General features: G+C 44.3%; 7 protein-coding genes across 23 annotated transcripts; 4 read left to right on the top strand and 3 right to left on the bottom strand.

Moving 5' to 3' along the window:
* The first annotated feature begins 13,216 nt into the window (after window positions 1-13,216).
* On the top strand, window positions 13,217-46,655 carry AIDA (axin interactor, dorsalization associated). Of its 2 annotated transcripts, none has more exons than XM_078779841.1 (11): window positions 13,217-13,490; window positions 21,900-21,969; window positions 27,367-27,420; window positions 27,539-27,596; window positions 27,713-27,776; window positions 42,028-42,155; window positions 42,252-42,422; window positions 42,886-43,008; window positions 43,130-43,247; window positions 44,556-44,939; window positions 46,571-46,655. In XM_078779841.1, exons 1-10 carry the CDS (start codon window positions 13,381-13,383, stop codon window positions 44,650-44,652), a joined length of 993 nt encoding a protein of 330 aa, XP_078635967.1. In that variant the 5' UTR covers window positions 13,217-13,380; the 3' UTR covers window positions 44,653-44,939; window positions 46,571-46,655. The 2 variants fall into 2 exon arrangements, with proteins under 2 accessions (XP_078635967.1, XP_078635969.1); XM_078779843.1 differs by having other exon boundaries at window positions 13,268-13,490; window positions 42,300-42,422.
* Window positions 46,656-52,507: 5,852 nt separating this feature from the next.
* Window positions 52,508-140,720, bottom strand: HEMK2 (HemK methyltransferase 2, ETF1 glutamine and histone H4 lysine). 3 transcript variants are annotated; one of them, XM_078779844.1, is made up of 7 exons: window positions 140,419-140,720; window positions 66,552-66,709; window positions 63,055-63,141; window positions 57,119-57,209; window positions 55,680-55,763; window positions 55,383-55,521; window positions 52,508-53,495 (listed from the first exon to the last, which is right to left on the bottom strand). In XM_078779844.1, exons 1-7 carry the CDS (start codon window positions 140,713-140,715, stop codon window positions 53,389-53,391), a joined length of 963 nt encoding a protein of 320 aa, XP_078635970.1. In that variant the 5' UTR covers window positions 140,716-140,720; the 3' UTR covers window positions 52,508-53,388. The 3 variants fall into 3 exon arrangements, with proteins under 3 accessions (XP_078635970.1, XP_067976132.2, XP_067976134.2); XM_068120031.2 differs by lacking the exon at window positions 140,419-140,720 and adding an exon at window positions 66,931-67,846; XM_068120033.2 differs by lacking the exon at window positions 140,419-140,720 and adding an exon at window positions 66,931-67,371 and having other exon boundaries at window positions 66,627-66,709.
* HECTD1 (HECT domain E3 ubiquitin protein ligase 1) lies at window positions 78,576-178,207 on the top strand. The gene is made up of 40 exons (XM_068120024.2): window positions 78,576-78,783; window positions 79,274-79,414; window positions 85,262-85,496; window positions 85,935-86,162; window positions 86,294-86,581; window positions 86,696-86,966; window positions 87,118-87,194; window positions 103,224-103,322; window positions 103,500-103,614; window positions 104,580-104,751; window positions 109,994-110,132; window positions 110,526-110,696; window positions 115,475-115,700; window positions 115,808-116,071; window positions 116,540-116,616; window positions 117,004-117,138; window positions 117,242-117,388; window positions 117,808-117,902; window positions 127,276-127,381; window positions 127,474-127,608; window positions 127,918-128,057; window positions 128,209-128,532; window positions 128,629-128,795; window positions 129,036-129,212; window positions 129,381-130,199; window positions 130,912-131,045; window positions 131,129-131,285; window positions 138,404-138,626; window positions 146,644-146,698; window positions 149,636-149,864; window positions 154,051-154,133; window positions 154,954-155,081; window positions 155,330-155,531; window positions 155,671-155,796; window positions 157,580-158,184; window positions 158,310-158,388; window positions 158,512-158,605; window positions 159,372-159,522; window positions 176,170-176,314; window positions 177,510-178,207. The coding sequence occupies exons 2-40, from the start codon at window positions 79,275-79,277 to the stop codon at window positions 177,645-177,647; spliced, it is 7,296 nt and encodes a 2,431-aa protein (XP_067976125.1). The 5' UTR covers window positions 78,576-78,783; window position 79,274; the 3' UTR covers window positions 177,648-178,207.
* A 5,097-nt stretch (window positions 178,208-183,304) lies between these two features.
* On the top strand, window positions 183,305-238,639 carry THUMPD2 (THUMP domain 2 tRNA and snRNA guanosine methyltransferase). Of its 2 annotated transcripts, XM_068120028.2 has the most exons (11): window positions 183,315-183,689; window positions 185,028-185,149; window positions 185,910-186,042; window positions 188,209-188,621; window positions 200,217-200,294; window positions 200,416-200,468; window positions 205,160-205,247; window positions 206,589-206,660; window positions 222,771-222,879; window positions 223,493-223,613; window positions 236,437-238,639. In XM_068120028.2, the coding sequence occupies exons 3-11, from the start codon at window positions 185,979-185,981 to the stop codon at window positions 236,744-236,746; spliced, it is 1,308 nt and encodes a 435-aa protein (XP_067976129.2). In that variant the 5' UTR covers window positions 183,315-183,689; window positions 185,028-185,149; window positions 185,910-185,978; the 3' UTR covers window positions 236,747-238,639. The 2 variants fall into 2 exon arrangements, with proteins under 2 accessions (XP_067976127.2, XP_067976129.2); XM_068120026.2 differs by lacking the exon at window positions 185,028-185,149 and having other exon boundaries at window positions 183,305-183,689.
* LOC137429785 (actin-related protein 2) lies at window positions 235,944-263,751 on the bottom strand. The gene is made up of 9 exons (XM_068120029.2): window positions 263,624-263,751; window positions 262,718-262,828; window positions 247,283-247,498; window positions 246,704-246,776; window positions 246,367-246,503; window positions 245,435-245,584; window positions 245,128-245,273; window positions 240,819-240,951; window positions 235,944-238,406 (listed from the first exon to the last, which is right to left on the bottom strand). Exons 1-9 carry the CDS (start codon window positions 263,669-263,671, stop codon window positions 238,239-238,241), a joined length of 1,182 nt encoding a protein of 393 aa, XP_067976130.1. The 5' UTR covers window positions 263,672-263,751; the 3' UTR covers window positions 235,944-238,238.
* A 54-nt stretch (window positions 263,752-263,805) lies between these two features.
* DPH6 (diphthamine biosynthesis 6) lies at window positions 263,806-350,063 on the top strand. 13 transcript variants are annotated; one of them, XR_013623806.1, is made up of 11 exons: window positions 265,215-265,523; window positions 280,531-280,622; window positions 280,725-280,909; window positions 285,045-285,118; window positions 292,411-292,529; window positions 294,815-294,876; window positions 318,901-318,995; window positions 319,970-320,063; window positions 320,671-320,800; window positions 349,275-349,487; window positions 349,723-350,063. XR_013623806.1 is itself a non-coding variant. In XM_078779847.1 (9 exons), exons 2-8 carry the CDS (start codon window positions 280,556-280,558, stop codon window positions 320,061-320,063), a joined length of 696 nt encoding a protein of 231 aa, XP_078635973.1. In that variant the 5' UTR covers window positions 263,806-263,872; window positions 280,531-280,555; the 3' UTR covers window positions 349,038-350,063. The 13 variants fall into 13 exon arrangements, 6 of the variants coding, with proteins under 6 accessions (XP_078635973.1, XP_067976138.1, XP_067976142.1 ...); XR_013623807.1 differs by lacking the exon at window positions 320,671-320,800 and adding an exon at window positions 349,038-349,128; XR_010984947.2 differs by lacking the exons at window positions 265,215-265,523; window positions 320,671-320,800 and adding an exon at window positions 263,823-263,872 and having other exon boundaries at window positions 349,038-349,487.
* On the bottom strand, window positions 348,050-436,530 carry LOC137429783 (sodium/calcium exchanger 1-like). Its single transcript, XM_078779848.1, is given in 7 exon segments — window positions 348,050-348,426; window positions 349,288-349,548; window positions 349,754-349,856; window positions 370,058-370,158; window positions 371,208-371,311; window positions 426,356-428,145; window positions 436,480-436,530. Coding segments are annotated over 6 exon segments (2,736 nt in total). The 5' UTR covers window positions 436,480-436,530.
* Window positions 436,531-576,716: the final 140,186 nt, after the last annotated feature.

The following is a 576,716-nucleotide window of genomic DNA, read 5'->3' on the forward strand; positions in this document are numbered from 1 at the left end:
AACCCACGAGTGCCCTGTGGCCTTACGGCCTTTAATAATGTGCAGAGCACCCCATCCAAGCACCAAAAGCACCATCCCATACACACAGTCAGCACCATCCGGTGCACCAATAAAGTGTTCATAGTCACCGGTGGTGTCGCAGCCGGCCGATGTTCTGCCGCTGGTCTTGCCTTCTCTTGGCCTTCTGGCTTCTTTAGGAATAAAGAAAGGCGCCAACCGCGTCCATTTCTAAATTGTGGCCGTCAGGGGGGCCAACTATAAGTGGTTCACCTGTATGGCATAGGTGCCACGTTGACCCAGAGGTCCATCAACGGGTGGTGCTTGCCCGCAAAAGAACTGCGGTCCATGGTGGGCGGCCACAAAAATTGCGGTCCATATGGTGTATCGATCCAGGCAGCAAGCAGCGAAAGTACAGGCCCACAACTGTGGAGCCAGCACCTCTCTCTCCTCTCTCTCTGCCCCAAAGCCAGATCCTCAGAGGTGGGAGACAAAAGAAACAAGTGAGTAAGGTGGTAAGGGCGCAAAAGTGCACGCAATATTAGGTAATGCACACTAGGGGCACATGGGAACCAGGTGAGACAGGTACGTTCCTACCGTATGCCCCCCCCCCCCCCACCAGGTAACCTACATTGCCCCTCCCTTACCCCTTACTGTATCCACAAAACACAACACTACCCATAAACATCTACTTTACACATCAACAAACGTCCCTACTGTCTTCCCCGTTCCTCCCATAAACCAAATTCGTCTTCTTTCCCTCCTAACCAATCAAATTTGCCATTTCCAACTCTCATCAAAATTTGCCATCTCCAACTCAACATCAAAATTTGCCATCACCAATTCATCATCAGTCCCTCCTAGGGAGGGAGAGATGGAATCACCCCAATGTCTCATCCACGTCGTGATGCGTCTCACAAATCCACACAGCAATTCTCACTTCCTGCAACACAGAACAAAGGAACACAGGTGTGGAGTCATCATCACCACAGGTAAGTGGCTGCGTATGGTGCGACAGGTTCATCAATCCTAACTATTTCCTAAATGACTTTAACAACTTTACATTACCCGAGGTCTTTCCCTGCCAATCCATTGGCCAACTTACACTATGGGTTCTAAAAACCAATTCCCATTGACCAAACTGTGGTGCTTCTCAATTTGGGGTCTCACTCCCCCGATTCATCTCCCGGTGCCCTCGCACAATTTCTGGGCTGTGACGTGTAGCTCTCCCAGCAGGTCTACCCACCTGCACACCTCCACCACTGTAGTTGCCACCCGAGCTTACCTGCTCCTCACCCTAACCTAACTAACTGGGGAAGGCCCTCTCGCACTCTCACCCCCTCAGTGCCCTCTCTGGCACGGGCTGCCCGATCCACACCTGGGATCCTCAGGCACCCACTGACACTAACGGCTCCCAGAGCCCACCTGCGGCCTCACCTGGCCGACATCCTCACAGTGGTGGAGTGCCCAAACCAACTACACACACTAACAGGCTACACGCCCAGCCATTTCCACAACACTAATGCACCCATCCACAATACCATTCTGCAACCGCACCACAAATGCCAATATCCAACCACAATTTACCTATACCCTCTACCTAACACTTACACTACCCGCCCCGGGTACTTGTGAAAGGGGTCCACTCTTCCCCCATCCACACCTTCGCACCATGCACACCACTCCGTACCACTTACTCCAACTCTCTCCACACCACTCATTCCAATACTCCATGTATTCCACACACCTGTACTTGCACACCTGTGCTCTCATACTTGGTGCCGCCTGCACCCTTCTCTCCCCCAAGCGCATTTGCGCTGATCCACAACACTCACTACTCACACACCTGTCCAGTTCTCACACAGCATCATCTCATCTAACTACTCCCCTCTGAAACTTGCGCTTCCCAGTCGTCCCTTTAAACTATTGCGCTCCCTCGTCATTATCATCCACTCTAATCTACCTGCGTCCCCACTACAGGTATCAGTCACTATCTAAACCTTAACGTTACCTAATGTCATCTTCGCTAGATCCCTACACACAATATCCTAACCCACCCGGGCTAGTTTTCTCTGCCATACACCCCATAATCTATAGCGCATTTGCCCCCGTTTCATGGGAAGGGTGGCAGGGATGCCACCCTTACCCACCGTCATACGGCGCAAGTGGGACCTTGTGGGACCACCTCGTATGTGAGTCGTTGCCCGCCTGCCGGACCCTGTGCGTCGCCCCTTGCGGGGTCAGCGTGGGGCCGAACCGGCCGGGCCCCCCACAGTACATTACCCCCAAGGGGCTCTCATGCCTCCCCTGTCCCTCTAAAAACTACCCCTGTTGGTGTCGATGCATGGGTCACACTTCCGCAACCCGCTACCCATTCCATACCACCACAACCTTGCTCACTCACACCTCGCACCTCTCCCATCACCGGACCCTCTCGCTCGCACCCTCGTTCCATACCCTCCGGACCAGCCATACACCTCACTCTTGGCCTCTCACGAACATCCGGGTCTATCTCGACCCCCAAGCTTATTAAATCACCTGGCGCATCATACGCACGACCATATTGGTCACCACTTACACCGGGTCCTCTTTCTCTTCGCTTCTCCTCCATCACCTGCGAATCCCTCATCCGGTTAATGAGCACATCATCACGATCCGAACACAGACTTTGGACCAATTCTTTTACTTCCTCCTTTATCTCTTTCTTATCCTCTCTCCGTCGCTTCTTAATTTCGCTCACCCCTTCTTCCACTTCTTCTAATTTCTGCTTCACCTCCTTCATCTCCTCGTGCGCCCCCTCAAGTTCTTCCTCTAACTCCACCTTATTTTTTTCTATGTGCTCCCGCACCTCCCGCTCTTTAACCTCCATCACCTCTACCACCTTGTTCATTTTCCTCGTCAGGTCCTCATGTACCGTCTGACACTCTTTTTTAATTACCCCTACGTCCTTTTTCATCTCCTTCTGTGTCGATTTTAAACCCTCTATTACCGCTGTGTTCTTCTTTACCTGGTCCCCCAACTCCTTTTGTCCCACTGTCAGTTGTTCTACTCCCAGCGTCAACTCCTCTATACCCCCTTGCAATTTTACAGTCCCCTTTCTCACCTCCTTCTCCATGCGCTCCTTACAGTGCCTCACCTCCTCGCGCACTCCTCCGACCTCCTCACTCACACCTCTTCTGATCTCCTCTCCCATCACTTGCATCTCCTGCCCAGATGCCACCCTCATCTGCTCCATTTCCTCCCTGTGAGCATCCAATTTAGTTTCTACCCCCATTCTGACCCCCTCTATCTGCTGCCCCATTTTTTAACTTCCCTTTCCGCTTGGTCCCTCATGGACCTCAATTTGCCTTCCATACTGTTTTCTAACCCCTCTAACCCCTTTTGCATCCCTTCCATTTGATTCTCTTGAGTGGCCATTCTGTTTTCTACCCCCATTAACCCCTCCTGTATTTCCCCTAATCTATTGTCTAATCCCTCTATTCTACTCCCTAACCCTCCGATCTGGGCCCCCATCCTTTGTTCTAACCCCTCACCGGTACCCCTCGCTTCGTCCCTCATTACCCCCATTTGGCCCTCCAATCGCTCACCCAATCGCTCACTATCAGCCCTCATTTGCTCACTATTAGCCCTCATATCGTCCTTCTGCAGGTTGAGGGACGCCTGCATTTGTACCATAAATTGCTCCATGAGGGCCTGCATTTGGGCCATCCCTCCCACTTGTGCAGCGAGTGCGGCCGCCGTAGCCATGTGCGAGGCGCCATTTTGCGAACCTGCCGCCCTCACTGCTTCGCTCTCCTCATGTCCCTCAATTTGGTCCTGGATCGACCCTGCCTCACTCTCCTCAACCGGAACCCAGCCGTCTTGATCTGCCATAGCGCGACTTTCAAAATTCGGGTTTTTATTTTACAACAAAACAAATTTCGGTCACTTGTAATTTTGAGCGCGTTAAGCGCGCTTCGGGTCCGATCTCACTCCTCGACACCAGTTGTTACGGATCGCGGATTTGATGTTAATTACCGAGCGGTGGTATTGCCGCGACCTAACAATTCCCCCGATTCTTCCCCAACTCACCCGATTCCACCCGACGTTGACCTGGTCGCGCTATGCTAAATCAATGATGGAAAAGACACAACGACTGGGATAAATGAAACGACACAAGGGGTACAGTTCTCAAGACCTCCGGAGGAGGATATAATTGGTGGTGGAGAAAAGGGGGTAGATTACAAGGTATGAGGTAAAGCACAGAAAAGATGGGCACTTAGTTACAGTCTTATCTTATCCCCGACAGACCACAGACAAACGGAACAAGACTGACTCACACAGGGATTGATGGCAGGGAAGGACAGGCAGTCGATAGCACAAGGTGCACCTTGGCTCAGGGGCAGAATCAAACACGGTCCGGTCCAGAGATGCGGGGAGGTATTGCAGCGCTCGGAGGTGGCGTCTTCTCTCTCCAAGCTGAGGGCGCATCTGACGTCACCTCCCTCTTCCTGCGCATGCTCAGCGGGGAGTGACACGCCCTCGGCTCGTTGGCTCCGCCCCAGATGGGAGCGGTCCGCCGCTTCTATTGGGTGCGGGGGGTTACCGGGCTCCGCCCTTGACGAGGAGCTGACAGCGAGCCCCTACGTGGTAACCCCGTCGAGCACATGCTCGATGGCGGCTCGTTGGAAAGGCTTGGTGCCCTTTCAACACCCCCTACCAACCAAGCCGGAGTGAGGACGCACACTCCCCGCGCCGCCGCCGCTGTTGTTGTTGTTGTTGTTGTTGTTGTACCATGAGGAAGAGCTGCGGGGAGGTATTGGGAGGTCCTAAACTTCCTAACGGTGCCATACAATCACATTCTGGTGCAACGAAGAGTCAGAATTAATGGAAACGAGTCCTTAACTGACATAGACTAAGAATAACTAGCAAGATGTCCTATAGTTGTCTACGTGAGATGCGGTGGACCTGGATGCGACATTTAATGGGGGAAATAGGGGAAGGTCGGGTCTACAGAGTGTTGTTTACAGAAAATGGGACTAGGGAATGGGGAATTGGGGATAGTTGGGAAGTACTGAGGAAATAGGGGAATATTTACAAGCGGATCTGGATGGATGCCAATCTCATATCCGCAACAATATATATATATATATATATATATATATATATATATATATATATATATATATATATATATATATATATATATATATATATACTCCAACATATAAACACTGTGTTTGTGTGTCTGTCCCCCTTCATAAGGCTAGTTATGGCTTCACAAGGCATAAGGCTACTTTGAGTAGTGCTTTAGGGGGGATTTGAGTGGGGGGAGGGGGTTTAAGGGGCAATCTTTGAACACGACTGTGTGTCAACCGGTTAAAATACCTAAAAGACTCTGAGGACCCAAAAGACCCAGAAGATTCAATGGACCACAAACACCCAAAATACCCTGTAGCCTGTTAAAGACACAAGAGACCATAAGGACCCAGAAGACCCCAAGGACTCTGAAGATTCAAAATACCCTGAAGACCCAAAAGACCCGAAAGACTGAAAAGACCCTGAAGACCAAATGGACCCCAAAGACCCAAAATATCCCCAAGATCCTGAAGACCTAATAGACCCCAAATACCCAAAAGACCCCGAGGATCCAAAAGACCCAAATAATCCCGAGGACCCAAAATGCCCAGAGGACCCAAAATATCCCAAGGAACCAGAAGACCCCCAAGGACTCTGAAGACCCAAATTACCCCAAAGACACAAAAGACCCTGAAGACCCAATGTGCCCCAAACACCCAAAATACCCTGAAGACCCCGAAGGCACTGAAGACTGTTAAAGACCAAAATACTCCAAAGACTCAAAAAAAACCCAAAAGGCCCCAAGAACCTTAAAGACCCAAAAGACCACGAAGACTCTAAAGACGCTGAATACCCTTAAAGACCCCGAAAACCCATGAACACCCCGAAGGCCCAAAATGGCCCAAAGACCCTTTTTTTTGTAGACAAGATCGAGGCTTGTGTAAGAGCTAACATCAATCACACAAAAAAAAAAACGGACACACAAAACATACAATAAAGGGAGCGGGAGACAAGATGGGGAGAGAGAGGGAAGCACACAAGTACAACAGTGGAGAACAGGGACATAGGAAGATCTGTGGGAGGGAAAGGGCTTGGGGGGGAGGGAGGGGCATGGGAATGCGGGGGGGGGGGGGGGGGAGGGGTGGGAGAGGTATGAAACACATGGACACTGCTGGGACTTCCAGGGAAGAAGTCTAATTTCAAAATAGTGGATCTGGGGTGAATTAACGGGGGTAGAAAAGATCAAGGTTTTGGATGGGGGAAGATAAGAGATGGTGGTGGACAGCTGTTTTAAAGACCTGGATTCAGGAGTGGGATTGAAGAGTGTGAGGGAGTTTGTTCCAGAGGCAGGGGTAAAGAGGAATGAAGGAATGAAGGAGTCAAGGTGAGCAGAGAGTCTTGATTTTGGCAATTTCACCAGAAGAGGGATGCCGGCAGATCTTGTGCGACCTGTAGGAATATTTTGGGGACAGAGCACAGCTGGGGGAGATAGGCCGGAGAGGAGTCGGTAGAAGACAGAAAGACCACCTACCTGCGGTGCGGTGAGTGAGTGAAAGGCCCTCGGAGTTAGCTTCATCGCGGGAGATTCAAATACCCCGAAGTATATTATATATCAAATACCCCAAATATTCAAATACTTAAATACCCAGAAGACCCAAAAAGACCCTGAAGACTGTCAAACACCCAATAGACTCCGAAGACCAAAAATACCCCAAAGACCCTTAAATACCCTGAAGACCCAAAATACCTCAAAGACCCTGAAGACTGTCCCGACCTTCACGCACGTCCTTCAGCTGTCCCGACCTTCACGCACGCTCGAAGTTAAGTAATTGTTCACAATTGTATTTTTGTCGAAACTGTATTTATCTTACGTGTGTGTACCTATAGTGCGTCCCTTGGAAGATTATCAGTGTTAATCTTTCATACCTGTATAGAGCGGTCGAGTATTTCGTGCCGCAATATATTGCGGCCTTGCTGTTGTTCTTTAAGCTTCCTACCTGGAGGCTTTGTTTTCTCTCAGCGGTCGATTGTGGTCCTGCTACTCTCGTTCTCTCAGTTTTTTCCCAGTCTTTTCACCCCATACTTCCTTGTTTAAAATCTTAACTAAAAAAAACAAAAAACAAAAACATTTCCTTCTTTGTTCTTTTCGTTCGTTCGTTCTTCGACCACGTGTTTCACCCCCATTTCACCCACATTTTCACGCCATTCCCCACATCTGTTTTGCCCTGTTCCTTTTGCTGACATCTTTTGCTCTGTTCACTTGACTGGTGGTTGTTCCTCTCGGCTCCCTTTCCCCATTGGTTTTTTTTGTGAATATTAGATTGTTCTTCACGGTTCTGTTTAAATATGTTTAAACTTTCCCCTGCAGTGTTTTATTCAGTGGTGTATTACAACACGCTGTTTTTCTTCCTATTTAAAAGGCTCTTTTCAATTTCCTCTCCAACTCATTCCATTTCAAAAAAATATTCAATCTCTTATAACTCCAAATCACTACATACTCTAAATTCACATTCATTCCACCCCTCCTCCATCGTTCTTAAATGGATCGCTAACTTGAAAATCACAATATACCCAATTTGTTATAAATGTTCGTCTTTCATTAATCATCCACTTTCTAAACTCCCCCCTTGCCCCTCCCCTCCAAATCTCCCGACTTTCCCCTCCCCTCCTAAACTGCCCCCTTGCCCCTCCCCTCCTAAACTCCCCCCGATCCCCCCCCCCCCCCCTTCAAATCTCGCCCCCTACTATCCCTCTCCAATTCTCCGCCCTCCCACCCCCTTCTCAAAGCTGCCTCCTTCCGACTTCATCTCCCTTCTATCTCATACCTCCACCTCCCCCAACCTACTACTTGCCACTGCCACCCCTCAAAGAACTCCTCACTGTGCCTCATCCCATCACCATCAAACCTTTTGTCCTCATCCTTCCCTTTCTTGTAACTCTTCTGTAATCTCTGACACACTATTAACTGCTCTTCCTACCTCCCCCGCCCATCCTTCATCTGCCCCGACCCCACCCCTCCCCTCTCCTGCACCCGATGCTCCCCCTCTCTCCTCATTTACGATATGGACCTCAAATATCCGAGGCCTTCGCTCAAACCTGATTGATCTCTCCATTCAGGTTGCTTCTGACAATCCAGACTTGATCTGCTTAACAGAAACTTTCCTCCTTCAAGATGTCTCTGATTCCTTAATATCTCTCCCTGGTTACTCCCTCCTCCGGTATGATAGACCTGAGCCTCGTCCTGGTGGTGGGGTGGCTATCTTTATCAAAAACTCTCTTCCTCACTCTCCTTGCACTGTCCTCTCTCCACCCCACCCCCAGGAGTACCTCTGGCTACGGCTTCCTCTCCACTCCCACCTTTTTTTCATATGTGTTCTGTACCGTCCACCAAACAGTGATGACTCCATTTACATGTCGCTGTCGGACAACATGGACCAACTTCTATCAACTCATCCCAACTCCCTCTTCCACATATGTGGCGACTTCAACTGTCATCATGCCAGCTGTCTGGGTGTGGGTTCCTCTCTCACCAGCCATGGCACCTCAGCAAAGGACTTCTGTGACTCATTGGGACTGACACAATCTGTCAATTTCCCGACCCGGATCTCAGTCAATGGAGTATCTTCTCTTTTAGACTTGGTTATGACAAACTTCCCTGCAAATGTCTGCTGCTCTTCTTCTGCTCCAATCGGTTCTTCTGATCATGTGCTTGTTAAAGTGGACATCTCTCTGGCCATTCTCAGAGAGCCTCCTCAGCGTTTACGAGTCTGGCATTTCACTCAGGCCGACTGGCACAGGCTGCAAGCAGCCATCAATCATCTGGACTGGTCTCACATCTCTACTGCCTCTGACATCAATTCTTCCTGGGAATTCTTCCAAAGCAAACTGCTCTCTCTCATGCACAGATTTATCCCATCTCGTCTTCAGTTGTCTTACCCTTCCTCCTGTCCATGGTACACTGAATCTTGTGGTGAGGCAGTTGCCCTGAAACAACTTGCCTTTGCCTCTTGGAAGGCAAATCCAACTGAAGGTAATCTCAGTTCCTCCCACCAAGTTCGGAACAAGTGTGTGTCTACCCTCAGGAGTGCCAGAAAGCACTATCTCTCCACACTCAAGAATAAACTCTCAAACCTGTCTCCTTCCTCCAAATCCTGGTTGCGTCTGGTCAAATCCGTTTCTGGTGTTTGTGCCCCCTCCATCCCCTCCCTCACCTCAAATGGCTACACAGTTGACAATGCACGTGACAAAGCCGAATGCCTCAACTCTGTGTTGCCTCAAAATCTTGTGTCCCAAACCCATCTCTCTCTGTTCCCACCTTACCCAGTCAAACCCAACTGCTGCTGGACTCTGTTTCCTTCTCTCCTGACAAGGTGGAGAAGTTTTTGTCAAACCTCGACTCTGATTCTGCAACTGGACCAGACGGCATCAGCCCTCGGGTCCTAAAATCCTGCTCTACGGCTCTATCTCACCCTCTCTCTGTTCTTTTCACCCTCTCTTTTGCTCAAAGTCTTCTGCCAGCATCTTGGATATCAGCAAACATTACCGCTTTACATTAGAAAGCTGCAAAAACAGATCCTTGCAACTACAGACCAATCAGCCTGCTCCCAATTATCAGCAAAGTCATGGAAATCATCATTGCTTCGGATATCAAATCCTTCCTCTTCTCCACTGGCTTGATCTCCGATCATCAATTTGGATTCAGACCAGGTCATTCTACTCTGGACATGTTGCTTCTCCTGTCTCAACAATGGATGGAGGTCCTCAATGCCAAACAGGAAATCAGAGCTGTCTCCCTCGACATATCACGTGCCTTCGATACGGTCTGGCACCCAGCTCTGCTCACCAAACTCTCCTCCTATGGTATCCATGGAAATCTCCATGCTTGGCTTGCGGACTTCCTCTCTGGTCGTAGTCAACGTGTGGCCCTGAATGGATTTCTCTCATCGCCCCTTCCTGTTCTGGCTGGAGTTCTCCAACGTAGTGTTCTGGGCCCTGTGCTATTTCTGGTCTTCATCAATGATCTCTCCGACTCTCTGGAAAATCCTCTCTATCTCTTTGCTGATGAATCCACTCTCTGCCGCTCCATTCCTCATCCCTCAGATCGGCAGCCTGCAGCCTCCTCACTCTCTGCAGATCTGGAAAAATCACAGACTGGTCAAACAAGTGGAACATGTCTTTCAATCCTGACAAATCTCACACTCTTACTATGTTTTACCGAAAAGACCGACTGGAAAACCCTCCCATCTACTTTCTCAACAATCCTCTCCAAGAAGTTCTGTCGCTCAAGCCTTTGGGTCTCACTATCTGCCATGATCTTTCTTGGGAAAACCACATTGCCAAGCTGGCCTCCAAAGCCAGTCGCTGACTGGGCATCCTCCGTCATGCGAAGTCCTTCCTTGGCACACACACTTGAGCTCCTCACCACATACAAGGCTTTCATCTGCAGCTCAATGGAATACTGTTCCCCCCTCTGGGCCAGTGCTCCTGCCTCACACCTAGCTCGGCTTCACGCTGTTGAAGCCAAAGCTTTCAGAATCATTGGAATCTTCTGCGATGAAGCTAACTCCGAGGGGCTTTCACTCACTCACCGCAGGCAGGTTGGTGGTCTTTCTGTCTTCTACCAACTCCTCTCCGGCCTTGCTCCCCCAGCTCTCTCTGTGCTCTGTCCCCCAAATATTCCTGCAGGTCACACAAGATCTGCCAGCAACCGTCTTATGGTTAAACTGCCAAAATCTAGGCTCTCTGCTCACCTTCACTCTTTCATTCCCCCTTTTTTCCCACCTCTGGAACAAACTCCCCCACTCCCTTCAATCCCACTCCTCCCTCCAGGTCTTTAAAACAGCTGTTCACTACCATCTCTTATCTTCCCCCATCCAAAACCTTGATCTTTTATACCCCCGCTAATTCACCGCAGATACACTTTTTCGAAATTCCAACTTCTTTCCTGGCAGTCCTTGCAGTGTCCATATGTTTTATACCTCTCCCACCTCCCCCCAAGCCCTCTCCCTCCCACAGTTCTCTCGATGTCCCTGCTCTCAAATGTTGTGTTTGTGTCCTGCCCCCTCTCTTCCCATCTTGTCTACCGCTCCCCTTATTTTGTGTTTTATGTGTCGGTTTGTGTCGGTTTGACTTTTTGTGTGATTAATGTTAGCTCTTTCACGAGCCTCGATCTTGCATCCCCCCCCCAAAAAAAAAAAAAGACCCCAAGGACCCAAATGACCCACAGGACTCAAAAGACCGACAAGTCCCTGAAAACCCAAAATACCCCAAAGACACCAAGATCCTTAAAGATCCAAAACACCACAAAACCCCAAAAGACCCTGAAGACCCAAAATTCCCCAAAGACCCATAAAGACCCGGAATACCCAAAAGACCCCAAGCCTCTTAAAGACCCAAAATACTACAAAGACCCTGAAGATCCAAAAGACTCTGAAGACTGTTAAAGACCCAAATGACCATGAAGACCCAAAATACCCCAAAGACCTTTAAATACCCTGAATACCGAAAGGATCGAAAAGACACAGAAGACCAAAAAGACCCCAAAATACCCCAAGACCCAAAATTTCCAAAAGACCCTTAAAGAACAAGAAGACCCCAAAAAACCGGGAAGACCGAAAAGACCCAGAAGACCGAAAAGACCCTGAAGACCCAAAATACACCGTAGACCCTTAAAGACCTGAAATACCCCAAAGACCCAAACAATCCAAAAGATCCCTGAGCCCCTTAAAGACCCTGAGGACCCAGTGGACCCCAAATTACCCCTAAGACAAAAAATACCCCAAAAACCCTTAAATACCCCAAAGATCCAGATCAACGACCCAAAATAATCGAATGACCCAAAAGACACCGATGAACCAGAAGACCCAAAATACACAAAAGACACTGAACACCCCAAGAACCCAAATGACCCAGAGGACACAAAAGACCCCCCGAGGATACAAAATACTCCAAGGACTCCGAAGACCCAAAAGAAGAGTAATTATGCCTCTTACATTGGAATTGTCGACGGTGGCTTGCAAACTGAGCCTCAAGGTCGGTGTACAGAAGTGGTTCAAAAGAAATCTAAATAAAGACAAGGCACAGGGAGGTGAAATTAGCTGCACGTGATGTGCAATGCGCACAGAGTAAAACGAGTGTCCATTTACGTCTGTAGGATGTCTAATAAATAAAGATGGTATAAGCCATCCCCTGACACTAGGCCTAGACTTCAGACTTTGGCATGCTCACGCCGCTGTACCGTCAAAAACTGTTCCAATCCGTCATTTTTGACGGACTTTATACGAGTGTGTATATATATATATATAATGCCGAGGAAATACAGTAATCTGCAAGAAGGTTTGTTAGGTTGGGTTAATGGGGTAGAAAAGATTGTGAGTAGTGATGCGATTGAACAGTCTCTGAAAAGCAATGAATGGGAGGAAAGAGTGGAGGTGTTTGTGGTAAGTCTTGATTTTGAGAGTTTAACTGGAAGAAAGTGTGCATCCTTAACCTGGGGAGGGTTTAGAGAGCAGAGAGACCACCAACCTGCCTACGATATAAGAGTGGCAGACTTTGTGCTTTGACCTCATCATGGGAGATGATAATAATTTTGAGAGTTTGAGAAAACTGATGTATTTCTAACTGTTTTATGATGCAGGTTATCGATCTATTATTCGGGATAATTGATCATTTGAAAAATAAGTAAAAACAAATAAACCATTAAACATGTCTCAAGTTTTATTTACTGTGTAGTAAGAGTCGTCCACAACCATCCTTGACCATCTTGTGGAATGTAGGCCGAGGCCCTCACTTTTTGTCCTCTGCCCTTCCGACAAGATTGGACATTAAAATGAGCTCCGACCAACCGATCATCCGTCCATGTACTTTTGTGTACGTGATATTACAAAAACCGTTGAAAATTTTGCTCTCATGTTGCAGATACATATTTCTCATGACATGATCTCAACCCGATTCGATCACGGCTGTGATTGGCTGAATTATATTGCCACGGCAACCATCTCGGCAACTTGTACGCGATATTTCAAAAAACCGTTCAAGGTTTAGCTTCCTTATTACACAGATCTATTCCTCATACCACCCAAAAGGTGGGAGACCTAGAGCATCAGCTTCTTGCTCTTTTTATTCCGCCCTAACTTTCTCATTGCGCGGGGAGGAGGAGTGCGCGAGTTCCGGGGTCCAGTCGCGGTGACCCGTTCGGATTCGCCGCGTGGAGGGAAAGGAGCGTGAAGACGAGATTGGGAGGGAGTGTAGCCGCGTAGGAAGGAAACGGGAATGTGAGCGGTGAAAGGGAGCGGCAGATCCTCCGTGGGTGCGCAGAGGTCCAGCATGGCGGAGCTCGCTCGCCGAGCACAACACAAATGGTTTGCGAGCTTCAGGAAAGCCACGGATTTCGACTCGTGGGGACAACTGGTCGAGGCGCTGGATGAATACCACATGTGAGCTCATAATTGTCATTCCTGGGAATGAAACGAATGATTTGTGGCAATGTTGATTTCCTTCCTACAGGAGATGCTCATTTATTCGGCGCGTCTCGGGAACCCAAACTCTTCATGTCCATGTATTTTGGCCTGAAATGGTGGAGGTGGCCGGAGAGGATCATTTCACCCTATTTGTATGTATACTCTTAGATAGCCCTGCTGGGTGTCATGCCGATACCGATACCGATACCTGCATTGATATATATAAATATTTGGAGTCATAATATACAATATACACCTGTATGGTTATTTAAAATACCATCACAGACTCGCACATCATCAAGAGTTGCAATTTTTCAACAATTTTATCCTTCGTTTGATAAATCTTATACTTTTGAGTTTGTAGAGATATATTCCATCCACGATTTACAATAACAACGTCGTCTAAAGTTTGTGTGACGTCATCATTGACCTAAGCTGATGCGAGAAGCAAATGTTAAGTTGTTAAGGGACCCTGATGGGTGTAGCCGTAGGGGGGCTGTGAGGGACCCACAACTTTTGTGGCCCTCAGACAAAGTTTTCGCTCATATCTCGATTTTCGAAGAGATTAACTTATAAAATGGGGCTGTGATGTCCACATGTCTGTCCGTCCGTCTACTTTTTCCTATTTTTGTTACCCCTCCATTATCATCCACCTGATTGTTCTGAAACTTGACACATCAATACAAGACAGTACTGTAGCTCAATTAGCTCAATGCTCAATGAATTGCTCAATGAATTGCTCAGTGAATTGCTCAATGCTAATGCTCAATTAGCTAAATTAGCTCAATGTAGCTCAAATTTTTCTTCAATTTTCAATTTTCTTCAATTTTTCAATATCCGATCATTGCGGCTCCCAGGGTGGTTACCCCCCAAACTTCAGATCCCTACTCATCCCATATTTACCACCACATTGTTCTAAAGACCGATACAGCCCTTCTACTCAATGGTCCGCAGGATCGCTTGGTCTTAGATTTTAAGATTTTGTATTGGGGGGGCTCTCAGGGGATCAGGGTGGGAGGGGGGCTCCCAGTGTGGTCCCCCCCCCCCCCAAATCAGCAGAGGTCTGAACTACAACCTCAAGCGATAACCGTCAGCCCACTCAAGGCTATTTGCAACTGTTGTCACGGAAAAATGACCCCATGCAAGAAATGTATCAATGTTTTTGAAAGCCAAGATATGTGGATCGAGTCATGAGCACAAAACTTCCGGAAATACTCACATCATGATTGGAATATGTTGAAATGCATCCATTGGGAGACCTCTGGAATCCTAGCCCCTAAATCTTGGCTATAGTCGTGGGAAACGTTGATATCCTATGCATATATATTTTTAACAAACTTTCGAAAACATTTTGATAGTTCTAGTTTATATTTTGGAACATGTTAAATATTCTCCTTATTGGCAGCGCAGGTGCTATGGCGTCATGGATCGTTGCCATGCAAAGTAAAAGTAAAAGTCTTTCTGATGTTCCTTTTGTTCTGTTACTTCCTGATTCATTCTACATTCTGTCCCTTCCATGGGCCTCGACCTTGTATATATTGTCGCGCGATCCCTTCCGGTTAATACCTGGGCTTGTGAATGACCAAACGGCTTTAATGGAGGTGACGATCAAACACGGATTCGGCTATAAGAGCACGGGAGGAAGAAGTGAAGAAGAAGAAGTGGAAGCGCTTACCTCCCGGCTCGCGCGCGCCAGCGTCTTCAACCTGGAAAGTGATTAACTCAAACAACACAGGATTTGGAATAGACAATAAAATAATACAAGGGTTTATTTACAAGGAATCGCGGGACAGGGAAATACGTGCCGGTAATAAAATGTTCTAATCGGGACGTCCCCACTCACACTTCAAATACAGGACAAAGGAATGAATGAAATAAAATAACATGTCGTGTGGTGTTCTGTGAGATGTGGTGCGTGCTTATCTTTGTCTGTAGTCGTGTCCGCCGTCCAATGCGGCTCCGAGCTCTGGCGCGAAGAAACCCTCCGTCCGCTTCGCCCACGCGCTCCACCAGGCCCCGAGCGACCTGCTCAGCTGCATGCCCCACTCCAAGCTCTTCGTCGACCGCACATGAGGTCCCGCCCGCTCACAGCACCGATCCTCGCTCCCGCACCACAAGCACCGCGAAGGACCGAGCACCGCTCCAAGCTCCGAGCACCTAAAGATTCAGGGACGACGCCAACGACCACCAGGACCTCTCAATACGAAGAGCCAAGAACGAACGGACCAGCACGACTGACGAGCATGAGCTGACCCGAACGAAGACTGAATACCCAGAGCGAAGAGGGAGAATGCCCACGAACGAGACGTTTTGTCACTCGCCCTGTGACGTCAGTTCTGGCGTGTTACCAATCAGAGCCTCGATTCTTTGTGGTCTCTCGAACCTTCTGCCGCCACCGGCCCTTCTCCCTCCAATGAACAACCTCCTTCGAAGGACTGGATTGGCGCCCTCCGCGCTGATTGGCTCAAGGTTCGCGCCTTCCACGCCAACCAATCACACGTTCCCTGGGCGCGGTTATTGTTTACCACGATGCTCGTCGCCCATGGTGGCATTGTACGCGGCTGCTACCTGTTTGTCTTTCCGGTCAGTCATTGTAAGGGAAGGGAATTATTTAATGTGTGCACTAAGGGATCTATCTAAGTGTCTATGTGAATGCTTTGCCATAAGGGACACAGGTTTGGCGACAGGGGGAACGACAAACAAAGGAATATTACCCATAATCCCTGTACTAATTAGCATGCCCCGCCCCCCTCGCGGCGGGGACACCAATACAGCTTATACCGAAAAACCGGCTAAACATAGAACTTATTACAGGTAGATTCCCTATCACGACAGTCGGATACCTACCTATACAGATCTACCTGGCTCTATATATTCCTTTACCCCCCGACATAACAATATATATATTTAAAAAATCTGAACCCCTGGCTTATGGTGCTGGAAACCCATGATCAAATCCCATCTGATCTACCACACGTTTGTTTATTGCCTTTAACTGGTGTTGATCAAGTGAAATATGATAAGTTGAGTCAAACTGGCCACGGCCTACAGTCACGTGAAAAAGTAAGTACACCCCCTGTAAAGTTTTGACTTTTTCAGCATATTTCAACATACAGCTATTTGATCTTCATTTCAACAATATTGATAGATAAAGGTGATATAATATAACAAATATCATGAAACATTTACATTTTGTAGTCCATTGTATAATTTAAATAAACATAAATGCAAATTTCGCATGTGGAAAAAGTAAGTACACCCTGACATTTATCACTACTTCAAATACCTAAAATTAGAAACAGGTGCACCAGCTCAGGTGCAAATGATTAGAACATCGTTAGAGAGGATCCTGGAGGAACCTGTCTTATTTAAACCTCAGACATTTAGTTTGGTTTGCTCTTTGTTGTTGAAGTGTGCGGCGTCACCATGCCTAGATCAAAAGAGCTCTCTGAGGCCTTCAGAAAGAAGGTTATAGATGCCTACGAGTCTGGGAAGGGATTTAAAAAGATCTCCAAACAATTTGAAATCAATCATTCGACTGTCCGGAAGATCATCTACAAGTAGAAAAGATTCCAAACAACTGCCAACTTGTTCAGGCCAGGCCGCCCCAGCAAGTTCAGCCCGAGAGCAGACCGCAAGATGTTGAAAGAAGTCTCTAAGAACTCCAGAATGTCATCACGGGACCTACATGTAGCTCTTGCCACTGTTGATGTCAAAATGCACGAGTCTACCATTAGAAAGAAGCTGCACAAATTTGATCTACATGGGAGGTGTGCCAGGAGGAAACCTTTGCTGTCCAGAAAGAACATCAGGGCAAGACTAAAGTTTTCCAATGAACCGAGTTTCACTTTCGCACACCGAGGCAAAGACCAGCACTTCTGGAACAATGTGCTCTGGACAGATGAGTCAAAGGTAGAGCTATTTGGCCACAGTACCAGAAGACATGTTTGGTGAAAACCAAAGACAGCATTTGACCACAAGAACCTGATACCAACTGTAAAGCATGGTGGTGGAAATATTATGGTTTGGGGCAGCTTTGCTGCATCAGGGCCTGGGCAGCTCACCATCATAGAATCCACTATGAATTCTTCATTGTACCAGAGGATGCTTGAGGATAATGCGAGGCCATCTGTCAGAAAGTCGAAGCTCAACCGAAGGTGGACCTTGCAACATGACAATGACCCTAAACATACCAGTAAATCCACCAAGGAATGGCCAAAAAGAAAGAAATGGAGGGTTCTGGAATGGCCAAGTCAAAGTCCGGATCTAAATCCCATCGAGATGTTGTAGGGGGATTTGAAAAGAGCTGTGCATGCAAGAAACCCCTCAATCATCGCACAGCTGAAAGAATTCTGCATGGAGGAGTGGGCAAAAAATTCTCCCAGTCGATGTCAGAGACTGGTAGACAGTTATAAGAAACGCCTACATGAGGTTGTTACTGCCAAAGGGGGCAAGGGGGCAATACCACCTATGAGAGCCAAGGGTGTACTTACTTTTTCCACATGTGAAATTTGCATTTATGTTTATTTAAATTATACAATGGACTTCAAAATGTAAATGTTTCATGATATTTGTTATATTATATCACCTTTATCTATCAATATTGTTGAAATGAAGATCAAATAGCTGTATGTTGAAATATGTTGAAAAAGTCAAAACTTTACATGGGGTGTACTTACTTTTTCACGTGACTGTATATCACTGTATGCCATATAAACTAGAACAGCACTTGGTGGAGAGCCCATATCTCTGCCAGGCTTAACAGTTCACGTTTTGTATCTCATTAATAGAGATATCACTGATAAAGATATCCCAAAACAACTCGCAAATGTACCATGTACCCATGTCACACAAATAGCTTGATGACTTTTGAACACATTCACAGTTTTGTGGCTTTAAAAAAGATGACAAAAACAAAAGTATTTCACTAGGTTTGGCAAAGCCAGATTCAAGACCACGCTGATTCAAGGCAAGGAATTTAGTTTCCCTTGTAATTCTCATAAAAATCCATTAATTTGCATGACAAGCTCCATCCACCATTAAGCCTTTAAAAGGTCAATATAAAAATAATAACACAAATAAACTAGAACGGCACTCGGTAGAGCGCATACCTCCACCAGGTTGAACAGTTTATGTTTTGCATCCCACTGATAGGCCAGATCTGGATTCAGACCTGAAGCAAAATCGAATTGGCTTGTTCTTGTCACTTACCCAACTCGTCCACCAAGTTTAACCATAGCTCGTCCATAACTTTTTAAAATATCATGTTATTTATCGCTTTTCGCCTGATCTCTCAATGGTGATGAATCACTTAAAAATAAAATAATTATTGTATCCGAATCCATATTCAGATCTTCACCCAAATCGAATCGATTCTTCCTTGTCAGACACCCAACCGGTCCACCAAATTTCGTTCAAATCCATCCATAACTTTTTGAGATATCCTGCTATGTATTGTTTTTGGCCCGATCTCCCAATGGTGAAGAATGACTTAAAAATTATAGTAGCCGGATCCGGAATTTCACCAAAATCTAATCATTTCGTCCTTGTCACACACCTTGTTGAGGTCTAACCTCTCTGCCAAATTTCGTCTGAATCAGTCCACAACGTTTTGAGATATTTTGTTCACAAACAAACAGACAAACACACTACGAAGTCTGTTCTGACAAACAGAGAGACAGGGGTGAAAACTTAACCTTCATCCACCTTCTAATAAACTTCCATCTGGATTGTCTTTTACTTGTTCTTTGTGACTTCTGATCTTTTCACGTTTGTCAGTTGTTTTCAGTCTGCTGTCTTTAGCTCAACCGCAACGCTTAATCTGTGGAATAGACAATGCAAAAAGTTTTAAAATCAACAATACAATTTAAATAAATAATTACTACAAGTATGGAAATGCAAGAGGAATATTACTCCGAAAGGAAACTAGATAAAAATGCAAAATCCATATTTGAACCCCAGCTGACCTTTCATGATACATCTCTGCCAGACGAGAAAACGAACACAGCTGGTCAACTGGCAGATGCAGACATCTATTTCACAGCATTTGTATGTGAAACTCTATGGGACAAGGATACATTCACATTCCATTGGCTTTTTTTTATGCCTCCGCCGAAGAAGTCGCTGGAGGCATTATGTTTTTGGGTTGTCCGTCCGGCTGTCCGTTCGTCCACTCGTGCGTCCATGATAGAACAGGTGAAGGGATCAAAGTCAAACTTGGTGCAGGTATGATGAACTGATTAGATTTTGGTGTCACGAGGTCAGAGGTCAAAGGTCAGAGGTCATGTTTGGTACAAATGCTGTTACCGTGATGACTTTTGAACCAGCGATGGGATTTTGACCAAAGTTGGTACAATTATGTATTATGATGCAAAGATGAAGAGGTTTGATTTTGGGGTCAAGAGGTCAAAGGTCAGAGTCTGTAATAGGTTTTTGTCACCACAATAACTTAAGAACGGCTGAAGGGAACCAAGTCAAAATTGGTAAAAGTATTATAATGATGTAAAGATGAATTGATTAGATTATGGGGTCAAGAGGTCAAAGATCAAAGGTCTGAGGTCATGTTTGGTACAAATGCTGTTACCGTGATGAGTTTTGAACCAGCGATGGGATTTTGACCAAAGTTGGTACAATTATGTATTATGATGCAAAGATGAAGAGGTTTGATTTTGGGGTTAAGAGGTCAAAGGTCAGAGTCTGTAATAGGTTTTTGTTACCACAATAACTTAAGAACGGCTGAAGGGAACCAAGTCAAAATTGGTAAAAGTATTATAATGATGTAAAGATGAATTGATTAGATTATGGGGTCAAGAGGTCAAAGATCAAAGGTCTGAGGTCATGTTTGGTACAAATGCTGTTACCGTGATGAGTTTTGAACCAGCGATGGGATTTTGACCAAAGTTGGTACAATTATGTATTATGATGCAAAGATGAACGGCTTTGATTTTGGGGTCAAGAGGTCAAAGGTCAGAGTCTGTAATAGGTTTTTGTTAGCACAATAACTTAAGAACGGCTGAAGGGAACCAAGTCAAACTTGGTAAAAGTATTGTAATGACGTAAAGATGAATTGATTAGATTATGGGGTCAAGAGATCAAAGGTCAAAGCTCCGAGGTCATGTTTGGTACAAATGCTGTTACCATGATGACTTTTGAACCAGCAATGGGATTTTGACCAAAGTTGGTACAATTATGTATTATGATGCAAAGATGAACGGCTTTGATTTTGGGGTCGAGGTCAAAGGTCGGAGACTGTAATAGGTTTTTGTTACCACAATAACTTAAGAATGGCTGAAGGGAACCAAGTCAAACTTGGTAAAAGTATTATAATGATGTAAAGATTAATTGATTAGATTATGAGGTCAAGAGGTCAAAGGTCAGAGGTCTTGTTTGGTACAAATGCTGTTACCATGATGACTTTTGAACCAGCGATGGGATTTTGACCAAAGTTGGTACAATTATGTATTATGATGCAAAGATGAAGAGGTTCAAGAGGTCAAAGTCTGTAATAGGTTTTTGTTACCACAATAACTTAAGAACGGCTGAAGGGAACCAAGTCAAAATTGGTAAAAGTATTATAATGATGTAAAGATGAATTGATTAGATTATGGGGTCAAGAGGTGAAAAGACAGAAATTGCGTTAGGTAAGAATTCTGTTACTGCGCTAACAGTGATGGGATTTTGACCAAACTTGGTATAAGTATATAATATTATAATGAAAATTTGAACTGATTAGATTTTGGGATCAAAGGTCAAAGGTCAGAGGCTATGTCGGGTAAAAATGTTGTACCACACTCTCTACAGAGCGTTGGTGCTGTCGAAGCAGTTTATTTTCACGGGTTATGCTGGCTGATTTGCAGTTGCCTTCCCAGCAATCATTCAAGGCAAGTTATAATTTGTTCAGGGTGCCGGAGATGGCTCGCCTACTCATCGCGAAGGACACCTTGGGATCTTTAACTTCCATCACTAATGCCGGCAGAGACAGGACCCCCAGATTAACGTCCATCCCAGGGACGGTACACACTTGATGATTCCAACCCACGCTGGACAGTTCAGAGGCGAATGCACGTATCTCTAAACTATCCTGCCATTTCGCATTCATATTTTGCCCAAAATATCTTTCAATAGTTATTGCAGAATGTTTTTCTTTGAACCAGTTTTTTTTATTCAAAAAATCCTTTTTATGGGGAAAAATCCCCATAAAAGTTTTCTTTAACAGACTGCAATATAAAAAACTATTCCAATACGTTGAATTTTGTTATGTCACAGAAAGATTGGGATGCTTGATAAAAGTTATTGATTATTATTATTGATCATTGCTTGCATGATTATCAATAAATGTATATCTGAACCAAAGGGTTTGGTCGTGATATCTCGTGTGTCTTTCAGTCTGGCCATGCAACTGATTAAGGAAGCACAGTCAGCTGCTGGCACCTCTGACTTCACAGAAGAACAGAAGGCAAGTGAAGCTGCGCTCTTTCCACAATCTTGACATTTAAATCTTTGTTTTGTGACCAAACCTCCATTGCACCGTTGCCATGACTGTGCTGGGAGAAAGGCCAACCTTTGTTTGTTTGGTGCATAGGTAGTGCTAATTAGCATAGCAACCTGATCTCCCTGGGAACCGGAATGTGTGCTGCAAATTTCCCAGGATGCCTTGGCACTAGAGTTGGCCGTTGTATATTGGAAACAGCTTCGTGCACCAAAAATAATGGCATTTATCACATATGTGGGATTTGCATCAGGCCAAATTAATTTTCTTTGTTGCTTTATGATATACTAGCATAAAAGATCTGTCGTCGCTTCGCTGACCGGAACACCAATCTTTGCATAATGTTGTTGTTTGGTGTTAAAAACAAATTTTTCTTTCATTAAATGAAAGAAATGGGGAAAAATAAAATTAGGACGTGTATAGGGAGAGTGTTAAAGGAATATTCATCACAGCCTTTTTAGATGCTGAATTGCAAATAATATACAACAACACACTAAGAGGAAGAGGAAGAGGAAGATCAAAATGAAAAAAATTCTCACCCTCCCCCTCCCCTCTCTTCTTTATTTTGAATAAATTGCCTCGGGTACGTATATATATATATATATATATATATATATATAATTATATATATATATATATATATATATATATATATATATATATACTGTATATATACATATATCATACAAATCGTACTCATATATATATATATATATATATATATATACATATATCATACAAATCGTACTCATATATATATATATATATATACATATATCATACAAATCGTACTTATATATATATATATATATATATATACATATATCATACAAATCGTACTCATATATATATATATATATATATACATATATCATACAAATCGTACTCATATATATATATATATATATATATATATATATATATATATATATATATATATATATATATATATACATATATCATACAAATCGTACTCATATATATATATATATATATATATACATATATCATACAAATCGTACTCATATATATATATATATACATATATCATACAAATCGTACTCATATATATATATATATATATATATATATATATATATATATATATATATATATATATATATATATATATATATATATATACATATATTGTAGCGGTTACCGCTGGATGCACACAATCGCCTTGCACCGGCCAGAACACGGCCAGACGTGCCTCTCCCGGGCATGCCCGGACTCACTGTTCCCGGGCACGCCCGAACCTCCCGGGCACGCCCGGTCTCGTCTTTCCCGGGCATGCCCGCTCTGGCCTTTCCAGGGCTCGCCCAGAGCGTCCGGGCATGCCCGCTATCGCCTTTTCAGGGCTCGCCCAGAGCGTCCGGGCATGCCCGCTATCGCCTTTCCAGGGCACGCCCAGAGCGTCCGGGCATGCCCGCTATCGCCTTTCCAGGGCTCGCCCAGAGCGTCCGGGCATGCCCGCTATCGCCTTTCCAGGGCACGCCCAGAGCGTCCGGGCATGCCCGCTATCGCCTTTCCAGGGCTCGCCCAGAGCGTCCGGGCATGCCCGCTATCGCCTTTCCAGGGCTCGCCCGAACCTCCCGGGCACGCCCGGTCTCGTCTTTCCCGGGCATGCCCGCTCTGGCCTTTCCAGGGCTCGCCCAGAGCGTCCGGGCATGCCCGCTATCGCCTTTCCAGGGCTCGCCCAGAGCGTCCGGGCATGCCCGCTATCGCCTTTCCAGTGCTCGTCCAGAGCGTCCGGGCATGCCCGCTATCGCCTTTCCAGTGCTCGCCCAGAGCGTCCGGGCATGCCCGCTATCGCCTTTCCAGGGCACGCCCAGAGCGTCCGGGCATGCCCGCTATCGCCTTTCCAGGGCTCGCCCAGAGCGTCCGGGCATGCCCGCTATCGCCTTTCCAGGGCTCGCCCGAACCTCCCGGGCACGCCCGGTCTCGTCTTTCCAGTGCTCGTCCAGAGCGTCCGGGCATGCCCGCTATCGCCTTTCCAGGGCTCGCCCAGAGCGTCCGGGCATGCCCGCTATCGCCTTTCCAGGGCTCGCCCAGAGCGCCCGGGCACGCCCAGCCTCGACTTGCCAGGCCGCAGCCAAACACGCCCGGGCAGGTCCAGACTCGCCTTTCCAAGGCTCGCCCTTGACACCCGGGCATGCCCGGTATAGCTTTTGCCGGGCAAACTTCCCGACATAAATGTGTATATATATTGCTGCCCGATAAACGGGCTTGTCAGAATACCTGAGCTGTTTTGTTTCAATAAAGCAACTCGGACGGATTCCGTCTTTGGTCACGTCAATTCTTTCGACTCGCGTTGGAGCGCAGTTCCTTCAATGTCATACAAATCGTACTTATATATATATATATATATATATATATATATATATATATATATACGTATATGAGTACGATTTGTATGATTTGGATTCGTAGAGATTTGGAATCAACGTGGTGAATAAAACATCTTTGTAGGGAGCGGGATAGGTGGTTATGTTTACTTCCTGAGAGTGGTTTCATTGAAATCCGATCTCAAGTTAACAAAGAAGGTTTCCTGGGAGATCCTGCTCTCCATGCAGGGATAACCAACGTCACGATTTGGCATTTGCAGTGTTTACACGCGTGTCCATGTACCCATAAAAATTTTTTTTTTTTTTTTTGGGGTTGGATCAAAAACATTCCCGGGAGTTGCCCGAATCCACTGTAGTTGGAATGATTGAAATATGTTAATCCGTTCTTAAGTTATAACATGACAAACAGACAGACAGACAGACATGGCTCCTTTTATAATATAGATTCCCATTGTATATCTTTTTGCTTCAAGCCACAAGCCTGACCATTATCATCAATGTACTGTGTGTGCTCTTGATAGAACGTTGGTGCTGCCGAAGCAGTCTTTTGGGTAGGTTTACACTGGGTAGTTTGCCATTGCCTTCCCAGCAGTAGATAGGGTAGGATTTGGCCTTTGTGCAGGTGATAGCTCGCCTCCTCTTCATTTGTGAGGGACAACATGGGATCTTTCACATCCAACAACTAATGCTAGCACACGGAACGCCCAATTTAACGTCCATCCGAGGGAACATCCTGTCTGCGAAACACCGAGATGACAATGAGTTTACAACTGGGTCGAGATTAAAACCCAGGCTAGACAGCTCAGAGGTGTGTGCACATACCTTTAGGCTATCATGACAGTTTATTTATTTATTTATTTTTTGTATGCAAGATCGAGGCTCGTGAAACAGCGAACATTAATCACACAAAAAGTCAAACCGACACATAAAACGCAAAATAAGGGGAGCGGTAGACAAGATGGGGAGAGAGGGGGAAGGAGACAACACAACATTTGAGAGCAGGGACATCGAGAGAACTGTGGGAGGGAGAGAGCTTGGGAGGAGGTGGGAGAGGTGTAAAACATATGAACACTGCAAGGACTTCCAGGAAAGAAGTTGGAATTTCGAAAAAGTGTGTCTGGGGTGAATTAGCGGGGGTAGAAAAGATCAAGGTTTTGGATGGGGGAAGATAAGAGATGGTAGTGAACAGCTGTTTTAAAGACCTGGAGGGAGGAGTGGGATTGAAGGGAGTGGGGGAGTTTGTTCCAGAGGTGGGAAAAAAGGGGGAATGAAAGTGAAGGTGAGCAGAGAGCCTAGATTTTGGCAGTTTAACCATAAGAGGGTTGCTGGCAGATCTTGTGCGACATGTAGGAATATTTGGGGGACAGAGCACAGAGGGAGCTGGGGGAGCAAGGCCGGAGAGGAGTCGGTAGAAGACAGAAAGACCACCTACCTGCCTGCGGTGAGTGAGTGAAAGGCCCTCAGAGATAGCTTCATCGCGGGAGATTCCAATGATTCTGAAAGCTTTGGTTTCAACAGCGTGAAGACGAGCTAGGTGGGAGGCAGGAGCATCGGCCCAGAGGGGAGAGCAGTATTCCATTGAGCTGTGGATGAAAGCCTTGTATGTGGGTCCTTCTCCTAGGTCCTGCTCCGAAATAGTTTTGTGGCTTTATTTGCTCGAGGTGGTTTACCTCACATGTAGTAACAATTTGTATTCATAGATGTCTGATGAGACTTTGCCATATCTGCTCCACTATTTGACTTGCTTGGATATCAAAATATTTTGTCATCGGTACGTCCAAAAATGCTATACTTGGGAGCCAACTCGTATTCGCAAAATATCATGAGAGGCAATGAAAAAGTAGGAAAACAATACATTTTAATATTGCTCCAAAAAAAGGCATAACATTTTATTTTATTTTGGGAGTATCTTTTTACTACAATGTAGTAAAACGTGGATGTCACCGAATCCAATATGTGAATGTTCACCACCATGTCAGATCATCCCCAATCCAAAACAATGATCTTTTCTACGCTTGTTAACCTATCCCCATCACAATCCCTCCTCCTTCCAAATTTCCAGTTCTTCCTCTTGAGAGGTTCCTTCTTTATCCATCTTGTACACCCCATGCATCCTCTCCTGTCCCTCATTCCTCCCCACACCCATTGTTCATCCAACTCTACCTCTATCTTGACCTTCAACTCTGCTGCTGGTGCTTCCCCCCTCTCTGTGATGTTCCTTTTGTCCTGTTGCGTATTGATTTGTTCAATGGTTCAGTGTATGAGTCCCAGGTCGTCCGTGAGCCTTGACTATGCATACAAAAAGGCTCCAAAATTGATGTGTGGCAGAAAGAGCGCCACCTTTAGCAGTTCTACAAATCATTTTCCATATATATATATATATATATATATAACTGTGAGAAAGAGTAGAAACTCCACAGTACGAGCAGGGCGTCTCATTTGTATTAAATAAATAATCGGGAGATTGAATAAGACGCGGACGTAGCTTCAGGACGGTCGATCTTTAATTCTCGACAACCTTTCGACCAACAAAGGTCTTCTTCCTAGTCGTCCCCAAGTTCCTCGAGGTACGGACACTCTCCTCTAATCTGTCTAGCTTGGGTTTGAATCCCAAACCCAGCTATAAAGTATCATCCCGGTGTTTCACAGACTGCGTGAATCATCAATGTGTGCCGTCCCTCCAATGGATGTTAAACTGGCGTCCCTTCTTCAGACAATCGTTGAGAGACGTGCAAGATTTCCACTGCGTCTTTCACGAAGAGTAGGCGAGCTATTGCTGGATCTGTTTTCAAAGGATAGAGCATGGACATTCGAGACCAGAGAGGAGGAATGGGGGAAGGAGCGCGATGTGAGCGGACGGAGATGAGAGTGGGGGAGGGGGTTTCTAGGGGTGTAGGGTTTATTGAATATATTATATGGAAAGCTTTTATATGTTATTAACAGCTGTTTATTAAAGGTCACAGTGAAGTTGATGTCACATATGATTTGTAATGTTTGTGTGTCCGAATGTATGTAGATAACTCTGGGGAAAACCGCCGCTTGCCTCGAACTGAGGAGCAAGGCTCTGCAGGTTTGTTAGGCAAGTTTGTGATGACGTAATAACTCATGAGGCATTCGACAGTCTTCAAAATGCTATATCTAAATGATGATAAGAATTTCCCTCCCCTTTCCTGTCCGATTACTTTTAGTCGACGGATAATTCTGAGGAACCTTTCACTTTGGAAGACTTGAGGAAGATTGAACCAGGTGCATTCTGCTGTTCAGGAATGTTTTATTTCATTTTGATTGTTGTCAATGTGAAACTGTATTTCAGTTTGGCGATTTATTTGGAATTATTCACTCGTTTAAACATTGTCTTTCAGTCATAAAGAATGTTCTCACCTATGACAAAGAGTTCCCTTTCGACGTGCAACCTCTGCTGCAAAGGTAAACCGTGGTGGTCGTAACCTTTGGATCTATGCTGTGATGTCTATTTCCACAGGTCGTGTTAATTTGTTGTGATCGACTGATGGGAGGGGGATTGATGTGATTCATGAATGTTGGATGTATTGTTTTGGAGTTTCAAGTATGCAGTTCGGGGTTTGAAATCTGTTTGGGCAGCTTTCCCACATCGAGGCCAAATTGTTTGTGTGCCAAGAGAGACCTCCTTTTTATATCTGGCGGCTGACTAGGGTGTGGTTTGTTTAAGGGCAGCTGTGTTTGCAACGACTGCTTCCTGTTCTTGGTGTCCCCACTTTTTAGAGCATTGCACGGCCACGTGCTGCTGTGCTGCAAGATCGATCTACATTTGCAGGATTGTCAAGTTTGTATTTTGTGAGACGTAGAGAGAACGTTTTTCTCAAGACCTTATTAGCAAGTCATATGCATATCAAGTTTGGTCATCTGATCAAGATTTTAAAACTTTAGACTTAAGTAAAACATCAAGAAGATTGTTTGCTATAATTGTCATAAATAGGCAAAACCTAAATACATTATAAACAAGAAAGAGCAATCAGAAATTGCAGACCCTCGCCAGGATGTGTTTTTAATGGTTTTTAAGTCTTTTGTGTTAAAATTAATATGGCGGCCGAACCACGTGACCGATGACGTCATCATTAATGTTTTTTTCTCCACCAATTTATCCCTAGATGATGCTCAATAAATTTCATCCTTGTCGGATTAAGTTTTGTACTTGTCGAATGATGACGTCATAATGTAGGCACCTATGACATCATCATTAACATATTTTATTCATCGTGGAGCGTTCTTTACAATGAGCAATGTCTCTGTTTTTTCTATGCAGCGCTTTCGGAGATATAGATGTGCAAAGTTGGAGGTGCACCTATGGTGAAAATTTCCTGTTAATCGGAACAACGGTTGCAGAGAAAATCATATTTATTCTGTGCGGACAAACAAACAGACAGACAGACAGACAACAGGACTCAAATGCAATACCCTCTCCTCTGGTGACAGTAACAAGGGAAAGGAGAGAAACATACCAAGGTTAGAGATACATTGGTAGAAGAATGGGCATGGAAAAGAAATGCCCAGAGATAGACGGTTTTGCACCTGTGTACAACAACAACAACAACAACAACAACAACAACAACAACAGGCATTTTAAGGCCATTTTCCCTGCAAGAGCGGGGGTTAGCCTTGCGGTCCCCATGACAATCTTCTCCATTTTGCCCTATTTTCTGCATCTCCCCTTGTTAAGCCCCTTGTCCGCATTTCTTCTTCGACCATCTTTAGCCAAGTCGTTCTCAGTCTTCCCCGTCCTCTACTTCCTTCTACATTCATTTCCATCACTCTTCTCAACCAGTCACTTTCATCCTTTCTCAACACATGACCAAACCATCTCAACCTGTTCCTCTTCACAGCATCCATCACAGGCTCCATTCCCATCATCTTTCGCAATTCATCATTTGTCTTCCTCTCTCTCAATGATACTCCACACATCCACCGAACCATTCGCATTTCCACCCTTTCCAGCCTTCGTTGCTGCTCTACGTTCATTACCCATGTCTCGCTCCCATAAATCATAACACTTCTCACACATGCAGCATACACCTTTCCCTTCAGCTTCAACGACACTCCCCTCCTCGTCAGCACGCCACTCAGTTCCCGAGACTTCTTCCATGCACATCTCACTCCAGCAACCGTTGCCGAGTCTGATCCACCTTCTCCATTTAGCATGTCACCTAGGTAACAAAATGTTTTCACACCTTCCAGTTTCACGCCGTCTCCAAGATCCAACTCAACATTTCCTCCATCTGCAGCTCCCTCTGTGCACACCTTACACTTGAATGTAGCTGCTACACTGGTTAATGACCCTCTCAAACCAATACATTTTTGATGAACCCACTCAGCGCACATTGTACATTGAATGGAATTCACTCCGACACCCTTCCTGCCCACAGCACACGGCCACTTCCCAGTTCTTTCCACCTCACCACATGCTTTACCACTTGCCATCATCTTCGTTTTTCCGATATTCACCTTCAGACCTTTTGTCTCCATACATTCCTTCCACTTGTTCATCTTCTCCTTCAGTCCATCCATACTTTCTGCAATCAACACCAGATCATGTGCATACAACAACTCCCATGGTAAACCCTCCTTTACGTTCCGAGCCAGCACTTCCATCACAGCTACAAATAGTAGTGGACTTAGTACCGGCCCCTGATGCACTCCCACCTTCACCTCAAACTCACCACTGTTCCCGTCCTTCGTCCTTACAGCTGTGCACGCTCTTTTGTACATTGCCATCACTACTCTGATCAACCATTCCTCCACTCCTAACTTCCTCAATGCCCTTCCTCAATGCCTCAATGCCCTATCGAATGCTTTCTCCAGATCAACAAACCCAAGAAACAACTTCTGCCACTTCTCCATGTACTTCTCCTGCAACTGCCTCACAATAAAAAGCGCGTCTGTCGTTCCTCTTCCTGGCATAAATCCAAACTGCATTTCGTCAATCTTCACTTTCTTCCTTATCCTCCTCTCCAACACCCTTTCCGATACCTTCATTCCATGCTCCAATAACTTTATCGCTTGATACGAGCCACAGTCCAGAGGGTCATCTTTCCCCTTGTATAGAGGGACGAGGGTACTCAGTTCCCAATCCACTGGAATGCGGCCTTCTTTCACCACCAGATTGCAGAGCTCTGTCATTCTCTTCACACCCCAACTTCCTGCTGCCTTCAACATATCTCCCACAACTCCCGTCGGCCCTCCTGCTTTTCTACTCTTCATTGCTTTTATCGCTTCCTCAACTTCCTTCTCGGTTATCTTCTCTGCCGGTCCTAAAACTGGGTTACTCTCTATGTTGCCATCCCATTCATTCTCTGCATTCAACAGTATTTCCATATATCTCTTCCATCTTCCTTTAATTCCATCTGGGTCCACAACTATTTGTCCCACTTCATCCTGCGTACAGAAAATAGATATTTAAAGGGGGAACCGAACGCAATTTTTTTTCTTTTCTGAAAACCAATGAAAATCATTGATCATGGTCCAATTTGAAGGGAAATTAAAAAATAATAATTTTTTTTGTTAATCACAAAATGTATAAAATAGCCCTAGAATGTAGATTTTGCCAGGGACATCACATTATGAACTCACCTTGATTTGAATGGCAGTTTATATAGGGAACTGTGCATGTCGAGCTCGGATTCCGATACTGATTCCATCGTCATTCGCACCTCTAAAGGCTCTCTGTATGTTGAAACTGATCAGTGGGATTGTGAAGAAACTATTGGAAACAAAATTAGTGATGGAAGCACATTCGGAGGAATTGTAGATCCGTATCGTTTTGAGCCATGTGCGAGCAATCAGATGAATGTGGTATTCGTGAAGAGGAAGGTGGCGGTGTTATGGTCGTAGTAAAGATGAAAATGTCGGTTGCGTGTTCACTACAGATTGCTTAGTTTTTGTGTTTTTGTTCAATTGAGGGTTTACAAGAGGTTTTATATTAATTGATAAATGTTAATAACAGTTATATTACTGTCGTGGGTTTTATAAGTGTCGGTCAAAGACCTCAAGGGAAGGAAGAAGAAGAAGAATCAGAGCAACAATGTTTAATAAAATCGATTACAAACACACAGTGTGGAGCAAGGCTCGAGAATGCACCGCCTAACACGCAGCGGGCAATTCCTCAAGACACTCGCTGCAAAATAAGTAAAAAGGCATTTCATTTATAGCAAAATATCAGACAAGAATCTGCGCTAAAGACATAGCAAAACCTGGGCCATAAAGACCCACCTTCCCTCGTCCCTTCCTGAAGAAGGCCAAACTTAGACAAAAAGATGTAAGCATAGGATAGGCTGAGCCTTTTTGGCTCTTTATCTAAACATATCAGACCCGAGCGCAGGCCGAAGAAAATATTCTCATACACTAGGCTAAATGGTAGATGAATGATTGGATACACACGCTGAATACACAACTATCAAAGGATGTGTAATGTCTATATTTCTTTCCAAGGTTGGTTACATCCTTGATTTAGGAGACATACTAGAAACTACAAAGATATATAATTAATTATTCCCTTTGTGAAGAAGGCGTTTGGCAACATGTTTTCCCTGTACGTGGGCGGTGAGCATATTATCTACTGTCTGGCACATACATTCAAGGACTTGTTTATTGGGCTAAGGATCCACCCTGTACCTCGAGTCTCGAAAGCACATTTTGTCCCCCCGCCTCTGCCTGCAGCTGAGTTCAAATCAGTTTTCAGAAGCACGATATATAATTTCAGATGTTATGATCAATTGAGTCATGGGGTTTAAACCTTAATGGCTAACATAAGCACCTGGTCGAATTCGGACAGTGTACAAGAGATTTATTAATAGATAAGGATAACATGCATGGGAGGCATGGCGTGGCGTGTAGGACAGTAACGCCAGCATGGTTGACATCACAGTCATTACAATCATGTACAGCCCGCACCAACATCTCAGCCAGCACAAACCCGCTTTCGGCTTAATATACTTTCCCCTAGGGTCAGAATAACTCCAAACAACATCTCGGGGGGGGGGGGGGGGGGGGGGAGGGTGGATGGGAAGGGGGGGGGGGTCGTCTTGTCCACCAGCTGACAACTCCGCACTCCAACGTCCATCACTCTAACTCGAGAGCATGTTGACAAGACCCACAAGCCACGACATATACCAAACAGTATATGACCATATTTGACAATTGCTTGATCCAACATCAACCAGAACTCATTCTGGCACTCCATCAATATAACTCCATGGCCGGCTGCACGAACAAAGCCGGACAGACAGACAGGGGTGAAACCATAACCACAATTACTTGCATTCCATTTTCTGCAAAGGTGTTTATAATTCTGATACTTCCCCTGTCACCTTCTGACATTGGAAGCGATCCAACGCAATGACATCATCCTCCTTTGAACTCAGTGCACACACCCTTACCTTCCCAGGTACGTATACTCAGCACACATCATATAGCATCACCCCAGCATCATATATCAATGTGACCATGCGTGAGAACCCCACAATACATGAGAATCCAACCGCAGGCTGCCGCAATTTTCCCTGCAGGCACACCTGTCTAGACATTATCAGACTGTCCGCAAAGTCACATTACAATATTTCACACCTTATGCACACCACGTGAACTTAATCACTCTACACGAACATATACCACTCATAGTACAACTTGTGCATCTCAAAGTACACTCCTCATGAGCGCTGCCTTCAGGGCAGCTCGTCAGACGTTATGCCCCCAGAACCACTCACTTTCATCACACATAACACCATTTATTTATTTATCACAATACCATTTGCGTTCTGGTCAAGTCTGGACACAACTTTTTGAGATGTCCTGCTCACAGACAGACAGACAGACAAACAGACAGGGGTCTAACTTGGGTTTGAATCCTGACCCCATTCTAAACTGTCATCCCGATGTTTCACAGGCAGGGCGACCCAACAATGTGTGATCCATCTCTCGGACGGACGTTAAATAGGCATCCCCATCAAAATATCTCACGGGGTCTCTCGCAAATATTAGGCGAACTATCACTGGCACCCCTGGTGCAAATTGTAAATTCTGTCCTAACTCGCAGGGGCATTGCTCAGCTCAAATCAGCAACACACGCAGGCCACGAGCCGGCTCCGTGGAGCCAAATCAACGTTCTCGTCACTCACCCCCATGCATGCCACAACACACAGATCCAGGCACTGGAGCTGAGGTCGCGAGTTGGACGCGTCATATATCAGAGGAAGACAAGTCTATAAAATCCTAATAATTGGACGAACAACCACTTGGTTGTGCCGAATAACAATACAACAATTGTGTGTTAACTTTGTTTTCACCAAACACGAACTCCTCAGACACAAACACGAATTTCAAAACCGAACTTGAACACGAACCTCCAACACGAATTCAAACATTTTTGATGTGGAGCTCCCATCCCACGTGATCCCTCCAGCCAATCATTTCCACTCCTTCCCAAACATCTTGGTTAATTTGCATCTCTGCACCTCATGCGAGCATCCACCAATCTGCCAAGAGCACAACATCAACCTCTGCCATCCAACACCAACAGCCAACATTGGCTCTGCCATGTCCCAATCTACAGGGGGCACTGCATCAGCGGCACAGCCGCACCCTCAGCCAACAATGCCACCCGCCTCACTCACCAGTGCACACGTGCTTCCCCGCGTCGGTCGGCATGGACACTGTTTGAACCTCCCGCACACCTGTCTCGGGACTCTGCGCACGTTCGCGCTGCAGGACTTTCACACCACCAACGTGTCCCTCATGCTCCACAGGTGTCCACCTCCCGTCTGTTGCGGGACTCAACTCTAAATTTAGGTAAATGTATTTAACTTCATTACAACTTTGTCATGCCCGTCACATGGCAAAGTTGATGCTAGCTCTGTCCCACATAATTTGAAATGCAGGATGTCGTGCTATAAAAACGATATCTCCAAGAGTACTTTGGGTACGTAAGTTCCTGCAGCCCATCTACATATTACGTATGCCTGCTGGCGAACGACGGCTCCGATTTACCACGTTTCTATTTCTGTATTCAACATGGAACTTCAAAAGCCGATCGCAACTTTATTTTACAAGTCCAGCCAGCGATCGCTGCGTACAGTGCGTGTGAGATTAATTCAAAACATAACTCGATGCCCGAGTCAGGACAAGTCGATCGCTCCGCTTCCGGTCCGAATACACAGCAATTAAATGTGTGCATTCCTTCTCTCGCGATCCCCTGCTGGCTCATGGCTCATTGCCAAGGCAACCAGACTGCCCATGCGATTGCCTGCTCTCCGTGTGAGGGAGAATGGTGGGGGCCGAAACCACCCCCAGAGCCGAACCGCTCACCCTGCTGCACAGCGTGCGATCACGACTCGCTCTGCACGACCATCCCGCACTGCAAATGGAGTCGCGTGATCCGATCACGACCATTCAATCCCCATATCCAAAACACACCATCTCACACAGATCCATTTTATGGGTAGCTAACTTAAACAATCGCTAATACTTTATCTGCGAATCCATACATTTAAGCTCACATTCATTAGAGAACGGCCTGGGTTTGGCTAATTTTGGGTAGCAAGACACTTAACTTTACACTAATCATCCGAATGCATGAATCAATGTGTCGTACCTGATTCCCAGATTTGGAGAGGCTTCCTCTGTGTAGCACGTGTCTTCGCTCGTGACTCCTCACCCATGTCCAAGCATTGCTCACCTGGAACCCTTCTCCCCCTCCCTTCAAAGTCTCTCATTTGAATTTTTGAGTGCCCGATCCGACTTAATCTCCTGTCCTAAAAGGGTTTAACTACCTATCGTGCTGCCGGAAGCATATTTTTCACCTCTCTTATGTTATCCTGCGCATCTTCAAGGCTCTCTCTCAAACTAGCCTTTACCGATCAACCCTCTCAAACGGAGACATTCCTCAGCCTACCAGCCGAATGGCTCCCAGTGTACCCTAGATCTAGTGATCACTTTTTCCCCCTTTCCACAGATGTTACGTGTCCATTACCCCTCTTGTGGGTATCCTTCCCTTACTCCGCAACCCATTAGCTTAAAGGAGGTGCCCCTTATCCGGCTTCCTCCACTGATGGATGCACGACAATACCCTTAGGGTGTTGCCGTGGTTCAGGTCGTCAAGGCAGAGTGTAGCGAGCGTCCGAGTGTACAGGTACCACCTGTCCCTTCAAGAGACACTTGTAAAGCATCCAACTGTAACACTCCTACCAAACCTCCATGCGCACAAGTGTACAGACTGTCTTTAAAGCCTGCCTTCTTTGAAACACTCACAGCGCGCCCGAGTGTCCAGGAAGCCTCCTGGAAAAACACTCACAAGTGCTCGGGACCCCAAGCCACTTCTACCCACCCTTATCTTTAACAAATCTCTGTACCGTGTCCGTTCCCTTTACCTTTCATTCGAATCCGTGCCGGAGATCAAGCCAAGACAGGATCCTTCACTCAATGGCAGCAGAAGTTACCATTCTACCGAGAACGTTCTCACCATTTAATGGGCGCCCTGAACTCTGCTGCCCTTGAGCAACGACCCTGTCTTTCCCCCCTCCGGGCAGATCCCATCCTCGTCGCCATCTGTCGTGGGTTTTATAAGCACCTGGTCGAATTTGGACAGTGTACAAGAGATTTATTAATAGATAAGGATAACATGCATGTGAGACATGGCGTGGCGTGTAGGACAGTAACACCAGCATGGATGACATTACAGTCTTTACAATTATAATGTACAGCCTGCACCAACATCTCAGCCAGCACCAACCCACATTTGGCTTAATATACTGTTACGGATCTGGGGGACGGCACTCCCGTTAGCAAGGGGGGGGGGGGGGTTTATCCCCTTGTCCTGCTAAGCTGGCTGTCCGACCGGTCCTGGGGGTATGACGTCACTTCCGGTCGATGGTAAGTTGGGTTGTAAGCCCAATTTGTCTTAATACCTAAGTACTACCACCGGCCGTAAGCAAGGAAATACTCCCACACGGGCCACAGCGTGGTTGGATTGCGCCGAGCGAAGCGAGCTGCGACTCGGGCCGTTACCAAGAGACTAAACCCAATTAAAAGCGGTTCGGCCAAAATCGCGCCACAGATACTCAATTGAAAGAAATCACGAAAGCGATCGGACGAGAATGAAACCAAAGTAAGAGGAAAGAACACAGGTTTATTAACTAACTATAAGGAAATGAAAGGGGCGAGTATATACAGGAAATGGAAGGAGCAGAAGGACACAGAGCAATTCTTAAACAGGCTTACTTATCCCCAGGACAATACAGACAGAACAAACTCACGTACACGAATGGGAATTGCAGGCAGGAATGGCTGGAAGGATGAGAGGGGCAGACGGTCCACAGAGCTGGCGGGCAGGGAGGTCCGGGGATCGCGGCACGCCGTTGGTGTCCCGCGTGCACGCCCTCGCTCAGATTCAGCGGCAAAAACCCGGTCGTCAGCGCTGGTTATTACTCAACTCAACTGCAGCTCGTCTCTCGCAGCTTACCTGAATTCTCTCTGAATTCTACTGCAGCACGTCTCTGACTCAATTCAACTGCAGCACGTCTCAGCTCAGCTGGTGTCTCTTGGTTCTTCCTCCTCGGTCATCTCTCTAAGCAATCCCTCCTCTTGCCTTTTATCGGCCGTCGCAGGATCAAGCCGCGGGCTGCGAGGGCACGCCTACCGGGTCGCTCACCGCGGTGCTGGTTGGCTGGTTCGGACTGGCTGACTCCACCTTTGATGATGAGTTGGTGCCACGCCCGTGATCCGGTGGCTCCTCCCCCCTTCTTCTCTGTTCCTGGCCTTGTGCGCAATGGAGTTTTGGCGGCGTGGTGCCAACAAAAACAGCCCAATGCAACGGCGGCGAACGCCGCCCTACTGTTACTGGCACTTTGAAGAGATGATTGGGGAAATTGAAAGGGGACCTATCTTATTTGATTAATGCAACGTAGAGTCAAACTATTGGAAACACAGCCTTACCTGAAACACATAATAACGAAATAACTACGAAGAGGGCCTATGGTTCGCTACGTGTTGCAATGTGGACTAACTAGGGGACGACCTTTGACCTTTACAATGAATGGAGGTATTTACAAAAATAATTATTTACAAAGGGGTATATTTACAAAAATTTACAAGTGCAGGGTTCTCAAAACCCCAACAATACTTTCCCCTAGTGTCAGGATAACTCCAAACAACATCTCGTGTCCCTCCCCACGGACTGCCGTCTCGAAGAGAAATTGTACAAAGTTGGCAAGTCAAAGCCTCATAGGGAAAGAATATTTTGCAAGGTCATACAAAGAATATTATGATAACAGATCCCCCAAAGTCAGACGGTTAGATGCCAGGCTGGAAATGGGTTACAGTGTCTTCAGCCTGGAACAGCTGCTCCCCTCTCTGGAAGAGAGTTCAATGAAATCTTCTTCAATTACTCCAGAACAAATGCGGCACGGACATGACGCAGAATGGACTCAACACCTACACCGCTCAGGCACACTCGGACACCGCCGACCAAATGGGTGACGAATGCTTTGTCCCAACTTCACAGGTTGACCCTGTGTCCTGTATGTTACATGATCATCCCGTTTCATACTTTCCCGGGATGCCATTTGTGTCTGTGTCCATGATGTGTTGATGTCTCGCCCCAGTGGAGCAGGGATTGGTGCTATGGGAGAGGTGTGGGGTGGCCTTGGGTATTCTTAGCTGGAGTGACAGTTGATGGGGGATGTTGGAGGGAGGAGTGGTGCTGTGTGGTGATGGGTATTGTGGGGGTGATACTTGATGGAGGATAGTGGAGGGGGGAGTGGTTCTGGATGGTGATGGGTATTGTGGTGGTGATGCTTGATGGAGGATTGTGGGGGATGGTGGAGGTGGGTGTGGGACGATGGTGAGTATTGTGGGGATGATGGCTGATGGTGGAGGGGAGTGTGGGACGGTGGTGGGTATTATGGTGGTGATGGTTGATAGTGGAGAGGGGAGTGGTTTTGGGTGGCCTTTGATTAATGTGACGGTTGTTTCTCCCGCTTAATCATGGTGGTGGCATACTCTCTCCATGGTGGGGGATAACCACAAGATTTAGTCATCTCTGTTGTTTCATAACAGTGCTCTGTAAAATGTTCCGAGCATAAAAGTGAACATTTTGTCGGCCTGATCCACACTCGGGTATTTCAGACAAACACAAACCTCGTTCAATTTCTGGCAACCCTCGGATCTTTCGGCCATTGGTGTAGCATGAAATCATCTTGGTTTGTATTACTACAGTCATCACGTACATATCGACCCGGCATATTTGTAGAAAATCGAAAATTATTCACTGTTTGAGTTGAATCACACCGCAATATAATCCGAAAACAATACGAAAGTGGCAGTCGACTTAATGGTGTGACGTCATGGATAATTTTGAAGAGGATTTGGACTTTCAATCGCAAAATTACACATTTTATGAATCGCAAATCGGAAAAAGAAACATCATATCTATTTTGTAGGGTATCAAGGGATAGATTAGCGTCGAGGTGGTCTGAGTGTTTGGGTTCCCCTTTAAGTGAAATGGATTTCATTCCCTACCAGAGCATTGACCCTGGAACCTGAAGGTGCAGTAAAAGTTCCGGCCCCCTTCCAGGCAAAGAGGGTACCCGACGAACAATGCTCGATTGCCCAAAGTGCCTTATGTTATGTTTTTACATCAATTTGATTATATTAAGAATTGAAAGTTTTTATTGTGACATTGACCTTCTGCATGGGAAAATAATATGGTACAGCAAATTTTAGGGGCATTGAATCAGGGGATTTGAAACGTAAAAGGAATGAGAACGGCACTCCGTAGAGATCATACTCCTACCAGGCTGTTGGTTCACGAGTTATCAAGTGACCACTATATTCGTCATGTGTGTGCGTCTGTCTGTGTGTCTGTCTGTCCGCAGCATAACTACCCAATGATATCATCCGATCTTGATGAAACTTGGGTGGGAGGTTGATATCATGATCCAGTTGTGTCCTGCCTAGAGTGGGCGTATTGCGCCCATTGTGGGCGGAGCCACGCCCAAAAAATGTCTTTTTAGGGGGTAATCGAGTTCAAGCTACATCTTCTCCGAGGGGCTTGGTGGAATCTGACAGGGGTTTCGATATTTGGTTAGGCCAATGTCATGTGTCTAGCCCCACGGAGCTCGATTTGTCATCTTTCATTTTTTTTTTTTTTTTTTTTTCATTTTTCACCGAATTTTCGGTATCGTGTAGCTAACTAACCTCATAACTGATTATACATTATTTTCTATCTCATTTCAAGGTCAGTAACCTTCGTTTTGACATTTCCGGACCTGGCCTGTCCGGGCCTGTTTCGGTTACAGTCCGTCCTTCGTCATTGAATACCGCTCGCTCGTGAACCGTCGTCGTCTCCTGACTTGTTTATGATTTGTATCCCACTCATAGGCCGGATCTGGACCTGAACCTGAACCAAAATTGAATCGGCTTGTTCTTGTCACTTACACAACTCATCGACCTCATTTCGTCTGAATCTGTCCAAACGTTTTGAAATATCATGCTATATATTGTTTTAGCCCTATCTATCTATCAATGGTATTTGATTCCCAACTCCCTGTGTTCCCATGCAAACAGGATTTCCTGTTTGTCGCAAAAAAGGCGACTAACAGGGTTGGCGGCAGGAAGGGCATCCGGCCGTAAAACATTGCTTCAAAAAGGGGACCAAAAAAACAACAACAACCACGGTCCCCCAAAAAGGCCAACCCCCGCTTGCGGGGAAAAATGGCCTCTAAAAGGTGGTTTTATCTATCAATGGTGAAGAATCACTGAAAAATAAAAAAAATATTCTCATATCGGAATGCAGATGTTCACCAAAATCTAATCAGTTTGTCCATGTCACACACACAACGTGTCCACCAATTTTTGTCCGAATCCATCCATAACTTCTTGAGACATCCTGCTCACAGTCAAATAAAACAGACAAACAGACATGGGTGAAAACATAACCACCAGCTACCTTTGGTGGCGGAGGACAAAAGTCCTCATAGAGGACACAACCCACAACCACACCTTAAAAATGGGGCATGTTGATTTTACATTTAAACAACTAAAAGAAATAAAGTTGTGTATTGGTAGTGGAAATGGTAGAAAAGTGTATGGAAGTAAATAAATAATTAAAGGTGGAATGTCGGTAACGGTGATGGTAAAGTGTATAGAAGTAAATAAATAATTCAAAGTTGTGTTTGGTAATAGAGATGGTAAAGTGTATATAAATAATTCTAAGTTATGTGATGGTTGTGGAATGTGGAAGTTGTAGCATGTGCATAGATACATAAAAAATTTGAAGTTGAATGTTGGCAATGGAGATGTTAGTGTATATAAATAAATCATTTGCGAAAGCAAAAACTACCCGGTACTTACTGTTCTTTCCTCCCATAATGAATCATTACATACGTACTGAATATGAAAGAAATTTGTCCGTCCAGTCATATTTGAGTGGAATATTTTTTGCTGTATGGTATTTTTTATTTAAATCAAGATATGATTTTGATGTACCATACTCTTTACCGAGCACTGGTGCTACCGTAGCAGTTTATTGGTAAGGCTATACTGAGTGCTTTGTCATTGCCTTCCCAGCATTGTTTGTCCGTGCTCTTATTAGTTTACATGCTGAGCATCAAGCAAGGAAGCAGCAAATAAAAATTTAAAAGTCATTGATATGACTCGGGCAGGGTTCAAACCACTGACCTCCCAGACTCGGAGCAAGTAAAATTTGAGTTTGGTAAAATCAAGTTAACGACTTTCTAGTTACCCTCGCCTGAGGAGAGGGTATTGCATTTGAGTCCGTTTGTCTGTCTGTCTGTTTGTCCGCACAGAATAAATATGATTTTCTCTGCAACCGTTGGTCCGATTGACAGGAAATTCTCACCATAGGTGCAACTCCACCTGTAGAATTTTTAATGATAATGATGACGTCATAGGTCATGTGGTTCGGCTGCCATCTTGGGAAAACCGAAAAACTTTGCACCTCTATATCACCGAAAGCGCTGAATAGAAAAAAATGAGACATGGCTCATTGTAAAGAACTCTCCATGGGGAATAAAATATGTTAATGATGTCATAGGTGCCTCCATTATGACGTCATAATTCGACGAGTACAAAACTTCATCCGATCAAGATGAAATTTCTTGAGCATAATCTAGGAATAAATTAGTGGAGAAAATAAATAATGATGAGGTCATCGGTCACGTGGTTCGGCCACCATATTTGTTTTAACACAAAAGCCTTAAAAACCACTGAAAATACATCCTGGCGAGGGGTTTGCAATCTCTGATTGCTCTTTTTCTAGTTATGTATATAAATGAGATCTCGTTGCATTTTCCCATCGCAAGGGTTTTGTACTTAGCACAACTAAGACGTTTTCTGAAAAGATGATGCGATTACAGCTGTTAAACAGCTATGGTCATACATTACAGCGAGCAAAATATTTGACTGCTTGTTTTCTTGCCTTTTTGGCAATTTAAATTCCTATTACACTAGCGGGATGGAGAAAATCTGTCTGATGAACAACCATGGCCTTGCTTGTTGTACTGTGGCCTGAACCTGAAAGATTGAAGCGACGCCATTGGCAAAAATCGAGTTAGTTGTTAAAAGCAGGCTATTATTTCCTTGTTGCTGATTATTGATGAGAGTTTCACTTCCTGCAATCTTCCCTTACGAATAGGAAGCTCCTCGTTCCAGGCGAGGAGCAGAGCCTTGATGACGAGGATTGTGAGCTGGGGATGGAAGACGAGATGGTGGCAGGAGGTTCCCCCGATACGAGTGTGCACCTGTCCTCGGCGCACTGCTCTGGTTCGTATGCAATCGCCACTCATTGTGATGAAATGCCTAATCAACCTGTAGAAGGTGATGATTAAACAAACGCTCAAAGTTTTTTTTCACTTGCAGATCATAAGCCAAGAAAGCAGTCGATGAAGCCTTGCTTGGGTTTCGCAGGTTCGTTGCTTCCTCGGCTGCCCTCAGAGCCAGGCCTGACTACACTCAGCCTTCGGATAGAGAAGATCGGGTTGAAGGACGCTGTGCAGTGCATCGATCCATACATCACAGTTAGCGTCAAAGGTGCCTGCGGCCCTTCGCTTGGGGTGTGCTGCCATTTCCATTTTTCTGATCTTCAGTTTACATGTTCGCCTTCTGTTTTTGTCCTTTCATTCAAACCTTCCTCGTCATTCATTTCATAGTCTTGAATATAAAAATAATTCGGCATTAATTGAAAGAAACAAATACTTCTGTACTTAATAGGGATACTTCTTAAAGTTCTTATTTATTGAGGATAATGCATAGAAATCCTTATGAAACAACTGTTGGATGATGATGAACCGAATGTGAAGCTTAGGGTCATATATAACAATGCTGCACAGGCCTGGTTGCCAATAATTATGGCTGACATGGCTGGGAGAAGGAGACCCCTCAATGCCCCCATCCACAGAGCACGTGTGCTTGCCCAATGGTTTCATGAGCATGATGCTGATGGGGTCAAAACCCTTGCGATATTGGACAGTGAAGTCATGTGGTCATCCCACAGACCCAAATGGTGTGGACCTCACACATGTGCAGGACACACCTGTCGCATCAATGCAGGAAGACCTGTTTGTGCATTTTGGCATTGAAGTCGAGATCCAGAGACCGATAGAAAAGCTTCCAAAAGGTACAAGTGTAACCAAGTATTCCGATCACCAACATTTGCCTCCGGAGATTTTGATTAATTGCCTTTTGTTCCTCACTTACTTTGTGTTGTTCTCTGCCTTTGGGAATTTGCTGCTTTGTAGGTACTGCTATTTTCTTTGAGTTTAAACACTACAAGCCTAAGAAGCGAATCACCAGCACCAAGTGCTTTGCCTTCATGGAGATGGACGAGATCAAATCCGGCTCTGCCGTCATCGAGCTGTGAGTACAACGCAATGAACACTCTGAACAGCCATTTGTCAAAATGAGACCGGAGGTGCATTCCAGATCATTGGGTGTGCGGCAACTCACCGTTTAACGTCCGTCCCCCATCGAACTGCTGCTTTACTCAATTCGATTATGCACGATCTTGAACACGCCTCAGGATTGCGAGTACGAAATCAGAAATCTGTATTGGACAAATATTTACCCCTATTTTGGACAAATATCCAGAATCGGATCCGGCTAGTAGAAGTTTTTAAGTGATTCTTCACCATTGGGAGATAGGGCCAAAAAGGATACATAGCAGGATATCTCAAAAGGTTATGGATGGATTTGGACGAAACTTGGTGGGCAGGTTGTTAGTGTGACAAGGACAATTCGATTCGATTTTGGTGAAGATCGGAGCATGGATTCGGATATGAGAATTATTTAATTTTGAAAGCGATTCTTCACCATTGAGTGATAGGGCTTAAATCAACATATAGCAGGATATCTCAAAAGGTTATGGATGGATTTGGACGAAACCTGGTGGGCAGGTTGTGTGTGTGACAAGGACAATTCGATTCGATTTTGGTGAAGATCTGAATATGGATTCGGATATGAGAATTATTTAATTTTTTAAGTGATTCTTCACCATTGAGTGATAGGGCTAAAACCAACATATAGCAGGATATCTCAAAACGTTATGGATGGATTTGGACGAAACCTGGTGGAGAGGTTGTCTGTGTGACAAGGAAGAATCGCAGCATATTTCAAAAAGTTGTGGACGGATGATTTTGAATAAATGTGATTCTGTATTGTGATTTTCTGGTCTACTCTGGGATACAAAACGTAAACTGTTCACCTGGCGGAGGTATGCTCTCCACTGAGTGTCGTTCTAGTTTTTTAAAGTGATTCTTCACCATCGACTGATAGGGCCAAAATGGATATACAGCACAATATCTCATAAATAGTTATGGACGTATTCAGACAAATCTTTGTGACCAGGTTGGGTGTGTGACAAGGATGAATTGATTCGATTGTGATGAACAAGCAGACACGATAATTTTTTTAAATTATTGAAGTGATTCTTTACCATTGTGCGATAGGACCAAAAACGATATAAGGCATGATATTTCAAAAAGTTGTGGACGGATTATGACAAAACTTGGTGGATGAGTTGCGTAGGTGACAAGAACAAGCTGATTTGATTTTGGTTCAGGTCTGTATACAGATCCAGAGTGGGATACAAAACGTAAACTGTTCACCCATGTGGAGGTATGTGCTCTACGGAGTGTCATTCTAGTTAACACTGTTTCATTCCTCTAGGTATAAAAAACCAACTGACTTCAAGCGGCGAAAACTCTCTTTGCTGACGAAAAAGCCTCTGTTCCTTCATATCCACCAAACACTGTACAAGGACTAACTGCTATCCACCGCTCACGGATTACGGACCCCTACAGCATACATCTACAATAGCTTGTGTGCCTTGATTAATGGCAGTCTAGCCTGGTGTATATCTTGACTGAAAGCCAAAATGTCCCAAGAATGCTTTCCCCTAGTGACCCCTGAACATTTTGTAAACGTGCATCGAAACATGATGAGGTCAAACACATTCCAAAGTCCCATGCACATTGCATGCCGGTGTAACGTTGTTTTTAATTATTTTTATTTTGTTTAGAAAAAGAGATTTTTAACAGTGACTTTGTAATAGTGGGGCGGCTTAGCCCAAATATTCAAAAGAATTGTGCATTTTGTGATACAAGCACCAAATTTGGCACAAATGTACATTAATATGTTGCGAACATTTTCAGATATTGGGCCACTTGAAATTCCGTAATTTTTTTTTTCAAATTTTTTCAAATTTCGTAATTTCAAATTTTTCGGGTGACACCGTCACAATTTCGGTCTTCGAGGCCGGCCGATAGGCAAAGTGTGACCGGAAGGGACGAGGTTCTCCTGACCACGTGGCCCTCGATCTGGGAAGCGAGAGGCGTTCCATTAGTGGACGCGCCCCTCACGCCCGACTTTTGGGCGGCCCCGGCAGGCCGTTTGTTTTGACGTTCCGTGACAGGCCCCGCACCCCCACCTCCGGGCCGACCGGAAGCTTGTGATGAGTACATCATACCTGAACAACTCAGTGAGGCAGAACACAGCAGTGCACACCAGGGTGACCCCTTCAGTGCATAAACCAATTAACCTGTCCACTGCAGGGCATATAGAAATGAAGTTATTTTCTGCATATAATAATAATATAAGTTCAGTTCTATATAACAATTTCTGTTATCACCACTACCACTACAACTACCACTACTACAAGCTTTGTCTGGAATTTTGTGGACTAACAGACAAACAGACATACAGACAAGCTGGGATCAAAACATTACCTCCTTCCACCATTGAGTGTAGAGGTAAACATCATGGAAATTATATCATGCCCTAGATTTAATTCATGCTTACCCGTGTATTTGCTTCACTGGTTCACAAGGTCTTTTGCATCTATCTATAATTCCAGTAATCTCTGTCTGTACGTTTGTACGTTTGTACGTCTGTTACCGCTGTTTCTCGACAACCACGGGTCCGATATACTTTTAACTTGCCAGGTATATTGCTGGGGACCCGAGGATGTGCCTTTTCAAGGTTTCATATTAATCGGACAATTACTTACCGAGCTATGTCCAAAAAACGATTCAACCAATCACAGAACGCTTTGTTGCGTAGGCGTGGCCGATGTGAGACGAGCGGAGCTGAGCGCGTTACGAGCTGACCCTGACCGCCATTACGGTACGGTTCATAATTCGATTTCTTCCGGAGAAAATAATAATTTCTCGATTTCATATGCGCATTATTTCTCCCAATTCAGTCAGAGCGAAGGGCGGAAGCGAAGAGCGTTGTTTTTTTTGTTTACGGGCGTACGGGCGGGGTAGAGCGTACGGGTAGCGTTTTTTTTTTTTTTTGGCAAGGAACGGGCACCCACGTACGGGCAATGCCCTAGTACATGTAATTCAGACTCTCGTCTTCATTGCTGACCACACAATGTTCGCAACATATTAATGTACATTTGTGCCAAATTTGGTGCTTGTATCACAAAATGCACAATTCTTTTGAATATTTGGGCTAAGCCGCCCCACTATATCGGCCGGCCTCGAAGACCGAAATTGTGACGGTGTCACCCGAAAAATTTGAAATTATGAAATTTGAAAAAATATGAAAAAAAAAAATTACGGAATTTCAAGTGGCCCAATATCTGAAAATGTTCGCAACATATTAATGTACATTTGTGCCAAATTTGGTGCTTGTATCACAAAATGCACAACAGGTTTGCTATGCTGCTACACTATAAGTTAATAATTATCAGAACAAAGTGTTGACATTTGAAAAACTTTTACTGTGCTGCCCCACCACATCCTTTCTAAATTCAACAATTTCATAACTTTGCTGTGGTGCATCGCAATAACTGTGTGAACTGTGAACTACTCAGCCGTAGGCCCGAATGGTCTCTCGCGTATGACAGGTGCTCTTTTGATGAAGCTCCATTCCAACTCGAAAAATAATTATAGTTCGGCAGCTAAGCTAAATATAGCATAACAATTGTGCATTTTGTGAGGAAAGCACCAAATTTGGCACACTAGTAGACTATCATATTATGAAAAGATCTGGATATTGGGCCATCTCAGATTCAGAGATTTGATTTTTGCAAGATTTGCAGATTTTGCAGATTTGCAAGCTGAGATTGCAACGCCAGGGACGGCCGACTCCTTCCTGCGAGCTGCCCACGTCACCCGCACAAGAAGAGCTCATCAAATCACTGCAGCGGCACCGCACATCCTGCAACACCGTGCGTATGAACGCCACTGTATGACATATGCTGATGATGCAGAAGACCTGCCTGAGTTCGAAGACTGGTGTCACCAGAGAGGAGAAGACATTCCCAACTTTCAGTACTGGGCAACTGTGCTGGAACTAGAGATGTTGGTACTGGTCTACGTGCGTTCTCTGCGGCAGGCTTCATTCACGATGTACCTTGATGCCCTGACGGAACTGGTCCCATGGTTCCATGCCTTAGACCACACACACTATGCCAGGTGGGTCCCTGTTCACCTGAGGGACATGGTTGCTCTCCCAATGAAGCACCCAGATGTAGCCAGAGAATTCAGGGCTGGCAACTTCACTGTACAGAAGACGAAGAAGGTGTTCTCTTCGATCCCAATCGAATCGAAATCTTGCAAAAATCAAATCTCTGAATCTGAGATGGCCCAATATCCAGATCTTTTCATAATATGATAGTCTCCTCGTGTGCCAAATTTGGTGCTTTCCTCACAAAATGCACAATTGTTATGCTAAGTTGCCCCACTATTATGCAATTCCAAGAAAAGAGATGCCATGCAATGTACTAAAATATGGATAGTAATCGAGATAAGAAACATGCCGATGATGCGCAACACTGTCAGTAACCTTCTACCAACAACATAACTATTCTCTCACCCGGAGGGACAAAATGCAAAGCAAAGCTCAAGCTTTTTTTCAGAATGAATTGAGATGTGGAGGAAAGTGCACTCGGTTGCTGAAGCTACACCTCTGGAGGAGAAATACTTTCTGCGTAGTTTTGCAATGCCAGCCACAGGCATGGGCAAATTCCTCCAGCCCAAAGTGTGCAAAGGTCCCAAAAAGGCTTGGGCAAGCACATGAGCGGCAACTAGAATTTGTACGGTGTCCTGCAAGAACATAACGAACACCACTGATTGTAAACAAACATTATTCTTACAATCTGTGATACGACACAATCCTATTGACTACATACAGTGCCGTGCCCTCCCCTAAATATTCGAACAGTGAAGTCAAATTTGTTATTATTGCTATATACTCAATATATTTGGATTTGAGATCAAAAGATGAATATGAGGCAAGGCTACAGAAGGTCAGCTTCTATTTCTTATAGTATTTCTTTCCATATATGCTTTGCCACTATAGAACAACAGCACTTTGTATGTTCAGTCCCCCCCCCCCCCCCCCCCCCATTTTAGGTTAGCACAAGTGTTGGAGCAAATGACTGGCAGGTGTTTCTTGTTGCTCAGGTGTTTCCAGGTGGTGTTTCTTGTTGCATTGATTGTTCACACATAAGAGCTGCAAATGTCTAGTCTTGGTTTTAGCCTTTGCTTATGCCTTGAGAGTCCACCTTGGGAGTCAGTAGGCATAAACCAACATAAAGACCAGAGAACTGTCTATGAAAGAAAAGTAAGCAATTTGGAAGCTGAAATAACAGAATAATTCAATTAGAACCAAAGCACACAAACTGGGCATAGCAAATACAAGAATTTGGAATATCTTGAAAAAGAAAGAAACCACTAGTGTACTTAGCAATATACAACGGCCATGTCAGTCAAAGAAAACGAATGCAGTTGATGACAGAAACTTAGGGGCAATACCCCTGGTGCTCACCTGGTAGAATAAACAGTATCCTGCACTGATTAAAGGTATATTAAACCAATTTCAATGGTTGCTAGAAGACAGCGCAGCAAGTATAATCATACTAACATAATCATAAGACTTTAAATAAACAAACAAAAAAAAATACCTATTTTTGGGGGCAACCCTCCCCAACCCCCCCCCCCCCCCCCGTAGTCACTCAAAGGGGCTGATTATTTTAATGCCCTGAACAATCTTTGGTACATCACGGGTGGTGAAGTTGTGGTGAAGTTTCATCGGAACTGTATGAATAGTTTCAGAGAAGAAAGCAAATACCTATTTCGGGGGGTCACACCTGGACCCACTTCGACCCTCCCCCCCCCCCCCCGCCACTCCCCGTAAACCCCTTCAGACTTCGATTTTCTTAGTGCCGTGAACAAGCGTTGGTACATCACCGGTGATGAAGGTTGTGATCAAGTTTAATCGAAATAGTGTGTGTTGTTTCAGAGGAAAAAGCAAATTACTACTTTAGGGGGGGTGGGGGGGGGTAAGGGGGGTCAAACCTGGATCCCCTTTGACCCCTGGTAAACCCCATTAGAACCCGAATTTTTTTAAATGCTGTGAACAAACTTTAGTCACAATATAGCAAATATCATTTGTGCCAAGTTTGGTCACAATCCCTTCAGCGGTTTCGGAGAAGAAATTGCAAGTGTTCACGGACTGACAGACAGACGGACGGACGACGCGCCATCGCATAAGCTCCCCTGAACTTCGTTCCAGGTGAGCTAAAACTCATCAGAGCTCTGAAGAAGAACCCTGAAACAACTCTCAGTGACATCACCAACAACCTCCAGAGTGCAGTGGTGAAGGTATCACAATCTACCGTTCGCAGAAGTGTTCAACAAAAGAATTACAAAGACTACACCGCAAGATGTAAACCTGTCATCAGCACTAAAAATAGAAACGCCAGAATATAATTTGCCAAAAAGTACAGAGGTGAGCCAGTAGAGTTCTGGAACAAAGTTTTATGGACAGGTGAGACCAAGATAAACCTTTCCCAAAGCGATGGAAAGGTGAAATTGTGTCGAAAGGAAGGAACTGCATATGATCCAAAGCATCCCAACTCATCTGTGAAGCATGGTCGAGGTAGTATCATGGCTTGAGCTTGCATGGCTGCCTCTGGAACTGGCTCACTCATCTTTATTAATGTAACTTATGAGGACAGCAGCAGAATTAATTCAGAAGTGTACAGAAACATTTTGTCTGCCTATGTACAAAAATGCCTCCAAACTCATTGGGCGGCGCCTCACCATGCATCAATACAATGACCCACAACACACTGTAAATGCAACGAAGGAGTTCATCATGGGCAGAAATTGGAAGGTTGTAGACTGGCCAAGTCAATCTTCTGATTTAAATCTAATAGAGCATGAATTTCACTTGTTGAAGAGGAGACTAAAGACAGGACACCCAAAAATAAACTGAAAATGGCTGCAGTACAGGTTGGGCAAAGCATCTCAAAGGAAGATACCAAGAGTTTGGTGATGTCGATGGGTCACAGGCTCTATGCAGTTATTACATACAAGAAATATGCAACCAAATACTAGCTATTATACGACATTAATTTCCTTTAGGTTAATCTGTTCCAATACACTTTCATTTAATTTACTTTATGCTTACGTAAATTGGGGGACTGAACATAAAAAGTGCTGTTGTTCTACAATTGCAAAACATATATGCATAGAAATACCAAAAAATAAAAGTTGACCTGCTGTACTTTTGCCTCATATTCATCTTTTGATCTCAAATCCAAATTTCTTGAGTATATAGCAAATTTGACTTCACTGTTCCAATACTTATGGAGGGCACTGTATGTCGGGTGTCTAGTACCGGGTCCCTCGGCATCATACAGTGTTTGAACCTATAAAGGCATCCAATCAATATCCTCCATCTAGATTTTACCAAAAGGAGAGTAGATTTTGTTGCAGCTCTTGAGTATCACTTGGTAGAGATCGGCTATTCCACAGCTCCCGCAGGATGTTCCCAGACCTGATTGATGATGTTTATGTCGGCAATGTGGTGTCCAGGGAAGCTGCAACCTACCCCGTCTCTTCCAGCCAGAGGTGTTTCTGGACGTATTGCATTTGACATCATATTTCTGCAGTAAATACAGGGTGTTCCAAAAATAGCTGGACAACTTTAGTTGTTAATATATTTAGAACCACAAATGACACAATGATATGCCTTTGGTTTATATGATACAGAAACCCAAAGTTTTGTGTGCACATCAATACACTTCAGTGTGAGCTCCGTTTGTCACATGTAGGACATCAAGGCGGTACACGAGTGCTTGCCATGTTCGGCTCAACATGGTTGTGTCCTCCAGAGCTCATCCAGCTGTGATCCGAGAACAAAGATCCAGCAGGTTTGCCACCTTGGTGTTGCAGACAACATCGTTGACAAACCTTGGCAGAAAAAAAATCAAGGGGGGTTATGTCTGGTCATCGTGATGACCAGGTGGTTGGTCCGTCTCGGCCAATCCAGCGAGCCGGAAATTTTTCATTCAGGACAGCTCGAACGACTGAGGCCCAATGAGGGGGAGTGTCGTCCTGTTGAAAAATGATATTGGATTGCAAGTCTTCAATCTGTGGGAAGGCGAATCCTTCCAACATGTTCATATAAATTGTTGAGGTCACTGCATCATCTGTAAAGAAAAACGGACCCACCAAGTGGTCATGGAGAAGGCCACACCACACATTGACTTTTTGACTGTCGTGTATGTGTCCATTAACTACGTGGGGATTTTCAGAGACCCAGATCCTTCCATTGTGCCGGTGGACCTTCCCCTATACATGAAAGCAAGCTTCGTCTGTGAACATGACCCTTTTCAGGTAATCTTCATCATCCTCGATGCGACTGAGCATTTCCAAGGCAAACGCCTTGCGTTTCAGTCCATCATTTGGTTTGAGTTCCTGCAGAATCTGTACCTTTTTAGCATAAATCTTTTCTTTTATGCAAAATCCTGTGTACAGTGGTGGTTGGTAGTCTGAGCTCTCTGGATTATCATCGGATTGATTTTCTGGTACTTTGTTGAAATGATTCATGCATTCGTTCAATATCTGCTGCACATGTGCTTGGTCGACCGGTACTTTTCTGTTTCTGACAACTTCCGGTCTCCTTAAACCCCTTGTACCACTCTCTGATACTAGTCCACGATAGCAGATTCCTTCCATACCTTGTACAGAAAGTACTCCGAACTTGCGTGTCGGATTTCGTCTCTATGAACCATTCAACGCACTGAACGTTCTCCTGTGGAGTCGCCATTTTATTTTACATTAAACCACCAGACCTGAAAATAAAGAAAACTTTGAGTTTCCATATCATATAAAACAAAGGGTGTCGTTTTATCTTTTGTGGTACTAAATATATTAACAAGCAAAGTTGTCCAGGTCTTTTTGGAACACCCTGTATACGTTAAACTGCAAAATGTCTTGCTGTTACACAGACCCTTGTGAACAACCACACTCTGAGCAAACAAGCACAGTGTAAGCTGCAGTCAAAGGATATCCACAAAGACCACATGTCTTGTTACACAGTTTATGGCAGTAGTTTGGAATTTGTTCAGGGTGCCGGCGATAACTCACCTACGCTTCAAGAAAGACCCACAACGTTTAGCAACCACCAGTGCTTAATGTCCATCTGATTTACAGCACATGCACTGATACATCATCCTGCATGTGAAACACCAGGATGACAGCAGGGTCAAGGTTAGAACCCAGGCTAGACACTTCCAAGATATCTTGCCACCACCCCATGCCCTCTTTCCTATTTAGTGGATACATTTAAATAATTAAATATTTTAAATTAAAACAGGATAACAGTTTTTACATTTTTATTTCAGATGAAGCAATTAATGAAGTAGAAAAACAACAATTGGACCTCCCTATCTATCATAATTATTTTGGCCTTGCAAGTAGAAACATGGGTTTAAAAAAATGTTTAGCCTTGTCATAATGACTGCACATACATTATATCAATGTACTGTATTAATTTTCGTATGTACCTTTATGTGGGACAGCAAAGCACAATGACACCATATTGATGGAATAAAACTGAGCTGGCGTGTCCATTGAAATGAGCTCTGTCCGACCGCCGATCATCCGTCTATGTACCTTTGTGTACGTGATATTTCAAAATCCGTTGAGCATTTAACAGATAACAGATATCTATTCCTCACTACCTCCTCTCAACCCGATTAGATCACGGCTGGGAATTGGCTGAATTATCTTGCCATGGCAACCATCTCAGTAAAAAAAAAAAAAACTATTCAAGATTTAGCTTTCACATTGCACAGATCTATTCCTCATACCATCCAAAAGGCGAGGGATGTGGAGTATCAGCTCCCTGTTTCATTTTTAAATGGTGATCTAAAGTTCATCTACACAAAGACAAATACAGGACAAAGAGACTTGAGATATAATTGTACTTTTACAAGCATTGCAAGAACATTAGTTTGACAACGAACAAATCAACATAGAAAATGGGATCCCATCAACATGAGCCCTGGGGTCAGGTGGGAATGCGAAACAGGATTGACAATGAGTGGACACCTTGTAAGATTATGTGACTAGAGTAACATTTCTGCCCAGCTCGAGAGCTTGAGTGAGTTGTTTTATCAGTGACTCGTGCAACGTGTATATAAGTGAAACGTACAGCGGCAAAGCATACAAATCTCACTCGGTGGTTTATTTGAATATTATTGCTGCAAAAACCTGAGGACAAACAGGTGTTCAATTCCAACCCGACGTGAAGCCACGCACGACACGAGTAGTCCTTTCCGCCGCGTCTTGGTCAGTAGCTCTTCTGTAAAATAACAAAACGTTTTCCTTTTTGTGGTTAGAATAAGAGAGCCACTTTTCTTTTTCCACTAGAACATCCCACCTACTTTCCGATTGACATTTTCTTTTTGGAATCCACCTCTTTCATCACCACCCAAGGAATTCTCCATAGGTGTCCCTTTATACAGTTGTGGCCACCCTTGCACCTTTTTCAAATAACTCACAATTTTCTCTCAAAATAAGTTGAAATTTACAAAAGTATTTGGTCTCCACAATTCTTTATTTCACTGTTAATATTACAGAACCTTTGTTTTTGATTCAGAACTTAATATATCCTTTTAAATCAGAAAATAAAAATAAATGGCATTGAGAAAATTATTGACACCCTAAACTTAATATGTGGTCGCACAGACTTTGAACAAAACAACTACAACTGTAGTCAAGTGCTTCCTATAGCCATTAAGGAGCTTCCTACACACCTATACTGACAGTTTGGCCCACTCTTCTTGTGCAAACTGCTCCAGTTCTCCCAGATTTGAAGGGTGCGTTCTCCCAACTGCTGTTTTCAGATCTCCCCACAGGTGTTCAATAGGAATTAGATCTGGTCTCAATGCTGGCCACTTCTGAACAGTCCAGCGTTTTGTCTTGAATCATTCCTGGGTGCTTTTTGAAGTGCGTTTGGGGTCAATGTCCTGCTGCAAGACCCATGACCTATGACGGAGACCCAGCTTTCTGACACTGGGTTCAACATTGCGCTCCAAAATGCCTTGGTAATCTCCTGATTTCATGATTCCATGCACACATTCAAGGCACCCAGTACCAGAGGCAGCACAGCAACCCCAAAACATCACTGAACCTCCTCCATGTTTGACTGTAGGGAAGGTGTTTTCTTTGAAGGCTTCATTTTGTGTTATGTAAACAGAGATGATGTGCTTTACCAAAATCTCTAATTTGGTCTCATCTCTCCACAGCACATTCTCCCAGAAGGCTTGTTCAGGTGTGTTTTGGGAAACTCCAGTTGGGCTTTCTTACGTCTCTCTCTCAGCTGTGGGGTCCTCCTGGGTCTCCTACCAAAGAGCCCCCTTTCATTGAGTTGGTGACGGATGGTGCAAGTTGAAACTGTTGTACCTTGTGTCTGAAGATCAGCTTGAATCTGTTTGGCAGTTGATCCAGGTGCTTTCTCCACCATTCGAACAATCCTTCGCTGCAATCTTCAATCAAGTCTTCTCTTGCGGCCACGTCCAGGGAGGTTGGCTACGGTGCCATGGGCCTTAAACCTCCTGATAACATTGCGTATGGTGGACACAGGAACATCAAGGTCTCTGGAGATGGACTTGTATCCTTGAGATTGTCCATGCTTGGCAGCAATCTTGTGTCTGACCTCCTCAGACAATTCTCTGGTTTTCTTTCTTTTCTCCATGCTCATTGCAGTACACACAGTGACACAAAACAGCAGGATGACTCCTTTTCTCCATTCAAACTGGTTGAATGCATGATTTTTATATTGCAGGCATCTGCACCTCACCACAGGTGAGTTCAATTCCAAAGTAAAGGAGAATCACCTGCTTGAAATCTAATTATTTCTAACAACTTCTAAAAGGTGCCAATAATATTGTCTGGGCCATTTTAGGATTTTTGTGTGGAATGAGCTAAAATTTCGTATTTTTTTCAGCTTTTTTTGTTTTGTTCCACTGCAAACCAAAGAAATATATTTGTGGATATGAAAATATATTTTAATTCCAACAATTTTCTGGAAGAAATGATGCATTCTTTTAAAAAGGTGCAAGGGTGTTAATATTTTTGGCCACTACTGTATGTGGAGGAATCAAGATTCCCATATATGCTATTGACCTACTTAGAATGAAATGCCGAATGAATCGCTGAATCGCTATTGAAGCAAGGCTCGTCGCACCTGGGCCATTCTGTGCGAGCACTACGACGTAGCAGCGACCGCCTTTTGCCAGCAAGCTGGGCAGCTTGTCCAGGAAGCGCAATATCACTTCTCGACCGTCTTTCCCTCCAGCCCAAGCAGTTTCCACACTCCCTCCAACCTACACAAAATGGCATTCAGACACCAAAAGAGCACACCCAAAGATCACCACAAAATTACTGTTGCATGCTATGCATTATCCTTGCAATCTCTTCACGATTGATTCCTGTTACGTTAACACTTTAGGTATAGCCTTCCATGGTTAATTAGTTACTGTACCTCTTTTGATGATGTGACGACGTAAGGTGGGTTAAAAATAATTAAATCTATTGCACTCTCGAGCCTCGGTAAAAATGCTGAAACCTGCAAAAGGGAGATCCATGTATATTTGTTAGCACTTTAGGTCCTGTACCAGTCTCAAGTGCACACAATGTATGTGGCCATCTTTTATTACGCATGCAGATATGGCAATATTTTACCTTTTTTTATATTGCAATATGCAATATAAATATGGCAATATTGATATATGGCAATATTTTTTATATGGCAATATTACCTTTTGCCCTCTTGCCCTCCCCTCCTCCCCCCATTATTCCCACCTTCCCCCAAACTTTTCCCCACTCCTATCATCCTACCTACTCTCCCTCTTGTCATCCTCTACCCACCCTTTGTATATATAATAAATATTTGGCCCTTCAGATTTGTCTGTCTGTGTGTGTCTCTGTGTCTGTCTCTCTCTCTCTCTCTCTCTCTCTCTCTCTCTCTCTCTCTCTCTCTCCCTCTCTCTCTCTCTCTCTCTCTCTCTCTCTCTCTCTCTCTCTCTCTCTCTTTCTCTCTCTATCTCTCTATATCTCTCTATATCTCTCTATCTCTATCTCTATCTCTATCTCTCTCTCGTTGGCTTAGTGGCCGGCTTGGGATCTTAGGATCCTGAGTTCGAATCCCGGTCATCACTGAATTAACGCTAGGGGGGTTGACTCAGCCTGTCATCCATCCGAGGTCGGCAAATTGAGTACCAGCTCGCTGGGATGAATGATCCCGGTGTGTATCCCAAATTAGAATCGGTACACTGTATCCCTGCACATCGTAAGAGGCGACTAAGGGTTGGCGTCAGGAAGGGCATCCGACCATAAAAAACATTGCCTCAAACAGGGAATCATGGGGCCCGCAAGGCCAACCCCCGCTCTAGCGGGGAAAAATGGCCTTAAAACGATCATTCATTCATTCATTCATTCTCTTGGCTCAGTAACAAAATCATTCAAGTTAATTTCATCACAGGTAGGATAATGGATATCAACATCAGGATTTTAGTTAATTGCCATGGGAAGCAAGGAGAAGCTGACGTTTTGGGCGTTAACCCTTCGTCGGAGCAGAATAGTTCTGACAAAGGATCAACGGTCAACACTAACCTTCACCAGCAAGACTACTTACTTATTCATTCACCATTTCAGGTAAAGCCTTCTGACATATTGCTAATTATTTGATTCAACTTATCTGTCCACCAATGGGACAAATATTTCACATGAGTAGTTTTCTGTTGTGCAAGCTGCAGCCCATTATAACAATTGTTTTTTAATCGTGGTGTGAGACATGATTAAGTGGTTGCACAAAATGATTCACTGCTTCTGAAACGAAGTTCGAAAAACAAAAGCTGTTCGTGTGCAATAATAGATTCACAACACATGCTGACAGCATCAGAATAGCGTTGCATTCCTTACCAAATCCGTTATTACAGGACACAAGGAAATTCTGTTTAAGGTCGCTGTCTCCAAAGTACATTCAGCAGCCAAGTGATGTATGTCTGTACATCTACAACAGAAACAAATGCATCCATGTACTGTACATGCATTTTGTGGTACAGTGTGATCCTGGCCATGGGACAATGCATCTCAAACAAAAACGTTTGGTTTTTGTATACAAAGTCGAGGCTCATGTAAGAGCTAACACATACAACAAAAAAGCATAAACATAAACAGAAACACACGACACAATAAAGGAAGCGGGAGACAAGAGGGGGAGAGAGAGGGAAGCACAACAACAGTGGAGAACAGGGACATCGGGAGATCTGTGGAAGGGAGAGGGCTGGGGCGGGGAACATGGGATAAACAAGATGGACACTAAAAGGACTTTCAGGAAAGAAAACAGGGAATTTGAAGGAGGTACATTTGGGGTGGATTAATGGGGGTAGATAAGATCAAGGTTTTGGATGGGAGAAGACAAGAGATGGTGGTGAACAGCTGTTTTAAAGACTTTTTTTTCAATCAAATATAATTTTCTGATCGTGTAGGTACATGTGCAATCGATTTCAATTTTACACATGCTGACCAACTTCACATTTAATAAAATTAAAATCCTTCCCAAGATCTTTATGCAGAAGGCATTGGCTCAATTATCGAGAAATGCCTAATTAATATGTATTTTTTGTGATTTTTTAGGGAAGAGGAAAAATATTTAGGGAAAGTAGGTGAGAAGTGGTGGGTTTCAGAGCTATTTACCTGCTACAGATCGGTGTGAGGTGTGTGTGGGGAGAGCGGAGGGGGTACTTCTAAGAAAACAGAAGGGGTAAGACAAGTGCGTAGGAGTCGAGGGGTGGAGTCAAAGGAAATGTTAAGTCAGGGGGGTAGAGGAAAACATAGATGTAGGTAGATCTGTGTAGGTCGAATGCTCCGGGATGTCGCGATAGCTAGAACCCACTATGTACCTTTAAGTTAGTATGTGTAGGTGTATGTCGGGATAATTGCGTATGTGTTTCCTGTACGAGGACAGGAAGTGCTAAGTAGTCAGGGTGATAAGGGTAACTTTGTGTGTTTTCCCACCTCTCTGGTCAATCCAATGTCCCTTTTGGCACCGCAGCGAGACAGTAGGAATTCATGCCCCTAGCGCACCCACATTAATTAATTCCCTTCCCTTTCACATCAATAACACAACACCAACCAAAACGAGCAGGCTGAGACACGCCCTGCCAAGACACGATGAAGAGGGGGCGGATCTTTTGATGTCATGGGGGAAGGCGGACCGATGGACGTCACGAGAGGGCGGGATGGTGACGTGAGGGAAGTGACGACATGAAGGAGAAGAAAAAGAGTTTGGAGTTGGACACGAGGCAGAGCAGACGCCATTTCAGGGAGCTCAGAGAATTCAGTGGTGATCGAGTGCACTGGACATTTCCCTCTCATTCCTTCCTGGCTTCATTCTCTCCCATCTTCACTGCGATCGGATCGCGTGCTTGCGTGGACGGCTGTTGTGCCGAGGTTCGCCCCGTTGGTGGCCGCGTTCGTAGCATCGCCAACCACCCACCATCTCCAAAGCGCCGAGCAGAGACGAGAGCAGCTGGAACCGTGGTCCTCCGGACGGAGCGAGCATTCGAGAGTTGCGGTGCGAGGGGACCGGGGCCGGCGAGCGAGTCGCGTCGGGGAGACCCCCTTCCCGGAGACCCCCTTCCCGTCCCCTTGTCGGGGCCTAGCTGGCTGAGGCCTGCACTATCTCCACGCCACGCTCCCGAGCGAGCAAAGCTAAGAACGCACCACACACACACCCGCTTTGTTCATTTCGTCATCTGCCCTGTTGTTTGCTTAATAAGTCTGTCGAGTGGGAGTACTCCATATAGGGGGTTTAGAGCATCATACTCATAGCACAGCATTTCTTTGTTCTCGGAACCGTTAATAAATCCTTGTATTGAATGAATATGAATGAATGATCGTTTTAAGGCCATTTTCCCAGCTAGAGTGGGGGTTAGCCTTGCGGGCCCCATGACAATCATGGTTCCCTGTTTGAGGCAATGTTTTTATGACCGGATGCCCTTCCTGACGCCAACCCTTAGTTGCCTCTTACGATGCGCAGGGATACGGTGCACCTATTCTAAACCGGGGTACACACCGGGATCATTCATCCCAGCAAGCTGGTACTCAATTTGCCGACCTCGGAAGGATGACAGGCTGAGTCAACCCCCCTGGCGTTAATTCAGCGATCGACCGGGATTCGAACCCAGGATCCTAGGATCCCAAGCCGGCACCCTAACCGCTAAGCCAACACCAGGTTAATAAATAATACAGCCTTGTATTATTTTCTGTATATACTTGAACGCAGTTTTCCATGTGATTTCATTAATTTGCAGCAGCATTGGAGACGCCCCGAGAACAGGTAAGACTGCAGGGGTCTTGCGCTGCCCCTCCACCCCACGCAATTTTGTATAGCTGTCTATCTTCGAGTCCGCCATTGAGTTTTCGCCTCGAGAGCTAAGGCCTTCGTGATCGGCATCCGTGACCGCTTGATTTTCATCAAAGGCGGACACACGACAATATGTTCAGTGGGACTATAAATGTTGGAACTATGTTTAAATAACAGAGGTTGTGCAATTGAGAGTAGGGAGTGGGTGAGTGAAATGTGAGTGGAATATTTAAAGGATAAAAGGTTAGGACTCAATGTTCTTTTTTATACTTTGGTATACGAAGACATCCATTAAGGTTTTATGTATGATAATTGAATAAGAGCTGTATAGCCTATAAAGATGAATAATAGTAGAGGTTAAAGCAGTGCCCTCCACTGTTCCAAATATCCAGCCTAAGGTTCAACACACTTTCTCCAGTGGTGTGGCAAGCATGATTATCGTCGGGGCACAGAGCACAGAGAGATGACAACATGACCTCGTTGATCTCATCCACAGCCACCTACCAATATCCTCAATGGTTTCTTCGTTTTTTGGACACAAGAAGTAATCGCTTGGCAACAGGTCAGAAGAATAACTACCTGTAATGAAGGTGTGCAAGATGCTCCCAATCCAATTGTGACAATTGCATGTCATATTTGCGATGCGCTGCGTTGCCTTGGAGGAAACTACACAACTGTGCAGCAATCCAGAATGCTCGAGATGGAGCAATGGGTGCATTTTTCACCACAGTACCTTTGCAAACTAGGCCCGTTCACCGTATGATTCTGAAGCATGGAATGGTTGAACACAAAGGCTTGACAGCGAGAGAACATGATGTGAATAGTCTTCAGCACTCCATGGCTGCAATGCGCGATTTTGTATTTTATTGGCAATGCTGTTTATTCGTGTGCAGCCTGTGGCTGCAGGTTGCATAATTTTCTGGAAGCACAGCTGTGCCTTTGATGCAGTGTCCCTGTTACCAGTAAGCTTGTACTCATTTTGCCAATCTCTGAAGGATGACAGGCTGAGTCAACACACATGGTGTTCTTTCAACGGCATGACAGATGCTTAAACTCAAGACCCTAATATCTTAAGCCAGCTACCTTAGCCGTTCGGCCAACACCAGGGTTACTTCTTGACAATAAGTGACAGCCATTCAGTATGTTGCTGCTACAAATGGATCAAATGAATGCATCCATGTTACGTCCACTGGTAGGATGTGCTCCAGGAATAAGTCACCATCGAATTGCGAACACTGCAGAGGGGTCATGCACATAAATACATGCATGGCTGGCTGACATGCAATTTTTGCTCTCCCTATCAGCTGTAACTGGTAGCAGCTGTACCTTACTGCTTACTAATGAGTAGGTTGGTACAACTACTCAGCACGATGATGTCTGAAAAGCTGTGGGTAGTTTGTCATGAGTGCTGGCAGGAAATCATCGAGGGATGCACACTCATCTATAAGCTCTCCAGCCTGGGTTTGAATCTTGGCTCAGCTGTAAACTGTCATCCTGGTGTTTCACACACAGGGCGATTCATCAATGTGGGTGCCTGTTACGGATTCGGCCCTAATGATTGTTGTTATGATTATTGTTGTTGGTTCTAAGTATTCTGGGGATTGTGGTTGAAGGGAAAGGGTTATTATAGTTAAAAGGTTTAAAAGCGCTCATGATAAAATAATACCGGAAATGGCATGGTGGGCAGGAAGAGGTCGAGGGAAGAAGAGGAGGACGTGAAGAAAAGGAAAAAGGAGGGGTTCTGATGAAGCTCCGCACCTGGCGTGGTCGAGCTTACATGGCGAGAGAACTTTGAGTCCGGGAAGGGAATCTTGAGCGATTGGTGATCGCTGGAATTGTGGAAAAGCCGGCGAAGCCAGGTACAGGTGTGATTCCGGAGAATCTTCGCCTAGCAGCGACGGCTCGAGGACGAGCTGGCCGCCATTACCGGGACCTCGCGCGTCGTTCGCGGAACCTGGGTTAGCCGCATCTGCGGGTCCCGCCATCCGGTGATTTACTGAAATAGGTGTGTGCACTAAAGCAGCGTCGGAAGATTGCCCTGCGGTTCATTGACTGAACGGGGAAGGTGCACATCCGGATCGCTTATTTGGGATTCCCTGTCCACGGTCAGGTTGCTGTTGGATTAGACCACGTGACGGTCCATGCCTTGCCTACACCGCCGTACTCGCCTCTTCGCGTCTTCGCCTCATCTCCGTTGAGTTATAGAGACATTGAAGGGTTGGGCTCCATTCACTGGGAGCGTGGATCACTGCCGAGCTGGGACTGGGATCTGTGAGTTTATGTTACTTAATAAGGTGGTACCATCTTGAGATTAATTGTATGACTGATTGCTTTCATTGCTATATGGTTTCCTGTGTGCTTTCAATACAATCTGTTCATTTATAATCTTTGGGTGTGGTTCCACTATTGATTTGTTTTTGACACTGGATAACATATTTTTTTCTGCCGGGGCTCCTCGCGGGGTTCGGAGGTTTACCGAGACCAGGAGATCGGTGAGGACCCCGTAACAGTGCCATCCCTCGGATGGACTGGGTGTTAAACTGGGCATCCAAACTGCCAGCATCTGTTAGTAGAAGTTAAATGGGTTGTGAAGAATAGGTGAGCTATCACCAGCACCTGTGCAAATTCCAAAATTCTTGCTCTAACCTACAGGGGGCGCGGCATCAGCGGCACAGCTACAACCCCAGAAAATTATGCTACCCGTAGCTATTTACTGTATGTAAAAGAAGTCGTAGTTCAGCATGGCAAGGTCAGACACAAAACTTTTGAAATGGCCTTCATAAATAAACAAGCGTTACGCCTCAGTCCCCCGTCGGGGAAGTGATGTGAGTTGACAAAGTGGAAGATGCAGAAAACATGCTATGATATGATATTTCGCTCACAAGGTTCAGACATACATGGAGGCGGCCATCTTGGATTTTGACGTGGCGACCCAATTTTCAATAGCGTTCTTCCTTATGCCTAGATACACCCACACACCAGATTAGAAGTTGGTACTTCGCTTATTTTTCAAGATATTCAGCTCACAAGGTTCAGACATACATGGCGGCGGCCATCTTGGATTTTGACGTGGCGACCCAATTTTCAATAGCGTTCTTCCTTATGCCTAGATACACCCACACACCAGATTAGAAGTTGGTACTTCGCTTATTTTTCAAGATATTCAGCTCACAAGGTTCAGACATACATGGCATCAGACATACATGGCGGCGGCCATCTTGGATTTTGACGTGGGTTGCACCCACACACCAAATTCGAATGCGGTCCTTCGCTTATGCACGCACGCACACACGCACACCCGCATGGACGGGCGGACACACGGACGGAGGGGAAAACCATAGTCCCCCTTTCGCTCCGCGGTGCGACGGGGACAATAATCCTACCAAATATGCATATACATCAAATATTCAAGAGGACTAGCAAGAAACTGCATCATCAAATAAAGATCCGAAGTTACAAAATGACGATCAATCGCCGTAGTACTCACAGGTAGCAGGCAGATGGGCCGAGCATTGCTGTGACAAAAGCAGAAACCACACCCGAACCACATCCAACCTCAACAAAAATCAAGGGCCTGAAAAATAAATTAAACAGTGAGACATTAACCCGCCCCACCCCCATTTCCCCTCACATATTTCCAACTGTACGTTCCAAATAAGAAAAATTTCATGTTTAGTGTTACTGCAGTAATTGGCAGTTTGTATTTTTGATTTTTTTTTTTTGGCATTTTACCGACCAATCTCGAGTGACTGAAATATATATTTTTAAAGAATAAGCTGCTGCCTGTACATGAAAAATCACATGATTCCGCAAAGCTAATACTTGCGAAAGTTCCACATGTCCATTGAATGATAACGCCTCATCTTCCATCTCACTTTATCTGGTGTATCAGTCCTCTGACCATCCCCAGCTCCACTAGGATAAAGGTATTTCCAGTAACCCCTTGGGCTTACCAGTCCTCCCCCCTCTCTTTCCTCCACATTTTTCTCCTGTTTGAGGAACAGCCTTCTTAAGATGGTTGACTTAAGCTCTTCCCTCCAGGTCTTCAAGCAAGTGGTGCAGTGCTATCTCCGTCATTCCATATTCTGTCCCATGATCTTTATTACCCCCATGTACCTTTCCAAACCCAACCATCTTACTTGCTAGTTTCAGTGTTTTTTCCCCTCCTCCCTCTCCTCTTTTCCTGATCGTTCATTACTTTGATGTTTGTCCTAATGTCAGATTTACCTTACTCTTCCATGAGCTGTAAATAAACAAAATAAACAAACAGGTAAGTGGTGCACATCCATCTCATGTCATCCCTATCGCTATTCGTAATCTTTTCTACCCTCTGTAACTAAACTTTCTTACTTGCAGGTTTCTGAGTTTCCTCCCATCCTCACTTCTCTTCTCCTGTTCGTTCTTTCCCCATCCTATGTCCAACTGTGGCCCCCCTACCAGTACGTTGCCTTTCCCCCCTGTCACCTCACCTTTCTATGGATCTATATTTTGAAATAAACTACAGTCGTGGCCAAAAATATTGGCACCCTTGCAATTTTTTCAAATATTGCACCATTTCTTCCAGAAAATTGTTGAAATGAAAAAATATTTTTGCGTCCACAAATGTATTTCTTTGGTTTGCAGTGGAACAAAACAAAAAAAGCTGAAAAAATGATGAAATCTTAGCGTATTTCACACAAAAATTTCCGAAAATGGCCCAGACAATATCATTGGCACGTTTTAGAAGTTGTTAGAAAGAATAAGATTTCAAGCAGGTGATTCTCCTTTACTTTGGAATTGAACTCACCTGTGGTGAGTTGCAGGTGTCTGCAAAATAAAAATCACTCATTCAACCAGTTTGAATAGAGAAAAGGAGTCATTCTGCTGTTTTGTGTCACTGTGTGTACTGCAGCGAGCATGGAGAAAAGAAAGAAAACCAGAGAATTGTCTGAGAAGGTCAGACACAAGATTGTCGCCAAGCATGGACAATCTCAAGGCTACAAGTCCATCACCAGAGACCTTGATGTTCCTGTGTCCACCATACGCAATGTTATCAGGAAGTTTAAGGCCCATGGCACTGTAGCTAACCTCCCTGGAAGTGGCCGCATGAGAAATTTTGATTGAAAATTGCAGCGAAGGATTGTTCGAATTGTGGAGAAAGCACCTCGATTTTAGGATGACAGGCTGAGTCACCCCAAACACACTTTGCCAAACAGATTCAAGCTGACCTTCAGACACAAGGTACGACAGTTTCAAATCGCACCATCCGTCGCCAACTCAATGAAAGGGGGATGACCCCACTGCTGAGAGAGAGACATTAGAAAGCCTAACTGGAGTTTTCCAAAACACACCTGAACAAGCCAAAATCCTTCTGGGAGAATGTCCTGTGGACAGATGAGACCAAATTAAATCTTTTTGGTAAGCACATCATCTGTGTTTACAGAACACAAAATGAAGCTTTCAAAGAAAAGAACACCTTCCCTACAGTCAAACATGGAGGAGGTTCAGTGATGTTTTGGGGTTGCTATGCTGCCTCTGGCACTGGGTACCTTGAATGAGTGCATGGCATCATGAAATCAGGAGATTACCAAGACATTTTGGAGCGCAATGTTCAACCCAGTGTCAGAAAGCTGGGTCTCTGTCGAAGGTCATGGGTCTTGCAGCAGGACAATGACCCCAAACACACTTTAAAAAGCACCCAGGAATGGTTCAAGACAAAACGCTGGACTGTTCTGAATTGGCCAGCAATGAGTCCAGATCTAAATCCTATTGAACATCTGTAGGGAGATCTGAAAACAGCAGTTGGGAGAAGGCACCCTTCAAATCTGGGAGAACTGGAGCGGTTTGCACAAGAAGAGTGGGTCAAACTGCACGTAGAGAGGTGTAGGAAGCTCATTCATGGCTATAGGAAGCACTTGACTGCAGTTATTTTGTCCAAAGTCTGTGCTACCAAATATTAAGTCTGGGGTGTCAATAGTTTTGTCAATGCCATTTCTTTTTACTTTCTGATTTAAAAGGATATATTAAGTTCTGAATCAAAAACAAAGGTTTTGTAATATTAACAGTGAAATAAAGAATTGTGGAGACCAAATGCTTTTGTCAATTTCAACTTATTTTTAGAGAAAATAGTGAGTTATTTGAAAAAAGTGCAAGGGGTCCAATATTTTTGGCCACAACTGTAAATATATTCTGGAAAGCCTTTTCTCAAAGTCATGAAATTATAAGAGTATTTTCTTCTGACGAGCAGGAACTTGTTGAAGTATCATATGGTGGATCATGCAACATTTTATGAACATCTAGGAACGTGTCTGATCCCTTTATTTCAACCACCATTGGCTCTTACTGGTAACACTGCAATGATCAATGACAGCAGAGATTAATGCCTTGGAGTTAAAAATGAGTTTTCCACACAACGTCAAAGCACAAGTAGTGAGAATAAAAATGTTTAGCAACGTGATACAAATCGACAAGCAAAAGTGACCTATTTTGTGACAAGGCCTTTCTCTCAGAGCGTCTGTGTCGCCGAAACCATTTCCTTAGCAAGGGTTTTACTGGGTGGTTTGCCAAACTGGCCTTCCCAGCAGTATTTGGGGCATTAATTTGGGATTAGTTCATGGTGTCGGTGATAGCACACCTACTCTTCACAAAGCACACCATGGGATCTTTAATGTCCACTAACTAATGTTGGTAGACGGGATGCCCAGTTTAACGTCCATCCGAGGGACGGCACACACATTGATGAATCACTCTGCCTGTGAAACACCGGGACGACAGTTTATAGCTGGGTCGGGATTCAAACCCGGGCTAGACGGCTTAGACGCGAGTGTGCGTACCTCTAACCCATTCTGCCGGCCCCGACATGCCCTTTAAAGAGCTTAAAATGATGAGATTTATTTGACATCACAAAACATTCTCATTAATTTATTAAAGGTACATTGTGTAAGAAAAGAAGAATAAAGGTCAGGTGACGTGTTGTTGCACCATTAAAGGCACAGCAAAGCCTACTTGTCAGCTCGGATACTGTCCCGCTCTGCTTGAAGTGTGTCTAAAAGTAGGAATGTGTCCTCTGCAGGTTCGTACACAGTTGGGAAGCCTTTCTTGGTTTTATGTACCCCCCATTCTGCAGCCAGTCCCACTGGTGGAAACTTTGGAGTGGGAATCATCTGGAAGAAAAGCCAAGACACTTAGAAACAGTATACCAGTGGGCAGTGGCGTATCTATGGAAAATAGCGCCTATGGCAAGCACTGAAATTGCGCCCCTGTCCAAACATCTGAGACCCATCTTTTAGATAACTTTACCAAAAAATCTGCTCAAAAATACAAGTCAAGCTCGTTAATCTTTGAATTAACAAATTATGGCACTACATGAAAATTACAACTGCACCTTCCTTGCTTTCACTGATGCAAATTGGTCTATGATGTGCTCAAAGTCAGTTTTTTCAATTTCTTCTCTTTCTACACTCAGCAGAGCAAGATCACAGAGTCCGCCTTGACCCATGGAGGCTCTCAAATACGAAAGTATTAGTTTTAACTTGCTGAATGATCTCTCACAGCTGGCGATGGAAACTGCGATGGTTAGCATTATCTGAATAGCAATGCGAAGATTGGGGAAGACGCTCTCATCTCCATACTGAACAATTAATTCGAGAAGCTCTTCAGGTCTTAATATTTTCATGTTGGCTCGACTTGATAGCAACATTCTGCAATCCAAAATTTATTCATATAGCTGCTGTCCATCAACATCAGAGCTGTACAATTCACCCAAATTTTCGCACTTCTTCTTTAGGTCGTTACTGTCGGCGCCGTAACACAGTCCCTCGACATCGAGAAGGAACCCAAACTTTGCGTCAGTGTCGTGCAAACGAGCGAACCTTTCATCCATTTCTCTGTGAAGACGGTCGAGTGTTCCCTTCATGACTTTCCATTTCCTCCTTGGCTGTTAACCCAGCGTCTCTCGAGTTCTCATCAGCCATTCGTTTCTTTCGTCTCTGACGTCTTTCAACTTCAATATTCCATTCTTGACAGAGACTGAGTCCTTCTTCGAGTGACTCACTGACCAACACTTCTCTTTCATCATCAAAATGATCTCGGAGGGCTTTCAAATCCAGGGCAGCATCGTGGAAGTTCATGCTAGGATCCTGCAGCCTCTTTTGAATACGGTCAATGTGAATGAGTACTTTGTTCCAAAATCCGAGCAAAGTCAGAAAATCGTAACTCAACATGCGGTTATACAGCTGCCTTGCATCACTTCTTGTTTCACTGGTCTCGTTTTCATTGTCTATCATGTCCTGGAGAACTTGAAGTATCTCCTCAAGGTACTTGTTGACGGGCTTCACTGCTTCTGTCCTTGCACTCCACCTGGTTTCGGACTCCGACTTAACAACCACAGGCACGGCGTTTTTGAGTTTTTCCCAGCGCTGTGTTGAACGAGAGAAGAACACGTAGAGAGCTTCGATGGTTCCAAAAAACGTGACCATCATTGTATCCTGCTTGGCTGCATGTACACCCACCAAGTTGAGTGAGTGATTGTCACAATTCACAAACACTGCCAGGTTGTTTTTCTCACTTATTCTTTGATGAACACCACTTCTGTGTCCAGCCATCACAGCAGCGTTGTCATAGCACTGTGACCGACAATCTTGTAGCTCCATTTCGTCCTTCTCTAGCTGTTTCAAGATGTCTTCAACCAAGCTCTCAGCATCCTTCTGGCTTATCTGGATAAAACCAAGGAAGGACTCTCTAACACGGACGGTTTTCCTCTCAAAATCAACTTCCACGTACCTCACTACTTCTGACATCTGCTCACGGTGTGCCTGATCAGGAGTCGAGTCGAACATGAGACCATAGTACTTGGCTTTACGAATGCTTCTCAGTAAACTCTGGCGAATAGTGGATGCCATCATGTGGATGAATTCGTTCTGGACACCCGGTGAAAGATAAGACATGGATCCAGGATGACTTTCCACACGAGTGGGGTGTTCTTTCATGACAGGGTCAACGATGGCCAGTAGTTTCAGTAAGCCAAAGAAATTTCCCACATTGGAGTCATCGTCCAGCTGAAGTGACTCCTTGTGTCCTCGCAAAGCCAGGTTCTGAGTCGCAAGGAATTTTATGCAGTGAAGGATTCTCGTCAAGATATCACGCCACTTCTGCTTTTCCTTCTCAATCTGTGACTGAAGTTCCGCGTCAATAACTCCTCTGTTTTCAGCTAAATTTCTTTCCATTTCTTTCCACTGTGTGAAGCACTCCTGATGATTCTTAGCATTTTCATGAACACTAATCCTTTCAGGTGCTTTCCACTGGTTGAATCCACTTTCCTGCTCCAATGAGGATTGATGGTTTGACCGGGAAAGGGGAATAGAGAAGACAACAGATACAAAATGCAGACTTTTTAGAAGGGGAATAGACCAGCCATGAGCGAGTCACTTCCTCACCACGACCATTTCCCAATTTCCTCTTGAACCAAGTTTTGTTCATTGAGCGGTTATTTGTTGGCAGGAAAGGCCCCTCACTGTTCTGGAAATACTTCGAACCCAGCTTTATTATTTCTGTTCTCAACGCGTCTGGCAGAATTGCTTTTCCAGTATCCTTGTCGAACTTCAGAAGTCCAATGTCATGCTGTTCAATCACTTCTGGTATGACAGTTCGAGGCTCTTCGATACGATCCAGTTCACTAGGTTCAGTGTCGTCAGGTTCAATCTCGTCAGGTAAAATCTCATCAATAAACTCAACATCACCACCACCACCACCATCGTCTTCCCCTCCTGTCATGTCCACGTTCTCTCTGGCAGCTTCACTTTTAATCTCGTCATACTCGGATTTATCTGACTTGACTTCCTCCTCGGCTTGTGATGCATTTGTACTTGATCCACCTTCGGATTCTAACAAACTTGTAGCAGGTGCAGGCGACTCCATGGAACGTGTCGAACAACTTGTTCCGGGCTTTTCAAAGAAGGGCATGAAGAACTTGCTCGACTTCTTGGCTTCCTCCGTCTCCAACTTTCGTCTCTTCCGTCCTTCAGCTCCACTTTCCTTCTTCTTCGTGAAGAAACGTTTCATGGTCTTCTTACACAATGCTCTGAAATAAGGAAATGGCACTTTTAATAAGAACATTAAATTTCACAGATTTTGCACAAAATTCTAGACTACCTCCCGAGTTTGCGCAGGAGAATGGTCTTACTGCCAGTTGGCACTGAGCAGTGGTACTGTGAGGTATGTGGTCATGTAGCTCCCAGCACTGTATTTTTACCTAATAATTTATATAAGTCGTTTAACAATCTAGCCATCCTAGTGCTTCTCACCCATGATAATCAGACAGATCATACATCCGAGGATGGCTTGTCTGACTTTAATATAAACTGCTCAGTGGCGCCCCCCTTCAAGTGGCGCCCAGGGCACGTGCCATACCTGCCATACCGTTCTTTCTGTTTATTTCTGTTTCAACTTTTAAAATTGGTAATCAAGTGAACAAACATTTTTTTGCATCCAATTTTAATAGTTGATTTAAGTGACAGTGTCATCCTGCTGTCAGAAACCAGTTGTTATACCTCTTCTTTTGTAGGTGGCAGGTTAGGGTTAGGGTTAGGATTAGGGTTAACCCTAAATGCATGTAACTATTACAAGTATGGTTAAAACACACACAAAAATCTGATGTTAGATTTATTTTTGTTTTATGAGAGCGAATTTTTCAGGACGATAGGAACCAAGTATGACCTTCCAACTTTACTCCTTCTGTTTATGTAACCTAGTCTTTTAACCAGAATAATGCCTGTATAAGTAACAGTATGCATATTCAATAGAAGCGATGGTTTTTATTATTTCTGTTGAAGCATCATACATGTAATATTCAAGATTCATTTCCTCTGTTTCTTGTGATAAAATATTTGTACAACTAAGAATTGTGAACTAAAAACAATTATTCAAAACAAAATTAGTTAACAGTTTACATTATCAAATTATTGTATTCAAGAATTACGAAGTTTGGGTGTTAAACAGTGTAATTGTTTATTATTCCGTTTAAACTGAACATAAGGAACCGTGTGTAAGGTTCATCGCACAAAGAGTACCCAAGGGATATTTTGAATACTTTGAATCGCAGTGTGATTAGATTTTGTGACCATTTTACATACAATTGTCTTTTTCCTGTGTGCTATTTATTACCTCAAATTTAAGACTACTTTGTACATAAGAAAGAGATGACTTAGACATCATGTCACTATTGCACTCAATAGTGTTCATGAAGTGTGGTAAAAAGATAAAGATGTAGAAATCTATCACATAAAACTATTTGCCATTAAAGCTTTGGTTGCTTTAATCATTGTTGTAATGTATCTAACTGGAATTATGTAACCATAAACGCTTACATTCATTAAGAGGAACACATAATATATGCTAAACTTATATGTCATCTAACATGTACCATGATATGCAAATTATGCGACATTAATAAATGAAGACAAAAAACTATATCGATAACATTTTGTCTGTTGATTGTGATAAAGTTAATGCTAACATGGTCCAAATTTAGTCCAATTTGGACATATCTTTACGGAGAGAGAGCCTCAGTTGCAAGTACAAAATTCACGGACCCCAAGAAATAGGGCAATCTGTGAAAAAACATCATTTTGACAAAGATCGAAATAGGGATTTAAAAAACATAGACCAAATGAGTTTTTTTCTTGTTAACATCTTTTTTCCATTAGGGGAGATACCAATAAACAAAATGACACCCATGAGTAGGATCATAGGGGGGGTGCACGGTAGGCCCCTCTGGCCCATGGACTAAATGTGGAACTTGGTACCACAGGTGGGAAAAAAGAGAGACGAATGAGTGGAGGTGAGCAGTGATGCTCGATTTTTGGAGTTTCACCAGGAGTTTCCTCATGGACCACATGTACCCTGCAAAAACAGTGGGGGGAGACCAAGCATGGAAAGAACAGAGGGTCCAATACCAGAAAGGACGTGGTAGAAGACAGAGAAACCACCGTCCTGTCTGCAATGGAAAAGTGATGGGCCCATCGACCCAACCGACTGGGCATCCTCCGTCGTGCGAAGTCCTTCCTTGGCACACCTGAGCTCCTCACCACATACAAGGCTTTCATCCGCAGTTCAATGGAATACTGCTCTCACGGGAGATTCCATTTATCTTGAAGGCCTTGGTTTCCATGGCGTCAATCTGAGCAAGGTGTGAGGCAGGGGCACCAGCCCAGAGGGGAGAGCAGTACTCCAAGCTGCAGATAAAGGCCTTGCAGGTGGACACGAGTTCAAGTGTGCCAAGGAAGCACTTTGTAGGATACCCAGTCAGCGACTGGTTTTGGAGGCCAACTTAGAAATGTGGTTTGCCCAAGAAAGATAATGGCTGATGGTGAAACCAACAGTTTGAGTGACTGAACTTCTTCAAGAAGATTGTTTAAAAATTAGATATGAGGATTTGCCAGATGGTCTTTTCGGAGAGGGATAGTGAGAGTGTGAGATTTGTCAGGATTGAATGACACATTCCAAGTGTTTGACCAGCTTGTGATTTTTTCCAGGTCTGCAGAGAGTGAAGAGGCTGCTGCCTGCCGATCTCAGTGATGAGAGATCGAACAGCAGAGGGTGGAGTTTGCAGCAAAAAGATAGAGAAGATTTTTCAGAGAGTTGGAGAGATCATTGATGAAAATTAGAAAAAGCACAGGGCCCAGAACACTGCCTTGAGGCACTCCAGCCTTGCCAGAGAGAAGAGAAGAAAGGATTCCGTTGAGAGCCACACGGGTACAAAAGTAAAGGAAGTCAGTAACCCAAAAGTGGCGTTCACCTTGCCTCCACTCTCTGCCGCTCCATTCCTCATCCCTCAGATCGGCAGTCTGCAGCCTCCTCACTCTCTGCAGACCTGGACAAAATCACTGACTGGGCAAACAAGTGGAACATGTCTTTCAATCCTGACAAATCTCACTCTCTTACGATGTCTCTCCGAAAAGACCGACTGGACAACCCTCCCATCCACTTTCTGAATAATCCTCTCCAAGAAGTTCTGTCACTCAAGCTTTTGGGTCTCAATATCTGCCATGATCTCTCCTGGGAAAACCACATTTCAAATCTGGCCTCCAAAGCCAGTCGCCGACTGGGCATCCTCCGTCGTGCGAAGTCCTTCCTTGGCACACCTGAGCTCCTCACCACATACAAGGCTTTCATCCGCAGCTCAATGGAATACTGCTCTCCCCTCTGGGCCGGTGTTCCTGCCTCTCACCTAGCTCGGCTTCACGCTGTTGAAACCAAAGCTTTCAGAATCATTGGAATCTCCCGCGATGAAGCTAACTCCGAGGGCCTTTCACTTACTCACCACAGGCATGTTGGTGGTCTTTGTCTTCTACCGACTCTTCTCCGGCCTTGCTCCCCCAGCTCCCTCTGGGCTCTGTCCCCCAAATATTCGTACAGGTCCCACAAGATCTGCCTGCAATCCTCTTATGGTTAAACTGCCAAAATCAAGACTCTGCTTACCTTTATTCCTCTTTTCTCACACCTCTGGAACAAACTCCCTCACTCTCTTCAATCCCACTCCTCCCTCCAGGTCTTTAAAACAGCTGTTCACCACCATCTCTGATCTTCCCCCATCCAAAACCTTGATCTTTGCTACCCCTGCTAATTTCACCCCAGATCCACTTTTTTGAAATACCAACTTCTTTCCTGGAAGTCCTAGCTGTGTCCTTGTGTTTTATACTTCTCCCACCCCTCCCCTCCTTCCCACACCTCCTCCCCCCAAGCCCTCTCCCTCCCACAGATCTCCTGATGTCCCTGTTCTCAAATGTTGTGTTTGTGTGCTTCCCCTTCTCTCCCCATCTTGTCTCCCGCTCCCCTTATTATATACTTTGTGTGTCTGTTTGATTTTTTTTTTTTTTGTGTGATAAATGTTTGCTCTTTCACGAGCCTCGATCCTGTATACAAAAAAAAAATTGCTTAGTCAGAGAGTTTGGAGAGTAAGGCAGGATGCCAGATTGTATCAAAAGCACGAGATATGTCCAGAGAGACGGCCCTGATATCACGTCTGGCATTGAGGGCCTCCATCCATTGTTGGATGCTCCATCCAAACGAACAGCAGATTGCTCCAGCTGTTTTGGATTCTATAAGGAACAGATATATAGATGCGTGGCATTTCTATCTCCCCCACGATTCTGAACTTTGCATATACACACAAAAAATTTTTTGTTTGCCGTCCCTCTGCCAATGTCATTAAAATGAGGTCCGTCCGACTGAATGATCATCCGTTCATGTACTTTTGTGGAAGCGATATTTCAAAAACCGTTGAACATTTAACTTTCATATTAAGCCTGGTGTTGGCTTAGCGGTTCGGGTGCCGGCTTGGGATCCTGGGTTTGAATCCTGGTCGATCGCTAAATTAACGTCAGGGGGGTTGACTCAGCCTGTCATCCTTCGGAGGTCGGCAAATTGAGTACCAGTTCACTGGTAATTCCCCGTGTGTCGCAGGAGGCGACTAACAGGGTTGGCGGCAGGAAGAGCATCCGGCCATAAAACATTGCTTCAAAAAGGGGACTACGATGCCTGAAAAAGGCCAACCCCTGCTTTGCGGGGAAAAATGGCCTCTAAAGGTGGTTCATTTAGCTTTCATATTGCTCATATATATTCCTCATGACATAATCTCAACCTATTTCGATCACGGCTGCAATTGGCTCAACTAAGTTGCTATGGCAACCATCTCGGTAACTTGGCTCGTGTACACGATATTTCAAAAACGGTTGAACATTTCGCTTTCATATTACACAGATATCATTGTATTCCTCATAACATCTCAACCTGATGAGATCACAGCTGTGATTGGCTGAATTATGTTGCCATGGCAACCACCGGTAACCTGGCTTGCGTACGCGATATTAAAAAAAACTGTTCAAGATTTAGCTTTCATATTACACAGATCTATTCCTCAGTCATATCTCCCCTAAGGCGGGGGACCGAGAATATCAGCTCCTTGTTTGCCCATCCTCAATACCTCCTCCCTCTGGTAGTGGTAGGGTCAGTCGTTGAACTACTGTACAGTGTACTGTATCAGTATAAATAGTACAGTAGTTGGATTGTGAATTAAACTCTTGGATAACGCCGTACTGGTCCTTCAACATTTGCAAATTGACAAGACTTTGAAATGAAAATCCACGATTATTTTTTCATAAATGTATTTACAATAATAGCAATTTAAAAGCAACGTGGTATAAGCTAGACCACGCTGGGATACTTACACAGACGTCCGGCAGCAATGAAAACACCACGTGCCTGTGACGTCATGTTCGCTAAAACTTCTGTTTATCGCCACTTTCGTTCATTATTTCATTGCCATCCTCTCAAACCCCGCGCCTCCAGTTTGCTTTTGTTCATAAACTGAATATTTTTCCTTCTTTCTATTCTCAATTACATTTCTCGTATAAAACACTCGTGTTATCGTCAGTCTATTGCAATCTATGTAGGCCACTTTGTTTATATGAAATTTTTTTTTGTGTACAGAGTCGAGGCTCGTGAAAGAGCTAACATTTATCAAACAAACAAATCAAACAAACAAGCAAACAAAGTATATAAAAAGGGGAGCGGTCGACAAGATGGGGAGAGAAGGGGAGGAAGCACACAAACACAACATTTGAGAGCAGGGACATCGGGAGATGTTTTTGGAGGGAGAGGCCTGGGGGGAGGCAGGATAGGTATAAAACGCAAGGACACCAAGGACTTCCAGGAAAGAAGTCAAAGGTCACCTCAAAAAAGTGGATTTGGGGTGAAATTAGCGGGGGTAGAAAAGATCAAGGTTTTGGATTGGGGAAGATAAGAGATGGTGGGGAACAGCCATTTTAAAGACCTGGAGGGCGGAGTGGGATTGAAGAGAGTGAGGGAGTTTGTTCCAGAGGCGGGAGAAAAGAGGAATGAAGGAGTGAAGTGAAGATGAGCAGCGAATCTTGATTTTGGCAGTTTATCCATAAGAGGGTTGCAGGCAGATCTTGTGCGACCTGCAGGAATATTGGGGGGACAGAGCCCAGAGAGAGCTGGGGGAGCAAGGCCGGAGAGGAGTCGGTAGAAGACGGAAAGACCACCAACCTGCCTGCGGTGATTAAGTGAAAGGCCCTCGGAGATAGCGTCATCGCGGGAGATTCCAATGATTCTGAACGCTTTGGTTTCAACAGCGTGAAGACGAGCTCGGTGTGAGGCAGGAGCACCAGCCCAGAGGGGAGAGCAGTACTCCATTGAGCTGCGGATGAAAGCCTTGTATGTGGTGAGGAGCTCAGGTGTGCCAAGGAAGGACTTCGCACGACGGAGGATGCCCAGTCAGCGACTGGCTTTGGAGGCCAGCTTGGAAATGTGGTTTTCCCAGGAAAGATCATGGCAGATAGTGAGACCCAAAAGCTTGAGTGACAGACTTCTTGGAGAGGATTATTCAGAAAGTAGATGGGAGGGTTGTCCAGTCGGTCTTTTCGGAGAGACATCGTAAGAGTGTGAGATTTGTCAGGATTGAAAGACATGTTCCACTTGTTTGCCCAGTCTGTGATTTTGTCCAGGTCTGAAGAGAGTGAGGAGGCTGCAGACTGCCGATCTGAGGGATGAGGAATGGAGCGGCAGAGAGTGGAGTCATCAGCAAAGAGATAGAGAGGATTTTCAAGAGAGTCAGAGAGATCATTGATAAAGACCAGAAAAAGCACAGGGCCCAGAACACTGCCTTGGGGAACTCCAGCCTGAACAGGAAGAGGAGATGAGAGAAACCCATTCAGGGCCACACGTTGACTACGACTATAGAGGAAGTCCGCCAGCCATGCGTGGAGATTTCCATGGATACCAAAGGAGGAGAGTTTGGTGAGCAGAGCGGGGTGCCAGACCGTATCGAAGGCACGTGATATGTCGAGGGAGACAGCTCTAATTTCCTGTTTGGCGTTGAGGACCTCCATCCATTGTTGAGAAAGCAGAAGCAGCATGTCCAGAGTAGAGTGACCTGGTCTGAAACCAAATTGATGATCAGAGATCAAGCCATTGGAGAAGAGGAAAGATTTGATATCCGAAGCAATGATGGATTCCATGACTTTGCTGATAATTGAGAGAAGGCTGATTGGTCTGTAGTTGCTGGGATCTGTTTTTGCACCTTTTTTGTGCAAAGCGGTGATGTCGGCTGATTTCCAAGCAGATGGCAGTTGACCTTGAGCAAAAGAGAGGGTGAAGAGAACAGAGAGAGGGAGTGAAAGAGCGGAAGAACAGGATTTTAGGAGCCGTGGGCTGATGCCGTCAGGTCCAGTTGCAGAATCAGAGTCGAGGGTTGACAGAAACTTTTCTACCTTGTCAGGAGGAAAGGACACGGAGTCCAGGAGCAGCTGGGTACGACTGGGTACGGTGGGTACAGAGAGGGATGGGTTTGGGACACAAGATTTAGAGGCAAAGACAGAGTTGAGGCATGCAGCTTTTTCACGTGCGGAGTCAGCTGTGTAGCCGTTTGAGGTAAGGGAGGGGATGGAGGGGGAACAAACACCAGAAACAGATTTGACCAGACGCCACCAGGATTTGGAAGAGGGAGACAGATAAGAGAGTTCGGTCTTGAGAATGGAGAGATATTGTTTCCTGGCTCTCCTGAGGGTGGACACACACTTGTTTCGGGCTTTGTGAAAGGAAATGAGATTTCCTTCCGTTGGATTTGCTTTCCAGGAGACGAAGGCAAGAGTTTTCTGGGCAACAGCCTCACCACAAGATTCCGTGTACCATGGACGGGAGGAAGGGTATGGGAAAAAAAAATCCATGCGTGGAGATTTCCATGGATACCAAAGGAGGAGAGTTTGGTGAGCAGAGCGGGGTGCCAGACCGTATCGAAGGCACGTGATATGTCGAGGGAGACAGCTCTAATTTCCTGTTTGGCGTTGAGGACCTCCATCCATTGTTGAGACAGCAGAAGCAGCATGTCCAGAGTAGAGTGACCTGGTCTGAAACCAAATTGATGATCAGAGATCAAGCCATTGGAGAAGAGGAAAGATTTCATATCCGAAGCAATGATGGATTCCATGACTTTGCTGATAGAGAGAAGGCTGATTGGTCTGTAGTTGCTAGGATCTGTTTTTGCACCTTTTTTGTGCAAAGCGGTGATGTTGGCTGATTTCCAAGCAGATGGCAGTTGACCTTGAGCAAAAGAGAGGGTGAAGAGAACAGAGAGAGGGAGTGAAAGAGCGGAAGAACAGGATTTTAGGACCCCATTTGGACGTTTTAGGACCCCATTAGAACATTTGTACGAGAGAGGCTTGTTGTTTCTCATAGTACGAGTTCGGCTGATATTGTATTCAAATGTTGGTGCAAATATATCATGGCGTATTCTACATTGTTGATTTTAGAGTGCATGGAGGTGTGTTCCGTTCGCAAGCAGCCTGTCTGTGTTAGCAGCGACTACAGAGTATCAATATACTACCTGAAGTCCTGAAGTGTAAAAGAAAGACAAATAAATATGTGCAGCTGATTAAGTAAATTTTTTCAAACTGGCATAAATACAATCTCAGCAACCTTAATTGCTCGTATTTTTGCGAGCAAGGTTGAAGTGTGCATAAATTTTTTTAGCCTGTCTTATACACCTCCCAATAACCTAAATATGTTATTATTCATAATTCCTATTTTTAATACCGTATTTAAGTTTTTTCCAAAATAAAGAATATAAAACACATAATCTAGAATGATAACAATCAGGTAAAAATCATTAAAAAGGTTTTTTAAAATCAATTCGCGTGACGATTATTAGATTTCGGATTACATTGCTTTATGAAATCTCGATGTATCACAATTAGGATTCTTCTTCTTGTCAAAAAGTGTAGAGACACCCGATAAGTAATTAATCGTACTGAGGATAGTAGTGTTTGTGTATTCGATGATTTTCGAAAGAGTATTGTACTGTTTTTTAATCACACAGGTTTATTTAATACCTTAAGACAAAGGAGAAACGTTATTTATAGTTCTCGGTCGCATTTTCTTTGTCCTCGAGGCAGCACTCAAGCAGCTAAAATTAGTGCGCGAGTTAGGCACGCGGCCGGGTGGGCGGAGCCTGACGATACGAGCCTGTGATTCGTTTAGGTGATCACGTGGCATTTAAGAGAGACGCGACTTGCGACCCTTGGTCTGCTTGGGTTCACTTGGTAAAATAAATATTTGAAGAGAAGACGAACAAGAGGAGAATTCATTTTTTTTTTTCGTGTGTGATCTTGTGGTTATTTAATTGACCATGGTCGTCTTGTAGTTGACGCTCGACTCGTGTGAGGTGAGTACATGTTCCTGCTTACGCGGAATACGGCTGATTGTGCCTCTGGAGGTTGTTTTTGTACTGTGAGGGGCTGTTGACTTATAGGCCTTGACGATAAGGCCTCATCGGCATATAATGAGGAGTTGGTGTCTCGCAGTTACAAGGCTCTCGGGTTGAGATTGGATTGTGTTTGGGCCTGTGTTGTCCTTCACCTTGTTTCGCCGTACGTGCTCGTTATGAGTGCGTCGTGTGGTAAACAAGTGTGTGCTAATCCCAGTTCCATGAAATGTATACCTCGGCTTTGATGACGTAGTTTTACCTTGGCACGCCATTAAAGTGTTACCGTAAGCTACCTGGCAGCGCTACGACTCCCTACGGGATCTCGGTGGCGACACCGTTGCTCAACTTCGCGGTTAAATGTTTCCTCACCACGTGCTTGCTGTGCCTCGAGCTAGGTGTGTGATGTTTGTGTATTTTATTTGTAATTTTATTCTAAAAATGCTTTCAGCATGGCGGATGTCGATCCGGACACGTTGCTGGAATGGCTGCACATGGGCCAGGGCGACGAGAGGGACATGCAACTTATTGCCTTGGAGCAGCTCTGTATGTTGTTGCTCATGTCGGACAATGTGGACAGATGCTTTGAGACGTAAGTATTTGTCTGGAGTGGCGAAGCTGTACGGACAGTAGTTTAGATCTACACGCAGAGTTTGGGGACGTTGGGTTGAATCAACAGAAGGTGGATCGAGGTATCCTAAGCTCCATGGGGAAACCAGGAGCAGCTTGTCATCCCCAATCTGTTGGCATACCTCAGTCGATCTTCTGCTGATTCCACCCATTGTTCTACCTGTCCTGCAACACAAACCGACAATTTCCCTCCATGAACACTACCTTTGCTGATTGCACCCATTGTTCTACCTGTCCTCCAACACAAACCGACAATTTCCCTCCATGAACACGACCTTTGCTGATTCCACCCATTGTTCTACCTGTCCTCCAACACAAACCGACAATTTCCCTCCATGAACACTACCTTTTCTGATTCCACCCATTGTTCTACCTGTCCTCCAACACAAACCGACAATTTCCCTCCATGAACACGACCTTTGCTGATTCCACCCATTGTTCTACCTGTCCTCCAACACAAACCGACAATTTCCCTCCATGAACATGACCTTTGCTGATTCCACCCATTGTTCTACCTGTCCAACACAAACCGACAATTTCCCTCCATGAACACGACCTTTGCTGATTCCACCCATTGTTCTACCTGTCCAACACAAACCGACAATTTCCCTCCATGAACACGACCTTTGCTGATTCCACCCATTGTTCTACCTGTCCTGCAACACAAACCGACAATTTCCCTCCATGAACACTACATTTGCTGATTCCACCCATTGTTCTACCTGTCCTGCAACACAAACCGACAATTTCCCTCCATGAACACTACCTTTGCTGATTCCACCCATTGTTCTACCTGTCCTCCAACACAAACCGACAATTTCCCTCCATGAACACTACCTTTTCTGATTCCACCCATTGTTCTACCTGTCCTCCAACACAAACCGACAATTTCCCTCCATGAACACGACCTTTGCTGATTCCACCCATTGTTCTACCTGTCCTCCAACACAAACCGACAATTTCCCTCCATGAACATGACCTTTGCTGATTCCACCCATTGTTCTACCTGTCCAACACAAACCGACAATTTCCCTCCATGAACACGACCTTTGCTGATTCCACCCATTGTTCTACCTGTCCAACACAAACCGACAATTTCCCTCCATGAACACGACCTTTGCTGATTCCACCCATTGTTCTACCTGTCCTGCAACACAAACCGACAATTTCCCTCCATGAACACTACATTTGCTGATTCCACCCATTGTTCTACCTGTCCTGCAACACAAACCGACAATTTCCCTCCATGAACACTACCTTTGCTGATTCCACCCATTGTTCTACCTGTCTTCCAACGCAAACCGACAATTTCCCTCCATGAACACTACCTTTGCTGATTCCACCCATTGTTCTACCTGTCCTGCAACACAAACTGACAATTTCCCTCCATGAACACTACCGTTGCTGATTCCACCCATTGTTCTACCTGTCCTCCAACGCAAACTGACAATTTCCCTCCATGAACACTACCGTTGCTGATTCCACCCATTGTTCTACCTGTACTCCAACACAAACCGACAATTTCCCTCCATGAACACTACCTTTGCTGATTCCACCCATTGTTCTACCTGTCAAACACAAACCGACAATTTCCCTCCGTGAACACTACCTTTGCTGATTGCACCCATTGTTCTACCTGTCCTCCAACACAAACCGACAATTTCCCTCCATGAACACGACCTTTGCTGATTCCACCCATTGTTCTACCTGTCCTCCAACACAAACCGACCTTTGGCCTCCATGAAGATCTAATGCATAACAATTCTCCTCTTGTTTTATTTATACCCAAACCTCTGAGCGTTGTGGGTGAAAAGGCCATCGGGCTATTATCAGTGGAACAGCTGTACAAGCCAAATCTAATGGGCATGTTGTCATGTACAGTATGCGTTCCTTCTGCGAAACATTTGATGGTTTATCTTGTTATAACGGCACCACTCAAACGTTCCCTTCCAAAACAAAATGATTTAGGTTCATGGTTCATCATTGGGAAGATGAGGTTCACTAACTCTTACTGCGATTGTCCCTTTGTTAAATTTGATGAGATGTTTTTGTGCATACGCAATAGGGTGGTTCTTGGCTACATAAGGCAAAAACATTTAAAAAAATTGTTTTACTCCTAACCTTTAATTTTGTTGGTATTGAAGTAAAACTTCTGCATGTGAAATATTTTTGAATACATCAAGTTTTAGGGGTTGCACAGTGACTCATGGTTGCCAGCCACTCGATGCTTGTGCCCGATAAGCTTTGTGCCCATTAAACGTTGATTTCCTGCAATCGGGAAACCTCTTGCGATGTTCTGCCACAACTTGAAGAAGAAGATACTGGGTTTGCTGTTCATCCCTTGTCGGGAGACGATTGTACTCTTCAATTAGAGCAACTGCATACACCAGAGTACAGCTGTACTGTATTCAATTGACATAAAAACAACTTCAAAATGTGCAGTACATAGCAAGGTCATAGGTCAACTGTAATGGTCAAAATCACAAGTAAGCAGTGGAGAATAAATAATTCAAACATTTATGCGAGCCAAATATGTGAAATTACAAACAACGTGTGCAACCCCTAAATTTAGTCCAAATGGCTTAAAATTTCATCACAAGGGTTTTTACATGCATACAATTTTTTTTTTTTAAAGTGTTCGGAGCTTGACTTTTAAAAAATCTTTCATTTTGAAGAACCATCCTAATAGTACATGGTGTTATGTAGAATTATTATATGTAAGTGCAAAATTTGCTACACTAGTGGAATCAGTTTTTTTTGCATCTATATACCCTTGGCAACAAGACCTGAGTTGGTTCCATTTTTTTCAATGGCGTCTTCGTCCCTAACCCCAAGCCAAGTAGAAGTCCACGCTATGAAAACTTTCAACTTGGTCAGTATCAAGATAAAGTTGTTAATGCAACACAGCAAGACTTTGCATGGCTACTTTCACGGTATTCACAGAGGCACCATGAAGACATCAGACGGTATACCAGTTTGGTCAGCATACAATTCTCGTGTGTGCACTCCAAAAGAGAACAAGACACCCAACCTTGATCAAGATCACACAATGCCTATCATTAAGGCACCAGCTCATGAGTGGACAACACTGGTGACGGTTCTTGAGAAGCTTTCATACCTCAATAGTGTTGTGTGTCCAGAAAACACTGGAACGATCTTAGTTACATTTGACATGGATCTTTACAAGAGGGCCCTAAAGTTAGAATATCTTCATGACCAATATGCTGGGAAATGGATGGTATGCCCTGGTGGTTTCCACGTTGTCTTGTGTGCACTAAGGTGCCTTGGGAGGACTGAGTACAGCGGGCTTGATGAAGCTTGGAGCAAGGATCTGTACAGCACTGTGACAGTAAATCAGATACTCAATGGGAATCACCACAATCGTGCTGTTCAAGCTCATGAGCTCACATTAGAGGTATTCTTTGATCTCTGGCTTGCAGAATTTCTGAAAGAGAAGCCTGCAGTTGTCGAAGCTCTATCTGCCTGTGTGGATAACTTGATAGAAGCAAACAAGAAAGAGGTAGGCATTCAGGAAGCCCATCAACAACTTCTAATGGAGATTGAACATCTAAACTTGGAAAAGCAGCTGAGTGATTTTGACAGGAGCCACAGTAAATTCCCAATGTATCAATGGGCACGAATGTACATGAGGCAAGTGTTGGCGCTGATTAACTTCACACGTTCACTGAAGCAGCCAGATTTCTTCCTGTACTTGGCGTCTCTAGAAAATTTGTGCATATACTTCTTCAGCTACAACCGACTAGATTATGCTCAAAACAAGTTGTTAGCCAAAGATATTTCTCAAAAAACGTCTGTTAACTGGATATAAGTGTTCTGGTGGATTTTCTGTACAAGGAATGACAAAAATGCCAGAAAAAATGGTTAAACAAAGTGTTTTATGTGAAAAGATACATACAAAATTGCAAAAAATGACGGCCATTTTGAAAGTCAAAATGGCCGCCAAAGACGCCATTGAAAAAAATGGAACCAACTCAGGTCTTGTTGAACATTCATTGAAAAAAATGGAACCAACTCAGGTCTTGTTGAACATTCATTGAAAAAAATGGAACCAACTCAGGTCTTGTTGCCTAGGGTATAAGGATTCCAAAAAACATTGGTTCCACTAGTGTAGCAAATTTTGCACTACAATGACACAACACCATGTACTATAATACGTGGGTATTAAGCAACTAAGTACACACCAACACTGCCATTGCATGAAATTTAAAAATAGATATTCATTGTATTACCCTCCATTTTGTCATGTCATTGTAAGTAGTGGTTTCCCCTTTCTATCCAAAGAAGGGAGTTTTGCATGAAACGTGCAAAACTACCTGGTCAGTTTCCCACCCCCTCTTTTAAGTGCAGACATGAACTGCATTATTATCTTACTATAATTCACCAAATGTCTGTCCGTCTGTTCGAAGGTACCGCAAAACGGCTGAACCGATCGAAACGATATTTTGTGGGTAATCCTGGGATCTCAAGGAGTAAAATAGGCTATTTCGTTTTTCCAATTTCAGCTTTGGTCTCCAGTATTCTCAGGTTTGGAATCCCGCATAACATTCACGTTCGCATAACGTCCATTGTGACGATGTTCTCATTGTGACGATGTTTGTGTTCACGGTAGTGTTTGACGTGACGGTGTGAACGTAATTTCGTAATGTTTTTCGTTTCGTAATCTTTTAATGAACGTTTAATGTTTAATGAACGTTTAATGCCCTTCGATGTCCGGGGCCGCACGCACGCTATACCGGACGGGCCAGCGTGTACCTTGCCCTTCGCCGTCAGGCTCGGGTAAACCGCTGAGCCCCATCCGTGATGGGGACTGGGGCTTGAGACGGTGTCCTTCATTAAAAGTATAATAAACGCTGTCTCCATCGATCTTGCCAAGGCCGTAACGTTTAATCTCTGCATGAGAGAATTCCACACAGCTATTTGGGCGGTGAATACGCTAACAGATCGCTGTCTCCATCGATCTTGCCAAGGCCGTTGTAACAACTATCGGCTCAAAATCCTTTTAACTGTTGATTTGGTACAGTTACACGTATCGGGAATTTGGTACACGTATCGGGAGTACATACAACATAGCGATTGTGAACACGATTATCGATCACGATTCACGATCACGATCATAGTGTATCAAACACGATGGAATAATATTTACCGATATGAACAGTGATGTGGCTTTTATTGAAATTCTAAAGATACTGTTTAGATTTTGATGATTTGCGTGTGATATGATTTAACGGATGTTTCTATGGATCGTTTAAAATAAAAAAACCTTCAATTTCTGATATTTTGCCTTTTCATTTTGGGCTTCCCAATTGGAGCCCTGCCCATAGGGTGGGTACCGTTGCTAGTGATTGTAATCAGTGTAATCTGGTATCGAGGATTCTCCAACAAGCCAGGAGCACGTGTTGGTTGCAGGCCAGGCAGGAATTTGGAACCTGGTAGGGTTGCTGGTGATAACTTGCCTACCCTTTGCGAATGACACTATGAAATCTTTAACATCCATTAACTATTGATGGGACATGGGACACCCAGATTGATTTCTATCCGAGGGACTACACATTGATGCATTACTCTGCGTGAAAAACCGGGATGACGGTTGGAAGCTGGGCTGGGATTCGAACCCAGGCCAGACCTCATCTTTCGGCGAGTCTATGCAATTCAAGGCTATCCTGCTAACCCTATCACAATCACTAACGATTAAAATGACTGCCAAAAGCTGGTATCAACTACTAACGTGAGCTGGTTTTAATCCAATGATCTGATCTCTGCATTGTATACATTCGTCATTTTCCAGGTGCCCTCCAAGGACATTCTTGCCAGCATTGTGCAGAATCTTCTTGGATGAATGTGCCCCAGATAATGTTCTGGAAGTTACTGCTCGTGCAATAACGTATTATTTGGACGTGTCGGCCGAGTGCACTCGACGGATAGTTGCTGTGGATGGGGCTGTCAAAGCTTTGTGCAATCGTCTTGAAGTCGTCGAGCTCAACAACCGAACGAGTCGAGATTTGGCAGAGCAATGTGTGAAGGTACAGCTTTTGTAAAACCCAGATGTCTTGACTCGTCCTCCTCTTCCTACCCCTTCTCTTGTTATTTGGAGATTGTTTTGGCCTATTTTAACATTCTTACCTTAGCCCATTGCTTGTGAAACTGGGATCTCAGTTTCCAGGTTGATTTGTCCATTTTCCAACATCCTAGTTCATATGTCTACTCTTGGAGAGATAACTTGTCATGAGTTTTGATTCCTTGTTGCTTGCTTGTCCTTATGGTGTCTAATTGTGTGCCCATGTTTTTTGTACATGGATTTCACCCATACCATATGTTTGTTTTTGTTTGTTTGTCGAAACCTTTATTATTATTATTTAAAAAAAAATCTAATTGGACCAATAATATATTTTATATATTACTTTTGCTTGGACTGCAACAGCTGATTTTTTTTTTTTCTTCTTCTGCTCTCATCGTTGTAGGTTCTTGAGCTGATATGTACACGGGAGTCAGGTGCTGTCTTGGAGGCCTGTGGTCTCAGTTATGTACTTGCATTCATCCTGGATTCTGGATATTTGGTTCACAAAGATACGCTGCATTCTGCTATGGCTGTGGTGTCAAGGTTGTGTGGTAAAATGGAACCGCACGACTTGACTCTTGAGCCGTGTGTTGAAGCACTGTCCAGTTTATTGAAGCATGAAGACCATCAGGTACTTTTCTCAAACAATTTCTTGTTTTGAGTAGAATATCTTGGGCCAACCAGAACTTGTGGGTTTTCAGTATTTTATTTTTCCATATGAAATGCGAGTAACAGTTTACCTGCAACCCACTTGATCTACAGGTGTCTGATGGGGCTCTGCGCTGCTTCGCATCTTTAGCTGACAGATTTATGCGCCGTGGTGTTGATCCAGCACCTCTTGCGAAGCACGGCCTGACTGCAGAACTACTGTCTCGATTAGCCGCTGCTGGGGGTCTTGCGCCAGGACCAAGCTCTACGGGCACGCCAAAACCTAGTCGCGGTCCCCCACCTGCCATAACGTCAACGCCAGAGTCAAAGCTCAGCAGCCAAGTTTCAACAATCATCAGCTTGCTCTCAACTCTTTGCCGTGGATCCCCAATTGTTACACGGGTATGAGAGCGTTTGCTGCTGCGATGCCTGATGCTGTTTATAGGTGATCGACTTGGGAATGATGAACTGATCGAGAGTGAAAATAACCTTTTTCAAATCCTTAATCTCTTTTAGGACTTGCTACGTGCACCGTTGCCAGATGCAATCGAGAGGGCAGTGCAAGGTGATGAGCGGTGCTGCTTGGACACCATGAGGCTTGTGGATCTGCTGTTGGTGCTGCTTTTTGAAGGAAGAAAAGCCCTGCCAAAGTCTAGCACGAGTTCTGCCAGTCGAATTCCTGGCTTGCGGCGACTCGATAGCTCCGGGGAGCGCTCTCATCGTCAGCTCATTGACTGCATAAGAAGCAAGGACACAGATGCTCTTATCGATGCCATAGACACTGGAGGTAATTTGTTATTTTTATTTTTATTTTTTTAAAGACTTTTTTAGGTGCACAATTGTGGACATTGCCTAAAGTGTTACTTATTTGGAGATCACTACAAGGCATCAATTGTAATGTTTGGAGTATAAATGCTGTATTCTTCCAAATGTTTCAGCTTTCGAAGTCAATTTCATGGACGACGTTGGTCAAAGTTTGTTGAACTGGGCATCGGCGTTTGGAACACAAGAAATGGTACGGCAAAAACATTTTCTGGTTTCTATGAAAGTAGTTTGTTGCCTAAGCTGCATAGGACAATATTAAATAACCCGCACCCCCCCAGCACCCTATATGGGGTGGGAGAAGGGGATGGCGGGACACCCCACACTGCCCTTTCAAATCGAATTTCACTTTGACTGTTTCCAGAGGTTGTGCGGAACTTTATTTGGTATTTAGTGCCATCAATCCAGATTGAGATTCACAACACTCATCCGAAGCAGCTGCGATTGATGTAATGTGAGCGGAGCGTCCGTTGGCTGTGCTCGTGGTCCGTATGTAGACAGTAATCGAGAGGGCAATAATAATGGAGGGCAGCATAATCGAAAGGTTGAAGTAGGGTGAGATAATGAACACAGACTATTCCACAGTTGGGAGAATAAGGAGACAAGTGAATGCAGGTGGGCAAACAATTTGAACTTTTGAAGTGACCTGGGATGGCTTGTGGAGGGCAGAGGTAGGAGAGGACAGGAGGAACAATGCCAGATGTAAACTTGCATAAAATGGAGCCCACCAACTTACCCTCCTGTCTTGAGATACCAATGGTGTGGAATACCTTGTTTTTAACCACTTCGAGGAGCAAGGTGGGAAGCAAAATCACCAGCCCAGAGTGGGGAGTAATACTCCATGAAGCTCTGAATGAATGCTTTGTACACCGAGTTTTGTTCAGTTATAGAATGCCTTGGCTCTATGAAAAATACCTGGACTGTGACGAGCTTTTTTTATGCTAGCTTGGTGACATCCTCCCACGAAAGACTATATGACGAAGTGAGGTCGAGGAGTTCTGGAGGTTGGCCAAAGAAGTGGGTTGGATAGATAGATGGAATGTTGATCCTTGATGAGAGTGTATGACTTGCCAGCATTGAACGGCTTATTCTCCAAGTAGTTTATCAGTGGCTTATCTTGTCTGAATCTGATGAAAGGGGTTCTGCAGTGGCCGGCATTTCACAAGTGTGCAGTTGCTGCTCCTACGTATAGTCTGGAGGCACTTCCAGGAAATGTGACAGTAGGGGTACACATGTTACAAGCTGGCAACAATGTTTTTCTGAAAGCCCAGACCTCTAGGAACCCAAAAAGTCTTGTTGCCAGCTTGGGAAATGGTTTGGACCAGATTTGTGGCCATTTTTCAAAATGGCCGCCTACATTTTTGGTGTTTTCTAATATTTGAGCTCTAGAACTTATATCTGGCTGTCTTAAAGGTCTCTAGGGTTATGACCTTATAACATAGTCATACAACAATCCTCACCCAAATTGGGGTGCATGGCATATCTATAAGTGGTTTTATTGAAGCAAAAAGGCAAAAATATGCCTGAAAAACGCCTTCATTTTGATTTTTCCAAATCACTAAATTGCATACTGTGAAGTTGTTCTTTGGTCAATTTCTTTCTAAATAGTTTTAAAATTTGCCCAGATCCCTCCTCTTCATTAGCAAATCTTCAGGAATATACCCAAGTTCTCAGAAAATATGTTTTATGCATGATCAGCTACCCCTACCCCCTAAATCACAAAACGTGCCAATTTTCAATATTTCCAGATTCCAACCAATATCATTGTTGTATGACTTTTTCTCATCATGATAGGTCCAAATTAACTTACTCTATGTGATTAGGTGTTAATAAAAATTGAATTTCACACTTTAGTGAAAATCCAAGATGGCTGCCAAATGGCCATAGAATATTTGGTGGCGCGAGACCATAAGACTGCAATTTCATTCAGAGGCACTTCTAAAATGTTCCATTTATACTAAATATATGAGGCACTACTATTCTATAGGTCACATGTATGTGAAAGAGTCTTGATGAGTTGAAGATGTATTATTTTAGAGGGGGACTTTATGTAAAATTTATGTTTTATAACATTTGAATTTCAGGAAAGTAGTGTGGATTTGGAAGTGCCTTGTTTGCGGAGTATATTAGTTCCAACATAGCTGACAAACAAGGCACTTACATAAATGAAGACATAGAAGATTGTAAAATATAAGCTATATTATTTAATGTAAAACAAAAATAAACATACATAACTTGTATACATAATGCAAACATTATTATGTTACACTGATCCAAACAATACAAACGTCAATGCAATGCTTGCACCTTTAAACTAAACAAATATTTGGCACTGAATTAACAAAGTCATACCCAACAAGCTAATCTGGCTATTCATACATAAGTGACAGAATGTGGGATACAGTCATATCATAGACTAGTAATACATTGGTGGAACAGAGCTGAAGCAAGACTAGTTACATTATGTCAAATACAGCCTAACTAAAGACTAGTAACACTATTTGAATGCAGTCAAATCATGGACGTGTAATGCTATGTGGAATACAGTAGCATAATAGACTATTGACATTATGTCATATTGAGCTTAGTAAATCAAAGACTAGTAGAACCAAATACTCCAAATACTAAACTTAGTCTAGTAATACTTTGTGAAATACAACTGAATCATAGATTGGTTACATTACGTCAAATACAGCCAGCATAGTAACAATATGACATTATGGAATATACTCAAGTTTCCATGCATGTCGTCTAATCACTATCAGTCATTGAGGGGGTTCCTGCATAAGTCTGCACATTTGCATGCCAATGTGCACCGCAATCCATTTTTCCTACAGTTGCACCTGCCAGTTAGACATGGACGGGCCTTTGAGGTACATGCACACGTCGCAATTTTGACACATTCTGCTGTGAGCCCTTCCTTGGTCATGAGACGGGGCATCAGCTGGTTGTCCTCAAGGTACCAGCCGGATGTTGTTGGATTGGGGATTCCTGGATTTGGCACATTGGCATTTCGCCACACAAGGGCTTGATGATGTGCCCTTAAAATGTGCTGGTGCAATGCATCCTCTGTTGGTGGCATGTTCTCTGGCTTTTTACCAACTTTTCTGAATTGGGAACATCTCAGCGCCTGGATTTCCTTTGCGTCTCCTTTCGGGTTGTAAAGACGGCAGACAAACTCCTCAGCCTTTGCACAAATCTCTTCACTTGGAACATGTGCAACCCCTAGCTGGGAGAGTAGGTGAGGAACTTCACAAAATATTTTCCATGCTGCCTTCTTTGATATGCCTGCGAGTTGACTGGTGCTGTCACATCCTGTAATGGCATGGAAAGCTAGAAGACTGTCCCTGACATCATCAGTGCAATCAATTTTGTGGCCAGCAATGTAGCGCCTGTATTTAGAGGTCCCTGATTTCATCCATACCTCTTCTGGCATTTGGGGCTGGAAGGCCATCAAAAGCAATAATACATCGGTATCACTACTGGTGATGACGATCCTCTCATATCCTCTAGCCTTTGCTTCTAGCTCTAGATGGCCTCATCGTCTGCCTGCTGGAAAGCTCTCGAAAGGTCCTCTGATACCTGATTGATTTCTGCATCAATCTGTACTTCATTTTCATTCAGCCAATGTAGGATCTTCTGCCACAGAATTCGCCATAATGCCTCAAACACAAGCTTGTGGGCACGGATTGTGCGGTTCCATTGTTTCCCGTTGAGGATGTTCTGTGCAGTGTTCTCGCCATACACACCACTTTCTACCAGAATGTCCTTCAAGCCGGAATCTGCCATGTACTGTCCAATAACCTTGGTGAAATTCATTTGAATATGGAAACCACCAAGCATCACCACTAGGTTTTTGCATTTGTCTGGTTTGGCCCACTGCAACATCTTGGCTTTACAGTACAGTTGCTCATCAAAGGTAAGTACTGTATACGTTTGCCCTAGTGCAGCAGTCATCCTTTGGCAGTTTTGAATCACTGTCCAGATGGTGTCAAACTCATGTGCAGGCTCATTGATTATCGGCATAGGCCCTACTGTAGTCTTTGCTGGATTCACATCAGACACACGCTGGTTAAATGCTGTCCAGCCTGGAACATGCTGGTCCTCGGTGTGAGACTGACGTGCAAGGAGCCATGACACATCTATGGCCATAGCCTCAGAGATAACCTGGGCATCCGATTCCATATACCAATCAGCTTTCACAGCTACTGGAAATGTTGCTTCGGGTTTCTGGGTGCCCATGCCTGAAGGTTGAATCTCATTGAAATGCTCTGGCACAGTTACAGATCTGCTACTGCTTGACTTGACATCAGGTGCAATGGTCTTTTCGCCAGGTATGCTTCTTCGAAAGGCAGCAGACTGTGAGGCATGAAAGGAGCCTTGACCGTCAAGGGTCTCCTCTATGATGTCAATGTTATCATTAGCATATCTGATGTATCCTTGGTAGGTAGCTTGTGCAAAATTCAGGGGTATTATTGTGTTGTTTTGCTCAACATATCTGGCCAAGACAGAGTTTGCAAGGGCAGTGTCAGCTCTTCTTACAGTTTCATAACTAACACCATGTCCTGCAGCATGCATTAGTTGCACCAAGTCCTTGGACCTTGTTGCTTGGTGAACAGTGAGAGCTAGCCCTAGTTGCTTTGGTGTCTGCTTTCTGCCACCAGATGCCAAACATACTATGTCCTGTGCTATGCTCAAAATCCTTTTGCTTTCTCCATCATCATCACCTTCGGAGGTCCCTTCAGAATCTTCAAATATGCTGTCACAATCACACAGCAGGCGTAGGAAAATGTAAAGGCTTTCAGGAACCACCTTCTGTGCACTTTCAGTATTGATGTCTCCAATATCTGAGTGTCCTGGCATTGTCTTGATGTCATTTCTCATTTTGACTGCCACTCTGTAAAGCCAACTCAAGAGTTCATTGTCCTTTGTTTCGGCTGAGAAAGATGGAATGTGCTGGGAGGTTTCATCAGAATCTTGTATCTCACTTTGTTCTAGCTCATCTGCCATCTCTGCTAAGTTCTGAACAACAATACCTGTTTGAATTAGTGGGAAGACTAGAAGTGAATCCTGTTGATTCATGGACTGTACAAAATCTGCCCTATCTCCTAATACCCTTTTGACTTTGTTCTTGAATGCTTTGTAACTCTGTCGGTCACATTGCTCCACACAGACACTGAAGTCTCTTCTCATCATGTAACAGTATTGGTGCCAGATGGTTTTCATGGTATAGATGTCTCCTCCAGACAGCCCAGCATCCACCTCCTCGATCATTTTGTTGAAACAAACATCTGGTGGATATTCTGGGCCTTCTTCTACCACAGTTGACTCAGACTTCCTCCTGAAGGTTACATAACAAGGAAGGTGGTACTTCCCTTCAGCAGCTATTAGGTCACTTATTCCTGCCAACCGGCATCTCATAATCTTGTTCTTTTGAGCATCATTTAGTATTCTGTCTGAGGTCTCTAAAGTGGCTACATTCCTCAATTGCTTTCCTGCCTTATCCTCCTGACAGAAAATACATTTGTCCCAGGACACTGAAGCAACTGATGCTCTAGAAGAGGGGCGAATGCATGTAGATGGTTGGTCACACGAGTCCTTTGCTTCCTTTTCATGCCGATTTTTCAGTCTCTCAATATGGTTGGCATGTGTAAACTTTGAATAACAGCCCCTGTGCCATACTATGTGTTCTTTTTCATCATCAAGGTCAATACTCTGTATTCTGTCAAGTGTTGAGATGTACTCATGGTCATGGTATTTCTGTCTCGTAATCACACAGTCTTTAAAGCGTTCGAGACCAACATCTGTGGGCTTGGTTGTCTTTTCATTTTTTCTGTTGCCTTGGCAAATGAAGCATGTGCTCCAGTCGATGTCCAGTGCAACTGATTCTCTCTTCCGTCTCCCGCCTATCACAGCTACAGGTTCCATCTTCATTCATATCTGGAAAGAGACAAAGACTATGTCTACCACAACACTGAAAGCTATTTACAGCACATGCAACAAGCAATATGTTATAGTACATTGTTAACACAACAATTATGTTAAAATGATGATTCGGGCAGGACCTGAGGAAGGATACAAAGGAAAGCATCATTATTGCAATATATTATGTCTCAAAAATGTGTTGGTATCAAATGGTAGACTGCATTACCTTAACTTAACGTCATAATGTGAAATATTATATTTTATTGGCCATTTGGCAGCCATCTTGGATTTTCACTAAAGTGTGAAATTCAATTTTTATTAACACCTAATCACATAGAGTAAGTTAATTTGGACCTATCATGATGAGAAAAAGTCATACAACAATGATATTGGTTGGAATCTGGAAATATTGAAAATTGGCACGTTTTGTGATTTAGGGGGTAGGGGTAGCTGATCATGCATAAAACATATTTTCTGAGAACTTGGGTATATTCCTGAAGATTTGCTAATGAAGAGGAGGGATCTGGGCAAATTTTAAAACTATTTTGAAAGAAATTGACCAAAGAACAACTTCACAGTATGCAATTTAGTGATTTGGAAAAATCAAAATGAAGGCGTTTTTCAGGCATATTTTTGCCTTTTTGCTTCAATAAAACCACTTATAGATATGCCATGCACCCCAATTTGGGTGAGGATTGTTGTATGACTATATGTTATAAGGTCATAACCCTAGAGACCTTTAAGACAGCCAGATATAAGTTCTAGAGCTCAAATATTAGAAAACACCAAAAATGTAGGCGGCCATTTTGAAAAATGGCCACAAATCTGGTCCAAACCATTTCCCAAGCTGGCAACAAGACTTTGGGTTCCTAGAGGTCTGGGCTTTCAGAAAAACATTGTTGCCAGCTTGTAACATGAGTGTACCCCTACCACCTTTTCTAGGCCACTTTTGGGGATATGCCTCCAGACTAGTACCTGACGGGAGAAATACTGTGAATTTTAATGTGGTGGCTCTCCTGTGTAGGTGTAGTTGGGGAAATCGCCTCCTGTTGAGGAGTGGTTCCATAGAATGACAATGCATTCTGTCCCTTTGGGATTAGAATGTGTGTTTTGATTGTCCATGTACTTTAGCCTTCAAGCTGAAGTGCATGTGTGTGCTCATGGGACAGTCTTGTTGGGCTGTGTACTTTACCGTGGGTTTAAAGTGGACATTCCAACTTCTGTTTAAATGTTTCGTTTTTTTTTTTTTTTTTTTTTTTTGAGAAAGCGACAACTCGCATCATTATTTTACACAAATGGAGTTATCGGAAAAATGGTAAAGTTTGTTTTCAAGATTATCACATAGATCATTGATTGTCAATCAATAATAGCGTAGGTCCTACAATGCTGCCTTGTGATACCACATCTTGACGTGAAAGGACACCATCAAGGAGCTCCCCCTGTTTCCACTCTAAGTAAATCAGACTGTGACTTGCACTGTGTCCTGAATACGAAATCGAATAACTGACCAAATGCAGCTCACTGGAGTATCAAGAGGAACGCAAAAAGACAAAGATTGAGTAATCAGGAGGAACTTGGATAGGATTCGGGTTCCAACTCATATTCCACCCTCAAACTAAAACACACACACACACACACACACACACGCACACGCACACGCACACGCACACGCACACGCACACCGCACACGCACACGCACACCACATACACATACACATACACATACACACACACACATAAACATAAACACACACATAAACATAAACACACACACACATAAACACACACACATAAACACACACACACACACAAACACACACACACATAAACACACACACACATAAACACACGCACACATAAACACACGCACACATAAACACACGCACATAAGCACACACACACACATAAGCACACACACACACATAAGCACACACACACACATAAGCACACACACACATAAACACACACACACACACATAAACACACACACACACATAAACACACACACACACATAAACACACACAAACACACACACACACATAAACATAAACACACACACACATAAACACACACACATAAACACACACACATAAACACACACACACACAAACACACACACACATAAACACACACACACATAAACACACGCACACATAAACACACGCACACATAAACACACACACATAAGCACACACACACACATAAGCACACACACACATAAACACACACACACACACATAAACACACACACACACATAAACACACACACACACATAAACACACACAAACACACACACACACATAAACACACACACACACACATAAACACACACACACACATAAACACACACACACACATAAACACACATAAACACACACACACACATAAACACACACACACACACACATAAACACACACACACACATAAAAACACACACACACACACATAAACACACACACACACATAAACACTAAACACACACACATAAACACACACACACTAAACACACCTAAACTAAACTATACACACACTAAACACCTAAACTAAACTATACACACACTAAACGCACCGAAACTAAACTATACACACACTAAACGCACCGAAACTAAACTAAACACACACTAAACGCACTGAAACTAAACACACGACACACTAAACGCACCTAAACTAAACACACGACACACTAAACGCACCTAAACTAAACACACGACACGCACCTAAACTAAACACACGACACGCACCTAAACTAAACACACGGCACGCACCTAAACTAAACACACGGCACGCACCTAAACTAAACACACGGCACGCACCTAAACTAAACACACGGCACGCACCTAAACTAAACACACGGCACGCACCTAAACTAAACACACGGCACGCACCTAAACTAAACACACGGCACGCACCTAAACTAAACACACGGCACGCACCTAAACTAAACACACGGCACGCACCTAAACTAAACACACGGCACGCACCTAAACTAAACACACGGCACGCACCTAAACTAAACACACGGCACGCACCTAAACTAAACACACGGCACGCACCTAAACTAAACACACGGCACGCACCTAACCTAAACACACGGCACGCACCTAAACTAAACACACGGCACGCACCTAAACTAAACACCACACACCTAACATTACCACAGAATGTATAGAGCAATTCATCAGCACACAAATCGATACACAGGCCCTCTATTTATGATGAAATTCCTCTTCCTGTAAACACTAATGACACACTTCCGGTTAAATTTATAAATTCCTTTATTTTTATTTTTATATATTGTTGTGGTTTTAGAACCCTCACTTTTGTAAATAAGAATCACTTGTAAATATGACAGTAAAGGTTAAAGGTAACACCCTTAGTTAGTCCACAAGCAACACGTAAGCCACCATAGGAACTCAGTTATTTCCTTATGTGTTTTAGTTAAGGCCGTGTTTCCAATAGTTGAATCTGCGTTGCATCAATTAAATAAGGAGGAGGCCCTTCTGTTCATTTTGCGACCTCCCTCTCCAAGCGACGCCATTACGCGCCCCTACAGACGGTGCCTTATGTCCCTCCCAATTCTATTACGCGCCTTGCCAGCAGCGTTCGCTGCCTTAGCGCTGCCATTGACCATGCGGTTGGCTCGAGGAAGAAGGGGGCGGGATGCCAAGAAGGAGGTGTGGCCACGTCGACTCACCATCAGGGCGTGGCCGGTAAGCCCCCACCAGCCAACCAGGGCTGAGGGAAGATCACCGACGGGCGTGACCTTTGTGGAGCGCGGAGTGATCTTGGCTCGCGTTATAAAAGCGCGAGCGCAAAGCCCTTTTACGGACTTGAGGACTGCGCACGCTGGCAAACGGACTTCTTTCGACGGGCTCCTTTTGAAAGAACTGCGCACAACGGACTACTTGATGAGAGAGCGCGGGTTGCAACGAAAGCCTAATACGGAGTGCACATTGCGTAAGGACTCACTCGCTGGCGTTATTGCGATGTTTACCGTAATGTCACATACCCGATCACGTCACCGCGCTCTTTGTTTTGGTTGGCAAAACACCAACCATGCTGGCCGTCTCTAAGTGGTACGTACGTCCACACACGCATGCACGTCCACGCACGCACGTCCGCCCACACACGCACGTATGTACAAACACGTACACACACCTTCCAGTTCATTTTCCCGACTAACATCCCATTTTAAAAACATTTAAATCGTCACAGCATACGCATCGTCGAGCAGCCGCCACGGTCCGCGCCTCGTACCGGACTCAGAGCACATTCCTTGGGCAGCCTTTTTTAGTCAACGCTGAAGCCTCAAGGACTATCCCACTGGGAACGTGAACGGCGTCGACAGCTGTAAAGCCTCCACAAGCCGTGTAGGCAGCTGCACACAAAGCCGTGATGCGCAGGCTCACTCGTGTCTGTGGGGCTTAATTACGAAATGCTACGTCAGCTGCGAACCCGCGTCCCCAAACCGGAGGCGCCATTGCTCGGTCGCGAGGGACTGTCGTATCGTTGAGATGCAACAATCCCAAAATGGGATTGTTGAGATGCTGTGATGGTATGACTTTGCCTTTGATAAAGCAGAATGGTACATCATTCCCGATCGCATGATACCACAATGGCTTCACATGACCACTTAAAAAAAAAATTGTATGCCTCTAGTGACCTGAATGCCTTCAGCGACTCCCTTGTGTAGATACCCGGTGTGTCGATCAAGTACGTGTACACGTTGCCGTAGTTCAAATCTGGCCAGCAAGATGGATTGTTTTGCCATCCTTTCAATGCAAATGGATCCGGAAGAATATCCTCACAATTCCTATAACTCAACTTCGATTTGTACCGAGATTTTGCAACAGTGTCAAGACTATTAAAATACTCAAACGATCACGTGTGTCGAGCGACGCCATTGTGCAAAACGAAAACACTGCACTTTTGCCAACCAGGCTGCTGCGCATGCGCGGATATGGTGGGTTTGTTTATAAACAGTGAACATCGCTATAAGAGAACCTTGGAGAGGGTGCGTTTGGCACAGCCATACAATTATTACGTACGCTGAAGCATCCCAGCCCCCCGCTATATGTAAGGTCCGCTCGCATCCAACGATACACGCGAAGCTGCCTGCCGTGTTTTCGCCCACTGGACGGAGTCGACTGGAGCCCGGACCATCTACCTGGACCTTCCACCCTACTAGCTACAATCCCCGTGAGTGCATATGTTTGTCTGGGGTCGTAAGTTAAGACTGCCCTGTGTCCTGCTTCTTCTTTTTCCTTTCTTGTATATTTCTTTCCTTTCCTCTTCTTTTTGGTTTGTAAATAAATTACCTTGTTCTTTCTTGGTTTTCCCTAATCCGATCGCATCTGTCCTTTCTTTCAATTGAGTACCTGTGGCACGATTAGGAACCGCTACAATCGGGTTAGTCATTGTTAACGGCCTAAGTTGCGGCTCGCTTCGCTCGGCGTGTCCACTAACGCCGCGGCTCGGGCAGGGCTCATTTCCTCGCTTCCCGGAAGGCGCTGGTAATTAGGTGATAGGAACAATTCGGCATACCACCCTATTCAGCGCTGACCAGAAGTGACGTCATAGCTCCAGGACTCAGGATGGCCAGCTTAAAGGACAAGGGGATTAATCCCCCCTTGATAAGGGGAGAGCCGACCCCCGAGAGCCGTAACAATATTATCTTTTTTTTCAAGGCTAATGAAAAAGGTAGAAGAGAAAGAACCTCTAGCTTGAAAGTTTATCTTGAACTATTGATGTTTCAGTAGGAAAGAGTGATGTAAAGGTGAACCATTGATTGGTGATTTGTCTTGCATTATTTTCTTTACTAGTGAGATACCCATGCTACACACAGGTGGGAGGCCAGAAGCAAACGGGCAATGCAGATACGGTGAATGCTAAAGCATGAAACCAATAAATTCCACATTCCTGTAGCACCTTCAGTTGCACATCAGACATGGACAACAAGTTCGTGAAGGACTTCCATGAAAAACGTACCCGTTTGCAAACAAACGGGTACATTCACGTATGGAAACATCGATCGTGGGACCGTGGCGAATCTGCATATGGCGATCCGCAAAGTTCATGTTTAGAAAGTAGAAATCGTCACGGCATGTCGTCATTTACTTGAAGCCGATATTTTTTTTATTTTTTTTCTTTCTCCAAACAACATAACTCCAATCACCACGGTCCCACAAATTAATCACAAAATAAACTTTTAACAACATTGTTAATGTTTTTCATTGTAAAAACTACCAAGTCAACAGTTAAAAGGATTTTGAGCCGATCGGTGTTACGGCCTTGGCAAGATCGATGGAGACAGCGATCTGTTAGCTTGAACACCGCCCAAATAGCTATGTGGAGATTAAACTCACGTCGTTTGAACTTTGGCCGAGGTCATTATTTTCTTTTAATGTTTTTATATACGAATCAAAAAGATGATAATTGGTTTTGGGTCGTCCTTGCCGCATATCTCGTGGGATTGTGAGTTGGAGAGACGGCCCCGTGATGGCCGGGAGGGGGTTGGCATTCTCTCAAGCAGGGATTCAACCCATGTCCTTATAAAAGGGCTTTGTCCGAGGTCACCGAGTCCGATCGGTGCAGCCGTTTGTGCGGCACCCGGGAAAATAACGTAATGCTGGAGGCCAAAGCTGAAATTGGACAAACAATATACCCTATTTTACTCCAGGAGATCCCAGGATTACCCACCCAAAATATCGTTGCGATCGGTTCAGCCGTTTTTGTGGTACCTTCGGACGGACAGATGGATGGACGAACATTTGGTGAATTATTGTAAGATTATATCTGTCACCAAAGGAGGATGGTGGTTGTTTTCACCCCTGTTTGTGTCTGTGTCTGTCTGTTTGTCTGTGAGCAGGATATCTTAAAGAAAAAAAGAAAAAAAAGTTAAGGACAGATTCAAAACGACATTTGGTGGGCAGGTTGGGTATGTGACGAGGACTAATTGATGAGATGTTGGTGAAGATCTGGATCCAGATTCCGATACTCGAATCTGCTAAGTGATTCTTAACCATTGAGAAGATGGGGCCAAAAATGATGTACCTGTACAGTATAACATGACATTTCAAAAAGTTGTGGCTAATGCCGGGGTCACACTATCACGTAAAGCCTAGCCGTAAGGGCCACGTAGGACCATTTTTTTTGATACGGGGTGGGACGTGGCAGTCACGGGGTCTACGTGGCAGTCACGGGGTCTACGTGGCAGTCACGGGGTCTACGTGGCAGTCACGGGGTCTACGTGGCAGTCACGGGGTCTACGTGGCGGTCACAGGGTCTACGTGGCGCCTACTGCAAGGTAGAGCGGGAATTTCAAAAAGTTCAAAGTTTTACCATGTAAAGTCAGCCTTGTCCACTGCCGTGGCGCCTACTTAACGGCCACGGGGCTACCCCCGTGAGGGCCACGTAGTACGTGGCACTATGTGGCAATTATGGGGACCCCCCTATTGCCACGTAGAGCCACGTAATTGCCACGTAGAACCCCGTAGCGCCACGTGATTGCCATATAAGGAGCGATCCGGTGACAACCACGTAATCACCACGTGCTCACCACGTCTTGGCCACGAAGTCGCCTCGTAGTGCCCCGTCGTGCCTCGTAGAGCCACTTGACCACCCTGTAGAGCCACGTAGAACCCCGTAGCGCCACGTGTTTTGAACCGGCTGCATATAAATACAGGTCTCATTGTTGTTGAGGTTCTCTATGCCGGCCTTCTTCCCCTTATCAAGGGGGGATTAATCCCCTTGTCTTTACTGGGCCTGGTGGAACCGAGACCTAAGTCCCTCCTGGACACACACGGCGTAGAGTTTTGGGACTACTTTTCGCTCGTACCTAAGTCCCCGCGCTGCCCTGGAAGCGAGGAAACAAGCCTCGCACGAACCACGTGTGGTTTGAGTACGCTGAGCAGATTGCGTACACGTGGTCCGCGCAGTCTTAGATGTTGGAACCCGATTGGAGCGAACCTAATCGTGCCACGCTTATTTGGTTGGGTTCCAAATCCCACTCCTGACACCAATTATTGTTACTGCCAATATGTACAATTGGTGTCAAATTTTGTCTAAAAATTTTGTCCCAGGTTCCAAATCCCCACTCTTGACTACGGTACTAAATACGTGGTCAGTTTTCATGACACTTTCAGTGTTCACAAGTGGTGGAGCTTTTTGAAGCAATTCTCAACAATTTTTGAATCTCTTTCTCAACATTGTCATCATGGTGAGAGTGCTAGAGGAAGCAGCAGCAGCAGAGGAGGTGGCAACAGCAATGATGGCCTCACAAGTCTCAGACGATCAGGCTGATGGTGTTGAGGTCATCTGAACTCGTGGGGTAGGCTGTGGTAGGATATACCAGTGCCAAGGAACCTCAGGGTGATGGCCACCCTGAGACCAGGTGACAGGGCTTTCCTGAAGAATGTGTCTTGTTTCTGGATCCTTGGCCCAACTCTTCTGACTATCTCATGGTACAGGTCAGGTGACACCCTTGCAAAGGACTGGAACTCCTTGGCACTCATCTTCTAGCTCCATCAAGGTGTCATAGACACCCATTTCCTGTCTCTTAGAGATCCACCTCCTCACCCAGAGTCTCTTCTTCTTGGCTTTCCTCTGGATCTCTCTTGCCTGCATCTCCTGCAGGACCAGTCCAGCAGCAGCATTGTACAGGGCATGCTGATATCTGAGGACAGCAATCTGCAGTCTGTCTTCTTGGTACTCTCATGGTGATGTTGCTTTCTTGAAGGTCAAGATGCTGAATGACTGGAAGGGGCTGGGGACCCCCTTTTTATAGGATTTTTAACAGGACACGTGGCTCCCACGTGGCAGTGCATGGCCCATACGTGGCACGTGGCGTATACCTGGCCATTACATGGCCTTACGTGGCAGATACGGCCAATTTTTACGAGGGTCTGACGTGGCGAGTACGTGGCTATCCCGTGGCTCTACGGCAGCTATGTGGCCCCTACGAGGCCCGCAGTTTACGGCGCCGTAAATTTTTTTTTTTTAACTTGGCCCTACGTGGCCCTTTCGGCTAGGCTTTACTTGATCGTGTGACCCCGGCATTATTTGTGACAAAACTGAGATGACTTGAGTAGGTGACAAGCGGATTCAATGTTGATTCAGATCCGGCCTATCAGTGGGATACAAAATGTACACGGTACAGTCCGGTTGATTACTGTATTCAAATTATTAAAAAATTGTAATAGAATATTATTAATATTTATTTTATTTTAGTTTAACCCATTTTTGTGAATTGAGCTGTTGTAGTTTGTTTGTCAGATCTATGGTCAGAGTTAAAGGTCTTTGTGAGAGCCTATGCTGATGCTTGGTTGGCTTCTATGGTTGTACAAATCGTACACTTCTGAGTTCTTCTTGGGGATGATCGTGCGTTTTGGTAAACCAAATTGTCCGTCTTTTAATTTATTTATTTTTGTCTGTTTTATTACCCTCGCCAGAGGAGAAGGTATTGCATTTGTGTCTTTGTCCGCACAGACTAAATATGATTTTCTCTGCAACCGTTGGTCTGATTGACAGGAAATTTTCATCATAGGTGCAACTCCAACTGGAGAATTTTTTAATGATAATTATGACGTCATATGTCACGTGGTTCGACCGCCATCTTGGAAAAATCGAAAAACGTTGCACCTCTTTTTCTCAAAGCGCTGAATAGAAAAAAAATTGAGACATGGCTCATTGTAAAGAACTCTCCATGGGGAATAAAATATGTTAATGATATCATAGATGCCTCCATTATGACGTCATAATTTGGCAAGTACAAAACTTCATCTGATCAAGATGAAATTTCTTGAGTATCATCTAGGGATAAACTGGTGGAGAAAAAATGATATCCGCCACGTGGTTCGGCCGCCATCTTGGAAAAACCGAAAAGCTTTGCATCTCTATCTCCGAAAGCGCTGAATAGAAAAAATTGAGACATGGCTCATTGTAAAGAACTCTCCATGGGGAATATAATGTTAATGATGACGTCATAGGTGCCACACTATGACGTCATAATTCGACAAGTACAAAACTTCATCCGATCAAGATGAAATTTCTTGAGCATAATCTGGGAATAAATTAGTTTAGGAAAAAAATAGTCATCAGTCATGTGGTTCGGCCGCCATGTTTTAACGCAGAAGCGTTAAAAACCACTGAAAATACCTCCTGACGAGGGTTTGCAACCTATGATTGCTGTTTTTCTTGTTCACTGTTGTATTTATCTTAAGTTGTCTCCTAATTTTTTTTTTTTTTTTTAATTTTTATTCACTAAATCTAAATTATGTGGAATGTCTTTGCACAGGTGGAATTTCTTTGTGAAAGAGGATCTGATGTTAACAGGGGTCAGCGTTCGTCATCTCTCCATTATGCTGCATGCTTTGGACGGCCGCAGGTTGCTAAAGTAAGATCCTAGTCTGAATTTTGTGTGATTCTCTGCTGTTAGATATTTTTGTGTGTGATGCTCATCTTTGTGCTTTCTGGTGTGTTGTTGTGGTGGTATGCTTTAACACATTTTTCAGTGGTGATTCTGTGGTGTTGTGTGATTTGCATCAATGGCACCTTTAAATTTTGTTTTCAGACCCTGCTGAAACATGGGGCCAATCCGGATTTACGGGACGAGGATGGAAAAACACCATTGGACAAGGCACGAGAGCGTGGGCACACTGAAGTGGTCTCCATATTGCAATCCCCAGGTGATGGATATGGAGTCTGTTTATACTTGTATGTTTGTATTCTTTACCTTTTCTTAATCACATAAACATTTCGGTTCTTTGTCACTTTTGCTTTCTCCTCTGCTTTGTCGTTGTTACCTCCACCATCAAAGGTGGATGGAGGTTGTTTTCACCCCTGTCTGTCTTTCTGTTTGGAAACAAAATATCTCAGTTGTGGACAGATTCGGATGAAATTTGTCAGAGATGTAGCATATGTGACAAGGACGAAATGATTAGATTTTGGTGAAGATTAGGATTTGGATCCGGCTACTAGAATTTTTAGAGATTCTTCACCATTGGGAGATAGGGCCAAAAACGATACATAGCAGGATATCTCAAGTTGTGGATGGATTTGGACGAAACTTGGTGGACCGGTTGAGTGTCTGACAAGGACGATTCGATTCGACTTTGGTGAAGATCTGCATATGGATTCGGATGTGAGAATTATTTAAATTTTTAAGTGATTCTTCACTATTGAGAGATAGGGCCAAAAACGATACATAGCAGGATATATCAAAAAGCTATGGATGGATTTGGATGAAACATGTTGGACAGGTTGTGTGTGTGACAAGGAAGAATCGATTAAATTTTGGTGAATATCCGGATCTGGATCCAGCTGGTAGAATTTTTAAAGTGATTCTTCACCATTGAGTGATTATGGCCAACCAGGTGGAGGTATGCTATCCACTGAGTGGCATTCTAGTTAGTTACTTTATTTGAAGTGGTGAGGGGAGTAAATTGTGACTTGTTTTGCTCCAGCAATAACTCTGAAAATTGAGTGGTCTGGTCCAACTTTTGAATCCGTTTCCATTGCAACTGTTTCGTAATGATGCTACGTGATCACACAATATAATGTTGTACATGGTTGTCAAAATTGATTAACCAAGCCAACATGCATTTGGATTTTTATATTTTTTGGAAGAATTAAAATAATTTCTCACCTTCAGGAGAATGGATGTGTCCTGTGAACAAAGATCAAGATAAGAAGAAAAAGGAGACTCACAGGGAAGAGGAGATCAATGACCCCAGAGGAGACCCTGAAATGGCCCCTGTTTACCTCAAGAGGTTGCTCCCCATATTTGCACAGACCTTTCAGAAGACCATGGTGCCATCAGTCAGGTGACTCGGTTTAAGCTCTTTGAAATGGGTTGAATTATTATTATTTTTTTTTTGTATACAGTTTAGGTTCACGGAAGAGCTCGGACATTGAACGGGTCAGGATTTTTTTGTATACTGAATCGAGGCTCGTGAAAGAGCTGACATTTATTTCACAAACAAATCAACCATACAAACAAAATATATAAAAAGAGGGAGCGGAAGACAAGAGAAGGAAGCACACAAACACTTGAGGGCACACACAACATTTAAGAGCAGGGAGATGTGTGGGAGGGAGAGGGCTTGGGGGGAGGGGGGGGGTGGCAGAAGTATCAAACACAAGGACACCAAGGACTTCCAGGACAGAAATTGGTATTTCAAAAAAGTGGAATTGTGGTGAAATTAGCGGGGAAAGAAAAGATCAATGTTTTGGATGGGGGAAGATAAGAGATGGTGGTGAACAGCTGTTTTAAAGACCTGGAGGGTGGAGTGGGATTGAAGAGAGTGAGGGAGTTTGTTCCAGAGGCGGGAGAAAAGAGGCATGAAGGAGTGAAGGTGAGCAGAGTCTTGATTTTGGCAGTTTAACCATAAGAGGGTTGCAGGCAGATCTTGTGCGACCTGTAGGAATATTTGCTGGACAGCCCAGAGAGAGCTGGGGGGGGCAAGGCCAGAGAGGAGTCTGTAGAAGATGGAAAGACCACCAACCTGCGTGCGGTGAGTGAGTGAGAGGCCCTTGGAGTTAGCTTCATCGCGGGAGATTCCAATGATTCTGAATGCTTTGGTTTCAACAGCGTGAAGACGAGCTAGGTGTGAGGGAGGTGCACCAGCCCAGAGGGGAGAGCAGTATTCCATTGAGCTGTGGATGAAAGCCTTGTATGTGGTGAGGAGCTCAGGTGTGCCAAGGAAGGACTTCGCACGACCGAGGATGCCCAGTCGGCGACTGGCTTTGGAGGCCAGCTTGGAAATGTGGTTTTCCCAGGAAAGATCATGGCAGATAGTGAGACCCAAAAGCTTGAGTGACAGAACTTCTTGGAGAGGATTATTCAGAAAGTAGATGGGAGGGTTGTCAAGTCGGTCTTTTCGGAGAGACCGTAAGAGTGTGAGATTTGTCAGGATTGAAAGACATGGTCCACTTGTATGCCCAGTCTGTGATTTTGTCCAGGTCTGCAGAGAGTGAGGAGGCTGCAGACTGCCGATCTTAGGGATGAAGAATGGAGCGACAGAGTAGAGTCATCAGCAAAGAGATAGAGAGGATTTTCAAGAGAGTCAGAGAGATCATTGATGAAGACCAGAAAAAGCACAGGGCCCAGAACACTGCCTTGGGGAACTCCAGCCTGAACAGGAAGAGATGAGAGAAACCCCATTCAGGGCCACACGTTGACTATGACTAGAGAGGAAGTCCGCCAGCCATGCGTGGAGATTTCCATGGATACCAAAAGAGGAGAGTTTGGTGAGCAGAGCGGGGTGCCAGACCGTATCGAAGGCACGTGATATGTCAAGGGAGACGGCTCTAATTTCCTGTTTGGCATTGAGGACGTCCATCCATTGTTGAGAAAGCAGAAGCAGCATGTCCAGAGTAGAGTGACCAGGTCTGAAACCAAATTGATGATCAGAGATCAAGCCATTGGAGAAGAGGAAAGATTTCATATCTGAAGCAATGATGGATTCCATGACTTTGCTGATAATTGGGAGAAGGCTGATTGGTCTGTAGTTGCTGGGATCTGTTTTTGCACCTTTTTTGTGCAAAGCGGTGATGTTGGCAAATTTCCAAGCAGATGGCAGATGACCTTGAGCAAAAGAGAGGGTGAAGAGAACAGAGAGAGGGAGTGAAAGAGCGGAAGAACAGGATTTTAGGACCCGTGGGCTGATGCCGTCAGGTCCAGTTGCAGAATCAGAGTCGAGGGTTGACAGAAACTTTTCCACCTTGTCAGGAGGAAAGGACACAGAGTCCAGGAGCAGCTGGGTACGACTGGGTACGGTGGGTACAGGGAGGGATGGGTTTGGGACTCAAGATTTAGAGGCAAACACAGAGATGAGGCATTCAGCTTTTTCACGTGCGGAATCAGCCATGTGGCCGTTTGAGGTGAGGGAGGGGATGGAGGGGGAATAAACCCCAGAAAAAGATTTGACCAGACGCCACCAGGATTTGGAAGAGGGAGACAGATAGAGTTCTGTCCTGAGAACGGAGAGATTTTGTTTCCTGGCTCTCCTGAGGGTGGACACACACTTGTTTCGGGCTTTGTGAAAGGAAATGAGATTTCCTTCCGTTGGATTTGCTTTCCAGGAGATGAAAGCAAGTTGTTTTTGGGCAATAGCCTCACCACAAGATTCCGTGTACCATGGAAGGGAGGAAGGGTATGACAACTGAAGACGAGATGGGATAAATCTGTGCATGAGAGAGAGAGCAATTTACTTTAGAAGAATTCCCAGGATGAGTTGATGTCAGAGGCGGTAGAGATGGGAGACCAGTCCAGATGATTGATGGCTGCTTGAAGACCGTGCCAGTTGGCCTGAGTGAAATGCCAGACTCGTCGACGCTGAGGAGGCTCTCTGAGAATGGTCAGAGAGATGTCCACTTTAACAAGCACATGATCAGATGAGCCGATTGGAGCAGAAGAAGAGCAGCAGGCATTTTCAAGGAAGCTTGTCATAACCAAGTCCAGAAGAGAAGATGCTCCGTTGACTGAGATCCGGGTCGGGAAATTGACAGATTGTGTCAGTCCCAGTGAGTCACAGAAGTCCTTTGCTGAAGAGCCATGGCTGGTGAGAGAGGAACCCACACCCAGCCAACTGGCATGGTGACGATTGAAATCACCACATATGAGGAAGAGAGAGTTGGGATGGGTAGATAGAAGTTGGTCCATATTATCAGACCGAGATGTAGATGGAGTCATCGCTGTTTGGTGGACGGTACAACACACATATGAACAAAAGGTGGGAGCGAAGGGGAAGCCGTAGCCAAAGGTATTCCTGGGGGTGAGGTGGAGAGATGGCAGTGCAGGGCGAGTGAGGAATTTTTTTATAAAGATAGCAACTCCCCCTCCAGGACGAGGCTCAGGTCTATCATACCGGAGGAGGGAGTAACCTGGGAGAGATACCAAGGAATCAGAGACATCATGAAGGAGGAAAGTTTCTGTTAAGCAGATCACGTCTGGTTTATCAGAAGCAACCTGTATGGAGAGATCAGTCAAGTTTGAGCGAAGGCCCCGGATGTTTGAGGTCCATACTGTTAAAGAAGAGGAAGGGGGAGCATCGGATACAGAACAGGGGGGGGGGGAGCGGTAGGGTAAGATGTGGAAGAGGTAGGGAGAGCTGTTGAAGGCATGTCAGAGATTTCAGAATAGCTTGGAGAAAGGGAAGAATGGGGCAGACAAAAGGTTTGATGGTGATTGGGTGAGGTGCAGTGAGGTGTTATTTGAGGAGGGGGTAGAGTGAGGCAGAAGGTTGAGGGAGATGAAGGGGGAAGAAGCGGGGAGGACGCTTTGATGAGGAGGGGTGAGAGGGGAGTCTAGGAGGGGAGGAGTGAGGGAGGGTCTCGGAGGGGAGGGGTGTGGGTGGAGTTTAGGAGGGAAGGGGCAAGGGGGGGAGATCTGAAAGGGATGGGTGATGGGGAAGATTTGGAGGGGAGGGGCAAGGGGGTGGATTTGGAGGGGAGGGGTGATGGGCAAGTTTTGAAGGGGAGGGGTGATGGGGAAGTTTTTGAGGGAAGGGGTGATAGGGAAGTTTTGGAGGGAAGGGGTGATGGGGAAGATTTGGTGGGGAGGGGTGATGGGGAAGATTTGGTGGGGAGGGGTGAGATTGGATTTTAGAAAGTGTACGATTAATGGGAAACGAACATTTATTGCAAAATGAGTTTCTTGAGACCTTCGAATCAAAAATACGTTTGAGGACGCTGAAGGATGGGTGGAGTTCTGGAGAGTTTCGGGAATGTATGAAAGAGGCACTGTAACTGTAAGAGATGGAATTTTTAAATTTTTTTATTTTTTATTTTTTATAAATATAGTTGAGATGAAAACAGAGACAGAGACCGAACGTGAAACGTGAAAAATAGAGACCGAAAGTAATGGCGAGCGCAATCGAAGAACCGTTGAGACAGAAACAAAGCCTCAAGCCAAGGTCAGACACGGTAGCCTACTAGTACTACACTAGGCGTCAGTACTACACTGACACACTGTACTTCATGTCAGTACTACACTGACACACTGTACTTCATGTCAGTACTACACTGACACACTGTACTAGTACTACAGACACGGTAGCCTACTAGTACTACACTAGGCGTCAGAATACGCGACACGAACTAACCGACGATTCTGTACACAGGTATGAAAAACCAACACCAAGAATACTATTAAAGACACACCAATAGTTACGCACACCGAAAGAAAGATACAGTTTCGACAAAAACACAATTGTAAAGTTACTTAACTTCGAAAGCGTGCGCGCATGGACAGCTTTGAAGAGACGAGACGAGACGAGACGTGACGAGAAGAGACGTGAAGAAACTTTGAAGGGATTTAAAACGTTAGACAAGTGGTCGATGTTCGGGGAAGTTAGGGGGAGAAGAGAAAATCTCAGAAATAAGCAATACAGCGAAGGAAAGAACTTAAATTCACAGAACACCTATGGGGGTAGGGAAGCCGAGAGAAACCAGGCCGCACACGCTGAGAGACAGAAAACGATTAAATTATACAAAAGTTTGCAAGAATTGCAAATCAACACCAACTGGAAAACACCCTGTAACATATGCACAATAAAAAACGAGTATAAATTGACGAAAACACGAATGGAAAAAATACTATAACTTTTGCTGCCGTGCAGAGCTCCAAGACGTTTCCTTGCTCCAGGGACCGGAAACGGAAGTCAATGGAACAAAACAAAACAAAGGATGCAATGGAACAAAAGGAACAGTAGAATAAGGGGGGGGGGGGGGCGCGACACCAACCGCATGGTTTAAGGACAAAATAGAGGTAGACTTGTGCAAACAATGTGTGTGGGGTGTAATGACAGCAAAGGATGCGTGGGGTGGACAAGATGGATTCAGAAAGGATAACTGGAAATTTGGAAGGTGGGGCTGGGGTGGGAGTTAACGAGGGTGGTAAATAAAGATCATGGTTTTGGATTGGGGATGATCTGAGATTGTGGTGAACAATTGTCTTGAAGACCTGGAGGGCAGAATGAGATTGAAGAGTATATGGAAATTTATACAGTGGAGGTCAAATTTGTTTTTACATGCTTGACAGTTTGCTTTGTCTTAACAATGCAGAAAGGCGAGTTTGGCACTGATCCGCAAGATGGTGTACCACTGCCACGAGACACTACTTAAGGAGGTTTGCAGCTTGGATGCTGGGCAGAACCTTCCCATAATTTTGGTTGAAGTCACATCTGCTGTCTTGGACCATGAGGTGGGGATTTAAATCCTCTTGGGATTTTCTGAGCATTTTGCCGTTATTGTTGTAAATTTGTATTTTGCTTTAAGCTCGTGGTGTTGGCTTCACAGTTAAGGTGGCTGGCTTAAGATCGCAAGGTCTTGAGTTCAAGCCCCTGCCAAACCGTTGAATTAACACCAGGTGGGCTGACTCAGCCTGTCATCCTTCCGAGGTCGGCAAAATGAGTACCAGCTTACCGGGATGAATGAGCCATTCGAGTATCCTGCGTCGGAGTGGCGACCCGTCTTGGATTGTGACCAATAGCCAAGAAACTGCTTCGGCAGCCCTATGTGTCTGAAGATGCAAAAATGAGTGGTCATCTTGTTTTGCCTCAACTTCATAATGCTTTGGCCATTGCCAATTTTTCAGGATGACGACGATGGGCACTTGCTTGCCTTGCAAATGATTGACGATTTGGTCGAAAAAGGGGGCGATCTCTTTCTGGACCAGCTGGCAAGACTTGGTGTCATTAACAAAGTTTCTGGCCTTGCTGGCACTGCTTCTGATGACGAGAGTGAACAGGAATTGAAGACAGAAAAGGTAACTCAAATTTGATAATCAAAACTACCTCTGTTGATTAAGAGTTCTGACTTTCTTGTTTGCAAATTCTAATCTCGGGGCTTTAAAATCACTTGCACTCAGTCTTGTATCCTATGTCATACAAACATCATCCGCCTGCCGTCTATACAATATGTATAACAAGAATGGTACTCGCTAGAGTGCATGTCTCCACCAGGCTGAACAGATTGCGTTTTGTATTCCACTGGTAGGCCGCATCTGCATCCAGACATGAACAAAAATCTAATCGTCTTGTTCTTGTCATCTCACCAACTCCTCCACCAAATTTTGTCCAAATCCATCCAAATCTTTTAAAATATTGTGCTATATATAGTTGTTTTTTTTGGCCCGATATCTCAATTATGAAGAATCACTGAAAACTAAAAAAAATCTTACAGAAACCTTGAAGTAAGGATAATTCAACACAAATTGTCGATGTATCGGAAAGTCTATTCACCATGATAAAAGGATTTGTAACAGGACATGTTTTATGCATTTTGTTTCAAACTTTTCTCATTAAAATATCTCATGATTAGTTTTCACATAATATAGGCATTGTCACGCAACTAGCAGTTGTGCAGAAATTCACTAAACCTGGTGGTTATGATCACCACATGGCAAGAAGGTGCAAGAGCAGAATCATTTTTGGATATAGTTTTTTATTTTGACTTTTTGACCCCACCTCAGGGGGTGGGGAGCAGATCCAAAAATGATTCTGCAAAAATCCAAGATGGCCACCACCATATATATGTCCGTGCGTGCGTACATAAGCGAAGGACCGAATTCTAATTTGGTGTGTGGGTGCAACTAGGCATATGGAAGAACCCTATTGAAAACGAGCGTTACGCCGAGGTCCCCCATCGGTGGTGACGAGTTGACAAAGTGGAAGACGCAAGGCGGCCATCTTGGTTTTTGACATGGCGACCCAATTTTCAATAGCGTTCTCCTTTGTGTAGATACACCCACACACCAGATTAGAAGTTAGTAGTTCGTTTATTTTTCAAGATATTTCGCTCATAAGGTTCAGACATATATATGGTGGCGGCCATCTTGGATTTTGACGTGGCGACCCACATTTCAATAGTGTTCTTCCTTATGCCTAGATACACCCACACACCAGATTAGAAGTTGGTACTTCGCTTATTTTTCAAGATATTCCACTCAAGGTCAAGCCACCAAATATGGTGGCTGAACTACGTGACCAATCACGTCATCATTATTTGTTTTCTAAACTAATTTATTCCTAGATTATGCTCAAGAAATTTCATCTTCATCGGATGAAGTTTTGTACTTGTCGAATTATCGAATTGTGACGTCATAATGGAGGCCTTGGGCCGAGAGAGTTAAAAATTGGGCACAGTCTATTCCAGGGCAAGACAAATATGTGTGTAAAGTTTGGCGATTCTTTGTGCAACGGTGTAGACGTAGTACTGCGCACAGACAGACAAACAGACCAACCAACCAACCAACATACTTGCCGGAATCTTTTCCGGCAAGTAACAGACAAATGAAAAATCGGTCAGAGACCGAGGACTTGCCGGAATGTACTTTTTTATCCGCCATTTAGGACAAATATGGCGGCCGAACCACGTGACCAATGACGTCATCATTAACATATTTTATTCCCCATGGAGAGTTCTTTACAATGAGCCATGCCTCAATTTTTTCTATTCAGGACTTTTGGAGATGTGGAGGTGCAGAGTTTTTTGGTTTTTCCAAGATGGCGGCCGACCACGTGACATATGACATCATTAACATATTTTATTCCCCATGGAGAGTTTTTTACAATGAGCCATGTCTCCATTTTTTCTGTTCAGCACTTTTGGAGATTTCGAAGTGCAAAGTTTTGCAGTTTTTCCAAGATGGCGGCCGACCACGTGACTGATGACGTCATCATTAACATATTTTATTCCCCATGTGGAGTTCTTTACAATGAGCCATGTCTCAATTTTTTCTGTTCAGCACTTTTGGCGATATAGTGGTGCAAAGTTTTGCCGTTTTTCCAAGATGGCGGCCGACCACGTGACATATGACGTCATCATTAACATATTTTATTCCCCATGGAGAGTTCTTTACAATGAGCCATGTCTCAATTTTTTCTGTTCAGCACTTTTGGAGATATCGTGGCGCAACGTTTTGCCGTTTTTCCAAGATGGCGACCGAACCACGTGACTGATGACGTCATCATTTACATATTTTATTCCGCATGGAGAGTTCTTTACAATGAGCCATGTCTCAATTTTTTCTGTTCAGCACTTTCGGAGATGTGGAGGTGCAGAGTTTTTCGGTTTTTCCAAGATGGCGGCCGAACCACGTGACCGATGACGTCATCAATTGGGCACAGTCTATTCCAGGGCAAGACCAATATGTGTGCAAAGTTTGGCGATTCTACGTGCAACGGTGTAGACGCAGTGCTGCAAACAGACAGACAGACAGATGAAAAATCGGTCAGAGACCGAGGACTTGCCGGAATGTACTTTTTTATCAGCCATTTAGGACAAATATGGCGGCCGAACCACGTGACCGATGACGTCATCATTAACATATTTTATTCCCCATGGAGAGTTCTTTACAATGAGCCATACCTCAATTTTTTCTCTTCAGGACTTTTGGAGATGTGGAGGTGCAGAGTTTTTCGGTTTTTCCAAGATGGCGGCCGAACCACGTGACCGATGACATCATCATTAACATATTTTGTTCCCCATGGAGAGTTCTTTACAATGAGCCATGTCTCAATTTTTTCTATTCAGCACTTTCGGAGATATGGAGGTGCTAAGTTTTTCGGTTTTTCCGAGATGGCGGCCGACCACGTGACTGATGACGTCATCATTAACATATTTTATTCCCCATGGAGAGTTCTTTACAATGAGCCATGTCTCAATTTTTTCTGTTCAGCACTTTTGGAGATATAGTGGTGCAAATTTTTGCCGTTTTTCCAAGATGGCGGCCGACCACGTGACATATGACGTCATCATTAACATATTTTATTCCCCATGGAGAGTTCTTTACAATGAGCCATACCTCAATTTTTTCTATTCAGGACTTTTGGAGATGTGGAGGTGCAGAGTTTTTCGGTTTTTCCAAGATGGCGGCCGAACCACGTGACTGATGACATCATCATTAACATATTTTATTCCCCATGGAGAGTTCTTTACAAAGAGCCATGTCTCAATTTTTTCTGTTCAGCACTTTTGGAGATATAGTGGTGCAAAGTTTTGCCGTTTTTCCAAGATGGCGGCCGAACCACGTGACCTATGACGTCATCATTAACATGTTTTATTCCCAATGGAGAGTTCTTTACAATGAGCCATGGCTCAATTTTTTCTGTTCAGCACTATGAGATATCGAGGTGCAAAATTTTTCGGTTTTTCCAAGATGGCGGCCGAACCACGTGACTGATGACGTCATCATTTGGGCACAGTATATTAGAGGGCAAGACCAATATGTGTGCCAAGTTTGGCGATTCTACGTGCAACGGTGTAGACGTAGTGCTGCAAACAGACAAACAGACAAACAGACAAACAGACAAACAGACAAACAGACAAACAGACAAACGAACAGATCAACATACTTGCCGGAAATTTTTTTCCGGCAAGTAACAAACGGACTCAAATGCAATACCCTCTCCTCTGGCAAGGGTAACTAGAACGGCACTCGGTAGAGAGCATACCTTCGCCTGGTTGGCCCTATCTTCCAATGGTGAAGAATCACTTGAATTCTAATAACCGGATCCGGATCTTCACCAAATAATGTAATCATTTTGTCCTTGTCATGTACACTGCCTCACTGCCAAATTTCATCCGATTCCATCCACAACTTTCTGAGATATCTTGTTCACAAACAAACAGACAGGCAGGGGTGAAAACATAACCTCCATCCACTTTTGGTTGGCGAGGAAACGGCAAGTCTTCGATTTGTGAATGGTGTGGTCTTGCTCAGTTGTCATCCACTTTCTGCCCCGACTACTGGTGTTTGGAACGTCACAAGTTTCTCTCTTTCTTGTGCTCTGCACTTCATTATGTGAAACTTTTGACCTTCGTTTCCATTTTGCTCACTGAATGGCCTTCCTTGTGCTGTGTAATGATGGCTACACAGTCGTTGTATTACCTCCCTAGTTGTCGGGATGGTTCTGTAATAGCGATCGTAAATGAGACACTAGCTTACATTAGACTTGTAAGAAGGTACTTTAGAATTGCTTTGGGAAATATTTCAGACCAAATTGAATTTTAAGCGTATTGATATATTGGTGAAGTTTTTGTGACTGTGCCTAGGGTATGTGCACTTGTGAATGCGAACAGATTGGGATATTTGCATGGGAAGTTTGAAATAAAATGTGTATAAAACATGTTCTCTAGTACTTTCTTGAATCGATTTGCAACCTTTGCAATTGTCAAACTTTCCTACACTTGTATGGTTTTATTGTTTGCCTCGGATGGTGTCCTGTCTGCCGATAGTTGGTGGATATTAAAATTTCCATGGTGTCCTTCGCGAAGAGTAGGTGAGCAATTGCCAGGGACAAAGTACAAATTCCTGACCGTGCTATGAGGTCGAGCATCAGGCCTTGTCAGCTGTATTGTGAAAGACTTGGGCCAAAAACTACCCCCGGCCAACCCCACAATAAGTTGGAAAGAATTTTGGCTGTTGAAGAATAAGAATATCATACACGCACGCATCCACTCTTTCATGAGCCTTCAATAAGTAATGAATTTTTGTATAATTTTCCTCAAACTTGATTCTTTCCTTTGTTGAAAATGTTCCAGCAAGAAGATATGCATCTTGAGGACGCAGCGGACATGTTGCAGGGCAAGCCGTACCATTGGAGGGACTGGTCTATCGTGCGTGGCCGAGATTGTTTGTACATTTGGAGTGATGCTGCAGCCCTGGAGCTCTCTAATGGCTCCAATGGTTGGTTCCGCTTCATCCTTGATGGCAAACTTGCTACCATGTATTCAAGTGGAAGTCCTGAGGGTGGGTCGGATAGCTCCGGTGAGCATGATGTTCCCACCACGCGTTGCAAAAAAGTACAGGTCGTTGACAAGCCTGATTGTTTATTGCAATTCTCTGTGCACCAATTTTTTTTTTTTCCATGCCAGAGTCACGAAGTGAATTCTTGGAGAAGTTGCAAAGGGCTCGGAGTCAAGTGAAATGTGGAACCGTGAGTCAGCCTGTGCTTTCATGTCCTGATCAAACAAAACTGTTTGTGGGCAACTGGTCCTTGAACTGCCAGAAGGACGGTGAGATGCTTATCCATAACTCGGACGGACAGCAAGCCACAATCCTGAAGGAAGATCTCCCAGGTTTTGTTTTTGAATCCAATCGAGGAACCAAGCATTCCTTCACTGCCGAGACATCTTTAAGTGAGTGCATTTGCCCAACTTGTTTGTGTAGTGGCACGTTTGGTTAATGCTCCTGTTCATCAACAAAGGGGGTGGTTTGGTTCTGAATTGATGAATTTGTCAGATTGTGGAGTTCAGCGTTTTATAGGAATGCCAAAGGGAAACTGGGTTTTAATTTGGGAAATTCCCCCCACTGTTGTATAGCATCGTACTTCCTGTATTCTCCCGGTGTGTACCCCGGTTTAGAATAGGTACACCATATCCCTGCGCATCCTAAGGGGTGACCAAGGGTTGGCGTCGGGAAGGGCATCCAGCCATAAAAACATTGCCTCAAACAGGGAACCATGATTGTCATGGGGCCCGCAAGGCTAACCCCCGCTCTAGCGGGGAAAAATGGCCTCAAAACGATCATTCATTCATTCATTCATTGTACTTCCTGTATTCCATAATTTGACCTGAATCTTATTTTCAATCTCTCGTACCAATTAGGCTCCGAGTTTGTGATGGGATGGACGGGAAAGAGAAGTAAAAAGCTAAGATCAAAGTTGGAGAGAACAAAGCAAAAGGTAAGTTTGTGGTTCATTGTATGATTATGTACTTCCGGAAGCAAAAGCCTTTTGATGGAATAACGTGCAAGATAAAATATATTTTTTTGGGTAATACCAAATTTAATTCCAGCTAATTAATCCTCCCCCCCCCCCCCCCCCCCCTCTCGTTGGGTAATGTGTCGTTGTAGTTATTAAATTGCATTTGTTGTCCTCTAACGTCTCTTTAATTTCACGTCATGTAATCATTGGCCTGTTGAATTGATTTATGACTGGCTGATGAAACTGAATACATTCTCACTTTTTACCTTTATGATGCAAACATGATTGGTCTTTTTGGGATGGTGGCTGTGCTTAGTTAATGTGCTATCTGTGATTACGTGATTAAACATCATGTGATGTGCTCAGGTTAGGGGAATGGCTCGTGAGCTATACGAGGATCGTTTTGAAGCTGTGGAGAGCATGCCACGTGGAACACTCCTTGCTTTGAGGAACATTGCAACCAGGCTCGAGTCTGCATGGGAGTTGCACACCAGCTGCAAGGTTTTACACTACTCTCTCCATCCACTTTCTGGGCCGACACGCCGGGCCGTGTTGCTCTCTGGAAATCGGGCATTTGAAAGCGTTATTGTTTGTGTGTGTTCAGGGTCGCAATGGAGATAACAGCTGGATTGAGCTCATGAAGGCAGCACTTGAAGATCTCACAGTGTTGCTGAAGGAAGAAAAGACCATATCTCCCTACGAAATGAGTAGCAGTGGGCTGATACAAGCACTTTTAACATTACTTTGCAATGTGAGAATTGAATGAAGAGCTTTTGTGCATATATAAACGTTTTGAGAAACTACGATGCATTCCCTTGCAATGTGTTCCCTGTTCCTCATCCTTTTAAGAGTGAAATGTTTGGGTCAATATTTTAAAAATTATATAAGCACAATTTTTGCCTTGCCCTTCATACACCATACATCGCCCCTCTGCCCCATTATTCTTACACCTATTTTGAACCTTCTTTCCCTTCTTTGTATGCTATTTTCACATTATTTTAGTTACCCTCATCTTCTTCTTTGTCCTCTCTTCTCTCTGTATTCTGGCTCCTCCTCTTCCATCTGCCAAGGTGATAAATGGATGGTACATTATTTGCTGAAATTGACCAATGGCCTATGGCTAAAGCTAGTTCCAGGATCCTATTCATTCCTTTTCCACTTTTTTTTTAGAACAAGATTAAGGAACACGGTCATAACTGCAAGAAGGTTTTGGAAAGGATTCACATCTTCAAGGCTGCTTTTAAAACTGATGAGGATGGCGGAAGGTGAGCTGCATGTCGTTGTTGGGCAGTATAGTTGGATTCCCATTCGTGCTCACTTGGGCATTGGCAAATAGCTCCGAAAGGGAAGTGTCACATACTTCCCATATAAACCAGGAATCAATTGGACATATAGTTACTTGCTGTTATAGTCTGATGATCTTTTCAATATAAAGGATATATTTTCAGGAACGAAACTTTTTGGCTGCAAAATATCATCCATATTAGGAGGGAAAATCTGTGTTAAATGGAGCTGTGTATGTTTTTGTTTGTCATGCTACAAGTTGAACGGATTGTCAGATTTCAATGAAACCAACAATGGTGGATTCAGGTAACTCCCAGGAATGCTTAAGATGCAAAAAGAAGGAAGTTTTGTGTCTGGGCACATGTGGAGAGTCTGTAAACGCAACTTGCGGTGCTGGTTATCTCCGCACAGAGGGTAGGATCTCCCAGGAATCCTCTTTTGTTCTTGCCCGATAGATTGGCTATCGCAGTTGCGGTGTTGCCATTCCATTACATGATGGAAACTCACTGAATGCATTCTGTAGTTGTACTCTAGATTAATAGCAGTGCGAAATCCCCACAACAAATGATCTGATCCCCACAAAAAATAAATGTACAAGACAGGCAAATCAACAATACAACAAATGAAATGCAGCAAATAATGGTTTAATGAAAATAAATGCAAGGATAACAAAAATGAAAGGTAAGGTAAAATCGAATTCCTAAATGAGTGACTCTCCTCATGGACTTGTATACAGACACAGGGAATGATAAAATATAGATAAACTGTGGTGTTGGCTGATACTCCGCCTGGCGTCCTTGACTGGTCGTGGAACCACCGCGCGGGAACCGCACAAGATGTCGTGCCCGTAGAGAGAGAGGGCGAGGGAGGGACAGAGGGAGAGGGAGAGACAGACGGCGAGAGAGAGACGGACAGAATGGCAGTGCTTTCCCTTTTTGCTCCGACTGTCTCGAATGTTCTCTCTGACGTCACCCGCGCTCCAATCACCGAGTGCCACTCGCTCACCTCGTCATTCTTTAACCAATCATTCTTCAGGGCGTGGCCTCACGGCCACATAATGGCGCCCATCGAGAAGTTTCGGCTAGGTGATGTAGTTGTGTCTGGGTATTGGTACGTGGTCCTCCCGGTGACTACCTGGTCTCGGTGACCCCCAGACCGTGAGGAACCCCGCCAGAAAGATATATGATTTATACGCTTTCGTAACGCAATCAATATTAATTCCAGTCAATAAGAAACCCCACACCAAGGATCCGGATTAATCAATAATATATTCCCAATCAATCAACAACAATCAACAATCAATCAACAATATTACTAAGATGGCCATCTCATATATTCCCCCCCTTGACCCCACTCTCACTGCACCCTCAATGGTCACTGTCCCTCACAATGTCTCTGGGCCCCTCCAGACCAAGGTGAAGGTCGACTTCTCCGCACACGGGTGGTTGAACGGACCCCTGGCTGACGTGCTCCAAACGTGCACGTCCCGTACCGGGAACGGCGGCTGCAGCGGACACCTCGTCGGGACGCCACCGGGGTCGGAGCCCGTGATCGCGGCCTCTGGGCTGTGAACGGCTCGCAAAGCGCGCGAGGCCCAAGGTGCGACCCGTACACGCACTCGTAGGCGTCGAGGCGAACAGTGCCGGACGCTTGGTTCCTTCCAGGAACCCACGGCAACCTGACACGTAACAGGCAATCACCCCGCGCAGGTAACTCCTCTCGCCAGACGGGCTTTTCAAACGCAGCGTTCCAAAGCAGATAAAGATCGACTCGGCTCGCGTCGGAGCTGGTCGAGGATCAAGATGGCCGCTTCTCTCCCGACCTTGTCTTTTTTCTTCTTCCGGTTCACCATCCCGTTTCCGGTCTCCTGTTATCAGGAGCGCTTCTAACCATTTAACCACAACAACCTTTAATAGAATAAACATTAATAAGCAATGACCTGAATAGTAATTCACATAAATCCGGAATCCGTAACAGTATCGTCAGCGATGATATTTGCAATTGCGTGCCGATCGCATGGCTGGCCGAGTGTGCTTTATAAGAACGAAGGGAAAAAATCACAAGGGCAATTGCACACTGGGAGTTTATCCATACGCCCTAGCTAATTAGCATAGCTCCACCCCTTACATGGAGACATAAACACTTACACGGACATCCGGCCCTAACTTAAATACATTGAGGTGGCTTCACGGCATACGGAGCACGCCACTCTATACAATTCGACCTCGACTACGGTATTTCATTACCTACCCCCATACACTTAACAATATTATAAACCACAAACACGCATGATTAGCTTTTTAAACAGTTGCTAATGCTGCTTATCGCATTAAACAAAGAAATTTGGAGGAATCCAGACATCCATGAGGTGAGTTTTACTTGCAGAACTGAGGGAAGATCTACTGTAATTTAGATTGTACCCCACAAGGGTTGGGTACGTACCGCTTTGTTGGAAGACGCAACGCCGATGCTTTCGCTATTTGATGGTCATTTTAACAATAGGTTTGTTTGTATTTCACACTGAATGAAAAATGTAAAGGTGGAGCATGGCGGTTGTGATATGACTGGTTCGACAATATATTTGGCATGATCGGCATATAAATCAAAATGGCGGAGTGTAGAGAGTCAGCCGCCGTACCGCTGTGATGACATGAGACGTAATGACATCACCTTGTCATGTGACCAGATCCTCAGCTCTGATTGGTATACATTTGAGGGGATATACATACATACATACATACATACATACATGCATACATACATACATACATACATACATACGGACAAACACCGTTCTAGACTGGTTTGCCCTATGGGCTACCCCGTAAAAAAAACATGGTACCAAAATTACTATATGTGCACACAGAGACTGAGCATGATGCCATCATAGTCCGCTCTAACAAGCAGTCTTTATATTCCCTCGTGATTCCAAACAGGGGGAAGGGATATTTGCATAGCTGTCTGAACCCGAGGGCAGGGAGTTGAAACACATCGTGATAAAAAGTCTTGATACAATGGGAGTCTTTAATATTTCACCACATGCTGTAAAGGAAAGATATGCAGATTGCAAAACAATGGGCAGGGTAAGGTTGCATTTCAAATTAATGAACGTCTGAAAAGTTACAATGGTCTGTTTGACCTTCGGAGGATTTGGAGAGCGTGCAAATCGGGGCATTGTTTTAATGTAGATTAGATCATGCATTTTACAATGGGGATGGGTAACAGGCCAGACATTTCGGCCCCAAATGTCCTTTGAAACCTCCCTTCTGCTTCGTGTCCTTCAAACTAACTCATTTGAACATCCATTCTATATATATTGTCATGTGACTACCCTTGGTGAATACCGTAGGGCAGCACGGAAGGCCAAACGCAAGCTTTAACTCGGAGGCGATGATCAAATTGCAGACTTTATCTATGTGGGGGAAGAAAGGGGAGGGGGAAGATGAAACGCTTATCTGAGCGATCCCGCCGGGCAGTCTTCAACCAGCAGAAAATAACCCGAACAAAAACTGGGTTTAGAATGTACAAAAACAAACAAACAAACAAAAGGATTTATTAAAAGGGATGCCGATAATAAAACTCGACGGTAAAACGAAAGTCCTAAACGGGTTCCTCCACACCAGACTTAAATACAGACAAAGGGATAAAAGAACGTTGGATAAACTAAAGCGTGTATGTGTGCGTGCGCGCGCGCACTTAGTTCTGATCACTGGTGAAGTCTCGTCATGGTCTGCAAATGGGACTGGCGTCGCGTGCAAAGCGTGCGTGTTGGCAGGAACCTGGCCTCGTGCCCGTTCGCGCTGCAGCGCTCGTACACTTGCCCACACATGGAGAACCGCAGTTCCCGGTCCGCGGCTCCTGCAGCCTCTGCACGTCTCCGATGGCGTCAGAATCTTGTTTCTCAGTCTCAGTCCTTTAGGTGCTTTTTTGCAAACTCCAAGCGGGCTTTCATGTGTCTTTCACCGAGGAGAAGCTTCCGTCTTGCCACTCTGCCATAAAGCCCAGATAGGTGGAGTGTTGCAGTGATGGTTGTCCTTCTGGAAGTTTCTCCCATCTCCACACAGGATCTCTGGAGCTCAGCCAGAGTGACCATAGGGATCTTGGTCACCTCTCTTACCAAGGCCCTTCTCCCCTGATTGCTCAGTTTGGCCGTGCGGCCAGCTCCAGGAAGAGTCCTGGTTGTTCCAAACTTCTTCCATTTAAGAATTATGGAGGCCACTGTGCTCTTGGGAACCTTCAATGCATCAGAATTTTTTTTGTAGACTTCTTTAAATCTGTGCCTCGACACAATCATGTCTCTGAGCTCTGCAGGCAGTTCCTTCGACCTCATGGCTTTGTTTTTGCTCTGATATGCATAGACAGGTGTGTGCCTTTCCAAAGGAAACAAAGGTGATCCCGGGGGAGGAGGCTGTTTCACAGCACCACTTGGTTGTCTGCGACATAAGGGTGAAAGGTGCGAGGAGAGCTCGGCGGGTGAAGTACCAACATAAAATGAAGGTGTGGAGGTTGAAAGAGGTGACAATAAGGGAGGCATTAAAAGAGAGGCTGAGTAGGGTAGAGGATGATGTGGTTGAGCTTGAAAGTGGTTGGATGTCAATGAAAGATAGTCTGTTGGGAGCCGTTGGTGAGGTATGTGGATGGACAAAACGACCACCGAGGCACTCGGAAACATGGTGGGATGAGGAAGTTGGAAAGAGGATTGACGAGAAGAGGAAGAAGTTCAAGGAGTGGCAGAAGGCGAAGGGTATGGGAGCAGAAAAAGCAAAGCATGAAAGTTATAAGGCAGCCAAGAAGGCTGCAAAGAAAGAGGTAGCAAAGGCGCAGGAGGCATGCAGGAAAATGTTCGGAGAAAGCGTGGATTCGGAAGAGGGTCAGAGAGCGGTATTCAGGATTGCAAAGCAGATAGCGAAAGAGGTGTGATGTGATGGGGGTGAGTTGCTTGAAGGATGAAGTGGGACAAATCGTTGTGGACCCAGATGGAATTAAAGGAAGATGGAAAAGATATATGGAAATGCTGTTGAATACAGAGAATGAATGGGATGGCAACATAGAGAGTAACCCAGTTTTAGGACCGGCAGAGAAGATAACTGAGAAGGAAGTTGAGGAGGCGATAAAAGCAATGAAGAGTAGAAAAGCGGGAGGGCCGACGGGAGTTGTGAGAGATATGTTGAAGGCAGCAGGAAGTTGGGGTGTGAAGAGAATGACAGAGATCTGTAATCTGGTGGTGAAAGAAGGCCGCATTTCAGTGGATTGGGAACTGAGTACCCTCGTCCCTCTATACAAGGGGAAAGGTGACACTCTGGAGTGTGGCTCGTACCGAGCGATAAAGTTATTGGAGCATGGAATGAAGGTATTGGAAAGAGTGTTGGAGAGGAGGATAAGGAAGAAGGTGAAGATCGACGAAATGCAGTTTGGATTTATGCCAGGAAGAGGAACGACAGATGTGCTCTTTATTGTGAGGCAGTTGCAGGAGAAGTACATGGAGAAGAGAAAGAAGTTTTCTTGGGTTTGTTGATCTGGAGAAAGCATTCAATAGGGTTCCACACAAAGTATTGACATGGGCATTGAGGAACTTAGGAGTGGAGGAATGGTTGATCAGAGTAGTGATGGCAATGTACAAAAGAGTGCGCACAGCTGTAAGGACGAAGGACGGGAACAGTGGTGAGTTTGAGGTGAAGGTGGGAGTGCATCAGGGGTCGGTACTAAGTCCACTACTATTTGTGGCTGTGATGGAGGTGCTGGCTCAGAATGTAAAGGAGGGTTTACCGTGGGAGTTGTTGTGTGCAGATGATCTGGTGTTGATTGCGGAAAGTATGGATGGACTGAAGGAAAAGATGAACAAGTGGAAGGAATGTATGGAGACAAAAGGTCTGAAGGTGAATGTAGGAAAGACGAAGGTGATGGCAAGTGGTAAAGCATGTGGTGAGGTGGAAATAACTGGGAAGTGGCCATGTGCTGTGTGCAGGAAGGGTGTCGGAGTGAACTCCATTCAATGTACAATGTGCGCTGAGTGGGTTCATCAAAAATGTAGTCGTCTGAGAGGGTCATTAACCAGTTTGGCAGCTACCTTCAAATGTAAGGTGTGCACAGAGGGAGCTGCAGATGGAGGAAATGTTGAGTTGGATCTTGGAGACGGCGTGAAGCTGGAAGGTGTGAAAACATTTTGCTACCTCGGAGACGTGCTGAATGGAGAAGGTGGATCAGACTCGGCAACGGTTGCAAGAGTGAGATGTGCATGGAAGAAGTTTCGGGAACTGAGTGGCATGCTGATGAGGAGGGGAGTGTCGTTGAAGCTGAAGGGAAAGGTGTATGCTGCATGTGTGATAAGTGTTATGATTTATGGGAGCGAGACATGGGTAATGAACGTAGAGCAGCAACGAAGGCTGGAAAGGGTGGAAATGCGAATGGTTCGGTGGATGTGCGGAGTATCGTTGAGAGAGAAGACGACAAATGATGAATTGCGAAAGATGATGGGAATAGAGCCTGTGATTGATGCTGTGAAGAGGAACAGGTTGAGATGGTTTGGTCATGTATTGAGGAAGGATGAAAGTGACTGGTTGAGAAGAGTGATGGAAATGAATGTAGAAGGAAGTAGAGGACGGGGAAGACCGAGAAAGACTTGGCTAAAGATGGTGGAAGAAGAAATGTGGGCAAGGGGGTTAACCGGAGAGATGCCGAAAATAGGGCAAAATGGAGAAGATTCTCATGGGGACCGCAAGGCTAACCCCCGCTCTTGCAGGGAAAATGGCCTTAAAATGCATGTTGTTGTTTGTTTGTGTGCCTTTCCAAATCGTGTCCAATCAATTAAATTTACCACAGGTGGACTCCAATCAAGGTGTAGAAACATCTCAAAGATGATCAAGAGAAATGGGAGGCATCTGAGCTAAATTTCAAGTGTCATAGCAAAGGGTCTGAATACTTATGTCAATGTGATATTTCAGTTTTTTCTTTTTAATAAATTTGCAAAACTTTCTAAAATACTGTTTTCTCTTTTTCATTATGGGGTATTGAGTGGATATTGATGAGGGAAAAATGAATTTAAACGATTGTGAAAACATAACAAAATGTGAAAAAAGTGAAAGGGTGTGTGTGTGTGGTGTGTGGTGTGTGTGTGTGTGTGCATACATATATAAATAATATGTTACGGTGCATCTCAGAGTCTCGAGAGCGAACGCGGCAGAACTATTTGTATTTTTGAGTGTTCTGATAAACCATGGTAAAACCACACCGATGCACTTGAAGAACAAAACAAGTAATTGTATTCACACCATTGCATTCACATACACAATAATACTATTAAAGAAAGTACAATGAAAATGTCATTTGCATCAAATGAACAATACATATGATGGTACCATCATTCCCCAATGCTCTCAAAGCAAGGAACTCACGATACGCCAAACATGAGTGGGATGCAACCTTCCCCAAAGTCAGTGCATGGATCTTCACGCTGGTTGAAGATCGAGGACGTGTAGAACGGCAAATCAATAGGCAGGTATTGGCGTGACTGTGGAGGAGGAGTTACTAGGTGAGAGGTCGATTTATGGGAATTGAGCCGATGGGCAAACCAACGGCAATCAACACGATGAGGTCGATATGGAAATCCCAACGGCAAAACAAGATGCACCAAGCGGACAGTCTCTTCTTCGAGGACTAAATGGCGTATAGGCCCGTAATGGAGGCGCTTGATTTCTCCAACGATGACTCACACTTGGTGATGAAACTTGAGACGCAGGTTTAATTGCACTCGCAATATATGACGATGTTGCGGACAATCCCTTTCACGGGAAGCCTCGACTCCTTCGTGACTAATATCAAAAAAGTCCGCTTGCAGCCTCGATGCGATTCACGCCTATCTCTTCTGGCCGTCCTCCTCCTCCTCCTCCTCCTCGTTCCGGTTCTTTGCCACGTTTTTTTAAATTTTTCCTCCAAAAACATTTCTTTTTACCTTTTACTAAAGTCATCTCCATTTCACACAAAAATCTTAACAATATTACCTGAAACTAAAAAAAATCCTCCAAGTATATAATAAAGGCAGAAGAGACGGATCTGTAAATATATATATATATATATATATATATATATACACACATATACATGCAACAATATTTCCTAAATCGTCATGTATGTAACAGATATGAATCGTAGTATGTAACATTGTACAGATGAATTCACCATTGGGAAGTCTTGGTTCAAAAATTATGTTGAAATGTTATAGCACAATATATACACCTAATTAGATCCCTTTATAAAAAACATAATTACAAAAAAAACTGCACCAATATATTTACCATTGGCTTGGTTCGTAAGCAAGAGATGGTTTGACATTTCTTCTGCAAGAGCCCAACAGTGCATGATTTTCTATCCTGATAAAAGAATTTCATTCAGAATGCGGGTGATAAGTCACCTACTCTATTCTGCCTGTAATTCCCCCCACAGAAATTTTGAGTGCTTATTGGAAATAGTCATCTAAATGTGATATTCTCTCAGGTTGGGGTACATATAAATTCAAACACTGGCCGCTCCCAACGATGTAACGCCTGAGCTAAGTTCGTCCAAAAAAAAATGTCAGTTTGGTGATTCCTTTTGTCCAAAATATATCCAAAATCGTCAGTTTCTCTGAGAAGAGTTGGCAGAAGGTTTGTGATTGTGCAAATGCATGGATAATCCTCTGGTGAGGAAAAAATAAACTCATCAGCGTAGCATCGTCGGCTCCAGCTAGATTCTTCCGTTTGATTCGTCGGCTTCGTTTGACTCGGCTTCGTATGGTTACCATCACACCTGTTGTTCAAAGTTCACGAACAAAGCTAATATCTATCGTGCTCGGAAATGCAAAGCAAGAGTTGAAAAGACCCCATGCCGGCTAAGGTATTTTTCTCAAAACGGTGTCGGGTAAGGTGTTCTCTGATGTCTCTCGTTTAATACGCGATTGTTTTTGGCTGTTGGGTGTGGAACTAACTTTACTACCATCAAAAGAAACTTTTGGGAAAAGAAAATCATGAACATTGCATTTCTGTACAGCAGAACACATTCTTGTAAATGTTGTATTGAAAACGTTGATGAAACAGTTTCTATAATGAGTTTGGAATCGTCTGTGTATCATGTCTCACTCTTATCATTGGTATTGTGTGAGTAATTTACAGTTCTCGCATGTAGCTTGTGCATTTGTAAAGATCAAGGGCATGCAAACCAAACAATTCCTTAACAATGAATGGCTTTGTGTCGGTGATATGAAGCCCTTGAAAGGTTTGGCTTGTATTTGTCCTTGCATTCCAAATGAATGTGGGGTTTAGTTTGCTGATAGTCATTTACTTGCTATGTTCTATATCTGATTTATTTCCATTGTGATTTCAGTCACCTGGCCAAGGCTCTTGTTCGAAAACTTATATCGGTGCTGGAATCGATTGAAAGGCTGCCTTTGTACCAATACGACACGCCAGGCACAGTGTACAACCTCCAGGTACGTTCACAGACCATTAGCTGGGACATATTTTATGTGAAGTTTCATTGCTTATTGCAAGTTCGTTCAATTTGCCTCTGTTTTACGAACAGGTTTTAACAAGAAGACTGCGGTTGCGCTTGGAGAGAGCGCCGGGGGAGATGTCCCTCATCGATCGAACTGGCCGAATGCTTAAGATGGAGCCCCTTGCAACCACCGAGTCTCTAGAGCACTACCTTTTAAAAATGGTATGTACATAGATTTTTGTCGAAATATTCCCTGTTGAGTGGTAAATGTACAAGTATTACTGCAGTTTAGTTTCATGTCTTATTTATTACTTTATTTCCTTGTATATTTTATTTTTGCAGCAAGATGCACTTAGATATTGTTTAAGTTGTAATCACCTTGTTTGGCTGATTTGTTGATTGTTCGTATATATATTAAATGGTGGTATAGATTGAAGTTGTGTAAATATGGCAAAACTGTTGTACACAGGATTACCATATTTCTCTTCCTATTTGTGAATCTTATGTTACTTTTTTTTTTTTTTTAAATAGGTGGCAAAGCAGTGGTATGACTATGACCGAGGAACTTTTGCATTTGTGCGAAAAGTCCGTGATGGCCAGACATTTGTTTTTCATCACCAGCACGATTTTGATGACAACGGCATCATATACTGGATCGGAACAAATGCCAAGTCTGTTTTGTATATTGGTCTTTATTTATTTAATTTATTTTACTTTGCAGCCATGTGACTTGTAAACTGCAGTTTCTTGTTTCTCAATCAGGCAAGCGTTTTTTTATGTCAATATCTTGCTGATCTGAAATTATTTTGTTCTCCCTTGCAGAACTGCATTCGAGTGGATTAATCCTGCAGCCTATGGACTAGTTGTGGTCAGCTCGTCGGAGGGTCGGAATCTCCCATACGGCCGCCTAGAGGACATTCTCAGCCGGGATAGTTCTGCACTGAACTGTCATACCAATGATGATAGAAACGCTTGGTTTGCCATTGACCTGGGTCTCTTTGTCATACCCGAAGCATACACGCTAAGACATGCTCGAGGCTATGGACGCTCTGCTCTTCGCAATTGGCTCTTCCAGGTTTCAAAAGATGGACAGAATTGGATGACCCTGTGTACCCACACAGATGATTATTCACTCAATGAACCTGGGTTAGTTTTATGGACAGAAAAAAAAATTCTCACCCACTTTCCCCCCTACTGTAGAAGAGGTGCCAGCCAGTGCTTAATTTCTTCTTTATTTTGCAGCTCAACGGCAACATGGCCACTCGAATCGCCCAAGAGCGAGCTCCAAGGTTGGCGGCACATTCGTCTGAAGCAGATGGGCAAAAATGCTAGTGGACAAACGCACTACCTTTCACTCTCTGGTTTTGAGCTTTACGGAACTGTTACTGGAGTTTGTGAAGATCAGCTTGGTAATGAAATTCTCATCATATCCAGTTACTTATTTTTATTATTATGCTACTAAATTGTATACTGGTGATGAAAAGATTGTTCATCTTTATTGCATAATTCCTGTTTACTTGTAATATCCCCCTTATTTATTTTTTAAAACTGAATTATGAATGCCTTCAGAATTTTCAAAGGATATGAGGGATCTGAATCGTTATCACCTTTATCATTTTATTGATGAAAGTGTACTGATCTTTCTCAAGGGAAAGCTGCCAAAGAACAAGAGGCAAATCTAAGGCGACAGAGGCGGCTGCTCCGGTCCCAAATCTTGAAGTACTTGATGCCTGGTGCACGTGTAGTTAGGGGCATTGATTGGAAATGGAGGGACCAGGATGGAAATCCCGCAGGGGAGGGGATCGTGACAGGAGAGTTGCACAACGGTAAGCTTATTTGGTGGTTAAGATTCTTTGACTTTAGCTTTAAATTAGCGTAAACATAACATTTTGAATGTTGTCACATTAAAAAACAGATAAACTGTTTGCTTGGGGGGGGAAAAATAATGCACTACAACTATACCATGATCTTTCTTCCCAACATTTCAACCTTAGGCTGGATCGATGTTACCTGGGATGCAGGTGGATCAAATTCTTATCGCATGGGTGCTGAAGGCAAATATGATCTTAAGTTGGCGCCCGGATATGATCCGGATGTTGTTAATTCCCCAAAATTGCGCAGTCTTTCAGGCCCTGCGCAGTCCTGGAACAATCTTCTCAAGAACAGCCAAGAGAAGGCATTTACAGTCAGGAAAGGAAGCAGCAGCTCTGTGTGCAGTGTGGGCAGTGCTGAGGTGAGCTGCTTTACACATGCTGATGGTAAGTCTGCATCAGTAGAGCTAATGGGGAGTAAAAGTTCTGGAGATCCTCTTGCTGCTAACAATGTGGACATGGACCAAACCGTTGTGGTTTTGTCGAGCACAGAGTCCTTGCCGGTATCTGAAAGTGGTTCCCAAGTCTCAGTTGACACCGTTCAAGACATCGGAACCAATAGTACAGAAAGGAAGAGTGGTGCAGAGGGAGCACGGTCAAGTGAAGCTGGGGGAATTTCCCTAAGTGTTGTTAGCGTCAGCTCTCCAGACGTCAGCTCCGTTTCTGAACCATCCAACAAGGAAGGTGTCCCACAGCGTCCTCTTGGATCGTTGGTGTCAAACAGGCTCTCAGTAAGCACTCTGCTGGCATCTGGTGCTCCGATGAGCTCGAGTGCAAGTGTTCCAAACCTGTCGTCCCGGGAAGCTTCCAGCCTCATGGAATCGTTTGTGCGCAGAGTTGCCAACATTGCCCGCACCAATGCCACCAACAACATGAACCTGAGTCGTAGCAGCAGTGATAACACCACTAACACTCTTGGAAGGACTGTCACAAGCACTTCGGGTTAGTGCCATGTCTTTACTTTGTGCATTCATAATTTTTATTACGAATTTTATCTTTTTTGTATTGTGTTTTTCATGTATACAAAATCTCGGCTCATTGAAGGGCACGGTAACAATTGGGTTAAAAGGCAGCGCACTGATACTGGGGCGATGGGCACCAGTTGGAAACGAGCGGGGAATTGACAACCAGGAAAAGAGGGCAGTTTCTGTGTTTTCCTCATGTTAAGAGGGTTGGGTTAAATGGGGTTAATTGGTTTGGGGAAAATCATGATTGGGGATGGGGTTTTCATTTTTGTGATTTTCAACGTTGCGGTATTATATTATCAATTTTTCGGTTATTTCTCTGAAATAACGTCAGAGTGGATACCTATGTACGTCCGTCCATTAACATTTGACTAAAACGGCTCACAAAATACCTGACCTATATGGACCAAATTTGGTACGATGCATCAGGACAGCAAGGTCTCATGGAGTTGTGCTCCCCAACCGCATCCAGCAATTTTAAAGGGAGTAGAAAAGGGGAAGGGGAGGTTTGCCCCAATGGGGTGTTTCACTTCAAATTCAGGTAATTTGTTTTTTAATCTCGTCAGAAGCCATGGGGAAATAACTCAGTCACCAATGGGGCTATTTATTATTATTATTATTATTATTATTATTATTATTTATTTAAAAGAAATTGAAATCTGTTGATTACATCTTGTGCTGTCTGACAGATTTCCTGGAAGGATGCCGTGCTGGCACCTTGCTAGTAGAGTTGGAGGACGAAGATGATTTGCCAGAACCAGATGACGATGATGAAGAAAATGAGGATGAAAACCGTGATGATCAGGACTTTGAGGAAGCAATGGTTAGGGTGAATGCCTTGCTTAGAGATTATTCCATAGTCGTAGTATTGGACACCTATACAAATATATTGCTGACTTGTTGCAGGAGGAAGAAGAGTATGAGGCTCGTAGTGGACGCAGGCGGATGTGGGATGATGACTTCGTTTTAAAGCGGCAGTTTTCTGCTCTTGTCCCAGCCTTTGACCCAAGACCTGGTCGAACTAACGTTCAGCAAACGACAGATATTGAGATACCTATACCAGGTATGCAGCAACGTAGTGGATACGTGAGTGCATGCTTTGGTTATTGTAAAGAGAGTGATGTTGTAATGAGGGTGGTGGATGATGGAGGGGGCGGAGGCCTGGTGATGAATAAGTGTAATAAGGAAATGTCGTCAATTTCGTACTGCAGCTTTCTCTTGCTGTGGTGAGGCTTTATCACTGAATCCCCAACACGAATATACAAATATAGTGCAATACTCAACACGTGCAGGAAACTAAATCCTGGCTGAGAGGGGTAAGGGCACTCGCACACATCACACACACTGACGAGTGGGACGGAAATGGTATACGTGAAGAGGCCCGGGCTGTTGTTTCGCTTGAGGCACTGGAGAGCAGGGCATCCCTCCGGCAAGCAGAGCGTGCATGTTGTAGTCTCCTTTTTTAAATTTTACCCTTTCTTCCTTTTTTAAAAAAATCTTTTTTTTTTTTCTTTTTTCTTTTGTGTATACAAAGTCGAGGCTCCTGTAAGAGCTGACACATAAAACATAAATAGAAACACACATGAAACGTATAAAGGGAGCGGGAGACGAGGGGTAGAGAGAGGGAAGCACAACAGTCGAGAACAAGGACATCGGGAGATCTGTGGAAGGGAGAGCTGGGGTAGGGTACACTGTATGAAACAAATTAGCACTACTAGGATTTACTACAAAACGGGACTTGAAAAAGGTGGATTTGGGGTGTATTAACGGGGGTAGAAAAGATCAAGGTATTGGGTGGGGGAAGATAAGAGATGGTGGTGAACAGCTGTTTTAAAGACCTGGAGGGGGGAGTGGGATTGAAGAGAGAGAGGGAGTTTGTTCCAGAGGCAGGAGAAAAGAGGAATGAAAGAGTGAAGGTGAGCAGAGTCTTGATTATGGAAGTTTCAGCAGAAGAGGGTTGCTGACGGATCTTGTGTGCACTGTAGGAATATTTTGGGGACAGAGCTGGGGAGGAGTCCGTAGAAGATAATAAGACCACCAACCAGCCTGCGGTGATTGATATGCCCTCAATCAGTTTCATCGTGGGAGATACCAATGATCCTAAAAGCCTTGGTTTCTACAGTGTGAAGCCAAGCTAAGTGTGCAACAGCAGCACCAGCCCAGAGGGGAGAGCAGTATTCCATCAAGCTGCGGTTGAAAGCTTTGTTCGTGGCGAGCAGCTCAGAAGTGCCAAGGAAGGACTTCGCATGACGGAGGATGCCCAGTCAGCGACTGGCTTTGGATGCCAGCTTGGAAATGTAGTTTTCCCAGGAAATATCATTGCAGATAGTGAGACCCTGTGGAGTGATGAATCAAGATTTCAGCTTTGCAGTGTTGCCCCAGAATGTTGCCGTTGCAGATCTGGGGAGAGATTCAACCCTGAGTGCATTTCAACAACTGTGAAGCATGGAGGAGGTGGAATCATGGTCTGGGGTGCATTTCTGTCTGCTGGTGTTGTTGAGCTGATAAGGTGTGAACAGTCAACAGTCGATTACTGCCAAGGAATACCAGAACATATTAGAGAAAGGATCATTTCTCAGCCTCAAAAAGTTATTTCCTGGAGAGAAAAGCAAACAAGTCATTTTTCAACAAGATAATGCCCCTGCCTACATTGCAAAAGCCACAGTGGTTGGAGAAAAAGTCCCTGAAACTTATCTTCTGGCCTGGTCTGTGTTCCAATTTGAACCCCATAGAGAATCTTTAGGCTTATATTCAGCACAAACTTGTTGGAAGGAAATTTGCAAATTCTGATCAACTTTGGGAAGCTGTCAAACATGAATGGGACAATAGTGACATTTCTCGGTGCAAGAAGCTTTGTGAACGTTTGACCAAACGACTGGATTATTTAAAGAAAGCTAAGGGACAAGCTATTCCATATTGAATTGTGCAGTTATTTCTGCATGTTCTGGTGTTGGTGTTTTTTTTTGTTTTTTTTTGTATGGTAAAATAGTTATGAAGTCTATGTACACCTACCTAGGGGCCATCATCAACAAATGAGGGGATGAAGATATTAAGAACAGAATTTGTAAAGATATGGTATCCTTCATGAAACTCAAACAAATATGGAGCTCAAGCATTTATACATTGAAAACTAAATTAAGACTGTTTAACTCACTTGTCAAATTAGTACTACTATATCAATGTGAGGCTTGGAAGATCAATAAAGGGGACAATCAGAAACTTGACACATTTATATTCAAATGTCTGCACAGAATATTGAAAATTAGATGGCCTTACATTGTATCAAATGAAGAAATGCTCAAAAGAACCAAAATGATGAAGATCAGTGATGAAGTCAAGATCAGAAGATGGAAATGAATTGGACATGTGCTAAGAATGAATGATTATAATAACTGTGTGACAGCATTGTCATGGACACCTGAGGGAAGAAGGAAAGTGGGACTGAGAACAGTGGAAAAAGAACGAAAAGAGATAGGATGGAGATCATGGAATGCCGCCAAGCCGATAGCCAGAAACAGGGCTGACTGGAGATTATGCACTGCAGCCTTATGGGCCACTTGGCCCGAAGAGGATAGATCGATCGATCGATTGATAGAAAATAGTTATGACAAAAATTGTTTAAAAAAAAATTGACTTTGCTCATTTGTTTGCCCCTGGAGTGTGTATATATTGTTACGGTTTTTAGAACCTTCACATGTAAATTTAGTAGTAAATTCCCTTATAAATGACCCCTGTGTACATGTCCCCTTAATTGGCTGTTAATTAAAGATTGCACCTTAGTCCATGTACAACACGTAGGACACTTTAGGACCTCTCTATAGTTACGTCATTATTATGTGTTCCAGGTAAGGCTGTGTTTCCAATAGTTGACTCTACGTTGCATCAATCAAATAAGATAGGTCCCTTTCAGTTCCCCAATCATCTCCTCAAAGTGCCAGTAACAGTTGGGCCGTTTTCGTGGGCATCGCACCGGCTATGCTCGCCCAGCAGCGTTCGCTGCCTGGCGCCAAACTCCATTACGCACGAGGCCAATAAGGGGGGAGGAGCCGCCAGAGCATGGGCGTGGCACCACCTCGTCATCAAAGGTGGAGTCGGGGAGCCCTTAACAACCAACCAGGGCTCGGGCATGGCTTGATAGGGCGTGGCAAATGTCTGGCGAGTTCGAGAGGGTTCCAAGGGCATGGTAATAATACCCTTGGCGCGAGGCCCCCACCAGAGACGCGTGAGGAGGTTCAAGAGAGTCGGTAAGAGGCGGATGAGTGAGGGAGCACGACCCAAGAAGTTGAGAGGAGGGAGGGAGGATCGACCATTCATTTATTGGCGCGAACATCCTGCGGCGAGAGAGTCGGCACGCTAATGGGTGATACCAACCAGCACTGACGACCGGGTTTTCGCCACTGAACCGGAGCGTGGACGCTCAAGCGGGACCTCGATGTCGTGCCGCGATCCCCGGACCTCCCTGCCGCCCAATTCCGTGGACCGTCTGCCCTTCTCATCCCTCCAGCCATTCCTGCCTGCAATCCCCTATTCGTGTGAGTCTGTCTGTATTGTCCTGTGGGTTTAAGTAAGACTGTCTAAGGATTTGTGCTGTCTTCTTCTTCATATTACTTTCGTTCCTTCTCTTTCTTTGGTTTTGTGTAAATAGTTAATAAATACCTGTTCCTCTTACTTTGGTTTCATTCTCGTCCGATTGCTTTAGTGATTTCCCGATTGAGTACCGCTGGCGTGATTTCGGTAGAACCGCTTATAATCGGGTTTAGTCCTTTGTTAACGGACCGCGTCGCAGCTCGCTTCGCTCGGCGCAATCCATCGATTATGCTGCGGCCCGGGCGGGAGTATTTCCTCGTGTACCGGAAGGCGTTGGTACTTAGGTCATAGGAATAATTGGCCTACTACCCTATTCAGCGCTGACCGGGCGTGACGTCATACCCCCCAGGACCGGTCGGACGGCCAGCTTAACAAGACAAGGGGATTATAACCCCCCCTTGCTAACGGGAGTGCCGTCCCCCGGATCCGTAACAATATGTATATGTATGTATGTATGTATGTATGTATGTATGTAATTTTTTTGGGGTGTGGATGAAATACCTTGATGAAGTTCAGAATGTGTAGATTAGCATGCTCCGAGTGTCGCGAAGAAGAGCCCACATCTGTAAATTAAGTTAGGCTGACTGGCCGGGTAAGAGCGTTTATTTGTCTCCACATGGAGGAGTGGATTTGTTATTTTGCTAGGGCTTATGGTCAATAATTCCCCTGTGTAAAGGCCTCTAGTAATTTTGTCCTTCGTTTTTATATTCATCAAAAAGCCATGCCACGAATGCTCCATTCACCCACAACACCGGCAGGGCTAGCAAAACCCGAACATTGGCCGATCGGCAAGGGAGCCCCGCCCCTGAACATTCTCAATGGGTGGTCAAGAATAGCCGTAAGGTCACGCCCCGAATGAGGATTGGTCGGGTAACGATGGGGCGATGCGACGGCACTGCACCATTGGTCAAAGAATGACGTCATCGAGACGCCAGACAGGAACAGCGAAGAGACCGCCATTTTTTTCTCCTTCTGGCTTCTTGGTGGATGGTCGTGCGCATTTTCGCTCTTTGTGCCTGGTCTTGCCTGCCCGCGTCGTCTTCTTGCCTGGTCGCCGATTTAAGAAGGATGGGATCGTGCTGCGCTTCGTGCGGGGTGCGCCTTTGAGACCGCCGGAGCTCGGTGCAACCTAACGAGAAGGACCAAGGGAGGAGCCCTTGTCTGATTGCCTTGCACCGGCGGCTGGCTGTAGACCTGACTTCGCGCCAACGCGTGTTTTCCTGCGCAGGGACGTGGGACCTGTGAACCACACCAAACCCTCTTGAGACCTGAACTAAGTGGCTGCACGACACCGAACATTTATGTTTGCCTTGTTTGTGTCCGAGTACGTGTGGAGGGATACTAATTTAGAACTTTTAGTTTACCTCACCTTCCCTGTTACTTTGCATTATTTAAATAAACCCCATATTGATTGCATTTCTTCGTCGTGCCTGGCTTGTTCGTTGATTCGTTTGTAGCTAGAGGAATAAAACCCTGTGCGTTTCTTGTCAGTTCAGGTAAGGCCTCGGATCCTCCCCTGTGCTCGCCAAAGAGATAATCCGCCAGGTTCGGCTTGTACGCCCGGAGTTTATAGCTCGTTTTGGCCATCCGTCACCCTGAGGCGTTCACTCAAGGGTCGACGTGTGTGTGTGTGTGTGTGTGTGTGTGTGTGTGTGTGTGTGTGTGTGTGTGTGTGTGTGTGTGTGTGTGTGTGTGTGTGTGTGTGTGTGTGTGTGTGTGTGTGTGTGTGTGTGTGTGTGTGTGTGTGTGTGTGTGTGTGTGTGTGTGTGTGTGTGTGTGTGTGTGTGTGTGTGTGTATATATATATATATATATATATATATATATATATATATATATATATATATATATATATATATAAAGTGAAACCTTGACTTACGAGTTTAATTCGTTCTGTGACCGAGCTCGTAACTCAATTTGCTCGTTTCTCAAATTAAATTTCCCCATTAAAATGAATTGAAATGCTATTAATCCGTTCCAGCCCCCCAAAAACCACACCAATTTTTTTTGAAATATATATATATAAATATCTCGCGCTTTATATTTCACCTGTATGCAGCATACAAGTTGGCAGGATGGCCTGGACTGGAGGTACGCACACTTGACTCTAAACTGTCCAGCCTGGGTTTGAATCCCAACCCAGCTATAACCTGTCATGTCGGTGTTTCACAGGCAGGGTGATTCATCAATGTGTGTACCGCTAAACTGGGCGCCCCGTTTGCGTCCCATTAGTTGTTGGATGTTAAGGATCTCACCGTGTCTTCCACAAAGAGAAGGCGAGCTTTCGCCGGCACTCTGAACAAGTTGTGGCCTGGCATGCTCTTCTCCTCTGCCGTTATATACGTCCTCCTCGGCATCTTTTTCCAGAAGAGCCCTGTCTCGACACAGTTGAAGATTTGCTGGGGGATGTATCCTTCGGCTTCTATCAGTTCGGCAAAAGTTGTAATAAAATCTTCAGCTGCCTTCACATCCGAGCTTGCTGCCTCACCATGCCTGACGACGGAGTGAATGCCGGTCCTCTTCTTAAAATTATCAAACCATCCCCGACTGGCTTTGAATGACTCTTCCGATGCCTCGTCCGTTGATGTTCCCACCGTCTGCTGCACCAAATCCCCGTAAATGTCTCGTGCCTTCTCACAGATGATGCTCTCGGTCACGGTATCTCCTGCGAGCTGCTTCTCAGTCAACCACACAAACAACAACTTCTCCATCTCTTCATGGACAGAGGTCCGGAGCTTTGAAATAATCTTAACGCCCTTGGCTGGCGTTATAGCCTTTATCGACTCCTTCCGCTTCAAAATCGTACATATCGTAGAAGTACTACGATCGTACTGCCTCGCCAAGTCGACAACACGCACACCTCGCTCATGTTTTTCGACGATTACGTGTTTTATATCCAAGCTCGCTCGCTCGCTCGTAACTCAGATCTCGGCTCGCATCACAAAGCAAAAAAAATCGACCGAGCGACGGCTCGTATCTCGGAAAACTCGTAAGTTGGTGCACTCGTAAGTCAAGGTTTCACTGTATATATATATAATTTTAATTTATTTCTTTTTTGCATGTAAATTAGGTTGAATTTTTACTTTGGATTGTATTTCTAATTCTTAGAATGGTAGTGTCATTACCTCCACTACCAAATATCTGGATCCGGATTCGAAAATATGTTTTCATTTTTTAGCCAAGTTTTTACCATTGAGATGTGGCCAAAAATTGTATACAGCACGTCATAAAAAGTTGTGGAAGGGTTATGACAACACTTAGTGGATGAGATGGGTAGATGACAAGAACAAGCCGATTCGATTTTGGTTCATGTCTATCGGTGGAATACAAAACTTAAATTGTTCAGCCTGGCAGAGGTGTTCGCACTAACGACTGCCGTTCAAGTTTTCACTGTATTGGGTGCTTTTAAACTTCACACTCTTACTTTAGTTGCTTTCCTCCTCTTTTTGCTTTATTAATTAATTTTATTTTGATTCAATATATTTTCTTTTGTTCCACCTTTATCACAACACTTTCCTTTTCAATCCTTCCCTTCTTTATTTTCCTATTTTGTGCAAGTCACTTTGCTGATTATTACCCCCACCCCTTTTTGTAGGTACTCCAAGTTCTGAACTTGTCGAGCCCTCTGAGTCGGGGGCACTTCATCACCTGACTCTCGTACTTAAAGTATCCGGCTTGGGAACCGCCAATGACGTGGAACTCCCTCTGACAAATCCTAAGGCTACAATATTCTCAAACGTACAGAAACTGCTCGACATGACATCCCATGGTGACCTCAAGGTTGACAAGTTGCGGAGGATATGGGAACCCACATACACGTATGTAAAAGTTTGCGTGAATGCTGAATTGCCTGGAAAAATGGAAATTTGTTGTGATATCACTTTAACTTGATACACGATGTTGCGGTGGAGGGATCAAGGCTGGGAGTGCTGCATCAATACAGTCATTGTATCACAACTTAGCATTTCATTATATTGTTACAGACACGACTTTGATGTTAAGGTGGGCCGAGCGGAATGGCCGTCGTGTCCGCACAAATTACCCGATTGTACTCGAACGTTGACGAAGCCGCGCGATGCTGGCTCAATAAGAAAAAGAAGACACCCGGCTGGATTACAATAACACAATACGACACCAGGGGTTCAGTTCTCAAGACCTCCGGAGGAGGTTATATTAAGGCGGAAGGTTAGATTACAACTACAAGAGGGACAGCATAGAAAGACAAGCACTTAGACACACTCTTATATTAACCCCGGACAGACGACAGACAAACGGGACAAGGCTGACTCACACGGGGGTTGATGAAAAGGACAGCGGGTATCGATGGCTCAAGGTGCACTCTTGGCTCAAAGCAGGGTCCAGTACGGTCCGGTCCGGTCCAAAGATGCGGGGAGGTATCGTCGCGCTGGGGGTGGCGGTGGCTTCCTCTGCTCTCCGTAGTTCAGGCGCATCTCACGTCACATCCGGCGCGGGGCCGCGTATATCCGGCGGGGAGTGACACGCCCTCGGCTCGTTAGCTCCGCCTCGTGGAATCGGCACGTTGCTTCTCATTGGGTGCGTGCGGGGGGGTTTACCAGGCTCCGCCCTTGACGAGGAGCTGACAAGGAGCCCCTTCGTGGTAACCCCGTGGAGCGCATGGTCTGGAGCTAATCGAGCCGGTGGGAGGACGCATCCTCCCCCGCTCCGCCGCCATCTCCTCTGTTGTTGTTGTAATTGTTGGGGAAGAAGATGGAAGGAGGTATGGGAAAGGTCCTAAACTCACTACTGATGCCATATAATCACATTCTGGTGCAACGAAGAGTCCTAATTAATGGAAACGAGGCCTTAACTGACATAGATTAAGAATAACTAGGAAGATGTCCGAAAGTTGTCTACGTGTGGTGCGGTGGACCTGGGCACGACATTTAATGGGGGAAGAAGGGGAAGGTCGGCTCTACTGATTGTTATTTACATGCAATGGGACTAGGGAATGGGGGATTGGGGAAAGTTGGGGAGTATTGGAGAAAATAGGGGAATATTTACAAGCGGATATGGAGGCCAAATTCCATATTCGCAACATTGCACCCTTCTCTACCCTCGGGGCGTCCCGACCCGATAAATTTTTACCTACTTTAGTGTGGCACGCAATGTAGTTCCCTCTACTATTAACTCTACCCTGAGTGCGACAGTTTTACAGATATTCACAAATGAGTAAATATGTCCCCCTGCGACGTTGCACCCTTCTCCTCACAGAAACACACCCACAGGATAACCGAATCCGGAAAGAATTCTCAAACTAAACATACAGCCGGTAGGGAGCATTATTTACAAGACTACGCTGCTATTTACACTACGATCCAGGACCTGTTTTTGGAGGGACACATGCAGATGTTATGCATAGAGAGAGAGCGCGCTTGCCAACATCGATACACCAACCCACGAGTGCTCTGTGGCCGACGGCCTTTAATAACGTGCAGAGCACCCTTCCCGAGCATCAACAGCACCACCCCACCACCAATCGGTGCAGTCACCATTGTTCATTGGAATAAAAATAAATTCGACAACCCCTAACCCTGCAGGTGTCTCTTGCTCTTCTTGTGGTGCACTTGGTGTTAATTAACAGTGGTTCACCTTTATGGCATAGGTGCCACGTTGACCCATAGGTCCATCCCCGGGTGGTGCTTGGCCGCAAACGAACTGCGGTCCATTGTGGGTGGCCACAAACATTGCGGTCCATATGGTGTATCGATCCCGGCAGCAAACAGCGAAAGTGCAGGCCCACAACTGCGCAGCCAGCACCTCTCTCTCCTCTCTCTCTACCCCAAAGCCAGATCCTCGGAGGTGGGAGACAAAAGAAGAAACAAGTGAGTAAGGTGGTAAGGGCGCAAAAGTGCACGCAATGTAAGGTGATGCACACTGGGGGCACATGGGAACCAGGTGAGACAGGTACGTTCCTATCGTACGCCCCCCCCCACCAGGTAACCTACATGGCCCCTCCCTTACCCCTTACTGTATCCACACAACACAACACTACCCATAAACATCTACTTTACAAATCAACAAACATCCCTACTGTCTTCCCCGTTCCTCCCATAAACCAAATTCGTCTTCTCTCCCTCCTAACCAATCAAATTTGCCATTTTCAACTGCACATCAAAATTTGCCATTACCAATTCATCATCAGTCCCTCCTAGGGAGGGAGAGATGGAATCACCCCAATGTCTCATCCACGTCGTGATGCGTCTCACAAATCCAACAGCAATTCATCTCCTGCAACAAAACAAAGAAAACACAGGTGTGGAGTCATCATCATCACCACAGGTAAGTGGCTGCGTATGGTGCGACAGGTTCATCAATCCTAACTATTTCCTAAATGACTTTAACAACTTTACACTACCCGGGGTCTCTCTCCGGCCAAACCATTGGCCCTCTTACACTATGGGTTCTAAAAACCAATTCCCATTGGCCAAACTGTGGTGCTCTTCAATTTGGGGTCTCACTCCCCCGATTCATCTCCCGGTGCCCTCGCACAATTTCTGGGCTGCGGCGTGTATCTCTCCCAGTGGGTCTACCCACCTGCACACCTCCACCACTGCGGTTGCCTCCGAGCTTACCTGCTCCTTACCCTAACCTAACTACCTGGGGAAGGCCCTCTGGCTCTCTCCCCACTCCGTGCCCTCTCTGGCACTGGGCTGCCCGATCCACACCCGGGATCCTCAGGCACCCACTCACAACTACTGGCTCCCAGAGCCCACCTGCGGCCTCACCTGGCCGACATCCTCACAGTGGTGGAGTGCCCAACCAACTACACACACTAACAGGCTACACGCCCAGCCATTTCCACAACACTAATGCACCCATTCACAACACCATTCTGCAACCGCACCACAAATGCCAATATCCAACCACAATTTACCTGCACCCTCTACCTAACACTTACACTACCCGCCCCGGGTGCTCGTGAAAGGGGTCCACTCTTCCCCCATCCACACCTTCGCACCATGCACACCACTCCGTACCACTCACTCCAACTCTCTCCACACACCTGTACCTGCACACCTGTGCTCTCACACCTGGTGCCACCTGCACCCTTCTCTCCCCAAGCGCATTCGCGCTGATCCACACACTCACTACTCATACACTGCTCCACACACCTGTCCAGTTGCACACCTGTGCAATCACACCTGTTCCATCCTCACACACACGGCATCATCTCAGCTAACTACTCCCTCCTGAAACTTGCGCTTCCCAGTCGTCCCTTTAAACTATTGCGCTCCCACGTCATTATAATCCACACTAAGCTACCTGCGTCCCCACTACAGGTATCAGTCACTAACTAACCTTAACGTTACCTAAGGTCATCTTCTCTAGATCCCTACACACAATATCCTAACCCACCCGGGCTAGTTTTCACTGCCATACACCCCATAAGCTATTGCTCCTTTGCCCCACCATGGGAAGGGGGGCAAGGATGCCATCCCTCCACATCGGGGGTCTCTCACTACCAATTTTGCACATCAAATTTCAACAAATCAAAAATTTGCCAATCACTACCCATCATCTGCCAATCACTACTGCCAATCCCTTGCCTATCATCAAATTTTGTTTTTCTCCAATTTTGGGTCCAAAACACTAACCTCATCACCCAGTCTACTCAATAATGCCTCTCGGTGCGCCAATTCCTGTCCAAAGCCCGGCTTCGTAAAGCCAAGCAATGGATGCTGGTTGTTCTGTGCCAGCGGCTGGGTGCGTCCCGCATTCGGTGCAGGGAAGGAGGTTTACCCGGGCCGAGATCCCACGCACCATCTCGGCACGGAGCCATCCAATGCCCCGATCTCGACCTGCCGGCACGTCTCACCAAAAAGTGGTCGCCATGACGACCCTTTCTATCGGGCTGCCAGCTCCGCCTAGTGGAGCCTGGACGCGGCCGTTCAAAGCGAGGCCCGGCACGCACCGAGGGCCTGCTTCGGCTAAAAGTCGCTCTAACCTCTAACCCGTGTAACGTCGATGCTTCACCTGGACGCTTACACCCCGCAGCCCGTTCCTTGCTCACACATCCAGCCGTGCCCATGCTCCTCGTACCTTTCCTTACACACCCAGGTACACTCATTCCATTCACAGCCTTGGTCACACACCTGACCACCGAACACTTTGGCACACATTCGTCGCTCGCACACCTCACCAATACACCTCTTCGCGCCCCCTCCTCGGTCACCTCCTCTGTGACAATCACAGGTGTGCTCTCATTCGCACACCCAACCACGTGCCTCACCACCAACTCCAGCGTGCATTCCCACTCACGCTCTACCATTCCAGGTGTGCATCCTTCCATCCCAGGTGTACATCCTCGCTCACCTGTCACAACTAACTCACGCTCCATGTCACTCTCACTACTTTCACCTCCATTCCTGACAGCGCACTCACCCTTACTCTTGACAGCGCACTCTTTCCTCATGTACCTGTCCATCACACACCTTTCTCGCGCACACTCTCCCGTTACACCCTCTGTAACACTCACCACAGGTGGACACTCTTCCTTACTTCTGACAGCGCACTCTTTCCTCATGCACCTGTCCGTTACACACCTTTCTCGCGCACACTCTCCCGTTACGCCCTCTGTAACACTCACCACAGGTGGACACTCTTCCTTACTTCTGACAGCGCACTCTTTCCTCATGCACCTGTCCGTCACACACCTTTCTCGCGCACACTCTTGCGTTACACCCTCTGTAACACTCCCCACAGGTGTGCATTCTTCCTTGCCTTTGACAGCGCACTCTTTCCTCAGGCACCTGTCCGTTACACACCTTTCTCGCGCACACTCTCCCGTCACACCCTCTGTAACACTCACCACACCGCGCTTCCATGTACTCCCTCGCACACGCGCTACGACCGACTCACTCTCGCCAGCACCCTCACTCCTTGGCGTGCACTTTTTCCTCACACACCCCAGAGTCGGACTTTCTCGCACACCTCCTCTTTCGCACACCAGACCTGTCGCACACTTCACCAACGGCCTCTCACGAACACCCGGGTCTATCTCGACCCCCAAGCTTATTAAATCCCCTGGCGCTTCATACGCACGACCATATTGGTCACCACTTACACCGGGTCCTCTTCCTCTTCGCTTCTCCTCCATCACCTGCGAATCCCTCATCCGGTTAATGAGCACATCACGATCCAAACACAGACTTTGGACCAATTCTTTTATCTCCTCTTTTATCTCCTTGTTATCCCCTCTCCGTCGCTTCTTAATTTCGCTCACCCCTTCTTCCACTTCTTCTAATTTGTGCCTCACCTCTTTTATTCCCCGGTACGTCTCCTCAAGCTCGTCCTCCAAGGCTACCTTGACCGTTTCCATGTGCGTCCTCACCTGCCGGTCCTTCGTCTCCATTACCTCTACCACCTCGTCCAACCTCGTTGTCAGTCCCTCACGTACCATCTGACATTGCCTCTGTGTCGCTATCAAGTCGTTTTTAATTTCTTTTTGTGTCGCCTTTAAACCTCCTAATACCGCAGTGTTCCTTTGAACCTGCTCCACTAACTCCGTCTGTCCCACCGTCAGCTGCTCCACCTCCTGCGTCAGGTCCTCTATGCCCCCTTGTAACTTTACAGTCCCCTTTCTCACCTCCTTTTCCATGTGCTCCTCACAGTGCCTCACCTCCTCGCGCACTCCTCCGACCTCCTCACTCACACCTCTTCTGATCTCTTCTCCCATCACTTGCATCTCCTGCCCAGATGCCACCCTCATCTGCTCCATTTCCTCCCTGTGAGCATCCAGTTTGGTTTCTACCCCCATTCTGACCCCCTCTATCTGCTGCCCCATTTGGTTAACTTCCCTTTCCGCTTGGTCCCTCATGTCCCTCAATTTGCCTTCCATGGTGTTTTCTAACCCCTCTAACCCTTTTTGCATCCCTTCCATTTGATTCTCTTGAGCGGCCATTCTGTTTTCTACCCCCGTTAACCCCTCCTGTATTTCCCCTAATCTATCGTCTAATTTCCCAAATTTCATGTCTAATCCCTTAAAATTATTGTCTAATCCCTTAAAATTATTGTCTAATCCCTCACTGGTACCCCTCGCTTCGTCCCTCATTACCCCCATTTGGCCCTCCAATCGCTCACCCTGAGCATCCATCCGGTTCCCCATTACCCCCAATTGCTCACTCTGAGCATCCATCCGGTTCCCCATTACCCCCATTTGGTTTCCCAACCGCTCACTATCAGCCCTCATTCCCACCATTTGTTCCATAAGGGCCCTCATTTGCAGGAGGAAAAGGTTCGAATCCACCAGGGGCGCTGCCGCGGGCGTGGACGCCGTGGCCACCTCGTGCGTGACAACGCTATTTTGCGACCCTGCCGCCCTCACTGCTTCGCTCTCCTCGCGTCCCTCAATTTGGTCCTGGACCGACCCTGCTTCACTCTCCCCTACCGGACCCCAGCCGTCTTGATCCGCCATAGCGCGACTTTCAAAATTCGAGTTTCGTAACACCAATCCAAATTTTGCTGTTATAATTTCGTCGAGCGCAGTAACCGCGCTCCGGCTCGATTTTCCCTCCCAAAATTTGGGCCTAACTAATTTAGTCCCGGGTCCGAATCTCACTCCTCGACACCAATTGTTACTGACACGACTTTGATGTTAAGGTGGGCCGAGCGGAATGGCCGTCGTGTCCGCACAAATTACCCGATTGTACTCGAACGTTGACGAAGCCGCGCGATGCTGGCTCAATAAGAAAAAGAAGACACCCGGCTGGATTACAATAACACAATACGACACCAGGGGTTCAGTTCTCAAGACCTCCGGAGGAGGTTATATTAAGGCGGAAGGTTAGATTACAACTACAAGAGGGACAGCATAGAAAGACAAGCACTTAGACACACTCTTATATTAACCCCGGACAGACGACAGACAAACGGGACAAGGCTGACTCACACGGGGGTTGATGAAAAGGACAGCGGGTATCGATGGCTCAAGGTGCACTCTTGGCTCAAAGCAGGGTCCAGTACGGTCCGGTCCGGTCCAAAGATGCGGGGAGGTATCGTCGCGCTGGGGGTGGCGGTGGCTTCCTCTGCTCTCCGTAGTTCAGGCGCATCTCACGTCACATCCGGCGCGGGGCCGCGTATATCCGGCGGGGAGTGACACGCCCTCGGCTCGTTAGCTCCGCCTCGTGGAATCGGCACGTTGCTTCTCATTGGGTGCGTGCGGGGGGGTTTACCAGGCTCCGCCCTTGACGAGGAGCTGACAAGGAGCCCCTTCGTGGTAACCCCGTGGAGCGCATGGTCTGGAGCTAATCGAGCCGGTGGGAGGACGCATCCTCCCCCGCTCCGCCGCCATCTCCTCTGTTGTTGTTGTAATTGTTGGGGAAGAAGATGGAAGGAGGTATGGGAAAGGTCCTAAACTCACTACTGATGCCATATAATCACATTCTGGTGCAACGAAGAGTCCTAATTAATGGAAATGAGGCCTTAACTGACATAGATTAAGAATAACTAGGAAGATGTCCGAAAGTTGTCTACGTGTGGTGCGGTGGACCTGGGCACGACATTTAATGGGGGAAGAAGGGGAAGGTCGGCTCTACTGATTGTTATTTACATGCAATGGGACTAGGGAATGGGGGATTGGGGAAAGTTGGGGAGTATTGGAGAAAATAGGGGAATATTTACAAGCGGATATGGAGGCCAAATTCCATATTCGCAACAATATGTATGGCTGGTAGAGTTGTAACAGTTATGTTGATCTCGACTTGGCATTTCAGTCGTGTTGTAACAGTTATGTTATTGTAACAGTGCCATGAACCTTAGGGCCTTGATTGGATGAAATGGTGATCTATTTGCTTTGCTTTTTTTTTTTTGGTTTAGTATTGTCTACAGTGAAATGAACACATCTGAAAAAGAGGAAGAAGAAGAAGTAATGGTAAGTACTATTTTGTGCCATACAGTTAACCTTTAAATATTATGAGAATTTCTACTTCATGATGAAGTTTTGTTTTTATGGATTGGATTGATCTATTTAACTACTTGCTATGAGATGTATAATTTGATTAGTATTGTTTTGTCATATAATTGTTTAGCATTTGTTATGTTAAGTTATGAGAAAAGTGTGAACTCTGTTGAAAATCATAGTACAAACTTAACATGGCATGGAACAAAACTCTCACCATGAATATCAGCAACAGTCTTCATGGAGCAAAGATTTGCTCATGCAAGTACAGTCACGTGAAAAAGTAAGTACACCCCATGTAAAGTTTTGACTTTTTCAACATATTTCAACATACAGCTATTTGATCTTCATTTCAACAATATTGATAGATAAAGGTGATATAATATAACAAATATTGTGCAACATTTACATTTTGTAGTCCATTGTATAATTTAAATAAACATAAATGCAAATTTCGCATGTGGAAAATATAAGTACACCCTTGGCTCTAATAGGTGGTATTACCACCTTTGGCAGAAACAACCTCAAGTAGGTGTTTCTTAGAACTGTCTACCAGTCTCTGACATCGACTGGGAGAAATTTTTGCCCACTCCTCCATGCAGAATTATTTCAGCTGTGCGATGTTTGAGGGGTTTCTTGCATGCACAGCTCGTTTCAAATCCCCTCAACATCTCTAAGATTTAGATCCGGGCTTTGACTTGGCCATTCCAGAACCCTCTTTCTTTCTTTTCAGCCATTCCTTGGTGGATTTACTGGTATCTTTAGGGTCATTGTCATGTTGCAAGGTCCACCTTCGGTTGAGCTTCAACTTTCCGACAGATGTCCTCACATTATCCTCAAGCACCCTCTGGCACAATGAAGAATTCATAGTGGATTCTGTAATGGTGAGCTGCCCAGGCCCTGATGCAGCAAAGCTGCCCCAAACCATAATATTTCCACCATCATGCTTTACAGTTGGTATCATGTTCTTGTGGTCAAATGCTGTCTTTGGTTTTTGCCAAACATGTGGTGGAAATATTATGGTTGGTACTGTGGTACTGTGGCCAAATTTTGGTACTGTGGCCAAATAGCTCTACTTTTGACTCATCTGTCCAGAGCACATTGTTCCAGAAGTGCTGGTCTTTGCCTCGGTGTTCATTGGCAAACTTTAGTCTTGCCCTGATGTTCTTTCTGGACAGCAAAGGTTTCCTCCTGGCACACCTCCCATGCAGATCAAATTTGTGCAGCCTCTTTCTAATGGTAGACTCGTGCACTTTGACATCAACAGTGGCAGGAGCTACCTGTAGGTCCCGTGATGATATTCTGGGGTTCTTAGAGACTTCTTTCAGCATCTTGCGGTCTGCTCTCGGGGTGAACTTGCTGGGGCGGCCTGTCCTGAACAAGTTGGCAGTTGTTTGGAATCTTCTCCACTTGTAGATGATATCCCAGACAGTCGAATGATCGATTTCAAATTGTTTGGAGATCTTTTTAAATCCCTTCCCAGACTCGTAGGCATCTATAACCTTCTTTCTGAAGTCCTCAGTGAGCTCTTTTGATCTAGGCATGGTGATGCTGCACACTTCAACCACAAAGAGCAAACCAAACTAAATGTCTGAGGTTTAAGTGAGAGATTCCTCCAAGATACTCTCCAATGATGTTCTAATCATTTGCACCTGAGCTGGTGCACCTGATTCTAATTTTCGGTATTTGAAGTGGTGATAAATGTAGGGGTGTACTTTTTCCACATGTGAAATTTGCATTTATGTTTATTTAAATTATACAATGGACTTCAAAATGTAAATGTTTCATGATATTTGTTATATTATATCACCTTTATCTATCAATATTGTTGAAATGAAGATCAAATATCTATGTTGAAATATGTTGAAAAAGTCAACTTTACATGGGGTGTACTTACTTTTTTACGTGACTGTCGATGCTAGGCCGGGGAGGTTCAGTCCTTGGGGAGGGGGGAGGGGGGGGGGCATGGTCAGCTGTATGATTGGCCCTTGAGAGGTAAGGGCATTCCTGTCACACACCTTGTTTGATGCTTGAAGCAGATGAGATGAAGAGGACATAGACAGATAGAGAAAGGAGAGAGATGATGAAGTTGCTTTGTTGGGATCTCTTGGAATTGAGTTGTGCCCCAACAGGCATTCCCTTCCACATGAGAACACACTCGGAAGGTTGTCCTTCATTGGAGTTTCGGCTTCAGTTGAGCCCAACTCAGCTCTTTGTAGCATCCTTAGTTGGGGCACTTTGTTTCTGCGAGGCTTACCTCCTGTTGTGCCGTTTATTTTGCTGGTGATACCAGCAGCAAGTGGAAGTGTTCCTCGTGGTGTGACTGATGTAAATCCAAACGTACCACTTGCATGAAGTACAGAGACGAATAATACCTTCATGGTAAATAATTGCAGTTGCCTCAATTGCTTCATGAATCATCAAGTCGATCATGCACTTTCATTATAAATTGGAGTTGCAACTGCTTGTACTGTTAACTGCACCATCAACTTGATCATGCTTTATGTGGCATCTTAATGTTTTATCAGTGTGATTGCTGCTCTGGCTAGTTTTAGTATCTGGACATTGTGTTGACCCATTTTGATGAACTGTTGATTTTGTGTATTTGCAGATTTATTTGTATTGTAATGACTAAAAAAAAAGATTTTTTTTTTTTCAATCTTTATAGGTTTCAGGTCATTCATGTGAAGTATGTAAGGTGTAACTAAATAATTGGTTTTGTAATGCCAACATTCTAAATAAGTCCTGTTTCATTCATCTTTGTTTAAGCGTCTCCTTACAACTGCATGGAATCCAGAGCGCAACTGGCTCCAAAACGTCTCTATGTTGGTTTTCTTTGTGAAGTTACGAGCTGGACTAATTTCCAAATATTGCGTTGTGCATTTATTTTGACTTTTCTTTATTCTTTAGGAATATGGTGGTTGGAGGTCGAAGATGTGCCCGTCCATGCACAAACCAAGCGGCGGCTCACAATTCTCCCATCCTTTTCCTTCTCCGATTCTAAATTTGCCCTTCGAACAACCACAGGCCAGGGCTGGTAGTGGTCAAAATATGTGTTCCGTGGAGGATGTTCTGCAACTTCTTAGACTACTGCATGCCATAAGCAGCCATCTGATGTCTTCAAATGGATTTTCTGGTGGTATGTGTGCTCATCTGTCATAACATGCACTTTTAAGGGGGAACCCAAATGCAATTTTTTTTCTTTACTTCTGAAAACCATTGAAAATCATTAATCACAAATGATTAATGATTTTTTTTAATGTAAAAAATGTGCTCTATGAAAATTTAAGACATACCCTTCATGTCAGGGGAGTGTTCAGTTACCAAGTTTGTTGTAGAGTGCTCGCCAAGTGACTTGAGCACTTGAGCAAGCACTACATTTGAAACTGTTGCCAAGGAACGGTTGGCTTGGTGGGTGCTAGCTAGCTGCTTGGTAACTGAACACCAGAGCTTTTCTCTCCATGATACACGATCATGATATGATAGATACGTGATCGCGATCTCTATATTTTGATCTCTATATTCCCTATAGATACGTGATCTCGATTTCCAGCATCCAACACGACTTTGTTGGCAAGGGCCAACAAACGGTCCTTTTCATTTTCAAATGCGGTAAATAACCAATGGACATTAAAATGAATATCTTAAGAAGAAAAGGTTGTTGTATTAATTAAAGTTTACTGTGCCGATGTGTTTTAAAAAAAACAGCATGGTTTCCGGTACCAATACGACCAGAAGCCAAGCTTCCCATCCATTAGAAATGTATAAATACCCAGCAGACTTTTATATCATTCCATGAAATCGTCCATACCATTACAAGTCCTTGCCGTACAAGGTACCTGAACGCCCACCCACCCCCACACTTGCCGACTCCGAGCTGCTTCAGCTGTTTCATAGCAACACAGACGAGAACTTTGTGGACTTTACGTGAGATAACTTGCTGACCGGTACCTTAAATAGCATTGTAATTTTATATATATATATTGTTACGGATCTCGGACGTCGGCGCTCCACTTACCAAGGGGGGTTTAATCCTCTGGTCTTTTTGTCTGGCCAACCCGAGTCCTTAGAAGTTACAACGCTCCTTCCGGTCGGTATTAGGTAGGGTGATTGGTCAATTTAGTCCCAAATACCTAATTACTAACCCGACCGTAAAGCAGGGAAATAACTCCCGCTCGAACCACGAATAAGATGGAAAATGCCGAGCGGATAGCAATCCGCGATCCGAGCCGTTAACAATAGGACTAAACCCGATTCTAGCGGTCTCAATTGTGCCACGTTTACCCAATGATAGAAAGGACAGATGCGATCGGATGGAGAGGAAACCAGAAGGTAGGAAGAACACAGATAGGTTTATTAATTATTTACAAGAAGGAGAAGAGGAAACGAAAGAATGTACAGGATAGGAAGAGGAAGAAGCAGAACACAGGGCAGCCTTAAAAACAGTCTTACTCTTAATACCCCAGACAAACATACACACTCACACGGGGATTGTAGCTGGTAGGATGGAAGGTCACCGGCTCATCCAGGCTCCAGTCCAGCGGCGAAACCCAGCAGGCAGCTCCGCGTATGGTTGAACGTGACCGGACAGTTGTATAGCGTGGGGAAGCTGGTACGCTGCGTACGTAATTCGTGCACACTTGTGCCACATGCCCTCTCTCTAAAGTCCTCCTTTGATAAGATGCGCTCTCCCAATTGTCCAATGCAAATGCGCTCGCTGGCAAGTTCTTTGCGCAGGGTCTTCAACCAATCAAGCGCGCCGTATATGTCATAGGTTTCACAAAGGCGCGCTCTCCTGATCAGTCCTGTGATCAGCGCGCTCTCCTGATAAATAAGTTCATAAAGCGCCTTCCTCAATAAGTAAGTTCTTTGATCACTGCCGTGTGCACGCGAGTCCTCTGTAAGGGCTTTGCGTTCGCGCTTATATAACTGGACCAGCGATCACTCCGCGAGCCAAAAAGCCACGCCCGTCGGTGATGTTCCTTCAGCCCTGGTTGGCTGGTGAGGGCTTACCGGCCACGCCTTTGATGACTGGATAACGTGGCCACACCTTCTCGGCGTTCCGCCCCCTTTCTCGGGCCTAACTGCATGGCTTATGACGGCTGGGGTGAGCGCTAATGCAGTGAACGCTGCTAACAAAGGCGCGTAACAAATTTGGAGAGCCATGAGGCACCGACTGTAGGGTTGCGTAATGGCGTCGCTTGGAGAGGGAGGTTGGCAAAAATGGACGGAATGGGCCTACTCTTATTTGATCGACACAACGCAGATTCAACTAGAACGGGCACTCGGTAGAGCGCATACCTTCGCCGCAGCTACTGTTCTGTACTTGGCATGGGAGTGTAGGGAACAGAACAACAAAAATACGATTTTGACCTTTTCGTGACCTTGACCTTGACCTTTGACCCGATTGCTCCCAAAATCTAATCAAATGTGTCCCGTATAATAACCAATCATCCCACCAAATTTCATGCAATTCGGTTGAATACTTTTTGAGTTATGCGAATAACATACACACAGACATACAAATAAATACACAGCGATCAAAACATAACCTTCCGCTTTTGCGAAGGTAATTATTGGAAACATGGCCTTATCTAAAACACATACTAATGAGATAACTGAAGTCCTATGGTGGCCTACGTGTTGCTGTGGCCTATCTAGGGGTGCTACCTTTAACCTTTAATGATGAGAATTTATATACAAGTAATTATTTATAAATGAGGGTTCTCAAAACCACAACTCTCTCTCTATATATATATATATATATATATATATATATATATATATATATATGTATATGTATATATATATATATACAGGTGAAACCTGCAAAAGATCTAATTAGAGATATTATAATTATGCTTGCAAAAAAAAAAAAAAAAAGCCTCTTTTTGTATCATCATGATCATTTAACTTGGCACATGCTGTATGGTAAAATTTGTATAGCCAGCGGGTTATTTGTGTGAAAATATGGCAATCGTTATTATTTCATATAAACTGAGCAGAGGTAGGCCAGGGGTTCATAATGGTGGCTTTTCCATTGAAGTTCATCTCATAGATGCTTCATTGGATTGACATTGTGGGTTGTTGATTATTGTCAAACACCTCCATGTACACCCAATTATCATTCTCTAAAATCGTTTGATCTTTACTCTTCTCCATTTATGGCAAGTTATTAATGTTGTTCTGCTGCCAGAGCTTGTATGACACTAAGATTTGTCCTGGTGCCTGCTTGGCCTAATTTGCATATCATTTAGGACAATTTTAAATTTGCTTGGGAGGACTGAGGACTTGTTTCCCTATATGAAGTGAAGTGACATTGCATTTGAAAAAAAACCCACGATTGAGTCAGGCATTCAATTGCCAGTGTACATCAGGATTTGTAAACCATTGTTAATGCGAGACCAGCATATTCTGTACAGCGCATACCCCTACCAGGCTGAACAGGCTCCATTCTGTATCCCACTGGTAGGCTGGATCTGGACCCGAACCTTGACCAAAATCGAATCTGCTTGTTCTTGACACCTAGCTAACTTATTCACCAAGTTTTGGCATAACGTGTCCATAATGTTTTGAAATATCGTTTTTTATCCATCTCGCAATTGTAAAGAAGAAGAAGACCTGAAAATATATTATTGTATCGAGATATTCACCAAAATATAATCGTTTTGTCATCACACAACAACACCATGTACTAAATGTTGTGTTTGTCACACACACAACCACAATGTCACATTTGTTTGTCACAACACAATGTCACACACACACAACACCATGTACTAAATGTTGTGTCACACAATTGTTGTGTTGACAATTGTTGTGTTGTGTTGTGTTGACAACAAAAGTTGTGTTGACGACAATGTCAACACAATTTGTTTGTCAAATTCACAATGTCACATGTGTTTGTCACAACACAATGTCACACACACAACACCATGTACTAAATGTTGTGTTTGTGTCCTTTCCCCTCTCTCCCCATCTTGTCTACCGCTCCCGATGTTATATGTTTTATGTGTCGGTTTGTCTTTCTGTGTGATTAATGTTCGCTCTTTCACGAGCCTCGATCTTATATACAAAAACAAAAAAAACAAAAAAAAACGCGTCTCACCTGTCCACCAAATTTTGGCCGAAGCCTTGCATAACTGAGATATCATGCTCACAGACAGACGGCCGAATACATAACTTGCATCCAACTTCAGTGGTGGAGGTAATGATAATTTGACAAAAAGGCAATATTATTTTACCTTTGTTGGGGAAATCTCTTCTGCAGTGTTTGATTTCTCATTATTTATCTGCATTTGTCTGTGTGGATCTGGATCTTGCAGAAGAAAGTGGCCCGGATTTTATCGTCACACTGGAAGAATTTACAAGCAAGAAGTTGACCACCAAGGTTTTGCAACAAATTGAGGTACTAAGTGTAAGCGTTGATCGTTTTATGTGTTTGGTTTTTCTTTTACCTTTGTCCCAATCTTCGTTTTAAATATTTGGTGGATAACAATTGATAACAATTGGGTAGGATTGTATTAAAAATGCACAAATGCTGTTTTTATTACAAAGCAAAATTTTGCAAAATGTGCATCCCTCAACAGTAATCCACTTTGGTTAAAGGTTGTTGTTGGGTTTTTTTTGTTTGTTTGCTTTGTTTTTTGTACACGAAACAGCCACGTGGAATAGTGAGGTGACAGAGCAAAAATGCAACATGCTGGCATTGGAGCAGTGGGGAAACCGACGGTGCAACACCCAAAGGAATGAACAGACAGGAAAAGGGGATTGGAGGAAATGGTCACCTACAAAACGAGGGTTGGAATAGAGCAACTAGTGGGGTAGAAAATATTACTGGTAGAGGTTTTTATGTAGGTGGGTGGTGTCATGTACTGTCAACTTTAAGCAATGAAAAGAACGGTGGGATTGAACAGCCTCGGGATAGCAGTTCCATAAACGAGCAAAGAGAAGCAAATGAGTGCAGGTGAGCAGCAAGTCAAGATCTTTGGAGTTTATCTAGATGGGAGTGAAGAGTAGAAGACCTGCACACTGGAGGAGCTGAGGAGGGTCATAGGACAAAGAGGAGGGGGAAGCAAGACCCGTGGAGAGGCTGTCAACTGGTTTGATAGCACCAGGCTTTGTCCTTCTGCTTCTTTTGGGAGATGCCAATGATAGCTTGGAGGGTCTTGTGCACATAATGGATACCAGTCTTGTGATATCCCCTTCCCTTTCCTGTGTTTGTGAAGGAACCTTTGGCATTGGCCAGTGGAGCTTTACCAGACTGGTGTGAAAAGCTGAACGGCAAATGTCCATTCCTCATTCCCTTCGAAACGCGTCAGCTTTACTTCAATTGCACAGCGTTTGGTGTCTCCAGGTAAGCACCGAGTTGTTTATATGCTTTTAGATTTCCAAGCCTTGGAATTGCAGATTTTTCTGTGAGATCTGATACTTTTTCTGAAAGTGTCCTGTCAAGCACTTGTCACCTTTCTATGTCCTAGTTATGGGTGTTCATCCATTTGTAGATTCAACCGCTTTTGACGAGAGATTGCAAAATGGAAAATAAAAAAAACAGACGGTGAACTTCGTGTTGGGAAATTCACCTGTCCAATGTGTTTCCATTAGGGCCGTTGTTTGGATCCAGAATAAACGTGAAGCTTCAGTGGAACGTGCAAGGACGACCTCATCCTCCCGGCGAGATGATCCGGGCGAGTTTCGAGTTGGACGGCTCAAGCATGAGAGGGTTAAAGTTCCTCGGGAGGACTCGCTCATGGATTGGGCTGAGAATGTGATGCACATTCATGCGGCAAAGAAATCTGTCTTGGAGGTATGGCACCATCACTTCAAACCTCTTCATTATCAATTTTCTGGCCTGGTGGCAGCATTCTTGTGCACCCATGTGATAAATGCGTCTTTTGGAATGCCACTGCTGCAATGATTGTAAATGTGAATAATTTCCTGTGCAGGTAGAATTTATCGGTGAAGAAGGCACAGGCCTCGGCCCAACGCTGGAATTTTATGCTCTTCTTGCTGCTGAGTTTCAGCGGAAGAGTCTGGGCATCTGGATTTGTGATGATGATTTATCGCATCAGGTTAGTTGCATACCTGCTGTTTGCTAGTCTCTGGTTGGAATTATTTTGTTGTTCGAGTGCCGGGTATTACATTCACCAGGAAACGTTTCTTCCATGAAGTCTTCTGTAATAGTCGGACCCTGCTATTTACAGTTCCGCTATTCGCGGAATCCGCGTATTCGTGGTTGATAAAATACGACATGTTTCTCTATCTGCAAAAAAGTGTCCCGGGGATTACGCGCGGGTTTATTCGCGTGGGATCACGGGTGATCACCAGCAGATTGAAACGGTTAAATAAATGAAATATGAATCGATATGTTTAATCGATGTAGGTTGTTATTATGAATTTCGTCGAATTAAAACAGTAAAAGTTTACAACTGAAAAAGCTGGACTTTATAGTCGGTAAAACGACACTTCGGTAAGCATCGCTTCACCTTGCTCACGGCAGATGTTGAAGTGAAGAACAAGCTTGAGAATTGCCATGTGACCTCCACGGTTGGTAGGGTGAGTTGGTCTCTAGACCAATCCGGGCGTCATGTGATGGTTGCAGACGGCTTATCTCTTATCCGCACTCTTTTCTGTTGTACAGATACTATTCCAACCACACAGGAGGGGAAATTATGTGAGAAGGAGAATATTAGGAGTGCTCTTAGTAAGTGTGCTTACCCCTGGATGGTCTTTTTTTAAAACGGGAAGTAGCAAAAAACAACATGTCTGGTGAACAACAACAGGCCGTAGCTGAAGAAAATATTACAAGTGACCATTCTGTATGTGGTTGAGCTGTCTGAGAAAGTGAGAAGATCCTTCTCCAGTTTTGGCATTGTTGCATCATATGAACCCTCCAGAATTCATCGCAACCAGTTAGTTCATGTTTAGGACATGATCCAGTAGGATAGGAAACTTGACTTGGTGTGTGGCATCAGATGTGGAGACCCATCATGCACTGAGACCCTACATTGGAGAAACTCGGCAAACTCCTCGGGCCCGTATGAACCAACATCGTCATCCAGCATGTGGAGAGGCTTTGAACTCTGCTGTATGCACAGCCAAGTGGTCAACTTAAGCATAGAAAAAAGTGGTTTGCTCGAGGTGTAAAGGAATCTATTTGGGAGAGCTGAATCACCATCTCTCTAAAAATGGTGGTTTGTGATTTAATGTCACCTATGTGGGTGCATTCTGACAGAACAATTCACCCTACCAACATTGGAAGTCATGTGGTGATTCTCAAGCTTCTTCTTCACTTTAACATCTTCCGTGACCAAGGTGAATGGATTCTTGCTGAAACGTCTGCTTTACCAACTTTTAAGTCCAGCTTTTTTCAGTTGTAAACTTTTACAATATGTTTAATCGTTTCCAAGCGTCTTGTCTGGGTCATCTGCACATCGATGCAATTATGTTGAGCTCTGCTCTCACAGTGGATGCTACATTTGCCTTTTGTTGACAATTTTTGCTACAATTGCAAGGATAACTTTAGATACCGAAGTTTTCAAGAATGGCAGGTCTGACATTGAGTGTGCAGTTTGATGGGAGGGATCAAGGAAACTGCAATTAAAGTAATGCCTTTAAAACTGCCAATGGTGCTGTAACTTTTTTTTTCTCCATTGTTTCATGTTGAATATTGTAGTCTTTCACAATATATTGGTGAAGTTTGAAATCAGCAGTAAAGGTTTAACGTTGTTGTACCTTCCACTTTAATATTGTGTACATAATCACTTTTATTTTTTATTTCTATGGCAGTCATTTCTTGTCTGAGAAAATGAAAATGAGTTGCATCAGTTAATATATTTTTATTTATTTATATAGGTTGACGTTGGTGATGGATTGAAACCTCCAGGGTACTACGTGCAGCATTCTGCTGGACTCTTTCCGTCTCCATTACCCCAAGACAGTGATGATATGGACCGTGTGATGAAACTGTTTTACTTTTTTGGTATTTTTCTCGCGAAGTGCATTCAAGACAACCGTCTTGTGGACATTCCATTATCTCGCTCATTTTTCAAACTGATGTGCAGAAGCAGCACAGAATACACGAGCTGCAAGTTGATTTGTGACTGCAGCAATGACACTTGCAGCAAAATTTCATCCGAAACGTTGGAGGCCTCTCAAGATGAATTTCTTGACATTGACGTTGGAAGTGAAGATGAGGATGAAAAATCTGAGTTTATTTTAGAACCCCCGAAGCCGAGGTCCCCAGCATGGTTTCACAAAGTACTCACTTGGGAGAACTTGGAAGAAATGTGGCCACAAAAGGCCCAAATTCTTCAAGAGCTGAAAGAACTTGCTGTAAGGAGGAGGCAAATCCTTGGTAACAGGTCGCTTTCGGAGGATGCACGAAACACCATGCTCCAGGATTTGGTGCTCAAAAATTCAACTGCCTCTGGGTCGTTTCTCAATGTTGAGGACCTCGGGTAGGTCGTGGAAGGGGGGGGGAATGAAGAGGGTTCTAAGAAGTGGACGCCTTGACCTGATATATTTTATATTTATATTGGATATCCTCTGTAGTTATTAATCCTTTATTTATTTGCACTTCCAGGTTGACATTTCAGTTTTATCCATCATCGAAGGTGTATGGATTCAGTGCTGTTGATCTCAAGCCAAATGGAGAGGATGAGGTTTGAACCAGCCTCATTACTTTGTCACTTTTACAAATGAAATTGCTTTCATTTTCATGTTTTTGTGCAATGTTTGAAGAAGCCACTGACAAACCTAACTTGATCATTGCCTCATTTATGCAGATGGTGACAATGGAGAATGCAGAAGAATATGTGGATTTAATGTTGGATTTCTGCCACCATAGCGGGATTAGGAAACAAATTGAGGCCTTCAGAGGTGATTGCACTCGTCGGTGTTATCATGCTTGTAATCCTAGTGAGAGATGCTCATGTTATTACATACTAGCAGGGGTTCCCAGCGTTGCCTGGTGCCATTCTAATCCTGTTGGCATTTTGAAGGAATCAGATTTTTTTTCGTTTTCTACATTTTTCGTGGAGGCCTAAAACCTTCCCTACACCCACTGAGGAATGGGGTCGGGGATCATTTAATATTACATTTCACATATCTGCAAAGGCTTGGGCACTATCGAGCGATTATTTAAAAAAAAAAAAAAAAAAAAATAATTAAATACTCTTTTTAATGATGCAAATATCAACTCATTGAATTATGGCGAGTTCAAAGGTCATGACAGGTAAAAATGGGATAACTTGAGAACAGCTAAAGGGATTTAAATCAAACTTGGTACAGGTATGTACAATGATGTAAATGTAATAATGTTGGTGGAGGCATATTGGTTGACATCGTGACATCGAAGAGTGCCGTTCTAGTTTTTCAAACGTTTTAACTTGTTCCCATTATCCTTCATGCTAAACTGTTTAATGAGCCTCTGATGGAATCAACAGAGCATTGATCGAAGTATGTTATATTGTACACTGAAGGAGACTAGTTCTTCATTCCACCATTCCATGTACCGACTGTTCGTGTATTTTTTAAAAGGAGCCTTTTTAAACTTATGTTACTTTTCTTTATACTTGTGCTAATTTGAGCAAATTACTTGAAAGCATTGCCTCAGTCCACAGTGTGCGTGTGCCCCACTTTGCAGATGGTTTCAAGCAAGTGTTTCCCATGGAAAAGCTTAGCCCGTTCACCCCCGAGGAAGTGCAGCTCATACTTTGTGGAGATCAATGCCCCTCTTGGACAGCTGAGGACATCAACAACTACACAGAGCCAAAGCTTGGATACACGAGAGAGAGGTGACTGTTGTTGCATGCTGGTTGGTACCTGTCTCCTTGTGATTTATCCAATGTTGTACACTGCTCCTTTCCTATTCCATCTCCAGGCGCTGCATGACGCGCGCCCAAAGGGAGTACTAGGTTTTCACTCTTTCTTTTCTTGTTTCTTTCTCTTGACGATATCTCAGCCCTCCTTTGACCTAGGAAGTGGAAATTTAGGCACAATCGTGAGCATGTGCTTTCACACACAAAAGTGTGTGTGTATATATACACACCAATATGCTTCCAAACTGAATGTGTGTGTGTGTGTGTGTGTGTATATATATATATATACACACACACTCACACAGTGCATTCAGACCCCTTCACTTTTTTCACATTTTGTTATGTTGCACCCTTATGCTGAAATCGTTTAAATTCATTTTTTCCCTCATCAATCTACACTCAATACCCCATAATGACAAAGAGAAAACAGTATTTTAGAAAGTTTTGCAAATTTATTAAAAAGAAAAAAACTGAAATATCACATTTACATAAGTATTCAGACCCTTTGCTATGACACTTGAAATTTAGCTCAGGTGCCTCACATTTCTCTTGATCATCTTTGAGATGTTTCTACACCTTGATTGGAGTCCACCTGTGGTAAATTCAATTGATTGGACATGATTTGGAAAGGCACACACCTGTCTATATAAGGTCTCAGCTGACAATGCATATCGGAGCAAAAACCAAGCCATGAGGTCGAAGGAACTGCCTGCAGAGCTCAGAGACAGGATTGTGTCGACGCACAGATCTGGGGAAGCCTTCAAAAAAAAAAAATCTCTGCTGCATTGAAGGTTCCCAAGAGCACAGTGGCCTCCATAATTCTTAAATGGAAGACGTTTGAAACAACCAGGACTCTTCCTAGAGCTGGCCGACCAGCCAAACTGAGCAATCGGGGGAGAAGGGCCTTGGTAAGAGAGGTGACCAAGAACCCGATGGTAACTCTGGCTGAGCTCCAGAGATCCTGTGTGGAGATGGGAGAAACTTCCAGAAGGACAACCATCACTGCAACACTCCACCCATCTGGGCTTTATGGCAGAGTGGCAAGACGGAAGCCTCTCCAAAGTGAAAGACACATGAAAGCCCACAGAATCTTTTCTCACAATCAGAGTCCTTCAGGTGCTTTTTGGCAAACTCCAAGCGGGCTTTCATGTGTCTTGTGTAAAAATATATTGTTGCGGTTTTATGTTTTTATAATGGTTAATTTCCCCTCCTAGTTTAGTTACACTACAACACGTAGCCTCGATTAAAGCTCAGTTATTTCATAGTAAATGTAAGCGTAGACCTTTCCTGTGTGTTAGTTTTGCGTTGAGTAGAATAATGGGAATTAGGTCCTTTAGGATGCGTCGATGCTTTGGGTTTTGGCGCGAAATACCACGAGGCAGGCCCTGAACAAGTCGGCCAAAGGCGAAGGAAGGTGGGGGAGGAGCCAACGGCAAACGCGAGCTGCCAATCGGGGCTCGAGGGGAGTGGCTTACCACTGCGGCAAAAGGCAGGGCTTGGAACATTCGATGCGGGCCAGGGCATGGCGATATAACCCTGTGCCCAGAGCCCCCCGCCTCAGTTGTGAGAAGGGACGCGCTGTATTCGGTCCTCCGTCGAGTTATGAGGCAAGCCCATGCGAGAGTGAAAGCGCTGTGTTCAGTTACGAGAGGGAAAGCGCTGTGTTGAGCTGGAGTCAGATCCTCCGTTGAGTTACGAGTGAAAGCGCGCAGTTGTATTAATCGCACTGTAAGAGACAGCTGTGCCGGGCCAGAGACGCGCATATTACCTCCTGCCTGCCTTTGCCAATACAAGCGCAGCGAGGATTCTCCCACCTGCCTGCCTTCGCCGGGGTACGTGTTGTCACGCCGGGTGAGCTGTTCCTGGACGACCAAAGCTGGCGTGTTCAGCGCATGAACATTTCTTCCTTCATCCCCCCTGTGAGTGTGAATGGGCCCATTGTCTGGGATTTTAAGTTAAGACGCTGTGTTCAGGAGCAGTTAAGGACATCCTTCTACATTGACTTCCGGGTTCGGTTGCGAGAGGACGCTGGCGTTGCATATTCGCCGCTTCTCCGACTGGATGGATGTACAGGGTCTGCTTCTACCTTTCTGACCTGACATCTCACACCTGTCCTGCCTTTTCACACCCGCACGTGCCGCGTGTTCTCCGGCTGGATAACGGAATCTGCTTTTGATGGTACGGAATACGGAATTCGAAAGGCCCGCTCCCGTTGATTGTGGCCGTGGCCTTGTTTGCCGGTGGCCTTGTGGCCTTGTTTGCCGCTGTGGTCTTGATTAGCGGCTGCAGTCGTTTGCCGCTGCGTTTGCCGCTGCGTTTGCCGCTTTGCCTCCTCGACCTTGGCCTCGTACTCGTCCCTTCGCTCCTGCCTGGCATGGCTCTGAAGTACTCCGCCGCAAGGCTTCTTCTGCTCAATACCCGCTCCACCCCATCATGCATCTCTGCCATCAAATCAAATGGACTCCTCCGACGACCCAGGTACATTCACCGTGGCTCCGGTCGCAAGTTTGTTTATTTGCAATCAGGTCACTCCATCCCCGTCCTCTGGTCGGCTCAGCGCACTCTCACTCTTCGTCCCAGCGCACCTGGTCACAGCAACCCACACGATCGCACCTCTTGCCTACGAACCCTGGCTAAATCACCTGAATTCATCCCTGCTGTTCAAAACAACATCAAGCTCACCCTGTTCAACACCCGGTCCCTCAACAATAAATGCCTCATCCTGAACGAATACATCCTGGATAACAAACTGGACTTTCTCTGTCTCACCGAAACCTGGCAACAACCTCTGGACTACTACACACTCAACCTCACCACACCCAATGGATATTCCTACGTCAATAAACCACGCTCGGAGGGCCGAGGTGGTGGAATTGCCGTTATCCACCGTCAAGACATCAAGACCAACCTCATCTCCATCTCATCTGCTCCATCATTTGAACACCTGGCTTTAAAACTCTCTGGTCACACGCAGTCAGTCATGGCTGTCGTCTACCGCCCTCCCAAACCACACCCATCATTCCTGTCTGACTTCTCCTACTTTCTGACCCAGCTATGTTCCCTCTCCCCCTCAATCCTCCTCCTTGGTGATTTCAATATCCACATGGACTCCACTGACTCCACAATAACCACTGACTTCACTGATTTACTCACCTGCTTTAACCTCACTCAACATGTCGACTTTCCTACCCATATCCGTGGTCACATTTTGGACCTTGTCTGCTCCACTGGATTAAATTTGCACCATCTCTATGGCTCCGACCTCACCCTCTCTGACCACTTAGCCATCACTCTGACCATCAACATCCCCGCCCCAACACCAAGGCATTATCGCACAATCAACTTCCGTAAGCTAAACGCTCTTTCACCTACCTCATTCTCATCCACCCTCTCTGAAAAAATGTCCACTTCTCCCTTCATTGACCTCCACACCCCTTCCGACCTCACTGACTACTACAACCACACTCTCTCCTCCTGCCTTGACCAGCTTGCGCCTGTAAAAACCAAAACAGTTTCTTTCACCCATTCTGCTCCCTGGTTTACCCCTGAACTCCACCTGATGAAAACTCGTGCTCGCCAACTTGAAAGACTCCGCAATAAAACGGGTCTCACAGTTCACTCCCAAGCCTACAAGGACCACATACAACACAACAAAGATGCCCTCTCCCGCGCCCGCTCTGCCTACTACTCTCAAATTATCCACTCTGGCTCCGGAAACCCAAAAGCACTCTTCTCGACAATAAACAAACTCCTCCGCCCCCTGAACACCACCACCCAGTCATTCACAGTAGACAACTGCATCTCCTTCCTCTCTTTCTTCCAACGCAAAATTGACAACATCTACAACAGCTTGACCACCGCCGCACCCGCTCCCCCTCCAACCACCTGCCCCCCCTTGTCCTGCCATCCCCTGTCTCGGTTCTCCCCAATCTCTCCTACTGACCTCTCTGAACTCCTCATAGGAATGAAAACTGCCACCTGCACTCTTGACCCCATCCCCTCCAGCTTTGTCAAAGCCTCCCTCCCTGCTCTCTCTCCACTTATCATTGCAACAATAAACTCCTCCCTGTCTACAGGCATCGTCCCACCTTCCCTCAAAATTGCTGCTGTTACCCCCATTCTAAAAAAACCTGGTCTAAACCCTGACACCCTAAACAACTTCAGACCCATCTCCAACCTACCCTTTCTGTCAAAAGTTTTGGAACGCGCTGTAGCCACTCAACTCAAACATCATCTCTCTGCCAATAACTTGTATGAAACATTCCAATCCGGATTCCGCTCCAACCACAGTACTGAAACTGCTCTCCTCAAAATCACCAACGACCTTCTCCTCTCCTCTGACGCTGGCAACCTCAACATTCTCGTCCTCCTCGACCTCAGCGCTGCCTTTGACACCATCGATCACACTATCCTCCTCACCCGACTTGAATCCACCTTTAACGTCACCGGCACTGCCCTCTCTTGGATTAAATCATACCTCTCTGACAGATGCCAGTTCATCTCCATCAATAACTGCAAATCCCCCACTGCTCCCCTCCCCCAAGGTGTCCCCCAAGGTTCAGTTCTTGGCCCCCTCCTCTTCATCCTTTACCTGTCCCCGCTCGGTCACTTAATCCGCCGTCATGGTCTCCAATTCCACTGCTTCGCCGATGACATCCAGCTTTTCATCTCCACCAAGTCCGTCTCCACCGACACCCACTCTATCCTGACAAACTGCATCACTGAAATAAAATCCTGGCTTCAAATCAACTTCCTCAAGCTTAACTGTGATAAATCTGAAATAATCATCATTGGCCCAAAAACGCTCACAAAATCCACCCATAACTTTGCCCTCAACATCGACGGTATCCCAGTATCCACCTCCCCTCACATCCGGAATCTTGGCGTCATCTTTGACCAAACCCTTTCCTTCGACAAATACACTAAACAGATCACAAAGTCAGCCTTCTTTCACCTGAAAAACATTGCCCGTCTCCGCTCATCCCTCTCCTCCACGGCTGCAGAAACCCTCATCCACGCCTTCATCACCTCCCGTCTGGACTACTGCAATAGCCTCCTCTATGGTTCACCCTCAAAAATCACCAATAAACTCCAATACATTCAGAACTCCGCTGCCCGTCTACTCACTCATTCCCGGACCCGTGACCACATCACCCCCGTCCTTTACAAGCTTCACTGGCTCCCCATCCCCCAGAGAATCCAGTACAAAATCCTCCTCTTGACATACAAAGCCCTCCATAACCTGGCCCCATCCTACCTGGCTGACCTCCTCTCCAGACACACTCCCACCCGCAACCTCCGCTCTGCTGGTACCAACCTCCTGACCCCCTCCATCCGGACCAAATTCAGATCCTGGGGGGACAGGGCCTTCTCCATCGCTGCTCCCACCCTCTGGAACTCACTACCTCACACCATCAGAGACTCCTCCTCACTCACCACATTCAAAACATCACTAAAGACCCACCTGTTCAACGCTGCATTCAACATTCAACCCACAGCATTTAACCCCTGACTATCTCTTCTCCTTCTCCCTCCTTTTGCTTTAAATATTTCCCTATTGATTCTTGTCTTGTCTTTTTGATTCTTGTCTTATATATATGCCGTATATCGCTGCTGTTTGTTTTCTTGATTCTTGTCTTTTTGCAATTGTTGTTTTCATGTATTGTTATGCATTATGTTTTCCACTCTGTCAAAGCGCCTTTGGGCTTCTGGAAAAGCGCTATACAAAATAAATGAATTATTATTATTATTATAAGACTGCTTAAGACTGCCCTGTGTCTCTGCTTCTTCTACCAGTGTACATGTGTAAATAATAATTAAACGTGTTCTTCCTTTGATTTGACCGTTTCGTCCCTTCCATCATTGACTTAGCGTGGTACGAATTATATCGCTCTGATCGGGTTCCAATAGCAAGGTAACAGCACAGACCACGTGGTACACCATCCGCTCGGGTGTACTCAATTACGCGTGGTTCGTGCGAGACTCGATCCCCGCTGCCGCGGTGGCGTGGGTACTTAAGTACGTGCGAACATTGTCCTGAAACCCTGTTCCACGTCGGCCCGGGAGTGGCGACTCGAGTCTCGCGGTTCGAAGACCCAAGGAGGACAAGGGGCTTAATCCCCCCTTGGTAAGGGAACGCGCTTCGCGCAAAACCGTAACTATATATATATTTTTTTTGTTACGGTCCGCGGATTAGATGTTATTTTTACCGAGCGGAGGTAACCGCGGCCGAACAGTTTTTTTTCCCGACTCACCCAGACGTTGGCTGTATCGCGCCACCGCTACTCAATGTGGGAAAACTCTAAAGCGACCGAATGCAAAGAGGAAGAAGGAGACGTACAGAAGAGTAACGGCGTTTATTGTTTACACGCACATAAGCAAAAAGAGCAGTCACGATTATTTACAGGGGACATGAGACGCAGGTGACACAGTGCAAATGACTAGCTTACCTAACAGGCTTAATTAATACCCAGGACAGAACAAACGAAGACACAGACTCACGCGGGGAACTGCAGAGTGGATTGGCTGGAAGGAGGAATGTTCAGCTCGGACCACAAGCTGGAAGGCTTGGCAGGGCGCACAGCAAGCCGGGCCTCGTCAGGCTGGGAGCGAGCAGGGCGACGGCGGCACGCGTATCTCGCTGCACGCGGCCGGGGCTGGTTGTCGCTCCACGTCTCGGGCTCTTTTGGGTCCTCCCCTTCTTTCTCCCAAATCGTCTGACGCGTCTTTCTCTCCTTGCGCACTTGTCTCTGTGAAGGTCGTCTCTTTTCAGACTCAGAACTCATCTGCTTGGGGAACGTCCCGCAGCGGGTTATATATGCCCCGCCCCTCAACCTTTGCGAACCTCCTTGATCTTTCTTGCCACACCATCTCGAAGTCCAACCCCTTGTTTGTGGTTGGTTGAGTGGGGCTTACTCACTCCTCCCCTCTCTGACGAGGTGGGGACCCGCCTTTCTTCCCCAACCCTGCCTCGTGGCCAATGGCGGCTTTGGAGGGGATGTAATTGCCAATCGAGGCTTGGCAATGACGAAAGGGGGAAATGGAGGTTTTTGGGAATGGGAATGAAGGGAATCTATCTCTTTCACTTGGTGCAATGGAGTGTCATTCTAATGGAAGACAAGGCCTTACTCTAAAACACTTAATAAGATATAAGCTACTGAACAAGGGTTTTATCGTGTCCTGCAATGTGGTGTTTATGGAATAAACTACCGAGACGCCCTTTTTATCTTTACACAACTCTGGAGGCAGGAGGGGCCATATCCAACAATGTTACACAACAATTTCCAATACAATACAATAAAAAAAATGCCATCCTCATATCCCACAGAACCCACAGAGGTAACAGCATTAAAGGTTAAAGGTTGCACCACATAGGTAGGCCACATGCAACACATAGGTCACCTTAGGACGTTAGTTATTTCATAGTGTGTGTTTAGGATAAGGCCATTCCCAATAGTTGCATCTGCGTTGTGTAAAATAAATAAGAGTAGGCCCCGTTCGTCCATTTTGCAGCCTCCCTTCAATCGACGCCATTAAGCGCTATTCAGTCTGTACTCCATCGCCCTCGCAGTTTGTTACACCTCCTTTGCCAGCAGCGTTCGCTGCCCTTGAGCTCGCTCAAACCAGTCCAAATGCCACGAGGTAAAGCCCGGAAAGGGGGCGGAGCGCAAGGGTGGGGGAGTGGCCACGTCGAGCAGCCGTCAAAGGCGGAGCCGGTAAGCCTTCACCAGCCATTCAGGGCTCCAGTGACATCGCCTGACAGGGTGTGGCTGGACATTCCAGAGGGTTCGCTGGGCGTGGCAATATAACCCTTCGCGCGAGGCCCCCACCTCAGTTATTAGCGGGGAGAGAGAAGCGCTTGACCTGATCGGAGTTGAGTTACGGGAGAGACGCTTGAGTAGTTACGAGAGGGAGAGACGCGCGGTGACAAGCCTTGATTGAGTGATTGCGCTTTACAAAGGGCGGGCGCGCGGCACGCATTGCAGAAGACTGCAGCGTCAATAAGGACCTTGGGGAAGTGGCGCATTCGTTCGTAACAATACCGGGAGCGCGTATAAAGGCGCCGGTACAAGTATTACGTACGATATTGTTGCGGATTCGGGGGTCGGCGCTCCCCTTACCGAGGGGGGGTTAATCCCCTTGTCTTCTAAACTGGCCGATCCCCCAGCCCTGGAAATTATAACGCTCCTTTGCGGGGTTGAGATTGGCCAGGGTGATTGGTCAAGATGGACTCCCAAATACCTGCTTACCAATCTCTCCGCAAAGCAGGGAGATAATTTCCGCTCGAACCATGGACAGATGAAAATTGCTGAGCGGTTTAGCAATCCGCGATTCAAGCCGTTAGCAATAAGGTTAACCCGATTCTGAGCGGTTCTAATCGTGCCACAGGTACTCAATGGGGAAAAGACAAAGACAATCGGTTGAGAGGAAATCAAAAGGTAAGGAAAGAACAAATATGGTTTATTAATTACACTATACAATAAAAGAGGAAACGAAAGAAGGGCATGTACAAGGGAAGAAGACGAAGCAGCAGGCACAGGGCAATCTTGTACACTTAAATATCACGCCCAGAACAATACAGACAGACTTACACGAAAGGGGAATAGCAGGAAGGAGGAGAAGGTCCAGGCAGATGGCAGGGGAGGAAGGTCCGGGCACATGGTTCAGGCGTTGAGGTCCGGCTCCAGGTTCACGCTCCACTCTGGTCCATGCATTCCACTCTGGTTCACGCTCCGGTTCCGCGGCGAAACCCGGCAGGCAGTGCGGTTAGTATTGTCGCGGTAGCGGACCGACTCTCTCACTCACTTCGTGTCTGGTCTCGTTCTTGACCCAACTCTTCTGCTCTCTGTTCGACTCACTGTCTCTCCCTCTCTCTCTCTCGTAAGTAATCCCACGCAAGTGCTTTTATCACGTGCTCGCGTATCAAGCCGCATGCCTTTTTGGTCCGCCTACCGGTGAACACGCCTCGGCCCTGATTGGTCACAAGGGTTCACCGGCTCCTCCCTTCGTAACACGTTTATGGGGCCACGCCTCGCTCTGACAACTCCTCCCCCTTTTTCTCTAGCTTGACCGCGTGGTTAATGGCGTTTGGAGCGAGCGCTGAGGCAGCGAAGGCTCGATGCAGCGAACGCTGCTGGCAAAGGCGCGCAATACAATTTGGAGAGGGTAAAGCCGCAAAATGAATAGGATTGAACAAGGGGCCTAGGTTATTTGATTAATGCAATGCAGAGTCAAACTATTGGAAACAGAGCCTTACCTGAAACACGTACTAATGAAATAACTGAAGAAGGTCCTATGGTGTCCTACGTGTTGCAATAGGGCCTAACTAGGGTGTGACCTTTGACCTTTTGAAGATGGGGATATTTACAGGGAATTATTTACAAGGCTTATTATTTTACAAAGTGAAGGTTCTAAAAACCGTAACGCTATATAATCGCCCAGCTTACCGATCCCCCGATATATAAATTGTCCGCGTCGCGCCTACGCCACGGGGAGAGCTGCCTGCCGTCTTCCACCATCTGCACGGTACGAGTCGCGGACCGGACGAGCTGTGGACCCTTGGACCCTCAACACCCCCATCTACAAACCCCGTGTGAGTGACCCTGAGAGTGAACGGGCCTGTGTCCAGGGATAAGTTTAGACTGTTATTAAGGCTGCCCTGCGTATCTGCTTCTTCCTCTTGCCTGAACATTCTCTTCTTCTTTTCCTCTTCTAATTGCACAAAGTGTGAATAAATTACCTGTTCTTCCTGGTTTTCCTCTTAATCCGATCGTCCTAGTGATTTCTCAATTGGGTAAGCGTGGCACGATTACAACCGCTTAGAATCGGGTTTAGTACCTACTAATGGCCCGAATCGCGGCTTGCTTCGCTCGGCGTGTCCACCAACGCCGTGGTTCGGGCGGGAGTTATTTCCTCGTTTCCGGTCAGTGTTAGTACTTAGGTAATAGAACTAAATTCGACCAACAGCCCTATTTAACGCTGCCCGGAAAGGACGTTATAGCCACGGGATCGCGTCGGTCAGATAAAGGACAAGGGGATTAATCCCCCCTTGATAAGGGGAAGGCCGACATTTGGGATATGCAACAATATATATATATATATATATATATATATATATATATATATATATATATATATATATATATATATATATATATATATATATATATATATATATATATATATATGTATATATATATGTATATATATATATATATATATGTATATATATATATATGTATATGTATATATATATATATGTATATATATATATATGTATATATATATATATATATATGTATATATATATATGTATATATATATATGTATATATATATGTATACAGTGGTACCTCGGCTTACGAGTTTAATCCGTTCCGTGACGGAGCTCGTAAGCCAAATCGCTCGTAAGTCAAAGCAAATTTTCCCATTCAAATGCATTGAAATGCTATTAATCCGTTCCAGCCTCAAAAAAAAAACACCAATTTTTTTTGTTAGGTGCTTTTAAATAACAAAAATGTACTTTATAAATAACAAATAATGTATAAACAAGCACGACCTCGTATATACTGTACATAATACAAGAGAATGTAAAGAAATAAACTGGACCTCTATCCATGAAGATATGGAGAAGTTGTTGTTTGTGTGGTTGAAGGAGAAGCAGCTCGCAGGAGATACCGTGACCGAGAGCATCATGTGTTTGAAAAGATTGAAACTCGGATATCGAGCACGGACCACGAGGTGTTTTTTCTTTTTTCTTAATCTCGGTTTCAGTGAACTTTTGCTCTGTGCTCACGTGTACTGTACCTGTACCTGTAATGGTACGTCAGAGGATGGCACCTGTTGTCATCATATTAAGTGCAAGATGTTCTGCATCGTAAGTTGGTACACCGTGGTCTTTCGGCGGTGTTTAAGCCGGCCGTCTTGGCTTCTGTCACCATTGGCATTGAGTCTTTCGATGTAGGTAGGTCGTTGTGTGCCGGTGCCTTGGCCGAATTCCTTCATTGCTGCATTGTTAGCTCACCTGGTTTTTTATACCACATCTTTGGTTATCGGACCAGCGAATGACGTCATCTCCAAAGTATGGCTTATTCTCACTTGTCTTGGACGATCTTCTACTTCTAGCCTTCCACCGTGCATTTGGTGTCCACTGTACTTACTGTACAGTGCCTGGTAAAATTGATGTAATGGGTTTTTGACCGTCAACGCCATGAACCGTCAACGCCATGAACCGCTAACACTCAAAAGCCCATTTATCGCGCCTTATAAAGCAAAACGCAAACCGAAAGCCATGCCTCTCAAGCGAGGCGTGCTTCCGTGGTCACGTGATCCACAGGTGTAGCTCATTATACCCGCACGCGCGACACGCTTTGGCGGTCACGTGACCAGCCACTCTGGAGGCGGGGATCCCCGCCGATGACGTCACCGGCTGGAGCAAGGAGATTCCTCGCTAATGTATTTCGACGATTGCGTGTTTTATATCCAAGCAGAGATGCTTTCACGGCAAGATAACCACGTGACCGGAACCGGAAGCCACAACCGGAAAATTCAAAAAAATAAATTTTTTGAGCTCGTACATCGGATCTCGGCTCGTATCCCAAAGCAACAAACCGCCCGAGCGACGGCTCGTATCCCGAAAAACTCGTACGTTGGGGCACTCGTAAGCCGAGGTACCACTGTATATGTATATATATATATATATATATATATATATATATATATATATATATATATATGTATATGTATATATGTATATGTATATATGTATATGTATATATGTATATGTATATATATATATATATATATGTATATGTATATGTATGTATATATATATATGTATATGTATATGTATATATATATATATGTATATGTATATATATATATATATATATGTATATGTATATATATATGTATATATGTGTGTATATATGTGTGTATATATATATATATATATATATGTATATATATATATATATATATATATATATATATATATATATATATATATATATGTATATATATATATATATATATATATATATATATATATATATATATATATATATATGTATATATATGTATATATATATATATATATATATAATATAATATATGTACACACACACACACACAGACTTGGCATTTAATATGGAATATTTTTTTTGTGGGGGTGAACTTACTTTTCAAGATGTCTTAGAACCAAAAGTTCATTGGAATTATGTTGAAATAATTCTAGATTTTGTTAATGTGACCTTTAAAAGAAACAACTAGAACGGGCACTCGGTAGAGCGCATACCTTCGCCGCAGCTACTGTTCTGTACTTGGCATGGGAGTGTAGGGAACAGAACAGTGAACAGTTTGGTGCTGATTTCATGCAAATCGGATAAGAATTGACCGAGTTATGACAAAAAACGCACATTTTGCAAGGTCGTGACCCCCCTGACCTTTGACCCCCAACCGCTAACAAGGGTAATGTCTTCACTGGGTCATGTCGTATATCACAAGATCGGGCATTGAATTCTGAACATTTTGGCATTAGTTGCATGCCAATTGGATAAAAATTGACCGCGCTATGGTAAAAATACGATTTTGACCTTTTCGTGATCTTGACCTTGACCTTTGACCCGATTGCTCCCAAAATCTAATCAAATGTGTCCGGTATAATAACCAATCATCCCACCAAATTTCATGCAATTCGCTTGAATACTTTTTGAGTTATGCGAATAACATACACACACACACACACAGACATACAAATAAATACACAGCGATCAAAACATAACCTTCCGCTTTTGCGAAGGTAAAAACCACATTTGACATTTCAAAACAAATAAATTGATCCTTGAAAGTGATGTAAACTGATATCGAACTCAATTCATGGACAGTACTGTTAAACTTCTGTACGTTTTCCAGAAGTATCTCTTTATTTTGCACATTAGCCAAATTTTTTTTTAACAAAAAAAAAAGTTAAATTACGACTGGGATTACCGACAGTAAAATTACAGTTCAGTACTTCGTGTAACCCCCACGAGCATTCAGGAGAGCACGTACACGTTGAGGCATGCTGTTCACGAGATTTGCCAAGGTTTGGACAGGAATCGCTTGCCATGCAGTGACAATAGCCTGCTGCAATTCACGCACAGAGGTCGGCTGCTGGTCCAAGTGGTCGATTTGACGCGTTAATTCTGCCCACAAGTTCTCTATCGGATTCATATCTGGGGACATGGCAGGCCACTCCATATGCTCTACACCACAGTCAGCAAGAAAGTGTTGGATCATGCGAGCACGATGAGGCCGTGCATTGTCATCTTGGAACACAAAGTTTCCTCGAAAGGCTGCACGAGCAAATGGAAGCAATGTTTCTTCCAGAATGGCCCTGTACTTGAACTGGTTCAGGTTTCCATTCAGAACAACCAGGTCAGTTTTGCCCCCTGCATGAAAAGCAGCCCAAACGGTCACCCCACCACCTCCAGCTTGGACTCTTGGCACTATACAATCTTTGTTGTAGGCTTCATGCACTTGTCTGCGCACTCAGACGCGGCCATCTTGACGATAGACCAGAAATCTAGGCTCGTCACTGAAGATCACGTGGCTGCCATTGACGGTGCTCTCTGGCCCACTGCAATCGGCGCTGGCGGTGTTGTCTGGTCAGGCGTGGCTTTCTCAGGGGACGCCTGGCACGATAGCCTGCTTGAACCAGTCGTTAGTCGACTAGCCTTCTGTATACAGGCACATTTGTCAGTTGCTGCCACTCAGCCCTAAGCCGATTAGCTGACTTGGTACGGCCATTGCAGACTAACCGGTGCAGCAGCGATCATCCCTCCTTGTGGTTCTGCGGGGACACCCCTCTGAGCATTTCGTTTCAGGATCTTTGACACCTGACCTTGAGTGATGCCATACTGCCGAGCAATAGCACGCTGTTTCATGCCGGAATTTCGTAAAGCCACCACTCCACGACAAACAGCATTGTCGAGTTGACTGACCATCTCCAGAGGAAGTGGCAATAACTTTTGGAGACGTGCAGAAGTTGTTTTCCACTAATACAGAACGCAACAACCCTTGTATACCCGACTGTGAAGCCAATCATCAAATGTACCTGTCCGTACATTTTGTCGTGCCACCTGTGATATAATCCTGTTGTTGACTTCTTGCTGCGACAGACAATCAGTGACATGGTTCTTTTAACAAATAAATCACCAAAGTGTAAAAGAAACTCACCAGATTGATATACTGAGTTAAGAAAGTAAACCCAAGTCAAGAAAAAAAAAAATTCCATATTAAATGCCAAGTCTGTGTATATATATATATATATATATATATTTTATTTAACCCTTGCCTGAGGAGAGGGTATTGCATTTGAGTCCATTTGTCTGTTTGTCCACACAGAATAAATGTGATTGTCTGTGCAACCGTTGGTCTGATTGACAGGAAATTTTCACCGTAGGTGTAACTCCACATCAGAATTTTTAATGATAATTATGACGTCATAGGTCATGTGGTATGGGTGCCATTTGCGCCTCTTTCTCCGAAAGCGCTGCATAGAAGTAAAAAATTGAGACATGGCTCATTGTAAAGAACTCTCCATGGGGAATAAAATGTTAATGATTGTCATCGGTGCCTCCATTATGACACCATAATTTGACAAGTACAAAACTTCATCCAATCAAGATGAATTTTCTTGAGCATAATCCATGGATAAATTGGTGGAGAAAAAAAAAGTCATCTGTAACGTGGTTCGGCCGCCATATTTGTTTTAACACAAAGGTCTTAAAAACCACTGAAAACACGTCCTGGCGAGGGTCTGCAATCTCTGATTGCTCTTTCTTTTTTTTTGATTAATTGATTACTCATTCAATTATTATCGATTTATTAAGTACTTATTTATTTTCTTTCTCATCTGGGCAATATTTCAGGCACCTTTTGTGCTATAAAGCTGATATTCGGACACGACACTGACCAAATGATTTTTCTGTAAAGGATATTTTTGATTTATTGATCAATTCATCGATTAATTATTTAATTCTTTGATTAATTGCTTACTTTTCAAGAAGTTACAGATTTGGATGAAACGGTGGTGGTTTAGGTGTGCTATTAGCCAATTGATTAAGAAATTAATTATTTTACAATTATCATTTATTTACCTTAATTACACAATCGATTATTGTACTCCGCTCTCTCCCAATTCCATCTCCATGTGCTGCACTGTGGACTGTGATCTAAAGGTGTTGAAAGGGTGTTGGAGGTCTTTGGAAGTGGCAGGGGCTGGGAGACTTGTAAGGATAGAGGGAACAATGAATGGAGCCAAATGCAGGCCAAACCTTGAGGAGAACCTGCTTCAGAGTACAAAAGACCTTAGACTGCAGCGAAGATTTACATTCCGACTGGACGATGACCCCAAGCATACAACCAAAGCAACACTGGAATGGCTTCAGAACAGGAACGTAAAAAGTTATTGAGTGGCCCAGCTGAAGCCCAGTCTTAAATCCCATTGAGAATCTGTGGAAAGACTTGAATACTGTGGAAAGACACCTCCAATTCCCATTCCAACTTAACAGAGTTTGAGCAAGTCTGCAAGGAAGAATGGGAGAAACTCCCCAAATCCAGATGTGCAGAGCTGATAGACACCCAAGAAGACTCAAAGCTGTAATTGCTGTCAAAGGCATGAAATATTAACTCAAGGGGTTGAATACTTTTGTAAATTAAATATTTCTGTATTGCATTTTTAATTATTTTGTAACAAAAATTCTAAAAAAAATTAATTCTGCTTTGACATTATGGGGTGTAGATAAGTGACGTGTGTAGATCAGTGACAAAAAAAAAATCTCAATTCAATCAATTTTCAATTCAGGCTTTAACACAACAAAATGTGAAAAAGTCAATGGGTGTGAATACTTTCTGAAAGCACTGTTTAGTTGGGTTGAAGAATCACTTGAAAATTCTCATGTCTGAATCCGGCTCCTTGCCAAAATCTAATCGATTTGTCATTGGCACACACCTTGGCACACCTGTCCACCAAATTTCGGCCGAATCCGTTCTTAACTTTGAGATCTTGCTGATAGACAGGTGAAAACATAACCTCAGTCCACCTTGGTTGGCGGAGGTAGATAAAAACAAAATTGATACAAGGTTTGTTGCTCTCATCAGAGACTGGTCTGTGATTTCCGTTTCTTGACGTCAGCTGTATAGGCTTAAATTTATCGTTTTAAATTAATAATAATATGGTATCTCTGCAAATGAAAATCTTCAGTCTGAATTCATGAGCCTTACTGTTTCTCAGCTGTCTCGGTGGAATTATTGCAGCTTGTCATTATTGCAGGCGTTTCTTGTCACCTCAAATATGTTTTTAATAAAGCTTGCTTGTGCTCAGCTTCTGATGCATTTGGCGAATGATTGTTTTTCTTTGGCCTTCTGATGGAAAGAGATGGTAAAGCTCACTGTGACCTCACTGCAAATTTGATTGGGGTCCCAAACCAACAGAAATCTTCCATTGAACTTGAACGGTTGACCACAGCAGAGGAATGAACTGTGCATAATTATTTTGGGGGTTTTGCAGAAGCTTAATGGGATTTGTGTTTACGCCATAACCATTGGACGCAAATGGCATCGTTTGCGTGTGTTCCCACAGCCCGGGCTTTTTGCGCTTTGTGAGTGTGCTTTGCAAGATGGCCCCGCATGAACGCAAGGCCTTCCTGCAGTTCACAACGGGTTGTTCATCGCTACCTCCTGGTGGCCTGTCGAACCTACATCCACGGCTCACGATTGTCAGAAAGGTGAGTGGGAGTGCAAAGTGCAGAGTACTACAAGATGACCTTTTCCTATCGTGAGTGGTGTGTGCTTATCTGCTTTGAGACAGTCATTGCATATTCCATTTAAAAGCATATGTTTTTTATTTAAATCTTTTTTTTTTTTTTTTTAAGCATATCATTGCATATTTTTTTGAAGGAACGATTGAAGGTTCCTTTTTTTTTGTTTTGATAATCTTAAAGCCAGTTTCAGTAGAAATTTTTCTTTGTTCATTCCTTGTCACAGTATATTTGTTCTGGCCACTCATATGTAGATGTTAAAACTTAATGGTGTCTTTTTAAAAGAGTAGGCCATCAGGTGCCAGCATGAATATTCCAAATTATTGCCCTGTCTGCTACTGGGATGCAATGGAAAAGCACCCAGTGTATTCCCTGCCCTGGGACTGCTTTGGTGACACTGGATCTTGTTTCCTATGTTTTCAATGGAAATTTACGTGCAATCAGCTGTACTTGCTGGGTGAAACTAGCACGTCGGGAGGTTTATTCATTTGGATGCTGTTTCACTTGCGATTGTGTAACAACTAAGCCATGGGCAAACGTTCATGAACATTGTGTAATCATGGTTCATGTAATCAACAAAACACGTGAAACTGCCAGACAAGCAGCGGAAAGGAAAGTTTCATATTCCACCCGAGTTTTATCATGCACAGGTGCAGACACTGACACGCACGATGTGCCTTGCAATTTACAGTGTCTGTTCCACTAAAGCAGTCGGTGTCGGTTGGCAACGTTGTATTCCTGGACAGGTCACCGCTCCGACGCAGGATGCTTTACCGAAGTTACAGGAATTTGGAATTTGTTAAAGGTGCTGGAGATCTCGCTTGTTCTTTGCAAAAGACACCGTTTGATATTTAACTTTCATCGCTGGTAGGCAGGTCCTCCGGTTTAATTACCCTTTTGATGGACAGCATGTGCATTGGTGTGCCCTATACATGTGGCAACACCATTGCGACAGTTTAATGTTGGGTCAAGATTCAAAACCAGGCTAAGACGGCTCAAAGGTAAGTGTGCATACCTCCTAATCTGATCTACCAGTCATACTTTCGTATCATTTGGGGGAACAGGTCAGTTTGGAGTTAAAACGTTTATCGATGTTTGTTTATTGTCATGATTTGTGTGTGCATGTATACGTATATATAATTTTGCATTTTTTTTTTCTCAGGTTGATGCCTCCGATGGAAGCTTCCCTTCTGTAAACACATGTGTTCATTACCTCAAGCTGCCTGAGTATTCCTCTGAAGACATTATGAGGGAACGTTTGTTGGCCGCTACCATGGAGAAAGGCTTCCATTTGAACTGATTCATTCATCTTTCTTTTCCTTCTCACATTTTGCTGAACAAGGCGACGGCACGCCTCATTCTGCCCTGACAAAGGGCTTTAGCTGTTTGAACATTTAAAATGGAAGCCGTTTAAATGAATAAATGTGGGGATGGGAAGGTCTTGCTCAGTGACAAATTGTTCATTGTAACTGCATGCCTGTTAAAAAAAAAAAAAAAAAAAAAACCTTCAGTTTGTCTACCACGTTTTGGCCATTTCATTCCACTGTTAGACGAATTTGAAGGTTTCAAGCACGTGATTTTGTTTTAATTATCATGTTCATTTGCAATAAATAAATGTAGATTAACTTTAAATGTCTTTTTCTTTGTGGACATGCTGTGGATTTGTGTACTTGCCACGGTTTGTAGATGTGGATGGAAAAGGCAGCGTTCTGGAAATGTCGCTCGTGATGAGACGGTCAACATTTTGATGTGACAGTTTTACTTACTTTGTCGTTACTCTTATTTATTTTTATTCCCCACAAAAATGATGCCATTTATGTAATCACAAATAAATGCTATGGAATATGTTTTTGAAGAAGACATGTTTTGCTGTTGGCTGCTTCACTATCCCACCCATCTATCTTTTCACCTTTCAATTGCTGGTCATGCACCAACAGGATATTAACAGTGTATGTGTGTATGGACAAAAAAGAAGGGAGGTGAAAGATGAGTGGATCTATTTTCTCTGTTATATAAGGGGTGTTGCAAAATAAATGATACTTTTTTCCCCAAAGATGAAATTAAGTTTCAATCGGATGAAAATCCAACCAACGGCTTTATTTCATTCAAAAATTAAAAACTCACGTTTAATACGCGTCGATGTCCACCATTAGCTTCAGAAACCCTTTGAAGTCAACTTTTAAAAGATTTCAGCAAAGACATGAACATTAGTCGCAAATATGACGGAGACAACACGCATGCACACAGGGACAGTTTTCCTTTTACCAATACATGCAAAAATCGAGTATAATTTCCCTTGGCGGTTGAAACCCAAAAAAATTATTTTATTTATATATATATATATATATATATATATATATATATATATATATATATATATATATATATATATATACACACACATTATATATATATATAGTATATATGTATTTATTTTTATATATATGTATATGTGCATAACTGTGAGAAATAGTCGAAACTCCACAGTACGAGCAGGGCGTTTCATTTGCATTAAATAAATAATCGGGAGATTAAATCAGATGCGGACGTAGCTTCAGGACGGTCGTTGTTTAATTCTCGACAAGCTTTCGACCAACAAAGGTCTTCTTCTTAGTCGTCCCCAAGTTCAGCGGAAGTATATATGTGTATATATATATATATATATATATATATATATATATATATATATATATATATATATATATATATATATATATATATATATATATATATAAAAACCAGCATTCACAGCCCATACAACTACTACCCCTCCATTTTCCTCCCACCGTGATTAATAGTAAACATCATTTTAAGCTTTCACAAGCCCCAGGTTTCACTTTCCTCACTGATAGGGATGATCAGGGAGGTCGTTTATATATATATATATATATACAGTATATATATATATATGTATATAAAGTTCTCCAACTCTATTGTGTGGAGGCACATCCCTTTCTTGCAGGTATGGTTCCAAGTATTTTCAGCTTTTAGAAGCTTTGAGCCATTTTAGGTAACAGTCCTTGTCTCACATCTATACTATGAGAGCTGTTTCTGTTGCCTTTTTCTCAGATGTCTGAACAGATCTTCGTTAACTTTCAGAAGTTCCCGAGTGAGTGCCAAGGAGCGTTTTTGGCAAAAAAGTTGAATATCTTCTGTATATATAAAATAAAGTGTTTGTTTGTTTGTCTGCACGCGCTAATCTGAACGGTGAAAGATAGGAGGAAACCTCTGAAACAAAAAATGTCGGGGCGGGCCCCAGGAAGGTTATCGGCTAGGTGGTGAGGCCGGTCTGGGCCCATTTCGCAATTAAAAGCTGAGCTGAATTGTCGTATTCAATCTACGGCCACGAGTAAAAGCTGAATTATAGTATTAAATGAACGAAATGCGGCCGCGGCCAGATAGTCAAACTCGGCTGCTTCGCAAGGCTGTGTTTTATTCCTTTTTTTAGTACAGAAGATTAAGTGCATTCAGCTCGTCTACTATAAATGGATGAGGTGTGTGCGCGCGTGTCAGCATACTTTTTGATAATTCATTACGTACCATTCAGGTCTACTGTTTAGACCGCTGAGACCCTTTAGCGTTTAGACCTTGGAAGACCTTTTAACACTTGGGACCCAAAAGACCCCCCCCCCCCCCCCCCAAGGACCCAAAACACCCAGATGACCCAAAGGACCCAGCTGACCAAAAACTCCCGAGTACCCAGAAGACCCAAATGTTCCTAAGGACCAAAATGACCCAAAAGACCCCCAAGGACCCAAAAGTCCCTGAGGACTAAAGACCCAGATGACCCAAAAGTGCCCGAAGATCGAAAAGTCCCCAAAAGACCCAGATTACCCAAAAGATCCTGAAGACTACGACTACTGTAAATGGACGAGGTGTGTGTGTGTGTGTGTGTGTGTGTGTGTGTGTGTGTGTGTGTGTGCCATGTTTTTTGTGGAGTTATATTGGAGCGTTCTGATGTGGAGTGTGATACACCAATGATCTGAGCCTATTTGGTGAATTTACTACAAAGAACCCAGAAGAATTCCCATGTTTTAAACGTGCCATGTAAGGTGTATATACTATCAGCTTATTTAGGTGTTTCTGCATCATGGCATTCTAATCACAAAATATATAATATTGTAACAAAAATATATTAATTAATATTAACAAAAACAATATTCTTATTTGTATCATTTGGCAATCTTCTTCTTATAATACAGCAAACGTATATGGTTATGTATGTTTATATGCGACCAAAACGTCTTCTTCAAAGAAAATTCACACCCAAAACACAGTCCGTGAACTCTTAATTACATTTAGACTGCTGAGACCCCTCAGACCTTTTATGACCCTTTAAGTCCCTTAAGACCACCAAGGCCCCTGAAGACCCAAAATACACAGAAGACCCAAAAGCCCCTGAAGACCCAAAACACCCCAAAGACCCAAAATACCCTTAAAGGCCCTGAAGACCCAAATGGCCCTGAAGACCCAAAAGACACCGAAATGGTCAAAGATGCCTATCCCTCTGAAACGACGTGTGGTGAGGCACGTGGAATGCGCAATCACGCTAGTAATAATAATGAACATATTGCTATGGTTTTGAGATGTGTACAGTGAGCTCAATAAAGGTTAAAGGTTGCCCCCCATAGATAGTCACACAAGCAACATGTAGCCTCATTTGTAGTAAAGTTATTTCTTAGTATATGTGAGAGTAGGCCCTTCCCAGTGTTAATTCTGCGTTGTGTAAAGACAGGAGAATAGGCCCCACTTCTGCAAACCATTCTACCTCTACAGGCGTGATCCATTTTGCTGCCCTTTGCTTGCTTACTATTCGAGTTAACACGAGGTAGGCCTAAAAAGGTGGGGGTGGCGTTGAGGTCGGGGGAGGCAGAGGCGATGACGGTAAGCATGAGCCGCCAATCAGAGCTCAGAGGGTGTGGTGAGAAGAGTCTGAGTTCCAGAGGGTTCGCGGGGCGGGCCTATATAACCCGATGCGTGGAGGACTTTCGTTGAATAGGGCTTGATGAACTTGACTATAAGAACGCGCATGCTAACCAACACCAAGGCGTTGACGAAGAAGAGTTGGTTGCTAGACATATGCGGGCGCAGCCAGGCGCGTTTATAACGAACTTGCGCATTTCAGCCAAGCGAGTGAACGAGGCTGCGTAACCGCCCTTCGCCATAAAAGCCGTCCCGCCCTTTCCCGTAAAAGTCCTCCCTACCGTTCGCCCCGAGATATCGCCTTTGATCAAGCGACGCGCTACGTGGCCCTGTCTTCGCCGATCTCCATCTTCGCGGACGTGCCGGGGACCGTGGAGGGCTGGACGAGAACCATCCTTGGATGCGCTGGGGAACACCTGCCCATCTGCAATACCCCGTGTGAGTGTGAGACGGGCCCGTTGTCTTTGGGATAATTAAGACTGTATAAGGATTTCCCTGTGTCTCTTCGTCCTGAACTGTATATACGTGTGATAATCATTAAACCACTCTGTTCTTCCTTTCTTCTGAATTCGATCGTTCCCATGATTTCTCCAATTGACTAAGCGTGGCACGAATAAGATCGCTCCAATTGGGTTCCATGAGTTATAACTGCGTGGATCATGTGTACACAAACCGCTCGGCGTATTCCAACCTCACGTGGTTCGTGCGAGGCTTGTTTCCTCGCTTCCAGGGCAGCGCGAGTACTTAGGTACGAGCGAGAATTTGGTCCCGAAACCCTATTTTGCGCTGTCCGGAAGGGACGTTGCAAGCCCCGGTTCCGCCAGGCCCAATAAAGACAAGGGGATTAATCCCCCCTTTATAAGGGGGGAGGGCCGGCGAGAGAACCGCAACAATATAATACCCCTCTTACCCTCCCCATGCCTCCCTGCTCTGGCCCACTGCACATCTGGGCTTAAACCATATACAAACAACTTCTCCCAAACCACCAAATCGATTGACTCGAAACTTTACGTGTCATTGACTCGGCATGGCGATTAAAAGATGATCACAAAAACATCATTTGTCACATGGTGTGGCAGCCATATTGGATTGACGGAAAATATTAAATAATTATACATCTGAAACAAACTACTTACCTTTTACAAATACCATCGAGCACCACTGTTGCATACAGTTTGAAAATAATGACATCATAGGTCATGTAGTTTGGCAGCCATCTTGGATAGAAAAACGAACCTTATCCTTGCTTCGTACTCGATATACAGGACTTTGTCCCCATGACACCATCGTTTCGTGGGATTTTCTGCGCATGCGCACAGCATTCTGGGGGCGGGTTCATCATTTTGAAATGCACATCCTCATTTTGAAAGTTCAGGGGTGTGTTCAGTCACCAAGCTTCTTGTAGAGTGCTCGCCAAGTGGCTTCAGCACTGAAACGAGCATTCCATTTGAAGACGCTCACAAGGAACGGCTGGCTTGGCAAGCGCTCGTTTGGCTGCTTCATGGCTGAACATAATCCTGTAGCTGTATTGAGTTGTGTTCATCATAATGTTATCATTTAATTGGGAGGTTATTGCTTTTCACATTCGGTGTATAAGGCTCACAAAGTCAAAGGAGCTTGCACTGTACCTATGTATACATGCAAAACAAAGAAATTACTCATCAGTCTGCAGGAATTACATTTACAAGGAAATTAAGAAACCGGACGAGAAAGCGCAACTCTGTTTATGATATTTTAACCGAACTCACGGCATGATGGGAAAGATTTCTTGATGTGGTTAGATTTTTCTCCATCTCAGGAAACCTTCTCCATGCTATAAATACAGTAAAAGACGAGCAATTTCGAAGCGATTCTTCTTTAACGCGTATGCAGTGCATAATGGCCATGTTGACAAGTTAGCGTTGGTTCACGGCCGCTTTGGCTTTTCGTCAGTTTTTTTTCCCCCCGCATTTTAAAAAGTGTTTCAGCTTTTGTTCTAATGCTGGTGCTTAGAAAATAAATATGACTTCGATTTAAAAGAAATATTATTTTCTTATGAGGAAATGCTGCGGAAGTGGCTTTTGCTTTGGGAAGCATTTTATTTTTTTAATTAATATTAGCGAGTGTGTCGAGAAACATGCTTTTCTTGAGGGATATTTTGTGAGGAATATAAGGTTTTGATATGGATATTAAGATAACATTTGTAGAATGTTTACCTCACGAAGTGTACAAATTTGTTACCTCAGGCGAAAAGGGTAGGACTCAGATATTTGGCTCCTCTTCTTCTTCGTTCACCAGTATTTCAATTTAAGCTTTCCTCTTCAACGCTATGGAATCGTGTTCCGCTCAAAGTTCTTCCCCTGCGTTCTTCGTAACTGTGGGGAGAGGTTTGGAAAATTTTGCAGCCGATGAAATACGTGCAAAGTTGCTGGCATCGCGGGTGGGTTCCCGTCCCACCATCAGACCTTACACTAGATGGCATTGAAGTTTATCGACAATATATAAATAATAAATGTGACGTGGTTAAATCGGTGTATTGGTTGGTTAACTGGAGATAGTTCATTAAGAATTTATTAATTTATTATCTGACTGGGTGGTGTAATGGTTTGAGCGTCCGCTCTGAGTCTGGAAAGTCGGTTGTTCAAATCCCATCCGAGTCTTACCCAATACTTTTTGCCTTGTCTGTTACTGGGGAGTGGGTGGAAGTGGATTTGCTTGAAGTTCAGCATTTAAAACGATAAAGCACGGACAAACAAGCATTGCGTAGGTTTTGATGGGCCTCATCTCATGCTAAATCTAATGGATTCTGCATTTAATTTGAAGTTACTTGTATTGAGTGAACTCGTATTGATTATTAAGTGGAATTTAAATTGGAGAAACCAATCCCAACCAGAGATGTTTTTTTTAACCCCATTAACCCCACCTAACTTCACTCTCACATGTTACTCTTTCCGCTTCTGTCTCCCTTATTCATCCATTCCTTAGTAATTTTTTTGTGGAGCTGTTCTCCCACTACCAAAACATTACATTTTTACCCTCTGCACCTCACCCTTGCATAAGGCATGGTTTTAAGTGTGTGTGTGTGTGTGTGTGTGTGTGTGTGTGTGTGTGTGTGTGTGTGTGTGTGTGTGTGTGTGTGTGTGTGTGTGTGTGTGTGTGTGTGTGTGTGTGTGTGTGTGTGTGTGTGTGTGTGTGTGTGTGTGTGTGTAAAAGTTGTTTTTGCCTGCTTTTTTTTTTCCTATCAACTCTTCTTTCACCATTGAGAGTAATGTTAGATGAGCAGTAGAATTATCTTTAAAGTTATGTGCAGGTTGTATTTGTATTATTTTGATTAGCGCATTTAAGAGGTCACATGGCTCCTTCGCCTGTCTTACCGCTCGTTGGAACATTTATTCTTCACGTCTGATACCATATTTGACAATGAGAGTTCAACATCTTATAGGTATCCGGGCTGTAATCCGGGGGAAAAAATGGCCTTTTACATCGGCTAATATGGGAGGGTTGGGGGGGTGTTAGGTGGGAGCATATATCCTTCCTTAAATAAACACGCTTATCTATAATAATTGGTTGTTTCTTTACATTGTCAGATTTCTCTTCAGAATTTTCAGGTTATTTAGTCCACCAGCTCCTATCCACAAATCAGAAGACAGATTTTGATTATATACTTGAATTAGTCTGTGAGAAGGGGCTGACAGGATGGCCTAGAGGTACGCACACTCGCCTCTAAGCTGTCTAGCCTGGGTTTGAATCCCGACCCAGCTATAAACTGTCTGTTCAGTGTTTCTCAGGCAGGGTGATTCATCAATGCGTGTGCCGTCCCTCGGATGGACATTCAACAGGGAGTTGTTAGGGTCTGCTGGTGGACATTAAAGATCCCATGGTGTACTTCACAAAGAGTCGGTGAGTATCGCTGGCACCATGAACAAATTCTAAATTCTGCCCTAACTAAGCGAATGTCAGGCCAGGCCAGCTGGTTTATGAACACTTTGGCTAAGCTTCCCCCGGCCGACCCCACAAGGTGGAATAATAATGGCCGAAAAGAAGAAGAAGAAAAAAGAAGTCTGTGAGAGTCCATCGTGGAAAATTGCTTCATATAAAGCATAAAATCGCCCCAAGCACAACCTCGTCTTATCCTCTTTCATACCCTTGATCTCTTCCTGTCTAGAGCCTTTATAACTCGGCCATCTTACTTGCAGGTTCCTGTGTTTTCGTCTGTTCGCTCTTCTCTCCTCTTTCCCTGTTCGTTCATTGCTTTTCCTGTGTCCAACTGCACCAAACTGTCACTACATTGCCTTTTTTTTCCCCTTTGTGACCTCGTTCTATCATGAACTTCGATTCTGTGTGCAAAAAAAGAGGGCCTTTAATTGCGATTATGCAAACATATCTCCTGTCCTGTCTTGTCATCGTAATCCCTTTAGCAGATCATGAGGATAACAGCAAGTACTCATAGTATCATGTGAAGAGGTGACAAATTTAAAAGAAAAATACATATAATACATTATTAAAGTTTAAAACAACAACAACAACAACAACACGCATTTTAAGGCCATTTTCCCTGCAAGAGCGGGGGTTAGCCTAGGATCCTGGATCCCAAGCCACCACCCTAACCGCTAAGCCAACATCAGGCTTACATTAATCATCCGTGAATGCTTTTTTTCAGGTTGAGGTGATAGAAGGAAAAGTGTTTTTTTGTGCTGATGTCACGAAAGAAAACCTGTTTTCCCTCAAGATGGTTGAACGAGCATTTGTTCTTGTGAAGAAGATCAACTCTGTTCGTCTTCCGTACCATAAAGGTAATGCAACGTGTGCACCCTCGTTCCAGCACTTGATCCACAATTGATTCGATGGCTTTGTTCCTCTTACTTCGAGGAATTGAGTTGTCGTTGGCATGACTGATTATGCAATTGTCGAGCTACACATATTCTTTGTTTGAACCATTTTCCATCGTGACTGTTCTTCAGAAGTTTTTGTTCATCGGCGGTCGAAACGTATTGTTTCCAAAGAGTCTGCGTGATAAGAAGTGCTTAAGAGCAGTGTAATGCGCAGGAAATGTCAAGAAGATCCGTTCAGCGTTCTTCTCCTTCCCAGCTGTACTCTTATCTATTTGTATGTGAATCTATATAGTGTGTAATTCTGAATCCGTGAAAGTATTAACAACATTCAAACCTTTGCTGTTTTAAAGAAATGAAGTTCGCATTTTCTGTAATACATCAAGGAAGAGCGATGTGTAGGTTTCCCTCCGTAGCTGAAGAAGGCCGTTCAGGTGAATCGTGTGAAATACCTGGTGAATTTGTTTATAGTTCAGAAGTTGCTGCCCAAACAGCAGCCACACTCTAAGATAAGCAAGCGGTGTAACCTCGTAACGAGGAACCTCCAAGACGACCAGAACACTTGCTACCTGCAGCCCAGGCAGGAATTTGTAATTTGCTCAGGGTGAAAAGGACGAGTGTTATCTTTACCGTCCACTGACTAATGCTAACAGATGGGTCATGCGGAGCACCAGGCAAACACTGATGTATCGCGTTGCCTGCAGAAAAAAAATAGGGTAACATTTTTTAGCTTGGCTGAGGCTGACCGAATTGCTTTGAGGTACGTACACTCGCTTCCTAGCTGTCTCGGCTGAGTTTGAATCCCGATCCAGCTATAATAATCTACCATCCCGGTGTTTCTTCATAAGCAGGGTGATTCATCAATATGTATGCCATGCCGTCCCTTGTATGGACGTTCACCTGGGCGTCCCGTCTGCCGGAATTAGTTGGTGCACTTCAAAGATCCCACAGTGTCCTTCACAAATAGTTGGCGAGCTATAGCCAGCATCATGAGCAAATTCCAAAGTCTTGCCCTAACCTACAGAGGGCATAGCATCAGTTGCACAGCCGCATGCTCAGCCAATGTTTCTACTTTAAATGCAATAATTGAGTTCATTGTCATAAAATAATTGGCATTTTTGGGACAAGTGAGGTACCCGTGCTATGCAAGGGTGGGAGGCCATAAGCAAACAGACAATGCAGAAACGGCGAATGCTAGAGCATGAAACCAATAAATTCCACATTCCTGTAGCACCTTCAGTCGCACATCAGACATGGACAGCAAGTTCGTGAAGGACTTCCATGAAAAACGTAGCAGTTGGCAAAGAAACGGGTACATTTGTTCCATACCCAGTCAATGGCGAATCTGCATATGGCGATCCGTGAATTCACGTTTAGAAAGTAGAAACCGTCACGGCATTTCGTCATTCACTTGAACTCAATATCTCTTTTTTCATTCCAAACAGCATAACTCCAATCACAAATACACATTAATATAAAAAATAAACTTTTAACAACATTCGTGACATAAACAAATATTTAAATCCTGATGTGAAGTTCCGTACGGTTGGGTGAACACAATTACGAATTCAAAATCGTAATTGTATTCACTCGATTCTAATCATCAATTGATACTTTAACAAAACGATTAACACGATTAATGTTTAACAATTTAACATCACGATTGAATGACGATTGTATTGGGATATTATCAATCCCACGCATTGCGTAATCTGTCCACTTCCGCATTCGTGGCAGGTTCGTAATTGTCATCAAAATCTAAACAGTATTCGTAGAATTTCAATAAAAGCCACATCACTGTTCATATCGGCAAATATTATTCCATCGTGTTTGGAAAAATTGGAAAAACAATATAGCCTATTTTTACTCCCAGGGGTCCCATGAATACCCACCCAAAATATCGTTGCGATCGGTTCAGCCGTTTTTGCGGTACCTTCGAACGGACAGACGGACATTTGGTGAATTGTAGTAAGATGATTGCTTTTCTTATTAACTTCAAAGGAATGATGACTGGACTCCATGTTTCATCTCAGGTGCAAACTATAAACATTGGTCCGATGGTTTTCAATTAATCTTCAACATCAATTGTGTTGTCATAATGTGAATGTATTTATTTTATTTCTTTAACAGTTTCTGGATTTCGGCTTTTGTGCAAATTGGCACTGGAGGATGTTCGGTCATGGAAAGCTGCGGCTTGTGTTTGGAAAAGACTGCACGTCTCTGCTGAACCCAGTTTAAGTCGTGTAAGACAAGGTGGTGCAGACATGTGCCCTCATGCTGAAGATGCCCCCAGGAAATGCAAATTGACTGCTTTTAGTGAAGACATTTCCACAACAAAGGACAGATCCAGAAATAAGGACACGCTTTTATATTGTGCTGCTGAAGAAGAGAAGGAGGAAGAAGAAGCATTCCAAACTACCACCGTTGATCTGGCACAGCAAAGACCACCTGCAGACATCTTCCCAGAGTTATTGAAGGATAACCTTAGCTTCAGGGTTTCTTTTCGATGCAGTGGGAGAAACGGCCGACGGTACAATCCCCAGGTATGTTAAAAATGTATTTATTTATTTTCGGAATATTAATTTATCGTAATATGACTTCTCTTGCAAGGAACTTAAATGCGGGAGAAGGCCATTCAGCTCATCAAGTCTGCACATCGGTTGCCAACCAATGGTTGCCTGTCCATGCTCTATCCATTTTAAATGCTGAGCATGAAGCAAGGAAGCAGCACGTACCATTTTTAGTCTTTTGTATGACTTGGTTGAGTCTGGGATTAAACCGCCGACCTCCCAGGCTCAGAGCGGACGCTCGGACCATTATGTCAAGTCTGGTAAATATGAAAACGAGTCTGGTTTTTTTATGATGCCTCTTCTGAAGAAGTCGACGGAGGCATTATGTTTTTGGGTTGTCCGTCCGGCTGTCCGTCCGTCTGTCTGTGATAGGTTTTCATTACCGTGTTAACTTAAGAACGGCTGAAGGGATCTAAGTCAAAATTGGTGGAGGTATTTATAATGAGGTAAGAATGAACTGACTAGATTTTGGAGTCATGAGGTCAAAGGCCATGCCTAGATTTTGGAGTGATGAGGTCAAAGGTCATGTTCGGTGAAACTCCTGTTACTGCGATAACTTGTGAACCAGAAATGGGATTTTGACCAAAGTTGGTACAATTATGTATTATGATTCAAAGATGAAGTGATTAAATTTTGAGGTCAAGAGGTCAAAGGTAAGAGACTGTAATGGGTTTATGTTACTGTGATAACTTAAGAATGGTTGAAAGAAACTAAGTCAGACTTGGTACAAATATGTATAATGACGCAAAGATTAACTGCTTAGATTATGAAGTCAAGAGGTCGGAGTTCTTGCAGGTAAAAATTTTGTTGCCACACTAACTTGTGAACCAGTGATGGGATTTTGACCAAACTTGATAGAAGTATACTGTATATTATGATGCAAAGATGAACGGATTAGATTTCAGCATCGAAGGCCAGAGGTCATGTCAGGTAAAAGTAGTATACTTGAGAACAGCCAAAGGGATTTGAATCGAACTTGGTACAAGTAGGCCGATGTATAATGATGTAATAATGTGGGCGGAGGCATATCGTTTGACGTTGCGACGTCGAAGAGTGCCGTCCTTGTTGCTATACTTGGAAGTATAATTCCAAGCAAGTTCAGAAAAGATGATCATTCCTCTCGATGTTGAATTCCAGGACGCAGAACCCATTAAACGATGAACTTTAAATCCATTCTGATTATAATTTGACTTCATTGGCATTGAGTACCAGCTTGCTGGGATGAATGATCCCGGTGTGGACCCCGATTTAGAATAGGTACACAGTATCCCTGCGCATCGTAAGAGGCGACTAAGGGTTGGTGTCAGGAAGGGCATATGGCCATAAAAACATTGCCTCAAACAGGGAACCATGATTGTCATGGGGCCCGCAAGGCTAACCCCAGCTGTGGCTGGGAAAAAAGATGGCCTCAAAACGATCGTTCGTTGTTGTTGTTTGTTTCATTGGCATTTGTTCAACATGTGCAACCTGCAGCTTCGTATTTGAAAAATGTATTTTTTATCAGACCAAGGAATACTTTTCTCTCTCTCCATCATATATATATATATACACAATATATATGTATATATTGTTACAGATTCGTCACTTCCGGTGTTGTGGTTTTCATCCACTTGAAACATTTCTGGTTCTATGTATTATTATTATTATTGTTTGAGGGAAATAGCCATTATTATTGTCAAAAGGTAAAAAGGTAAATGTTAAATGAAACAGGAAACCGGATCGGGAACCGGAAGACAAAGAAGAAGAGGAGGTGAGAAAAAAGAAAGGAGCGAAAAGTCGGACAAGAAGCTGGTGGCTTTGCGTTCTGGATCGAACGTTGTCGAGCAAGAGTCACGAGTGAACTTTGAATTTCCTGGATAGGAATTCCTGTGATAGGGGTTATCGCTGTGACTGATCAACCTGGGTGTCAGGTTTGGCGTTGGGATTCTGAAGAATCATCGCCGGGTCGTTGCGACTCAAGAACGAGCCGTCGCCATTTTGATTTGTGCGCTTCGCGCGTCAAGCAAGGTATTTACTTTCTTCAGCCATTTCCACCGCTTTCAGACGTATCTGATGTGTGTGTGTGCACCGTGGCTTTTGGAAGAATAACTTGCAGTTCGCCGACTGAGCCATGAAAGTTCAGACCTGGAGGGCGCCTTTGGATTTCCCATTCGCCTTGAGTTTGCCTTACGCAGTGGTGCAAAAAAGCAAAAAAAAGCAAAGCAAAAAAGCAAAGTTACGCAAAGAAGAGAACCATGACAATTACAACTACATGTGGGCAGGGTACAGCCCGAAGTGGAGATCGGTTTCTGAGGTTTGGGACATGGAATGTAGGGACAATGACAGGGAGATCAGGAGAAGTGGTGGAAGTATTGGTCAGAAGAAGAGTGGACATATGTTGTGTGCAAGAGACGAGATGGAAGGGAAGTGGTGTGAGAATGGTGAAGGGTAGGCAGGGACAGAAATACAAGTTTGTGTGGCAAGGGTGCCCGGAGGGCGTGAATGGTGTTGGTGTCCTGTTTTCTGAGGAGTTTGTAGACAGTGTGGTGAGTGTGACTAGAGTGAGTGATAGGTTGATGATGGTGAAAATGATGATTGGAAAGCTCTTGGTGAACGTCATCTCGGGATATGCTCCGCAGGTTGGTCGAAGTGATGAAGAGAAGGACAAGTTCTGGTGTGCGATAGAGAAGCTGATGGAAAACGTGAAAGATGAGGAAGTTGTTGTGGTAGGAGGAGACCTAAATGGACATGTGGGAAGGAGTATGGATGGTTTTGACGGAGTTCATGGGGGTTACGGATATGGTGTGAGAAATGTAGAAGGTGAAAGGATTTTGGAGTTTGCTGATGGAGCTGATTTGTTGATTTGTAATACTCAGTTCCAGAAAGAGGATAATAAGCTTGTTACATACACGTCAGGTGGGTCGACGACAACCGTTGACTACCTGATGGTGCGTAGGCGAGATAGGGGGCACCTCCGGGACACAAAGGTGATCCCGGGGGAGGAGGCTGTTTCACAGCACCACTTGGTTGTCTGCGACGTAAGGGTGAAAGGTGCGAGGAGAGCTCGGCGGGTGAAGTACCAACCGAGAACGAAGGTGTGGAGGTTGAAAGAGGTGACAGTAAGGGAGGCATTAAAAGAGAGGCTGAGTAGGGTCGAGGATGATGTGGTTGAGCTTGAAAGTGGTTGGATGTCAATGAAAGCTCGTCTGTTGGGAGCCGTTGGTGAGGTATGTGGATGGACAAAAGGACCACCGAGGCGCTCGGAAACATGGTGGTGGGATGATGAAGTTGGAAAGAGGATTGACGAGAAGAGGAAGAAGTTCAAGGAGTGGCAGAAGGCGAAGGGTATGGGAGCAGAAACAGCAGAGCATGAAAGTTATAAGGCAGCCAGGAAGGCTGCAATGAAAGAGGTAGCAAAGGCGCAGGAGGCATGTAGGAAAATGTTCGGAGAACGCTTGGATTCGGAAGAGGGTCAGAAAGCAGTATTCAGGATTGCAAAGCAGATAACGAAAGAGAGGTGCGATGTGATGGGGGTGAGTTGCTTGAAGGATGAAGTGGGACAAATCGTTGTCGACCCAGATGGAATTAAAGGAAGATGGAAAAGATATATGGAAATGCTGTTGAATACAGAGAATGAATGGGATGGCAACATAGAGAGTAACCCAGTTTTAGGACCGGCAGAGAAGATAACTGAGAAGGAAGTTGAGGAAGCGATAAAAGCAATGAAGGGTAGAAAAGCGGGAGGGCCGACGGGAGTTGTGGGAGATATGTTGAAGGCAGCAGGAAGTTGGGGTGTGAAGAGAATGACAGAGATCTGTAATCTGGTGGTGAAAGAAGGCCGCATTCCAGTGGATTGGGAACTGAGTACCCTCGTCCCTCTATACAAGGGGAAAGGTGACCCTCTGGAGTGTGGCTCGTACCGAGCGATAAAGTTGTTGGAGCATGGAATGAAGGTATTGGAAAGGGTGTTGGAGAGGAGGATAAGGAAGAAAGTGAAGATCGACGAAATGCAGTTTGGATTCATGCCAGGAAGAGGAACGACAGACGCGCTTTTCATTGAGGCAGTTGCAGGAGAAGTACATGGAGAAGAGGAAGAAGTTGTTTCTTGGGTTTGTTGATCTGGAGAAAGCATTCGATCGGGTTCCACGCAAAGTATTGACATGGGCATTGAGGAAGTTAGGAGTGGAGGAATGGTTGATCAGAGTAGTGATGGCAATGTACAAAAGCGCGCACAGCTGTAAGGACGAAGGACGGGAACAGTGGTGAGTTTGAGGTGAAGGTGGGAGTGCATCAGGGGTCGGTACTAAGTCCACTACTATTTGTAGCTGTGATGGAGGTGCTGGCTCAGAACGTAAAGGAGGGTTTACCGTGGGAGTTGTTGTATGCAGATGATCTGGTGTTGATTGTGGAAAGTATGGATAGACTGAAGGAAAAGATGAACACGTGGAAGGAATGTATGGAGCCAAAAGGTCTGAAGGTGAATATCGGAAAGACGAAGGTGATGGCAAGTGGTAAAGCATGTGGTGAGGTGGAAAGAACTGGGAAGTGGCCCTGTGCTGTGTGTAGGAAGGGTGTCGGAGTGAACTCCATTCAGTGTACAATGTGCACTGAGTGGGTTCATAAAAAATGTAGTGGTCTGAGAGGGTCATTAACCAGTGTGGCAGCTACATTAAAATGTAAGGTGTGCACAGAGGGAGCTGCAGATGGAGGAAATGTTGAGTTGGATCTTGGAGACGGCGTGAAGCTGGAAGGTGTGAAAACATTTTGCTACCTCGGAGACTTGCTGAATGGAGAAGGTGGATCAGACTCGGCAAAGGTTGCTCGAGTGAGATGTGCATGGAAGAAGTTTCGGGAATTGAGTGGCGTGCTGAGGATGAGGGGAGTGTCGTTGAAGCTGAAGGGAAAGGTGTATGCTGCATGTGTGAGAAGTGTTATGATTTATGGGAGCGAGACATGGGTAATGAACGTAGAGCAGCAACGAAGGTTGGAAAGGGTGGAAATGCGAATGGTTCGACGGATGTGCAGAGTATCGTTGAGAGAGAGGAAGACAAATGATGAATTACGAAAGATGATGGGAATAGAGCCTGTGATTGATGCTGTGAAGAGGAACAGGTTGAGATGGTTTGGTCATGTGTTGAGGAAGGATGAAAGTGACTGGTTGAGAAGAGTGATGGAAATGAATGTAGAAGGAAGTAGAAGACGGGGAAGACCGAGAAAGACTTGGCTAAAGATGGTGGAAGAAGAAATGCGGGCAAGCGGGTTAACAAGGAGAGATGCAGAAAATAGGGCAAAATGGAGAAGATTGTCATGGGGACCGCAAGGCTAACCCCCGCTCTAGCAGGGAAAATGGCCTTTAAAATGCATGTTGTTGTTGTTGTAGTGGCGCCTTTGGATTTCCCATTCGCCTTGAGTTTGCTTTACGCAGTTTTGGACCACATGACTCTTTGCACCGCTTCGGCCGCATACGCCTTTCTGCTGTTTTGGCGGTGTGACCGGGCCCGTCGTCTGAACGGGATTCGGGTTTCGATTCGACATCGCTCTAATGATCACTGGAGGGGATCAACTTTGAGCTATACAGTGGGGAATGTTTTTTTTCACTCACTTGGAGCACAGTGAGTTATCCTATACTAGCTGATGGTGCCATCATAAGATGTGTTGATTGTAATTTTGATTGCTATTATTGTTGTATCGTTATTCTTGTGTGATTTTTAATACAATATTTGTTTGTTGATAACCATTGGTGTGGTTTCCCTATTGATTTTTGACACAGAATAACATATTTTTCTGCCGTGGCTCCTCTTGGGGCTCGGAGGTACACCGTGACCAGGGGGTCGGGGAGGAGCACGTAACAGAAATTGGGGGCTCATCCAATTGACTCGGGGGCTCGAAATTGGGTCTTCGTCCGGGATTAAATTCCCTAATAACACGTCCGGGAGGAAATTCCCTGATAACATTCGTCCGGGATAGAATTCCCTAGCATTCCCAAAATTTTGATTTTTTTCCCCAACATTCCCAAATTTTTCAAAATAAAAAAAAATAAAAAACTTTTTGTGTGAAGGTTAACTGGTGTTAACTGATAATCACCATGGTGTTTGACGCAGGAAGGTTTGCGGCGTCCCCTAATGAGGCACAGTTCCAAGCATTAAAAAAAATCGGAACTCTTGATATTGGCCAGACATTTTAACTTGGAGGTCCGAGTTGGTATGAAGAAGGCAGAGATGCAGACATTGGTGGTAGAATCTCTGGTGGGACAGGGAACATGGACAGAGGTAGCCTTGGATTGGTTACCCGAGGAAAAAGAAAATGTGGAGCTCCGGAAAACGGAGATGCAACTGCAGAGCCAGGAAAGGTTAAAAGCAGAGGAAAGGAGAGTTGCAAGAGAACTCGAGGAGAGAAGAGCAGAGGAAAGGAGAACTGAAAGGGAACTCGAAGAAAGAAGAGAAAAGGAAAGAGCAGAGGAGAGGAGAGCCGAAAGGGAGTTAAATGAACGTGACATGGAGTGTCAGAAGGAAATTGAACTCAATAAGTTGGAATTAATGAGAGAACAGGGGAGAGGTAGCATCCATGCCGGCTAGTTGGACACCTAGTCAGAACACTTGGGATGTTGGTAGGCATGTGAGGCTGGTTCCACCCTTTAATGAAAAGGAGGTAGCCAAGTTCTTTTTACACTTTGAGAAAGTGGCTCAAATGCTGAAATGGCCTGTGGAGTCCTGGACTATGTTAGTGCAAAGTGTTCTGGTGGGTAAAGCTCAAGATATATTTTCGGCTTTACCGATTGACCAATGTGCAGATTATGAGATCGTGAAGAAAACCATTCTCAAGGCCTATGAATTGGTCCCTGAAGCTTACCGGCAAAAATTCCGGAACGCCAGGAAGAGGGAGAGTGAGACCCTTGTGGAGTTTGCCAGAATGAAAGAAACCATGTTTGATCGGTGGTGTGATTCGAAAGGGGTTGGGAAAGACTTCAAACTGTTGCGACAATTGATCTTGATGGAGGAATTCAAACAGTGTGTCCACGAGGACATTAAAGTACATCTGGAGGAAAAGAAGGTACCAGAGTTGTATGAGGCAGCAACCGTGGCAGATGATTATGCCTTGACACACAGGATGGGGTTCCACAAACCTAACTTCCCGCCTCGAGTTCGCCAGGGGAGTTATGGTACATCCGGTGCGGAGAACGAAAATTCATGGGGGCGGCCTAGAGATGACTATGAGGACAACTCTGATACCGCCACTTTTAGGGATCAGAAGACTACAGTTCCAAGACAGACTTATCTTCCGGGGGGCTCGAGGCGGACCACGAGTTTTTCCTCCGGGCCTACTTGCGCTTTTTGCAAGAAACCTGGACACTTGATGTCCCAATGTTATGCTCTGGAAAGGAAAAATCAAGAGCGGAGTCAGACTAGAACAACTCCAAATGCATTGGCAAATGTGAGAAATCGTCTTTGGAGGACAGTGCCTTGTGAAGGTTCCCATGCCAAAGTTACGGCATCACAGAACATCCTTGTTCAAGAGGGTTACAAACCTTTTATTTCAGAGGGGTTTGTGTCACTGGATGGAGACGTGACTAACCAGAGACCTGTTAGGGTATTGAGGGACACAGGAGCACATCAATCTTTGATGCTTGAAGGCATTTTGCCATTGTCAGAGAAGACGGCAACTGGTGTTCGTGTTCGTTTACAGGGGCTTGGTGGCTATGTTAGAGCCCCATTTCATGTCATCCATTTGCAGTCTGATTTGGTGTCAGGACCGGTCACCGTAGGTTTACAAGCCACTCTTCCTGTAGAAGGAATATCTTTTGTTATCGGGAATGATTTGGCTGGTGGTCAAGTCTCTGGTAACCCGATGTTGGTTGAAAAGCCTAGCATGGAAAATAACTGCACAGTTAGAGCAGAAGATTCCGGGTATCTTTCCCTCCTGTGCCGCGACTCGTGCTATGGGTAGGAAGCGCTCTGAAGAGAAGAGGAAGGTACTGACGTCACGCTTTGCACCGGCACGTCTTGAGGTACCCAAAAACTAAGAGTCAGCACACACAAGTCATAGATGGAGGCAATGTTGGCAAGCTCTTTGTAGGTGGACTGAACTTCAAAACAAGGGAAGTTGTTCTGGACTCTGTCTTCAGCAAATATGGACCGCTCTTGGAAGTGCTGCTGATAAAAGACAGGGAGACGCAAAAGTCAAGAGGGTTTGGCTTTGTCACATTTGAAAACACAAAGGACGCCAAAGATGCAGAAAAGGATTTGGATGGCAAGGATTTGGATGGTCGGACCATAACAGTAGAGAAGGCAGGCCATAGGCGTCGAGGGGGCTACAGAGGAGGAAAACGTGGAGGTAGTTTCAGGGGTGGCTATGGCTCCCAGAGTTACGGCAGCTCCCGAAGGGATGATTATCAGGGTAGTGGCCGAGAAGGAGACCGCTATTCATGTGACTACAGTGACGAGCGGTCCAACCGTGATTATTATGAAAGTTAGGAAGAGTTGAAGCACTGAATGCTGCGGAGCAGCCGAGCCAAGATTCCTACATGGATTAACCGTGAACTCCACGTTCCTAAAGGCGTCCATGTAGTGAATACTTCCAGGACTCACCACCCAACCACCATGGAACCTGGCTCTCAGCTCGGCCTCCCGGAAAAAGTGCTATAGATTTGCTTGACTTTGGATTTTTGATCACAACCCCTTAACCTTCATTCAAAAGAAACTAAAAATAAAAATCAGAGGTTGATGAGATGGAGTTTGGCTTTGCAGGAGTTCAACTGGGAAATTGAGCATGTAAAGGGCAGGGACAATGTCGTTGCTGATGCTTTGTCCAGAGTGAATTAACTTTGGAAATCTCTAGGTTGTTTGAAGTTTTGATGCTTTATTTTTGGGAAATATTGATTATATCGTTGCTCACGGGAATTGATGATTTGGGTGTGAGTTTACTTTTGTTTGTTGGGAGAGTTTTGCCTACAAAGAAAGTTTTCACTATGTTCAAACTTTCTTTCTTGAGGGGGGGAAGTGTTATGGATTCGTCACTTCCAGTGTTGTGGTTTTCATCCACTTGGAACATTTTAGTTCGGCAGTTAAGAGGAAGCATCGTTCATTTTTTCAGGAAAGCACCAAATTTGGCACAGATGTAGTATGGACCTATACAATTGTTTTCCTGAGGGGCACCCAAAAATTCAGAAAATTCAAAAATCCAAAAAAATGTCCTGGATGCCGTGAAAAAGGGGAGAAAACGGGTATTGATTCGAACTGTAGATTCTGATATTGTGGTCTTGGCAATAGCACACTACTTTACCTACCAGTCACACGGTGTGGAGGAACTCTGGATTGCCATTGGCACTGGTAAAAGTTACCGCTACCTTGCCATCCATAAAATTGCCACCGGCCTTGGCCGCAGGAAGTCCGAGTCTTTGCCATTATTTCATGCCTTCACTGGCTGCGACACAGTGTCATTTTTTGCCCAAATTGGGAAAAAGAAAGCCTGGAAGGCTTGGGAGGCATACCCCAACATCACACAGACCTTTCATGCTCTCGCTTATAGGCCATCTGTGGACGCTATTACTATGGAACTACAGAGCATAGAAAGATATGTTGCCATCCTCTATGACCGGACTACCGAGATAAAGATAGTGAATGACATGCGCCGACACTTGTTCACGAAGAAGGCAAGAACAATTGATCACATTCCCCCAACAGCAGACGCCTTCGAACAACACCTAAAACGTGCATGTTTTCAGGCTGGACACGTATGGAGCCAGGCACTTGTGCCCTACCCAGAACTTCCATCACCAGCTGATTGGGGCTGGATGAAAACAGGGACTTCTTGGACACCAATTTGGACCACAATACCACTGATACAGGAGGCATGTTCAGAGCTTACAAGCTGCCATTGTAAGTCGGCCTGTAAAGGCAACTGTAAATGCTCCAGGGCAAATCTGCCCTGCACATCACTGTGTGACTGCGATGGACAGTGATTGTAGTACTACGCGTCTGTGCGAGAGCCTCCACCTTTCAAGTGCCCACAATATTTTAAGTTAAAACTGCAACTGTGTGTAACTTTGATTAATTAATACCATTCCATTGTTATCAGAGACCAATAAAACAATGTGTATCACTTGGAATTGAAATTTTACCTAAAATACTATGAGAGATTCAAGGAAAATGGAAACACCATGGCGGCCATCTTGAAATTAAAGATGATGGATGCCAATCTTTATGCAATTGATCCCATTGGATTCAGAGACCATGAAAACATGGGGTAAGACACTGGAACTGTGGTGTTATCGCTCGTAGTATAGAAGTTATTGAGGGAAATAGGTCACAGATGGCGGTCATGTTGAAATTCAATATGGCGGCCACCAGGGGTTCTGAATTTTTGGGTGCCCCTCAGGAAAACAATTGTATAGGTCCATACTACATCTGTGCCAAATTTGGTGCTTTCCTGAAAAAATGAACGATACGCCCTATTTTTCGGTCTTAACTGCCTAAGTATTTCTGGTTCTATGTATTATTATTATTATTGTTTGAGGGAAATAGGCATTATTATTGTCAAAAGATAAAAAGGTTAATGTTAAATTAAACAGGAAACCGGAAGACGAAGAAGAAGAGGAGGTGAGAAAAAAGAAAGGAGCGAAAAGTCGGACAAGAGGCTGGTGGCTTTGCGTTCTGGATCGAACGTTGTCGAGCAAGAGTCACGAGTGAACGTTGAATTTCCTGCGATAGGGGTTATCGCTGTGACTGATCAACCTGGGTGTCAGGTTTGGCGTTGGGCTTCTGAAGAATGATCGCCGGGTCGTTGCGACTCAAGAACGAGCCGTCGGCCATTTTGATTCGTGCGCTTCGCGCGTCAAGCAAGGTATTTGCTTCGTCAGCCATTTCCACCGCTTTCAGACGTGTGTGTTTGTGTGTTTGTGTTTGTGTGTGTGTGTGTGTGTGTGTGTGCGTGCGTGCGTGCGTGCGTGCGTGCGTGCGTGCGTGCGTGTGTGTGTGTGTACCGTGGCTTTTGGAAGATTAATTTGCGGTTCGCCGACTGAGCCGTGAAAGTTCAGACCTGGAGGGCGCCTTTGGATTTCCCATTCGCCTTGAGTTTGCTTTACGCAGTTTTGGACCACATGACTCTTTGCACCGCTTCGGCCGCATACGCCTTTCTGCTGTTTTGGCGGTGTGACCAGGCCCGTCATCTGAACGGGGTTCGGGTTTCGATTCATCATCGCTCTAATGATCACTGGAGGGGATCAACTTTGAGCTATAGAGACATTGGGGAATGTTTTTTTTTCACTCACTTGGAGCACAGTGAGTTATGTTTTTCTAGCTGATGGTACCATCATAAGATGTGTTGATTGTACTTTTGATTGCTATTATTGTTGTATCGTTATTCTTGTGTGATTTTTAATACAATATTTGTTTGTTGATAACCATTGGGGTGGTTTGCCTATTGATTTGTGACACAGAATAACATATTTTTCTGCCGTGGCTCCTCTCTGGGCTTGGAGGTACACCGTGACCAGGGGGTCGGGGAGGAGCATGTAGCAATATATATACAGTATATATATGGATATACCATTTGCATGCTTACTTTGGAGGATGTTAAACTTGTGCTTTACAGGAGTTAGGTTGTCAACTTGGACTTGCACTGACCAGGGAGTTTGGGTGGAAAGCAGATCTCAGAAAGCCACAGCTTGAGGTATGAGCTATCGTAATTAATTGATAAAAAAGAAGTAGTAAAACACCACATTGTATGCATCGCATTGTTGGCAGTATATCAAATTAAATAATAAGTAAATATGTTACCTATTTTGTTCCAGGTTATTGCTCATCTCAATAATGACATCTTTATCGTGGGATTTCCACTTTCAAGGTAATCACTTTATATTATTTGTTTTAAATTGTTGTACAATTTAAAAATTGGTTCCACTTATAAATCACCAAAGCGAATTGGGACATTGTGGCGGACACGGAAGCTCACTGGCGTGGTGACATCATTCCGCGCACCAAGTGGGCGGCGGCCACACCGAGGGGTAGGCGTGGCCTCAGGGTATACACGGGGCGTGCAGCCCGGAGCGCGCCAGTGCTACAGTGACCTCTTTTAATAAAGAACATTAAACTTACCGCGTTGTCCGCTTCCTCCTTGGTAGCAAGTCGCGCGCGTAGCACCACGCACTTCATTGGTGACCTCCGACATTCGAGTCAGCCGTCGCTGACCACCCGAAACCACCGCAACAATGGCTACCAACGCGGTCTCCATCAAGCTCCCCGAATTCTGGGAGTCACAAGCCGAAGTTTGGTTCCTGCAGGCAGAAGCCCAGTTCCGACTTCGAGGCATCACGGTGGACGAGACCATGTACTGCCACGTGGTCGCCGCCCTCGGGCCCGGCACGGCCACCCGCGTCGTATCGGTCCTCAGGGATCCACCTGCCGACGGCAAGTACGAGGCGGTCAAGCGTCTCCTCCTCGCCACGTTCGGCCTTACGGTGGACGCACGGGCCGATCGCCTCTTGGACCTCCCCGAGATCGGGGACACGCGACCGTCGGTCCGTATGGATCATATGCTGGCGCTCATGGGCGACGAAACCCCGAACGCTCTATTCCGGGTGTTATTTCGACGCCAGCTGCCAGCACGAGTCCGCCTCGCTTTGGCCGGTTCTGCGTTAAAGGAACCCCGTGCGCTCGCTGCCGAGGCCGACAAATACTACGCGGCTTTGGACACGCAGGCGAGTCTTGGCGCGGTCGCCGCTCCCGAGGCTCCTGAGGCTTTCCCTGATGCACCGCACCTCGTGTCCGCCGCCACGCCCCGCCCACCACCACCGCCGCCGCCGCGAAGAAAACCGCGGCCTCCGACGCCACAGCCGCCCACCTGGTGTTTCTTCCACGCCAAGTTCGGCCACGAGGCTCGGCAGTGTCGCCCGCCGTGCTCATTCGGCAGGTCGGGAAACGGGCGAGCCGACGCTCGGTGGCAACTGTGAGCGTCGGCAATTCAAACAGCCTTCTGTACATAACGGACACGTTGTCCGGGCGCCGTTACCTGTGCGACACGGGAGCGCAGGTGAGTGTCGTTCCTGCCGATACGTCCGACAAGCAAACCGCAGGCCGAGGTCCCGCGTTGCTTGCGGCCAATGGTACCTCTATACGCATGTACAGAAAACGCTGTCTCTCCCTGCGGTTCGGAGGGCAGGTTTTCCGTTGGTCGTTCGTTACGGCCGACGTGCCCATGGCACTGCTCGGCGCGGACTTCTTATGTGCTAATGGATTACTGGTCGATGTAAAGCGCAGAAGGCTTGTCCAGGCTGAGACGTTCAGCTCGCTCGCGTGCGCGCTGCCCGGCTCATTGAGCAGCTCACAGAGAGGCTCATCTAGCGGCTCGCCGAGCGGCTTGCTGAGCGGTTCGGTTCCGGCCAGGTTGATCTGTACGCTTCCGGCAGCGGACGAATTCACCCGCCTCCTCGTGGGTTTCCCGGCCCTCACGCGGCCGACCTTCTCGGCGGGGACCATCAAGCACGGGGTGGAACACCACATCCCCACTGCCGGGCCACCGGTCTACGCCCGGGCACGCCGCCTCGAGCCGACGAAGCTCGCGGTAGCGAAAACGGAATTCGCCACGCTGGAGCGGCTCGGCATCGTGCGGCGCTCCGAGAGCGCGTGGGCGTCGCCGCTCCACATCGTGCCCAAGCCCGGCGGGGGATGGCGACCGTGCGGGGACTACCGGCGCCTCAACTACGCCACCACCCCCGACCGCTACCCCTTCCCCCACATACAGGACTTCTCCGCCCGGTTGGCGGGCATGTCCTTCTTTTCAAAGGTGGACCTCGTGCGCGGCTACCATCAGGTTCCTGTCAGGCCGGAGGACATCCCGAAGACGGCTGTCATCACGCCGTTCGGGCTTTTCGAATTTCTTCGGATGCCCTTCGGTTTGAAAAATGCGGCTCAGGCGTTCCAGCGCCTAATGGACAGCATCTTGCTCGGCTTGGATTTTTTGTACGTCTACCTGGACGACATCCTCGTCGCCAGCGTGTCCCGCGAAGAGCACCTTCATCACCTCCGCACGCTCTTCGAACGCCTGGGCCAGCATGGCCTCATCGTGAACCCCGCCAAGTGCCGGTTCTGCGTCACCAGCATCTACTTTTTGGGGCACCGCGTCACCAGGCACGGGGCCGTCCCCCTACCGGCCAAGGTGGAGGCGGTGAAGGGGTTTCCGCGCACCCGCACGATCATGGGGCTCCAGGAGTTCCTGGGCATGGTAAACTTTTACCATCGGTTCCTGCCCCGCATCGCCCAGCTCCTGCGCCCCTTACACGAGGTCCTTCGAGGGAAGCCGGGCAAAGGTAACGTTACCTGGACCGGGCAGATGGACGCGGCGTTCTCGGGCGCGAAGCTCGCCTTGGCCAACGCCACCATGCTCGCGCACCCGGCGCCCGATGCACCGATCGCCCTCACCTCCGACGCCTCGGACTACGCGGTGGGCGCGGTGTACGAGCAATGGGTGCGTGGTGCCTGGCAACCGCTGGCGTTCTTCAGCCGGCAGCTTCGCCCGCCCGAACGCCGGTACAGTACCTTCGACCGCGAGTTGCTTGGGCTTCACCTGGCGGTCAGGCACTTCCGCCATCTGCTCGAGGGTCGTGCGTTCACGGCCTTCGTCGACCACAAGCCGCTGGTTTTCGCGATGGGCAAGGTCGCCGAGCCGTGGTCGGCCCGGCAACAGCGTCACCTCGCGGCCGTGTCCGAGTCCACGACGGACATCCGGCACGTCGCGGGAAAGGACAACCCGGTGGCTGATTGCCTTTCCCGGCCGTCGCCCACGCAGTCCACCTTGGCATCGACTATGCCCGGATGGCGGCGGACCAGGCCGCCGACCCCGGGGTCCAGGCCCTGCGGACCGCCGTCACGGGCCTCCGCGTCACCGAGGTGCCCTTCGAAGGCGCGGGCACGGGCCTCGTTTGCGACGTCTCCCTCGGGCGGCCTCGCCCCATCGTGCCTGCAGGCTGGCAGCGCCAGGTTTTTGACGCCATCCACGGCCTGTCCCACCCGGGCACGAAGGCCTCCCAGAGGTTGGTCGCCGACAAGTTTGTCTGGCATGGCCTCCAGAAGGCCGTCCGCGGCTGGACCAGGACGTGCCTCGTGTGCCAGCGCGCAAAGGTGCACCGACACACCCAGGCCCCCTTGGCCCCGTTTACGGTGCCGGAACGTCGGTTCGACCACGTTCAAATGGACCTGGTGGGACCTCTGCCCCCCTCGCGGGGTTTCACCCATGTCCTCACCATGGTGGACCGCACCACCCGGTGGCCGGTGGCCGGAGGCCGTGCCTTTGGCGACGACGACGGCGGCGGACGTCGCACAGGCGTTCATCGCCACCTGGGTCGCCCGGTTCGGCGCCCCCTCGGACATCTCGTCCGACCGCGGCCCCCAGTTAACCTCGGAGCTCTGGGGGGCGGTCGCGCGGGGGCTCGGGGTCCAGCTGCACCGAACCACGGCCTACCACCCCCAGGCCAACGGCCTGTGCGAGCGCTTCCACCGCTCCTTGAAGGCCGCGCTCCGGGCCACCCTCCGCGATGGCGGCTGGGTCGACAGGCTCCCCTGGGTCCTGCTGGGCCTCCGGACGGCGCCCAAGGACGACCTGCGCGCCTCCGCGGCGGAGTTGGTTTTTGGACAACCGCTGCGGGTGCCGGGCGAGTTCCTCCCCGACCCCACGGCACCATGGTCCGCGGCGCAGGAGCGTCCTGCGCTGCAGGAGACCGCCCGGAGGTTCGCCCCGGTGCCGACGGCGCACCACGGGCACCCTCCTACACACGTCGCCCCGGAGCTTCGCACCGCAGAGTACGTCTTCGTCCGGCACGACGCCCACCGGACACCACTGCGGACCCCGTACGATGGGCCTTTCCGCGTGCTGGAGACCGGGGTGAAACATTTCACCCTGGACATCGGCGGCACTCCTGACCGGGTCTCCATAGACCGCCTCAATCCGGCCCACCTCAACGTGGACCACCCACCGCCGGTGGCTCGGCCCCCGCGTCGGGGCCGCCCCCCTGTGGGCAGACCCCCGGCACCGCCCAGCACCGCAGGCATGCCGCCCCCTGGTCCAGCACCCATCCCGGGTACAGCCGGGGGCATCCCACCTGGCATCCCTGCACCCCGGACACCGCCGGTCGCCAGAGGGCGCTTCGGCCGGGTCATCGGTTTGCCCCGCAAACTGGCCCTCCAGGTGCGCGGGAATTCTGGGGGGGCGCGTGTGGCGGACACGGAAGCTCACTGGCGTGGTGACATCATTCCGCGCACCAAGTGGGCGGCGGCCACGCCGAGGGGTAGGCGTGGCCTCAGGGTATACACCGGGCGCGCAGCCCGGAGCGCGCCAGTGCTACAGTGACCTCTTTTAATAAAGAACATTAAACTTACCGCGTTGTCCGCTTCCTCCTTGGTAGCAAGTCGCGCGCGTAGCACCGCGCACTTCAACATTTTAGATAAAATTATACCAAATGGATAAAAGGAAATTATTCCTACAACCTGTGTCAAATGTAATTTAACCAATTCACCCTGTGCCCTCTTCCCTACAACCCACAGAGTATCTCTAGCAAACAGGTCCTGGTGTCGATGCCCCGGCCTTCGACCAACAGTAGCCCATGCTATTGCTGTACTTGCTGGGGTGCAGGTACATCTTTTTCTGAATGATATTTTTTTTTTTGTCGTCTTGCTCCAAAGGGGATGCGAGACTATTGCAGTGTGTGTGTGTGTGTGTGTGTGTGTGTGTGTGTGTGTGTGTTCGTGTGTGTGTGTGTGTGTGTGTGTGTGTGTGTGTGTGTGTGTGTGTGTGTGTGTGTGTGTGTGTGTGTGTGTGTGTGTGTGTGTGTGTGTGTGTGTGTGTTCGTGTTCGTGTTCGTGTTCGTATTCTTGCTTTAAAAATGTTTTTCTCTTCAACTGCTTGTCCGATTGATGCAAACCTTTATACATCGGAGGGACTCCCCATGGAGAATATTTTAATACTAACTCTGATGTCATAGGTCACATGCTATGGCAGCCATGTTAGATTAAAGGAAAACATTTGGACATCATTTTCTCCAAAGCACTCAACGGAAAAATTGGAACTTGGCATATGTCATCAACTTCCCATGGGGTATATAGGGTGATAACAAATGAATGAATGAATGAATGATCGTTTTAAGGCCATTTTCCCCGCTAGAGCGGGGGTTAGCCTTGCGGGCCCCATGGGGTATATAGGGTGATAACGATGACGTTATTTGTGTAGTGGTATTCCAGCCATAATTGGTTGAATTAAATTTTTTATCCGTAAAATCTGAAACTTCATATATCTGATCTAGGACCCGATGTGAGTGAATAATTAAATTTATGACGTCATAACCCATGCCAAGAAACTATGTAACATAATAGGGTTCATGGATGATACGGGTATACGGGCCATAATAGTAGCGTGTAGTACTCGAGTGCCGTTCAACTTTGACTTTGAAGTTTGATCCATTTCGTTTTGATTTTAAACTGGAATATGAAAATTTAAACTTCCCCACTAACAATGCTTCTTTCTCACTACTTATCCTGCACCCTAAGACTTGTTTATATTGTTCCAATCGACAAAGCAGGACCAAGCCAGGCCAACTTGGTTAGTCTTTACATAGTGAATGGCTATCCTCACTAGTGCCCACCATCTTGCTTTCCTCTTCCTTTTGTGTGATGAAGCGCTCATGAGCAGCAGCCAGGAGGAACGATCAGCCGTTTGAGCACAACACAAACAGACTCTGTTTGGAAAATTGGAAAACATTCATTTTGCATTGGAACATTTTTGGATTGGATTGGAAAACAAATAAATCTGACACACTGGTGTAGTTTGGGTTTGATTCCCAATAAAATAAGATCTGATGACAAAACTGCTATGGTGGTGCTTCGCAGAAGGGCATACATGGGAATCGTGTAAGGACTGATGTATTAATAAGGCACAAAGTGTTCAAGCATTGACAAATAATAATCTTTTTATTCCTAGTCTGGTGCCAAAGTTCTTGATCCTATGTGTGGCAGTGGAACAATCTTGCTGGAAGCCACTATGGAATGGAAGGTGAGTATGCAAACACTGTACAAGCAGAGAGAATATATTTGTTATGTACAGTAATCTGAAAAATGTTAGACAAATAGGTACACATAATGTGCGTCATAGGTTGTTAATTCAATATATGCCCGTTTCAGAAGGTGGAACAGTGCCCTCTCAGGTCTCAAAGTGTGTGTGTGTGTGTGTGTGTGTGTGTGTGTGTGTGTGTGTGTGTGTGTGTGTGTGTTGTGTGTGTGTGTGTGTGCGTGCGCGCGCTTGTGCTTGTGCTTGCTATCTCCACATGCGGGTTTCACAATGTGGGATGGAGTCCTCCCAAGTCTCGAAGTATGCACCTCCATCCATTTCAGTAAGGGATCATGATTCGTGGATCAGTGTGTGACGTTTTCTTATCCTCAAAGTTTTGTGTCAAGGTTATTTTGAGGATCGTCACCGAGCCTCGGAAAGCTTCCAACTGCAGTTCTTTTGTCGTAATATTCCCAGGGATGGTTTTTAAGATATCTGTGGGGTTATTCTTTATCATTCCCGTTGCTCCAATAAATCATTGGTCCAATTTTGGTGCTATTCAGTTTCCAGGATCTTTTCACTTCATTTTTGAAGTCATTTTCTTGATTTCTGCTTCGTTGTTTAGGCCAAAATCGCTGGGGGCTGACACCTCAATTAGCAATGCCTTATTTTCTTTTTTGTACCTCATTACTAAATCTGGTTGCAATGCTTTGTTTTCTATGTTCACGCTTGATGGGACCATTAGGTCATATGTGAGCATTACTTCCTTATTTTCATGATGGCTTTTGGTTCATGTTTCCATGAGTTTTCTGGAACTGGGATATTTTGAGACTTTTGCAGATATGCCAGTTGATTATCCTACATACTTTGTTGTGCCTTTGGGTGTACAGCTGCCCTGACATGAGTTTTTTTAACATCCTGATAGGAGGTAGCTCGTACTTTCTGATTCTACCTTGCAGAACCGACACCTGTCCGATTGACTCAGTCCTGCCATTTTCTTACAGCCATTAATGTAGTATCCTTGGTCTTCGGAATTTATAATGATTTGTTCTCCTTCGCCATTCCAAAGAGCCTTTCAATCTGTCCAACTCTTTTTATACCTTCCTGCTCTTTTATCAGTGTATATCTGTTGATATTTCGTTTTAGGTTTTTCTTTCTTATTTTTTGTAATTGTTGGGGCTGTACTCATTGTTGTTTTGGTTTATTTTGTGACATCTTTCATTCACACCTGTCTTTGGAATTTTTTTTGCTGGGTTAGGGATACCTTTTCTGGTTTGTCGTCTTCGTGTTTGCTTGCAAATTGGATTCGGTAGTCTGTTGCACTTTTTACATATTTGGCCAATCCTACAGTTGTCATTATTTGGATGCCTCACCCATCCCTGCCTTATTATTTAGGTGGGGCGAGGACGCGGGAGGCCTTACCCCACCCTGCCTTATGTCGGTGTGGCGAGGACGCAGACACTGTCAGCGAGTGGCCTCACCCCGCCCCGCCTTATATAGGTGGGGCGATGACGCAAGCTCTGTAGGCAGGGGGCCTGACCCTGCCCCGCCTTATATAGGTGGGGCGAGGATGCAGACTCTGTCAGCCGGTGGCCTTACCCCGCCTTATACAAGTGGGGTGACCACTCGGGCTCAGTGGCCGGGCAGCCCCACCCCGCCCCGTTTTTAAAAGAAAGTATATAAAAGGCACTCACTATATAAGATACATGTTTCCATATCAAAATAGATTTGAAATTTAAATTAAATATGGACATCCTTCTTTTTTTATGTTAAGCCTGGTGTTGGCTAAGTGGTTAGGGTGCCGGCCTGGGAGCCTAGTATCCTGGGTTCAAATCCTGGTCGATCGCTGAATTAACGCCAGGTGGGTTGATTCAGCCTATCATCCTTCCGAGGCCAGCAAATTGAGTACCAGTTCTCACTGGTAATTCTCTGTGTGTCACAAGAGGCGACTAACAGGGTTGGCGGCAGGAAGGGCATCCGGCCATAAAACATTGCTTCAAAAAGGGACCATGGTGCCCAAAAAAGGCCAACCCCTGCTCTGTGAGGAAAAATGGCCTCTAAAGGCGGGTCTACAGTTGTCATTCTTTGCACTTGGTTGAGCTACTTCATGCCACTACCTCCTTATCTCAGCAGGTACATTCTCGGGATGCATTGATCTTGTAAAACATTTTGTGGATGGTGAGGAGTTTCCTTGTTTTTATATCCAGTTTATTGATTTCTGATTGTGACCAGTTTATTATTCCACAGCTGTACTGGAATACTAGTATTGCGAGTTGGTTTATGGCTTTGATTTTGTTCCTTGGAGATGGGTGTGTTTTCAGGATCAGCCTCGTTATATGCAGGTATTCTTTTGTGATTGTTTTGCGCATTTGTTGTTTTGCACTTTGGGGACTGTTTTGCGCATTCTACTCCGAGGTATTTGTTTGATACTTTGTTGTCTAGCTCCTGTATTGTTGTATTTGTGTCAATTTTTATGTTGTCCGTTTTTCTTGGTCTACCTTGTATGAATGTGCACTTGGCACACTTATCCAGGCCCAATTCCATTTGAATGTCGACAGAGTACTGTTTCACCAATTTGAGTTGTTCTGCTAATTTTTTGTCATTTGGTGCAGAGTTTTAAATCATTCATGTAAAGTTGTCTCATCTTTTTTTGTCTCTTTGGAGGTTCTCTGATTTGATGTCAGTACAGGGTAGGGTATATCCATGTCCTTGTTCATTATTGAGGTTGCTCAGTGGGTCCAGGGCCAGGCAAAACAGGATGAGTGAAAGGCTGTCTCCCTGGAAGATTCCTCGACGTATCTTCCTTCTCTCCTTGTTTTTCAATCTTTCCTTCCGAGGGCTTCTGGTTTAGTGTGGTATTCCAAAGCTCCATTGCTTTATCTGTCAGTTTGATTATTTGGGGGTTGATTTTGTATGATCGCATGCATTGTATCATCCATGAATGTGGGACACTCTCAAAAGCTATTTTGTAGTCTATCCATGTTGGGGATAATTTTGTTCTTGTATTGTAATTTTTGAGTATGGCCTTGTTTAGTAGGAGGTAGTCTATTGCTCCATAACATCCTCTTTTACATCCCTTCTGTTCTGCCTCTCAGCCTCCTTGTGTTAAGTGATAGTATATAATTTCTGTGATTATTCCTGTCAGGAGTTTGTAGGTTGTTGGAAGACATGTTATTGGTCTATACTTGTGAGGTAGTTGGGTCACTTCAGACTTTGGGATGAGGAAGATGTTACCTACTGTAAGCCACTCTTCCGAGGTCTCCTCCCCTTGGACAAGTTTGTTGAATGCTCAAGCATAGTGATTGTGGAGAGCATCGACAGAGTGGCCACAAAGTCCCTATGCACGCAGTTAGAATATAGTTAGAACTTGTCTGTATGCTCCCCTCCATTCTCTGCACAAATTTGAATTTTTCTCCATGTTCTTCTGGACATCTTCTTCCATGTTGAGGGTTGGAGGTCATAAAAGCAGCCCCTGACAACTGGTTTGAGGTCTTCAACTGTTGTTAGGCGGAGATGAGAAATTTCCTCTTTCACATTGCCCCAAAGCGAGTTGTCACATGTTGTTAAGTCCAGACTTCGAGGAGGCCACACTATCTCAGAACCACGTCCAATCCATCATCCACTGAATTTGTCGTCGAGATATTCTCTAACTGCAAGAGCATAATGTGCTGGTGCACTATCTTGTTGCAGGATAGCTGTTGCTTCGAGACCTCTCACACAGTTGTGGAACAAACCATGTCTGAAGCATGTTCAAATAAGCAGTATGATTTTTATTTTTTTTATTTTTTTTTGTATACAGAGTCGAGGCTCCTGAAAGAGCTAACATTGATCAAACAAACAAATCAAACAAACAAGCAAACAAAGTATATAAAAAGGGGAGTGGTCGACAAGATGGGGAGAGAAGGGGACGAAGCACACAAACAACATTTGAGAGCAGGGACATCGGGAGATGTGTGGGAGGGAGAGGGCCTGGGGGGAGGCAGAATAGGTATAAAACGCAAGGACACCAAGGACTTCCAGGAAAGAAGTCAAAAGTCACCTCAAAAAAGTGGATTTGGGGTGAAATTAGCGGGGGTAGAAAAGATCAAGGTTTTGGATTGGGGAAGATAAGAGATGGTGGTGAACAGCCGTTTTAAAGACCTGGAGGGAGGAATGGGATTGAAGAGAGTGAGGGAGTTTGTTCCAGAGGCGGGAGAAAAGAGGAATGAAGGAGTGAAGGTGAGCAGAGAGTCTTGATTTTGGCCGTTTAACCATAAGAGGGTTGCAGGCATGATTGACACTTGTATCGAAAAAATATGGCCCTATGAAGTGATCTTCTGAAATTGCTGCCCACATCATGACGTGAGGAGGATGCTGTTCAATTTCCTCATAAAAATGAAGATTTTCTTCGCACCAAAAATAAACATTCGTGGATCGATTGCTGAGGTAAATAGCACACTCATCCGAAAAAAAAAAATGCTTTGCCTTGATTTAATGGTGGGAAATCGCTGCAGAAGAGCCTTGCAAGCGACCTCATGAGTGGCCAAGTCTCTCTCGGAAAGCTCATTAACACATCCAGGCTTAAAAGGCCTCAATCCCAGATCCTTTTTCATTATTTTTTGGACTCGACTCAGAAGATCTTTTTCGAGATGATTTCAGTGGTGATCTCCAGCAGGACACTTCAATAATGTCCACACGATGTTGACGTGATGTTGGACGACCAGAACGCTTTAAATCAAGGCCACTCCCTGTCGAAAAAGCCTCCTTCTTTCTCCCATGCCCGCATGGTGTCGCGCGTAGGAGCTGGCTAATCGAACTTCTGCTAAAATCTTGTCCTTATGTCTTCAAAACTTGCTCCTTCTCGCGTGCGGTCTTAAACCCAAACACAAGTAATCGGTCTCTCTTCTATCGTGTAATCACTGGTGTCCGTCATGCTGTAAACCATAATTTTTCATCATTAAATATCACTGTAGGCATTTCCTTTAGATGGTGTTTTTTTTATTCCAACTATTGGATCCAATCTGCCTCTTTGTTGTGTTATTTTGGGTACTCATGGATTCCTTTCCAGAAATTTTCAAGTTTGTCTTTCTCAGGCGTATTTAACACGTTTTGCTTTTGTTTCCCGAATTCACAGTGGAATATTTTTGGGTTATTTTCAAACATGCAGCTTTGTTTTCTCTCTTGGTTAACTTCGTCATAGTTTTTATCTTTCTTACGATCATCTCTATTTTGAGTTTCCTTTCAGCAGCCATTACCTCTAGGTCTTTATTTCCAATTTTGTTTATATTGTATGAGCAGTGCTGCTGCACAGCTCATGATGTTGAGTTCTTTAATGGGGTTGATTTGGTACCAATCTCTTGGGTGTTCTCCCAACCAGCATTTTTGTCCATCGGTTGTTTTCTATAGATTATATAGTTGTGGTCTTTCCCTGAATGATGTCACTAATCTCCACTATTTTCTTCACCATCTCTTCTTCCAGTCTTTGCTTGTCCTAATCATCCTCTCCTTCACCTCTTTTCCCCTCCGCCCTGCCTGTTACCATCTGCCATTCTCGTTTTCATCCCCTCCAACTGTGTAGGTGTGTTCACTCAGTCCATGACTGGAAGTCGGGTCTGTTCCCCTCCCCATTCTAGTAGTTCTGTGTCTCCTCCCCCTCTGTCTTACCACGCTTTCCCCGCTGGGTCCCCTTTGACTCTGCCCGTTGGGTCCCCAGTGGCACTCCGCATTCCAAACTCTTGCTTCGTCGCGCAGCCCCTCCCCACGATCCATTGCTGCCATCCCTCTGTCCACCCTCTGGCGAGCGCTCGGCTCCTAGCCTCCTCATTTTTTTCTGCTTGTGTTCTGGCCTTCACATTTATCTTTTATTTTATATTTATTTAGGAATTTATTTGCAGTTGAAGCAACTCTTTCAAATTTGTTGAATGCCAGTCTCTGTTCTGGTGGTCAATCCACTCTTCTTCAGCTGGTTCATCAATCTAGCTCCCCTACTGGCCACCCCCCATTGTTCATGTCTTGAATAGACTTTACAGTAGTGAATTGCCTCCTCTGTGCTCCAACATTCGTCTTTGTTTCTTCTTGTTGAGCTTTGTTTTTGAGACAGATAGCACCTGGCTTGGTGCAAATCCCTATCTCTGTGTGTGTGTGTGTGTGTGTGTGTGTGTGTGTGTGTGTGTGTGTGTGTGTGTGTGTGTGTGTGTGTGTGTGTGTGTGTGTGTGTGTCCATCCTCCAAAACTAAAAAACCATGAAACTTTTCATGCACACTAAGGGAAATCCAAAGGAGTGCATGACTGAAAACTGGGTATTTCCATAAATTTATACACTCCTTTTGAAGATAATTAATGAGGTGCTCATCATGAAGAACCTAAAACAGGTTTACACTTGGTCCACACTAGTTTATGAACCAGTACTGTATTTTCCGGTGTATCAACCGCACCCGTGTATCAACCGCACCCCTGATTTTCGACTTCAAAAAAAAAAAAATCCGATTTTCGAGGGAAAAAAAAACAAACAAAAAAAACAGGAAAATTTAAAAAAGAGAAGAGAATAAATAAATAAAATGGAAAGCGAAATATGATGAAAGGAAAGAGAAACTGAAGACAAAAAGAGTGAAAATACATTAAATGAGTTGAAAGAGAATTTAAAAAACATTATAATTATTATTTCTTGCCAATGTGGGGCCCTGAAAAGGGCCGTTGGGTTTTGGCTCTTGCCAATGTGGGGCCCTGAAAAGGGCCGTTGGGTTTAGTCTCTAAAATCCGAAGAAGTCCTCGTCATCCGTTTCTTCAGTCCAATCCGAGTCGGGGTAGGCGAGATCCTCGTCGTCGTTATCCTCTTCTCCATCGTCGGAAAAGGGCCGTTGGGTTTAGGCTCTAAAATCCGAAGAAGTCCTCGTCATCTGTTTCTTCAGGAAAGACATTACGAAGATCATCATCCGAGTCTGGGTAGGCGAGATCATCGTCGTCGTTATCCTCTTCTCTATCGTCGGTCACTGCCACTTCATCCTCCCAGATGATGTCATCTTGAGTGCCATCAAGGGCATTAGATATGCAGCACTTGAGGAAGGCCCGCTCGATGATGGCTGCCGGCAACTCCTCCCAGACCTTCAGTATCCAGCTACAGATCGTCGGGAGGTCCACCTTCCTCATCCTCCCAGTCTTGGTGAAGGTCTTGTCCCCCGACAGCATCCACTCCGACCAACAGCGCCGCAGACCGTCTTTGAACGGCTTGTTGACTGAAACGTCTAGCGGCTGCAGCAGCGACGTCATGCCACCCGGGATCATCACCAGATCAGTGTTGAGCCCCCTCAGCGTTGACTTGGTCTCCTCTGTCTTGTGACAACGGAAGGCGTCGAGGACGAGCATGCTCCGTCGCTGCGAAAGCCCACCAACTCGTCCCCCCCACACGACACGGAGCCAGTCATCTACCAGCACTTGGTCCATCCACCCCTTGGCCTGGGCACGAACGATTACACCCGGAGGAAATTTATCCTTTGGTAGCATCTTCCTCTTGAAGATGATATACGGCGGCAGCTTTCCCCCATCAGCGGTGCACGCTAGCATAACCGTAAAACGATCTTTCTCATGACCCGTTGTAGTGATGGACACCGACTTGTCATCTTTGGCCGAGATGGTGGTCCCTCGAGGCACATCGAAGGTCAGCGGCGTCTGATCTGCTTTGCCGATGCGGCTAAGGGGATAGTCGTGCTGCTTGCAGAACTTGATCATGAACTTCTGAAAATTAGCAGTCTTCTCTGCTATGTCATCAGGGAGACCCTGCGATGTGGGTTCGCCGGCGAATGGAAAGGCCATGACGACCCATGAACCTGTACGCCAAAGACGTACTGGCCGTGAAGTCATCGACCCCTGTTTCGGCGATGAGTCGGGCCTTGAGTCGCAACGCTAGTGTCGCGATGGCGTGTACCTCGGCTCACTTCTCTCTCACCCGCATTAGCAGTCTCTCCTCCAAGGCCGGCCACTGGGCTGCTTTGTCCCTCATCGCCTTCTTCTTCTTCTTCGGCATCGTCTCCAGCGTCTGCTTGTTAGTCCGCCTGCGTCTAATGACGGACTCGTCGATTCCGAAGTGTCGGCCGGCCGCCCGATTACTAAACTCTTCTGCAAACCTGCAGGTGGCTGATGGCTGCCGGAGTTGCCGGCAGCCATCATCGATCTCGCGAGATCTTGGAGACGGCGGCAGGGATTTTCGAAGCTCCACACGGTCTCCACGTTTTTCGAAGTTAAGTCTGTTCACAATTGTATTTTGTCGAAACTGTATTTATCTTTCGGTGTGTGAAGTTATTGTGTGCAACTTTGGTTGTTTCTCGGTGTTTATCTTTCATAAATTGATCGTCTGTTTGCCGTGTCGCGAGCAAGGCCTTGTACAGTGTGCACTGTACAACCTTGAGGCTTTGTTTTTCTCTCAGTGGTCCGTCGTTTGTGATCCAATAACTTTCGTTCTCTGTATTCCCAGTCTTTTCACCCATAGCCTACTTCCTTGTGTAAATCTCAACTCAAAAAAAAAAACAAAAAAAAAAAAAACATTTCCTTCTCTGTTCTCATTCGTTTATTCATTCTTATTCGTTCGTTCGTTCTTCGACCACGTGTTTCTCCCCCATTTCCCCAGATAGTTTTCACTCATTAACCTTCAATGTTTACACTTTCCCCTCAAGTTATGTATTCCGTCATATTTTATAACACCTTTTTCTTCTTCTTCTTTAAAAGGCTGCTTTCGACTTGCTCACCAAATCAATTCATCCCAAAAAAAATATCCATCTCCTATAGTGCCTTTGTTCTACATTCCCTAAACTCTCCTGCACTCCATCCTCCATCCAGCGTCCTTAAACGTATTTTTAACTCGAAGGTCACAAGAAACTCATTTTGCAATAAATGTTCGTTTCCCATAAATCGTACACTTTCAAAAATCCAATCTCACCCCTCCCCTCCAAGTCTTCCCCATAACCCCTCCCCTCCAAATCTTCCCCATCACCCCTCCCCTCCAAATCTTCCCCATCACCCATCCCTTTCAAATCTCCCCCCTTGCCCCCTCCCTCCTAAACTACTCCCTCACCCCTCCCCGCCAAGACGCCCCCTCGCCCCTCCCCTCCTAGACTCCTGCCTCACCCCTCCCCTCCAAATCTCCCCCATATCCCATCCCTTTCAAATCCCTCCCCTTGTCCCTTCCCTCCCAAACTCCCCCCTCACCCCTCCCCTTCAAATCTCCCCACCCTCATTGCTTCTCAATTTCCCCCCGCTCACTCCCCCTCCTCAAAGCGTCCTCCCCGCTTCTTCCCCCTTCAAACTCTCACCTCCATCTCCCCCAACCTTCTGCCTCGCTCTTCCCCCTCCTCAAATAACACCTCATTGTGGCTCACCCAATCACCATCAAACCTTTTGTCCGCCCCATCCTTCCCTTTCTCCGAGCTATTCTGAAATCTCTGACACACCTTCAACAGCTCTCCCTATCTCTTCCACCTCTTCCACATCTTACCCTACCCCTCCTCCCCCCTGTTCTGTATCTGATGCTCCCCCTTCCTCTTCATTAACGGTATGGACCTCAAACATCCGGGGCCTTCGTTCAAACTTAACTGATCTCTCCATACAGGTTGCTTCTGTCAAACCAGACGTGATCTGCTTAACAGAAACTTTCCTCCTTTATGATGTCTCTGATTCCATAGTATCTCTCCCGGGCTACTCCCTCCTCCGGTATGATAGACCTGAGCCTCGTCCTGGAGGCGGGGTTGCTATCTTTATCAAAAACTCTCTTCCTCACTCGCCCTGCACTGCACTCTCTCCACCTCACCCCCAGGAATACCTCTGGCTACGGCTTCCCCTTCGCTCCCACCTCTTGTTCATATGTGTGTTGTACCGTCCACCAAACAGTGATGACTCCATCTACATCTCGCTGTCTGATGATATGGACCAACTTCTATCTACTCATCCCAACTCTCTCTTCCTCATATGTGGTGATTTCAACTGTCATCATGCCAGTTGGCTGGGTGTGGGTACCTCTCTCACCAGCCATGGCTCCTCAGCAAAGGACTTCTGCGACTCACTGGGACTGACACAATCTGTCAATTTCCCGACCCGGATCTCATTCAACGGAACATCTTCTCTTCTGGACTTGGTTATGACTAACTTCCCTGAAAATGTCTGCTGCTCTTCTTCTGCTCCGATCGGATCATCTGATCATGTCCTTGTTAAAGTGGACATCTCTCTGACCATCCTCAGGGAGCCTGCTCAGCATCGACGAGTCTGGCATTTCACTCAGGCCAACTGGCACGGTCTTCAAGCAGCCATCAATCATCTGGACTGGTCTCCCATCTCTACCACCTCTGACATCAACTCATCCTGGGAATTCTTCCAAAGTAAATTGCTCTCTCTCATGCACAGATTTATCCCATCTCGTCTTCAGTTGTCATACCCTTCCTCCCGTCCATGGTACACGGAATCTTGTGGTGAGGCTGTTGCCCAGAAACAACTTGCCTTCGTCTCCTGGAAAGCAAATCCAACGGAAGGAAATCTCATTTCCTTTCACAAAGCCCGAAACAAGTGTGTGTCCACCCTCAGGAGAGCCAGGAAACAATATCTCTCCGTTCTCAAGACCGAACTCTCTTATCTGTCTCCCTCTTCCAAATCCTGGTGGCGTCTGGTCAAATCCGTTTCTGGTGTTTGTTCCCCCTCCATCCCCTCCCTTACCTCAAACGGCTACACAGCTGACTCCGCACGTGAAAAAGCTGAATGCCTCAACTCTGTGTTTGCCTCTAAATCTTGTGTCCCAAACCCATCCCTCTCTGTACCCACCATACCCAGTCGTACCCTGCTGCTCCTGGACTCCGTGTCCTTTCCTCCTGACAAGGTGGAAAAGTTTCTGTCAACCCTCGACTCTGATTCTGCAACTGGACCCGACGGCATCAGCCCACGGGTCCTAAAATCCTGCTCTGCTGCTCTATCTCACCCTCTCTCTGTTCTCTTCACCCTCTCTTTTGCTCAAGGTCAACTGCCATCTGCTTGGAAATCAGCCAACATCACCGCTTTGCACAAAAAAGGTGCAAAAACAGATCCTAGCAACTACAGACCAATCAGCCTTCTCCCAATTATCAGCAAAGTCATGGAATCCATCATTGCTTCTGATATGAAATCTTTCCTCTTCTCCAATGGCTTGATCTCTGATCATCAATTTGGTTTCAGACCAGGTCACTCTACTCTGGACATGCTGCTTCTGCTGTCTCAACAATGGATGGAGGTCCTCAATGCCAAACAGGAAATTAGAGCTGTCTCCCTCGACATATCACGTGCCTTCGACACGGTCTGGCACCCCGCTCTGCTCACCAAACTCTCCTCCTTTGGTATCCATGGAAATCTCCACGCATGGCTGGCGGACTTCCTCTCTAGTCGTCGTCAACGTGTGGCCCTGAATGGGTTTCTCTCATCTCCTCTTCCTGTTCAGGCTGGAGTTCCCCAAGGCAGTGTTCTGGGCCCCGTGCTTTTTCTGGTCTTCATCAATGATCTCTCTGACTCTCTCGAAAATCCTCTCTATCTCTTTGCTGATGACTCCACTCTCTGCCGCTCCATTCCTCTTCCCTCAGATCGGCAGTCTGCTGCCTCCTCACTCTCTGAAGACCTGGACAAAATCACAGACTGGTCAAACAAGTGGAACATGTCTTTCAATCCTGACAAATCTCACACTCTTACTATGTCTCTCCGAAAAGATCGACTGGACAACCCTCCCATCTACTTTCTCAACAATCCTCTCCAAGAAGTTCTGTCGCTCAAGATTTTGGGTCTCACTATCTGCCATGATCTTTCTTGGGAAAACCACATTTCCAAGCTGGCCTCCAAAGCCAGTCGCCGACTGGGCATCCTCCGTCGTGCGAAGTCCTTCCTCGGCACACCTGAGCTCCTCACCACATACAAGGCTTTCATCCGCAGCTCAATGGAATACTGTTCTCCCCTATGGGCCGGTGCTCCTGCCTCACACCTAGCTCGGCTTCACGCTGTTGAAACCAAAGCTTTCAGAATTATTGGAATCTCCCGCGATGAAGCTATCTCTGAGGGCCTTTCACTCACTCACCGCAGGCAGGTAGGTGGTCTTTCTGTCTTCTACCGACTCCTCTCCGGCCTTGCACCCCCAGCTTTCTCTGTGCTCTGTCCCCCAAATATTCCTACAGGTCGCACAAGATCTGCCAGCAACCCTCTGATGGTTAAACTGCCGAAATCTCGGCTCTCCGCTCACCTTCACTCTTTCATTCCTCTTTTCTCCCGCCTCTGGAACAAACTCCCTCACTCCCTTCAATCCCACTCCTCCCTCCAGGTCTTTAAAACAGCTGTTCACCACCATCTCTTATCTTCCCCCATCCAAAACCTTGATCTTTTCTACCCCCGCTAATTCACCCCAGATCCACCTTGTTTGAAATTCCAACTTCTTTCCTGGAAGTCCTGGCAGTGTCCATATGTTTTATACCTCTCCCACTGCCCCCTTCCCACGCCCCCCCCCCAAAGCCCTCGCCCTCTCTCAGATCTCTCGATGTCTCCATGTCTCTCGGTCCCTGCTCTCAAATGTTGTGTTTGTGTCCTTCCCCCTCTCTCCCCATCTTGTCTACCGCTCCCTATGTTATATGTTTTATGTGTCGGTTTGTCTTTCTGTGTGATTAATGTTCGCTCTTTCACGAGCCTCGATATTGTATACAAAAAAAAAAAAAAAAAAAAAACCTGCAGGCACGGAGCTTGAAAGCTGCTGTGAATGATCGCGGTGCCATCTCGTGGTCTTGGTCAGGATATAAGCGAATGGTGAAGCTTGGTCTTGGTCAGGATAGAAGCGAATGGTGAATCTTGTTCTTGATAGCTCGAACAGGATAGAATGAATGGTGAAACTCCCCTTTGACCTCTCCGTTTTATACATTCGCCCAGCCCATGCGGCGGCATCAAAGCCGACTTCAATAGGTTAGGCCAGATATATAAAAAAAGAGTTGTTGATCGTCCCCGCCCGACCCTACGAAACGCACCTGACCCGAAACTTTATTTAATTTGAAAAAAATCATAAAAAACGATCTTTTCACATTCAAATTTGGCGCCGTTCTGCACCGCATGTGCAGTGCGTGCTGCGCAGAGCGTCGCAAGTGCCAGGGCAACTTCACCCATTTTACGTTGGCCATTCATGGCGGCTATTGTGTGAGATTTTTCCCGCTGAAATCTGTATCGATTCGTGCTAGAATCGGCTTGAAATGCCTATTGTGATCGCATCAATAGCCCGTGAGGGCTCTTCCAAGACGGTGAAGGACTGGTTTGCGTGCAATATCGAGTTGGATGTTACAATCTCGGACTTCTATGCAGAGTTCTCAGAGGGCAAGTATGATGGGGATAGGGAGCCATTGCCTGACGATACACGCGGTAATTTTGTCAAAGTATTCGCCGGCCCCAGTAAAACTGACATGACTGAAGTTTCACCAGCTTGCAAAGTTTCTGATGTGACAAAGACTCTTGGCTCATTTCTCAAATTTGTGTTGGCTGCAGACACGGCCACGGATCACAGGATGGAACCCGATGAATCAAGAAATAAAATCATTTTGAGGAGAAAGGAGTCTTTATTTCATATTTTTCCATGTCAACAAAACTCAATGGAAAGTAGGAAAAAAATATAAAAAATAAAAATAAAAACCTCCCTCCCTACCTGAACTTTTGAGAAAAAAGGACGCTCAACAACTTTTTATTTTTATGTGGCCTTACTGCGGCGTTGGTTAGACAATAGGTACGTCATAATGTCCCATGCAAAACATCCTGTTTACCATGTTGACGCTTTTGTTTTGTGACTTAATCCTGTCTTTATTTAGCACACTCTATTCACTATGTGACCTGTCATTCAGAGGCCTAGTGAAAGTACACATTTTCACAAACACGCATAGAAAAATGAAATATTACAAACTTCAAACTTTCTTGTATTTTGACTGGCAACAGTAATCGGCGTTGAACCTACCTTAGTAACGTAATTGACGATCATTCATCATTGTATCCCCGCAACCCCAAAGTAATATAAAGATTACGTCCCGTTGATATGACAGTTTTTCAATGCACAATTTTTTCTGTTACTGTGTTTCAACCGCACCCCCGTTTTTAGGGTTTTCCCGTCGGTAAAAAACCGCGGTTGATACACCGGAAAATACGTAATTGGAATTTGACCATACTTGATACAAGTATGTATAATGATGCAAAGATGAAGTGATTTCATTTTAGCATCAAGAGGTCAAAGGTCAGAGGTTATGTCAGGTAAAAACGTTGTATAGGTAGGGATTTGAACTAAACAAAGTCCATGTACCATGATGCATATGTACAGATTAGATATTGAGGTCAAATGGTGTTGAGGTTTTAGCTCAAAGTTAGAGCAAGCACAGACTTAATGTGGGCATAAGGCATATCAGTGGATGTCGCGACGTCGAATTATATATATTTTAAATAGTAGAGAGTGTAATGCAAAAGCTGCTGCCCAGACTGTAACTACGCTCTACCATAGTAAGCAGTGTAATCTGGTTTCAAGGAACCACCAAAAAGACCAGCTCATATGCTATATGCAGTACAAGCAGGAATTTAGCGAGGGGGCATTGATAACTCGCCTACTCTTTGTGAAAGATACAGTAAGATATCTTAAATGGTCTAACAATCAGTGTTGGAAGACGGGTCCTCCGGCCTGTCTTTACAAGGGAAGGCACACACACATTGATTTATCGCCATGCATGCGAAACATCAACATGACAGTTTATAGCTGGGTTGAGAAGTTTCATATTTTCTCGCATTAAGGCTCGGAAACGAGTTCTTTCTCCCCGTTTTGTGCGAGTTTTAATCGGTGTTCAAAAATGTGTAAGCTTTTGTCCTTGTTATATACATTGGATCCGGCCTTGAAAGACTGCCCCGAGTGTCTCTGGGAAAGGTAATCTTTGAAAAGGTGGTGTTGCATCAGAGGGTGAGGGACACTCAAGACACCACTGCAACACATTCACTTTACACTTTCATGATAACTATGGAATCCATTCAGTTATTGCCACACATTATATTAATCAAAACGAGACGGAAACAGAACGTTTTATTCTCAGCGGAACGTTTGATTTTTCTTTCGCAATCCGTGTAATTCCATGTCGGAGTAGTGACCTGTCTCGGATTGTTACCCCAATGAAAGAAACTGCTTTGCCACAACCGACGCTCCATATACACACACTCACCTCGAAGCTGTCTTTCCTGGGTTTGAATCTCGACCCGGGTATGAACCGTCATCCCGGTGTCTCACAGGCTAGTCGATTCATCAATGGCTGTGCCGTCTCTCAGATGGACGTTAAACGGGTGTCCGCCTGCTGGCATGAGTTGGTGGACGTTAAAGATCCCACGATATCCTTCGCGAAGACCAGGCGAGCTCCCGCCAGCACCATAAAATTTTTTTTAAATGCCCGTCATAACTACTGCTGGGAAGGCAATGACAAACCACCCAGTTTAGCCCTTGACAAGAAACTGCTCCGGCAGCACCGACGCTCTGTATCTGTAGTATTACTCGGCATTCCCTTTAAATCTTACATCACAACGACTAAACCTGCCAAGCAGAGATACTTTTGTATGTCGTTCAGATCATAATTATCCGGTAGCAATTTATACTTGTTCCGTTTTCTGAAACCTGTGGTTGTGATGTCGCTGCTCATAACATTGACCAGGTTTCATGGCTGTCACTCGAGTTTAACAGGTTATCTCTTCACAAGTAGTTATCAAAGGGAAAATACAGCTGTGTATCAAGTCATTGGTCGGAAATGAGATGGGGTTGGGGGGGGGGGGAGGACGCGTTCATTCCAGGGGTCTGTTATCTGTGTTAGCTTGTGTTGATAACCGCTGAGTGTATGACTGTGGCATGACAATACTGTGTGCACATGTACTTCCGGAGTGACCGGAAGTGCCGGACACGTCCGGCCGGGAGTGCCGGACACGGAACATGGATTGCTTGAACTACTAACGTCTCCGTGTCCTTTTATACGAGCGTCTGAAACAGGGTCTCTCAAGCCAGGATCCACTGTAGTAATAAACGCGGTCCTAATTAAGCCCCATTTACGAGTTTTTCATAATCCTTTGTAGACATGCACTTGTAATCCTCATTTCATTTTCCTTTCGCCTCAGTCTGCATATTACATGGGTGCAGACATTGACTGTTCTCAGCTGTCTTCTGCAAGCAGCAACATTTCCAGCTCCAAGCAAAGCATCGATTTAATTCAAGCTTCAGTATTGGGTAAGTAAAAAGGAGAAGTGGAGGTTAAGAAAATGGAATTTCTCTTATTATTATTCTTTCATGCGCAGCACAAGGCTGCCAGGCAGCATCATTGGCTGAAGGAATGGCTGTGTCGCTGATGCAGTGACCGCTGGAAATTAGAACAGCAATTCGGTCACGATGCCGACGATAGCTCTCTCATTCTCTCCCCCGAAAGCCTAAGGCATGAACCGGAGGTCAAATCCACAAAATCGTTATATATTTCATGCATCCCCCAATATTATTGAAAACGCAAGGTTTCATTTAAGAATGTTTGAAATGCGCCGTAATTGCATTTTATGGAATTTGACCTTTTGACCCTGACCCAGGAGATGAGGTCAAAATGATACTGCTCTTGCACCTTCGTGCCCTGTGCTGATCATAACGACCAAAGACAAACAACCATAGGTTGCGGAGTGGGGATTTCTGAGTAATTGACAAGTTCCCAACAAGCATCATGTCACAAATTTATTACTCGTAAAATGTAAAAGTATGAGTCGGTTATGCTTTCGAAGTCAATATTATTCTGCACTCGATTCTTCACCTGACAAAACCCCCCAAAGTACTCAATGCTGTATTACCATCTTCATTTCAGCTTTACCACTGCAAAGCTCGAGTGTCGACGTTATTGTTTGTGACATGCCTTTTGGGAGGCGATTTGGAAGAGGCAATGACATCATGTCACAAACTCGTTCCAGTCTACGGGAGATGATAAGGTATGGTTGAAGATATCTCACCAATACATTATCTTATTTTCACACATCTCGAGGGGTAGTTTTCCATCTTCTTCTTCGGGGTACAGGAAGGCTTGGGATAGTCTAAATGAGTGAATGAAAAAGGGAAGGATGGGAGCAATGAATATGGGAAGGTGGTGGAGGTATGAAGGAGAGAAGGGAGAAAGGACATGTTTGTGTATCCATGGAAAGCGGAGGATGGAGTTCACATTCTGCCACATTTTTCAGCAGATTCTGTAATTGGAGATCATTTTTCAGACCATAACTCAAGTTACAAACATCTGAGGTTGTCTCTACTTCTCTCTCTTGCTTGACCTTCAACTCAGATATAATGTTGGTAGGGGCATACCCAGGGGTGAAACTGACGAAGTTTTGTAAAAAGGAAAAACGACTGCTTTGTATGAGGGTCCAGTGGCATGCTCCCCGCAAAATTGATGTCAAAATATTCTTTTTTTTTCTTCTTTTTTTTTTGTATACTGAATCGAGGCTCGTGAAAGAGCTAACATTTACTTCACAAACAAATCAACCAGACAAACAAAATATATAAAAAGAGGGAGCGGAAGACAAGATGGGGAGAGAAGGGGAAGCACACAAACACAACATTTGAGAGCAGGGAGATGTGTGGAAGGGAGAGGGCTTGGGGGGAGGAGGCGTGGGAAGGGGGGGGGGGCGGGGGAGGGAGAAGTATAAAACAAGGACACCAAGGACTTCCAGGACAGAAGTTGGTATTTCAAAAAAGTGGAATTGCGGTGAAATTAGCAGGGGTAGAAAAGATCAAGGTTTTGGATGGGGGAAGATAAGCGATAGTGGTGAACAGCTGTTTTAAAGACCTGGAGGGTGGAGTGGGATTGAAGAGAGTGAGGGAGTTTGTTCCAGAGGCGGGAGAAAAGAGGAATGAAGGAGTGAAGGTGAGCAGAGAGTCTTGATTTTGGCAGTTTAACCAGAAGATGGTTGCAGGCAGATCTTGTGCGACCTGTAGGAATAATAATAATAATGCATTTATTTTATATAGCGCTTTTCAGGAAGCCCAAAGAATAGTTGCGGGACAGAGCCCAGAGAGAGCTGGGGGGGGGGGCAAGGCCAGAGAGGAGTCGGTAGAAGACGGAAAGACCACCAACCTGCCTGCGGTGAGTGAGTGAGAGGCCCTTGGAGTTAGCTTCATCGCGGGAGATTCCAATGATTCTGAATGCTTTGGTTTCAACAGCGTGAAGACGAGCTAGGTGTGAGGCAGGAGCACCAGCCCAGAGGGGAGAGCAGTATTCCATTGAGCTGCGGATGAAAGCCTTGTATGTGGTGAGGAGCTCAGGTGTGCCAAGGAAGGACTTCGCACGACGGAGGATGCCCAGTCGGCGACTGGCTTTGGAGGCCAGATTTGAAATGTGGTTTTCCCAGGAAAGATCATGGCAGATAGTGAGACCCAAAAGCTTGAGTGACAGAACTTCTTGGAGAGGATTATTCAGAAAGTGGATGGGAGGGTTGTCCAGTCGGTCTTTTCGGAGAGACATCGTAAGAGTGTGAGATTTGTCAGGATTGAAAGACCTGTTCCACTTGTTTGCCCAGTCTGTGATTTTGTCCAGGTCTGCAGAGAGTGAGGAGGCTGCAGACTGCCGATCTGAGGGATGAAGAATGGAGTGACAGAGAGTAGACATCAGCAAAGAGATAGAGAGGATTTTCAAGAGAGTCGGAGAGATCATTGATGAAGACCAGAAAAAGCACAGGGCCCAGAACACTGCCTTGGGGAACTCCAGCCTGAACAGGAAGAGGAGATGAGAGAAACCCATTCAGGGCCACATGTTGACTATGACCAGAGAGGAAGTCCGCCAGCCATGCGTGGAGATTTCCATGGATACCAAAGGAGGAGAGTTTGGTGAGCAGAGCAGGGTGCCAGACCGTATCGAAGGCACGTGAAATGTCAAGGGAGACGGCTCTAATTTCCTGTTTGGCGTTGAGGACCTCCATCCATTGTTGAGAAAGCAGAAGCAGCATGTCCAGAGTAGAGTGAGCAGGTCTGAAACCAAATTGATGATCAGAGATCAAGCCATTGGAGAAGAGGAAAGATTTCATATCTGAAGCAATGATGGATTCCATGACTTTGCTGATAATTGGGAGAAGGCTGATTGGTCTGTAGTTGCTGGGATCTGTTTTTGCACCTTTTTTGTGCAAAGCGGTGATGTTGGCAGATTTCCAAGCAGATGGAAGATGACCTTGAGCAAAAGAGAGGGTGAAGAGAACAGAGAGAGGGAGTGAAAGAGCGGAAGAACAGGATTTTAGGACCCGTGGGCTGATGCCGTCAGGTGCAGTTGCAGAATCCGAGTCGAGGGTTGACAGAAACTTTTCCACCTTGTCAGGAGGAAAGGACACAGAGTCCAGGAGCAGCTGGGTACGACTGGGTACAGTGGGTACAGAGAGGGATGGGTTTGGGACACAAGATTTAGAGGCAAACACAGAGTTGAGGCATTCAGCTTTTTCACGTGCGGAGTCAGCCATGTGGCCATTTGAGGTGAGGGAGGGGATGGAGGGGGAACAAACACCAGAAACAGATTTGACCAGATGCCACCAGGATTTGGAAGAGGGAGACGGATAAGAGAGTTCGTTCCTGAGAACGGAGAGATATTGTTTCCTGGCTCTCCTGAGGGTGGACACACACTTGTTTCGGGCTTTGTGAAAGGAAATGAGATTTCCTTCCGTTTGATTTGCTTTCCAGGAGACGAAAGCAAGTTGTTTCTGGGCAATAGCCTCACCACAAGATTCCGTGTACCATGGACGGGAGGAAGGGTATGACAACTGAAGACGAGATGGGATAAATCTGTGCATGAGAGAGAGCAATTTACTTTGGAAGAATTCCCAGGATGAGTGATGTCAGAGGCAGTCGAGATGGGAGACCAGTCCAGATGATTGATGGCTGCTTGAAGACTGTGCCAGTTGGCCTGAGTGAAATGCCAGACTCGTCGACGCTGAGGAGGCTCTCTGAGAATGGTCAGAGAGATGTCCACTTTAACAAGCACATGATCAGAAGAGCTGATTGGAGCAGAAGAGCAGCAGACATTTTCAGGGAAGTTAGTCATAACCAAGTCCAGAAGAGAAGATGCTCCGTTGACTGAAATCCGGGTCGGGAAATTGACAGATTGTGTCAGTCCCAGTGAGTCACAGAAGTCCTTTGCTGAAGAGCCATGGCTGGTGAGAGGTACCCACACCCAGCCAACTGGCATGGTGACAGTTGAAATCACCACATATGAGGAAGAGAGAGTTGGGATGGGTCGATAGAAGTTGGTCCATATTCTCAGACAGCGAGATGTAGATGGAGTCATCACTGTTTGGTGGACGGTACAACACACATATGAACAAAAGGTGGGAGCGAAGGGTAAGCCGTAGCCAAAGGTATTCCTGGGGGTGAGGTGGAGAGAGGGCAGTGCAGGGCGAGTGAGGAAGAGAGTTTTTTTATAAAGATAGCAACCCCACCTCCAGGACGAGGCTCAGGTCTATCATACCGGAGGAGGGAGTAACCTGGGAGAGATACCAAGGAATCAGAGACATCATGAAGGAGGAAAGTTTCTGTTAAGCAGATCACGTCTGGTTTGTCAGAAGCAACCTGTATGGAGAGATCAGACAAGTTTGAGCGAAGGCCCTGGATGTTTGAGGTCCATACTGTTAAGGAAGAGGAAGGGGGAGCATCGGATACAGAACGGGGGGGGGGGGGGTGGGAGCGGTAGGGTAAGATGTGGAAGAGGTAGGGAGAGCTGTTGAAGGTGTGTCAGAGATTACAGAATAGCTTGGAGAAAGGGAAGAATGGGGCGGACAAAAGGTTTGATGGTGATTGGGTGAGGCGCAGTGAGGTGTTATTTGACGAGGGGGAAGAGTGAGGCAGAAGGTTGAGGGAGATGAAGGTGAAAGTTGGAAGGGGGAAGAAGCGGGGAGGACGCTTTGAGGAGGAGGGGTGAGAGGGGAGTCTAGAAGGGTAGGAGCGAGGGAGTGTCTCGGAGGGGAGGGGTGTGGGGGGAGATTTGAAAGGAATGGGTGATTGGGAAGATTTGGAGGGGAGGGGAAAGGGGGAAGATTTGAAAGAGATGGGTGATGGGGATGATTTGGAGGGGAGGGGCAAGGGGGTAGATTTAGAGGGGAGGGGTGATGGGGAAGTTTTGGAGGGGAGGGGTGATGGGGAAGTTTTGGAGGGAAGGGGTGATGGGGAAGATTTGGAGGGGAGGGGCAAGGAGGAAGATTTGAAAGGGATGGGTGATGGGGAAGATTTGGAGGGGAGGGGCAAGGGGGAAAATTTGAAAGAGATGGGTGATGGGGAAGATTTGGAGGGGAGGGGCAAAGGGGTAGATTTGGAGGGGAGGGGTGATGGGGAAGTTTTGAAGGGGAGGGGTGATGGGGAAGATTTGGAGGGAAGGGGTGATGGGGAAGTTTTGGAGGGAAGGGGTGATGGGAAGATTTGGAGGGGAGGGGTGATGGGGAAGATTTGGAGGGATGGGGTGAGATTGGATTTTGAAAAGTGTACGATTAATGGGAAACGAACATTTATTGCAAAATGAGTTTATTGAGACATTCGAGTCAAAAATGTGTTTGAGGACGCTGAAGGATGGGTGGAGTGTTTGAGAGTTTAGGGAATGAATGAAAGATGCACTATAAGAGATGGAATTTTTTTTTGGAATGAATAGATTTGGTGAGCAAGTCGAAAGCATCCTTTTATAGAAGAAGAAGAAAAAGGTGTTGTCGAATATGACAGAATACAGTTCTTCAGGGGACAGATTAGACATTTTTTTAACAACGTGATCACGTGATCACAAACAACGTGGTCGAAGAACGAACGAACAAATAAGAACAACGAATAAAGGAATAAGAACAGAGAAGGAAATATTTTTTTGGTTTTTTTTTTGAGGAGATTTTAAAACAAGGAAGTATGGGGTGAAAAGACCGGGAAAACCAGAGACCAGAAAGTAATTGCAGCGTGATCGAAGAACCGCTGAGACAAAAACAAAGCCTCAAGCCAAGGTCGGACACGGTAGCCTACTACACTGGGCCTCAGAATACGCGATACGAAAGACCGACGATTCTGTACACAGGTATGAAAAACCAACACCAAGAATACTATTAGACACACCAATAGTTACATACACCGAGAGAAAGATACAGTTTCGACAAAAACACAATTGTGAAAAGTTACTCAACTTCGAAAGCGTCCGCGCATGGACAGCTTTGAAGAGACGAGACCTCCAATCTTGCGCATGCGCAGACCTCATCAATTTTGATACTTTATTTTTTTGGGGCTGATAGTCAAAATTGTAACATAAACAAGACCGAAAGTCTAACAGCAGCATAGCCGGGCTTGTTTGATACTTTAGTTTAAGATAATAGTATGACCTGGGTTGAGATACCAGTTAGCAAATAATGTAAGTATTAAATTATTTTTAAGTACTCCAACTCTCTAAGCTGTCGGTCACCATGGAAGTGAGGAGATTGCATTGAGACGCCATATGGTTTATTCTATATGTTGGTCAGTTAGTTAACACTATCAAAGTGACCTTAGCACCATCCCGACACACACCACTGTGTGTGTTACGGAATGAGGTGTTTTACGGTGGCCGGAGTGCAAATCCTGCCATCAACCTCCTTGAGAGAGGACCCAGTGAGTTGGTACTCATTTTGCAACATTTTATTGGGAGCTATTAACCCTCCAAGTTTCACTCTCGATCTGCTCCTGAGTGCATATGGTTTCACTTTAAACAATGTTGTGGGTTAGTCAGTCTGCGTCATGTGCAGTTCCTCTCCTTATCTGGAATTCACTGTGGCTGGCAAAGGTGTGCAGATCGAGTGGGTCTCCTACTCTACTCACTGCAACGTACAGCTGTTCGTGTGCGTACACACGTGACAGGTTCGACCTGTGTGTACACATGCCAGGTTTGACCGCTTCTACGACAGGTTCGGCCTGTACGGCATATAAATTAAAATGTCGGTCGGTGGAGTCAGCCGTCAGACGTAATGACGTAGCGTGACGAACTGACACAAAACTCCCGCTACTTTAATATATAGAAGACTAGCTGAATGCACCCGACGTTTTATTCTCAGTTGTTAAGACTAATGCATGAGGCACGCAGCTGGTTACAACAGCTTACAGCCCGGGTTATTTTTGAATGAATTTATTCTTCTGTACATAGGTCAGACGCGAGCCCAGTATCAGTTATATTCCTATTATCAGTCAGATATTCCTATTAAGTGCATAAGTTGTACTTCAAGAGAATTTTGAAAGAAGAAGAAGATTTATTGCGAAATCGGCCCAGCCCGGCCGAGGCGGCCTCGCCACCTAGCCTATAACCTTCCCGGGGCCCGTCCCGACATTTTTTGTTTGAGGTTTCCTCCTATCTTTCACCGTTCAGGAGATTAGCGCGTGCAAACAAACAAACAAAAACTTTCTTTATATATTGTTTCGGTTTTTAGAACCTTCACATGTAAATTTAGTAGTAAATTCCCTTATAAATGACTCCTGTGTACATGTCCCCTTAATTGGCTGTTAATTAAAGATTGCACCTTAGTTAGTCCATGTACAACACGTAGGACACTTTAGGACCTCTCTATAGTTATGTCATTATTATGTGTTCCAGGTAAGGCTGTGTCTCCAATAGTTGACTCGACGTTGCATCAATCAAATAAGATAGGTCCCCTTTCAATATCCCCAATCGTCTCCTCAAAGTGCCAGTAACAGTTGGACTGTTTTCGTGGGCATCACACCGCCTCTGCTCGCCCAGCAGCGTTCGCTGCCTGGCGCCAAACTCCATTACGCACGAGGCCAATAAGGGGGGAGGAGCCGCCAGAGCATGGGCGTGGCACCACCTCGTCATCAAAGGTGGAGTCGGGGAGCCCTTAACAACCAACCAGGGCTCGGGCATGGCTTGATAGGGCGTGGCAAGAAACGTCTGGTGAGTTCGAGAGGGTTCCAAGGGCGTGGTTATAAAACCCTTGGCACGAGGCCCCCCACCAGAGACACGTGAGAGGGTTCAAGAGAGACGGTGAGAAGGCAAGGGACGGTGAGAAGGCAGAGACGTGCGAGCAGGTTCAAGAGCCACAGTGAGAAGCAGATGAGTGAGGAGAGAGGATCGACCATACATTTCTTGGCGCGAACATCCTGCGGCGAGTGAGAGTCGGCACGCTCGCGGGTGATACCAACCAGCACTGACGACCGGGTTTTCGCCACTGAACCGGAGCGTGGACGCTCAAGCGGGACCTCGACGTCGTGCCGCGATCCCCGGACCTCCCTGCCGCCAGCTCTGTGGACCGTCTGCCCTTCTCATCCCTCCAGCCATTCCTGCCTGCAATTCCCCATTTGTGTACGTGAGTTTGTGCTGTTTGTGTTGTCCTGTGGGTTTAAGTAAGACTGTATAAGGATTTGTGCTGTCTTCTTCTTCTGTAAATTGCTTTCGTTCCTTCTCTTTCTTTGGTTTTGTATAATAATTAATAAATCCCTGTTCCTTCTTATTCTCTGGTTTCTTTCTCGTCCGATCGCTTTAGTGATTTCCCCATTGAGTACCTGTGGCGCGATTTCGGCCGAACCACTTACAATCGGGTTTAGTCTTCTGTTAACGGCCCGCGTCGCAGCTCGCTTCGCTCGGCGCAATACATCTATTACGCTGCGGCTCAGGCGGGAGTATTTCTTCGCGTACTGGAAGGCGCTGGTACTTAGGTCATAGGAAGGATTGGCCTACTACCCTATTCAGCGCTGACCGGGTGTGACGTCATACCCCCAGGACCGGTCGGACGGCCAGCTTAACAAGACAAGGGGATTAACCCCCCCTTGCTAACGGGAGTGCCGTCCCCCAGATCCGTAACAATATATAGATAGAAGATAGATGATACATTTTAACCTCCAGTAACTTCACAGTCACTACGAAGGGATTAGTGTTACGATTAGATTTACTATAACATTAACGTTACGTTATCATTATTACGAAAACGATATTACTGTCAAAAAACCTAGGCGAATTCCTTACTTCTGCGGTTATTAGTACCGTGCAACGCTTATCATTGATTCATGAACCATACACTGCTTCAATCCATTAACTTTTCATTCACGACATTGGGATTAAAGCGTTATGGTTATATTTACTATATTATTACGATTACGAAAACGATACAACTGTATTAAGAAACCTGGGCTTAATTTGTCCGAAGTGGCCTGAAGGTGAGGCATGAAGGCACGAAGCCGAAGGCCTATACGTACTGTGTCGTTGGAAGAGCCGTAACGTCTATACAACAAACGACAACATGCAATTTAAGGCCATTTTCCCTGCAAGAGCGGGGGTTAGCCTTGCGGTCCCCATGACAATCTTCTCAATTTTGCCCTATTTTCTGCATCTCTGCTTGTTAACCCCCTTGCCCGCATGTCTTCTTCCACCGTCTTTAGCCAAGTCTTTCTCGGTCTTCCCCGTCCTCCACTTCCTTCTACATTTATTTCCATCACTCTTCTCAACCAGTCACTTTCATCCTTCCTCAACACATGACCAAACCATCTCAACCTGTTCCTCTTCACAGCATCAATCACAGGCTCTATTCCCATCATCTTTCGCAATTCATCATTTGTCTTCCTCTCTCTCAGCGACACTCCGCACATCCACCGAACCATTCACATTTCCACCCTTTCCAGCCTTCGTTGCTGCTCTACATTCATGACCCATGTCTCGCTCCCATAAGTCATAACACTTCTCACACATGCAGCATACACCTTTCCCTTCAGCTTCAACGACACTCCCCTCCTCATCACCACGCCACTCAGTTCCCAAAACTTCTTCCATGCACATCTCACTCTAGCAACCGTTGCCGAGTCTGATCCACCTTCTCCATTCAGCATGTCTCCGAGATAGGAAAATGTTTTCACACCTTCCAGCTTCACGCCGTCTCCAAGATCCAACTCAACATTTCCTCCATCTGCAGCTCCCTCTGTGCACACCTTACATTTGAATGTAGCTGCCACACTGGTTAATGACCCTCTCAGACCACAACATTTTTGATGAACCCACTCAGCGCACATTGTACATTGAATGGAGTTCACTCCGACACCCTTCCTGCACACAGCACAGGGCCACTTCCCAGTTCTTTCCACCTCACCACATGCTTTACCACTTGCCATCACCTTCGTCTTTCCTATATTCACCTTCAGACCTTTTGTCTCCATACTTTCCTTTAACTTGTTCATCTTTTCCTTCAGTCCATCCATACTTTCCGCAATCAACACCAGATCATGTGCACACAACAACCCCCACGGTAAACCCTCCTTTACGGTCTGAGCCAGCACCTCCATCACAGCTACAAATAGTAGTGGACTTAGTACCGACCCCTGATGCACTCCCACCTTCACCTCAAACTCACCACTGTTCCCATCCTTCGTCCTTACAGCTGTGCGCGCTCTATTGTACATTGCCATCACAACTCTGATCAACCATTCCTCCACTTCTAACTTCCTCAATGCCCGTGTCAATACTTCGCGTGGAACCCTATCGAATGCTTTCTCCAGATCAACAAACCCAAGAAACAACTTCTTCCTCTTCTCCATGTACTTCTCCTGCAACTGCCTCACAATAAAGAGCGCGTCTGTCGTTCCTCTTCCTGGCATAAATCCAAACTGCATTTCGTCGATCTTCACCTTCTTCCTTATCCTCCTCTCCAACACCCTTTCCAATACCTTCATTCCATGCTCCAATAACTTTATCGCTCGGTACGAGCCACACTCCAGAGGGTCACCTTTCCCCTTGTATAGAGGGACGAGGGTACTCAGTTCCCAATCCACTGGAATGCGGCCTTCTTTCACCACCAGATTACAGATCTCTGTCAGTCTCTTCACACCCCAACTTCCTGCTGCCTTCAACATATCTCCCACAACTCCCGTCGGCCATCCCGCTTTTCTACTCTTCATTGCTTTTATCGCTTCCTCAACTTCCTTCTCAGTTATCTTCTCTGCCGGTCCTAAAACTGGGTTACTCTCTATGTTGCCATCCCATTCATTCTCTGTATTCAACAGCATTTCCATATATCTTTTCCATCTTCCTTTAATTCCATCTGGGTCCACAACGATTTGTCCCACTTCATCCTTCAAGCAACTCACCCCCATCACATCACACCTCTCTTTCGCTATCTGCTTTGCAATCCTGAATACCGCTCTCTGACCCTCTTCCGAATCCAAGCATTCTCCGAACATTTTCCGACATGTCTCCTGCTCCTTTGCTACCTCTTTCTTTGCAGCCTTCTTGGCTGCCTTATAACTTTCATGCTCTGCTTTTTCTGCTCCCGTACCCTTCGCCTTCTGCCACTCCTTGAACTTCTTCCTCTTCTCGTCAATCCTCTTTCCAACTTCATCATCCCACCACCATGTTTCCGAGTGCCTCGGTGGTCCTTTTGTCCATCCACATACCTCACCAACGGCTCCCAACAGACTATCTTTCATTGACATCCAACCACTTTCAAGCTCAACCACATCATCCTCGACCCTACTCAGCCTCTCTTTTAATGCCTACCTTACTGTCACCTCTTTCAACCTCCACACCTTCATTCTCGGTTGGTACTTCACCCGCCGAGCTCTCCTCACACCTTTCACCCTTATGTCGCAGACAACCAAGTGGTGCTGTGAAACAGCCTCCTCCCCCGGGATCACCTTTGTGTCCCGGAGGTGCCCCCTATCTCGCCTACGCACCATCAGGTAGTCAACAGTTGTCGTCGACCCACCTGACGTGTATGTAACAAGCTTATTATCCCCTTTCTGGAACTGAGTATTACAAATCAACAAATCAGCTCCATCAGCAAACTCCAAAATCCTTTCACCTTCTCCATTTCCCACACCATATCCATAACCCCCATGAACTCCCTCAAAACCGTCCATACTCCTTCCTACATGTCCATTTAGGTCTCCTCCTACCACAACAACTTCCTCATCTTTCACGTTTTCCATCAGCTTCTCTATCGCACACCAGAACATGTCCTTCTCTTCATCGCTCCGACCACCCTGTGGAGCATATCCCGAGATGATGTTCACCAAGAGCTTTCCAATCATCATTTTCACCATCATCAACCTATCACTCACTCTGGTCACACTCACCACACTGTCTACAAACTCCTCAGAAAACAGGACACCAACACCATTCACGTCCTCCGGGCATCCTTGCCACACAAACTTGTATTTCTGTCCCTGCCTACCCTTCACCATTCTCACACCACTTCCCTTCCATCTCGTCTCTTGCACACAACATATGTCCACTCTTCTTCTGACCAATACTTCCACCACTTCTCCTGATGTCCCTGTCATTGTCCCTACATTCCATGTCCCAAACCTCAGAAACCGATCTCCACTTCAGGCTGTACCCTGCCCATATGTAGTTGTAATTGTCATGGTTCTCTTTTTGAGGCAATGTTTTTATGGCCGGATGCCCTTCCTGACGCCAACCCTCTTAGTCGCCTCTTACGACACGCAGGGATACGGTGTACCTATTCTAACCAGGGTACACACCGTACACACTGGTCCAAGTCAATTCATGTAAAACTAAAAGCACAAGGATGGCCGAGTCGTCCTCCCAAATACATTACACATACAAGCTCCTCCACAAGCTTGAGATCACCATTGATAACAAAGAAAAGGTTCATTTACACTGCACGTTAAGTAGCTAAGATGGCCAGGCGTACAGAATGTAAACGCAACACTTTCGAAGGTGATGATGCACGAAAGAAAATGCTTGATGAAATGAAAATGAAAATGCTTGGTGCACGAAAAAACGATCAATAAACTATATTCCCAAATGGAGCACTCCCAAACATACCCAAATAGACAAAGGGAAATCCAACTGAAAAACAAAGAAGTGTGATTTAGTGGGCACTTAGTCTTAAATCGGCTGGTGTATCTCGTCAGGAATCATCAAAGATCGTCCGAGGCCCTGGCGTCTTTGCGCAGCGTATCCCATATCCCAAATATAGTTTGGGATACGCAGCGTATCCCAAAGAGCCGTAACGTCTATGCTTTCAATATTTGATGGTAGTTTTAACAATTGGTTTGTTTGTTTCACACTGAATGAAAAACGTGAAGGTAGAGCATGCAGATTGTGATACATGACAGGTTCGACGATATGTCCGGCCTGAACAGCATAGGAATCAAAATGGCAGTGTGTGGAGTCAGCCGTCGTACCGCCGTAATGACGTCAGATCACCCCTGTCGTGTGACCAGATCCTCAGCTCTGATTGGTGTATGTTTGACGGGACATACGGGCATACAGACAGACAAACGCTATTCTAGATGGCTTTGCCCTATGGAATACGCTGTAAAAAAACGATGCAAACAAAGTGATATGTGGGTAAAATTTATTTCATCTGTTATTTTGTAATTATAATGCCATGCTGTAGAAGGACCTATTAAACTGCTCAATACACCTTAACATGGCGAATGTTTAGAACATGGGAATTCTTAATTAGCCTAATCAACTTCGGAGATCATGATAATTTCAGGGGGTGTCACATTCCACATCAGAAAGCTCCAGTGGAACCACACACACACACACACACACACCCATCATCATCGTCATGCATCCGGATAACTTCTACACAAATCTACATGGTTAAGATATGAATCAGCATGTCAGAATAGCACCTAAATTCCCAAAAATCGCAGCATGCTTTTCTGAATACGAAAATACAGAGTTCTGTGCTATACGGAAGGAGTTTCACCCATACCCATTACAAATGTGTCGATTTATATTTTCTAGTTAAATCCACTCTATTTCATCTCTAATGTAATCATTCAATATCCTAACCCATTGTATCCCACCTCTCCCTTCCACAGAGTGCTAGCTAACAGCGGCATCTTGGTTCTTCTCGTCAGTCAGAAGATGTCACAAGAAGTGATCAAAATGGTTGAAGAAGGGAAGTGCTGCCAGTATAAAACACAGATTAATAGTGCCCCGGTAGACGAGGCAAAACTGCCTGGGCACGCAAGAGAATGCGAGCCAGACGAGAGGGCATGTGGCGAAGATTCCAGTAGCACCGTGGACGTGCTCAGCCTGCAAGAGTTAGTGCCAGTGAGTCTTGGAGAAACCGAGGCTCGTATTCACAAATACGTTAAAGTTCAACACGAAGGGAAAAGGACGAGTTGAACGTTTTCGGCGAACCAAGCTTCAACTAAAGAATCCAGCATTTGGAAAGGTAATACCCGCTGGGAAGTAGAAGCCTGTCATTATAGAACAAAGCATTGTGACCAGTGTGCAGATAGTTTATTTTACACTTTTGATGTACATACTTACAAATGTGACATGAGCAAACCACCTAAGAAAATAACTACTGCTGTACATGAATGGCTGGTTACTGAAAAGTTCACACTGACCATACAAATGCCATAAATATTCATCTTCTCTGCAAAGTAGAGTTTGACAATGATGATACAAATCAACGATCCCCTGATAATTATTGCATGCTGTTTTTATAATGAACTCGTGTATCCCCAACCTGAAGGCCGGCAGCATTCATGGGAAGCTGTCTTGATTTATTGCTACCTTTTTATGGGATCACTGCGGTTTTGCAGTGTATAGCCACAGGATTGTGATGAGAGCCCGTGTGCCCCACGACGAGTCACCTGCCACCGCAAGTAATCCCACAACAGCTTACAAGCATTTAATACGAATCTCCCTAGCCTTGGGCCCTATAAGCGAAGGCTTTGACCTTTTATTATTGCTGCAAATCTTTTACTACTTCAAAAGGACAAGTTTCTCCCTGGCATTCTTACCTTTATTGCAAGAAAACTCCCAAGTGAGGGTTAAAGCACTAGTTATACTTTGGGTAAAGATCGACTTTCTTACAAAGTCCTTCAACTTGAGCCAATCGGCAGGTTCACATCTGAGCCCAGTGCTGTGCACTTTTATCACATGCTTCGAATACTGAGAAAGTTTACATGATTCGTAACGGTTTTTTAAAGAGCAAATCGGAGTTATGGAGGAATGTTTTTGATATAAAATGCAATCTACAGATATTTCTGAAAGATTAACTTACAATTTGGGTGATGTTTTGGAACCGTCGCTGCTATGACTGCTAAACTTCAACTGCAACCCAGAAAGGATAAATGATTTCTCAAACAAATATCTCCGTTCGTTGCAACACTTGTGAGCCACAGCTCAAAGAATACCTGGAGTTTGTCCTTGAATGTACTTTGCATCTACAAATTCCTGCTCGTTACCTCAATGTTTCAGACCCGTCCTGCCGACAATGTCAAAAGTGTTAGGAGACGATGATGGGATAACCACAGAAAATGTTGCAAACACAATATGTCCAACTCCACTCTCTAGGCAGGAAAGGAACTCAGATCAATCACAACAACCCAATCACATCCAAATGAATGAGGAAGTGGTGCAAATGAATGAGGAGGTGGTGCAATGGTTTTCAGTAGGTGGTATAAACTCAAATGAAGACAAAAGTTTAGTGAGTGAAATTAATCGGAAATCCATGCCCGTTTGAAGTCCAATTGATGGTTTGGATGGAAGAAAAGCCATGGATTTTGAATTCCTCTATTCATTAATCCATGCAATGCCCAACTCATCCTTGGCCAGTGTGACGTGACAAAGTTGCCTGTCTGCATGCGGGGCAAAAAATGTAACACTAAGAGGTGATGCCCAGTTTTTCAAGCACAGCCATTCCACGCTCCTCGTACTCATGGCGCGTCAGCCAGAAATTCTCCTTGTCCTTCATAATATCGGCGAGGACAGCGCCGCCCAGGAATACCATGTGCTTCCGCCGTGGAGGGTCCTCAATGCGGATCTTGAACTTCTGTGTAAACGCACAAGATTCGATTGGTATGTAGAGAATGCTGCCCTTGTCCAGTTCGGATTTTCTTAAAGGAAGAGCATTTTATGATCTACCTTGAAATGAATGTACCATTGTGGCAAGCATACAGTTTGAATTTTCAAGAATCTTTTATCCTTCCTCTTTTCTTTAATAACACTTGTATACAGTGCATGATGCATTTCCAATCTGGCCAAATAAAACCACATTTACCCATTTTACTTCTCCTACACACTTTCTTTGAATTAACCAATTATCACGAGTTATAGGAAAAGGAAATGATTGAGCCTGCCCATGAGGCACGCAGTCGGTTGACGTGCCATCAAGGGGAGGTACTTGATTAAACTTTGCTAATAGGAAGGAACCAAACCCAGTCAAGGGGCCATTAGTGGCCCGAGCAATTAAGATAGCCAATCGATGCGACCCAAATAACAGACGAGAGCGACAAAGCCAGGTTGTGAAAAAATAAAACTAATCATTTGTCAGAGGAAAACAAGGACAAACTTTGGATATCTGGTCACACACATTCAAATCCACAGTAGATACAGATGCTCACAAAATTCTAGTAAAACACTACAGGTTCTGAGGAGTTATTTGTATATATACCGTATGTGTTTGACCATCCTTGTAGCAAGAGATATATACTCTGGGTTAGGAAGGAACAATGATATATATACCCCCACCGCACTCATCTCCTGTACGGCACGAGACTTAATAAGGGTGTAGTACTGGTGAAAAATTGAGAAAACTACATAGGTACCTTTGAGAGGCCTTTACACAAAAACAAAGTCAAGTTAATATCTAATTTTCAGTTTTTCTTGAAAGATATAATCTTGGCTTTAACTCAGACCAGTTTCAACGCTTCTTTGTCATATTACATGCATATAATTTGCATAAATTAGACCGTCAATAAAAAACAAGGAAAAACAAAGAACACATTTCTACTTCAATCTTCTATGTCACCTATCATTCTTTTCACACAAAACTTGGTACATGTATTATACATGTGTTACTCTACTACCTGATGAGAGGATTTTGTGAAATTATGTCAAATGTTCACTAATTAGCTAATTATGCCAATTACCAGATAAAACTTGGTTGTCCTTCAATAAATCCACAATGGCTACTCCTATAAACAAAAGCCTTCATCATTTTAAAGGAAGTGATATTCTGAATATCCTGTCCAAATTTCAGCCCAAAAGAATGATGCATTTCCCAAGTTATAACAAATTTCATGCAAAATATTATATTGAATTGAATTGAAATTTGAATTTTTCAATAATTAGGGGTACTTCTATGACCTCTAATAGCATGATTCTTGTTTATAAGACTATAAGGAAACTGTTCAGCTAAAAAAAAAAAAATCAAAAAAAAAAAAAATCGCCTGTTCACCAGTACTACACCCTTAAAGAGCACGGAAAGCCCCTGTCTGAGCTAGCTGGAACCACAGTACAGTGGAGATGCCTCCAGCAGAGGGCCTACTCCACAGCTTGTGGCAAAGCAAAACTTGCTACGAGGCAAGCAGCAACACCAAAGGCTGTTCATCCAGGGTTGACCTACTGGACCTATTATTTGACTTCAGAGCTGGCCAGTCTACGTCCAACAAAAATAGCAGTCTTGTTGAATGTCAGGGAGCACCTGAGTCTTGTTATTTCAAACAAAGGGTTTATTCAGAAAGCCAATCATGCGTGTACAATCTCCCTTCTCTGCAGAGCACCTTCTAAAATAAAAATCTCACCGACTCTGCCCTTGGCTTTCTCCCTTCAATCCTCGCCTCGAGAACACTGCTCACGGGGTGTAGCCTCAATTTATCAGAGGTTAACCAGCAAGTCAAATCTGGATTTTCGCCACTTGTTAACCAATGAGTCGGTGCTCTGCTCACCCACATGATAAAACAGCACGCCCTTCAGGAATATTCAGAAACACCTACTGAGAATGCAGCACCTCTCAATCTGGTATGGGAGCTTCTCAAGTCCATCTGCATTGGCTAATCGATGACTCCACACGTATGACCATCCTGCTTTGCATAGGCAGTTGCTCATCACCATATCCCTAGATTTATTTTGCTAAACACAAGTCCAAATTTGTAATTCGCTATGAAGTATATTCCCAAATTACACTGAGCAAATTATCACATGCATTTATAACCCTTCCCTCCTCCCAAAAAACAACCCGATTTACCAACCTAACGTGGAGCAGCATCTATTATGTAAATCACGAGGAATACGAGTAATCAGAAATAAAGTACAACCTTAGTCTGTAACTTTTGAAGGGTTGCGTTGTATCCTGAGAATATCATCATTTATACTGATCATGTGCATCACCTTGAACTGCTCTACATCTACTTAGACAGTGGTGGTAGTGTTAAAAAAGGGAAAGGAGAGTGTAGGCACGTACCGACAACTTTTCCACGTCTCCTCGGAGAACACGTTCGAGGTACAACTGCTTTATCTCACGCTCAAAGCGTGAAGGAAGACCAGGATACATGGTGGAACCACCCGACAGCACAATGTGTTTGTAAAACTCTGGCCTGCAAGGTAAAGGATCGCTTACTGACTCCAGCCAATCACATTCAAACTACGCATTTTGTATTTTACATTTTTCTTTGTAAGCCACAATATTCGAGCCAGAGCAGATGTACTTCGATTTTAAAACAAACCAATTGCAGAGTGCGAGACATATCAGCATCTCTCAAAATGAATTTTATGCACATTCCATGTGGTTTATTTTGCTTGAGTAACTATTTTTCATCATGGAAAAAAAGGATTCCTTCTTAATCATGAAAATGCTGCAAATATGGATTTATGAAAAAAGGTGGAAATAAATTGAATCTGACAGATCCATCAATTTATATCTATGGGAGGTGGAGATCCTCGGCCTATCAGCTCTAACTTGTCTTTGGCAGATCAGATCTCCAAGCCGTTGCTTTTGGAATTCTCCACAGGCCTTCCTCAATTCATAACAGTGCACAAAACCTTCAACTCAAGTGTCATGGATGCACGGCTCCCCACTGTGGACTGGTGCTGCTGGCTTTCCATCTTGCCCACCCTCGGAACTTCAACACTCCATGCCATTTGAATTTCGCGTCAGGAAGCCGAATCTCAAGGTCTACTTCTTGTTCACCATAGGCAGCTTGGTGGGTTTGCCTTGCGTTTTGTTTTGCTGGCTCTGTTCTGGTCTTGTTCTCCCTGTCTTCTCACCTCTTTGCTCAGCCCTTCCAAATCACAAGAGTTCTGCCACTAACTCACCTGTGCAACTATCTTCCAAAGTTTGTTGTCTAAAGCTCTTCCCTACAGGTCTTTTTCCCACCGCCACCTCCTCATTGTCTTTCCCATTTCCACTGCTGAAATTTACTTTACTCGTCAAGATCCTTTTCACACTCTACTTGTACAATTTCCTCCCCTTGTGCTGAAGTGCATCTGTTCTTGTCATCCCATTGTTTTCCCTTTGCCGCATTTCATTTGTTGATCCATTGGCCTCTGTTATTCCGTTCTTCCCCGAGCTGAGCCTCGATGCCTCATGAAATTTTACACATACGCACACATTTATATGAGGAAATGATATGCACCATGAGGGATATTATCCATAATTACAGAACTGGTGATAAATAGCACGTTCAAAAAAGGAAACACGTTCAGCGCAGCATCGATTTGTAAGTTACGTCAGCACGCAATCAAAAGGTGTTTTGACACCTCCTTGAATGTTGTCACTGACGCACGTTCCATATGCAAAATGCAATGAACGACTGATGTGTGTTGGCCCCAACAAATTCAACAGCATCACAGGCTACCCTTTGATAACACTCGTAAGCTAAACCAGGGTTTCAGAGAATGAAGGCAACAGTAATGTCACATACCAGGGTCATATCATGTAGCATATTTGCGTTAGTTTACATAAATCTCGGAAATGGTACGGGACATTGAGAAAATCCGCGGAAACATCTCGTGCCTGTATTCATCTGTCCAAGCAGCACACGACTTCCACATACAAAATACCAACGGAGGAGCAGGGAAGCATCTGTATTCGTGGGAAATGAAGCTACAACTCGAGGGCAAGCTGGCTCGAGTATGCACACTCACTCGGTCTACAACGTAAAAAGTAGTGTTTGAAGGACTACAGCTGAGCCAAGCATGATTTTTTTTATTTCAAGGGATTAATCCTTTGGAGAAGCAAAATGACATTTTTAGTCGCATCTGCAAATTGGCTGGTGCAACATCTGCAACCTGGTGTTGGTTAGCGGTTAGGGTGCCAGCTTGGGATCCTAGGATCCTGGGTTCGAATCCCGGTCGATCGCTGAATTAACGCCAGGGGGGTTGACTCAGCCTGTCATCCTTCCGAGGTCGGCAAATTGAGTACCAGCTTGCTGGGATGAATGATCCCGGTGTGTACCCGGTTTAGAATAGGTACACCGTATCCCTGCGCATCGTAAGAGCGTGACCAAGGGTTGGCGTCAAGAAGGGCATCCGGCCATAAAAACATCGCCTCAAACAGGGAACCATGATTGTCATGGGGCCCGCAAGGCTAACCCCTGCTCTAGCGGGGAAAATGGCATTAAAACGATCATTCATTCATTCATTCATTCAGTGGCATCTGCAAATTATTCTCTCCCTCTTTCTGTGCCACACGGTAAAATCGATCTCGCACATAACCAGATGTGTCACCCCCGATGTGGATGTTGAATATCCTGAAGTAAGATTAGGAGGAAATTTAATTCAAAAAGAGATGTGTTTGTGTCATTATGGACCAATGTGCAACAAAACAAATTTTCCCACAATTACTGTCTGTATGAGTCGTTAAAAGGATGAGGCAGACGTTAAAACAACCAACCATGCTTACTGTTAAATTATTGTCTTTCGAGGTCTGTCCAAAACATTGCCAATTTATTTCAGTGACTAGTTTAGGTGTCCTTCCATCTTGGGTCACATAGACCCAATACAAGGTTAATCCGTCAAATTTCATGGCGGTGCTTGTACTCGAACACCATCAACAAAAGTGGTAAAATGAAACATCGGGAGGTCACAAAAACAATCAAATGTAACGTTGTTTTGATGAAAATGACAACGTAATAGGATTGTGATAAAATTACACAACAGCTGTTTATCTATAGGTGATAAAATTTCAAGTTCATATGACACCTTACCCTGTGCGGTCTCGAGAAAAGAAAAAGATATGGGAGGGAGGGGTCTGCGAGCGGAAACTGAATGGTTGTGACGACATATTTCAAATCTGTTTGACTGCAGACAGGGAGACAAATATTTTAGGTCACTCTTGTCTGCGCGTGCATGATTGGGACGAGATTCCGTACAATTTGCCGAATTCAGAGCCAAAGTACTGCTAAACTACAGGTTCGTGTTCAAAATATAACATTCAATTGAAATCAAGTTGTTCCACGATCATAAACTGACAATTGCAGACAGACACATAAAGTGAACCATTGTTTAACTCTGCTTTTCACTTCGCGAGCGCCAGGGTAACTACATGGTGCCAAATTCTTTGTTCCCAAGCTTTCGGTTTATTTTGGAGAGCAGGTAGTACTGTATTGAAGAGGTCACCTGGCATCAAGTTGAGAAGCCAATTCAGACTATGGTCTAATCGGAGAACTCAAACCAACTGTTCCTAAGCACCCTGCTGCTGAAGATGCTTATACATCAAGTTAGCATTGCTGCTACCAGTCCATTATCAAAATCATGCTTTACCATCCACAAAATGCTAAATATTGACAAACTCAAGTTCCTTGACTTCACAACGTATGTGCACATTATGACATCCTTCCATACCGGAGATTGGTTTTCTTATACATTTACATTATTAATACGAGCGGCCAGTGGATGTGTGGGATCGGGGTGGGGGGGGGGGGGGGTGTTTTGTTATTATCATTGTTCAAACATGTAATAAAAAAATACATCAAATACCTCTTGCTGCGCAATTCAAAACACCACATTGCACTGGAAAAACGCGGGGACAGGAATTCTGTACTGTAAAGGGTGGGACCTTTAATACCCTCCCCCATCTGGAGTGGTGCTACACGATACACATTTACATAGAGAATTTGCGCCTCTCTCCTCCGCCCTCCACACCCCCCTTCTCCATCTCCCTCCTCCATCCCTAAGTCCACCGGCAAAATAAAAAACACTCCTTTACACTAACTGGGGTCATGCTGATCTATGTAGCAAGTCTGGATGTAATCAGCCCTGAACTGGAGGAGGAGTAGTGCGACACACATGGACATATCCATGAATTATAGTAAAGAATACTCAAACTTGGAAAAAGTGTTGCAGTATCTGCTGCTGTTCACCATATGGATAAGGAAAGTGGAGGGTGGGGGAAGGGGGGGGGGCAGAAATCAATACTTCTCCACTTACACATGTATAACCACCCTCCTTCTCTTTCTCCTTCTCCCAGGTTAGCATTCATCTTGTGATTGACGAGCAGACAAAATAATCATGGTCCTTCCACCTTACAAAATAGTGTAGGTAGCATCTGACCCTCTTTGGAAGTAGATTCTACTAAAGTTAATATCACTTCCTTCCAGACATCTCTACAGGCAGGTGCAAACACAATGAATGACTCAAACACCAATCCAGTTAAAATCACAAGGCCTAGATAAGGTGGACAAGATTTAAAATTTTAATGGACCAGACAGCAGAGAAACACCAAACATTTTAATAGAGTGAGGTGGAGTATTTGACAATATCGAGCCACACACCTCGTGTCAATGTCTGCAGCCTGGATAGTATTGAACAGGAGTTCGGCAACTCCCACACCCTCAACGTTGATGAGGTGTGGCTGGAAGAGGGCTTCAGGAGCTTCAAACCGCTCTCCTCCAATCTTGATAACCCGCCCGTCCGGTAACTAGAAAATGGTTCGATTATCACGCATGCTCGTGCTTAAATACATTCCGCAATATCATATAAATACTCGAGGATTTGTCAAGACTAGCTAGATTTGAAGTCTTTGGATTTCAAAAACGCCCGTCTGTAACCCGGCACTCCCCGTCCTAGCCGAGTGCTTACCGTGTAAGATTCCACCAAGACTGTCGTTTCCAAAGCGAGCTTCTGCTCTTGTTCGATGTTATAACCAACGTAGCAGAGCTGCTCCTTAAGAATCCGAACAGTCTCAAAATCTGCCGAGTGGTTGAAGGCGTATCCATGCAGCATTAGCAGCTAGAAAAACGAAGAAAAATTCAGACTGAATGCACTCAAGGAAAGAAAATCTCAGTCAGGGTTAGAATAACCATGGTCAAGGAAAGGTATCACCTCATAAAGGGGTTAATTTAAAAAACAATCCAGGTGGGAAGTTCCCGATTATTCGTTTTTTTTGTATACAAGATCGAGGCTCGTGAAAGAGCTGACATTTATCACACAAAAAAAAATCAGACACACACAAAACATATAATAAGGGGAGCGGTACACAGGATGGGGAGAGAAGGGGGAAGCACACAAACACAACATTTGAGAGCAGGGACATCGGGAGATCTGTGGGAGGGAGAGGGCTTGCGGGGAAGAGGCATGGGAATGGATGGGGCTGTGAGAAGTATAAAACACATGGATACTGCAAGGACTTCCAGGAAAGAAGTCGGTATTTCAAAAAAGTGGATCTGGGGTGAATTCGCGGGGGTAGAAAAGATCAAGGTTTTTGATGGGGGAAGATGAGAGATGGTGGTGAACAGCTGTTTTAAAGTCCTGGAGGGAGGAGTGGGATTGAAGAGAGTGAGGGAGTTTGTTCCAGAGGCGGGAGAAAAGAGGAATGAAGGAGTGAAGGTGAGCAGAGAGTCTTGATTTTGGCAGTTTAACCATGAGAGGGTTGCTGGCAGATCTTGTGCGACCTGTGGGAATATTTGAGGGACAGCACAGTGAGAGCTGGGGGGGCAACTTGGGTACCTTCCCATGTGGAATGTATGGCAAAGTTGGCAACGTGGTCAACACAGCATATTGTTTACCATTACCTTGATTAGGTACCTTGTGATGTCACGGCCAGCGATGTCAAGTCTTTTCGTAAGATGAGGCATTGCAAATCCCTCGTAGACAGGACAGATATGGGTCACTCCGTCTCCCGAGTCCACGACTACACCGGTCAACAACCCTTCACAAACGACGCGCCAGAAAGACAACCTCAATTTTGAAGCCGTGACACACACACCCACACACACACACACACACACACACACACACACACACACACACACACACACACACACACACACACACACACACACACACACACACACACACACACACACACACACACACAATTAATTTATCCACATTTAGTAAAACTTGTACCTTGTGCATAAAGTGTGAGAACGGCCTGAATGGCTACGTACACTCCAGCGAACTGGTAGTTTTCGAACATAACCTGGGAAGGGTTAACGGAGCAAGTGGTAAAACGAGGGATAGTAGGTTCATAATACCGTGCTCGACACTCATTTTTGAATCAACTATGTAACCATGTCATGCCGTCCCTCATCCCCACCTATGATCTTTTCTTCCCCCGTTAACCATATCTAACCCAAACCTCTTACTTGCAAGTTACTACGTTTCCTCCTGCATGCACTCTCTCTTTTTCCTGTTCAATCATTCGTTACCTTGCTTGTTGTGTCAAACTATGGCCCCAATGTCAGTACATTTCCCTTTTTACACTAAGTCTTCCATGTGCCTATGTTTTGTATTATAAATAAATAAATATAAAACGTGTAAGCAGATCGAGAGTATCTCGAGCAAGAGTAACATCGGAACAGGTTACTGTGAGATGGTGTGGCAAAGAGTGCAAAAGCGAGTGGTTACCCAAAAGGCTAGGGTGGTTGGCAGCGTACCACAGATCACTTAAAAAGGGGTTTAGATCAAGGGCTGCAGCACACATGCCTCAATTATTTTCTCACGGTTCTTCTTGGGGTTCATGGGCGGCTCGGTGAGCAGGATCTTGCAATTGTGCGGCTCGATGCCAAGCTTCTCGGGCCCAAACGTGTAGTCCCAGAGGTGTTTCATATCATCCCAGTTGCGTACAATGCCATTTTCCATGGGGTAATTCACCTCCAACATGGAACGGAGCTCACTGGCATCATCTCCAACCATGAGGTCCTGAAAAGCAGACCGATCAATTTTTTATTTTCCTCACTCTTCCAAATAATCATACCCTTGTGCACAATAATTCATTATTTTGTGAGTAACGTGTTGACCGTGTGTGTGATGGTGTGGTGGGATGCATGGAAAGCCACCGTGCTGTGGTGGGATGCATGGAAAGGCACACAATCGATGGATGGGCAACCATAAATGCGACAATGCGACATTCTGTCTCCGATGCAATTTGAGAGCGCGATACTGCCGGTCCTCAGGCTAATGAGGTCAGAGCAACTTACTGAACTTGCACAGTGATGGTACATCCTCTATGCAGGAAATGATGCCTCCACATCCTCCTTCACACCCCACCCCCACCCTGTGCCCGTGATCCAATGATGGTATATTATTTTTGGACCGCCATATGACGTTGGCCTTCAAGATTTAGGGATAGGGTGTAAAGTAAGAAAATGTGTCCTCATCTACAACCGATCCATAAAACTCAACGTCATGAAAATCAGAGGAAAATTATTCAAGCTATGATGAAAAAGGTGTTTTTTGTTAATTAGAGCACTACCACAAAAAGGTAAGCCAGATAAAAGGACACGAATGAAATATCAGATGCACAACGTCAATGCAGGTACACTTTCAGACCACCATTTGACCTTGACCTTTAACCTGGAGGGGTGTGATGTAACTTAAGCGCAAATGCTCCTTGCTCTGGGCTATCTGGAGGGAAATTTCGTTCCGATCAGACATACCTCAGTCGGGTTTTGGTGAAAAATGTTAAAATGTCGATAATTGGGCCATGACCTTAAAATTAGGTCAAGGAAAAAAAAAAGTCAGCCCTGCATACTTTGTATTCCCATTATTGATGGAAAATGGCATTCCGAAAGGCCCAGCCAGCTCTGAGATACAGCTTGGACATTGGCGGAAAAAAAAAACCACCTAAATTGTGGTTTCGTACCTAGAGGGTCTAAAACGATGGTACCATGAAACATTGGGGGCACTAATAGTAGAAACAAACCCTACAGGTATAAGCCTCCCCTATCCTATACAAAATGCAATGATTACCGAACAAACATGAAAATGTAATTTTTTCACTTATCCAAACAAAAATAGAAATGGGTTTACAAATTTTGAAATTACATTGTGAACTTCAACCTCCTTTTTCACAATGGTGGGTGGGGATAGAGGGAGAGGGAGAGAGAGAGAGGGAGAGGGAGAAGGAAGGAAGGTGACAATGGAAACGATGTCAATTCACATCCTCGTCACAACCCAACATAAGATACTTCAACTTGAAGCAGGAGGTGGATATAAAGTAAAAACCAAAACGTTTCCTCGTTAGATACGGCAAAAGGAAAACGATACAAATTTTTGTCCAAACATTTTTATATAAACGGAGTATTCTTAATTTGGCGATGCATGAGATGTCGAGAAAACGCACCCGTCATGTAACCATGCCAACAAACATGCCGTGAATGACCCAAATATCAAAGCCATGCGTTTCTATTAATCTCATTAAGGGATGAATCACCATTTGCCTCGAGTTGGTACGAAGCTCCGAGTTTGACTCGCTCTCTACCTGGAAAGATTCCCAGCCTCTTTGGAGATGTGTGAACATAACCCCCCACAATGCCCTCTGGCTAATATGCAGGAAGTGTTGACGTCTAATGATGTGACAATATAAAAGCACAGACGTTGTTCCCGAGTTCTATTAACTGGCGTCATTATACAATTTGTAATTAAACAGTAACAAGATGGTGATGGTTGTATCAGCTTTTTTGTTGTTGTTGGCTACAGGTTTTTAAAAAATCTTCTAGACCAAAATGTTTCCTCGTTAAGTGAAGAAAATGAAGTGCTCGTTAGTTATTTTTCCAATAGAACATTTCATGAAAGATCCTTATTAATTTGAAATTGGTCACTGGCTTTGACACCAATACAACTTTTTATTACTGACCCGAAGCATCAAAAAGATACATATATCAAACAAAGTTTCAAATTAAGCACCTCGCCGCCATTAGAGCATTTAAATTGCATCAGATGTGGCAAAAATGTGAATTGTTGCTCCCAGCGTGCCGGCTCAATGACAGAAGACGCCATTTGCATTTTGCCTCTCCATCCCTACCCGGTTTAGAATCCTGTGCTGGCACGGGCAACTTGCTTAATTATAGGGCTTAAAGATTAATTCCACAGTGTGTAATTTGCCTCATGTGGTCTTTCCTTCAGTTTTATTACATTCGGCCAGCCAGGAAATAGAGGGCTCAGTAAAACAACTCTAAACAGACTGGTCAAACAAATGGACTCATTCGCTCACAGTGCCGCTAGAAAGAGTATTTGCCGATCGGCAAGAGAACGACGTCATCCAAACATTCCCGAACAGAGAATAGACTCCCCCCCCCCCCCCCCCCTTTGTTTGATGGAGGCATTCGCATTTCGCTTCTTTGTCCTGGCGGTTGTTGGAGGTGGTTGCATTTCCTCTTTGTTCTAGCTTGGTCATGGGTGGTGGCGCATCTTTGGCTCGTGTGCACTTGTGGAAAGAGACTGAACAAGAGAGGTTCGGGGCAGTCGGCAGCGCGAGAAGGACCTCACGTTGGGACGTCGAGGAGCGCGACCCCACGCCATTTTGTGTGCTTCCCGCGCGGTGGTTTGGAGGTGACGAACGACCAGCAACCCTTACCAGCCATTTGGGAATGCAAAGCTGAGTGCCCGCCGATTACCAAATCATTTTATTTTCATGAACTTTTCCTCTATCTGTATTTTGTGTCAGAGTGGAGGGTCCCTCATTTAGGAGTTTTAGTTTACCTCACCTTTCGTTTTCTTTTACATTACTGTTTGTAAATTTATATTTGTTGAATCTTACTTTTTCTGTCCTGTCTCGTTTCTTCGTCCTGTGGGTTCGGATCAGTCCAGTGTCGGCCGTCCGTACAGGTAAGCCCTTGCTACCGTCCACCCCGCGTGTGTTAATCCCACCAAGGTTCGAAATACGCCTCAGAGTTGAAGCTCGTTTCGGCTATTCTTCTGAGGCCGGTCTTCATCGGCCACGGCCAGGACAATATATATTGTTACGTTTGTGGGGGGGTAGACAATGAGTACTTTAGAGCCAGGTAGAATTGCAAAGGTCGTGTGCTCCGACTGTCATGAAGAAGAAGAAACCCCCAAGTATCATAAGTAGGAAATTCGTCGAGACCGGATGTCATGTAAATGTATAAATGTCTCCATGAGAGGGGTGGGGTTATGTTAATTAGCTAGGGATTGTGGGTAATGAATTCCCTGTATGTAATGGTCGCTGTTATTTTTCCTCTGTTCCTTATGACAATGCAGCACACACACACATAGCAAGAAATCGTGCATTTATGACACTAAATAAAAGTGACCGGAACAAGACATTGAACAATACCGATGGCGCTGCCAGCAGCCACTTCACCACATCAAACAAGCAGGCCCATAAGGCCACGCCCCGAAGAGCAGCGATTGGTCAGGACACCAAAAGCGATGCGATGGCGCTAGCTGATAGGAGTGGGGATGCAGACGTGATCAGATGATGTCAGAGTCTCGAGTACAAAGGAGTTGGAGGGCCGACATTTTTCTCTCTGATTTTCTGGGTTTGATGGCAAACGGTCATGTTCCCGACATTTTGTCTCTTTGGTTCTATCACTCTCTCCAGGCTTGTCTCCATAGCGAACTCTCTCTCTTTTTGGGTCAGATAGGCTCTCAGCATCTGGATTTCATAAAGAACTGTCACAAAGAACGGCCTCTTGAGCTGGACTTGGAGGTGTTTGTGGAAGGCAGAAGCATTTGCATGCTCTGTTTGCGCGGGATTCCGATTGAAGGCACACCGTTATCGGTGCCTTCATATCTGGATTTTATCAATGTTAATGTACAGAAACATATCTTATCTGTCATCCTATTTCCACCCCAAAGTCAGTGTGTCAGATGAGGCATATTGGTTCATGCTCTAAATGTATACAAGTGCTGAGCCTGTTGATCAATTTTCTCTCTATCCATGGACTTGATAAACGAATGGATGGAATCAACACAACGTTGATAGAAGAACGCAAACCTCCTTGGGTAGCAAGAAGCCGACATTTCGGGTGTCAACCCTTTCTCGGAGCAAACGTTTCGGAAGTTAATCCTGCTCTTTTGCTCCCACAAAAGGTTGACGCTCCGAAACATCAGCCTTCTGTTTACTTTCCAAGGTGGTTAGCATACTCCAAACAAAATTCTGTTGATTCCATATCCATTGTTCTACCTCACCGCAGATGCAAATCGACATGAGCCTTCATTAGCCTGCGCTCGCGAAGCTAAAAGCAGGGTTAAGCATTTGGTTGCGTACGTGTGTGGCGTACGTGCGTGCGCGTCTGTATTTTTAAAATTCATTTTCTCGGCAACCATTGGTCTGATTGGCACGAAATTTTACCATAGGAGTGCCTCCACCTGTAGAATTTTTTTATGACAATTATGACGTCATAGGTCACGTGGTACAGGCGCCATCTTGGAAAATCAAAAAAGTTGCGCCTCTATCTCCAAAACCGCTCCATGGAAAAAAAATTGAAACATGGCTCATTGTCAAGGGCTCCCATTGGGGAATAAGATATGTTGATGACGTTATCGGTCCCGTAATTATGACGTCATAATTCGACAAGTACAATGCTTGATTAGATCAGTTTTGTTTTTCTCTGCAATTCTTCGTCCGATTGACAACATTTTCACCAGAGGAGGGCCTCCTCCTGTAGAAAATTTTGATTATTATGACATCATAGGTCACATGGTACAGGCGCCATCTTGGAAAAACTTCACACCTCTAGATCTCTGAAACCACTCCATGGGAAAAAATTGAGACCTGGCTCGTTATCAACCACTCCCCATGTGGAATAACATATGTTAATGATGATGTCATCAGTGCCTTCGTTATGACTTCATAATTCGACAAATACAACATTTATCCAATCGTTGTGAATTTTTTTTTTCAGCAACTGTTGGTCTGATGGACACGGAATTTTCACCATAGGAGTGCCTCCTCCTTTAGAATATTTTAATGATAATCATGACGTCACAGGTCACATGGTACAGGCGCCATCTTGGAAAAACGTTGCATCTCTATCTCCAAAACCGCTCTATGGAAAAAATTTAAACGAGGCTCATTGTAAAGAACTCCATATGGGGAATAGGTGTTGTTAATGAAGAAATCATTGGTGCCATGATTATGACGTCATAATTCGACAGGGACAACACTTAGTCTGATCAGTTTGAAATTTATTGAGCGTGATCTATGCAACAATTATATTAGAGAATATAAATTTATGATGTCATCGCTCACGGGGTCTGGCAGCCATATTGTATCAAAGAAAAAAAAAAGAAAAACGTTCAAAAACAGAAGAGTTGAATCGCACCAAGTTGACTGCGCAGGGTAAATATTCTATGAATACCATCTAGTGAAGACTAGTTTTCCTTTCAAGATAAACAAAGCAATGGCTATTAAAAGTGTCAACGTTTTAAGATGCTCCATTTAAAGTTATATTTTGGCAAAATTGCAGTGGAAGGGAAAACTAATTTAACCATATTTGTTTTCACAGACCATTAAAGGCATTTTGTTTCACCTTATGGGTTGAAATAAGGTGGAAAAAACAAAACGACTTCTGGTTCCCTGTCCCTTCTCCTTTTCAATATCCCCAAACTGAATGTTCACTGCATAAAACATTTCTACCCCTAAAAGTTCTTAACATTAAAAAGACACTTCAAAAATGTATTTTTAAATGCCTTGGTGTCCTTACTACCCCGTCAGGAACAACCCATCTATTCTTCTTCTTCATCAAAATCTCTTCTTTTTCTTTTTACGGCGTAGCCCATAGGGAAAAGCCGTCTAGAACAATATTTGTCCGTCTGTATGTATGTATGTATGTCCCCTCAAACATATACCAATCAGAGCTGAGGATCTGGTCACATGACAGGGTGATGTGATTACGTCTGATGTCATTACGGCACTACGGCGGCTGACACTCCACACACCGCCATTTTGATTCGAATTCATTCAAGAATTATTCGACGTATCGTCGAACCTGTCATATATCACAATCGCCATGCTCTACCGTAACGTTTTTCATTCAGTGTGAAACACAAACAAACAGATTGCTAAAATGACCATCAACTATCAAAAGCATAGTCGTTACGGCTCTTGCAACAAAACTATGTATAGGCCGTAGGCTTTATGCCTACCCTCCGGACCGCTTCGAACAAATTAAGCCCAGGTTTCTTAATACAGTAGTGTGTCGTTTCAGTCGTATCGTTTTCGTAGTAGTAATAATAATAATAATATCGTAAATATGACCATAACACTTTAATCCCAATGTTGTGAATACAAAGTTAATTTCCTCTCTGCTAATTGCCTGCTAAGTTAATTTCAGCCCCTCTCTGCTTCCACCTCATTCCACCCCCTCTCTGCTTCCACCTCATTCCACCCCCTCTCTGCTTCCCTCTTGGCCTGCTGTGCTCAGCTTCCCCTCATCCTCATGGTTTCTCCCCCACCTCTCCACGTATCTTTACACCCCGCCCCCCCCTTCCGGCACCACCCCTGACACACACCCTCCCAGCTTCCCCTCCCAACACCGCACACCCCAGCAACCCCCCACAGCTTTGCCCCAGCCCCGCACCCTCCAAGCTCCCTCTCCCCACATGCTCTCCTCCATCACCGCAACCTCCCAGCTTCCTAAATATCAAAATCCTCTCTCCTTTCCACATTCCTGCACCCTACCAATAGCCCCTCCTCCCCTGCCCCTAACTATTTGGACTTCAAACATCTGAGGCCTCCACTCCAACCTGACAGATCTTTCAATCCAAGCTACTGCTGATAAACTAGACATCATCTGTTTAACAGAATCATTCCTCCTGCAGGATGCCCCTGATTCATTACTGTCTCTTCCTGGCTTTTGTCTCCTCTGGCTTGAACAACCTGAACCCATCCTGGCGGCAGAGTTGCACTTTAAATCAAGACCTCCCTATATCTCTCTATCTCTATCTTTCTCTGTCACTCTTTCTCTCTCCCTCTCCCTCCCCCCCCCCCCCCCCATCCCCCCCAAGGAGTACTTCTAGCTGAGACTTCCCCTCCACTCCCACCTCATGCTGTGTGTTGTCCTGTCCTCTGAACAGTGACGACTCCATATATATCACACTCAAACAACATGCACCAACTTTTAACCACTCATCCCATCTCTCTCTTTCTCAAATGTGGTGATTTCAATTGTCACTACAAAAATTGGCTGGGTCCACCAGCCATGGCACTTCTGCAAAGGATTTATGTGACTCCATGGGATTGACCCATCCGGATTTCTGTCTAAGGCAAATCTTCCCATCTGGATTTCTCATGCTCCTCCTCTGCTCAAGTTTTTTTTTTTTTCCATCTGATCATGTGCTTGTGAAGGTCAACATCTCTTTAGCCATTCTCAGAGAACAGCCTCAGCACTGGCAAGTCTGTCAGTCCACTCAGGCAAACTGGCAGCTACTGCAAGTAGCCATCGCACTTCAGGACTGGTCTCCTCTATCTACCGTCCCTGATATTAACTCGGCCTTGGAATTCTTCCACAGAAACCTGCTCTCCCTTATGCGCAGATTCATCCCATATTGTCTTCAGTTGTCATATCCATAGTACCCCGAATCACGTGGTATGCATTTGCCTTGAAACAACTTGCATTCTCCCTCTGGTAGGCAAATCCAACCGAAGGCAACCACCGATCATTCCACAAAGTCACAACAAGTGTGTGTCCACTCTCAGGAGAGACAGAATACATCTGTCCAACCTTTAGATTGAATTTTCAAACTTGTTCCCCTCCTCTAAAGCCTGGTGACGCCTTGTCAAGAATTGCACTCTCTGCCCTCTCCGTGCTTTGTCCCCCTCAGGTATCCGCAGGACGCACGTGGTTCAGCAGCAACCCCCTCTTAGTGAAACTGCCTAAATCCAGAACCACTGCTCACCTCCACTCATTTATTCCTCTTTTACCCCACCTGTGGAACCACCTTCCATACTCCCTTCAATTTCATTATTCCCTTCAGGTCTACAAGGCAACTGTTCATCACCATATCAGATCATCCCCTCATATAAAACCATGATATTTGACCCGCATCAACGCCATCTTTTCTTCCTGAGAGTTTGCTTCTTCAACCATCTTATCCACCCCTTGCGTTATCCACTACCCTTCAACCCTACCCCACCTCGTTTGTTTGCCTGTCTCTGTTTATCTTCTCCCTCAGCCCTACTGAGTAGTCTCTCCCCCTGCCCTCTCTTTCTGCTGTTCCTTTTGTTGTGTTGCTTCCTGATTTGTTCAGTCCTTTAACTTTTCCATGAGCATCGACTCTAGATAAATTTAAAAAATGCTCCACCAAATCACAGTAGAAGCAGCAACAACAAAAGCACCACAACCATTATCAGTTGCACATGAAAGTTGATAATGCAAATGCCATTCCACATGAAGTTAGGATTATGTATTGTATCATCCGCCTTTATAAATATTTGGCAAGAGCAAGCAAGCGTATATTATGACAATGGGACACAATGGGAACTGCAAAAATAAATGTATCCAAAGAGAAAGAAAATAAAAGTAAAGCAATTGAAACATAAGCCATACCACTTACCATTTTGCTGCTATTCTACTTGGAAATGGGAGGGAAAGAAGACAAAATATAAAGAGACGTGAAATAGACTGGAGTCAGCATTTCAGAAGGTTGGAAAGTCAGGCAGGAAAACAAGAATGCCTAAAAGAGTTTAAAGAAATCAACAAACATAAAAAACAACAAAAGAAAACAAGATAACTACATGGGAAAGTAACCGAGGGACATTGAGGATCCAGTCCTACATCTATCTATAATTCCAGTAATCTCTGTGTGTGTGTCTGTGTGTTTGTTTGTCTGTGACCGCTGTTTCTCGACAACCACGGGTCCGATATACTTGAAACTTGCCAGGTATATTGCTGGGGACCTGAGGATGTGCCTTTTCAAGGTTTCATATTAATCGGAGAAGTAGTTACCGAGCTATGGCGATTTATTTACCAACCGTTCGCTTTGGCTTTGCGAATGGACCAAACCATTTCATGTAAATAGAGGGGGGGGGGGGGTTCTACCGTACTCGCAAGCCGTTCGCTTTGGCTTTGCGAATGGACCAAACCATTTCATGTAAATAGAGGGGGGGGGGGGGGGTTCTGTGGTCGTTACTGCCACGTGGTTTCAAAGTTTTTTTTTTTTGTTGTTGTTTGCACGCATGTTTTTTTGCACCCACGTACGGGCACGCCCTAGTGTTCAAAATTGGCACAATGACGGAAGAGCTGACTTGGACTTTCAAAGTGCTTATATCTCCTTTGTACAAACTCCAATGCAACACATAAAAGAAGCGACGTTTCGCAATGGGAGCAAGAGCCAATTAAACTTTTAGCAACAACAAAGGCATCTATATCATTAAAACGCTTATTTCTGAACTTTGTAATCGGAACTTCTCTTCAGCTATTGCCCCTGTCGCCCTAAGATATGTGTGATACTATGTAGTTATGACTAACCCTTCCATATAAGCATACCTATGTCTCCAAATGTCTAAGTGTGGAATAAAAGCTGAAAATCAGTGAAAAGTTTTGAATAACCCACGCCATTTTGTTTTACGCACAGTGAGACGCTGCACTTGATACCGAGAAGAAGAAGACGTCCCGATGTGTGCCGGACGTGCAGCGACTCGAGAGGCATGTTACGCCTTTTAATACAAATATAAATGCGATCAGAAATGTAAAGGGGATACTTACCAGTAACCACACTATAAGAGACAATACTGCAGTTGAATAATAAATAAATAAAAACCACCTTTAGAGGCCATTTTTCCCCGCAAAGCGGGGGTTGGCCTTTTTTGGGAACCGTGGTTGTTGTTGTTTTTCGGTCCCCTATTTGAAGCAATGTTTTACAGCCGGATGCCCTTCCTGACGCCAACCCTTTTTGCCGCCTTTAACGACAAACAGGGAATTACCAGTGAACTGGTACTCAATTAGCCGACCTCGGAAGGATGACAGGCTGAGTCAACCCCCCTGGCGTTAATTCAGCGATCGACCGGGATTCGAACCAAGGATCCTTGGATCCTAAGCCGGTACCCTAGCCGCTAGCCCAACACCAGGGATCAGGGCAGGGCAGTTGAATACAAAGCGATATTCAGGAGATCCGCCAGAATGAATGTTGGTGCCAACTGACAATTATTTTGAAAGGAAGAGGAAAGGCATGTTAGTTTGTATGAACATAAACACTATTTATGCCCGTGATTTTCACGGGTTACTGCTAGTAAAGAGTATTGTGTGGCTCATGATTGGTTTTCACTGTGCAAGAGGGAACAAAAAAAAAACCTTCAGGATCAGCTAGCATTCAAAGTTGGACACTGTCGGATAACAAGTGTACCCCAGGACAGGTGTACAAGTACCACAGTTTCTGAAAACCTTTACTTGTATTTTTCTCAATCATTTAAAATTGTTTTCAATTTAAGTGACAAATGACATCATCACCCACAAAGGGCATTTTTGGAGGGGCAATTCAAGTGAGCAGTCGGGTGGACTCGGGTGGACGTCAAGCCGGGTGTCCTCGTCTGCTGGCATAAGTGGACAATGAAGATACCACGGTATGTCTTGTGAGGAGTAGGTGACATCGCCGGGACCCTGATCAAAATACAAATTTCTGTGCAAATCAGATTGTCAGACCTTGCCAGCGGTTCGTCAAAGACTTGGGCCAGAAATTTTCCCTGGGTAACTCCACAAGGTTGGAATAATTTGGGCCATATAAAAAGTAGTAGTAGTAGTAGTCAGGGGCACCGCCAGGGATTTTGGGCCCCATGAAAAGATATCACAATGGGCCCCTATGAAGCACGCGCACATTTTTTCCTAATGTTCTAATAATTTTTAGGGCCCCTGTCAGTGCAGGGCCCTTGGAATCATCCTAACTTTTCCCCCCCTTATGGCACCCCTGGTCGTCGTCGTAGTTGTAGTTGTAGTAGTAGTAGTAGTAGTAGTAGTAAAGATGGGATCATTTTACTTTGAATAACCTTCTGGTGTATTTACACTCAAAAGTATGGAATTCTTGAAAATTAGGCAAGTTTGCCATTCAATTTTCGTATTCATGCAGGAAACATTGACCCAAACCCAACATCTAGCGGGATCAAATATCTGCACAAAATGGCTGCTGCATCATGCTTTGTGGAAAAGAAGAAGAAGAAGATGAGTTTAGCAGTACATTTTCTAAAGAAGGGTAAAGAGAAGGGAAGGATTCCCCAAAGCAAACCACATGTTCAAACAAAACATAAATGATGGGATGGGAATGAAGAAGTTAAGTTTTACAACGCCCTCTACTTTACCCCAAAATAAAGTTAAGTCCATTATGTTTGGCATGCTTTCAGACTTGGCGATTAAGCTCCATCAGAAAGAACATGTACACTATATAAAATGTAATTATATGGGTGTCCCCAATATGTTTGGGTCCTATGTCTCTTTTGTATACAAAGTCTAGGCTCTTGAGAAAGCAAGGTGATAGAGGGTAGAAGGTAATGAGGCAGTGGGACGTAGACGCAACAAGGAGATGAACGAACCAAAGGAGAGAAAAAAAGAAGAGGGGAGGAAACATAGCAACCTCCAAGCATATGGGCATGGTACAGGGAAGATTAACGAAAGTATAAAATATCACAAGTAGAAATGGAGTATGACCTAAGATGGTGGTGCACTGTCAACTTGAAGCCCTCGGAGGAAGACTAGGATTTAATAGACTGAGGAAGGTTCGTTCCACCATGGGGGTTAAAAAAGGAACAAAGGAGGGGAGGTGAGCAGTGAGTATGCATTTCACGAGTTTCACAATGAGAGGATGCTGAAATAATGTGTGTGACCTGGAAGGACAGATCAATGAAAGAGGAGAATGACGAAGACCTGTGAGCAGAGGCAGTAGAAAGCAGATGCTACAAAGCCGTCTAAAGAGAGAGCAGCAGGTTCTGTGCTTCTTTGTGGGAAATGCCAATGACTGGGAGCTTAGGATAGAATATAATCCAGGAGAGGCATGTGTTAAGTGGGAGGACCAGCCCATAAGCTGGTTTAGCTCTTTTAAGCTTTTAGCTCTTTCACGAGCCTCGATTCAGTATACAAAAACAGTATTTAATTGAGATAGACATAGGGTTTGTAAGGCGTGAAAAGTTCAGGTTTGCAAACGAAGTAATCGACAACAGAGGATGCCCAGTCTGGGCTTGGCTTTCTTGACCCAAGGGAGGTATATAAGTTTGAGAGAGTGAACCTTCACTTAATTGTGATCGATTGCTCCCCATACCATATATTATAATCTCAACTATTTTGTTTGTTACCTCGACCACCAAAGGTGGCCTGAGGTTATGTATTCATCCCTGGTCGTTTGTCTGTCTGTGAGCACGATATCTAAAAAAGTTATGGACAAATTTGGACGAAGCTGGTGGATGGGTTCGGTGTGTGGCTAGGAGAAATTGATTAGATTTTGGTGAAGATCTGGACCCGAGAATTTTTTAAATTTACATAGTGATTCTTCACCATTGAAAGATGGAGCCAAAAACGATATTTTAAAATGTTGTGGAGGAGATATCACAAAACTTGGTGGATCAGTTGGTTAGGTGACAAGAACAAGCCGATTCGATTTTGATTTATGTCCAAAATGCAGATCCGGCATATCAGTGGGATACAAAACAAACTGTTCAGCCCGGCTGAGGTATGCACTCTACCGAGTGCCGTTAAGAGTTTTTCAAGATAATTACGAAATGACAACACCTTTCCGGTTCTCCAATTTTTTGGAGCATGACCTTTAAAAAAAAAAAAAAAAAAAAAAAAAAAAAAAACTATCCCCATGTGATGCTTTTGTCCACAATGTAATGATCCCATCATTAATCCAACTCACTAGATAAAGGACAATTAACCACTCAATCCATCTCATACATTTGTCTTATTTGGTTTTGGCCTTTATAATTGATGAAATTGGCACCTACCATTCTCTCCTGGTAACATTTCCTAGAGGCGCATCCTTTCACCATGTTTCTCTCTCGATGTCACGCTATTGGTGCCAACACAATTCTCGAATATAGCACAAGATGCTACAAAGTGTTATTTCACGTGACTTAAAGCTCTACAATATTCCGAGTAATTATGAGGGTTCATCGGTCCATTAGGTCTGCACAGCTGTTAACTCCAAAGCCCCCGCCCCCCAATTCTCTCCCCCTCCCTCCCTCCTGGGGAACTCTCTTATTGACTGGATTTGCGTTGAGTAGGGTATATACATGTGTAGGTTAAAATGAGCAGCTCTGCGAGATCTCTCGATTTCCGGTGTTTTCAGACGTTTTTTTTTTTCAACCTAGAAAAAGAGAAACCGATTTTAAGGTTTTCACATCCAATTATCAAAACTTTGAACTCCACGTATGAGCAGGTGAGCGGAGGATGATAAAAACCCTCGTAATGGCTGCTCGAGATAATCTAAATCCTTCAAATCTCAATTTTTAAAAAATATATTAAATAGACAGGGAGAGAGTGGGTGCAAAAGTTGCAGAGGAGGTGTCAAATATTTCTCACTTTGAACCCAAACGTTGTTTTCATGAACCAAACTTTTGGTGGCTAATTGGACAGAAATTAGTGGGTGATGGGCATCATTGTATTATTATTTTTTTTGGCTATATCTGAAAGGCTCAAATATATTTTTGAAATTTCGAAGGGCTCATTTTAAGTCATTAAATCAGGTCCAGACCGAACATACAAGCTGCAATATGGAGAGCATTATACAATTTACTTGCCATGTGTGTATTTGCTACTCTGAGCACGTAATATTTCTGAGCACATGTAATATTATAAAGTTGCAGAGGAAGAAGATGTTTAAGAATAACTCAATAGTTTTTAAATGTCCAAGAAAAACAAGTATTTCACCAAGTGAAAGTTGTCCATCAGAGGTAGTTCCAGCAAGGAGCAGCAAAATATATCGTTCAAAGTAAACAGAGACAAATATCCATCGGTATGTAGTCAATTTGGGATTTTGAGGTGGTAAAAAGTACCTGGAAGTCGTACAATTCACCAACCATTAGGCTCCCCCAAATATGGATATGAAACATTCTTTTATGCAAAAAAGAAGAAACAAAAAACAACGTGCAGGCGCATCAGCCTCTCCCTTTCGGTGAAACCTTTGACACCAATATAATGGCTATATACACTCCGAGCCAAGCTTGGAGTGTACATAGCCATGAAGACCAAGCAAAAATAAGCATGTACAAGTTTAGGTAGAAGTGTGGGGGGCTTGTCTAAATACCACCGTAAATAGGTGAATGGTTTCTTAAAACACCATTCACCCTCTCCCTGAGTTTCTTTCATAGCTTGAGAGTGACTAATCAAAAGATTGTGAAATTAGCACATACTCGTATTGCTGAGCTTTGCCAGAGTCATTAGGTGACTCTTTGTGTTTATAAAGTGTTTATAAAGTTTCACGACTTGATTGAAATGAAATTGCTGGCTCTCTTGGTTTGCTAATCTATATATATATATAAAACACAGTTTGTGTGTGTGTGTGTGTGTGTGTGTGTGTGTGTGTGTGTGTGTGTGTGTGTGTGTGTAATGTTACCGATAGACTCCGAAACGGAGAGGCTTACGTGCTTGATATTTGACATAGACATGGCCATTGAGCGTGGGACGAATATGGCCGAACTCAAAATATTTGACGATCCATATTTTTTATTCATATTTACCTCAGCGCATTTCAGCGCACGGAATCAGAGCAGGTGGGCGCTGATTCGCTCAGAGCGATCACGTGATGACGTGATGACGCTATGAACGTTATGACGCTATGAACGATATGAACGCTATGAAAAAAAAAATCGCTATGACGCTATGACCGCTATGACAAAAAAAATCGCTATGACGCTATGACAAAAAAAAAATCGCTCGCTTTGCCAAGGGGCTCGCTCCCCGCTCCCCCCCCCCGTTCCCCTCCCCCTCCCCTCCCCCGCCCGGCAATGCCGGGTACTTCTGCTAGTCAACATATAAGTGTCCTGGCTCGAAATGGAACGTTGCACAAATCATGCAGGAGTTGCACACCGTGGACAAGCATCAAGGTTAACGGGACACTTGCTCGTCACATATAATCGACGTACGTACCAAATTTACTACTCCGAGCAAACACAACCTGTCAGAGCATGAAGCCGACTCATCGGAACGTGGTTAGACATCGAGCAAAGGATCCACACCTCGAAAGGCCCCTCACCTTTATCTCGATATTGCCCACTTTGGTGGTGGATCGGATGATTGGTCGGCCCACCAGTGCTGGGAAGATGTGCTCGGGGAAGTTTGAGCCCGCATAGCCGCATTTCACGAACTGCAGGACAAGAACAGTGAGCACAGCAAAATTATTTATTGCTCTATAAAATATTTTAAAATAATAACAACTTAAGAGCAATTAAACGAAGCAATTAATACATATCAGTAATTAAACGTTTGAAAAATCTCCAACACCATCCTTTAACTTTCTAACTGCGAAAATTCCAAAAAGGGGAAATATAATTGGTCGAAATTAAATAAAAGAAAATAATTTGTGGCTACAGAAGCAGAAAGATTTTTCATTTGCCATTCTGTCGTTACACGTATATCGACCCATACGATATATATGGCATATACGACTGCGAGTGAGTATATCAATATGCAACCACTACATCATCATGACTACAACCTGCAGTCGGTCTTTCCACCACACAAACCCTCCTCTACATCCACAGTGAGAGTAAAATCCACCATACCTATTGTACCTGCAAATAAACACTACAAGCGGGAACAAGACGTGTCAAACCACCGGGTGATTGACAAGTGGTGTACACGATCACGTTCGACGTGTCGTTCGCACGAATAACGAGGTACATGAGGGGAAAAAAATGAAATAAATCCTTCGTGCTAATGGAATCTGCAAAACGATTAAAATGCACGACTGGGAGTAAAAACTGGATACTTTAACGGAGATAAATACATCCTAATTAAGAGATGATGCCAAACCGTTTCTCCTCAGAGTCAGAGCAGTTTTGAGCTGCATCGCAGTCACTGAGGTAAAATCTGAGGTAAACGAGTCGCGATGCTCGTCCTGCCGTGTGTAAGCATCCCAAACGGGCAGCCAGTGGCTCACCCCGGTACCGTTGTCACAAACGACCACCTTTCTGCCGTGTCCGTCCATTACTGGCCGGGAGATGGAATGGGCGAAGAGGAGGATTCGGTTTGATGATGATGATGAAGAAGAGCGAAGAACGAAAGAAGGAGTGACTGCATGGGATGAGAGAAGGACCCTGTTAGCTTGTATAAAAACTGATTACACCATTCATTTTAACGTGAGGGACGATCTGCTGCGACTGTCTATGGCTGAGAATGTATACTAATGGTATGTAAAGAGCGGATTAATAGTATTCATTTAATAGTATTAAATTAATAATACATGAGAGACAAATTGGGCGTCAAAGAACGGTTGTGAGTAAAGATGTCGAAGGATATGATTAAGAAAGTGGGAGAGATGAATGTGTAGGAATACGTATTAAAGGGCGATATCTCCACCAGGCAGCGCCATTGACGACCAGTCGACCACCCAAGAGGAGCAGTGCGCTATAATATATAGATATAGTGTCATGGATTTAAAAGAATGTAATAAAAATATAAACGAAATAAGAACGATCTGATGACAGTACGCATTCAATACTTTTCCACCAAAGAAATAGGAAAAGGAAAATAATATTAATAATGAAGAAAAAGGAGACCCAAAAACTTTATTTATATTTATTTATTTATTTATTTATTCATATATATATATATATATATATATATATATATATATATATATATATATATATATATATATATACAACCGTCAAAGCGATATAATTTGCTATATCAATTTCCAGACTCCAATTTTACATTCTAAATTTTATGAGTCACGGAATACAAATGTAAAATTTTGAAAACATCTCAATAGCATCGATGCTTATACACCGCCCATTATGACTTGTTAAACTTTGCCAATGAAAATGAAACTTAGAACATTAAAATGATTTCAACGTAAATAAACAAGGTGGTATAAGAAGAAGAAATACATCACTTCGAGAAATTATATATGTGATATACGGTATATTAAATTGCATATTATAGGCCTACATGTTTAAATCTCATTATGATTGTGCGGCATGTACACAGTATATGTTGCATTGTCTACCCGAATAATTAATTAATAGCATTACTCATACCCACAAAAGTTTTTATTTTATTTTTTACATTGTATTTTAACTTGATAAAAATAGTACTTAAATAGAGAAAAAAAAGTTGAGGTCCATCGAAAAGCAAGATCACAAAAGTAACTTTCCACAATACATTTCAACAACTATTAGTATAACTATAACAAGTTGCAATCGAAGGCATATAGATCGGAAATCCCAAACGTCAAAATTTTAATGCCAACTACAGTTTGTTTTTAGCTTCTTTTTTTCAGCAACTTTTGAATGTATATGGCTGTAAGATGTAAGGCGGTGTAACGGTGGTAGACTCACGAGCGGTGTATAAGTCGCGCAAGCAACGTTGGTTCTTTGGTTCTTGCGTTGGTTCTTTCCTCGACGAAAAGAGTAAGGAAAAAATAATCTTCTTTCATTTATAATTCTGTTGGCCGTAGTACTGCTCTTATGATGAAAGCAATGTATCCCTAACAGGCAATCTACACGGACGCCTTAATTTTAAATCCAGGGTCCTTTTTTGCACACGTTTGAGTTGGTCGGGTTTAGCGAGCGTTTGCCTCACAGATTTTTTTTTGAACAATAATTAAGATTATAATTATTTAGGAGCTGAGTGGTATGGTTATCCCCACACTCTAAACATAGAATACATGTATTAAAATCCGTTATTATAACTGTGTCAAACCAAGACCGGAAGTCGGCAAGTTGACAGATGATGAAATGTTTATAAACATGATCAAGACAACATTGAGACGCTGAAGCGCCATAATCCGAATAAAATCTGAGAAGGGGAAAAATGAGGGTCGTCGCTTTAGTGAGGTACAGTATTGACTATTGAGGAGTTAAAATGTATATATATTCATGTTTACTTACTCATGCTAATTATCCAAGGCTGTGTAATAATAATAATAATAATGCATTTATTTTATATAGCGCTTTTTAGGAAGCCCAAAGACGCTTTGACAGAGTGCAAAACATAATGCATAGCAAAACATAAAAACAATTGCAAAAAAAGAAGAAATAGGGAAATATTCAAAGCACAAAGGAGGGAGAAGGAGAGGAGATAGTCAGGGGTTAGATGCTGTGGGTTAAATGTTGAATGCAGTGTTGAACAGGTGGGTCTTGAGTGATGTTTTGAATGTGGTGAGTGAGGAGGAGTCTCTGATGGTGTGAGGTAGCGAGTTCCAGAGGGTGGGAGCAGCGATGGAGAAGGCCCTGTCCCCCCAGGATCTAAATTTGGTCCGGATGGGGGGGGGGGGGGGGGGGTCAGGAGGTTGGTACCAGCAGAGCGGAGGTTGCGGGTGGGAGTGTGTCTGGAGAGGAGGTCAGCCAGGTAGGATGGGGCAGGTTATGGAGGGCTTTGTAGGTCAAGAGGAGGATTTTGTACTGGATTCTCTGGGAGATGGGGAGCCAGTGAAGCTTGTAAAGGACGGGGGTGATGTGGTCACGGGTCCGGGAATGGGTGAGTAGACGGGCAGTGGAGTTCTGAATGTATTGGAGTTTATTGGTGATTGTTGAGGGTGAACCGTAGAGGAGGCTGTTGCAGTAGTCCAGACGGGAAGTGATGAAGGCGTGGATGAGGGTTTCAGCAGCCACGGAGGAGAGGGATGGACGGAGATGGGCGATGTTTTTCACGTGAAAGAAGGCTGTCTTTGTGATCTGTTTAGTGTATTTGTCGAAGGAGAGGGTTTGGTCAAAGATGATGCCAAGATTCCGGATGTGAGGGGAGGTGGATACTGGGATACCGTCGATGTTGAGGGCAAAGTTATGGGTGGACTTGGTGAGCGTTTTTGGGCCAATGATGATTATTTCAGATTTATCACAGTTAAGTTTGAGGAAGTTGATTTGAAGCCAGGATTTTATTTCAGTGATGCAGTTTGTCAGGATAGAGTGGGTGGCGGTGGAGATGGACTTGGTGGAGATGAAAAGCTGGATGTCATCGGCGAAGCAGTGGAATTGGAGACCATGACGGCGGATTAAGTGACCGAGGGGGGACAGGTAAAGGATGAAGAGGAGGGGGTCAAGAACTGAACCTTGGGGGACACCTTGGGGGAGGGGAGCAGTGGGGGATTTGCAGTTATTGATGGAGATGAACTGACGTCTGTCAGAGAGGTATGATTTAATCCAAGAGAGGGCAGTGCCGGTAATGTTAAAGGTGGTTTCAAGTCGGGTGAGGAGGATGGTGTGATCGATGGTGTCAAAGGCGGCGCTGAGGTCGAGGAGGATGAGAATGTTGAGGTTGCCAGCGTCAGAGGAGAGGAGAAGGTCGTTGGTGATTTTGAGGAGAGCAGTTTCAGTACTGTGGTTGGAGCGGAACCCGGATTGGAATGTTTCATACAGGTTATTGGCAGAGAGGTGATGTTTGAGTTGAGTGGCTACAGCGCGTTCCAAAACCTTTGACAGAAAGGGAAGGTTGGAGATGGGTCTGAAGTTATTTAGGGTGTCAGGGTTTAGTCCAGGTTTTTTCAGAATGGGGGTAACAGCAGCAATTTTGAGGGATGGTGGGACGATGCCTGTAGACAGGGAGGAGTTTATTGTTGCAATGATAAGTGGAGAGAGAGCAGGAAGGGAGGCATTGACAAAGCTGGAGGGGATGGGGTCAAGAGTGCAGGTGGCAGTTTTCATTCCGATGAGGAGTTCAGAGAGGTCAGTAGGGGAGACTGGGGAGAATTGAGACAGGGGATGGCAGGATAAGGGGGGGCAGGTGGTTTGAGGGGGAGCGGGTGCGGCGGTGGTCAAGCTGTTGTAGATGTTTTCAATTTTGCGTTGGAAGAATGAAAGGAAGGAGATGCAGTTGTCTATTGTGAATGACTGGGTGGTGGTGTTCAGGGGGCTGAGGAGTTTGTTTATTGTAGAGAAGAGTGCTTTTCGGTTTCCGGAGCCAGAGTGGATAATTTGAGAGTAGTAGGCGGAGCGGGCACGGGAGAGGGCATCTTTATAGTGTTGTATGTGGTCCTTGTAGGCCTGGGAGTGAACTGTGAGACCTGTTTTATTGCGGAGTCTTTCAAGTTGGCGAGCACGAGTTTTCATCAGGCGGAGTTCAGTGGTAAACCAGGGAGCAGAATGGGTGAAAGAAACTGTTTTGGTTTTTATAGGCGCAAGTTGGTCAAGGCAGGAGCAGAGAGTGTGGTTGTAGTAGCCAGTGAGGTCAGAAGGGGTGTGGAGGTCAACGAAGGGAGAAGTGGACATTTTTTCAGAGAGGGTCGATGAGAATGAGGTAGGTGAAAGAGCGTTTAGCTTATGGAAGTTGATAGTGCGATAATGCCTTGGTGCTGGGGTGGGGATGTTGATGGTCAGAGTGATGGCTAGGTGGTCAGAGAGAGTGAGGTCGGAGCCAGAGAGATGGTGCAAAATTAGTCCAGTAGAGCAGACAAGGTCCAAAATGTGACCACGGTTATGGGTAGGAAAGTTGACATGTTGAGTGAGGTTAAAGCAGGTGAGTCAATCAGTGAAGTCAGTGGTTAGCATGGAGTCAGTGGAGTCCATGTGGATATTGAAATCACCAAGGAGGAGGATTGAGGGGGAGAGGGAACATAGCTGGGTCAGAAAGTAGGAGAAGTCAGACAGGAATGATGGGTGTGGTTTGGGAGGGCGGTAGACAACAGCCATGACTGACTGTGTGTGACCAGAGAGTTTAAAAGCCAGGTGTTCAAATGATGGAGCAGATGAGATGGAGATGGAGATGAGGTTGGTCTTGATGTCTTGTCGGTGAATAATGGCAATTCCACCACCTCGGCCCTCCGAGCGTGGTTTATTGATGTAAGAATATCCATTGGGTGTGGTGAGGTTGAGCGTGTAGTAGTCCAGTGGTTGTTGCCAGGTCTCAGTGAGACAGAGAAAGTCCAGTTTATTTTCCAGGATGTAGTCGTTCAGGATGAGGCATTTGTTGTTGAGGGACCGGGTATTGAACAGGGTGAGCTTGATGTTGTTTTGTACGGCGGGTATGAATCCAGGTGATTTGGCCAGGGTTCGCAGACAGGAGGTGCGATTTTGTGCGTTATTGTGACCAGGCGTGTTGGGACAATGAGTGGGAGTGCGCTGAGCCGACCAGAGGATGGGGATGGAGTGACCTGATTGTAAATAAAATAATTATTCCATTTCTATTCCATTTCCATTTTTATTCCATTATTCCATTTTTATTCCATTTTTCTATTCCATTTAGTACTTTATGTTCTATGTCATGTCTTTCCTATTTCTTATATGTTTTCTATTTCTACTTTTTGGTTTATTCCTTTGTTTCATTCTCTTTCTCCCAATAAGCGCTGTGTTCCTTTACCAAGCAGCTTGCCATGCTAGCCATTCCTTAGCAACGGTTTTGAATGGAGTGCTTGCTTGAGTGCTTAAGCCACTTGGTGAGCGCTCTTCAAGAAACTTGGTAACTGAACACACCCATTAAGGTAATGACATGAGCTTTGTATTGTCGATCTTTTTTCCTCTTCCTTTTCCCTTATTTATTTTTTCCCCCTTTCTTCTGTGTCTTTATCTTTCTCTTGCAGGTTATACTGCAATGTAAAAACAGCAAATCTCGCTTATTAGTCCTCTATGACTGTGTAGTTTGCCCTTGTAGCCAATGTTTTGCATATAACAACCTTTTTATTGTCTTGTACTGAAGCGCGGTGCTACGCGCGCTTGCTTGCACAACAAGAAGGAAGCGGACAACGCGGTGAGTTTAAGAGTCTTTATTAAAAAAGCTCACTGTAGCACTGGCGCGCTCCGGGCTGCGCGCCTGGTGTATATCCCGTGGCCACGCCTACCCCTCGGGCATGGCCGCCGCCCACTTGGTGCGTGGAATGATGCCCTCACGCCAGTGAGCTTTCGTGTCCGCCACACGCGCCCCCCCAGAATTCTCGCGCACCTGGAGGGCCAGTTTGCGGGGCAAACGGATGACCCGGCCGAAGCGCCCACTGGCGACCGGCGGCGTCCGGGGTGCAGGGATGCCAGCTGGGATGCCTCCGGCTGCACCCGGGATGGGCGCAGGACCGGGGGGTGGTGTGCTGGCGGGCCTGGGCGGTGCCGGGGGTCTGCCCGCAGGGGGGCGGCCCCGACGCGGGGGCCGAGCCACCGGCGGTGGGTGGTCCACGTCGAGGTGGGCCGGTTTGAGGCGATCCACTGAGACGCGGTCGGGAGTACCGCCGATGTCCAAGGTGAAGTGTTAAACCCCGGTCTCCAGCACGCGGAAAGGCCCATCGTACGGGGGCCGCAGTGGTGTCTGGTGGGCATCGTGCGGGACGAAGACGTACTCCGCGATGCGAAGCTCCGGGGCGACGTGGGTAGGCGGGTGCCCGTGGTGCGCCGTCGGGACCGGGGCGAACCTCAGGGCCGTCTCCTGCAGCGCTGAGTGCTCCTGCGCCGCGGACCATGGTGCCGTGGGGTCGGGGAGGAACTCGCCCGGCACCCGCAGCGGTTGTCCGAAGACAAACACCGCCGCGGATGCGCGCAGGTCATCCTTGGGCGCCGTCCGGAGGCCCAGCAGGACCCAGGGGAGCCTGTCGACCCAGCCGCCGTCGCGGAGGGTGGCCCGGAGCGCAGCCTTCAACGAGCGGTTAAACCGCTCGCACAGGCCGTTGGCCTGGGGGTGGTAGGCCGTGGTTCGGTGCAGCTAGACCCCGAGCCCCCGCGCGACCGCCCCCCAGAGCTCCGAGGTGAAATGGGGGCCGCGGTCGGACGATATGTCCGAGGGGGCGCCGAACCGGGCGACCCAGGTGGCGATGAACGCCTGTGCGACGTCCGTCGTCGCCGCTAAAGGCACGGCCTCCGGCCACCGGGTGGTGCGGTCCACCATCGTCAGGACATGGGTGAAACCCCGCGAGGCGGGCAGAGGTTCCACCAGGTCCACGTGTACGTGGTCGAACCTTCGTTCCGGCACCGTGAACGGGGCCAATGGGGCCTGGGTGTGCCGGTGCACCTTCGCGCGCTGGCATGCGAGGCACGTCCTGGTCCAGCCGCGGACGGCCTTCCGGAGGCCATGCCAGACAAACTTGTCGGCGACCAACCTCTGGGAGGCCTTCGTGCCCGGGTGGGACAGGCCGTGGATGGCGTCAAACACCTGGCGCTGCCAGCCCGTGGGCACGATGGGGCGAGGCCGCCCGAGGGAGATGTCGCACAAGAGGGCCGCACCATCGAACGGCACCTCGGTGATGCGGAGGCCCGTGACGGCGGTCCGCAAGGCCTGGATGCCGGCCTGGACGCCGGCGCCGACCTTGCCCATCGCGAAGACCAGTGGCTTGTGGTCGACGAAGGCCGTTAACGCACGGCCCTCGAGCAGATGGCGGAAGTGCCTGACCGCCAGGTGAAGCCCGAGCAACTCGCGGTCGAAGGTACTATAGCGGCGTTCGGGCGGGTGAAGCTGCCGGCTGAAGAACGCCAGCGGTTGCCAAGCACCACGCACCCATTGCTCGTGCACCGCGCCCACCGCGTAGTCCGAGGCGTCGGTGGTGAGGGCGATCGGTGCATCGGGCGCCGGGTGCGCGAGCATGGTGGCGTTAGCCAAGGCGAGCTTCGCGCCTGCGAACGCCGCGTCCATCTGCGCGGTCCAGGTAACGTCACCTTTGCCCGGCTTCCCTCGGAGGGCCTCGTGCAAGGGGCGCAGGAGCTGGGCGATGCGGGGCAGGAACCGATGGTAAAAGTTCACCATGCCCAGGAACTCCTGGCGCCCCTTGATCGTGCGGGGGCGCGGAAACCCCTTCACCGCCTCCACCTTGGCCGGTATGGGGACGGCCCCGTGCCTGGTGACGCGGTGCCCCAAAAAGTCGATTTCAGCGACACCGAACCAGCACTTGGCGGGGTTCACGATCAGGCCGTGCTGGCCCAGACGTTCGAAGAGCGTGCGGAGATGGTGAAGGTGCTCTTCGCGGGACGCGCTGGCGACGAGGATGTCGTCCAGGTATACGTACACAAAATCCAAGTCGCGCAAGACGCTGTCCATGAGTCGCTAGAACGCCTGAGCCGCATTCTTCAAACCGAAGGGCATCCGAAGAAATTCGAACAGTCCGAACGGCATGATGACCGCCGTCTTTGTGATGTCCTCTGGCCTGATGGGGACCTGATGGTAGCCGCGTATGAGGTCCACCTTCGAAAAGAAGGACATTCCCGCCAACCGGGCGGAGAAGTCCTGGATGTGGGGGACGGGGTAACGGTCGGGGGTGGTGGCGTCGTTGAGACGCCGTTAGTCCCCGCACGGTCGCCATCCCCCGCCGGTCTTGGGCATGATGTGAAGTGGCGACGCCCAAGCACTCTCGGAGCGCCGCACGATGCCGAGCCGTTCCAGCGTAGCGAACGCCGCTTTAGCCACCGCGAGCTTCGTCGGCTCGAGGCGGTGTGCCCGGGCTTAGACCGGTGGCCCGGCGGTGGGGATGTGGTGTTCCACCCTGTGCTTGACGGCCCCCGCCGAGAAGGTGGGCCGCGTAAGGGCCGGGAAGCGGGCGAGGATGTGGGTGAAGTCGTCCGCTGCCGGAAGTGTACAAACTAACCTCGCCGGGACCGAACCGCTCAGCAAGCCGCTCGGTGAGCTGCTCAGTGAGCCGCTCAATGAGCTGCTCAACGCGCAAGCAAGCGAGCTGAACGTTTCAGCCTGGACGAGACGTCTGTTCTTCACATCTACCAACAACCCGTGTGCACAGAGGAGGTCCGCACCGAGTAGTGCCATGGGGACACTAGCGGTTACGATCGTCCACTCGAAGCGTTGCCTTCCGAACCGCAGGGAGAGGCAGCGCTTCCCGAATGTGCGTATGGGTGTTCCGTTCGCGGCGAGCAATGTGGGGCCCCGGCCCGCGGTGTGCTTGTCGGACGTAGAGGCAGGGATAACGCTCACCTGTGCCCCCGTGTCGCATAGGAAACGGCGCCCGGACAAGGTGTCCGTTATAAAAAGAAGGCTGTCGGAATGGCCGACGCTCAGGGCCGCTACCGAGCGCCGGCTTTGTAGTTTCCCGACTTGCCGAAGGAGCACGGTGGGCAACAATTCCTCGCCTTGTGGCCAAACCTGGCGTGGAAATGGCACCAGGTTTGCGGCGAAGGCGGAGGCCGCGGCTTTCGCGGCGGTGGTGGGCGTGGCTTGGCGGCGGCCACGCGGCGTGCATCAGCCTCGGGATCCCCGAGGTGTGGTGCATCAGCATCAGGGTCAGCCTCGGGATGCGCGGCGGCCGCGCCAAAACTCGCCTGCGCGTCCAAAGCCGCGAAGAACCTGTCGGCTTCGGCAGCGAGAGCCCGGGGTTCTGTCGTCACAGAACCGGCCAACGCGAGGCAGACTCGTGCCGGCAGCTGGCGTCGAAATAACACCCGGAAAAGAGCGTTCGGGGTTTCGTCGCCCAACAACGACAGCATATGGTCCATGCGGACCAACGGTCGCGTGTCACCGAGCTCGGGGAGGTCCAGGAGGCGGTCGGCCCATGCGTCCACCGTGAGGCCGAACGTGGCGAGGAGGAGACGCTTGATCGCCTCGTACCTGCCGTCGGCCGGTGGGTTCCTCAGGACCGACACGACGCGGCCGGCCGTGCCGGGCCCGAGGGAAGCGACCACGTGGCAGTACCTGGTCTCATCCACCGTGATGTCTCAAAGTCGGAACTGGGCTTCTGCCTGCAGGAACCAGACTTCGGCTTGCGTCTCCCAGAACTCGGGGAGTTTCATTTGGACCGCGTTGTTTGCCATTGCGATGGCGTATTCGGGTGGTCAGCGACGGCTGACCAGAACGTCGGAGGGTCACCAAATGAAGCGCGGTGCTACGCGCGCTTGCTTGCACAATAAGAAGGAAGCGGACAACGCGGTGAGTTTAAGAGTCTTTATTAAAAGAGTTCACTGTAGCACTGGCGCGCTCCGGGCTGCGCGCCCGGTGTATATCCCGCGGCCACGCCTACCCCTCGGGCGTGACCGCCGCCCACTTGGTGCGTGGAATGATGCCGTCACGCCAGTGAGCTTTCGTGTCCGCCACAGTACTTTGGTATTCAGGCTAAATTGCATGTTCTAAGCTTTTGACCAATGGTTATATTTTTATTCTGCTTTTTTATTACAAAAAATTATTTTAAAAAAAATGAGAGCTCTGTGTAAGACTGATATATTCTTAATATGAATACGCATTGCATAGAGTGAGAGCTTCGTCGACAATGGTCAGTCGATCGAGTACACAGCCCTCGCAAATATCTGAAGGCTCAGCTATCTGAAGGCTATTGCCTAGCTAGGCTATTCTTATAAACTGTAATGCGAATCATTATGGCCATTAAACGGGACTGCCAGGATAGGTTATAGATGTATGCTCTTACTTGTCCACTCTGGGCTAAAATCCCAACTCAGCTCTAAACTCTAACCTGTGTTTTTACATGCAGGGTGATTCATCAATGTGTGCGCCGTCCATCGGAACGACGTCAAGCCAGAGAACCCATCTGCCAACGCTGAGGACGTTGGTGGATGTGAAATATCCCGTGTTGTGTTGATCACAAAGAGTAAGAGAGTTGTTGCTGGCACCCTGCAAAATATTCCAAATTACAGATTTGATGGTGTCATGGTTAGAGCGTCTGCTCTGAGCCTGGAAGGTTGTGGTTCAAACTCTGGCCGGGTCATTCCAAAGATTTAAAAATCTTTGTATTGATATACGGTATATATCAATACAAAGCACGTACCTTAAATGGTACGTGCTGCTTCCTTGCTCAACGCTCAGCGTTTGAAAAGGATAGAGCAGAGACAAACAACCATAGGTTGGCAACCATTGCACAGGACTGTGTGGGCCTAATGGCCTCCTGTCTTAAAGTTCCTTGTAAAGGACTCTTATTATTATTATTATTATTCTTATTATTCTTATTATTATTATTCTTCCCCTACCGGTGTACACTGGAGGGGACTATAGGTTTGCACGCCATCCCTCCGTATGTCAGTCCGTCAGTCTGTCAGTCCGTCACGCAAAGAACAGTTTTCCGGACTTTTTTTCTAAACGCTTAATGCTAATGATTTCAAACTTGGCACATCGTTTCCTCATGATAAGTTACAGGTCACGTTCGAACTTCACGACGTTTCGATCATTTTTAACAAACTTATGCCACTTTGAACTTTGGTAATTCTGATAATTCTGATGATCCTTAACTCAGTGCCATTTTAAGTTTTAATTTCCTTTAAAAACCAATTTCTCTGCAATAATAGGACCAAATATGTAATAAATTCTGCAATAAAACCAAATGATCACGGTGTGTGCCCCGGTTTAGAATAGGTACACCGTATCCCTGCGCATCGTAAGAACGTGACCAAGGGTTGGCGTCAGGAAGGGCATCCGGCCATAAAAACATTGCCTCAAACAGGGAACCATGATTGTCATAGGGCCCGCAAGTCTAACCCCCGCTCTAGCGGGAAAAATGGCCTTAAAACGATCATTCATTCATTCATTCAATAGGACCGATTGAGATAAAATTTTCACCATATGATGGACTCGGTCTGCCATTCACCATATGATGGACTCATTTGATAGAATATTTTAATGGTAATTATGACGTCACAGGTCACGTGGTTCTGCCGCCATATTGTTTTTCGTGAAAACACGAAAACCCCTTTTTCTCTGCAACGGCTGAACAGATCGAGGCCAAAATTTGCAGGCAGAGTCGCATACCTATGACGAACAAAAAAGTCAGCGAGCATGACGTCATGCGTCACATGGTTTCAGAGTTATGACGTTTTTAAGCATGAACCTTTAAAACCGAGCTCCTCCCTCATTTTAGATCCAATCGAGGGGAAACTTCACAGATCTGTTCAGCACTAAAATGTCCTTTTGGGATTTGCGATAGGGCACGTGGTTTGGCAGATATCGTTAATTAAACGAAAATATTTTTTAAAATGGATATCTCTTGTTTATTCTCGAGTTCTCCTCAAGTCGCACCGTGCGCCCTCAGCCTCGTCTCGCGAACGTCAACAGCGCGACACAGCGCGCGCTTTCCGGAGGGGCGGAGCCAAGCCAAGAAACATATATATATATATATATATATATATATATATATATATATATATATATATATATATATATATATATATACACATCGATCATTGATCGTGAACCAAAAAATATAATAAATTACTGATGGTTTCAGAGTTATGACGTTTTTAAGCATGAACCTTTAAAACCGAGCCCCTCCCTCATTTTTGATCGAATCGAGGGGAAACTTCACAAATCTGTTCAGCATATCAGTCCACTAAAATGTCCTTTTGGAATTTGCGATAGGGCACGTGGTTTGGCAGATATCGTTAATTAAACGAAAATATTTAAAAAATGGATATCTCTTGAATCGCCAGTACCTCAGACCGTGAGTTGGTAATAATTTATATAATTCACACAGTGCAATACGTGCAGGCCGCTGCACGGAGCGACCTTGCGGGCTTATCAACGAGGCGAGGCATGACACACGTGTCTCAGCATACCTCAGATCAAGTTTGAAAACCAGCATCAACCGTGCATAAATTTGCATATTCGATCATTTTTGACAAAGTTATGGCACTTTGAACTTTGGTAGGGGACATGTATTGCAGCGCAATACTCAGAATGCTTGTTATTATTATTATTATTTTATTTTTTTCCTGCATCTTTAGGCAAACTTGTAGAGCGCTTGTTAAGGGCTTCATCCGCAGCTTGATGGAGTACTACTCGCCCTTCTGGGCTGGCTCCCCTGCCTCGCATATTGTTCAGCTTAATGCTGTGGAAACCAAACCTTTAAGATTGTTATTTTTTATTTTGAAGTCTCATGTCATGAACAATGTAGTCCTCATCTTGGCCAGGCCTTAAATAAAATAACTGCATTGATAAATGTGAGGAAAGAGAAATAAAAGAGAGAGAATGTAAAGGTGAGGAGTGAAAATGAGTAAGAAAAGTGTATGATGAAGAGTGTATGATGAAAAATGTATGATGAAAAGTGTATGATGAAGAGTGTATGATGAAAAATGTATGATGAAGAGTGTATGATGAAGAGTGTATGATGAAGAGTGTATGATGAAGAGTGTATGATGAAAAATGTATGATGAAGAGTGTATGATGAAGAGTGTTTGAAGAAGAGTGTATGATGAAGAGTGTATGATGAAGAGTGTATGATGAAGAGTGTATGATGAAGAGTGTATGATGAAGAGTGTATGATGAAGAGTGTATGATGAAGAGTGTTTGATGAAGAGTGTATGATGAAAAGTGTATGATGAAGAGTGTATGATGAAGAGTGTATGATGAAGAGTGTTTGATGAAGAGTGTTTGATGAAGAGTGTTTGATGAAGAGTGTTTGATGAAGAGTGTTTGATGAAGAGTGTTTGATTAAGAGTGTTTGATGAAGAGTGTTTGATTAAGAGTGTTTGATTAAGAGTGTTTGATTAAGAGTGTTTGATTAAGAGTGTTTGATTAAGAGTGTTTGATTAAGAGTGTTTGATTAAGAGTGTTTGATTAAGAGTGTTTGATTAAGAGTGTTTGATTAAGAGTGTTTGATTAAGAGTGTTTGATTAAGAGTGTTTGATTAAGAGTGTTTGATTAAGAGTGTTTGATTAAGAGTGTTTGATTAAGAGTGTTTGATTAAGAGTGTTTGATTAAGAGTGTTTGATTAAGAGTGTTTGATTAAGAGTGTTTGATTAAGAGTGTTTGATTAAGAGTGTTTGATTAAGAGTGTTTGATTAAGAGTGTTTGATTAAGAGTGTTTGGTGAAGAGTGTTTGGTGGAGTGTTTGGTGAAGAGTGTTTGGTGAAGAGTGTTTGGTGAAGTGTTTGGTGAAGTGTATGGTGAAGAGTGTTTGATGAAGAGTGTTTGGTGAAGAGTGTTTGGTGAAGAGTGTTTGGTGAAGAGTGTTTGGTGAAGAGTGTTTGGTGAAGAGTGTTTGGTGAAGAGTGTATGGTGAAGAGTGTATGGTGAAGAGTGTATGGTGAAGAGTGTATGGTGAAGAGTGTATGGTGAAGAGTGTATGGTGAAGAGTGTATGGTGAAGAGTGTTTGATGAAGAGTGTATGATGAAGAGTGTTTGATGAAGAGTGTTTGGTGAAGAGTGTATGGTGAAGAGTGTTTGATGAAGAGTGTATGGTGAAGAGTGTATGGTGAAGAGTGTATGATGAAGAGTGTTTGATGAAGAGTGTTTGATGAAGAGTGTATGGTGAAGAGTGTTTGATGAAGAGTGTATGGTGAAGAGTGTATGGTGAAGAGTGTTTGGTGAAGAGTGTTTGGTGAAGAGTGTATGGTGAAGAGTGTTTGATGAAGAGTGTATGGTGAAGAGTGTTTGGTGAAGAGTGTATGGTGAAGAGTGTTTGATGAAGAGTGTATGGTGAAGAGTGTTTGATGAAGAGTGTATGGTGAAGAGTGTATGGTGAAGAGTGTATGGTGAAGAGTGTATGGTGAAGAGTGTATGGTGAAGAGTGTTTGGTGAAGAGTGTTTGGTGAAGAGTGTTTGGTGAAGAGTGTTTGGTGAAGAGTGTATGGTGAAGAGTGTATGGTGAAGAGTGTATGGTGAAGAGTGTTTGGTGAAGAGTGTTTGGTGAAGAGTGTTTGATAAAAAATGTATGATGTTTGTTTGCGAGAAAGAGATTGAAGCTAGCGATAGCTGATAGTTTGAGTGAGAAAGCAGACCAGCAATCCTGACACGGAGAGTGTAAGATGGTTCCAGGCAACACTTTAACGCTCCTAAGTCCGAATGGTAGTACTACCCTGAGCGGTTCCTGTCTACAACTTACTACCTAAAGAACCGGTCCAACCGGATGGATGTATTTTACGAAACACCATCTCCTTACTGGATGGTCGTTGGCCCCCGAAGGGAGCTCATCCGCTCTTTAACAGGTATTGTTTTTATTCATGCAGGTTGTCAGTCACCCTCCCCACTGGCAAGCCAATGAATCCCTCAATGGAATCTCCCTCGATGAAGCTCAGTCTATGGGCCTATCACTTTGCCATCACAGACGGGTCGGTGGTCTCTGTCTTCTACCAACTAATTTCTGGTCTTACACACTCTGCCCTTTCTGTGGTTTCTCCCTCCCAGGTTTCTGCAAGGCGCACACGATCTACCATCAACCTCCTTCTGGTGAAACTACCTCAAGCCAGGATCACTACTCACCTCCACTCATTCGTTCCTCTGTTTTCCCCACCTGTGGAACCAACTTCCACATCGTCTTCAGTTTCATTTTCCCCTCCAGGTCTTCAAGACAGCTGTTTACCACCATCTCAGATCGTCCACAATCCAAAACCATGATATTTTCTACTCTTTATCCAGATGAGCTCCCGTAGGGCCATTCAGTAAGGAGATGGTATCTCCTAAAAATCACCCATCCGCTTTGGACCGGTTCAAGTCATACCAAAGACTTAAAAAATGGTACGTGCTACTTCCTTGCTTGAAAAGGATAGACCACGGGCAAACCCCTTCCGTGTCGTGTGGTGCTGTGTGGTGCTGTGTGGTGTTGTGTGGTGTGGTGTCGTGTCGTGTCGTGTGGTGTCATGTGTCGTGTGGTGTGGTCGTGTGGTGTGGTGTGTCGTGTGGTGTCGTTTGGTGTGGTGTCGTGTGGTGTCATGTCATGTCGTGTGGTGTCGTGTGGTGTGGTGTCGTTTGGTGTGGTGTCATGTCATGTGGTGTCATGTGTCGTGTCGTGTGGTGTCATGTGTCTTGTCGTGTGGTGTCATGTGTCTTGTCGTGTGGTGTCATGTGTCGTGTCGTGTGGTGTCATGTGTCGTGTCGTGTGGTGTGGTGGTGTCGTGTGGTGTGGTGTCGCGTGGTATGGTGTCGTGTGGTGTGTCGTTTGGTGTGGTGTCGTGTGGTGTCATGTCGTGTGGTGTCATGTGGTGTGGTGCCGTGTCGTGTGGTGTGGTGCCATGTGGTGTGGTGTGGTGTCGTGTCGTGTCGTGTCGTGTTGTGTCGTGCCGTCAGCTCTATTAAGAGCCTTAGCCCAAGTACAAAAAAAATAAAAAATAAAAAATCCTTTGGGTGGTTCCTTGACATGCTGTAGATTTTTCTCCAATAGCGAGCAACGATGCCTGGTGTTGGCTTAGTGGTTAGGGTGCCGGCTTAGGATCCTGGGTTCGAATCCCGGTCGATCGCTGAATTAACGCCAGGGGGGTTGACTCAGCCTGTCATCCTTCCGAGGTCGGCAAATTGAGTACCAGCTTGCTGGGATGAATGATCACGGTGTGTACCCCGGTTTAGAATAGGTACACCGTATCCCTGCACATCGTAAGAGGTGACTAAGGGTTGGCGTCAGGAAGGGCATCCGGCCATAAAATCATTGCCTCAAACAGGGAACCATGATCGTCATGGGGCCCGCAAGGCTAACCCCGCTAACCCCCGCTCTAGCGGGGAAAATGGCCTTAAAAACGATCATTCATTCATTCATTTCAGCGAGCAACGAGGAAAGTGATGGTGCAATTGTGGACTTCTGAATTGAAACCACTGTTCCCCATGCCCATTAGGCTCAGCTAATCTGTGGAAATGTGTTATAAAACTATAATATACACTTAAATCAAAACTACTATGTTGTATGATGGAAAAATTGTTTGTAGACCCCTTGTTTTTGCAGCCACGATTACAGTGACAATCCAGTTTGGTTAAGAGTCCTGAAATGTTTGGCCTGATCCAAACAAAACCGACTTGTGGTTGTTATATGCGAGATGCAGTGAAAAGGTTTTTTTCCCCTAAACATGAAGGAATGGACATTCCAGCAAGTTTTACTTTTATTTACCCAGTAGTTGGTGAATCTTCCTGATGCCTTTGGAATTAGTCATGTTTTTGGCTCTGAAACATTTTGAAAATGGGACAGCTCTTCGACAATCCTCGTATAACAATGACATTGGCATTCTTGTGGTATACCTTCATGTGGTTCTTGTCGTATGTCGATGACTTGAGTTGTGCTTTTTGTTTTTACAGTGGAGGAAAAGATAGCTGTTACAATATGATGTGCTGTGTTGAAGCAGGACACAACATCGTCGCATTGGCAAACTTGAAACCTCAGGACAATGGTGATTGCATTTGTTTATTAATTTATTTTGACCTTTCTTAAGAATATTTAGTATTTTGTGATATCGAATTGACCTGATTGAGCTTAGTGTGTGGCTGTTCAGACGAAATTGACAGCTACATGTACCAAACGGTTGGACACCAGGCGATCGGACTGTACGCAGAAGCCATGGCCCTACCGTTGTATCGACGTACAATCCATGGTTCTGCCGTGGTCATGTCTCAGGAATACGTGGTGCATCCTGGAGATGAAGTTGAAGACCTTTTTGAACTCCTGAAGGAAGTTAAGGTGAAAATTTTGAGAGAGTTTGTCGAATATTTATTATTATTCCCCTGCCGGTTTCACCGGAGGGGACTATAGGTTTGCTGTCTGTCTGTCTTGTCCGTCTGTGCATCCATCCATCCCACCTGTGGTTTTTCAGACTTTTCCCCCCATACCCTCTAACATATTCAACTGAAACCTGGTACATGGCTTTATTATGATAAGTCACAGAACAAAGTTCGAGTTTCAGGGTGTTTCGTCAATTTTTCACAGTTATGCCCTTTTTGGATTTCGAAATATCACATCGGTAGGGGACATGTACTGCAAAGAAATTCTTGCTCTTGTTATAATTAACTCGTTATGTAAGAAGAGTTGTAATATCACCTTTTTACTTGGTGCATCAAATATCATGTGGTGTGATGATCTCTATGATGCTATGCCAAATCGCAGATCGTAGGAAATATAGATTGTGTTTGGAAATGCAGAGAGTTTAAAAGACCTTTCCCACTACCTTTTTCTAAAGACTGCATGGGGTATGAACACATATGAACTATGAACTCTCTAATTCTGCATGAAAATACTGTTCAACAGTTTAAAATTGGCCACATGTTTGCAATTAGTATTTATATTTGCATTTTGTGCAGTCTTTGTTATAGTTAGGTCCAAAACTTCAATTCCGTGACCATTTTCTGGCTAGTAAGGTTTGACGATTGATTTGACTTCTATTGACATTTTATAACAAAAATATGTTATGTCTATGTCCCTCTATGTCCCTCCCAAAAATCCCGGCATTTTTCGCCAGAGGCCCGAATCCAAGATGACCGCCGGCACTATCTTGAAAAATTAAGTTTTGAACCAGAACACCTAGAATCACGTACAAAGACACTTTTTTGGGTAATTCGACCACGAGGATTCCGAATCTGACATTAGTTTGACGTTACGACATTATTTTGACCCAGAAATCCAAGATGGCCACCATCCAGTAGAGCGAAAATGCAACTTTTGTACTTGAACATGTTAAAGAAACTACCTCCATAAGGATATCTTGCAGTAAAGTAATTGATGATTGCATGACAAGTAAACTCATTACACTTCAAAATAAGCTATTTTTAATAGCTGTGACTTGAACAGTTTTCAAATGAAGTAATTAATCAATATGACCTTTAATTATATGATTAGTCTGAATCAGAGCATTCTGCTTCACTAGAATCTGAATCATCAGATTCCGATGAATCTCCCCGCCTTTGTACATCATCATCTCGCTCCTCATTCCCCTCCTGGCTCTCATCTTCCTCACTCTCTTCAGCTGGCCCTGGTGCAGGTAGATGTGTCGGGAGAGCAGATTGCGTGTGGCGGACAGGGCGACAGCGACCACCCACCAGCTCCCAGCCATGTCCGAGTGGCGAGGGGTGGTGTTTCTTGGAGGGATGACGCACAAGATATGCCAAGTAGTTTGCTCGGAGGCAGTGTTGGTGTAGGCTGTCTGCATCTGGAGGGAGACGGATAAATGATTTGTTTTTCAGTGTCTTCCACTTTGCTGCACGGGCCTCAGCCATGGTGCTACTCTTTTCGTCGCCATAGATGACATGTCGTGTGAACTGGAAGAGCTCCTCTAGCACCTCCTCCTCAAGGTCAAGGCTATCTCCACACAGCGAGAGCTGCCGTCGAGCCACAGGGCTCTTCGCCACCCGGTCATACACCAACTTCTTACCCTTGCCATAGAAGCCTGAGTTGGCATCACAGCCTGTCATACAGTGCAGCTGCACAATACAGTATGCCATCTCGTCATTAACCAGGCCATGACATAAGATAGTCTCCTTCTTTCTCTTGATACAGAGCTTTCCGGGCAGCTTTGCCGACTCCGGTTTACAGCACCAGACACATTTTGTTTTTTCATGTGACAGCCCTTCTACACTTGATCGCAGCCGCTTGGCAGGTGGAGAAGCAGCCGGGGGGAAAGCCTCAGACATGGACGAAGACTGAGATTGGCATTCCTTGACTTCTCGTTTTTTCTGTCTTGTCTTGGCCTGCTCCAGTTTATTAGCATTCCATAAGGTCAGCCTACATGATTTATGGACACATTGTCTGCCGGGACCATTATCCCAATTGACTGTTGCATAAACGTCTCCGAACTTGTCAAGACCACTCCATAACAGGGCTTTTTTCTTGAGATTTTCCCAACTCTCAACGGAGGTAACGACATCAGTGGCTTCATTGCAAAGCCCGCCACACTGGAGGACACACGGAACGGTGGACATTCTCTTGACAGCTATCTTCTGAATACTGCGCTTCTCAGTGCCGTCTCATTCGCTCGTATACTCCCTGGAAAGACAGAAATAAGTATATGACATTACACACACAGACAAATAAAAAAACAAGAAAATAGCAATTCACTAATCAGGACCTCAATTCCGTGGCCAGTATAGATTTAGCCAAAATAATGTGTTAATTCATGATCATATGTTCTCCCATTTAAAAGTTGCATTTTCGCTCTACTGGATGGTGGCCATCTTGGATTTCTGTGTCAAAATAATGTCATAACGTCAAACTAATGTCAGATTCGGAATCCTCGTGGTCAAATTACCCAAAAAAGTGTCTTTGTACGTGATTCTAGGTGTTCTGGTTCAAAACTAAATTTTTCAAGATAGTGCCGGCGGTCATCTTGGATTCGGGCCTCTGGCGAAAAATGCCGGGATTTTTGGGAGGGACATAGAGGCTATTTTTGTTATAAAATGTCAATAGAAGTCAAATCAATCGTCAAACCTTACTAGCCAGAAAATGGTCACGGAATTGAAGTTTTGGACCTAACTATAAATAGATTTGTCGTTTAACTGCCAGTAAAATAATACTTTTGATTTCACCCATTTCGTTTAATTCTTTCCAACAGGAAATCTATATGGAGACCTTAAACCAATGGTACATTTTAAACATTTTTTTTATTCCCACGCTTTAAAAAAAAAAAAAAACTGGGGGATATTATAATCTGGGGATACTGTCTTTGTCTTTGTCTGTCTGTCTGTGATGCTATCTTCTAAAAGGTTGTGCAGAAACTCACTAAACTTGCTAGTTCTGATCACCACATGGGAGGAAGGTGCGATGGCAGTATAATTTTTGACCTCGACCCCTCAGACCCCAGGGTGGGGTCAGAAGGTCAAATAGCAAGAAAATGCAATTATGGGCACATTTTAAAACATTTTCAAATGAAACTTTGTATATGCTATCAACATTGTGGGACGCCTGAAATATGCAACTTTTTTGGGGAAGTGACCCCTGGTTCATGCCACAGAAGGTGGGGACTTATGGTCACAGGGGTCAAAACAAGATTTATTTTTTTTCACTCAATTTGATATTGGGTCATTTATCTTGGAATTTTGTACCATGGTTCAATATTGCTTTAGGTGGGAAGTGTGAGGATTTGTGGTGGCGTTCCATCGACTTTGCTCGAATATTTTATTTTTTTAAGTCATTGTCAATCTCAGTATCACAGCCTGGTGTTGGTTTAGCGATTAGGGTGCCGGCTTGGGATCCTAGGATCCTGGGTTCGAATCCCGGTCGATCGCTGAATTAACGCCAGGGGGGTTGACTCAGCCTGTCATCCTTCCGAGGTCGGCAAATTGAGTACCAGTTCACCGGTAATTCCCTGTGTGTCGCAAGAGGCGACTAACAGGGTTGGTGGCAGGAAGAGCATCTGGCCATAAAACATTGCTTCAAAAAGGGGACCACGGTGCCCGAAAAAGGCCAACCCCTGCTCTGCGGGGAAAAATGGCCTCGAAAGGTGGTGGTTCGTTCAATCTCAGTATCATTAGTGATTGTAAACTCTCATCTTGATGTACTTTTTACTTGTTGAAACAAACTACTTTTACATACAACTGTTGTGAAGGTGTGCATGCACGAACTCTTGCAGGCCAAACTTTTGTTCTGATGATATTATGCTTTGTGACATCACTTTTCATTCATGGTATTTTGCTGTGTGCTATGATTGCTTCCTGTTTCATAAATAGGATTCAAAGATAAGAATTGTGCTATGATTTCTCGTTCAATTGAGGTTCAGCTTTAGTTGCTCTCACTATTATGAAAGCTTGAGAATACCAAGTGCATAAGTGATATCTTTGTGCACCTTGTATTGTGATGTGTAATTATTCTCGATGTTATTGTCTAACAGGAAAAGGAGCAGGTCGAGGCGGTATCTGTTGGAGCAATTTTTTCAGATTATCAGCGGCTTCGAGTTGAAAATGTGTAAGTACTGTATGTATAGCTTGTATTGTATACACTTGTTTTAAGCTTTAAAAAAGCCTATTAACAATGGATAGCAGTGTAATTAACAGAAAAAATGGTGTGAAACTGTTACGTGCTCCTCCCCAACCTCCTGGTCACGGTGTACCTCAGACCCCCGAGAGGAGTCACGGCAGAAAAATGTGTTATTCTGTATGTCAAAGATCAATGGAGAAGCCACCCCAATTGTTACTCACAAACAAATATTGTATTAAGATCACACAAGAATAACAGTACAACAATAATAGTATTGAAAAGTACAATCAATATGTCCTATGATGGTACCATCAGTTTTGTAATATAGAACTCACTGTGCTCCAAGTGAGTGAAACAAGAACATTCCCCAATGTCTCTTATTCCCGGCTTCAAGCCAACGTTGCTTCGCTCCAGCGATCGCCAGAACGACGTCCAATCAAGACCAGAATCCCGTGCGGATGGTATGGGCAGTCACACAGCCGAAGCTGTACAAAGGCGCCTCTCAAGGCGACTGGGAAATCCAAAGGCGCCCTACAGGCGACTGGGAGATCACACCCTCGGGTATGGACGAATCAACCTTCAAAAAGCCACGTCACACACACGCCCCAGATCGACGTCTGAATGCGGTGGAGATGGTCGAAAAGAGACGAAACCGCGAGCGAAGCACAAGTCCTGCGCGAGTCAAAATGGCTGACGACCCGCTCCCGAGACGTAACGGCCTGGCGATAATTCTCTTCGGAATCCACCGCCAAGAACCTGACACGCAGGTTGATCGGTCACAGTGATGACAACTTGGTCGTAGGAATCCCTTTCCCGGAAACCCGAAAGTTCGCTAGTGACTCTTGCTCGCCAACGTTCGCTCCAGACCTCGGCGCGACTCGGTTTTCTTGTCCGACTCAAACGCTCCGCCTTCTTTTTCTCCTCTTCCTCTTTGTAGCCATCCGGTTCCTGTTTCATTTTAAAACATTAACCTTTTTACCTTCTGACAATAATAATTGCTATTTCCCTCAAACAACAATAATAATAATACATGGAACCGGAAATGTGTCAAGTAGATGAAAACCACCACAACGGAAGTGACCAATCCGTAACAGAAACAAACTGGATCGAGACTGGCAAATATAAGATTTAGGTTAAAGAATGTGGTTACAGTATACTATGTTTGTGACCATAATGGGGTCACGTGCCCGTCGTGCCGAGGTTCCGCCTCTAGGATTACCAGACGGTGATTTGCTGAATTGTACAGTCTCACAAATCCAACGTTGCTGATTGTGCTGACATCCTTATGACAACAGGGAGAACATCCCGACGCTAAGATTTAACATTTAATAATGTATATGTAATGGAGTAAGTTTATGTATGTATGTACATAAAGTTCACTCCATACGCATTGGTGGGACAGCTGGCCTCACGCCATCCACAATTGTGACCTGAAAAAAAAAATCATACATCCGCCATTTTGTGCTATGGTAAGCCTCCTAAGACATCTTCGGAAGTGTCACATTCACAATCTCCATGCCCTCCTTACAAGTCCTCCTTTCAGTGTAAAACAACGTAGATGACTGTTAAGGATCATTAAATATTGAAGGTTTGGAGCCAATAAGCGTCATGGGCCTTGTGAAGGGGACAGTATGTACAGGCCTCGGGCTTCAGGCCTCTGGTATCAGCCTATGGCCCAGTGCAATTGAAATTATCTGAGCTATATAACCACAATGTATTATATATGCACATAAGCAGTGGGCATGTTTTTCTTCATGTACGTAACCTGGGTTATATGTGTGGGAGCGATTGAGGCAACGGTCTGTTGCCTACACACTGCCCAAATAAATGGATGCGTCAGAAGAACGTGTTACATGCTTAGAACAAGATAGCCCATAGGGTGGGCACTCTGCTAGTTACAAGCAATAATACCAGGCATGGCACTTTGACAAGTTTAAACACAGGAACCTGAGGTACTACTTCCATGCACTGGCACTTTAAATTAATAAAAGAAAGTAAATTCCCCAGCTATGGCCACAGATCTGTACAAATTGAAGGGATATGGTGTGGAATGGTGTGATGGCAAAAGAGCAAATTAAAATTCTGGGACAAGAATATGGAGATCAAGAAAGGAACCTCTGGAGTGTTGATGGTTGTCAGGGACCATGTGATTTGTGTCCAGGCAGAAGAGATGATCTCACTTGTGTGTTGTGCCTTTTCTGCTCTGTGTTGCTGATGCTTGCACAGTAGAGATTCCAAGCCAACTTCCCCTTTGTATGCTCCAACAACTGTGATTCCTCATGCAATTGCTAGCCAACAACTGCATTGTCCAACAACTCACAACACCTGAGCTCTGACTGAACTACACTGCAAACATGGCTTCAATGCTAATTTGGGAATTCCCACCCACCCTCTCTCGCTCTTCCTCCAGCACTCCACCCCTTAAATGAGTGAGCAAAATCCGAGCCCTTCCAGCATCATCATTCTCTCGGAGTGGTAGCGTTCTGCACTAGCCTGGAGCTGATGGATAAATCCTCTGAACCCCTCTCCTGGGTGGCGCAGAACCATGTGGAATAAGAACAAAATACAGCAATACCCCGTTTTACGCCATTTCGACCTACGTCAAATCCGACTTTACGCCACTCTTCTAGAGTAAATTTCAGTTCAGTGAACGTCATTATGTGCGACATTACGTCACTCCTACATCATAATAGGAGGACGTGAAAAAAATACATTTAAAATAAATAAAATAGTACATAAAATTAACAATAAAATAAGCTAAAAAACAATTTAAAATACAATAAAAAGCACATTAAAAATATTTTAAAATGTACGTACAGTATACGTATGCATAGCTGCTGGTTCTCATTCAAAACAAAGGCAACGCCATATGCATTTTGTCCTGTGCTGCGGTCGCGTACTTGCTTTGCCTTTCGCTGTTATTTTTGTGATTATTCCTTTACTGTGTAAAACAACCAACGCAACGTGGCAACGGCGAAACATGACGACGATGCCGGCTCGGACGACCGTCCACGGCAGACCACGTCACGTCACGTCACCGTGCAGAGTGTGCAGTGTCCGCGACGAGGTCAGGCCCCAGAGCCCATGGCCCATGTGAAACGAACGACAGTGTCATGCCTCGAGCCAGGGTGCCTCGCCGGCATCCGGCGTCGACGAACCGATCGACGTGTGCATGTGCACATGTGCATGGATTTGCAAATGCCAGCCTGTACATCGTCGTTTCTGCGTATATCGCATCGTCCCAAAAAAAAAAAGAAGCACGCAACTTCGACCGTTTGAGGAAAGACGGGGCACGTCTACGACTAGGAGGCGAGCGTCGATCCCCGGGGCGGCCGGGTTCACGGAACCCTGAGCTAATTCGTTCGTCACAGACGACACGACACGACCACCGGTGAAACTGCTCGGACATGTTGGGTAAAGCACACCTGGTGAAGCGGGCCGCGGAGCCACTCGGCACACAAGCCCGCTCACGGTCGACACGTCCGTGCCGGTCACCCCGTTCGAGGAGAAGACCCGACCGATAGAAAACAACGGAGGGACTCCCGACGGGGAGCGGCAAAGATTCAGGGCGAAGCCGCAGCCTCCTCCAGTTATTTACTCTAGTTTTACGGTGTTTGTCTTCATTTTAAGGCATTTTTAAGGCATTACGCCCGGTTTACGTCAAGAACCGAGTTACGTCACGGCTTATGGAACGAATTAATGACATAGGCCGGGGTATTGCTGTAATAGTAAAAGGGGGTTTCGGTCATAATAGGGGGAGGTAGGACAAACTATAGCATATAATCTACTTCGTTATTACATGTTGACCAATGTTCACAATGTTCAAAAACTGTGTAATGTAACTACGACCACCATAACCACCATAACCACCACCACCAGGATTATCACACTTTTCTGCGCATGTTGCAATATCAATTGTCTTTGGGAAATTTGGTTGTAACCATATCTTAAATAATATCATAGGTTCTTTGGAGTTGGACAAAAGTTGGACAAATAAAAATTTTAAATTAAAGTTCATTTAAAAAAAATTTCATTCTGTAATTGTCCATTAGAAACCTCTTAAAGTGCTAATAAGTAAAATATGGCATAGCACTGAACATTCTTCTTCTTTTTTAATATGCAGTACAATGCTGCGGGGTAGCATCACGGGCTGAAGCCGTGGCTATGCTGCTGATGCATTGCCCTCTAAATTAGGGCAGGAATTAGAAATTTGGCCAGGGTGCCGGTGATGGATTGTCTACTCTTCACGAAGGACACCGTGGGATCTTTAACATCCACCAAATAATGCCGGCACATGGGACTCTCAGGTTAACGTTCAGCTGAGGGAGGCACACGCATTGATGAACCATCCTGCCTGTAAAACACTGGGATGAAAGTTTATACCTGGGTCAGGATTCAATCCCAGGCTAGACAGCTTAGAAATGAGTGTGCATACCACCAGATCATCATGCCAGCATGTTAAACATTGAAATAGGGCGATATATTTTGCATTTAAAATTAGTTCGTTGAGGCATCGACACATGTAGTGACTGCTGCTCCCTGTCCTGCCAGCTGTTCCATATAATGATGATCCGTCGCCACATATTTCGATATTGAGCCAATGTTTGTGCCTCCGCCAGTGATGCCATTTGTCTGGCACTGCAATCTGCCTTGATGCAGTCCATCTACCTCTTTCGTGGCCTTCTTCTTCATCTGGTGCCATTTACTCTTCCTTCTATGAGGATTTCTGGAAGTCTGTTCTGGGGCATCCTTTGAATGTGCCCAAATAAATTTAAGCCTTCGTTGTTTTATACTCTCTTATTGTGTGTTTTACTCCAAGGGTTTCTCTTATAGTATTCCTTATTTTGTCCAGCCTAGTTGCTCCCTTTATTTTTCTTCACCCAACCTAACATTTCACCCAACTTCACCCAACATAACCCATTTCTTCACCCAAGGCATATCATTTCAAAAACAAGGAGTCTATCTATGTTCATCTTCTTGCTTTAATGTCCAAGTTTCTGACCCATACATTAATATATTGCGAGAACCAGGACTCTATGCAGTTCAACTTTGGTGTCACGTTGGATATATTTTGCTGTCCAAATACTTTGTAGCCGCTGAATTGCTCCCAGTGCTTTCCCAATTCTGTTTGATGCCTTTGATGCATTTTCCATCATCTGAACTGTTACACCTCCCCCCTCTATTACACCACTGTAACACCTCCCCCCCCCCCCTTATTCAAAAAAGGTAAATTACTGAGCTTGGTTTAAAACTTTGCAGTTTATATTGATGTTAAAGCCAATGATGTCCAGGCAAGCAGTCCATTTTAAATACATATGCAAAATTACAAATCTGATTTTTATTTTTAAGGGGGTTGCACTCTGCCTTGGTTTGGGAAATGAGTCGCTGAGACAATTACCCTGTAGTCAGGCAGATAGGTGTAACAATTGTGGGTTTATACGTACAAGCATGAAATTTGGCACAGTCATAGATAATAGTCTAATGAATAATTCCAGATATGGACCCACCGCGAAAACGTCCTATGGTAGCCGTGGCGGCCATTTTACAAATGGCGGCCATTGACCAGGCTCATGAGCAAAATAATGCTGCTGTGAAGAGTGACGGTGGTGCTGTTGGACTCACTCAAAATCCAAATGCTCTTAGAAGATGGATGGTGGCTGGGCCAGAACTGGTTAGAATGACTACCGAGTTTGAAGCATCCATGGAGGGAAGGAAAATAAGGATTAATCAAGACACACGCCACCATGAGCAAACATATAGTTCACAGGTAATCTTTACTCAACATGTCAAACGTCTGGTTGAAGTGAATATATATGAATGATCGTTTTAAGGCCATTTTCCCCACTAGAGCGGGGGTTAGCCTTGCGGGCCCCATGACAATCATGGTTCCCTGTTTGAGGCAGTTTTTATGGCCGGATGCCCTTCCTGACGCCAACCCTTGGTCGCCCCCTACGATGCGCAGGGATACGGTGTACCTATTCTAAACCGGGGTACACACCGGAAGTAATAAAGGAAATGGGAAACCCCTTCCTAGAAGAGAGTACAGACTTGCTGCGGCTGGACACAAGAGACATTGCTGACCCAACTGTTGTTTCTACTGTTCAACAGGCTGAGGAGATAGGTACGCAACAGTACAAGACCTTCGTAGCAGACCGTCTACTGGAGCGAACCGTACCTCTTACTGAGCCAATAAAGAAGAATAAACTCCCATTGTTTAGTCGATCGTCTCCAAGAGAGAAATCCAAGACAAGTTTGCAAGTAACTTCGCTAAAGAGTGACTGCTCTTTATTCTCAAGACTCTACATTGCGTCTCAAACACGAGATGGTGATCTTGCAGAATTTTTCCGCCATGAAAACCAAGCATGTCCCCCGTCTTTATCTCAGCTTGGGAAGTTACGACTGGGAACCAAATCAGATCTATTGGTGTGTCTAGAGAGTTGCGCAGAGGTCAGAGGTGATGCTCCAAAACCAGATACTGACGTCACTATCCTTGACGGGGCAGTGTTGGTGAACGTTCTGAAACCAGTTGCTGCCAAAACCTTTGATTATGCGCTGAAAGTATTCTTGCCACACATACAAGGTCACTTGCAAAGAGCCTGTCGTGTGGATATAGTCTGGGACCAGTACCGTGACAACAGCCTGAAATCTCAAGCCAGGGACAAACGTGTGGATCGATCCCCACAACTGGAAACCCCTGTGGTCCATGCTTCCTGAAGCCAGCATTTCATCAAGGGAGCTGATTTGTTGTAAATGCAAAAAGGGTTGCAAGGGACGATGTAAGTGCAAACAAGCTAGTTTGAAATGTACCGCTTTGTGCCAGTGTGGTAGAGAAAATTGTGACGTATAAACAAGATCAAACTGGAACTATCTAGTAATATAAGTTACCGTTACAGTGCTTGGTGGGTTAATTGACATTGCTGGCAACACAAATGCAAATTGTGGTCATTTGGAGAATACAATTATGGCATATATGTGTATCTAGAGTCATTTCATTAGAACATAAAGAAGCATTTGTGTCGTCCGGTAAAAAATAATCGCGGTCAAAACGGCCATTTTGTAAAATGGCCGCCATGGCTACCATAGGACGTTTTCGTGGTGGGTCCATATCTGGAATTATTCATTAGATTATTATCTATGACTGTGCCAAATTTCATGCTTGTACGTCTAAACCCACAATTCTTATGATGGATACACCTATCTGCCTGACTACTGGCGAGATTTTGTATTATATGTTCTATCTTGTTTAGTTTGTAACGTTTCATAGAATGATTGTTTGACAGGTGTTCCCGGCTAAATCTCCAGCCTTTGGCATTCCTGTGGCAAATGGAGCAGGAGGGGCTTCTCAAGGAGATGATTGCTGCTGGTGTTCACGCAATAATTGTAAAAGTGGCCTCGTTGGGTAAGATTCCTCGTACATATCCCCAAATCCCAAGCCCTCTCCCTCCCACAGATCTCCCCATGTCCCTGCTCTCAAATGTTGTACTTGTGTGCTTCCCTCTCTCTCCCCATCTTGTCTCCCGCTCCCTTTATCTTGTGTTTTATGGGTCAGTTTGTCTTTTTGTGATTAATGTTACCTCTTACACGAGCCTTGATCTTGTATACAAAAAATATATTGTTACGGTCCGCGGATTAGATGTTATTTTTTACCGAGCTGTGGTGTAACCGCGGCCGAACAGTTGTTCCCCGACTAAACCCGATTCACTCGATTCACCCAAACGTTGGCCGTATCGCGCCACAGATACTCAATCTGGAAAACTCTAAAGCGACCGAATGCAAAGAGGAAGAAGAAGACGTACAGAAGAGTAACGGGGTTTATTATGTACACATACACAAGCAAGAAGAACAGTCACGATTATTTACAGGGGACATGAGACGCAGGCGACACAGTGCAAATTACTAGCTTATCTAACAGGCTTACTTAATACCCAGGACAGAACAAACGAAGACACAGACTCACGTGGGGAATTGCAGAGTGGATTGACTGGAGGGAGAGGAAAGTCCACTGGGTCCGGCAGCACGATCCGCACGTTCTGCAGCCGCCGTTCCTTCGCGGCCCTGCTCCGAACTGCCGTCCAGGCCCCTAAGCGGCTGGCGAGCGTTGTTGCTGCTGCTGCTGTAGACGCTGCCGCTGGCGAGCAAGGTGACGAATCGCAGGCTTTTGCGCTTCCCTGGATGACCTCTGCTGTTGGACCTCACAACTCAGCTCTGCTCTGACGACCCAGCTCTTTCCTTTGCACCTCACCACACAGCTCAGCTCAGCCTTGGACCTTTTTGCAACTCTCTTGGACTCATCTGCTTGTCTCCTTTCTGGGGAGCGTCCCCACGGCGGGTTATATAGGCCCCGCCCTTCACCCTTTTCGAACCTCCCCCAAGCATTCTCTCTCCGCCCTCTCAAGCCAAACCCCTCGTTCTGGGTTGGATGAGCGGGGCCGACTTACTCCTCCCCTCTATGACGGGGTGGAGACCCGCCTTTCTTCCCCAACCCTGCCTCGTGGTCAATGGTGGCTTTGGAGGGGATGTAATTGCCAAATTGAGGCTTGGCCATTACGAAAGGGGAAATGGAGGTTTTTGGGAATGGGAATGAAGGGAATCTATCTCTTTTACTCGGTGCAATGGAGTGTCATTTTAATGGAAGACAAGGCCTTACTCTAAAACACATAATAAGATATAAGCTACTGAACAAGGGTTTTATCGGGTCCTGCAATGTGGTGTTTCATGGAATAACTACCGAGACGCCCTTTTTATCTTTACACAACTCAGGAGGCAGGAGGCGCAGAATAAACAATAATAATAATAAAGCACACAATAAAAAAAAAATACAGTCCTCATATCCACAACAATATATACACAAAGAATTAAGTTAAGCACCCCCCCCCGTTTTTTTACAACCTCGCACATTACAAGTTTGTTGTCGTCAAAACAGTGTAATATACCCATGATATTGCTATATTTTCTGGAGAAGTGATATTATGGTCACATAAAAACATAACAATCATGCCGTTTTCAATATTTTATTCTGAATAATTTAAGGTGAAATTTTTTGGGAATTTTAGGCATATTTTCACCTCAATTTAAGTATGGAGCTATAGGTCCATCACGGACAGTGTGGATGACGTTTATGTTTTCTAACGTACAGTCATTGTTCTGAGAAGACCTCTAGCGATCTTTGCGTCAATAACGTGTGTAGGACCCACGTGATCGGATCACTGACTCAACCCTACGTCTCATAGACCCTGTAAGCCGTCGTATGCGTTGCTGTGGCAGGTTGTTCCATTCCCGATGTAATGCACGTTCCAATTCATCCAGATTGGCTATTGGAGGGACCATCTTCGCAATTTGTCGTCCCAACATGTCCCAAACGTGCTCGTGGGGGTTCAGGTTCAGGACAGGATTAGGGGGTGCTTAACTTAATTCTTTGTGTAGGGGTGCTTAACTTAATTCTTTGTGTATATATACAGTATACATATCCTTTTCAATATTGATTCCTCACCCAGTCCCAGTTATCTTCACATTTGCTGTTATGCTCTTTTCCCTATTTAATGGATTATATTCTCCAGGCCTCGGTTCTCGTTCTCGTTTTCAACTATATTTTGGATAATATGGGATGAACGTGAGAGGGTATATATGACCATACAAATGTGGGATGTTTCTTGATGAGATGACTTCAGACTTTTTCTCCAACAGGGTTGGAACCAGACAAACACCTGGGAAAGAATGTAGGAGATATTTTGCCCCATCTACAGCAGGTAAAATACGTTTACATGTTCGTTTCTTTTTAGTTTTTAGTTTTTTGCAGTTTTTATGCCTCCAAAGCCGAAGGCCAGAGGTATTATTATTATTATTATTATTATTAATATTAATAAATTAATAATATTTATTATTATTAACTCCCCATTTCATGGAGAGTAACCTATTATTTATTACTGCTGAGTTTTTCTTATTATTCTTCCGCCCTATTTTGCACCTCCGAAAACTTCATAATTAATGTTCTCAGCAACCGCTGGTCGGAATGACAGGAAATTTTCATCAAATGATCGTCTCGGCTCAGAATTTCTTAATGCTAATTATGACGTCATAGGTCACGTGGTAAGGGCGCCATCTTGTAAAACACATTCAACTTTGCCCCTCTATCTCCGAAACCGCTCAATGGAAAAATTTGAGTAATGACTCATTCTAAAGAACTCTTCAATGGGAACAAAAGATATGTGTATCGAGTATATTAGAAATGCTAACGTTAAGAGGTTAGAATTCGTCAAACAAAAAAATTTCTCCCCCGAAAATGGGATTTTTTTCCCAGTTGCTTAGTTAAAAAAAACTCAGAATGCAAAAAATTTCGAAGTCATACGTCACATGGTTCGGCCGCCATTTTGTTTTTCGTGAAAAAACACAAAACCCCTTTTTCTCCGCAACGGCTGAACGGATCGAGCCCAAACTTGGCATGCATATTCGCACACCCATGACGAACAAAAAAGCCTCCGAGCACGATGTCATCCGACACATGGTTTCAGAGTTATGACGTTTTAAAGCTCAAACTAGAAATGGTATCACCTCCATAATTTGTGATTATATCGAGTGGAAACTTTACACAAATGTTCCTCATGGGGGGATGTTTCAATATTACTTGAGATGTTTTGATAAGTCACCTGGTTTGGCCGCAATAAATAATGGAAGGTAAATTTAAAAAAGCTTGTAACTCTTGAACCACTGCATTGATGGACCTGAATTTTTAATGCAATGTAGCTCTCATCAAGGGGAACGAGTGTGCAAAATTTCAAGATGATTGGATGTACGGTCTCGTAGCTATGTCTTTATTGTTGAAAGAAGAAGAAACGCACTATTTTGTCCCGCCAGGACGTGATTTTTTATTTGTTTTTTTTTTTGTATACTGAATCGAGGCTCGTGAAAGAGCTAACATTTACTTCACAAACAAATCAACCAGACAAACAAAATATATAAAAAGAGGGAGCGGAAGACAAGATGGGGAGAGAAGGGGAAGCACACAAACACAACATTTGAGAGCAGGGAGATGTGTGGAAGGGAGGGGGCTTGGGGGGAGGAGGCGTGGGAAGGCGGGGGGGGGAGGGAGAAGTATAAAACACAAGGACACCAAGGACTTCCAGGACAGAAGTTGGTATTTCAAAAAAGTGGAATTGGGGTGAAATTAGCGGGGGTAGAAAAGATCAAGGTTTTGGATGGGGGAAGATAAGAGATGGTGGTGAACAGCTGTTTTAAAGACCTGGAGGGTGGAGTGGGATTGAAGAGAGTGAGGGAGTTTGTTCCAGAGGCGGGAGAAAAGAGGAATGAAGGAGTGAAGGTGAGCAGAGAGTCTTGATTTTGGCAGTTTAACCATAAGAGGGTTGCAGGCAGATCTTGTGCGACCTGTAGGAATATTTGCAGGACAGAGCCCAGAGAGAGCTGGGGGGGCAAGGCCAGAGAGGAGTCTGTAGAAGACGGAAAGACCACCAACCTGCCTGCGGTGAGTGAGTGAGAGGCCCTTGGAGTTAGCTTCATCGCAGGAGATTCCAATGATTCTGAATGCTTTGGTTTCAACAGCGTGAAGACGAGCTAGGTGTGAGGCAGGAGCACCAGCCCAGAGGGGAGAGCAGTATTCCATTGAGCTGCGGATGAAAGCCTTGTATGTGGTGAGGAGCTCAGGTGTGCCAAGGAAGGACTTCGCACGACGGAGGATGCCCAGTCGGCGACTGGCTTTGGAGGCCAGATTTGAAATGTGGTTTTCCCAGGAAAGATCATGGCAGATAGTGAGACCCAAAAGCTTGAGTGACAGAACTTCTTGGAGAGGATTATTCAGAAAGTGGATGGGAGGGTTGTCCAGTCGGTCTTTTCGGAGAGACATCGTAAGAGTGTGAGATTTGTCAGGATTGAAAGACATGTTCCACTTGTTTGCCCAGTCTGTGATTTTGTTCAGGTCTGCAGAGAGTGAGGAGGCTGCAGACTGCCGATCTGAGGGATGAAGAATGGAGCGACAGAGAGTAGAGTCATCAGCAAAAAAGTCATACGTCACATGGCTCGGCCGCCATCTTGTTTTTCGTGAAAAAACACAAAAAACCCTTTTTCTCCGCAGCAGCTGAACAGATTGAGCCCAAACTTGGCATGCATATTCGCACACCCATGACGAACAAAACGATAACATATTCGCACACCCAAAATGAACAAAACGATCACGATAACGCAATCTCCCGCGGTCATTTGAACCTCAAATAAAATTATAATTGCAGATTTGTCAATAGATGAGGTATATTAACAAACGAATGAAACAGATTTGGTCAAATTCTGACTTTTTAAAACTCGATCGCATTTCACACAAAGTTGTGAGAAACTAAAGAAGAAGAAACCTCGTTGGCTTCCCAGATAAAATAAATAATTCTGTCTGCAATTTCAGGTTAATTTTCATTTAAAAATCACTTTCTCTGCAATCAGTGCATGGATTCACATGTGTGGATGTGTGTGTGGGTGTGGGGTGGGGGGGGATATGTGTGTGTGTGTGTGTGTGTGTGTGTGTGTGTGTGTGTGTGTGTGTGTGTGTGTGTGTGTGTGTGTGTTAGGGATGGCGGGTGTGTGTGTGTGTGTGTGTGTGTTAGGGATGGCGGGTGTGTGTGTGTGTTAGGGGTGGGGCGGGTGGGTGTGTGTGTGTGTGTGTGGTGGGGGGGAGGGGGGGTGGATATGTGTGTATGGTGTGTGTGTGTGTTTGGAGGGGTGTGCATGTGGGGGGAGGGGTGTGGGGGGTGTGTGGGTGGGGGTGGGGGGTAGGGGTAGGGGGATGTGTGTGTGTGTTGGGTGGGGGGGGGGGGGGGGTTGGGGTGTGCGTGTGGAGGAGGGAGGGTTGGATGTGTGTGTGGGTGTGAGGGGGGGTGGATTTGTGTGTATGTGGGTGGTGGGGGGGGGGGAGGTGTGGTTGGGGTTGGGGTGTGCGTGTGGAGGAGGGGGGGGTTGGGTGTGTATGTGGGCGGTGGGGGGGGGGGAGGTGTGGTTGGGGTTGGGGTGTGCGTGTGGAGGAGGGGGGGGGTTGGATGTGTATGTGCGTGGGGGGAGGGGTGTGGCGGTGTGTGTGTGTGTGTGTGTGTGTGTGTGTGTGTGTGTGTGTGTGTGTGTGTGTGTGTGTGTGTGTGTGTGTGTGTGTGTGTGTGTGTGTGTGTGTGTGTGTGTGTGTGTGTGTTAGGGGTTGGGGGGGGTGAGGGGATATGTGTGTGTGTTTGTGTGTGTGTGTTTGTGTGTGTATGCATGTGGGGATGTGTTTGTGTGGGTGTGTGGATGTGCGTGTGTGTGGATGTGTGTATGGGTGTGGGGGGGGGGGGGGGGGGAGGGGTGGATATGTGTGTGTGGGAGGGGGCGTTGGGGTGTGCGTGTGGTGGGGGGGGGGGGCGGATGCGGTGTGGGGGGGGGGGCAGATGTGTGTGTGTGTGTGTATGTGTGGAGGGGTGTGGGGGGGGTGGATATGTGTGTGTGTGGGGAGGGGTTGGGGTGTGCATGTGGAGGAGGGGGGGGGGGTTGGATGTGTGTGTGTGGAGGGGGTGTGTGTGTGTATGTGTGGAGGGGTGTGTATGTGTGGAGGGGTGTGCGTGTGTGTGTGTGTATGTGTGTGTGTTGGGGGGTGGGGGGGGGGGATGTGTGTTTGTGTGTGTGTGTGTGTGTGTGTGTGTGTGTGTGTAGGGGGGGATATGTGTGTGTGTGTGGGGGGGGGGGGGCGGAGGGATGTGTGTGTGTTTGTGTGTGTGTGTGGGGGGGGGTTGGTGTGTGTGTGTGTGTGTGTGTGTGTGTGTGTGTGTGTGTGTGTGTGTGTGTTTGGAGGGTTGTGCGTGTGGGGGGAGGGGTGTGTGTGGGTGTGGGGGGGTGGATATATATATATGTGTGTGTGTGTGTGTGTGTGTGTGTGTGTGTGTGGGGGGGAGGGGTTGGGGTGTGCATGTGGAGGAGGGGGGGGGGGGTTGGTGTGTGTGTGTGTGTGTGTGTGTGTGTGTGTGTGTGTGTGTGTGTGTGTGTGTGTGTGTGTGTGTGTTTGGAGGGTGTGCATGTGGGGGGAGGGGTGTGTCGGTGGGTGTGTGTGTGTGTGTGTGGTGTGTGTGTGTGTGTGTGTGTGTGTGTGTGTGTGTGTGTGTGTGTGTGTGTGTGTGTGTGTGTGTGTGTGTGTGTGTGTGTGTGTGTGTGTTGGGGTTGTATCCAAGGGGGTTGTGTCAAAGCATGTCCAATGAAAGTGGGGTTGTATCAAAAGTGGGGTTGTATCAAAAGTGGGGTTGTATCAAAAGTGGGTTGTATCAAAAGTGGGGTTGTATCAAAAGTGGGTGCGAGTAAACCGGTCATCACTGCCAGAAGTTTTAAAGTGGCAGTTCTAGTTATTATTATTATTATTATTATTATTATTACTAGGGCATGCCCGTACTATATATACTGAAACGCAAAAGAAACTTACCACCTTTGAAACCTTTAAATATCAACAATAACACTGCGTGTAGTAAATGTGTGAACTTATTTGTGGACAATAGTGTCCTCACTGTCAGACAAAACGGTCACGGATGGTCACTTGAACCTTCAATGGTCACTTCATAGCACAGCTGTTGAACAGCCGTTTTGACTGTCAGTGATTAGCCAAGGGGTACGGGATGATTTTAATGAGCTGCACGCGATGTCTTGATATTGGCTTTAAAAAGGCCAGTGCAAAATGGGCATTTTGACCGAAAAATTTGACCATTTTGACCAACTTCAAAAAGACCGAAAACGCAAAAGAAACTTACCACCTTTGAAACCTTTAAATATCAACAATAACACTGCGTGTAGTAAATGTGTGAACTTATTTGTGGACAATGGTGTCCTCACTGTCAGACAAAACGGTCACGGATGGTCACTTGAACCTTCAATGGTCACTTCATAGGCTGTTGAACAGCCGTTTTGACTGTCAGTGATTAGCCAAGGGGTACGGGATGATTTTAATGAGCTGCACGCGATGTCTTGATATTGGCTTTAAAAAGGCCAGTGCAAAATGGGCATTTTGACCAAAACATTTGACCATTTTGACCAACTTCAAAAAGACCGAAAACGCAAAAGAAACTTACCACTTGTTTGAAATGTAATAAAATTGTAACAGTTCAAAATAAAACAAACCAACAATTGCTAATTGAAACATTGGCATTTTATTGATGACATGTCAAGTTTTGACCAAGATACACCATCTCATCAGTTTGTTCTTCAGTACAGAACAGCACAGGGTGCAATGTCAGTCCCCTTTCAATAGCGTGTGTGGCCACCATTGTTTTTGACACAGGCAGTGCATCGTCGGCGTATACTGCCTACCAGTCTTTGGATGGATTGCTGCTGGATTCTGTCCCACTCAGTCCTCAATGTCTGAAGCAGCTCTGCCCGTGTCCTGGCCCTGCTAACTACGCGTCTCCCAAGCTCATCCCACAGGTGCTCCATGGGATTCAGGTCAGGGGAGAGTGCAGGCCACTGCATGGTGTTGATGTTCTCGCCTTGGAGAAATGCAGTGGTAAAGCGAGCAGCATGGGGACGAGCGTTGTCATGCTGAAAGTTTCTCAGTTCTGGGTGGTCTCAGGTCTCAGTTCTGGGTATTTAAAGGTTTCAAAGGTGGTAAGTTTCTTTTGCGTTTTCGGTCCTTTTGAAGTTGGTCAAAATGGTCAAATTTTTCGGTCAAAATGCCCATTTTGCACTGGCCTTTTTAAAGCCAATATCAAGACATCACGTGCAGCTCATTAAAATCATCCCGTACCCCTTGGCTAATCACTGACAGTCAAAACGGCTGTTCAACAGCTGTGCTATGAAGTGACCATTGAAGGTTCAAGTGACCATCCGTGACCGTTTTGTCTGACAGTGAGGACACTATTGTCCACAAATAAGTTCACACATTTACTACACGCAGTGTTATTGTTGATATTTAAAGGTTTCAAAGGTGGTAAGTTTCTTTTGCGTTTTCGGTCTTTTTGAAGTTGGTCAAAATGGTCAAATTTTTCAGTCAAAATGCCCATTTTGCACTGGCCTTTTTAAAGCCAATATCAAGACATCACGTGCAGCTCATTAAAATCATCCCGTACCCCTTGGCTAATCACTGACAGTCAAAACGGCTGTTCAACAGCTGTGCTATGAAGTGACCATTGAAGGTTCAAGTGACCATCCGTGACCGTTTTGTCTGACAGTGAGGACACTATTGTCCACAAATAAGTTCACACATTTACTACACGCAGTGTTATTGTTGATATTTAAAGGTTTCAAAGGTGGTAAGTTTCTTTTGCGTTTCAGTATATATATCTAAAATTATATCCCCCCCTCTATTTACATGAAATGGTTTGGTTCATGAAATGTTTTGGTCCATTCGCAACGCCAAAGCGAACGGCGAACGCTTTACATGAAATGGTTTGGTCCATGAAATGTTTTGGTTCATTCGCAACGCCAAAGCGAACGGCGAACGGCTTGCGAGTACAGTGACAATCCCCCCCCCCCCCCCACCCCCCCTCTATTTACATGAAATGGTTTTTATTAGTTTTAAAACATAGTTTAACGCCAACATAGCGCCAACATAGTTTGCAAACGTGAAATAAATGAATACGCTCTCAAATGTGCCATCCGAGGCAGAGTGTGTTCGCCACGTTCGGCACACGCGATAGCTCGCTGCTCTCTGATTGGTTGAATCGTTTTTTGGACATAGCTCGGTAAGTAATTGTCCGATTAATATGAAACCTTGAAAAGGCACATCCTCGGGTCCCCAGCAATATACCTGGCAAGTTTAAAGTATATCGGACCCGTGGTTGTCGAGAAACAGCGGTCACAGACAAACAAACAAACACACAGAGATTACTGGCATTATAGATAGATTATTATTATTATTATTATTTTAAGACTACTTTATTGTCCCCGGTCGCACCGTGGAGCGAAAGGGGCACTATTGTTTTCCCCTCCGTCCATGCGGGGCGTGCGTACGTGCGTGCGTAAGCGAAGGTCCGCATTCGAATTTGGTGTGTGGGTGCAACCCACGTCAAAATCCAAGATGGCCGCCACCATGTATGTCTGATGCCATGTATGTTTGAACATTGTGAGCGGAATATCTTGAAAAATAAGCGAAGTACCAACTTCTAATCTGGTGTGTGCGTATATAGGCATAAGTAGAGTCCCTGTATAAAGACTAGTCTATATACAGGGACTCTAGGCATAAGGAAGAACCCTATTGAAAATTGGGTCGCCACGTCGAAATCCAAGATGGCTGCCGCCATGTATGTCTGAACCTTTTGAGCTGAATATCTTGAAAAATAAGCGAAGTACCAATTCTAATCTGGTGTATGAGTGTATCTAGGCACAAGGAAGAACGCTATTGAAAATTGGGTCGCCACGTCAAAATCCAAGATGGCTGCCACAATTTATATATCTGAATCTTGTGAGCGAAATATCTTGAAAATTAAGCGAAGTTCCAACTTCTAATCTGGTGTGTGGGTGTATCTAGGCATAAGGAAGAACCCTATTGAAAATTGGATCGCCACGTCAAAATCCAAGATGGCCACCGCCATGTATGTCTGAACCTTGTGAGCTGAATATCTTGAAAAATAAGCGACGTACCAACTTCTAATCTGGTGTGTGGGTGTATCTAGGCATAAGGAAGAACGCTATTGAAAATTGGGTCGCCACGTCAAAATCCAAGATGGCCGCCACCATATATATGTGAACCTTGTGAGCGAAATATCTCGAAAAATAAGCGAAGTATCAACTTCTAATCTGGTGTGGGGGTGTATCTAGGCATATGGAAGAACCCTATTGAAAATTTGGTCGCCACGTCAAAATCCAGGATGGCCGCCGCCATGTATGTCTGAACCTTGTGAGCGGCATATCTTGAAAAATAAGCGAAGTACCAACTTCTAATCTCGTGTGTGGGTGTATCTCGGCATAAGGAAGAACGCCATTGAAAATTGGGTCGCTACGTCAAATTCCAAGATGGCCACCACCATATACATATGTCTGAACCTTGTGAACGAAATATCTTGAAAAACTAGAACGGGCACTCGGTAGAGCGCATACCTTCGCCGCAGCTACTGTTCTGTACTTGGCATGGGAGTGTAGGGAACAGAACAACAAAAATACGATTTTGACCTTTTCGTGACCTTGACCTTGACCTTTGACCCGATTGCTCCCAAAATCTAATCAAATGTGTCCGTATAATAACCAATCATCCCACCAAATTTCATGCAATTCGGTTGAATACTTTTTGAGTTATGCGAATAACATACACACACACATAGTCAGAGAGCCTACTACACTCTATTTCAACCCATAGCATACAAAAGGTTTGACACCCCTAGAGTTGTTGGGGGTATCAAGCTGAGTAAAAAAAAGTATGTAAGATTGACCCCCCCTGCTGGAACTAGTCACCAGACCCCCCTAAAATGACCCCAATAATGGGTTATTTCAACCCATCTCATACATGGACCAAATTTGGTTACAATATAGTGTCATGTCAGGACATTACAAAAATGTCAAATCTAACAACTTACCCTGCTGGAAAGGTGATGTTAGACCCCCCGCAAAGTACCCCCCAAAATGGGTTATTTCAACCCATCTCATACATGGACCAAATTTGGTCACAATATAGTGTCATGTTAGGACATTACAAAAACATCAAATCTAACAACTTACCCTGCTGGAAAGGTGATGTTAGACCCCCCGCAAAGTGCCCCCCCCTAAAAACGGGTTATTTCACCCCATCTCATACATGGACCAAATTTGGTCACAATATAGTGTCATGTCAGGACATTGCAAAAACATCAAATCTAACAACTTACCCTGCTGGGTAGGTGATGTTAGACCCCCCCGCAATCTCCTATTGCATATACGAACCAAATTTGGTCACGATGTACAAATATAACAAATCTAACGTTACCCTTCTGGAAAAGGTGGGTGATGTTAGACCCTTCCTCAAAACAATCTACACACAAAATACATGATACTTCAAATATATAAACTCACCATCAGTCAATGAGGTTGTGCTTCCTGTTGATACTTTGATCGGCAAATGGCATGATATTTCACTTCTTTTGCTGTGAAGTCAGCTCCACTTATCAGAGTAAGCATTCGGTTGTCTTGTTTCCAACCCGCAAATGTACGTATGTTATCTTCAAAGTTGGCTGTTGTGACATTCACTAACGTTAGCTCTTTCCTGTTCACCATCTTTCTTGCACGACTGCAGAAAATACATACTTCAGGGAATATACCTGTCCTATCTGTAGGTTTAGGGGTTTGGATATTTGACCTGGTCATTCTATTCACACTGCTGGATGGCATATTTTCGGTGTCTGGGGGCGTACCCTTACTGATCGCATCTCGATGTGCTTTAGACAAAGCGATGAATTTTTGGTAGCAGCTTCTATGATATCCATGCATACCATCTACCTCTTCAGGTAACACACTATCTGCATACTTTAGAGAACAACGCTTTCGTACTTCTAGAATATTTGTGCATCTCTTTAAAGTGTCGGGTGTGAAGAGAATAATAGCACCATGATCTACAGCTTTGCTTGTCCCTTCCCCGTGCAGTGAACAAATGGGACCTGCATTAACACAAAATAATTAAGGAAAACAAAAGAAAACAAAATAAATATATGGTAAGCAAATTTGTTGAGGCTTGTGTTGGTCATGTTCAATTTGTCATAATTTGAACCTGTGTGGAAGGAATAAAAGCCCCCCCCCCCCCCCGGAATATACATGAAATAGGTAAACCTTGCGTGGTGAGGTTAAGGGAGTCATCTCTATGCAATACTGAGCATCAAGCTTACTTTTAAATCAAGGATAGGAGGGTGGACTTATATTTCAGAGTGACTTGCATTCCTTTCACACCAGCATCATTGCAACATCAAATTTCAAACGGGCCAATGTGCATCATCAAATTCTTAAAATATAAGGGATGTAATTTTGTACCTTGTACATTCTTTTTTACTGTATCCATTGTGGTATCTCTGTCAGAGTCCATCTGTATCTGAAAATTAATATCACAAATCAAATAAAGTCAGCATACACTACAAGTGTTGGTTAATGAAATCAGCATACACACTACAAGTTACAACTACAAGTATAGAAGTTTGATTTAACTATTAATCTCCATTGTAAGAGGCTTCTGAGCTTTATTAGTTAATCTTTGTAATAAGATTAAACATTTTAAATTATCAAACCAATGCATTTCAAATAATGTTTGATTGTTAAACATTTTAATATCCTCTAATGTGGAACAAATATCAACTTTGTTATCATTATTAACCAAAAGAAGAGGGGAATGTCAAGAGGAAAACATAAATTCTTCAGATTAAGTTTCCATACTTACTATATGAAAGCATGTTGCTTAAAAACTGGAAAATCTAGAATATGCAGTTCCTCAAGGAGGGGCTCGTTCAGTATCTGTGAAAGTTAAATACAAAATGTATTTGCTATTTGACCATATAATGCTCATGAAATTTAGGATAGTATGCCTACAAGTCAATCATCTCTGATTGGTTTCATTCAGGCTTCTATTATTATATTATATTTGATCATGTCATGCTATTATAAGTGCATCAACAATATTTTATTGGTTGTCCTCTATTGGCTTCCGTAGTTTACAAAAAATATTACCAAGGAGGGCCTAGCAAGGTCATTTGCATACTTTTACTAAACTAGGGGCATTAAATGATGATGTATGTCAATGTACAGACATGTCTTAAGCTGTTAAGTTGTTACATTTGATAATTTGTAATATCCTGATGACATGATTGTGACCGAAGTTGGTTCATGTAAACGATGGCTTGAAACAGGGGTACTTTGGGGCCGGGGGGGGGGGGGGGGGTCTAACATCACCTACCCAGCAGGGTAAGTTGTTAGATTTGATGTTTTTGCAATGTCCTGACATGACACTATATTGTGACCAAATTTGGTCCATGTATGAGATGGGTTGAAATAACCCGTTTTTAGGGGGGGGCACTTTGCGGGGGGTCTAACATCACCTTTCCAGCAGGGTAAGTTGTTAGATTTGATGTTTTTGTAATGTCCTAACATGACACTATATTGTGACCAAATTTGGTCCATGTATGAGATGGGTTGAAATAACCCATTTTGGGGGGTACTTTGCGGGGGGTCTAACATCACCTTTCCAGCAGGGTAAGTTGTTAGATTTGACATTTTTGTAATGTCCTGACATGACACTATATTGTAACCAAATTTGGTCCATGTATGAGATGGGTTGAAATAACCCATTATTGGGGTCATTTTAGGGGGGTCTGGTGACTAGTTCCAGCAGGGGGGGTCAATCTTACATACTTTTTTTTACTCAGCTTGATACCCCCAACAACTCTAGGGGGTCAAACCTTTTGTATGCTATGGGTTGAAATAGAGTGTAGTAGGCTCTCTGACTAACACACACACACAGACATACAAATAAATACACAGCGATCAAAACATAACCTTCCGCTTTTGCGAAGGTAATAAACGAACTAGTATCTTCTAATCTGGTGTGTGGGTGTATCTACACATAAGGAAGAACGCTATTGAAAATTTGGTCGCCACGTCAAAATCCAAGATGGCCGCCGCCATGTATGTCTGAACCTTGTGAGTGGAATATCTTGAAAAATAAGCGAAGTACCAACTTCTAATCTGGTGTGTGGCTGTATCTCGGCATAAGGAAGAACGCTATTGAAAATTGGGTCGCCACGTCAAAATCCAAGATCCCGCCTCCATGTGTGTCTGAACCTTGTGAGCGAAATATCATATCATAGCATGTTTTCTGCGTTTTCCACTTTGTCAACTCACATCACTTCCCCGACGGGGGACCTAGGTGTAACGCTTGTTCCTTTGGTGTGTACATTGTATAACGGACAGAGATGCAGGAAATGAAAACTTGGGATCGGCTGGAAAAATCGGGGGATAGGGCGGTGTATTACGTGTCAGAGCCATAGAACACTAGAGTTCGGCGAACTCGATTTGAATAAAAACGATCACGATTAGAGGATACGTGATCACATGACCACAAGACACCATCTTGTTACCCACCTTTGCCAAACTAAGTGCTAAATGATGTGAATCAGTGTGGACTCTGTCATATTTACATCTCATCGTCATCGTTATCATTTTTTTTTTTTTGTAGTCTGTTTTGGGTGTAAAAAATCTTGTGCTGTTCAGCATTGGGCAGTTCCAATCGATCAGACAGAGGTGATGCATTTATTCTCGTGATCCAGAAAGGAGGAAAATATGGTATGAAAGTGAAAGTTTGTCACGTGGAATGGAGAGCTAACAACTGTTTCTGTGTGTGGTGTTGAGAATAATTATTCATGTTAAAACGAGCAAAGTAGAATCAGGACAAATAAGAAGTAAATAACCTAAATGGTAAATGATCTGTTGCAAGAGTGGGATTCCCTTTTGCAGATTCCCTTTCTCTCAAGACAGATCAATTACCATTTGAAGTATTTACTTCTTATTTGTTTTGACTTCTCTTCTCACCCAAGTCGCATGGTAATTTTCTGCTAAAATGATCGATTACACACCAAGTAGAATCAAGTTTCCCAAGTGACATCCTATGTTCTGATAATACGATCTTATAAGGGACAACAACATAGAGAGAGTAACCAAGTAACCAAGAGATCAACATCGAGAGTAACCCAGTTTTAGGACTGGCAGAGAAGATAACTGAGAAGGATGTTGAGGAAGCAATAAAAGCAATGAAGAGTAGAAAAGCGGGAGGGCCGATGGGAGTTGTGGGAGATATGTTGAAGGCAGCAGGAAGTTGAGGTGTGAAGAGAATGACAGAGATCTGTAATCTGGTGGTGAAAGAAGGCCGCATTCCAGTGGATTGGGAACTGAGTACCCTCATCCGTCTATACAAGGGGAAAGGTGACCCTCTGGAGTGTGGCTCGTACCGAGCGATAAAGTTATTGGAGCATGGAATGAAGGTATTGGAAAGGGTGTTGGAGAGGAGGATAAGGAAGAAAGTGAAGATTGACGAAATGCAGTTTGGATTCATGCCAGGAAGAGGAACGACAGACGTGCTCTTTATTGTGAGGCAGTTGCAGGAGAAGTACATGGAGAAGAGGAAGAAGTTGTTTCTTGGGTTTGTTGATGTGGAGAAAGCATTCGATAGGGTTCCACGCAAAGTATTGACATGGGCAATGAGGAAGTTAGGAGTGGAGGAATGGTTGATCAGAGTAGTGATGGCAATGTACAAAAGAGCACGCACAGCTGTAAGGACGAAGGACGGGAACAGTGGTGAGTTTGAGGTGAAGGTGGGAGTGCATCAGGGGTCGGTACTAAGTCCACTACAATTTGTAGCTGTGATGGATGTGCTGGCTCAGAACGTAAAGGAGGGTTTACCGTGGGAGTTGTTGTATGCAGATGATCTGGTGTTGATTGCGGAAAGTATGGATGGACTGAAGGAAAAGATGAACAAGTGGAAGGAATGTATGGAGACAAAAGGTCTGAAGGTGAATATCGGAAAGACGAAGGTGATGGCAAGTGGTAAAGCATGTGGTGAGGTGGAAAGAACTGGGAAGTGGCCCTGTGCTGTGTGCAGGAAGGGTGTCGGAGTGAACTCCATTCAATGTACAATGTGCACTGAGTGGGTTCATCAAAAATGTAGTGGTCTGAGAGGGTCATTAACCAGTGTGGCAGCTACATTCAAATTTAAGGTGTGCACAGAGGGAGCTGCACATGGAGGAAATGTTGAGTTGGATCTTGGAGACGGCGTGAAGCTGGAAGGTGTGAAAACATTTTGTTACCTCGGAGACATGCTGAATGGAGAAGGTGGATCAGACTCGGCAACGGTTGCTGGAGTGAGATGTGCATGGAAGAAGTTTCGGGAACTGAGTGGCGTGCTGATGAGGAGGGGAGTGTCATTGAAGCTGAAGGGAAAGGTGTATGCTGCATGTGTGAGAAGTGTTATGATTTACAGGAGCGAGACATGGGTAATGAACGTAGAGCAGCAACGAAGGCTGGAAAGGGTGGAAATGCGAATGGTTCGATGGATGTGCGGAGTATCGTTGAGAGAGAGGAAGACAAATGATGAATTGCGAAAAATGATGGGAATAGAGCCTGTGATGGATGCTGTGAAGAGGAACAGGTTGAGATGGTTTGGTCATGTGTTGAGGAAGGATGAAAGTGACTGGTTGAGAAGAGTGATGGAAATGAATGTAGAAGGAAGTAGAGGATGGGGAAGACCGAGAAAGACTTGGCTAAAGATGGTGGAAGAAGAAATACGGGCAAGTGGGTTAACAAGGAGAGATGCAGAAAATAGGGCAAAATGAAGAAGATCGTCATGGGGACCGCAAGGCTAACCCCCGCTCGAGCAGGGAAAATGGCCTTAAAATGCCTGTTGTTGTTGTTGTATAAGGGACAATCTCTTGTTTTTTATGTAATACAAGTTGTGGTGAAAATAAAATAATATGTATGCATATGTCATGTAACATTACATATTACTACATATATGGGACCACACAGAATTGTGAGTGGATCATGCATTACATGCATGAAAGCAATATTACTACTGCAGCAAACCATGAAACGTCACGGAATGTGACGTGTTATGTTGGGTGATGTTTTGGCTCGGTAAAGGCAAGCTGAGATATAAGGAACCTTGTCTGTGACTTGGCATGCCTGGTTCATTCAAAGAGTTCATCCTTAGTTATTAAAAAGTTAGGCTCATAGCAAAGGGTCTTGATGGTCTAATGGGGTCTTAAGGGGTTAAAGGGTATAAGGTGTCTTAATGGTCTTTACGATATAATGATGTCTTGTGAGTATAATGGGGTCTTGAGGGTCTAAAGTGCCTCAAGGGTCTTGAGTGTCTTCATGGTCTTGTGTCTTCATGGTCTTGAGTGTCTTCATGGTCTTGAGTGTCTTCGTGGTCTTGAGTGTCTTCGTGGTCTTGAGTGTCTTCGTGGTCTTGAGTGTCTTCGTGGTCTTGAGTGTCTTCGTGGTCTTGAGTGTCTTCGTGGTCTTGAGTGTCTTTGTGGTCTTGAGTGTCTTAATGGTCTTGAGTGTCTTCGTGGTCTTGAGTGTCTTCGTGGTCTTGAGTGCCTTCGTGGTCTTGAGTGTCTTCGTGGTCTTGAGTGTCTTCGTGGTCTTGAGTGTCTTCGTGGTCTTGAGTGTCTTCGTGGTCTTGAGTGTCTTCGTGGTCTTGAGTGTCTTCGTGGTCTTGAGTGTCTTCGTGGTCTTGAGTGTCTTCGTGGTCTTGAGTGTCTTCGTGGTCTTGAGTGTCTTCGTGGTCTTGAGTGTCTTCGTGGTCTTGAGTGTCTTCGTTGTCTTGAGTGTCTTAATGGTCTTGAGTGTCTTCGTGGTCTTGAGGGTCTTCGTGGTCTTGAGGGTCTTCGTGGTCTTGAGGGTCTTCGTGGTCTTGAGTGTCTTAATGGTCTTGAGTGTCTTAATGGTCTTGAGTGTCTTAATGGTCTTGAGTGTCTTAATGGTCGTGAGTGTCTTAATGGTCTTGAGTGTCTTAATGGTCTCGAGTGTCTTAATGGTCTTGAGTGTCTTAATGGTCTTGAGTGTCTTAATGGTCTTGAGTGTCTTAATGGTCTTGAGTGTCTTAATGGTCTTGAGTGTCTTAATGGTCTTGAGTGTCTTATGGGTCTTGAGTGTCTTATGGGTCTTGAGTGTCTTATGGGTCTTGAGTGTCTTATGGGTCTTGAGTGTCTTCTGGGTCTTTAGGGCCTAATGGGATCTTGAGGGTATTTATGATATAATGAGGTATTGAGGGTCTAAACTATCTTAAGGGTATTGAGGGATAAAGGGTCGAAAGTGCCTTTACAATCTAATGGGGTCTTGAGGGTCTAAAGTTAGACCCCTTAAGACCATTAGAGCTTTAAGTTGTCTAGGGTCTGAGGGTAAAAAGTCAAAAGTCCAAAAGAAAAGGTCTAAACTTTAAAGGGTCTGAATGTTTGAAGGGTCTAAAGTCAAAGATTTGTAAAGTCCAAAAGGTCTAAGGGGTCTGAGGTTTTAAAGGGTCTAATGGATCTAAAGGTCTCAAGGATGCGTTCCATTAGTACATCATTAATGCTACACTGTACATGAACAGTTGGGTGACAACATGGCACCTATTGTTAAGTTCACCGAAATCTAGTATTCCATGGCTCTGTTAGGTGGTAGTATGGGATGAGGGGTACGTTGGTGGATGTGATAAATGTATTTCGACGTTTAATTTACAGGAAATCAAACCCACAACCCATATCACGATTATTTATAGTTAAAAATATATATACACACCTCGACATTACTAAAGAGTTGGCAAGATGGCCTAGAAGTATGCACACTCACCTGTAAGCTCTCTAGCCTGGGTTAGAATCTCAAGCCAGCTATAAACTATCATCCTGGTGTTTCACAGTCGGGGTGATTCATCAATGTGTGTGCCGTCCCTCAGATGGGCGTTAAACTGCGCGTTCCATCTGCTGGCATTAGTTGGTGGAACTTAAAAATCCCACGATGTCCTTCACGAAGAGTATGCGAGCTATTGCCAGTACCCTGGACAAATGACAAATTCCTGCTCGAACCTACTGGGGGTATAAGGTGTCTTAATGGTCTTTACGATATAATGATGTCTTGTGGGTATAATGGGGTCTTGAGGGTCTAAAGTGAGGGGTATTACATCAACGGCACGGGTCGTGCTCCCAGTAATGATTCAAACCAGCAGCCACAAGCATTACTAAAGAGCAATATTATTACATTAAAGGACGAATTTGGTCGAGAAATAACAAAAACTGCAAACAAAACATGTTTGTTTGCAGTTTTTGTGTCATGTTCATACATTGAGGACGCCCAGCAAGTGAAATCAAAGCAAAGTTCTAATCTCAGCAACTCAAATGTTAATCTGTTAGCATCCATGGATGATGTAACTCCTCTGAGATGATCCTCAATTATGTGCAATCATAATATGGATAATAGTAACAAAGGTCACCATAACAACTTTATTTGTTTATTGCACAAATATTGCTCAGTCTTGATGGGCCTATCTTCCTGCACGTGAGTTCCAAAGGCCTACACTTGCAAAATACACTGTGGATCCTTTTTTTAATGTCTGTCAGCTAATGCGAGCGAACCGTATCCCCAACTTTACATCCCATCTGATGAACAGCGCAATGTCCTCCCAGCAAAGCACAAGGGTGACAGTTTACAGTCGTGTCAGGAATGATCACGACAAGACAGCTCAAGGGCAATCGCATAGTTTCGGAGCTGTCCTGTCGGTCCATGGACGTTACAATCGAGGTTGGCATGCTTACATAGTTGAAGTTGATCTGTTTACATATTCTCTCAAGCATGCAATCGCGACTTTTGAGCCAGATGGCCGATTATGATTTAGAAATGATAATTAAACGTGCAGATGTCACGCTGCAGTTTTCCACTTGCTCGCTATAAAGTGTTGTGTGAGGGTAGTTCTTGCCAAAACAAACAGGACAAAGAAAAGATTTCTGCTCCCACTGAGCTCATCTTTTTGGCACTTTCAATTTCTTTTCCTCAAACATTTAAATGAACGACAAATTATAGATGAAGTCCGATTGGGAAACAAATATACTGTTGGAAAACCCATAATACAGACTTGGCATTTAATATGGAATATATATTTTTTTCTTGACTTGGGTTTACTTTCTGAACTCAGTATATCAATCTGGTGAGTTTCTTTTACCCTTCGGTGATGTTTTTGTTGAAAGAACCATGTCACTAATTGTCTTTCGCAGCAAGAAGTCAATAACAGGATTATATCACAGGTGGCGTGACAAAATGTAAGGACAGGTACATTTGACGATTGGCTTCACAATCGGGTATATAAGGGTTGTTGCGTTCTGTATTAGTGGAAAAACAACTGCTGCACGTCTACAAAAGTTATTGCCGCTTCCTCTGAAGATGGTCCGTCAACTTGACAATGCTGTTTGTCATGGAGTGGTGGCTTTACGAAATTCTGGCATGAAACAGCGTGCTATTGCTCGGCATTATGGCATCACTAAAGGTCAAGTGTCAAAGATCCTGAAACGAAATGCTCAGAGGGGTGTCCCTACTCCAATACCGAGGCCAGGACGTCCACGCAGAACCACAAGGAGAGATGATCGCCAGCTGCACCGGTTAGTCTGCAATGGCCGTACCAAGTCAGCTAATCGGCTTAGGGCTGAGTGGCAGCAACTGACAAATGTGCCTGTATCCAGAAGGCGAGTCAACCAATGACTGGTTCAAGCAGGCTATCGTGCCAGGCGTCCCCTGCGAAAGCCACGCCTGACCAGACAACACAGCCAGCGCCGATTGCAGTGGTCCAGAGAGCACCGTCAATGGCAGCCAGGACACTGGAATCACGTGACCTTCAGTGACGAGTCTAAATTTCTGGTCTATCGTCAAGATGGCCGCGTCCGAGTGCGCAGACAAGTGCATGAAGCCCACAACGAAGATTGTATAGTGCCAAGAGTCCAAGCTGGAGGTGGTGGGGTGACCGTTTTGGCTGCTTTTCATGCAGGGTGCAAAACTGACCTGGTTGTTCTGAATGGAAACCTGAACCAGTTCAAGTACAGGGTCATCCTGGAAGAAACATTGCTTCCATTTGCTCGTGCAGCTTTTCGAGGAAACTTTGTCTTCCAAGATGACAATGCACGGCCTCATCGTGCTCGCATGATCCAACACTTTCTTGCTGACCGTGGTGTAGAGCATATGGAGTGGCCTGCCATGTCCCCGGATATGAATCCGATAGAGAACTTGTGGGCAGAATTAATGCGTCAAATCGACAACTTGGACCAGCAGCCCACCTCTGTGCGTGAATTGCAGCAGGCTATTGTCACTGCATGGCAAGCGATTCCTGTCCAAACGTTGGCAAATCTCGTGAACAGCATGCCTCGACGTGTACGTGCTCTCCTGAATGCTCGTGGGGGTTACACGAAGTACTGAACTGTAATTTTACTGTACGTAATCTCAGTCATAATTTAGCTTTTGTTTTTGTTGAATTTTTTTTTGGCTCATGTGCAAAATAAAGAGATACTTCTGGAAAACGTACAGAAGTTTAACACAGTACTGTCCGTGAATTGAGTTCGATATCAGTTTACATCACTTTCAAGGATCAATTTATTTGCTTCGAAATGTCAAATGTGGTTTTTGTTTCTTTTAAAGGTCACATTAACAAAATCTAGAATAATTTCAACATAATTCCAATGAACTTTTGGTTCTAAGTCATCTTGAAAAGTAAGTTCACCCCCACAAAAAAAATATTCCATATTAAATGCCAAGTCTGTATGTCTTGTTACCTGAAATATGTTTATTTGCATCTGCTGGAGGTTTTATTTCTTTTTAAAAATGGTTTAGCCTCATGCAGTGCTGTAAATGTAGTAAATGGCTGCATGAATTTCCACTTTTACAGAGAAAGTGAGTGTAAGTGATGTAGGAATATAATATAGCAGTCTCGCAAAACATGGGGAGCTAAAGCCCGCAACAGTTATCATTTCAGGAAAACCTGATGTGCAGGCCGCCACATAAGTAATGCCTTCAATATTTTCTCTCGGGCTTTCTTTTATTGTACATGGAAAAAAACAAAACATCATGTGTATCGATATTACTATAATGTAACACTTATTTTCAATGCCATTTCCATCCTTATAAACACACTTACACGTAAAATGCCATAATATTTTGTCCAAGTACTGCTAAACGGAAGCGTTTTGAAAGTGCCAAAAGGCTATTTGTGTTCTAGTGTTCAAGGAAAAATTCAATTGAAATAAAAGGAGGGCTTATAGGCTGGAGGAGAAAACTTTTTTCGGAAGTTTACTGGCGTTGGTGCAGCTTCTTTACACCACGTTATTAAACACGTTACGTTAGTTATTTGTGCCTGTTGTTTGTGTTCTTTATGACATTCTTAAAAACAGCATGTTTCCTGTTGTATTCCGCTCCACCCTATTCCATCTCAAGGTGTTGCACGGCGCCATCGGAGCCCAGCGATGACGCGCGCCGAAAGGGCGTACTCAGTCTCACTCTGTTTGTTTGTTTTCTGTCTTGTTACTCTCGCCAGAGGAGAGGGTATTGCATTTGAGTCCGTTTGTCTGTCTGTCTGTCTGTTTGTTTGTCCGCACAGAATAACTATGATTTTCTCTGCAACCGTTGGTCCGATTGACAGGAAATTTTCACCATAAGTGCAACTCCACCTGTAGAATGTTTTAATGATAATTATGATGTCATAGATCACGTGGTACCGACGCTATCTTGGAAAAACAGAAAAACTTTGCACCTCTATATCTCCGAAAGCGCTGCATAGAAAAAATTAAGACGTGGCTCATTGCAAAGAACATGGCCCATGTGGAATAACATATGTTAATGATGATGTCACCGGTGCCTCCATTATGACGTCATAATTCGACAAGTACAAAACTTCTTCCGATCAAGATGAAATTTCTTGAGTATCATCTCGGGATAAATTGGTGGAGAAAAAATAATGATGTCATCAGTCATGTGGTTTGGCCGCCATATTAATTTTAACACAAAAGCCTTAAAAACCACTGAAAACACATCCTGGTGAGGGTCCGCAATCTCTGATTGCTCTTTCTAGTTTTCTTGTTTGTTTGGCTGGGTGACATCTCAGCTATACTTTGACCTCAACAACAACAACAACAACAACATGCATTTTAAGGCCATTTTCCCTGCTAGAGTGGGGGATAGCCTTGCGGTCCCCATGACAGTCTTCTCCATTTTGCCCGATTTTCTGCATCTCTCCTTGTTAACCCCCTTGCCCGCATTTCTTCTTCCACCATCTTTAGCCAAGTCTTTCTCGGTCTTCCCCGTCCTCTACTTCCTTCTACATTCATTTCCATCACTCTTCTCAACCAGTCACTTTCATCCTTCCTCAACACATGACCAAACCATCTCAACCTGTTCCTCTTCACAGCATCAATCACAGGCTCTATTCCCATCATCTTTCGCAATTCATCATTTGTCTTCCTCTCTCTCAATGATACTCTGCACATCCGTCGAACCATTCGCATTTCCACCCTTTCCAACCTTCGTTGCTGCTCTACGTTCATTACCCATGTCTCGCTCCCATAAATCATAACACTTCTCACACATGCAGCATACACCTTTCCCTTCAGCTTCAACGACACTCCCCTCATCCTCAGCACGCCACTCAATTCCCGAAACTTCTTCCATGCACATCTCACTCGAGCAACCTTTGCCGAGTCTGATCCACCTTCTCCATTCAGCATGTCTCCGAGGTAGCAAAATGTTTTCACACCTTCCAGCTTCACCCCGTCTCCAAGATCACACTCAACATTTCCTCCATCTGCAGCTCCCTCTGTGCACACTTTACATTTGAATGTAGCTGCCACACTTGTTAATGACCCTCTCAGACCACGACATTTTTGATGAACCCACTCAGTGCACATTGCACATTGAATGGAGTTCACTCCGACACCCTTCCTGCACACAGCACATGGCCACTTCCCAGTTCTTTCCACCTCACCACATGCTTTACCACTTGCCATCACCTTAGTCTTTCCGATATTCACCTTCAGACCTTTTGTCTCCATACATTCCTTCGACTTGTTCATCTTTTCCTTCAGTCCATCCATACTTGCCGCAATCAACACCAGATCATCTGCATTCAACAACTCCCACGGTAAACCCTCCTTTACGTTCTGAGCCAGCACCTCCATCACAGCTACAAATAGCAGTGGACTTAGTACCGACCCCTGATGCACTCCCACCTTCACCTCAAACTCACCACTGTTCCCGTCCTTTGTCCTTACAGCTGTGCGCGCTCTTTTGTACATTGCCATCCCTACTCTGGTCAACCATTCCTCCACTCCTAACTTCCTCAATGCCCATGTCAATACTTCGTGTGGAACCCTATCGAATGCTTTCTCCAGATCAACAAACCCAAGAAACAATTTCTTCCTCCTCTCCATGTACTTCTCCTGCAACTGCCTCAAAATAAAGAGCGTGACTGTCGTTCCTCTTCCTGGCATAAATCCAAACTGCATTTCGTCGATCTTCACCTTCTTCCTTATCCTCCTCTCCAACACCCTTTCCAATACCTTCATTCCATGCTCTGATAACTTTATCGCTCGGTACGAGCCCCACTCCAGAGGGTCACCTTTCCCCTTGTATAGAGGGACGAGGGTACTCGGTTCCCAATCCACTGGAATGTGGCCTTGTTTCACCACCAGATTACAGATCTGTCATTTTCTTGTTTTTTCTTTTTTTTGATTTGTTTGATTTTTTTTCAATTTGACCTCGGAAGCTGAAATTTGGGCACAATCGTGAACAAGTGCTTTGGCAAAAAGTTTGTTTTTTATTTTTTAATTAATCGATTACTTAATTATTATCGATTTATTAAGTACTTATTCATTTTCTTTCTCATCTGGGTGATATCTCAGGCACCTTTTGAGGTAGGAAACTGATATTTGGACACGATAGTGACCAAGTGATTTGGCAAAAAGGCTATTTTTGATTCATCGATTAATCAATTAATTTTCATAAAGTTACAGATTCAGATGACACAGTGGTGGTTTATTTATGCTATTAGCTAATCGATTAAAGAATGAATTGTTTTATGATTATTATTTATTTATTTTGATTACGCAATTAATTAATCAATTATTGTACACCGCTCCCTCAATTCCGTCTCCACGTGCTGCACTGCAGCAACCCCGGCAATGTCGCATGGGGGCGGTATGCTTTGAATGTCGCTCTAATTGTTTGGAATAATTTTCAATTTTATTTGAATGCCAGACAGGCGGACAAACTAAAACAATTACCTCACTCCTCTGTTCGCATGCGCGATAATTTTCTCCAGGATAAGATTCCATACAGTTTGATAAATTTAGAGCTAAAGTACTGCTACACTGCAGGTTCATGTTCCTGTTCATGTTCCGATTCATGTTCCGGTTAACGTACCGATTCGTGTTCAAAATCTAATACGTCGTTCCTTGATCATAAACTGACCTTTGTAGACAGAGAGACAGACAGAGTGAACCAATTGCTTAACACCACTTTTTGCTTTGCATGAGCTGGGTAATAAATACCGATGCCACTTATTGTGTGATATATTTGAGGATAATCATACGTTACATCACCCATGGATGCTACAAGACTGGTGATTGAATTTTGGAGTCGCTGATATTAGAACTTTGTAAGCTTCACTTTGCTGTCTTTCACAACCTATGGGAAATATCGATTTCCCATAGGTTGTGAAACATTCATTGTTTATGCTTTATTTCTGGACCAAACTTGCTTTGTCATAAAATTGATCTTTAGTAAGGTAGGGTCATGTGTTCTTTCCAAGAAATAGATGGGATTTCGGATATTTCATAAATTGGTGTTTTAATGGCACATCTTATTTTGACACTTGTTTAAAACCTTGTACTGTGATTATTTGGTTTTGGTTAATGTCCTCGTAATTTGTGTAAAGGTGCATGCATGTGTCCTGATATCCTTATTTTTCATAAACACATGTGCAGATCATTGTAAAAATAAGTAAATTGGCAGATTGGGTCAGGAGATTGATTCCTGGCAGACAGACCTAAAGTGTGGAATGGTGTAATAATTATGCCTGTTATCTACCAAATTATGGGACACTGTCGGTGATCGGGTCTGTGCTTTCAGCAAGAGGACCAACACCATATCACGAGAAATCGGATAAACTGTCATGAATTACTAACCCTGCAAATTTCCTCACTGCCCCAATACTTTTGATTATAAGCATGTAAACATTTTGCCATTTCCTCAAACTGCCTGTACAATAAGACACTGTACTAATATGCAGGTATTGTGTGTGCAGAGGGCCATAATGTTTGTGCTTGTCATGCCAGCTGTCACAGAAATATGGCGTCAATATCTGTGGAGAAGGAGGAGAATATGAAACATTCACATTGGACTGCCCTCTGTTTACGAAGAAAATCGTCATGTCAGTTCTTTCTGTACTTTGTCTTAAAAAAAACAAAAAACTGTGAACTATGAAGGAATAATTGTGTATTATTATGCGGATGTTGTGCAAGTTGTTAAGATCTATTTTGTGGTTCACACATTTATATGTAGACCAATTTTCTGTGTATTTATAACAATTATATAAATGAACAGGGTTATAAATAAACCATCGATATATGTGGGAAAATTACGTGCCCAGACCAGGAATCGGACCTAGGTCCTCTGGTGAACCGTACCAGTGCTGTTTGCTCTGTCAAATTGTTCGTGGGCATTGCACACTACTTCTGAGATGACTGAGGAATCACTTCCCTTCCTGCGATGAAGTGACATCCAAAGATTGGCTGTTTAACGTCATCTTTCCATTTGTTTATTTTGAAACTTATCATATTTCAATCATTATGGCCTTCATTCATTTATTTGCTTTTCTACTCTATTAGACTTTCCTTGCCTTACATAATAATGTATGATTCATTTAACCTGATAGATATTTTTTTTGTTATATTCTATACAAGCTCTGTTGATCATTTTTCATGTATCCTTTTGATTTGTGCGATCTAGTCTGCCTTTCCTATCATCCGTGTGTCGGTCAGGATCCTTTGGATCGTCTTTCTTTCTTGCATATCTACGTTCTTATATCCATATTTATCCATACCTGTTTTTGTTTTTGTTTTTTTAATCCATACGTGTTTCATGCATTCACATGACATTTGGGATAGTGATGTATCACTTGTCATCCAACCACGTCTTCGGGACACTTTTTGTCTGCATTTCCTTTAGTACTTGGCCGTAACTTTAGAAATAATGGTTTGATTGAGCTTTTGCATTGCCTTCTAGTTTGGTTTTGCAAAAATGTCTTATTTGATTGTGAGCAATCCTACAGAAATGCATACCAAACTGTTTTTTGTAATTTTGAAATGTATACCTAATTAAATACTATTCTTGCATCCCCTGCAGTGACTCCAGTGAAGTCGTTATGCACTCTGATGATGCATTTGCCCCCGTTGCGTACCTGCGCTTCCTGCAGATGCATCTTGCTGAGAAACCTTAGGTACAATCAGTGTAGCATACTATTTACATAGTGTCCGTGCTGTCGAATCGGTTTCTTGGCAAGGGAAATGCTAGGTGGTTTGCTCTTGCCTTCACGGCAGTTAGTCGCGGCAAAAATTTGTTTTCCCCGAAACACACAGAGGGATTTTTAACGTCCATCAATTACCAGTACTGCCAAACGAGTCCTTCCGATGAAAGTTGTTCACATTGATGCCTCTCCATATATACATGTAAACACTAGGGTGAGATCTTTTAAAAGTGTCGAGATTCAAACCCAGGCTCGATAGGTCAAAGGCAAATGCATATACCTCTAAGGTATCTAAGTTATCCTGCCAGCCCCCAGGTATAACCACATGGTATTCAACTTCTTGTTACGACTTACAGATCTTGCTTAGTTGATAAATGGGTTTAGTTTAGAATTATTTGTTAGTGAATGTTTAGGTTAACGAAATGTAATTTATGTATTTTAAGAGGCAGTGTCAAGTGGTGTTTAGAAGGATCTTGTCTTCCCTGCCCCAGTGCATGTGTCTAACCCCAATTCCTCTCTTCTGTACTCTGTGTAATATTCCCTGCTGTTTTCTGGCTGTGTGCAAACTTCTGGCCTGCAGCACCCTGTGGTCCTCCTGCCCCAAATGAGAGCAGGACAGACAAGGCCACATGGTTCAAGCAACCAGAAGAGCTGAAAATCCCCATGGCTCAAATGGGAGATCTGTGTAGAAGGCCACGAAACTGCTGGAGGTGGGGACTCCTTTTCCCAAACAGTCACCACTAACATGCAACAGTTTTTTTTGTTTTTTTTTGTATACAAGTTCGAGGCTCGTGTAAGAGCTAACATCAATCACAAAAAAATAAAAACGGACACGCAAAACATACAATAAAGGGAGCGGTAGACAAGATGGGGAGAGAGAGAGAGGGAAGCACACAAGTACAACAGCAGAGAACAGGGACAACGGAAGATCCGTGAGAGGCAGAGGGCTTGGGGAGAAGAGGCATGGGAATTGGGGGAGTGGGGGGGGGGTGGGGAGGGGTGAGAGAGGTACACTACCGGTCAAAAGTTTTAGAACACCTCAATTTTTCCAGTTTTTATTGAAATTTTATGCAGATTAATGTCTCAATGTACTCTGAAATTAAGCATAGAACAAATAAACAATTGAAGATGAAAAGGAAATCATAGAATCATTTTGTTAAACAAAATTTAATTTAAATTTTTGACTCAGCAAAGTAGCCACCTTTTGCAGATATAACCGCTGAACACACTCGTGGCATTCTTTCTACAATGGAAATCAAATATTGTTCGGGAAGTTCTTCCCAACACTGTTGCAGAAGTTCACACAAATGTGTTGCACTTGTAGGTTGCTTTGCTGTCACCCTTTTGTCCAGTTCACTCCAAACCACCTTGATGGGGTTTAAGTCTGGAGTCTGCTGGCCATTCCATGATTTGAAGTCTACCGTCTTGTTATTTTCCTTGAAGGTAGTTTTGACATAGCCTGGAGGTGAGTTTAGTTTCATTATCTTGCTGTAGCATGAACCCCTGACCAACTAGGCGTATACTAGAGGGTATTGCATTGCGCTGCAAAATGCTTTGGTAGCTCTTTTGGTTCAGGGTGCCAGTCACTCTGTGAAAGTCGCTGACTCTGGATCCAGCAAAAGAGCCCCAGACCATCATGCTTCCTCCTCCATGTTTGACAGTTGGTGTCGCACACTGAGGAACCATCCTTTCGCCTACTCGACAGCGTACAAAAACCCTGCGTGATGAACCAAAGATTTCAAATTTTGATTCATCGGTCCATAAGACCTTCTTCCAGTCTTCAGTAGTCCACTGGCGGTGCTTCATGGCCCAGGCAAGCCTCTTTTTCTTTGCCATCTTAGCAATGGCTTTCTTACTGCCACTCGACAAGTCAAACCTGCAGCTCGAAGTCTTCACTTCACAGTTGAAACTGAGACTTGCTTACTTCGACCAGTGTTAAGCTGTGCTTGAAGCTGTTGTCCTGTGAGCCGCCTATCACACAAGCTGTTGACTCTCAGAAACTGGTCTCTGATTCTGTTGTGGCTTTGGGTCTGCCAGACCTCTTCCTGTCAGAGTTTCCTCCAGTTTCCAATATACTACCTGCAGTGCAATATTGTCCAAATAATGCTTCAGAAGGTGTAATAACAGTCTGTTCCAATACTGCTTTTATACAGACAGGAAGTTTGTAATCAGCAGAGGTTGGGACACCTGTAGGAATTGTTTGCATCAACTTTCAAGGCTTAATTTACTTACATTGCTGCAGAACAGCTGTAAGTTGTTAACCCATTACTTGTTCCCTGAAGAAGGTGTTTTTTTTTTACAATATAGCTGCAATTTGCATTATTTTCCCGTTTTTGCTAACCTAAACTTTTTTTTTTAACCTCGAGCAGTTTACTGCCTACTTTTGTACCATTTCAGGTTATTCACTGGACATTAAACTGCGTACATTTCAATAAAAACTGGAAAAATTGAGGTGTTCTAAAATTTTTGACCGGTGGTGTATAAAACACATGGACACTGCTCGGACGTGTTTCACGAAAGTGGATCTGGGGTGAATCAATGGGGGTAGAAAAGATCAAGGTTTTGGATGGGGGAAGATAAGAGATGGTGATGAACAGCTGTTTTAAAGACCTGGAGGGAAGAGTGGGATTCAAGAAGTGAGGGAGTTTGTTCCAGAGGCGGGGGAAAGTTGTTAGAAATAATTGGATTTCAAGCAGGTGATTCTCCTTTACTTTGGAATGGAACTCCCCTATGGTTAGTTGCAGGTGCCTGCAATATAAAAAAAAATCACTCATTCAACCAGTTTGGATAGAAGTCATTCTGCTGTTTTGTGTCACTCTGTGTACCGCAATGAGCATGGAGAAAAGAAGGAAAAAAACCAAAGAATTGTCTGAGGAGGTCAGACACAAAATTTTAGCCAATCATCAACAATCTCAAGGCTACACATCCATCTCCAGAGACCTTGATGTTGCTGTGTCCACCGTACGCAATGTTATCAGGAAGTTTAATGTCCATGGCACTGTAGCCAACCTCCCTGGACGCAACTGCAAGAGAAAGCTTGATCGAAGATTGCAGCGAAGGATTGTTGGAATGGTGGAGAAAGCACCTCGATCAGCAGCCAAACAGATTCAAGCTGATTTTCAGCCACAAGTTATGATAGTTCCAACTCGCATCATCTGTCGTCAACTCGATCAAAGGAGGTTCTATAGTAGGTTATAGGGTAGTTGTCATAGACCTACTATAGTAGTTCTATAGTAGGTCTATGAGACCAAATTAGAGCTTTTTTGTGAAGCACATCATCTCTATGTTTACAGAAAACAAAATGAAGCCTTAAAAGAAAAGAACACCTTCCCTACAGTCAAACATGGATGCAGTTCAGTGATGTTTTGGGGTTGCTGTGCTGCCTCTGGCACTGGGTGCCTTGAATGTGTGCATGGCATCATTAAATCAGGAGATTACCAAGGCATTTTGGAGCACAAAGTTCAACCCAGTGTTAGAAAGCTGGGTCTCCGTCAAAGGTCATGGGTCTTGCAGCAGGACAATGACCCCAAACACACGTCAAAAAGCACCCAGGAATGGTTGAAGACAAAACGCTGGACTGTTCTGAAGTGGCCAGCAATGAGTCCAAATAAAGATGCCATTGAACACCCATGGGGAGATCTGAAAACAGCAGTTGGGAGAAGGCACCCTTAAAATCTGGGAGAACTGGAGCAGTTTGCACAAGAAGAGTGGGCCAAACTGCCAGTAGAGAGGTTGTGGGAAGCTCATTCATGGCTATAGGAAGTGCTTGACTGCAGTTATTTTGTTCAAAGTCTGTGTGCTCCCAAATATTAAGTCTAGGGTGTCAATAATTTTGTCAATGCCATTTATTTTTATTTTCTGATTTAAAAGGATATATTACGTTCTGAATCAAAAACAAAGGTTCTGTAATATTAACAGTGAAATAAAGAATTGTGGAAACCAAATACTTTTGGCAATTTCAACTTGTTTTTGGAGAAAATTGCGAGTTATTTGAAAAAAGTGCAAGGGTGCCAATATTTTTGGCCACAACTGTAATACAGGTGAGACACCTGGTTAGTTGTAATACAACTCTTTATTGGAGTATGGTGTTACCCTCTGAGTTTCATCTAGATGATGCTTCTGATTCTGGTGGAAGTTGAGACTGTAGTTTTGTTGCTGAGCAAATAGCCTCATGGGTTTGTGCTGTTTTTTTGTTTTTTTTAGTGTATAGGATCTTTATGTCCACTGTCATGCCTGTTTATATTAAAAGATCCCATGTACCTAGCTTTGGGTCAGCACCCTAGCCAATTTCAAAATTATTCCCAAGTGGTATGTTGTGGTGGAACTTGAAATCAGTCTCTTTCCGGTCAGATTCTGCCTTCCCTCTTGATTGCTTCATGTTTGCTTCGTTCAAAATTGCAAACAATCATGTTTGCTTCGTTGCCATCATACTCACGGAGATCTGCTGGAACCACGCCATCAATAGTTGCTTGCACATCCTGCTGGTGTCGCATGGTAAAGCTAGTGCGCAAATCGGAGTGTGGTGACGTCATTGCTGTTGGTGGTGGTGCTGCAATCGAAGTGTAATGTTATTACCCTGCCCTCGCGGAGCGAAAAGCAGGGTTAAATATTCAGTTGCATATGTATGCTGTACGTGTCTGCATTTTAAAAATTAAGTTTATCGGCAACCGTTGGTCCGATTGACACGAAAGTTTACCATAGAAGCGCCTCCGCCAGTACAATTTCGTTATTCATAATTATGACGTCATAGGTCACGTGGTACGGACGCCATCTTGGAAAAAACGTTACACCTCTTTATCTCCAAAACGACTCAATGGAAAAAAATTGAAACATGGCTCATTGTCAAGTATTCACCATGGGGAATAAGATATGTTGGTGGTGTCATCGGTGCCTTAATTATGACGTCATAATTCGACAAGTACAACGCTTGATCTGATCAGTATGAGTAAAACAAAAATTCCTCCAACTGTTAGACCAATGGATATGAAATTTTCAGAATATCTGCAGCTCCTCCTGTATAATTTTTTAATGATAATTATAACGTCATAGGTCACGTGGTACAGACGCCATCTTTGAAAAAATCGAAAAAAGTTGCACCTCTATCTACGAAACAGCTCCATGGAAAAAATTGAAACATGGCTCATTGTCAAGCACCCTCCTTGGAGAATAAGATATGTTAATGATGATGTCTTCTGTGCCTTCGTTATGACGTCATAATTCGACAAGTGCAACACGTATCTGATCATTGTGAATTTTTTTTCTCAGCAACTGTTGGTCTGATGGGCATGACATTTTCACCATAGGAGTGCCTCCTCATGTACAATATTTTAATGATAATCATGACGTCATGGCTCGTGTGCTACAGGCGCCATCTTGGAAAAACTTCGCACCTCTATATCTCTGAAACCACTCCATGGAATAAATTGAGACCTGGCTCATTGTCAACTACGCCCCTTGGGAAATAAGATGTGTTAATGATGTCATCGGTGCCTTCATTATGACGTCATAATTCGACAAATGCAACACTTATCCATCCGATAATTATGAACATTTTTTTGAGCAAATGTTGGTCGGATGGACACGAAATTTTCACCAGAGGAGCGCCTCCTCCTTTAGAATATTTTAATGATAATCATGACATCATGCGTCATGTGGTACTGGCACTATCTTGGAAAAACCGAAAAATGTTGCACCTTGATATCTCCAAAACCGCTGCTTGGAAAAAACTGAAACATGGCTCATTGTAAAGAACTCCATATGGGGAATAGGTGTTGTTAACGAGGACGTCATTGGTGCCATAATTATGACGTCATAATTCGACAGGTACAACGCTTAGTCTGATCAGTTTGAAATGGATTGAGCGTGATCTATGCAACAATTATATTAGAGAATATAAATTTCTGATGTCATCGCTCACGTGGTCTGGCAGCCATATTGGATCAAAGAAAAACAATGTTAAAAAACAGAAGAGTTGGCTCACAACAAGTTGACTGCGCAGGGTAAGTATTCTATGAATACCATATAGTTATAATAGAGCAAACGTAGATGGTTATGTACGTTTATCTGCGATCAAAACGTCTTCTGCTCTTTCAGATAAAACTAACACCCAAAACACAATCTGTGAACTCTTAATTACGCTGAGACTGCTCAGACCTTTGACGACCTTTGCTCAGACCAAGACCCTTAACACCACAAAGACCCCTTTTTGTATACAAGATTGAGGCTCTTGTAAGGGCAAACATTAAACGCAAAAAAAATAAACGGACACATAAAACATAATAAAGGGAGCGGGAAACAAGATGGGGAGATAGAGGGAAGCACAGAAGTACAACAGCAGAGAACAGGGACATCTGGAGATCTGTGGGAGGGAGAGGGCTTCAGGAAAGAAGTCGATATAAAACACATGGACAGTGCTAGGACTTCAAGGAAAGAGGTCGGTATTTCAAAAAAGTGGATCTGGGGTGAATTAACGGGGGTAGAAAAGATCAATGTTTTGGATGGGGGAAGATAAGAGATGGTGGTGAACAGCTGTTTTAATGACCTGGAGGGAGGAGTGGGATTGAAGAGAGTGAGGGAGTTTGTTCCAGAGGTGGGAGAAAAGAGGAATGAAAGAGTGAAGGTGAACAGAGAGTCTTTATTTTGGCAGTTTAATCAGAAGAGGGTTGCTGGCAGATCTTGTGCGACCTGCAGGAATATTTGGGAGGCAGACCACAGACAGAGCAGGGAGTGCAAGGCCGGAGAGGAGTCTGTAGAAGACAAAGTCCACCAATCTGCCTGTGGTGAGTGAGTGAAAGGCCCTCGTAGTTAGCTTCATCGTGAGAGATTCCGATGAGTCTGAAAGCTTTGGTTTCTACAGCGTGAAGCCGAGCTAGGTGTGAGGCAGTAGCACCAGCCAAGAGGGGAGAGCAGTATTCCATTGAGCGGCGGATGAAAGCCTTCTATGTGGTGAGGAGCTCAAGTGTGCTAAGGAAGGACTTCGCACGACGGAGGATGCCCAGTCGGCGACTGGCTTTGGAGGCCAGCTTGGAAATGTGGTTTTCCCAGGAAAGATCATGGCAGATGGTGAGACCCAAAAACTTGAATGACAGAACTTCTTGGAGAGGATTGTTGAGAAAGTAGATGGGAGGGTTGTCCAGTTGGTCTTTTCGGAGAGGCATAGTGAGAGTGTGAGATTTGTCAGGATTGAAAGACATGGTCCACTTGTTTGACCAGTCTGTGATTTTGTTCCATGTCTGCAGAGTGCAGCAGACTGCCGATCTGAGGGATGAGGTATGGAGCGGCAGAAAGTGAAGTCATCAGCAAAGAGATAGAGAGGATTTTCCAGAGAGTCGGAGAGATCATTGATGAAGACCAGAAAAAGCACAGGGCCCAGAACACTGCCTTGGGGAACAGGAAGGGGAGATGAGAGAAATCCATTCAGGGCCACACGTTGACTCCGACTAGAGAGGAAGTCCTCAAGCCATGTGTGGAGATTTCCATGGATACCACAGGAGGAAAGTTTGGTGGACAGGGTTGGGTGCCAGACCATATCGAAGGCACGTGATATGTCAAGTGAGACAGCTCTGATTTCCTGTTTGGCATTGAAGACCTCCATTCATTGTTGAGATAGCAGAAGCAGCATGTCCAGAGTAGAACGACCTGGTCCGAATCCAAATTGATCCGAGATCAAGCCATTGTAGAAGAGGAAGGATTTGATGTCAGAAGCGATGATTGATTCCATGACCTTGCTGATGATTGGGAGCAGGCTGATTGGTCTGTAGTTGCAAGGATCTGTTTTAGCATCTTTTTGTGTAAAGCGGTAATGTTGGCTGATGTCTAAGCAGATAGCAGATGAACTTGAGCAAAAGAGAGGGTGAAGAGAACAGAGAGGGTGAGATGGAGCGGCAGAGCAGGATTTTAGGACCCCTGGGCTGATGCCATCTGGTCCAGTTGCAGAATCAGAGTCGAGGTTTGACAAAAACTTCTCCACCTTGTCAGGACAGAAGGACCCAGAGCCCAGGAGCAGCTGGGTTCGACTGGGTAAGGTGGGTACAGAGAGAGATGGGTTCGGGACACAAGATTTTGAGGCAAACACAGAGTTGAGGCATTCTGCTTGGTCACGTGTGGTGTCAGCTGTGTAGCCGTTTGAGGTAAGGGAAGGGATGGAAGGGGAACAAACACCAAAACAGATTTGACTGGATGCCACCAGGATTTGGAGGAGGGTGACAGGTTTGAGAGTTCAGTCTTGAGAGTGGAGTGAAATTGTTTCCTGGTTCTCCTGAGGGTAGACACACACTTGTTCCGAGCTTTGTGAAAGGAACTGAGATTGCCTTCAGTTGGATTAGCCTTCCATGAGGTGAAGGCAAGTTGTTAATGGCAACTGCCTCATCACAAGCTTCAATGTACCATTGACAGGAGGAAGGGTATGACAACTGAAGACGAGATGGGATAAATCTGTGCATGAAAGAGAGCAGTTTACTTTGGAATAATTCCCAGGAAGAGTTTATGTCAGAGGCAGTATAGATGGGAGACCAGTCCAGATGATTGATGCCTGCTTGAAGACCATGCCAGTCAGCCTGAGTGAATTGCCAGACTCATTGGCACTCATTGGCCTGGTGTTGGCTTCGCGGTTAGGGTGCCGGCTTGGGATCCTAGGATCCTGAGTTCCAATCCCGGTCGATCGCTAAATTAACACCAGGGGGGTTGACTCAGCCTGTCATTCTTCCGAGGTCGGCAAATTGAGTACCAGCTTGCTGGGATGAATGATCCCGGTGTGTACCCCGATTTAGAATAGGTGCACCGTATCCCTGTGCATCGTAAAAGGCGACCAAGGGTTGGCGTCAGGAAGGGCATACGGCCATAAAAACATTGCCTCAAACAGGGAACCATGATTGTCATGGGGACCGCAAGGCTAACCCCCGCTCTAGCGGGGAAAATGGCCTTAAAACGATCATTCATATTCATTCATTGGCACTGAGGAGGCTCTCTGAGAATGGCCAGAGAGATGTCTACTTTAACAAGCAAATGATCAGAAGAACCAATTGGAATAGAAGAAGAGCAGCAGACATTTGCAGGGAAGTTAGTCATAACCAAGTCTAGAAGAGGAGATACTCCATTGATTGAGATCCGGGTCGGGAAATTGACAGATTGTGTCACTCCCAGCGATTCACAGAAGTCCTTTGCTGAGGTGCCATGGCTGGTGTGAGAGGTACCCACCCCCAGCCAGCAGGCATGATGACAGTTGAAGTCACCACATACAGTATGAGGAAGAGAGAGTTGGGATGAGTGGATAGCAGTTGGTCCATGTTGTCAGACAGAGATGTAAACGGAGTCATCACTGTTTGGAGGACGGTACAACACAAGTCTAGAAGAGAAGATACTCCATTGACTGAGATCCGGGTCGGGATACCCTTCATTTGTTCTTTCATTTGTGCGTTCGTTCTTTCATTCAATCCCTCCATATCTCCCCTCAATTGCTCACTCTTTCCCCTCCTATTATTTTCTAATCGTTCATTTATTTCCCCCCCCCTCCCCCCCCATCATTTGGTCAAACATGGCCTGGAAAGCCCTCGGGTCCTTTCCCATTGTCCCTAACTCCCTCATAGAAGAGGGGGGTGGACTCATGCTCGGGACAGGGGAAGTTCTTCTACTATCATTATTATATTCCTCCTAAAAGGTGGGAGCAGAGGGAAAGCCGTAGCCAGAGGTACTCCTGGGGGTGAGGTTGAGAGAGGGCAGTGCAGGGAGAGTAAGAGAGTTTTTGATAAAGATAGCCACCCCACCACCAGGACAAGGCTTAGGTCTATCATACCAGAGGAGGGAGTAACCAGGAAGAGATATTAAGGAATCGGAGACATCTTGAAGGAGGAAAGTTTCTGTTAAGCAGATTACGTCTGGTTTGACAGAAACATCCTGTATGGAGAGATCAATCAGGTTTGAGCGATGGCTCTGGATGTTTGAGGTCCATACCGTTAAGGAAGAGGGAGGGGGAGCATCGGGTACAGGACAGGGGAGGGGTAGGGTAAGTTGAGGGGTGAGTGGGGGAGGTAGGGAGAGCTGTTGATAGTGTGTCAGAGATTGCAGAAGAGTTAGGAGAAAGGGAAGGAATGAATGAAAGGAAGGGATGAGGCACAGTGAGGTGTTGTTTGAGGGGGGTGGGGTAGAGCAAATTCGAAGGTTGGAGGAGGTGGAGGTATGTGGTGGAAGGGAGAGGAAGTGGGGAGGAGGCAGCTTTGAGGAGGGAAGGAGGAGGGGGGAGGGCAGAGAATTGGAGAAAGATAGTAGGGGGGAGATTAGAAGGGGACGGGTGAGGGGGGAGTTTTGAAGGGGAGGGGGGAGATTTAGAGGTGAGGGGGGAGTTTTGGATGTGAGGGGTGATGGGGGAGTTTAGGAGGGGAGGGGTGAGGAGGATTTTGGAAAGTGGACTATTAATGACAAACGAACATTTATTACAAACTGGGTTTGTTGTGATTTTCAATTTAGAGATCCGTTTGAAAACGATAGAGGAGGGGTGGAATGAAGGTGTGTTTAGAGAATGTAGAAAGGAAGGACTGTAAGAGATTGAATATTTTTTTGAAGTGGAATGATTTGATGAGGAAATTGAAAAAAGCCTTTTAAATAGGAAGAAGAACAGTGTGTTGTAATAAACCACTGAATAAAACACTGCAGGGGAAAGTTTAAACATATTTAAATAATATTTAAACAAAACTGTGAAAAACAATCTGGGAAAATTCCCTGAAGTGAGGGTGTGGAGGGTTGAATGAGTATGGTGGAAAGAAGGAGAAAGGGTTGAATGAATATGGTGGAAACTAGAATTGGAAAGGCGAGTATCGGCTGGAAATGGAAGGAAGAGGTGGAAGAAAAGGAGATAACGGGGGCGGGGTGAGACGACAGCACACATGGGCGGGGCCCGCAAAGTGAGAAGGAAATAATATTTAAAAAAAAAAATTGTATTTAAAACGTCAAACAAAGGGTAAGATGTTCGGGGGAGTTAGGAGGAGAAGAGAAAATCAAAGAATAAGGAAATACAACGAAGGAAAGAACTTAAATTCACAAAACACAGACGGGGAGGAGGGAAGCCTCAAGGTACCAGGCCGCGCACACGGTGCATAACCAAAAATACCCTTAAAGACCCCGAAGACCCAAAACACCCTGAAGACCCAAAAGACCCCCGAAGACCCAAAACACCCCGAAGACCCAAAACACCCCGAAGACCCAAAACACCCCGAAGGCCCAAAACACCCCAAAGGCCCAAAACACCCCAAAGAACCAAAAGACCCCGAAGATCCAAAACACCCTGAAGACCCGGAAGAACCAAAAGACCCTGATAACCCAAAACACCCAAAACACCCCAAAGACCCAAAACACCCCAAAGATCCTGAAGACCCAAATGGCCCTGAAGACCCCAATGACCCTTCAGACCCAAAATGCCCTTAAATACCCTGAAGAACCAAAATACCCCAAAGACCCAAAATACCCTTAAGGGCCAAGAGGAACCAAAAGACCCAAAAGCCCCTGAAGACACCGAAGACCCCAAAACACCCCAACGACCCAAAATACCCTTAAAGGCCCAGAGGATCCAAAAGACCCTGAAGACTCAAATGGCCCTGAAGACCCAAAACACCAGGAAGATCCAAAAGAATGGTCAACGATTCCTATCCCTCTGAAACGACATGTGGTGGGGTGTGCGGAGCGCGCCGAGTCACGCTAGTATAAATAATTGTAGGGATGTCTTACATTATTTATCTGCTCCCATTGGGTGAAAGTTTGGTGTTGGCTTAACGGTTAAGGTGGCTGGTTTGAGAGCTCAGGATCCTGAGTTCAAGCCCCTATCGTGCCGTTGAATTAACACCAGGTGGGTTGAGTCAGCCTGGCATCCTTCCAAGGTCGGAAAAATGAGTACCACCTTACTGGGAAAAATGAGCCATTTGAGTATCCTGCATCGGAGTGGCGACCCGTCCAGGATTGTGACCAATAGCCGAGGAAACTGCTTCAGGACTCATATACATCTGAAGTTGCAAAAGGAGTGGTCTCTTCCTTTGGGTGGAAGAAGGGATGATAAAATGAAGAAATCACACACCGGTTGATCTCTGTTTTTATTTATTTATTATTATTATCACCGCCTCTTCATTGATATTGCTTCCTCTGCTCTCGGTCTTCCAAACTTCCCCAGAAACTCCATGATCCACGCGTTCTTCCAGCAAGTCCCTTCTTGTTAAACTTTCAAAATCCAGGCTGACAAGCACACCTCAAATCCTTTATTCCTTGCTTCTCCTGTCTTGAACCACCTTCCAGAAGTTGTTCCGTCTCATTCTGCCCTCCAGGGCTTCAAGCAGGCAGTGCATCGCCATCTTTGTCATCCCCAATCTTGACCCATGATCTTTGTTACCGCAATTAACCTTTCCACTTTCCTAACCCCATCCCTCTTACTTGCTGGCTTCAATGTTTTCTCCCCTACTCACTCTTTCTTTCCTGGTCATTCATTCCCTTGTTGCTTGTATGCAATTGTTGAACTGCTCGTCAATTCCACTGTCGATTTAACCTTGCTCGTCCATGTCCTAATGATGTTGCTTGTAAACTAAAACGTTGTGGTTCATTGGAATGCCACAAATCGAACATATCACCCCCAAGTGATGATGCTTCCTCTCTTTGGGAGCAGTCGAGTTATTTTGTTTGGTTGGGGGTGGGAAAGGGGTAGCGGGAGATGGGTAGTCGTTGGTATGAGCTGTTAGGCAGCCTTTCTTTCAGAGATTATTTGAAGAAGGTCTCCTTAATTATCCTTGAATAACTTAAATTTATTGTCCCCCGTCGCACCGCGGAGCGAAAGGGGGACTATGGTTTTCCCGTCCGTGCGTGCGTGCGTGCATGCGTACGTGCGTAAGCGAAGGACCGCATTCGAATTTTGTGTGGGTGCAACCAACGTCAAAATCCAAGATGGCCGCCGCCATGTATGTCTGACGCCATGTATGTCTGAACCTTGTGAGCGGAATATCTTGAAAAATAAGCGAAGTACCAACTTCTAATCTGGTGTGTGGGTGTATCTAGGCATAAGGAAGAACGCTATTGAAAATTGGGTCGCCACGTCAAAATCCAAGATGGCCGCCGCCATGTATGTCTAAACCTTGTGAGCAGAATATCTTGAAAAATAAGCGAAGTACCAACTTCTAATCTGGTGTGTGGGTGTATCTAGGCACAAGCAAGAACGCTATTGAAAATTGGGTCGCCATGTCAGAATCCAAGATGGCCGCCACCATATATATGTCTGAACCTTGTGAGCGAAATAACTTGAAAAATAAGCGAAGTACCAACGTCTAATCTGGTGTGTGGGTGTATCTAGGCATAAGGAAGAACGCTGTTTAAAATTGGGTCGCCACGTCAAAATCCAAGATTGCCGCCACCATGTATGTCTGAACCTTGTGAGCGAAATATCTTGAAAAATAAACGAACTACTAACTTCTAATCTGGTGTTTGGGTGTATCTACGCATAAGGAAGAACGCTATTGAAAATTGGGTCGCCACGTCAAAATCCAAGATGGCCACCTTGCTTCTTCCATTTTGTCAACTCACATCACTTCACCGACGGGGGACCTAGGCATAACGCTTGTTATTTTTATTTCTTGTACATTCATTTAAAATCATCATGATGGAAAACACCACCACTGTAGCGGTTACCGCTGGATGCAAACAATCGCCTTGCACCGGCCAGAACACGGCCAGACGCGCCTCTCCTGGGCATGCCCGGACTCACTGTTCCCGGGCACGCCCGAACCTCCCGGGCATGCCCGGTCTCGTCTTTCCCGGGCATGCCCGCTCTCGCCTTTCCAGGGCTCGCCCAGAGCGTCCGGGCATGCCCGCTATCGCCTTTCCAGGGCTCGCCCAGAGCGTCCGGGCATGCCCGCGCTCGCCTTTCCAGTGCTCGTCCAGAGCGCCCGGGCATGCCCGGTATAGCTTTTGCCGGGCAAACTTCCCGACATAAATGTGTATATATATTGCTGCCCGATAAACGGGCTTTTGGTCAGAATACCTGAGCTGTTTTGTTTCAATAAAGCAACTCGGACGAATTCCGTCTTTGGTCGCGTCAATTCTTTCGACTCGCCTTGGAGCGCAGCTCCTTCACTGGTGACCTACCGACATGGACACGGCAGTGACTCTTAAACTGCCTACCTTCTGGGAGGCTCACGCGGCTGTTTGGTTCGCCCAGGCGGACTCCCAGTTCGCCCTGCGAGGCATCACCGCGGACGACACCCGCTTCCACCACGTCGTGGCAGCGCTCGGTTCCGCCACCGCGGCCCGCGCCCTGAGCCTCCTCGAGCACCCGCCGGCTGCCGACAAGTATGACGCGCTGAAGACGCTCCTCCTCGACGCTTTCACCCTCTCACCGGCGGCACGCGCACGGCGCCTGCTCGACCTGCCCGAGCTCGGCGACACGCGCCCGTCCGAGCGCATGGACTATATGCTCTCGTTGCTCGGTGAGCACTCTCCGGATTTTCTGTTCCGCGAGTTGTTCCTTCGCCAGCTGCCTCACCCGGTACGCCTCGCCCTGGCTGGCACGTCGATCACCGATCCCCGCGCCCTCGCCAGGGAAGCCGATAAGATCTCCTCGGCGGGCCAACACATCGGCGCGGCTACCTGGAGCCTGCCGCCGTCCGAGGCGACGCCCACGACGCTCAAGCGCCCTGCGCGGTTGGAGGCCGAACTGCCGGTGAAACTGGCGGCCGCCACGCCGCACCGACCGCTTCCGACACGACGGCCGGGGCCTCCACCTGACCAGGCGTGGTGTTATTACCACGCCAGGTTCGGACACAAGGCTCGGACGTGCCGACCCCCATGCACTTTCGGCAAGTCGGGAAACGGCCGGGCCGGCGTTCATTCCCAGCCATGAGCGCCGGCCACTCGGGCAACTTGCTTTTTATTCAGGACAAAGCGTCCGGGCGGCGTTTCCTTTGTGACACTGGCGCCCAACTGAGCGTCATACCCGCCTCCGAGCAGGACAGGCGGGACGCCGTTTGCGGCCCCTCTTTGGTCGCTGCTAATGGCTCGGCCATACGCACTTTCGGCCCGCGCAACGTCACCCTCTGCTTCGGCAGCCAGCGCTTTCAGTGGACCTTTGTGACCGCCTGCGTCCCCATGGCTTTGCTGGGCGCCGACTTCCTCTGCGCGCACGGGCTGCTGGTCGACGTCAAACGTCGTCGCCTTGTCAACGCCGAGACCTTCAGCTCCCTGGCGTGCACGATGAGCAGCTCCGCGCTGACCGAACTGGCGTGCGCCCTCCCGACGGCGAACGAGTTCGCTCGCCTGCTCGCGGAATTCCCGGCCCTCACACGGCCGACGTTTTCGGCCGTCGCAGTGCGGCATGGGATCGAGCACCACATACCCACTACTGGCCCGCCGGTCTACGCCAGGGCCCGCCGCCTCGACCCGGCCAAGCTCGCCGTGGCAAAGGCCGAGTTCAACGCGTTGGAGCACCTCGGCATCGTGCGGCGCTCCAATAGCGCGTGGGCCTCACCACTGCACATCGTGCCAAAGCCGGGGGGCGGATGGCGCCCGTGTGGCGACTACCGCCGCCTCAACGATGCTACCACCCCCGACAGGTACCCGATCCCGCACATCCAGGACTTTTCCGCCCGTTTGGCGGGACGGGTCATATTTTCCAAAATTGACCTGATACGGGGATACCACCAGGTACCTGTCCGGGCGGCCGACGTCCCGAAGACGGCCGTCATCACGCCGTTCGGCCTGTTCGAATTTTTGAGGATGCCGTTTGGCCTCAAGAACGCGGCCCAGGCGTTCCAGCGCTTAATGGACGGCGTGCTGCGCAACCTGCCATTTCTTTTCGTCTATCTGGACGACATCCTCGTCGCCAGCATGTCCCACGCCGAGCACCTCCTCCACCTCCGAACACTGTTCGGTCACCTCAGCGAGCACGGCTTAATTGTCAACCCGGCCAAATGCCACTTCGGCACGACGACCGTTGACTTTTTGGGCCACCGCATCACCAAGACCGGGGCCGTGCCGCTGCCGACCAAGGTCGAGGCCATCGCCACGTTCCCGCGTCCCCGTTCCATCAAGGCCCTACAAGAGTTTCTCGGCATGGTGAATTTTTATCACCGATTCGTGCCCCGCGCTGCTCAGCTCATGCGGCCCCTTTACGAGGCCCTCCGGGGCAAGCCGGCCAAGCATGACATTGTTTGGTCCGCGGCCATGGACGCGGCCTTCGCGAGCGCAAAACGGGCCCTCGCCGACGCAACGCTGCTGGCTCACCCGGTGCTCAACGCGCCCATCACCCTCACTACGGACGCCTCCATCTACGCGGTGGGCGCCGTCCATGAAAAATGGGTGGACGGGGTTTGGCAGCCACTCGCTTTTTTCAGCCGGCAGCTCCGGCCGAACGAGTTAAAATACAGCACGTTCGACCGCGAGCTGCTCGGTCTATTCCTGGCCGTTCGCCATTTCCGACACCTCCTGGAGGGCCGCCCGTTCACGGCTTTCGTCGACCACAAGCCGTTGGTCTACGCAATGGCCAAAGTCACGGAGCCGTGGTCGGCCCGCCAGCAGCGCCACCTCTCCGCCGTGTCGGAATTCACCACGGACATCCGGCACGTCGCCGGCAAAGACAACGCTGTGGCCGACTGTCTTTCTCGGGCCAGCGCGAACGCGGTCCACCTCGGCGTGGACTTCGCGCTCATGGCGGCCAACCAGACCACCGACACCTCGGTGCAGGCCCTCCGGGCGGCGGACACGGGCCTCCGCCTGGCCGACATCCCCTTCGCGGGCACCGTCCTGCTCTGCGACGTCTCCCAGGGCCAGCCTCACCCCATCGTGCCCATTTCCTGGCAGCGCCGCATCTTCGCCTCCATCCACGGCCTTTCTCACCCGGGCCGGAAAGCTTCTCAGAAGCTGGTGTCAGCGCGTTTCGTCTGGCACGGCCTTCGACGGAACGTCCGCGACTGGGCCAACGCCTGCACAGCCTGCCAGCGGGCCAAGGTCCACCGCCACACCCAGGCCCCGCTGGCACCTTTCACCGTGCCTGCACGGCGTTTCGACCACGTCCACGTGGACCTGGTGGGTCCCCTGCCCCCATCGCGGGGGTTCACCCACCTGCTCACCATGGTGGACAGGACCACCAGGTGGCCGGAGGCCGTGCCCCTCACCTCCACCCCCACCGCCGACGTGGCGCAGGCGTCCATCGCCACCTGGGTCGCGCGCTTCGGCGCACCGGCGGACATCTCGTCCGACCGCGGCCCACAGTTCACGTCCGAACTTTGGGGCGCGGTCGCCGGCTCGTTGGGGGTCATGCTGCACCGCACCACGGCCTACCACCCCCAAGCCAACGGGTTATGCGAGCGGTTTCACCGCTCTATGAAGGCCGCACTCATGGCCGGCCTTCAGGACGACGGTTGGACCGACCGGCTGCCGTGGGTCCTTTTGGGCCTCCGCACGGCCCCCAAGGAGGACCTCCGGGCGTCCGCCGCCGAGCTCGTCTACGGCCAGCCACTCCGCGTCCCGGGCGAGTTCGTGCCCGACGCTACCAGTCCCTGGTCCGCCGCACACCAGCGCTCGGACCTCCAGGAGGCCGCCCGCCGATTTGCCCCCGTGCCAACGTCCCGCCATGGTTGTCCCCAGTCCTACGTCCCCCCGGCGCTTCGCACAGCGGAGTACGTCTTTGTGCGTCATGACGCGCACCGGGGGCCACTCCGGCCGCCGTACGACGGGCCCTTCCGGGTCCTGCGACGGGGCGACAAGTCCTTTGTCGTCGACGTTGGCGGCCGGTCGGACCGGATCTCTGTGGACCGCCTCAAACCGGCGCACATGGACGTCGACCGACCACCACGGTTTGCCCTTCCTCCGCGGCGAGGCCGCCCCCCGTCCACAGTTCCCCCCGCTCGACCACCCACCACCACGTCGGACCCCTCCCCACGACCCTCCAGGGGTCGCTTCGGCCGGGTCATCCGGACCCCCCTTAAATTGACCCTGCCGGTGCAGGTCGATTCTGGAGGGGCGTGTGTAGCGGTTACCGCTGGATGCACACAATCGCCTTGCACCGGCCAGAACACGGCCAGACGCGCCTCTCCCGGGCATGCCCGGACTCACTGTTCCCGGGCACGCCCGAACCTCCCGGGCACGCCCCGGTCTCGTCTTTCCCGGGCATGCCCGCGCTCGCCTTTCCAGGGCTCGCCCAGAGCGTCCGGGCATGCCCGCTATTGCCTTTCCAGGGCTCGCCCAGAGCGTCCGGGCATGCCCGCTATCGCCTTTCCAGGGCTCGCCCAGAGCGTCCGGGCATGCCCGCTATCGCCTTTCCAGGGCTCGCCCAGAGCGTCCGGGCATGCCCGCTATCGCCTTTCCAGGGCTCGCCCAGAGCGTCCGGGCATGCCCGCTCTCGCCTTTCCAGTGCTCGTCCAGAGCGCCCGGGCACGCCCAGCCTCGACTTGCCAGGCCGCAGCCAAACACGCCCGGGCAGGTCCAGACTCGCCTTTCCAAGGCTCGCCCTTGACACCCGGGCATGCCCGGTATAGCTTTTGCCGGGCAAACTTCCCGACATAAATGTGTATATATATTGCTGCCCGATAAACGGGCTTTTGGTCAGAATACCTGAGCTATTTTGTTTCAATAAAGCAACTCGGACGAATTCCGTCTTTGGTCGCGTCAATTCTTTCGACTCGCGTTGGAGCGCAGCTCCTTCACCACCAAAGCAGTACATCATATCCCATGGTTCACCAAGTTGTTTCTGCTGAGGTTCATGTGTGATACAAAGATAGAGCTACATTTCCCCATTGGTCTGGGACACATTCAAGTATGTACAATAATATTTACAGGAGCATTTATTATAATAAATAGAGTTCAATTTTGAGTAGAGAGCTCTTAAGGCTTAATGACCCTTTACATATAGCCTATACAAAGGAAAATAATGTTTCAGGGGTATGAGTGGGGGTGGGGAGAGGGTGAGTTGAGAAGAGGAAAGGATGGGAAGTAAGTTGACAGAAAAATACAATTTTCCAAAGGTAAAAAATGGGTGGGTTGAGGGAGATATAGTTGGAAAATAAGTTGGGAGGTGAATGCTCACGTATTGTAAAAAAAAAAGAAAACACGTGTCTGATTTTCATTTCAAGTTGACCTGTTTGATGCCACCATCTGAGCAAACATCCCATGATGATGACATCCCAGGTTAAAGTACTTTTTTTCTATTGTACTTGTCTTAAATGTGATGCGTACAAGCTCCTTCATGGGCTTTAGACATTGATGATGAATGAATAAATAATCCCAGTAAAACAGAAGATGCATCAGTCAAAATCCTTCCTTTTTTCATTCCTGCTTTTCCCTTCCTCTTTTTGCTGTGTTTCATTCAGCTTGTGTGCAGCTTGTTCACCCACATATCCTTATGCCCCTCTCCTTGATACCACTCTCACTTCTATTTATCTGTTGGTGTTTCCCCCTTTCCATTTTGTTCCACTCCATCCTGCTCTAGCTCTCCCAAGAGCCTCGACCATGTATACCAAAGAAAACTCCACCATTTATTTTGCGTGCGTAATATATAAAGTGCCTTTAGAAAGTATTCACACTCCTTGACTTTTTTTTCACATTTTGTTGTGTTACAGCCTGAATTTAAAATGGTTTAAATTGAGATTTTTTGTCACTGATCTAAACATTATACCTCATAATGTCAGTGGAATATTTATTGTTTTATTTTTTACAAAATAGTTTAAAATGAAATAAAGAACTATCTAATTTACATAAGTATTCAACCCTCTGAGTCAATATTTCGTGCATTTGACAACAATTACAGCTTTGAGTCTTCTTGGGTATGTCTGTATCAGCTTTGCACATCTGGATTTGGGGAGTTTCTCCCATTCTTCCTTGCAGACTTGCTCAACCTCTGTTAAGTTGGAATTGGAATTGTAGGTGTCTTTCCACAGATTCTCAATGGGATTCCATTCTGCGATTTGACTGCGGCACTCGAGGACTCTCATGTTCCTGTTCTAAAGTCATTCCAGTGTTGTTTTGGTTGTATACATGGGGTCACTGTCCTGTTGGAAAGTAAATATTGACCACAGCCTAAGGCATTTTGCATGCTGAAGTGGGTTCTCCTCAAGGATTTGCCTATATTTGGCTCCATTCATTGTTCCGTCTATCCTGAGAAGTCTCCCATTGCTGAAAAGTTCTTGCCGCTGAAAAGCATCCCCATAGCATGATTCCGCCACCACCATGCTTAACGGTAGGGATGGTGTGAGACGGATAATGAGCTGTGCTCTGTTTCCGCCAGATGTGCTCTGTTTCCGCCAAAGGAAATTAGATGCACCTGAACTCAATTTGGAGTGTCATAACAAAGGGGTTGAATACATGTTGTCGCAAGGCATTTCAGCTTTTCATTTTTTATTATTTTGTAAAAATTTATAAAAAAATAATTTCACTTTGATATTATGTGGTATTTATTATGTGTAGGTCAGAGACAAAAAAATCTCAATTTAATGCATTTTAAATTCAGGTTGTAACACAATAAAATGTGAAAAGGTCAAGGTGGCTTAATATATCACTACTTTCTGAAGGCACTGCACACACACACACACACACACACACACACACACACACACACACACACACACACACACACAACATGACCAAAAGTATGTGGACACCCGAACATTGAACATCTCATTCCAAAATCATGGGCATTAATATGGAGTTGGACCCCATTTGCTGCTATATAACAGCCTCCACTCTTCTGGGAAGGCTTTCCACTAGATGTTGAAACATTGCTGTGAGGATTTACTTCTATTCAGCCACAAGAGCATTTGTGAGGTCGGGCATTGATGTTGGGCGATTAGGCCTGCCTCGCAGTCGGCGTTCCAATTCATCCCAAAGGTGTTCGATGGGGTTGAGGTCAGGGCTCTGTGCAGGCCATGCAAGTTCTTCCACACCAATCTCAACAAACCATTTCTGTATGGACCTCGCTTTGTGCACGGGGGCATTGCCATGCTGAACCAGGAAAGGACCTTCTCAAAACTGTTGCCACAAAGTTGGAAGCACACAATCATCTAGAATGTCATTGTATGCTGTAGCGTTAAGATTTCCCTTCACTGGAACTTAGGGGCCTAGCCAGAACCATGAAAAACAGCCCCAGACCATTATTCCTCCTCCACCAAACATTACAGTTGGCACTATGTATTTGGGCAGGTAGGATTCTCCTGGCATCCGCCAAACCCAGATTAGTCCGTCGGACTGCCAGATGGTGAAGCGTGATTCATCACTCCAGAGAAGGCGTTTACACTGCTCCAGAGTCAAATGGCGGCGAGCTTTACAACACTCCAGCTGATGCTTGGCATTGCGTATGGTGATCTAAGGCTTGTGTGCGGCTGCTCGGCCATGGAAACCCATTTCATGAAGCTCCCGACGAACAGTTGTTGTGCTGATGTTGCTTCCAGAGGCAGTTTGGAACTCGGTAGTGAGTGTTGCAACCGAGGACAGACGATTTTTACACGCTACGCGCTTCAGCACTCAGCGGTTCCGTTCTGTGAACTTTTGTGGCTTACCACTTCGTGGCTGAGCTGTTGTTGCTCCTAGACGTTTCTACTTCACAATAACAGCTCTTTCATTTGACTGGGCAGCTCTAGCAGCGCAGAAATTTGACGAACTGACTTGTTGGAAAGGTGGCATCCTTTGACGGTGCCACGCTGAAAGTCACTGAGCTCCTCAGTATGGCCCATTCTACTGCCAATGTTTGTTTATGGCAATTGCTTGGCTGTGCTTGATTATATATACCTGTCAGCAATGGGTGTGGCTGAAACAGCCGAATCCATTAAAAGGGGTGTCCACATACTTTTGGTCATGTAGTGTGTATATATATCTATCTTCTATCTTCTATCTTCTGTCTTCTATCTTCTATCTTCTGTCTTCTATCTTCTATCTTCTTCTTCTTCATATATATATATATATATATATATATATATATATATATATATATATATACAGTATACATATATACAGTATACATATATACATACATATATACATATATATATAATATATATATATATATATATATATGTATATGTATATATATATATGTATATATATATATATATATATATATATATATATATATATATGTATATATATATATATATATATATATATATATATATATATATATATATGTATGTATATATGTATATATATATATGTATGTATATATGTATATATATATGTATGTATATATGTATATATATATGTATGTATATATGTATATATATATGTATATATATATGTATATATATATATATGTATATATATATGTATATATATATATGTATATATATATATGTATATATATATATGTATATATATATATGTATATATATATATGTATATATATATATGTATATATATATATGTATATATATATATGTATATATATATATGTATATATATATATGTATATATATATATGTATATATATATATGTATATATATATATATATATATATATATATGTATATGTATATATGTATATATATATGTATATATATATATGTATATATATATATGTATATATATATGTATATATATATATGTATATATATATATATGTATATATATATATGTATATATATATATGTATGTATATATATATATGTATATATATATATATATATATATATATATATATATATATATATATATATATATATGTATATATATATATATAATATAAAAGAAAGTTTGTTTGTTTGTTTGCACGCGCTAATCTCCTGAACGGTGAAAGATAGGAGTTAACCTCTGAAACAAAAAAATGTCGGGACAGGCTCCGGGAAGGTTATAGGCTAGCTGGTGAGGACGGCCGAGGCTGCCGAGGCCGGGCTGGGCCCATTTCGCAATTAAAAGCTGAGCTGAATCATAGTTGTCAATCTTCTACGGCCACGAGTAAAAGCTGAATTATAGTCGTAAATTCATTTAAAAAGAACCCGGGCAGTGTATAAGCAACAGACCGCCACCACGGTCAAATCCCAATTATTATTTTTTCCTCTGTTGAGAAATATACAAGATCTCATTTTGAGCACTTTCAACCAGTGCTAGAAAAAGGATTTTTTTTTTGTATATATTGTGATATTTTTACCACGGGCTTCTGCTCGTATGAGATAATCCCTAAACATAGCCCATAAATCAGCTCACAAGTCACGAAAATTGACTCACAATAACTAGTGTTTTTCGTCTCAGTACAATCTGGTTTTCTGCTCAGAATTGTTTTGCATTGAACAGGCAGGGGTGCATCCAGGGAGGCATGCGCCCTAAACCCCTCCCCTTCCCTTAAAAGTGATTGTTTTTTTCCACATGTATTGAGGTGTATATAACCGAAGATGTGGTTTTGGAACGTGGCAAAGTAAACTGTCTCATGAATCGTGCAGTGAGTTTTTCTAACAATTTCCACTTTAAAGACTAAATATATAATGAGGTAGATAAGCCTACCTAATATTGCATGGCGTTTCAAATATTGAAACGTAAATTCTGCAACGATTATATATTTTAAAAAATGCTTTAAGTGTGTAATCACGTTTACGTTTTCGACGTGTACTAATACATTGATTATGCCAAAACTCAGGCTTTGTTAGTTACTAAATATTGTTGAAAAATGTGGATAGCAATTGGGTATTTTCGGTATAGCTTCTGTTATTGTCATTTTAATTTTCCGATTGAACAACAACAACAACAATGGTCGAAGGATGATTTTGTAAGTCCACTAACTGGTAGAGGACTAATTAACAACTTGGCAGAGGGTCAGACAGCGGTATTCAGGATTGCAAAGCAGATAGCGAAAGAGAGGTGTGATGTGATGGGGGTGCGTTGCTTGAAGGATGAAGTGGGACAAATCGTTGTCGACCCAAATGGAATTAAAGGAAGATGGAAGAGATATATAGAAATACTGTTGAATGCAGATAATGAATGGGATGGCAACATAATAATAATAATAATAATAATAATAATAATAATAATAATGGAGTCTTATATAGTCCCATCAAGCAGAGTAAACTACCCTCATGGCGCTTTACATTATCATGCGAACGCACACACACCGCACACACACACACACACAAACATACACACACACAGACACACCTTCACTCTTGCCCTATTCCTCTCCCTCCCCATTCAAAACCCACAGATGTGTACTTCCCCTCCCTCCCCCACACATGTACACAGACATACTCTCGATCTCTGTCCCACCTCAAACCAAAGGGAAAACAGGACTTAGACTTTGAAAGACTTGTGAAACAGATAGGTGTTGAGGGAGGTTTTAAAGGCAGGAAGAGAGTCAACATGTCGAACAGAGGAAGGCAAGTCATTCCAGAGCAGAGGTGCAGCAAATGAAAAGGATTTCTCGCCAAACGACTTGGTGCTGGTGCGCGGCGGCTCTAAGGTCATAGAGTCGTCGCTTGAACGAAGCCGTCGCCGAGGTTCATAGAGAGTGAGAAAATCGGAGAGATAGTGAGGTCCCGTTCCACACAATGATTTATAACATAGTGTGCAAATTTTGTGTTGCACACGAGCAGAGACAGGCAGCCAGTGTAAAGATTCAAGGAGCGGAGTAACATGGTCAGACTTCTTCGCCTTACAGACAAGACGAGCGGCAGAGTTTTTAACCTTTTGTAACTTATCCAAGAGAAACTGAGGGCAGCCAGCATACAAAGAATTACAATAGTCTAGCCTTGAGAGGACAAGGGCACAGACCAGAGTTAGAGCAGCTTGAGGAGTAAGAAAGTGGCGAATGGATGCGATCTTTCGCAGCTGAAAGTATGCTGATTTGCAAGCTTGAAGTACTTGCTTGGAAAATGTCATGTTACAGTCGAAAATCACACCAAGGTTCTTGGCCGACGAAACAAAGTTTACATCGATTTCACCAACATGAATAGTGGTAGGAAGTGAACATTGTAGAGGACATCTGTGCGATCTTACAATCATAGACTCTGTTTTAGCATCGTTCAGCTGAAGTTTGTTTTGGGTCATCCACGCCTTCACGTCGGCAATACAGCCTTCTAACACTTCAACAGTGGGCACGATTTGTTGAATCGTGCTTCCTTTGTACAGCTGATTGTCGTCTGCAAAGGCGTGGTGATCAACTGAATGTCTGGCAACAAGATCAAATAGAGGCTGAGTGTACAAAAGAAAGAGGATAGGTCCCAGGACTGAGCCCTGGGGAACGCCAAAGGAAAGCGGAGAAGGGGCTGATTTCTGGCCATTGACAACAACTGTTTGCACTCTATCAGTAAGATAGGACATCAGCCAAGAAAGGGGAGTACCAGTTATACCAAATGTGATTTCAATACGACGAATTAAGACACTATGGTCAATCGTGTCAAAGGTGGCAGACAAGTCCAAAAGAGCAAGAACGGAAACCTTACCACAGTCAAGAGAGGTCAGAAGATCATTGGTTATTCTTAGGAGAGCGGTCTCTGTGCTATGGCCTGGTCTATATGCTGACTGGCGAGAATTGAAAAGATTATTTGAAACTAGATGGTCATTCATCTGTGATAGCACAATTCTTTCTGTGATCTTTGACAGGAAAGACAGGTTGGAGATAGGACGGTAATTTTTTTATGTCGTTAAGGTCAAGCGTGGGCTTTTTAAGAAGTGGTTTAACAAGAGTTTAACAAGTTTAAAAAGAGTTTAACAAGTTACATAGAGAGTAACCCAGTTTTAGGACCGGCAGAGAAGATAACCGAGAAGGAAGTTGAGGAAGCGATAAAAGCAATGAAGAGTAGAAAAGCGGGCAGGCCGACGGGAGTTGTGGGAGATATGTTGAAGGCAGTGGGAAATTGGGGTGTGAAGAGAATGACAGAGATCTGCAATCTGGTGGTGAAAGAAGGCCGCATTCCAGTGGATTGGGAACTGAGTACCCTCGTCCCTCTATACAAGGGGAAAGGTGACCCTCTGGACTGTGGCTCGTATCGAGCGATAAAGTTATTGGAGCATGGAATTAAGGTATTGGAAAGGGTGTTGGAGAGGAGGATAAGGAAGAAAGTGAAGATTGACGAAATGCAGTTTGGATTTATGCCAGGAAGACGAATGACAGACGCGCTTTTTATTGTGAGGCAGTTGCAGAAGTACATGCAGAAGAGGAAGAAGTTGTTTCTTGGGTTTGCTGATCTGGAGAAAGCATTCGATAGGGTTCCACATGAAGTATTGACATGGGCATTGAGGAAGTTAGGAGTGGAGGAATGGTTGATCAGAGTAGTGATGGCAATGTACAAAAGAACACGCACAGCTGTAAGGACGAAGGACGGGAACAGTGGTGAGTTTGAGGTGAAGGTGGGAGTGCATCAGGGGTCGGTACTAAGTCCACTACTATTTGTAGCTGTGATGGAGGTGCTGGCACAGAACGTAAAGGAGGGTTTACCGTGGGAGTTGTTGTATGCAGATGATCTGGTGTTGATTGCAGAAAGTAAGGATGGACTGAAGGAGAAGATGAACAAGTGGAAGGAATGTATGGAGACAAAAGGTCTGAAGGTGAATATCGGAAAAATGAAGGTGATGGCAAGTGGTAAAGCATGTGGTGAGGTGGAAAGAACTGGGAAGTGGCCGTGTGCTGTGTGCAGGAAGGGCGTCGGAGTGAATTCCATTCAATGTACAATGTGCGCTGAGTGGGTTCATGAAAAATGTAGTGGTTTGAGAGGGTCATTAACCAGTGTGGCAGCTACATTCAAGTGTAACGTGTGCACCTAGGGGGCTGCAGATGGAGGAAATGTTGAGTTGGATCTTGGAGACGGCGTGAAGCTGGAAGGTGTGAAAACATTTTGTTACCTAGGAGACATGCTGAATGGAGAAGGTGGATCACACTCAGCAATGGTTGCTAGAGTGAGATGTTCATGGAAGAAGTTTCGGGAACTGAGTGGCATGCTGATGAGGAGGGGAGTGTTGTTGAAGCTGAAGGGAAAGGTGTATGCTGCATGTGTGAGAAGTGTTATGATTTATGGGAGCAAGACATGGGTAATGAATGTAGAGCAGCAACGAAGGCTGGAAAGGGTGGAAATGCGAATGGTTCGGTGGATGTGTGGAATATCGTTGAGAGAGAGGAAGACAAATTATGAATTGCGAAAGATGATGGGAATAGAGCCTGTGATGGATGCTGTGAAGAGAAACAGGTTGAGATGGTTTGGTCATGTGTTGAGGAAGGATGAAAGTGACTGGTTGAGAAGAGTGATGGAAATGAATGTAGAAGGAGGTCGAGGACGGGGAAGACTGAGAAAGACTTGGCTAAAGAGGGTTGAAGAAGAAATGCGGGCAGGCGGGTTAACAAGGGGAGATGCCGAAAATAGGGCAAAATGAAGAAGATTGTCATGGGGACTGCAAGGCTAACCGCCGCTCTCGCAGGGAAAATGGCCTTAAAATGCCTGTTGTTGTTGTTGTTGTACTAACTGGTAGAGCCTTCTCAGTTTGTTGGAATTTTGTAATTATGAGTACGAGTGTAGTCGTGTTCGTGATAATATATTTTGTTGGTTTGGTCCTTTTATGCATCATGATTGTGAACAATCTATTGAAGAAAGAGAGCAAACTGCATGTTGCAACGTCATTTAGCCATTGCTGAGCATACATATCATTTCCTGAGTTTTTATCCCATCCTATGAGCGTTTAATTATTTATTTTTATTGAAAACAAATCAAAATCTGTACATGAGTCACAAAGATTTTGAAATAATAAACAATCAAATAACTGATAAACAAGTACATTTTTGACTCTGCCCAGCTCCCCCTCACCTAAAATCATGGATCCGCACCTGACAGGTTGTTTGAAAAGCCATTCTTATTATGAAGAAAAGGAAAGAAAAAGTATGGGGAAATGAGCGAAACAAACACATGCATTGGAATACAGAAGACGTGTTGTAGATTTAGCCACATTTATACAATCTCATCCTGTGTGATCTCTGCAGGGCAGTAGAAATGAGCACTTTGCTGTTGCAAGACTTCACCTTGCAGGTGTCTCATTTGAGGAGTTGATCAGAAGACCTTTATGTGACAGTACGCTTCTAGTCCAGCAACTAGAATATAAACAATCCAAAGCAGTACGAAAAAGAGACTGTTGCACATCTTGATTGTGCGTGGCCCACCCAACTCGCCGCCGATTGATGGTCTGCGTCGAATGATCAACACTGCAATGCATATTAGAGCAAATGCAGTGTAAAGGGTCACTGAGAAGGCGAGTGTTCCTGGGTCGACTCTAAATTGCTTTCCTTGAAAAAACCAATAAATGGCTGCGATGGACCAGGCTAAGCCGATACCCAGAAAAACATTGACGGCATTACTTCCGGTGACGTTGCCAATCGAGGCGTCTGCATACTTGTCATTGACTGCAGCCACCTTGCTGGCAAACGTGTCTGTGAAAATGGGGGGGTGGACAAGGGTGGACATCAGTCTTTTTGATCATGTTTCAGCAATCACCTGGCCAGAGAAAACATTGCACTTCCATCCTCATCCGATGCCTGACAAAAGCAGACTGGCAGGATGCAAGCTTTGTAATCGATTGTATTCAAATACTTTGTTTGTTTTTGAAGAGCATGTTTAGTTTTTTGGGGGGGAGATGGTCCTCCATGTTATGCTTGGTTTCGAAGTTGGTTTGGGGTAACTGGTGCCCCTGTTTTACTCGATCCACATTTTCATTTTACTTTAACTTCTGTTGCCGTAGTTCCAAACGAAGTCCGCCAAAATATACCATGGCTGGTATAACGTCCTCTCAGAAGAACTGAGGGCTGGCAAGATAGCTTAGGCCTTCGAGATATGTGAACTCACCTCTGAGTTGTCTAGCCTGGGTTTTAATCTCGACTGAACTATAAACGAATATCCAGATGTGGAATGGATGTTAAACTGGGTGTGCCGTCTGCCGGCATTAGTTGTTTCTATGTAACAATCCTACGGTGTCCTTTGCGACGAGTGCGCAAGCTGTCGCCGGCACCGTGAACAGGTTCCAAATTCCAGCTTTCACCTACAGAGGAGCACTGCATCAGCGGCAACACTTTGCCCCTACAACAACTCATGCTAACCTGCATCCATGTGCTGCATACGAACGACAATGACGAGAAGTGCGGTTATTCTTCACATCTGCCCTTCCACCAACATCCTTCAGATGCAAATGGAAGTGCAGTTCTGAACATTTCTCTATTCCACTGGGAGTTTAATTTCTGGATTTTTTGGTGCATGAATGCTGATGCATGTGCTATGTTCACAGACACGTAACTGACCAGGCACCGATGTTCCGAGTGCAACAAAAACCACCGCGTTGACCGAATCCTTCAGGCCGATGGTGCAGCCAAAGTGGGAAGCCAGATCTCCAATGAGCGTTGTCAGAAAACCGATGGCAAGGATGCAAACGAGGAAACACGCCCAGCCGCTCCAGTACTCAGTCGGTGGCACACAGGCAAAAATTACCTTCCAGAAAAGTGTAAGCATGTGAATGAGGTAATCGCTGCATGATGGTTTCTTTTGGGTTCCATCTTCTTCCTCTGTAAAACACACAAATGTTGCTTTGTACACTTTCTTTACTAGGCCTTTGTTTTTGGTTAAAAAATTTTTTTAAACAAATGCATTGTGCAGTGTGATGTTGAAACTAGGTGTAAAAATGCTGCTGTTTATTTCATCCATAATAAAAGGATTGCTTATTTGCTAATGTTAACCAGATGAACTTGAAAGTGAGGAAAAGGCAAGAACAACCAGCAGTGATTGTGATGGCTTCAACAAACTGCTCTCTCCAGCTGTGAGTCCCCAAGAGTAGAGAAAGATTGGTCTTCTTCACCAGTTTGTCCACAACACTCTGAAACACAGTGGTCGTTTGTTAAATGCATATAAAGCCAGAAGGAAGCCCCAAAAATATGGCGTTTTGTAGAAAGCTATTCAAGGTTCTGTTGTGTAGTATTCCTGTAAACATCAAGTGACAATCTTTTACAATGCCTAATGAAAGTCTTTCAATTCTTTCACCTTTTTTGCATTGTCGCCTGGAATTAAATTGCATTAAACCAGACTTTTTCACCTTTATTTACACATCGTAACCCACAACTTCCGAGTGAAAAACAAATTCTACAAATTTCAGAAAATTAATTAAAAATACAAAAGTAGAATGTCGTTGTTGGATAAGTGTCCACCCCCCCTGAGTTAATACTTGGTGGAAACACCTTTGACAGCAATACAGCTGTGAGTCTGTTGGGATAGGTCTCTATCAACTTTGCACATTTTGATTGGGCAATATTTGCCCATTCCTCTGTACAAAACTGTTCAATCTCAGTGAAGATGCATGTGGAGCATTGATGGGACAGCAATTTTCAAGTCTTGCCAAAGATTTTAAATTAGGTTTAGGTCGGGGCTCTGACTGGGCCATTCAAGGACATTTATCTTTTTGTTGCTCAGCCACTCCAGTGTAGCTTTGGCTGTGTGTTTAGTGTCATTGTCATGCTGAAAGGTGAACTTCTGTCCCAATTTCCACTTTCTTGCAGAGGGCAACAGATTTTCCTCTAGGATCTTTCTGTATTTTGCTCCATACATTTTCCCTTCTTTCCTGACAAGTGATCTAGTCCCTACTGGTGAGAAACATCCTCCAAAACATGATGCTGACACCACCATGCGTTACAGTCGGGATGGTGTTCTTTGGGTGATGTGCTGTGTTGGGTTTGTGCAAAACGTCAAAAAGTTCCATCTTGGTTTCAACAGACCACAAAACCTTTTGCCACTTCAGAATCTCCGGAGTGTTTTTATGCATACCTCAAATGGGACTCAAGGTGGGGTTTTTTGAGTAATGGCCTCCTTCTTGCAACTCTACCATACAGGCCAGACTTGTGGAGTGCTTGGGATAATGTTGTCACATGTACACATTGACCAGTCTTTTCCATAAAGGCCTGTAGCTCTTTCAAAGTTGCCATTGGTCTCTTGGTGGCCTCTCTGATCAGTCTCCTCCTTGCTTGGTCATCCAGTTTGGAGGGACGGCCTAATCAAGGCAGGGTCTTGGTGGTACCTGATTGTGTTGTTCCACCGAAAGAACACCAATTCAGCTCAATTCAAAGTGCCTTTTATTGTGCGAGTGGAAAGCACAACGCCGCTTGGGCCCGCCAACCTGGAAGTGACGTGTACATCCATATCTGCTTGTTATATGTTGTCGACGGTGAGGTCTAGATGTTGCATACATCACATGTCCCCCTTTATGCTGGGTGATTAACAAAAGTCCATATACAACATTTTTGCATCAAATGTGAAAAGAAATGTGAAAATGTCAATTGTGAAAACCATGAGCAATATTTTGGCAAAAGTGAATCAACACAAAACGGTGCTAAGTTTAGGAAAACTAAAATAACACAACTTGAAGAGTCAGGGTTGAACTACCCCGATGCAACAAGATGACTTTGACTGACACATCTATAGGTCCATACGATCAGGGCATTTCCTGATTCCGGTTGATCGGCATGGCAGGTGTGCAGGAGAGTTGTGTCGCTGTTTCTGGTTGAGCTGCGTGGCAGGTATGCAGGAGAGGCAACATCACTGCCTGCAGGTGGAACAGCAGCATTGATTTCAGGCATGAGTGGATCAGAGACGCCCGTTAGAGGCACAACATTCCCAGGTGCAGGCACAACAATGGATTGTTGCTGTTCAGGCTCCGGCTTAACGACAGGCAGTGTTTGGAGGTTCGATGGGGCTACAGTGACGGTAGACAACGTGGTCTTGGTGTCGTCGGACAACCCGCCCATCATGCAAGCATATTGTATGCGACAGTGGCCCAGGTTTGTCTATGACATTGCCAGGCAACCAAACAGCGCCTGCACCAAAGTTGCGGGAGAACACTGGATCCCTGGTGTGAAGTGAGCGTCTCATTGCTGACTTGTCGTGATGCAACTTCTGGTTATGTTGGCTCTGGTACAATCGAGAAGCCATATCTAGTTTCACACAGTTCAGGTTGTTCCTTAGGTGTCGTTTCATTGGTAATTCTGATGGTGTTACTCCTGTTGTTCCATGAGGTGTAGTACGATACTTGAGGAGCAGACGCGAGAGCCTGATTTCAAGATTTCCATCCTGCAGTTTGCGTAGTCTGGACTTGATGACTCCAACTGAACGTTCAGCCAAGCCATTGGAAGCTTGGTGTTGTGGACTGACATATTTGTGTCTGCCACCATTCCTGCGTGTGAATTTGGTGAATACCGAGCTCGAGATACATGCACCATTATCACTAACGATAACTGAGCAAGCCGTGTGTAGCAAAACAACGTCTCAGTTTCTCTATTGTTCCAGCTGACATAGTGCCATGTGTTGTGTAAGCGTCAATCCACTTTGAGTGGGCATCAGTGATGATTAGTAGCATCTGACCGTTCACTGGTCAAGCATAGTCTCGATGAACTCGATGCCACAGTTCGGTGGGCCATTCCCAGGGATGCAGCGGTGCCTTCGCTGGTGCATTCCTGGTGCTTTGGGAGGGATAGCAATGTTGAACACACTGTTCAATATCAGTGTCTAGTTTTGGCCACCATACATAATTCCTAGCCAGTGACTTCATCTTGACTATTCCGTCTTGACAGTCCTCCAGATGATCCATCAAGGCGATCACACTGCCAGGTAACGGTGGGTTGGCGACCAAATCGGGCAATGGTAGATGGCTTATAGCATCCGCGTTGGCAATGGCATATCCGGGTTTATACTGAATACGGTAGTCGTAAGCAGCGAGTAGCAACGACCATCGTATATCCTGGGTGGTAGTGTGTCAGATGTTGCTTTGGTTGGACCAAACAGGCTAATCAGTAGTTTGTGATCAGTATCGACAACAAAGTGTCATCCAAATCGGTATTGGTGGAACTTTTTGACTCCAAAGATGATTCCTAAACCTTCCTTGTCCAACTGACTATAATTCTTTTCTGCAGGAGATAATGTCCTGGAGGCAAATGCCACTGGTTTCTCTGAACCATCAGGCATACCATGAGACAGCACTGCCTCCACACCATACTGACGAGCATCACACGTCAGTACGATGTCCTTATCAGGATCATAGTGAACTAGTATGTTTGATGCTTGGAACAGGTCCTTTGATTTATGGAAAGCTGCTTGTTGTGTAGTACCCCAGTTCCATGAGACTCCTTTCTTCAGCAGGTGATAGAGAAGACCCAAAACATTGGATATGTTTGGGATGTAGTGGCTGTAGTATTGCAGCATGCCGAGGTAGGCCTTCAGTTCTGTCACGTGTCTTGGAGCTGGTGCATCCTTAATCGCTCTGACTTTATCCTTGGTTGGATGTAGGCCTTGAGCCTCAATTCTGTGACCCAAGTATGTTACTGATAGTGCCATTAACTCACACTTATCGAGCCTTAAACAGAGGTCGGAGTCTGATAGATTTTTCAAGGCTCCTTCTAGGTTGTGTAGATGCTCAGCTTCTGTTGAACCGGTGACCAGGATATCATCCTGATAAACCGCAATGTGCCGTTCTGCAGCAAACAAAGTGTCCATACAACTATATCCCTGGGCAGACTTCACCCCAAAACTCAGTCAGTGGTATTTGTACAGGCCATGGTGCATGTTGATTGTCAGGTATTTCTTCGATTCTTCCTCGAGAAGAAGTTGAAGATATGCTGACCTGAGGTCGAGTTTGCTGAAACTTTGGACTCCACTCAAATTAGCATACAAATCATCAATCCGTGGGATTGGATAGTTGTCTAGTGTTGAGCATCTATTGGCTGTCATTTTGTAGTCACCACAAAGACGAATAGACTGATCAGCTTTGACAACGGGGACAACATGTGCAGCCCAATTTGAATATTGAACTGGCTCAACGATCTCAAGTTCCTGGAGTCGATCGAGCTCTTTATCAACCTTTTTGTGCAGAGCAAAAGGAACTGGTCGAGCCTTGCAGAAAATTGGTTTAGCATCTTTGTCAATGTTGAGTTTAGCGGAGTAACCCCACAAAGTACCGAGCTCATCGTTGGCCAGGACTGCTGGATATTTGGATATTTGGATATTTGGATATTTCCAAGACAAGATGTCTGGATATTTGGCCAGGACTGCTTCAAGTGGTTTTGATGCATTGGTTGCACGAAATTGATGCATCTGCTTCCAGCTGAGTTCAATTACCTCCAACCAGTTCCTACTGAGTAATGATGGTCCATCACCTTGGAGGACGATCAGGGGTAGTGTTACGGATTCGTCACTTCCGTTGGGGTGGTTTGCATCCACTGGAAATATTTCTGATTCCAGGTACTATTATTGTTTTCAAAAGGTTTATTGTCCATGAACTGTTTTCAAAAGGTAAAAAAGTTACTGTTATAAGAAACAGGAAACTGGATCGGGAACCGGACGACGAAGAGGAAGAAGAGGAAAAAGGGCGGAGCGAGTGAGTCGGACAAAAAGCCGAGCCGCCCAGAGTTCTGAAGCGAACGTTGGCGAGCAAGAGTCACGAGCGAACTTTCGGGTTCCCGGGAAAGGGGTCCCTGTGACAGAGTTGTCATCGAGGTGACCGCTCAACCTGCATGTCAGGTTTTTGGCAGTGGATTCCGAGGAAAATTATCGCCGGGCCATTACGTCTCAAGAGCGGGTCGTCTGCCATTTTGACTCATGCAGGACTTGTGCTTCGCTCACGGTTTCGTCTCTTTTCAACCATATTCACCGCATTCAGACGTCGATCTGGGGCGTATGTGTGACGTGGCTTTTTGAAGGTTAATTCGTCCATACCCGAGGGTGTGATCTCTCAGTCGCCTGTAGGGCGCCTTTGGGTTTCCCAGTCGCCTTGAGGGCGCCTTGTTACAGCTTTGGGCTGTGTGACTGTATTTGCCATCCGCACGGGATTCTGGTCTCGATTGGACATCGTTCTGTCGATCGCTGGAGCGAAGCAACTTTGGGCTTGAAGCCGGGAATAAGAGACATTGGGGATGTTCGTGTTTCACTCACTTGGAGCACAGTGAGTTCTATATTACAAAACGGATGGTACCATCATAGGACATATTGATTGTACTATTGAATACTATTATTGTTGTACTGTAATTATTGTGTGATCTTAATACAATATTTGTTTGTGAGTAACAATTGGGGTGGCTTCTCCTTTGATCTTTGACACACAGAATAACACATTTTTCTGCCATGACTCCTCTCGGGGCTCAGAGGTACACCGTGACCAGGGGGTCGGGGAGGAGCACGTAACAGAAATTGGGGGCTCGTCCAATTGGCTCGGGGGCTCGAAATTGGGTCTTCGTTCGGGATTAAATTCCCTAATAACACTCGTCCGGGATAGAATTCCCGAACATTCCCAAAATTCCCAAATTTGGAATTTTTTTTCTAACATTCCCAAATTTTTCAAAAAATTGGAAATAATTTTGTGTGAAGGTTAACAGGTGCTAACTGATAGTCACCATGGTGTTTGACGCAGAACAGTTTGCGGTGTCCCCTGATGAGGCACAGTTCCTAGCGTTAAAAAAATCGGAACTCTTGATATTGGCCAGACATTTTAACTTGGAGGTCCGAGTTAATATGAAGAACGCAGAGATATAGACATTGGTGGTAGAATCTCTGGTGGGACAAGGAACATGGACAGAGGTAGCCTTGGATTGGTTACCCGAGGAAAAAGAAAATGTGGAGCTCCGGAAAACGGAGATGCAACTGCAGAGCCAGGAAAGGGTAAAAGCAGAGGAAAGAAAAGCAGAGGAAAGGTTAAAAGCAGAGGAAAGGAGAGCTGCAAGAGAACTCGAGGAAAGAAGAGTAGAACAGGAACGAGAACGTGAGGAGATAAGAACCGAGGAAAGGAGAGCTGAAGAAGAAAGAGAGCAAAGGAAAGAGCAGAGGAAATGAAAGCCGAAAGGGAGTTAAAGGAACGTGACATGGAGTATCAGAAGGAAGTTAAATTCAAGCAGATGGAATTAATGGGAGAACGGGGAGAAGTAGCATCCATGCCGGCTGGTTCGACAACTAGTGAGAACACCTGGGATGTTGGTAGACATGTGAGGCTGGTTCCACCCTTCAATGAAAAGGAGGTAGCCAAGTTTTTTTTACACTTTGAGAAAGTGGCTCAAATGCTAAAATGGCCTGTGGGGTCCTGGACTATGTTAGTGCAAAGTGTTCTGGTGGGTAAAGCTCAGGATATATTTTCGGCTTTACCGATTGACAAATGTACAGATTATGAGGAAGTGAAGAAAGCCATTCTCAAAGCCTATGAATTGGTCCCTGAATCTTACCGGCAAAAATTCCGGAATGCCAGGAAGAGGGAGAGTGAAACCCATGTGGGGTTTGCCAGAGTGAAGGAAACCATGTTTGATCGGTGGTGTGATTCGAAGGGGGTTGGGAAAGACTTCAACCTGTTGCGACAATTGATCTTGGTGGAGGAATTCAAACAGTGTGTCCACGCAGACATTAAAGTACATTTTGGGGAAAAGAAAGCACCAGAGTTGTATGAGGCAGCAACTGTGGCAGATGACTATGCCTTGACACATAGGATGGGGTTCCACAAACCTAACTTCCCGCCTAGAGTTCGACAGGGGAGTTATGGTACATCCGGTGCGGAGAACGAATATTCATGGTGGCGGCCTAGAGATGACTATGAGGACAACTCTGATACCGCGACTTTTAGGGATCAGAAGACTACAGTTCCAAGACAGTCTTATCTTCCGGGGGGGGGGGGGGCTCGAGGCAGACCACGAATTTTCCCGCCAGGCCTACTTGCGCTTTTTGCAAGAAACCTGGACATTTGATGTCCCAATGTTACGCCCTGAAAAGGAAAAATCAGGAGCGGAGTCAGATTAGTACAACGTCGAATGCATTGGCAAATGCGAGAAATCGTCCTTGGAGGACAGTGCCTTGTGAAGGTTCCCATGCCAAGGTTATGGCATCACAGAATGACCTTGCTCAAGAGGGTTACAAACCTTTTATTTCAGAGGGGTTTGTGTCACTGGATGGAGACTTGAATAACCAGAGACCTGTTAGGGTATTGAGGGACACAGGAGCACATCAATCTTTAATGCTGGAAGGCATTTTGCCATTGTCAGAGAAGACGGCAACTGGTGTTAGTGTTCTTTTACAGGGGGTTGGTGGCTGTGTTAAAGCCCCACTTCATGTCATCCATTTGAAGTCTGATTTGGTGTCAGGACCGGTCACCGTAGGTTTACAAGCCACTCTACCTGTAGAGGGAATATCTTTTGTTGTCGGGAATGATTTGGCCGTTGGTCAAGTTTCTGGTAACCCGATGTTTGTTGAAAAGCCTAGTATGGAAAATAACACCGCACAGTTAGAGCAGGAGATTCCGGGTATCTTTCCATCCTGTACTGCGACTCGTGCTATGGGTACGAAGCGCTCTGAAGAGAAGAGGAAGGTACTGACGTCACGCTTTGCACAGACACTTCTTGTCAGGTACCCTGAAACTAAGTGTCAGCACACACAAGTCAGGGATGGAGGCAATGTTGGCAAGCTCTTTGTAGGTGGACTGAACTTCAAAACAAGGGAAGTTGTTCTGGACTCTGTCTTCCGTCAATATGGACCACTCTTGGAAGTGCGGCTGATAAAAGACAAGGAGACGCAAAAGTCAAGAGGGTTTGGCTTTGTCACGTTTGAAAACACAAAGGATGCCAAAGATGCAGAAAAGGATTTGAATGGCAAGGATTTGGATGGTCGGACCTTAATAGAGAGAAGGCAGGCCATGGACGTCGAGGGGGCTACAGAGGAGGAAAACGTGGAGGTAGTTTGGTGGTGGCCGGAGTCGAGATTACTATGGAGGCTCTCAGAGTTATGGCAGCTCCCGAAGGGATGATTATCAGGGTAGTGGCCGAGAAGGAGACCGCTATTCACATGACTACAGCGACAAGCGCTCCAACCGTGATTATTATGAAAGTTAGGAAGAGTTTGAAGCACTGAATGCTGCGGAGCAGCCAAGCCAATATTCCTACATGGATTAACCGTGAACTCCATGTTCCTAAAGGTGTCCATGTCGTGAATACTTCCAGGCCTCACCACCCAACCACCATGAAACCTGGCTCTCAGCTCGGCCTCCCTAAAAAAGTGCTGTAGATTTGCTTGACTTTGGATTTTTGATCACAACCCCTAAACCTTCATTCAAAAAATGAAAAATAAAAATCAGAGGTGGATGAGATGGAGTTTGGCTTTGCAGGAGTTCAACTTGGAAATGGAGCATGTAAAGGGCAGGGACAATGTCGTTGCTGGTGCTTTGTCCAGAGTGAACTAACTTTGGAAATCTCTGTAGGTTGTTGGAAGTTTTGTTGCTTTATTTTTGGGAACTATTGATATTATCATTGCTCACGGGAATTGATGATTCGGGTGTGAGTTTACGTTTGTTTGTTGGGAGAGTTTTTCCGACAAAGAAAGTTTTCACTATGTTCAAACTTTCTTTCTTGAGGGGGGGAAGTGTTACGGATTCGTCACTTCCGTTTGGGTGGTTTGCATCCACTGTAAATATTTCTGATTCCAGGTACTATTATTGTTTTCAAAAGGTTTATTGTCCATGAACTGTTTTCAAAAGGTAAAAAAGTTACTGTTATAAGAAACAGGAAACTGGATCGGGAACCGGACGATGAAGAGGAAAAAGTGGAAAAAGGGCGGAGCGAGTGAGTCGGACAAGAAAGCCGAGCCGCCCAGAGTTCTGAAGCGAACGTTGGCGAGCAAGAGTCACGAGCGAACTTTCGGGTTCCCGGGAAAGGGGTCCCTGTGACAGAGTTGTCATCGTTGTGACCGCTCAACCTGCGTGTCAGGTTTTTGGCATTGGATTCCGAGGAGAATTATCGCCAGGCCGTTACGTCTCAAGAGCGGGTCATCGGCCATTTTGACTCGCGCAGGACTTGTGCTTTGCTTGCGGTTTCATCTCTTTTCGACCATATTCACCGCATTCAGACGTCGATCTGGGGCGTGTGTGTGATGTGGCTTTTTGAAGGTTAATTCGTCCATACCCGAAGGTGTGATCTCTCAGTCGCCTGTAGGGCGCCTTTGGGTTTCCCAGTCGCCTTGAGGGCGCCTTGGTACAGCTTTGGGCTGTGTGACTGTATTTGCCATCCGCACGGGATTCTGGTCTCGATTGGACATCGTTCTGTCGATCGCTGGAGTGAAGCAACTTTGGGCTTGAAGCCGGGAATAAGAGACATTGGGGATGTTCGTGTTTCACTCACTTGGAGCACAGTGAGTTCAATATTACAAAACTGATGGTACCATCATAGGACATATTGATTGTACTTTTGAATACTATTATTGTTGTACTGTAATTATTGTGTGATCTTAATACAATATTTGTTTGTGAGTAACAATTGGGGTGGCTTCTCCTTTGATCTTTGACACACAGAATAACACATTTTTCTGCCGTGACTCCTCTCGGGGCTTGGAGGTACACCGTGACCAGGCGGTCAGGGAGGAGCACGTAACAGTAGGTTGAACTTACGATTGCCGTAAGTCACGTTGACGTCACAAGTTCCACAGGGGTTGGTCTGTTCACATATTTCATTTCTGCTCTAAAAACAGAGCAGAACCTCTGCTGGCTCGAGTCGGTATCAACAATCTTCTATCAAAAAGTGTAGGTAGAGAGCAGATGGGGCGGCCAGTGCAATTTGGGTCAGTGAGGTTCACGCCACAGGTTGTTGAAAGCAGCTCAGCTGATGAGCGAAACAGCGGCACCTATGTCAACCTCCATTTCCAAACGTCGATTGTTGATACCGACCAGAGCCAGCAGAGGTTCTGCTCTGTTTTTAGGGAAAAAATGAAATATGTGCTGTGCATTGTGCATCTCAGAGGTATCACCAGAAGCAGATGTTACCTCATCAGCATACAAATCCGAACCAATTAGGTGTGTCTTTGTACTGTTACGGATACCGGCCCTAATTATGGTGGTTCTTGTTCATGGTTGATTCCAGATGAGGCTTGTTGTGGTTAAAAGGGTTAAAAGCGCTCCTGATAAAAGGTGGTGGGAAAATCCGGATCGAGACCGGAAGAGGTGGAGCGAAGGGATCCAGACCTTGAGAACCCGGGTTGGAGCGAAAGCCGCCCGCCATTCTGGCCACGCGAGCACCCTGCAGGGAACAGGCTTTCATTGTGTCGGCTGGGCATTATTCCCTGGTGGATTGCCGGGAACGGCCGTGCCAGAGAGGGGCACGTGCGAATTCTACGGAGGCTCGTGGGTTGAACCGCAACGTGTACATCGGAGCGAATCGTTGTGAGGTTCCTCTCCACCGCTGTGTTGCTGGGGGCTGAGCACGTGACTTCGGGGTCGTCTCGCTCGTCGACGCCTCAATTCGAATCTTTGTGACGTTCCTCTCCACCGCTGTGCTGCTGGGGGCTGAGCACATGACCTCGAGGTCGTCTCGCTCGTCGACACCTCAATTCGAATCTTTGTGAGGTTCTTCTCCACCGCTGTGCTGCTGGGGGCTGAGCACGTGACCTCGGGGTCGTCTCGCTCGTCGACGCCTCAATTGACCATCGGGCCTCGACTCCCCGATCGCTGGAGCGCACAGAGACATTGGGACTTCGCCTTGGAGGGGAGCAGAGACATTGGGGGAGGTGCCGTGAGTGTGGGGTTGAGGGGCTTGATAAGGATATTGTCGTAGGATTTGAAAGTGTGTGATTGCCCCATTGCTGTATGGCTTGCCCCATTGCGGTATGGCTCTTTGTGTGGGATTTATAATATATTATGGTTTGCTTATAACCGGGTGGGGTTGCATCATTTGATTCGACTGTTTCATTTGCTGGTTCCAGTGAGGGATAAAAACATCTTTCTGCCGGGGACCCTCTCGGGGTTCGGAGGTCCACCGAGACCAGGGGTAAGGCGGGGGGGGGGGGGGGGGTGGGGGGGGGACCCCGTAACAGTACCACCCGCTTTCTCTTTATGTTTGCGGGAGAGACAAGCTGGAGCGATTATGGCCACTCTTGTGGCAGAAATGGCATGTGGTATTTTTGTAGGGACATTCATCTGGTGAATGCCTACCATCACAGCGATGACAACTGTTGCTCCCATAACTTATTTCTGATGGACGTCTGGGTCTGGGTTTCATTTTCCGTCGCTGTGATGACAGTTGTTCGACACGATTGACGGTGGTGTTGGTCTGTGCCTGACAGTATGAAGAGCGAGTGATGCCGATGTCAGCAACGTTTTTGTCCGCACTCTCCATGGCAATGTCCTTGGCTGTCGTAAATTTCAATGTCCGTTCGGCTAACAGGCGGCGCCGTATGCGATCATCTGCAACACCAACAACAAGCAGGTCCCGCAGCATGTCCTCGAGTGCGTCACTGAACTCGCAGAAGTGTGAAAGCTTCTTAAGCTCTGAAATTAATTCAGAAATTGACTGTACTGTTGCCTGACGGCTCGTATAGAAATTGAAACGTTGGACAATTACTGATGGGGTTGGGTTGCAGTGATCCATTAGAGCTTCCACAAGTTCCAAATATTTCAGGTCCCTTATGGGCCCGGGCATGGCCAAATTCTTCAACAACGTGAACGTCTCTGCGCCACATACCGACAGTTGCACTGCTTTCATCTGCCGCTCATCCGAGATACCATTCGCCTTGAAGTAGAACTCCAAACGTTCAGCATACGTCGTCTTCCAATCACCTCCAAGGGCATTGAATTCATCGATGCGGCTGTATGGCGTCATCAAGGATTCCTCCGTGAAGTAGCAGGAAAACAAAAAAAAATCGGAGAATTTCACAAACTGGGTGAATGCCACGGGCAATTAAAGTTTCTTCTGAAGGTTTATCCTCGTCGCCATGTGTTGTTCCACCGAAAGAACACCAATTCAGCTCAATTCAGAATGGCTTTTATTGTGCGAGCAGCAAGCACAACGCCACTTCCCCGGGCCCACCAACCTGCAAGTGACGTGTATGTTGTCTGCTTGTTATATGTTGTCGAAGGTGAGGTCTAGATGTTGCATACAGTCGTGTCAAAAAGTAAGTACACCCCATGTAAAGTTTTGACTATTTCAACCTACAGCTATTTGATCTTCATTTCAACAATATTGATAGATAAAGGTGATATAATATAATAAATATCATGAAACATTTACATTTTGTAGTCCATTGTATAATTTAAATAAACATAAATCCAAATTTCGCATGTGGAAAAAATAAGTACACCCTTGGCTCTAATAGGTGGTATTGCCCCCTTTGGCAAACAACCTCAAGTAGGCGTTTCTTGTAACTGTCTACAAGTCTCTGACATCGACTGGGAGAAATTTTTGCCCACTCCTCCATGCAGAATTCTTTCAGCTGTGCGATGTTTGAGGGGTTTCTTGCATGCACAGCTCGTTTCAAATCCCCCCACATCTCGATGGGATTTAGATCCGGGCTTTGACTTGGCCATTCCAGAACCCTCCATTTCTTTCTTTTCAGCCATTCCTTGGTGGATTTACTGGCATGTTTAGGGTCATTGTCATGTTGCAAGGTCCACCTTCGGTTGAGCTTCAACTTTCCGACATATGGCCTCACATTATCCTCAAGCACCCTCTGGTACAACGAAGAATTCATAGTGGATTCCATGATGGTGAGCTGCCCAGGCCCTGATGCAGCAAAGCTGCCCCAAATGATAATATTTCCACCACCATGCTTTACAGTTGGTATCAGGTTCTTGTGGTCCAATGCTGTCTTTGGTTTTCGCCAAACATGTCTTCTGGTACTGTGGCCAAATAGCTCCACCTTTGACTCATCTGTCCAGAGCACAGTGTTCCAGAAGTGCTGGTCTTTGCCTGGGTGTTCGTTGGCAAACTTTAGTCTTGCCCTGATGTTCTTTCTGGACAGCAAAGGTTTCCTCCTGGCACACCTCCCATGTAGATCAAATTTGTGCAGCCTCTTTCTAATGGTGGACTCGTGCACTTTGACATAAACAGTGGCAAGAGCTACCTGTAGGTCCCGTGATGACATTCTGGGGTTTTAGAGACTTCTTTCAGCATCTTGCAGTCTGCTCTTGGGCTGAACTTCCTGGGGTGGCCTGACCTGAACAAGTTGGCAGTTGTTTGGAATCTTCTCCATTTGTAGATGATCTTCCGGACAGTCAAATGATTGATTTCAAATTGTTGGGAGATCTTTTTAAATCCCTTCCCAGACTCATAGGCATCTATAACCTTCTTTCTGAAGGCCTCAGAGAGCTCTTTTGATCTAGGCATGGTGATGCCGCACACTTCAACAACAAAAAGCAAACCAAACTAAATGTCTGAGGTTTAAATAAGACAGGTTCCTCCAAGATCCTCTCTAACGATGTTCTAATCATTTGCACCTGAGCTGGTGCACTTGATTCTAATTTTAGGTATTTGAAGTAGTGATAAATGTAGGGGTGTACTTACTTTTTCCACATGCGAAATTTGCATTGATGTTTATTTAAATTATACAATGGAGTTCAAAATGTAAATGTTTCATGATATTTGTTATATTATATCACCTTTATCTATCAATATTGTTGAAATGAAGATCAAATAGCTGTATGTTGAAATATGTTGAAAAAGTCAAAACTTTACATGGGGTGTACTTACTTTTTCACGTGACTGTACATCACACTGATGCCTTCCACTTCTTAATGATTGCCTTGACTGTGCTCAAAGGGATATTCAAGGCCTTTAAAATATTTTTGTACCCATCTCCTGATCTGTGCCTTTCCACAACTTTATCCCACATGCCTTTCAAAGTTCATTGGTGCTCATCGTTGAGTCTTTGCCGTGAAATGCACTACCCAGCAGAGGACACCTACAGGAAGATCTGATTTTATTCTGAATTAATCAGAATCGCTTCAATTTAACAAAGGTGGAGGCCAATTAACTTGGTGTGTGATTTTGATGGTGATTGGTTACACCTGAGCTAATTTACAATTGCTAATATATACCCGGGTGGACACTTAGCCAACCAAGATATGCTAGTTTTGTATTTTTAATTAATTATCCGAAATTTGTCGAATTTGTTTTTCACTTGGAAGTGGTGGGTTACGATGTGTAAATAAAGGTGGAAAAAGTCTGATTCAATGCAATTTAATTCCAGGCTACAAGGCAACAAAAGGTGAAAAATTTGAAAAGTGGTGTAGACTTTCTATAGGCACTGGATATATAATTAGCCAAACCTCAAAATGTGTATGTTTCATTATAACCATTGATTGGACAGCTGGCCTGACTCCACCCACAATTGGAATCTGACTACACACCTGGAAAAATAAATCATACGTCTGCCATTTTGCTGCTCCGTTAGGCCCAAGACATATTCAGAAGTGTTGTATTCACAATCGCCATGCTTTCCCTATAAGTTTTCTCTTCAGTGTGAAAAAGACTAAAAGCAACTGTTAGAAGCATCATCAAATGTTGGTAGGTTTCAGCCCATCGGCATCATAGACTTTCTGAGGCACACCGTTTGTGTAGGCCCCTGACTTCAAGTATTCCGGCCAAGAGGATCATTCCTTCATGGAATTGGAAATCAAAGTGATTGCCAAAGGAAATGTTCTGTGGAAGCTTGAAATCGATGTGAGATCATTTTGAACTGCCTGTGTATCTAAATACAGTATAATAGGAACAAATAACCTCTTCGTCTTGAGTAATGTATTTACATAACAGCAAATGCAGTGTGGGTTTCATACAACAAACCGAATACGATACATTAATTGGCAAAAGTACTGCCAGTAAGGTTATGTAATCGAATAGGCTCTATCTGATTATTGGTCTCTCCCCAAAGGGCGATGCCTGTGTGTGTGTCTGCGTCTATATATCTTTGCTTTAAAAATGGTTTTCTCTGCAACCACTTGTCCGATCAATGTGAAACATTAAACATTGGAGGGACTCCCCATGAATAATATTTTATTGCTCTGATGTCATAGATCACATGGTATGGCAGCCATATTGGATTAAAGTAAAACAATGGACATCATTTTCTCCAACACCACTCAACGAAAATTGAAACTTGGCATATGTCATCAACTCCCCATGGGTTATATATACAGACTTGGCATTTAATATGGAATTTTTTTTTTTCTTGACTTGGGTTTACTTTCTTAACTCAGTATATCAATCTGGTGAGTTTATTTTACACTTTGGTGATTTATTTGTCAAAAGAACCATGTCACTGATTGTCTGTCGCAGCAAGAAGTCAACAACAGGATTATATCACAGGTGGCGTGGCAAAATGTACGGACAGGTGCATTTGATGATTGGCTTCACAGTCGGGTATACAAGGGTTGTTGCGTTCTGTATTAGTGGAAAACAACTGCTGCACATCTCCAAAAGTTATTGCCACTTCCTCTGGAGATGGTCCGTCAACTCGACAATGCTGTTTGTCATGGAGTGGTGGCTTTACGAAATTACGGCATGAAACAGCGTGCTATTGCTCGGCAGTATGGCATCACTCAAGGTCAGGTGTCAAAGATCCTGAAACGAAATGCTCAGAGGGGTGTCCCTACTCCAATACCGAGGCCAGGACGTCCCCGCAGAACCACAAGGAGGGATGATCGCCAGCTACACCGGTTAGTCCACAATGGCCGTACCAAGTCAGCTAATCGGCTTAGGGCTGAGTGGCAGCAACTGACAAATGTGCCTGTATCCAGAAGGCTAGTCAACCAACGACTGGTTCAAGCAGGCTATCGTGCCAGGCGTCCCCTGAGAAAGCCACGCCTGACCAGACAACACAGCCAGCGCCGATTGCAATGGGCCAGAGAGCACCGGCAATGGCAGCCAGGACACTGGAATCACGTGACCTTCAGTGACGAGTCTAGATTTCTGGTCTATCGTCAAGATGGCCGCGTCCGAGTGCGCAGACAAGTGCATGAAGCCTACAACAAATATTGTATAGTGCCAAGAGTCCAAGCTGGAGGTGGTGGGGTGACCGTTTGGGCTGCTTTTCATGCAGGGGGCAAAACTGACCTGGTTGTTCTGAATGGAAACCCGAACCAGTTCACGTACAGGGCCATTCTGGAAGAAACATTGCTTCCATTTGCTCGTGCAGCCTTTCGAGGAAACTTTGTCTTCCAAGATGACAATGCACGGCCTCATCGTGCTCGCATGATCCAACACTTTCTTGCTGACCGTGGTGTAGAGCATATGGAGCGGCCTGCCATGTCCCCGGATATGAATCCGATAGAGAACTTGTGGGCAGAATTAACGCGTCAAATTGACCACTTGGACCAGCAGCCGACCTCTGTGTGTGAATTGCAGCAGGCTATTGTCACTGCTTGGCAAGCGATTCCTGTCCAAACCTTGGCAAATCCCGTGAACAGCATGCCTCGACGTGTATGTGCTCTCCTGAATGCTCGTGGGGGTTACACGAAGTACTGAACTGTAATTTTACTGTCCGTAATCCCAGTCGTAATTTAACTTGTTTTTGTTAAAAAAAAATTTGGCTAATGTGCAAAATAAAGAGATACTTCTGGAAAACGTACAGAAGTTTAACACAGTACGGTCCATGAATTGAGTTCGATATTAGTTTACATCACTTTCAAGGATCAATTTATTTGTTTCTAAATGTCAAATGTGGTTTTTGTTTCTTTTAAAGGTCACATTAACAAAATCTAGAATAATTTCAACATAATCCCAATGAACTTTTGGTTCTAAGACATCTTGAAAAGTAAGTTCACCCCCACAAAAAAAATATTCCATATTAAATGCCAAGTCTGTAGTTAGGCAGCTTAGCAATTTTTGGGGGAACGACTTTACAAAAGTACCATTTTTTTTTTAGTGGTTCATTGGACCATATGCAATAGAATTAGGACCGGAGGCAAGTCATATACAGTGTTTGACTTTTGCGCAAATACGACTCGCACAGCATAATATCGAGCAATACATTTATGCAAATAAATCATCAGCTATTGGAGTTAGACTAAAATCGTAAATACATAAATTGCTGGACAAATTACCTTGAACAACATGTTGTCTGTTCTAAAGCTATATTGTCATTACATCCTTGTAGTTGCGTACATGTTAGATATATGAGAGGTGCGCGAGTCACAAGTATAACACATTTGTATAAACACTCGGTATTATATTACTAATTAATTATTACATGGAAGCGTAAGATTTATTATGCAGGCATGCATAAGTTCTACAAATAACACTGCATGTAATGAAATAAAAGATAGCCTCCTTGTTGAAAATATATACATAATTGGTTTTTGTCCAATAAAAAGGTGAAGAACACTGTATATTTCTTGCCTCCGGTCCTAAATCTATTGTATATGGTCTAATGGACCACCAAAATAAAAATGGCGCTTTTGTCAAGCCGTTCCCCATTTTCGATAAATATGCTGCTAAGCTGCCTGACTAATAGGACGTCATGAATGACAAACACCAGGCACGAATAACCTATGTAACATGTTGAATAAGGTGATGTAAAAGACCCTTCATCAATGGCGTTAACCTTTCAGACGTTTTTTTATGCCTCCGCCCCTGAAGGTGGCCAGAGGCATTATGTTTTCGGGTTGTCTGTCCGTCCGTACGGGCTAAACCTCGTTTTCCTCAGCAACCACATGTCCAATTGAGACGAAACTTTCAGGGTAGGAGTGACACTCATGCAGAATGTTTTTATGATAATTGTGACATCATAGGTCACGTGGTATGGCAGCCATCTTGGATTAAACGCAAATTAATAAAAAATTATTTCTCAGAAACCGCTGAATGGAAAAATGTAAAACTTGGCACATTGTCAAGTACTCCCAATGGGGAACAAAAGCATGATAATGATGACATCATAGGTGAAGTGGTATACCAGCCAAAAATGTTTTAATCGAATTCCTTATCCTAAAAATCTGAAATTGCATGCACATAATCTATGACCCAGTTGTATTGAAATATTACATTTATGACATCATAGGTCACATGGTTTGGCAGCCATATTGGATTTAACCTAAAACCTTTAAAAGACATCTTCTCCCAAACCACCAAATTGATTGACTTGAAACTTTATGTGTGTCATTGATGAGGCATGGCGATTAAAAGATGATCACGAAAACAGCCATATTGGATTGAAGGAAAATATTAAATAATTATATCTCTGAAACCGCTTGCCCAATTGATGCGAAATTGTACAAATATCATCCAACACCACTGTTGCATATAGTTTGAAAATGATGATGTCGTAGGTCACGTGGTTTGGCAGCCATCTTGGATAGAAAAATGAACTTTATCCGATCAACATTAAACTTCACAAACGTGATCCCTTACCCATACATATGCAGAGTGTGCATTTTAAGGTCATATGTCACGTGGTATGGCAGCCATATTCGCTTGAAAGCCGATTTTAAAAAAAGCCTTCTCTGAAACCGCTTCACCGATCGATGTGAAACCTGGTGAAAATGTGATACTTGAAAACAGCTGAAGGGATTTAAATCAAACTTGTTTATTTTTAGGACAGTGAACGAGGGCATCTACCCGCTGTGGGACTATGCGGAGGCATATTGGCGACACAGTCGCATTGCTCTAGTTTCTTTCTATAACCTTAAAAAAAAAAGTATTTCAATTTTATTATATACTTGAACACTGTAGGACACAAATCGCCTTTTATCTCTTCTGTTTAGCAGTACTTGGACAAAATATTATGGCATTTTACATCATCACAAGCAATCAAATTTGCCGCTCACGGACCTCACCCATGTCCTTGTTTCTCAAGACTGCACGGGGTAAGGTGTTCTATTAACTCTCTAGTTTCTTTGATTTTTGTTTTTACTACTAGGACAATACCAGACGTTTTTATCTGCAGTTGTGAGATAAGCATGAACCTGGCTGGTGCATCAGTAAAAATGCTTCAATATTACCCGATAATGATGTACAGAATTGCCTGGCTCTCACCATTGGTGATGATCTTCTGCAATGGGTTTTCTAAGGATCCAACGAGATGAGACGTTTGGCTTTGGCATCTCCATCTCGTCAAATAAATATGTTTGTGACATTTCCCATTCCGTAGACAAGTTCAAGAATGTTAATCCCATTGATTCCTTGAGAAATATTGAGAATTATGTCAGTAGAAGTTATCCCAATGCCATCTCCCATTTCACTGGCACACTAATTGGCGACTGCCTTCACCTTGTAAGCCAAAATTTTGTTCATTAGTCGTTTTAGCATTCATGCCTTCCTTTCTTGATTAAATGCTCCAATTTATTTGATCTGGCCGGAAATAAAAACGGTTGCTTATTAACTATCTAAAGTGAGTCCTCAACAAGAGGTCCCCGAAGGGACTCAACTCTGCCCCCCAAGGAGGCTCAACACACTAAGTAGTTAACCATAAGTGAAGCAACGTGTGGGATTTTTCTATATAGCTTAGAGGTAGCATACTATGCTTTGATGTGTGTTTTGTCTGGGTTCGATTCCCGACCTGACTTTATGTTGCCATCCTGGTGCTTCCCTGCCAGGACGTTGCTTCAATAGTTACACATTCCTTCAGGTAGTACGTCATGCCCGTTGTCGCGTCTGTTTCGTGTTCACTGATGGACATTAAATATTCCACTGTACCTTTTGAAAAAGCAGTCCACTGATTTGAAAAGTTGAAAATAATGGTACGTGCCAAAATTGACCTTCCGTCAATCAACCAGCCAGCCTTATCTTCATCATAAGCAAAGTCATGAAATTGATCATTGCAGCAGGCTATCATGACTCATCTCTTCTCTTACTCTGATCTCCAATCATTAGTTTGGCTTCCATTCAGGTCATGCCACCTTGGGCATGCTTCTGCTTCTATACCAACTATATATAATACAATATGGATGCTCCCGAACTTCTATATATAATATGGATGCTCCCGATTTCATACAAGAGACCAAGACCATCTCACTAGATATCTACAATGCATTTGATGTTGTCTGGCACCCTGCCCTGATTTCCCAAATATCAGCTAATGGTATCCAATGATCTATCCTCGACTGGCTATCACATTTCCTATACTCTTGCAAGCAGTGTGTGTTTCTTTGGATGGCGTCTCTCCAAGGGTGTCTTCAACTGGGGAGAATAGTCGGCAGAGGACCCTATTTGAATTATTGGATTTGAATTCGTTGATATTAAAATTGAGTGTCTACTGTGCAAGCAAGCTTATGTATATTGTAATAAGTATTAAAAACAAATGAGATATGTGTATGAGAATTGCCTTGAACTCGTAGGATTCTTCGATCATGATGTCCAGTCTAGTGTGTTCTCCCAGGCCCGGTTTGCCAGCAGCTGCCACTTGCTCTGTCGTTAACCCGCTGTCTGCAGCACACACAATTACATACTTATTTATGATGGAACATTTCAGCTTCATTATGAAATATGGTGTTTTGTCTTGAGGGGCCATATATACATTTCTTCAAGTCCCCACTCACAGTATATGTGTTGGAACCCATCTGTGGATCGGTCCCATCGGCCGATGGGTCTGACCCATCTGTGGATGCACGAGAAATGACAATGCAGACCCATCGGCCGATGGGTCTGCGCCATCTGCGGATGTGTTGTTCACCTTGAAGGAATGTGTTGACAGAATGGTGCTCTTCAATCAAGTACACAGTCATTGGAATTACATGTGGTAGGAATTTAACAGAGATGATTTTTAAATGTTTTATTTAACTTTTATTTTTAAAATTTAAATTTTATTATTTTATTTTATTTAAATTTTATTTTATTTAATTTAATATAAAGGAATTTAACATTCCCCTCCGCCATTATCAGAAGAACACCTAATGTTTTGTATGAATGTTGAGTATGTTATGTAAAGCTTTACTAAAACTGCCATGTATCTGTTAATTACAAAATGTATTGACAAAATGTATAAATAGATGGGTAGAAATAGATAATAAAACATTTAAAAATCATCTCTGTTAAATTCCTACCACATGTAATTCCAATGACTGTGTACCTGATTGAAGAGCACCATTCTGTCAACACATTCCTTCAAGGTGAACAACACATCCGCAGATGGCGCAGACCCATCGGCCGATGGGTCTGCATTGTCATTTCTCGTGCATCCACAGATGGGTCAGACCCATCGGCCGATGGGACCGATCCACAGATGGGTTCCAACATATGTTCCAGAAATTCCCCATAGTTAAATTCCTTTGAGACACACCACCAGTGTGCCCTATTAAATCCCTTTCCCCTTCTCACAACCTCCTTCCCATTTTCTTTTTCTCAATTTAATTTTCATCAACTGCCTTCTCCATTCATCCCCTGTTTGCTTAACATCAAGTAGACAGAGTAACAATAGTATAATTAATTTAAGCATTGACATTATCCAATGTTACATTTTCGTGTTCATCACCCACCTTTACTCTTTGACTCTAATGACCTTGGTTCACCCAGCATTAAAAATAGATTCTTGTTCTTTTCGTATTCCTCGTCGTCTATTATTCTTATTTTGATAATCTTCCTGAAAAACACAAGGGTAAAGATAGAAACATTGATAGATCTAATCTATATGTCACATATTGCACTTTTCATTTAGGAATAGAGTCTCAAAGAAGTTTACAGTGCAGTGTAACTCGAGGAAGAATTCACAAAAACATTTTCAAAAGGATAAGACTTTTTAAAAGAGAAAAAAAAGATTAACATAAAAAACTGCAATCTGTGCAAATGTTAAAAGGCAACAAATTCCAAGGTATATATTGATCGACAGAATGTATGATCACCAAAAGTCTTCATTCTCGTTCGAGGGATTACCTGGAAATGTATGCTGTTACACATTAGCATTGTTGCTGGTATGTGAACTGGGTGTTTTTTTTGTTTTTTTACTTTGAAAGTTTTCACCGTATTATGAAATTGATGTGTTGATGCACAGCAAGGAAGGTAGTGAAGAGTCTTAAGGATTGGGAATGATGTGATATCAGATTTACGAAGTTGAACCACAAGAATGTCTGCCATGTTCTGCATAGTTTGAAAGGGCACGAGAGAAGAGGCAGCTAAACCTGTTGATATTGAATTGCATAATCCAAGTTCTACACGGTAAGAGCGTGAATACGGGTTTCATATTTCGCCCTTTATTTTAGCATGAGTGGATTCACGAAGTATTATAAAAGACGAACTGAACTAACAGTCTGGGGGAGGGAGGAGGGGTGGGGAGAGAGGAGGAGAGAGGAAGGGTAAGGAGGGAGGAGGGGAAGAAGGAGTAAGGAGAGAGAAGGTGACAGGGAGGAGAATGGGGTGGAAGGAGGAAGGTTGGGGGTAGGAGAGGACAAATTTACCCATACAAAAAGTTATTTAACTTTAGCGTTGCCCAGGGAAACTAGATAGTATTCATAGAATACTTACCCTGCGCAGTCAACTTGTTGCGAGCCAACTCTTCTGTTTTTTTTACATTTTTTTTCTTTGATCCAATATGGCTGCCAGACGACGTGAGCGATGACATCATAAATTTATATTCTCTAATATAATTGTTGCATAGATCACGCTCAATACATTTCAAACTGATCAGACTAAGCATTGTTCCTGTCGAATTATGACGTCATAATTATGGCACCAATGACGTCATCGTTAACAACACCTATTCCCCATATGGAGTTATTTACAACTAGGGCATGCCCGTACTATATCTATATCTAAAATTATATCCCCCCCTCTATTTACATGAAATGGTTTGGTCCATGAAATGTTTTGGTCCATTCGCAACGCCAAAGCGAACGGCGAACGCTTTACATGAAATGGTTTGGTGCATGAAATGTTTTGGTCCATTCGCAACGCCAAAGCGAACGGCGAACGGCTTGCGAGTACAGTGACAATCCCCCCGGGGTTTTTATTAGTTTTAAAACATAGTTTAACGCCAACATAGCGCCAACATAGTTTGCAAACGTGAAATAAATGAATACGCTCTCAAATGTGCCATCCGAGGCAGAGTGTGTCCGCCACGTTCGGCACACGCGATAGCTCGCTGCTCTCTGATTGGTTGAATCGTTTTTTGGACATAGCTCGGTAAGTAATTGTCCGATTAATATGAAACCTTGAAAAGGCACATCCTCGGGTCCCCAGCAATATACCTGGCAAGTTTCAAGTATATCGGACCCGTGGTTGTCGAGAAACAGCGGTCACAGACAAACGTACAAACAAACACACAGAGATTACTGGAATTATAGATAGACTAGGGCATGCCCGTACTATATATAAGCTAGGACGTGCCCGTACGTGGGTGCCCGTTCCTTGCCAAAAAAAAAAAAAAAAAAAATTTGTGTAGGGGTGTGTGTGTGTAAACATCCTAGGGCGTGCCCGTACGTGGGTGCAAAAAAACATGCGCGCAAACAACAACAACAAAAAAAAACTTTGAAACCACGTGGCAGTAACGACCACAGAACCCCCCCCCCCCTCTATTTACATGAATGGTTTGGTCCATTCGCAACGACCACAGAACCCCCCCCTCTATTTACATGCAATGGTTTGGTCCATTCGCAACGCCAAAGCGAACGGCGAACGGCTAAATCGCCATAGCTCGGTAAGTACTTGTCCGATTAATTTCAAACCTTGAAAAGGCACATCCTCGGGTCCTCAGCAATATACCTGGCAAGTTTAAAGTATATCGGACCCGTGGTTGTCGAGAAACAGCGGTCACAGACAAACAAACAAACGTACAAACGTACAAACGTACAAACAAACACACAGAGATTACTGGAATTATAGATAGATGAGCCACGTTTCAATTTTTTCCAGGCAGCAGTTTGGAGATATACAGGGCGTATCAAAAAAAAGGTAATCCGAATTCAAGGGGTTAATATGCAAAGGTTATTTAGTTTGACAATTTGCATGTGGTTTACAAATTATGAAGAGATCCTCAGCTTTCCATTTTTTTTTTTGTTTTTTTTGTGTACCGAATCGAGGCTCGTGAAAGAGCTAACATTTATTTCACAAACAAATCAACCAGACAAACAAAACATACAAAAAGAGGGAGCGGAAGACAAGATGGGGAGAGGAGGGGAAGCACACAAACACAACACCTGAGAGCAGGGAGAAGCGTGGGAGGGAGAGGGCCTGGGGGGAGGAGGTGTGGTGGAGAGGTGTAAAACACAAGGAGACCAAGGACTTCCAGGACAGAAGTTGGTATTTCAAAAAAGTGTAGGATTTGGGGCGAAATTAGTGTGGGGGGGGGGGGGGTAGAAAAGATCAAGGTTTTGGATGGGGGAAGATAAGAGATGGTGGTGAACAGCTGTTTTAAAGACCTGGAGGGTGGAGTGGAATTGAATAGAGTGAGGGAGTTTGTTCCAGAGGCGGGAGAAAAGAGGAATGAAGGAGTGAAGGTGAGCAGAAAGTCTTGATTTTGGCAGTTTAACCATAAGAGGGTTGCAGGCAGATCTTGAGCGACCTGTAGGAATATTTGGGGGACAGAGCCCAGAGAGAGCTGGGGGGGCAAGGCCAGAGAGGAGTCGGTGGAAGATGGAAAGACCACCAACCTGCCTGCGGTGAGTGAGTGAAAGGCCCTTGGAGTTAGCTTCATCGCGAGAGATTCGATGCATGAAAGGCATTGATGCCTTTCATGCATCATTGCTGTCACACATGACCGAGTGCATGTTCATTGAAAATGACAAGTTCAAATCGCATTTTTACAAGTTTGGCTAATCGGTGCAAGACAGTTTGAAAGGGACGCATTACTTTTCGACTGCCAAGTTGATTATGTAAAATTCTTAAGCTGGTCTGGTAATCGTCGGTTGCGTCATCCTTTGTTTAAGATGGGTATTTAAGATGGGCCTACCGTGTATGGGTTTAGAGACAGTCTGAATCATTGAAAAGATGGTTCAACTTACGACTGAACAGCGGACCTTCATGGTTACAACCTTTCACCAAACTGGAAGTTTGCAGCGAACTCGTGATGCATTCAGGGAACGTTTCCCAGAACGGGAGCCTCCAGCAGCCAAAACCATCTGGGCGAATGTTACAAAATACCAAGAGCATGGCACTAGCCTCAACCGCAACAAGGGGAATTCTGGTAGGAGGCGCACTGGGCGATCGGAAATGAACATTGCAGCAGTAAGGCAGCAAGTATTGGAGCATCCTAGGGATACCAGCGCAAGACGAAATGGGACGGGATTGCCTTTTTTTTTTTTTTTTTTTTTTTTTTTGTATACAAGATCGAGGCTCGTGAAAGAGCTAACAATAATCACAAAAAAGACAAACCGACACACAAAACACAAAAAAACAAGGGGAGCGGCAGACAAGATGGGGAGAGAGGGGGAAGGACACAAACACAACATTTGAGAGCAGGGACATCGGGAGGACTTGGGGGGAAGTGGGAGAGGAATAAAACATATGAACGCTGCAAGGACTCTGGGGTGAATTACCGGGGGTAGAAAAGATCAAGGTTTTCGATGGGGGAAGATAAGAGATGGTGTTGAACAGCTGTTTTAAAGACCTGGAGGGAGGAGTGGGATTGAATGGAGTGGGGGAGTTTGTTCCAGAGGCGGGAGAAAAGGGGAATGAAAGAGTGAAGGTGAGCAGAGAGCCTAGACTTTGGCAGTTTAACCATAAGAGGGTTGCAGGCAGATCTTGTGCGACCTGAAGGAATATTTGGGGGACAGAGCACAGAGAGAGCTGGGGGAGCAAGGCCAGAGAGGAGTCAGTAGAAGACAGAAAGACCACCAACCTGCCTGCGGTGAGTGAGTGAAAGGCCCTCGGAGTTGACTACATCGCAGGAGATTCCAATGATTCTGAAAGCTTTGGCCTCAACAGCGTGAAGCCGAGCAAGGTGTGAGGCAGGAGCACCAGCCCAGAGGGGGGAACAGTATTCCATTGAGCTGCGGATGAAAGCCTTGTATGTGGTGAGGAGCTCAGGTGTGCCAAGGAAGGACTTCGCACGACGGAGGATGCCCAGTCGGCGACTGGCTTTGGAGGCCAGCTTGGAAATGTGGTTTTCCCAAGAAAGATCATGGCAGATAGTGAGACCCAAAAGCTTGAGCGACAGAACTTCTTGGAGAGGATTGTTGAGAAAGTAGATGGGAGGGTTGTCCAGTCGGTCCTTTCGGAGAGACATTGTAAGAGTGTGAGATTTGTCAGGATTGAAAGACATGTTCCACTTGTTTGACCAGTCTGTGATTATTGTCCAGGTCTGCAGAGAGTGAGGAGGCTGCAGACTGCCGATCTGAGGGATGAGGAATGGAGCGGCAGATAGTGGAGTCATCAGCAAAGAGATAGAGAGGATTTTCCAGAGAGTCGGAGAGGTCATTGATGAAGACCAGAAATAGCACAGGGCCCAGAACACTGCCTTAGGGAACTCCAGCCAGAACAGGAAGGGAAGATGAGAGAAATCCATTCAGGGCCACACGTTGCCTACGACCAGAGAGGAAATCCGCAAGCCATGAGTGGAGATTTCCCTGAATACCATAGGAGGTGAGTTTGGTGAGCAGAGCTGGGTGCCAGACTGTATCGAAGGCACGTGATATGTCAAGTGAGACAGCTCTGATTTCCTGTTTGGCATTGAGGACCTCCATCCATTGTTGAGACAGCAGAAGCAACATGTCCAGAGTAGAATGACCTGGTCTGAATCCAAATTGATGATCAGAGATCAAGCCATTGGAGAAGAGGAAGGATTTGATATCTGAAGCAATGATGGATTCCATGACTTTGCTGATAATTGGGAGCAGGCTGATTGGTCTGTAGTTGCAAGGATCTGTTTTTGCACCTTTTTTGTGTAAAGCGGTAATGTTTGCTGATTTCCAAGATGCTGGCAGATGACCTTGAGCAAAAGAGAGGGTGAAAAGAACAGAGAGAGGGTGAGATAGAGCGGCAGAGCAGGATTTTAGGACCCGAGGGCTGATGCCATCTGGGCCAGTTGCAGAATCAGAGTCGAGGTTTGATAAAAACTTCTCCACCTTGTCAGGAGAGAAGGACACAGAGTCCAGGAGCAGTTGGGTTCGACTGGGAAAGGTGGGAACAGAGAGAGATGGGTTTGGGACACAAGATTTTGAGGCAAACACAGAGTTGAGGCATTCGGCTTTGTCACGTGCGGTGTCAACTGTGTAGCCATTTGAGGTAAGGGAGGGGATGGAGGGGGAACAAACACCAGAAACGGATTTGACCAGACGCCACCAGGATTTGGAGGAAGGAGACAGGTTTGAGAGTTCAAACTTGAGTGTGGAGAGATAGTGCTTCCTGGCACTCCTGAGGGTAGAAACACACTTGTTTCGAGCTTGGTGGAAGGAACTGAGATTGCCTTCAGTTGGATTTGCCTTCCAAGAGGCAAAGGCAAGTTGTTTCAGGGCAACTGCCTCACCACAAGATTCAGTGTACCATGGACGGGAGGAAGGGTAAGACAACTGAAGACGAGATGGGATAAATCTGTGCATGAGAGAGAGCAGTTTGCTTTGGAAGAATTCCCAGGAAGAATTGATGTCAGAGGCATTAGAGATGGGAGACCAGTCCAGTTGATTGATGGCTGCTTGCAGACCGTGCCAGTCGGCCTGAGTGAAATGCCAGACTCGTCGGCGCTGAGGAGGCTCTCTGAGAATGGCCAGTGAGATGTCCACTTTAACAAGCACATGATCAGAAGAACCGATTGGAGCAGAAGAAGAGCAGCAGACATTTGCAGGGAAGTTAGTCATAACCAAGTCCAGAAGAGAAGATACTCCATTGACTGAGATCCGGGTTGGGAAATTGACAGATTGTGTCAGTCCCAATGAGTCGCAGAAGTCCTTTGCTGAGGTGCCATGGCTGGTGAGAGATGAACCCACACCCAGCCAGCTGGCATGATGACAGTTGAAGTCACCACATATGAGGAAGAGAGAGTTTGGATGAGTTGATAGAAGTTGGTCCATGTTGTCCGACAGAGAAATGTAAATGGAGTCATCACTGTTTGGAGGACGGTACAGAACACATATGAACAAAAGGTGGGAGCGGAGAGGAAGCCGTAGCCAGAGGTACTCCTGTGGGTGGGGTGGAGAGAGGGCAGTGCAGGGAGAGTGAGGAAGAGAGTTTTTGATAAAGATAGCCACCCCACCACCAGGACGAGGATCAGGTCTATCGTACCGGAGGAGGGAGTAACCAGGAAGAGATATTAAGGAATCAGAGACATCTTGAAGGAGGAAGGTTTCTGTTAAGCAGATCAAGTCTGGATTTTCAGAAGCAACCTGAATGGAGAGATCAATCAGGTTTGAGCGAAGGCCCCGGATGTTTGAGGTCCATACCGTTAGTGAGGAGAGATGGGGAGCATCGGGTGCAGGACAGGGGAGGGGAGGGGTAGGGTCAGATGAAGGGTGAGAGGGGGATGTAGGAAGAGCAGTTGATAGTGTGTCAGAGATTACAGAGGAGTTACAAGAAAGGGAAGGATGAGGAGGACGAAAGGTTTGATGGTGATGGAATGAGGCACAGTGAGAGTTTGTTTGAGGGGGGGCAGAGGAAAGTAGAAGGTTGGGGGAGGTGGGGGTATGACATAGGAGGGAGAGGAAGTGGGGAGGAGGCAGCTTTGAGAAGGAGGTGGGAGGAGGGAGAATTTGGGAGGGATGGTTGGGGGGGAGATTTGAAGGGGAGGGGCAAGGTGGGAGTTTAGAAAGTGGATGATTAATGAAAGATGCACATATATAACAAATTGGGTTTGTTGTGATTTTCAAGTTAGCGATTCGTTTAAGAACGATGGAGGAGGGATGGAATGAATGAGAATTTAGAGCATGGAGTGATTTGGAATCATAAGAGATTGAATATTTTTTTGAAATGGAATGAGATGAAGAGGAAATTGAAAGGAGCCTTTTAAATAAGAAGAAAAACAGCGTGTTGTAATAAACCACTGAATAAAACAATGAAGGGGATAGTTGAAACATATTTAAACAGAACTGTGAAGAACAATCGTATATTCACAAAAATACCAATGGGGAGAGGAAGCCTAGCGCGACGACCACGAGTCACTTGAACAGGGCAAAAGGTGGAAGGCAAGGGGAAAATGGGGGCGGGGCGAGACAGCGCACGTGGGCAGAGGCAAAAGCACACGAGGAGAAAGGGAAATAAAAGTTTTTTTGGTTGTTTTTTTTTGTTTTTGTTTTTTTTTGGGGGGGGGGTGTGGGGGTTACAACGTTAGACAAATAGTAGATGTTTGGTGAAGCTTGGTGGAGAAGGGGAAATCAAAAAAGCGAGCAAAACAGCGAAGGAATGAACAACCTTCGACGGGGGAAGCCTGAGGCTGCAAGGCCTTGCTCGCGACGCGGCAAACAAGCGATTAATATATGAAAGATAAACACCAAGAAACTTCCAAGGGGGACACTATAAGTTCACACACCGAACGATAAATACAGTTTCGACAAAATACAATTGTGAACAGACTTAACTTTGAAAAACGTGGAGACCGTGTGGACCGTCGAAAACCCCTGACCACCGTCTCCAAGATCTCGCGAGATCTCCAACTGGACCTCTCCTTTGGTAACATTCAACTGAATCACAAGACTGGACCTCTACCAACATCCATATCGGATTCACAGCCGGCATCAACTTACGCCAGGGAATTTTGCCAGGAGGCTGGTGCTTGCCGGATCGTTGATGGCATGTTGCGAAGTAGATGTAAATTCCCTGCGGTATCTCATTATCGGCGACGAAGCTGCTTTCGCCATGGACGGCAAGGTCAATACCCATAAATGTTCTTGAATATGCACCGACAGGACAACCCACGGAATTTCATTTTGACACCAACATGAATCGACAAAAGTGGACTGTTTGGTTGGGACTTTGTGGAAGTGGTCAGGTGATTGGACCATTTTTCTTTCAAAGGAATGTCAATGGTAACAGGTATCTGCAGATGATCAATGATGAAGTTTTACCGCAGCTGGAGGAGAACTTTGAGCAACAGGTTCGTGGTGTCTTCAGATATCTCTGGTGGGCCGAAGACGGCGCCCCAGCACATCGTCTTATCGCTGTCCGAGATCGAATAAGGGAACTCTTTGGAGACCGAGTCATCGCCCTCAAACATGCAGTGGAATGGCCGCCAAGATCACCTGACCTCACACCATGTGATTATTTCCTTTGGGGAGATTTAACGAACAAGGTGTTCGTAACTCCTCCCCGTGATCTTGACGAATTGCAGGGCCGTATTCGACATGAAGTGGATGCTTTGCGCAATGACCCGGCTATGGTGAGATGAGCAGTTCAGAGCATGCTCCGCTACTGTGAGCTTTGTGTTGAAAGGGGAGGTGGACATGTTGAAGGTGTGGATGCATAAAGGCCAATCATTCCTGAGAAAAGTTCACATCTGACGTTCATTTTGCACCAATTATCCTGACTTGCATCAATTAGCCAAACTTGTAAAAATGCGATTTGACCTTGTCATTTTCAATGAACATGTACTCGGTCATATGTGACAGCAATGATGCATGGAAGGTATCAATGGAAAGCTGAGGATCTCCTCTGAATTAGTAAACCACATGTAAATTGTCAAAATAAATAACCTTTGCATATTAACCCCTTGAATTCGGATTACCTTTTTTTTGATACGCACTGTAGAGGTGCAACATTTTTTGGTTTTTCCAAGATGGCGCCTGTACCACATGACCTATGACGTCCTGATTATCATTAAAATATTCTGCATGAGGAGGCGCTCCGATGGTGAAAATTTCGTGCCAATCAGACCAACAGTTGCTGAGAGAAAAAATTCACAATGATTGGATAAGTGTTGTACTTGTCGAATTATGACGTCATAACGAAGACACCGATGATATCATCATTAACATATCTTATTCCCCAAGGGGAGTACTTGACAATGAGCGATGTTTAAATTTTTTCCATTGAGCGGTTTCGGAGATATAGAGGTGCAACTTTTTTATCGTTTCCAAGATGGAGTCTGCACCATGTGACCTATGACATTATAATTATATATCATTATAAAATTCCACAGGAGGAGCCACGCATATTCTGAAAATTTCGTGTCCATCGGTCTAACAGTAGCAGAGGAATTTTTGTTTTATTCATTTTGATCAGATCAAGTGTTGTACTTGTCGAATTATGATGTCATAATTAAGGCACCAATGACATCACCATCAACTTATCTTTTTCCCCATGGTGAGTACTTGACAATGAGCCATATTTCCATTTTTTCCATTGAGCGGTTTGGGAGATATTGAGGTGTAACGTTTTTCCAAGATGGCGTCCGCACCACGTGACCTATGACGTCATAATTATGAATAACAAAATTGTACTGGTGGAGGCGCTTCGATGGTAAACTTCCGTTTCAATCGGACCAACGGTTGCCGAGAAAATGAATTTTTAAAATGCAGACACGTACGGCACACGGCACACGGCACACGTATGCAACTGAATGCTTAACCCTGCTTTTCGCTTCGCGAGCACAGGGTAAAAAGGAAATTGTAATACCCTTTGCCAGCACCAACAGGTGGCGATACATGGTACACATTTACATAGAGAATTTACGCCCCTTTCATCCCTCCACATCCCCGCGTGAGGCCACAGACACATAGCCTATGCTACCCTCAATACAAAACTGAGTTTGGAGTTCGTAACTTAAAAGATGTGGCCGTGCATAGAGCACATACAAACAAAGAGAGACAGAGATTTTTGCCTTTTATAGGTATAATATAGACTAGCCGAAACCCGTGGAACATCCACGGAAGGGAGGATGTGGTGTATGGATAGAGTGTACCATTATGGATGGCATAGGGGAGCGCTCATGGGATCCTCTTCTTCCGTTAAGCTCCAATTCTTTCTCTTTAAGTTAAGTCCAATCAGTCCTCTCTGCTCGAAGTGCTCAGGCCATGCCTTCCCGCTCTCATACTTTTATTTCCGTTCGGTGTAGAAAGAGATTGACATATCGTTCGTCTGTTTTCAGCTCGTTATCTTTAAGCTTCCTTACGTCTCGCCACCTGCTACACCTCTCTGAGTTACGAGGATTTATGCAACGCACCCCGAGTATCGCAATGTCACTCCATTTAACTTTATTAAAATGATGATAAAGACGTGAAACCCGTGGAACATCCACGGAAGGGAGGATGTGGTGTATGGATAGAGTGTACCATTATGGATGGCATAGGGGAGCGCTCATGGGATCTTCTTCTTCCGTTAAGCTCCAATTTTTTCTCTTTAAGTTAAGTCCAATCAGTCCTCTCTGCTCGAAGTGCTCAGGCCATGCCTTCCCGCTCTCATACTTTTATTGCCGTTCGGTGTAGAAAGGGATTGACATATCGTTCGTCTGTTTCAGCTCGTTATCTTTAAGCTTCCTTACGTCTCGCCACCTGCTACACCTCTCTGAGTTACGAGGATTTATGCAACGCACCCCGAGTATCGCAACGTCACTCCATTTAACTTTATTAAAATGATGATAAAGACGTTTCCTTATATATCCTAATTTAAAATGTTCAAGGGAATAAAAAGACCATTTGGTTCACACCACCCATGTTCACACCACTCGACTGTCCAATCAGCAGATGGCTCGCTTCGCCTTCGCCCAGCAGATGCCAATACGATGGCGTCGTAAGATGGCGTCGTATCGGCAGTTAATCGGATGCTTTTGGGCCCCAACGTCGGCGAATTCAGATTTTTCGAGTATGGCTGTACGTGATAAACAAAGAGCGCGGTTCGTATATCGTAAATCCATTAGTGCCGTGGGCATCGGGTCACTGGGTGCGGCGTAAAAGGGATAACAAAGTCTAGTCCTTACGCTATTATTATATTACTAACCGAAACCCGTGGAACATCCACGGAAGGGAGGATGTGGTGTATGGATAGAGTGTACCATTATGGATGGCATAGGGGAGCGCTCATGGGATCTTCTTCTTCCGTTTAGCTCCAATTTTTTCTCTTTAAGTTAAGTCCAATCAGTCCTCTCTGCTCGAAGTGCTCAGGCCATGCCTTCCCGCTCTCATACTTTTATTGCCATTCGGTGTAGAAAGGGATTGACATATTGTTCGTCTGTTTCAGCTCGTTATCTTTAAGCTTCCTTACGTCTCACCACCTGCTACACCTCTCTGAGTTATGAGGATTTATGCAACGCACCCCGAGTATCGCAACGTCACTCCATTTAACTTTATTAAAATGACGATAAAGACGTTTCCTTATATATCCTAATTTAAAATGTTCAAGGGAATAAAAAGACCATTTGGTTCACACCACCCATGTTCACACCACTCGACTGTCCAATCAGCAGACGGCTCGCTTCGCCTTCGCCCAGCAGACGCCAATACAATGGCGTCGTAAGATGGCGTCGTATCGGCAGTTAATCGGATGCTTTTGGGCCCCAACGTCGGCTAATTCAGATTTTTCGAGTATGGCGGTACGTGATAAACAAAGAGCGCGGTTCGTAGATCGTAAATCCATTAGTGCCGTGGGCATCGGGTCACTGGGTGTGGCGTAAAAGGGATAACAAAGTCGAGACCTTATGCTATTATTATATAGATTATATATATATATAGATGAAAGGAAATAGATTTCGATTTTCATAATATTCGGGACATAAGACCGAATTTCCAGGTTGACCGGGACATGTCCATGGTAACATCAATATTTAGATCTGTAGAAGTAGATGTTGTAGAACTGTCGGTTAAATTAGTTTGTGATTACCAGGTTTTGCCATCGGAGGATGCAGTTTTTTTGACACAGATAAGGGGGCAGATAAACATCTGAATAAACAGTTATCTTTGCCACCACCAAAGGTGGGCAGAGGTTTTATTTCCACCCGCGTTTGTCTGTCTGTGAGCAGGATATCTCAAAAACTTATGGAGGGATTCAGATGAAATTAGGAGGTTGGGTGTGTGACAAGGCCAAATTGTTTAGATTTTGGGGGAAGATGCGGTTCCGGATCCGAGAATTTTCGAATTGATTCTCCATCATTGAGTGATATGGCCCAACTTGGTGGATGAGTTGGGTAGGTCACAACTGAGAAGAACAAGCCGATTCTGATTCCCTCTAAGTCTGACAGGTCAGAGGTTCGATTTTGACTCCGGCCCAAGTACGACCAAATACTTTTGAAAATGGTACTTGTTGGTACTTGTTGGTACTTGTTGGTACTCGCTTGACTCTCAGCATTTTTAGGTTAGGTTAACATCGCATGGACGTGATTGGAGGGGGTAGATTTTTTTCCCTTAATTGCCCTGAAGAGAGAAAAATGATGTTACAAGATGGCGTCACTGGGATTCACAATGTTCCAAGAAGTTTCTAAAGTCATGTCATGTTTGTCTCAAGTCAAGATGTGTGTATGTGTGTGTGTGCGTGTGTTGTGCACATGCTTTTTGTGACAAATACTCCATGAGTCTTAGACCCTGTAAAAATAAATAAAATAAATAGTTTACCGATGATCTTATCTTGCACGTGACATATGTACCTGCTCCTGTAAGAGCATGTTGACACTGTAAATAAAACCAAAACAATTTTATGGGTTTTTCTAATGTTCTATTTCAAATGAAGCACTTCCAAAGGGAACATTCGAGATTGTGAGCCTTTGAGGGCACTTTCAAGGAAAGAAGATGAGACGCTGCGCCATTTCTATCTGAGAAGTCCTTGACACTCAGGTACCATGAAACGTCCCATAAATTTGAATGGATTATCTTTATAATAATAGCGTAAGGACTCGACTTTTTTTTATCTCTTTTACGCCGCACCCAGTGACCCGATGCCCACGGCACTAATGGACTTACGATCTACGAACCGCGCTCTTTGTTTATCACATACAGACATACTCGAAAAATCTGAATTAGCCGACGTTGGGGCCCAAAAGCATCCGATTAACTGCCGATACGACGCCATCTTACGACGCCATCGTATTGGCGTCTGCTGGGCGAAGGCGAAGCAAGCCGTCCGCTGATTGGACAGGTGAAGGCGAAAGCAAGCCGTCCACTGAGTGGACAATCCAGAGCATGCATTTGTGCCGGTGTCGGCGATCGTTGTTCATATACGCACTCTTCATTCTCATCTTTCTTCCTAACTCTTACTCGGACAAGCAAATCCCCTATGCCATCCATAATGGTACACTCTATCCATACACCACACCCTCCCTTCCGTGTATGTTCCATGGGTTTTGGCGAGTCTATATAATAATAGCATAAGGACTCGACTTTGTTATCCCTTTTACACCGCACCCAGTGACCCGATGCCCACGGCACTAATGGATTTATGATCTACGAACCGCGCTCTTTGTTTATCACGTACAGCCAGACTGGAAAAATCTGAATTAGCCGATGTTGGGGCCCAAAAGCATCCGATTAACTGCCGATACGACGCCATCTTATTGGCGCCTGCTGGGGGAAGGCGAAGCAAGCCGTCCGCTGATTGGACAGTCGAAGGCGACAGCAAGCCGTCCACTGAGTGGAGAATCCAGAGCATGCATTCCGCCATTTGTGCCGGTGTCATCGATCGCGGTGTACGCTAACCTCATCAGGTGGGCTTACCATAATTTCTTCCAACCGCGCTCTTTGTTTATCACGTACAGCCATACTCAAAAAATCTGAATTAGCCGACGTTGGGGCCCAAAAGCATCCGATTAACTGCCGATACGACGCCATCTTACAACGCCATCGTATTGGCGTCTGCTGGGCGAAGGCGAAGCAAGCCGTCCGCTGATTGGACAGGCGAAGGCGAAGCAAGCCATCCGCTGATTGGACAGGCGAAGGCGAAAGCAAGCCGTCCACTGAGTGGACAATCCAGAGCATGCATTTGTGCCGGTGTCGGCGATCGTTGTTCATATACGCACTCTTCATTCTCATCTTTCTTCCTAACTCTTACTCGGACAAGCAAATCCCCTATGCCATCCATAATGGTACACTCTATCCATACACCACATCCTCCCTTCCGTGGATGTTCCACGGGTTTCGGCTAGTATACCAATATTTATGGAGTCTGTAGGCGATATTCATTTTGCCAGTTGTGAATTATCTGAAACATGAAACTTGTGGCATCTGAAGCAAATGTGTACAGAAGCGACATGACTTCCACTTAAACAGCCGGTTTGTGTTGTTCTATCATACGTTAGATCTATTTACTCTGAAATAGAAATGCATTTGGATACAATCATGCATTGACAAGAGAACCTTGTATTTCGGTTTTTTGTCTTTTGTGTAGCATGTTCTCATTTCATTCCTTCACCAACTCACACCCGCATCGCTCTCCTTACATTTCTGTGTTATCGTCCATTTCCCGATGATTTCCTAACTTATTCTCCACCTTTTATATTTATTTGTTATCTTTCCTCCCTTGCTCAACCCCGAGCCTGGATCTTGTGTGAAATCTGTTACTATTGGATGTGTATTTATTACATATGCATATATGGCATTGGTGGGATGTGGTTGGAGGCTAGGGATTAATAAAGTAGGAAATTCAAAATTGAGAAAAGGAAATGAAAGAGGGATGATTGTAAAGAGAAAGTCAAATAGGAAAGTGTGGGACAGAAGGCAGGGGGTATAATTAGCCCATGAGATGGGGGGGAGAGAGGAAGGGATCAAAATTCCACCATAAATGTATCTGTTATCATTTGCCCAGCAACAAAACCATCACGTGTACAAAAGAGAAGACATCTACAAACAGTGTTTCTAACATTATTTGTTTCCATCCTCAAGGCCTTATTTTTTTGGGTGTCGTCTGTCCGTCCATCCATCCATCTGGACCCTCTACTCGAAAATTACTGGAAGTATTTCTTTCATATTCGGCACATGCATGCAATAACTTCTGAGGATGTGGCACATCAAATGATTTTGGGATCCGAGCCAAATGTCATGGGACACACCATTTTATTTTGGCATTAAAAACATATTATGGGAGAGAATAGTAGGCCTACAGAATCTTTATCATCTACAATACCATCACAACTTAGATTTTTGTATACTTTACCATCTGACCTGCGTACGCCTTGAATTATGTTTGTTTATTTATTTGAACACACTTTACAATCTCCACTACAAACAAACAACTTTCATTTATTTCATTATTTATATACACCTTACCATTTCTGATACGAATATGCACCTTTGAATTATTTATTTACTTATACACATTTTACCATCTCTACTACTAACACACAACTTTGAATTACTTATTTACTTATACACATTTTACCATCTCTACTACTAACACACAACTTTGAATTATTTATTTACTTATATACATTTTACCATCTCTCCTACTAACGCACAACTTTGAATTACTTATTTACTTATACACACTTTACCATCTCTACTACTAACACACAACTTTGAATTACTTATTTACTTATACACATTTTACCATCTCTCCTACTAACACACAACTTTGAATTATTTATTTACTTATACACACTTTACCATCTCTACTACTAACACACAACTTTGAATTATATATATATATATATATGTATATATATATATGTGTATGTATATATATATATATATATATATATATATATATATATATATATATATATATATATCTATCTATATATATCTATATATCTATATATCTATATCGGGACGGGTATATATATATATATATATATATATATATATATATATATATATATATATATATATATATATATATATATATATATATATATATATATATAGGTATAATATTATATATATATATATAATATATATATATATATATATATATATATATATATATATATATATTGAAGGAACTGCGCTCCAACGCGAGTCGAAAGAATTGACGCGACCAAAGACGAATTCGTCCGAGTTGCTTTATTGAAACAAAACAGCTCAGGTATTCTGACCAGCCCGTTTTTCGGGCAGCAATATATATACACATTTATGTCGGAAGTTTGCCCGGCAAAAGCTATACCGGGCATGCCCGGGTGTCAAGGGCGAGCCTTGGAAAGGCGAGTCTGGACCTGCCCGGGCGTGTTTGGCTGCGGCCTGGCAAGTCGAGGCTGGGCGTGCCCGGGCGCTCTGGACGAGCCCTGGAAAGGCGAGGCCTAGGGCATGCCCGGACGCTCTGGGCGAGCCCTGGAAAGGCGATAGCGGGCATGCCCGGACGCTCTGGGCGAGCCCTGAAAAGGCGATAGCGGGGCATGCCCGGACGCTCTGGGCGAGCCCCTGGAAAGGCGAGAGCGGGCATGCCCGGAAAGACGAGACCGGGCGTGCCCGGGAGGTTCGGGCGTGCCCGGGAACAGTGAGTCCGGGCATGCCCGGGAGAGGCGCGTCTGGCCGTGTTCTGGCCGGTGCAAGGCGATTGTGTGCATCCAGCGGTAACCGCTACACACGCCCCTCCAGAATCGACCTGCACCGGCAGGGTCAATTTAAGGGGGGTCCGGATGACCCGGCCGAAGCGACCCTGGAGGGTCGTGGGGAGGGGTCCGACGTGGTGGTGGGTGGTCGAGCGGGGGGAACTGTGGACGGGGGGCGGCCTCGCCGCGGAGGAAGGGCCAACCGTGGTGGTCGGTCGACGTCCATGTGCGCCGGTTTGAGGCGGTCCACAGAAATCCGGTCCGGCCGGCCGCCGAAGTCGACGATGAAAGACTTGTCGCCCCGTCGCAGGACCCGGAAGGGCCCGTCGTACGGCGGCCGGAGTGGCCCCCCGGTGCGCGTCATGACGCACAAAGACAAACTCCGCTGTGCGAAGCGCCGGGGGGACGTAGGGCTGGGGGCCACCGTGGCGGGACGTCGGCACGGGGGCAAATCGTCGGGCGGCCTCCTGGAGGTCCGAGCGCTGGCGAGCGGCGGACCAGGGACTGGTAGCGTCGGGCACGAATTCGCCCGGGACGCGGAGCGGCTGGCCGTAGACGAGCTCGGCGGCGACGCCTGGAGGTCTTCCTTGGGGCCGTGCGAAGGCCCAAAAGGACCCACGGCAGCCGGTCGGCCCAACCGTCGTCCTGAAGGCTGGCCATGAGTGCGGCCTTCATGGAGCAGTGAAACCGCTCACACAACCCGTTGGCTTGGGGGTGGTAGGCCGTGGTGCGGTGCAGCGTGACCCCCAACGAGCGGGCGACCGCGCCCCAAAGCTCAGACGTGAACTGTGGGCCGCGGTCGGACGAGATGTCCGCTGGTGCGCCGAAGCGCGCGACCCAGGTGGCGATGAACGCCTGCGCCACGTCGGCGGTGGTGGTGGAGGCGAGGGGCACGGCCTCTGGCCACCTGGTGGTCTGTCCACCATGGTGAGCAGGTGGGTGAACCCCCACGAGGGGGGCAGGGGACCCACCAGGTCCACGTGGACATGGTCGAAACGCCGTTCAGGCACGGCGAAAGGTGCCAGCGGGGCCTGGGTGTGGCGGTGGACCTTGACCCGCTGGCAGGCCGTGCAGGCGTTGGCCCAGTCGCGGATGTTTCGTCGAAGGCCGTGCCAGACGAAACGTGCCGACACCAGCTTCTGAGAAGCTTTCCGGCCCGGGTGAGAAAGGCCGTGGATGGAGGCGAAGATGCGGCGCTGCCAGGAAACGGGCACGATGGGGCGAGGCTGGCCCTGGGAGACGTCGCAGAGCAGGACGGTGCCCGCGAAGGGAATGTCGGCCAGGCGGAGGCCCGTGTTCGCCGCACGGAGTGCCTGCACCGAGGCGTCGGTGGTCTGGTCGGCCGCCATGAGCGCGAAGTCCACGCCGAGGTGGACCACGTTCGCGCTGGCCCGAGAAAGACAGTCGGCCACGGCGTTGTCTTTGCCGGCGACGTGCCGGATGTCCGTGGTGAACTCCGACACGGCGGAGAGGTGGCGCTGCTGGCGGGCCGACAACGGCTCCGTGACCTTAGCCATTGCGTAGACCAACGGCTTGTGGTCGACGAAAGCCGTGAACGGGCGGCCCTCCAGGAGGTGTCGGAAATGGCGAACGGCCAGGAATAGCCCGAGCAGCTCGCGGTCGAACGTGCTGTAGTTTAACTCGTTCGGCCGGAGTTGCCGGCTGAAAAAAGCGAGTGGCTGCCAAACCCCTTCCACCCATTGCTCATGGACGGCCCCCACCGCGTAGTTGGAGGCGTTCATAATGAGGGCGATGGGCGCGTTGAGCACCGGGTGAGCCAGCAGCGTTGCGTCGGCGAGGGCCCGTTTGGCGCTGGCGAAGGCCGCGTCCATGGCCGCGGACCAAACAATGTCATGCTTGGCCGGCTTGCCCCGGAGGGCCTCGTAAAGGGGCCGCATGAGCTGAGCAGCGCGGGGCACGAATCGGTGATAAAAATTCACCATGCCGAGGAACTCTTGGAGGGCCTTGATGGAACGGGGACGCGGGAATGTGGTGATGGCCTCGACCTTGGTCGGCAGCGGCACGGCCCCGGTCTTGGTGATGCGGTGGCCCAAAAAGTCAACGGTCGTCGCGCCGAAGTGGCATTTGACCGGGTTGACAATTAAGCCGTGCTCGCTGAGGCGACCGAACAGTGTTCGGAGGTGGAGGAGGTGCTCGGCGCGGGACGTGCTGGCGACGAGGATATCGTCCAGATAGACGAAAAGAAACGGCAGGTCGCGCAGCACGCCGTCCATCAAGCGCTGGAACGCCTGGGCCGCGTTCTTGAGGCCAAACGGCATCCGCAAAAATTCGAACAGGCCGAACGGCGGGATGACGGCCGTCTTCGGGACGTCAGCCGCCCGGACAGGTCCCTGGTGGTAGCCCCATATCAGGTCAATTTTCGAAAAGATGACCCGTCCCGCCAAACGGGCGGAAAAGTCCTGAATATGCGGGATCGGGTACCTGTAGGGGGTGGTAGCGTCGTTGAGACGGCGGTAGTCGCCACACGGGCGCCATCCACCCCCCGGCTTTGGCACGATGTGCAGTGGCGAGGCCCACGCGCTATCGGAGCGCCGCACGATGCCGAGGTGCTCCAACGCGTCGAACACGGCCTTCGCCCTGGTGAGCTTGGCCGGGTCAAGGCGGCGGGCCCTGGCGTAGACCGGCGGGCCCGTAGTGGGTATGTGGTGCTCGATCCCGTGCCGCACCGCGACGGCCGAAAACGTCGGCCGCGTGAGGGCCGGGAATTCCGCGAGCAGGCGAGCGAACTCGTTCGCTGCCGGGAGGGCGCACGCCAGTTCGGTCGGCGCGGAGCTGCTCATCGTGCACACCAGGGAGCTGAAGGTCTCGGCGTTGACAAGGCGACGACGTTTGACGTCGACCAGCAGCCCGTGCGCGCAGAGGAAGTCGGCGCCCAGCAAAGCCATGGGGACGCAGGTCGCAGGCGGTCACAAAAGTCCATTGAAAACGCTGGCTGCCGAAGCAGAGGGTGACGATGCGTGGGCCGAAAGTGCGTATGGCCGAGCTATTAGCAGCGACCAAAGAGGGGCCGCAAACGGCGTCCCGCCTGTCCTGCTCGGAGGCGGGTATGACGCTCAGTTGGGTGCCAGTGTCACACAGGAAACGCCGCCCAGACGCTTTGTCCCGAATAAACAGCAAGTTGCCCGAGTGGCCGGCGCTCATGGCTGGGAATGAACGCCGGCCCGGCCGTTTCCCGACCTGCCGAAAGTGCACGGGGGCCGGCACGTCCGAGCCTTGTGTCCGAACCTGGCGTGGTAATAACACCACGCCCGGTCAGGTGGAGGCCCCGGCCGTCGTGTCGGAAGCGGGCGGTGCGGCGTGGCGGCCGCCAGTTGCACCGGCAGTTCGGCCTCCAACCACGCAGGGCGCTCGGGTGTCGTGGGCGTCGCCTCGGACGGCGGCGGGCTCCAGGTAACCGCGCCGATGTGCTGGCCCGCCGAGGAGATCTTATCGGCTTCCCTGGCGAGGGCGCGGGAATCCGTGATCAACGTGCCAGCCAGGGCGAGGCGTACCGGGTGAGGCAGCTGGCGAAGGAACAGCTCGCGGAACAGAAAATCCGGAGAGTGCTCACCGAGCAACGAGAGCATATAGTCCATGCGCTCAGACGGGCGCGTGTCGCCGAGCTCGGGCAGAGCGAGCAGGCGCCGTGCGCGTGCTGCCGGTGAGAGGGCGAAAGCGTCGAGGAGGAGTGTCTTCAGCGCGTCGTATTTGTCAGCAGCCGGCGGGTGCTCGAGGAGGCTCAAGGCGCGGGCCGCGGTGGCGGAACCGAGCGCCGCCACAACATGGTGGAAGCGGGTGTCGTCCGCGGTGATGCCTCGCAGGGCGAACTGAGAGTCCGCCTGAGCGAACCAAACAGCCGCGTGAGCCTCCCAGAAGGTAGGCAGTTTAAGCGTCACTGCCGTATCCATGTCGGTAGGTCACCAATGAAGGAACTGCGCTCCAACGCGAGTCGAAAGAATTGACGCGACCAAAGACGGAATTCGTCCGAGTTGCTTTATTGAAACAAAACAGCTCAGGTATTCTGACCAGCCCGTTTTTCGGGCAGCAATATATATACACATTTATGTCGGGAAGTTTGCCCGGCAAAAGCTATACCGGGCATGCCCGGGTGTCAAGGGCGAGCCTTGGAAAGGCGAGTCTGGACCTGCCCGGGCGTGTTTGGCTGCGGCCTGGCAAGTCGAGGCTGGGCGTGCCCGGGCGCTCTGGACGAGCCCTGGAAAGGCGATAGCGGGCATGCCCGGACGCTCTGGGCGAGCCCTGGAAAGGCGATAGCGGGCATGCCCGGACGCTCTGGGCGAGCCCTGAAAAGGCGATAGCGGGCATGCCCGGACGCTCTGGGCGAGCCCTGGAAAGGCGAGAGCGGGCATGCCCGGGAAAGACGAGACCGGACGTGCCCGGGAGGTTCGGGCGTGCCCGGGAACAGTGAGTCCGGGCATGCCCGGGAGAGGCGCGTCTGGCCGTGTTCTGGCTGGTGCAAGGCGATTGTGTGCATCCAGCGGTAACTGCTACAATATATATGTATCTATCTGTCGATATATATATACGTATATATATATATATATATATATATATATATATATATATATATATATATATATATATATATATATATATATATATATACACATACATACATATATATATATATATACATATATATATATATATATATATATATATATATATATATATATATATATATATATATATATACATATATATATATATATATATATATATATACATATATATATATATATATATATATATATATGTATATATATATATATATATACCTTACTATCATCGCTACTGACATACCACCTTGAATTATTAATGTATTTACCTTTCACCTAGCTACAGATGGTTACAATGAGCATATTATAACACTGTGGATTCATCACTCTCTGGGTATCATGTATATTGTTGTGATATGGGTTAAGGGTTAATAGGTTTCGTTTAAACTAGTTATTTCATAATATGTATTAGAATAAGCATATGTAATTGATATATAGGCTGACAGGATGGCCTGGAGGTATGCACACTCGCCTCTAAGCCATCTAGTCTGGGTTTGAATAAACTTTCACCCCGGCCTGTTTCACATGCAGGATGATTCATTGAGATTGAATTTGTCATCGGAGTTGCTTCTTTTCTCGTAAGCATTCAAGAATCAAAAAGGGGAGTGGTATCCCAAATATCAGGTAATCCAAAGTCAAGGTGTATAATTTTATCAATTCATCAATGAATTCAATAATTCTTCAATGTGTGTCCTCAGATGGATATTAAACTAGTGTCCTGTCTGCTGACATTAGTTGGTGGGCATTGATTATCCCACGGTGTCCTTCATGAATAGTAGGCTGGAAGCCATCGCCGGCACTATGGCCAAATTCCAAATTCCTACCCTGACTACTGCTGGGACAGTGATGGCAAACCACCCAGCATGACCCCAGGCCTGGAAACTGCTTCAGCAGAAACAACGCTCTGCATTACAGAGTATGGTACATCACATCGGAATTGATACATACATGACATGTGTCGTGTATGTTTGGCATCTTTCGTCTTCTCACCAAAATGTTTATGTCTAAGCTCCCATCTTCCTTCCCCCTTCCTTACATTTTTCCACGACACATGTAAATCTGTCTTTGTGTGTTTTTCCATTAACCAGGACTGCGTGAAAGGTCATGCAATGCAGGGACCAGGAAAGCCTGGTAGCTTTCCGTTACACTCAAGGAATGTGGAAAGTGCATGATCAGAAAGTTATGGGCTCTCCCACATGCTGACTCCTATGATATTCGAGGTAACACTGGTCAATGAGGATATTATGAGACTGCGGATTTGTCACTCTCTGGGTGTCATATCTGATCGACTGGCACTGATAGGGATGGTTATGAGACGTGTGTTTGTCCCCATAGGTCTGGAACCAGGAACCAGAATAGCACTAAGTTCCTTGACTTCAAAAGATGTCGTGGACTTCTGGTGGCTGTTTCATGGTTTCATTGCCCAGAGCCATATCGTTGGAATCAGGTATTCCGGCACTGGTCGTGGGGCAAAGGAGATTGACCATATTCTTATTGATCATTGTTGGAGGTTCCTCCAGAACTTCAGGGTGCTCAGTTCCTCAATACCGACCACAGGCTTGTTGTAGCAACTCTGAAGTTGCAGCTCAAATCCAAGAGAATGGTACCATCCAAGCCTGGGCTGGATGTTGACAAGCTCAAGGATGAAAGGGTGGCTGAGGAGTTTACGAAAATGTTGAGTGGAGGTCTAGGGTGTTTCAGGGGATCCAGAAGTGTTGTGGAGTGCCTTCAAGACTACCATCCTTGATGTTGCTGGTAGATGACTTGGAACCCACCATCAGGCAAAGAGGAACTTTGTTTCCAAAGGGACATTGGATACCATTGACCAGAGTCGCAGGGCCAGACTTGATGGCAAGAACTGATCTGTTTATGGAGTCGTCGTGTAAAACTGTACATTTGCTGAGGGCAGGCAAAGAGACCTGTGTGCCAGGAATCTGTGAAAGGGTAGAGTCAATCTGTGACCTGTGGTCAAGTGATTCTCGTCATGCTTACAGAGGAATTTGTGCATTACTTTCCTCCAACCTAGTCCCTCGGTGCATTTAGAGTGGAGTGTGGTGAGCTCTTGACAGAGGAGTCCGAAGTGAAGGCCCTCTGGGCCGGTTACTTTGAGCGGCTTTACTAGGCTGACCCACCAGCTGTTGAGTTGGATATTAGGGGTGTCACTATCCCTACTGCTGACCCTCCAATCAACTGTGAACCACCTTCACTTGTGGAAATGCAGGCTGCGATTAACTGGTTGAAAGGGGGTAAAGCTCCTGGAATTTGTAGCATCCATGCTGAACTTCCCATGGCTGGTGGAAAGGCTGCACTTGTGTTGTTGCACATACATAGTTCTGTGTTCTGTTTGGAGCATAGGCATAATTCCAACTGACTGGAAGAGGGGCCTTGTTGTCCCTCTCTTGAAAGGGAACGATGATCGCCAGGACAGCAACAACGACCGAGGGGTGACACTGCTCTCAGTGCCTGGCAATGTCTTTGCTCTGATAATTCTTGATGGGGTTCGCCATCATCTGATTGAGCACCAGCTCCCAGAGCAGTCTGGCTATACACCAAAGAGGTCAATGGTTGACCGTATCCTTACTGTTTGGGTCCTCACGGAACACAGGCGAGAGTTTCAGCAGGGGCTGCTTCGAGCCAAGTTGATCTCGACAAAGCGTTTGATTCATTGAACCGGGTTGCCCTCTGGAGGATCCGTGTCCTCCATTGGGTGCCACCAAAACTGATGGATCTGATTTCTGAATGATACTACTGAGAGTGCTGTGAGATGTGGGGGTTCCATTTTGGACTTATTTCCAGTTGTTACTGGAGTTTGTCAGGCATGTGTACTGCCCACACACATTTCAGTGCTTGGATGGACTGGATTCTGGGGAGGAAGTCGGAAAGATCTAGCTAGATTCGGGAGTGACATGATCCCTAGCCTTGATTTCGGAGATGGTGCAGTCATCCTTGGGGAGACTCTGGACATCCATGTAGGGGCCTCAATCTGCTGTAATGGGAAATTGGATACACTGGGATTGTGGTTTCCTGGGTCAAGACTAAGATCCAGGCTTTCATTGACATCTTGGATGCTACTATCTCATCTGTACCAGTCTGTGGTGAGGATGTTGACATCACAGAGATTCACCTGCCTTTGCTGTGATAGTCATGTTTCTGCACACTGAATGAAATGAATGAATGATCGTTTTAAGGCCATTTTCCCTGCTAGAGCAGGGGTTAGCCTTGCGGGCCCCATGACAATTATGGTTCCCTGTTTGAGGCAATGTTTTTATGGCCGGATGCCCTTCCTGACACCAACCCTTAGTCACCTCTTACGATGTGCAAGGATACGGTGTACCTATTCTAAATTGGGGTACACACCAGGATCATTCATCCCAGCAAGCTGGTACTCAATTTGCCGACCTCGGAAGGATGACAGGCTGAGTCAACCCCCCTGGCGTTAATTCAGCAATCGACCGGGATTCGAACTCAGGATCCTAGGATCCCAAGCCAGCTCCCTAACCGCTAAGCCAACACCAGGATACTTTGAGTGTGACTGTGAGATACTGTGAGTCAACACTGTGAGTCAGAATTGGATAAACATCTTGGTCAGGCCTGGGGTGTCATGGATTCACTGCGCCATGGGGTGTGGCACTGTTGGTACCTATGCAGGATGATGAAAGTCTGAGTCTTTAAGTCTTTGGTGCTTCTCGTGTTGCTCTACAGATGTGAGACTTGGACTCTGAAACAGTCTTAACTCATTTGGTACCAGGTCTGTTAGGACAATCCTTGCCTATCGCTCGCTGGGCTTTGTGTGTAACGAGCAGTTGCTGAGAGAGAATCAGATGAGATTTGTTATCTGTATAATCCGTGAGCATCAGCTGCAGCTCTATGGACATATGGCTCATTTTCCTGATGCTGATCCTGCTCACCAGATTCTCTCAGAGAGGTAGACTCGTGACTGGAGGAGGCCAACGGACCGACCACATGCCTCGTCGTTACAGCAAATTGATCGGCATCTAAAGAAGATGGGGATGGGCTGAGCAACTGCCTGGGGGATGGCCAGACGAAGGCCCTGGAGTGTCGGTGGAAAGTGGCATGGCGACACACTGCTGCGGTGCATGCTCCCATACCTTACCTGACCTGCCTAGTCCACCAATAGGCACGTTCTGATATGTTCTCCACAGGGGAACTAATAGAAGTGCGTAGCGGAGCTGCTGTGCAGAGCTGCTGGGTTCGTTAAATCGTGTTTCGCTGCTGGGGTGGAGAGCTTCTGGATCTGCATTGCAACTGATGTACTTCTCTGGATCCCTCGCCTTGCCTCTTGCTCTCCCGGATTGGCAAGGGGACCATGCAGCATAATGTAGATGGTGCGAGACTAGCCTTCCAAAGTGAGGAACAAGGCCCCACACCACGGTGGTGAAAACCACCCCATGGCTCAGGTTCATTTATCTAATCTCTGTCTTGTCATCACCCACTGAGTAATATTGGCTTTGCCCCGAATGAGTAAGTCTTAATATCTAAGGCTCTAAGCTGATCAAAGCCCCGAGGGGTCGGTCGTTATTTATTTTAGGATTAATTTGTTACCCTTGGCTGTGCTATTCTTCCTCCTCTCCCCATTCACTTTTGTAATATAATTGCTTGCTTAGTAATCATGAGAACCTGTCGTGGAATGGCATTAATGCGCCATGATATTAGAAGTGAGTCACTGGCAAGCTTCCCGTGACTATCCCTGTCGGCAGATTTGTCATGGTTGAGCAGTCTTGACCATTGATGCGTACACAAATTACGGGCGGGCGTGGTGACCTTCTGGGCCACTACCCACCTGGCAAACACGTTGGTCATTAGAGAACTGTGACCATTACATTGGCATTCAGGTGCGCGATACAGCTTCAAGGGGGGATAATGATGCCCCCTCAAATCCAAATTAAAATAATCGGGTCTTAAAATTTGTTTAAAATTGTAAACCAAATAAGAAATTTCTTATCGGAAAAAAGCGCTGTGGAGGAGGGGCAACACTGGGCTAACGCCTCAGTGTCCACAGAGGATATTGAAACAGACCGCTAGAGGACGCAGTGGAGTAACCACCCATACATGACCCCATGCCTGGAAACTGCTTCAGCAGAATCCCATGAGAAGTAGTAGCCATCGCCCCACAAGAAGCGGTAGCAAACCTTCATCACCTGTGACCATGGACATGGGCCTCTTTTGGCCATGTTTAAGAACTTGGGGAAATTGGAAGCTAATGCGGCCAGGCAGGAGTGAATGTTAGTCGATTTGGCCAATATGGGAGCCTAGCTGGTGGGCGAAATAAGAACTGGTTAGACTAAGCAGGACAGAATGGCTGCCGACTTGGCCAATATGGCAGCCAAGCTGGAGGCCAGTCAAGCAGCATTAGAGGCTGTGGGTGCAGACGTGAGGACCGCTCAGCATGCAGTAATGGAAGCTGGCAAGCCAGGATATGGGAAGGGCTGCGGTCTGAGTTAGAAGAAATGAGGGGTACCTGGGTGTAGTGAAGGAGGAAATAGCAGAGTGGCTGAAAGAGGGCCCGAGAGAAGTAGAAATAATGGGGAAATTGAGGAAGCGGGGGTGGCGAAAGAGATAGCAGAGAGTAAAGGGGGCACAGAAAAATTAAAATAAAATATCAGCGAGAAAAGAGTGGGAGACAGAGCTAAATGAAACAGAAGTAGCACCAGTAGAAAATAAATTAGAAATAGAAGCACAAAAAGGAACAGAAATAGTGCTAGAACCAGAGCAGAGGGAAAATAAAACAGAAGCGGCCCATAAAAAGTAAGAAAGAGCAATCAGAGATTGCAGACCCTCACCAAGACATGTTTGTGTGGTGTATTTTGTGTGGTGTGTTGTGGTTGTGTTTTGGATAAGGTTCGTTTTTCTATCCAAGATGGCTGCGAAACGTGACCGATAACATAACCATTTTCACACTATATGCAGCAATAGAGTGAGATGATATTTGTAAAACTTCACATCGATAGGGTAAGCGCTTTCAGATAAAGTTTTTTGAATACTTTCCTTAAATACAATGTGGCGGCCAAACCATGTGACCGTTGATGGTTTGTTCTTTTTTCATTATATCCCCATGAGTAGTCAAACATATGGTTAAAATTTGCATCGATTCGTTCAGTGCTTTCAGAGAAGAACAATAATTTCATTTATGCAGTTTTTTTTTGCATAAAATCCAATATGGCTGTCACACCGTGTGACCTATGACTTGATCGTTTTCAAACTTTATTCCCCAAACCGAGTAGATCACGTGTGTGGAGTTTCGCATCGATGTAGTAAGCCGTTCTTAAAATAAGATTTTCATTTTCAATCCAATATGGTTGACGAACGACGTGACTGATGACATCATCCATTTAATTCTCACATACCATTTTTGTGTAGATCACGCTCAAGAAATTTCATACTGATCAAATCAAGCGTTGTACTTGTCTAATTATGATGTCATAATGATATGGCATGGATGACGTCATCATGAATATAATTATGTTGTTCCACATGGGGAGTACTTGACAATGAGCCGTTTCAATTTTTTCCATGGAGCGGTTTCGGAGATGCAAGGTGCAATAATTTTCGTTTTTTCCAAGATGCACCCATACCACGTGACCTACAATGTCATAATTATCATAAAAATCGACAGGAGGAGGCGCTCCTATGGTGAAAAATTCATGTCAATCACACCAACGGTTGCAGAGAAAAACATACTCACGTTTTGTGTGGACAAACAAACAGACAAACAAACGGACCCAAATGCAATACCCACTCCTCTAGAGAGGGTAATTAGAACAGCACTCCATAGAGCGGATAAATCTGCCAAACTGAACAATTTACGTTTTGTGCCCCACTGATAGGCCGAATCTGCATGCGGACCTAAACCAAAATCTAATCAGCTTGTTCTTGTCACCTACCCAACTCATATACCAGGTTTCATCTGAATCCGTCCACAACTTTTTGAGATATCATGACATATATATCGTATTTTGCCCTATCTCTCAATGGTGGAGAATAAATTTTTAAATTTCTAATAGCCAGATCTGGATCTTCACCAAAATCTAACCATTTCGTCCTTATCACACACCCATCCTGTCCACAATACTTCGTCCGAATTCGTCTACAAAGTATTGAGATATTCTGTTCAAGACAGACAGATTGGGGTGACAACATAACCTCCGGCCACCTTCTGTTGCGGAGGTAATCAATATAATAATACCGTAAGGACTCGACTTTGTTATCCCTTTTACGCCGCACCCAGTGACCCGATGCCCACGGCACTAATGGATTTACGATCTACGAACCGCGCTCTTTGTTTATCACGTACAGCCATACTCAAAAAATCTGAATTAGCCGACGTTGGGGCCCAAAAGCATCCGATTAACGGCCGATACGACGCCATATTACGATGCCATCGTATTGGCGTCTGCTGGGTGAAGGCGCAGTAAGCCGCCCGCTTATTGGACAGTCGAAGGCGACAGCAAGCCGTCCACTGAGTGGACAATCCAGAGCATGCATTCCGCCATTTGTGCCGGTGTCATCGATCGCGTTGTACTCTAACCTCATCAGGTGGGTTTACCATAATTTATTCCATATACTGTGATTACGACGAAGTGAAACCGATCAGCAGCCCATCAGTATCATATAAAGCAATAAATAACAAGGCTTCAGCTTCTGAAAGCTTAAAACAAAGTGTACTTCGCCGAGTGACGAAACGTAGGCATAGGCCTAGGCCCTACCTATCCAGTTGTTGCGTTTCCGTTGTGGCCATGATCTCAACAAATGGTGTAGGCCATGTGGCGTAGGGTAGGTCATGATCAGCCCCCCCCCCCCCTTTCGTTTTACCAACTCCTGCATCTGCCACCATTCATGATTATCAAAGTAGGCTTTATCCTGTTCACGATAAGGTAGAAATCAGTGAGTTGTATACGAAGAGATAAAAGGATGGCATTGACTTCGAGACGGTACGTGATATTTTCAAAAGTATATCGTAGCGTTGTCATTCAAGTAGATTGCAATAAATACGTTGTTCATATAGGCACTCTTCATTCTCATCTTTCTTCCTAACTCTTACTCAGACAAGCAAATCCCCTATGCCATCCATAATGGTACACTCTATCCATACACCACATCCTCCCTTCCGTGGATGTCCCATGGGTTTCGGCTAGTCTATATAATAATAGCGTAAGGACTCGACTTTGTTATCCCTTTTACGCCGCACGCAGTGACCCGATGCCCATGGCACTAATGGATTTACGATCTATGAACCGCGCTCTTTGTTTATCACGTACAGCCATACTCGAAAAATCTGAATTAGCCGACGTTGGGGCCCAAAAGCATCCGATTAACTGCCGATACGACGCCATCTTATTGGCGTCTGCTGGGTGAAGGCGAAGCAAGCCGTCCGCTGATTGGACAGTCAAAGGCGACAGCAAGCCGTCCACTGAGTGGACAATCCTGAGCATGCATTTGTGCCGGTGTCGTCGATCGTGGTGTACGCTAACCTCATCAGGTGGGTTTACCATAATTTCTTCCAACCGTGCTTTTTGTTTATCACGTACAGCCATACTCGAAAAATCTGAATTAGTCGACTATGGGGCCCAAAAGAATCCGATTAACTGCCGAAACGACGCCATCTTATTGGCGTCTGCTGGGTGAAGGCGAAGCAAGCCGTCTGCTGATTGGACAGGCGAAGGCGAAAGCAAGCCGTCCACTGAGTGGACAATCCAGAGCATGCATTTGTGCCGGTGTCGTCGATCGCGGTGTACGCTAACCTCATCAGGTGGGTTTACCATAATTTCTTCCATATACTGTGATTACAACGAAGTGAAACCGATCAGCAGCCCATCAGTATCATATAAAGCAATAAATACCAAGGCTTCATCTTCTGAAAGCTTAAAACAAAGTGTAATTCGCCGAGTGATGAAAAGTAGGCGTAGGCCTAGGCCCTACCTATCCAGTTGTTGTGTTTCCGTTGTGGCCATGATCTCAACAAATGGCGTAGGCCATGTGGCGTAGGGTAGGTCATGATCAGCGCCCCCCCCCCCCCTCCCCTTTCGTTTCACCAACTCCTGCATCTGCCACCGTTCATGATTATGAAAGTAGGCTTTACCCTGTTCACAATAAGGTAGAAATCAGTGAGTTGTATACGAAGAGATAAAAGGATGGCATTGACTTCGAGACGGTACGTGATAGTTGGCTGCGGCTGGCTGATGCCACGTTTTTTTTTTCTAAGTGCCATGGATGCTGATGGACATAATAAAGGTATCGGCTGATCTCTCATCGTAATATTACCCGATGGAAATGAACTGTTTCTTTGTTTGTCATTTCCTGTGCAATAATGTCAAATTGATAAGTCAGACATCCTTTTCTATTGACAGCTGCTCAGTGTGGCCAGAGTGGTGCTATGCCGATTCCTATTACGAATCCATTCATTTTTCAAAAGTATATCGTAGCGTTGTCATTTAAGTAGATTGCAATAAATACGTTGTTCATATACGCACTCTTCATTCTCATCTTTCTTCCTAACTCTTACTCGGACAAGCAAATCCCCTATGCCATCCATAATGGTACACTCTATCCATACACCACATCCTCCCTTCCGTGGATGTTCCACGGGTTTCGGCTAGTAAAGAAAGAATGTGGAGATTCGAGACAGCACCAGAACAGATTAAATGTGCAAAGAGAGAAGTGCCAGGGTGTTTGTGGCATTAGGACATGTGTGTGTGTTGGGGCTGCAGATTGAGCATAAAAATGAGGGTGAAGTGGCAACTAGCTTCCTACCAACTAATTTTGATATTTTTATAAAGTATGGGCCCTGACTACTTCACACACCAAAAATACCCAGAATCCCCTTGGGGGAACATGTTCAAGTGACGTCATCAAGATGGCCTCCATTTTTATTAAGTTTTTGAATTTTATTTTTTACATTGAGGGTCTCTGTGTCCTGATCTGTAATAAAATGATACTAGCATCTGATTTAAATATTCTATTTAATAATATTAATATTTAATAATGTTTAAAAATAATATTATCTATATACGTATATAAAAGAAAGTTTTTGTTTGTTTGTTTGTTTGTCTGCACGCGCTAATCTCCTGAACAGTGAAAAATAATAGGAAACCTCTGAAACAAAAAATGTCGGGACGGGCCCCGGGAAGGTTATAGGCGAGGTGGTGAGGCCGGGCCGGGCACATTTCACAATTAAAAGCTGAGCTGAATTATAGTCGTCAATCTTCTACGGCCGCGAGTAAAAGCTGAATTATAGTAGTAAATTAATTGAAAAAGAACCCGGGCAACGCTGGGTGCTTTCGGCTAGTTTATTATATTTAATAATATTTAACATAATATTTAAATAATATTTAAATAATAAATAAATAATAAATAAATACAATGCATTTAAATTAATTTAATAATTTAATTTAAATATTTAAATAATATTTAAATAATATTTAAATTAAACGCAGCTGATGCATTAAGATCAATTTCTTGGGTATTAGAGTATTCAGTTGCTGGTTGTAATTTTTCTATGTCTCTGCGAATAATACTAACTGCACGGTGAAGTATTTGAGAATCATTTTTGTCATCAGAACCATTGTTGGAAGCACATTCTCACGAACTTCTGCTGGCTTCATATTCGCTGCTGTAAGTTTTATTCCTTTCTTTTTATTCTCTAGTTCTCCACAAATGAAACAGTGTTCATCCCAGGAAAAGGCTGATGTTTTTTCTCTTGACAGTAAAACTACTATATGAACGGTTAGGTACCACGTCAGCACCTGTACACAATGCCAAACGTTACAATTTTGGCAGCCATTTTGATGACGTCATTTAAGCATGTTCCCCCAGAGGTATTCTGGGTATTTTTGGTTTGTGATCTTGTCAAGGCCCCTACTTTATAAAAAATACCAAAAGTAGCTGGTAGGAAGCTAGTTGCCAGTTCCGCCATTTTTAAGGCACTTTTTGACAATAATCTGCAGCTCTATGTGTGTGTGTGTGTGTGTGTGTGTGTGTGTGTGTGTGTGTGTGTGTGTGTGTGTGTGTGTGTCTACAGGTATACGATTGAGTGCTGAGAGAGTCGGAGGGGAGGTACGATCATAGGGTGTAGCTGGCGGTTACCACCACCTGGTACATGGACACCCAGGAATGGTGTATTTTGGGAATCCAGCAAGGGTGAGAGGCCTGCCTGTGCTTGAGCCCGGTGTTGTTCCGCAGGTTTGCGTAGACCACACCGAACCAGCGGTGCACGATTTGGGGCATGCCGAAATGTTGAGATCGATGTCGCTCCTCCCGTGCTTAAGGGTATAAGTGAGAGCACATGTGAGAGTGGTGAGAATGGGGTTGCGACCATTTTAAGTGTGATGCATGGTGCTGTGAGTGGTATGGAAATGGACAAAGCAGAACGAGGAACGCCACCCAGGGAACCGTCATTCGTGAAGGAATTGGCTTTTTCTATTTTGCATTCAATTTAATTTATTTGTGTACAAAATCTAGGCTCATGGAAGAGTGAGGTGATGTGGGGTGAGAAGGCAATATCATGACAGTGGGGCCACCTTTTTCTTTTTTTCTTTTTCAGAAAACATGGGAATGAGTCAACAAGAGGAGCGAAGAATCACAGTATCCTGCAAATAAGAGTTTGGTAGTGTTATTAGGGGAAGGGAATATTGCAGGTATTTTGGGAGGGGGTGGGAGGTAATACGAGACAAAAGCAGGCCACTTGAATGCGGCTTTTGAGGCCAGAAGAGTGTAATTGAACCATCTCCAGAAGACAGTTTCACAAACGGGAGCAAAGATTGCTGGAGGTGTGCAGAAAACCTGGATTTTGGGAGTTTAACGAGGATGTGGTTACAGTAAAGTAATGCACATGTCCTAGCGGACTGGGAAGGGTCAGAGGGCTAAGAGAGCAGATGGAACTCTATTGGAGGAGAGGCCACTGACGAACAGGTTAATGATCCAATGTCTGCAACAGTCCTTGTGCTTTGGCCTAATAGTTGGAGATTAATACTGTTGGGAGCTTCAGATTCTGCAGATTCAATATGATGTTGTTGACCCAACCCATTGGGGGAGAGCAGTACTCCATTGCATTGAGCTATGGATATCCTTGTAGGCTGTGAGTAGATCTTATTTTTCATGGAATGGTTTGGAACAATGGAAGATGCCCAGTCTGCAGCTGGCTTTGGAGGCCAGTTTTGCTTTATGATCTTATGCCTTATAGTGAGGACTCGAGAAAGGTCATGGCTGATGTTGAGGCTGAGCAGTTCAAGAGAGTGAACCTCTTGCAGTAGCTGACTATCGAAGCAGATAGATGGGCTTGTTTGGCTATCCTTCCAGAGTGATGTGAGACTGAGATTTTTACCTCGTAGCCTGTAGGGCAATACCGTCTAGAAGAGCAGTTGTCTGTCCATATGTCCCCACAAACATATACCAATCAGAGCTGCCGATCTGGTCACATGACAGGAGGATGTGTTTCGTAACCATTACAGTTGTATATTTTACAAAAAGTCAATATAATAACCTTCTGTGGAACGCTTGGGATCCCAGCAGGTGTCGTAAGGTAGGCCGGAGGTTTCAGAAATTCCTCAATACAATTAGGATTTTAAAATGTGATCCACACGAGCCTTGCTCCCGAATCCGGAAGTGAACAGATGATGATGATGTTCTTTTGTTTTGTTTTTCTTCTTTCTTTATGTTGGAGGCTCCAGGCACGGACAAGATAGCCCGCAGAGGCCGGGCCTTAAATAAAAGACAATAAAAGTATATGATGAAAAGTATGGTGTTTGTTTGTGAGAAAGAGAGATTGAAGCTAGCCTGGTATGGTAGCTGTAGTTTTAGTGAGACAGAAAGTAAGACCAGTAATCCTGACACGGGGGGGAGTTTAAGATGGTTCCGGGCACCACTAATTTATGATATTTGTTGTGCACAATATACTCCATCAAATATGCATCCTGTTTTTGTTTTCTTTCTTTTCTTCTGGCCAACAAATGCGTTTATATCCACCTTGCATGCAAAGAAGAACCTGATGGGCAAATTTGACTTGTCGGCTTGATATCATCTCCACGCAATGCATTGCTTTTTTCACAACTATGCACCGTTAAAAGGATTTCTATGAAGTGCACAGCAAGTAAATCAAGAAATGTTTACTTGGTTGGCATTTTTAAATGGCCTACGCATAAATGAATGTTTCATGCCTTGCTGGCTAGTATTTTTTCATCTTCTTTGTATTTTAGCCTCTTGTTTAGAGGATTAATGTGAAGAGTTCCTGTTTACTCCCTCAGGTATTAAACTATAAAAGTTTCTAAAATGTATGTAAGCCTTCAAAAAATATTTCAAAATATAATATGGTATAAGCATTCCCCTTCTAGCCGGGTGCTGGCTTAGCGGTTAGGGTGCGGCTTGGGATCCTACGATCCTGGGTTTGAATCCCGGTCGATCGTTGATTTAACGCCAGGGGGGTTGACTCAGCCTGTCATCCTTCCGAGGTCTGAAAATTGAGTACCAGCTCACTGGTAATTCCCTGTGTGTTGCGAGAGGCGACTAACAGGGTTGGCGGCAGGAAGGGCATCCGGCCATAAAACATTGCTTCAAAAAGGGGACCACGGTGCCCGAAAAAGGCCAACCCCTGCTCTGCCGGGGAAAATGGCTTCTAAAGGTGGTTCTATAAGCTTTCCCCTTCTCCCTTCTCCTCTCTCCCCAAGATGATTTACTAACCCTAGTCATAACCTAACCTTCATCCATAATCAACAAACCTAATATTTTCTGCTCTGATATTGAAAACTATTTTTCAAATGACTTGTCAACCTTGTTTAATGTTACCGGTTTGCCAATTATCATCCCTTACACAAACCCGTTTCCTTTTTCTACAGAAATATCTTGACCCACTTAATAGTCTGGTGAAGAACAGAAAAGTACTTATGCAAGTGAAATACTTAAAAGTAAGTGCAACTCAAATTAATTGTTGTTTTTATCAATACGCAACATCAGGTGGATTGAGAATTGGTGTTCTCTGCAGAACTCGCAATGTTAATAGCCATGGTTATCGTGTATGCAGTATTTATGGTATATATTTCAAATGTTCCCCCAGCCCCTACTATCATTAGAGTTGCACAGGAAGACCAAAAACATGTTGACTCAGAGCATCGACTTTTGTATTAAAAAGAGGATATCTTTGTTGTGTTAAGAAAATATGTAAATAACAAGAAAAAGAGCAATCAGAGATTGAAAAACCCTCGCCAGGATGTATTTTCAGTGGTTTTTAAGGCTTTTGTGTTAAACAAATATGGCGGCCGAACCACGTGACCGATGACGTCATCATTATATTTTTTTCTCCACCAATTTATGCCTACATGACGCTCAATAAATTTCATCTTGATCGGATGAAGTTTTGTACTTGTCGAATTATGACGTTATAACGGAGGCACCGATGACATCATTAACATATTTTATTCCCCATGGAGAGTTCTTTACAATGAGCCATGTCTCAATTTTTTCTATGCAGCGCTTTCGGAGATATAGAGGTGCAACGTTTTTCGGTTTTTCCAAGATGGCGGCCGACCCACCTGACCTATGACGTCATAATTATCTTCAAAAAATTATACACGTGGAGTTGCAGCTATGGTGAAAATTTCCTGTCAACCGGACCAACGATTGCAGAGAAAATCATATTTATTCTGAGCGGACAAACAAACAAACAGACCGACAGACAGACAGACAAACAGACAAACTGACTCAAATGCAATACTCTCTCCTCAGGCGAGGGTAAAAATCCTTGAGGTGCTAAGCTCCATCCTTTTTTAACATTAAATACACCAATTATTTATCTACGTTGCTGGGCTGTTTGTGTTGTACAAGATAATTTACAAGCTAAGACCTCCTCCTGAATTTACACCCTTGTCCAATAACATGATCCTTGTCAAATGCTCTGTGTAAAATCGACTGTACAGTATTGTACAGTATCGACTGTACAGTATACCGACAATTATACAATTAATCATGAATTATGCAAAACAGAACTCAGGATGAGTTAGACAACATGTCAACAACACCTATGTAAGGCCTAGTTTATGTAGTTGATATGGTAAAATTGCTGTCTTTGGTTGTGTCCACAAAGTAATATAATAAATTAGTTGGCTTCTGAGCCTTTTGGAACATCGGATCCAATGTTTATCCACGTGTCTGGGTTGTTTACCTTCGGCAGGATCATTTTAATAGGACCGCACTTTTCCGTTGTAAGTCCTCAGATTACACCCTAAACCGAGTGAGCTAAGAGGAATAATCATTAAATACCACTTCTTTGATTATACATTATGTACAAGTGAATAATCATTAAATACCACTTCTTTGATTATACATTATGTACAAGCAAATAATCATTAAATACCACTTCTTTGATTATACATTATGTACAAGCGAATAATCATTAAATACCACTTCTTTGATTATACATTATGTACAAGCGAATAATCATTAAATACCACTTCTTTGATTATACATTATGTACAAGCGAATAATCATTAAATACCACTTCTTTGATTATACATTATGTACAAGCGAATAATCATTAAATACCACTTCTTTGATTATACATTATGTACAAGCGAATAATCATTAAATACCACTTCTTTGATTATACATTATGTACAAGCGAATAATCATTAAATACCACTTCTTTGATTATACATTATGTACAAGCGAATAATCATTAAATACCACTTCTTTGATTATACATTATGTACAAGCGAATAATCATTAAATACCACTTCTTTGATTATACATTATGTACAAGCGAATAATCATTAAATACCACTTCTTTGATTATACATTATGTACAAGCGAATAATCATTAAATACCACTTCTTTGATTATACATTATGTACAAGCGAATAATCATTAAATACCACTTCTTTGATTATACATTATGTACAAGCGAATAATCATTAAATACCACTTCTTTGATTATACATTATGTACAAGCGAATAATCATTAAATACCACTTCTTTGATTATACATTATGTACAAGCGAATAATCATTAAATACCACTTCTTTGATTATACATTATGTACAAGCGAATAATCATTGGAGGATGATTTTTAAAATGTGCTTATATAAGATGCCAGGAAATGCAAGAAATCTGACCCTAGATGACTTTTTTTGAGACGATGAATTAATGGTCTGACCCAATCTGTGGGTCTGAAAGAAAAAGAAAAGGTGACATCCATCTTGATCTAAAAATGTTTGGAACCATTTGGCCTTCGCTGCAAGTCTAACCCTGCAATAATACTTTGAAGAATGTCAATGTTACTGCACCAAACACACATCCATATTTGTTACCATAATGTTTGAGTTGTATCATTTTTGACAGGTGTTACCTTGTACAAAGACTTGTTTAAGGAGGAAAAGGAATGTTCACAAAATGTGTGAATAGTCTTGTAGTCACTGATCTATTTTATCCACCAATAACAAACGTTTCTCCTTTTTTAACATGCATGTAATTAATTAACATGCAATTAATATGTCAACAGTTAATTTTTAACATGTAATTAATATGTCAACAGTGATTTATGTCTCGCAGTGTTCTGGTTCATTGTTTTATTTAATTAGTCTAATTCGTTTTTTTTAGAGGGGGTTATAGCTATAGGTTTGCTTGCTGTCTGTCTGCCCATCCGTCTGTCCATCCCACCTGTGGTTTTCCAGACTTTTTTTCCATATCCTTTAACATATTCAACTGAAACTTTGTATCTGGCTTTATTATGATACGGTACAGAAAAAGTTCTAGTTTTAGGGCGTTTCACAAATTTTTCACTGAGTTATGCCCTTTTTGGACTTTAAAAATATCACATACTGTGACCAGATACAAAGTTTCAGTTGAATATGCTAAAGGATATGGAAAAAAGTCTGGAAAACCACAGGTGGGACGGACAGACGGATGGGCAGACAGACAGACAGCAAGCAAACCTTTAGCCCCCTCTAAAAAAACCGAATATACATACCGGTAGGTCAATTTTCCAAACTTTTCCCCCTTACCATTTAACATATTGAGCTGATACTTGGTACATGGCTTCATTATGATAACTGATAAGTTACAGAAACTGCAACTTATTATGTAGCTCTCCATACTGAAAACAATTTGTCATACTGTATATGGCTCACAATTGCTGAATGCTTGGAACAAGAACATTCATTGGGACCAGTAGGGTACATGTGTTGCAAAGCATTTCTCCCTCTTGTTTCCCTCGCCAGAAGAGAGGGTATTGCATTTGAGTCCGTTTGTCTGTCTGTTTGTCCGCACAGAATATATATGATTTTCTCTGCAACCGTTGGTCCGATTGACAGGAAATTTTCACCATCGGTGCACGTCCACCTGTAGAATTTTTGAATCATAATTATGACGTCATAGGTCACGTGGTACGGTCGCCATCTTGGAAAAACCGAAAAAATCCACCTCTATATCTCCGAAAGCACTGCATAGAAAAAATTGAGACGTGGCTCATTGTAAAGAACTTTCCATGTGCTTCCATTATGACACCATAATTCGACAAGTACAAAACTTCATCCGATCAGGATGAAATTTCTTGAGCTTCATCTCGGGATAAATTCGTGGAGAATTTTTTTATGGCGTCATCGGTCACGTGGTTCGTCCGCCATATTTGTTTTAACACAAAAGCCTTAAAAACCACTGAAAACACGTCCTGGCGAGGGTCTGCTATCTCTGATTGCTCTTTCTAGTTTATTTTGCTTCTCTTCTGCCACTGTCACAAACACACTTTCCAAAAGAGACAGCCACATATTAATGACCAGCTTTGTCAAATTAATCCCCTTCAAATTTTATCCACAATTTGTATTTCATTCATTCAAATGTTGTAACTCGTATTGCTATTGATATATACCTAATCAAAAATACTTTTTCAGCATACTTTGTTCCCTTTTGACTCCAGAGACCAAATAAACATCCTGGCTCTAGTGCCAATAAGGTTAGTCTTTTCCAATTTATATCACGCAAACAATTACTGATTCAGCAGCTGTCACAAAATATGGATTGATGGGAAAGTATCTGCAGCTGCTATGGACACCACAAACATCAGGTGCTACCACCACCACAGCAAAAGATGAAAGCTCACATACGAACAACTAGGAGGATATTTGTAATTGATATGTCAACAGTGCTTTCACTGTCAATAAAAAGAGGAATAAAAATGTCCCAGCCTTGAAAACTTACTAGATTCTCAAAAGTAAGTTTTAATCCTAACCGAACACAATGGTGGTTACAAATTTCCATGTATTTGCATCGTTGAACCTTCATAGTGTTATGCATAAACATTTACAAGATGGTTGCAGTTCCCCATTGTCACATGCACAAGGCTGAGGAAGCATCGTTGCCCCCTTACTAAATTGTTCATGAGCTTTAATCGTATTAATTACAGCATGAGGTATCACTTACTCCCAGAAGTCACTTACCGCTAGTATACACTCGGTAATATTCAGGTATCTGCATAGACCTTTTTATTTTCACAATTATTTTTTTACTTCCACCACCAAAGGTGGATGGAGGTTATGTTTTTACCCCTATCGGTTTGTTTGTCTGTTTGTTTGTTTGTAAACAGGATATCTTGAAAAGTTGTGGACTGATTCAGACAAAAGTGGTGGTGGAGAGGTTGAGTATGTGACAAGGGCGAAAATGATTTGATTTTGGTGAAATACTTTGGATCTGAGAATTTTAAAGGGATTCATCATTAAGTGATATGGCCAAAAACGATAAGTAGCATGATATTTCAAAAGTTGTGGACGACTTATGACAAAACTTGGTAGATGAATTGGGTAAGTGACAAGAACAAGCCGATTAGTCTTTGGTTCAGGTCCGAATCCATATCTGACCTATCGGTGGGATACAAAACATAAAATGTTCAGCCTGATGGAGGGATGCTCTCTAACGTGTGTCGTTCTAGTTCTTTCTTTCTTTCTTTTGAGAGAAAGAAAAAGTTGTTATTCACAACTTTTTCACTTCCCCTTGTGTAGGCATCCTTCGGCAATTGTTTTGCATTTAATATGCCTCATTGCAATGCTTCATTTACAGAAATGTCAGCTCAGCTGAAAGAGGGCAGTGGAGTAAAATATTGACAGCAGAAAGGCAAGGTAAGAAATATGGAATAAAGTATAAAGAACTGCCTTTTTTAGAGGCCATTTTCCCCACCAAGCAGGGGTTGGACCTTTTTTGGGCACCGTGGTCCCCTTTTTGACGCGGTGTTTTACAGCCGGAAGCCCTTCCTGCCACCAACCCTGTTGGTCACCTCTTGCAGACACACAGTGAACTGGTACTCAATTTATCGACCTCAGAAGGATGAACAGGCTGAGTCAACCACCCTGGCGTTAATTCAGTGATTGACTGGGATTCGAACACCAGGATCCTAGGTATCCCAAGCTGGCACCCTAACCACTAAGCCAACACCAGGCTTGCATAAAGTATATAGGAGGAAAGAAAAACTAGGAAGCATAAAGAAGCCGAATGATAAACATTGAGGGTTTTTAAATGAAGTGACGATAAGCTGACACTTTGAATGACAGAAGGGGTTGGACCTTTTTCATCATCATCATCATCATCATCATCATCATCATCATCCTCGTCATCATAAATATTCTCATCATCGTAATTATTATCTTTACCATTATCATCATAATCATAATCATCAGCATTATCATCATAATCATCAGCTTGTTCTCAGGCAATGCAGGATGAAGGCGTTCTTCAATTCCTGGCAGTTTTCATACTCGATACAATTGACAGTTGGATAAGCAATTTGAAAGTCGGCCAGGTACTCCGCACCTCCTCTTTGTGAAAGACACCGTGTGATCTTTTTAAGGTTAGACGACCAGCGCTGGCAAACGGTTCCTCTGGCTTAACGTCCATCCGATGGACTGCGGACACATTGTTGCCTTGCCCAGTTGCCCTGCATGTGATACACCAATGTGGCAGTTTATAGCTGCGTCGGGATTCAAACCCAGGCTAGACGGCTCAAAGATTTCTCAAACAGCTCAAAGTGTGCAGATTTCTCGGGCTATCCCACCAACCCCACCATGAGACTTGCATATATATATATATATATATATATATATATATATATATATATATATATATATATATATATATATATATATATATATATAAAAGATATACTGTATATATATATATATATATATATATAGATATATATAAAAGATATATATATATATATAGAAGATCATTACAGTATATACAGTATATAAGAAGATATATACAGTATATAAGATTTTAGTTTAGTTTAGACAAGTTTAGACAGAAGCTGGAAGATTGTTCCAAGGATGGGAGGACAAGGGGAAGAAGGAATGAACATGAGCTGTCAACACTGATTCATGCAGACAATCAAGGAGTACATAGGATTATGAGCATGTTCAACCAAGTAGAGCTGGAGTAGGACTGGCGATTGAAAGTTATGATGGTGTATGACCAGAATAGAGTCAGTAAAATGGCCCACAATCTGCCATCAGTAAGAGAGCAGCATACCCTGAGTTTCAGCATTCTTTTTGGACCTGCCATTGATCCGTAGAGATTTGCCCTTCAACAGATCAACAGCCAGGTAGAGTGTATAGATTAGTGTACTCCAACTGTCGTGAAGAAGAAAAAACCTCAATGTATAATAAGTAGGAAATTTATGTAGACCGTATGTCGTGGAAGAGCTTGTATCTTCGTCCCCATGAGACGGATGGGGTTTGTTAATTAGTGAGGGATTATGGGTAAATTAATCCCCTGTATGTAATTGCCTCTGTAATCTTTTCTTTGATCTCTCAAGATCAAAATCAAGAGATCTTTGATCTCTCCCTGCCCCACAACCCCAACTGTGGAGGTTACACAGGTCTTTGCTATTATTTCCGACTATTTTCTCTTAAAATTGTGAGTTGGACAGGCGCCCATGATGGGTTTCTGTGAAGTCCACAGCATGCTAGGGGAGCAGAAACTGTTAAATATTCCGCTGTTTCGATGTGGGAATTCCCATTTGCTTTAATGAGCAGGAGGATGATGTTCCTTATGACACCGCACTACACACCATAGACAAGCCAAGCAATTGACACCATTATTAATAACGTGAAATAAAAACGAACCGGAAACAAGACATTGAGCACTATCGCTGATAACACCGACGGTGAGCACACAGGCACAGGCAGGTTCGTGGAGCCACGCCTAGAAGAGCAGTAATTGGTCTGGGATTTGATTGGCATAAGGACTGGCAAGATGGGACTCACTGATAGGAGCGGACACGGAGACGTCGTGGGATGACATTAGAGCCTCGCGTACAAAACAATTGGAGCGGTGGGTATTTTCTCTCTCGGGTTCTGGATCTGGTGGTGAACGATCGTGTGCCGACATTTTGTGCTTCTCGTTCGGGATCGCATAGCGAATGGTCGCTATTGCCCTTGCACAAGGAAGATTCATCACGAACGGTCGTTCAAAAAATCCTTTTCACTGTCGCTTTGTTTGTTTTACATTGAAGAGAAAACGTATAGGGGAGGGCATGGCGATTGTGAATTTGACAGCTTTGAAGATGACTTTCATGGCTTCACATCGTTGTTAGCACCAAAATGGTGGCTGCAGTATAAAAATTGCGAGTGGAGTCAGACAAACTGTCCAACCAATGGATGGAATCCGGACGCACATACAGTGCATTCAGAAAGTATTCAGACCCCTTCACTTTTTTCACATTTTGTTGTGTTGCAGCCTTATGCTCTGAAATCGTTTAAATTCATTTTTTTCCCTCATCAATCTACACTCAATACCCCATAATGACAAAGAGAAAACAGGATTTTAGAAAGTTTTGCAAATTTATTAAAAAGAAAAAACTGAAATATCACATTGACATAAGTATTCATACCCTTTCCTATGACACTTGAAATTTAGCTCAGGTGCCTCCCATTTCTCTTGATCATCTTTGAGATGTTTCTACACCTTGATTGGAGTCCACCTGTGGTATATTCAATTGATTGGACATGATTTGGAAAGGCACACACCTGTCTATATAAGGTCTCACGGCTGACAATGCATATCAGAGCAAAACCAAGCCATGAGGTCGAAGGAACGGCCTGCAGAGCTCAGAAACAGGATTGTGTCGAGGCGCAGATCTGGGGAAGCCTACAAAAAAAATTCTGCTGCATTGAAGGTTTCCAAGAGCACAGTGGCCTCCATAATTCCTAAATGGAAGAAGTTTGGAACAACCAGGACTCTTCCTAGAGCTGGCCGCCCGGCCAAACTGAGCAATCGGGGGGGAGAAGGGCCTTGGTAAGAGAGGTGACCAAGAACCCGATGGTCACTCTGGCTGAGCTCCAGAGATCCTGTGTGGAGATGGGAGAAACTTCCAGAAGGACAACCATCACTGCAACACTCCACCGACCTGGGCTTTATGGCGGAGTGGCCAGACGGAAACCTCTCCTCAGTGAAAGACACATAAAAGCCCACAGAATCTTGTTTCTCACAGTCTGAGAGTCCTTTAGGTGCTTTTTTGCAAACTCCAAGCGGCTTTCATTTTGATGAGGGAAAAAATGAATTTAAACGATTTCAGCATCAGGCTGCAACTTAACAAAATGTGAAAAAAGTGAAGGGGTCTGAATACTTTCTGAATGCACTGTATGGACGCACACACATGGCTCCTTATATAGTATATATTTGACATGTGATTGATCCTTCCTGAGAGATACTGTGAACACCCGACATTTGTTACTTTGAAGAACATGTTCAATTTGGTCGGCCACATTCTGATATTTTGATGGTCAGACGATGATCTCAATGCAACCTGATTTACAAGGATCGGAAACTGTATGGCACAAAAGGGAATCATCTGCAGTGATGCAAAGAGTGATCCAAAGAGGTATAGAGGTCATTTAATGTACGTCAGAAAAAGGATTGGACCCAGAACACTGCCCTGATGAACAGCTGCGTTTAAAGGAAGAATCGAAGGGAATGGGAGAGAAAGCATGTTTGCATGGGGAGGAAGATTGTCAACGTGGTTATAAGTTCATTCAAATACAGCAGGATTCCAAACTGAGAAGCACTATATAGCCAGATAGACCACACTGCCATCATCTGCTCTTTGAGATTCAGAGCATCCATCTGTTGCTGTGTTAGAAGCAGCATGCCCATGTGCAAAGAAAGAAAGAAGTTTTTAAAACCAATTTGATGATTTGTCTTTCGCAAATTTAATTCAGGGGGCGCTGCACTGTAGCTGACCCCGCGTGACACCGTTTACTCTTCTGTTGTTTCGTCGCCACTTTGCTTTCTATGAGTGGATTTTTATTGGTAAATGGAAGATGGAGATTCACGGCCTCCGCAGCTGTCGAAATGGCTTCGGGGTTTTGCTGCTACTGCACATGTTGGCTGGTATCTGTTCTTCACTTCACGGACGTTCTTTACAAGATGGCGTCATCACGTATACTCGCGAGGCCTTGCTGAACCTGCGTTTCAATGGTATTGGTGGTGCTACGCAGAGAGTTGTGAACTTGGCATTGAATGGTGTTTTCAGAATTAAAGAAAAGAAAAAACGAGGTTCTCATGGAGGTCTTCGTCAGCGGCTTAAACGCAGAAACCACGAGGTATCGCTTCCTGTTTTGACTTTGATTAACTCTCGCTCGATAAAGAACAAAACTGATGAACTGGATGCCCTCCTGAGGTTCGACTGGTACTATCGGACCTCATCTGTTGTGTGTTTCACCGAGACATGGCTTGGTGAAGGGGATGACGTGTCCTTTGATGGATTCGAGTTGATCAGGGCCGATAGAGTCGCGTCATCGGGCAAGACCAAAGGTGGCGGTTTGTGTATGTTGGTGAATTTGAATTGCGCCAAACATTTTTACGGTACGTGAACGGTACTGTTCCAAGGACGTGGAGATACTGACGGTGTCTTTCCGACCCTACTACCTACCACGGGAATTTGGTCAATGCACAATTATTCTGGTGTACGCACCGGGGCCGGACTTTAAATGCGCATCGGAACGAATCGCAGAAAGTTACAATGGAGCGACCGCCCATTCAACGGATCAATCAATCCTGATTCTTTGGGATTTCAATCGATGTGACCTCGATCAAGAACTCCCTCAGCTCGATCAGTATGTGAATGTTGTTACCCGTGCAGGGGCGGATCCAGGGGGGGGGGGTGCAGGGGGTGCACACCCCCCCCCCCCCCTTCGATCCAGGATGAGGGTGCAGGCGGTGCGAATCTGCTGAACTGTTGGACCAGAGAAGAACACAAGGAACTGCAGAAACTTCCAAGAACGCACGAAATGCCGTTTCTGACGATCAATTTTTTTAAATTTCCTGGGGGAGGACACACAGACCCCCCCTTAACCCTCTCCCCAGCGCAAAAGTTTAATGCACCCCCCCCCCCCCGTCTTTAAATTCCTGAATCCGCCCTTGCCGTGGTAACAGGACGTTGGACAAATGTTACAGTAACATTGAACATGCTTATGTGGCGAAATGTGCTCCTGCGATTGGACGATCAGACCATAAGGTGGTCCATCTCTTACCTACGTACAGACCGAAGGTGAAACGAATGCCAGTTCCTTCCAAGACGGTTAAAACCAGAACGGCGCAGGATAACGAACGTTTGAAGGGCTGTTTCCTATGCACAGACTGGGATGCATTTTTTTGACTCTTGTGACGATCCTGATGAACTTACTGAGATGATCACAGATTATGTGAAGTTCTGTGAGGACCTCGTGACCACAGAGAGAACCATTCGTATGTTTCCCAATAACAAACCTTGGGTTACCGCTGAAGTGAAGGTGTGTTTGATGAAGAAGAAGCGTGCATTCCTGAAGAAGGATGACTCGGCCCTCAGGGAGGCGAAGAAAGAATTGCGCTCTGTCATCGGCAAGTGTAAACGGTCGTACAAGGATAAGATTGAAGAACAACTACACGATGGTGATGCTCGTAACGCTTGGAGGGGACTCAGGCATATGATGGGAATGAATGAGAGGCTCAAGGATGGTAGATTGCCCACTAATGTTCCAGATTCCAAATTTGTGGATGAATTGAGTGACTTTTACGCGAGATTTGATGTTCCAGGAAACCGAGTAAAATGTGAAGCTCTCTGTGAGGATCTAGAAACTAGATACTCGAGCGAGTCCCATACCTGTAATTTGTGAACCTGATGTCGTGAGGTGTTTTAGGGCGTTGGGTAAAAGGAAGGCTTGTGGTCCAGATGGCATTAAGTCTTGTATTCTGAAAGAGTTCTGTTTAGAACTTAGTAATGTTTTTACTCGATTGTTTCAGTTACTTTGGCTACTCATACTGTCCCTATTTGTTGGAAAAAGTCCGTTATTATTCCCGTGCCAAAAAAGGTTCACCCAGGACAGCTCAATGATTATAGACCTGTTGCCCTTACCTCCATCTTGTGTAAATGTATGGAGAAATTGATGGTGAAGTTTATAGCATCAGATGTAACTCCTAAACTGGATCCTTTACAATTTGCATGTAAAGCAAGACGAGGTGTTGAAGATGCCTGGCTCAGCTTACTTCATCTAATCACAAGTCACCTTGACCAGAATGGAACCTATGTCCGTGTGTTATTTATTGATTTCTCATCAGCCTTTAACACGATGCAGCCATTTACCCTTCTGAAAGTGTTGAGTGACCTGTGCCTGAACCCCCATATCATATCTGGGTGGAAAGTTTTTTACGAGACCGTCCTCAGCAGGTGAGGGTGAATGGTAGCTTATCAAAGTTATCAATCTTGAATACTGGTGCTCCACAAGGCTGTGTATCGTCACCCCTACTGTTCAGTTTGTACACCAATGGATGCGTGGCTCTTAAAGAAGTTTGTAACTTTATTAAGTATGCAGACGATATCGCCATTGTTGACTGTCTTTCCGATCAATCATCTTTTGTATCGTACCTCGACGAGATTGACACATTGAATAAGTGGTGTGGGGACTTCTGTCTTACTCTGAATGTGTGTAAAACAAAAGAGATAATTTTGGACTTTCGGAAAGGTCACAATCATGAGCCTGTAACCATAAATGGTGATAAGGTAAAAATTGTTAACAAATTTAAATACCTGGGTACCTTTATTGATAACAAGCTAACTTTTGATGGAAATACTGATGCTGTGTACAAGAAATCAATGCAAAGATTGTATCTTCTCAGGAAGTTGAATTCATCTGGTGTTAGCTCTCGTGTGATGCGGATGTTAACAAATTCCTTACTGATCAGTGTTTTATCATTTAATTTGATTTCCTGGTACAGTTATCTTAATGTGCGGAATAAGTCACGATTGAGAAAGGTCATTACACTGGCATTTAAAGTAGGTGGGCCTTCAACCAGTCTGGAGTCTATACTTGCGAGCATTGAAAAGGAAGGCGGTACAGGTGTGTACCGATGAAAGTCATTTCTTGAACGGACTTTTTGAAAAACTGCCATCAGGGAGACGCTTTCGTGTAAGGAGGATGAAGAAGAACATTTCCAAAAGGTCATTTGTACCATGTGCAATTCAAATGCTAAATTCAAATTCCTAGACATTTTGCTGTTTAGTCAATCTTCCATATTTTATATTTATTATATATTTTATGTCTTTTTATATTGTTTTCTTATTCCCTTTGTGTTTTATGTTTTAATGATGGTCAACTTACGATGTCACCAAAGAAAAATTTCCCTGAAAATGGGACAATAAAGATTTATTAATAAGATGAAGAACTCTTTTCTCCCGCCTCTGGAACAAACTCCCTCACTCTCTTCAATCCCACTCCTCCCTCCAGGTCTTCAAAACAGCTGTTCACCACTATTTCTTATCTTTCCCCATAATAATAATAATAATAATAATAATAATAATAATAGTAATAATAATAAAGGAGTCTTATATAGCCCCATCAAGCAGAGTAAACGACCCTCGTGGTGCTTTACATTATCATGCGAACGCACACACACCGCACACACATACACACAAACATACACACACACACAGACACACCTTCACTCTTGTCCTATTCCTCTCCCTCCCCATTCAAAACCCACAGATGTGTACTCCCCCTCCTCCTCCCCTCCCTCCCCCGCACATGTACACAGACATACTCTCGATCTCTGTCCCACCTCAAACCAAAGGGAAAACAGGACTTAGACTTTGAAAGACTTGTGAAACAGATAGGTTTTGAGGGAGGTTTTAAAGGCAGGAAGAGAGTCAACATGTCGAACAGAGGAAGGCAAGTCATTCCAGAGCAGAGGTGCAGCAAAGGAAAAGGATTTCTCGCCAAACGACTTGGTGCTGGTGCGCGGCGGCTCTAAGGTCATAGAGTCGTCGCTTGAACGAAGCCGTCGCCGAGGTTCATAGAGAGTGATCAAATCGGAGAGATAGCGAGGTCCCGCTCCACACAATGATTTATAACATAGTGTGCAAATTTTGTGTTGCACACGAGCAGAGACAGGCAGCCAGTGTAAAGATTCAAGGAGCGGAGTAACATGCAAAACCTTGATCTTTTCTACCTCCGCTAATTCACCCGAGATCCAACTTTTTGAAATACCAACTTCTTTCCTGGAAGTCCTTGCAGTGTCCATGTGTTTTTTTTTTTTTTACCTCTCCCGCCCCTCACCCCCTTCCCACGCCTCCTCCCCCCAAGCCCTCGCCCTCCCACAGATCTCCCGATGTCCCTGCTCTCAAATGTTGTGTTTGTGTGCTTCCCCTTCTCTCCCCATCTTGTCTACCGCTCCCCTTATTATATGTTTTATATGTCTGTTTGATTTTTTTTTGCGTGATTAATGTTTGCTCTTTCACGAGCATCGATCTTGTATACAAAACAAAAACAAACAAAAAAACTTAATGTTTCAAGCAATAATTTTTTCCCTTATTATACACTTGGCATGGAGGAATAATGTTTTCAATTTGTCTGTCCATGCATGCAGCATGATAACTGGTGAACCACTGAAGGGAATTTTTTACTAAACTCGTTATAAAAATGTATCATGATGCAAAAATGAAATGATTACCTCCGCTACCAAAGGTGGACAGAGGTTATGTTTTTCACCCCTGTCTGTCTGTCTGTCTATCTGTCTGACTGTGAGCACGATATCTCAAACACTTGTACAAGGATTCGGACGAAATTTTGTGGACAGGTTGGTTGTGTGACGAGGACAAAATGATTAGATTTTGGTGAAGTTCTGGGTACGGACACGATAATTTTATGTGATTCTTCACCGGTGAGAAATGGGGCTAAAACAATAAACAGCATAGCACGATATCTCAAAGTTGTGGACGGATTATGACAAAACTTGGTGGAAGAGTTGGGTAGGTGACAAGAACAAGTCGATGAGATTTTGGTTAAGGTTCGGATCCACATATGACCCATCAGTGCAGTAGGACAAAATGTAAACTGTTCAGCCTGGCAGAGGTATACCGAGTGCCGTCCATTCTAGTTAGATTTTGGGATCAAAGGTCATGTGACCTTTTGCTGAAAGTTGCAGATTTTCATTATCGTGATAACTTGTCAACCGTTAAAGGGACTTTGTCCAATCTTGGTATAACTATGGACTGTAATACAAAGATGAACTGATTAATTTTTTGGTTCAAAAGGTTAAAGGCCTATGGTTAGTTGCCCTTTAATTGAAAATGCAGTTTATATAGATTATAAAAAACTGTAAATTGAGAAAAAAATGATAAGGCAATAGAGTTAAACGATAAAACAACAATAAAATAAAAAAATGCATATGCACACACTACCAACATCGAGCTGCATGATTGTTTTGGATGGGTTTCTGACCTTAGTCTCCTCTTCAGCAAGTGAAATGCATGCTCCATTGGATTTAAATCAGGAGACCAGAAGTCAGAAGAAGTCAGGAGAAGTCTAAAATCTTCCACTTTTCTCTCCTGATGAACTCCTTGGTTGTGTTGGAGGTGTCTGTTTAGGTGATTGTGTTGTTGCATGGTGAAGCACAGTCCAATGAGTTTGAAGGCATTTTTTGTACATAGACAGACAAAATGTTTCTGTACACTTCTGAATTAATTCTGCTGCTGCCATCATTAGTTACATTAATAAAGATGAGTGAGCCAGTTCCAGAGGCAGCCATGCAAGCCCAAGCCATGATACTACCTCGACCATGCTTCACAGAAGAGTTAATGTGCTTTGGATAATGTGCAGTTCCTCCCATTCTACACAATTTCACCTTTCCATCGTTTTGGTAAAGGTTTATCTTGGTCTCATCTGTCCATAAAACTTTGTTCCAGAACTATACTGGCTCATTCTGTACTTATTGGCAAATTCTAATCTGGTGTTTCTATTTTTGGTGCTAATGAGAGTTTTGCATCTTGCGGTGTAGTCTTTGTAATTCTGCTGTTGAAGTATTCTGCTAATGGTAGATTGTGATACTTTCACCCTGCACTCTGGAGGTTGTTGGTGATGTCACTGACAGTTGTTTCTTCTTCACAGCTCTGATGATTTTTCTGTCATCAACTGCAGTTGTGTTCTTTGGCCGACCTGGCCGATGTCTATTGCTAAGTGCACTAGTAGTTTATTTCTTTTTCAAGATACTCCAAATTGTTATACTTGCTTTGCCCAATTTTTGTGCTTTGGTTGTATTTGAATTATTCTGTTATTTCAGCTTCCAAAATTCTTACTTTTCTTTCATAGACAGTTCTTTGGTCTTTATGTTGGTGTATGCCAACTGACTCCAAAGGCAGACTCCCATGGCAAAAGCAAAGGCTAAAACCAAGACTCGACATTCGCAGCTTTTTATGTGTGAACAATCAATGCAACAAGAAACACCTGTCAGTCATCTGTTCCAATACTTATGCTTGCTTAACTAAAATGGGGGGACTGGACATAAAAAGTGCTATTATTCCACAATGGTAAAACATGTATGCATAGAAATACCAAGAAATAAAAGCTGGCCTTCAGTACTCTTACCTCATATTGATCAATTGATTTCAAATCCAAATTTATTGAGTATATAGCAATAATAACAAATTTGATTTCACTGTTCCAATACTTATGGAGGGCACTGTTTGTGTTGCTGCAATAACCTGTGAACTACTCAAGAGTTTTCAACCATACTTGACACACGTATGGACTGTAATAAAAAGATGAACTGAAATTTTAGATTGAACAGGTCTTAGGTCAAATGCCCCTTGAAAACCATTTTACATCCCATAACTTTTAACATCTGGTGTTGTCTCTCTTATATTTATCTGTCTCTTCTTTTTAAACAATTGCAATTTTGTTTTGCAATTGAGAGGATCTTGTGCTTTGTTCCAGAGGCAGGGACATCGAGTTATGTCCTGAATTAATTCTGTTAACTGTGCTCACCAAACTCTCCTTTTATGGTATCCATGGAAATCTGCACTCATGGCTTGCGGACTTCCTCTGGTCGTAGGCAACGTGTGGCCCTGAATGGATTTCTCTCATCCCCCCTTCCTGTTCAGGCTGGAGTTCCCCAAGGTAGTGTTCTGGGCCCTGTGCTATTTCTGGTCTTCATCAATGATCTTTCCGACTCTGGAAAATCCTCTCTATCTCTTTGCTGATGACTCCACTCTCTGCCACTCCATACCTCATCCCTCAGATCGGCAGTCTGCAGCCTCCTCACTCTCTGCAGACCTGGACAAAATCACATACTGGTCAAACAAGTGGAACATGTCTTTCAATCCTGACAAATCTCACACTCTTACTATGTCTCTCCGAAAAGACCGACTGGAAAACCCTCCCATCTACTTTCTCAACAATCCTCTCCGAGAAGTTCTGTCGCTCAAGCTTTTGGGTCTCACAATCTGCCATGATCTTTCTTGGGAAAACCACATTTCCAAGCTGGCCTCCAAAGCCAGTCGCCGACTGGTCATCCTCCGTCGTGCGAAGTCCTTCCTCGGCACACCTGAGCTCCTCACCACATACAAGGCTTTCATCCGCAGTTCAATGGAATACTGTTCCCCTCTCTGGGCCGGTGCTCCTGCCTCACACCTAGCTCGGCTTCACGCTGTTGAAACCAAAGCTTTCAGTATCATTGGAATCTCCTGCGATGAAGCTAACCCCGAGGGCCTTTCACTCACTCACCGCAGGCAGGTTGGTGGTCTTTCTGTCTTCTACCGACTCCTCTCCGGCCTTGCCCCCACCCCAGCTCTCTCTGTGCTCTGTCCCCCTAATATTCCTACAGGTCGCACAAGATCTGCCAGCAACCCTCTTATGGTTAAACTGCCAAAATCTAGGCTCTCTGCTCACCTTCACTCTTTCATTGCCCTTTTCTCCCGCCTCTGGAACAAACTCCTCCACTCCCTTCAATCCCACTCCTCCCTCCAGGTCTTTAAAACAGCTGTTCACCACCATCTCTTATCTTCCCCCATCAAAAACCTTGATCTTTTCCACCCCCGGTAATAATTTTCCACCCCCCCAAGCTCTCTCCCTCCCACATTTCTCTCGATGTCCCTGCTCTCAAATGTTGTGTTTGTGTCCTTCCCCCTCTCTCCCCAGCTTGTCTACTGCTCCCCTTATTTTGTGTTTTATGTGTCGGTTTGACCTTTTGTGTGATTAATGTTAGCTCTTTCACGAGCCTCGATCTTGTATACAAAAAAACAAACAAAAAAAATCTGTTTTGCTGCCTTGTTTTGAAATGGGATAATATTGGCCATCTTCCACATAGATGGTAGAAATCTACATGTGAAGGACTTGTAGAAGAATAGAGACAGAGAAGCTAGCTGTTGGGCGTATGAGCACAAGTGCTATCGGTTTCAGTTGCAGGTGACATATTGAGGACGATTAGGAAGCCCCTGGAAACAAAACAAAGTTTAGGAACCTTGCTTTATCATGAGCGCTATCTGTTGTGGAACCATCTTTGGTAGGTGAAGAAACTAAAGTTGAGGAAATACAGGAGACTGACTAAACAAGTTGCTGATAGGTACAGAAACAGAAAAGCGAGCACTGGGTGATGAGTATGTTGAGATTGAGACATCTTGTGATTACGACTGAATTGTTATGAGCCTTGTGAACAGATAATATTTCATTATAAATTGTTACGAGCCTTGTGGAGGATAATATTTCCAAATTGAAACTAGACCGGCACTCTTTGACTTCGCGATGTTGGCTGATATGCCTCCACCCACATCATTGCATCATTAAACATACTAATCCCTTCAGCTGTTCTCAAGTATCACATTTTTACCGCACCTTTGATGCCGAAATCTAATTAGTTATCTTTTCATCATAATATATACTTGTACTAAGTTTGGTCAAAATTCCATCACTGGTTTGTAAGTTAGCAAAGTAACAGAATTTTAACCTGATCGACCTCTGATCTTTGACCTCTTGACCCCATCCTGTAATCCATTTATCTTTACATCATTATATACACTTGTACCAAGTTTGACTTGGTTCCCTTCAGCTGGTCTTATGTTATCGCGGTAACAAAATCCTATTACAGAAGCTGACCTTTGACCTCGATGCAAAAATCTAATTTGTTCATCTTTGCATCATAATATGTACTTATACCAAGTTTGGTCAAAATCCCATCACTGGTTCACAAGTTAGCTTGGTAACAGAATTTTTACCTAAGACACATCCGACCTTTGACCTATTGACCCCATAATCTAATCAATTCATCTTTGCGCCATTATACATACTTGTACCAAGTTTGTCTTAGTTCCCTTCAGCCGTTTTTAAGTTATCGCGGTAACGGAAACCAATTGCAGACTCTGACCTTTGACCTCTTGACCCTAAATCAAATCGGTTCATTTTTCATCATAATACATACTTGTGTCAACTTTGGTCAAAATCCCATTACTGGTTCACAAGATATTGTGATAACAGGATATTTTACCTTACATGACCTTTGACCTCGTGACTCCAAAATCGAATCGGTGCATCTTTACATTATTATAATACCTGTACCAAGTTTGACTTGGATCCTTTCAGCCATTCTAAAGTTATTGTGGTAATAAAAACCGATCATGGACGCATGGACGCATGTACGGACAGACAGCCGGACGGACAACCCAAAAACATAATGCCTTTATATAAAAAGCAAATTGCTTGCTTTTATAATAGCTTCAGTGCAGGAATAGATAAGTCAAGGTTGGAGAGCTTTGCAGCACAGGAAAAGGCCATTGCAGCAGTACCATGACTGAATCCAACTATCAGCTAGCAAGGGTGATGGCGATTGAAGTCACCACTGAATAAAACAAGAGAATTATGGGAAGAAGATGCAAGAGTGTCTCTGTGGTTGGGAGAACGATCAAGAATACTTGTAAACATTAGGTTGTTTTGAATGGAAACGTGAAACTGCAGGTACTTCAGGTTGTTGAGGGGATCAAACAGTGACATGGATTATGGGGAAAGTGTTGTGCATATCTCCTGTATATGAACTGGGCTTGGCTAATTGGAGCAGCGTAAAGCTGCTATGAGAGATCAATTGATCAGGAAAATCATCCGAAAGTAATGTTGTATCTCAAAAAATAACATTTGGTACACCAGAAGCTATTTGACAGGATGGGGCAGATTGGAATGGGAAGAGGCAGCAAGATTGGAATGAAACATTCAAATGTTGGGAATGAAACATTCAAATGTTGGGAATGAAACTGCCATAGTTGGAATTGTCGAGGCTGAAGAGGATTGAATATGAGATGAAGAGGTTTAAGACCAGCAGATATAGTATCAGGATAATGGGATAGGGAATGAGGAGATGGAGATTGAGAATGAGGTCGAATATGAAATGAAGAGGTTGATTTGGACACTTTCTTTTTACTTTTTTTGCTAAAATGTATTTTCATTTGAAGGAGAGATCTTGGTGAGGATTTTAAACAAAGCAAAAGAGAGCGGCATGATGGTCTACTTACAAGATCTCATCATTGTCAAACTCCAGGCATCCGATGACACCTTCGTAGTCGATGCCACCACTTTTGGCAGTCCCATCCACCGTGTGATAAGGCAGTCCAATTCTGCCCCGTGCACCTGTGTTACGGAAGACCTTCACCTCCAGAGTCCCAACATTTTCACTGATGTGCAGCAATGGTCCTTCAAATGTGAACACTCCAGCATGGTCATCGTCTATTATTGTTACGGTCGCTATGAATGGCGATTCTATACGGGCAGCTGCAGTGATGTTGTGGTTCGGCTCATTATCGATCTCTGTGCTCTCAGTCTTGACGTTGCTGAGACGGACGAAGAAATGCTCATCCTCCTCAAATATATCATCATTGACGATGCCGACTAAAATCTCTTTTTCATCCTCACCTGCCAAAAACGTTAGCGTGCCTTCACTGTAGATATAATCCGAGCCTGCATTGGCAGTGCCATCTTCGGTCCTATAGACCACACTCACTGCAGAATCCAGGTCCCCTGTGCGCGCCACTTTGAGTGTGCACGATCCGCAGTTCTCCAGGCATCGGTACGTCCAGGGATTGAAGAATATCTTGCAACCGGTGTGTTCTTGGGGTCGCTGTTCGAGCTCACCTTTACGGGCCTGGTCGACGGCATGCTTTTTGAGTATGTTGCCAGCTCCAGTCAACTGACGAGTTGCATGGATACGATAGAAAGCACGGCTCTTCTGCTGATGGTTCAGCAGGTGGTAGTTGGCCATCTCTGTGAGCTGCTCTGTTTGTTTATCTGGATATTTGTGCTTCAGTTCTTTTAAGATGTTTATCATTTCCTTGCGAAGCTCTTCTTCCTCCTTGTTCTCCATGTCAACGGTGTGACTCTCATTGACTGGTGAATTGTGGGAGCTGGAAGTCTTATTTTCTATTTCTATGCCGTTGTGTTGATTCGTATTGCTACCTTCGCTTTCTACTATTATCCCTTTGTGGTTGTTGGTCCTATACTCTCTGTAGAAGCCCTTGGTAAAGAATAGTCGTCTATCGGTCATCCAGGCAATGATGACGCAGATCGGGAAAAAAGAAAGCGTAAGGAGGCCTTCCCAAACATCAACAACATTTGGAGAAATAACGGCCAGAATGAGGTAAAGCCAAATGTAAGCAAAAATACTCCAGGCTGTGGTGACAAAAAACACTCTGGGATGTTTAACTCTGCGTACCTCTCCATCAGGAATGATGTAAATGCAAACAGCGATGATGACGAACATGTTGAAGGCAGCGCTGCCTACGATGGTATTGGGTCCAAGTTCCCCTGCCTCAAAACCGTGTCCACAAACCTCAATAACGCTCAGCAAGATCTCTGGAGCCGAGGAGCCTAAAGCCATGAGGGTCAGGTTCGATACCGTTTCGTTCCAAATAGGTACCGAAGTCGTCGTCGTTTCTCCATTGGCCTTCTTGATGACGACGACTTTTTCCTTCGACGTAATGACCTCGATGGAGGCCATAAAACGATCTGCAATGATGGAAACACCAAGGAAGGTGTACAGCAATGCCATAAAGTACACTATTGCTCTTAAAATTTTATTTTCCAAAGAAGGACTGTCAGGGTTCCAGACTGGAAGGAAGATTCCCTTGGAACATTTGCTGGCTTCTTTACACGTTGTTTGATTTGCTGGTGCCGTAAGAGACTCGGCTGTTATTGGGGTAGTGCACACAAACAGTACCACGATGATGTCGAGGTACAGGTAGACACCGCTGAAGGACAAGCTTCGCTTGGCCATTTTGAAGCTTGATTGTACATCCAATGTCTGCACCATCTGCACAAAGAAACGCTTGTTAGACACATTTCACTCCTACGTGTATTTTATAAAACTTGTGCAATTTATCACCTTGCTGTACTTATTTATTTACTTGTATATTTATTTGTTATTTCAAATATGTCTACAGTCTCAAATATCCAACTCTTCAGAAATCTCTAAATGCCTTGGATATTTCACATTTTATACTGTATGATACAGCGCCTTTCATGTATGTAGAGAATGGGCTCTGTTACTTGGTAGTGTAGAGGATATAATTGATTTATAACAAGGCACAGGGAGTGGGAAGGTGGAGAGTGATAGAACTCACGATATGTCATGCATGTCGTCTTCATTAAAATGCAGCAAATTTATTATTCTTGCCTGTGTCCTTTTATTAGTCTCGCCCCAAAGGAGATACGAGATTATTGCAGTGTGTGTGTGTGTGTGTGTGTGTGTGTGTGTGTGTGTGTGTGTGTGTGTGTGTGTGTGTGTGTGTGTGTGTGTGTGTGTGTGTGTGTGTGCATGTCGATATATTTTCGCTTTAAAAATTGTTTACAACCGCTTGTCTGATTGATGCGAAACTTTATACATAGGAGTTGCTCCCGATTGAGAATATTTTAATGCCAGCTCTGACATCATAGGTCACATGGTATGGCAACCATATTTGATTAAAGGAAAATAATGGGACATCATTATCTCCCAAAACAGCTCAACAACAAAAAAATGGAAACATGGCATATGTCACCAACTCCCCATGGGGTATATAGGGTGATAATGACGACGTCATTGGTAAAGTGGTATTCCCAGCCATAATTTGTTAAATGAAATCCTTATCCAAAAATCTGAAACATCATATGTCTGATATATGACCCGATGAGAGTGTAGGATGAAATTTCTGTCACATGGTATGGCAGTCATATTGGATTGAAGGAAAAAAATCATGGACATCATTCTCCAAAACAGCTCAATGAAAAAAAAAATTAAACTTGGCATATGTCAAAAAAAATAAAATCATAATTGGTTGAAATGAAATCTTTAACCGAAAAATCTGAAACTTCATATATCTGATCTATGAACCGACGTGAGTGAAGAATTAAATTTGTGATGTTCATAACCTGTGCCAATAAACTATGTGACCTAATAGGGTGCATGGTCGGGTATATGGTCCATAATAGCAGTGTGTTCAGTTAACGATGGTATTTTTATTCAGAATGAATGTGTGAGGTGAAACTATGTGCTATATTAGTGCCGTTCTAGTTTTATTTATTTTAAATCGCATCATTCTGCTCTTTCAATTGTACCAAATTGGGGGAAAGAGGGTGGTGTGCGGTTGGAGGTGGGGGCAAAACAGGAAGACTGCGAAAAGTTTGTTTCATTTATACAGGTGTCAGATATAATTGTAGGGTTTACATAATGTATGATCAGTTATTTATTACATACCCTTACAACACCAGTGTATGACCTAAAATCATACCAGTTTTTTTTTCTACCTTCCACATATAATATAGCTTTTTGCATACTGTCACGTTTGTGGGGATAGGGGATGAAATACCGTAGTACAGATAGGATTGTGTAGTATTAGCATGGACCGCGTGCGAGAAGGAAGCCAATTTTGATGTATGTAAGTAGAAAAACTGTGAGCTTAAGATTGTTTATGTGTTCTTCACACGGGGGATGGGGGGGAAGAGGGGGTTGGGGGGGGGGCTGGGATTGAGCGAGAGACGTTTTGGTGCCTGCTGCCCGGCTCGGTCTGCTTAAGCAGACCGGCGCCATTGTTTGGGCACTTCGACGTGCGGTTTCTCTCGTCGACCAACCCCACCAAAGTGCTCATTGAGACCAGAGCTGAGTACCGGCAGAAAGGGGGGTTTCTCTTTTATTTTCTCTTTCCCCTTGTCTGTTTTGAGTCTGTGTGTGGAGGTACCTCAATTAGGATATTTGTTTGTACCTCACCATTCATTTTTGGTTCTTTGATTTAAATCATTAAATTCCTTACAGTACATTTTCTTTGTTGTGTTTTGTTTGCATGGTGTTGGATCCGAGGATAAACCTGTGTGGCTTTCGTCCGTGCAGGTAAGCATTTTGGTTCCGTCCGCATGCGCCAAAAAGTACCGCCGATTTTCGGCTTGATCGCCTCGGAGTAAAGACCGACCGGCTATCCGTTCAAGGCCGATTTTCATCGGCCACGGACTTGACAATACATTCAGAAGACCGACTGACAAATTGTCAAAAGATACCATGGTAAGGGCCATTGAGGATGTGGTGCATGAACGGATGGGGTAATGGAAGGCATCTACAGCATACCGCAGATGACACTGGAAAGGGGAAAATGTCTGGAATTATTGAACACGCTTTTATGAAAGGTGTTTTTGAGGATTGGTTAAGTTGGGCCTATTCCAACTTGCTAGTAGATTAGACATATGCGCTTGTTGTTGAATCGCACAATAAATATGAATATGATGCAAGAAGTTCCCCCTTTTAATTTATTCAAGTTATTTTACACCATTTGTCTGTTAAGAAATATAAATCATTATGCCAAAATGTCGCAATTGATAAAACCTGGAACAGGATATTGCCTTCCATTTGAGTTTTCCTCTGCTTTTGGGCATTCAGTGCTGTCTTCAGCACCAGGACGACAAAACCTACGTCAAGCCAATGGTGAAGCAACTCTTCACCCTGATGATGACTGAATTTGGACATCTATCATACCTCATACATGGCATACTCATGACAGAATTTCAAATGCCTATAAGAGCAACATACTTCATGCATTTGAAGAAGAGGAGGGTTTGGCTGGACTGAATTGTCTCAATGGGTTCCTGAAGGTATTCAGATCTCGCTCTTCGCAAACCAGAACCTACTAGAGGCAGGTCTTGCCCAAACAATTGCTGACTTTTCCTCTGCATTTGGAATACCAGGTTCAACCAATCAACACAGACATCTCGCGAGATCTTGTTGGGGAGGTCACGGTTTTTCGAAGCTGTTCCACGATCTTCACGCACGCTCGAAGTTAAGTAATTGTCACATTTGTATTTTTGTCGAAACTGTATTTATCTTACGTGTGTGTACCTTTTGCGTGTCCCTCGGAAGATTTATCGGTGTTAATCTTTCATACCTGTAAAAAATAGTCGAGTATTTCGTGCCACGCGGCCTAGTTGTTGAAGCTTCCGACCTTGAGGCTTGGTTCTCTCCGGGCATCCAAAGCGGTTATTTTTTCATTTGTGTGTTTGTCAAATTTCAACTTGTTATTTTATCGTCCATGCGTTATTGTTTGTTTATAGTTAGTTTTGGTTTTAATTTCCTGTAACTCGTAATTAATTAATCGTGTTCTGCTCCACGTGTGCGGCCTTGTACCGCCGTCGGTGTTTGTTAACTTAAGTCCCCTACATCGTGTTTTGCTTGGCTCTTAGTTTTTTCCCTTCTACCCCGAACATAATACTCTTTGCCTAGCGTTTTAAATCCCCCCCGCCCCCCCCAAAAACAAACAAAAAAACATTTATTTTCATTTCACCACGTGTGCTGTTTCATCCTGTACTTTCTGTCCAGGTGTGCTGTTCGCCCCGCCCCCATTATCTCCTTGCCATCCACCTTTTGCCCTGTTCACGTGACTCGTGGTGGTCCCTCTCGGCTCTCCCCCCGTTGGTATTTTGTGCATATAAGATTGTTTACGGTTCTGTTTCAATATTATTTAAATATGTTTAACCTTTCCCCTTCAGTGTTTTATTCAGTGGTATATTACAACACGCTGTTTTTCTTCCTATTTAAAAGGCTTTTCTCAATTTCCTCTCCAACTCATTCCACGTCAAAAAAAAAGAAATTCAATCTCTTATACGTCTCTCTCACTACATGGTCTAAATTCACATTCATTCCATCCCTCTTCCATCGTTCTGAATCGGATTGCTAACTTGAAAATCACAACAAACCCAATTTGTTATCAATGTTCGTCTTTCATTAATCATCCACTTTCTAAACTCCCCTCTTGCCCCTCCCCTCCAAATCCCCCCCTTGCACCTACACTCCTAAACTCCCCCCTTGCCCCTCCACTCCTAAACTCCCCCCTTGCCCCTCCACTCCTGAACTCCCCCCTTGGGGAGTTCAGGAGAGGCAGACTACTTTTGCCTCTCCTCAGAAAAGGTTTTGGAACCACTACGCATCCATTGAGACCACGTTCAACTAATGTGTATCTTAGGGTTTTGAACAAACATTAACACCCATACTTTCAGCACGGTTATGAGACACCTGCACATTAACACCCATTCTTGTGAGAGTCAACATCAATCTGGCTGTTCTCAGAGAGCCGCCTCAACACTGACAAGTCTGGAAGTTTACTCAGGCCCCCAGGCAAAAATAGCATCCCTATACTAGAGTAATTCTCTGCAAACTACTGTGATTAGAACTGTAACCAAGCTCTAGTATTAAGGAGTCATTCCCTGCACACTACTGTGATTAGAACTGCAATCACATCAGTTACCGGCAATCCCTACTGCAGCAAACATAAATCACAATAGTGTAACCTATGGTAATGCTACGGTGAACTTAAATTGCCAGCAAGTATGTAAGAGTATAACTACTTCTAACGATATCGTTTTTGCATAGGATAGATTGGCAGGGACTGCAAGCAGTCATCTCACTTCAGGACTGGACTTCATATCTACTGCCCCTGTTGTTAATTTAGCCTGGGAATTTTCTACAGAATCCTGCTCTCTCTCTTATACACTGATCAATCCCATGTCGTCTTCAGTTATCCTTCCCTTCTTCCCACCGATGGTATACTGAATACTATGTTTAGGCAGTTGCTTTGAAATAACTTGCCTTCTCTTACTGGAAAGCAAACGTGACCGAAGGCAAACTCATATCATTCCAAAAAGCCCGCAACAAGTGTGCGTCCACTCTCAGGGGCGTGAAAAAACAACATCTGTCCAACCTCAAAAATGAACTTTCAAACTTGTCTCCCTCCTCTAAAACATAGTAGCGGTGCCTTGTTAAGTTTATCTCCGGAGTATGCTCCCCCTCTATCCCTTCAAATGATAGCACAGCTGAGTCTGCTCATGAGAAGGCCAAATGCCTCAATTCTGTGTTTGCTTTCAAATATTGTCCCCGACCTCTCACCCTCAGAACCCACCCTACCCAGTCACACCCAACTGCTCCCAGACTCTGTCTTTCACCTGAGAAGGTGAAGTTACTGGCAACCCGAGACTGTGATTCTGCAACTGGACTGGACAGGCATCAGGTCACATGTCCTGAAAACCTACTCTGTTGCTCTTGCACATCATTTTCTGCTCTTGGCCATCCTCTTTCTGCTCTTTTCAACCTATCATTTGCCTTAGGTCATCTTCCATCTGATTTGAAGTCAGTCAACATCATCACATTACATAAACAAGGTGCAAAAAGTGATCCCTTCGACTACAGACCTATCCGTTTACTTCCAATCATCAGCAAGGTCCTGGGATCCATCATTGCAGTTGACTTAAAATCCTTCCTTTTCTGCAATAACCTCATGTCAGATCACCAGTTCAGATTCAGACCAGGTCACTTTGCCTTGGATATGCTCATTCTACTCTCCTAACAATGGATGGAGGCCCTCAATGTCAGACATGAGAACAGGGCCGTCTCTCTGGACATACAGTATCTCGAGCTTTATATACAGTCTGGCACCCCGCCTTGCTGTCCAAACTCCCTTCCTATTATGGCATCCAATGCCAACTCCACATATGGCTTACTGACTTTCTTCACTCTCGTAGCCAATATGTGGCTGTCAATATAATCCTTTCATCTCCTCCTCCTATCAAAGCTGGAGTGCTGCAAGGCAGTGTTTTGGGCCCAGTTCTATTCCTAATCTTCATCAACGACCTCTCCGTCTCTCTGAAAAATCCTCTTTTCTTTTTGCTTATGACTCCACGCTTTGCTGTGACATCCCTTGTCCTTCAGACAGGCAGGCTCTTCCCTCTCTTCAGACCTTCATAAAATCACAAGATGGTCAAACAGTTGGAATATGTCTTTCATTCCTGACAAATATCACACTCTCCCGATCTCTCTCCAAAAGGACCGTATGGCAAACCTTCCCATCTATTTTCTTAACAATCCTCTTGAGTCACTCAAACTCTTTAGTCTGACTATCAGCCATGATCTTTCTTGGGCAAACCACATTTCAAAGTTTGCCTTCAAAGCTAGTTGCAAACTGGGCATCCTCCTTCCTTGGCAAACCTGAACTCTTATCCACCTACAGTTCAAGGCCTTCATCGTCAGCTTGATGGAGCTTGAGGCTCTCCTGCATGGGCTGGCACCATTCCTCACACCTCACTTAACTTGATGCCATGGAAACCAAGGTCTTCAAGGTAATTGCAATCCCTACAATAAAACTGAGTCTATGGGCCTATCACTTTCCCATCACAGATAGGTCGGTGGTTTGTCTTCTACTGCCTCCTTTCTGATCTTGCAGTCTCGATCTTTCCGTGCTTTGTCCCCCTTCCATAAACCATAAATCCATAAATCCCCATTCTGGTAAAAATCCCAAAATGCAGAATCACTGCTAACTTCCACTATTTTGTTCCTCTTTTTTTTCCTGCTTATGGAACCAACTTCCACATTCTCATTCTTCCCTCCAGGTCTTCATAACAGCAGTTCACCAAAATCTCAGATCACTCCCATCCAAAACCATGATATTTTCTATGCTGGTTAAAATTCCCCCCTCACACTACCGCAAGGTGGCAACTAGTCTTGCACACAGCTTCTGCTGAAACGTGAAGCCTGACTGCAAAATCTGCTCCATGGAGTCTCCTTCACCAATTAAGACGTTGATTCCTCTGTACATATGTGATATTTACTTCCCAATACCCACAGTGTCAATCACTGCAGATTCACCACGCCACAATGATACCACTACGGTCCACATATACTTTTATCATCCTTGTTCAATGCCTGTTTATGGCTTAACGGTCGAGGTCCTAGGGTCTTGAGTTCAAGTTCTTGAGTTCAAGACCCTGTTGTGGCATTGCATTAGTACCAGCTGCGTCGACTCAGCCTGTCATCCTTCCGAGGTTGGCAAAATGAGTACAAGCCAGCTAATAAGGAGGCATTGCATCAGCGGCATAGCCACGCCCCAAGGAAATGATGCAGCCAAGCCGCCAGAGGCCTCTTATGAATAAATCAATCAATCCTTGTCCAGGTGTGTTGAAGGGTGCTGAAAGACAGATAAGTAATTTGGTGTGTTTACTGCACCTCCTGCCTCGAAATTGGGCTTTACCCCTACACCTGCATACAACCCACTGTGCCTACCCCAGTCCGCCCGTGAGTTGCGGAGACCTGACCGTGCACTGTGCAGTGCTCGCCCACAGATGGGTCCAAGCCTCTCCACCTTCCTTTTTCGCTCTGATCCTTGTCCCCCAATCGCGTTATCTGCTCTTGCTTGTATTCCATTCTTATTTTGCATTCCATTAATTTATAAGAAAAGGGAAATTTGCGAAATAAAAGACGCAGTGGTGTTCTCGGGGGCAATCTGGACCAAGCCCAAGTCTACAGAATACCTGAGCTCAGTTGATGGAGTTCAGCTTGCACAGCTGTGTCCTGACAGAAGCCAAAAGGTAACCCAGTTGCAATCACCTCTAGCCCCTTAAAACAAAGCACTGTGAGCCGTGAGGTCTGTGACACGCTTGGTGAACTTGAACGTGATGAACTCAAACGTGAAGCCAAACACCGCCGACAAATGCAGCTCAATATTGGTAATTAAGAGACAGTTTGAGTCGTTCTTTTTTCTTTTTTTAACCAAAAACCTTATTTCTTTTTTTTAATACGCTTATTTAATTTGCTATAATCATTGTGTTTTCAAATACAATATTTAATCTGCTTTTTCCACTTGAATAATAGTAATTTTTCTTGAATAACTTGAATTAATAATTTTAATTAAAACAATATTACTTATTTTTTTCTTGAATTTTTTCTGCTTGAATAATAATAATTAAAAAATTCTTGCTTGATAATTGTGAAGTTCATTGAGATCGTTAACGACAAAAGGCCCTTTTTGTGGGGATACTGAATTTGTGGCGAAAATGGAAAATGCAGTAAAAACTGTTACCTGGGACCATCAAGGAGTTGTATATGTTTAAAAGAAACTTCGACAAGAAGCTTCTGAGAACCTACAACATTCGATTTCGGGAGATGTGAAACAAGAGTTGTTTCGTATTTTATTTGAAATCGAAGAGGAAGAGACCGATTGACATGAAATCGTCTTCGCTCTTACTTCAAAATGTCAAATTCACTATGAAAGTGGAACGAGCAATCATGTGATCATGTTTAGAAGGTAATGAAGGAAAGCCGGAGACAAAATGAGTGATGGGTGCAGAAAACGCGGAATCTCACCTGTGAGAAAATGTGGCACAGGATCGAGCGCAGGTAGAGGTGAGAGCTCGCTGTGGCCGCGCTTAGAGCGCCTCGCGGAAAGGTGTTGCAAGGTGATGGATCCACCTGTTCGGGTCATGAACGTGGCCAGAAAAGCGCTTCAAAAAGCACATCGGGGCACCGCTCAATATCGAAGATGTTTTTTTTTAAATGCGCAAAACTAATCCTCGGTGCGCGTTCACCTGATCGCAAGCGGACTTTGTTTGAACGTCGGATTAGCCGCCGAAGGGGCGAAGTGAACTCGAGGAAATGTCTATAGTGGATCAAGTGGGTGTGACCGTAAGGCGGCAGGTGTCGTGGGCGGGGCTTGGCCCTGTGGACCCTCGGTCGTCACTCGTTGCTCCCGGCGACGGTCAGGTGGGACTTACAAACGGCTTCTCACGCAGGTGTAGAAAACGGAGCAAATGATTTATCTTTCCACGATGGATGCGCTTTATGTTCTCTTGGATTCACCATCCAAATTCGTCCACACATAGATGCATACAGGTACAAACAAAAGCTTCAATCAACCCCTAAAACACGAGTTTAAGTGGGGGCAAGTTTGGGGTGAAAGAAGCATGGAAGGGTTCACATGGAGGAAATCTAGATTGTTTTCATTTGATGAAAATTATTTTGGTTTCATCTCATCGGTCACTTCGTTCGCAGTTCGTTTCCATCACAATTCATTGTATTATACCGAGATTATAAAAATATTATAATCGATCAGATAAAAATCTGTGTATTATATTATAATCAAATAAAATATTATTATATTAATATAATAATATATATTAATGTATATATATATTAATAATATATTAATATAGGTCAGATAAAATAAAATATTATAATCGATATTATAAAACGAAACAGCTCAATCGATCAGACAGAATTACCTGCTGTAATTAAAGACATCATTATCGAAGCATTATATGAGTTGATTTGTCGCCGGAAGTAAGTATTTTAGTAAAATTACCGTAATTATAATGAAGATGCTAAATGCATAGATTCACTTTATCGCATTTTTAGCTTTCTTCGTAAAGTCTCGTGTTGATCTGTTATGGTGCTCCATCTCAAACCCTCACTCACTGTGCAGGTGGACCCTGCAGGTACAAATATTCCACAAGATTTTGTGGAAAGAGGTCCAGATGAGAATGGAAGAAATGTATCTTGTGTGACATTCGAGCGCCGAGCGCCTGGTAACTCTTCAACATCTTGTCCACTAGCTCTTCATAATTTGGTGCTCGAAAATTTCCAAGGTAGTTGTTAGCAAGAGCCACAAAGCTATCCCAAACAACGCTTTCCAGCTCAGATAGTCTCGTTACAAAGTCCTGATTAGTGAGTACAAGACGAATTTGAGGACCATTGAAAACACCCGCCTTTACTTTGGCCTCAGATACAATGCCTTGGAACTTCATCAGCAAGTAGTGGAAGCCAGCACCATCTTGATCCATGGCCTTCACAAAGTTCTTCATCAAACCAGGTTTCAAATGAAGTGGTGGTAAGAATACCTTCTCAGGGTCAACAAGAGGTTTGTGAATTTCAAATGAAGTGGTATTCCTATGGTATACTGGTTCTCAAAAACTGGATGTGCTAGTGGAAATTGGATATCATAATCGAAATCTACAGGTTCATGTTGGTTAGAATCACCTCAAAATATACTAGAACCATAAAACTTGTAAAATTTTGTTGACCAGTGTTATCATTAGCATCGTCATTATCAGCATCACTATCATCATCAGTATTATCATTATTATCACTAGCATCATTGTTATCACCATTATCATCAGTGTCATCACTATTATCATCATTATTATCACTAGGATCATTATTCTCATTATCATCATCATCAGTATTATCATTATCATCATTATTATCACTAGCATCACTAACATCACTATTATCTGCATCACCAGCATTATCAACATCATCATCATCATCATCATCATCATCATCATCATCATCCTCGTCATCATCAATATTCTCATCATCGTAATTATTATCTTTATCATCATAATCATAATCATCAGCATTATCATCATAATCATCAGCTTGTTCTCAGGCAATGCAGGATGAAGGCGTTCTTCAATTCCTGGCAGTTTTCATACTCGATACAATTGACAGTTGGAGAAGCAATTTCAAAGTCGGCCAGGTACTCCGCACCTCCTCTTTGTGAAAGACACCGTGTGATCTTTTTAAGGTTCGACGACCAGCGCTGGCAAACGGTTCCTCTGGCTTAACGTCCATCCGATGGACTGCGGACACATTGTTGCCTTGCCCAGTTGCCCTGCATGTGATACACCAATGTGGCAGTTTATAGCTGCGTCGGGATTCAAACCCAGGCTAGACGGCTCAAAGGAGAGTGTGCAGATTTCTCGGGCTATCCCACCAACCCCACCATGAGACTTCCATATATATATATATATATATATATATATATATATATATATAAGATATATATATATAAGATATATATATATATAAGATATATATATATATATATATATATATATATATATATATATATATATATATATATATATATATATAGAATCATCCTATATATATATATATACATATATATATATATATATATATATATATATATATATATATATATATATATATATATATATATAATTGAGAAGCAACTTTTAAAGACTGTATTATGGTTGTTGAGTTGTTGTTTTTTGTGCGTTTGAAACTCGGTACGAGACGTAAAGGAAAAACACACGAGCGTGAATATTTCATCGAAGTGTAAAGTTTCCCTCCTGCGATATCTCTTTCCCCATGCAAAGCGAGAGGTGTTTGAGATGAACGACATTTTCAGGAAAAATTTGGTCTTGATTTTTTCTTAATTAACTTCTTAGTACTTTTTATTATTATTACTTTTTATCTTGAACCTTATGTTCAACTTTCCGCATTTATAACTACATACACTTTAAAGCCTCGCACCTCGGATGTAATTTGATATGTGAGCCTTTATATAAATATCATGGCATTACGAGCAATATTTTTTGCTTTGATTAAAAACCTTAATTGTGCGACATTTGGTGTTACGTGATAATAACATTTTCCGTAGGAGAATTGATCAGTAAGTACGTGGCTCAATGTGAAACGTCGATCGATCCCACAACAGGGACGAAAATGTTTCCACCCGTTTATTGATGAAGAATCGTGAAAGAAAGATGCCTGGAGAAGCGCTTCATAAACGATATCGGCTTAAATGGATGGTAATGTCATCATCATCATCAAAATCATTATCAGCATCATCAAAATCAACATCAAAATAATCATCATCAGCATAAAAATAAGCATCATGATTATCATCAAAATCATTATCAACATCATCATCAAAATAATAATAATAATCATCAAAATAAGAATCATTAAAATAATCATCATCAACAACATCAAAATAAGCATCATGATTATCATCAAAATCATTATCAATATCATCAAAATAATCATCATCATCAAAATAATAATAATCATCATCAAAATAAGAATCATTAAAATAATAATCATCAACAACAACAAAATAAGCATCATGATTATCATCAAAATCATTATCAACATCATCATCAAAATAATCATCATCATCAAAATAATAATCATTAAAATAATAATCATCATCAACATCAAAATAAGCATCATGATTATCATCAAAATCATTATCAACATCATCAAAATAATCAGCATAATCAACATAAAAATTAGCATCATGATTATCATTAAAATCATTAGCAACATCATCAAAATCATCATCATCAACATAATAATCAGCATCATCAACATCAAAATAAGCATCATTATTATCATTAAAATCATTATCAACATCATCATCAGCATCATCAGCATCAACATCAAAATAAACATCATGATTATCATTAAAATCAATATCAACATCATCAAAATCATCATCAATATAATAATCAGCATCAACATCAAAATAAGCATCATGATTATCATTAAAATCATTATCAACATCATCAAAATCATCATCATCAACATAATAATCAGCATCATCAACTTCAAAATAAGCATCATGATTATCATTAAAACCATTATCAACATCATCAAAATCATCATCATCAACATAATAATCAGCATCATCAACATCAAAATAAGCATCATTATTATCATTAAAATCATTATCAACATCATCATCATCATCATAATAATAATAATCAGCATCAACATTGATGCATCATCATCATCATAATAATAATAATCAGCATCAACATCAACATTGATTCCTTAATATCTCTTCCTGGTTACTCCCTCCTCCGGTATGATAGACCTGAGCCTCGGCCTGGTGGTGGGGTGGCTATCTTTATCAAAAACTCTCTTCCTCACTCTCCTTGCACTGCCCTCTCTCCTCTTCACCCCCAGGAGTACCTCTGGCTACGGCTTCCTCTCCGCTCCCACCTTTTGTTCATATGTGTTCTGTACCGTCCCCCAAACAGTGATGACTCCATCTACATTTCACTGTCCGACAACATGGACCAACTTCTATCCACTCATCCCAACTCTCTCTTCCTCATATGTGGTGACTTCAATTGTCATCATGCCACCTGGTTGGGTGTGGGTTCCTCTCTCACCAGTCATGGCACCTCAGCAAAGGACTTCTGTGACTCACTGGGATTGACACAATCTGTCAATTTCCCGACCCGGATCTCAGCCAATGGAGTATCTTCTCTTCTACACTTGGTTATGACTAACTTCCCTGCTAATGTCTGCTGCTCTTCTTCTGCTCCAATCGGTTCTTCTGATCATGTGCTTGTCAAAGTGGACATCTCTCTGGCCATTCTCAGAGAGCCTCCTCAGCGTCGACGAGTCTGGCATTTCACTCAGGCCGACTGGGACGGTCTTCAAGCAGCCATCATTCGTCTGGATTGGTCTCCCATCTCCACTGCCTCTGACATCAATTCTTCCTGGGAATTCTTCCAAAGCAAACTGATATCTCTCATGCACAGATTTATCCCATCTCGCCTTCAGTTGTCTTACCCTTCCTCCCGTCCATGGTACACTGAATCTTGTGGTGAGGCAGTTGCCCTGAAACAACTTGCCTTTGCCTCTTGGAAGGCTAATCCAACTGAAGGAAATCTCATTTCCTTCCACCAAGCTCGGAACAAGTGTGTGTCTACCCTCAGGAGTGCCAGGAAGCACTATCTCTCCTCACTCAAGAATGAACTCTCAAACCTGTCTCCTTCCTCCAAATCCTGGTGGCGTCTGGTCAAATCCTTTTCTGGTGTTTGTTCCCCCTCCATCCCCTCCCTTACCTCAAATGGCCACACAGTTGACATCGCACGTGACAAAGCCGAATGCCTCAACTCTGTGTTTGCCTCAAAATCCTTAGTCCCAAACCCATCTCTCTCTGTTCCCACCTTTCCCAGTCGAACCAAACTGCTCCTGGACTCTGTGACCTTCTCTCCTGACAAGGTGGAGGAGTTTTTGTCAAACCTCGACTCTGATTCTGCAACTGGACCAGATGGCATCAGCCCACGGGTCCTAAAATCCTGCTCTGCCGCTCTATCTCACCCTCTCTCTGTTCTTTTCACCCTATCTTTTGCTCAAGGTCATCTGCCAGCATCCTGGAAATCAGCAAACATTACCGCTTTACACAAAAAAGGTGCAAAAACAGCTCCTTGCAACTACAGACCAATCAGCCTGCTCCCAATTATCAGCAAAGTCATGGAATCCATCATTGCTTCGGATATGAAATCTTTCCTCTTCTCCAATGGCTTGATCTCTGATCATCAATTTGGTTTCAGACCAGGTCACTCTACTCTGGACATGCTGCTTCTGCTGTCTCAACAATGGATGGAGGTCCTCAATGCCAAACAGGAAATCAGAGCTGTCTCCCTTGACATATCACGTGCCTTCGATACGGTCTGGCACCCAGCTCTGCTCACCAAACTCTCCTCCTATGGTATCCATGGAAATCTCCATGCATGGCTTGCGGACTTCCTCTCTGGTCGTAGTCAACGTGTGGCCCTGAATGGATTTCTCTCATCTCCCCTTCCCGTTCAGGCTGGAGTTCCCCAAGGCAGTGTGCTGGGCCCTGTGCTTTTTCTGGTCTTTATCAATGATCTCTCCGACTCTCTGGAAAATCCTCTGTATCTCTTTGCTGATGACTCCACTCTCTGCCGCTCCATTCCTCTTCCCTCAGATCGGCAGTCTGCAGCCTCCTCACTCTCTGAAGACCTGGACAAAATCACAGACTGGTCAAACATGTGGAACATGTCTTTCAATCCTGACAAATCTCACACTCTTACTATGTCTCTCCGAAAAGATCGACTGGACAACCCTCCCATCTACTTTCTCAACAATCCTCTCCAAGAAGTTCTGTCGCTCAAGCTTTTGGGTCTCACCATCTGCCATGATCTTTCTTGGGAAAACCACATTTCCAAGCTGGCCTCCAAAGCCAGTCGCCGACTGGGCATCCTCCGTCGTGCGAAGTCCTTCCCTCGGCACACCTGAGCTCCTCACCAAATACAAGGCTTTCATCCGCAGCTCAATGGAATACTGTTCTCCCCTATGGGCTGGTGCTCCTGCCTCACACCTGGCTCGGCTTCACGCTGTTGAATCCAAAGCTTTCAGAATCATTGGAATCTCCCGCGATGAAGCTATCTCTGAGGGCCTTTCACTCACTCACCGCAGGCAGGTAGGTGGTCTTTCTCTCTTCTACCGACTCCTCTCCGGCCTTGCTCCCCCAGCTCTCTCTGTGCTCTGTCCCCCAAATATTCCTACAGGTCGCACAAGATCTGCCAGCCACCCTCTGATGGTTAAACTGCCGAAATCTCGGCTCTCTGCTCACCTTCACTCTTTCATTCCTCTTTTCTCCCGCCTCTGGAACAAACTCCCACACTCACTTCAATCACACTCCTCCCTCCAGGTCTTCAAAACAGCTGTTCACCACCATCTCTTATCTTCCCCCATCCAAAACCTTGATCTTTTCTACCCCCACTAATTCACCCCAGATCCACCTTGTTTGAAATTCCAACTTCTTTCCTGGAAGTCTTGGCAGTGTCCATATGTTTTATACCTCTCCCACCCCCCTCCCCCTTCCCATGCCTCCCCCCCAAAGCCCTCTCCCTCCCACAGTTCTCTCGATGTCTCCATGTCTCTCGGTCCCTGCTCTCAAATGTTGTGTTTGTGTCCTTCCCCCTCTCTCCCCATCTTGTCTACCGCTCCCGATGTTATTTGTTTTGTGTGTCTGTTTGTCTTTCTGTGTGATTAATGTTCGCTCTTTCACGAGCCTCGATCTTGTATACAAAAAAAAACAAACAAAAAAAAACATCAAAATACGCATCATGATTATCATTAAAATCATTATCAACATCATCAAAATCATCATCATCAGCATAATAATCAGCATCATCAACATCAAAATAAGCATCATGATTATCATTAAAATCATTATCAACATCATCATCATCATAATAATAATAATCAGCATCAACATCAAAACATGCATCATGATTATCATTAAAATCATTATCAACATCATCAAAATCATCATCATCAGCATAATAATCAGCATCATCAACATCAAAATAAGCATCATGATTATCATAAAAATCATTATCAACATCATCAACATCATCATCATCAAAATAATAATGAGCATCATCAACAACAAAATAAGCATCATGATTATCATTAAAATCATTATCAACATCATCAAAATCATCATCAACATAATAATCAGCATCAACATCAAAATAAGCATCATGATTATCATTAGAATCATTATCAACAACATCAACATCATCATCATCAACATAATAATCAGCATCATCAACAACAAAATAAGCATCATGATTATCATTAGAATCATTATCAACATCATCAACATCATCATCATCAACATAATAATCAGCATCATCAACAACAAAATAAGCATCATGATTATCATTAAAATCATTATGAAAATCATCATCAAAATCATCAATGTACCATACTCTACAGAGCGTTGGTGCTGATTAAGCAGTTTCGTGTCACTAGTTATTGTCATACTGGGTGGAAGGCCATTACCTTTCCGGCAGTTTGGCCATGAATTTGGAATTTGTTCAGGGTGCCGCCGATAACTTGCCGACTTTTCATGAAAGACATGGGATTTTTAACGTCCACCAACCCCCGTCTGCGCTGGAGGACAGGTCCTGCGCCTCAACGTCATCCGATGGACGGCGGACACATTGATGTAGGTAGGCCTATCACCCCCGGCATGTAAAACGATGGTGTGTTGTTGTCACGGTAAAATAGTCTCCTACATGTAACCGAAAGGATGAAATTGATCTATCAAGATCCATCCCTCCATTAAAGTTGCTCCACTGGACGTGGTTGCATCACACATGCTGTTCGACAATTGTGACGTCGCATTTTAAAAATTAAAGTATTTCCTGTGATTTAATGAAGTCAAACTTATTGCGTCACGGCAATCACACACATCGACCCTTGGGGATCCCCTGTTAGTGTTTCGTGATGCAGGGGAAACCAGGTCCAAATCCCACAGGGCACACGCGTTCGCCCATTGACGACACACAGGACGCAAACCTTCTCGGATTTGATATAAAAGGGCGCACTTCGCGATCTCTTGGGTACAAACACTACCGGTCAAAAGTTTTAGAACACCTCAATTTTTCCAGTTTTTATTGAAATTTACGCAGTTTAATGTCTCACTGTACTCTGAAATTAAGCATAGAACAAATAAAAAATTGGACATAAAAAAGAAATCATAGAATCATTTTGTTTAACAAAATTTAATTGAAATTTTTGACTCAGCAAAGTAGCCACCTTTTACAGATATAACCGCCGAACACACTCGTGGCATTCTTTCTCCATTGGAAATCAAATATTGTTCGGGAAGTTCTTCCCAACACTGTTGCAGAAGTTCCCACAAATGTGTTGCACTTGTAGGTTGCTTTGCTTTCACCCTTCTGTCTAGTTCATCACAAACCAGCTCGATGGGGTTTAAGTCTGGAGACTGTGCTGGCCATTCCATGATTTGAAGCCTACCGTCTTGTTATTTTCCTCGAAGGTAGTTTTGACATAGCCTGGAGGTGTGTTTAGGGTCATTATCTTGCTGTAGCATGAACCCCTGACCAACTCGGCATATACCAGAGGGTATTGCATGGTGCTGCAAAATGCTGTGGTAGCCCTTTTGGTTCAGGATGCCAGTCACTCTGTGCAAGTCGCTGACTCTGATCCAGCAAAAGAGCCCCAGACCATCACGTTTCCTCCTCTATGTTTGACAGTTGGTGTCACACACTGAGGAACCATCCTTTCGCCTACTCGATGGCATACAAAAACCCTGCGTGATGAACCAAAGATTTCAAATTTTGATTCATCGGTCCATAAGACCTTCTTCCAGTCTTCGGTAGTCCACTGGCGGTGCTTCATGGCCCAGGCAAGCCTCTTTTTCTTATTTTGCCATCTTAGCAATGGCTTTCTTACTGCCACTCGACCTGTCAAACCTGCAGCTCGAAGTCTTCACTTCACAGTTGAAACTGAGACTTGCTTACTTCGACCAGTGTTAAGCTGTGCTTGAAGCTGTTGTCCTGTGAGCCGCCTATCACGCAAGCTGTTGACTCTCAGAAACTTGTTTTCTGATTCTGTTGTGGCTTTGGGTCTGCCAGACCTCTTCCTGTCAGAGTTTCCTCCAGTTTCCAATATACTACTTCCTGCAGTGCAATATTGTCCAAATAATGCTTCAGAGGATGTAATAACAGTCTGTTCCAATACTGCTTTTATACAGACAGGGGGTTTGTAATCAAGTTATCAGCAGAGGTTGGGACACCTGTAGGAATTGTTTGCATCAACTTTCAAGGCTTAATTTACTTACATTGCTGCAGAACAGCTGTAAGTTGTTAACCCATTACTTGTTCCCTGAAGAAGGCCTCTTTTTACAATATAACTGTGCAATTTACATTATTTTCCCGTTTTTGCTAACCTAAACTTTTTTTTTAACCTCGAGCCGTTTACTGCTTACCTTTGTACCATTTCAGGTCAATCACTGGACTTGAATTGCTTAAATTTCAATAAAAACTGGAAAAATTGAGGTGTTCTAAAACTTTTGACCGGTAGTGTATCTGCGAGTCAGATGTAATTGGACGCTTTTCTGCAAATTATATATTCGCCGGTTCTTATGACCTTCCAGGAATATTCCCAAATGCTGTCATTTAATCATGTAGGATCATGTGGTGCTGTTTCGTGGATACTCCAAAGGGACTTTGCTCATGCATCTCGTACGTACACACATGTTTTGTTGAATTTGAACAAAATGTGAATTTAAGAATGTGCAGAATTTGAGAATGCACACAAGCAAGTCTCAAGAGATGTGGAAGCCGAGAAAATACAAGCAAATACAAGGAACTTGGACACAAGAAAGACCATTTGGCCCATCGTGTCTGCTTCATCCACACCCATCAATGTAAATCAGCCCGTTAATTTATTTATTTTCAGGGGTAAGGGGCAGTGGAAGAGCAGTGGTGAAAGAAATAGAGGGGCAGGCACAGGGACTATTCCCTCGTTCAATTAACGCTTCAGTAAAAACTTTCTCCGTCATCCATCCATCATCCATTCATAGCTTTCAAGTGTCAATCATTATCGTTGTGAAATTTTTGAGGAAGATGGTGCGTTATGGCTGCTGTTATTGATTCGATTGAAGATGCTGTATGTCACACCTGGTGGAATATGCTGTCACATCGCATTCATCTGCCCTGTACCCATTGACTGATCGCCATCGAGGGTTGATTAAGCTCACTTCCACATTTCATGGGGATCAGTTTAGTTATTTTGGAGAAGAAGGTTAATAGTTTCATGTTTGGGACAAAATCCAAGATGGTCATCAATGCAGGACAAAATTCACAAAACAAAATCTGTTAGGATGAAGTTCTAAGGGAGTGCCATAAACATGCGCAGATTGACATAGCCAGCTATAACAGTTTTTTCAAAAGTCGTTTCACAAAAATTTCCAGAAATATAATGATAATCACAAAAATTGCCAGAAATATAATGATAATCACAGAAATTGACAGAAATATAATTATAATCACAAGAATTGTCATAATATTGTTACGGATCCAGGGGACGGCACTCCCGTTAGCAAGGAGGGGGGGGGGTTAATCCCCTTGTCTTGTTAAGCTGGCCGTCCGACCGGTCCTGGGGGTATGACGTCACGCCCGGTCAGCGCTGAATAGGGTAGTAGGCCAATTCTTCCTATGACCTAAGTACCAGTGCCTTCCGGTACGCGAGGAAATACTCCCGCCCGGGCCGCAGCATAATAGATGGATTGCGCCGAGCGAAGCGAGCTGTGACGCGGGCCGTTAACAAAGGACTAAACCCGATTATAAGTGGTTCTGCCGAAATCGCGCCATAGGTACTCAATCGGGAAATCACTAAAGCGATCGGACGAGAATGAAACCAAGAATAAGAAGGAACAGGTATTTATTAATTAACTATACAAAACCAAAGAAAGAGAAGGAACGAAAGCAATATACAGAAGAAGAAGAAGAAGAAGAAGAAGACACAGCGCAAATACTTAAACAGTCTTACTTATACCCCGGACAACACAAACAGCACAAACTCACGTACACAAATGGGAATTTCAGGCAGGAATGGCTGGAGGAGATGGTTCAGGTATGGCGTCCAGGTAGCTCGTTCTCCAGTCCCCAACTCGCACCGCGAAGCAGATTAACCAAACAGCAGGAGCTCTCCGCGTGACGTTTGGCGTGTGTGGGACTATCACAGGGCAACGGTAGGCCGGCTTCGGCGGTTACCCTCGCGGCTCAGCCGCGTACGTAATAAGCGAACAGTTCAATTAACCGCGAACAATGCGCTCTTCAGTCGCTCAATGCGTTCTCTCAATACCATTCGCTCGCGATGCGTGACCCCCTTCTCATCTCAAGTGAACTCGCCGAGTGCCTCTTCCTTCTTATCTGATCGCCTCTCCTCACTCATCTGCATAAGCAGTCCCTCGTAGTCCCTTTTATTGGCCTTGGCCGTATCAAGCCGCCGGCCCCGCTGACACGCCTACTGGTGGGCTCACCTCGGCGATGGTTGGTTGGCAAGGGCTCTCTGACTCCACCTTTGATGACGAGGTGGTGCCACACCCGTGATTTGGCGGCTCCTCCCCCCTTCTTCTCCGACACAGAGCACATGGCCAATGGCGTCTTGCGGGATAGAAAACCACTCGCACCGCCGGGATAGAAAACCACTCGCACTGCTGGGATAGAAAACGAAAGGGGGGCTATCTTATTTGATTGATGCAACGTAGAGTCAACTATTGGAAACACAGCCTTACCTGGAACGCATAATAATGACATAACTATAGAGAGGTCCTAAAGTGTCCGACGTGTTGTACATGGACTAACTAAGGTGCAATCTTTAATTAACAGCCAATTAAGGGGACATGTACACAGGGGTCATTTATAAGGGAATTTACTACTAAATTTACATGTGAAGGTTCTAAAAACCGTAACAATATGATGATAATCACAAAAATTGTCATAAATATAATGGTAATCATAAAAATTGTCAGAAATATAATGGTGATCACAAAAATGGTCAGAAATATAATGGTAATCACAAAATTGCCAGAAATATAATGATAATCACAGATATTGTCATAAATATAATGGTAATCAGAAAAATTGTCAGAAATATAATGGTGATCACAAAAATGGTCAGAAATATAATGGTGATCACAAAAATGGTCAGAAATATAATGGTAATCACAAAAATTGCCAGAAATATAATGATAATCACAGAAATTGCCAGAAATATAATTATAATCACAAGGATTGTCATAATATGATGATAATCACAAAAATTGTCATAAATATAATGGTAATCAGAAAAATTGTCAGAAATATAATGGTGATCACAAAAATGGTCAGAAATATAATGGTGATCACAAAAATGGTCAGAAATATAATGGTAATCACAAAAATTGCCAGAAATATAATGACAATCACAGAAATTGTCATAAATATAATGGTAATCAGAAAAATTGTCAGAAATATAATGGTGATCACAAAAATGGTCAAAAATATAATGGTGATCACAAAAATGGTCAGAAATATAATGGTAATCACAAAAATTGCCCAAAATATCATGATGATCACAGAAATTGCCAGAAATATAATTATAATCACAAGAATTGTCATAATATGATGATAATCACAAAAATTGTCATAAATATAATGGTAATCAGAAAAATTGTCATAAATATAATGGTAATCAGAAAAATGGTCAGCAACATAATGGTAATCACAAAAATTGTCATAATATAATGATAATCACAAATTGTTAGAAGTATTATAATAATCACAAAATTGTCAGAAATATAATGATAATCACAAAAATTGTCAGAAATATTATAATAATCTCAAAAATTGTCAGAAATATAATGGTAATCACAAAAATTGTCATTATATAATGATAAACACAAAAATTGTCATCATATAATGATAATCACAAAAATTGTCACAATATAAGGATGATCCTAACAAGAACAATAGGCTTCTGTCCTGTCGGCCTGGAAGCCAAAGATATAACTTTGAACTGGATGATGCAATTCGGATGGAATTCTCAATATGTATCCACCCAATGACTGATTGCAAAGAAGTGGTGTCGGAAAGCTTTTAAAATACTGCAGTGCCCTCTTCTGATTACCAAACATATTTTTATTTCTCTGTTTATTCCTCTAAACGTGTGTTTCAAATATGCGACATTTGGTGTTTATTTCTCACAATAATTTGTGTTTGATATGTTTTTATGTTATTATCTCCACAACTGAAGGTAAATGGAGGTGATATTTTCATCTCTGTCTGTTTGTCTGTGAACAGGAAGGATATCTTAGGTTGTGGGTGGAGTCAGACGAAAATTGGTGGACAGGTTGGGTGTGTTTCAAGAATTGTTTCAATTTCGGTGAAGATTCAAATCCGCATCAGATAATTTTTAAGTGATTCTTCACCATTGAGTGATAGGTTCAAAAACTAGATATAGCATGATATCTCAAGAAGTTGTGGATGGGTTATGACAAAACTTGGTGGATGACTTGGGTAAATGACAAGAACAAGCCGATTAGATTTTGGTTCAGGTCTGGATCCAGATCTGGCCTATCGCATGTGGGATACAAAATTTAACCTGTTCAGCCTGGCGGAGGTATGCTCTTTACCGAGTGATGTTCTAGTTTACTTCGTTGGAGGTTAAGGCAGCCAGCCGCCTGATGCTCCACAATATTCGGATGAGGATGAGGAACTTCATCAGAAATATCATATTCCCATCAATTAATGGACTATGCGGTGCCAGGTCAATAGTTTATGTTTTGTATCCCAGAGTAGACCAGAAAATCACAATACAGAATCACATTTAATCACAATCATCATAAAAACTAGAATATCTTGGATATATATATACAGTCACGTACACCCCATGTAAAGTTTTGACTTTTTCAACATATTTCAACATACAGCTATTTGATCTTCATTTCAACAATATTGATAGATAAAGGTGATATAATATAACAAATATCATGCAACATTTACATTTTGTAGTCTATTGTATAATTTAAATAAACATAAATGCAAATTTCGCATGTGGAAAAAGTAAGTACACCCTTGGCTCTAATAGGTGGTATTGCCCCCTTTGGCATAAACAACCTCAAGTAGGCGTTTCTTATAACTGTCTACCAGTCTCTGACATCGACTGGGAGAAATTTTTGCCCACTCCTCCATGCAGAATTCTTTCAGCTGTGAGATGTTTCAGGGGTTTCTTGCATGCACAGCTCGTTTCAAATCCCCCTACAACATCTCGATGGGATTTAGATCCGGACTTTGACTTGGCCATTCCAGAACCCTCCATTTCTTTCTTCTCAGCCATTCCTTGGTGGATTTACTGGTATGTTTAGGGTCATTGTCATGTTGCAAGGTCCACCTTCGGTTGAGCTTCAACTTTCCGGCAGATGGCCTCACATTATCCTCAAGCACCCTTTGGTACAATGAAGAATTCATAGTGGATTCTATGACGGTGAGCTGCCCAGGCCCTGATGCAGCATAGCTGCCCCAAACCATAATATTTCCACCACCATGCTTTACAGTTGGTATCAGGTTATTGTGGTCAAATGCTGTCTTTGGTTTTCGCCAAACATGTCTTCTGGTACTGTGGCCAAATAGCTCTACCTTTGACTCATCTGTCCAGAGCACGTTGTTCCAGAAGTGCTGGTCTTTGCCTTGGTGTTCATTGGCAAACTTCAGTCTTGCCCTGATGTTCTTTCTGGACAGCAAAGGTTTCCTCCTGGCACACCTCCCATGTAGATCAAATTTGTGCAGCCTCTTTCTAATGGTAGACTCGTGCACTTTGACATCAACAGTGGCAAGAGCTACCTGTAGGTCCCGTGATGACATTCTGGGGTTCTTAGAGACTTCTTTCAGCATCTTGCGGTCTGCTCTCAGGCTGAACTTGCTGGGGCGGCCTGGCCTGAACAAGTTGGCAGTTGTTTGGAATCTTCTCCACTTGTAGATGATCTTCTGGACAGTCGAATGATTGATTTCAAATTGTTTGGAGATCTTTTTAAATCCTTCCCAGCCTCGTAGGCATCTATAACCTTCTTTCTGAAGGCCTCAGAGAGCTCTTTTGATCTAGGCAAGGTGACGCCGCGCACTTCAACAACAAAGAGCAAACCAAACGAAATGTCTGAGGTTTAAATAAGACAGGTTCCTCCCAGTTCCTCTCTAACGATGTTCTCATCATTTGCACCTGAGCTGGTGCACCTGATTCTAATTTTCAGTATTTGAAGTCGTGATAAATGGAGGGGTGTACTTACTTTTTCCACATGCGAAATTTGCATTTATGTTTATTTAAATTATACAATGGACTACAAAATGTAAATGTTTCATGATATTTGTTGTATTATATCACTTTTATCTATCAATATTGTTGAAATGAAGATCAAATAGCTGTATGTTGAAATATGTTGAAAAAGTCAAAAGTTTACATGGGGTGTACTTACTTTTTCACGTGACTGTATATATGTATATATATCTATATATATATATATATATATATATATATATATATATATATATATATATATATATATATATATATATATATATATATATATATATATATATATATATATTGTTGCGGAGATGAGGACTGTATATTTTTTGATTGTGTGCTGTACTATTATTATTATTGTTTATTCTGCGCCCCTCTACCTCCGGAGCTGTGTAAAGGTGAAAGGGCATCCCATAATTAGTCCACAAGCATACACGTCAGCCAAGTAATAGAATACCCCTGTTGATAGTTATCTCTTATTCTGTGTTTTAGAGTAAGGCTGTGTCTCCCATTAATTGAAGTACTCCATTGCACCAGTGAAAGAGAATAGATCCCCTTTCCTTCCCATCCCCAAAATAACCATTTCCTTTTACATCCCCTTCCGTCATTGCCGGGCCTCGATTGCCGAATTACCTCCCCTCCCAAACCACCATTGACCATGTGCTCGAATCGGAGAAGAAAGGCGTGCCCGCCCGTCATCATCAAGGGCGGAGCCCGAGGGTCGCGCGACCAACCAGGGCCGAGGTGAGCACCCCGATGGGCGTGTCCAAAAGGCCGGCGGCTTAATCGCCGGAGGCGTTATAAAGGCGCGCACGCAGGAAGCAAGTGGGTTGGTCACAAAGAGTTGGTCGTCAAGAGAGAGTCGTGAAGAGTGAGTCAGTGGGGTCGGTGGTCAGTTGGTTGCGGTGAGGAGTCGGTGGTGGCGGTCAGTGGTTGCGTTGGTTGCGGTGAGGAGTCGAGGAGGGAGGAGATCAGAAGACAGGAAGGCCTTGAGTTGGACTAAGCAAGAGAGGAAGTTGTTGGACTGGGTGGGACTAAGAAAGAGAGAGAAAGAGTCCTGAAGCTTGTGAGGGAAGGAGAGAGAACCCGTCACACCAACCCCCCAAGCTCCGCGTTGGCTCCACCAAGCGTTCACCTCCACCAAGCTCCGCGTTGGCTCCACCAAGCGTTCACCTCCACCAAAGCTCCACCAAGCTCCGCGTTGGCTCCACCAAAGCTCCACCAAGCTCCACGTTGGCTCCACCAAGCGTTCACCTCCAGCCATCCACCTCCTGCCATTCCTGTCATTCCCCGCGTGAGTCTGTCTTTTGTTTGTTCTGTCCTGGGTTAATTAAGACTGTAGGTAAGCTAGTATTTTCACTGTGTCACCTGCGTCTTATGTGCTTGTAAATAAACGTGACTGCTTTCTTTTTGCTTATGTGTGTAAATAGTAAATAAATTTAGTAGTATTTCCAACCTTTTTGTCTTCTTCTTCTTCTTCACATCCGTGTCGCCTTTGTCTTTTCCCTATTGACTAGCTGCGGTGCGATCCGGCCAACGTTTGGGTGGAATCGGGTGAGTCGGGGATCCTGTTAGGTCGCGGTAATACACCACCGCTCGGTCATCATAACATCTAAACCGCGATCTGTAACAATTGGTGTCAGGAGTGGGATTCGGACCTGGGACTAAATTTGTTAGGCCCAAATTTTGGAACACCAATTGTGTTATTAAGTAACAATTGGTGTCTGGGAGTGAGATTCGGGGCCCGAACCAAATTTTTAAAAAAAAACATCTAGAAAAAATTTGGTCAAAATTTGGAGCGGACGAAATTTGTTTTGTTTTAAAGCAAAACCTGAACTTTGAAATCGCGCCATGGCTGGTCAAGGCGACGGGATGCCGGTGGGAGAGATAGAGGGTTTAGGAGTAACCCAGGATCAAATGGAGGAGAGCAATGAGGAGAAAAATGGCAATGTGGTTGCGGAGGTTTCAGACGCACAAAATGGCGCTCTCGCGCACGTGGTTGAGGGGGCCACGGCTGCGGAACCAATGAGCGCGGCCCAAATGCAAGCCTTCATGACCCAATTTATGGTACAAATGCAGGCGTCCCTCAACCTGCAGAGTGAGCAAATTAAAGCTCGGGGTGAGCAATTGTGGGTAATGGGGAACCGGATGGATGCTAACAGTGAGCGATTGGGAAACCAAATTGAAGCAATAACCAACAGAATGGGTGACCGCATGCAAAAATGTGGGGAGACCATGGATCGCATGGTGGGCGAAAGGGTCCCAGGGGTGCACAAGGAAGTAACGCGGGTCGAGAAGCGCCGGTTGAGCGAAGCGGAGGAAAGCACGGGTACAATGACGGGGGTAGAAATCGCGACACGGGGTTTGGAAAAGCCGGCGACCGCCGAGGTAGAGGAGGGTGTTTTATTAAAGCCAGCGGTCGCCGAGGTTAATAAATAAAAAGCAGTGCTGGGAATTAAAATTGAAGAGATGACGGAGGTAGCCCGGGAATTGCAGGGAGAAATGGATTATGTACAAAGTCCCTGCTCACATCACGATGCTGTGCTTAACCCGAATGGAAGTTTGCAGGTTCGCGTGGAGAAAAGGATCCCCCAGGTGAGTCGTGCTGTATATTGTGCGGGTAGATTTTGCAGGAGGATGTTTAGCGACAAAAGAATTTTCGCGCGCTTGGGATCGAGGAAGCATCCGGGCGTTGGTGAAGGGTCCCGTGTGAGTGGAAATGGCACGCGCGGGAGGAAAAAGTGTGCGTCGGCGAGTGGGTGTGTTATAAAGTGTGGGAGTGAAACCGAGTGCGAGCGAGAATGCACGTCGGGGTGTACGGAGTGTGACACGAATAGTGAGTTGGTGATGGCGCAGGTGCGAGAGGGCACATCGGAGCGCGAGTGTGAAACCGAGTGCGAGCGAGAATGCACGTCGGGGTGTACGAAGTGTGACACGGAGAGTAAGGTGGTGGTGGAACGTGTGCGAGAAAGCACACCTGAATTGGTCATGGCGCGAGTGTGGGAGAGCCCATCCGAGCGCGTTAGTGGGTGGATGCAAGAGTGCACGCCCATGGTGAGTGTTACGGAGGACGTAACGGAGGAGAGGTGTGGACCAAAGTGTGCGCAAGAGTGCGCGAGAAGTGTGGTGTGTAACAGGGAGAGCGTTGGTGGAATGTACGGACGGCGTTGGAACGCCAGGTTTTGTGAGGGTGAAAGGGGTAGCGTATGCTTGTAAGCATGCAAGTGAAGCATCGACGGTAACCGGGGTAGCGGTGAGGGCGACGGATAGCCGATGCGAGCACTCGGGGCGTGGGGTGCTTTGTTGGGTGCGAGGCCCGGCGCGGGTCGATGCTGCGTCGCTTCTCTTCGAAGCGTCGTTGCCGATTCGGGCTTGGCCCCGCCCCGCACGGTCGAGTCCGGGCTTTGTAGGGCGAGGCGACCGGTCCGGTTCAAGGGCGAGTGGGAGGAAGCGGTACGGTGCCCCCTCGTGGGGACGGGGTTCCGACCAGGGGAGATTGAGCCATCGGGCCCGGGACCGCAAGGTGCCGCGCCGAGATGGTGCGTGGAACCTCGGTCCAACCAAACCACCTCCCTTGAACCGAAAGCCGGACGAATTCAACCTGCAGGCGACCAAACCACCCGAATTCATTGCTCGGCTTTACGAAGCCGAGTTTAATGATGTCATGACGCACCGAGGCTAGGATATAGCGGACTGTGATGATGATGGTAGTGATTTGATACGAAATTTATAATAGTGGGTAGAATTGGCAGTAAATGGGAAATTTTTGAATTGGTTGGAATTTGGACGAGCAAAATTGATAGCGGAGAGACCCCCAATGTGGTGGGATGGCAAATCCACCATCCCTCACAGAGTGGGGCAAAGGAGCTATAGTTTATGGGGTGTATGGCAGTGAAAACTAGCCCGGGTGGGTTAGGTTATATTGTGTGTAGGGATCTAGAAGAGATTGACATTAGGTAACGTTAAGGGTTAGTTAGTGACACTGATACCTGTAGTGGGGACGCAGGTAGTTTAGTGTGGATGATAATGACGTGGGAGCGCAATAGTTTAAAGGGACGACTGGGAAGCGCAAGTTTCAGAGGGGAGTAGTTAGCTGAGATGATGCCGTGTGTGTGAGGATTGAACGGGTGTGATTGCACAGGTGTGCAACTGAACAGGTGAATGGAGCAGTGTATGAGTGAGTGGTGATGTGTGTTGTGTTGACCAACTGGTCCAGGAAGAGGAGGAGGGTGCAGGTGGCACCAGGTGTGATTGCACAGGTGTGCAACAACAGGTGAATGGAGAATGGTTGTGTGAAATAAATGGTTGTATGGAATAAATGGTATGGAGTATTGGAATGGATGGTCGTGGAGTGAGTATGGTGGAAATTGTGGAGTGGAGTGGATGGTGCGAAGGTGTGAATGGGGGAAGAGTGGACCCCCATCACGGATACCCGGGGCGGGTAGTGTAAGTGTTAGGTAGAGGGTACAGGTAAATTGTGGTTGGATATTGGCATCTGTGGTGCGGGTGAAAGAATGGTCTTTGGATGGGTGCATTAGTGTTGTGGAAATGGCTGGGCGTGTAGCCTGTTAGTGTGTGTAGTTGGTTTGGGCACTCCACCACTGTAAGGATGTCGGCCAGGTGAGGCCGCAGGTGGGCTCTGGGAGCCGGTAGTTGTGGATGGGGCCCGAGGATCCGGAGGACGGACCCGGGTAGCCCAGTGCCAGGGGGCACCAAGGGGTGACAGAGCCAGGAGAGGGCCTTCCCCAGTTAGTTAGGTTAGGGTGAGGAGCTAGGTAAGCTCGGGTGGCAACTGCAGTGGTGGAGGTGTGCAGGTGGGTAGACCTGCTGGGAGAGCTACATGTCGCAGCCCAGAAATTGTGCGAGGCACCGGGAGATGAATCGGGGGAGTGAGACCCCAAATTGAGAAGCACCACAGTTTGGTCAATGGGAATTGGTTTTTAGAACCAATAGTGTAAGTGGCCAATGGATTGGCAGGTAAAGACCCCGTGTAGTGTAAAGTGTGTTAATGTCATTTAGAAAGTAGTTAGGATGAAGTCTCCTCGCACCATCTGCATCCACTCACCTGAGGTGACAGGTACTCCGCACCATGCCATGTTTAATTATTTTTGATGCAAATGTTTTGGAATGTGAGACGCATCATGACGTGGGTGTGACATTGTGCTTTGATGTTCCATCTCTCCCTCCTTATGAGGATTGATGACGAATTGGGTGATGGCAAATTTTGAAGTAGAGGGATTGTGGCGACAAATTTGGTATAGAGGAAATATGGGGAAGACGTGACAGTAGTGACGAATTTGTAAATGTGTAGATTTTTGTACATATGGGGTAAGGGCAAGGGTAGTGTAGGTGACAGGGGGGTGACGTACGGTAGGGACGAGCTTTCTCACTTCGCCCTCCGTACGCATTTCGCCTTGCATTGCCTTATTGATGTGTACCCTTGTGACCTTACCCCTCGCTCAATTGTCTTTCCCCTTTTGTCTCCCACATGACCTGTGCGCCACTGGGTGCCGAGGGGATCGTGCGTGGGTCGGCCATTGTGCGCCTGAAATTCCCAGAACCAGCTGTCTGCATCGATGCACCACATTATGGACCACATGTCTGTGGCCGAGCACCACTTATGGACCCCATGGGTTGGGGCATGGCCCCTCTGCTGGAACCGGCCATGAGGGCCCGAAATCTTGCTGGCGGACCTTGGCCACAGGGCACCGATGCCCCACAGGTGAACCACACGTAGTCGGCCCCTGTGGGCCATAAATAAAATAAAAACGGACACGTTAGGTGCATTCTTTTATTGCAAATAGGCCGAGAGCAAGGGAAGATGACAACACCAGGAAAATAATAATAACCAGCAGAGGGAGCCGAAGAGCAAGAGATCACCTGCAGGGTTAGGGGTTGTTGGTTTATTTTTATTGATGAACAATGGTGACTGCACCGATTGGTGCTTGAGGTTGCTTGTATTGGTGCGTTTTTGGGTGCTTTCATGGTGCGTCGATGCAGAGCAGACTGTCTCCCCCCCAGAAAGAACAACCACAGGTCCTGGGTTAGTTTTGTAAATAAAAATAGCGTCATTGTAAATAATGCTTCCCACCGTCAGTGTATAGTTTGAAGACCATTCCGCAATTCGGTTAACTGTGGGCGTAAGTCTGTTAGGCAGGGTGCAATGGAGCAGCGGGACACATTTATTTATGTTTTAAAAACTGTCGCACTCAGGGTCAGGTTAAAAGTAGAGGGAACTACACCTACGTGTCACACTAAAAATAAAAGTTGTAGGCCCGGGCCGTGCCTAAGAGGAGGAGGGTGCAGTGTTGCGGAGATGAGGACTGTATATTTTTTGATTGTGTGCTGTACTATTATTATTATTGTTTATTCTGCGCCCCCCTACCTCCGGAGCTGTGTAAAGGTGAAAGGGCATCCCATAATTAGTCCACAAGCATACACGTCAGCCAAGTAATAGAATACCCCTGTTGATAGTTATCTCTTATTCTGTGTTTTAGAGTAAGGCTGTGTCTCCCATTAATTGAAGTACTCCATTGCACCAGTGAAAGAGAATAGATCCCCTTTCCTTCCCATCCCCAAAATATCCATTTCCTTTTACATCCCCTTCCGTCATTGCCGGGCCTCGATTGCCGAATTACCTCCCCTCCCAAACCACCATTGACCATGTGCTCGAATCGGAGAAGAAAGGCGTGCCCGCCCGTCATCATCAAGGGCGGAGCCCGAGGGTCGCGCGACCAACCAGGGCCGAGGTGAGCACCCCGATGGGCGTGTCCAAAAGGCCGGCGGCTTAATCGCCGGAGGCGTTATAAAGGCGCGCACGCAGGAAGCAAGTGGGTTGGTCACAAAGAGTTGGTCGTCAAGAGAGAGTCGTGAAGAGTGAGTCAGTGGAGTCGGTGGTCAGTTGGTTGCGGTGAGGAGTCGGTGGTGGCGGTCAGTGGTTGCGTTGGTTGCGGTGAGGAGTCGAGGAGGGAGGAGATCAGAAGACAGGAAGGCCTTGAGTTGGACTAAGCAAGAGAGGAAGTTGTTGGACTGGGTGGGACTAAGAAAGAGAGAGAAAGAGTCCTGAAGCTTGTGAGGGAAGGAGAGAGAACCCGTCACACCAACCCCCCAAGCTCCGCGTTGGCTCCACCAAGCGTTCACCTCCACTAAGGCTCCACCAAGCTCCGCGTTGGCTCCACCAAGCGTTCACCTCCACCAAAGCTCCACCAAGCTCCGCGTTGGCTCCACCAAGCGTTCACCTCCAGCCATCCACCTCCTGCCATTCCTGTCATTCCCCGCGTGAGTCTGTCTTTTGTTTGTTCTGTCCTGGGTTAATTAAGACTGTAGGTAAGCTAGTATTTTCACTGTGTCACCTGCGTCTTATGTGCTTGTAAATAAACGCGACTGCTTTCTTTTTGCTTATGTGTGTAAATAGTAAATAAATTTAGTAGTATTTCCAACCTTTTTGTCTTCTTCTTCTTCTTCACATCCGTGTCGCCTTTGTCTTTTCCCAAATGACTAGCTGCGGTGCGATCCGGCCAACGTTTGGGTGGAATCGGGTGAGTCGGGGATCCTGTTAGGTCGCGGTAATACACCACCGCTCGGTCATCATAACATCTAAACCGCGATCTGTAACAATATATATATATATATATATATATATATATATATATATATATATATATATATATAATATATATATATACTGTATGTATCTATATATATATATATGTGTTATATATATTACATCATTACATTCTGAAAACTATTTAATATTTGGCAAGAAATGTATTTGTTTTTTCTGCAGGAAACACCAGGAAACCAGATGACCTGCAGTGTTACCTGCGGATCGGTTTTCAACAGAATCATTTGCGTCCAGCATGCACGCAGACTCACCATCAAGGGAGGACGTCCAAACTGTTTCCAGCTATTTCATTTTCTTCATGAAGCATATTTCACTTTTCTAGTATAATCCATGTTATGATGTTTCCTTTAACTTGTCAATTTCTGTTTTTCTCTAGCATCAAAATATACTTCACAGTTGGCAGGGCCAAGTGAAGTTAATTGATTTTGGGTCGGCAATGTCCTTCACACAAGGTCAGATGTCGACATTCTGTGCGACCTTAAATTACACGTCGACTGAGATATTAGCACACATTGGATATGAAGGCCAACATGCTGATATCCGGTCACTTTGTGTTGCTGTTGCAAAACCACTTTTCGCACTTGTGCTGGCATTGAAAACCACTTTCCAGACTAGAGCTTGTGTTGCAGAACCAGTTTTGTCACTTGTGCTGGCATTGAAAACCACTTTTTGCACTTGTGTTAGTGTTGCAAAACCACTTTCCACACTTGTGCTGGCGTTGAAAACCACTTTTTGCACTTGTGTTATTGTTGCACAACCATTTGTCTCACTTGTGCTGCTGTTGCAAAACCACTTTTCGCACTTGTGCTGGCATTGAAAACCACTTTCCATACTAGAGCTTGTGTTGCAGAACCACTTTTGTCACTTGTGCTGGCATTGGAAACCACTTTTTGCATTTGTGTTAGTGTTGCAAAACCACTTTCCACACTTGTGCTGGCATTGAAAACCACTTTTCACACATGTGCTAGTATTGCAAAACCACTTTCTGCACATGTGCTGGCGTTGAAAACCACTTTTTGCACATCTGCTAGTGTTGAAAACCACTTTTCGCTCTCATGTTAGTGCTTAAAACCACCTTCTGCACTTGTGTTAGTGTTGCAAAACCATTTGTCTCACTTGTGTTAGTGTTGCAAAACCACTTTCCACACTTGAGCTAGTGTTGCAGAACGACTTTTCGCACATGTGCTGGCATTGAAAACCACTTTTCACACATGTGCTAGAATTGCAAAGTAACTTTCTGCACTTGTGCTGGCGTTGAAAACCACTTTTTGCACATCTGCTAGTGTTGAAAACCACTTTTCGCGCTCCTGTTAGTGCTTAAAACCACTTTTCGCACTTGTGTTAGTGTTGCAAAACCATTTGTTTTTGAGGTCCGCACTTGAGGAAAACCAGAGGAAAACTCCGCACTTGAGCTGGTGTTGCAAAACCACTTTTCACACTTGCGCTCATGTTGAAAACCACGTTCTCCACTTGAGCTTGTGTTGCAGAACCACATTTCGCACGTGTGCTGCCGTTGAAAACTACTTTTTGCACTTGTGTTAGTGTTGCAAAACCATTTGTCTCACTTGTGTTGGTGTTTAAAACCACTTTTTGCACTTGTGTTAGTGTTGCAAAACCATTTGTCTCACTTGTGTTGCTGTTGCAAAACCACTTTTCGCACTTGTGCTGGCATTGAAAACCACTTTCCAGACTAGAGCTTGTGTTGCAGAACCACTTTTGTCACTTGTGCTGGCATTGAAAACCACTTTTTGCACTTGTGTTAGTGTTGCAAAACCACTTTTGTCACTTGTGCTGGCATTGAAAACCACTTTTTGCACTTTTGTTAGTGTTGCAAATCCACTTTCCACAATTGTGCTGGCATTGAAAACCACTTGTCTCACTTGTGTTGCTGTTGCAAAACCACTTTTCGCACTTGTGCTGGTATTGAAAACCACTTTTTGCACTTGTGTTAGTGTTGCAAAACCACTTTCCACACTTTTGCTGGCATTGAAAACCACTTGTGTCACTTGTGTTGCTGTTGCAAAACCACTTTTCGCAATTGTGCTGGCATTGAAAACCACTTTCCAGACTAGAGCTTGTGTTGCAGAACCACTTTTGTCATTTGTGCTGGCATTGAAAACCACTTTTTGCACTTGTGTTAGTGTTGCAAAACCACTTTCCACACATGTGCAGGCATTGAAAACCACTTTTCACACATGTGCTAGTATTGCAAAACCACTTTCTGCACTTGTGCTGGCATTGAAAATCACTTTTTGCACATCTGCTCGTGTTGAAAACCAGTTTTTGCGCTCCTGTTAGTGCTTAAAACCACTTTCTGCACTTGTGTTAGTGTTGCAAAACCATTTTCCGCACTTGTGCTGGTGTTTAAAACCACTTTCCACACTTGAGCTAGTGTTGCAGAACTACTTTTCGCACATGTGCTGGCATTGGAAACCACTTTCCAGACTAGAGCTTGTGTTGCAGAACCACTTTTCTCACTTGTGCTGGCATTGAAAACCACTTTTTGCACTTGTGTTAGTGTTGCAAAACGACTTTCCACACTTGTGCTGGCCTTGAAAACCACTTTCCACACTTGTGTTAGTGTTGCAAACCACTTTCCGCACTCGTGCTGGTGTTGTAAACCATTATTCGCATTTGTGTTAGTGTTGCAAAACCAATTTCCACACTTCTGCTGCCGTTGAAAACCACTTTCAGACACTTGCTAGTGTTGAAAACCACTTATCACACTTGTGTTAGTGTTGCAAAACCACTTATCGCACTTGTGTTAGTGTTGCAAAACCACTTTCGCACTTGTGTTAGTGTTGCAAAACGAGTTTTTGCACTTGTGTTAGTGTTGCAAAACGACTTTTCGCACTTGTGTTAGTGTTGCAAAACCACTTTTTGCACTTGCGCCAGTGTTGAAAACCACAAATCGCAATTGGGTTAGTGTTGCAAAACCTCTTATCGCACTTGCGCTATTGTTGAAAACCACAATTCGCATTTGTCTTGGTGTTGCAAAACCACATTTTACACTTGTGTTAGTGTTGCAATACCACTTATCGCACTTGCACCAGTGTTGAAAACCACAAATCGCAATTGGGTTAGTGTTGCAAAACCACTTTCACACTTATGTTAGTGTTGCAAAACCACTTTTACACTTGTGTTTGTGTTGCAAAACCACTTTTCGCACTTGTGTTAGTGTTGCAAAACTACTTTCCGCACTTGTGCTGGCATTGAAAACCACTTTCCACACTTGAGCTTGTGTTGCAGAACCACTTTTCGCACTTGTGCTGGCATTGGAAACCACTTTTTGCACTTTCGTTATTGTTGCAAAACCATTTGTCTCACTTGTGATGCTGTTGCAAAACCACTTTTCGCACTTGTGCTGGCATTGAAAACCACTTTCCAGACGAGAGCTTGTGTTGCAAAACCACTTTTGTCACATGTGCTGGCATTGAAAACCACTTTTTGCACTTGTGTTAGTGTTGCAAATCCACTTTCCACACTTGTGCTGGCATTGAAAACCACTTTTCACACATGTGCTAGTATTGCAAAACCACTTTCTGCACTTGTGCTGGCTTTCAAAACCACTTTTTGCACATCTACTAGTGTTGAAAACCACTTTTCGCGCTACTGTTCGTGCTTAAAACCACTTTTTGCACTTGTGTTAGTGTTGCAAAACCATTTGTCTCACTTTGTGTTGCTGTTGCAAAACCACTTTTCGCACTTGTGCTGGCATTGAAAACCACTTTCCAGACTAGAGCTTGTGTTGCAGAACCACTGTTGTCACTTGTGCTGGCATTGAAAACCACTTTTTGCACTTTTGTGAGTGTTGTAAAACCACATTCCACACTTGTGCTGGCGTTGAAAACCACTTTTTGCACATCTGCTAGTGTTGAAAACCACTTTTCGCGCTCCTGTTAGTGCTTAAAACCACTTTTCGCACTTGTGTTAGTGTTGCAAAACCATTTGTCTCACTTCTGCTGGCGTTGAAATCCACTCTTAGCACTTGAGCTGGTGTTGTAAAACCACTTTTCACACTTGCGCTCATGTTGAAAACCACGTTCTCCACTTGAGCTTGTGTTGCAGAACCACTTTTCGCACGTGTGCTGGCGTTGAAAACCACTTTTTGCAATTGTGTTAGTGTTGCAAAACCATTTTCCTCACTTGTGTTGGTGTTGCAAAACCACTTTTTGCACTTGTGTTAGTGTTGCAAAACCATTTTCCGCACTTGTGCTGGTGTTTAAAACAACTTTCCACACTTGAGCTAGTGTTGCAGAACTACTTTCCGCACTTGTGCTGGCATTGAAAACCACTTTTTGCACTTGTGTTAGTGTTGGAAAACCATTTGTCTCACTTGTGTTGCTGTTGCAAAACCACTTTTCGCACTTGTGCTGGCATTGAAAACCACTTTCCAGACTAGAGCTTGTGTTGCAGAACCACTTTTGTCACTTGTGCTGGCATTGAAAACCGCTTTTTGCACTTGTGTTAGTGTTGCAAAACCACTTTTCACACTTGTGCTGGCATTGAAAACCACTTTCCAGACTAGAGCTTCTGTTGCAGAACCACGTTTTTCACTTGTGCTGGAATTGAAAACCACTTTTTGCACTTGTGTTAGTGTTGCAAAACCACTTTCCACACTTGTGCTGGCATTGAAAACCACTTTTCACACATGTGCTTGTATTGCAAAACCACTTTCTGCACTTGTGCTGGCGTTGAAAATCACTTTTTGCACATCTGCTCGTGTTGAAAACCACTTTTTGCGCTCCTGTTAGTGCTTAAAACCACTTTCTGCACTTGTGTTAGTGTTGCAAAACCATTTGTCTCACTTGTGTTGGTGTTGCAAAACCACTTTTTGCACTTGTTTTAGTGTTGCAAAACCATTTTCCGCACTTGTGCTTGTGTTTAAAACCACTTTCCACACTTGAGCTAGTGTTGCAGAACTACTTTTCGCACATGTGCTGGCATTGAAAACCACTTTCCAGACTAGAGCTTGTGTTGCAGAACCACTTTTCTCACTTGTGCTGGCATTGAAAACCACTTTTTGCACTTGTGTTAGTGTTGCAAAACCACTTTCCACACTTGTGCTGGCATTGAAAACCACTTTCCACACTTGTGTTGGTGTTGCAAACCACTTTCCGCACTCGTGCTGGTGTTGTCAACCATGATTTGCATTTGTGTTAGTGTTGCAAAAACCAATTTCCACACTTCTGCTGCCGTTGAAAACCACTTTCAGCACACCTGCTAGTGTTGAAAACCACTTATCACACTTGTGTTAATGTTGCAAAACCACTTATCGCACTTGTGTTAGTGTTGCAAAACCACTTTCGCACTTGTGTTAGTGTTGCAAAACGACTTTTTGCACTTATGTTAGTGTTGCAAAACCACTTTTTGCACTTGCGCCATTGTTGAAAACCACAAATCGCACTTGAGTTAGTGTTGCAAAACCTCTTATCGCACTTGCGCTATTGTTGAAAACCACAATTCGCATTTGTCTTAGTGTTGTAAAACCACATTTTACACTTGTGTTAGTGTTGCAATACCACTTTTCGCACTTGCGCCAGTGTTGAAAACCACAAATCACAATTGGGTTAGTGTTGCAAAACCTCTTATCGCACTTGTGCTCGTGTTGCAAAACCACTTTCACACTTATGTTAGTGTTGCAAAACCATTTTTACACTTGTGTTTGTGTTGCAAAACCACTTTTCGCACTTGTGTTAGTGTTGCAAAACCACTTTTTGCACTTGTATTAGTGTTGCAAAACCACTTTTTGCACTTGTGTTATTGTTGCAAAACGAATTTTCGGCAGTTGTCCTGGTGTTTAAAACCACTTTCCTCACTTGAGATAGTGGTGCAGAACTACTTTCCGCACTTGTGCTGGCATTGAAAACCACTTTCCACACTTGAGCTTGTGTTGCAGAACCACTTTTCGCACCTGTGCTGGCATTGAAAACCACTTTTTGCACTTTCGTTATTGTTGCAAAACCATTTGTCTCACTTGTGATGCTGTTGCAAAACCACTTTTCGCACTTGTGCTGGCATTGAAAACCACTTTCCAGACGAGAGCTTGTGTTGCAAAACCACTTTTGTCACATGTGCTGGCATTGAAAACCACTTTTTGCACTTGTGTTAGTGTTGCAAATCCACTTTCCACACTTGTGCTGGCATTGAAAACCACTTTTCACACATGTGCTAGTATTGCAAAACCACTTTCTGCACTTGTGCTGGCTTTGAAAACCACTTTTTGCACATGTACTAGTGTTGAAAACTACTTTTCGCGCTACTGTTCGTGCTTAAAACCACTTTTTGCACTTGTGTTAGTGTTGCAAAACCATTTGTCTCACTTTGTGTTGCTGTTGCAAAACCACTTTTCGCACTTGTGCTGGCATTGAAAACCACTTTCCAGACTAGAGCTTGTGTTGCAGAACCACTGTTGTCACTTGTGCTGGCATTGAAAACCACTTTTTGCACTTGTGTTAGTGTTGCAAAACCACTTTCCACACTTGTGCTGGCATTGAAAACCACTTTTTGCACTTGTGTTAGTGTTGCAAAACCATTTGTCTCACTTGTGTTGCTGTTGCAAAACCACTTTTCGCACTTGTGCTGGCATTGAAAACCGCTTTCCAGACGAGAGCTTGTGTTGCAAAACCACTTTTGTCACATGTGGTGGCATTGAAAACCACTTTTTGCACTTGTGTTAGTGTTGCAAAACCACTTTCCACACTTGTGCTGGCATTGAAAACCACTTTCCAGACTAGAGCTTCTGTTGCAGAACCACGTTTTTCACTTGTGCTGGAATTGAAAACCACTTTTTGCACTTGTGTTAGTGTTGCAAAACCACTTTCCACACTTGTGCTGGCATTGAAAACCACTTTTCACACATGTGCTTGTATTGCAAAACCACTTTCTGCACTTGTGCTGGCGTTGAAAATCACTTTTTGCACATCTGCTCGTGTTGAAAACCACTTTTGCGCTCCTGTTAGTGCTTAAAACCACTTTCTGCACTTGTGTTAGTGTTGCAAAACCATTTGTCTCACTTGTGTTGGTGTTGCAAAACCACTTTTTGCACTTGTTTTAGTGTTGCAAAACCATTTTCCGCACTTGTGCTGGTGTTTAAAACCACTTTCCACACTTGAGCTAGTGTTGCAGAACTACTTTTCGCACTTGTGCTGGTATTGAAAACCACTTTTTGCACTTGTGTTAGTGTTGCAAAACCACTTTCCACACTTTTGCTGGCATTGAAAACCACTTGTCTCACTTGTGTTGCTGTTGCAAAACCACTTTTCGCACTTGTGCTGGCATTGAAAACCACTTTTCATACGAGAGCTTGTGTTGCAGAACCACTTTTGTCACTTGTGCTGGCATTGAAAACCACTTTTTGCACTTGTGCTAGTGTTGCAAAACCATTTGTCTCACTTGTGTTGCTGTTGCAAAACCACTTTTCGCACTTGTGCTGGCATTGAAAACCACTTTCCAGATTAGAGCTTGTGTTGCAGAACCACTTTTGTCACTTGTGCTGGCATTGAAAACCACTTTTTGCACTTGTGTTAGTGTTGCAAAATCATTTGTCTCACTTGTGTTTGTGTTGGAAAACCACTTTTTGCACTTGTTTTAGTGTTGCAAAACCATTTTCCGCACTTGTGCTGGTGTTTAAAACCACTTTCCACACTTGAGCTAGTGTTGCAGAACGACTTTTCGCACATGTGCTGGCATTGAAAACCACTTTTCACACATGTGCTAGTATTGCAAAGTAACTTTCTGCACTTGTGCTGGCGTTGAAAACCACTTTTTGCACATCTGCTAGTGTTGAAAACCACTTTTCGCGCTCCTGTTAGTGCTTAAAACCACTTTTCGCACTTGTGTTAGTGTTGCAAAACCATTTGTTTTTGAAGTCCGCACTTGAGGAAAACCAGAGGAAAACTCCGCACTTGAGCTGGTGTTGCAAAACCACTTTTCACACTTGCGCTCATGTTGAAAACCACGTTCTCCACTTGAGCTTGTGTTGCAGAACCACTTTTCGCACGTGTGCTGGCGTTGAAAACTACTTTTTGCACTTGTGTTAGTGTTGCAAAACCATTTGTCTCACTTGTGTTGGTGTTTAAAACCACTTTTTGCACTTGTGTTAGTGTTGCAAAACCATTTGTCTCACTTGTGTTGCTGTTGCAAAACCACTTTTCGCACTTGTGCTGGCATTGAAAACCACTTTCCAGACTAGAGCTTGTGTTGCAGAACCACTTTTGTCACTTGTGCTGGCATTGAACACCACTTTTTGCACTTGTGTTAGTGTTGCAAAACCACTTTTGTCACTTGTGCTGGCATTGAAAACCACTTTTTGCACTTGTGTTAGTGTTGCAAAACCACTTTCCACAATTGTGCTGGCATTGAAAACCACTTGTCTCACTTGTTTTGCTGTTGCAAAACCACTTTTCGCACTTGTGCTGGTATTGAAAACCACTTTTTGCACTTGTGTTAGTGTTGCAAAACCACTTTCCACACTTTTGCTGGCATTGAAAACCACTTGTGTCACTTGTGTTGCTGTTGCAAAACCACTTTTCGCACTTGTGCTGGCATTGAAAACCACTTTCTAGACTAGAGCTTGTGTTGCAGAACCACTTTTGTCATTTGTGCTGGCATTGAAAACCACTTTTTGCACTTGTGTTAGTGTTGCAAAACCACTTTCCACACATGTGCTGGCATTGAAAACCACTTTTCACACATGTGCTAGTATTGCAAAACCACTTTCTGCACTTGTGCTGGCTTTGAAAACCACTTTTTGCACATGTACTAGTGTTGAAAACTACTTTTCGCGCTACTGTTCGTGCTTAAAACCACTTTTTGCACTTGTGTTAGTGTTGCAAAACCATTTGTCTCACTTTGTGTTGCTGTTGCAAAACCACTTTTCGCACTTGTGCTGGCATTGAAAACCACTTTCCAGACTAGAGCTTGTGTTGCAGAACCACTGTTGTCACTTGTGCTGGCATTGAAAACCACTTTTTGCACTTGTGTTAGTGTTGCAAAACCACTTTCCACACTTGTGCTGGCATTGAAAACCACTTTTTGCACTTGTGTTAGTGTTGCAAAACCATTTGTCTCACTTGTGTTGCTGTTGCAAAACCACTTTTCGCACTTGTGCTGGCATTGAAAACCGCTTTCCAGACGAGAGCTTGTGTTGCAAAACCACTTTTGTCACATGTGGTGGCATTGAAAACCACTTTTTGCACTTGTGTTAGTGTTGCAAAACCACTTTCCACACTTGTGCTGGCATTGAAAACCACTTTCCAGACTAGAGCTTCTGTTGCAGAACCACGTTTTTCACTTGTGCTGGAATTGAAAACCACTTTTTGCACTTGTGTTAGTGTTGCAAAACCACTTTCCACACTTGTGCTGGCATTGAAAACCACTTTTCACACATGTGCTTGTATTGCAAAACCACTTTCTGCACTTGTGCTGGCGTTGAAAATCACTTTTTGCACATCTGCTCGTGTTGAAAACCACTTTTGCGCTCCTGTTAGTGCTTAAAACCACTTTCTGCACTTGTGTTAGTGTTGCAAAACCATTTGTCTCACTTGTGTTGGTGTTGCAAAACCACTTTTTGCACTTGTTTTAGTGTTGCAAAACCATTTTCCGCACTTGTGCTGGTGTTTAAAACCACTTTCCACACTTGAGCTAGTGTTGCAGAACTACTTTTCGCACTTGTGCTGGTATTGAAAACCACTTTTTGCACTTGTGTTAGTGTTGCAAAACCACTTTCCACACTTTTGCTGGCATTGAAAACCACTTGTCTCACTTGTGTTGCTGTTGCAAAACCACTTTTCGCACTTGTGCTGGCATTGAAAACCACTTTTCATACGAGAGCTTGTGTTGCAGAACCACTTTTGTCACTTGTGCTGGCATTGAAAACCACTTTTTGCACTTGTGCTAGTGTTGCAAAACCATTTGTCTCACTTGTGTTGCTGTTGCAAAACCACTTTTCGCACTTGTGCTGGCATTGAAAACCACTTTCCAGATTAGAGCTTGTGTTGCAGAACCACTTTTGTCACTTGTGCTGGCATTGAAAACCACTTTTTGCACTTGTGTTAGTGTTGCAAAATCATTTGTCTCACTTGTGTTTGTGTTGGAAAACCACTTTTTGCACTTGTTTTAGTGTTGCAAAACCATTTTCCGCACTTGTGCTGGTGTTTAAAACCACTTTCCACACTTGAGCTAGTGTTGCAGAACGACTTTTCGCACATGTGCTGGCATTGAAAACCACTTTTCACACATGTGCTAGTATTGCAAAGTAACTTTCTGCACTTGTGCTGGCGTTGAAAACCACTTTTTGCACATCTGCTAGTGTTGAAAACCACTTTTCGCGCTCCTGTTAGTGCTTAAAACCACTTTTCGCACTTGTGTTAGTGTTGCAAAACCATTTGTTTTTGAAGTCCGCACTTGAGGAAAACCAGAGGAAAACTCCGCACTTGAGCTGGTGTTGCAAAACCACTTTTCACACTTGCGCTCATGTTGAAAACCACGTTCTCCACTTGAGCTTGTGTTGCAGAACCACTTTTCGCACGTGTGCTGGCGTTGAAAACTACTTTTTGCACTTGTGTTAGTGTTGCAAAACCATTTGTCTCACTTGTGTTGGTGTTTAAAACCACTTTTTGCACTTGTGTTAGTGTTGCAAAACCATTTGTCTCACTTGTGTTGCTGTTGCAAAACCACTTTTCGCACTTGTGCTGGCATTGAAAACCACTTTCCAGACTAGAGCTTGTGTTGCAGAACCACTTTTGTCACTTGTGCTGGCATTGAACACCACTTTTTGCACTTGTGTTAGTGTTGCAAAACCACTTTTGTCACTTGTGCTGGCATTGAAAACCACTTTTTGCACTTGTGTTAGTGTTGCAAAACCACTTTCCACAATTGTGCTGGCATTGAAAACCACTTGTCTCACTTGTTTTGCTGTTGCAAAACCACTTTTCGCACTTGTGCTGGTATTGAAAACCACTTTTTGCACTTGTGTTAGTGTTGCAAAACCACTTTCCACACTTTTGCTGGCATTGAAAACCACTTGTGTCACTTGTGTTGCTGTTGCAAAACCACTTTTCGCACTTGTGCTGGCATTGAAAACCACTTTCTAGACTAGAGCTTGTGTTGCAGAACCACTTTTGTCATTTGTGCTGGCATTGAAAACCACTTTTTGCACTTGTGTTAGTGTTGCAAAACCACTTTCCACACATGTGCTGGCATTGAAAACCACTTTTCACACATGTGCTAGTATTGCAAAACCACTTTCTGCACTTGTGCTGGCTTTGAAAACCACTTTTTGCACATGTACTAGTGTTGAAAACTACTTTTCGCGCTACTGTTCGTGCTTAAAACCACTTTTTGCACTTGTGTTAGTGTTGCAAAACCATTTGTCTCACTTTGTGTTGCTGTTGCAAAACCACTTTTCGCACTTGTGCTGGCATTGAAAACCACTTTCCAGACTAGAGCTTGTGTTGCAGAACCACTGTTGTCACTTGTGCTGGCATTGAAAACCACTTTTTGCACTTGTGTTAGTGTTGCAAAACCACTTTCCACACTTGTGCTGGCATTGAAAACCACTTTTTGCACTTGTGTTAGTGTTGCAAAACCATTTGTCTCACTTGTGTTGCTGTTGCAAAACCACTTTTCGCACTTGTGCTGGCATTGAAAACCGCTTTCCAGACGAGAGCTTGTGTTGCAAAACCACTTTTGTCACATGTGGTGGCATTGAAAACCACTTTTTGCACTTGTGTTAGTGTTGCAAAACCACTTTCCACACTTGTGCTGGCATTGAAAACCACTTTCCAGACTAGAGCTTCTGTTGCAGAACCACGTTTTTCACTTGTGCTGGAATTGAAAACCACTTTTTGCACTTGTGTTAGTGTTGCAAAACCACTTTCCACACTTGTGCTGGCATTGAAAACCACTTTTCACACATGTGCTTGTATTGCAAAACCACTTTCTGCACTTGTGCTGGCGTTGAAAATCACTTTTTGCACATCTGCTCGTGTTGAAAACCACTTTTGCGCTCCTGTTAGTGCTTAAAACCACTTTCTGCACTTGTGTTAGTGTTGCAAAACCATTTGTCTCACTTGTGTTGGTGTTGCAAAACCACTTTTTGCACTTGTTTTAGTGTTGCAAAACCATTTTCCGCACTTGTGCTGGTGTTTAAAACCACTTTCCACACTTGAGCTAGTGTTGCAGAACTACTTTTCGCACTTGTGCTGGTATTGAAAACCACTTTTTGCACTTGTGTTAGTGTTGCAAAACCACTTTCCACACTTTTGCTGGCATTGAAAACCACTTGTCTCACTTGTGTTGCTGTTGCAAAACCACTTTTCGCACTTGTGCTGGCATTGAAAACCACTTTTCATACGAGAGCTTGTGTTGCAGAACCACTTTTGTCACTTGTGCTGGCATTGAAAACCACTTTTTGCACTTGTGCTAGTGTTGCAAAACCATTTGTCTCACTTGTGTTGCTGTTGCAAAACCACTTTTCGCACTTGTGCTGGCATTGAAAACCACTTTCCAGATTAGAGCTTGTGTTGCAGAACCACTTTTGTCACTTGTGCTGGCATTGAAAACCACTTTTTGCACTTGTGTTAGTGTTGCAAAATCATTTGTCTCACTTGTGTTTGTGTTGGAAAACCACTTTTTGCACTTGTTTTAGTGTTGCAAAACCATTTTCCGCACTTGTGCTGGTGTTTAAAACCACTTTCCACACTTGAGCTAGTGTTGCAGAACGACTTTTCGCACATGTGCTGGCATTGAAAACCACTTTTCACACATGTGCTAGTATTGCAAAGTAACTTTCTGCACTTGTGCTGGCGTTGAAAACCACTTTTTGCACATCTGCTAGTGTTGAAAACCACTTTTCGCGCTCCTGTTAGTGCTTAAAACCACTTTTCGCACTTGTGTTAGTGTTGCAAAACCATTTGTTTTTGAAGTCCGCACTTGAGGAAAACCAGAGGAAAACTCCGCACTTGAGCTGGTGTTGCAAAACCACTTTTCACACTTGCGCTCATGTTGAAAACCACGTTCTCCACTTGAGCTTGTGTTGCAGAACCACTTTTCGCACGTGTGCTGGCGTTGAAAACTACTTTTTGCACTTGTGTTAGTGTTGCAAAACCATTTGTCTCACTTGTGTTGGTGTTTAAAACCACTTTTTGCACTTGTGTTAGTGTTGCAAAACCATTTGTCTCACTTGTGTTGCTGTTGCAAAACCACTTTTCGCACTTGTGCTGGCATTGAAAACCACTTTCCAGACTAGAGCTTGTGTTGCAGAACCACTTTTGTCACTTGTGCTGGCATTGAACACCACTTTTTGCACTTGTGTTAGTGTTGCAAAACCACTTTTGTCACTTGTGCTGGCATTGAAAACCACTTTTTGCACTTGTGTTAGTGTTGCAAAACCACTTTCCACAATTGTGCTGGCATTGAAAACCACTTGTCTCACTTGTTTTGCTGTTGCAAAACCACTTTTCGCACTTGTGCTGGTATTGAAAACCACTTTTTGCACTTGTGTTAGTGTTGCAAAACCACTTTCCACACTTTTGCTGGCATTGAAAACCACTTGTGTCACTTGTGTTGCTGTTGCAAAACCACTTTTCGCACTTGTGCTGGCATTGAAAACCACTTTCCAGACTAGAGCTTGTGTTGCAGAACCACTTTTGTCATTTGTGCTGGCATTGAAAACCACTTTTTGCACTTGTGTTAGTGTTGCAAAACCACTTTCCACACATGTGCTGGCATTGAAAACCACTTTTCACACATGTGCTAGTATTGCAAAACCACTTTCTGCACTTGTGCTGGCATTGAAAATCACTTTTTGCACATCTGCTCGTGTTGAAAACCACTTTTTGCGCTCCTGTTAGTGCTTAAAACCACTTTCTGCACTTGTGTTAGTGTTGCAAAACCATTTTCCGCACTTGTGCTGGTGTTTAAAACCACTTTCCACACTTGAGCTAGTGTTGCAGAACTACTTTTCGCACATGTGCTGGCATTGGAAACCACTTTCCAGACTAGAGCTTGTGATGCAGAACCACGTTTCTCACTTGTGCTGGCATTGAAAACCACTTTTTGCACTTGTGTTAGTGTTGCAAAACGACTTTCCACACTTGTGCTGGCCTTGAAAACCACTTTCCACACTTGTGTTAGTGTTGCAAACCACTTTCCGCACTCGTGCTGGTGTTGTAAACCATTATTCGCATTTGTGTTAGTGTTGCAAAACCAATTTCCACACTTCTGCTGCCGTTGAAAACCACTTTCAGACACTTGCTAGTGTTGAAAACCACTTATCACACTTGTGTTAGTGTTGCAAAACCACTTATCGCACTTGTGTTGGTGTTGCAAAACCACTTTTGCACTTGTGTTAGTGTTGCAAAACGACTTTTTGCACTTGTGTTAGTGTTGCAAAACGACTTTTCGCACTTGTGTTAGTGTTGCAAAACCACTTTTTGCACTTGCGCCAGTGTTGAAAACAACAAATCGCAATTGGGTTAGTGTTGCAAAACCTCTTATCGCACTTGCGCTATTGTTGAAAACCACAATTCGCATTTGTCTTGGTGTTGCAAAACCACATTTTACACTTGTGTTAGTGTTGCAATACCAGTTATCGCACTTGCACCAGTGTTGAAAACCACAAATCGCAATTGGGTTAGTGTTGCAAAACCACTTTCACACTTATGTTAGTGTTGCAAAACCACTTTTACACTTGTGTTTGTGTTGCAAAACGAATTTTCGGCACTTGTCCTGGTGTTTAAAACCACTTTCCTCACTTGACATAGTGGTGCAGAACTACTTTCCGCACTTGTGCTGGCATTGAAAACCACTTTCCACACTTGAGCTTGTGTTGCAGAACCACTTTTCGCACTTGTGCTGGCATTGAAAACCACTTTTTGCACTTTCGTTATTGTTGCAAAACCATTTGTCTCACTTGTGATGCTGTTGCAAAACCACTTTTCGCACTTGTGCTGGCATTGAAAACCACTTTCCAGACGAGAGCTTGTGTTGCAAAACCACTTTTGTCACATGTGCTGGCGTTGAAAACCAATTTTTGCACATCTGCTAGTGTTGAAAACCACTTTTCGCGCTCCTGTTAGTGCTTAAAACCACTTTTCGCACTTGTGTTAGTGTTGCAAAACCATTTGTCTCACTTCTGCTGGCGTTGAAATCCACTCTCAGCACTTGAGCTGGTGTTGCAAAACCACTTTTCACACTTGTGCTCATGTTGAAAACCACGTTCTCCACTTGAGCTTGTGTTGCAGAACCACTTTTCGCACGTGTGCTGGCGTTGAAAACCACTTTTTGCACTTGTGTTAGTGTTGCAAAACCATTTGCCTCACTTGTGTTGGTGTTGCAAAACCACTTTTTGCACTTGTGTTAGTGTTGCAAAACCATTTTCCGCACTTGTGCTGGTGTTTAAAACAACTTTCCACACTTGAGCTAGTGTTGCAGAACTACTTTCCGCACTTGTGCTGGCATTGAAAACCACTTTTTGCACTTGTGTTAGTGTTGCAAAACCATTTGTCTCACTTGTGTTGCTTTTGCAAAACCACTTTTCGCACTTGTGCTGGCATTGAAAACCACTTTTTGCACTTGTGTTAGTGTTGCAAATCCACTTTCCACACTTGTGCTGGCATTGAAAACCACTTTTCACACATGTGCTAGTATTGCAAAACCACTTTCTGCACTTGTGCTGGCTTTGAAAAACACTTTTTGCACATCTACTAGTGTTGAAAACCACTTTTCGCGCTACTGTTCGTGCTTAAAATCACTTTTTGCACTTGTGTTAGTGTTGCAAAACCATTTGTCTCACTTTGTGTTGCTGTTGCAAAACCACTTTTCGCACTTGTGCTGGCATTGAAAACCACTTTCCAGACTAGAGCTTGTGTTGCAGAACCACTTTTGTCACTTGTGCTGACTTGTGCTGGCATTGAAAACCACTTTTTGCACTTGTGTGAGTGTTGCAAAACCACTTTCCACACTTGTGCTGGCGTTGAAAACCACTTTTTGCACTTGTGTTATTGTTGCACAACCATTTATCTCACTTGTGCTGCTGTTGCAAAACCACTTTTCGCACTTGTGCTGGCATTGAAAACCACTTTTCATACTTGTGCTTGTGTTGCAGAACCACTTTTGTCACTTGTGCTGGCATTGGAAACCACTTTTTGCACTTGTGTGAGTGTTGCAAAACCACTTTCCACACTTGTGCTGGCATTGAAAACCACTTTTCACACATGTGCTAGTATTGCAAAACCACTTTCTGCACTTGTGCTGGCGTTGAAAACCACTTTTTGCACATCTGCTAGTGTTGAAAACCACTTTTCTCGCTCCTGTTAGTGCTTAAAACCACTTTTCGCACTTGTGTTAGTGTTGCAAAACCATTTGTCTCACTTCTGCTGGCGTTGAAATCCACTCTCAGCACTTGAGCTGGTGTTATAAAACCACTTTTCACACTTGCGCTCATGTTGAAAACCACGTTCTCCACTTGAGCTTGTGTTGCAGAACCACTTTTCGCACGTGTGCTGGCGTTGAAAACCACTTTTTGCACTTGGGTTAGTGTTGCAAAACCATTTGCCTCACTTGTGTTGGTGTTGCAAAACCACTTTTTGCACTTGTGTTAGTGTTGCAAAACCATTTTCCGCCCTTGTGCTGGTGTTTAAAACAACTTTCCACACTTGAGCTAGTGTTGCAGAACTACTTTCCGCACTTGTGCTGGCATTGAAAACCACTTTTTGCACTTGTGTTAGTGTTGGAAAACCATTTGTCTCACTTGTGTTGCTGTTGCAAAACCACTTTTCGCACTTGCGCTGGCATTGAAAACCACTTTCCAGACTAGAGCTTCTGTTGCAGAACCACGTTTTTCACTTGTGCTGGAATTGAAAACCACTTTTTGCACTTGTGTTAGTGTTGCAAAACCAATTTCCACACTTGTGCTGGCATTGAAAACCACTTTCCAGACTAGAGCTTCTGTTGCAGAACCATGTTTTTCACTTGTGCTGGAATTGAAAACCACTTTCCACACTTGTGCTGGCATTGAAAACCACTTTTCACACATGTGCTTGTATTGCAAAACCACTTTCTGCACTTGTGCTGGCGTTGAAAATCACTTTTTGCACATCTGCTCGTGTTGAAAACCACTTTTTGCGCTCCTGTTAGTGCTTAAAACCACTTTCTGCACTTGTGTTAGTGTTGCAAAACCATTTGTCTCGCTTGTGTTGGTGTTGCAAAACCACTTTTTGCACTTGTTTTAGTGTTGCAAAACCATTTTCCGCACTTGTGCTTGTGTTTAAAACCACTTTCCACACTTGAGCTAGTGTTGCAGAACCACTTTTCTCACTTGTGCTGGCATTGAAAACCACTTTTTGCACTTGTGTTAGTGTTGTAAAACCACTTTCCACACTTGTGCTGGCATTGAAAACCACTTTCCACACTTGTGTTGGTGTTGCAAACCACTTTCCGCACTCGTGCTGGTGTTGTCAACCATGAATCGCATTTGTGTTAGTGTTGCAAAAACCAATTTCCACACTTCTGCTGCCGTTGAAAACCAGTTTCAGCACACTTGCTAGTGTTGAAAACCACTTATCGCACTTGTGTTAGTGTTGCAAAACCATTTGTCTCACTTTGTGTTGCTGTTGCAAAATGCCCTTTTCGCACTTGTGCTGGCATTGAAAACCACTTTCCAGACTAGAGCTTGTGTTTCAGAACCACTTTTGTCACTTGTGCTGGCATTGAAAACCACTGTTTGCCCTTGTGTTAGTGTTGCAAAACCACTTTCCACATTTGTGCTGGCGTTGAAAACCACTTTTTGCACCTGTGTTATTGTTGCACAACCATTTGTCTCACTTGTGTTGCTGTTGCAAAACCACTTTTCGCACTTGTGCTGGCATTGAAAACCACTTTTCATACGAGAGCTTGTGTTGCAGAACCACTTTTGTCACTTGTGCTGGCATTGAAAACCACTTTTTGCACTTGTGCTAGTGTTGCAAAACCATTTGTCTCACTTGTGTTGCTGTTGCAAAAAACCACTTTTCGCACTTGTGCTGGCATTGAAAACCACTTTCCAGATTAGAGCTTGTGTTGCAGAACCACTTTTGTCACTTGTGCTGGCATTGAAAACCACTTTTTGCACTTGTGTTAGTGTTGCAAAATCATTTGTCTCACTTGTGTTAGTGTTGGAAAACCACTTTTTGCACTTGTTTTAGTGTTGCAAAACCATTTTCCGCACTTGTGCTGGTGTTTAAAACCACTTTCCACACTTGAGCTAGTGTTGCAGAACGACTTTTCGCACATGTGCTGGCATTGAAAACCACTTTTCACACATGTGCTAGAATTGCAAAGTAACTTTCTGCACTTGTGCTGGCGTTGAAAACCACTTTTTGCACATCTGCTAGTGTTGAAAACCACTTTTCGCGCTCCTGTTAGTGCTTAAAACCACTTTTCGCACTTGTGTTAGTGTTGCAAAACCATTTGTTTTTGAGGTCCGCACTTGAGGAAAACCAGAGGAAAACTCCGCACTTGAGCTGGTGTTGCAAAACCACTTTTCACACTTGCGCTCATGTTGAAAACCACGTTCTCCACTTGAGCTTGTGTTGCAGAACCACATTTCGCACGTGTGCTGCCGTTGAAAACTACTTTTTGCACTTGTGTTAGTGTTGCAAAACCATTTGTCTCACTTGTGTTGGTGTTTAAAACCACTTTTTGCACTTGTGTTAGTGTTGCAAAACCATTTGTCTCACTTGTGTTGCTGTTGCAAAACCACTTTTCGCACTTGTGCTGGCATTGAAAACCACTTTCCAGACTAGAGCTTGTGTTGCAGAACCACTTTTGTCACTTGTGCTGGCATTGAAAACCACTTTTTGCACTTGTGTTAGTGTTGCAAAACCACTTTTGTCACTTGTGCTGGCATTGAAAACCACTTTTTGCACTTTTGTTAGTGTTGCAAAACCACTTTCCACAATTGTGCTGGCATTGAAAACCACTTGTCTCACTTGTGTTGCTGTTGCAAAACCACTTTTCGCACTTGTGCTGGTATTGAAAACCACTTTTTGCACTTGTGTTAGTGTTGCAAAACCACTTTCCACACTTTTGCTGGCATTGAAAACCACTTGTGTCACTTGTGTTGCTGTTGCAAAACCACTTTTCGCAATTGTGCTGGCATTGAAAACCACTTTCCAGACTAGAGCTTGTGTTGCAGAACCACTTTTGTCATTTGTGCTGGCATTGAAAACCACTTTTTGCACTTGTGTTAGTGTTGCAAAACCACTTTCCACACATGTGCAGGCATTGAAAACCACTTTTCACACATGTGCTAGTATTGCAAAACCACTTTCTGCACTTGTGCTGGCATTGAAAATCACTTTTTGCACATCTGCTCGTGTTGAAAACCAGTTTTTGCGCTCCTGTTAGTGCTTAAAACCACTTTCTGCACTTGTGTTAGTGTTGCAAAACCATTTTCCGCACTTGTGCTGGTGTTTAAAACCACTTTCCACACTTGAGCTAGTGTTGCAGAACTACTTTTCGCACATGTGCTGGCATTGGAAACCACTTTCCAGACTAGAGCTTGTGTTGCAGAACCACTTTTCTCACTTGTGCTGGCATTGAAAACCACTTTTTGCACTTGTGTTAGTGTTGCAAAACGACTTTCCACACTTGTGCTGGCCTTGAAAACCACTTTCCACACTTGTGTTAGTGTTGCAAACCACTTTCCGCACTCGTGCTGGTGTTGTAAACCATTATTCGCATTTGTGTTAGTGTTGCAAAACCAATTTCCACACTTCTGCTGCCGTTGAAAACCACTTTCAGACACTTGCTAGTGTTGAAAACCACTTATCACACTTGTGTTAGTGTTGCAAAACCACTTATCGCACTTGTGTTAGTGTTGCAAAACCACTTTCGCACTTGTGTTAGTGTTGCAAAACGACTTTTTGCACTTGTGTTAGTGTTGCAAAACGACTTTTCGCACTTGTGTTAGTGTTGCAAAACCACTTTTTGCACTTGCGCCAGTGTTGAAAACCACAAATCGCAATTGGGTTAGTGTTGCAAAACCTCTTATCGCACTTGCGCTATTGTTGAAAACCACAATTCGCATTTGTCTTGGTGTTGCAAAACCACATTTTACACTTGTGTTAGTGTTGCAATACCACTTATCGCACTTGCACCAGTGTTGAAAACCACAAATCGCAATTGGGTTAGTGTTGCAAAACCACTTTCACACTTATGTTAGTGTTGCAAAACCACTTTTACACTTGTGTTTGTGTTGCAAAACCACTTTTCGCACTTGTGTTAGTGTTGCAAAACTACTTTCCGCACTTGTGCTGGCATTGAAAACCACTTTCCACACTTGAGCTTGTGTTGCAGAACCACTTTTCGCACTTGTGCTGGCATTGAAAACCACTTTTTGCACTTTCGTTATTGTTGCAAAACCATTTGTCTCACTTGTGATGCTGTTGCAAAACCACTTTTCGCACTTGTGCTGGCATTGAAAACCACTTTCCAGACGAGAGCTTGTGTTGCAAAACCACTTTTGTCACATGTGCTGGCATTGAAAACCACCTTTTGCACTTGTGTTAGTGTTGCAAATCCACTTTCCACACTTGTGCTGGCATTGAAAACCACTTTTCACACATGTGCTAGTATTGCAAAACCACTTTCTGCACTTGTGCTGGCTTTCAAAACCACTTTTTGCACATCTACTAGTGTTGAAAACCACTTTTCGCGCTACTGTTCGTGCTTAAAACCACTTTTTGCACTTGTGTTAGTGTTGCAAAACCATTTGTCTCACTTTGTGTTGCTGTTGCAAAACCACTTTTCGCACTTGTGCTGGCATTGAAAACCACTTTCCAGACTGGAGCTTGTGTTGCAGAACCACTGTTGTCACTTGTGCTGGCATTGAAAACCACTTTTTGCACTTTTGTGAGTGTTGCAAAACCACTTTCCACACTTGTGCTGGCGTTGAAAACCACTTTTTGCACATCTGCTAGTGTTGAAAACCACTTTTCGCGCTCCTGTTAGTGCTTAAAACCACTTTTCGCACTTGTGTTAGTGTTGCAAAACCATTTGTCTCACTTCTGCTGGCGTTGAAATCCACTCTTAGCACTTGAGCTGGTGTTGCAAAACCACTTTTTGCACTTGTGTTATTGTTGCACAACCATTTATCTCACTTGTGCTGCTGTTGCAAAACCACTTTTCGCACTTGTGCTGGCATTGAAAACCACTTTTCATACTTGTGCTTGTGTTGCAGAACCACTTTTGTCACTTGTGCTGGCATTGGAAACCACTTTTTGCACTTGTGTGAGTGTTGCAAAACCACTTTCCACACTTGTGCTGGCATTGAAAACCACTTTTCACACATGTGCTAGTATTGCAAAACCACTTTCTGCACTTGTGCTGGCGTTGAAAACCACTTTTTGCACATGTGCTAGTGTTGAAAACCACTTTTCGCGCTCCTGTTAGTGCTTAAAACCACTTTTCGCACTTGTGTTAGTGTTGCAAAACCATTTGTCTCACTTCTGCTGGCGTTGAAATCCACTCTTAGCACTTGAGCTGGTGTTGCAAAACCACTTTTCACACTTGCGCTCATGTTGAAAACCACGTTCTCCACTTGAGCTTGTGTTGCAGAACCACTTTTCGCACGTGTGCTGGCGTTGAAAACCACTTTTTGCACTTGTGTTAGTGTTGCAAAACCATTTGCCTCACTTGTGTTGGTGTTGCAAAACCACTTTTTGCACTTGTGTTAGTGTTGCAAAACCATTTTCCGCACTTGTGCTGGTGTTTAAAACAACTTTCCACACTTGAGCTAGTGTTGCAGAACTACTTTCCGCACTTGTGCTGGCATTGAAAACCACTTTTTGCACTTGTGTTAGTGTTGCAAAACCATTTGTCTCACTTGTGTTGCTTTTGCAAAACCACTTTTCGCACTTGTGCTGGCATTGAAAACCACTTTTTGCACTTGTGTTAGTGTTGCAAATCCACTTTCCACACTTGTGCTGGCATTGAAAACCACTTTTCACACATGTGCTAGTATTGCAAAACCACTTTCTGCACTTGTGCTGGCATTGAAAACCACTTTCCAGACTAGAGCTTCTGTTGCAGAACCATGTTTTTCACTTGTGCTGGAATTGAAAACCACTTTCCACACTTGTGCTGGCATTGAAAACCACTTTTCACACATGTGCTTGTATTGCAAAACCACTTTCTGCACTTGTGCTGGCGTTGAAAATCACTTTTTGCACATCTACTAGTGTTGAAAACCACTTTTCGCGCTACTGTTCGTGCTTAAAATCACTTTTTGCACTTGTGTTAGTGTTGCAAAACCATTTGTCTCACTTTGTGTTGCTGTTGCAAAACCACTTTTCGCACTTGTGCTGGCATTGAAAACCACTTTCCAGACTAGAGCTTGTGTTGCAGAACCACTTTTGTCACTTGTGCTGACTTGTGCTGGCATTGAAAACCACTTTTTGCACTTGTGTGAGTGTTGCAAAACCACTTTCCACACTTGTGCTGGCGTTGAAAACCACTTTTTGCACTTGTGTTATTGTTGCACAACCATTTATCTCACTTGTGCTGCTGTTGCAAAACCACTTTTCGCACTTGTGCTGGCATTGAAAACCACTTTTCATACTTGTGCTTGTGTTGCAGAACCACTTTTGTCACTTGTGCTGGCATTGGAAACCACTTTTTGCACTTGTGTGAGTGTTGCAAAACCACTTTCCACACTTGTGCTGGCATTGAAAACCACTTTTCACACATGTGCTAGTATTGCAAAACCACTTTCTGCACTTGTGCTGGCGTTGAAAACCACTTTTTGCACATCTGCTAGTGTTGAAAACCACTTTTCTCGCTCCTGTTAGTGCTTAAAACCACTTTTCGCACTTGTGTTAGTGTTGCAAAACCATTTGTCTCACTTCTGCTGGCGTTGAAATCCACTCTCAGCACTTGAGCTGGTGTTATAAAACCACTTTTCACACTTGCGCTCATGTTGAAAACCACGTTCTCCACTTGAGCTTGTGTTGCAGAACCACTTTTCGCACGTGTGCTGGCGTTGAAAACCACTTTTTGCACTTGGGTTAGTGTTGCAAAACCATTTGCCTCACTTGTGTTGGTGTTGCAAAACCACTTTTTGCACTTGTGTTAGTGTTGCAAAACCATTTTCCGCCCTTGTGCTGGTGTTTAAAACAACTTTCCACACTTGAGCTAGTGTTGCAGAACTACTTTCCGCACTTGTGCTGGCATTGAAAACCACTTTTTGCACTTGTGTTAGTGTTGGAAAACCATTTGTCTCACTTGTGTTGCTGTTGCAAAACCACTTTTCGCACTTGCGCTGGCATTGAAAACCACTTTCCAGACTAGAGCTTCTGTTGCAGAACCACGTTTTTCACTTGTGCTGGAATAGAAAACCACTTTTTGCACTTGTGTTAGTGTTGCAAAACCACTTTCCACACTTGTGCTGGCATTGAAAACCACTTTCCAGACTAGAGCTTCTGTTGCAGAACCATGTTTTTCACTTGTGCTGGAATTGAAAACCACTTTCCACACTTGTGCTGGCATTGAAAACCACTTTTCACACATGTGCTTGTATTGCAAAACCACTTTCTGCACTTGTGCTGGCGTTGAAAATCACTTTTTGCACATCTGCTCGTGTTGAAAACCACTTTTTGCGCTCCTGTTAGTGCTTAAAACCACTTTCTGCACTTGTGTTAGTGTTGCAAAACCATTTGTCTCGCTTGTGTTGGTGTTGCAAAACCACTTTTTGCACTTGTTTTAGTGTTGCAAAACCATTTTCCGCACTTGTGCTTGTGTTTAAAACCACTTTCCACACTTGAGCTAGTGTTGCAGAACCACTTTTCTCACTTGTGCTGGCATTGAAAACCACTTTTTGCACTTGTGTTAGTGTTGTAAAACCACTTTCCACACTTGTGCTGGCATTGAAAACCACTTTCCACACTTGTGTTGGTGTTGCAAACCACTTTCCGCACTCGTGCTGGTGTTGTCAACCATGATTCGCATTTGTGTTAGTGTTGCAAAAACCAATTTCCACACTTCTGCTGCCGTTGAAAACCACTTTCAGCACACTTGCTAGTGTTGAAAACCACTTATCGCACTTGTGTTAGTGTTGCAAAACCATTTGTCTCACTTTGTGTTGCTGTTGCAAAATGCCCTTTTCGCACTTGTGCTGGCATTGAAAACCACTTTCCAGACTAGAGCTTGTGTTTCAGAACCACTTTTGTCACTTGTGCTGGCATTGAAAACCACTGTTTGCCCTTGTGTTAGTGTTGCAAAACCACTTTCCACATTTGTGCTGGCGTTGAAAACCACTTTTTGCACCTGTGTTATTGTTGCACAACCATTTGTCTCACTTGTGTTGCTGTTGCAAAACCACTTTTCGCACTTGTGCTGGCATTGAAAACCACTTTTCATACGAGAGCTTGTGTTGCAGAACCACTTTTGTCACTTGTGCTGGCATTGAAAACCACTTTTTGCACTTGTGCTAGTGTTGCAAAACCATTTGTCTCACTTGTGTTGCTGTTGCAAAACCACTTTTCGCACTTGTGCTGGCATTCAAAACCACTTTCCAGATTAGAGCTTGTGTTGCAGAACCACTTTTGTCACTTGTGCTGGCATTGAAAACCACTTTTTGCACTTGTGTTAGTGTTGCAAAATCATTTGTCTCACTTGTGTTAGTGTTGGAAAACCACTTTTTGCACTTGTTTTAGTGTTGCAAAACCATTTTCCGCACTTGTGCTGGTGTTTAAAACCACTTTCCACACTTGAGCTAGTGTTGCAGAACGACTTTTCGCACATGTGCTGGCATTGAAAACCACTTTTCACACATGTGCTAGAATTGCAAAGTAACTTTCTGCACTTGTGCTGGCGTTGAAAACCACTTTTTGCACATCTGCTAGTGTTGAAAACCACTTTTCGCGCTCCTGTTAGTGCTTAAAACCACTTTTCGCACTTGTGTTAGTGTTGCAAAACCATTTGTTTTTGAGGTCCGCACTTGAGGAAAACCAGAGGAAAACTCCGCACTTGAGCTGGTGTTGCAAAACCACTTTTCACACTTGCGCTCATGTTGAAAACCACGTTCTCCACTTGAGCTTGTGTTGCAGAACCACATTTCGCACGTGTGCTGCCGTTGAAAACTACTTTTTGCACTTGTGTTAGTGTTGCAAAACCATTTGTCTCACTTGTGTTGGTGTTTAAAACCACTTTTTGCACTTGTGTTAGTGTTGCAAAACCATTTGTCTCACTTGTGTTGCTGTTGCAAAACCACTTTTCGCACTTGTGCTGGCATTGAAAACCACTTTCCAGACTAGAGCTTGTGTTGCAGAACCACTTTTGTCACTTGTGCTGGCATTGAAAACCACTTTTTGCACTTGTGTTAGTGTTGCAAAACCACTTTTGTCACTTGTGCTGGCATTGAAAACCACTTTTTGCACTTTTGTTAGTGTTGCAAAACCACTTTCCACAATTGTGCTGGCATTGAAAACCACTTGTCTCACTTGTGTTGCTGTTGCAAAACCACTTTTCGCACTTGTGCTGGTATTGAAAACCACTTTTTGCACTTGTGTTAGTGTTGCAAAACCACTTTCCACACTTTTGCTGGCATTGAAAACCACTTGTGTCACTTGTGTTGCTGTTGCAAAACCACTTTTCGCAATTGTGCTGGCATTGAAAACCACTTTCCAGACTAGAGCTTGTGTTGCAGAACCACTTTTGTCATTTGTGCTGGCATTGAAAACCACTTTTTGCACTTGTGTTAGTGTTGCAAAACCACTTTCCACACATGTGCAGGCATTGAAAACCACTTTTCACACATGTGCTAGTATTGCAAAACCACTTTCTGCACTTGTGCTGGCATTGAAAATCACTTTTTGCACATCTGCTCGTGTTGAAAACCAGTTTTTGCGCTCCTGTTAGTGCTTAAAACCACTTTCTGCACTTGTGTTAGTGTTGCAAAACCATTTTCCGCACTTGTGCTGGTGTTTAAAACCACTTTCCACACTTGAGCTAGTGTTGCAGAACTACTTTTCGCACATGTGCTGGCATTGGAAACCACTTTCCAGACTAGAGCTTGTGTTGCAGAACCACTTTTCTCACTTGTGCTGGCATTGAAAACCACTTTTTGCACTTGTGTTAGTGTTGCAAAACGACTTTCCACACTTGTGCTGGCCTTGAAAACCACTTTCCACACTTGTGTTAGTGTTGCAAACCACTTTCCGCACTCGTGCTGGTGTTGTAAACCATTATTCGCATTTGTGTTAGTGTTGCAAAACCAATTTCCACACTTCTGCTGCCGTTGAAAACCACTTTCAGACACTTGCTAGTGTTGAAAACCACTTATCACACTTGTGTTAGTGTTGCAAAACCACTTATCGCACTTGTGTTAGTGTTGCAAAACCACTTTCGCACTTGTGTTAGTGTTGCAAAACGACTTTTTGCACTTGTGTTAGTGTTGCAAAACGACTTTTCGCACTTGTGTTAGTGTTGCAAAACCACTTTTTGCACTTGCGCCAGTGTTGAAAACCACAAATCGCAATTGGGTTAGTGTTGCAAAACCTCTTATCGCACTTGCGCTATTGTTGAAAACCACAATTCGCATTTGTCTTGGTGTTGCAAAACCACATTTTACACTTGTGTTAGTGTTGCAATACCACTTATCGCACTTGCACCAGTGTTGAAAACCACAAATCGCAATTGGGTTAGTGTTGCAAAACCACTTTCACACTTATGTTAGTGTTGCAAAACCACTTTTACACTTGTGTTTGTGTTGCAAAACCACTTTTCGCACTTGTGTTAGTGTTGCAAAACTACTTTCCGCACTTGTGCTGGCATTGAAAACCACTTTCCACACTTGAGCTTGTGTTGCAGAACCACTTTTCGCACTTGTGCTGGCATTGAAAACCACTTTTTGCACTTTCGTTATTGTTGCAAAACCATTTGTCTCACTTGTGATGCTGTTGCAAAACCACTTTTCGCACTTGTGCTGGCATTGAAAACCACTTTCCAGACGAGAGCTTGTGTTGCAAAACCACTTTTGTCACATGTGCTGGCATTGAAAACCACCTTTTGCACTTGTGTTAGTGTTGCAAATCCACTTTCCACACTTGTGCTGGCATTGAAAACCACTTTTCACACATGTGCTAGTATTGCAAAACCACTTTCTGCACTTGTGCTGGCTTTCAAAACCACTTTTTGCACATCTACTAGTGTTGAAAACCACTTTTCGCGCTACTGTTCGTGCTTAAAACCACTTTTTGCACTTGTGTTAGTGTTGCAAAACCATTTGTCTCACTTTGTGTTGCTGTTGCAAAACCACTTTTCGCACTTGTGCTGGCATTGAAAACCACTTTCCAGACTGGAGCTTGTGTTGCAGAACCACTGTTGTCACTTGTGCTGGCATTGAAAACCACTTTTTGCACTTTTGTGAGTGTTGCAAAACCACTTTCCACACTTGTGCTGGCGTTGAAAACCACTTTTTGCACATCTGCTAGTGTTGAAAACCACTTTTCGCGCTCCTGTTAGTGCTTAAAACCACTTTTCGCACTTGTGTTAGTGTTGCAAAACCATTTGTCTCACTTCTGCTGGCGTTGAAATCCACTCTTAGCACTTGAGCTGGTGTTGCAAAACCACTTTTCACACTTGCGCTCATGTTGAAAACCACGTTCTCCACTTGAGCTTGTGTTGCAGAACCACTTTTCGCACGTGTGCTGGCGTTGAAAACCACTTTTTACAATTGTGTTAGTGTTGCAAAACCATTTTCCTCACTTGTGTTGGTGTTGCAAAACCACTTTTTGCACTTGTGTTAGTGTTGCAAAACCATTTTCCGCACTTGTGCTGGTGTTTAAAACAACTTTCCACACTTGAGCTAGTGTTGCAGAACTACTTTCCGCACTTGTGCTGGCATTGAAAACCACTTTTTGCACTTGTGTTAGTGTTGGAAAACCATTTGTCTCACTTGTGTTGCTGTTGCAAAACCACTTTTCGCACTTGTGCTGGCATTGAAAACCACTTTCCAGACTAGACAAATCTCGCGAGATCTCGCGAGATCACGTCTTTTCGAAGCTGCTCCATGCGCTCACGCTTTCGAAGCTAAGTGATATTTCTCAATTGTGTTTTTGTCGAGACTGTACCTATCTTTCGGTGTATGTACCTATAGCGTATCTTTTGGAAAAATTTTCGGTGCTAATTTTTCGTTCATGTATACAAAATCGTCGGTTAATGGTATCGAGTATTCTGCGGCCTAGTACTCGTAGGCTTAGACTAGACTACCGTACCGTCTCAGACCTTGTGGTTTGTTTTTCTCTCAGCGATTCGTCGAATGCGCTGAATTTATTTTCGTTCTCTGTTTCGTCCCAGTCGTTCACCCCGTCCTCCTTGTTTAATATCTGTACTCACAAAAAAAAAAAAAAAAAAACCCAAAAAATATTTCCTTCCCAGGTCTTATTCGTTTATTTGTTGTTCTTATTTGTTCGTTCGTTCTTCATTCGCGATCACGCGGTTAGAAATGTATAATCTCTCCCCTGAACAACTATTTTCTCTCATATATTATAACACCCTTTTCTTCTTTTCCTACAAAAGGATGCTTTCGTCTTGCTCACCAAATCTATTCATTCCAAAAAATATATATAATACCATCTCTTACAGTTCCTCCTTTCTACATTCCATAAACTATCCAGAACTCCATCCATCCTCCAGTGTCCTCAAACGTATTTTTGACTCGAAGGTCTCAAACTCATTTTGCAAAAAATGTTCGTTTCCCATGAATCGTACACTTTTCAAAATCCAATCTCACCCCTCCCCTCCAAATCCTCCCCATCACCCATCCCTTTCAAATCTCCCCCCTTGCCCCTTCCCTCCCCTCCCTCCTAAACTCCCCCCACACCCCTCCCCTCCGAGACTCTCCCTCGCTCCCCTCCTAGACTCCCCTCTCACCCCTCCTCCTCAAAGCATCCTCCCTGCTTCTTCCTCCTTCCAACTTTCACCTTCATCTCCCCAAACCTCCTGCCTTGCTCTTCCCCCTCCTCAAATAACACCTCACTGTGCCTCACCCAATCTCCATCAAACCTTTTGTCTGCCCCATTCTTCCCTTTCTCCAAGCTATTCTGAAATCTCTGACACACCTTCAACAGCTCTCCCTACCTCTTCCTCCTCTTCCACATCTTACCCTACCCCTCCCCCCCCCTGTTCTGGACCCGATGCTCCCCCTTCCTCTTCATTAACGGTATGGACCTCAAACATCCGGGGCCTTCGCTCAAACTTGACTGACCTCTCCATACAGGTTGCTTCTGACAAACCAGATGTGATCTGCTTAACAGAAACTTTCCTCCTTCATGATGTCTCTGAAGCCTTGGTATCTCTCCCAGGTTACTCCCTCCTCCGGTATGATAGACCTGAGCCTCGTCCTGGAGGTGGGGTTGCTATCTTTATAAAAAACTCTCTTCCTCACTCGCCCTCCACTGCCCTCTCTCCACCTCACCCCCAGGAATACCTTTGGCTACGGCTTCCCCTTCGCTCCCACCTTTTGTTCATATGTGTGTTGTACCGTCCACCAATCAGCGATGACTCCATCTACATCTCACTGTCTGATAATATGGACCAACTTCTATCTACCCATCCCAACTCTCTCTTCCTCATATGTGGTGATTTCAATTGTCACCATTCCAGTTGGCTGGGTGTGGGTACCTCTCTCACCAGCCATGGCTCTTCAGCAAAGGACTTCTGCGACTCACTGGGACTGACACAATCTGTCAATTTCCCGACCCGGATCTCAGTCAACGGAGCATCTTCTCTTCTGGATTTGGTTATGACAAACTTCCCTGAAAATGTCTGCTGCTCTTCTTCTGCTCCAATCGGCTCATCTGATCATGTGCTTGTCAAAGTGGACATCTCTCTGACCATTCTCAGAGAGCCTCCTCAGCGTCGACGAGTCTGGCATTTCACTCAGGCCAACTGGCACGGTCTTCAAGCAGCCATCAATCATCTGGACTGGTCTCCCATCTCTACCGCCTCTGACATCAACTCATCCTGGGAATTCTTTCAAAGTAAATTGCTCTCTCTCATGCACAGATTTATACCATCTCGTCTTCAGTTGTCATACCCTTCCTCCCGTCCATGGTACACGGAATCTTGTGGTGAGGCTGTTGCCCTGAAACAACTTGCTTTCGTCTCCTGGAAAGCAAATCCAACGGAAGGAAATCTCATTTCCTTTCACAAAGCCCGAAACAATTGTGTGTCCACCCTCAGGAGAGCCAGGAAACAATATCTCACCATTCTCAAGACCGAACTCTCTTATCTGTCTCCCTCTTCCAAATCCTGGTGGCGTCTGGTCAAATCTGTTTCTGGTGTTTGTTCCCCCTCCATCCCCTCCCTCACCTCAAACGGCTTAACGGCTGACTCCGCACGTGAAAAAGCTGAATGCCTCAACTCTGTGTTTGCCTCTAAATCTTGTGTCCCAAACCCATCCCTCTCTGTACCCACCGTACCCAGTTGTACCAAGCTGCTCCTGGACTCTGTGTCCTTTCCTCCTGACAAGGTGGAAAAGTTTCTGTCAACCCTCGACTCTGATTCTGCAACTGGTCCTGACGGCATCAGCCCACGGGTCCTAAAATCATGTTCTTCTGCTCTTTCACTCCCTCTTTCTGTTCTCTTCACCCTCTCTTTTGCTCAAGGTCATCTGCCATCTGCTTGGAAATCAGCCAACATCACCGCTTTGCACAAAAAAGGTGCAAAAACAGATCCCAGCAACTACAGACCAATCAGCCTTCTCCCAATTATCAGCAAAGTCATGGAATCCATCATTGCTTCAGATATTAAATCTTTCCTCTTCTCCAATGGCTTGATCTCTGATCATCAATTTGGTTTCAGACCTGGTCACTCTACTCTGGACATGCTGCTTCTGCTTTCTCAACAATGGATGGAGGTCCTCAACGCCAAACAGGAAATTAGAGCTGTCTCCCTTGACATTTCACGTGCCTTCGATACGGTCTGGCACCCTGCTCTGCTCTCCAAACTCTCCTCCTTTGGTATCCATGGAAATCTCCACGCATGGCTGGCGGACTTCCTCTCTGGTCGTAGTCAACGTGTGGCCCTGAATGGGTTTCTCTCATCTCCTCTTCCTGTTCAGGCTGGAGTTCCCCAAGGTAGTGTTCTGGGCCCTGTGCTTTTTCTGGTCTTCATCAATGATCTCTCTGACTCTCTTGAAAATCCTCTCTATCTCTTTGCTGACGACTCTACTCTCTGTCGCTCCATTCCTCATCCCTCAGATCGGCAGTCTGCAGCCTCCTCACTCTCTGCAGACCTGGACAAAATCACAGACTGGTCAAACAAGTGGAACATGTCTTTCAATCCTGACAAATCTCACACTCTTACAATGTCTCTCCGAAAGGACCGACTGGACAACCCTCCCATCTACTTTCTCAACAATCCTCTCCAAGAAGTTCTGTCGCTCAAGCTTTTGGGTCTCACTATCTGCCATGATCTTTCTTGGGAAAACCACATTTCCAAGCTGGCCTCCAAAGCCAGTCGCCGACTGGGCATCCTCCGTCGTGCGAAGTCCTTCCTTGGCACACCTGAGCTCCTCACCACATACAAGGCTTTCATCCGCAGCTCAATGGAATACTGTTCCCCCCTCTGGGCTGGTGCTCCTGCCTCACACCTGGCTCGGCTTCACGCTGTTGAATCCAAAGCTTTCAGAATCATTGGAATCTCCCGCGATGAAGCTATCTCTGAGGGCCTTTCACTCACTCACCGCAGGCAGGTAGGTGGTCTTTCTGTCTTCTACCGACTCCTCTCCGGCCTTGCTCCCCCAGCTCTCTCTGTGCTCTGTCCCCCCAATATTCCTTCAGGTCGCACAAGATCTGCCTGCAACCCTCTTATGGTTAAACTGCCAAAGTCTAGGCTCTCTGCTCACCTTCACTCTTTCATTCCCCTTTTCTCCCGCCTCTGGAACAAACTCCCCCACTCCCTTCAATCCCACTCCTCCCTCCAGGTCTTTAAAACAGCTGTTCACCACCATCTCTTATCTTCCCCCATCGAAAACCTTGATCTTTTCTACCCCCGGTAATTCACCCCAGAGTCCTTGCAGTGTTCATATGTTTTAATCCTCTCCCACCTCCCCCCAAGTCCTCCCGATGTCCCTGCTCTCAAATGTTGTGTTTGTGTCCTTCCCCTTCTTCCCCCTCTCTTTTGTGTCCTCCCCCCTCTCTCCCCATCTTGTCTGCCGCTCCCCTTGTTTTTTGTGTTTTGTGTGTCGGTTTGTCTTTTTGTGTGATTAATGTTTGCTCTTTCACGAGCCTCGATCTTGTATACAAAAAAAAAAAAAAAAAAAAAAAAAAAAAAAGAGCTTGTGTTGCAGAACCACTTTTGTCACTTGTGCTGGCATTGAAAACCACTTTTTGCACTTGTGTTAGTGTTGCAAAACCACTTTTCACACTTGTGCTGGCATTGAAAACCACTTTCCAGACTAGAGCTTCTGTTGCAGAACCACGTTTTTCACTTGTGCTGGAATTGAAAACCACTTTTTGCACTTGTGTTAGTGTTGCAAAACCACTTTCCACACTTGTGCTGGCATTGAAAACCACTTTTCACACATGTGCTTGTATTGCAAAACCACTTTCTGCACTTGTGCTGGCGTTGAAAATCACTTTTTGCACATCTGCTCGTGTTGAAAACCACTTTTTGCGCTCCTGTTAGTGCTTAAAACCACTTTCTGCACTTGTGTTAGTGTTGCAAAACCATTTGTCTCACTTGTGTTGGTGTTGCAAAACCACTTTTTGCACTTGTTTTAGTGTTGCAAAACCATTTTCCGCACTTGTGCTTGTGTTTAAAACCACTTTCCACACTTGAGCTAGTGTTGCAGAACTACTTTTCGCACATGTGCTGGCATTGAAAACCACTTTCCAGACTAGAGCTTGTGTTGCAGAACCACTTTTCTCACTTGTGCTGGCATTGAAAACCACTTTTTGCACTTGTGTTAGTGTTGCAAAACCACTTTCCACACTTGTGCTGGCATTGAAAACCACTTTCCACACTTGTGTTGGTGTTGCAAACCACTTTCCGCACTCGTGCTGGTGTTGTCAACCATGATTTGCATTTGTGTTAGTGTTGCAAAAACCAATTTCCACACTTCTGCTGCCGTTGAAAACCACTTTCAGCACACCTGCTAGTGTTGAAAACCACTTATCACACTTGTGTTAATGTTGCAAAACCACTTATCGCACTTGTGTTAGTGTTGCAAAACCACTTTCGCACTTGTGTTAGTGTTGCAAAACGACTTTTTGCACTTATGTTAGTGTTGCAAAACCACTTTTTGCACTTGCGCCATTGTTGAAAACCACAAATCGCAATTGAGTTAGTGTTGCAAAACCTCTTATCGCACTTGCGCTATTGTTGAAAACCACAATTCGCATTTGTCTTAGTGTTGCAAAACCACATTTTACACTTGTGTTAGTGTTGCAATACCACTTTTCGCACTTGCGCCAGTGTTGAAAACCACAAATCACAATTGGGTTAGTGTTGCAAAACCTCTTATCGCACTTGTGCTCGTGTTGCAAAACCACTTTCACACTTATGTTAGTGTTGCAAAACCATTTTTACACTTGTGTTTGTGTTGCAAAACCACTTTTCGCACTTGTGTTAGTGTTGCAAAACCACTTTTTGCACTTGTATTAGTGTTGCAAAACCACTTTTTGCACTTGTGTTATTGTTGCAAAACGAATTTTCGGCAGTTGTCCTGGTGTTTAAAACCACTTTCCTCACTTGAGATAGTGGTGCAGAACTACTTTCCGCACTTGTGCTGGCATTGAAAACCACTTTCCACACTTGAGCTTGTGTTGCAGAACCACTTTTCGCACCTGTGCTGGCATTGAAAACCACTTTTTGCACTTTCGTTATTGTTGCAAAACCATTTGTCTCACTTGTGATGCTGTTGCAAAACCACTTTTCGCACTTGTGCTGGCATTGAAAACCACTTTCCAGACGAGAGCTTGTGTTGCAAAACCACTTTTGTCACATGTGCTGGCATTGAAAACCACTTTTTGCACTTGTGTTAGTGTTGCAAATCCACTTTCCACACTTGTGCTGGCATTGAAAACCACTTTTCACACATGTGCTAGTATTGCAAAACCACTTTCTGCACTTGTGCTGGCTTTGAAAACCACTTTTTGCACATGTACTAGTGTTGAAAACTACTTTTCGCGCTACTGTTCGTGCTTAAAACCACTTTTTGCACTTGTGTTAGTGTTGCAAAACCATTTGTCTCACTTTGTGTTGCTGTTGCAAAACCACTTTTCGCACTTGTGCTGGCATTGAAAACCACTTTCCAGACTAGAGCTTGTGTTGCAGAACCACTGTTGTCACTTGTGCTGGCATTGAAAACCACTTTTTGCACTTGTGTTAGTGTTGCAAAACCACTTTCCACACTTGTGCTGGCATTGAAAACCACTTTTTGCACTTGTGTTAGTGTTGCAAAACCACTTTCCACACTTGTGCTGGCATTGAAAACCACTTTCCAGACTAGAGCTTCTGTTGCAGAACCACGTTTTTCACTTGTGCTGGAATTGAAAACCACTTTTTGCACTTGTGTTAGTGTTGCAAAACCACTTTCCACACTTGTGCTGGCATTGAAAACCACTTTTCACACATGTGCTTGTATTGCAAAACCACTTTCTGCACTTGTGCTGGCGTTGAAAATCACTTTTTGCACATCTGCTCGTGTTGAAAACCACTTTTTGCGCTCCTGTTAGTGCTTAAAACCACTTTCTGCACTTGTGTTAGTGTTGCAAAACCATTTGTCTCACTTGTGTTGGTGTTGCAAAACCACTTTTTGCACTTGTGTTAGTGTTGCAAAACCACTTTCCACACTTTTGCTGGCATTGAAAACCACTTGTCTCACTTGTGTTGCTGTTGCAAAACCACTTTTCGCACTTGTGCTGGCATTGAAAACCACTTTTCATACGAGAGCTTGTGTTGCAGAACCACTTTTGTCACTTGTGCTGGCATTGAAAACCACTTTTTGCACTTGTGCTAGTGTTGCAAAAGCATTTGTCTCACTTGTGTTGCTGTTGCAAAACCACTTTTCGCACTTGTGCTGGCATTGAAAACCACTTTCCAGATTAGAGCTTGTGTTGCAGAACCACTTTTGTCACTTGTGCTGGCATTGAAAACCACTTTTTGCACTTGTGTTAGTGTTGCAAAATCATTTGTCTCACTTGTGTTAGTGTTGGAAAACCACTTTTTGCACTTGTTTTAGTGTTGCAAAACCATTTTCCGCACTTGTGCTGGTGTTTAAAACCACTTTCCACACTTGAGCTAGTGTTGCAGAACGACTTTTCGCACATGTGCTGGCATTGAAAACCACTTTTCACACATGTGCTAGTATTGCAAAGTAACTTTCTGCACTTGTGCTGGCGTTGAAAACCACTTTTTGCACATCTGCTAGTGTTGAAAACCACTTTTCGCACTCCTGTTAGTGCTTAAAACCACTTTTCGCACTTGTGTTAGTGTTGCAAAACCATTTGTTTTTGAAGTCCGCACTTGAGGAAAACCAGAGGAAAACTCCGCACTTGAGCTGGTGTTGCAAAACCACTTTTCACACTTGCGCTCATGTTGAAAACCACGTTCTCCACTTGAATTTGTGTTGCAGAACCACTTTTCGCACGTGTGCTGGCGTTGAAAACTACTTTTTGCACTTGTGTTAGTGTTGCAAAACCATTTGTCTCACTTGTGTTGGTGTTTAAAACCACTTTTTGCACTTGTGTTAGTGTTGCAAAACCATTTGTCTCACTTGTGTTGCTGTTGCAAAACCACTTTTCGCACTTGTGTTAGTGTTGCAAAACCACTTTCCACAATTGTGCTGGCATTGAAAACCACTTGTCTCACTTGTTTTGCTGTTGCAAAACCACTTTTCGCACTTGTGCTGGTATTGAAAACCACTTTTTGCACTTGTGTTAGTGTTGCAAAACCACTTTCCACACTTTTGCTGGCATTGAAAACCACTTGTGTCACTTGTGTTGCTGTTGCAAAACCACTTTTCGCACTTGTGCTGGCATTGAAAACCACTTTCCAGACTAGAGCTTGTGTTGCAGAACCACTTTTGTCATTTGTGCTGGCATTGAAAACCACTTTTTGCACTTGTGTTAGTGTTGCAAAACCACTTTCCACACATGTGCTGGCATTGAAAACCACTTTTCACACATGTGCTAGTATTGCAAAACCACTTTCTGCACTTGTGCTGGCATTGAAAATCACTTTTTGCACATCTGCTCGTGTTGAAAACCACTTTTTGCGCTCCTGTTAGTGCTTAAAACCACTTTCTGCACTTGTGTTAGTGTTGCAAAACCATTTTCCGCACTTGTGCTGGTGTTTAAAACCACTTTCCACACTTGAGCTAGTGTTGCAGAACTAATTTTCGCACATGTGCTGGCATTGGAAACCACTTTCCAGACTAGAGCTTGTGATGCAGAACCACTTTTCTCACTTGTGCTGGCATTGAAAACCACTTTTTGCACTTGTGTTAGTGTTGCAAAACGACTTTCCACACTTGTGCTGGCCTTGAAAACCACTTTCCACACTTGTGTTAGTGTTGCAAACCACTTTCCGCACTCGTGCTGGTGTTGTAAACCATTATTCGCATTTGTGTTAGTGTTGCAAAACCAATTTCCACACTTCTGCTGCCGTTGAAAACCACTTTCAGACACTTGCTAGTGTTGAAAACCACTCATCACACTTGTGTTAGTGTTGCAAAACCACTTATCGCACTTGTGTTGGTGTTGCAAAACCACTTTCGCACTTGTGTTAGTGTTGCAAAACGACTTTTTGCACTTGTGTTAGTGTTGCAAAACGACTTTTCGCACTTGTGTTAGTGTTGCAAAACCACTTTTTGCACTTGCGCCAGTGTTGAAAACAACAAATCGCAATTGGGTTAGTGTTGCAAAACCTCTTATCGCACTTGCACTATTGTTGAAAACCACAATTCGCATTTGTCTTGGTGTTGCAAAACCACATTTTACACTTGTGTTAGTGTTGCAATACCAGTTATCGCACTTGCACCAGTGTTGAAAACCACAAATCGCAATTGGGTTAGTGTTGCAAAACCACTTTCACACTTATGTTAGTGTTGCAAAACCACTTTTACACTTGTGTTTGTGTTGCAAAACGAATTTTCGGCACTTGTCCTGGTGTTTAAAACCACTTTCCTCACTTGACATAGTGGTGCAGAACTACTTTCCGCACTTGTGCTGGCATTGAAAACCACTTTCCACACTTGAGCTTGTGTTGCAGAACCACTTTTCGCACTTGTGCTGGCATTGAAAACCACTTTTTGCACTTTCGTTATTGTTGCAAAACCATTTGTCTCACTTGTGATGCTGTTGCAAAACCACTTTTCGCACTTGTGCTGGCATTGAAAACCACTTTCCAGACGAGAGCTTGTGTTGCAAAACCACTTTTGTCACATGTGCTGGCGTTGAAAACCAATTTTTGCACATCTGCTAGTGTTGAAAACCACTTTTCGCGCTCCTGTTAGTACTTAAAACCACTTTTCGCACTTGTGTTAGTGTTGCAAAACCATTTGTCTCACTTCTGCTGGCGTTGAAATCCACTCTCAGCACTTGAGCTGGTGTTGCAAAACCACTTTTCACACTTGTGCTCATGTTGAAAACCACGTTCTCCACTTGAGCTTGTGTTGCAGAACCACTTTTCGCACGTGTGCTGGCGTTGAAAACCACTTTTTGCACTTGTGTTAGTGTTGCAAAACCATTTGCCTCACTTGTGTTGGTGTTGCAAAACCACTTTTTGCACTTGTGTTAGTGTTGCAAAACCATTTTCCGCACTTGTGCTGGTGTTTAAAACAACTTTCCACACTTGAGCTAGTGTTGCAGAACTACTTTCCGCACTTGTGCTGGCATTGAAAACCACTTTTTGCACTTGTGTTAGTGTTGCAAAACCATTTGTCTCACTTGTGTTGCTTTTGCAAAACCACTTTTCGCACTTGTGCTGGCATTGAAAACCACTTTTTGCACTTGTGTTAGTGTTGCAAATCCACTTTCCACACTTGTGCTGGCATTGAAAACCACTTTTCACACATGTGCTAGTATTGCAAAACCACTTTCTGCACTTGTGCTGGCTTTGAAAAACACTTTTTGCACATCTACTAGTGTTGAAAACCACTTTTCGCGCTACTGTTCGTGCTTAAAATCACTTTTTGCACTTGTGTTAGTGTTGCAAAACCATTTGTCTCACTTTGTGTTGCTGTTGCAAAACCACTTTTCGCACTTGTGCTGGCATTGAAAACCACTTTCCAGACTAGAGCTTGTGTTGCAGAACCACTTTTGTCACTTGTGCTGACTTGTGCTGGCATTGAAAACCACTTTTTGCACTTGTGTGAGTGTTGCAAAACCACTTTCCACACTTGTGCTGGCGTTGAAAACCACTTTTTGCACTTGTGTTATTGTTGCACAACCATTTATCTCACTTGTGCTGCTGTTGCAAAACCACTTTTCGCACTTGTGCTGGCATTGAAAACCACTTTTCATACTTGAGCTTGTGTTGCAGAACCACTTTTGTCACTTGTGCTGGCATTGGAAACCACTTTTTGCACTTGTGTGAGTGTTGCAAAACCACTTTCCACACTTGTGCTGGCATTGAAAACCACTTTTCACACATGTGCTAGTATTGCAAAACCACTTTCTGCACTTGTGCTGGCGTTGAAAACCACTTTTTGCACATCTGCTAGTGTTGAAAACCAATTTTCTCGCTCCTGTTAGTGCTTAAAACCACTTTTCGCACTTGTGTTAGTGTTGCAAAACCATTTGTCTCACTTCTGCTGGCGTTGAAATCCACTCTCAGCACTTGAGCTGGTGTTATAAAACCACTTTTCACACTTGCGCTCATGTTGAAAACCACGTTCTCCACTTGAGCTTGTGTTGCAGAACCACTTTTCGCACGTGTGCTGGCGTTGAAAACCACTTTTTGCACTTGGGTTAGTGTTGCAAAACCATTTGCCTCACTTGTGTTGGTGTTGCAAAACCACTTTTTGCACTTGTGTTAGTGTTGCAAAACCATTTTCCGCCCTTGTGCTGGTGTTTAAAACAACTTTCCACACTTGAGCTAGTGTTGCAGAACTACTTTCCGCACTTGTGCTGGCATTGAAAACCACTTTTTGCACTTGTGTTAGTGTTGGAAAACCATTTGTCTCACTTGTGTTGCTGTTGCAAAACCACTTTTCGCACTTGCGCTGGCATTGAAAACCACTTTCCAGACTAGAGCTTCTGTTGCAGAACCACGTTTTTCACTTGTGCTGGAATTGAAAACCACTTTTTGCACTTGTGTTAGTGTTGCAAAACCACTTTCCACACTTGTGCTGGCATTGAAAACCACTTTCCAGACTAGAGCTTCTGTTGCAGAACCATGTTTTTCACTTGTGCTGGAATTGAAAACCACTTTTTGCACTTGTGTTAGTGTTGCAAAACCACTTTCCACACTTGTGCTGGCATTGAAAACCACTTTTCACACATGTGCTTGTATTGCAAAACCACTTTCTGCACTTGTGCTGGCGTTGAAAATCACTTTTTGCACATCTGCTCGTGTTGAAAACCACTTTTTGCGCTCCTGTTAGTGTTGCAAAAACCAATTTCCACACTTCTGCTGCCGTTGAAAACCACTTTCAGCACACTTGCTAGTGTTGAAAACCACTTTCTGCACTTGTGTTAGTGTTGCAAAACCATTTGTCTCACTTTGTGTTGCTGTTGCAAAATGCCCTTTTCGCACTTGTGCTGGCATTGAAAACCACTTTCCAGACTAGAGCTTGTGTTTCAGAACCACTTTTGTCACTTGTGCTGGCATTGAAAACCACTGTTTGCCCTTGTGTTAGTGTTGCAAAACCACTTTCCACATTTGTGCTGGCGTTGAAAACCACTTTTTGCACCTGTGTTATTGTTGCACAACCATTTGTCTCACTTGTGTTGCTGTTGCAAAACCACTTTTCGCACTTGTGCTGGCATTGAAAACCACTTTTCATACGAGAGCTTGTGTTGCAGAACCACTTTTGTCACTTGTGCTGGCATTGAAAACCACTTTTTGCACTTGTGCTAGTGTTGCAAAACCATTTGTCTCACTTGTGTTGCTGTTGCAAAACCACTTTTCGCACTTGTGCTGGCATTGAAAACCACTTTCCAGATTAGAGCTTGTGTTGCAGAACCACTTTTGTCACTTGTGCTGGCATTGAAAACCACTTTTTGCACTTGTGTTAGTGTTGCAAAATCATTTGTCTCACTTGTGTTAGTGTTGGAAAACCACTTTTTGCACTTGTTTTAGTGTTGCAAAACCATTTTCCGCACTTGTGCTGGTGTTTAAAACCACTTTCCACACTTGAGCTAGTGTTGCAGAACGACTTTTCGCACATGTGCTGGCATTGAAAACCACTTTTCACACATGTGCTAGTATTGCAAAGTAACTTTCTGCACTTGTGCTGGCGTTGAAAACCACTTTTTGCACATCTGCTAGTGTTGAAAACCACTTTTCGCGCTCCTGTTAGTGCTTAAAACCACTTTTCGCACTTGTGTTAGTGTTGCAAAACCATTTGTTTTTGAGGTCCGCACTTGAGGAAAACCAGAGGAAAACTCCGCACTTGAGCTGGTGTTGCAAAACCACTTTTTACACTTGCGCTCATGTTGAAAACGACGTTCTCCACTTGAGCTTGTGTTGCAGAACCACTTTTCGCACGTGTGCTGGCGTTGAAAACTACTTTTTGCACTTGTGTTAGTGTTGCAAAACCATTTGTCTCACTTGTGTTGGTGTTTAAAACCACTTTTTGCACTTGTGTTAGTGTTGCAAAACCATTTGTCTCACTTGTGTTGCTGTTGCAAAACCACTTTTCGCACTTGTGCTGGCATTGAAAACCACTTTCCAGACTAGAGCTTGTGTTGCAGAACCACTTTTGTCACTTGTGCTGGCATTGAAAACCACTTTTTGCACTTGTGTTAGTGTTGCAAAACCACTTTTGTCACTTGTGCTGGCATTGAAAACCACTTGTCTCACTTGTTTTGCTGTTGCAAAACCACTTTTCGCACTTGTGCTGGTATTGAAAACCACTTTTTGCACTTGTGTTAGTGTTGCAAAACCACTTTCCACACTTTTGCTGGCATTGAAAACCACTTGTGTTGCTGTTGCAAAACCACTTTTCGCACTTGTGCTGGCATTGAAAACCACTTTCCAGACTAGAGCTTGTGTTGCAGAACCACTTTTGTCATTTGTGCTGGCATTGAAAACCACTTTTTGCACTTGTGTTAGTGTTGCAAAACCACTTTCCACCCATGTGCTGGCATTGAAAACCACTTTTCACACATGTGCTAGTATTGCAAAACCACTTTCTGCACTTGTGCTGGCATTGAAAATCACTTTTTGCACATCTGCTCGTGTTGAAAACCACTTTTTGCGCTCCTGTTAGTGCTTAAAACCACTTTCTGCACTTGTGTTAGTGTTGCAAAACCATTTTCCGCACTTGTGCTGGTGTTTAAAACCACTTTCCACACTTGAGCTAGTGTTGCAGAACTACTTTTCGCACATGTGCTGGCATTGGAAACCACTTTCCAGACTAGAGCTTGTGTTGCAGAACCACTTTTCGCACTTGTGCTGGCATTGAAAACCACTTCTTGCACTTGTGTTAGTGTTGCAAAACGACTTTCCACACTTGTGCTGGCCTTGAAAACCACTTTCCACACTTGTGTTAGTGTTGCAAACCACTTTCCGCACTCGTGCTGGTGTTGTAAACCATTATTCGCATTTGTGTTAGTGTTGCAAAACCAATTTACACACTTCTGCTGCCGTTGAAAACCACTTTCAGACACTTGCTAGTGTTGAAAACCACTTATCACACTTGTGTTAGTGTTGCAAAACCACTTATCGCACTTGTGTTAGTGTTGCAAAACCACTTTCGCACTTGTGTTAGTGTTGCAAAACGACTTTTTGCACTTGTGTTAGTGTTGCAAAACGACTTTTCGCACTTGTGTTAGTGTTGCAAAACCACTTTTTGCACTTGCGCCAGTGTTGAAAACAACAAATCGCAATTGGGTTAGTGTTGCAAAACCTCTTATCGCACTTGCGCTATTGTTGAATGTGCTGTGCTGGCATTGTGCTGTGTGCTGGCATTGTGCTGGCATTGAAAACCTGGCATTGTGCTGGCATTGAAAACCACTTTCCACACTTGAGCTTGTGTTGCAGAACCACTTTTCGCACTTGTGCTGGCATTGAAAACCACTTTTTGCACTTTCGTTATTGTTGCAAAACCATTTGTCTCACTTGTGATGCTGTTGCAAAACCACTTTTCGCACTTGTGCTGGCATTGAAAACCACTTTCCAGACGAGAGCTTGTGTTGCAAAACCACTTTTGTCACATGTGCTGGCATTGAAAACCACTTTTTGCACTTGTGTTAGTGTTGCAAATCCACTTTCCACACTTGTGCTGGCATTGAAAACCACTTTTTGCACATCTACTAGTGTTGAAAACCACTTTTCGCGCTACTGTTCGTGCTTAAAATCACGTTTTGCACTTGTGTTAGTGTTGCAAAACCATTTGTCTCACTTTGTGTTGCTGTTGCAAAACCACTTTTCGCACTTGTGCTGGCATTGAAAACCACTTTCCAGACTAGAGCTTGTGTTGCAGAACCACTGTTGTCACTTGTGCTGGCATTGAAAACCACTTTTTGCACTTGTGTGAGTGTTGCAAAACCACTTTCCACACTTGTGCTGGCGTTGAAAACCACTTTTTGCACTTGTGTTATTGTTGCACAACCATTTATCTCACTTGTGCTGCTGTTGCAAAACCACTTTTCGCACTTGTGCTGGCATTGAAAACCACTTTTCATACTAGAGCTTGTGTTGCAGAACCACTTTTGTCACTTGTGCTGGCATTGGAAACCACTTTTTGCACTTGTGTGAGTGTTGCAAAACCACTTTCCACACTTGTGCTGGCATTGAAAACCACTTTTCACACATGTGCTAGTATTGCAAAACCACTTTCTGCACTTGTGCTGGCGTTGAAAACCACTTTTTGCACATGTGCTAGTGTTGAAAACCACTTTTCGCACTCCTGTTAGTGCTTAAAACCACTTTTCGCACTTGTGTTAGTGTTGCAAAACCATTTGTCTCACTTCTGCTGGCGTTGAAATCCACTCTCAGCACTTGAGCTGGTGTTGCAAAACCACTTTTCACACTTGCGCTCATGTTGAAAACCACGTTCTCCACTTGAGCTTGTGTTGCAGAACCACTTTTCGCACGTGTGCTGGCGTTGAAAACCACTTTTTGCACTTGTGTTAGTGTTGCAAAACCATTTGCCTCACTTGTGTTGGTGTTGCAAAACCACTTTTTGCACTTGTGTTAGTGTTGCAAAACCATTTTCCGCACTTGTGCTGGTGTTTAAAACAACTTTTCACACTTGAGCTAGTGTTGCAGAACTACTTTCCGCACTTGTGCTGGCATTGAAAACCACTTTTTGCACTTGTGTTAGTGTTGCAAAACCATTTGTCTCACTTGTGTTGCTGTTGCAAAACCACTTTTCGCACTTGTGCTGGCATTGAAAACCACTTTCCAGACTAGAGCTTGTGTTGCAGAACCACTTTTGTCACTTGTGCTGGCATTGAAAACCACTTTTTGCACTTGTGTTAGTGTTGCAAAACCACTTTCTGCACTTGTGCTGGCTTTGAAAACCACTTTTTGCACATCTACTAGTGTTGAAAACCACTTTTCGCGCTACTGTTCGTGCTTAAAATCACTTTTTGCACTTGTGTTAGTGTTGCAAAACCATTTGTCTCACTTTGTGTTGCTGTTGCAAAACCACTTTTCGCACTTGTGCTGGCATTGAAAACCACTTTCCAGACTAGAGCTTGTGTTGCAGAACCACTGTTGTCACTTGTGCTGGCATTGAAAACCACTTTTTGCACTTGTGTGAGTGTTGCAAAACCACTTTCCACACTTGTGCTGGCGTTGAAAACCACTTTTTGCACTTGTGTTATTGTTACACAACCATTTATCTCACTTGTGCTGCTGTTGCAAAACCACTTTTCGCACTTGTGCTGGCATTGAAAACCACTTTTCATACTAGAGCTTGTGTTGCAGAACCACTTTTGTCACTTGTGCTGGCATTGGAAACCACTTTTTGCACTTGTGTGAGTGTTGCAAAACCACTTTCCACACTTGTGCTGGCATTGAAAACCACTTTTCACACATGTGCTAGTATTGCAAAACCACTTTCTGCACTTGTGCTGGCGTTGAAAACCACTTTTTGCACATCTGCTAGTGTTGAAAACCACTTTTCGCGCTCCTGTTAGTGCTTAAAACCACTTTTCGCACTTGTGTTAGTGTTGCAAAACCATTTGTCTCACTTCTGCTGGCGTTGAAATCCACTCTCAGCACTTGAGCTGGTGTTGCAAAACCACTTTTCACACTTGCGCTCATGTTGAAAACCACGTTCTCCACTTGAGCTTGTGTTGCAGAACCACTTTTCGCACGTGTGCTGGCGTTGAAAACCACTTTTTGCACTTGTGTTAGTGTTGCAAAACCATTTGCCTCACTTGTGTTGGTGTTGCAAAACCACTTTTTGCACTTGTGTTAGTGTTGCAAAACCATTTTCCGCACTTGTGCTGGTGTTTAAAACAACTTTCCACACTTGAGCTAGTGTTGCAGAACTACTTTCCGCACTTGTGCTGGCATTGAAAACCACTTTTTGCACTTGTGTTAGTGTTGCAAAACCATTTGTCTCACTTGTGTTGCTGTTGCAAAACCACTTTTCGCACTTGTGCTGGCATTGAAAACCACTTTCCAGACTAGAGCTTGTGTTGCAGAACCACTTTCGTCACTTGTGCTGGCATTGAAACCCACTTTTTGCACTTGTGTTAGTGTTGCAAAACCACTTTCCACACTTGTGCTGGCATTGAAAACCACTTTCCAGACTAGAGCTTCTGTTGCAGAACCACGTTTTTCACTTGTGCTGGAATTGAAAACCACTTTTTGCACTTGTGTTAGTGTTGCAAAACCACTTTCCACACTTGTGCTGGCATTGAAAACCACTTTTCACACATGTGCTTGTATTGCAAAACCACTTTCTGCACTTGTGCTGGCGTTGAAAATCACTTTTTGCACATCTGCTCGTGTTGAAAACCACTTTTTGCGCTCCTGTTAGTGCTTAAAACCACTTTCTGCACTTGTGTTAGTGTTGCAAAACCATTTGTCTCACTTGTGTTGGTGTTGCAAAACCACTTTTTGCACTTGTTTTAGTGTTGCAAAACCATTTCCCGCACTTGTGCTTGTGTTTAAAACCACTTTCCACACTTGAGCTAGTGTTGCAGAACTACTTTTCGCACATGTGCTGGCATTGAAAACCACTTTCCAGACTAGAGCTTGTGTTGCAGAACCACTTTTCTCACTTGTGCTGGCATTGAAAACCACTTTTTGCACTTGTGTTAGTGTTGCAAAACCACTTTCCACACTTGTGCTGGCATTGAAAACCACTTTCCACACTTTTGTTGGTGTTGCAAACCACTTTCCGCACTTGTGCTGGTGTTGTCAACCATGATTCGCATTTGTGTGAGTGTTGCAAAAACCAATTTCCACACTTTTGCTGCCGTTGAAAACCACTTTCAGCACACTTGCTCGTGTTGAAAACCACTTATCACACTTGTGTTAATGTTGCAAAACCACTTATCGCACTTGTGTTAGTGTTGCAAAACCACTTTCGCACTTGTGTTAGTGTTGCAAAACGACTTTTTGCACTTATGTTAGTGTTGCAAAACCACTTTTTGCACTTGCGCCATTGTTGAAAACCACAAATCGCAATTGGGTTAGTGTTGCAAAACCTCTTATCGCACTTGCGCTATTGTTGAAAACCACAATTCGCATTTGTCTTAGTGTTGCAAAACCACATTTTACACTTGTGTTAGTGTTGTAATACCACTTTTCGCACTTGCGCCAGTGTTGAAAACCACAAATCACAATTGGGTTAGTGTTGCAAAACCTCTTATCGCACTTGTGCTCGTGTTGCAAAACCACTTTCACACTTATGTTAGTGTTGCAAAACCATTTTTACACTTGTGTTTGTGTTGCAAAACCACTTTTCGCACTTGTGTTAGTGTTGCAAAACCACTTTTTGCACTTGTGTTAGTGTTGCAAAACCACTTTTTGCACTTGTGTTATTGTTGCAAAACGAATTTTCGGAATTGTCCTGGTGTTTAAAACCACTTTCCTCACTTGAGATAGTGGTGCAGAACTACTTTCCGCACTTGTGCTGGCATTGAAAACCACTTTCCACACTTGAGCTTGTGTTGCAGAATCACTTTTCGCACTTGTGCTGGCATTGAAAACCACTTTTTGCACTTTCGTTATTGTTGCAAAACCATTTGTCTCACTTGTGATGCTGTTGCAAAACCACTTTTCGCACTTGTGCTGGCATTGAAAACCACTTTCCAGACGAGAGCTTGTGTTGCAAAAACACTTTTGTCACATGTGCTGGCATTGAAAACCACTTTTTGCACTCGTGTTAGTGTTGCAAATCCACTTTCCACACTTGTGCTGGCATTGAAAACCACTTTTCACACATGTGCTAGTATTGCAAAACCACTTTCTGCACTTGTGCTGGCTTTGAAAACCAATTTTTGCACATCTACTAGTGTTGAAAACCACTTTTCGCGCTACTGTTCGTGCTTAAAACCACTTTTTGCACTTGTGTTAGTGTTGCAAAACCATTTGTCTCACTTTGTGTTGCTGTAGCAAAACCACTTTTCGCACTTGTGCTGGCATTGAAAACCACTTTCCAGACTAGAGCTTGTGTTGCAGAACCGCTGTTGTCACTTGTGCTGGCATTGAAAACCACTTTTTGCACTTGTGTTAGTGTTGCAAAACCACTTTCCACACTTGTGCTGGCGTTGAAAACCACTTTTTGCACTTGTGTTATTGTTGCACAACCATTTGTCTCACTTGTGCTGCTGTTGCAAAACCACTTTTGGCACTTGTGCTGGCATTGAAAACCACTTTTCATACTAGAGCTTGTGTTGCAGAACCACTTTTGTCACTTGTGCTGGCATTGGAAACCACTTTTTGCACTTGTGTGAGTGTTGCAAAACCACTTTCCACACTTGTGCTGGCATTGAAAACCACTTTTCACACATGTGCTAGTCTTGCAAACCCACTTTCTGCACTTGTGCTGGCGTTGAAAACCACTTTTTGCACATCTGCTAGTGTTGAAAACCACTTTTCGCGCTCCTGTTAGTGCTTAAAACCACTTTTCGCACTTGTGTTAGTGTTGCAAAACCATTTGTCTCACTTCTGCTGGCGTTGAAATCCACTCTCAGCACTTGAGCTGGTGTTGCAAAACCACTTTTCACACTTGCGCTCATGTTGAAAACCACGTTCTCCACTTGAGCTTGTGTTGCAGAACCACTTTTCGCACGTGTGCTGGTGTTGAAAACCACTTTTTGCACTTGTGTTAGTGTTGCAAAACCATTTGCCCTACTTGTGTTGGTGTTGCAAAACCACTTTTTGCACTTGTGTTAGTGTTGCAAAACCATTTTCCACACTTGTGCTGGTGTTTAAAACAACTTTTCACACTTGAGCTGGTGTTGCAGAACTACTTTCCACACTTGTGCTGGCATTGAAAACCACTTTTTGCACTTGTGTTAGTGTTGCAAAACCATTTGTCTCACTTGTGTTGCTGTTGCAAAACCACTTTTCGCACTTGTGCTGGCATTGAAAACCACTTTCCAGACGAGAGCTTGTGTTGCAAAACCACTTTTGTCACATGTGCTGGCATTGAAAACCACTTTTTGCACTTGTGTTAGTGTTGCAAAACCACTTTCCACACTTGTGCTGGCATTGAAAACCACTTTTCACACATGTGCTTGTATTGCAAAACCACTTTCTGCACTTGTGCTGGCGTTGAAAATCACTTTTTGCACATCTGCTCGTGTTGAAAACCACTTTTTGCGCTCCTGTTAGTGCTTAAAACCACTTTCTGCACTTGTGTTAGTGTTGCAAAACCATTTGTCTCACTTGTGTTGGTGTTGCAAAACCACTTTTTGCACTTGTTTTAGTGTTGCAAAACCATTTTCCGCACTTGTGCTGGTGTTTAAAACCACTTTCCACACTTGAGCTAGTGTTGCAGAACTACTTTTCGCACATGTGCTGGCATTGAAAACCACTTTCCAGACTAGAGCTTGTGTTGCAGAACCACTTTTCTCACTTGTGCTGGCCTTGAAAACCACTTTTTGCACTTGTGTTAGTGTTGCAAAACCACTTTCCACACTTGTGCTGGCATTGAAAACCACTTTCCACACTTGTGTTGGTGTTGCAAACCACTTTCCGCACTCGTGCTGGTGTTGTAAACCATGATTCGCATTTGTGTTAGTGTTGCAAAAACCAATTTCCACACTTCTGCTGCCGTTGAAAACCACTTTCAGCACACTTGCTAGTGTTGAAAACCACTTATCACACTTGTGTTAGTGTTGCAAAACCACTTATCGCACTTGTGTTAGTGTTGCAAAACGACTTTTTGCACTTATGTTAGTGTTGCAAAACCACTTTTTGCACTTGCGCCATTGTTGAAAACCACAAATCGCAATTGGGTTAGTGTTGCAAAACCTCTTATCGCACTTGCGCTATTGTTGAAAACCACAATTCGCATTTGTCTTAGTGTTGCAAAACCACATTTTACACTTGTGTTAGTGTTGCAATACCACTTTTCGCACTTGCGCCAGTGTTGAAAACCACAAATCACAATTGGGTTAGTGTTGCAAAACCTCTTATCGCACTTGTGCTCGTGTTGTAAAACCACTTTCACACTTATGTTAGTGTTGCAAAACCATTTTTACACTTGTGTTTGTGTTGCAAAACCACTTTTCGCACTTGTGTTAGTGTTGCAAAACCACTTTTTGCACTTGTGTTAGTGTTGCAAAACCACTTTTTGCACTTGTGTTAGTGTTGCAAAACGAATTTTCGGCAGTTGTCCTGGTGTTTAAAACCAATTTCCTCACTTGAGATAGTGGTGCAGAACTACTTTCCGCACTTGTGCTGGCATTGAAAACCACTTTCCACACTTGATCTTGTGTTGCAGAACCACTTTACGCACTTGGGCTGGCATTGAAAACCACCTTTAGCACTTTCGTTATTGTTGCAAAACCATTTGTCTCACTTGTGATGCTGTTGCAAAACCACTTTTCGCACTTGTGCTGGCATTGAAAACCACTTTCCAGACAAGAGCTTGTGTTGGCGAACCACTTTTGTCACATGTGCTGGCATTGAAAACCACTTTTTACACTTGTGTTAGTGTTGCAAAACCACTTTCCACACTTGTGCTGGCATTGAAAACCACTTTTCACACATGTGCTAGTATTGCAAAACCACTTTCTGCACTTGTGCTGTCGTTGAAAACCACTTTTTGCACATCTACTAGTGTTGAAAACCACTTTTCGCGCTACTGTTCGTGCTCAAAACAACTTTTTGCACTTGTGTTAGTGTTGCAAAACCATTTGTCTCACTTTGTGTTGCTGTTGCAAAATGCCCTTTTCGCACTTGTGCCTGCATTGAAAACCACTTTCCAGACTAGAGCCTGTGTTTCAGAACCACTTTTATCACTAGTGCTGGCATTGAAAACCACTGTTTGCACTTGTGTTAGTGTTGCAAAACCACTTTCCACATTTGTGCTGGCGTTGAAAACCACTTTTTGCACTTGTGTTATTGTTGCACAACCATTTGTCTCACTTGTGTTGCTGTTGCAAAACCACTTTTCGCACTTGTGCTGGCATTGAAAACCACTTTTCATACGAGAGCTTGTGTTGCAGAACCACTTTTGTCACTTGTGCTGGCATTGAAAACCACTTTTTGCACTTGTGTTAGTGTTGCAAAACCATTTGTCTCACTTGTGTTGCTGTTGCAAAACCACTTTTCGCACTTGTGCTGGCATTGAAAACCACTTTCCAGATTAGAGCTTGTGTTGCAGAACCACTTTTGTCACTTGTGCTGGCATTGAAAACCACTTTTTGCACTTGTGTTAGTGTTGCAAAATCATTTGTCTCACTTGTGTTAGTGTTGCAAAACCACTTTTTGCACTTGTTTTAGTGTTGCAAAACCATTTTCCGCACTTGTGCTGGTGTTTAAAACCACTTTCCACACTTGAGCTAGTGTTGCAGAACGACTTTTCGCACATGTGCTGGCATTGAAAACCACTTTTCACACATGTGCTAGTATTGCAAAGTAACTTTCTGCACTTGTGCTGGCGTTGAAAACCACTTTTTGCACATCTGTTAGTGTTGAAAACCACTTTTCGCGCTCCTGTTAGTGCTTAAAACCACTTTTCGCACTTGTGTTAGTGTTGCAAATCCATTTGTTTTTGAGGTCCGCACTTGAGGAAAACCAGAGGAAAACTCCGCACTTGAGCTGGTGTTGCAAAACCACTTTTCACACTTGCGCTCATGTTGAAAACCACGTTCTCCACTTGAGCTTGTGTTGCAGAACCACTTTTCGCACGTGTGCTGGCGTTGAAAACTACTTTTTGCACTTGTGTTAGTGTTGCAAAACCATTTGTCTCACTTGTGTTGGTGTTTAAAACCACTTTTTGCACTTGTGTTAGTGTTGCAAAACCATTTGTCTCACTTGTGTTGCTGTTGCAAAACCACTTTTCGCACTTGTGCTGGCATTGAAAACCACTTTCCAGACTAGAGCTTGTGTTGCAGAACCACTTTTGTCACTTGTGCTGGCATTGAAAACCACTTTTTGCACTTGTGTTAGTGTTGCAAAACCACTTTTGTCACTTGTACTGGCATTGAAAACCACTTTTTGCACTTGTGTTAGTGTTGCAAAACCACTTTCCACAATTGTGCTGGCATTGAAAACCACTTTTCACACATGTGCTAGTATTGCAAAACCACTTTCTGCACTTGTGCTGGCATTGAAAATCACTTTTTGCACATGTGCTAGTATTGCAAAACCACTTTCTGCACTTGTGCTGGCATTGAAAATCACTTTTTGCACATCTGCTCGTGTTGAAAACCACTTTTTGCGCTCCTGTTAGTGCTTAAAACCACTTTCTGCACTTATGTTAGTGTTGCAAAACCATTTTCCGCACTTGTGCTGGTGTTTAAAACCACTTTCCACACTTGAGCTAGTGTTGCAGAACTACTTTTCGCACATGTGCTGGCATTGGAAACCACTTTCCAGACTAGAGCTTGTGTTGCAGAACCACTTTTCTCACTTGTGCTGGCATTGAAAACCACTTTTTGCACTTGTGTTAGTGTTGCAAAACGACTTTCCACACTTGTGCTGGCCTTGAAAACCACTTTCCACACTTGTGTTAGTGTTGCAAACCACTTTCCGCACTCGTGCTGGTGTTGTAAACCATTATTCGCATTTGTGTTAGTGTTGCAAAACCAATTTCCACACTTCTGCTGCCGTTGAAAACCACTTTCAGACACTTGCTAGTGTTGAAAACCACTTATCACACTTGTGTTGGTGTTGCAAAACCACTTATCGCACTTGTGTTGGTGTTGCAAAACCACTTTCGCACTTGTGTTAGTGTTGCAAAACGACTTTTTGCACTTGTGTTAGTGTTGCAAAACGACTTTTCGCACTTGTGTTAGTGTTGCAAAACCACTTTTTGCACTTGCGCCAGTGTTGAAAACCACAAATCGCAATTGGGTTAGTGTTGCAAAACCTCTTATCGCACTTGCGCTATTGTTGAAAACCACAATTCGCGTTTGTCTTGGTGTTGCAAAACCACATTTTACACTTGTGTTAGTGTTGCAATACCACTTATCGCACTTGCACCAGTGTTGAAAACCACAAATCGCAATTGGGTTAGTGTTGCAAAACCACTTTCACACTTATGTTAGTGTTGTAAAACCACTTTTACACTTGTGTTTGTGTTGCAAAACCACTTTTCGCACTTGTGTTAGTGTTGCAAAACCACTTTTTGCACTTGTGTTAGTGTTGCAAAACCACTTTTTGTACTTGTGTTCGTGTTGCAAAACGAATTTTCGGCACTTGTCCTGGTGTTTAAAACCACTTTCCTCACTTGACATAGTGGTGCAGAACTACTTTCCGCACTTGTGCTGGCATTGAAAACCACTTTCCACACTTGAGCTTGTGTTGCAGAACCACTTTTCGCACTTGTGCTGGCATTGAAAACCACTTTTTGCACTTTCGTTATTGTTGCAAAACCATTTGTCTCACTTGTGATGCTGTTGCAAAACCACTTTTCGCACTTGTGCTGGCATTGAAAACCACTTTCCAGACGAGAGCTTGTGTTGCAAAACCACTTTTGTCACATGTGCTGGCATTGAAAACCACTTTTTGCACTTGTGTTAGTGTTGCAAATCCACTTTCCACACTTGTGCTGGCATTGAAAACCACTTTCCACACTTTTGTTGGTGTTGCAAACCACTTTCCGCACTTGTGCTGGTGTTGTCAACCATGATTCGCATTTGTGTGAGTGTTGCAAAAACCAATTTCCACACTTTTGCTGCCGTTGAAAACCACTTTCAGCACACTTGCTCGTGTTGAAAACCACTTATCACACTTGTGTTAATGTTGCAAAACCACTTATCGCACTTGTGTTAGTGTTGCAAAACCACTTTCGCACTTGTGTTAGTGTTGCAAAACGACTTTTTGCACTTATGTTAGTGTTGCAAAACCACTTTTTGCACTTGCGCCATTGTTGAAAACCACAAATCGCAATTGGGTTAGTGTTGCAAAACCTCTTATCGCACTTGCGCTATTGTTGAAAACCACAATTCGCATTTGTCTTAGTGTTGCAAAACCACATTTTACACTTGTGTTAGTGTTGTAATACCACTTTTCGCACTTGCGCCAGTGTTGAAAACCACAAATCACAATTGGGTTAGTGTTGCAAAACCTCTTATCGCACTTGTGCTCGTGTTGCAAAACCACTTTCACACTTATGTTAGTGTTGCAAAACCATTTTTACACTTGTGTTTGTGTTGCAAAACCACTTTTCGCACTTGTGTTAGTGTTGCAAAACCACTTTTTGCACTTGTGTTAGTGTTGCAAAACCACTTTTTGCACTTGTGTTATTGTTGCAAAACGAATTTTCGGAATTGTCCTGGTGTTTAAAACCACTTTCCTCACTTGAGATAGTGGTGCAGAACTACTTTCCGCACTTGTGCTGGCATTGAAAACCACTTTCCGCACTTGAGCTGGTGTTGCAAAACCACTTTTCACACTTGCGCTCATGTTGAAAACCACGTTCTCCACTTGAGCTTGTGTTGCAGAACCACTTTTCGCACGTGTGCTGGCGTTGAAAACTACTTTTTGCACTTGTGTTAGTGTTGCAAAACCATTTGTCTCACTTGTGTTGGTGTTTAAAACCACTTTTTGCACTTGTGTTAGTGTTGCAAAACCATTTGTCTCACTTGTGTTGCTGTTGCAAAACCACTTTTCGCACTTGTGCTGGCATTGAAAACCACTTTCCAGACTAGAGCTTGTGTTGCAGAACCACTTTTGTCACTTGTGCTGGCATTGAAAACCACTTTTTGCACTTGTGTTAGTGTTGCAAAACCACTTTTGTCACTTGTACTGGCATTGAAAACCACTTTTTGCACTTGTGTTAGTGTTGCAAAACCACTTTCCACAATTGTGCTGGCATTGAAAACCACTTGTCTCACTTGTTTTGCTGTTGCAAAACCACTTTTCGCACTTGTGCTGGCATTGAAAACCACTTTTTGCACTTGTGTTAGTGATGCAAAACCACTTTCCACACATGTGCTGGCATTGAAAACCACTTTTCACACATGTGCTAGTATTGCAAAACCACTTTCTGCACTTGTGCTGGCATTGAAAATCACTTTTTGCACATCTGCTCGTGTTGAAAACCACTTTTTGCGCTCCTGTTAGTGCTTAAAACCACTTTCCACACTTGAGCTAGTGTTGCAGAACTACTTTTCGCACATGTGCTGGCATTGGAAACCACTTTCCAGACTAGAGCTTGTGTTGCAGAACCACTTTTCTCACTTGTGCTGGCATTGAAAACCACTTTTTGCACTTGTGTTAGTGTTGCAAAACGACTTTCCACACTTGTGCTGGCCTTGAAAACCACTTTCCACACTTGTGTTAGTGTTGCAAACCACTTTCCGCACTCGTGCTGGTGTTGTAAACCATTATTCGCATTTGTGTTAGTGTTGCAAAACCAATTTCCACACTTCTGCTGCCGTTGAAAACCACTTTCAGACACTTGCTAGTGTTGAAAACCACTTATCACACTTGTGTTGGTGTTGCAAAACCACTTATCGCACTTGTGTTGGTGTTGCAAAACCACTTTCGCACTTGTGTTAGTGTTGCAAAACGACTTTTTGCACTTGTGTTAGTGTTGCAAAACGACTTTTCGCACTTGTGTTAGTGTTGCAAAACCACTTTTTGCACTTGCGCCAGTGTTGAAAACCACAAATCGCAATTGGGTTAGTGTTGCAAAACCTCTTATCGCACTTGCGCTATTGTTGAAAACCACAATTCGCGTTTGTCTTGGTGTTGCAAAACCACATTTTACACTTGTGTTAGTGTTGCAATACCACTTATCGCACTTGCACCAGTGTTGAAAACCACAAATCGCAATTGGGTTAGTGTTGCAAAACCACTTTCACACTTATGTTAGTGTTGTAAAACCACTTTTACACTTGTGTTTGTGTTGCAAAACCACTTTTCGCACTTGTGTTAGTGTTGCAAAACCACTTTTTGCACTTGTGTTAGTGTTGCAAAACCACTTTTTGTACTTGTGTTCGTGTTGCAAAACGAATTTTCGGCACTTGTCCTGGTGTTTAAAACCACTTTCCTCACTTGACATAGTGGTGCAGAACTACTTTCCGCACTTGTGCTGGCATTGAAAACCACTTTCCACACTTGAGCTTGTGTTGCAGAACCACTTTTCGCACTTGTGCTGGCATTGAAAACCACTTTTTGCACTTTCGTTATTGTTGCAAAACCATTTGTCTCACTTGTGATGCTGTTGCAAAACCACTTTTCGCACTTGTGCTGGCATTGAAAACCACTTTCCAGACGAGAGCTTGTGTTGTAAAACCACTTTTGTCACATGTGCTGGCATTGAAAACCACTTTTTGCACTTGTGTTAGTGTTGCAAATCCACTTTCCACACTTGTGCTGGCATTGAAAACCACTTTTCACACATGTGCTAGTATTGCAAAACCACTTTCTGCACTTGTGCTGGCTTTGAAAACCAATTTTTGCACATCTACTAGTGTTGAAAACCACTTTTCGCGCTACTGTTCGTGCTTAAAACCACTTTTTGCACTTGTGTTAGTGTTGCAAAACCATTTGTCTCACTTTGTGTTGCTGTAGCAAAACCACTTTTCGCACTTGTGCTGGCATTGAAAACCACTTTCCAGAATAGAGCTTGTGTTGCAGAACCGCTGTTGTCACTTGTGCTGGCATTGAAAACCACTTTTTGCACTTGTGTTAGTGTTGCAAAACCACTTTCCACACTTGTGCTGGCGTTGAAAACCACTTTTTGCACTTGTGTTATTGTTGCACAACCATTTGTCTCACTTGTGCTGCTGTTGCAAAACCACTTTTGGCACTTGTGCTGGCATTGAAAACCACTTTTCATACTAGAGCTTGTGTTGCAGAACCACTTTTGTCACTTGTGCTGGCATTGGAAACCACTTTTTGCACTTGTGTGAGTGTTGCAAAACCACTTTCCACACTTGTGCTGGCATTGAAAACCACTTTTCACACATGTGCTAGTCTTGCAAACCCACTTTCTGCACTTGGGCTGGCGTTGAAAACCACTTTTTGCACATCTGCTAGTGTTGAAAACCACTTTTCGCGCTCCTGTTAGTGCTTAAAACCACTTTTCGCACTTGTGTTAGTGTTGCAAAACCATTTGTCTCACTTCTGCTGGCGTTGAAATCCACTCTCAGCACTTGAGCTGGTGTTGCAAAACCACTTTTCACACTTGCGCTCATGTTGAAAACCACGTTCTCCACTTGAGCTTGTGTTGCAGAACCACTTTTCGCACGTGTGCTGGTGTTGAAAACCACTTTTTGCACTTGTGTTAGTGTTGCAAAACCATTTGCCCTACTTGTGTTGGTGTTGCAAAACCACTTTTTGCACTTGTGTTAGTGTTGCAAAACCATTTTCCACACTTGTGCTGGTGTTTAAAACAACTTTTCACACTTGAGCTAGTGTTGCAGAACTACTTTCCACACTTGTGCTGGCATTGAAAACCACTTTTTGCACTTGTGTTAGTGTTGCAAAACCATTTGTCTCACTTGTGTTGCTGTTGCAAAACCACTTTTCGCACTTGTGCTGGCATTGAAAACCACTTTCCAGACGAGAGCTTGTGTTGCAAAACCACTTTTGTCACATGTGCTGGCATTGAAAACCACTTTTTGCACTTGTGTTAGTGTTGCAAAACCACTTTCCACACTTGTGCTGGCATTGAAAACCACTTTTCACACATGTGCTTGAATTGCAAAACCACTTTCTGCACTTGTGCTGGCGTTGAAAATCACTTTTTGCACATCTGCTCGTGTTGAAAACCACTTTTTGCGCTCCTGTTAGTGCTTAAAACCACTTTCTGCACTTGTGTTAGTGTTGCAAAACCATTTGTCTCACTTGTGTTGGTGTTGCAAAACCACTTTTTGCACTTGTTTTAGTGTTGCAAAACCATTTTCCGCACTTGTGCTGGTGTTTAAAACCACTTTCCACACTTGAGCTAGTGTTGCAGAACTACTTTTCGCACATGTGCTGGCATTGAAAACCACTTTCCAGACTAGAGCTTGTGTTGCAGAACCACTTTTCTCACTTGTGCTGGCCTTGAAAACCACTTTTTGCACTTGTGTTAGTGTTGCAAAACCACTTTCCACACTTGTGCTGGCATTGAAAACCACTTTCCACACTTGTGTTGGTGTTGCAAACCACTTTCCGCACTCGTGCTGGTGTTGTAAACCATGATTCGCATTTGTGTTAGTGTTGCAAAAACCAATTTCCACACTTCTGCTGCCGTTGAAAACCACTTTCAGCACACTTGCTAGTGTTGAAAACCACTTATCACACTTGTGTTAGTGTTGCAAAACCACTTATCGCACTTGTGTTAGTGTTGCAAAACGACTTTTTGCACTTATGTTAGTGTTGCAAAACCACTTTTTGCACTTGCGCCATTGTTGAAAACCACAAATCGCAATTGGGTTAGTGTTGCAAAACCTCTTATCGCACTTGCGCTATTGTTGAAAACCACAATTCGCATTTGTCTTAGTGTTGCAAAACCACATTTTACACTTGTGTTAGTGTTGCAATACCACTTTTCGCACTTGCGCCAGTGTTGAAAACCACAAATCACAATTGGGTTAGTGTTGCAAAACCTCTTATCGCACTTGTGCTCGTGTTGTAAAACCACTTTCACACTTATGTTAGTGTTGCAAAACCATTTTTACACTTGTGTTTGTGTTGCAAAACCACTTTTCGCACTTGTGTTAGTGTTGCAAAACCACTTTTTGCACTTGTGTTAGTGTTGCAAAACCACTTTTTGCACTTGTGTTAGTGTTGCAAAACGAATTTTCGGCAGTTGTCCTGGTGTTTAAAACCAATTTCCTCACTTGAGATAGTGGTGCAGAACTACTTTCCGCACTTGTGCTGGCATTGAAAACCACTTTCCACACTTGATCTTGTGTTGCAGAACCACTTTTCGCACTTGGGCTGGCATTGAAAACCACCTTTAGCACTTTCGTTATTGTTGCAAAACCATTTGTCTCACTTGTGATGCTGTTGCAAAACCACTTTTCGCACTTGTGCTGGCATTGAAAACCACTTTCCAGACAAGAGCTTGTGTTGGCGAACCACTTTTGTCACATGTGCTGGCATTGAAAACCACTTTTTACACTTGTGTTAGTGTTGCAAAACCACTTTCCACACTTGTGCTGGCATTGAAAACCACTTTTCACACATGTGCTAGTATTGCAAAACCACTTTCTGCACTTGTGCTGTCGTTGAAAACCACTTTTTGCACATCTACTAGTGTTGAAAACCACTTTTCGCGCTACTGTTCGTGCTCAAAACAACTTTTTGCACTTGTGTTAGTGTTGCAAAACCATTTGTCTCACTTTGTGTTGCTGTTGCAAAATGCCCTTTTCGCACTTGTGCCTGCATTGAAAACCACTTTCCAGACTAGAGCCTGTGTTTCAGAACCACTTTTATCACTAGTGCTGGCATTGAAAACCACTGTTTGCACTTGTGTTAGTATTGCAAAACCACTTTCCACATTTGTGCTGGCGTTGAAAACCACTTTTTGCACTTGTGTTATTGTTGCACAACCATTTGTCTCACTTGTGTTGCTGTTGCAAAACCACTTTTCGCACTTGTGCTGGCATTGAAAACCACTTTTCATACGAGAGCTTGTGTTGCAGAACCACTTTTGTCACTTGTGCTGGCATTGAAAACCACTTTTTGCACTTGTGTTAGTGTTGCAAAACCATTTGTCTCACTTGTGTTGCTGTTGCAAAACCACTTTTCGCACTTGTGCTGGCATTGAAAACCACTTTCCAGATTAGAGCTTGTGTTGCAGAACCACTTTTGTCACTTGTGCTGGCATTGAAAACCACTTTTTGCACTTGTGTTAGTGTTGCAAAATCATTTGTCTCACTTGTGTTAGTGTTGCAAAACCACTTTTTGCACTTGTTTTAGTGTTGCAAAACCATTTTCCGCACTTGTGCTGGTGTTTAAAACCACTTTCCACACTTGAGCTAGTGTTGCAGAACGACTTTTCGCACATGTGCTGGCATTGAAAACCACTTTTCACACATGTGCTAGTATTGCAAAGTAACTTTCTGCACTTGTGCTGGCGTTGAAAACCACTTTTTGCACATCTGTTAGTGTTGAAAACCACTTTTCGCGCTCCTGTTAGTGCTTAAAACCACTTTTCGCACTTGTGTTAGTGTTGCAAATCCATTTGTTTTTGAGGTCCGCACTTGAGGAAAACCAGAGGAAAACTCCGCACTTGAGCTGGTGTTGCAAAACCACTTTTCACACTTGCGCTCATGTTGAAAACCACGTTCTCCACTTGAGCTTGTGTTGCAGAACCACTTTTCGCACGTGTGCTGGCGTTGAAAACTACTTTTTGCACTTGTGTTAGTGTTGCAAAACCATTTGTCTCACTTGTGTTGGTGTTTAAAACCACTTTTTGCACTTGTGTTAGTGTTGCAAAACCATTTGTCTCACTTGTGTTGCTGTTGCAAAACCACTTTTCGCACTTGTGCTGGCATTGAAAACCACTTTCCAGACTAGAGCTTGTGTTGCAGAACCACTTTTGTCACTTGTGCTGGCATTGAAAACCACTTTTTGCACTTGTGTTAGTGTTGCAAAACCACTTTTGTCACTTGTACTGGCATTGAAAACCACTTTTTGCACTTGTGTTAGTGTTGCAAAACCACTTTCCACAATTGTGCTGGCATTGAAAACCACTTGTCTCACTTGTTTTGCTGTTGCAAAACCACTTTTCGCACTTGTGCTGGTATTGAAAACCACTTTTTGCACTTGTGTTAGTGTTGCAAAACCACTTTCCACACTTTTGCTGGCATTGAAAACCACTTGTGTCACTTGTGTTGCTGTTGCAAAACCACTTTTCGCACTTGTGCTGGCATTGAAAACCACTTTTTGCACTTGTGTTAGTGTTGCAAAACCACTTTCCACACATGTGCTGGCATTGAAAACCACTTTTCACACATGTGCTAGTATTGCAAAACCACTTTCTGCACTTGTGCTGGCATTGAAAATCACTTTTTGCACATCTGCTCGTGTTGAAAACCACTTTTTGCGCTCCTGTTAGTGCTTAAAACCACTTTCTGCACTTATGTTAGTGTTGCAAAACCATTTTCCGCACTTGTGCTGGTGTTTAAAACCACTTTCCACACTTGAGCTAGTGTTGCAGAACTACTTTTCGCACATGTGCTGGCATTGGAAACCACTTTCCAGACTAGAGCTTGTGTTGCAGAACCACTTTTCTCACTTGTGCTGGCATTGAAAACCACTTTTTGCACTTGTGTTAGTGTTGCAAAACGACTTTCCACACTTGTGCTGGCCTTGAAAACCACTTTCCACACTTGTGTTAGTGTTGCAAACCACTTTCCGCACTCGTGCTGGTGTTGTAAACCATTATTCGCATTTGTGTTAGTGTTGCAAAACCAATTTCCACACTTCTGCTGCCGTTGAAAACCACTTTCAGACACTTGCTAGTGTTGAAAACCACTTATCACACTTGTGTTGGTGTTGCAAAACCACTTATCGCACTTGTGTTGGTGTTGCCAAACCACTTTCGCACTTGTGTTAGTGTTGCAAAACGACTTTTTGCACTTGTGTTAGTGTTGCAAAACGACTTTTCGCACTTGTGTTAGTGTTGCAAAACCACTTTTTGCACTTGTGTTAGTGTTGCAAAACCACTTTTTGTACTTGTGTTCGTGTTGCAAAACGAATTTTCGGCACTTGTCCTGGTGTTTAAAACCACTTTCCTCACTTGACATAGTGGTGCAGAACTACTTTCCGCACTTGTGCTGGCATTGAAAACCACTTTCCACACTTGAGCTTGTGTTGCAGACCCACTTTTCGCACTTGTGCTGGCATTGAAAACCACTTTTTGCACTTTCGTTATTGTTGCAAAACCATTTGTCTCACTTGTGATGCTGTTGCAAAACCACTTTTCGCACTTGTGCTGGCATTGAAAACCACTTTCCAGACGAGAGCTTGTGTTGCAAAACCACTTTTGTCACATGTGCTGGCATTGAAAACCACTTTTTGCACTTGTGTTAGTGTTGCAAATCCACTTTCCACACTTGTGCTGGCATTGAAAACCACTTTTCACACATGTGCTAGTATTGCAAAACCACTTTCTGCACTTGTGCTGGCGTTGAAAACCACTTTTTGCACATCTGCTAGTGTTGAAAACCACTTTTCGCGCTCCTGTTAGTGCTTAAAACCACTTTTCGCACTTGTGTTAGTGTTGCAAAACCATTTGTCTCACTTCTGCTGGCGTTGAAATCCACTCTCAGCACTTGAGCTGGTGTTGCAAAACCACTTTTCACACTTGCGCTCATGTTGAAAACCACGTTCTCCACTTGAGCTTGTGTTGCAGAACCACTTTTCGCACGTGTGCTGGCGTTGAAAACCACTTTTTGCACTTGTGTTAGTGTTGCAAAACCATTTTCCGCACTTGTGCTGGTGTTTAAAACAACTTTCCACACTTGAGCTAGTGTTGCAGAACTACTTTCCGCACTTGTGCTGGCATTGAAAACCACTTTTTGCACTTGTGTTAGTGTTGCAAAACCATTTGTCTCACTTGTGTTGGTGTTGCAAAACCACTTTTTGCACTTGTTTTAGTGTTGCAAAACCATTTTCCGCACTTGTGCTGGTGTTTAAAACCACTTTCCACACTTGAGCTAGTGTTGCAGAACTACTTTTCGCACATGTGCTGGCATTGAAAACCACTTTCCAGACTAGAGCTTGTGTTGCAGAACCACTTTTCTCACTTGTGCTGGCCTTGAAAACCACTTTTTGCACTTGTGTTAGTGTTGCAAAACCACTTTCCACACTTGTGCTGGCATTGAAAACCACTTTCCACACTTGTGTTGGTGTTGCAAACCACTTTCCGCACTCGTGCTGGTGTTGTAAACCATGATTCGCATTTGTGTTAGTGTTGCAAAAACCAATTTCCACACTTCTGCTGCCGTTGAAAACCACTTTCAGCACACTTGCTAGTGTTGAAAACCACTTATCACACTTGTGTTAGTGTTGCAAAACCACTTATCGCACTTGTGTTAGTGTTGCAAAACGACTTTTTGCACTTATGTTAGTGTTGCAAAACCACTTTTTGCACTTGCGCCATTGTTGAAAACCACAAATCGCAATTGGGTTAGTGTTGCAAAACCTCTTATCGCACTTGCGCTATTGTTGAAAACCACAATTCGCATTTGTCTTAGTGTTGCAAAACCACATTTTACACTTGTGTTAGTGTTGCAATACCACTTTTCGCACTTGCGCCAGTGTTGAAAACCACAAATCACAATTGGGTTAGTGTTGCAAAACCTCTTATCGCACTTGTGCTCGTGTTGTAAAACCACTTTCACACTTATGTTAGTGTTGCAAAACCATTTTTACACTTGTGTTTGTGTTGCAAAACCACTTTTCGCACTTGTGTTAGTGTTGCAAAACCACTTTTTGCACTTGTGTTAGTGTTGCAAAACCACTTTTTGCACTTGTGTTAGTGTTGCAAAACGAATTTTCGGCAGTTGTCCTGGTGTTTAAAACCAATTTCCTCACTTGAGATAGTGGTGCAGAACTACTTTCCGCACTTGTGCTGGCATTGAAAACCACTTTCCACACTTGATCTTGTGTTGCAGAACCACTTTTCGCACTTGGGCTGGCATTGAAAACCACCTTTAGCACTTTCGTTATTGTTGCAAAACCATTTGTCTCACTTGTGATGCTGTTGCAAAACCACTTTTCGCACTTGTGCTGGCATTGAAAACCACTTTCTAGACAAGAGCTTGTGTTGGCGAACCACTTTTGTCACATGTGCTGGCATTGAAAACCACTTTTTACACTTGTGTTAGTGTTGCAAAACCACTTTCCACACTTGTGCTGGCATTGAAAACCACTTTTCACACATGTGCTAGTATTGCAAAACCACTTTCTGCACTTGTGCTGTCGTTGAAAACCACTTTTTGCACATCTACTAGTGTTGAAAACCACTTTTCGCGCTACTGTTCGTGCTCAAAACAACTTTTTGCACTTGTGTTAGTGTTGCAAAACCATTTGTCTCACTTTGTGTTGCTGTTGCAAAATGCCCTTTTCGCACTTGTGCCTGCATTGAAAACCACTTTCCAGACTAGAGCCTGTGTTTCAGAACCACTTTTATCACTAGTGCTGGCATTGAAAACCACTGTTTGCACTTGTGTTAGTGTTGCAAAACCACTTTCCACATTTGTGCTGGCGTTGAAAACCACTTTTTGCACTTGTGTTATTGTTGCACAACCATTTGTCTCACTTGTGTTGCTGTTGCAAAACCACTTTTCGCACTTGTGCTGGCATTGAAAACCACTTTTCATACGAGAGCTTGTGTTGCAGAACCACTTTTGTCACTTGTGCTGGCATTGAAAACCAGTTTTTGCACTTGTGTTAGTGTTGCAAAACCATTTGTCTCACTTGTGTTGCTGTTGCAAAACCACTTTTCGCACTTGTGCTGGCATTGAAAACCACTTTCCAGATTAGAGCTTGTGTTGCAGAACCACTTTTGTCACTTGTGCTGGCATTGAAAACCACTTTTTGCACTTGTGTTAGTGTTGCAAAATCATTTGTCTCACTTGTGTTAGTGTTGCAAAACCACTTTTTGCACTTGTTTTAGTGTTGCAAAACCATTTTCCGCACTTGTGCTGGTGTTTAAAACCACTTTCCACACTTGAGCTAGTGTTGCAGAACGACTTTTCGCACATGTGCTGGCATTGAAAACCACTTTTCACACATGTGCTAGTATTGCAAAGTAACTTTCTGCACTTGTGCTGGCGTTGAAAACCACTTTTTGCACATCTGTTAGTGTTGAAAACCACTTTTCGCGCTCCTGTTAGTGCTTAAAACCACTTTTCGCACTTGTGTTAGTGTTGCAAATCCATTTGTTTTTGAGGTCCGCACTTGAGGAAAACCAGAGGAAAACTCCGCACTTGAGCTGGTGTTGCAAAACCACTTTTCACACTTGCGCTCATGTTGAAAACCACGTTCTCCACTTGAGCTTGTGTTGCAGAACCACTTTTCGCACGTGTGCTGGCGTTGAAAACTACTTTTTGCACTTGTGTTAGTGTTGCAAAACCATTTGTCTCACTTGTGTTGGTGTTTAAAACCACTTTTTGCACTTGTGTTAGTGTTGCAAAACCATTTGTCTCACTTGTGTTGCTGTTGCAAAACCACTTTTCGCACTTGTGCTGGCATTGAAAACCACTTTCCAGACTAGAGCTTGTGTTGCAGAACCACTTTTGTCACTTGTGCTGGCATTGAAAACCACTTTTTGCACTTGTGTTAGTGTTGCAAAACCACTTTTGTCACTTGTACTGGCATTGAAAACCACTTTTTGCACTTGTGTTAGTGTTGCAAAACCACTTTCCACAATTGTGCTGGCATTGAAAACCACTTGTCTCACTTGTTTTGCTGTTGCAAAACCACTTTTCGCACTTGTGCTGGCATTGAAAACCACTTTTTGCACTTGTGTTAGTGATGCAAAACCACTTTCCACACATGTGCTGGCATTGAAAACCACTTTTCACACATGTGCTAGTATTGCAAAACCACTTTCTGCACTTGTGCTGGCATTGAAAATCACTTTTTGCACATCTGCTCGTGTTGAAAACCACTTTTTGCGCTCCTGTTAGTGCTTAAAACCACTTTCTGCACTTATGTTAGTGTTGCAAAACCATTTTCCGCACTTGTGCTGGTGTTTAAAACCACTTTCCACACTTGAGCTAGTGTTGCAGAACTACTTTTCGCACATGTGCTGGCATTGGAAACCACTTTCCAGACTAGAGCTTGTGTTGCAGAACCACTTTTCTCACTTGTGCTGGCATTGAAAACCACTTTTTGCACTTGTGTTAGTGTTGCAAAACGACTTTCCACACTTGTGCTGGCCTTGAAAACCACTTTCCACACTTGTGTTAGTGTTGCAAACCACTTTCCGCACTCGTGCTGGTGTTGTAAACCATTATTCGCATTTGTGTTAGTGTTGCAAAACCAATTTCCACACTTCTGCTGCCGTTGAAAACCACTTTCAGACACTTGCTAGTGTTGAAAACCACTTATCACACTTGTGTTGGTGTTGCAAAACCACTTATCGCACTTGTGTTGGTGTTGCAAAACCACTTTCGCACTTGTGTTAGTGTTGCAAAACGACTTTTTGCACTTGTGTTAGTGTTGCAAAACGACTTTTCGCACTTGTGTTAGTGTTGCAAAACCACTTTTTGCACTTGCGCCAGTGTTGAAAACCACAAATCGCAATTGGGTTAGTGTTGCAAAACCTCTTATCGCACTTGCGCTATTGTTGAAAACCACAATTCGCGTTTGTCTTGGTGTTGCAAAACCACATTTTACACTTGTGTTAGTGTTGCAATACCACTTATCGCACTTGCACCAGTGTTGAAAACCACAAATCGCAATTGGGTTAGTGTTGCAAAACCACTTTCACACTTATGTTAGTGTTGTAAAACCACTTTTACACTTGTGTTTGTGTTGCAAAACCACTTTTCGCACTTGTGTTAGTGTTGCAAAACCACTTTTTGCACTTGTGTTAGTGTTGCAAAACCACTTTTTGTACTTGTGTTCGTGTTGCAAAACGAATTTTCGGCACTTGTCCTGGTGTTTAAAACCACTTTCCTCACTTGACATAGTGGTGCAGAACTACTTTCCGCACTTGTGCTGGCATTGAAAACCACTTTCCACACTTGAGCTTGTGTTGCAGAACCACTTTTCGCACTTGTGCTGGCATTGAAAACCACTTTTTGCACTTTCGTTATTGTTGCAAAACCATTTGTCTCACTTGTGATGCTGTTGCAAAACCACTTTTCGCACTTGTGCTGGCATTGAAAACCACTTTCCAGACGAGAGCTTGTGTTGTAAAACCACTTTTGTCACATGTGCTGGCATTGAAAACCACTTTTTGCACTTGTGTTAGTGTTGCAAATCCACTTTCCACACTTGTGCTGGCATTGAAAACCACTTTTCACACATGTGCTAGTATTGCAAAACCACTTTCTGCACTTGTGCTGGCTTTGAAAACCAATTTTTGCACATCTACTAGTGTGGAAAACCACTTTTCGCGCTACTGTTCGTGCTTAAAACCACTTTTTGCACTTGTGTTAGTGTTGCAAAACCATTTGTCTCACTTTGTGTTGCTGTAGCAAAACCACTTTTCGCACTTGTGCTGGCATTGAAAACCACTTTCCAGACTAGAGCTTGTGTTGCAGAACCGCTGTTGTCACTTGTGCTGGCATTGAAAACCACTTTTTGCACTTGTGTTAGTGTTGCAAAACCACTTTCCACACTTGTGCTGGCGTTGAAAACCACTTTTTGCACTTGTGTTATTGTTGCACAACCATTTGTCTCACTTGTGCTGCTGTTGCAAAACCACTTTTGGCACTTGTGCTGGCATTGAAAACCACTTTTCATACTAGAGCTTGTGTTGCAGAACCACTTTTGTCACTTGTGCTGGCATTGGAAACCACTTTTTGCACTTGTGTGAGTGTTGCAAAACCACTTTCCACACTTGTGCTGGCATTGAAAACCACTTTTCACACATGTGCTAGTCTTGCAAACCCACTTTCTGCACTTGGGCTGGCGTTGAAAACCACTTTTTGCACATCTGCTAGTGTTGAAAACCACTTTTCGCGCTCCTGTTAGTGCTTAAAACCACTTTTCGCACTTGTGTTAGTGTTGCAAAACCATTTGTCTCACTTCTGCTGGCGTTGAAATCCACTCTCAGCACTTGAGCTGGTGTTGCAAAACCACTTTTCACACTTGCGCTCATGTTGAAAACCACGTTCTCCACTTGAGCTTGTGTTGCAGAACCACTTTTCGCACGTGTGCTGGTGTTGAAAACCACTTTTTGCACTTGTGTTAGTGTTGCAAAACCATTTGCCCTACTTGTGTTGGTGTTGCAAAACCACTTTTTGCACTTGTGTTAGTGTTGCAAAACCATTTTCCACACTTGTGCTGGTGTTTAAAACAACTTTTCACACTTGAGCTAGTGTTGCAGAACTACTTTCCACACTTGTGCTGGCATTGAAAACCACTTTTTGCACTTGTGTTAGTGTTGCAAAACCATTTGTCTCACTTGTGTTGCTGTTGCAAAACCACTTTTCGCACTTGTGCTGGCATTGAAAACCACTTTCCAGACGAGAGCTTGTGTTGCAAAACCACTTTTGTCACATGTGCTGGCATTGAAAACCACTTTTTGCACTTGTGTTAGTGTTGCAAAACCACTTTCCACACTTGTGCTGGCATTGAAAACCACTTTTCACACATGTGCTTGTATTGCAAAACCACTTTCTGCACTTGTGTTGGCGTTGAAAATCACTTTTTGCACATCTGCTCGTGTTGAAAACCACTTTTTGCGCTCCTGTTAGTGCTTAAAACCACTTTCTGCACTTGTGTTAGTGTTGCAAAACCATTTGTCTCACTTGTGTTGGTGTTGCAAAACCACTTTTTGCACTTGTTTTAGTGTTGCAAAACCATTTTCCGCACTTGTGCTGGTGTTTAAAACCACTTTCCACACTTGAGCTAGTGTTGCAGAACTACTTTTCGCACATGTGCTGGCATTGAAAACCACTTTCCAGACTAGAGCTTGTGTTGCAGAACCACTTTTCTCACTTGTGCTGGCCTTGAAAACCACTTTTTGCACTTGTGTTAGTGTTGCAAAACCACTTTCCACACTTGTGCTGGCATTGAAAACCACTTTCCACACTTGTGTTGGTGTTGCAAACCACTTTCCGCACTCGTGCTGGTGTTGTAAACCATGATTCGCATTTGTGTTAGTGTTGCAAAAACCAATTTCCACACTTCTGCTGCCGTTGAAAACCACTTTCAGCACACTTGCTAGTGTTGAAAACCACTTATCACACTTGTGTTAGTGTTGCAAAACCACTTATCGCACTTGTGTTAGTGTTGCAAAACGACTTTTTGCACTTATGTTAGTGTTGCAAAACCACTTTTTGCACTTGCGCCATTGTTGAAAACCACAAATCGCAATTGGGTTAGTGTTGCAAAACCTCTTATCGCACTTGCGCTATTGTTGAAAACCACAATTCGCATTTGTCTTAGTGTTGCAAAACCACATTTTACACTTGTGTTAGTGTTGCAATACCACTTTTCGCACTTGCGCCAGTGTTGAAAACCACAAATCACAATTGGGTTAGTGTTGCAAAACCTCTTATCGCACTTGTGCTCGTGTTGTAAAACCACTTTCACACTTATGTTAGTGTTGCAAAACCATTTTTACACTTGTGTTTGTGTTGCAAAACCACTTTTCGCACTTGTGTTAGTGTTGCAAAACCACTTTTTGCACTTGTGTTAGTGTTGCAAAACCACTTTTTGCACTTGTGTTAGTGTTGCAAAACGAATTTTCGGCAGTTGTCCTGGTGTTTAAAACCAATTTCCTCACTTGAGATAGTGGTGCAGAACTACTTTCCGCACTTGTGCTGGCATTGAAAACCACTTTCCACACTTGATCTTGTGTTGCAGAACCACTTTTCGCACTTGGGCTGGCATTGAAAACCACCTTTAGCACTTTCGTTATTGTTGCAAAACCATTTGTCTCACTTGTGATGCTGTTGCAAAACCACTTTTCGCACTTGTGCTGGCATTGAAAACCACTTTCCAGACAAGAGCTTGTGTTGGCGAACCACTTTTGTCACATGTGCTGGCATTGAAAACCACTTTTTACACTTGTGTTAGTGTTGCAAAACCACTTTCCACACTTGTGCTGGCATTGAAAACCACTTTTCACACATGTGCTAGTATTGCAAAACCACTTTCTGCACTTGTGCTGTCGTTGAAAACCACTTTTTGCACATCTACTAGTGTTGAAAACCACTTTTCGCGCTACTGTTCGTGCTCAAAACAACTTTTTGCACTTGTGTTAGTGTTGCAAAACCATTTGTCTCACTTTGTGTTGCTGTTGCAAAATGCCCTTTTCGCACTTGTGCCTGCATTGAAAACCACTTTCCAGACTAGAGCCTGTGTTTCAGAACCACTTTTATCACTAGTGCTGGCATTGAAAACCACTGTTTGCACTTGTGTTAGTGTTGCAAAACCACTTTCCACATTTGTGCTGGCGTTGAAAACCACTTTTTGCACTTGTGTTATTGTTGCACAACCATTTGTCTCACTTGTGTTGCTGTTGCAAAACCACTTTTCGCACTTGTGCTGGCATTGAAAACCACTTTTCATACGAGAGCTTGTGTTGCAGAACCACTTTTGTCACTTGTGCTGGCATTGAAAACCACTTTTTGCACTTGTGTTAGTGTTGCAAAACCATTTGTCTCACTTGTGTTGCTGTTGCAAAACCACTTTTCGCACTTGTGCTGGCATTGAAAACCACTTTCCAGATTAGAGCTTGTGTTGCAGAACCACTTTTGTCACTTGTGCTGGCATTGAAAACCACTTTTTGCACTTGTGTTAGTGTTGCAAAATCATTTGTCTCACTTGTGTTAGTGTTGCAAAACCACTTTTTGCACTTGTTTTAGTGTTGCAAAACCATTTTCCGCACTTGTGCTGGTGTTTAAAACCACTTTCCACACTTGAGCTAGTGTTGCAGAACGACTTTTCGCACATGTGCTGGCATTGAAAACCACTTTTCACACATGTGCTAGTATTGCAAAGTAACTTTCTGCACTTGTGCTGGCGTTGAAAACCACTTTTTGCACATCTGTTAGTGTTGAAAACCACTTTTCGCGCTCCTGTTAGTGCTTAAAACCACTTTTCGCACTTGTGTTAGTGTTGCAAATCCATTTGTTTTTGAGGTCCGCACTTGAGGAAAACCAGAGGAAAACTCCGCACTTGAGCTGGTGTTGCAAAACCACTTTTCACACTTGCGCTCATGTTGAAAACCACGTTCTCCACTTGAGCTTGTGTTGCAGAACCACTTTTCGCACGTGTGCTGGCGTTGAAAACTACTTTTTGCACTTGTGTTAGTGTTGCAAAACCATTTGTCTCACTTGTGTTGGTGTTTAAAACCACTTTTTGCACTTGTGTTAGTGTTGCAAAACCATTTGTCTCACTTGTGTTGCTGTTGCAAAACCACTTTTCGCACTTGTGCTGGCATTGAAAACCACTTTCCAGACTAGAGCTTGTGTTGCAGAACCACTTTTGTCACTTGTGCTGGCATTGAAAACCACTTTTTGCACTTGTGTTAGTGTTGCAAAACCACTTTTGTCACTTGTACTGGCATTGAAAACCACTTTTTGCACTTGTGTTAGTGTTGCAAAACCACTTTCCACAATTGTGCTGGCATTGAAAACCACTTGTCTCACTTGTTTTGCTGTTGCAAAACCACTTTTCGCACTTGTGCTGGTATTGAAAACCACTTTTTGCACTTGTGTTAGTGTTGCAAAACCACTTTCCACACTTTTGCTGGCATTGAAAACCACTTGTGTCACTTGTGTTGCTGTTGCAAAACCACTTTTCGCACTTGTGCTGGCATTGAAAACCACTTTTTGCACTTGTGTTAGTGTTGCAAAACCACTTTCCACACATGTGCTGGCATTGAAAACCACTTTTCACACATGTGCTAGTATTGCAAAACCACTTTCTGCACTTGTGCTGGCATTGAAAATCACTTTTTGCACATCTGCTCGTGTTGAAAACCACTTTTTGCGCTCCTGTTAGTGCTTAAAACCACTTTCTGCACTTATGTTAGTGTTGCAAAACCATTTTCCGCACTTGTGCTGGTGTTTAAAACCACTTTCCACACTTGAGCTAGTGTTGCAGAACTACTTTTCGCACATGTACTGGCATTGGAAACCACTTTCCAGACTAGAGCTTGTGTTGCAGAACCACTTTTCTCACTTGTGCTGGCATTGAAAACCACTTTTTGCACTTGTGTTAGTGTTGCAAAACGACTTTCCACACTTGTGCTGGCCTTGAAAACCACTTTCCACACTTGTGTTAGTGTTGCAAACCACTTTCCGCACTCGTGCTGGTGTTGTAAACCATTATTCGCATTTGTGTTAGTGTTGCAAAACCAATTTCCACACTTCTGCTGCCGTTGAAAACCACTTTCAGACACTTGCTAGTGTTGAAAACCACTTATCACACTTGTGTTGGTGTTGCAAAACCACTTATCGCACTTGTGTTGGTGTTGCAAAACCACTTTCGCACTTGTGTTAGTGTTGCAAAACGACTTTTTGCACTTGTGTTAGTGTTGCAAAACGACTTTTCGCACTTGTGTTAGTGTTGCAAAACCACTTTTTGCACTTGTGTTAGTGTTGCAAAACCACTTTTTGTACTTGTGTTCGTGTTGCAAAACGAATTTTCGGCACTTGTCCTGGTGTTTAAAACCACTTTCCTCACTTGACATAGTGGTGCAGAACTACTTTCCGCACTTGTGCTGGCATTGAAAACCACTTTTTGCACTTTCGTTATTGTTGCAAAACCATTTGTCTCACTTGTGATGCTGTTGCAAAACCACTTTTCGCACTTGTGCTGGCATTGAAAACCACTTTCCAGACGAGAGCTTGTGTTGCAAAACCACTTTTGTCACATGTGCTGGCATTGAAAACCACTTTTTGCACTTGTGTTAGTGTTGCAAATCCACTTTCCACACTTGTGCTGGCATTGAAAACCACTTTTCACACATGTGCTAGTATTGCAAAACCACTTTCTGCACTTGTGCTGGCGTTGAAAACCACTTTTTGCACATCTGCTAGTGTTGAAAACCACTTTTCGCGCTCCTGTTAGTGCTTAAAACCACTTTTCGCACTTGTGTTAGTGTTGCAAAACCATTTGTCTCACTTCTGCTGGCGTTGAAATCCACTCTCAGCACTTGAGCTGGTGTTGCAAAACCACTTTTCACACTTGCGCTCATGTTGAAAACCACGTTCTCCACTTGAGCTTGTGTTGCAGAACCACTTTTCGCACGTGTGCTGGCGTTGAAAACCACTTTTTGCACTTGTGTTAGTGTTGCAAAACCATTTTCCGCACTTGTGCTGGTGTTTAAAACAACTTTCCACACTTGAGCTAGTGTTGCAGAACTACTTTCCGCACTTGTGCTGGCATTGAAAACCACTTTTTGCACTTGTGTTAGTGTTGCAAAACCATTTGTCTCACTTGTGTTGGTGTTGCAAAACCACTTTTTGCACTTGTTTTAGTGTTGCAAAACCATTTTCCGCACTTGTGCTGGTGTTTAAAACCACTTTCCACACTTGAGCTAGTGTTGCAGAACTACTTTTCGCACATGTGCTGGCATTGAAAACCACTTTCCAGACTAGAGCTTGTGTTGCAGAACCACTTTTCTCACTTGTGCTGGCCTTGAAAACCACTTTTTGCACTTGTGTTAGTGTTGCAAAACCACTTTCCACACTTGTGCTGGCATTGAAAACCACTTTCCACACTTGTGTTGGTGTTGCAAACCACTTTCCGCACTCGTGCTGGTGTTGTAAACCATGATTCGCATTTGTGTTAGTGTTGCAAAAACCAATTTCCACACTTCTGCTGCCGTTGAAAACCACTTTCAGCACACTTGCTAGTGTTGAAAACCACTTATCACACTTGTGTTAGTGTTGCAAAACCACTTATCGCACTTGTGTTAGTGTTGCAAAACGACTTTTTGCACTTATGTTAGTGTTGCAAAACCACTTTTTGCACTTGCGCCATTGTTGAAAACCACAAATCGCAATTGGGTTAGTGTTGCAAAACCTCTTATCGCACTTGCGCTATTGTTGAAAACCACAATTCGCATTTGTCTTAGTGTTGCAAAACCACATTTTACACTTGTGTTAGTGTTGCAATACCACTTTTCGCACTTGCGCCAGTGTTGAAAACCACAAATCACAATTGGGTTAGTGTTGCAAAACCTCTTATCGCACTTGTGCTCGTGTTGTAAAACCACTTTCACACTTATGTTAGTGTTGCAAAACCATTTTTACACTTGTGTTTGTGTTGCAAAACCACTTTTCGCACTTGTGTTAGTGTTGCAAAACCACTTTTTGCACTTGTGTTAGTGTTGCAAAACCACTTTTTGCACTTGTGTTAGTGTTGCAAAACGAATTTTCGGCAGTTGTCCTGGTGTTTAAAACCAATTTCCTCACTTGAGATAGTGGTGCAGAACTACTTTCCGCACTTGTGCTGGCATTGAAAACCACTTTCCACACTTGATCTTGTGTTGCAGAACCACTTTTCGCACTTGGGCTGGCATTGAAAACCACCTTTAGCACTTTCGTTATTGTTGCAAAACCATTTGTCTCACTTGTGATGCTGTTGCAAAACCACTTTTCGCACTTGTGCTGGCATTGAAAACCACTTTCTAGACAAGAGCTTGTGTTGGCGAACCACTTTTGTCACATGTGCTGGCATTGAAAACCACTTTTTACACTTGTGTTAGTGTTGCAAAACCACTTTCCACACTTGTGCTGGCATTGAAAACCACTTTTCACACATGTGCTAGTATTGCAAAACCACTTTCTGCACTTGTGCTGTCGTTGAAAACCACTTTTTGCACATCTACTAGTGTTGAAAACCACTTTTCGCGCTACTGTTCGTGCTCAAAACAACTTTTTGCACTTGTGTTAGTGTTGCAAAACCATTTGTCTCACTTTGTGTTGCTGTTGCAAAATGCCCTTTTCGCACTTGTGCCTGCATTGAAAACCACTTTCCAGACTAGAGCCTGTGTTTCAGAACCACTTTTATCACTAGTGCTGGCATTGAAAACCACTGTTTGCACTTGTGTTAGTGTTGCAAAACCACTTTCCACATTTGTGCTGGCGTTGAAAACCACTTTTTGCACTTGTGTTATTGTTGCACAACCATTTGTCTCACTTGTGTTGCTGTTGCAAAACCACTTTTCGCACTTGTGCTGGCATTGAAAACCACTTTTCATACGAGAGCTTGTGTTGCAGAACCACTTTTGTCACTTGTGCTGGCATTGAAAACCAGTTTTTGCACTTGTGTTAGTGTTGCAAAACCATTTGTCTCACTTGTGTTGCTGTTGCAAAACCACTTTTCGCACTTGTGCTGGCATTGAAAACCACTTTCCAGATTAGAGCTTGTGTTGCAGAACCACTTTTGTCACTTGTGCTGGCATTGAAAACCACTTTTTGCACTTGTGTTAGTGTTGCAAAATCATTTGTCTCACTTGTGTTAGTGTTGCAAAACCACTTTTTGCACTTGTTTTAGTGTTGCAAAACCATTTTCCGCACTTGTGCTGGTGTTTAAAACCACTTTCCACACTTGAGCTAGTGTTGCAGAACGACTTTTCGCACATGTGCTGGCATTGAAAACCACTTTTCACACATGTGCTAGTATTGCAAAGTAACTTTCTGCACTTGTGCTGGCGTTGAAAACCACTTTTTGCACATCTGTTAGTGTTGAAAACCACTTTTCGCGCTCCTGTTAGTGCTTAAAACCACTTTTCGCACTTGTGTTAGTGTTGCAAATCCATTTGTTTTTGAGGTCCGCACTTGAGGAAAACCAGAGGAAAACTCCGCACTTGAGCTGGTGTTGCAAAACCACTTTTCACACTTGCGCTCATGTTGAAAACCACGTTCTCCACTTGAGCTTGTGTTGCAGAACCACTTTTCGCACGTGTGCTGGCGTTGAAAACTACTTTTTGCACTTGTGTTAGTGTTGCAAAACCATTTGTCTCACTTGTGTTGGTGTTTAAAACCACTTTTTGCACTTGTGTTAGTGTTGCAAAACCATTTGTCTCACTTGTGTTGCTGTTGCAAAACCACTTTTCGCACTTGTGCTGGCATTGAAAACCACTTTCCAGACTAGAGCTTGTGTTGCAGAACCACTTTTGTCACTTGTGCTGGCATTGAAAACCACTTTTTGCACTTGTGTTAGTGTTGCAAAACCACTTTTGTCACTTGTACTGGCATTGAAAACCACTTTTTGCACTTGTGTTAGTGTTGCAAAACCACTTTCCACAATTGTGCTGGCATTGAAAACCACTTGTCTCACTTGTTTTGCTGTTGCAAAACCACTTTTCGCACTTGTGCTGGCATTGAAAACCACTTTTTGCACTTGTGTTAGTGATGCAAAACCACTTTCCACACATGTGCTGGCATTGAAAACCACTTTTCACACATGTGCTAGTATTGCAAAACCACTTTCTGCACTTGTGCTGGCATTGAAAATCACTTTTTGCACATCTGCTCGTGTTGAAAACCACTTTTTGCGCTCCTGTTAGTGCTTAAAACCACTTTCTGCACTTATGTTAGTGTTGCAAAACCATTTTCCGCACTTGTGCTGGTGTTTAAAACCACTTTCCACACTTGAGCTAGTGTTGCAGAACTACTTTTCGCACATGTGCTGGCATTGGAAACCACTTTCCAGACTAGAGCTTGTGTTGCAGAACCACTTTTCTCACTTGTGCTGGCATTGAAAACCACTTTTTGCACTTGTGTTAGTGTTGCAAAACGACTTTCCACACTTGTGCTGGCCTTGAAAACCACTTTCCACACTTGTGTTAGTGTTGCAAACCACTTTCCGCACTCGTGCTGGTGTTGTAAACCATTATTCGCATTTGTGTTAGTGTTGCAAAACCAATTTCCACACTTCTGCTGCCGTTGAAAACCACTTTCAGACACTTGCTAGTGTTGAAAACCACTTATCACACTTGTGTTGGTGTTGCAAAACCACTTATCGCACTTGTGTTGGTGTTGCAAAACCACTTTCGCACTTGTGTTAGTGTTGCAAAACGACTTTTTGCACTTGTGTTAGTGTTGCAAAACGACTTTTCGCACTTGTGTTAGTGTTGCAAAACCACTTTTTGCACTTGCGCCAGTGTTGAAAACCACAAATCGCAATTGGGTTAGTGTTGCAAAACCTCTTATCGCACTTGCGCTATTGTTGAAAACCACAATTCGCGTTTGTCTTGGTGTTGCAAAACCACATTTTACACTTGTGTTAGTGTTGCAATACCACTTATCGCACTTGCACCAGTGTTGAAAACCACAAATCGCAATTGGGTTAGTGTTGCAAAACCACTTTCACACTTATGTTAGTGTTGTAAAACCACTTTTACACTTGTGTTTGTGTTGCAAAACCACTTTTCGCACTTGTGTTAGTGTTGCAAAACCACTTTTTGCACTTGTGTTAGTGTTGCAAAACCACTTTTTGTACTTGTGTTCGTGTTGCAAAACGAATTTTCGGCACTTGTCCTGGTGTTTAAAACCACTTTCCTCACTTGACATAGTGGTGCAGAACTACTTTCCGCACTTGTGCTGGCATTGAAAACCACTTTCCACACTTGAGCTTGTGTTGCAGAACCACTTTTCGCACTTGTGCTGGCATTGAAAACCACTTTTTGCACTTTCGTTATTGTTGCAAAACCATTTGTCTCACTTGTGATGCTGTTGCAAAACCACTTTTCGCACTTGTGCTGGCATTGAAAACCACTTTCCAGACGAGAGCTTGTGTTGTAAAACCACTTTTGTCACATGTGCTGGCATTGAAAACCACTTTTTGCACTTGTGTTAGTGTTGCAAATCCACTTTCCACACTTGTGCTGGCATTGAAAACCACTTTTCACACATGTGCTAGTATTGCAAAACCACTTTCTGCACTTGTGCTGGCTTTGAAAACCAATTTTTGCACATCTACTAGTGTGGAAAACCACTTTTCGCGCTACTGTTCGTGCTTAAAACCACTTTTTGCACTTGTGTTAGTGTTGCAAAACCATTTGTCTCACTTTGTGTTGCTGTAGCAAAACCACTTTTCGCACTTGTGCTGGCATTGAAAACCACTTTCCAGACTAGAGCTTGTGTTGCAGAACCGCTGTTGTCACTTGTGCTGGCATTGAAAACCACTTTTTGCACTTGTGTTAGTGTTGCAAAACCACTTTCCACACTTGTGCTGGCGTTGAAAACCACTTTTTGCACTTGTGTTATTGTTGCACAACCATTTGTCTCACTTGTGCTGCTGTTGCAAAACCACTTTTGGCACTTGTGCTGGCATTGAAAACCACTTTTCATACTAGAGCTTGTGTTGCAGAACCACTTTTGTCACTTGTGCTGGCATTGGAAACCACTTTTTGCACTTGTGTGAGTGTTGCAAAACCACTTTCCACACTTGTGCTGGCATTGAAAACCACTTTTCACACATGTGCTAGTCTTGCAAACCCACTTTCTGCACTTGGGCTGGCGTTGAAAACCACTTTTTGCACATCTGCTAGTGTTGAAAACCACTTTTCGCGCTCCTGTTAGTGCTTAAAACCACTTTTCGCACTTGTGTTAGTGTTGCAAAACCATTTGTCTCACTTCTGCTGGCGTTGAAATCCACTCTCAGCACTTGAGCTGGTGTTGCAAAACCACTTTTCACACTTGCGCTCATGTTGAAAACCACGTTCTCCACTTGAGCTTGTGTTGCAGAACCACTTTTCGCACGTGTGCTGGTGTTGAAAACCACTTTTTGCACTTGTGTTAGTGTTGCAAAACCATTTGCCCTACTTGTGTTGGTGTTGCAAAACCACTTTTTGCACTTGTGTTAGTGTTGCAAAACCATTTTCCACACTTGTGCTGGTGTTTAAAACAACTTTTCACACTTGAGCTAGTGTTGCAGAACTACTTTCCACACTTGTGCTGGCATTGAAAACCACTTTTTGCACTTGTGTTAGTGTTGCAAAACCATTTGTCTCACTTGTGTTGCTGTTGCAAAACCACTTTTCGCACTTGTGCTGGCATTGAAAACCACTTTCCAGGCGAGAGCTTGTGTTGCAAAACCACTTTTGTCACATGTGCTGGCATTGAAAACCACTTTTTGCACTTGTGTTAGTGTTGCAAAACCACTTTCCACACTTGTGCTGGCATTGAAAACCACTTTTCACACATGTGCTTGTATTGCAAAACCACTTTCTGCACTTGTGCTGGCGTTGAAAATCACTTTTTGCACATCTGCTCGTGTTGAAAACCACTTTTTGCGCTCCTGTTAGTGCTTAAAACCACTTTCTGCACTTGTGTTAGTGTTGCAAAACCATTTGTCTCACTTGTGTTGGTGTTGCAAAACCACTTTTTGCACTTGTTTTAGTGTTGCAAAACCATTTTCCGCACTTGTGCTGGTGTTTAAAACCACTTTCCACACTTGAGCTAGTGTTGCAGAACTACTTTTCGCACATGTGCTGGCATTGAAAACCACTTTCCAGACTAGAGCTTGTGTTGCAGAACCACTTTTCTCACTTGTGCTGGCCTTGAAAACCACTTTTTGCACTTGTGTTAGTGTTGCAAAACCACTTTCCACACTTGTGCTGGCATTGAAAACCACTTTCCACACTTGTGTTGGTGTTGCAAACCACTTTCCGCACTCGTGCTGGTGTTGTAAACCATGATTCGCATTTGTGTTAGTGTTGCAAAAACCAATTTCCACACTTCTGCTGCCGTTGAAAACCACTTTCAGCACACTTGCTAGTGTTGAAAACCACTTATCACACTTGTGTTAGTGTTGCAAAACCACTTATCGCACTTGTGTTAGTGTTGCAAAACGACTTTTTGCACTTATGTTAGTGTTGCAAAACCACTTTTTGCACTTGCGCCATTGTTGAAAACCACAAATCGCAATTGGGTTAGTGTTGCAAAACCTCTTATCGCACTTGCGCTATTGTTGAAAACCACAATTCGCATTTGTCTTAGTGTTGCAAAACCACATTTTACACTTGTGTTAGTGTTGCAATACCACTTTTCGCACTTGCGCCAGTGTTGAAAACCACAAATCACAATTGGGTTAGTGTTGCAAAACCTCTTATCGCACTTGTGCTCGTGTTGTAAAACCACTTTCACACTTATGTTAGTGTTGCAAAACCATTTTTACACTTGTGTTTGTGTTGCAAAACCACTTTTCGCACTTGTGTTAGTGTTGCAAAACCACTTTTTGCACTTGTGTTAGTGTTGCAAAACCACTTTTTGCACTTGTGTTAGTGTTGCAAAACGAATTTTCGGCAGTTGTCCTGGTGTTTAAAACCAATTTCCTCACTTGAGATAGTGGTGCAGAACTACTTTCCGCACTTGTGCTGGCATTGAAAACCACTTTCCACACTTGATCTTGTGTTGCAGAACCACTTTTCGCACTTGGGCTGGCATTGAAAACCACCTTTAGCACTTTCGTTATTGTTGCAAAACCATTTGTCTCACTTGTGATGCTGTTGCAAAACCACTTTTCGCACTTGTGCTGGCATTGAAAACCACTTTCCAGACAAGAGCTTGTGTTGGCGAACCACTTTTGTCACATGTGCTGGCATTGAAAACCACTTTTTACACTTGTGTTAGTGTTGCAAAACCACTTTCCACACTTGTGCTGGCATTGAAAACCACTTTTCACACATGTGCTAGTATTGCAAAACCACTTTCTGCACTTGTGCTGTCGTTGAAAACCACTTTTTGCACATCTACTAGTGTTGAAAACCACTTTTCGCGCTACTGTTCGTGCTCAAAACAACTTTTTGCACTTGTGTTAGTGTTGCAAAACCATTTGTCTCACTTTGTGTTGCTGTTGCAAAATGCCCTTTTCGCACTTGTGCCTGCATTGAAAACCACTTTCCAGACTAGAGCCTGTGTTTCAGAACCACTTTTATCACTAGTGCTGGCATTGAAAACCACTGTTTGCACTTGTGTTAGTGTTGCAAAACCACTTTCCACATTTGTGCTGGCGTTGAAAACCACTTTTTGCACTTGTGTTATTGTTGCACAACCATTTGTCTCACTTGTGTTGCTGTTGCAAAACCACTTTTCGCACTTGTGCTGGCATTGAAAACCACTTTTCATACGAGAGCTTGTGTTGCAGAACCACTTTTGTCACTTGTGCTGGCATTGAAAACCACTTTTTGCACTTGTGTTAGTGTTGCAAAACCATTTGTCTCACTTGTGTTGCTGTTGCAAAACCACTTTTCGCACTTGTGCTGGCATTGAAAACCACTTTCCAGATTAGAGCTTGTGTTGCAGAACCACTTTTGTCACTTGTGCTGGCATTGAAAACCACTTTTTGCACTTGTGTTAGTGTTGCAAAATCATTTGTCTCACTTGTGTTAGTGTTGCAAAACCACTTTTTGCACTTGTTTTAGTGTTGCAAAACCATTTTCCGCACTTGTGCTGGTGTTTAAAACCACTTTCCACACTTGAGCTAGTGTTGCAGAACGACTTTTCGCACATGTGCTGGCATTGAAAACCACTTTTCACACATGTGCTAGTATTGCAAAGTAACTTTCTGCACTTGTGCTGGCGTTGAAAACCACTTTTTGCACATCTGTTAGTGTTGAAAACCACTTTTCGCGCTCCTGTTAGTGCTTAAAACCACTTTTCGCACTTGTGTTAGTGTTGCAAATCCATTTGTTTTTGAGGTCCGCACTTGAGGAAAACCAGAGGAAAACTCCGCACTTGAGCTGGTGTTGCAAAACCACTTTTCACACTTGCGCTCATGTTGAAAACCACGTTCTCCACTTGAGCTTGTGTTGCAGAACCACTTTTCGCACGTGTGCTGGCGTTGAAAACTACTTTTTGCACTTGTGTTAGTGTTGCAAAACCATTTGTCTCACTTGTGTTGGTGTTTAAAACCACTTTTTGCACTTGTGTTAGTGTTGCAAAACCATTTGTCTCACTTGTGTTGCTGTTGCAAAACCACTTTTCGCACTTGTGCTGGCATTGAAAACCACTTTCCAGACTAGAGCTTGTGTTGCAGAACCACTTTTGTCACTTGTGCTGGCATTGAAAACCACTTTTTGCACTTGTGTTAGTGTTGCAAAACCACTTTTGTCACTTGTACTGGCATTGAAAACCACTTTTTGCACTTGTGTTAGTGTTGCAAAACCACTTTCCACAATTGTGCTGGCATTGAAAACCACTTGTCTCACTTGTTTTGCTGTTGCAAAACCACTTTTCGCACTTGTGCTGGTATTGAAAACCACTTTTTGCACTTGTGTTAGTGTTGCAAAACCACTTTCCACACTTTTGCTGGCATTGAAAACCACTTGTGTCACTTGTGTTGCTGTTGCAAAACCACTTTTCGCACTTGTGCTGGCATTGAAAACCACTTTTTGCACTTGTGTTAGTGTTGCAAAACCACTTTCCACACATGTGCTGGCATTGAAAACCACTTTTCACACATGTGCTAGTATTGCAAAACCACTTTCTGCACTTGTGCTGGCATTGAAAATCACTTTTTGCACATCTGCTCGTGTTGAAAACCACTTTTTGCGCTCCTGTTAGTGCTTAAAACCACTTTCTGCACTTATGTTAGTGTTGCAAAACCATTTTCCGCACTTGTGCTGGTGTTTAAAACCACTTTCCACACTTGAGCTAGTGTTGCAGAACTACTTTTCGCACATGTACTGGCATTGGAAACCACTTTCCAGACTAGAGCTTGTGTTGCAGAACCACTTTTCTCACTTGTGCTGGCATTGAAAACCACTTTTTGCACTTGTGTTAGTGTTGCAAAACGACTTTCCACACTTGTGCTGGCCTTGAAAACCACTTTCCACACTTGTGTTAGTGTTGCAAACCACTTTCCGCACTCGTGCTGGTGTTGTAAACCATTATTCGCATTTGTGTTAGTGTTGCAAAACCAATTTCCACACTTCTGCTGCCGTTGAAAACCACTTTCAGACACTTGCTAGTGTTGAAAACCACTTATCACACTTGTGTTGGTGTTGCAAAACCACTTATCGCACTTGTGTTGGTGTTGCAAAACCACTTTCGCACTTGTGTTAGTGTTGCAAAACGACTTTTTGCACTTGTGTTAGTGTTGCAAAACGACTTTTCGCACTTGTGTTAGTGTTGCAAAACCACTTTTTGCACTTGTGTTAGTGTTGCAAAACCACTTTTTGTACTTGTGTTCGTGTTGCAAAACGAATTTTCGGCACTTGTCCTGGTGTTTAAAACCACTTTCCTCACTTGACATAGTGGTGCAGAACTACTTTCCGCACTTGTGCTGGCATTGAAAACCACTTTTTGCACTTTCGTTATTGTTGCAAAACCATTTGTCTCACTTGTGATGCTGTTGCAAAACCACTTTTCGCACTTGTGCTGGCATTGAAAACCACTTTCCAGACGAGAGCTTGTGTTGCAAAACCACTTTTGTCACATGTGCTGGCATTGAAAACCACTTTTTGCACTTGTGTTAGTGTTGCAAATCCACTTTCCACACTTGTGCTGGCATTGAAAACCACTTTTCACACATGTGCTAGTATTGCAAAACCACTTTCTGCACTTGTGCTGGCGTTGAAAACCACTTTTTGCACATCTGCTAGTGTTGAAAACCACTTTTCGCGCTCCTGTTAGTGCTTAAAACCACTTTTCGCACTTGTGTTAGTGTTGCAAAACCATTTGTCTCACTTCTGCTGGCGTTGAAATCCACTCTCAGCACTTGAGCTGGTGTTGCAAAACCACTTTTCACACTTGCGCTCATGTTGAAAACCACGTTCTCCACTTGAGCTTGTGTTGCAGAACCACTTTTCGCACGTGTGCTGGCGTTGAAAACCACTTTTTGCACTTGTGTTAGTGTTGCAAAACCATTTTCCGCACTTGTGCTGGTGTTTAAAACAACTTTCCACACTTGAGCTAGTGTTGCAGAACTACTTTCCGCACTTGTGCTGGCATTGAAAACCACTTTTTGCACTTGTGTTAGTGTTGCAAAACCATTTGTCTCACTTGTGTTGCTGTTGCAAAACCACTTTTCGCACTTGTGCTGGCATTGAAAACCACTTTCCAGACTAGAGCTTGTGTTGCAGAACCACTTTTGTCACTTGTGCTGGCATTGAAAACCACTTTTTGCACTTGTGTTAGTGTTGCAAAACCACTTTCCACACTTGTGCTGGCATTGAAAACCACTTTCCAGACTAGAGCTTCTGTTGCAGAACCACGTTTTTCACTTGTGCTGGAATTGAAAACCACTTTTTGCACTTGTGTTAGTGTTGCAAAACCACTTTCCACACTTGTGCTGGCATTGAAAACCACTTTTCACACATGTGCTTGTATTGCAAAACCACTTTCTGCACTTGTGCTGGCGTTGAAAATCACTTTTTGCACATCTGCTCGTGTTGAAAACCACTTTCCACACTTGTGTTGGTGTTGCAAACCACTTTCCGCACTCGTGCTGGTGTTGTAAACCATGATTCGCATTTGTGTTAGTGTTGCAAAAACCAATTTCCACACTTCTGCTGCCGTTGAAAACCACTTTCAGCACACTTGCTAGTGTTGAAAACCACTTATCACACTTGTGTTAGTGTTGCAAAACCACTTATCGCACTTGTGTTAGTGTTGCAAAACGACTTTTTGCACTTATGTTAGTGTTGCAAAACCACTTTTTGCACTTGCGCCATTGTTGAAAACCACAAATCGCAATTGGGTTAGTGTTGCAAAACCTCTTATCGCACTTGCGCTATTGTTGAAAACCACAATTCGCATTTGTCTTAGTGTTGCAAAACCACATTTTACACTTGTGTTAGTGTTGCAATACCACTTTTCGCACTTGCGCCAGTGTTGAAAACCACAAATCACAATTGGGTTAGTGTTGCAAAACCTCTTATCGCACTTGTGCTCGTGTTGTAAAACCACTTTCACACTTATGTTAGTGTTGCAAAACCATTTTTACACTTGTGTTTGTGTTGCAAAACCACTTTTCGCACTTGTGTTAGTGTTGCAAAACCACTTTTTGCACTTGTGTTAGTGTTGCAAAACCACTTTTTGCACTTGTGTTAGTGTTGCAAAACGAATTTTCGGCAGTTGTCCTGGTGTTTAAAACCACTTTCCTCACTTGAGATAGTGGTGCAGAACTACTTTCCGCACTTGTGCTGGCATTGAAAACCACTTTCCACACTTGATCTTGTGTTGCAGAACCACTTTCCACACATGTGCTGGCATTGAAAACCACTTTTCACACATGTGCTAGTATTGCAAAACCACTTTCTGCACTTGTGCTGGCATTGAAAATCACTTTTTGCACATCTGCTCGTGTTGAAAACCACTTTTTGCGCTCCTGTTAGTGCTTAAAACCACTTTCTGCACTTATGTTAGTGTTGCAAAACCATTTTCCGCACTTGTGCTGGTGTTTAAAACCACTTTCCACACTTGAGCTAGTGTTGCAGAACTACTTTTCGCACATGTGCTGGCATTGGAAACCACTTTCCAGACTAGAGCTTGTGTTGCAGAACCACTTTTCTCACTTGTGCTGGCATTGAAAACCACTTTTTGCACTTGTGTTAGTGTTGCAAAACGACTTTCCACACTTGTGCTGGCCTTGAAAACCACTTTCCACACTTGTGTTAGTGTTGCAAACCACTTTCCGCACTCGTGCTGGTGTTGTAAACCATTATTCGCATTTGTGTTAGTGTTGCAAAACCAATTTCCACACTTCTGCTGCCGTTGAAAACCACTTTCAGACACTTGCTAGTGTTGAAAACCACTTATCACACTTGTGTTGGTGTTGCAAAACCACTTATCGCACTTGTGTTGGTGTTGCAAAACCACTTTCGCACTTGTGTTAGTGTTGCAAAACGACTTTTTGCACTTGTGTTAGTGTTGCAAAACGACTTTTCGCACTTGTGTTAGTGTTGCAAAACCTCTTTTTGCACTTGCGCCAGTGTTGAAAACCACAAATCGCAATTGGGTTAGTGTTGCAAAACCTCTTATCGCACTTGCGCTATTGTTGAAAACCACAATTCGCGTTTGTCTTGGTGTTGCAAAACCACATTTTACACTTGTGTTAGTGTTGCAATACCACTTATCGCACTTGCACCAGTGTTGAAAACCACAAATCGCAATTGGGTTAGTGTTGCAAAACCACTTTCACACTTATGTTAGTGTTGTAAAACCACTTTTACACTTGTGTTTGTGTTGCAAAACCACTTTTCGCACTTGTGTTAGTGTTGCAAAACCACTTTTTGCACTTGTGTTAGTGTTGCAAAACCACTTTTTGTACTTGTGTTCGTGTTGCAAAACGAATTTTCGGCACTTGTCCTGGTGTTTAAAACCACTTTCCTCACTTGACATAGTGGTGCAGAACTACTTTCCGCACTTGTGCTGGCATTGAAAACCACTTTCCACACTTGAGCTTGTGTTGCAGAACCACTTTTCGCACTTGTGCTGGCATTGAAAACCACTTTTTGCACTTTCGTTATTGTTGCAAAACCATTTGTCTCACTTGTGATGCTGTTGCAAAACCACTTTTCGCACTTGTGCTGGCATTGAAAACCACTTTCCAGACGAGAGCTTGTGTTGTAAAACCACTTTTGTCACATGTGCTGGCATTGAAAACCACTTTTTGCACTTGTGTTAGTGTTGCAAATCCACTTTCCACACTTGTGCTGGCATTGAAAACCACTTTTCACACATGTGCTAGTATTGCAAAACCACTTTCTGCACTTGTGCTGGCTTTGAAAACCAATTTTTGCACATCTACTAGTGTGGAAAACCACTTTTCGCGCTACTGTTCGTGCTTAAAACCACTTTTTGCACTTGTGTTAGTGTTGCAAAACCATTTGTCTCACTTTGTGTTGCTGTAGCAAAACCACTTTTCGCACTTGTGCTGGCATTGAAAACCACTTTCCAGACTAGAGCTTGTGTTGCAGAACCGCTGTTGTCACTTGTGCTGGCATTGAAAACCACTTTTTGCACTTGTGTTAGTGTTGCAAAACCACTTTCCACACTTGTGCTGGCGTTGAAAACCACTTTTTGCACTTGTGTTATTGTTGCACAACCATTTGTCTCACTTGTGCTGCTGTTGCAAAACCACTTTTGGCACTTGTGCTGGCATTGAAAACCACTTTTCATACTAGAGCTTGTGTTGCAGAACCACTTTTGTCACTTGTGCTGGCATTGGAAACCACTTTTTGCACTTGTGTGAGTGTTGCAAAACCACTTTCCACACTTGTGCTGGCATTGAAAACCACTTTTCACACATGTGCTAGTCTTGCAAACCCACTTTCTGCACTTGGGCTGGCGTTGAAAACCACTTTTTGCACATCTGCTAGTGTTGAAAACCACTTTTCGCGCTCCTGTTAGTGCTTAAAACCACTTTTCGCACTTGTGTTAGTGTTGCAAAACCATTTGTCTCACTTCTGCTGGCGTTGAAATCCACTCTCAGCACTTGAGCTGGTGTTGCAAAACCACTTTTCACACTTGCGCTCATGTTGAAAACCACGTTCTCCACTTGAGCTTGTGTTGCAGAACCACTTTTCGCACGTGTGCTGGTGTTGAAAACCACTTTTTGCACTTGTGTTAGTGTTGCAAAACCATTTGCCCTACTTGTGTTGGTGTTGCAAAACCACTTTTTGCACTTGTGTTAGTGTTGCAAAACCATTTTCCACACTTGTGCTGGTGTTTAAAACAACTTTTCACACTTGAGCTAGTGTTGCAGAACTACTTTCCACACTTGTGCTGGCATTGAAAACCACTTTTTGCACTTGTGTTAGTGTTGCAAAACCATTTGTCTCACTTGTGTTGCTGTTGCAAAACCACTTTTCGCACTTGTGCTGGCATTGAAAACCACTTTCCAGACGAGAGCTTGTGTTGCAAAACCACTTTTGTCACATGTGCTGGCATTGAAAACCACTTTTTGCACTTGTGTTAGTGTTGCAAAACCACTTTCCACACTTGTGCTGGCATTGAAAACCACTTTTCACACATGTGCTTGTATTGCAAAACCACTTTCTGCACTTGTGCTGGCGTTGAAAATCACTTTTTGCACATCTGCTCGTGTTGAAAACCACTTTTTGCGCTCCTGTTAGTGCTTAAAACCACTTTCTGCACTTGTGTTAGTGTTGCAAAACCATTTGTCTCACTTGTGTTGGTGTTGCAAAACCACTTTTTGCACTTGTTTTAGTGTTGCAAAACCATTTTCCGCACTTGTGCTGGTGTTTAAAACCACTTTCCACACTTGAGCTAGTGTTGCAGAACTACTTTTCGCACATGTGCTGGCATTGAAAACCACTTTCCAGACTAGAGCTTGTGTTGCAGAACCACTTTTCTCACTTGTGCTGGCCTTGAAAACCACTTTTTGCACTTGTGTTAGTGTTGCAAAACCACTTTCCACACTTGTGCTGGCATTGAAAACCACTTTCCACACTTGTGTTGGTGTTGCAAACCACTTTCCGCACTCGTGCTGGTGTTGTAAACCATGATTCGCATTTGTGTTAGTGTTGCAAAAACCAATTTCCACACTTCTGCTGCCGTTGAAAACCACTTTCAGCACACTTGCTAGTGTTGAAAACCACTTATCACACTTGTGTTAGTGTTGCAAAACCACTTATCGCACTTGTGTTAGTGTTGCAAAACGACTTTTTGCACTTATGTTAGTGTTGCAAAACCACTTTTTGCACTTGCGCCATTGTTGAAAACCACAAATCGCAATTGGGTTAGTGTTGCAAAACCTCTTATCGCACTTGCGCTATTGTTGAAAACCACAATTCGCATTTGTCTTAGTGTTGCAAAACCACATTTTACACTTGTGTTAGTGTTGCAATACCACTTTTCGCACTTGCGCCAGTGTTGAAAACCACAAATCACAATTGGGTTAGTGTTGCAAAACCTCTTATCGCACTTGTGCTCGTGTTGTAAAACCACTTTCACACTTATGTTAGTGTTGCAAAACCATTTTTACACTTGTGTTTGTGTTGCAAAACCACTTTTCGCACTTGTGTTAGTGTTGCAAAACCACTTTTTGCACTTGTGTTAGTGTTGCAAAACCACTTTTTGCACTTGTGTTAGTGTTGCAAAACGAATTTTCGGCAGTTGTCCTGGTGTTTAAAACCAATTTCCTCACTTGAGATAGTGGTGCAGAACTACTTTCCGCACTTGTGCTGGCATTGAAAACCACTTTCCACACTTGATCTTGTGTTGCAGAACCACTTTTCGCACTTGGGCTGGCATTGAAAACCACCTTTAGCACTTTCGTTATTGTTGCAAAACCATTTGTCTCACTTGTGATGCTGTTGCAAAACCACTTTTCGCACTTGTGCTGGCATTGAAAACCACTTTCCAGACAAGAGCTTGTGTTGGCGAACCACTTTTGTCACATGTGCTGGCATTGAAAACCACTTTTTACACTTGTGTTAGTGTTGCAAAACCACTTTCCACACTTGTGCTGGCATTGAAAACCACTTTTCACACATGTGCTAGTATTGCAAAACCACTTTCTGCACTTGTGCTGTCGTTGAAAACCACTTTTTGCACATCTACTAGTGTTGAAAACCACTTTTCGCGCTACTGTTCGTGCTCAAAACAACTTTTTGCACTTGTGTTAGTGTTGCAAAACCATTTGTCTCACTTTGTGTTGCTGTTGCAAAATGCCCTTTTCGCACTTGTGCCTGCATTGAAAACCACTTTCCAGACTAGAGCCTGTGTTTCAGAACCACTTTTATCACTAGTGCTGGCATTGAAAACCACTGTTTGCACTTGTGTTAGTGTTGCAAAACCACTTTCCACATTTGTGCTGGCGTTGAAAACCACTTTTTGCACTTGTGTTATTGTTGCACAACCATTTGTCTCACTTGTGTTGCTGTTGCAAAACCACTTTTCGCACTTGTGCTGGCATTGAAAACCACTTTTCATACGAGAGCTTGTGTTGCAGAACCACTTTTGTCACTTGTGCTGGCATTGAAAACCACTTTTTGCACTTGTGTTAGTGTTGCAAAACCATTTGTCTCACTTGTGTTGCTGTTGCAAAACCACTTTTCGCACTTGTGCTGGCATTGAAAACCACTTTCCAGATTAGAGCTTGTGTTGCAGAACCACTTTTGTCACTTGTGCTGGCATTGAAAACCACTTTTTGCACTTGTGTTAGTGTTGCAAAATCATTTGTCTCACTTGTGTTAGTGTTGCAAAACCACTTTTTGCACTTGTTTTAGTGTTGCAAAACCATTTTCCGCACTTGTGCTGGTGTTTAAAACCACTTTCCACACTTGAGCTAGTGTTGCAGAACGACTTTTCGCACATGTGCTGGCATTGAAAACCACTTTTCACACATGTGCTAGTATTGCAAAGTAACTTTCTGCACTTGTGCTGGCGTTGAAAACCACTTTTTGCACATCTGTTAGTGTTGAAAACCACTTTTCGCGCTCCTGTTAGTGCTTAAAACCACTTTTCGCACTTGTGTTAGTGTTGCAAATCCATTTGTTTTTGAGGTCCGCACTTGAGGAAAACCAGAGGAAAACTCCGCACTTGAGCTGGTGTTGCAAAACCACTTTTCACACTTGCGCTCATGTTGAAAACCACGTTCTCCACTTGAGCTTGTGTTGCAGAACCACTTTTCGCACGTGTGCTGGCGTTGAAAACTACTTTTTGCACTTGTGTTAGTGTTGCAAAACCATTTGTCTCACTTGTGTTGGTGTTTAAAACCACTTTTTGCACTTGTGTTAGTGTTGCAAAACCATTTGTCTCACTTGTGTTGCTGTTGCAAAACCACTTTTCGCACTTGTGCTGGCATTGAAAACCACTTTCCAGACTAGAGCTTGTGTTGCAGAACCACTTTTGTCACTTGTGCTGGCATTGAAAACCACTTTTTGCACTTGTGTTAGTGTTGCAAAACCACTTTTGTCACTTGTACTGGCATTGAAAACCACTTTTTGCACTTGTGTTAGTGTTGCAAAACCACTTTCCACAATTGTGCTGGCATTGAAAACCACTTGTCTCACTTGTTTTGCTGTTGCAAAACCACTTTTCGCACTTGTGCTGGTATTGAAAACCACTTTTTGCACTTGTGTTAGTGTTGCAAAACCACTTTCCACACTTTTGCTGGCATTGAAAACCACTTGTGTCACTTGTGTTGCTGTTGCAAAACCACTTTTCGCACTTGTGCTGGCATTGAAAACCACTTTTTGCACTTGTGTTAGTGTTGCAAAACCACTTTCCACACATGTGCTGGCATTGAAAACCACTTTTCACACATGTGCTAGTATTGCAAAACCACTTTCTGCACTTGTGCTGGCATTGAAAATCACTTTTTGCACATCTGCTCGTGTTGAAAACCACTTTTTGCGCTCCTGTTAGTGCTTAAAACCACTTTCTGCACTTATGTTAGTGTTGCAAAACCATTTTCCGCACTTGTGCTGGTGTTTAAAACCACTTTCCACACTTGAGCTAGTGTTGCAGAACTACTTTTCGCACATGTACTGGCATTGGAAACCACTTTCCAGACTAGAGCTTGTGTTGCAGAACCACTTTTCTCACTTGTGCTGGCATTGAAAACCACTTTTTGCACTTGTGTTAGTGTTGCAAAACGACTTTCCACACTTGTGCTGGCCTTGAAAACCACTTTCCACACTTGTGTTAGTGTTGCAAACCACTTTCCGCACTCGTGCTGGTGTTGTAAACCATTATTCGCATTTGTGTTAGTGTTGCAAAACCAATTTCCACACTTCTGCTGCCGTTGAAAACCACTTTCAGACACTTGCTAGTGTTGAAAACCACTTATCACACTTGTGTTGGTGTTGCAAAACCACTTATCGCACTTGTGTTGGTGTTGCAAAACCACTTTCGCACTTGTGTTAGTGTTGCAAAACGACTTTTTGCACTTGTGTTAGTGTTGCAAAACGACTTTTCGCACTTGTGTTAGTGTTGCAAAACCACTTTTTGCACTTGTGTTAGTGTTGCAAAACCACTTTTTGTACTTGTGTTCGTGTTGCAAAACGAATTTTCGGCACTTGTCCTGGTGTTTAAAACCACTTTCCTCACTTGACATAGTGGTGCAGAACTACTTTCCGCACTTGTGCTGGCATTGAAAACCACTTTTTGCACTTTCGTTATTGTTGCAAAACCATTTGTCTCACTTGTGATGCTGTTGCAAAACCACTTTTCGCACTTGTGCTGGCATTGAAAACCACTTTCCAGACGAGAGCTTGTGTTGCAAAACCACTTTTGTCACATGTGCTGGCATTGAAAACCACTTTTTGCACTTGTGTTAGTGTTGCAAATCCACTTTCCACACTTGTGCTGGCATTGAAAACCACTTTTCACACATGTGCTAGTATTGCAAAACCACTTTCTGCACTTGTGCTGGCGTTGAAAACCACTTTTTGCACATCTGCTAGTGTTGAAAACCACTTTTCGCGCTCCTGTTAGTGCTTAAAACCACTTTTCGCACTTGTGTTAGTGTTGCAAAACCATTTGTCTCACTTCTGCTGGCGTTGAAATCCACTCTCAGCACTTGAGCTGGTGTTGCAAAACCACTTTTCACACTTGCGCTCATGTTGAAAACCACGTTCTCCACTTGAGCTTGTGTTGCAGAACCACTTTTCGCACGTGTGCTGGCGTTGAAAACCACTTTTTGCACTTGTGTTAGTGTTGCAAAACCATTTTCCGCACTTGTGCTGGTGTTTAAAACAACTTTCCACACTTGAGCTAGTGTTGCAGAACTACTTTCCGCACTTGTGCTGGCATTGAAAACCACTTTTTGCACTTGTGTTAGTGTTGCAAAACCATTTGTCTCACTTGTGTTGCTGTTGCAAAACCACTTTTCGCACTTGTGCTGGCATTGAAAACCACTTTCCAGACTAGAGCTTGTGTTGCAGAACCACTTTTGTCACTTGTGCTGGCATTGAAAACCACTTTTTGCACTTGTGTTAGTGTTGCAAAACCACTTTCCACACTTGTGCTGGCATTGAAAACCACTTTCCAGACTAGAGCTTCTGTTGCAGAACCACGTTTTTCACTTGTGCTGGAATTGAAAACCACTTTTTGCACTTGTGTTAGTGTTGCAAAACCACTTTCCACACTTGTGCTGGCATTGAAAACCACTTTTCACACATGTGCTTGTATTGCAAAACCACTTTCTGCACTTGTGCTGGCGTTGAAAATCACTTTTTGCACATCTGCTCGTGTTGAAAACCACTTTCCACACTTGTGTTGGTGTTGCAAACCACTTTCCGCACTCGTGCTGGTGTTGTAAACCATGATTCGCATTTGTGTTAGTGTTGCAAAAACCAATTTCCACACTTCTGCTGCCGTTGAAAACCACTTTCAGCACACTTGCTAGTGTTGAAAACCACTTATCACACTTGTGTTCGTGTTGCAAAACCACTTATCGCACTTGTGTTAGTGTTGCAAAACGACTTTTTGCACTTATGTTAGTGTTGCAAAACCACTTTTTGCACTTGCGCCATTGTTGAAAACCACAAATCGCAATTGGGTTAGTGTTGCAAAACCTCTTATCGCACTTGCGCTATTGTTGAAAACCACAATTCGCATTTGTCTTAGTGTTGCAAAACCACATTTTACACTTGTGTTAGTGTTGCAATACCACTTTTCGCACTTGCGCCAGTGTTGAAAACCACAAATCACAATTGGGTTAGTGTTGCAAAACCTCTTATCGCACTTGTGCTCGTGTTGTAAAACCACTTTCACACTTATGTTAGTGTTGCAAAACCATTTTTACACTTGTGTTTGTGTTGCAAAACCACTTTTCGCACTTGTGTTAGTGTTGCAAAACCACTTTTTGCACTTGTGTTAGTGTTGCAAAACCACTTTTTGCACTTGTGTTAGTGTTGCAAAACGAATTTTCGGCAGTTGTCCTGGTGTTTAAAACCACTTTCCTCACTTGAGATAGTGGTGCAGAACTACTTTCCGCACTTGTGCTGGCATTGAAAACCACTTTCCACACTTGATCTTGTGTTGCAGAACCACTTTCCACACATGTGCTGGCATTGAAAACCACTTTTCACACATGTGCTAGTATTGCAAAACCACTTTCTGCACTTGTGCTGGCATTGAAAATCACTTTTTGCACATCTGCTCGTGTTGAAAACCACTTTTTGCGCTCCTGTTAGTGCTTAAAACCACTTTCTGCACTTATGTTAGTGTTGCAAAACCATTTTCCGCACTTGTGCTGGTGTTTAAAACCACTTTCCACACTTGAGCTAGTGTTGCAGAACTACTTTTCGCACATGTGCTGGCATTGGAAACCACTTTCCAGACTAGAGCTTGTGTTGCAGAACCACTTTTCTCACTTGTGCTGGCATTGAAAACCACTTTTTGCACTTGTGTTAGTGTTGCAAAACGACTTTCCACACTTGTGCTGGCCTTGAAAACCACTTTCCACACTTGTGTTAGTGTTGCAAACCACTTTCCGCACTCGTGCTGGTGTTGTAAACCATTATTCGCATTTGTGTTAGTGTTGCAAAACCAATTTCCACACTTCTGCTGCCGTTGAAAACCACTTTCAGACACTTGCTAGTGTTGAAAACCACTTTCAGACACTTGCTAGTGTTGAAAACCACTTATCACACTTGTGTTAGTGTTGCAAAACCACTTATCGCACTTGTGTTAGTGTTGCAAAACCACTTTCGCACTTGTGTTAGTGTTGCAAAACGACTTTTTGCACTTGTGTTAGTGTTGCAAAACGACTTTTCGCACTTGTGTTAGTGTTGCAAAACCACTTTTTGCACTTGCGCCAGTGTTGAAAACCACAAATCGCAATTGGATTAGTGTTGCAAAACCTCTTATCGCACTTGCGCTATTGTTGAAAACCACAATTCGCGTTTGTCTTGGTGTTGCAAAACCACATTTTACACTTGTGTTAGTGTTGCAATACCACTCATCGCACTTGCACCAGTGTTGAAAACAACAAATCGCAATTGGGTTAGTGTTGCAAAACCTCTTATCGCACTTGCGCTATTGTTGAATGTGCTGTGCTGGCATTGTGCTGTGTGCTGGCATTGTGCTGGCATTGAAAACCTGGCATTGTGCTGGCATTGAAAACCACTTTCCACACTTGAGCTTGTGTTGCAGAACCACTTTTCGCACTTGTGCTGGCATTGAAAACCACTTTTTGCACTTTCGTTATTGTTGCAAAACCATTTGTCTCACTTGTGATGCTGTTGCAAAACCACTTTTCGCACTTGTGCTGGCATTGAAAACCACTTTCCAGACGAGAGCTTGTGTTGCAAAACCACTTTTGTCACATGTGCTGGCATTGAAAACCACTTTTTGCACTTGTGTTAGTGTTGCAAATCCACTTTCCACACTTGTGCTGGCATTGAAAACCACTTTTTGCACATCTACTAGTGTTGAAAACCACTTTTCGCACTCGTGCTGGTGTTGTAAACCATGATTCGCAATTGTGTTAGTGTTGCAAAAACCAATTTCCACACTTCTGCTGCCGTTGAAAACCACTTTCAGCACACTTGCTAGTGTTGAAAACCACTTATCACACTTGTGTTAGTGTTGCAAAACCACTTATCGCACTTGTGTTAGTGTTGCAAAACGACTTTTTGCACTTATGTTAGTGTTGCAAAACCACTTTTTGCACTTGCGCCATTGTTGAAAACCACAAATCGCAATTGGGTTAGTGTTGCAAAACCTCTTATCGCACTTGCGCTATTGTTGAAAACCACAATTCGCATTTGTCTTAGTGTTGCAAAACCACATTTTACACTTGTGTTAGTGTTGCAATACCACTTTTCGCACTTGCGCCAGTGTTGAAAACCACAAATCACAATTGGGTTAGTGTTGCAAAACCTCTTATCGCACTTGTGCTCGTGTTGTAAAACCACTTTCACACTTATGTTAGTGTTGCAAAACCATTTTTACACTTGTGTTTGTGTTGCAAAACCACTTTTCGCACTTGTGTTAGTGTTGCAAAACCACTTTTTGCACTTGTGTTAGTGTTGCAAAACCACTTTTTGCACTTGTGTTAGTGTTGCAAAACGAATTTTCGGCAGTTGTCCTGGTGTTTAAAACCAATTTCCTCACTTGAGATAGTGGTGCAGAACTACTTTCCGCACTTGTGCTGGCATTGAAAACCACTTTCCACACTTGATCTTGTGTTGCAGAACCACTTTTCGCACTTGTGCTGGCATTGAAAACCACCTTTAGCACTTTCGTTATTGTTGCAAAACCATTTGTCTCACTTGTGATGCTGTTGCAAAACCACTTTTCGCACTTGTGCTGGCATTGAAAACCACTTTCCAGACAAGAGCTTGTGTTGGCGAACCACTTTTGTCACATGTGCTGGCATTGAAAACCACTTTTTACACTTGTGTTAGTGTTGCAAAACCACTTTCCACACTTGTGCTGGCATTGAAAACCACTTTTCACACATGTGCTAGTATTGCAAAACCACTTTCTGCACTTGTGCTGTCGTTGAAAACCACTTTTTGCACATCTACTAGTGTTGAAAACCACTTTTCGCGCTACTGTTCGTGCTCAAAACAACTTTTTGCACTTGTGTTAGTGTTGCAAAACCATTTGTCTCACTTTGTGTTGCTGTTGCAAAATGCCCTTTTCGCACTTGTGCCTGCATTGAAAACCACTTTCCAGACTAGAGCCTGTGTTTCAGAACCACTTTTATCACTAGTGCTGGCATTGAAAACCACTGTTTGCACTTGTGTTAGTGTTGCAAAACCACTTTCCACATTTGTGCTGGCGTTGAAAACCACTTTTTGCACTTGTGTTATTGTTGCACAACCATTTGTCTCACTTGTGTTGCTGTTGCAAAACCACTTTTCGCACTTGTGCTGGCATTGAAAACCACTTTCCAGATTAGAGCTTGTGTTGCAGAACCACTTTTGTCACTTGTGCTGGCATTGAAAACCACTTTTTGCACTTGTGTTAGTGTTGCAAAATCATTTGTCTCACTTGTGTTAGTGTTGCAAAACCACTTTTTGCACTTGTTTTAGTGTTGCAAAACCATTTTCCGCACTTGTGCTGGTGTTTAAAACCACTTTCCACACTTGAGCTAGTGTTGCAGAACGACTTTTCGCACATGTGCTGGCATTGAAAACCACTTTTCACACATGTGCTAGTATTGCAAAGTAACTTTCTGCACTTGTGCTGGCGTTGAAAACCACTTTTTGCACATCTGTTAGTGTTGAAAACCACTTTTCGCGCTCCTGTTAGTGCTTAAAACCACTTTTCGCACTTGTGTTAGTGTTGCAAATCCATTTGTTTTTGAGGTCCGCACTTGAGGAAAACCAGAGGAAAACTCCGCACTTGAGCTGGTGTTGCAAAACCACTTTTCACACTTGCGCTCATGTTGAAAACCACGTTCTCCACTTGAGCTTGTGTTGCAGAACCACTTTTCGCACGTGTGCTGGCGTTGAAAACTACTTTTTGCACTTGTGTTAGTGTTGCAAAACCATTTGTCTCACTTGTGTTGGTGTTTAAAACCACTTTTTGCACTTGTGTTAGTGTTGCAAAACCATTTGTCTCACTTGTGTTGCTGTTGCAAAACCACTTTTCGCACTTGTGCTGGCATTGAAAACCACTTTCCAGACTAGAGCTTGTGTTGCAGAACCACTTTTGTCACTTGTGCTGGCATTGAAAACCACTTTTTGCACTTGTGTTAGTGTTGCAAAACCACTTTTGTCACTTGTGCTGGCATTGAAAACCACTTTTTGCACTTGTGTTAGTGTTGCAAAACCACTTTCCACAATTGTGCTGGCATTGAAAACCACTTGTCTCACTTGTTTTGCTGTTGCAAAACCACTTTTCGCACTTGTGCTGGTATTGAAAACCACTTTTTGCACTTGTGTTAGTGTTGCAAAACCACTTTCCACACTTTTGCTGGCATTGAAAACCACTTGTGTCACTTGTGTTGCTGTTGCAAAACCACTTTTCGCACTTGTGCTGGCATTGAAAACCACTTTTTGCACTTGTGTTAGTGTTGCAAAACCACTTTCCACACATGTGCTGGCATTGAAAACCACTTTTCACACATGTGCTAGTATTGCAAAACCACTTTCTGCACTTGTGCTGGCATTGAAAATCACTTTTTGCACATCTGCTCGTGTTGAAAACCACTTTTTGCGCTCCTGTTAGTGCTTAAAACCACTTTCTGCACTTATGTTAGTGTTGCAAAACCATTTTCCGCACTTGTGCTGGTGTTAAAAACCACTTTCCACACTTGAGCTAGTGTTGCAGAACTACTTTTCGCACATGTGCTGGCATTGGAAACCACTTTCCAGACTAGAGCTTGTGTTGCAGAACCACTTTTCTCACTTGTGCTGGCATTGAAAACCACTTTTTGCACTTGTGTTAGTGTTGCAAAACGACTTTCCACACTTGTGCTGGCCTTGAAAACCACTTTCCACACTTGTGTTAGTGTTGCAAACCACTTTCCGCACTCGTGCTGGTGTTGTAAACCATTATTCGCATTTGTGTTAGTGTTGCAAAACCAATTTCCACACTTCTGCTGCCGTTGAAAACCACTTTCAGACACTTGCTAGTGTTGAAAACCACTTATCACACTTGTGTTGGTGTTGCAAAACCACTTATCGCACTTGTGTTGGTGTTGCAAAACCACTTTCGCACTTGTGTTAGTGTTGCAAAACGACTTTTTGCACTTGTGTTAGTGTTGCAAAACGACTTTTCGCACTTGTGTTAGTGTTGCAAAACCACTTTTTGCACTTGCGCCAGTGTTGAAAACCACAAATCGCAATTGGGTTAGTGTTGCAAAACCTCTTATCGCACTTGCGCTATTGTTGAAAACCACAATTCGCGTTTGTCTTGGTGTTGCAAAACCACATTTTACACTTGTGTTAGTGTTGCAATACCACTTATCGCACTTGCACCAGTGTTGAAAACCACAAATCGCAATTGGGTTAGTGTTGCAAAACCACTTTCACACTTATGTTAGTGTTGTAAAACCACTTTTACACTTGTGTTTGTGTTGCAAAACCACTTTTCGCACTTGTGTTAGTGTTGCAAAACCACTTTTTGCACTTGTGTTAGTGTTGCAAAACCACTTTTTGTACTTGTGTTCGTGTTGCAAAACGAATTTTCGGCACTTGTCCTGGTGTTTAAAACCACTTTCCTCACTTGACATAGTGGTGCAGAACTACTTTCCGCACTTGTGCTGGCATTGAAAACCACTTTCCACACTTGAGCTTGTGTTGCAGAACCACTTTTCGCACTTGTGCTGGCATTGAAAACCACTTTTTGCACTTTCGTTATTGTTGCAAAACCATTTGTCTCACTTGTGATGCTGTTGCAAAACCACTTTTCGCACTTGTGCTGGCATTGAAAACCACTTTCCAGACGAGAGCTTGTGTTGCAAAACCACTTTTGTCACATGTGCTGGCATTGAAAACCACTTTTTGCACTTGTGTTAGTGTGGCAAATCCACTTTCCACACTTGTGCTGGCATTGAAAACCACTTTTCACACATGTGCTAGTATTGCAAAACCACTTTCTGCACTTGTGCTGGCGTTGAAAACCACTTTTTGCACATCTGCTAGTGTTGAAAACCACTTTTCGCGCTCCTGTTAGTGCTTAAAACCACTTTTCGCACTTGTGTTAGTGTTGCAAAACCATTTGTCTCACTTCTGCTGGCGTTGAAATCCACTCTCAGCACTTGAGCTGGTGTTGCAAAACCACTTTTCACACTTGCGCTCATGTTGAAAACCACCTTCTCCACTTGAGCTTGTGTTGCAGAACCACTTTTCGCACGTGTGCTGGCGTTGAAAACCACTTTTTGCACTTGTGTTAGTGTTGCAAAACCATTTGCTTCACTTGTGTTGGTGTTGCAAAACCACTTTTTGCACTTGTGTTAGTGTTGCAAAACCATTTTCCGCACTTGTGCTGGTGTTTAAAACAACTTTCCACACTTGAGCTAGTGTTGCAGAACTACTTTCCGCACTTGTGCTGGCATTGAAAACCACTTTTTGCACTTGTGTTAGTGTTGCAAAACCATTTGTCTCACTTGTGTTGCTGTTGCAAAACCACTTTTCGCACTTGTGCTGGCATTGAAAACCACTTTCCAGACTAGAGCTTGTGTTGCAGAACCACTTTTGTCACTTGTGCTGGCATTGAAAACCACTTTTTGCACTTGTGTTAGTGTTGCAAAACCACTTTCCACACTTGTGCTGGCATTGAAAACCACTTTCCAGACTAGAGCTTCTGTTGCAGAACCACGTTTTTCACTTGTGCTGGAATTGAAAACCACTTTTTGCACTTGTGTTAGTGTTGCAAAACCACTTTCCACACTTGTGCTGGCATTGAAAACCACTTTTCACACATGTGCTTGTATTGCAAAACCACTTTCTGCACTTGTGCTGGCGTTGAAAATCACTTTTTGCACATCTGCTCGTGTTGAAAACCACTTTCCACACTTGTGTTGGTGTTGCAAACCACTTTCCGCACTCGTGCTGGTGTTGTAAACCATGATTCGCATTTGTGTTAGTGTTGCAAAAACCAATTTCCACACTTCTGCTGCCGTTGAAAACCACTTTCAGCACACTTGCTAGTGTTGAAAACCACTTATCACACTTGTGTTAGTGTTGCAAAACCACTTATCGCACTTGTGTTAGTGTTGCAAAACGACTTTTTGCACTTATGTTAGTGTTGCAAAACCACTTTTTGCACTTGCGCCATTGTTGAAAACCACAAATCGCAATTGGGTTAGTGTTGCAAAACCTCTTATCGCACTTGCGCTATTGTTGAAAACCACAATTCGCATTTGTCTTAGTGTTGCAAAACCACATTTTACACTTGTGTTAGTGTTGCAATACCACTTTTCGCACTTGCGCCAGTGTTGAAAACCACAAATCACAATTGGGTTAGTGTTGCAAAACCTCTTATCGCACTTGTGCTCGTGTTGTAAAACCACTTTCACACTTATGTTAGTGTTGCAAAACCATTTTTACACTTGTGTTTGTGTTGCAAAACCACTTTTCGCACTTGTGTTAGTGTTGCAAAACCACTTTTTGCACTTGTGTTAGTGTTGCAAAACCACTTTTTGCACTTGTGTTAGTGTTGCAAAACGAATTTTCGGCAGTTGTCCTGGTGTTTAAAACCACTTTCCTCACTTGAGATAGTGGTGCAGAACTACTTTCCGCACTTGTGCTGGCATTGAAAACCACTTTCCACACTTGATCTTGTGTTGCAGAACCACTTTCCACACATGTGCTGGCATTGAAAACCACTTTTCACACATGTGCTAGTATTGCAAAACCACTTTCTGCACTTGTGCTGGCATTGAAAATCACTTTTTGCACATCTGCTCGTGTTGAAAACCACTTTTTGCGCTCCTGTTAGTGCTTAAAACCACTTTCTGCACTTATGTTAGTGTTGCAAAACCATTTTCCGCACTTGTGCTGGTGTTTAAAACCACTTTCCACACTTGAGCTAGTGTTGCAGAACTACTTTTCGCACATGTGCTGGCATTGGAAACCACTTTCCAGACTAGAGCTTGTGTTGCAGAACCACTTTTCTCACTTGTGCTGGCATTGAAAACCACTTTTTGCACTTGTGTTAGTGTTGCAAAACGACTTTCCACACTTGTGCTGGCCTTGAAAACCACTTTCCACACTTGTGTTAGTGTTGCAAACCACTTTCCGCACTCGTGCTGGTGTTGTAAACCATTATTCGCATTTGTGTTAGTGTTGCAAAACCAATTTCCACACTTCTGCTGCCGTTGAAAACCACTTTCAGACACTTGCTAGTGTTGAAAACCACTTATCACACTTGTGTTAGTGTTGCAAAACCACTTATCGCACTTGTGTTAGTGTTGCAAAACCACTTTCGCACTTGTGTTAGTGTTGCAAAACGACTTTTTGCACTTGTGTTAGTGTTGCAAAACGACTTTTCGCACTTGTGTTAGTGTTGCAAAACCACTTTTTGCACTTGCGCCAGTGTTGAAAACCACAAATCGCAATTGGATTAGTGTTGCAAAACCTCTTATCGCACTTGCGCTATTGTTGAAAACCACAATTCGCGTTTGTCTTGGTGTTGCAAAACCACATTTTACACTTGTGTTAGTGTTGCAATACCACTTATCGCACTTGCACCAGTGTTGAAAACCACAAATCGCAATTGGGTTAGTGTTGCAAAACCACTTTCACACTTATGTTAGTGTTGCAAAACCACTTTCGCACTTGTGTTAGTGTTGCAAAACGACTTTTTGCACTTGTGTTAGTGTTGCAAAACGACTTTTCGCACTTGTGTTAGTGTTGCAAAACCACTTTTTGCACTTGCGCCAGTGTTGAAAACAACAAATCGCAATTGGGTTAGTGTTGCAAAACCTCTTATCGCACTTGCGCTATTGTTGAATGTGCTGTGCTGGCATTGTGCTGTGTGCTGGCATTGTGCTGGCATTGAAAACCTGGCATTGTGCTGGCATTGAAAACCACTTTCCACACTTGAGCTTGTGTTGCAGAACCACTTTTCGCACTTGTGCTGGCATTGAAAACCACTTTTTGCACTTTCGTTATTGTTGCAAAACCATTTGTCTCACTTGTGATGCTGTTGCAAAACCACTTTTCGCACTTGTGCTGGCATTGAAAACCACTTTCCAGACGAGAGCTTGTGTTGCAAAACCACTTTTGTCACATGTGCTGGCATTGAAAACCACTTTTTGCACTTGTGTTAGTGTTGCAAATCCACTTTCCACACTTGTGCTGGCATTGAAAACCACTTTTTGCACATCTACTAGTGTTGAAAACCACTTTTCGCACTCGTGCTGGTGTTGTAAACCATGATTCGCATTTGTGTTAGTGTTGCAAAAACCAATTTCCACACTTCTGCTGCCGTTGAAAACCACTTTCAGCACACTTGCTAGTGTTGAAAACCACTTATCACACTTGTGTTAGTGTTGCAAAACCACTTATCGCACTTGTGTTAGTGTTGCAAAACGACTTTTTGCACTTATGTTAGTGTTGCAAAACCACTTTTTGCACTTGCGCCATTGTTGAAAACCACAAATCGCAATTGGGTTAGTGTTGCAAAACCTCTTATCGCACTTGCGCTATTGTTGAAAACCACAATTCGCATTTGTCTTAGTGTTGCAAAACCACATTTTACACTTGTGTTAGTGTTGCAATACCACTTTTCGCACTTGCGCCAGTGTTGAAAACCACAAATCACAATTGGGTTAGTGTTGCAAAACCTCTTATCGCACTTGTGCTCATGTTGTAAAACCACTTTCACACTTATGTTAGTGTTGCAAAACCATTTTTACACTTGTGTTTGTGTTGCAAAACCACTTTTCGCACTTGTGTTAGTGTTGCAAAACCACTTTTTGCACTTGTGTTAGTGTTGCAAAACCACTTTTTGCACTTGTGTTAGTGTTGCAAAACGAATTTTCGGCAGTTGTCCTGGTGTTTAAAACCAATTTCCTCACTTGAGATAGTGGTGCAGAACTACTTTCCGCACTTGTGCTGGCATTGAAAACCACTTTCCACACTTGATCTTGTGTTGCAGAACCACTTTTCGCACTTGTGCTGGCATTGAAAACCACCTTTAGCACTTTCGTTATTGTTGCAAAACCATTTGTCTCACTTGTGATGCTGTTGCAAAACCACTTTTCGCACTTGTGCTGGCATTGAAAACCACTTTCCAGACAAGAGCTTGTGTTGGCGAACCACTTTTGTCACATGTGCTGGCATTGAAAACCACTTTTTACACTTGTGTTAGTGTTGCAAAACCACTTTCCACACTTGTGCTGGCATTGAAAACCACTTTTCACACATGTGCTAGTATTGCAAAACCACTTTCTGCACTTGTGCTGTCGTTGAAAACCACTTTTTGCACATCTACTAGTGTTGAAAACCACTTTTCGCGCTACTGTTCGTGCTCAAAACAACTTTTTGCACTTGTGTTAGTGTTGCAAAACCATTTGTCTCACTTTGTGTTGCTGTTGCAAAATGCCCTTTTCGCACTTGTGCCTGCATTGAAAACCACTTTCCAGACTAGAGCCTGTGTTTCAGAACCACTTTTATCACTAGTGCTGGCATTGAAAACCACTGTTTGCACTTGTGTTAGTGTTGCAAAACCACTTTCCACATTTGTGCTGGCGTTGAAAACCACTTTTTGCACTTGTGTTATTGTTGCACAACCATTTGTCTCACTTGTGTTGCTGTTGCAAAACCACTTTTCGCACTTGTGCTGGCATTGAAAACCACTTTTCATACGAGAGCTTGTGTTGCAGAACCACTTTTGTCACTTGTGCTGGCATTGAAAACCACTTTTTGCACTTGTGTTAGTGTTGCAAAACCATTTGTCTCACTTGTGTTGCTGTTGCAAAACCACTTTTCGCACTTGTGCTGGCATTGAAAACCACTTTCCAGATTAGAGCTTGTGTTGCAGAACCACTTTTGTCACTTGTGCTGGCATTGAAAACCACTTTTTGCACTTGTGTTAGTGTTGCAAAATCATTTGTCTCACTTGTGTTAGTGTTGCAAAACCACTTTTTGCACTTGTTTTAGTGTTGCAAAACCATTTTCCGCACTTGTGCTGGTGTTTAAAACCACTTTCCACACTTGAGCTAGTGTTGCAGAACGACTTTTCGCACATGTGCTGGCATTGAAAACCACTTTTCACACATGTGCTAGTATTGCAAAGTAACTTTCTGCACTTGTGCTGGCGTTGAAAACCACTTTTTGCACATCTGTTCGTGTTGAAAACCACTTTTCGCGCTCCTGTTAGTGCTTAAAACCACTTTTCGCACTTGTGTTAGTGTTGCAAATCCATTTGTTTTTGAGGTCCGCACTTGAGGAAAACCAGAGGAAAACTCCGCACTTGAGCTGGTGTTGCAAAACCACTTTTCACACTTGCGCTCATGTTGAAAACCACGTTCTCCACTTGAGCTTGTGTTGCAGAACCACTTTTCGCACGTGTGCTGGCGTTGAAAACTACTTTTTGCACTTGTGTTAGTGTTGCAAAACCATTTGTCTCACTTGTGTTGGTGTTTAAAACCACTTTTTGCACTTGTGTTAGTGTTGCAAAACCATTTGTCTCACTTGTGTTGCTGTTGCAAAACCACTTTTCGCACTTGTGCTGGCATTGAAAACCACTTTCCAGACTAGAGCTTGTGTTGCAGAACCACTTTTGTCACTTGTGCTGGCATTGAAAACCACTTTTTGCACTTGTGTTAGTGTTGCAAAACCACTTTTGTCACTTGTGCTGGCATTGAAAACCACTTTTTGCACTTGTGTTAGTGTTGCAAAACCACTTTCCACAATTGTGCTGGCATTGAAAACCACTTGTCTCACTTGTTTTGCTGTTGCAAAACCACTTTTCGCACTTGTGCTGGTATTGAAAACCACTTTTTGCACTTGTGTTAGTGTTGCAAAACCACTTTCCACACTTTTGCTGGCATTGAAAACCACTTGTGTCACTTGTGTTGCTGTTGCAAAACCACTTTTCGCACTTGTGCTGGCATTGAAAACCACTTTTTGCACTTGTGTTAGTGTTGCAAAACCACTTTCCACACATGTGCTGGCATTGAAAACCACTTTTCACACATGTGCTAGTATTGCAAAACCACTTTCTGCACTTGTGCTGGCATTGAAAATCACTTTTTGCACATCTGCTCGTGTTGAAAACCACTTTTTGCGCTCCTGTTAGTGCTTAAAACCACTTTCTGCACTTATGTTAGTGTTGCAAAACCATTTTCCGCACTTGTGCTGGTGTTTAAAACCACTTTCCACACTTGAGCTAGTGTTGCAGAACTACTTTCCGCACTTGTGCTGGCATTGAAAACCACTTTTTGCACTTGTGTTAGTGTTGGAAAACCATTTGTCTCACTTGTGTTGCTGTTGCAAAACCACTTTTCGCACTTGTGCTGGCATTGAAAACCACTTTCCAGACTAGAGCTTGTGTTGCAGAACCACTTTTGTCACTTGTGCTGGCATTGAAAACCACTTTTTGCACTTGTGTTAGTGTTGCAAAACCATTTGTCTCACTTGTGTTGCTGTTGCAAAACCACTTTTCGCACTTGTGCTGGCATTGAAAACCACTTTCCAGATTAGAGCTTGTGTTGCAGAACCACTTTTGTCACTTGTGCTGGCATTGAAAACCACTTTTTGCACTTGTGTTAGTGTTGCAAAATCATTTGTCTCACTTGTGTTAGTGTTGCAAAACCACTTTTTGCACTTGTTTTAGTGTTGCAAAACCATTTTCCGCACTTGTGCTGGTGTTTAAAACCACTTTCCACACTTGAGCTAGTGTTGCAGAACGACTTTTCGCACATGTGCTGGCATTGAAAACCACTTTTCACACATGTGCTAGTATTGCAAAGTAACTTTCTGCACTTGTGCTGGCGTTGAAAACCACTTTTTGCACATCTGTTCGTGTTGAAAACCACTTTTCGCGCTCCTGTTAGTGCTTAAAACCACTTTTCGCACTTGTGTTAGTGTTGCAAATCCATTTGTTTTTGAGGTCCGCACTTGAGGAAAACCAGAGGAAAACTCCGCACTTGAGCTGGTGTTGCAAAACCACTTTTCACACTTGCGCTCATGTTGAAAACCACGTTCTCCACTTGAGCTTGTGTTGCAGAACCACTTTTCGCACGTGTGCTGGCGTTGAAAACTACTTTTTGCACTTGTGTTAGTGTTGCAAAACCATTTGTCTCACTTGTGTTGGTGTTTAAAACCACTTTTTGCACTTGTGTTAGTGTTGCAAAACCATTTGTCTCACTTGTGTTGCTGTTGCAAAACCACTTTTCGCACTTGTGCTGGCATTGAAAACCACTTTCCAGACTAGAGCTTGTGTTGCAGAACCACTTTTGTCACTTGTGCTGGCATTGAAAACCACTTTTTGCACTTGTGTTAGTGTTGCAAAACCACTTTTGTCACTTGTGCTGGCATTGAAAACCACTTTTTGCACTTGTGTTAGTGTTGCAAAACCACTTTCCACAATTGTGCTGGCATTGAAAACCACTTGTCTCACTTGTTTTGCTGTTGCAAAACCACTTTTCGCACTTGTGCTGGTATTGAAAACCACTTTTTGCACTTGTGTTAGTGTTGCAAAACCACTTTCCACACTTTTGCTGGCATTGAAAACCACTTGTGTCACTTGCGTTGCTGTTGCAAAACCACTTTTCGCACTTGTGCTGGCATTGAAAACCACTTTTTGCACTTGTGTTAGTGTTGCAAAACCACTTTCCACACTTTTGCTGGCATTGAAAACCACTTGTGTCACTTGCGTTGCTGTTGCAAAACCACTTTTCGCACTTGTGCTGGCATTGAAAACCACTTTTCACACATGTGCTAGTATTGCAAAACCACTTTCTGCACTTGTGCTGGCATTGAAAATCACTTTTTGCACATCTGCTCGTGTTGAAAACCACTTTTTGCGCTCCTGTTAGTGCTTAAAACCACTTTCTGCACTTATGTTAGTGTTGCAAAACCATTTTCCGCACTTGTGCTGGTGTTTAAAACCACTTTCCACACTTGAGCTAGTGTTGCAGAACTACTTTTCGCACATGTGCTGGCATTGGAAACTACTTTCCAGACTAGAGCTTGTGTTGCAGAACCACTTTTCTCACTTGTGCTGGCATTGAAAACCACTTTTTGCACTTGTGTTAGTGTTGCAAAACGACTTTCCACACTTGTGCTGGCCTTGAAAACCACTTTCCACACTTGTGTTAGTGTTGCAAACCACTTTCCGCACTCGTGCTGGTGTTGTAAACCATTATTCGCATTTGTGTTAGTGTTGCAAAACCAATTTCCACACTTCTGCTGCCGTTGAAAACCACTTTCAGACACTTGCTAGTGTTGAAAACCACTTATCACACTTGTGTTGGTGTTGCAAAACCACTTATCGCACTTGTGTTGGTGTTGCAAAACCACTTTCGCACTTGTGTTAGTGTTGCAAAACGACTTTTTGCACTTGTGTTAGTGTTGCAAAACGACTTTTCGCACTTGTGTTAGTGTTGCAAAACCACTTTTTGCACTTGCGCCAGTGTTGAAAACCACAAATCGCAATTGGGTTAGTGTTGCAAAACCTCTTATCGCACTTGCGCTATTGTTGAAAACCACAATTCGCGTTTGTCTTGGTGTTGCAAAACCACATTTTACACTTGTGTTAGTGTTGCAATACCACTTATCGCACTTGCACCAGTGTTGAAAACCACAAATCGCAATTGGGTTAGTGTTGCAAAACCACTTTCACACTTATGTTAGTGTTGTAAAACCACTTTTACACTTGTGTTTGTGTTGCAAAACCACTTTTCGCACTTGTGTTAGTGTTGCAAAACCACTTTTTGCACTTGTGTTAGTGTTGCAAAACCACTTTTTGTACTTGTGTTCGTGTTGCAAAACGAATTTTCGGCACTTGTCCTGGTGTTTAAAACCACTTTCCTCACTTGACATAGTGGTGCAGAACTACTTTCCGCACTTGTGCTGGCATTGAAAACCACTTTCCACACTTGAGCTTGTGTTGCAGAACCACTTTTCGCACTTGTGCTGGCATTGAAAACCACTTTTTGCACTTTCGTTATTGTTGCAAAACCATTTGTCTCACTTGTGATGCTGTTGCAAAACCACTTTTCGCACTTGTGCTGGCATTGAAAACCACTTTCCAGACGAGAGCTTGTGTTGCAAAACCACTTTTGTCACATGTGCTGGCATTGAAAACCACTTTTTGCACTTGTGTTAGTGTTGCAAATCCACTTTCCACACTTGTGCTGGCATTGAAAACCACTTTTCACACATGTGCTAGTGTTGCAAAACCACTTTCTGCACTTGTGCTGGCGTTGAAAACCACTTTTTGCACATCTGCTAGTGTTGAAAACCACTTTTCGCGCTCCTGTTAGTGCTTAAAACCACTTTTCGCACTTGTGTTAGTGTTGCAAAACCATTTGTCTCACTTCTGCTGGCGTTGAAATCCACTCTCAGCACTTGAGCTGGTGTTGCAAAACCACTTTTCACACTTGCGCTCATGTTGAAAACCACGTTCTCCACTTGAGCTTGTGTTGCAGAACCACTTTTCGCACGTGTGCTGGCGTTGAAAACCACTTTTTGCACTTGTGTTAGTGTTGCAAAACCATTTGCCTCACTTGTGTTGGTGTTGCAAAACCACTTTTTGCACTTGTGTTAGTGTTGCAAAACCATTTTCCGCACTTGTGCTGGTGTTTAAAACAACTTTCCACACTTGAGCTAGTGTTGCAGAACTACTTTCCGCACTTGTGCTGGCATTGAAAACCACTTTTTGCACTTGTGTTAGTGTTGCAAAACCATTTGTCTCACTTGTGTTGCTGTTGCAAAACCACTTTTCGCACTTGTGCCGGCATTGAAAACCACTTTCCAGACTAGAGCTTGTGTTGCAGAACCACTTTTGTCACTTGTGCTGGCATTGAAAACCACTTTTTGCACTTGTGTTAGTGTTGCAAAACCACTTTCCACACTTGTGCTGGCATTGAAAACCACTTTCCAGACTAGAGCTTCTGTTGCAGAACCACGTTTTTCACTTGTGCTGGAATTGAAAACCACTTTTTGCACTTGTGTTAGTGTTGCAAAACCACTTTCCACACTTGTGCTGGCATTGAAAACCACTTTTCACACATGTGCTTGTATTGCAAAACCACTTTCTGCACTTGTGCTGGCGTTGAAAATCACTTTTTGCACATCTGCTCGTGTTGAAAACCACTTTCCACACTTGTGTTGGTGTTGCAAACCACTTTCCGCACTCGTGCTGGTGTTGTAAACCATGATTCGCATTTGTGTTAGTGTTGCAAAAACCAATTTCCACACTTCTGCTGCCGTTGAAAACCACTTTCAGCACACTTGCTAGTGTTGAAAACCACTTATCACACTTGTGTTAGTGTTGCAAAACCACTTATCGCACTTGTGTTAGTGTTGCAAAACGACTTTTTGCACTTATGTTAGTGTTGCAAAACCACTTTTTGCACTTGCGCCATTGTTGAAAACCACAAATCGCAATTGGGTTAGTGTTGCAAAACCTCTTATCGCACTTGCGCTATTGTTGAAAACCACAATTCGCATTTGTCTTAGTGTTGCAAAACCACATTTTACACTTGTGTTAGTGTTGCAATACCACTTTTCGCACTTGCGCCAGTGTTGAAAACCACAAATCACAATTGGGTTAGTGTTGCAAAACCTCTTATCGCACTTGTGCTCGTGTTGTAAAACCACTTTCACACTTATGTTAGTGTTGCAAAACCATTTTTACACTTGTGTTTGTGTTGCAAAACCACTTTTCGCACTTGTGTTAGTGTTGCAAAACCACTTTTTGCACTTGTGTTAGTGTTGCAAAACCACTTTTTGCACTTGTGTTAGTGTTGCAAAACGAATTTTCGGCAGTTGTCCTGGTGTTTAAAACCACTTTCCTCACTTGAGATAGTGGTGCAGAACTACTTTCCGCACTTGTGCTGGCATTGAAAACCACTTTCCACACTTGATCTTGTGTTGCAGAACCACTTTCCACACATGTGCTGGCATTGAAAACCACTTTTCACACATGTGCTAGTATTGCAAAACCACTTTCTGCACTTGTGCTGGCATTGAAAATCACTTTTTGCACATCTGCTCGTGTTGAAAACCACTTTTTGCGCTCCTGTTAGTGCTTAAAACCACTTTCTGCACTTATGTTAGTGTTGCAAAACCATTTTCCGCACTTGTGCTGGTGTTTAAAACCACTTTCCACACTTGAGCTAGTGTTGCAGAACTACTTTTCGCACATGTGCTGGCATTGGAAACCACTTTCCAGACTAGAGCTTGTGTTGCAGAACCACTTTTCTCACTTGTGCTGGCATTGAAAACCACTTTTTGCACTTGTGTTAGTGTTGCAAAACGACTTTCCACACTTGTGCTGGCCTTGAAAACCACTTTCCACACTTGTGTTAGTGTTGCAAACCACTTTCCGCACTCGTGCTGGTGTTGTAAACCATTATTCGCATTTGTGTTAGTGTTGCAAAACCAATTTCCACACTTCTGCTGCCGTTGAAAACCACTTTCAGACACTTGCTAGTGTTGAAAACCACTTATCACACTTGTGTTAGTGTTGCAAAACCACTTATCGCACTTGTGTTAGTGTTGCAAAACCACTTTCGCACTTGTGTCAGTGTTGCAAAACCACTTTTTGAACTTGTGTTCGTGTTGCAAAACGAATTTTCGGCACTTGTCCTGGTGTTTAAAACCACTTTCCTCACTTGACATAGTGGTGCAGAACTACTTTCCGCACTTGTGCTGGCATTGAAAACCACTTTCCACACTTGAGCTTGTGTTGCAGAACCACTTTTCGCACTTGTGCTGGCATTGAAAACCACTTTTTGCACTTTCGTTATTGTTGCAAAACCATTTGTCTCACTTGTGATGCTGTTGCAAAACCACTTTTCGCACTTGTGCTGGCATTGAAAACCACTTTCCAGACGAGAGCTAGTGTTGCAAAACCACTTTTGTCACATGTGCTGGCATTGAAAACCACTTTTTGCACTTGTGTTAGTGTTGCAAAATCCACTTTCCACACTTGTGCTGGCATTGAAAACCACTTTTCACACATGTGCTAGTATTGCAAAACCACTTTCTGCACTTGTGCTGGCGTTGAAAACCACTTTTTGCACATCTGCTAGTGTTGAAAACCACTTTTCGCGCTCCTGTTAGTGCTTAAAACCACTTTTCGCACTTGTGTTAGTGTTGCAAAACCATTTGTCTCACTTCTGCTGGCGTTGAAATCCACTCTCAGCACTTGAGCTGGTGTTGAAAACCACAAATCACAATTGGGTTAGTGTTGCAAAACCTCTTATCGCACTTGTGCTCGTGTTGTAAAACCACTTTCACACTTATGTTAGTGTTGCAAAACCATTTTTACACTTGTGTTTGTGTTGCAAAACCACTTTTCGCACTTGTGTTAGTGTTGCAAAACCACTTTTTGCACTTGTGTTAGTGTTGCAAAACCACTTTTTGCACTTGTGTTAGTGTTGCAAAACGAATTTTCGGCAGTTGTCCTGGTGTTTAAAACCACTTTCCTCACTTGAGATAGTGGTGCAGAACTACTTTCCGCACTTGTGCTGGCATTGAAAACCACTTTCCACACTTGATCTTGTGTTGCAGAACCACTTTCCACACATGTGCTGGCATTGAAAACCACTTTTCACACATGTGCTAGTATTGCAAAACCACTTTCTGCACTTGTGCTGGCATTGAAAATCACTTTTTGCACATCTGCTCGTGTTGAAAACCACTTTTTGCGCTCCTGTTAGTGCTTAAAACCACTTTCTGCACTTATGTTAGTGTTGCAAAACCATTTTCCGCACTTGTGCTGGTGTTTAAAACCACTTTCCACACTTGAGCTAGTGTTGCAGAACTACTTTTCGCACATGTGCTGGCATTGGAAACCACTTTCCAGACTAGAGCTTGTGTTGCAGAACCACTTTTCTCACTTGTGCTGGCATTGAAAACCACTTTTTGCACTTGTGTTAGTGTTGCAAAACGACTTTCCACACTTGTGCTGGCCTTGAAAACCACTTTCCACACTTGTGTTAGTGTTGCAAACCACTTTCCGCACTCGTGCTGGTGTTGTAAACCATTATTCGCATTTGTGTTAGTGTTGCAAAACCAATTTCCACACTTCTGCTGCCGTTGAAAACCACTTTCAGACACTTGCTAGTGTTGAAAACCACTTATCACACTTGTGTTAGTGTTGCAAAACCACTTATCGCACTTGTGTTAGTGTTGCAAAACCACTTTCGCACTTGTGTTAGTGTTGCAAAACGACTTTTTGCACTTGTGTTAGTGTTGCAAAACGACTTTTCGCACTTGTGTTAGTGTTGCAAAACCACTTTTTGCACTTGCGCCAGTGTTGAAAACCACAAATCGCAATTGGATTAGTGTTGCAAAACCTCTTATCGCACTTGCGCTATTGTTGAAAACCACAATTCGCGTTTGTCTTGGTGTTGCAAAACCACATTTTACACTTGTGTTAGTGTTGCAATACCACTTATCGCACTTGCACCAGTGTTGAAAACCACAAATCGCAATTGGGTTAGTGTTGCAAAACCACTTTCACACTTATGTTAGTGTTGCAAAACCACTTTCGCACTTGTGTTAGTGTTGCAAAACGACTTTTTGCACTTGTGTTAGTGTTGCAAAACGACTTTTCGCACTTGTGTTAGTGTTGCAAAACCACTTTTTGCACTTGCGCCAGTGTTGAAAACAACAAATCGCAATTGGGTTAGTGTTGCAAAACCTCTTATCGCACTTGCGCTATTGTTGAATGTGCTGTGCTGGCATTGTGCTGTGTGCTGGCATTGTGCTGGCATTGAAAACCTGGCATTGTGCTGGCATTGAAAACCACTTTCCACACTTGAGCTTGTGTTGCAGAACCACTTTTCGCACTTGTGCTGGCATTGAAAACCACTTTTTGCACTTTCGTTATTGTTGCAAAACCATTTGTCTCACTTGTGATGCTGTTGCAAAACCACTTTTCGCACTTGTGCTGGCATTGAAAACCACTTTCCAGACGAGAGCTTGTGTTGCAAAACCACTTTTGTCACATGTGCTGGCATTGAAAACCACTTTTTGCACTTGTGTTAGTGTTGCAAATCCACTTTCCACACTTGTGCTGGCATTGAAAACCACTTTTTGCACATCTACTAGTGTTGAAAACCACTTTTCGCACTCGTGCTGGTGTTGTAAACCATGATTCGCATTTGTGTTAGTGTTGCAAAAACCAATTTCCACACTTCTGCTGCCGTTGAAAACCACTTTCAGCACACTTGCTAGTGTTGAAAACCACTTATCACACTTGTGTTAGTGTTGCAAAACCACTTATCGCACTTGTGTTAGTGTTGCAAAACGACTTTTTGCACTTATGTTAGTGTTGCAAAACCACTTTTTGCACTTGCGCCATTGTTGAAAACCACAAATCGCAATTGGGTTAGTGTTGCAAAACCTCTTATCGCACTTGCGCTATTGTTGAAAACCACAATTCGCATTTGTCTTAGTGTTGCAAAACCACATTTTACACTTGTGTTAGTGTTGCAATACCACTTTTCGCACTTGCGCCAGTGTTGAAAACCACAAATCACAATTGGGTTAGTGTTGCAAAACCTCTTATCGCACTTGTGCTCGTGTTGTAAAACCACTTTCACACTTATGTTAGTGTTGCAAAACCATTTTTACACTTGTGTTTGTGTTGCAAAACCACTTTTCGCACTTGTGTTAGTGTTGCAAAACCACTTTTTGCACTTGTGTTAGTGTTGCAAAACCACTTTTTGCACTTGTGTTAGTGTTGCAAAACGAATTTTCGGCAGTTGTCCTGGTGTTTAAAACCAATTTCCTCACTTGAGATAGTGGTGCAGAACTACTTTCCGCACTTGTGCTGGCATTGAAAACCACTTTCCACACTTGATCTTGTGTTGCAGAACCACTTTTCGCACTTGTGCTGGCATTGAAAACCACCTTTAGCACTTTCGTTATTGTTGCAAAACCATTTGTCTCACTTGTGATGCTGTTGCAAAACCACTTTTCGCACTTGTGCTGGCATTGAAAACCACTTTCCAGACAAGAGCTTGTGTTGGCGAACCACTTTTGTCACATGTGCTGGCATTGAAAACCACTTTTTACACTTGTGTTAGTGTTGCAAAACCACTTTCCACACTTGTGCTGGCATTGAAAACCACTTTTCACACATGTGCTAGTATTGCAAAACCACTTTCTGCACTTGTGCTGTCGTTGAAAACCACTTTTTGCACATCTACTAGTGTTGAAAACCACTTTTCGCGCTACTGTTCGTGCTCAAAACAACTTTTTGCACTTGTGTTAGTGTTGCAAAACCATTTGTCTCACTTTGTGTTGCTGTTGCAAAATGCCCTTTTCGCACTTGTGCCTGCATTGAAAACCACTTTCCAGACTAGAGCCTGTGTTTCAGAACCACTTTTATCACTAGTGCTGGCATTGAAAACCACTGTTTGCACTTGTGTTAGTGTTGCAAAACCACTTTCCACATTTGTGCTGGCGTTGAAAACCACTTTTTGCACTTGTGTTATTGTTGCACAACCATTTGTCTCACTTGTGTTGCTGTTGCAAAACCACTTTTCGCACTTGTGCTGGCATTGAAAACCACTTTTCATACGAGAGCTTGTGTTGCAGAACCACTTTTGTCACTTGTGCTGGCATTGAAAACCACTTTTTGCACTTGTGTTAGTGTTGCAAAACCATTTGTCTCACTTGTGTTGCTGTTGCAAAACCACTTTTCGCACTTGTGCTGGCATTGAAAACCACTTTCCAGATTAGAGCTTGTGTTGCAGAACCACTTTTGTCACTTGTGCTGGCATTGAAAACCACTTTTTGCACTTGTGTTAGTGTTGCAAAATCATTTGTCTCACTTGTGTTAGTGTTGCAAAACCACTTTTTGCACTTGTTTTAGTGTTGCAAAACCATTTTCCGCACTTGTGCTGGTGTTTAAAACCACTTTCCACACTTGAGCTAGTGTTGCAGAACGACTTTTCGCACATGTGCTGGCATTGAAAACCACTTTTCACACATGTGCTAGTATTGCAAAGTAACTTTCTGCACTTGTGCTGGCGTTGAAAACCACTTTTTGCACATCTGTTCGTGTTGAAAACCACTTTTCGCGCTCCTGTTAGTGCTTAAAACCACTTTTCGCACTTGTGTTAGTGTTGCAAATCCATTTGTTTTTGAGGTCCGCACTTGAGGAAAACCAGAGGAAAACTCCGCACTTGAGCTGGTGTTGCAAAACCACTTTTCACACTTGCGCTCATGTTGAAAACCACGTTCTCCACTTGAGCTTGTGTTGCAGAACCACTTTTCGCACGTGTGCTGGCGTTGAAAACTACTTTTTGCACTTGTGTTAGTGTTGCAAAACCATTTGTCTCACTTGTGTTGGTGTTTAAAACCACTTTTTGCACTTGTGTTAGTGTTGCAAAACCATTTGTCTCACTTGTGTTGCTGTTGCAAAACCACTTTTCGCACTTGTGCTGGCATTGAAAACCACTTTCCAGACTAGAGCTTGTGTTGCAGAACCACTTTTGTCACTTGTGCTGGCATTGAAAACCACTTTTTGCACTTGTGTTAGTGTTGCAAAACCACTTTTGTCACTTGTGCTGGCATTGAAAACCACTTTTTGCACTTGTGTTAGTGTTGCAAAACCACTTTCCACAATTGTGCTGGCATTGAAAACCACTTGTCTCACTTGTTTTGCTGTTGCAAAACCACTTTTCGCACTTGTGCTGGTATTGAAAACCACTTTTTGCACTTGTGTTAGTGTTGCAAAACCACTTTCCACACTTTTGCTGGCATTGAAAACCACTTGTGTCACTTGTGTTGCTGTTGCAAAACCACTTTTCGCACTTGTGCTGGCATTGAAAACCACTTTTTGCACTTGTGTTAGTGTTGCAAAACCACTTTCCACACATGTGCTGGCATTGAAAACCACTTTTCACACATGTGCTAGTATTGCAAAACCACTTTCTGCACTTGTGCTGGCATTGAAAATCACTTTTTGCACATCTGCTCGTGTTGAAAACCACTTTTTGCGCTCCTGTTAGTGCTTAAAACCACTTTCTGCACTTATGTTAGTGTTGCAAAACCATTTTCCGCACTTGTGCTGGTGTTTAAAACCACTTTCCACACTTGAGCTAGTGTTGCAGAACTACTTTCCGCACTTGTGCTGGCATTGAAAACCACTTTTTGCACTTGTGTTAGTGTTGGAAAACCATTTGTCTCACTTGTGTTGCTGTTGCAAAACCACTTTTCGCACTTGTGCTGGCATTGAAAACCACTTTCCAGACTAGAGCTTGTGTTGCAGAACCACTTTTGTCACTTGTGCTGGCATTGAAAACCACTTTTTGCACTTGTGTTAGTGTTGCAAAACCATTTGTCTCACTTGTGTTGCTGTTGCAAAACCACTTTTCGCACTTGTGCTGGCATTGAAAACCACTTTCCAGATTAGAGCTTGTGTTGCAGAACCACTTTTGTCACTTGTGCTGGCATTGAAAACCACTTTTTGCACTTGTGTTAGTGTTGCAAAATCATTTGTCTCACTTGTGTTAGTGTTGCAAAACCACTTTTTGCACTTGTTTTAGTGTTGCAAAACCATTTTCCGCACTTGTGCTGGTGTTTAAAACCACTTTCCACACTTGAGCTAGTGTTGCAGAACGACTTTTCGCACATGTGCTGGCATTGAAAACCACTTTTCACACATGTGCTAGTATTGCAAAGTAACTTTCTGCACTTGTGCTGGCGTTGAAAACCACTTTTTGCACATCTGTTCGTGTTGAAAACCACTTTTCGCGCTCCTGTTAGTGCTTAAAACCACTTTTCGCACTTGTGTTAGTGTTGCAAATCCATTTGTTTTTGAGGTCCGCACTTGAGGAAAACCAGAGGAAAACTCCGCACTTGAGCTGGTGTTGCAAAACCACTTTTCACACTTGCGCTCATGTTGAAAACCACGTTCTCCACTTGAGCTTGTGTTGCAGAACCACTTTTCGCACGTGTGCTGGCGTTGAAAACTACTTTTTGCACTTGTGTTAGTGTTGCAAAACCATTTGTCTCACTTGTGTTGGTGTTTAAAACCACTTTTTGCACTTGTGTTAGTGTTGCAAAACCATTTGTCTCACTTGTGTTGCTGTTGCAAAACCACTTTTCGCACTTGTGCTGGCATTGAAAACCACTTTCCAGACTAGAGCTTGTGTTGCAGAACCACTTTTGTCACTTGTGCTGGCATTGAAAACCACTTTTTGCACTTGTGTTAGTGTTGCAAAACCACTTTTGTCACTTGTGCTGGCATTGAAAACCACTTTTTGCACTTGTGTTAGTGTTGCAAAACCACTTTCCACAATTGTGCTGGCATTGAAAACCACTTGTCTCACTTGTTTTGCTGTTGCAAAACCACTTTTCGCACTTGTGCTGGTATTGAAAACCACTTTTTGCACTTGTGTTAGTGTTGCAAAACCACTTTCCACACTTTTGCTGGCATTGAAAACCACTTGTGTCACTTGCGTTGCTGTTGCAAAACCACTTTTCGCACTTGTGCTGGCATTGAAAACCACTTTTTGCACTTGTGTTAGTGTTGCAAAACCACTTTCCACACATGTGCTGGCATTGAAAACCACTTTTCACACATGTGCTAGTATTGCAAAACCACTTTCTGCACTTGTGCTGGCATTGAAAATCACTTTTTGCACATCTGCTCGTGTTGAAAACCACTTTTTGCGCTCCTGTTAGTGCTTAAAACCACTTTCTGCACTTATGTTAGTGTTGCAAAACCATTTTCCGCACTTGTGCTGGTGTTTAAAACCACTTTCCACACTTGAGCTAGTGTTGCAGAACTACTTTTCGCACATGTGCTGGCATTGGAAACTACTTTCCAGACTAGAGCTTGTGTTGCAGAACCACTTTTCTCACTTGTGC

The sequence above is a fragment of the Myxine glutinosa genome, chromosome 6 (genome assembly GCF_964187855.1).
Source record: "Myxine glutinosa chromosome 6, kmMyxGlut1.1, whole genome shotgun sequence".
In the NCBI taxonomy this organism is placed as follows: domain Eukaryota; kingdom Metazoa; phylum Chordata; class Myxini; order Myxiniformes; family Myxinidae; genus Myxine; species Myxine glutinosa.

Coding starts and splice junctions, on each gene's coding strand:
- HECTD1 (XM_068120024.2), top strand. CDS start 79,275: ATGGCGGATGTCGATCCGGACACGTTGCTGGAATGGCTGCACATGGGC. Junction 130,200..130,911: donor GACTGTCACAAGCACTTCGG/GTTAGTGCCATG, acceptor GCTGTCTGACAG/ATTTCCTGGAAGGATGCCGT. Junction 158,389..158,511: donor AGCCAAATGGAGAGGATGAG/GTTTGAACCAGC, acceptor TCATTTATGCAG/ATGGTGACAATGGAGAATGC.
- LOC137429785 (XM_068120029.2), bottom strand. CDS start 263,671: ATGGACGGACACGGCAGAAAGGTGGTCGTTTGTGACAACGGTACCGGG. Junction 246,777..247,282: donor ACCGTGAGAAAATAATTGAG/GCATGTGTGCTG, acceptor AACCCTTCCCAG/GTTATGTTCGAAAACTACCA. Junction 246,504..246,703: donor TCTCACACTTTATGCACAAG/GTACAAGTTTTA, acceptor TCGTTTGTGAAG/GGTTGTTGACCGGTGTAGTC.
- AIDA (XM_078779841.1), top strand. CDS start 13,381: ATGGCGGAGCTCGCTCGCCGAGCACAACACAAATGGTTTGCGAGCTTC. Junction 27,421..27,538: donor TGAGGAGCAAGGCTCTGCAG/GTTTGTTAGGCA, acceptor GATTACTTTTAG/TCGACGGATAATTCTGAGGA. Junction 42,156..42,251: donor GTCCTCGGCGCACTGCTCTG/GTTCGTATGCAA, acceptor TTTCACTTGCAG/ATCATAAGCCAAGAAAGCAG.
- DPH6 (XM_068120037.2), top strand. CDS start 265,501: ATGAGGGTCGTCGCTTTAGTGAG. Junction 265,524..280,530: donor AGGGTCGTCGCTTTAGTGAG/GTACAGTATTGA, acceptor TTGTTTTTACAG/TGGAGGAAAAGATAGCTGTT. Junction 280,910..285,044: donor AACTCCTGAAGGAAGTTAAG/GTGAAAATTTTG, acceptor ATTGTCTAACAG/GAAAAGGAGCAGGTCGAGGC.
- HEMK2 (XM_068120031.2), bottom strand. CDS start 67,245: ATGTTGCTATCAAGTCGAGCCAACATGAAAATATTAAGACCTGAAGAG. Junction 63,142..66,551: donor GACAGTATCCGAGCTGACAA/GTAGGCTTTGCT, acceptor TTTATTTTTCAG/GCCCTTGATTTTTGTTGAGG. Junction 57,210..63,054: donor GGCCCATCTGCCTGCTACCT/GTGAGTACTACG, acceptor TTTCTGTTGTAG/ATGTACAGACATACATCACT.
- THUMPD2 (XM_068120026.2), top strand. CDS start 183,579: ATGGAATCGTGTTCCGCTCAAAGTTCTTCCCCTGCGTTCTTCGTAACT. Junction 188,622..200,216: donor GCCGACGGTACAATCCCCAG/GTATGTTAAAAA, acceptor TGTGCTTTACAG/GAGTTAGGTTGTCAACTTGG. Junction 205,248..206,588: donor CTGTACTTGCTGGGGTGCAG/GTACATCTTTTT, acceptor TTTTATTCCTAG/TCTGGTGCCAAAGTTCTTGA.